Source organism: Lontra canadensis, unplaced genomic scaffold, assembly GCF_010015895.1.
Source record: "Lontra canadensis isolate GAN:19392208 unplaced genomic scaffold, GSC_riverotter_1.0 scaffold12, whole genome shotgun sequence".
NCBI lineage: Eukaryota > Metazoa > Chordata > Mammalia > Carnivora > Mustelidae > Lontra > Lontra canadensis.
The window spans coordinates 16632283-17121461 of NW_022631006.1; the positions used below are offsets into that span (position 1 = coordinate 16632283).

The 489179-nt window shown below is 40.4% G+C and overlaps 8 protein-coding genes and 1 non-coding gene across 14 annotated transcripts; 4 read left to right on the forward strand and 5 right to left on the reverse strand.

The window, feature by feature from the left end:
- Positions 1–28441: 28441 nt before the first annotated feature.
- On the reverse strand, positions 28442–29041 carry LOC116867486 (proteasome maturation protein-like). Its single transcript, XM_032857108.1, has one exon. The coding sequence runs from the start codon at positions 28995–28997 to the stop codon at positions 28572–28574; it is 426 nt and encodes a 141-aa protein (XP_032712999.1). The 5' UTR covers positions 28998–29041; the 3' UTR covers positions 28442–28571.
- A 34051-nt stretch (positions 29042–63092) lies between these two features.
- Positions 63093–376605, forward strand: FRMD5 (FERM domain containing 5). Of its 4 annotated transcripts, XM_032856628.1 has the most exons (16): positions 63093–63391; positions 331932–332036; positions 335654–335696; positions 335940–336018; positions 344490–344587; positions 346415–346538; positions 349783–349870; positions 358509–358597; positions 361644–361707; positions 362279–362370; positions 365139–365213; positions 365763–365831; positions 366676–366782; positions 372893–373236; positions 374111–374162; positions 374507–376605. In XM_032856628.1, the coding sequence occupies exons 1-16, from the start codon at positions 63290–63292 to the stop codon at positions 374518–374520; spliced, it is 1545 nt and encodes a 514-aa protein (XP_032712519.1). In that variant the 5' UTR covers positions 63093–63289; the 3' UTR covers positions 374521–376605. The 4 variants fall into 4 exon arrangements, with proteins under 4 accessions (XP_032712519.1, XP_032712520.1, XP_032712518.1 ...); XM_032856629.1 differs by having other exon boundaries at positions 373416–376605; XM_032856627.1 differs by having other exon boundaries at positions 374111–376605.
- Positions 331772–331844, reverse strand: TRNAK-CUU. The gene has a single exon. It is a non-coding gene; the product is annotated as a tRNA-Lys (tRNA).
- A 3289-nt stretch (positions 376606–379894) lies between the features above and the next one.
- Positions 379895–441149, reverse strand: WDR76 (WD repeat domain 76). Its single transcript, XM_032856630.1, is given in 18 exon segments — positions 379895–381018; positions 383876–383929; positions 385549–385701; positions 393707–393924; positions 399945–400103; positions 413316–413469; positions 414342–414385; positions 414483–414584; positions 416018–416144; positions 424717–424772; positions 426427–426519; positions 437930–438340; positions 439266–439277; positions 439279–439344; positions 439347–439370; positions 440755–440787; positions 440789–440885; positions 440887–441149. Coding segments are annotated over 18 exon segments (2322 nt in total). The 3' UTR covers positions 379895–380762.
- On the forward strand, positions 441084–454544 carry MFAP1 (microfibril associated protein 1). Its single transcript, XM_032856631.1, has 9 exons — positions 441084–441190; positions 446432–446651; positions 447855–447984; positions 448256–448443; positions 448961–449069; positions 449172–449332; positions 450866–451025; positions 453694–453783; positions 453878–454544. Exons 1-9 carry the CDS (start codon positions 441112–441114, stop codon positions 454058–454060), a joined length of 1320 nt encoding a protein of 439 aa, XP_032712522.1. The 5' UTR covers positions 441084–441111; the 3' UTR covers positions 454061–454544.
- Positions 454545–455953: 1409 nt separating this feature from the next.
- Positions 455954–457414, reverse strand: HYPK (huntingtin interacting protein K). The gene is made up of 4 exons (XM_032856644.1): positions 457076–457414; positions 456678–456733; positions 456267–456318; positions 455954–456118 (listed from the first exon to the last, which is right to left on the reverse strand). The coding sequence occupies exons 1-4, from the start codon at positions 457235–457237 to the stop codon at positions 456023–456025; spliced, it is 366 nt and encodes a 121-aa protein (XP_032712535.1). The 5' UTR covers positions 457238–457414; the 3' UTR covers positions 455954–456022.
- A 43-nt stretch (positions 457415–457457) lies between these two features.
- On the forward strand, positions 457458–463131 carry SERINC4 (serine incorporator 4). The gene is made up of 12 exons (XM_032856645.1): positions 457458–457965; positions 458444–458620; positions 458792–458970; positions 459396–459475; positions 459645–459738; positions 459948–460159; positions 460341–460436; positions 460536–460662; positions 461064–461136; positions 461562–461610; positions 461757–461910; positions 462096–463131. The coding sequence occupies exons 1-12, from the start codon at positions 457867–457869 to the stop codon at positions 462292–462294; spliced, it is 1539 nt and encodes a 512-aa protein (XP_032712536.1). The 5' UTR covers positions 457458–457866; the 3' UTR covers positions 462295–463131.
- Positions 463132–463272: 141 nt separating this feature from the next.
- SERF2 (small EDRK-rich factor 2) lies at positions 463273–465083 on the reverse strand. Of its 2 annotated transcripts, none has more exons than XM_032856641.1 (3): positions 464952–465083; positions 464235–464343; positions 463273–463633 (listed from the first exon to the last, which is right to left on the reverse strand). In XM_032856641.1, exons 1-3 carry the CDS (start codon positions 464956–464958, stop codon positions 463348–463350), a joined length of 402 nt encoding a protein of 133 aa, XP_032712532.1. In that variant the 5' UTR covers positions 464959–465083; the 3' UTR covers positions 463273–463347. The 2 variants fall into 2 exon arrangements, with proteins under 2 accessions (XP_032712532.1, XP_032712533.1); XM_032856642.1 differs by having other exon boundaries at positions 463426–463610; positions 464952–465082.
- Positions 465084–484805: 19722 nt separating this feature from the next.
- ELL3 (elongation factor for RNA polymerase II 3) lies at positions 484806–488384 on the forward strand. Of its 2 annotated transcripts, XM_032856639.1 has the most exons (11): positions 484808–485039; positions 485279–485314; positions 485660–485772; positions 485887–486088; positions 486178–486257; positions 486385–486460; positions 486631–486814; positions 487074–487116; positions 487240–487411; positions 487632–487676; positions 487776–488384. In XM_032856639.1, exons 1-11 carry the CDS (start codon positions 484908–484910, stop codon positions 487884–487886), a joined length of 1194 nt encoding a protein of 397 aa, XP_032712530.1. In that variant the 5' UTR covers positions 484808–484907; the 3' UTR covers positions 487887–488384. The 2 variants fall into 2 exon arrangements, with proteins under 2 accessions (XP_032712531.1, XP_032712530.1); XM_032856640.1 differs by lacking the exon at positions 487632–487676 and having other exon boundaries at positions 484806–485039.
- Positions 488385–489179: the final 795 nt, after the last annotated feature.

Below are 489179 nucleotides of genomic sequence, written 5' to 3' on the forward strand. Positions count from 1 at the left end.
AGTTTCAAATTCAGTATAGGCAGCTGCATCCAGCTTCAATATGTGGTTATTTTGCAGCTCATTAATGCTCTGAAATCTGTGGATGTATTTATTTAGAAAAATTGGCAGGCAGGCAATTTTGTCTCCAGTTCGATCTCCACCTCTCAGTGTGTGGAACTGTGACTGCATATGGCCCCTTACACACATTCAGAAATGAATTCCAATCTCCCCCCTCCATTCTCTGAATCCCTTTCCCTCTCTCTCTCTCACACACACACATACACATATTCAGACACATATAAAGAGAAGCGTCTAGAAAAAGAAAAGATAAAAACAGCTCCCATCTGATCCATCCACCATCTGCCCTCTTCTATCTGTCACTGCAAAATGGGGCAAAACGCTCACTCTTGTATTAATTTCTCTTTTCGTCCTTATTCTCTTACTTACGCTGGATTGAAGCTGAAGTGGGTGTGCAAAAGGCAGATCCATTATTTCCCTTTTCAGTGACTCCTGGGAGGCTGTCAGCTCCCAGGAGCCATCAAGAGATGCTCTTTTATGGTTACATGGGGATCTCTGAACACTTCGTGGGAGCTGTCTTACAGGAGAAAAGTTGAGAATCTGTCAGCCACTGCCAGTACTGTCATCCGGTCCCCAGGTGGCAAAGGCAAATGTGTTCTGCCAAATAGCCAAAGAGCTTATCAGAAAGGAAAGACTGATGGATTTGCTTATACAACATGCTCATTTGATTTAGAGGATGTTTTATTTTTGTAGTTGGCTCTTCAATCTTAGGAACACATGTCTTTACAGTTATTATCTTTTGCTCCCCCTTCACCTCTTTATATGTGTGTGTGAGTGAGTGAGTGTGTGTGTGTGTGTGTGTGTTACACATCTATATAGCATAGGTCAGTTCAATAGGCATTTATTAAGGCATCCAGGCATTCAGGACACAGAGATGAGTAAGATGTGGTCCCTGCTGGCAAGGAGTTTATGGTCTAATGGTATTTGTCTTTCTGAAGAGATTTTTTTTTTTTTTAAGATTTTATTTATTTGACACAGAGAGATCACAAGCAGGCAGAGAAGCAGGCAGAGAGAGAGGGGGAAGCAGGCTCCCCACTGAGCAAAGAGCCCCATGTGGGCTCGATCCCAGGACCCTGAGACCAGACCCGAGCCGAAGGCAGAGGCTTTAACCCACTGAGCCACCCAGGTGCCCCTGAAGAGAAGATTTTTATGCATAGGAACCATATGTGTTATGTCATACTGGTGGCTAATGCTGGAATAAATTGATCAACAAAATAAATAATGATTCTGTTGTATTGTAACCCAAATAATAATATAACCCAATAATATAACAAATATCCACGATCCACACTGATAAAAATAATTAATTGAGTAAATAAATGGGGGAGAGGGGACACATATTACATAGAGTATTAAAACCTAATATATGTACCTGGGTGGCTCAGTTGAGGGCCCTACTCATGATTTTGGCTCAGGTCATGATCTCAGGGCCATGAGATCGAGCCCTGTACTCAGCATGGAGTCTGCTTGAAATTCTATGTCTCCCTCTGCCCCTCTCCCTGCTCATGCTCTCTCTCTCAAATAAATAAATAAATAAATAAATATTTTTTAAAAAGTAAAACCTAATAGGATTTTCCAGAAGGCACAGTTCAGTCATAGGAAGTAGAAGAGAACCATTTTGCGATCCACTTAAATATAATTCTTATATTTTTAATTAAAACTTTCTATATTTTAAAATAATTTTAGACAGAAGAGTTGCAAATATAGTATAAATCTATATTCTAAAAGTTACTATGTACCCTTCACCTAAGTCCCCCTAATATTAACGTGTAGCCATGTGTATTTGTCAAAACTAGGAAATTAACACTGGTACAATATTATTGACTAAAACACAGACTTTATTTAGCAATCACCAGTTTTCCACTAATACCCTTCTTCTTGTCTAGGCTATATTTCATTTACTTGCCTCATCTCCTAAGTCTCTTTCAGTTTCTGACAGTTCCTCAATCTTTTCTTGTCTTTCATGATCTTGACACTTCTGAATAGGGAATTTTGTAGAATGTCCCTCATTTTGGACTTGTCTGATGTTTTCTCGTTCTTAGATTGAGGTTAAATAGATTTTTGAAAAGAATCTTCCAGGGGCCATGTGCCCTTCATAGCACATCCCATCAGGGTTATGTGATATTAACATGTCTGATTACTGGTGATATTAACTTTGATCATTTAGTTTATGTAATATCTGCCAGGTTTCTTCACTATAAGTTTAGTACTTTTCCCTTTGTAATTAATAAATATTTTTTAAAATTAATAAATATTTTGTGGAAAATACTTTAGGACTACATCAACATCCTGTTTTTCCTTAAACCACCAGCCACTAATTTTGTTATGTCTAAAATGAATTTTATTTTTTTACTAAAATAAACTTTATTTTATAATAGTTGTAGAGGGGAGGCACCTGAGTGGCTCAGTGGATTACGCCTCTGCCTTTGGCTTGGGTTATGATCTCCGGGTCCTGGGATCAAGCTCTGCATTAGGCTCCCTGCTCAGTAGGGAGACTGCTCCGCCCTGGCCCCCATGCCTGCCTCTCTGCCTACTTGTGATCTCTGTCAAATAAACAAATAAATAAAATCTTTAAAAAATAGCTGTAGAGGGGGCCCTGGGTGTCTCTGTTGGTTAAGCATCTGCTTTGGGTCAGTTAGTGATATCAAGGTCCTGGGATTAAGCCCCACATCTGGCTCCCTGCTCAGTGAGGAGTCTGCTTCTCCCTCTGCTCCTCTCCCCCACCTCCCCACTTGTGCTCTCCTTCTCTCTCAAATAAATAAACTCTTTAAAAAAAAATTAAAAAATAAATAAAAAATTTAAAAAGAATAGTTTTAGAGCAATAGAAAGGTTGCAAAGATAGTATATAAGGTTCCCATTTCCCCCTCGTTCATTTTCCCTTATTGTCAGTATCTTACATAAAAATTTATCACAAGTATTGAACAAATATTGCTATAGTACTGTTAACCAAACACAGTTTATTTAGCTTTCACTACTTCACCCAATAGCTTTAATATTCGATTGATCTTACCTTTAGCAATTATTACTGTGGGGTTCTAATGGTGATTTTCTCTTTTCATTTGCCTCATTTTTTTCTATGTCATTAATTGGAATTCTTCTGTAAGGAACAATTGTCCCTGGAGGAGGAGCAAGTTGGCAGAAGAGTAGGAGACGTAAATTTTATTGGGTTCCAGGAATTTATCTAGATAGTTATCAAACCATTCAGAACACTTACAAACTCAACAGGAGATCAAAGAGAAGAAGAGCAGCAATTCTAGGAACAGAAAAGTGACCACTTTCTGGAATGTAGGACATGGGGAGAAATGAATCCAAGGCTATATATGGGAAGAGACTGCAGGGGGAGGGGCTGGCTCCCGGCAAGTGGTGGAGCTGCAGAGCACAAAATCGGAACTTTAGAAGTCTGCTCCGTGGAGGGACGTTGCTCCAGTGGCTAAACAGGAGTGGGAGTGTGGTGGGGATAGGGGATGGGGGTTGGGAGCGTGGGGGGGTTGGGGGGTGGGGTCCTTGCAGGGACAGTGTGGTCTCAGGACCTTTGGGATCACAGAAAGACCCGGGGTGACTGAATGTGGCAGAGCTCCTAGGTTTCAGAGTGGGGAAGTCAGCTGCAGAGTCAGAGCCAAGGAGTGTGCTCTCAGCTTGGGGTTACCTTAAACCATGATCTAAAGCATAGTCAGGCCACTACTCTTCAAGCAGGGACCCCACAAGCAGCAGATCCAGGAGACTTACCTTCCTCCTCCAGAAGGAGTGATGCGGGAGTGAGCTGCAGGAATCTGCTGGGTTTGGGGACTCCAAAGGGGACTGTGTGCCAGACATAGAAATGCTTGGTCATAGGCTGGTTGAGCACAGAGTGTGGGCAGAGACCAGGGAGACAGGACTGATTGATTGCTTTTCTCCAGGGTGCACTGAGCAGTGGGGCCCTGAGTGCTCAGCTCCTACGGGCCCAGAGACTGGGAGGCTGCCATTTTCATTCCCATCCTCCAAAGCTCTACAGAAAGCATTCAGGGAACAAAAGCTCCCTAGAGAAAACCCAAGCAGGTTACTTAGCCTGGCCCCTGGCAAGGGTGGTGCAAGTCCTCCTCTGGCAAAGACATTTGAGAATCACTGCAACAGGCCCCTCCTCCAGAAGATCAACAAGAACATCCAACCAAGACCAAGTTAACAGATCAATGAGAACTGCAGAACTTCAGAGCTACGGATACAGCTCATAGATTTCATGGCTTTTTTCCTATGATTCTTTGGTCTTTCAAAGTTAAATTTCTTTAATTTTATGTTTTTCTTATTCTATTTTTTCTCTTTACTATTTTAACCTTCTTACCTATTTTATCTTATCAATACCTTTTAAAAAATATTTCAAATTTTCATTGTTATAGTCCTATTCTAACCCTTCATTGTATTTAACCTTATTTTTTGTACACGTAAGTTTTTCTTTCTTTAAAATTTTGGGATACAGTTTTTTCTAACAGATCAAAATATACCCTAAATCGAGCATATGGCTTTATTCTAGTCTCCAGCCTGATCACAATTTTTTCTTTTTCTTTTTTAATCAACTTCTTATCTTATCAATTACTTTTTTAAAATCTTTTTAAAATTTTCATCTTTACAGTCATATTTTCTCTCTTCATCTTGTTTACCCTTATTTTTGTATATATATAAGTTTTTCTTTCTTTAAAATTTGGGGAAACATTTTCTTCTAGCAGACCAAAATACATCCAAAATCAAGTGTGTGGCTCTGTTCTACCCACAGTTTTGGGTCTTTTCTGATGTTGTTAGTGTATATTTTTCTGGGGTCATTGCTACCCTTTTAGTATTTGGTTCTCTTATTGATCTATTCTTCTCTGGATAAAATGACAAGGCAGAAAAACACACCTCAAAAAAAAAAAAAAAGAACAAGAGGCAGTACTGACAGCTAGGGACCTAATCAACATGGACATTAGTAAGATGTCAGAACTAGAGCTCCAAATGATGATTATAAAGATGCTATAAGCTTGAAAAAGCATAGAAGACACTAGAGAATCCCCTTTTGGAGAAATAAAAGAACTAAAATCTAACCAAGTTGAAATAAAAAAAGTTATTAATGAGGTATAATAAAAAATGCACCCTCTTATTGCTAGCATAAATGAGGCAGAAGAGAGAATTAGTGATATAGAAGACCAAATGATGGAGAATAAAGAAGCTGAGAACAAGAGAGATAAACAACTACTGGATCAAAAGGGGAGAATTCGAGAGATAAGTGATACCATAAGATGAAACAATAGTAGAATAATTGGGATCCCAGAAGAAGAAAGAGAGAGAGGGTCAGAAGGAATAATGGAGTAAATTATAGTAGAGAACTTCCCTAATTTGGGGAAGGGAACAAGCAGCAAAATCTAGGAGACACAGAGAACCCCCCTAAAATTAATAAAAATAGATCAACACCCATCATCTAATAGTAAAACTTAAAAGTCTCAGTGACAAAGAGAAAATCCTGAAAGCAGCTCAGGACAAGGTCTGTAACATACAGCAGTAGAAATACATACAATGGTAACATTGCCAGGCCAAAAAGGATTGGCATGATATATTCAGAGCACTATATGAGAAAAATATGCAGCCAAGAATACTATATCCAGCTAGACTGTCAGTGAAAATAGAAGGAGAGTTAAAAAGCTTCCAGGACAAACAAAACCTAAAACTATTTGCAAACACCAAACCAGCCTTATAGGAAATATTGAAAAGGGTCCTCTAAGCAAAGAGAGAGCCTAAAAGTAGTAGACCAGAAAGGAACAGAGACAATATACAGTAACAATCACCTTACAGGGAATACAATGGCACTAAATTCATATCTTTCAATAGTTACCCTGAATGTAAATGGGCTAGATGCCCCAATCAAAAGACACAGGGTATCAGAATGGATAAAAAAAAAAACAAGATCCATTGATATGCTGTCTGCAAGAAACTCATCTTATACCCAAAGACACCTCCAGATTTACAGTGAGGGAGTGGAAAACAATATACCATGCTAATAGGCATCCAAAGAAAGCTGGGGTGGCAATCCTTAAATCAGATAAACTAGATTTTAAGCCAAAGACTATAATAAGAGATGAGGATGGGCATTATATCATACTGAAAGGGTCTGTCCAATAAGAAGATCTAACAGCTTTAAATATCTATGCCCCTAACATGGGATCAGCCATTTATATAAACCAATTAATAACAAAATCAAAGAAACACATGGACAATAATACAATAATAGTAGGGAACTTTAACACCCCCCTCACTGAAATGGACAGATCTAAGTGAAAGATCAACAAGTAAATAAAAACTTTAAATGACACACTGGACCAGATGGACATCACAGATATATTCAGAACATTCCATCCCAAAGCAACAGAATACACATTCTTCTCTAGTCCACATGGAACATTCTGCAAAATAGATCACATCCTGGATCACAAATAAGGTCTCAACTGGTACCAAAAGATTGGGCTCATTCCCTGCGTGTTTTCAGACACAATGCTTTGAAACTAGAACTCACCCACAAGAGGAAAGTTGGAAAGAACTCAAATACATGGAGGCTAAAGAGCATCCTACTAAAGAATAAATGAATGGGTCAACCAGGAAATTAAAGAAGAATTGAAAAAATTCATGGAAACAAATGAAAATGAAAACACAACTCTTCAAAATCTTTGGGATGCAGCAAAGGCAGTCCCGAGAGGAATATATGTAGCAATACAAGCATTTCTCAAGAAACAAGAAAGGTCTCAAGTACACAACCTAACCCTACACCTAAAGGAGCTGGAGAAAGAACAAGAAAGAAAGCCTAAACCCAGCAGCAGAAGAAAAATAATAAAGATCAGAGCAGAAATTAATGAGATAGAACCAAAAGAACAGTAGAACAGATCAACAAAACTAGGAGCTGGTTCTTTGAAAGAATTAATAAGATTGATAAATCCCTGGCCAGACTTAACAAAAAGAAAAGAGAAAGGACCCAAAATAATAAAATCATGAATGAAAGAGGAGAGATCACAACCAACACCAAAAAAATACAAACAATTGTAAGAACATATTATGAGCAACTATGCACCAGCAAATATGACAGTCTGGAAGAAATGGATGCATTCGTAGACACTTATAAACTACCAAAACTGAACCAGGAAGAAATAGAAAATCTGAAAATATCCACAACCAGTAAGGAGATTGAAGCAGCCATTGAAAATCTCCCCCAAAACAAGAGCTCTGGGCCAGACAGTTTCCCAGGGGAATTCTACAAAACATTTAAAGAATTAATATCTATTCTCCTGAAACTATACCAAAAAATAGAAATGGAAGGAACACTTCCAAACTCATTTTATGAGGTCAGCATTACCTTGATCCCAAAACCAGATAAAGACCCTATCAAAAAGGAAAATTACAGACCAATATCCATGATGAACATGGATGCAAAAATTCTCGCCAAAATACTAGCCAATAGGACCCAACAGTACATTAAAAGGATTAATCACCATGACCAAGAGGGATTTATTCCTGGGCTGCAAGTTTGGTTCAACATCAGCAAATCCATCACCATAATACAACGCATTAATAGAAGAAAGAACAAGAACCATATGATACTCTCAATAGATGCTTGAAAAGCATTTAACAAAGTACAGTATCCATTCTTGATCAAAACTCTTCACAGTGTAGGGATAGAGGGCACATACCTCAATATCATAAAAGCCATCTATGAAAAACCCATAGTGAATATCATTCTCAATGGGGTAAAACTGAAAGCTTTTCCCCTAAGGTCAGGAACACAGCAGAGTTGTCCACTATCACCACTATTATTCAACATAGTATTAGAAGTCCTAGCCTTGACAATCAGACAACAAAAAGAAATAAAAGACATCTGAATCAGCAAAGAAGAGGTCAAACTCTCACTCTTTGCAGATGATGTGATACTTTATGTGGAAAACCCCAAAGGCTCCACTCTGAAACTGCCAGAACTCATGCAGGAATTCAGTAAAGTGTCAGGATATAAAATCAATGCACAGAAACCAGTTGCATTTCTATACACCAACAGCAAGACTGAAATAAGAGAAATTAAGGAGTTGATCCCATTTATGATTGCACCCCATCCATAAGATACCTAGGAATAAATCTAACCAAAGTGGCAAAGAATCTGTACTCAGAAAACTATGAAGTGCTCATTAAAGAAATTGAAGAAGACACAAAGAAATGGAAATATGTTCCATGCTCATGGATTGGATGAACAAATATTGTTAAAATGTCTACGCTACCTAGAGCATTCTACACATTTAGTGCAATCCCTATCAAAAGGCCATCAACTTTTTTCAAAGAAATGGGATAAATAATCCTAAAATTTATATGGAACCAGAAAAGACCCTGAATAGCCAGAGGAATGTTGAAAAAACAAAGCAAAGTTGGTGATATCACAATTTCAGACTTCAAGCTCTATTACAAAGCTGTAATCATCAAGACAGTATGGTACTGGCACAAAAACAGACAGAGATATCAATGGAACAGAACAGAAAGTCCAGAAATGGACACTCAACTCAATGGTCAACTAAAGGAAAGAATGTCCAATGGAAAAAAGACAGTCTCTTCAACAAATGGTATTGGGAAAATTGGATAACCACATGCAGAAGAATAATATGGGACCATTTCCTTACATCACACACAAAAATAGACTCAAAATGGATGAAAGACCTCAATGTGAGACGGGAATCCATCAAAATCCTTGGGGAAAACCCAGGCAGCAACCTCTTTGACCTCAGTTGCAGCAACTTCTTCCTAGAAACATCGCCAAAGGCAAGGGAAGCAAGGGCAACAATGAACTATTGGGACTTCATCAAGATCAAAAGCTTTTGCACAGCAAAGGAAAGAGTCAACAAAACCAAAAGACAACTGACAGAATGGGAGAAGATATTTGCAAATGACATAGCAGATAAAGGGCTAGTATCCAAAGTTTATAAAGAACTTACCAAACTCAACACCCAAAGAACAAATAATCCAATCAAGAAATGGGCAGAAGACTTGAACAGACATTTCTGCAAAGAAAACATTCAAATGGCCACCAGACAAATGAAAAAGTGCTCAACATCACTCGACATCAGGGAAATCAAAACCACAGTGAAATACCACCTCACACCAGTCAGAATGGCTAAAATTAACCCGTTAGGAAATGACAGGTGTTGGCGAGGATGCAGAGAAAGGGGAACACTCCTACATTGTTGGTGGGAATGCAAGCTGGTGCAACCACTCTGGAAAACAATATGGAGGTTCCTCAAAAGATTGAAAATAGAGCTACCCTACAACCCGGCAATTGCACTATTGGGTATTTACCCTAAAGATACAAATGTAGTGATCCGAAAGGGCACGTGCACCCGAATGTTTATAGCAGCAATGTCCACAATAGCCAAACTATGGAAAGAACCTAGATGTCCCTCAACAGATGAATGGATAAAGAAGATATGGTGTGTGAGTGTGTGTACGTATGTATGTGTACACACACACACACACACACACACACACACACGGTGGAATACTATGCAGCCATCAAAAAATGAAATCTTGGGGCACCTAGGTGGCTCAGTGGGTTAAGCCTCTGCCTTTGGCTCAGGTCATGATCTCAGTGTCCTGGGATCGAGCCCTGCATTGGGCTCTCTGCTCAGCAGAGAGCCTGTTTCCTCTCTCTCTGCCTGCCTCTCTGCCTACTTGTGATCTCTCTCTCTCTCTGTCAAATAAATAAATAAAATATTTTTAAAAAATGAAATCTTGCCATTTGCAATGACATGGATGGAACCAGAGAATATTATGCTAAGCAAAATAAGTCAATCAGAGAAAGACAATTATCATATCCTCTCTCTGATAAAAGGAATTTGAGAGACAGGGTGGGGGTCGTGAGGGGAAGGGAGGGAAAAATGAAACAAGATGGGAATAGGGAGGGAGACAAACCATAAGATACTCTTTTTTTTTTTAAGATTTTATTTATTTATTTGACAGACAGATCACAAGTAGGCAGAGAGGCAGGCAGAGAGAGAGAGAGGAGGAAGCAGGCTCCCTGCTGAGCAGAGAGCCCGACGCGGGGCTCGATCCCAGGACCCTGGGATCATGACCCGAGCCGAAGGCAGAGGCTTTAACCCACTGAGCCACCCAGGTGCCCCCATAAGATACTCTTAATCTCAGAAAACAAACTGAGGGCTGCTGGAGTGGAGGGAGGTGGGAGGGATGGGGTGGCTGGGTGATGGACATTGGGAAGGGTATGTGCTATGGTGAGTGCTGTGAATTATGTAAAAATGATGATTCACAGACCCATACCCTTGAAACAAATAACTCATTGTACGTTGATAACATAAAAAAAGAAACAACTGTCCCTTCTCCACTTATTTATTTATTCAATCATCTATTCAAATCAGTGTGGACTTATGGATATTTATTTTATTTTTTGGCTTATAATATCATAGTATCATTATTTATTTTGTTGATCAAATTATTCCAGGTCTAGCCATTGGGAGCTCTTTCAAGTTAGTTTCTGTGTCTTTTTTTTTTTTTTTTTAAGATTTCATTTATTTATTTGACAAAGAGAGAGAGATCACAAGTAGGTAGAGAGGCAGGCAGAGAGAGAGGAAACAGGCTCTCTGCTGAGCAGAGAGCCCGATGTGGGGCTTGATCCCAGGACCCTGAAATCATGACCTGAGCCAAAGGCAGAGGCTTAACCCACTGAACGACCCAGGTGTCCGCTTTCTGTGTCTTTTCTACATGCTCCTATCTCTTCTTTTCCTTTTGGGGATGTTGGGGAACACTTCCTTACTTTCTGGCTTTGTTCATGTAATTTTTTATGTAAACCTAATAGAGACTCTTATCTAGGAGACTATCTTTTAATTAAATGCTTATTATTTTCTTCCTCAGTTGACATTTTAACTTTTTTTCTTTCCTTACTCTTATCATCCAAACGTTATGATGTTCCCAAATTTCTCTGAAAGGTCAATTTGCGAGAAGGGATAAAGGGTAAGACGAAGGTCGACAGGGCTTGCTTTCCCACTCCTCCCTTTATTTATTGTCTTTGGCAAGTTACCTAACCTCTGCAAGTCTCAGGTAACTCATCTGCAAAATGATGATAATACTAGTAATATTTACCTTGTCGAGCTTTATGGTTTAAATGAGTTAAGTGTGATAAGATGGGAAAGTACCTTCTTCATAAAGTTTATATAAAGGTTATAGAGTTATCTCTATATCATAGCACATGGGCACTGTCTCCAGTCCTTTTAATTATTTAGTAATGGTTGTTAAGAAAATGTTTTTATGATTACACAGAGAGGCCCATTCAAAGGAGAACAATGAAGAACTGAAATTGTACTAGCCAAAAAAACTGAGCCTGGAACTGGATTAATGTATTTACTCAGATGCAATCTCATTTCTATAACTCTATTCATTCAGAAAACCCGAGGATTATCCTGGTAATAAGCATGACCCCTCTGTCTTTCAGACATAAAATGAAGGCTTTGTCCCTGTTAAAATATAAATATGTCCAGATCAAGTTATTTTCCCTCCAAAGCCATGCAATATGTTTCCTAAACCAACATAAACCGTCATGTGGAAGTGATTCAAGTTGTAGAGTCTGATTGTTTGCTCTGAGTGGTCACCCACCTTGTTCATCAGTCAGTGAGATTAGTGGAGTTCCCTTTACATACAAAGAATACATGCTCTGGACACCACCCAGAGGGTCACGGGCTTACAACCTGTCCTTTCACTGGCTGAAATCTACCATAGTGTTTCCGGGACCTGAAGCTCAAGAAGAAATCATTTTGGTATGACTTTCTGAAATCAAACTGGAATCTCGAGTTTTAGTAAATACAAGGTGACTATAGAGAAATCTAGGTAGGAGCCAGGAAAGTGAACTGAAAACCAAGATGAAGAGATAAGAGCTTTGGATTCTCTTTTTTAATGGCCCATTTTGACATGCTCCATTTTTTTGTCTAGTGTTTCATTGCCTTCTTCAAACTTAAAAAAAAAAAAAAAGAATATATTTGAGAGGGGGGCCTGGGTGGCTCAGTGGGTTAAAGCCGCTGCCTTTGGCTCAGGTCATGATCCCAGGGTCCTGGGATGGAGCCCTGCATCAGGCTCTCTGCTCAGCAGGGAGACTGCTTCCTCCTCTCTCTCTCTCTCTCTCTCTCTCTGCCTACTTGTGATCTCTGTTTGTCAAAGAAATAAAATCTTTAAAAAAAAAAAGAATATATTTGAGAGAGAAAGAGTGAGCAAAAGGTGGGTAAAGGGGAGGGGGGAAGCAGAGTTCCCACTGAGTGTGGAGCCCGACACAGGGTTCGATCATGACCTGAGCTGAAGGCAGATACTTAACCTACTGAGCCACCCAGGCACCCCTGTCTTCTTCTAACTTTGATATTTGACTTGACCCAATTCTTTATGGATACAGAATAACACTGGAGACCAATTAGGCTGCAATGCTTGAAAGAGATATGACATAATACATCATTAATCCCTTTAAAAAATGTTTATTAGAAGCACACTGCAACCCTTCTATTACTTAACAAATCTAAAATAACCCAGTAATTTGCTATGAAAAATTTTGCATAAAGTAAAATCAAAATTTGGAGTAATACAGTGATGCTACTGAAAATGTTCTGTTTCTGATTCTAGTCTGACACTAGCTAGGTCCTTTTCCCCTCCTCCATGAAGTCTTAACAATGGCATTCAGACAACTGATTTTGAAAGGATCTGCAACATTATCTAGAAAGCATAGAATGCACACCAGGAACCTGATCCACTGTCGTGGCCAGAGACTCTCCTTTCTCTCTTAACTCCCGTCTCTGGCCTCGTATTTCTTGCCCCCAGATTCTACTATTTTCAGCACCGACACTTAAGGAGTTGAGCTTCAACTTCTCAGTCTGAAGATGGTAGTCACACAACTGTCCTAAACAGAAAAATGGTCTGCATTTCACTCTTTTCTTGATTTTTATGACTGTGGAACCATAACCAGCCTGCACTATGGCATTTCAGCACTAAGTGGAGCCAGTCACCCAAATGCCTCTAAACTTGCAAATCAGCAAAGAGCACAGCCCGCTAACCCAAAAACCTGACTTCCTCTATGAGTTTACAAATGACAGAGCTGAAATTTCATAGCGAATCATCTATTTAATGCATTTGAATGCTCAAGCCTCCAGATAGATTACCAGGTGAACAATTCTTTTGGCTCATCTCCCATGGATTAAAGAAAATGGATCAAATAAACTCAAACCAACTAAATTGTACATAATGATTGTCAATCCCACTTTGTTCCAAACTTCTACAGTCAGGGACCTAGATGTTAGTGATTCAAAGTCTGATCTGCAGAATGAGAATGGGTCCATTTGGGGATGAGAACTGGCTAACAGGATGATTGGTTCCTTATCCTTAAAGTGAAAATAATAAAACTTACTTCATTGGATTATTAGAAGATTAATATGCACAAAATATAGTAATACCTACAGAAGAATGCCTGTTACATAGTAACTAATATGTAAGTCTTAACTCATTATTATTATGTTCAGATCAAAATTTAAAATCTTCTTTTAGTATATCTCCATTTACATATCACTTGAATTCAGTCCTTACTTTCAATTCCTACAGCTTTTCCTTCCTTGTAGAGAAGTGATTAAGAGTCTGGCCTTTTGGGCACCTGGGTAGCTCAGCGGGTTAAAGCCTCTGCCTTTGGCTCGGGTCATGATCTCAGGGTCCTGGGATCGAGCCCCGCATCGGGCTCTCTGCTCAGCAGGAGCCTGCTTCCCTTCCTCTCTCTGCCTGCCTCTCTGCCTACTTGTGATCTCTTTCTGTGTCAAATAAATAAATAAAATCTTAAAAAAAAAAAAAAGAGTATGGCCTTTTGAGGTGTGTGGGTGGCTTAGTTGGTTAAGTGACCAACTCTTGATTTCAGCTCAGGTCATGAGTTCAGGGTTGTGAGATTAAGACCTGTGTTGGGCTCTGCACAGATTCTGCTTGTCCCTTTCCCTGTCCCCATGCTCTCTCTCTCAAATAAATTAAAAAAAAAAAAAAAAGAGTATGGCCTTGAGTCAAACCTGGGTGAAATTTCAGTTCAGTTCTTACCAACCACACGAACTTGCATTACATACTTCAACTCTCCAAGCCCTCATCTTCTCATCTGAATCTACGTGATAGAATTGGTGTGACAATTAAATTAGGTAATACATGTGAGGGGGAAGATACATGTATAGGATAAAACAAATAGTTATTCCATTATTGTTACTGTCTCATCTCCTATATTCTGCACAAATGCTACATCTTTAACAAAGCCTCTTCAGACTGCTCCAACCACAATGCTACCTCTTTCTTCTGAACTTCTGTAGCATTTGTTATCTGTACTCCCTACTTGACGGTTAGCATACATCACTATGTGCTGTCATTTGCAATTTTGCTAATATTTCTTCTCTCCCTGGTTTGAGCCTAAACTTTTTGAAGGTAGGGATCTTGTCTTACACATTCTTGTAGCTTTAGCCTCTAGCCCAGTATTTGGCAAGTAAATGGTGATAGACAACCCTATTCTCCTCACATTTCAAGTGTCCAAATTGGAGTGATTATCTTTCTCCACAAAATCTGCTCCCTTTCTCAATTCCTTTGACTCTGTCTCTGTTAAGACACTACCTTTATTTCTAATGTAGTGCAGAAATCTTCGACACTTCTCATGGACTTCTTATGTACAAAATCTCACTGAGTTCTATGCTTTCTGCATGTTTCTGGTTCAATACCTATCACATAGCACTTGCTCAGTAAACGTTGAATGATGAATGACTCAAAATATAAATTTATATATATATAGGTATATACATATGTATATATGTTATATGTGTACATAGGTATATATATAATATATAGATATATATATAACTTACTAGATTTTTTATTTTAAAATGATTCAGATTTGCCTCTTTTCATTATACCTAATGGCACTACTCTAGCATAGATCTTCAAGGACTCAAGTCTAGAATACTGAAATAGCTTTTTGTCTGGCTCCCTAATTTTCTTCTTTCATTTTAATCTATCTTGTATATGACTGCTAGATCAATATTATTAAAACACGATTTCTAATCACAAATATTACCTCATTTAATCCTCACACAAGCCTTTGAGGATGTTTTCTCTACAGCTTATGGAAGCAGCTAATCCTCTGAGGTTAGTTTTCAGGGTTTTCCACAGCTTAGTGTCACTTTACTTACTTCACATTTTCACCCATCAATATTCCTCACAAACTCCATGCTGGTACGATTAGACTTACACATTCTCCTTCATATCTACTCCTGGTGTCACATCAAACCCTGATTTAATCATGGTATTAATCATGAAATACTTTCATCTTCCTTTTTTCATTTCAAAATTTACCCATTAAAAAAAGAGAAAGAAAGAAAGAAAGAAAAATAAAAGAGAGAAGTGCCTGGGTGGCTCAGTCATTAAGCGTCTGCTTTTGGCTCAGGTCATGATCCCTGGACCTGGGATCAAGCCCTGCATGGGGCTCCCAGCTCAGTGGAGAATTGGCTTCTTCCTCTGCCTCTGCCCCTTCTCACGGATCGTTTGTTCTCTCTCTCTCTCTCAAATAAATACATGAAATCTTAAAAAAAAAAAAAAAAAAAGAAGAAAGAAGAAAACAGACACCCTTTATGATGCTTTCTTGGACTGCTGTAATCTTCATTTATTTAATTCTTCTTCAGGGTGCCTGGGTGGCTTAGTGGGTTAAAGCCTCTGCCTTCGGCTCAGGTCATGGTCCCAGGGTCCTGGGATCAAGCCCCGCATTGGGCTCTCTGCTTGGCGGGGAGCCTGCTACCCCCTCTCTCCCTGCCTGCCTCTCTGCCTACTTGTGATCTTTGTCTGTCAAATAAATAAATAAAGTCTTTTTAAGAAATTATAATTCTTCTTCATATAACTCTTGTAAACTCATTAAACTCCAATATAAAATCTTTATTATTCTACCTGCCATGTAAATATTTGCTCCAACTTTTTACTGTCTAATCATTCTGTGTGGGTTAGTAAGTATAGTCTTCCTAGTTGTATCATAAATCTATTAAAAAATTATTATTCTTTGTATGTTCTTCAGTGTCTACATGAGCTGAGTACAAAGTAGAAACTCAAAAATACTTAATTGATCAATTTTGTGGAGTTAATCTGATAAAGTTAGTGTTTGGGGAAGCATCTTTCTCAAATTTTGAACCAAGATAAGATCTTTTTTTTAAAAAGATTTTATTTATTTATCTGACACAGAGAGAGAGAGAGAGAGATCACAAGTAGGCAGAGCAACAGGCAGAGAGAGAGGGGGGAAGAAGGCTCCCTGCTGAGCAGAGAGCCAGACACAGGACTCGATCCCAGGACCCTGAGACCATGACCTGAGCAGAAGACAGAGGCTTAACCCACTGAGCCACCCAGGTGCCCTCCAAGATAAGACCTATATTGTTTCCAAATAATTTGAACTGGTGCCAGACTATGTTGTCTGTTTTATATTGACTAGTAGGTAAAATGTTAATCATATCACTTACCTTAGTAAAAACAAAGTTTGCCATTGATGAAAGGTCTCTCCAGATTTAGCTTTTTAAATCTGAATGGGATGTCTAAAAATGTCGCATAAAAAGGAATAACAAAAATTGCCGAAATCAAACACCATTTGAAGTTCTGTTTCTGATGCTAGCTCAACAAGTAAACTCAAGGATGTTCATTTTAATCCTTCCAACACTAATACCATGGAGAGAGCTTATGGCTGCTCTCTCTCATAATGAGTCCAGGTTCTGGACATGCCAAGACTTTAGAATTTAGAAGAATCTGTTAGGTCCAACTGCAGGGCTGGTTGGTGGTTGTTGCTGGATGTTAAGAAGGGGATTGTGCAGGGGGCACCTGGGTTGCTCAGTGGGTTAAAGCCTCTGCCTTCAGCTCAGGTCATGATCTCAGGGTCCTGGGATCGAGCCCCGAATCTGGCCTCTTTGATCAGCAGGGAGCCTGCTTCCCCCTCTCTCTCTGCCTACCTCTCTGCCTACTTGTGATCTCTCTGTGTCAAATAAATAAACAAAAATCTTAAAAAAAAAAAAAAAAAAAGAAGGGAGTTGTGCCGTGAGAAGAAATAAGAGATTCTGTGGTGACATAATGCTACAGGATTTTATTCAATGCTGCCTTAGAGAAATAGATGCATGTTTGTGCTGGGGGTAGAGGGAGTTCTAGATACCTTGCTCTTCCAACTCTTCATGAGTATGTGGAAAGTTCCCTGGACTAGGGTTCCTCTGCGTCAATAATCCATATCCCACCTTTATGGTTTTTGCTGAATATTTTTGCTTTCAATGGATTATTTTTATTTACATACATTTACCTAAAAAAAAAATCTTTATTTTACTCCCCAAAATTAAAAAAAACAACAACAACAACAACCAGTTTTTGTTGTTATAAGTAGAAGGTAACCATAAAAATATGACAAAAACAAAATCTTGTAATCAAATTCCAGCCAGATACTTTTGGACCCTGAGTCTAAAGATTTGACTCACTCTTTCTTATAAAGGACCATTAGTAGATGTTAGAGAGATATTCAGACATATCAACATTAAAATGAGATGTTTGGGGTCACCTGGGTGGCTCAGTTGGTTAAGCATCTGCCTTCTGCTCAGGTCATGATCCTGGAATCCTGGGCTGGAGCCCTGTGTTGAGCTCCCTGCTCAGTGGGGAGTCTGCTTCTCCATCTCCCTCGGCCCTCTCCTTGTTTGTGTGCACTCTGTCTCTCAAATAAATAAATAAAATCTTTTTAAAAATAAATAAAATAGGGGCACCTGGGTGGCTCAGTGGGTTGAGCCTCTGTCTTCTGCTCAGGTCCTGATCTCAGGGTCCTGGGATCGAGCCCCACATCAGGATCTCTGCTCAGCAGAGAGCCTGCTTCCCCCTCTCTCTCTGCCTGCCTCTCTGCCTACTCATGATCTCTCTCTGTCAAATAAAGAAATAAAATCTTAAAAAAAAAATAAATGAAATGAAACTTTCTTCTCATCAAAATCAGTGTTATTAAAAGCCAATTGATTGTGTTAATTACTCCCCTCAACTTTCTTTTTCTTTTTCCCACTGTTAGATGTTGCCCTAAGAGATAGGTTCTCGTTCTGATTTATAGTGAATATACCCTTCTATGAGCTGCTTCTTTCACTTACCATTTTTTCCTTGAAATTTATCAATGTTAAATTTGTTTTAGCTGTGGTTCACTTATTTTTTACTGCCTCACAGTATTTAGGTGTATAATATATCATGGTTAATCTATTCTTTTGGTGATAGTTTTGGTTTCTCAATTTTTGCTATGGTAAACACAGCTATTTAGAACATCTTATACTTATCCCCTGATTTACATGTACCAGAATGTTGGACGACTTAAGAGTGGAATTGCTAAGTCATAGAGGGTATATAAGTTATTCCCTATGCCTATTTCCCCCCTTATGTCTTTTTTTTAAAGATTTTATTTATTTATTTGACAGAGAGAGACACAGGGGGAGAGGAAACACAAGCAGGGGGAGTGGCTTCCCGCTGAACAGAGATCCCGATGCGGGGTTTGATCCCAGGACTCTGGGATCATGACCTGAGCCAAACGAAGATGCTTAATGATTGAGACACCCAGGTGCCCACCCTTATGCCTATTTTTAAGTGCAAATTACATTACTACCATGTAAGGATGATTGTCTCCTGGCTGCACATCGTTGCTCACCCCTGATAATGTCAAAGTTTTAAAATAGCTATCAAATATTGGATAGGAAAAGACCATCTCCTTGTTGCTTCCCTTTGCCTTTACATGGCTACTAATAAAGTGCAAGTTTTTTCATAGAGAGAGAGAGAAAGACTTGAAAGAAAACAATTAACAATTTTTTTCATTGCTTTTAGTTAGTTAATGGTATCCTTGCATAAAACCTAAAATTGTTCCCGGGTACCCCACCTTGGGACTAGGAGAAAACTTAAATTGAATCACTTTATCTTTCTTTTTTATTTTTATCTATTATTATTATTATTTTAAAAGATTTAATTTATTTATTTGACAGAGAGAGACACAGAGAGAGAGGGAACACAAACAGTGGGAGTTGGAGAGGGAGAAGCCAGCTTCCCACCGAGCAGGGAGCCCAATGGGAGACTCGATCCCAGGACACCGGGATCATGACCCAAGTTGAAGGAGATGCTTAACAACTGAGCTACCCAGGTGCCCCTCTTTTTATTTTTTTATATAAGCTCTATGTCTAACGTGGGGCTTGAACTCAGACCACAAAACCAAGAGTCAGGTGCTCTACTGACTGAGCCAGCTAGGTGCCCCTAAATTGAGTCACTTAAAGAAATAAAAACAAAACAAAACAAAACAAAACTGAAGAAGAATCCCCAAAAGAAGGTATCCTTATGCCATCCAAGACCGTTGAACACTTGAGTTTTCAAATCTGTAAAGCATAATTCCATTGGTTTTCATTTTCATTCTAAGATCTCTCACTACAAAAGCTCAGGGCTAAAAGGAGACCTTTCAATGTACTTACATCACCTCCTCTGAAAACTCAGATAAAATTCATGGAGGTCATTTGCTTACTTAGTGGTTAACAAATACAATAGACATTAAGCTATATACCTTAAACCTTGGCTTGGAAGTCCACAGCAAGCTAAAGGGAAATAAGTCAGCAGAATTACGGGGAGAAACATTTTAAGTTTTTAGGAGAGCAATCGGGTAACCTCAGAAAGAGAAAAGAAGTGTATTGGGAAATCTGGGTAGATCCAGGGAAGTTTTCTATTATTTTTAAAAGGAGTTTTCATTTATTTGAAAGAGAGAGAGAGAGAGAGCATGAGCGGGGGGAGGGGTGGAAGCAAATGACCCTGCTGAGCAGGGAACCCAACAAGGGGCTCCATCTTAGGACTTTATCCCAGGACCCTGGGATCATGACCTGAGGTGAAGGCAGTCGCTTAACTGACTGAGTGACCCAGGTGCCCCCTAAAAGGAGTTTTCAAAGTAGGATGATTAACTTTCCTAGTTTTCCTTAGACTGAGGGATTTCCTGGGATAGAATTTTTAAAATTAGGAAAATCTCCTCCAACTGAAAGGAATTGGTCACCCTATTTTAAATGTTTCCTTCATGCATCCTTAATAAGCAGCACAAAAGAAGTAGAGGTTGTCCTCCTGTGGGTTTAAGAAGGCATATGAGAGTATGTGTACAGAGCGTCTAATAGACTGTCATTCTGAGTTCAGAAATCACTTTGGGTATATCATGAAGTATCAGGGTTTTTCCTTTAAAAAATGTGATTCAATTTTACTAAACAATTACCTGGAATTGAATGAAAGTGACAGTGTCTTTTTGCAATACCACTTCCCTCTGTTTGCTATTAATCGCCTAAGTATAAGATGCCACTTACTTAGTAATCTTTCCAGGGATTCGGGGGCATTATTTGAATAAGGTTGAAGATACTAAGTAACCAAAGGCATCTGAATAAGAACACCCTCCTACATGGCAGTTCAGCCTGTCAGCGTTTTCTCACAAATCAGCTGCTTGTCTCTTGAACTCCTACTTCATGATTTGTACAATCAATGTATACGAGACAATGTAATTTATACAATGTGATTTTCAGACAAGAAAATATAATTATATTTCCTTAATGTAATTACATTCAATAATCAGTCACTGAAATGCCTTCTCTGTACATGATGCTTTGCTAATTTAATTCTAATCTCCTCTTATAAATCATATGTAAAACTGAATTATACATTTTTTAATAAAAAATTAAGATTTGGAGTTTTTCCAAATGTGCACCTTGAATATATCAATTTTCTATAGGGAAACCATTATCATGAAATGTTTAATTGTACATTTTCCAAAAAGCTCTCATTTAAAGTTCTGACAGAATTTTCTTGGTGGAAAAAACAATACAGTATTCATACTCCATAATTCACTATCTATTTTCATCATGTCTTCTTAATGGCATTCTTCTCATTCAATTATTTCATTATTTTAAAAATAATTATCTAGGGGCACCTGAGTGGCTGAGTTGGTTAAGTGTCTGACTCTCGGGGCGCCTGGGTGGCTCAGTGGGTTAAAGCCTCTGCCTTCGGCTCAGGTCATGATCCCAGAGTCCTGGGATCGAGCCCCGCATCGGGGCTCTCTGCTCTGCAGGGAGCCTGCTTCCCCCTCTCTCTCTTCCTGCCTCTCTGCCTAGTAGTGATCTCTGTCTGTCAAATAAATAAATAAAATCTTTAAAAAAAAAAAAAAGTGTCTGACTCTCGATTTCAGCTCAGGTCATGATCCCAGGGTCATGAGATCAAGTCCTGTGTCAGGCTCCACCCTCGGCATGGGGCCTGTTTAAGATTCTTTCTCTCTCTCTCTCCCACCCCTTCCCCCCTGAAAGAAATAATAGTTGTCTTTGGAGCAGGTACTGTACTAGGAATCAGGGAAATAGGAAAAAGACAAAGTCCCTGCCTATGCGGGGCTTGCATTCTTGTGCCTTTAAGACACCTTTTCACACCCCTCAGGAAAAACAGATCCAGTTTCATAGTTCTGGAGACTTGATGGATCTCAACCAATCAGGATAATCACAACCCTTTATCATGTAATTGGCTTAAGAAGAGACATGTGAACCATCAAACTGACAAGTCATAGGAAAGCTCTGTTGGAAGCTTCTAGAAAAGGAAGTTCATTGATCTGGCTGGGTGTTAAGAGGTAGAAGGGAGTCAATAGCTACTGACACCCATCTTAACTAAGATCACTGAGGAAGAGGGTAGGGTAGCTTCAGAATGAGGCTTATGCTAGGAGAGCAAAGCAGACAGATGGAAAAAAACCCTGAGTTTTAAAAAATTTTTTTTTTAATTTTTAAATTGTTTTATTAAAATGTGTTATTAGCCTCAGGGCTACAGGTCTGTGAATCGTCAGGTTTACACTTCACAGAACTCACCATAGCACATACCTTCCCCAATGTCCATAACCCAACCACCCTCTCCCTACTCCCCTTCCCCCAGCAACCCTCAGTTTGTTTTGTGACATTAAGAGTCTCTTATGGTTTGTCTCCCTCCCAATCCCATCTTGTTTCATTTATTCCTTTCCTATCCCCCAACCTCCCCCCCCCACATTGCCTCTCAACTTCCTCATATCAGGGAGATCATATGGTAACTGTCTTTCTCCGATTGACTTATTTTGCTCAGCATAATACCCTCTATTTCCATCCACGTCGTCGCAAATGGCAAGATTTCATTTCTTTTGATGACTGCATAGTATTCCATTGTATATATATATATATACCACCGCTGCTTCTTTTTTTTTTTTTAAGATTTATTTATTTATTTATTTTACAGAGAGAGATCACAAGCAGGCAGAGAGGCAGGCAGAGAGAGAGGAGGAAGCAGGCTCCCCGCTGAGCAGAGAGCCCGATGCGGGGCTCGATCCCAGGACCCTGAGATCACGACCTGAGCCGAAGGCAGGGGCCCAACCCACTGAGCCACCCAGGCGCCCCTATATACCACCTCTTCTTTATCCATTCATCTGTTGATGGACATCTAGGTTCTTTCCATAGTTTGGCTATTGCAGCTATAAACATTCGGGTGCATGTGCCCCTTCGGATCACTACATTTGTATCTTTAGGGTAAATACCCAGCAGTGCGATTGCTGGGTTGTAGGGTAGCTCTATTTTCAACTTTTTGAGGAACCTCCATGCTGTTTTCCAGAGTGGTTGCACCAGCTTGCATTCCCACCAACAATGTAGGAGGGTTCCCCTTTCTCTGCATCCTCACCAACATCTGTCATTCCCTGACTTGTTAATTTTAGCCATTCTGACTGGTGTGAGGTGGTATCTCATTGTGGTTTTGATTTGTATTTCCCTGATGCTGAGTGATGTGGAGCACTTTTTCATATGTCTGTTGGCCATCTAGATGTCTTCTTTGCAGGAAAGTCTGTTTATGTCCTCTGCCCATTTCTTGATTGGATTATTTGTTCTTTGGGTGTTGAGTTTGATAAGTTCTTTATAGATTTTGGATACTAGCCCTTTATCTGCTATGTCATTTGCAAAGATCTTCTCCCATTCTGTCAGTTGTCTTTTGAAAACCTGAGTTTTTGATCAGAACTTTTTCTTCAGGCTTAACCAACCCTGAAAGCTTCTCCTGCATCATTTTACCTTTCCAGTTTTGTTAGCCAAGAAACTTTCTTATTTAGATCAGTTTGATTCAGGTTGATATTATTTTCAGGAAACATCCTACTTGGATGCGGGTTCCAACTTGGGAGGACTCATAATCTAGTTGAAGAGGCAGGGCTCACCATATTTTATTGACTCTGTGATGCACTTCGTTTCCCCCACATTTTAATATCTCTGAAATCAGGATGTCTCTGAAATCAGGGTAAAGTATTGTAAAATTGTTCTTAGCCAAGCAGCACACTTATCATAGCTGTCAATGCCTATGCTTTTGTGCACATGACTTCAGTCATACTATTCATATTACTGGTGCTTTAAATCTACATATTACTCAAAATAGATGTATTGTTTAATTGCCATTTAAAATTAATCATGATTATATTATGATTCTGAATTGAAATAAATGCTGTTTTGTCTGCAGAAAACACAGACATTGGAATATACATTTGCTATAAATGGAACAAATATTCATCCTTAGAGGAAATGCCTCCATTTCATAGTTTCTTGTAAATATTCTATACAGGACCTAGGAAAGGAAGACACCCACAAGTATATGAAACTGTTTACATTTCATGACTGAGATGTATGTAAAAGAAATGTCTATCACATACCAAATGATGCACCTGAAAGTAGTAAAAAAAAAAAAAAAAAAAAAGCCAAATCCCTCAGAATAGATGCAGGAAATTTCAAAGTCAGGAGAGCTTGTGTTCTGGATTCATGAATGATGCGAGATTGTGATTAAGGCATTGTGCTATAGCAAATGGAAACCCTATCAACTGTCTTTTGCCTATATGAAACTAACTGGCAAACCGATTTTTTAGGTAGCCTGTGGTTATACCAACTGTGTATGACAATTTGTTTTCCTGAAATAGAGGAAGAGTTTTTAATAATTTGACCATCTACTATTATTTTTGTTCTCAAAAGCCAGATCACAGGGGCACCTGGGTGGATCAGTGGGTTAAAGCCTCTGCCTTCGGCTCAGGTCATGATCCCAGGGTCCTGGGATTGAGCCCCACATCGGGCTCTCTGCTTGGCAGGGAGCCTGCTTCCTCCTCTCTGCCTGCCTCTCTGCCTACTTGGGATCTCTGTCTGTCAAATAAATAAATTAAATCTTTAAAAAAAAAAAGCTAGATCACCTTCTTTTCTTTACAGAATTAGGTTGTTTTGCTCCAGTAACAGTGCTACTTGTGGTGATAGTGTTATTTAGCCCTGATAAAAATCTGTTGCAAATACTTCCTAGAATCACTTAGATGTAGAATCTAAAACAGTCAAACTCATAAAAACAGAGAGGAGAAAAGTGGTTGCCAGGGGCTGTGGTACAGGGGGGAGGAAACAGGGAGAGATTGAGAAAAGGGTGCAAATGTCCAGTTGTAAGGTCAATAAAGTCTGAGGATCTGAAATATAATGTGGTGACTATAGTTGATAATGTTGTATTGTAGAATTGAAATGAGCTGAGAGAACTAAAAAAACCAACCAACGAAGATAAGTATATGAAGGAATGGCTTTGTTGACTAACTAGATAGGGGAATTCTTTGACCATATATTTGTATATCAAATCATAGCGATGTACACTTTAAATATCTTACAATTTTATTTGGCAATTATACTTCAGAAAAGCTGAAAAGAAAATTTTAAAAGAACACCCAAACTTTGGAACTTACGCCTCTTGGTATAAATTTAGCTGGCTGGATCCTTTTCTCCCACCCCCTGGAACCAGCATCTATAATATGCATAGGATTACCTACACTCCTCTGGAAATGCTTGTGTGCTGTAGGACAGAGGTTTCTTTAAGGCTTATGTGTTTTAAATGTTTACCTGTTCAGAGTATGGAGAGCCTGCTACCTGTAGATAGATCTGCTCGTCTAAACAGTCCCTAAGGATTCTCAATCCATCTTCTCTCCTTTTATTTAATTCCATACAATGTAAAATTTTCCTTTTTGTTTTTTCTAAAGACTTTAAAGACTTTAAAGAATTTATTTATTTATTTAATAGAGAGAGAGATAGCGAGAGAGGGAACACAAGCAGGGGGAGATGGAGAAGAGGAAGCAGGCTTCCCACTGAGCAGGGGGGCCCATGTAGGATCCATCCCAGGACCCTGGGATCACGACCTGAGCCAAAGTCAGACGCTTAATGACTGAGCCACCCAGGCGCCCCAAAATTTCCCTTTTTAAGCCAGATCTGATCCTACAGCCTGGAGAATAACATACAAACTCCCCACCCAGTCTGATATTCAGTTAGATAATGCCAGCCTACCTTTCTAGCTTTATCTTGCATCACACCCTTCCAAGAACATTCTATACCTCTATCACATTTGAGGACTTGCCTTTGCCCAAACCTACCTGGAGTCTCTCTTTTTTTTTTTTAATTTTTAATTTTTTATAAACATATAATATATTTTCCTCCCCAGGGGTACAGGTCTGTGAATCGCCAGGTTTACACACTTCACAGCACTCACCATAGCACATACCCTCCCCAGTGATCATAACCCCAACCCCCTCCCAACGCCCCTCCCCCCAGCAACCCTCAGTTTGTTTTGTGAGATTAAGAGTCACTTATGGTTTGTCTCCCTCCCAATCCCATCTTCTTTCATTAAATCTTCTCCTACCCCCTTAACCCCCCATGTTGTATCTCCACTCCCTCATATTAGGGAGATCATATGGTAGTTGTCTTTCTCCGATTGACTTATTTCGCTAAGCATAATACCCTCTAGTTCTACCCACGTTGTCATAAATGGCAAGATTTCATTTCTTTTGATGGCTGCATAGTATTTCATTGTGTATATATACCACCTCTTCTTTATCCATTCATCTGTTGATGGACATCTAGGTTCTTTCCATAGTTTGGCTATTGTAGACATTGCTGCTATAAACATTTGGGTGCACGTGCCCCTTCGGATCACTACGTTTGTATCTTTAGGGTAAATACCCAGCAGTGCAATTGCTAGGTCATAGGGTAGCTCTATTTTCAACATTTTGAGGAACCTCCATGCTGTTTTCCAGGGTGGTTGCACCAGCTTGCATTCCCACCAACAGTGTAGGAGGGTTCCCCTTTCTCCGCATCCTCGCCAGCATCTGTCATTTCCTGACTTGTTAATTTTAGCCATTCTGACTGGTGTGAGGTGATATCTCATTGTGGTTTTGATTTGTATTTCCCTGATGCCAAGTGATATGGAGCACTTTTTCATGTGTCTGTTGGCCAACTGGATGTCTTCTTTGCAGAAATATCTGTTCATGTCTTCTGCCCATTTCTTGATTGGATTATTTGTTCTTTGGGTGTTAAGTTTGCTAAGTTCTTTATAGATTTTGGACAACTAGCCCTTTATCTGATATGTCGTTTGCAAATATCTTCTCCCATTCTGTCAGTTGTCTTTTGGTTTTGCTAACTGTTTCCTTTGCTGTGCAAAAGCTTTTGATCTTGATGAAATCCCAATAGTTCATTTTTGCCCTTGCTTCCCTTGCCTTTGGCGATGTTCCTAGGAAGATGTTGCTGCGGCTGAGGTCGAAGAGGTTGCTGCCTGTGTTCTCCTCAAGGATTTTGATGGATTCCTTTCTCACATTGAGGTCCTTCATCCATTTTGAGTCTATTTTCGTGTGTGGTGTAAAGAAATGATCCAATTTCATTTTTCTGCATGTGGCTGTCCAATTCTCCTAACACCATTTATTGAAGAGTCTGTCTTTTTTCCATTGGACATTCTTTCCTGCTTTGTCAAAGATTAGTTGACCATAGAGTTGAGGGTCTATTTCTGGGCTCTGTATTCTGTTCCATTGATCTACGTGTCTGTTTTTGTGCCAGTACTATGCTCTCTGATGATGACAGCTTTGTAATAGAGCTTGAAGTCTGGAATTGTGATGCCACCGACTTTGGCTTTCTTTTTCAATATTCCTTTGGCTATTCAAGGTCTTTTCTGGTTCCATATAAATTTTAGGATTATTTGTTCCATTTCCTTGAAAAAAATGGATGGTATTTTGATAGGAATTGCATTAAATGTGTAGATTGCTTTAGGTAGCATAGACATTTTCACAATATTTATTCTTCCAATCCAGGAGCATGGAACATTTTTCCATTTCTTTGTGTCTTCCTCAATTTCTTTCATGAGTACTTTACAGTTTTCTGTGTATAGATTCTTAGTCTCTTTGGTTAGGTTTATTCCTAGGTATCTTATAGTTTTGGGTGCAATTGTAAATGGGATGGACTCCTTAATTTCTCTTTCTTCTGTCTTGTTGTTGGTGTAGAGAAATGCAACTGATTTCTGTGCATTGATTTTATATCCTGACACTTTCCTGAATTCCTGTACAAGTTCTAGCAGTTTTGGAGTGGAGTCTTTTGGGTTTCACATATAGTATCATATCATCTGTGAAGAGTGATAGTTTGACTTCTTCTTTGCCGATTTGGATGCCTTTAATTGCCTTTTGTTGTCTGATTGCTGAGGCTAGGGCTTCTAGTACTATGTTGAATAGCAGTGGTGATAACGGACATCCCTGCCGTGTTTCTGACCTTAGCGGAAAAGCTTTCAGTTTTTCTCCATTGAGAATGATATTTGCGGTGGGTTTTTCATAGATGGCTTTGATAATATTGAGGTATGTGCCCTCTATCCCTACACTTTGAAGAGTTTTGATCAGGAAGGGATGCTGTACTTTGTCAAATGCTTTTTCAGCATCTATTGAGAGTATCATATGGTTCTTGTTCTTTCTTTTATTAATGTGTATCACATTGATTGATTTGCGGATGTTGAACCAACCTTGCAGCCCTGGAATAAATCCCACTTGGTTGTGGTGAATAATCCTTTTAATGTACTGTTGAATCCTATTAGCTAGTATTTTGGTGAGAATTTTTGCATCTGTGTTCATCAAGGATATTGGTCTGTAGTTCTCTTTTTTGATGGGATCCTTTTCTGGTTTGGGATCAAGGTGATGCTGGCCTCATAAAATGAGTTTGGAAGTTTTCCTTCCATTTCTATTTTTTGGAACAGTTTCAGGAGAATAGGAATTTGTTCTTCTTTAAATGTTTGGTAGAATTCCCCCGGGAAGCCGTCTGGCCCTGGGCTTTTGTTTGTTTGGAGATTTTTTTTTTTTTTAAAGATTTTATTTATTTATTTGACAGAGAGAGATCACAAGTAGACAGAGAGGCAGGCAGAGACAGAGAGAGGGAAGCAGGCTCCCTGCTGAGCAGAGAGCCCGATGTGGGGCTCGATCCCAGGACCCTGAGATCATGACCTGAGCCGAAGGCAGCGGCTTAACCCACTGAGCCACCCAGGCGCCCCTGTTTGGAGATTTTTTTTTTTTTTTTTTAGGCAAAAATTCTCATGTGTCAGTATTTTTAATGTTGTGTACATCAAGTTATAGTAAAAAGATGACTATAAACAACATGCAGCCCCTCTATTTTCATGAACAGCACAACAGATTACAATAAACCGAGTTTATATTCCACCATCAAGTGTGATTCTCCCATTAGTTCACTTTGTGACGGGTCATTAAGAATATCTTCAAATCCAATAGTCTCATCATTACCCCTCAAAATATCCAGCGAAAGGTTTGAGCTTGGAAGAAATGGAAGACGCTGAACCTGGTGCACTGCCTTGAATTCCATTTGCAATTTTAGTGGAGCAAACAGACCCTGGATGTTTCTTAGTGTAGAAAAATTCATTTTATCTTGGTTGAGCTGAAAATTTTTTTCTGATAATTCAAGAGGATGACTGGGCAAAAGTTCATTTTTCACACAAGGTAGGCCTTTTCGAAGAAGATCATGACTTTCAAAAGGTCCACTTGCTGAAAGTTCAGTAACTGGAATACTGTCCTTTAACTGAGATCCAAGTCCTCTGGCATTCATCTTCACTTGCTCTGTGAACAGCCTCTCAGCCGCGTTACCGTCAGTCGGCCTGTTTGGAGATTTTTGATGACTGTTTCAATCTCCTTACTGGTTATGGGTCTGTTCAGGCTTTCTATTTCTTCCTGGTTCAGTTGTGGTAGTTTATATGTCTCTAGGAATGCATCCATTTCTTCCAGATTGTCAAATTTGTTGGCGTAGAGTTGCTCATGGTATGTTCTTTTTTTTTTTTTTTTAAAGATTTTTATTTATTTATTTATTTGACAGAGAGAGATCACAAAGCAGGCAGAGAGGCAGGCAGAGAGAGAGGAGGAAGCAGGCTCCCTGCTGAGCAGAGAGCCTGATGCGGGGCTCGATCCCAGGACCCTGAGACCATGACCCGAGCCGAAGGCAGCGGCTTAACCCACTGAGCCACCCAGGCGCCCCTCATGGTATGTTCTTATAATTGTCTGTATTTCTTTGGTGTTCGTTGTGATCTCTCCTCTTTCATTCATGATTTTATTTATTTGGGTCCTTTCTCTTTTCTTTTTGATAAGTCTGGCCAGGGTTTATCAATCTTATTAATTCTTTCAAAGAACCAGCTCCTAGTTTTGTTGATTTGTTCTATTGTTTTTTTGGTTTCTATTTCATTGATTTCTGCTCTGATCTTTATGATTTCTCTTCTGCTGGGTTTAGGGTTTCTTTCTTGTTCTTTCTGCAGCACCTTTAGGTGTAGGGTTAGGTTGTGTACCTGAGACCTTTCTTGTTTCTTGAGGAAGGCTTGTACCGCTATATATTTTCCTCTCAGGACTGCCTTTGTTGTGTCCCACAGATTTTGAACCGTTGTGTTTTCATTATCATTTGTTTCCATGATTTTTTTCAATTCTTCTTTAATTTCCTGGTTGACCCACTCATTCTTTAGAAGGATGCTGTTTAGTCTCCATGTATTTGGGTTCTTTCCACATTTCCTCTTGTGATTGAGTTCTAGCTTCAGAGCATTGTGGTCTGAAAATATGCAGGGAATGATCCCAATCTTTTGATACCGGTTGAGACCTGATTTAGGACCGAGGATGTGATCTATTCTGGAGAATGTTCCATGTACACTAGAGAAGAATGTGTATTCTGTTGCTTTGGGATGAAATGTTCTGAATATATCTGTGATGTCCATCTGGTCCAGTGTGTCATTTAAGGCCTTTATTTCCTTGTTGATCTTTTGCTTGGATGATCTGTCCATTCCAGTGAGGGGAGTGTTAAAGTCCCATACTATTATTGTATTATTGTTGATGTGTTTCTTTGATTTTGTTATTAATTGGTTTATATAGTTGGCTGCTCCCGCGTTAGGGGCATAGATATTTAGAATTGTTAGATCTTCTTGTTGGACAGATCCTTTGAGTATGATATAGTGTCCTTCCTCATCTCTTATTAGAGTCTTTGGCTTAAAAATCTAATTGATCTGATATAAGGATTGCCACTCCTGCTTTCTTCTGATGTCCATTAGCATGGTAAATTCTTTTCCACCCCCTCACTTTGAATCTGGAGGTGTCTTCGGATTTAAGATGAGTTTCTTTTAGGCAACATATAGATGGGTTTTGTTTTTTTATCCATTCTGATACCCTGTGTCTTTTGATTGGGGCATTTAGCCCATTAACAGTCAGGGTCACTATTGAGAGATATGAATTTAGTGCCATTGTATTGCCCGTAAGGTGACTTTTATTGTATATTGTCTCTGTTCCTTTCTGATCTACTACTTTTAGGGTCTCTCTTTGCTTAGAGGACCCCTTTCAATATTTCCTGTAGAGTTGGTTTGGTGCTTGCAAATTCTTTCAGTTTTTGTTTGTCCTGGAAGCTTTTGATCTCTCCTTCTATTTTCAGTGATAGCCTAGCTGGATATAGTATTCTTGGCTGCATGTTTTTCTCATTTAGTACTCTGAATATATCATGCCAGCTCTTTCTGGCCTGCCGGGTCTCTGTGGATAAGTCTGCTGCCAATCTAATATTTTTGCCATTGTATGTTACAGACTTCTTTTCCCGAGCTGCTTTCAGGATTTTCTCTTTGTCACTAAGACTTGTAAATTTGACTATTAGGTGACGGGGTGTGGACCTATTCTTATTGATTTTGAGGGGGGTTCTCTGAACCTCCTGGATTTTGATGCTTGTTCCCTTTGCCATATTGGGGAAATTCTCTCCAATAATTCTCTCCAATATACCTTCTGTTCCCCTCTCTGTTTCCTCTTCTTCTGGAATCCCAATTATTCTAATGTTGTTTCGTCTTATGGTGTCACTTATCTCTCAAATTCTCCCCTCGTGGTCCAGTAGCTGTTTGTCCCTCTTTTGCTCAGCTTCTTTATTCTCTGTCATTTGGTCTTCTATATCGCTAATTCTCTCTTCTGCCTCATTTATCCTAGCAGTGAGAGCCTCCATTTTTGATTGCACCTCAGTAATAGCTTTTTTTATTTCAACTTGGTTAGATTTTAGTTCTTTTATTTCTCCAGAAAGGGCTTTTATATCTCCCGAGAGGGTTTCTCTAATATCTTCCATGCCTTTTTCGAGCCCGGCTAGAACCTTAAGAATCGTCATTCTGAACTCTAGATCCGACATATTACCAATGTCTGTATTGATTAGGTCCCTAGCCTTTGGTACTGCCTCTTGTTCTTTTTTTTGTGGTGAATTTTTCCGCCTTGTCATCTTGTCCAGATAAGAGTATATGAAGGAGCAAGTAAAATACTAAAAGGGTGGCAACAACCCCAGGAAAATATGCTTTAACCAAATCAGAAGAGATCCCAAATTGTGAGGGAGGATAAAGGGGTTAAAAAGAGGTTCAGAAAGAATAAAAGAAAAAAAGAAAAGAAAAGAAACAATTAAAAAAAGAAAACGAATAAAGAAAAAAGAAAAAAAGAAAAAATATATATATATATTAGATAAACTAGTTTAAAAAACGTTAAAAAAGAAAAGGGTAAAAGTTAAAAAAATAGCAGAAGACGAGAAAAAAAATTGAAAAAGAAAAAAAAATTAAATTAACTGCAAGGCTAAAGAATTATGGGGAGAAAGCCAGGAGTTCCGTGCTTTGCTTTCTCCTCCTCTGGAATTCCGCTGCTCTCCTTGGTATTGAAATTGCACTCCTTGGTAGGTGAACTTGGTCCTGGCTGGATTTCTTGTTGTTCTTCTGAGGGAGGGGCCTGTTGTAGTGATTCTCAGGTGTCTTTGCCCCAGGAGGAATTGCACTGCCCTTATCAGGGGCCGGGCTGAGTAATCCACTCGGGTTTGCTTTCGGGAGCTTTTGTTCCCTGAGCGCTTTCCGTAGAGTTCTGGAGGACGGGAATGAAGATGGCGGCCTCCCAGTCTCTGTCCGCAGGAGCCGAGAGCCCAGGGCCCCACTCCTCAGTGTGCCCTCAGAGAACAGCGCCCAATTACTCCCGTCTGCCTGGCCTCTGACTGCGCTCCGAGCTGACCGAGCCTGCGACCGGTTCAAGGTAACCCCGAGCTGAGAGTCACTCCTCGGCTCTGTCTCTGTAGCCGGCTTCCCCGTTCTAATACCTGTAAGCTCTGCGACACTCAGACACCCCCGATCCTTCTGTGACCCTGCGGGACCTGAGGCCACACTGACCCCACGTGGGCTTCTCCCCAGTTAAGCCTCTGGAGCGATGTCCCTCAGCGGAACAGACTTTTAAAAGTCCTGATTTTGTGCTCCGTTGCTCCGCCGCTTGCCGGGAGGCGGTCCCTCCCCCCGCGGTCTATCTTCCCGTCGCTTTGGATTCACTTCTCTGCCAGTCCTACCTTTCAGAAAGTGGTTGATTTTCTGTTTCTAGAATTGCTGTTCTTCTCTTCGATCTCCCGTTGGATTTGTAGGTGTTTGCAATCTTTAGATAAGCTATCTAGCTGATCTCCCGCTACCTGAAGTTGTCTCAGCCTGCTACTTCTCTGCCATCTTGACTCCCCCCCCCAGTCTCTTTTTTTCATGCCTTTGCTTATGCTACTCCCTCCTTGCGGAATCCTTTCCTAGCATTCTTCCTGTTGGAGTTCTTCCCATTTTTTTTTTTTAAGATTTTATTTATTTATTTGAGAGAGAGACACACAGCAATAGGGGGAATACAAGCAGAGGGAGTGGGAGAGGGAGAAGCAGGAAGCCGGCTGCAGGGCTGGATCCCAGGATCCTGGGATCATGACCTGAGCCAAAGGCAGAAGCCCAATGACTGAGCCACCCAGGCACCCCAGGTATTTCATATCTTATCACTGGGAGTTAATGTTTCCTCTCTTATTTTCCCATTAATTTCATTGTTGTGAAAGCATGGCATGGTACTGCTACACTTACTTTATCTTGTATTAAAATTAAGAGTGATTTAAGTGAACATCTGTTTTCTTAGACTCTGGGCTCCTGAGCCAGTATCAAATTTTTTATTAATTTTATTCATCAATAATGATCAGGGCTAGCCACTGTTTTAAGTGCCCTCATGAAGCTTCTAGTCAATCAGGAAAGCCAGACATTAACAAATAATTATAAACGTGTTGAATATTGTAATGGAGTAATGCAGGTTTCTACAGGAGTGTACACTATCGGGACGTAATTTAGTCTGGGGAATTAGAAAATTCTTCCTGGAAGTAACATTTAAATTGAACTCTAATGCATCGTGGGAGGTAGCTAGGTGAAAGTGGGAGGGGAATTGAAGAAGAGGATGGGAACAGTAATAAATCTAGGACTTCAAAAATAATGATGTTCTAAGTACTGTAAACAGTCAGGGTTGTGGGGATGTAAAGAGTGAGGGAGCATATAACACGATGAGAAGCTGTAGGAACAGGCAGAGGCTGGGTGATACAATATTAAGAAGTTATGATTTTATCCTGAGGACAGTAGGAAGTCATTGGAGGTATTCATAAGTGGGGTGAGTGATGTGAAAATGGGGTTCAGGAATGAATGGTCAATAAAGACTTCTTGAGACATCTCCAGTGCAAAACTGTGGTTATTATTAAGTACAGGTATAGGACCCCTGGGCAGAAAGAGCTGCACTGGGGTTATGAGGAGTGGCTGATGATATACTTTCCAATAGGGAGAGGGTTGGGGATAGTTTAAGTCTCTAAGGAATTTTGGAAGCAAGGTTTCCAGGACCTTGAGGGGTTAGATGTTGTCAGGAAAATGTCCTTCACTACTGTCAAGTAAGACCTTAGTCAGGAGACCCTTCAGATGTATATTAGTGGGCCATATGCTTGGAGGATGATTGCTAACATATATCTTGGGGGAAGGGAGAGGCAGAGATAAAAGAACTTTCTTTTTTTTTATTTATTTATCAGAGAGCGAGAGCGAGACACAGAGGGAGAGAGAGAGTAAGCAAGCACAAGAAGGGGGAGCGGCAGGCAGAGGAAGAAGCAGGCTCCCCATTGATCAAGGAGCCCAATGCTGGACTTAATCCCAGGACCCTCGGATTATGACCTGAGCCAAAGGGAGACATTTAACTGACTGAGCCACCCAGAAACCCCAAATTAAAAGAAGTTTCCAAAGGAATTTTTATTTTTGTTTAAGATTTTATTTTTGTTTATTTGATAGACAGAGATCACAAGTAGGCAGAGAGGCAGAGAGAGGGGAAAGCAGGCTCCCTGCTGAGCAGAGAGCCCGATGCGGGGCTTGATCGATCCAGGACCCCGGGATCACAACCTGAGCTGAAGGCAGACGTTTAATCTGAGCCACCCAGGCGCCCCTCCAAAGGAATTTTTATATGTTAAAGTAGACTTACCATAAAAGAAAGAAAGAAAGAAAGAAAGAAAGAAAGAAAGAAAGAAAGAAAGAAAGAAAGAAAGAAAGACTTAATAATAAATAATAAATAAAGGATCCTGGAAGTGGGGCTAATGTTAAGCTAAGTTTGCCTTTTCCCCTTAACGATGTATTAACTTTGAGGCAGTTGACTTCCCAGAGGAAGGTCACTCTGCCTGTCTCAAGGACTTGGTCATTGTAAGGACCTATTTAGCCAGAGCGACTCCATCGTGGGTAAATAGCCACTTTGTTGTTTGGGCAGTAAACTTAAATTGACTCTCCCCCAAGAGAAACTTACTTAGAAACAAGTCCAGGAAACCAGTAAAATGTAGTCGGCTAGTTCCTGATAATAGACCCCAGAATACAAGGACGAGTCAGGCCAGAGGGAGACATCTAATCAGTACGAAGTACTGTTTGTAACAGTGAGAAGGTCTTGCCCAAACCTAAATGACTCCATCTTGGGAAGGACGACGATCTTATTATTCACACTGAATATGTTAACTGACTAAGCCTTCCCAGAAAGTACTGTTTGTAACTGTCCTAGTACGGAGTAATCTTGAATAACATGTCACCAGACCGGATGAAACGAGCCAATCAACAAGAGACACACAAACCCGGTGGGTTGAGATACCAAGATACGGGTTGCAGTTTCATCCAATAAAAGGTAGCCTGTAAGATTGGGAGGGGTCGCTCTCTTCAGAGGCGGCCCTGACCAGTCAGTCAGTCGATTCTTGAGCCTGTAAGCTGGGGGTGGTTGCTCTCTTCAGAGACGGCCCTGGCTGGTCAGTCTGACTTCTAATGCTTGGCATAGAATAGAGCTTTGCATAACTTTAACTTTGTTTCAATCTGATTTCTAATACTTACCATAAAATAAAGCTTTAAATAACTTTCACTTTGTCTCAGTCTCGTTTCGTTTAGTAATGGACCTAACAGTTATGGGCTGTGAGTTGTAAGGACATTTATTTTTTTTTCTTTTGTCCTCCACATCAATGAGGAGGTCAGAATTGTGTTTTTTAAACAGCACTTTAGCTGCAATATGAAGAATAGATTGGAAACACAAGAGTAGATTTGGTAAGGCCCCTCCCCCTTTCTTCTTTTTCTGGAGTGGGGTTTGGCTTTGTTTGTATGTTTGTGATAATCCAGGCAAGAAACAAGGGTGATTTAGATCAAAGACCCTTGGATCTTTGGATCCCCTAGCAGGTTGAGTGCAAGTGTTAATCCAGTATAGTTAATAAATGTTCTTTGTACTGGAGTTAATTGATTCATCTCATGTAAACTACAAGACACTACAAGGAAGTGTCAGGAAAACCTATTATTTTTTTTTAAAGATTTTATTTATTTGTCAGAGAAAGAGAGAGAGAGACTGCGAGTGCAGGGAGGGGCAGAGGGAGAAACAGGCTCTGCACTGAGCAAGGAGCCTGATGTGGGACTTGATCGCAGGATCATGACCTGAGCCGAAGGCAAATGTTTAACCGACTGAGCCAGAACCAGGTATTCCAGGAAAACATCTTAAACAATTGGACATTCTTCTCTAGGCAACCCTCTGAGGTCTGTTTGTCCAGATGCTGCTGGGTTCAGAGCAAACCATTCCTTCTCAGGAGACTCCTGAAGATTCTGTTTCAGGAAGAAAATGTAGCTTAAACTACTGCCAGCCCCATTTTACAGGAAACTTCCTGTAAGGTCACTTGTTAAGTATTGGTGGAAATGACATTCCTTTCTACTTTGGCAAAAGGAAGCTCATACTCTCTCATTAGCTGGCTTTGGTTGCTAATGTTTCAAAATATGCAAGTAAAATATCTCCCTTAGCTTACTGCATAAAAAACAACAGCCTATGCTTTTCATCTTTTGTGAGGTCAGCAAATCAGTCCAGGTGTGATATTTGGTATTACTGTGTCAGACTGTTGTTTATGTTTAGAATTTTTTTTTTTTAGATTTCAAGATAACCATTTATCATTCAGAAGGGAAGTGCCTGTGGGTATGTATATGTGTGATTCAAGAAGATGAGTCAAAGATGATTTATTTGTCACATTTTCACCTTGAAATGAACATAATTATACTAGAAAATATTTTAAAATATTTTTTTAAAAAGAAAATAACAGGGGCGCCTGGGTGACTCAGTGGGTTAAAACCTCTGCCTTCGGCTCAGGTCATGATCTCAGGGTCCTGTGATCGGACCCTGCATCAGGCTCTCTGCTCGGCGGGGAGCCTGCCTCCCCCTCTCTCTCTGCCTGCCTCTCTGCCTGCTTGTGATCTCTGTCTGTCAAATAAATAAAATCTTAAAAAAAAAAAAAAAGAAAGAAAGAAAATAACAGATGAGCAGATAGCAGAGGGTAGCAGCCATTTATGTAAGGCATAATTATTCCAGGGCATCTGGGAAATAGCTGTATCTATATCTATCTATCTATCTAGACAGAGATAAGGATACCAAATAGATACATTAAAATATAATCACCTTTTAACTAATTATCTTTTCATAGTGACGAAGCCAATGAAATTGATACTGCTTCCTTCAAACCCAGTGTTCTTATCTGTAGAGATAATGATACCTACTTCATGAAGTTGTGAGGATTGAAAAAAATCATTTGTTATATAAAAAATAAGTGCATAAAATATTCAAGTAATGAAATCATATATGAAGATCCTGCTATGATGCTCTGCATAATTAGTCTTTTCTACTCAACCTGAAAGATTTAATATCATTAAGAATGATTACATTATGGATTGGATTAAGGGAAATTTTTATACAATTTTTTCCAGCTTTATTGTTCTATGATTAACATACAAGATCATTTAACTTTAAGGAATGCAACATATTGATTTGATATACTTACATATTGGGGTGTGTGACTGGCTCAGTCAGCGGAGTGTGTGACCCTTGATCTCGGGGTTGTGAGTTCAAGCCCCACATTGGGTGTAGAGATTGCTTAAAAATGAAATCTTTAAAAGAAAACAAAAACAAAAACAAAAACAAAAAACCACAAGGGCGCCTGGGTGTCATAGTTGCTTAAGCATCTGACTCTTGGTTTCTGCTCAGGTCATGATCTCAGGGTCATCAGATTAAGCCTAGTGTCAGGCTCTGAGCTCACGAAAAGGGTCTGCTAAAGTTTCTCTCTCCCTCTTCCTCTGCCCCTCCCAGCACTCTCTCTCTCTCTCAAATAAATAAATAAATCTTAAAATTAAAAAAAGCACACACATAGATGATATACTTACATATTGCAAAATGATTATTCCACAGCCCTAGCCAACGGTGCCATCCTGTCACATAATTACCATTTCTTTTTTCTGTTGAGAACATTTAGAACCCACTGTCTTAGAACTTCAAGGCATATAACACAGAATTGTTAACTTATAATCACCATGCTCCAAACGGGATCCCCAGAACTCACTCATCTTAAAACTGGAAGTTTGTACACTTTGACCTAGAGAAAATTTTAAGGTAGTTGCAATTTGTCTTTCATTCAGTCCTCTGCTCCTTTCCTGTGCTAATCTCTGCTTCCTTCTCTTCCATATTCGCATTTGTGGTATTCTCATGATGATTTCTGATTGCTTATTATTTCCCTTTCTACAGCCCATGCAGACCTAACCTCTCCCAAAGTATTTCATGATATATTCCAAAATGAGTTATCTTTTTCCCTAACCCTATTTAAACTCACAATTTCTTCTTGAGCCTGACTTTAGCTAGATGTTAGGAAGGAAGTACTCTTACTAAACTAATTTGAATCAAAGCATTTGGTTGATTTAATCTTTATGGGTATATTTATATTTGAGAAGAGAACAGTCATTAATCCAGGTTGCGTTGCAGTAGAGTTTTAAGCTCTGTAAAAGAGATATTTTTTAGCTCAGGCAACAATTTACCTCCTAGTAGTTCTTAATCTTAGCTGTCTATTGGAATTATTGGTCTGGGGTGGAAACCAGGTATATTGGAATTTTTAAGGCATCCCACGTAGATTTTAGTGTGTAGCTAGGTTTGAGAACCACAGGGTTAGAATGACTGTCTTGATTTAGTTTTCAATACTAAAAATTTCCGTTTTTCTGTTACATAAGTCACATACACATTAATTGCTGTATCTGGTAAAAGAAGGTTGGGAAAAAATTAATGGAAAGGTAATAGAAAAATAACTATAATTTAAATGTCACCAAATACAGCTCTACATTTTACTAATGAGGAAACAGGTTCAAGTGTTAATAGCTAGCTAGAGATGGAGTCGGGACAATGGGATATTTTAAAATATTCCAAGTATTTTTTTTACTTTAAACATTTAGTCTATGTATTAGTGAACGAAACTTATTTCAAAATAAGATTAATTTAGGGGCGCCTGGGTGGCTCAGTGGGTTAAAGCCTCTGCCTTCGGCTCAGGTCATGATCCCAGGGTCCTGGGATCGAGCCCCCGCATTGGGCTCTCTGCTCAGCAGGGAGCCTGCTTCCTCCTCTCTCTGCCTGCCTCTCTGCCTACTTGTGATCTCTGTCTGTCTAATAAATAAATAAAATCTTAAAAAAAAAATAAGATTAATTTATGCAAATAACAAAAATTTAAACAATGCACAAAGATGTAAAATGCAAAGCAGATCTCCAACCACATTCCAATTTGTACTTTTGTTTTTTAAGATTTTATTTATTTATTTGACAGAGAGAGACACAGCAAGAGAGGGAACACAAGCAAGGGGAGTGGGAGAAGCAGGCTTTCAGCTGCGCAGGGAGCCTGATGTAGGGGTGTGTGTGTGTGTGTGTGTGTGTGTGTGTGTGTGTGTTTGTGAGATTCCAGGACCATGACCTGAGCCAAAGGCAGATAACAACTGAGCCACCCAGGCTCCCCACACTTTTTTTTTTTTTTTTTTTTAAGTAGACTCCACCCTCGCGTGGAGCCCAACGCGGAGCTTAAACTCATGACGCTGAGATTAAGACCTGAGCTGAGATCTAGATTCAGACACTTAACCAACTGAGTCATTCAGGCGCCCCCCAGTATGCACCTTGAAAGGGTACTTTTCAAAAAAAAAATTTCTGCCACAAAGAGTAAAATTATTGTCTTCCACAAGGCGGCAGTATTGCTTACTGTTCAACAATCTCCCCACCGCCCAGCCCTTTATTGTCCAGGATGGGTTATGAAGACTCCAGTCCTCCCAGAGACAGTCAGTCCCTGATACCGAAATGTCAGGTCAAAAGCCAGATTACTAATTCATTAGGAAAACCAGAAGTGAGCAAAGAACTGCACAAGGCAGAACTGTTAATGTGTGGAGAAACAGTGGGAATAAATTAGGCACTGAGACAGCCAACCAAAGGGCAGAGCAAGGTCCTGCTTGGAAAACCTATCAACTGCCTACCTCTGTGGAGGCATTGGAAGGGCTGTTGGTCCAGTTTTGTGAAAATGTGCATCTGACTCTATTGTGCACGAAATATTCCCTTTAAGACAAAGCGGTCAGAGGTTGTAGGACCCAGTCAAGACTTCTGTGGTATCCCGAATGGCCCTAGGAGTCTCTGGGCTACTAGAAAAAGGCCTGGATCATTTGACAGTACCCTTCCACAAAGAGATTTGGGGAGATCACGTTTGGGTTTCTCAAACCTTGTAGAATTCCAGCCAGGAGCAGGTGATAAAGAGCACAGGTGTTTCAGTTTTCATTGTTAAATTCTGGAGACATATTTGAGAATTATTTTTAGACCTTCTGTGTGATTATGTATCTCCTAGAGTAAAAAGTTTGTCACTGGTGATATCTTTGGGATCTTGACATTTAGGAATACGCTTTTCTATTACCTAGGAGGAGACAGAACTGAAGAAAGTCATACAATGCTCACATTTCAGGAAGAAAAACACCTTTTAACCTCCTCCAAGCTTTGAAATCAGTGCAGCAGGAATGGGGCAAAGGCAAGGAAGGGGCTATGAGATAAAAGGTGTATAGGAATGCCATATCACTAACAGAGAAGCTCTGTCCCCAAAGTGAATCCAAGTAAATGAAAGAGAAAGACGTATTTGGGAAGCACATTATGGAATTTGCAGGATAAACCTCTGATAACTATGAATCTATAGTGATCTGTTCGGGATTCCTTCAGTGTTAAAAGGTTTGTTGAGCAACATAGAACATAGAGCAAGGACCAAGAACCCAATTTTTATTTTTCCAATCAAAGTGCTTTCTGAGATCTTCCAAGCTCTTAGACCAACATGTAGTTCAAAAAGTCTTTTGAGGGGCACCTGGGTGGCTCAGTGGGTTAAACCTCTGCCTTTGGCTCAGGTCATGATTTCAGGGTCCTGGAATTGAGCCCTACATCAGGCTCTCTGCTCAGTGGGGAGCCTGATTCGCTCTTTCTCTCTCTGCCTGCCTCTCTGCCTACTTGTGATCTCTCGCTCTCTGTTAAATATATAAAATCTTTAAAAAACAAAAAACAAAAAGTCTTTTGATAAGCCATGACCTAGGAGCTGGTGTGACTTTTGTCAACCAATGAGAGTTGGTGTGCCTAATTGCAATGAGAAACAAGAGAGGCATCATATTAAATACTTTGAATCATAATGTCAAGTCAAGTTAAAATTCTTGCTTTCCACACATGTTATTTCTTTCAGAGCCCCCTAACTATTTCTAAATGGTGTGCCTGGCTTCAAATTTGAAGTTACACATTTTTTTTTTTTTGTACAGTGTATCCAAACTTCATTCTAGATTAGAGCACTTGGCAATGTGTCCAATTATCATGGTTTGTAATGGGAAATCCTGACTTCTGTATTCACCAGTCTTGGAAATCTTACATAGTCCCAAGAGAACTTTTTTGATAAATAAAAGAAATGAGATGTTGACCTGCATTTTCTGTGTTTGAAGCTAAAATAAGTTTTGCACAGGGTATATAATGTAGCCAGCAAATACTCCCAAACCTCGAACTGGAAATATGAAACTTGATCAAAAGCCAATGAGGAAAGCTTGATGTATTCCAAGAGCCTATTATGAGAGTGCACCAAAAGAATTCCTGTTAATAATGTAAGTGGAATGCCATGCCCATTGGTACAAGGTTAGTAGAACCATGAAAGAAAATGGCCAAGAATGCCCACTGAGTTCTCTTAATTTCATCTTCATACGAGTAAAAGAGAGGCATAAAAATCAAGAATGAAGTAGCATTGCCAGTAAAATGCCATGTTGCCCCTTTCCCTGGAGCCAGGTTTACCTTCGTCAGTAAAGAGGTTCTTAGTGATCATTAGGAGCACAAATGTCGCTTTCTCTTTCTCTTTTCTTTTCCTTCCTTCCTCCCTCCCTCCCTCCCATCTTTACTACCTTCCTTCCGTCCTCTCTCTCTCATTCTTTCTCTTTTAAAGATTATATTTATTTGAGAGAGAGAGAGAACAAGCAGGGGGAGGGGCAGAGGATGAGACAGACTCCACACTGAGCAGGGAGCCAGATGCGGGGACCCTGGGATCATGACCTGAGCCAAAGGCAGCCGCTTAACCGACTGAGCCACCCAGATGTCCCTCTGTCTCTTTCTTACTGTCTGAGAAGACTACCTGCTTGGTAGATTGTTCATCAATATCTAGTTTCCCTTCTTGATGGAGGATCACACTTACCAGTCCTACTGAGCGCAGATGTCACCATGTGACTTGCTTTGGCCATTGAAATGTGAGGGTGCTTTAGGGGTTCGCCTGGCCTAAGTTTTAAGAGCCAGAGCATGCTCGGCTATGTTTCCTTTTTCCTCTGCCATAGTTACCAGTGAAATTCCTGATAGAAGGTGCTCTGACAATCAAGCAAACAAGGCTCTTTTGCTGATTTTTTTTTTCTTTTGCTGATTTCTAGTGCACATGCTGCACAAGCAATATGTGAACCTGTGTTGTTTTAAGCCACTGAAATTTTGGATTGTTTGTCACTGCAGCACAATCTAGCCTATCTGGACTGATTGGTTTGTTCAGTCTGTAACATACATTTTTCAATAGGAATAATATCACCCCAAGGGGGCAAAAATTGGTTCTTGGAGGGCAAAGAGCCTTACTTTTTAATGTATAAATTACAGATATATATACTGCACACAACAGGTATACAGTATATCTGTGGTATTAAATTCTAATGGGGGTACAACTGGGGAAAAAAATTTAAAAGTCTCAGTAGGAGGCAATAATGAATTAAAGTTGAGGAACATTGGTCTAAAAGGCAAAAAATAATGGTCAGGTTATCTTCATAAAATCTAATCCAGGGGTCCTCAACTCTGGGGGCACATCTAGATCCCTTGGAGAACCTTCCAAAGACCCTGAATTCAAGTCTGGTTCTCAGCTATTCCAATTTACTTGGTAGAATCCACACTTTGGTATTTTTTTTAAAAGCTCTTAGGAATTCTAATTTGCAAACAGGATTAAGAACCCCTGGATCAGACATTTTCAAAGACAAAGCTGCATTGCTTCCCACAGGGAGAGGTACCACACAAACAACAGAGAAATAACCAGGCACACTGGAAATGGCTGGCGTGGAGTACAACGCCCTCCGATTTCATGTTATTTTATTGTTTTTTTTTAACTCAGTCCTACTTTAGATAGGCTAGTCTGGCCTCACAGCAGATAACAAAAAACTGGATTCATCAAGAATAGACAGCAACATTCAATTTCTATGTTTTATCTTTCCCATTTCATGACATACTGTTTGAATGCACAGGGTCCTTTATGACTCATTTGAAAAACATAAGAAGGGGGGAAAATGGCTGTAGTTATTCCTAGACTAGTACCCAAAGTCAGCATTTTCTGCACAGATGCAATTTGGAAATCATCTCTATCTTCAGCTCCTAAAATTCTAAGTTCTTATGGAGTGGGTTAAAAAAGCTACTTAACGTGGGATCTTCTTTACCCTCTATATCTAGGGAAACTTGAGATGCCAGAGGGAAATTTTCACATAGAGTGTGAAAATTAAAAATTGAGTTTTATTTTTATTTATTTATCTATCTACTTAAAGATAGATAGATTGATTGATTTTACAGAGAGAGACAGTGAGAGAGGGAACACAACAGGGGGAGCTGGAGAGGGAGAAGCAGGCTCCCGCTGAGCAGGGAACCCAAAGTGGGGCTCAGTCTCAGGACCGTGGGATCATGACCTGAGCCAAAGGCAGACACTTAATGACTGAGCCACCCAGGCGCCTCTAGGTTTTTAAAAATTAAGGAGATAAAGCACTTTGTCATTCTTAGCATAGGGGGCTCCTTAGAAAGGAGCCTTGATCTGGGCTAAATGACAGTAGCACAGGATTATCATGGCTGAATTTGGTTATTAGATGGATCATCATTTCTTTCCCGAAATGTTACTTGGAATTGACAATGATATGGCTGTATTTTAATGAAGTGACTCATTTCCAGCTAGGAAGTCAAAATTATAATGTGTTAATTAGCAAGGATATCACTTTATGTTTTCCTTTTATACATCTTCACAGTGGATGGCATTTACATTCGTCTCATTGATTTGGAGGTTTTAATGAAAAGGTGTATCTTGGCTTTCCAGATTTTTTTTAAGACTTTATTTATTTATTTATTTATTAATTTATCAGAGAGAGAGAGCGAGCGGGAGTGCAAGCACAAGCAAGTGGGGGTGGAAGGAGAAGCAGGTTCCTCTGCTGAGCAAGGAGCCTCATACAGGACTCATGACCTGAGCCAAAGGTAGAGGCTTAACCGACCAAGGCATCCATGTTCCCCCTGATGTTATTTTTTAAAAAAGATTTTACTTATTTATTTGAAGGGGGCGGGGGGGAGGAGCAGAGGGAGAGGGACAAGCAGACCCCACACTGAGCTGGGAGCCCAACATGGTGTTTGATCCCATGACCCTGTGTTCATGACCTGAACCAAAACCAGGAGTTGGACGCTTAACTGACTGAGACACCCAGGTGCCCCTCCTAATGTTATTTTCGATAACTGAGAACCTCTCTTGAGCGCAAGGGTGGAGGCATTATTTGTGAAATTTCTTGAAGCATGAAAATAAAATTTCCAGGAAAATCTCCATAAGAAGGAGAGAGTTAGCATCAGTTGTACAACTTGACAAACGCTCACAACCAGCTTGCCAGCACTTTGTTCATGATTTTGGCAGATGCAAAGATGGGAAAACCAAGTGTCTGAGATTATTAGTAGAGGCAAGGGTGGATTTGAGACGCTGAGATGGATACAGTGTGGATCCAAGAAGGTTTAAGTGCTAACTCATCTCTAGTTCATCACCAGCCAATCCCAAAGAACAACAACAGTGTGCTGTAATGAATCCTTCTCAAAATGCCTATGGACTCACTTACTAAAGGGAACTGAGCAACTCAGGGTCCATGTGATACTGCTCCACTAGTCACAACTGATTGGACAGGGGGTAGACACGTGATCTAAATAGAGCTTAATTACATTCTCCTGCCTTTTTATTTGGAGTTGGGGTACAGAATCTCCAGTTAGTTTGCTTTGAGCACTGAACCAAATAGGTGATGAAGAGCTGGGGCTGGATTGCTGTTTTCTATCAAGTGGATGCTGAAGCAGAGAAAACGAATCTTCAGGGGGAAAAAAAAAAAAATATATATATATATATATACACACACACACACACACACACACACACACACACACATATATATATAAACTGTGCCTAGAGGAGATAAAGATAAGACCTTTAGGTCCTTTCAAGTTCCATGTCAAGTCCCTTGGCACCTGACGTCCCATGTCAGATCTAGCTGTCCTGGCCCCTTTGGTTCCACAAGATACCTCCGTATCTTTTTAATAAGCATCACCCCCCTCGTGCTTGAGCTAATTTAAGTGGGTTTCTGTTCCTTGCAAGCAATTATCCCTGATTAAGACAGTGTTCGTCTTCACAAAGAAGAGCTAAAATCTGTGAAGGACATGGGCCACATTGCCTGCAGATGTGCGGCTTCTTAAAATTTTGCTTGAGTTATCCAGATTAGCCTTCCGGTGGTTGACCTGGCTGTTTGGTACAACAGATGCAGCAGGCTTTGTGAGCAAATGGGTCACAAAGAAAAGCTGAATGGCATGAATCTTCGCCCCAACGGGCACATGTTTTGCCATACAACTTCCAAACAAAAAGGCATAGATATAAACATGCAAAACCTTATGGTTGCATTTTCTTTCTTTAACCTAATTATGCCCTTATAATACAGCTAGACTTAAAGGAGATATGCACAGCAATTTAATGTCTCCATTATGAAAGGGCTTAAAAAAAAGCTAAGATCGAATAATCACCTCTATCAGTTCCATCAGTTTCTAGCCCCCTTTGCTTCTGCTTTAGACCCCTGACACCAATTATGTAAATTTGCTCACGCAGCGCCTGGTTGCTTTGGCATTGTAATTTAAATGTAGGTGACTTATGAAGACAAAAGGAAATGCATTGTCCTTTTCAAAGTTTAGAATTTGAACTGATTCACTGATTGTGTTCCTATCCAATAACCAGGCAGCTGGAGGAACAGCTGGACCAGTTTCTGAACACCAACAAAAAAACCTCAAGTCTGAAGTACAATGGGGTTTTCATCAGAATTTTCTAGTATTGTTTAATAAATACAAAGCACACTTTACTAGTGATTGGCTGCTTTCCTGTTTATATTAGCAAGTGTATTATGAAGACAGAGCCAAATGTATCAGGAGTTCTGATTTGGTGAAAGTAATCAGTCTGGACTTTCCTTATTTTAAGAACTATAATGTCCATTTTGAAGGAGAAACTAAAAACAGCCCCCCACCCCCATTATTCGTTTTAGTTTTGCAAAGGCAATATAACAGTAGTCTTCTGGGACTGCTTCGGTTTAACACCTGGTTTTACTACCTGTGTGATCTTAGTAAGCATTTCAACCTCTCTGTGCTTTAACTTTCTCATTTGTGATGTAGGGATAATAACAGTATGATCCAGTAATTCCACTACTGGGTATTTACTCAAAGGAAACAGAACCACTAATTTGGAAAGACATATGCAGCCCAATGTTTACTGCAGCATTATTTATAGTAGCCAAAATATGGAAGCAACCCAAGTGTCCATCAACAGATGAATAGATAAAGAAGATGAGACAGTGGAATATTACTCAGCCATAAAAAAGAATGAAAGCCTTCCGTTTACAGCAACATGGGTAGAACTAAAGGGTATAATGTAAATAAAATAAGTCAGAGAAAGACAAATACCATACGAATTCCTTCATATATGGAATTTAAAGAAACAAAACAAACAAAAAAAGAAAAAGAAAGACAAAAACGGATTCTTTAGAGATATAGAGAACAAACTGATGGTTGCCAGAAAGGAGATGGTCAGAGAGAAGTGTGAGATGGGTGAAGGAGATTAAGAGTACACTTATTGTGATGAACACTGGGTAGTGTATAGAATTGTTGAATCACTATATTCTACACCCGAGACTAATATAACACTCTATGTTAGTTATATTGGAATTAAAAATAAATAAATAATTTAAAAAATAACAACTACTTCATTGGGTAGTTGTGAGGATTAAGTGAGTTAGCTTATAGAAAGCACTGAGTATAGTGCCTAGCATATAGTGTCATTATCGGTTAGTATGCCCCCAGAAAGAAAAATATTATATTTTTTGAAAGTTCAACCAACAGAACTAATTATTCCAACCAGTGCCATATTCTTTCAAACCCAGTTAGTGACTCAAAAGTAGGGAAATAGATATATGTCTTTTTAACATGCAGAAGGGTAGGTATGGAGAGCTATAGAGTCATGCATGCAAGGACCAACTGCGTTGACCCAGAGTTCAGACTCCTTACTTCCTTGTGAGAATCACATTCTTCCCAGTACGTTGGTTGGATGACTGTATTGTCTTAGGAGAGGGCCAGCATGTGCTAGTTAACTACACATGGACAAGGTACACTGGCTCAGGAGAGGTACAAAGTGGACCCAGCTGCAGGTCTCGGGAGGAAACCCTGCCTCACTGATACATATCAGAAGGATATGGAGATAGGAAAGGGAGGGTGGCTTGGGGAAGCAGAAGAAGGAGGAGTAACTTAAAGTCAATTTTTCTAAGGTAGATAGCACGGTGCTGGGAAATCCAGGAGAAGGAATAGTTAGAGATCTAAACAGTCTGCTATTTGCATAAAGCAGCATCTGGAATGAAGGACTAGTAAGAGCCTACTAGACCTTTTCTCGGGGGGACTGTGATTTTTCAGTGTCTGAAGACTAGGGAGCCAACTAAAGGAACCAGGAAGGAACGCAGAAACCATTGGGGTGCCTGGGTGGCTCAGTCTTTAAGCGTCTGCTTTCGGCTCAGGTCATGATCCCAGAGTCCTGGGATGGAGTCCCACATTAGTCTCCCTGCTCGGCAGGAGGCCTGCTTCTCCCTCTCCCACTCCCCATGTTTGTGTTCCCTCTCTCACGGTCTCTGTCAAATAAATAAATAAAATCTTAAAGAAAGAAAGAAAGAAAGAAACTAGAAACTGGGGAGAATTCTGTGTCAGAGCTACAGTGTGGGTCTGGAACCACAGCAGCAATGGTTAAGTTACACTGGGTGCTGGGATGGTTATAGGGATGGGTTGGGTGGAATCTCGAGCTCCCAAAGGCCCACCTGTATGGATGAGGATAAAAAGGACCGGGAGAGAAGGAGAACAAAACACCAGGGTGTCTATGAGAAAGGCAGTTTCTTAGGCAGTTTCATTTGTCTTCTTTACTATGAGTCACAAGAAGCACCATTTAACTTCTGGGCATTCTCTCAATGAAGGAATGGTGGTCCTTAAGGACGCCTTATGTTAGCCCTAGCTGCATCTCTGAGTGATGGGTAGAAAAAAAAAATAATGACTATATTCCACATAGAACTCCTAGATTTCTCCTGGCAATAAACTCTTAGAGTTTGGAAGCTCCCCCACTCACCACGTCCTTAAAAAACCTGTGTCCTAGTATGCCAGGAAGAACTAGGTTTATTTAGCATGACATAAAAATCTAATTTGAAAAAATCATGTTTCATGATTACCAGATTAGGGAAGTAGAATGGCTTTTGGATTCAGAATTACACTATTTGCAGAGGAAAATGATCTTCTGGGAGAGTTGGATGCTGGTCAAAGATCCTTGTTGCTCTTGGATTAATAAGCCTCCTTACCTATTATTGATCATAACAACATCTTGTTGCAGAAAAAAAAAAAAATTCCTTTCCCTATCTACAAACTTAACCTGTTGCCTAAATTATGTACGTAGATAAGCTGAGCACAAGGGAAGCAGAGACTAAAAGAAGTGCATTTAGAAGTCAACTAACATTTGCTAAATCAATGAGATGCTCAGTGTGCACTAGAAGATGATGATAATGACAATAGTTAGGAAGGAAGGAGGGAAAGGAACAAGAAAGGAACAGAGAAGAGCAAGGAACAGCTGTAGCTCTGAGGCAGTTGGCTTGCCGACTGCTGCAGCCAAAGCAACCACAATGCAGTTTTCAATTATTCAGAGCCTGGCTCTCCGGTTTGGGTATCATCTCAGCTTTTTGGTTCCAATTTTCCCTTCTATTGATTGCCTTTTTGTCATCCATTTCATGTCCGTCAGTCCACAGGGAAGACGAGAGATCAGAAGAGGTTGGTATTAGCTAAAATTTTCCTGATGTTTTCTTCATGGAAGTGTTGATCTCTTTTCATTCTCACATCAAGGCTAGGAGAGAGGACTATTATTATCCTTGTATTACGAATGAGGAATCTGAGGCTTGGTGATATTCCTAAGGTCATACAGCTAGTACGTAGTAGAGTTAGAATTTGAGTCATGGGCTATCTGAACCTAGAGTCATGCTTTTACCCATTATGATCTCCTGCTTCCATGTTACACAGTCTTCTAACTTGTTCACATTTGCTATAAATGTTCTCAGTGCTCTACAGTTTACAAAGTTCTTTCACTTTTTTTTTCTTAAGATTTTATTTATTTATGACAGAGAGAGAGAGAGAGAGAGATCACAAGTAGGCAGAGAGGCAGGCAGAGAAAGGGGGAGAAGCAGGCTTGCCGCTGAGCAGAGAGCCTGACATAGGGCTCAATCCCAGGACCCTGAGATCACGACCTGAGCTGAAGGCAGAGGCTTTAACCCACTGAGCCACCCAGGAGGCCCCAAAGTTCTTTCAAACTCTTCTTTTTCTCCTTCCTTCCTGCCTTCCCTCCTGTCTGCCTTCCTTCCTCCCTCCCCTTCTTTCCTTTATTGGGTGTATAAATGTGTTGCACTGGTTTATTATATTAATTTTCTTTTTGTGTCTTTTGAGTTTTTAAGCCTTAAGCTGCCCCTGTGCTGCGATGTTTAAGTTTAGTTTCCATTTTTTTTTAAAGATTTTATTTATTTATTTGACAAATACAGATCACAAGTAGGCAGAGAGGCAGGCAGAGAGAGAGAGAGAGGAGGAAGCAGGCTCCCCACTGAGCAGAGAGCCCGATGTGGGGCTCCATCCCAGGACCCTGGAAATTATGACCCGAGCCGAAGGCAGAGGCTTTAACCCACTGAGCCACCCAGGCGCCCCTCCATTTTTTTTTTTTAAGTAAACTCAATGCCCAGCGTGGGGCTCGAACTCCCGACCCTGAAATCAAGAGTCTCATGCTCTACTGACTGAGGCAGCCAGGCACCCCTAGTTTTCATCTTATTTTCATATTTAATTTTATTTTAAACATACATATAGTATAGGAGTCAAATAGTTCTATAAAGTTTATTACAGAAAACAGCGATTCTCTGGTCCCCAATTTTCTCATCTTCCTTCCCCAGAGGCAACAATTTTCAGTTATTTTAGCTGTTTCTTTTTGTATTTGTCTCAGTATCTCTAAATAATATGCCTATGCTGCTACTTCTTGATTTAAAAAAAATTAGGTGTTATCTATGAAAGATATATCTTTCAACTACCTCTACCCCCAGCCTACCCCAATCACACATGTACGTCGTTTCCTGTTCATTCTCCCAATATAGTTATATCGTACTGTTGGTTAAATAAAATCAACACTTATATTACTATGACTATGTAAATGCTTATATACTACTACAACTTTTCCTTTTGTTTTTCCTAGAGCTATTAAATGCTTCATTTTTATTTTTCACTTGCTTTGTTTTGATATAATTATCACTAACTCAATGAAATTCTCCCCCAGAAATATCTTTCTTTACACTATGTTACATCTATCACTTTTACCTTCTTTGAAACACCTGAGAGCCCTGTGATTTCCTCTATTTTGGCTTTGATTCTTCTCTAGAGTTGCTTCACAGCTGTGATTCTGGGATTAAATTTTACCATTAGTCTGAGAATTAATTTCTTCCTTCCTTCCTTCTTTTTTTTTATTTTTTATTTTTTTATTTGACAGAGAGAGAGATCACAAGTAGGGCAGAGAGGCAGGCAGAGAGAGAGGGGGAAGCAGGCTCCCCACTGAGCAGAGAGCCTGATGTGGGGCTTGATCCCAGGACCCTGAAATCATGACCTGAGCCGAAGGCAGAGGCTTAACCCACTGAGCCACCCAGGTGCCCCTCCTTCCTTCCTTCTAAGGCTTTGGATGCACATATCTCTTTCTTGTGTTAGATCCCATTTCCAGGATCATATGTATGAACTTTTGAAACTTTTTTCTTTTCTTTTTCAATAACAACTCTAAAACATCTTTTTTTTTTTTTTTAATATTTTATTTTTAAGTAACCTCTAGACCCAATGTGGGGCTCGAACCTACAACTCTGAGATCAAGAGTCGCATGCTCTACTGACTGAGCCAGGCAGGTGCCCCCAGTGACTCCAAAATTTCAGTGGCTTCAAACAAAAAACATTTATTATTTATTATTATTCATTAGCTATTTATTGTGGATTGGCTGCACCCCTGCTCCCTCTTGGCTTTTTCCCAGGACCCAGGAGCTATCATCATCTGAGCCATACCAATGTTTTGGGAAAGAAAAGAGCAATGGGAGTCAGCATTTTCTCTTACATTTTATTGTTAGAGCAAACCGATGGCCAAGATTGACGTTAGTGGGATGGGAGTAAAATTCTAGTCCTGATAGAGAGAGGCAGGAAATATTTTGAACACATAATGCAATCTACCATGTGTTCCTATTTCTTGGTTAGCGCTCACATTTTGGAAGAGCCCATCCTCCAATAGCTTCCTGAGGAAAGGTGCATAAGAGTCACTTTTATTGAGATCTTGCATGTCTAAAATATCTTTTTATCCAATTGGTAGTTTATTTGAATACAGAATTCTAGGTTGGAAATCATTTTCCTCAGAATATGTGGATTTTGCCCTAATATCTTCTTGATCCAGGGTTCTTTTGAAAAGTCCACTGTAATCATAATGCTTGTTTGTAGCTTTTTTCCTTTCTGGAAGCTTATTTTTGTTCCTCGTGTTCTGAAATTTCACAGTGGTGTGCCATGGTGTGACTTTGTTTCTATCTATTGTACTGGGCACTTGGTAGGTCCTCTAAATTTGGAAATTCGTGTTCTGCAGCATAGAAAATTTTCTTGAATTGTGCCTTTGATAATTTCCTGCCCTCTACCTTTTCTCTCTATTTTTATTACCTTTCAATTTTCATTTCTCTTGTTTTATTTTATACGTATAAAGGTACTCTTTTTTTGTTATTATTATCAGAATGTTTTCCCCCCTGAATGGCATCCTGTACTTATTTAAGAGATGCCAAATCAAATCCTATTTTTCTTTTTTTTTTTCAGATTTTTATTTATTTATTTGACTGACAGAGATCACAAGTAGGCAAAGAGGCAGGCAGAGAGAGAAGGGGCTAAGCAGGCTCCCCAATGAGAAGAGAGCCCGATGCGGGGCTTGATCCCAGGACCCTGGGATCATGACCTGAGCTGAAGGCAGAGGCTTTAACCCACTGAGCCACCCAGGCGCCCCTCATCTCCTATTTCTGTTAGAATCTTTACTAATAAATTGCTTTTTGAAATTTTTCTTTCTCCTGTGTAGTCTTTCCAACCTTGAAGTTGACAGTTTCTTTTTTGTTTTGGTCTCTGTATTTTATGTTAGAGATATTACTCAAATTTCTTAAATTTCTGGTGACTCCCCCACCCCCTTCAGAAACTCTGTTTTGCTCTCTCCAGGGAATTGCCCAACAGAGTGGAGAAAAGAAGTCTCTCGGCTGCATGGAGTTGAGGAAGGGAACCGTTACTTAAATGGACTTTCAAACAATTCTGTTATCAGTCTTGGCTCCACTTCCATTAAGTACCTGGTATATCAATCTTTAAATATTGTGTGGGTTCTGTGTGCAAATCATATTGCCTCTCAGCTCTCCCCTTTGCTGGGTTTGGATTCAATTTTCTTGGGTCTGCTCAGTCAACTCTTAACCCCGCACCCGTGTATTTTCAGTTTTCCAAAATGTTATTGCCGTGGTTCCTCTCCATTCACTTTGGTCTCAAAGGTTTATGCTTTTTATTTTTTTATTTTTTTATTTTTATTTTTTTTTTTTTTAGATTTTTTTTTTTATTTATTTATTTGACACAGAGAGAGAGATCACAAGTAGGCAGAGAGGCAGGCAGAGAGAGAGGGGGAAGCAGGCTCCCCGCTGAGCAGAGAGCCGGATGTGGGGCTCGATCCCAGGACCCTGAGATCATGACCTGAGCCGAAGGCAGAGGCTTAACCCACTGAGCCACCCAGGCACCCCTCAAAGGTTTATGCTTTTTAAAAATCACGTTACTGTTGTTTGGGTGGACTTGGAGCAAGAACAGAGGTAAATGCTACATTCAACCTGCTATTTTAAAATAAAAGTCTTAGGACTTTCAGAATAGCCGGGGAAGACCTTATTATCCCCAGTTTATGAATGAGTAACAGACTTCAAATGACTTGCCAAGATTATACTGTACATAATGTTGGATCTAGAGCTTGTATTCAGTTCTTCTGACTCCATTCTTTTCATTAACTTCCTGAAAAAGAAGACTATGTAACATAGTTATTAAATGCATAGTTTCTGGCACCGGACACCTAGATATGAGTCCAGGTTTTGCCTCCTGATAGCAGAATGCTTATGACAGATTGTTTCCTTTCACTACATTGGAAGTTCCTCATCTATAAAATGGGGATGGTAGCAATAGCCCGACCTCACCATAGTGTTGTGAGGATTCAATTAGACAATGCATGTAAAGTACCCAGCTGAGTCTCTGGCATATAGTGAGGGCTCCCTTATTACTATAATGGAAAAATTGAAATGATAAGATGTAATAATGATTTGCAGTTTTAATTAACTGAACGATGTCCAGGGAAACTTTTAAATTAATTCTGCAGACATTTACTGAATGATTAACATGTGCACTATGGAATGTTTATTCTTCCTTTCTTTTCTATTTGAATGTCTTTATGAAAATATCTTTGATTAGCAACTACTTCAAACCTAGTTGACCTTAGGTGACAAACTTCTGAGTAAGGAGACAAGAATTGGGCAGGGTGGCAGTTTTTCTCTCAACCAATACCTAAGGAAATGAACAACAGGAACAAAATTTCATTGGCAAAGCCCAAAATTTGCCAGCAGCTACAACAAGGTAAAGGATAAAACCTTACACATAAATTAAATGTTAAAAAAGTGGCCAACAAATGAAAAAGAATATTCTGGTACAGTAAGTATGGCTCCTCACCCTACCCCCATTCCTCAGAGTAGATTGAGAGGAAATAAGGGTGTAGTGGGGAGTTGACAGCTCTCTGAGTATTCTCGATAATACCTTCATTAACATGTGAAGAATTCTGAGGGTATAGATAAGTAATTCTGGGGAGCATGGAGAGATGCAGGAATCCAAGTAAATTGTTTTAGACAGAAGCCTCCATATACCACATGAGCTTTCCTTTTCCCCCAGAGCTTTCCATTTCCCTTTCCCCCAGAGCTTTCCATTTCCCATAGGCTGAGCAAAAGAACTGATACAAGTTATGCAGGAGGGTTCTAGCACCCCTGACTGGTTAGACTGGGCTGGCATAGGCTGTTTAACTGGGTCTTACAAGAGAGAAAGGCTAATAAGGGCATCACTCGGCCCTAACTCCCTTTTTTTCTTTCCCTTATCCTCAGTCCTCATGTTAGAGAAAATTAGTTAGAAAACAACTCTGAACTCTTAAACTGAGGTAAGAAAAACTGGCATATATCAGAGCAAAGTGAAAGTCTGAAAAGTCTGTCCATGCTAAGCATGAACCGGGTGAACCGTAGTAACATGACCACCGTTCAAGCATGGTAGAAAGAAACAGGTGAAGGATCTTTTTTGAAAAACAGGTGAAAGGGGCGCCTGGGTGGCTCAGTTGTTGGGCATCTGCCCTCGGTTCGGGTCATGATTCCAGGGTCCTGGGATTGAGCCCCACATCGGGCTCTCTGCTCAGCGGGAAGCCTGCTTCTCCCTCTCCAACTCCCCCTGCTTGTGTCTCTCTCCCTGTCAAATAAATAAATCTAAAAAAAAAAAAAAAAATCTTAAAAAAAAAAAGGAAAAGAAAAAGAAAAACAGGTGGAAGATCTAGTTCAGATGAAAACAACTGTTAAGGAAAAACCAGAGCTGGACAGTAGTCAAAGTTATTAAAGTGATTAAAAAGAGATTTTATTCAGAAATATTATTCAGGAGAAAAGAGACCTCAGTATGAAACCAGGCTCAATTCTGAATACAGTAAGGAAAACTAGGAATTTATAATCTAGGAGCAGAGTCAGGACAGGGTGTGTGGTTGGTGGATGAACAATTACTAAGAAGAAATAGGGATAAGGTGAGATTCTGGCAAAACCAGCCTAACAAGATTCTTGCTAAAGATGGGCCAAAGTGATCAAACATCACCTGGGAAAGAGTAGGAGATGAGGTATTTGGTAAGATGTTGAAGATGATCAGATATTGAGTTTGGGAGGATTCTGGCTAAACTGACTTAACAGATTCTTCCTAAAACTGAGTGATGCAGAGATGGACAAAATCCCAAAGGATGGAAAAAAGTCCAAAAGTCAAAGCTAATTGGGATGAGGATTCAGAAGATGCTGATTAAAATCTGGTCAAGGAGAAATTTTTTTGGTCACAACCCAGAGAAAGGAAGAGTATTCTTTTTTTTTTTTTTTTTTTAAAGATTTTATTTATTTATTTGACAGAGATCATAAGTAGACAGAGAGGCAGGCAGAGAGCGAGAGGAGGAAGCAGGCTCCCCACCAAGCAGAAAGCCTGACTCAGGGCTCCATCCCAGGACCCTGAGATCATGACCTGAGCTGAAGGCAGAGGCTTTAACCCACTGAGCCACCCAGGCACCCCGGGTGCCTTTAAAGTTTATTTGTTTCAGTAATCTCTACACCTAATGTGGGGCTTGATGTCACCACCCAGAGATCAAGAGTTGCACGGTCTTCCAACTGAGTCAGCCAGGCACCCCAAGAAGCATATTCCTTACGAATGTTTTCTACTATAGACTCAGTAAGAAATAATATTTAATAAAATAAGAAATCCCAGGTGAAACATAAAAACAACAGAATAATTGAGGGGTGCCTGGCTGGCTCAGTCAGTGGAGAATGAAACCCTTGATCTTGGGGTTGTAGTTTCAACAGCAAGGAACAAAATAGACTTGGCTAAAAATCAAGTTAATGGCATGGAGGAGAGACTTGGAACAGACACAATGAATAAAGAGGGAAAGGCCATAGAGGTTTGAGAATTTAAAAAAAAAGTAAAAAATATATACTCAAATATGATCCAATATTGAGCTAACTGGTGTCCTGGAAGAAAACACAACAAATTCAAAGATAATAAGAGCTATTGTTCAGAAAACTACCCCTCTTATACCAGGGAAAATTGATTCAGAAAAATTGAGAGAGATATATTCTGATTAAGTTCTTGAACTTCAGAGTTAAATATATGAATCCTCCAGGTATCTTGAAAAAGAAAAAAAAAAGTCACATTTGGGAAAAGTTTGATTCATCTGTGACTTTCCCATTGCAAATGTGAGGAAAAAAGACAAAGGGGTGATGGCTATAAAATTCTGAAAGAAAGCGAAGAAAGTGTGAGCGCAAAGTAACATTTCTATGCAAGTATTTGTTCAGTATAAATGCAACAGGTAGATAAGAAAGAACTCAGGTAACATCCCCCTCACCCAGCAAACCCCCCAAATAATCCAATTAAAAAATAGGCAGAAGACCTGAACAGACATTTCTCCAAAGAAACATACAGATGGCCAAGAGACACATGAAAAACTACTCAACATCACTGATCATCAGGGAAATGCAAATCACAACTACCAAGAGGTATCACCTCACACCTGTCAGAATGGCTAAAATCAACAACACAAGAAACAACTGGTGTTGTTGAGGATATGGACAAAAAGGAACGCTCATGCACTGTGGTGGGAATGCAAACTGTTGCAGCCATTCTGGAAAACGGTATGGAGGTTCCTCAAAAAGTTAAAAATCGAATTACCCTATGATCAGTAACCACAATACTGGATATTTACCGGAAGAATACAAAAACACTAATATGAAGGGATACATCCATCCCCTTTGTTTACTGCAGCATTATTTACAATAGCCAAATTATGGAAGCAGCCCAGGTGTCCATCGACTGATGAATGGATAAAGAAGACATTATATATAAATGGAATATTACCCAGTCATAAGAAAGAATGAAACCTTGCCACTTGCAACAACATGGATGGAGCTAGACAGTATAATGCTAAGCAAAATAAGTCAGAGAAAGTCAAATACCACCTGATTTCACTCATATGTGGCATTTAAGAAACAAGACAAACAAGCAAACGGAAAGAGAGAGAGAAATTAAGAAACAGACTCTTAATTACAGAGAATAACCTGATGGTTACCAGAGGGGAGGTAGGTGGGAGGATGAGTGAAATAGTGTTGGGGATTAAGGAATGCACTTGTGATGAGCACCAGGTTACATATGGAATTGTGGAATCACTATACTCTACACCTGAAGCTAATAAAAACACTATGTTAAACACTATGTGGCTATTGGCCATTCTTAAACTACTTAGCAAAGAAATCCCACCTACCAGGACATGAATGGATAAAAATAAAGCCTCCAGGCGGCACCTGGGTGGCACAGTCAGTTAAACATGGGACCCTTGGTTTCAGCTCAGGCCTTGATCTCAAAGTGATGAGATCGAGCCCCTAGTAGGGCTCCGAGTCTGCTTGAGATTCTCTTTCCCTCTTCCTCTGCCCCTCCTGCTCATGCTCTCTCTCTCTTGCTCTCAAATAAATGCATAAATCTTTAAAAATAAAAAATAAAACCTCCAGGAATAGTGAATCTGGAGGATAAAAGGACTGGTTGCAAGCACTGAATCCATTTGAATACTGAAGTGAGATTAAAGAAGTAGAAGAAATATGGTTGCTAAAAGCCATAAGTATTATAAAGCCTGATAAAACTGATTATATAAACCACAAAAATTGGGAGTTAGAGTCAGAGTTTGAGAGGAAGTACAGTAATGTTAATGATTTCATTTTGCAGGGCAAATAGTCAATTGACACTACTAATCAAGAAAAATGGGTTGTTCTGGTTTCTTCAGATTTATGTACTTTCTTTGCCCATATTCCTTCTTCTTCTTTGTTGCCTTTCTCTTTTATATATATGTTTTAACCAATGTGCACTGAATATTAATCTACATAAACTGAATACTTAATAAATGTTGAAGTAATTTTGCAGTTTGTATGGAACTGTAAATTCTATGAAGATTGGGAATGTGTCTTATTCATCTTTGAATTCTCTCAGCACTTAGCATGGGGACTTGCACATAGTAGACCATAATAAATTTTTTAAATAAATGAATTAATTGTTTTGTTTCATATACATTTTGTTGCTAGAACAATGGCTAAAGACTGTCTGGAAATAAAAGGAAAATGAACCATAATTGGAAAATATAATAAAGCCTGGCACCCACATCTGAGAGACCTATTGTAAATGCTTCTGATGCCTTGTTAAGGACATTCTATTGTTTTCTGGATGCATTTCCCCCTTATTAAATAATCTCCTCTTTCTGTAATTTAATCATTGACACTGCTACCAAAATGATCATTTCCAAACACAGATCTGATCTTATCATTTCTCTGCTTAAAAACCTGCAATGCCCCCCTACAGTCCATGCAACAGAATCCAAATTCCTAATTGTGGCATGGAAGGTCCTGTATGTTCTGGTCTCAGTCCATTTTTCCTAGCTAACACATTCCACATGCTATCCATCCAGGGGTATTTGCAATTTCTGAAGCATGCTATACATATTTGTGTCTCTATGTCTTTACTCATGCTCTTTCTTCTACTTAAAATATGACTCCTCATCCCATACCTTGCTCTTTCTTCTGTTATCTGCACCCAACACCATACTAGTTCATTCCTAGGGACCCAACTCAAATGCTTTCTAAGACTTTGCTGTCTCCCAGGCTTAAATAATTTACCATTTGTTGTTCTCTTGTAGTGTTTTGCTCCTGCTCCATGTATGGTGTAATAGCTAACTGTTTATATACCTACCCCTCTCTCCTAGATTGTGAACTTCTTGGTCTATACATTTCATTTTCCCATTTTCTTTGGGCTATGTATTATGTTTTCAAGAAAGCTGACACAGTATAATGTGCCTAACACATAGTAAATGCTCAATAAATGTAATTAGGACTAAAAAAGCCACATGCATAAAAATCCACATTAAAATTTTTTTCTAAGTGTAATGGGGGCCAAACTGAAAATCCAAAAAGACGGTAGAAGAAGGAAAAACTGTCTATTAAACCGTAGGGGAATTCTGTCCTGATTTAAAAAAAAAAAAAAAAAAGACTTGAACATTTCTACAGAGGTAAACTGTTCTGGAAAAACTAAATGAATTGTTCAGCTACTCATATTAAAGCAAGTATACATTTATTATTCTTGGAAAACTATAACTTGAGTAAAGATGCTTTAATCTGTGAAGCAGTGTGCTCCATTTGGATATGCAAATCTTTGTGTATGGAACAGGAGCCTTGCTTCCGTAGACATTGCTGCAGAAAAGAAGAGAAAAACTGTTTCTTTTCTCTCTGTAGATGTAGACTATATGTGTCAATATATTGTTTCTGTGGAGATGTGAATGTCCTCTTTTGAGCCCTTGTTCTCAGGAGTACAAAAGCTGAGATCTAAAAGATAAAGGCAACCAAGGACAGGCATGATCATTACTACTTACTGGAGAAATAATTATGCAAAGGGACTGGACTGGTTTTGGTGAGTCTCTACCTGGACCTACCTGTAAAGACTGAATAACTAACTCAGTCTCTGTGAGCAATGTGCTGATGTTGGACTGTTAAGCTTTTAAGGCAATGGCACAGATGGGTCAAAGGTCAAGGTCATATGCCTGGTGATGGGAGGTGGGGTCTCCTCTAAAGGAGTAGATATTCCCAGGTCAATCATCCTAGGGAGAGGCAGCAACTGGGACAGAAAATGGGACTTTGAAAATGGACCTTAAATTGGGTGAGGGGAGTTGTTTTCTTCTCTGAGCTTCTTCTCTCTGTGGTTGAGCCTGAGTGTCCAAGACATGGTCAGGGGAACTCTTGATGGAGAGGGGAGCTGTCTTCAGTCACATGGACCCTAGCTGAAAGCTCAACAACAAAGCCCATGAAGACTTTGAGAGTAGCCAGGTCATAACTGCAGGTTACTCTGGATAACCCTGGTCTTAGCTGTGCTGTAAGGAGACTTTGATGGGAAGAGACTGCATTTGTGATGTCCTGGAGAAGAGAGGGAAATGCCTCTTCCTGCCAGGTCCCAAGACAATGGTGAAAGTTGCACTGGCTGGAGAGAGATCAGTGTCCCAGAATATCAGGGTATGGGATATCTGAAGTAGAGACAGGAGTAATTCAGTTATTTCAGGCCTATGTTGGTGACTGCATCTGCCCTAGGGACTTCTCAACAGGAAAGAAGGTAGAGAAGCTTTAAAGGGGGCTGCCATCCTAATAATTTGGAAGGCAAGAGCTCACTCATTGTCGTTTGGAGTTTTAAATATGGCCTCCTTTACACTAAAAAATTCATGAAAGCTATGATGCTCTGATTAACAAGGGCACATGAAGCCTTTTATTGAACAAAACCTTATTATCATGGACATCCTGCTCAAAAGACTTGAGAAAAACAAAGATAAATAAAATATTCCTCAGTTTGATTTTATATGAGTCTTTTGTTTTTAGTTTCCCTTAGGCTTCTCTCTTGATCCCTGTATAGGTGTACATTTAACCAGAAACCAATAGTTGCTTTTCTTCCATTATACATCCAACCTCCGTTTTCCTCACAAAGTGTTCTGATTTAGCGAGTAAGGGGAGAGTTGGAAGCTCTTTCTGGCCATGGATGAACATCTAACTGGTCTTTCAATGAGGTGAGCATCTAAGTTAACATGATTTTCTTTGGCTGAACAGGAATGTTAACACATTGGCATAGCCCCCACAATCTCATCCCTGTTGATTGCATCTCCGGTCATACTCTGAAAAAAGACTGCATTCAGTTCCTTAGAGCTTTTCTGGATTCATGGTGTTTGCCTTTTTATTCTAACAGCTGCTTATTTGCATAACCAGTTAAAGACATTTCCCTACTGTCAAACTACTGGGTTTCCTCTAGTTTCTTGGACATTTTTTCTTGCTCTTGTAGATTCTGTAAACAAATAGCAACTTTTGCCTTCAACATAAGTTCTGCTTGCCTGAACTCTTTCATTATCTTCTCCAACCACACAATAAAGTTGAGCTTTGTAGAATATCACTTTGGCATATTAATGATTTCATGTCTCCAAGGCCTTCCTGAAATTACTAGTTTCTTCATAGATCTTTTTCTGGGACTTAAACACTATAAAATATCTAATTTACTTCATGCAACAAACACGTATTGAATACCTACTATGTTGCACACCCAGGCTACCTGCTGGGGCTACATAGTAGAGGCACTCACCTTTGGTTTGAAGTCTTGAGTTTCTGACTCACTGTTCTCGATTCTTAAGTCCTCCAGGATTACATTGAAAAGTGGAACCTCCTCTTATGACTATTGAACGCCACAAAGGAAAATACAACTAAGGAGAACAATTCAGGTTGTTGAGGTGATTACTGAAGAGGGGGAGGGTCCCATGCAAAAAATTGGAGAAAAATAGTGAAAACCAAGGACACTAGGGAGGAAGGATACTTTATTTTTATTTTTATGTTTTTAAACGATTTTATTTATTTACTTGACAGACAGAGATCACAAGTAGGCAAAGAAGCAGGCAGAGAGAAGTGGTAGGGGGAAGCAGGCTCCCCGAGGAGCAGAGAGCCCGATGCGGGGCTCGATGACCTGAGCTGAAGGCAGAGGCTTTAACTCACTGAACCACCCAGGCGCCCCTATTCTTTATTTTTTTAAAGAATGTTCTAACCCCAACATAGGGCTTGAGTTCAGGAGCTCAGGACGTCCCTCCTCCCCCATCAAAGGTCACACATTCTACTGACTGAGACAACAGGAACCCCCTCCCCCCGCCGGGGGTGGGGGGTGAGGACCTACTTTAAAGGTCAGATGTTTTCTAAATTGATATAGGGTTTCATCTTTGTTATGTGTGTTATCCCTATAAACACGACCACTATAAATGAAAATAATATGAAATTATGCACATTGCATTATTTTTCAATTAATATATTTATTACAGCATTAATGTTGGGTTGATAGGATTCTTTTATATAACATTTCCTTCCATCAAAAAATTTTGAGGGAGAATATTGTTTTTTGGTGAATTTTTCATAAAGAACACGAGGTCTTTAGATGTAGGGTCACAAAGGGCAGGAGACAATTTTTTTTCTTTGCGATATATACCTCCTGACACATTTTGGTGTTTTGTTGAAGAAGTCTGGAGATAAGGTAATTCTAGTTCTGAAGGTGCAAGGAAAGGACCCATCACTGCCTCTGCACCCTACCGGCTGAAGGAGCACACCTCAATCTCTTCCTTTTGTCTTCTGAAAATAAAAGGGAGGCATAGGGTGTTAGAGCGGTTGGTTTCCGAGGGGTTAAACCCAGGTGCTTAAAAACCCTTGCGAACCCTACGGCTTTTACTTAAGTAGCTCCTGTAAAACAGATGTTCTCCAAAATAAGAGCACCAGAGAAGACAGGCCCGCCAGGCAGACTCCGGGTAAAGCTCAGGTGGGGGCAGCTGCCTAGTCCCGAGCGGAAGGTGCCTGCATTCTGCAGGTGCAGTGATTGTTATCTCGCACCGCCCCGGCTCCCGAGAGGGCGGGACTCGCGGCGTTGCAGAGTGTGGGACTTGACCCCTGAAGCCCAGTCTAAACGTATTCCATGCAGCAGATATTTATCCGGCTGGGTGCCCACACCTGGCCCGGGGGAGGGGAAATAGCTTCTGGAGGAACCGCAGAGAGGAGAGGAGCCCCTCGTTTGGGACGCCAGAGGGCTGGTCCCGCAAGGTTCTGTTCGACTGCTTTCCCGTGATTGATTCAGCTACCTGTCCATCATCCTAGTTCCCTATTTCGATTGGCTCTACCGTCTGTCACTCGGTTCCGCCGCGCTGACCCCCATTGGCCCTTCTCCGGCCGAGGCCCCGCCCCACGAACTGGGCATGGGGAGTGGGGCGCGGAGGAGAGAGAGCGGGGCGCTTGCTCTGGGCTGGGGGGAGGCGGTGGCGGAGAAGGAGGAGGAGAAGGAGGAGGAGCTGGGCCAGCAGGAGGCAGCGGCCGCGACCGGATTGGGGTGATGGTGCAGGTGCCGGGGGCCCGCGCGGAGCTGCCCGGCTGAGGGGCGCCTGGTCCGGGGTCCGCAGCGCTGCCGCGTCTCTCCCGGCGGCGGGCGGCCGGGCGGGAAGATGCTGAGCAGGTTGATGAGCGGCAGCAGCAGGAGCCTGGAGCGCGAGTACAGCTGCACTGTGCGGCTGCTGGACGACAGCGAGTACACCTGCACCATCCAGGTCAGTGCTGCGCCGCCCTGCCCGCGGGACCCCCGCGTCCCCTGAGTCTGGCTAACTTGGCCCCCGGCCGCCGCCCGGGGTCGCCGCAGACCCCAGTGCTTTGTCCGTCCCTGGCTGCGGTGGACGGCCCGGGTGCAGAGCGCCTCCGCCCGAGACTTGGTCCGGGGCGGGGTACCCGGCGCTCGGCGCAGCTGCGGGGAGAGTCCCACCGTCCCGGACCCCAGCTCCCTCCCTGCCCTCTCCCAGGGCGAGGGCGCCCTATCCTGGCTACTCGAGCCTGCCCTGGTGGGGAGCATCTTCAGCGAGCGTCCGCAGGGAGGCGGGCAGGGCGGGAGGCTCCTACCCCGGCCGCCCCGTCGGGGGGCGCAGGCTTCGGCTCTCTGTCCAGGCAAGGACCGCTGGCCGGCGTTTCTTATCTTTGGTTGGAAGGATAATGCTGAATGTCATAATCACCCCCCCACCCCCCGCCCGGCATTTGTGAGTCAGAGCTCTCAGAAGGTAGAAGTGAACGCGCAGCCCATGCAGAGTGGCCTATGGAAGGGAGACCAGCCCTCTGTGTTCTCGAGATTAGGCCCCCCTCCCGCCTTTCGCTCCCCAGATCTCATTGTGTTGGGCAATTTTGGGGGGGGGTGTGAGGCAAAGATTTAGCAACAAGTACCAGAGATTTGAGGGTTGGCCGTGGCTAGAAATGGGTGACTTAAAGAAACGCCAACAATACGTTAATGCTTCGCAGCATTGCTTCAGAACCTGGTATTTTGGAAGAGATTTTTACAACCTCTTGCTTATGTTTTTTCACTACTGCCGTGTGGCAGGTCTGGAGTAGTAGTCTTTCCCAGGAATGCAGTCAGAGCCCTCTCTCCTCCTCTGTAAAGTCAGAGATAGGAGCATTGACAATGCTCCGGTGTTTAGTTCAGCCGCTGAAGGATCCTGCGCTCGCTGCCGGAAACTGCTCTTTCAGGAGAAGCAAATTGAGTTGGACCCGGAGGGGTCTCACCTGATCCCTTGCCTTTGCAGCAAGAAACCAGAGGGGGGCTTCTCGCCTCAGATGTGGCAGACAAAAACTGTCGGCCTCTGGTCCTACCCCCTTTGTCTCCCGCCCCCCCCAACCCCCCATTTATTTTTTTGCTGACAATGCTCAACAGCGGAAAATAGCTGTGTGAGAAAGACGCTGGGTAGTGGATGAGAGCAGCTGCTCTCTGCTGACTCTGTGCTCATTTCAGCCTTCTCTTCACTTTCCCTTTTCTCCCACTCCCCACACTAGCTCTGGGCGTAAGTGCTGACTGCTGCCAAAGATCCAGGAGGGCAGAGAAAGGGAGCAAAATCTCTTTTAAGGCCACTTAAATACAGATTAAACAGTCCTAACGATACTAGCCATCAAGTGAAAGGATTTTTGCAGTTGAATATGATAGATGTTCTGTATTATTTCCTTACTGAATGAGTGGCATGCTACTTTTTGTTTCTATTGTATCTTTATGTGTGGTGTACAGTTCTTTTTTGGTTTTGGGTGGGGGAGGAGAAGGGATTGACTTGACATATTCACCATTTGAATACATTGTCTAGAGCTTTTAAAGTCTTTATCCTTTTGTTTTAAAATTTAAAGCATGTACAGGATAACCTATTAAGGGCAGCGTGAGATTTAGACTTTGTGGGTCCTAAAAATACTTTGGGGTATATGGTGAAATAAAATTTCTGGGGCTGGTCATTAACTTTTGCCAAGGTATAGAGTACAATTGAAACGCAATTCACATAATCATTCCACCAGCGATTTTGAGGTATCAAATAAGACAACTAGTTACTTTTCCGAGTTGGTGGAAGCTCTGAGGTTGGTTGATTGGTATTATAGTTGTGGGTAAATCTTTATTAGTGTTGAGAAAAATAATATTTTTAAGTCAAACAGTACTTACTGGGTTTATGCTTGTTATATCTTGCTACGGTTGTGTTTATTTTCCTACTGGTTTTACATTATTACAATATAATGTGTTATAAAAATTTAGGCCACATAAGAAAATTAAGCTTGGTGTAACACGACTATACTGTCGTGAGTGAGTGTCCACTGTCTAGACATGTTAATGATGGTGTGTTGTGATTATTTAATGAAAATTAAAAAACAAAGGAATTCTGAAGTTTATGTAATGTCAGTCTTTGGCACCACTACTGTGACTTGCTTCTGTTTTTACCCAGTGTGAGGAAAGGTTAACAACAACAACAAGAAGACAGGATCTTATGTGAAATTAATATTTTGTGCATATAGCATTTTTGAGCTTTTGGAGATTGAGTTTTTCTTGGCAACTTTCTCCCCCCTATACATTTCTGTAGTGTGTGAGTGTGTTTGTGTTTGTGCATGCACTTATTTGTCAGACATTGGACATAAAGTCTTGTAAATCAGTATGGAAATGAACTGCGAGTTACTTACTAGGTTAAAGCAATATTTTTAATATTTTAGGAAGTGCTGTACAGTATACTTTAAAAAAATTTTGGTAATAATTTGGAATCATTTCCCTTAAAGTATGGTATGCCATATTTTTCTTTAAGTAAGGTATATATTTTAGAAAGATTTCAGTACTTCTTGAGATAATCAGAGAATAGTTAGGGGATTAGAGAGTCAGAAATGTATCCCTGGGTTAGAGCCATAATAGCCACATTTAGTAAATTTCAGTTGTAGGAAATTCTAAGTATTGGTCTTGCCTTTCATATTGCATCAGTTATACTGATCTGGCATTTAGAATGTGATTATTAAGGTAAGGAAAAATGCCTTATATCCCTCCAGTGAATATTGCCACATTTACCAGCCTATTCTATTCTTTCTGGTATGCCAATATATTTGTAGATCATGAGAAATGAAGTATACATAGGAGGGCTGTAATATAATTGCTCCCCTGTGAAGAACATTGTTAACAGCTTCCTGCCAGTTTTGAAGGTCATTGCCTCATAAATGCAGATCTGGTCCATATTTTTCACACATCTGTTTCATTTATGAATATCTACATTTATTTACTGCATTTACTACCCTACTTGTTATTTAATTTGGGAGCAAATAGAAAAAATAAAAAGACTACCTAATAATATCTTTGAATTCAGCATATCAAATGAAGTCATTTGAATGCTAATATCCTAAGTAATAGATTTCTAACAATCTTTTGAGTTATAATAGTTTATAAAATATTAAGAATATATATTCCAGAAGAGCCAGTAGAAATATGTATCAAAAATACATATTTACAAGTCAGAAATACTTATAACTTTTTTCTGCTTACTGAAAAGTAAAGCTGCCCTAGAAATGAATTTGATTTTACTGGGAACACATTAAAATAACAACCGATCAAGCAGCTGGCTTAAATTTGTTTTTGCAGTTAAATGAGGTAATGAGGTACTACTATAAGTAAAATGCATGTGGACAGAAACAGTTTTATAGTGCAACCAAGATCGTGGCTTGATTGTGTCTCAGCCATTCAGTAACTGTGGGACCTAGGGTAAGGGAGGCAATATTGGGGGAGAGAACAAATGTATTGAGTCCTGTACTTGCCAGGCACCCTGCATGTGCTATTTTCTCACTTACCTCACAACAGCATATGGATTCATTATACACCCATTGTACCAGCTGAAGAAAATAGGATTGTGGATTGGTGGGAGAGCTGATATTTCTTGAATGGCCATCTGTACTATGCTTTCTTCGAGGTGTTTCTGCTTATACCTTACATCAACTATATGAGAGATAGGTGGTAGTATTTTCATTTTACATATAAAAGGTTTGGATGAAGGAACTTGCTCAAAGCTAGTAGGTGGCTGTACTATATTTAAACCATGATCAATTTGTCTCTAAATCCCATCTTTGTTCCTTCTACTTCTTCTGACTCCTTAAGTTATTTCACCTGTCTGTGCCTTAATTTCTTCATCTGTAAAATGGTAATAATAATACTTATTTCACAGTAAAGAAAAAATTATTCGGTAATGTCATTACAAATAATAACATTTAAACAGACTAATATACATTGTGCCTTGTTCTATCAAATCAAACATAGGATTGAGAAATTTTTTTGAAAATAAATTAAACCATAAGTCTCCTTAAAATGATTTTTTAAAAGATTTTATTTATTTATTTGAGAAAGAGAGTGTGTGTCCATGCGAGTGTGGGAGAAGGGCAAAGGGAGAGGGAGAGAACCTTAAGCAGACTCCCCAGTCAGGCCAGAGCCAGCTCAGGGCTCTGTCTTTTGACCCTGAGATCATGACCCGAGTGGAAACCAAGAATCAGACACTTACTGGACTGAGCCACCTGGTGCCCCTCCTTAAAATGATTTCTGTTCAGCTCAGGTCATATCTCAGGGCCCTGGGATCAAGACCTCCTTGCGTTCCCTGCTCAGCGGGGAGTTTGCTTCTCTCTCTCCTACTCATGCTCTCTCTCTCTTGCTCTCAAATAAATAAAATCGTAAAAGAATGATTCCTGTTTAATCTCAGTGAAATCATAAAATCCAAGGCTGGAATAACTGGATTCTGTTGTAGAACTCTTCTCTAAAATTCAAGAGTTCAGCGGGTACTTGGGTGGCTCAGTGGGTTAAGCATCTGCCTTTGGCTCAGGTCATGATCCTAGGGTCCTGGGATCCAGCCCCACACTGGGCTCTCTGCTTAGGCAGGACCCTGCTTCTCCTTCTCCCTCTGTCCTTTCTCCACTCATTCTCTATCTCAAATAAATAAAATCTTTAAAAACAGTAAAATTCAAGAGTTCAGGTTTGCTTTCTTTCCATCCTTTGGCTTTAGAGGGGCATTTATTTCAAGGACCTACAGTGATTTGTCTTTTCTAAGAAATTCTACTTTATATTTGGTAAGCAAAATCCTTGGTTTCATTAATGCAAAAGTGATGTTAGAGAATTAAGGTAATTGTATCCACAGAAAAAGACAAAGCTGTTGTATTTTCATGAATATTGGTTCTTTTAAAAACTTTGTTTTAAAAAGTAATTATGGTGTCTCAGAATCTGTTACAATAGCAAGTCAGACTCTAATCTTAAAACTAAGTTCCAAAATTAGCCTTTTAGAATCCCAAAAGCACTTGTATTCTATTTCTTAATTTGTATGCTAAAATGTTCATTGTATAAAACTAATGCAGATCAACCTTTTAGGACAGAAGGTAAATTCTAGATGTGCTCTCATTCTTTCTCTTATTGAAAAAGTTTGGTTTAAGGAAGGGTCAGTGGCATCCAAGAGAAACCTAGAAGCATTCACCACAGCAGATTTTACTCAAGGGTATTTGTATGAATTTGCATTCTATTAAGTGCTAGGAATGAATATGCTGGATGAGGCAATTCAACATAGTGTATAATAAAAGAGCATGTGGGTTTTGAGTCTTCTGTTACATTGCCCAGAGACTCGTTGATCATGTCTGTGCTAGCATTAATATCACACTTAAAAAAAATAAATAAAAAGATGTTTGCCAAGATAAAATCAGACAACCTGAAGACCAAAAAATAGTCATTTTTGTTATACATTTGTAGTGGTTTATGTATAGGTATTAAAATGCACAACCCAAAATAAGCAAGGCTTTAGTTAGTTAGATACTATAGTAGTTAGATACTGTAGTCACTCTGGCAAAATATTTGGATTATTTTAATACCTATTTTCTGGTAGATTATACTTTAGAGTTTTTAAAGGAGTAAGAGGAAGCTATAAATTTTAAACCCTAGTTTAAACCACAGTGCCTTATGGTTATAGTTCAATAAATATTTGTTCTGATTTGATTGTGCTCCATGATGGCTATGTTAGTTCCAACAGTTTAAATCTTCCTTCCTTCCTTCCTTTCTTTCTTTCTTTCTTTCTTTCTTTCTCTCTCTCTCTCTCTTTCTTTCTTTCTCTTTCTTTTTTTTTTTTTTTTTTTTAAAGATTTTTAAAATTTATTTGCCAGAGAGAGTACACACAAGCAGGCAGAGAGGCAGGAAGAGGCAGCGAAAGAAGCAGGCTCCCTGCTGAGCAAGGAGCCCAATGCGGGACTCGATCCCAGGACCCTGGGATCCATGACCTGAGCCAAAGGCAGCATCTTAACCAACTGAGCCACCCAGGCATCTCCAGTTTAAAATTTCTTGTGCCTTGAGGTGCCTGGATGGCCCAGTTGGTTAAGCAACTCTCTTCCGCTCAGGTCATGGTCCCAGAGTCCTGGGATTAAGTGCCACATTGGGCTCTCTGCTCAGCAGGGACCTTGCTTCTCCCTCTCCTTCTGCCACAACCCCCTGCTTATGCTCTCCAGCTCTCTGTCAAATAAATAAAATCTTTAATATTTCTTGTACCTAAAAACAATAAGCATTTTCTAACAACTGTATAAGGCTTTTTATAGTTTCAACCCATCAGATTCCAAACTACTTTACTCTGCAGCCCCTCTCCCTGGTGAGAAGTATGGTATGTAAATATGGTATTTTACGGCACCTTTGAGGTCTCTGATAACTTTCTGCAGTTATCTCTTGTTGAATTAGTGGGGCTGCGATCTAGAGCTTCTTGATTTTTTTGGTTTGTGTCTTAGGATTTCAGGCCTTTGAGGTCTCCTCTCCCCACCATCTCCGCAGGTTTGGAAGGCTCAGATCCAATGAATGCTCTGTAGTGCAGTGCTTCATGGGGTGTTGGAAGTCTGACAGAATTAGGATATTGAGCACTGGGCTCAACACAGCTATAGAAAGTTCCTTCATGCCTTTCACCTAAGTCAATGCCACAGAAAACCTCCTCCCAGCCTCATTTTCTAACCTCTTGCCCCAACTGGAAGAGAACCATGCTTCCCAACCTTTCTAATTATGTCTGTGTTAAGCAGAATCCACCTTCTGATAGCCTCATATGTAACATTCTGACTCTGCAGACCCTGTTTCCTGGAGCAGCCTCCTATGGGTCACGCCTCCTCAGCTGTGTGTAGCCAGAGCTGGTACAACAGATGTGAATCTCATGGAGCATTGGCAACAACCTTACAGCTTCTATATCTTATGTGGTGCTCAGGGAGGAGGATGTTGCTCTTCTGGAGGCCAGGTGGCCGTTGTTGCCTCAGTTTTCGGGTGTGGATACTTGGGGCTGAAACCCTCCCCCTGAATGGTTCTCTCATGCAGCTGAGAACTTTGAAGAGTACTGAAGCATCTCCATGCCTATGTTGTAGAGTGAATGGTGTTCCCCTAAGAGAGCAAAACATCTTGTTACATGTTCATTCTAGCCATAGAAGCAGATTTCTCATTCCTTTAAGACTCTGGATCTAGGTGGCCAATACAACTTTTTGAGCTTGTACAAACATTTTAAGTATCAGGAGAACCCAAGCGTAGAGTAGGGAAAACAGTTTCTCTTGGAGGCTAACCCTTAGATTTAAGTTGTGGACCTCTTGCCACCTAAGGTACCATGCCATTCTCGTTGTTGTCAATATTTTGAACAAGATCCTCTGTATTGGTCTTTCACGAACTGTAAATGCTGTACTATTCTGAGGATGGTGTTTTACTTTTGTAGTTTTCCCAGCCTAATTGTATCATATCCTAGATTTGGAAAGCAGGAATTTATAAAACTCCTCAGGTTCAAATTCTTCAGGCTTTTGCTTGCTACTGTGTACTAAACGTCAACTTGTGTGAATCCAGTCCTCTGAGGAGATCCTTCCGTGCCATGCTCATACAGGCAAGCTAATTGGACCACATGCTTGGCAACCACTGAGTTTGTGTACAATAGCTCCATTCACTTGTCTACAGAAAACACCCCTTTGACAGTGATAATAGCCTTCATTCCCGTCCTCTACTTCTGACTCCTTGCATTATCATGACCTCATCAGCTGGTCCTTATTTAGAGAAGCCTTGGACCATTCCAGAAATGCTTTAGGACTCATTCCTGTCTGTTAAGGATCATTTCAAAGCCTTAGACAACCCCCTGCCCACCAAGGGAAACCGTTCTAGATCAGGACCAAACCTAGCTATTTTTATGCCTTCTGTGAGCCATCTTATTGTGTCACAACTCAGGGGGCTTTTTTCTCTTTGTAGAAATTGTGAACATCATTAAAAGGAAGAATGGAGGGGCGCCTGGGTGGCTCAGTGGGTTAAGCCTCTGCCTTCGGCTCGGGTCATGATCTCAGGGTCCTGGGATCGAGTCCCGCATTGGGCTCTCTGCTCTGCGGGGAGCCTGTTCCTCCTCTCTCTCTCTCTCTCTCTCTCTCTGCCTACTTGTGATCTCTCTGTCAAAAAAATAAATAAAATCTTAAAAAAAAAAAAAAAGGAAGAATGGAATAGGGGATGAGTTAAAGAAAGCAATTGTTCTCAAAGTGTGGTTCCTGGGTGAGCAGCATCATTTTCACCTGGTTGCTTGTTAACAAATGCAAGTTTTTGGCCCCACTGCAGACCAAGTGAATCAGAAATGTGGGGGATGGGGCTCAGCAGTCTGTTTTAACAAATCTTTCAGGTGACTCTTATGCTTTTTCAGGTTTGAGAATCACTACAACTGGGTTACACACATATTTAATAGGTAAAAGTGATGAGTTGTGTTGACTGATTATAAAAAGTGAGGGAGAAAGATAAGCCAAGAGTGAATCCCATATTTCTACCTTTTGATGTATTTCTGAATGGCCTTAACTGATTCTCTACCTTTGTAAGGTAAAAGTTAGATTATTTGCAGATACGCATACTGTTTTCAAGGGGGCAGGATTCTACAACAGGTCATCATTCCAATTTGATGCTCTTGTACTTATTGGTTTTATTTTTGTCTTCCCTGACCTAGAAAGAAAATGATTTTATATTTCTATACTGTTTTTCCAAGAAATCATCTTCACAACTTGAAGCACTGGGGGTGTAGGAAGGCCCCTGTTTGCAAACATGTAAATAGCAAAAAATAAATGTCATGGAATTCAGTGTTAAGACAAGGTGGTATGCTGTGGCAGTGCAAATATGGGGGACTCAAAATTACTAAATATTTCTCAAAGGAGGTGAGATTTGAACTAGGTCATGAAAGATTGCCAAAAGCAGAAAATGGGCTGTGGGGATGGGTAAAGGGCATTCTAGGCTGAGGCAACAGCAGGCTACTTCAAGGTAGGAAAGCTAAAAATGTAAAGCCAAATATATTTAGTCTTTCCTTTACTATGTTTATCTGACTTACTCTGGTACAGTTGAGTCAAATAACAGAAACTACTTGCTTAGGAAAGATGGCTGTCAACAAATTTCAATCATTCTTGACATGCTTAGAAGAGTTAGTCTAAACTAAATTAAAACATAAAGCGGGTGTTGAGTTAAATCTAACTCCAAAAGTGTACAACACAAATTAAGGTTCTTCACAAAGAAATGGCATCATATAAAGAAGGGGTAGATTCATGTATCATTCTTAATTCTGAGGCTGCAGTAACTGTGCATATGAATTTTGTTTCTGAGGGACCTCATCTCTGGCATCAGCTTATTTGTATACACAAAGTATCAAATCCCAGCTTTCAGTTGATGTTTGAAAATCCTGGGACTGATATAGTACAGCCTAAATGGTCCACTGACAGTTAAGAAATGTAACCAGTGAGCCCTAAAAGGTACAATTCTGCCCCTCTGTTACCAAACCGAAGTGGCCACCAAAATTGCTTTTCTAGAGGATGGTGGAGTGCCTCCCTGGATTCCCCAGTGAACCCCTGCCTGCCAGCTCTGAAGTTCCCAGCCCGACACGGGGTGCACTTTGAGCACTCCACACAATGCCAGGCTAGAGCTTTGGGGATGGGAACCTCCAGGAAAGCACTCTTTGGCATTTAGGCAATCAATGTTAGGCAGAATGCCAATGCTAATAGGTTATTTTGCTCTGGAAAAGGAGAAAAAGAAGGGATGGTTTAAAGACTGATGAATAGGGGAATGACTGACAATATAGGCACTCCACTTTGTTGGAGAGATTAAGGAGGCTTGCTGTGAAGTGGCATTATGGGAGCCAGATAAATTAGCAAAGGCCCACAGGCCCAAGACCTGAAAGAAATAGTGGTACATCAAAACGGCATGCCCCAGGGCACACTCAAATGTCTGGCCACTTCATTGAACTTGTAGTAGGAAAAAGCCAAATCATTTGAACCCTCATAGTCTGGTAGTCCATTCAGGCACTCCATAGTCAGGCAAATTATTCTTTCCCTCCAGGCAGGTGCAAAACCTTATTTCCATATTGCCTGATTTACCTCAGGGATCTCTAGGCTGGGCCTTAGCCTATTTTTGAGGACACCCAAGTGGAAGAGTTGTCTTCACAAGTACCAAAGGATTCCATATACGGTAGGCAGAGGATACCACTAAGATTGTTTTATCAGACATGAGCCAAGCAGGTAAGAATATTGATCACAACACAGGGAAGCAAAATTAATTAGTCTAAGGGTCTCAAGTACTTCTAGGGGATAATTTGGGCTGATGAAAACATCCAGTCTGCCTTCTTTCAGATTTTTGCCTCTAGAAAAATCCAGAATCCTCCAGGGTTATTATGGAATTGGAAGTCTGTAGGTCAGAAGGACCCCATGGACCAGCATCGATGTCTGGGATGTTACAAGGCAATCTCACAGTACACTCTCATCCCTGCAATAGAATAACCCATCAGTTCTTTGGGAGACCACTCAGAAGAAATTTGGCTTTTGAGAGAGAAAAATCTGATCAAAACATAAGGTAGTCTAGTACTACAGTGCAACTTAATTTACACTTAGCTTCAGATGATATTATGTGAAATAGGTTTTTTTTTTTTTTTTTTTAAGTGAATTGGCGTTGGCTTGGTGTAGCTTCAGGTCATAAGATACTGAACCAACCATGGCAGTGTCAGATTTTATAAGCAGCGTAGCTGATCTGAAAAATCAATACTTATTTGCTTATTTTTAAATACACCTTGGATAATTTAGATAAGCATATTCAAATGAGGACCCGTAGTACCGAAAGCACGTCTAAGAATTGTTTTCTAATAATTTGTATGGCAAAAGAGAATGCATTTCTCATATTCCAGTTTTTGACATTGGTACAGTAGGCTGATAATTTTTAAGAGACAGATATAATAATAGTACATTGTCTTGCTGCAAATTAGATCTTTTACTATGTCATTGTAAAATATTACTGAGTAGGAGTACTCTATATTCCTACTAAGAATATATCTCACATAAATTATCTTTAGTTTCTGGTTGAAAGAAAATAAGAAAAAAGAAAACTTTCTCTTCACTTCCTGAATTCAACAGTTTTATTTCCTACCATCTTTACACCATAGCTTTTCTGTCCATCTCATATGATCTCCTTTGTTTTATGCTAATTCGTACTTAAGGCCACTTATTTAATACAATCTATAGTACCATTTCTTTTTTTTCTTTATTGAAAAAAGATTTTATTTATTTATTTGAGGGAGAGCGAGCAAGTGGGTGAGTGAGAGGATGGGCACGAGTGGGAGTGGGGAGGAACAGAGGGAGAGGGACAAGCAAACTCTGCACTGAGCACAGAGCCGCACATGGAGCTTGATCCCATGACCTGAGCCAAAAGGAGGAGTTGGAGGCTCAACCAACTAAGCCACTCAGGCACCCCTTTTCCATTGTTTTAAAGCAAGCTCTACGCCCAGTATGGGGCTCGAACTCATGACCCCAAGATCAAGAGTTGTATGCTCCACAGACTGAGCCAGCCAGATGTCCCCTCTTATCACCATTTCTAATTGCCATCACTACTAAGTTATAGCTTTGCTTATGGTCAAATTCTTTGCATGGTGGCCACACCTTTTAGTAGTGGTGGGAGGTGTTAAAAAAAGGTGCAATTGAAATGTGTATAAATTACACTGAAGCATAATGCAATCCATATCCTTTAGTTTCATTATTTAACACAATAGTGTATATTTTAATTAACTGGAATTTGAAACAATATAAACAAATGAAACATAACATGAAGGAAAACAAACAAATGAAAATCTGTATTATATAAAGTGATATCTTGGGGCTGAACTGAATATTATATATTTAGAGTTTTCTATTAACTTTTTTGCAATTATTTCTTTTCTTTTTTTTTTTTTCCGAAGATTTTATTTATTTATTTGACAGATAGAGATCACAAGTAGGCAGAGAGGCAGGTAGAGAGAAAGGAAGAAGCAGGCTCCCTGCTGAGCAGAGAGCCGATGCGGGGCTCAATCCCAGGACTCTGGGATCATGACCAGAGCTGAAGGCAGAGGCTTTAACCCACTGAGCCACCCAGGCGCCCCGCAATTATTTCTTAATAGATAAACAGACACAATGAGACTCTTCCTATACTGTAACTTTAGGTTCGTATTTAGGGACTGGGTCCGCACAATGGGGGTGCTTCCCATAGTCAGGAGAGTATTGTGGATAGCTGGAGTTGGTGAAATTGTAGGGAGAGTGGAAATAATTGATAAGAGAGAAAAGATCAAAACCAGAGAAAGCTTTGGGATGGGGCAAGATAAGCCCCAAGCAGAAATACCTAATCAAAATCTGGAGGGAGGAAAAAAAAAAAAATCTGGAGGGAGAATCTGGAGAAGCACATTAGGAAATGAAAGAATATTGGAGGTCTTTTTTGTTGTTCTTGCAGCTGTGTGATAGGAGAGGTTTAATGGTTTAAAGGAACTCTCTGAGGTTGGCTCTCCTGTGGGGATAATATTTAAAATACTCAATAAAAATTGTTTAAAAAAAAAAAGAATAAAACAATAGCTTGAAAAAAAAATACTCAATAATTGGGGCTCCTGGCTGGCTCAGTCAGTGGAGCACAAGACTCTTGGTCTGGGCTGGGGGGGCAGTGGTCATGAATTACAACCCTATGTTGGGCTTGGAGCTTAGTTAAATAGTAAAATTAAAAAAAAAAAAAATGTAGGGATACCTCGGTGGCTCAGTGAGTTAAAGCCTCTGCTTTCGGCTCAGGTCATGATCTCAGGGTCCTGGGATTGAGCCCCGCATCGGGCTCTCTGCTCAGCAGGGAGCCTGCTTCCTCCTCTCTCTGCCTGCCTCTCTGCCTGCTTGTAATCTCTCTCTCTGTCAAATAAATAAATGAAATCTTTAAAAAAAAAACAAAAAACAAAACTTTGTAATTATAGCCTCACAAGAGGTTGTAAAACCAGTATGAACGATGTCCCATACATCCTCCACCCACAGCTTCCCTCCAGGGCAGCTGCTTGTATTATGGTACATTACCAAAACCAGGAAATTGACATGTGAATTAAGATATAATTCATATAAGATTACTTTTTAAAAAAATGATTTTATTATTTAAATAATCTCCACACCAAAAGTGAGGCTCAAACTCACAACCCTGAAATTGAGAGTCACATGCTCTACCAACTGAGCCAGCCAGGCACCCCCAGATTATTGTTTTAAAGAGTACAATGCAGTGGATTTTAGTATAATTCTGGAATTGTACAACCACCACCACTAATTAACCATCTTCTAAAGTACCATAATATCACTCTAAAGACAAGAAAATCCGATATTCATTTTTTAAATGTATTTAGCTCAAGTCAGAGGTAACTTTACATTTGCATTATTAATAGTCTTCTTCATCATTCATGTGCATCTGCAATGAATATTTATTTAGCCTCCTAGGTGAGACCTTAGGTACTAACTGTTGAAAGATGTAATCCCTGCCCTTCAAATAGTTTAGTAAAAGACAGACAATGTGAGTAAATATTTATAAGTGAATGTGGTAAATGCTGTAACAAGGTCCCCCAAAGCACAGTCCAGCAATACTGGGGAGGGAGTTCACCTTGGAATAAGGTGATGAGAAGATGATGACATACAAAGTGGGACAAAATGCATAAGGAGGATGACAGGAGACAAGCCTCAAAAGGAAGGCCGCAAGGTAATGGAAGGACATTTATGACGTGCTAAAAGGCTGTTATCCAGCAGGTAAAGGGAGAATCTTGAAGGGTTTTAAAAAGAGAAAATGATCGGAAGTTGCATTTTGGAAGCATGTGAAGCTTACCGCCCACACAGGAAGGTAAAACCTAGACCATTTGGACCCTGTATCTGGCAAGCAACAAATAAAGAGCCAGAGAAGACAGATGTAGAAGGCTCTGATTCCTAACGTCACTAAAGCTGCAGTCAGAAGAGGAAGGCTGAATTTGGCAAGATCCCGGTCATACCTCAACAACACCTGAGCTCTTGTGGCTTCTTGCAAGTTCCCATCTCATCCCACCCGACAGAAGGAGAAGTGGATTTAGGTTGGCCTGTTCCAATAAGACCCTGCTGGTCATTAAACTATAGAAATATTAGAATATATATATATTATTTATATATATTATATATATTTATATATAAATGTTTCTATATATATAGAAACATTTCCCTACCATTTGGCCAATAGCCTGCCCTAAGAGGCCTCTCCCTCTTCCCTGGGACCACTCTGAACCCCACCTCCCATGCTTCAACACTAAATAGTATCTGGCCCAACAGAGGGCCCCGGACTCAATTCCAGTGTGTTCTGGCGGAATCTTGGTCAGTGAGATATTCACTGTGACTCACTGATTATTGAGGGGTTTTTGTTTTGTTTTAATATTTTTTCAAGATTTTTATTTATTTGACAGAAAGATCACAAGTAGGCAGAGAGGCAGGCAGAGAGAGGAGGAAGCAGGCTCCCTGTTGAGCAGAGAGCCCGATGTGGGGCTCGATCCCAGGACCCTGAGATCATGACCTGAGCCGAAGGCAGAGGCTTAACCCACTGAGCCACCCAGGCGCCCCTAATTACAAAATGGTGATTAAATTAGTTTTCCTGAGCCAATACGTTTATTGTTTAGTTAGGATTTATGGTTCAGAATGACTATAGAAAGTTTTCTCACTGATTAGGGTCCAGTTAGCTTTCAAAATTATGTAGTATTATTTATAAGTAGATAAGTTTTAACAGAAGATACTTGAAAATAAAGTCAATTTTAATAAAGAGGTAAGATAAGAGTTTAAAAATAATATCTTGGTAGGTTTTTTTTGCATCTTTATTTTTTCTGTGATTCTCTGTTCCTCTCCTAAGGTTTCTCTGACATTATTACAATTAAAATGAATGTACTGACAAATTAGGCATCTCATAACATGCCATTGTTGTGTTTTAGAGAGTTATTTGGTGTAATGTCCGTATTACATATTTTAATTTAATATGTTAATTGAGCCATTTAAAAATTTGTTGAGTACATACTGTGTTCTGGGCTCTGTGATAAGCACTTTCTGTGCATTCTTCATTCAATCCTACCTGTTTAATGGAAAGTATTATTTGTCCCTAATTCCAGATGAGTACAATAAGGCTTAGAGATGTTGAATAATTTGTCTAATGTCACACAGCTAGTCTGTTGGGGGAGCTGGGATTCAAACTCTGTGTGACCTCATTGTTGTTCTTTCTTACTCCTGTTGCTCTCCCGTGAAGCAGGCAGTATGGTCCAAAGGGGAAAACATTGACTTGGTGGTGTCAGGGGACTTGTGTCCAATGCCTGACTCTCTTGACTGATTAACTTTGAGGTCTTGAGCAGGTAATTTAACCTTTCATTTGCAAAATGAGGAAACTCAAAGAGAAGACACCTCCAGTCTCTTTTAGCATAAACATTCTACAGTTCCCAAGAAATCTGTCCATGGCTCAGTAGTGTTTTCCTTTGTGTTCCTTCTGTGATGGTAGTCTTTACAAACGCAAATATTCCTTTTAAAGAGCTGTCAAGACAGATCTTTGTGACTGCTTCAGCCTGTGTTCTCTTAGTTTTGCAGAATACAAAACATAGCTTTATCTACTTGTTATTTCCACACAGATCAGATTCTGGGGGATTGACTCATGCTAATCAAAAATCATGATATATTTTTTTTTGTTTTTGTTTTTGTAATTTAGAATCTCCGTTAATTACAGTGGGATGGTGAATACTAGTTTCTGCCATCGTAGGCACTTTTTCAGAATCAGAGACTTTTGGAAAAACTTGTATTTTCTGTGTGGAAATACATTTTTATTACTCTGGGATAGATACCTAGGAGTGGAATTGCTGGGTCGTATGGTAACTTGATGTTTAATGTTTGAGGAATTGCCAAACAGTTTTCCAAAGTGGTTGCCTGAGGGCTTCATTTTTCCACATCCTTGCCAATCCTCACTATTGTCTTTTTGATTATAGCCATTCTGTGGGTGTGAAGTAGTATATCATTGTGGGATTTTTTCTATCTTAATTATTTTATTTTTTATAGTTAACATACAGTGTTCTATTGGTTTCTGGTGTACAATATATTGATTCAACAATTCTATACATTATTCAGTGCTAATCAAAATAAGTGTACTCTTAATGCCCATTGTCCATTTCACCCATCTCCCATATCCACCTCCTTCTGGCAACCAATAGTTCTGTAATAGTAAGAGTGTGTGTCTTTGTCTTTTTTTCTTTATCCTTTTGTTTCTTAAACACCTTATTGGAATCTTCTCTTGCTCTGTTCTTTCATGATTTGCTGGGTTTCTTTAGTGATATACTGAATTCTTTTTTATTTTTTGGCTAGCACCAGTTTTTGACATGCATATAAGGGTTGATACTAAGTCAGTGGTCACTTAAGTTTGAACCCATTCTAAAAGCACTAGATTTTTTACTCCTTTCCCCTCCTCATTTTAGGTGTATTATGTTATACTTCACATCCTTTTATTTTGTGAATCCCTTGAATAACTTTTATAGGTACACTTAATTTCATTGCCTTTCTGCTTCCTAATTTTTTTGTCTGTCCTTTCTATTCAGAGTTCCCTTTAACATTTCTTGTAAGACTGGTTTAGTGGCCATGAATTCTTTCAACTTTTGTTTGTAAGGGGAACTAGCTTTGCTGGATAGGGTATTCTTGGTTACAGGCTTTTTTCTTTCAGCACTTTGAGTTTATGGTGCCACTCCCTTTGGCCAGCAAAGTCTCTGCTGAAAAATCCACTGATAGCCTTATGAGTTTCTCGGATATGTAACTTTTTTTTTCTTTCTGCTTTTTAAATTCATTCATTCATTCTTTCTTTCTTTCTTTCTTTCTTTCAAGATTTTATTTATTTATTTGACAGACAGAGATCACAAATAGGCAGAGAGGCAGGCAGAGAGAGGGGGGAGGCAGGCTTCCTGCTGAGCAGGGAAGCCTGATGTGGGGCTCGATCCCAGGACCCTGAGATCATGACCTGAGCCGAAGGCAGAAGCTTAACCCACTGAGGCAGAGGCTTTAACCCACTGAGCCACCCAGGTGCCCCTAAATTCTTTCTTTATTACTACTTTTCCCCATTTTAATTACTAGCTGTCTTGGTGTAGATTTCCTTGGGTTGATTTTGTTGGGGCCTCTCTATGCCTTCTGGATCTGGATTTCTTTTTCCTTCCCCAGACTGGGGAAGTTTTCAGCTATTACTTCTTCAAATAAATTTTCTATCCCCTTTTACCTCTTCGCCTTCTAGAATCCCTATAATGTGAATGTTATTATGCTTGAGGCTGTCACTGAGTTCTCTTAACCTATTTTCATGTATTATTATTGTTTTTCTCTTTCCTGTTCAGCTTGTTTTTTTTCCCCTTACTCTGCCCTCAAGGTCACTGATGTCTTCTGCTTCTTCTAGTCTATGGTTAATTACTCTAGTGTATTTTTAATTTTGGTTATTGAATTCATCCCTGTTTGATTTTTTAAAAAATGTTTTCTATCTCTTTGTTGAGGGTCTCACTGAGGTTCTCCACATAAAGATACAGTGAGTATCTTTATGACCATAACTTAAAATTCTACATCAGGCATATTACTTATCTCCATTTTGTTTAGCTCTTGCTGTGATTTGGTCCTGATCTTTCATTTGGGACATGTTCTTCTGTCTCCTCATTTTGTTTAACTCCCTGTGTCTGTTTCTTTGTGCTAGGAAAGTCACCTATGTCTTCTGCTCTTGGAAGCAGTGGCCTTGTGAAGAAGAGGTCTTTTAGTGCTCTGCACTGCAGTGTTCCCTGTTCCCCAGAACCTAATTTCAGGATTTTCTACTCTCTGTGTTGTGTGGACCCTACTGTTGTGGTTGAGCCACATTTGCCTTCAGTCCAGTTGGCTGCAATGGCCCCCTTTGCCTGTTGTGGGCAGGGTGGTGTTTGGTCCCTGTTGTGTTAGTGGGCTAGTCTGGGTCTGCCTTGGACTTGAGTTAGACCAGGTGTTTTCCAGAGCTGTGGTCTTGCCAACTGCAGGGCACTCTCCTTGTGTTGTTTCCTGAAAAGCTTTCACTGGTGAGTGGGACCTGTAGTCAGACCAGATGTCTGCTGGGGCCCCAGTTGGATAGGTGTGTATTGTTATCTTCCCCTCTCCCTGGGACAGTTGTCACTTTGGAGAGGTGCTGGTTCTTGCCAGGGCTGCTTGCACATTGTCAGGCTTGTGACACCACTTTGGGTGGTCTCCTGGCAAGGACTTGTTGGAAAGGGTAGGTCTGGAGGAGAATGCAGAGGTCAGGTGCGTGGCACCAGGAAGGTCAAGCTGGTCCACAGCCACCAGGGAAAATTCCTGCCCAGGCCAGGATGGAGGGGTAAGGTATACTTTTAGCAAGCTAGGTGGGGAATGTTCCAGCTGCACTGGTTCCTGCAGGTGTCTACATATCTAGACAGGGGGTTGGGGGAGTGAAATTGTGCCCACTAGCTCTTTTGCTCTTGGAGAAGTCTTCCAAAGATCCCTGTCCCTCCAATACACACTCTGATTTTAGTGTATAAATATCCTTCCCTATATATCCTTCCCCCAGGTGTTTTTCAAATTACTACTTCTGTGTGGTATCCCAGCAGGGCTGTTTGTTGTGTAGTCTTTGTAAGGGTGGGGGCTCCAACTTTATATTTTTATATATTGATATCCAGTCGTCCAGCATTGTTGGTTGGAAGACTACTCTTTCCCTATCAAATTATCTGTATTACTTTTGTTGAAGATCAGTTGACCATAAATGTATGGGTTTATTTTGGGACTCTTTATCCTATTGATCTATTCCATTGATCTGTATATTTCAATGCCAGTATCACTCTGTCTGAATTACTTTAGCTCTGTAGTAAATTTTGAAATCAGAAAGTATGAATCTACCAACTTTGTTCTATTTCAGTATAATTTTTGCTACTCTTAGTCCATTGCATTTCTATATGAATTTTAGAATCAGCTTGTTAATTTTTACAAAAAAATAAACAGGTTGAATTTTGATAGTAATTGTATTGAACCTGTAGTTCAACTTGGGAAGTGTTGCTATCTCCTTAATGAAAAAATTCTTCTGATTCACAGAGGATGACTTTCTATTTATATAGATATTTGATTTTTTAAGTGATTATTTTGGGATTTTCAGTGTGCATAATGCTTTCGAGTTGCATTCATGTTAGTGTACCTATCAGTATTTTGTTCTTTTTCATGGCTGAGTAGTATTCCATTTATGGACATATCCAAAATTTGTATATCCATGAACCAGTTGATGGAAATTTGAGTTATTTTCATTTTTTGTCAGTTATAAGTAAATCTCCAAAAGACATTTGCATATACATTTTTATATAAACATAGGTTTTTGTTTCACTTGGGTAAATACCTGGAAATGGAGCTGCTAGTTTTATATAAGTGTTTGTTTACCTTTTAAGAAACTACCAAACTTTTTCCAAAGTGGCGGTACTGTTTTACCTTCCCAGTTTCAATATATGAGAGTTACAGTTGCTCCACATCTTCACCAACATTGGGGATTATTAGTTATTTTTTTAAAGCTATGCTGAGAGATGTGTAGTTATATTTCACTAAAATTTTAATTTGTATTTCTCTAATAACTGATAAGGTGGAGCATAAAATTAATGAAATTCTAGATTTTTGGAGTTAGAAGAGACAGGAAAGAGCTCATTCCTGGTTTTATATTGTGTTCCTCAGACCTATTTCATGGGCTGTCTGAGGCTGGGGAACTGGAGGACTGAGGAGCATACTGAGTGGGTAGGGATCTGAGCTCCCTGTCCAGAAGGGCTCTAGTTTTACCATTCCTTTTATATTGAATCCATGCAACACATTATTAGAAAAAAGATACCTCTGCTAAAATGTTTAAAAGCTACTGAGCTCACTCTTCTTTTTAGAGGACAAATCTGAAACCGAGAGAGGTAAATTGACTTATTTAAGGTCATATAGTTAGTCTGGAGTAGGCTGTTACTCCAGTGTTCTTTCTTCTATATTGTATTATCTTGTCATAATGCTAAAATGGTAGTATTTATGGGCTCATGGAAGAATTATCACAAAATTTGTTGAACTCCTGAATTTTTTTAAAAAAGAAGTTCCTTTTGGGGTGCCTGGGTGGCTCAGTGGGTTAAAGCCTCTGCCTTTGGCTCAGGTCATGATCCCAGGGTTCTGGGATCGAGCCCCACATCGGGCTCTCTGCTCAGCAGCCTGCTTCCTCCTCTCTCTCTGCTTGCCTCTCTGCCTACCTGTGATCTCTGTCAAATAAATAAAACCTTAAAAAAAGAAAAAAAAAATTTTTCATGGGGAGGGAGACCAACCATAAGAGACTCTTAATCCCAGGAAACAAACTGAGGGTTGCTGGGGGTGGGGGGTGAGGGATAGGGTGGCTGTGTGATGGACATTGGGGAGAGTATGTGCTATGGTGAGTGCTGTGAACTGTGTAAGACTGGTGATTCACAGAACTGTACCCCTGAAGCAAATAATACATTATATGTTAATAAATTTTTAAAAAGTTTCTTTTATACTGAAAAATAGCATGTGGAGGGTGCCTGGGTGGCTCAGTGGGTTGGGACTCTGCCTTCGGCTCAGGTCATGATCTCAGGGTCCTGGGATCGAGTCCCGCGTCGGGCTCTCTGCTCGGCGGGGAGCCTGCTTCCCTTTCTCTCTCTCTGCCTGCCTCTCTGTCTGCTTGTGATCTTTCTCTGTCAAATAAAAAAAAAAAAAAAAAAAAAATCAAAAAATAGCATGTGGAAACTAAGTCATCTTTTGTGAGTTATCTGCATTAAGAAAGTGGGGGTTATTTTTTCTAAAGGAACCGGATTCTAGCACAAAATCTTTTAAAATTACTGTGCTTGGGTTTCTAAGTAGTGTAAAAAATGTGGCACAACTGTCAGAGGTTATAAATGACAATACATTATGGAAATAGGTGAAGAAACAAGCAGGGATTTGCCATGGGGAAACAGACATTATATTTTATTACCGGTTTTGACAAATACCAGCAATGGCTCATCAATGTTGAAAGGATAAAATTGAATTCATTAGGTACAATCTTAATGGTTAGAATAAGTTATATTTTGTAAGAAATATTCCGTTCTGAAAGCCTTCCTTTATTGAAGTTTTTCTAGAAAGTACTAGAGTGTGAAAGCAGTTCTATACTGGCAATTCTGAGACTGGCTGCAGGACTGATGAGTAAGCAGTGCATGGTTAGATAGAGCAGAATTTTATTAGAATGCTTTTGGTGGATTTGAATACAAGTTTTATTTAATAATGGTATGGTGGAAGAAGTGCCATGTTTGGACTCAGAAAACTTAAGTTAATCTCGACTCTGCTTCATACTACCTATGTGACCTTGAATGAGTCACATCATTTCTACAGCTTTTTCACTTTTTTAAAACAATTGGAAAAAGATAGTGATATTTGCTCAGTCTGCCTCCCAGAGTTGAGGAGTGGAAAGAATGAGAAAATTTATATTAAAGGACCTTGTAATTTTATTTTTAATTTAAATTTTCATTTATTTAATTTTTATTTATTTTTTAAGTAATCTCTACACCTAATGTGGAGCTCAAAACTCACAACCCTGAGATCCAGAGACACATGCTGTACTGACTGAGCCTGTCAGGCACCCTGTGCTTTGCATATATATATATATATTTTTTTTTTTTTTTTTTAAGATTTTATTTATTTATTTGACAGGCAGAGATCACAAGTAGGCAGAGAGACAGGCAGAGAGAGAGGGGGAGACAGGCTCCCTGCTGAGCAGAGAGCCCGATGTGGGGCTTGATCCCAGGACCCTGACATCATGACCTGAGCTGAAGGCAGAGGCTTCAACCCACTGAGCCACCCAGGTGCCCCTGCTTTGCATATTTTAAAGTGTTATTCAGGTGTGGTGTTTATTATTAATAATAACCTTTGGAATTGTGATATACAGGTTTTTTTTTTTTTTTTAAGATTTTATTTATTTATTTGACAGATCACAAGTAGGTAGAGAGGCAGGCAGAGAGAGAGAGGGGGAAACAGGCTCCCTGCTGAGCAGAGAGCCTAATGCGGGGCTCAATCCTAGGCCCCTGAGATCATGACCTGAGCCAAAGGCAGAGGCTTAACCCACTGAGCCACCCAGGTGCCCCGATATCCAGGGTTTTTAAAAGCTTTTTCTTCTTTATATTTGGCCACAATTTACATGTATTCATTTAACCTCTATCCCATGTCTCTAGTTTTAGGGAGAAGTTTTGCTCTGTCCTTAGTTCTCCTCTTTTTCTTTCAAATAAATGACCCTTTTTCACTTCTATCCATTAGAGGATATGCCTATGTTAGTTTCCTCTAAGGAAAAGAAGAATTGGTTTTTATTTTGTACAGAAATTTAGCTTAACAAACCTCGCTGAAGTATCAAACTTAGAAGCTGTGTGTAGGTTTTCTTATTAGACATTGCATTTCTCTTGCTTGTAGTTGAGTTTCCCGGCCTGCTGCCTTTTCTCTGTCCTCTGCTTTGTTTAGGTGGGTTTGGTACTTAATATGCCTTTACCTTGGTCAATCCCATTTGTTGGTCTTTAAGAGTTCGTGATACCCTATCAAGATATGCTTTGTGGACACAAATGGTGGAGTCCTATACTTCAACTCCCCCAGTACTGACAAGAGGAGATTTCATTTGCTGATCTGGCTCCTGTGCCTGAGATGGAGTTAAGGATCTTTGTCAGTTTTTAGAAACTGTAGATCTGTGAAATAAGTATTTTTTCTCTGTTGGTAAAATGGAAGAATCTACCCTTTCTGATACCTAAAGCTGATGAGGTTGTCAACTTTAGTGTTATTTCTTATTCTTCCCGGTTTAGAGAGGGAACAGTTTTTACCTGAGGATTTCCAAAATCTATCCAGTGGTCACTGTCTGTCTTATCAACTTTTTATTCAAGTTAATTGAAAAAATTTTTAAAAATATTACTGAGATGAAGGGGTATTTGGGGGAAGTCATATCTAGCATAATGTATGGTTTAATTCTTAGGAGATCTGTTTATGCTTTTTGGTTAAACTTTATCATTTGGAGTCATGTTATAAAAATAACATCTTGGGATGCCTGGGTGGCTCAGTCATTAAGTGTCTGCCTTCCTCTCAGGTCATGATCCCAGGGTGCTGGGACTGAGTCCCTCATCCAGCTCTCTGCTCAGCAGGGAGCATACTTTCCCTCTCCCACTCTCCCTGCTTTTGTTCCTGCTCTCGCTGTTTCTCTCTCTCTGTGTCAAATAAATAAATAAAACCTTAAAAAAATAAAAATAACATCTCACTTTTAAAAATTAGAAGCTAGTTTTTTTTTTGTTTTTTTTTTGTCATCTCTACACCTAATGTGTGGCTTGAACTCATCACCCTGAGATCAAGAGTCCCATGCTCTACTGATGGAGCCCCTAAGTGCCCTAGAGGCTAGTTTTTTAAAAGTCATTGAATTTAATTCTGAATTAAAGCAAAGGAAATAGAAATACCAATGTGTTTGCAATTTATTTAGAATGACTGCGGGTTATGTTACACTTTTTATTTTAGAAACGTTTGTGTAGTTATATAAAAATGATTTATAGGGATACTGTGTTAAAAGCTAGAAGATGATTATTTAAGGATACAATCTTCAATAATGACATTCTAGTAGGGTCATTTTCTTCACAGCACTTTTTATTGAATGGGTGGGAAGACAGTGCCTGGAATGCGGTAGATGAAGGTGCCTGTGCCAGTTGAGTTATTCATCAGGAATTCAAAGGTCGGCATATACTTTAATCATTTTCTAGGAGAAAATCATATCTTGGCCTAGAAAAATATGATTTCTAAAAATACTACAGGGTTAGCATTCTCACTGTGCATTATTTTATGCTCCATAGTATTAATATACTAAAATCCAAAATAGGGGCACCAGGGTGGCTCAGTTAAGTGTCTGTCTTTGGCTCAGGTCATGATCCTGAGCTGGAGCCCTGTGTCAGGCTCCCTGCGCAGTGGGGAATCTGCTTCTCCCTCTCCCTCTGCCCCTCCTACCCCTGCTGGTGTTTTCTCTGTTTCTCTCTGTCTCAAATAAATAAATAAAATCTTTAAAACAAACCATACAGAAAATGTTGAGTTCTTACATAGCCTTGCAGTTATAACTGAAACTTAGTATTAAATCCTAAATAGACTGGAGATATTCATAACCAATAAAATTGGGCAGTTTAAACAGCTTCATCAATGATTTGGCTGGAAATAGAATGACTTCTCTAAAATATCACTTATCAGACTTAATTATGATGGGCATTATATAATGGCTTTCATATTTTTCAGTAATATATACATTAAATCATATTCTATAATTGGCACCATTTTGTGACAACTTAGTATATTTTGTAATAAGATATTTTACACAAAAATGCACTGACATGATTTTTTGTGTGTGTGTACTAACATACTGTAAGAAGAGCAGGTTCTTTTGCTTAGTACTAGAGGGCATCATTGTGGGGTCTTAAAAATGTTTGCTTGTGGGGCGCCTGGGTGGCTCAGTGGGTTGAGCCGCTGCCTTCGGCTCGGGTCATGATCCCGGGGTCCTGGGATCGAGCCCCGCATCGGGCTCTCTGCTCAGCAGGGAGCCTGCTTCCCTCTCTCTCTCTCTGCCTGCCTCTCTGCCTGCTTGTGATCTCTGTCTGTCAAATAAATAAATAAAATCTTAAAAAAAAAAAAAAAAGTTTGCTTGTAGGCATATATTTGTCACCAAGATATGACTACTATAGATTTTAATGGTCATGTATGTTTGTGTTTAAACATATCTTGCATAGGCGTTAGCAACTAGAGTAATATTATAGGTATATGTTGAGTGACAGAGTAGATGGCTTTCAAAGAAATTGGTTATAAAAGAAGTATCCTAAATGAGCTATTTACAGAAATCTGTAGCAAACCCTGTTAAATGAAAAAAAATTGTATATAAGTTAAAGTAATACATAATTTAACCTAGAGTTTTCATGTTATTGGTGTTATAGTATAAACAGCCGGGCAAGGTAACCCTTTCTGGAGTAGCAAATGAAAGCCAGAGGTTTAGCTAAGGGCAAAAACACCAGCAGAGGTGGCTATCAGGGGTTACACACAAAGCCTGCTTTGTTTGGAAGAGGCCCTGGGCCTAAAAATGTTATTGGGGCCCCAAACCAAGAAATGGTGTAAGTGTATAGATTCTCAGTTATAGAAAGGGAGAAATCTTGGGAAAATGGAGATTTCTTTCCATGTTCAAAAAGAGATCTGATAACATTTTGAAAATACTTTTAAATGAACAATCAGGTAGTTTTTTTTTTTTTTTTTTTTAAGGTGGGAAAAGTAAGTTTTGAGAACTCAATACTTGAGAAGGAAATCTTTCAAATAATATTTAAAAATCAGGAGGAATAGTTAATACGCAAGTACAACCTTCTTTCCAAGAATAAAAGGGTGTGTAGCTGCTATATCCAAGGCAATATGCAAAAGGCTGAATATTATAGTCTACCTCTGCATGTGTTTCAGTATTTTTTTTTTCTATAACAGGAAAGGAGTTTTAGTCGTACTGTATCTAAATAGGGTAATACTTATAGTTACCACATTAAAAAAAAAGTGTATTCAGAAATTATATAAATGTAGCCACCATATTTGCTTTAAAAATTACCCATTCTGTCATTGTGTCTTATTGGAACTCCTCTATTTTGATGAGTGCTGTTCAAGCCAGGGATCCCAGAAATAGGCTGTTGCCAAGTAAGCTCCTGTAAAACCCAACCCATTAGGTCCTGGGGTGGCTTCCCATTCTACCTACATTTACCGGCAAGAGATGGGCATTTGGATATTTTCAGGATAACTGTTTTCCACAGCTCTTTGCCAGCCCTTCTCTCTCCTGTTGCCTCGGTTTTCTTAGGAACTTCTCTCAAATTCTCCCTTCTACTTGGTGATCGTAGGTGGCAGAGATGAAAAAAAGGTATTTCTTCCCTCCTCAAAATATATTTTTGGGGATTCTAATTCCAAAAGACTTGTTTGGTTAAAGGTAGCCTTCATGTGAAGGTCTGAAAGAATGGAGAAGAATCTAGGAGACTGTTTTAGATTTTCCTTATGGAAGACAAAAGATGTAGACTGTCCTGAAGGATTACATGCATGGTGAGAATAAAAGATAATTTAAGCCTTCCAGGAAGCCAGAAGTAAAGGGAGATGAAAAGAGTAAATCCGAGTGTAATATAGGAGCCAGAAATAAGCATTTCATTAAGTGCTGCTTAAGTTTTATACTTTCGGTTTCTATTGAATAAAATTAAAGTTGTCTTACTCAGGGCTCGTGCATTTTCCATGTGAGCTCTCTGAGGCCAGTGACTGCACATGAGCACAGGGAAGATCAAATAGAGCAATTTGAAGTAATAAGCAATGGGGAGGAGTAGCCGAGGTGATTCTGCAATGATATCGATCAGGGATCAACAGGGAGAGAAGAACTGTTTGAAGTGAAGGAAGCCTGGAGCAGCAGGTGTGTGGTGCAGTGGAATAGCACTTACTCAGTCAGCTTGGCGGAAGGGCATGAGGACCAGCACGGAGGAAACCATCAGAAGAGAAAGGATGGGTAGAGGTGGAGTCAGCATAAAATCTGAACTAACAAAAGTGAAGCATCGGAGGGAAATTAGTTAACTCCAGTTCTTTGCATTGTTCCAGTTCCGAGTAAAATTGCACCTACAATTTTAAGTCTTAACACCTAAATACATTTATTTATTTATTTATTTAAAAAAAAAGATTTTTTTTTTTTTAAGATTTTTATTTATTTATTTGACAGAGAGAGATCACAAGTAGGCAGAGAGACAGGCAGAGAGAGAGGAAGGGAAGCAGGCTTCCTGCTGAGCAGAGAGCCCGATGCGGGACTCGATCCCAGGACCCTGAGATCATGACCTGAGCCGAAGGCAGCGGCCCAACCCACTGAGTCACCCAGGCGCCCAAAAAAAAAAAAAAAGATTTTATTTATTTATTTGACAGAGAGAGAGATCACAAGTAGGCAGAGAGGCAGGCAAAGGGGGGCGGGGAGCAGGCTTCCTGCTGAGCAGAGAGCTCCATCCCAGGACCCTGAGATCATGACCTGAGCCACCCAGGTGCCCCACCTAAATACATTTAAATGGATTCCTGGATTTTGATTGGGTAGTGAAGATACAGTTTGTATTTACTTTCAGATAGTGGAGCTGTTAAATTTTTTTGTACACCAAATAACTGTTCTTGCCATTACTATTATAGTTTCAGTTGTGTTTGCCACCAAAAATAAAACTGGCTCTGACACACAAGAATCAAACACAAGAATTCTAAAATTCATTTTAATTTGGCAGTGAGCACATCTATATGCATGATTTTCCTACTAATGCTTGTGGGAACTTAATCAAATGATCTTCTATATGTGAAAGAAATTTAGATTCAGAAGGATCCTAACACATAGTCTAGTCTGACTTTAAAATTTTAGAGATTAAGCAAAAATTGATATTGATTGCATTATAAAATTAATTTCCTTTTAATTGGGAAATCACTCAGAAAGCATGTGACTTATTTTAAGCAACTGTATTCACTTTGTCATGGCATGTTCTTTTTCTTTTTTTAAAGATTTTATTTATTTATTAGAGGGAGAGAGAGAGAGAATCACAAGTAGGCAGAGCATCAGTCAGAGGGAGAGGCAGAAGCAGACTCCCCGCCAAGCAAGGAGCCTGATGCAGGGCTCAATCCCAGGACTCTGAGATCATGACCTGAGCCAAAGGCAGACACTTAACCGACTGAGCAACCCAGGAGCCCCAGTCATGGGCTATTCTGTTCAGAGTTTTAATTATCTTGACATAAGTGGTGTGCGTTCTAAATGCAGACAATTTGATTTACTCTAACAGTTGTCTTAATAGTTAAAGAAATTATTCTCCCTTTTCAATGAAGTATTGCTTATCTATTTATTGGCTGCTAATAGAGTTTCTAGATACTTTACTTGATTAGAAGGTCATACTGTTAATTGATATGTCCGCCTCAGTATGTCTTAGAATAGAGGATAAATAGAATTAGTGTTCTATTTGTTGAACATAGACTTTCCCTCAGTGGCTCTACAACAAATATGAAGTTAAATTGTATTAATGAAATGCCTCATTCAAGTGCTTTGAATGTCTGAGAGAGGGGCCTTGGAATGGATGTCATTCTGTCACTCAAAAAATACTTATTGAGTATATCTCATGTGCTAGACACTAGGCCAAGCACAGAGGATGAGGAAGGAAAGGCAAGGCTCCCAGGATCCAGGTTCTAGGGAAGAGAGAGCATTGTTGCTATACTCCCCTTCCTGGACTATCGTCAGTGATGTAGGTACTCTTTGCTCTACTGAGTGTTTTTCTTAACCCAGGGCTCTAGGCCCATGCCAGTTGCTTGGTGGTGGAACCTATTGGCCCTTTTGTCTACTATTATTATTATATTGATTAAGACAGATGCCTTAGGAAAAATTTGAATTAGTAATAAAATAATGAATTAGTTGGATTGAAAAATCCTGGGAGATATTAAATCTATCAGCATTTGGTTTAGTTGGAATGATTCATTGACTTTGAGAAATATTGACTGAATTTAGATAAAAAACAAACAGTAGACGATTTCCTACTTTGGATAAGCCTTAATTTCTAAATAAGTAGTAAGAAGAGTCACTAGCGCAGAGTAGAAGTATTTATTTAATCTTTGCATGCATCTTTATATAAGCATAAACATGATGGAAGAAATCACAAAGGAAAAGATGAAAAGATTTATCACATAAAATTAAAAATTCATGTCAAAACATCGAAAACAAAGGCTGGAAGACAAGCAAAAATTCGGGAGAAAAATCTGCAGCTAATATGGCAAAAGATTGATATCCTTAGTAATAACCATAAAAACTCCTTATATAAACACTAAAAGAGAACCCATTTGGTCAATGAGAAAAATGCCCCCAAGTGGACAATACGATCAGTAGTGGCAGTTTGCTGATAAACATGTGGAAAATGTTAACTTCACCTTCCTTAGTAAGCAAGAAACTATAAGTTAACATGAGATGCCAGGTTTAGGATTTAGGTTAGCAAAAGCAAAAAAATAATTCTCAGTAATTATGGTAAGAATACTGAGTGCAAGTTTACATTGGTATTTCTGAAAAGATGGGCAAGTTCACTCCTAGTACCCTTTCCTAAGGAAATGATGAAAAATTAAAGAAAATAATTTTTATACCAAGGTGTTTATTAAAACATTATTTATAATAGTGAAAAAACCACATATAAAACAGAAGAATGGTTACATAAATGGTATATACGGTATGTTTGTGCTCCCACCAGAGGGTTTAGGGGAGAATCCGTTCCCTGCGTCCTTCAGCTTCTCATGACTGCATATGCACTCATTGGCTTGTGGCTGCATCAGTGTAGTCTCAGTCACATTGCCTTCTCCTCTTCTGCATGTAACCTTCCTCTGCCTCTTTTTAAAAAAATTTAAATTAATTTATTTCGAAAGAATGTGCATGAATATGGTGGGGGAGGACAGAGGGAGAGAGAGAGAGTCTTAAGCAGAGTCCACAGTGTGGACCCCCATTGTGGTGATGTCACAACTCTGACATCATGACCTGAGCAGAAAACAAGAGTTGGTCGCTCAACCCACTATACCACCCAGGTGCCCCACCTCTGCCACTCTTTTGTAAGGAGAGCTCTGATTGCATTTAGGATCCACTTAGATAATTCAGAATAATCTCCTGAACTTAATTTATCTTAATCATATATGTAAGGAGCCTTTTCTAGAAAAGGTGACATTTACAGGTCCCAGGGATTAGACCTGATTTCAGTCTGTTACTGAAGGTAATACATCAAAATCTTCATGGTGATTTTGAGTATTATGATTATGCAGAATTTTACTTCTTATATCCTTCTGTCTTCCAGGAAGACTCAGTGAAATGATATTAACTCCACGAGCTGCTCTTAAACTGTATTAGATATGATTTAAACATTTTCAGATTTCTTGATCATCAGGTCCTCTGCTTAGATGTTCAGAAGGGACTTAAAAACTTTAAAAGTGTGGTTTTTTTCTCCCCTCCAGTTTTATGGCAGTTATTTGATTTAGAGGCTGTACCCTACCAGGACAGTTAAACAGAATTCCTTTATTATTTTCTCTTCCATTGATTACTTTTGAAAGTTTTTTTTTTTTTTAAGATTTTATTTATTTATTTTAAAGACAGAGATTATAAGTAGGCAGAGAGGCAGTCAGGGAGAGAGTTGGAAGCAGGCTATCTGCTGAGCAGAGAGCCCGATGTGGGGCTCGATCCCAGGACCCTGAGACCATGACCTGAGCCGAAGGCAGAGGCTTTAACCCACTGAGCCACCCAGGCACCCCACTTTTGAAAGGTTTTTAACCAATAAACTGATTTTAGTAATAATTAGTTTTCCCATTTTAATTAATAAAGAACATATATAAATTTCAATGAGAAATTCTGATCATTATGAAATAATTAAATACAAAGAAATCTTAAGACTCAGTGTAGAATTTCCATTGGGTTCTTTGAAATATTGAAAATACCTCATAGATTATCACCATTATTCCCTTTGCAGGTAGTCATTTTATTGGATGTTTTCAATTCCTAAATGTCCTGAGAACTCTATTTGAGAATACTTAGAATTTATTTCTTGAAATATTTTGCAAAAGACGCTTTATTTCAAGTTATTCTCCTTTTTTAGGATGACTGTTTTTTTTAAATAAAATATTGAATCCAAAATTAAACTTGTAAGTCTGTCATCTTTAATAAAATCATTTCTGCTATTGTTAGGGTCCTTTAACTTTTAGATAGCATTCAGAATTTGTTTTTGTATTAGTAACTATCTCAATGTACCTTTCATCTTCAACTTACTCTCTATCTTGCTTAAACTGGCTTTTAACTTGAGAAAGAAGTAAACGTCCCATTTCATTCTGATGGATAGATAGCAAGCAATGTGGTAAAATATTAAGATTTAAAGACAGGAAAGCTCAGCTGTGTGTACAAAACAGGATCTCACTCATTTACTTCTCAGATAAGCTGGTTCTTGAAGGTGTCTTTATTCATTTCCAACATCACTTGGGAGCTTAGGTACATCAGGTTGCTGGAATGTTGAATTTTTGTTTTTATCCAGCTCAGGATTTCTGTCTCCAATATTGCTAACGTTGGCTACTACTATTAGTCCCTGTTATTCTTTACTCCTTTGAATTCCCCTGTCCTTCCTTAAAGAAGCAAAGCAAACAAGGGGGATCTTGAATATTAGGTTTAGGACTATATAGAAAATGGCTCTCTTGGGGGATAGGGAGGTGAATTTCAATTCTTTAGGTTATTTTGTTTGCTAAAAGTCTGGGTGGCCTTCAATAAATCACTCCCGCATATATGTTTTATTTTACAGTAGAATTATAACATAGCAGGAAACATTTTTTACCTCAAAGAATAAATGTTGATATGACCAAGTTCATGGTTTCATTTTTGAGGTTTATTGTATGTTGCAATATCTAGCTTCCTTCTGCCTTGTACATACTGGATAATATCCCCATAATTTATCCTAAATTCAGTGATACTAGCTATTTATAAGTGAACTGAATTGACTTTCCTTAGTCTGGGTATAAATATGTACTCTGACTGCTGGGAATTTTAATATTTTTAACTTTTAATTACAGTTAATTATCACTGTCTTTGACTAGAATCCATGTACTGGAAAATATGCTTATAGAGCAACCACAATATAATAGAGCTAAGCAAATCTATAATTTTGAAAATCTCGAAAAACCTTGCGAGCGATAGTGGACCCTTAGATGTGGCAAGAATGCCTTTTTTCAGTATGACCAGAGAAGATACCGTGGAGATACAGAGGTCAGCTTTGATGCTCAAACTCTATCAGTGGATCTGGGGCCAGAATTCTGTTTTACATAGAAGTGTTAGGATTTTTTATCTGAGCCAATATTTCTTTTACATTTTGAAATATGTATGTTAGTTATAACCCTTTTAATACTCAGAAGTTGAATGGACTGACTGTAACAGTCTTTAGTCATACTGTTTACAAAGCTTGAGACTCATGAAAATAGATTTAGAGAATGATTTTTCTCCTGTAGGATGAATTACCACAGGTTGAAAACTGGCAACAGCTTTGTAATTGCTGTTGAGTTAGGAACTTAGCCGATTTAATACAGATGGCAACACTAATGTACATTCTGCTTCTTATTACATTCTACTACAATGATACTGCTATGCAAAGAAGCAGCAAAAATGTATGTCTGTATTTCTTGAATTTCTTTCCCTGAAAATTTTTCTTATGGTTTTTCTTGTGTCATTGGGAGGGTTCAATAAAAATATCTTTATTTTTAACTGATGTGCCAGAAGGGGATACTGAAAGAAAAATTGAGCATACGTACCTCAGTTTATATCAGCTTTTAGAATAGAACAAAAAATGTTTTATGATGGAGAAAATATACTCTTTATACTGTCCTAGGACTCCTACTAGTTTAGGTTCAGAAAGTGGAGTGTAACTATTTTGATAAATTCCTGTGTTTTAAAAGGTAGGAGACAACCCAAATATCCATGAGTTGGTGAAAAGTTAAATAAGTTGTGGTACATCCATAAAACGGAACAGTACTCAGCAATAAAAAGGAGCAAGCCATTGATAAATGCAGTGACATGCATGAATCTAAAATGCATTATGCTAAATGAAAGAAGCCAGATACAAAAGGGTACATACAGTATAATTCTATTAAATGACATTTGGGAAAAGCAAAAATATAGGGACAGAAATCATATCAGTGTTTACCAGGAACTATAATGTGGAGAAGGAATTAACTACAAAAAGATATAAGGCAACTTTTTTAGGTGATGGGAACATTCTGGATCTTTTTTTTTTTTTTTTAATTGTATTTATTTCTGTATTTGAGAGAGAGAGAGTGAGCGAGCACAAGCAGGGGGAATGGGAGGGAGAGGGAGAAGCAGACGTCTCACTGAGCAGGGAGACTGATGTGGGGCTCAGTCCCAGGACCCTGGGATCATGACCTGAACTGAAAGTAGATGCTTAATGACTGAGCCACCTGGGCACCCTGGAAACATTCTGTATCTTGATTGTGGTAGTGGTTAAATGACTGTAACATTTATCAAAACATGTTATTTAAAAAGGGTGAATTTACCTTTTGTAAATTGTACTTCATTAAATCTGACCAAAAGGTATCCTGATGAGTCTTCATCAGATATTAATTTGCTGAAATTAATGTCTGCTACCTGCTAGCTACTACCTCCTTGTCTCAGAGATCTTAGTTGCAAGCAACAGAAACTGACTTTGGCTGACTTAAGCAGAAATTTATAGAAAGGACCTTGATTAACTCAGGAAATTTACAGGAAGAATGCAGAGCAGGCTTGGAAAATGGACAATAGCAGCAGAGGCTAGGGAGCACCCAGAACTGAGAATAACACTGTAGAGCCTATGGGAAGGGGTACTGCTGTCTCTGCCTGTAAACTCTCGATGCTACAGCTTGTCCCAGTGTCACCAAGGGAACTTGACACTAGGCATCATTGTCACACTGCTGCCAGTTCTGCCCCTGTCACTTGATACTGGTGCTGCAACTGTCTTAGCTGCTTGCACCTGCCACCAGAATGTATTCTCCTTGGTCCTTGCTTTTTTGCTGTCAACAGCTTCAGAGTCAAGGTCTAGGACAGGAGTGTCTAATTGGTCAAGCCCAAGTCCTATGCTAGCTGCAAGGGAGGCTGGAAGAGTAAGTGTCTGATATTTTAAGTTTCTACATTGTCTTCCACCAAGACTCCTATATAAGACAGTATATACACTGGGCAGAGAAATCCATTTTATGTATGTATCCATCAAAATAAGAACAGAGTTTTAAAACTTACCTTGTGTAGCCCTTCTGTCTGTGAATAGTCAGCCTTCTGTTAGTTTTTATTACTGTATGATGCTATTTATGAGTGTGTCACAGTCCGACTTCATATATGATTTCTGATTTTCAGGTTTATTTTTTTCAAAGATGTTATTATTATTTTTTTGAAGATTTTATTTATTTATTTGACAGACCGAGATCACAAATAGGCAGAGAGGCAGGCAGAGAGAGAGGTAGGGCAGCAGGCTCCCTGCTGAGCAGAGAGCCCAATGTGGGGCTCGATCCCAGGACCCTGGGATCATGACCTGAGCCGAAGGCAGAGGCTTAACCCACTGAGCTACCTAGGTGCCCTATTTTTTTTTTTTTTTTCTTAGAGTAGTTTTAGGTTTACAGCAAAATTGTGAGGAAGGCAGAGAGATTTCCCATATACATGCATTGGTACCTCCATTACTTAGGCTGATTTTAGTTTGAAGAGTGGATCTGAATCTGCAGAGAATGACCAGTAATATTTGTTTTGTGCATGGTAACTCAGTTGACGTTGTTAAACAAATTCATAAAAGTTAGGAAAAGCCCATTGTTTTTTTTAAACACTTAAGTGTCCTTTAAATACAAAAATAAAGAATACACTTAAAGAATGTACCATGATCCGATAGTGGGGGAATATGATGCTAGGTTTTTCACTGGGATGTGTATAGTAGACTAATATATCAAAAAGTCAAATGAGGAAATCTTGGGCTTGACATCTCGGAATCTTCTGAGATGATGACATGCACTAGTAAGTAAGGATATTCAGGGGAACCGAAGAAAACACCGCTATGTGGAAGGAAGTGAGGCTGCAGAAATAAAAAGCGGAGAGCATAGTGAGAAGCGGTAAAGAGAGAAACCTCTCGTCTTTAGTTTGTCTTTGTTCTGTTTGTCTTGTTTGCCAAGAGGTGGTGCAGAGATTAAGGAGTATCGTAAAATGGAGCACAGATTTGAAAGACGTCCTCTTGCTAGTAGCAAGGCAGAAATAAAGAACACGGGGTTAAAAATGGATGATGATGTCTACCAACATTTAATTTGGCTCATATGGAATGAAGGAGAAGCACTTGACTAGGCAACATTCAGGACCTCTAATCGGCTGCATACTCTCCCCATGAGACAAGGGAAGTGGCCTTGTTAAAACTCTTAGCACAGGGGCACCTGGGTGGCTGAGTGGGTTAAGTCTCTGCCTTTGGCTCAGGTCATGATCTCAGGGTCCTGGGATCGAGCCCCACATCGGGCTCTCTGCTTGGCGGGTAGTCTGCTTACCCCTCTCTCTCTGCCTGCCTCTCTGCCTACCTGTGATCTCTCTCTCTCTGCCAAATAAATAAAGTCTTTAAAAAAAGGCGGGGGGGAGGGAGATGGATAGCAGCTTTTTACCTTTGCCTGAGACCTGACAGAAGTTGGTATTCACTAGACCTTCACTTTCTTCTCTTTCAGACTGGTGAAGAACAGACACTTGGGGGATTCAGGCCCATGCTGGGTTAGTTAGCAATCTGATTATCCAATAGTAGAATGTCCATATGCACTGAAGTCTGGTTCTTAGCAGTTCAGCTTTGGATTGTCAAATGAGGCTGGTACATAAGTAACAGGACTCTAGAGCAGTTACCAAATGGACACAAGAAGTAGGGAAATTTGATCTGCAGTGATCAAAGAAACAATGTAGTGGATCTGTTAAAGATAAAGAAGTACATCATTGTCAAAATCATTATTTATTCACTTAGTTATTTAAAAGGTATTTTTTGAGGGCCCACCTACTCTGTTCCAGACACTAGTCATGTACAGAGGAACAGCAAGAGAGGCAAACCAGCCTGCTGTCTGCTCTGGAGGAGTTCACAGTCTACTGAGAAGCAGACACACTGAGTACAATCAAGAAATGTTGTGTGCTTTCCCTAACGTCCTGAGAGACTCAAGCATAATTTAAGCTCTGAAGATGGGGAGCCGTGGGGGAACATAGGAGTCTTAAGACAAAGAGAACATCAGATTTCCAGCCTGGAGGCAGGAAAAAAATCATGGCTTTAGAGAAAATGACAAAAATCTGAAATTGGCCAACTGTAATAAAAGAAAGGTAGTAGAAGAAATTCAGTATTTGGCAATGAAATGTAAATAAAAAGACAAAGACAAAGAGACAGATATTAAAAAACAAAAAAGAAGAAGAAGAAGTTAAAATACTGCCTGTGTGTTGGATAAGGAAATGAAATCTCTTTAAGGTTAAGTCGCTTTCTCAGAATCACAGAGCCAGTGCTGGAGCCGAGGATTAGATCCTAGGTCAGTCGATTTTAAGAGACTGAATTGTTAACCATTACACATTACTGCCCCTTTCAATCAACAAAAGGTATAATTCTGCACAGTCATTTAAAAAAAATTTCTTGTCAATCTTGTTTCTTTTCTAAGTGATGTATGTGTTGTTAGTTTCATGATGTTAGTTGAGTTTGTGTTTTGTACCTTATTCATGTTTTTTGTGTATATGGATAGATTAGTTACGTAGTTTCTGAGACCGTACCTTAATATTGATTTTTTTTTTTAATATTGATTTTCTAAATGTTTCTGAAATGTCCCAGGTATGTTGGTAGTACTTTCTTTACTAGCATTTGCCTTTTATTTTTGTTTATTTATTTAAAAGATTTATTTATTTGACAGAGAGAGAGAGACAGGTCGAGATCACAAGTTGGTAGAGCAGCAGGCAGAAAGAGGGGGAAGCAGGCTCCCTGCTGAGCAGGGAGCCCATGTGGGGCTCGATTCCAGGACCCTGAGATCATGACCTGAGCCAAAGGCAGAGGCTTAACCCACTGAGCCACCCAGGTGCCCCAGCATTTGCCTTTTAAAAATAACAGCTTTATTGAGATAATTTACTGACCTTTTACTAAATTGAGATAATTTACAAACTTGTCTTTATTAAGGTTATTTACTAATACACAATTCATCCTTTTAAGGAGTACAGTTGATTGGTTTTTAGAATATTCACAAAGTTTGGAAACTGTTACCACTATTTTTAGACCTTTTTTTAAAAAGATTTATTTCTTTATTTGAGAGAGAGTTAGAGTGAAAGAGAACTTGAGCAGGGGAGAAAGGTAGAGGGAGAAGCAGATTCCCTGATGAACAGGGAGCCCGACATGGGACTTGATCCCAGGACCCTGGGATCATGACCTGAGGTGAAGGCAGACACTTAACTGACTGAGCCACACAGGCGCCCTTTAGACCATTTTCAGCCCTCCCAAAAGAAACCCTCTGCAGGGGTACCTGGGTGGCTCAGTGGGTTAAAGCCTCTACTTTTGGCTCAGGTCGTGATCCCAGGGTCCTGGGATCAAGCCCCGCATCGGGCTCTCTGCTCAGCAGGGAGCCTGCTTCCCTTCCTCTCTCTCTGCCTATGTGTGATCTCTGTCTGTCAATAAATAAAATCTTAAAAAAAAAAAAAAAAAAAAAAAAGAAACCCTCTACATGTTAGCAGACATCTCCTACCAGTAGCCCATGGCAATTACTAATCTGCTTTCTATGCCTGTAGGTTAGCCTATTTTGGACATTTCCTGTGGACGGAACCATATTTTATGTACCCTTTTGTGAATGACTTTTTTTTTTTTTTTTTTAAGATTTTATTTATTTATTTGACAGAGAGAGATCACAAAGCAGGCAGAGAGGCAGGCAGAGAGAGAGGAGGAAGCAGGCTCCCTGCTGAGCAGAGAGCCCGACGCGGGGCTCGATCCCAGGACCCTGAGATCATGACCTGAGCCGAAGGCAGCGGCTCAACCCACTGAGCCACCCAGGCGCCCCTGTGAATGACTTCTTTCAGTAGCATTGTATTTCCAAAGTTCACTCATGTTGTGGCCTGTATCACTACTTCATTCTTTTTTAAAAAATTGTGACAGGGGCACCTGGGTGGCTCAGTGGGCTAAAGCCTCTGCCTTCGGCTCGGGTCATGATCCCAGGGTCCTGGGATTGAGTCCCTCATCGGGCTCCCTGCTCAGCAGGGAGCCTGCTTCCTCCTCTCTCTCTGCCTGCCTCTCTGCCTACTTGTGACCTCTCTCTCTGTCAAATAAATAAAAAATATCTTTAAAAAAATTGTGACAAAACATACATACAATTTACTGTCTTAGTTTTTAAGTATAGGGTTCTATGGCATTAGGTATATTTACATTGGTGTGCTACGTTCCTTTTTATTGTCGAATAGTATTCCGTCATATAAATATATAACATTTTGTTTATCCACTCATCATTTGGTAAACAGTGGATTATTTCTACTTCTTGGCTGTTATAAATAATTCGTCTAAGGAACATTAACCTTCCAGCATTTATTTTTAATTTGAAATACCTCAATCATTATGAGGAAGAAAGAGCTTTCGACTTGTATTTTCAGCGACCCTCTCTTAGACGAATGAAGTATTATTGTTGTGCTCCTGGGCAATCCTCTACTTCTCTTGGCCTATGAGCAGGTGGTCTTATCCCCATTTGCAAGATGAGAAGACTGTACATAGCTCAAAGTATTGTGAAATGGAGTATGTAACATTTAAGACTAACAAAAGTTTAATGAGCTCTTCACATGGCAGGTATTGAGGATAGAAGCTGGTTTTCAAAGAGGAAGGAAAGAAAAGGATGCTTGGGCCACTGTAGATGGAAAGTTGAAGTTCATCTTGGGGCTTCACCCAGTTTCCTTCCTCTTCCTGTTGCCATCCCTTATCACCTCATCCCCAGAGCTTTCTTGCCACCCTATTATAGAAGTTCCACTTGGTCTTTCCCTTCCTCACTTTCCCTCAAAACTGTTCGGTATGATTAAGTATCAGCTTGCTTTGTACCACCCACATGACCAGTAAACCTGTGTTGCTTAGTTTATTTGCTTTCTTTTGGTGATGGGAGAGGTGTGTGTTTGTTAACCTAAATCAGTCTGTAAACGATGGAATGCTTAGTAATCTAAGGGAGAGATTTTTAGGCAGGACATTCATACCATCCAACTTATTATACCTATTTTTAAAAAAATACACTCAGGGACACTCAGCCACCTGGGTGGCTCAGTCAATTAAATGTCTGCCTTTGTCTCAGGTCGTGATCCCAGGGTCCTGGGATGGAGCCCCATTTCGGGCTCCCTGCTCAGCAGGAAGCCTGCTTCTCCCTTTGCCTGCCACCTCCTGCTTGTGCATACTCTTTCTCTGACAAATAAAATCTTAAAACACACACACACAGACACACACACAATACCTGAGTAGGGAAAGAAAGGGGTGTCTGAGGTTCTTAACAACCCTTTAAGAAAGTGTCTCTACCTTAAAATCCCATGAAGGAGTGGCTGAATATAAGGCTCATAATGGCAATAGCTCACGAAAAAGGCAGAGAAAGAATTCTCTCAGCTGAACCCCATTTTCTAAGGAAATCGTCATTTTAGTGGAGAGTGTGGAGAACGGGGGGGGGAAGGTCTGCTAGAGTAGGGGACAGTTTTGGGGCTTAAGACATTTAGATAGAAGCAGAGCCAGATGAGGTCAGTATGCCTTCTGATGGAGGGAGAAGTTGGTCACTGAATGCCATCCCACTGCATTCTTGGTAATTACCAATGGTAGTAATTTGTACAATCACTTATTGTTTGTTGACTTATTATGCATCACAACAATGATTATGCATTGTCAGATTATTATTGTGTTTTATTAGGAAACTGTACTTTCATAGTTAGGCATGTTGCTCGATTACTCTCAGTAGAAAACATTACTGGTGGATAAGTGTATTGGTAGGCAGGTGAGAATTTGTGACACTTTTTAAACCATAGCATTCTTTTTAGTAATCATTTAAAGAAGTGATGTGTTAGGCCCTGGAGGTTTTAGAAGTGAAAGCCAAGGTTCCAGTCTACAGAGACTTAAGATTTGGTGGGTGAATATCAAATCACCATAATAAACCGTGCTAAGTGTTTATAGTATAGGCAGGACACTTGGGGAACACATAGCGCAAGATGGGTGTGGTCGGGGGAAGCTTTCTGGAAGAAGGAGCTGGTTGGGCACAGAAACTGGGGGAGCTGAGGAACATTACAGGTGGAAGGAATAGCATGAACACAGGTAGAGGCTTCTTTGCCTGCCTTTATTGCTGACTTGGAGAGGGACCAATAAGCATCCATGGGATTGGAAAGGAGATAGAAAACAATACACTTGATCCTGCTGACAGAGAGCGCATGGTTCACTTACTGAAGATGCATTTATTCTTTTGTGCCACCAGGGTGTCATTTAGTGAATTACCTGCCTCTTTCATTGTACGATATGGTACACTAGTGGCTTGATAAAACTCATGCACCCCCAACAACGATTGACTTTGTTCATATAAAAAAGTCAGGACCAGTAAGTTGCTATGCATTCTTACTGCTGAGTATATAGGTATTTTTTTAAAAAAAGGTAAAACAAAAATATAAAATGAATTTTATGGACAAGGAATCTTCAAGTAAAATGCTTAGATATATTCTTAGGTATCATAAAAATGTGATTGACGGGTGCCAAAACTTAGTCTGAAAAGCTCTGTTCAAACCAAAATGTCCACCAATAGGGGATTTGTAGAATAGATGATAGTATATAATCAGATACTATTCCACTTTATTTTTTGTTGTTCTTGTTGTTGTTATTTTGTTTTTTGGCAGATACTATTCTGCTTTAAACATGAAGTTATAGAAGAATGTTATCACCTAGAAAGACGCTTACCATGTAGTTAAGTGTCAAAGAGTAGTCCACAGAATGTTCAGTGAGTAATATGAGTTCACTTTTTCTAGAATGTTTAACTGGTAAGCTCCAGGCCTCAGTAGCCCAGGAAAATAAAATAGGTCTTATTTATATTCTCCAAATGAGACTAACTAGTATTTCCCCTCCCCCTCTAACCTGTCAGATCTTGGTCCATCCTATTAAACTCCCCCAGTTACTTCTGAGGGACTTAACTGCCAGCCATGTTATTCATCTTTGGCTCACCTTTGTTGAAAGATGCTGTCCTTAATGAGTCTCAATGAAGATACTGTAGATAGCCTCAGGGTCTTGCTAGAGAAGCTGCCTCCTGAGTCCATCAAAATCCTTAATGTTGGGTTGACACAGAGGTTTTGGGCTCTGTTTAAGGGTGGGGAAAAAGGCTTTCTCCTCATCTCTCGGCCTATCCTTTGCTGCCGGGGCCTTGAAGCAAGCACAAAGCCCACAGACTGACTTCCTCTAACTGCTCCTCTTTATCCTTTATTTACAAGGGTTCAAGTGTGACCCGTTAAAGAAGTTACCATGTTCCCCAATCCAACCTAATGCTTCCCCCGATTTCACTTGAGCTGGATGGCACCATCATCTGCCTCATTGCTCAGGCCAGAAACCTGAGAGGCATTCCAGACTCCTCTTCCTTCGCATCTAGGCTCCAAGTCCTCTTTATTCCTCTGTCTTGCTATCTTGGAAATATATTCATTCTCCCCCTTCCTCCACCCCCGCACCCCCACCTCTCAGAATTCAGACTTGCATTTCTTCTCATCTGGATTATATATATAAACTCCTAATCCTGCCTGGAACTTCCAGTCCTTCTTTCCCTCGGATTAGCCTCCATACTCTGTAAGCATGGAACACATAGCCTTCTATGGTCTAGCCGTGGTGTATCTCCATTCTTTCTCATGACATTTAGTTTTCCTTACAGATAACTTATTTGGTGTTTCTACTGTGACACACATCTGTGTCTTTTTTTTTTTTTCCTTGTGGCAAAATATACATTATATAAAATTGACCACTTTAAGTGTATAAATTCAGGGGTGTCTGGGTGGCTTGGTTGGTTGGACATCTTACTTTTGATTTTGACTCAGGTCAGGATCTCAGGGTCATGAGATTGAGTCCCGATTGGGGCTCTGTGCTGGGCGTGGGGCCTGCTTGGCATTCTCTCTCTCTCTCTCTTCCTCTGCCCCTTCCCCCCAACTTTCTTGCTTACACACACAAAAAGCCAAAAGTAAAGTGTATTATTCAGTGGCATTAAGCACATCCATAATGTTGTGTAACCATCACCACTCTCTATTTTCAGAACATTCCCATCATCTCAAACCAAACATCTGTGTTTTTTTACTTGCTACTTCCGTCTGAATAGAATGCCGTGCCCCCACACTCCCACCCCTGTTCCTCTTAAGGATCTCTCCAGACTTGCTTCTAATGCCATCTTGGCATTAGTGTCTCCGGAACTTTCCCCAATTCTTTCAGACTTGAGTTGAGTGCTTGGGTTTTGTTTTGTTTTGTTTTGTTTTTGTTTTTGTCCTCCCCTTCTATCCTGGACATAACTCCTCTCATGACACATCTGTGATGTTATGATTATAGGTTTATGTGGCTCTCTCCCACTAGACTTTGAAGTCTTTGAATGAAGAGTCTGACTGAGTCTTTTATCTCTGCATCCTTCCCTTCCAGCCCTGTGCCTGCTGTGAATAAGTGATTGGACTCAGCTTCCTATAAGCTATGCAAATTAGCACTTGCTCATGGGCTAGCATTGACAGAAAATCAGGTAGCAGGTCTAAAAGAAATCTCATAAATATAGGCTCTTTCCCCTTTCCATTAGATATTCATGGAATTTTGTTTCTGAGGACTGCTTTGAGTATGTAATTTCTCAGGCAGTTGCACATAGTTGCCTATATTTATGACTTTAGCGAGTGATGGGCTGTGTTAGGAGTAACTAGATAAAGGGGACAAGGATTAGGAAGAGTAAAAATTTAGCAAAATGCTGAAAGTATGTGTGGTCTTACATATCCAGAATAGTGAGTTTTCAAGACTGCTTTGTCAGGTTACAAAAGAAAGAAATGAAAGTATTATTTCAGTGCTATTGAAAGGAAAAATCAGTGAAAAGACATTGGAATAAATCAAGGTACAAGACACAGCTTTACGGGCATAGCAATTTTATTCCCCCTCAGAACAGGGCAAATAGTTGGAAAAATTCTTAAAAGACAGAGCTGCTACTAAGTCTATTTTGGAGCCCCTAACTTCACACAGTAGTGGTTTAATGTTTCACCTGTGGTTACACTTCACCTTCATGTGAGATGCTGAGTTTGTCAAAAGAGGTGGGACAGAGACTATACAATTCCTAGAATAAAAGTTAGGTATGTGGATCTATCTTCCATAAACTCTTATTTCATTTCCTTTTGCCTTAAATTGAGTGAACTAAAATCCTAAGCACACCATTTAAAATCCTGTTCAGCCAGCTGCTCAACTAGAAAGGTCAATCTTCATCACTCCATTTACACTGAACAAACATATTTGTGGCAGCAAGAGAAGAGATCTGAATTGAGGAAAAAAAATGTAGTCCAGTAAAGTGATTCAGTTGTCTAATCAGGCATATGACTTGAACATAATCTGAAGGGTCCTTGAAGTTTCTTTTTTTAAAGGCTTGAAATCAGAAATTTGCAATTGACACAACATGAGTCATGCAGATCTGATTGAAGTTCCTGCATTTTCTTTTTCTTTCAACTCCTGGATTATACTCTTTCATTCTCTTTCCTGTTCGGAGTCTAGTAAAGAAAGGAAGTGAGAGTAATTTAAAGTGAAATTAGTACATTTGCATATCATGGAGCTAGGAGCCTTTTGGATTTACAATTTATGATATAAATGACTTAGCAGTAGTTGTTTTTCATACAACACATTTAGAAATTTCAGTTTCAATACCTTGAAAAAATAGTAGCATGGAGTATGATATACCTGGGTAGGACTTTTAAAGTCATCCTGTTACTTAGATTTTCTTCTTTTTTAATCTTTAAATACTGATTCAACAACCAAATTGTTGTTTGAAGATGCCTGCCTCTCAGATTTTAGCCTTTGAATCCTCTACTGGTAATTTAGGGTCACACTGTGCACTGATGTAACCGAATGTCTTTTGCTCCCCAAATATGTCATTTAAAATCTAAGTAGCAACTTGAAAGAAGGATGTTCAACATTTTTTTTTTTTTCCCTAGCATGCTTAGCAAAAGCATTTACTTTAAGGATGTTCTGTATTTTTTTTTTCTGATCAAAACTGATCTCGTAATTTTGTTGATTTGTTTCAAAGTATGTATAACTTAGAGGAAAATACTTTTCAAGAAAGCAAGCATGGAAACATGGCTGCTTGCAGGCTACTATGGTGCTCTAATAATTTAGACTTATATTAGCCTTTCATATAATAAAAATCATCCAGTTATTTAAAGAGGAGTAATTCTGAAACTTTAACCCTTAATATGAGGGAAACTTGTGGATTACAAATATAGAACATGTCCTATATTTATGCTTATGGATTCTTGAATGTTTGGCTGATGGGGACAGTTTTTGAGGTGTACTTTGGAAGCTTTAAGTGAATGAGTGTGGATGTGAATTACACTTTTTAAGAGGTCTGGGTTGTGGGCTTCTAAAAAAGAAAGGAGGTGTGGTCTAGAGACAGGAATGAAACTGAGGGGATTTGGATTTCAGCTCTCTGTGAAAAGAGTTAATGCATGCAAAAGTTGTGTGTGTCGAACATGATGTAGAAGATGTAATCATAACGACATTTTTTGAGAAGGTTGATTTCTGATTTCTAATAGCAGAACAGAAAGATACAGAATGAAAAGTTGATCTCTCCCATCCCCGACCTCTAGTCTACCAGCTTGTCCTCTTAGAGGCAACCATTGCTTCTACATGTCTTGTGTATCTAGAATTGTCATTTTAAAAGATGTATTCCCATTGTGCATGATGGTGCCAAACAGATAGTGGATATAAGTCAAGTTGTATATCTAATCCCATTTTTCATACTTCCAAATGGCAGGGAAGAGGTGGGATTTAGCTCCTGAAGCAGCAGCCTACCTGGGTCATATGAAAGTTGAGGTATTTACAGTTATACAAATACTTTTATGTTTATATTTACTTTTTTATTTTTATTTATATGTATTTATATATAATATTTATATATTTTATATTTATATTTATTTATATTTATAAATCCTTCCCTTATTTTGCAAATGGGTGTGAAGTTGACTGGCGTATAGCCATTGAGACTACACATTAGTCTTTTCCAGTATGCTTAAAGCTGTTATCTTTGCTTCAGTCATTCTCCCTTTATGACTCTATGCTGTGTCATAGCTACCAAATTTTTCTCCCCTCCTTTTCTCTGGAGAACTTCTTGCATATTTCATTGTACTCCTTATTGCATCTAGTGAATGCTTACTAAAAAAAAAAGAGGAAATTAAATCAATGAATAAACATTTTACCTTGTGAAACCATAGAAGTTAGTGATCATGGATTCAGGCTTAGGGATATTTTGAAATTGAGAAGATAATTCTAGGTCACAGTTTCCCAAGTGCATTGACCATGGAACATTTTAAAGTTTAAAAAATGAAATACATGAGATATATAATTAGTTCATGGATTAAAATGCAGTAAAACAGCTTTATAGAGAAGTTAGTTAATGCAAGAAATGATCAAAATTTGAATATTTTACTTTAAAAAAATAGTCTCAATCCATGGGTAAAAAATTTAAGAACAAAAAGAATAAAAAATTGCAAAATAAAAATGTTTTAAATACAGATTTTTTTTGGTTTTCAAATGCACAGAGAAACGACATTAAAAATGAAAACAAATGTTTTTGTATTTTGCACATATCCACTATTTACTATTAGGAACCTTGTTGCGTCCTCATAGCAGATGTAGCATCAAATCTGTTCATTTATTTTGTTGCAGCATAAGCACATTTCAGAAAGGCTTTTTGAAACAAAAGGAAGAACATGAACTGCAGGCTTGCAAAAATCTGCTCTTGAAGTAGACAGCTCTGTAACTTATAAATTGTTCCATGGTCAACAGCTCACCCTCTGATTTTTTAGAAACCAAGTGTTATGATTATTATTTTCACATTGAAGGATGTCTGGTTTTTTGCATGTTTGGGTTGTGCACAGATTGTAAATTAGCCATAGTTCACCACATAGTTTCACCACAACTAAGAGTGGTACCAGTATGCCGTATAATTAAAAAAATTACAAATATGGTGATATACAATGACAGTATTCATAACATAGACCAGCAGGTATTGAATTGACAATACACATTCTGTGTAACTATTTGTGAGTAAATACTCCGGGTAAATGACCGATCAAATTTTCTTGACATTGTCAGGAACTGTGCTGTTGTGCACCATTTCTTTCTATTTTTTCATTCTTTAAAAATAAACTTTTAAACTAAAGTATTAAATATATATATCAAAAGACACACAAAATAAGTATACAGCTAGATGAGTTATCACAAAATTAACACATCAGGTAACTAGCATCTGGATCAAGAAATAAAATACTACCAGCACCCCCAGAAGCTCCCTCATGACTCACACCCACTTCTCCATCACTACCTTTTTTTCTACCCGAAGATAATTACTATCTTAATTTGTAATGACACAGATTACTCTTTGTCTTATTTGAGTAAGTATTCTTTTGAGTCATTTTTTTCCTCTCAGCATAGTATTAGCCCAATTTATCCATGTTGTTCTGTGTATCGGTAGTTCATCTCTGTTACCGTGTAGTATTCCACTGTGTAAATGTACCATAATTCCAAATCCATTTTGTTTTTTTTTTTTAAAGATTTTATTTATTTATTTGACAGAGATCACAAGCAGGCAGAGAGGCAGGCAGAGAGAGAGGAGGAAGCAGGCTCCCTGCTGAGCAGAGAGCCCGATGCGGGGCTCAATCCCAGGACCCTGGGATCATGACCCAAGCCGAAGGCAGTGGCTTAACCCACTGAGCCACCCAGGCGCCCCTCCATTTTGTTTTTTATGGACTTTGGGATTTTCTCAGTTTAGGGCTATTACAAATAATGCTGCTATTTTTTTTTTAATGTTATGTTAGTCATCATACAGTACTTCATTAGATTTTAATGTAGTGTTTCATAAGTCACTGTTTATGTATAACACCCAGTGCTTTTGCTATACTTGCCCTCCTTAATACCCATCACCAGGCTAACCTGGTGGATAGCTATTGGATATTCTTACATATATTTTTTGGTGTGCCTATATGATTGATACATTTGTATGTGTCTATATATAGGTATCTATAATATATCTAGTAGTGGAATTGCCAGGTCCTACAATATATTTATATTCAACTTGAGTAATAGCTACTACCAAATAGCTTTCTAAAGCTCCTGTACAACTTCAATTCTCCTCATTGGTGTATATACACTATACCGCATCCTCACCAACATGTGTTGTTATCCATCTTTTTAATTTTAGTCACTCTGGTAGTGTGTGATGGTATCTTGCTTTGGTGTTACTTTATATTTCTCTGATGCCTAATAAAAATGAGCATCTTTTCCTATGTTTATTGATGGTTTTTTGGATTTTTTAAAAGTGAAGTATCTGTTCTAGTACCTATTTCTCTTCTTAAAGATAGCTTTATTGAAGCTTAATCCATATATCATATAATAGATACATTTAAAGTGTATACTTTTATTTATTTAAAGATTTATTTGAGAGAGAGAGAATAAATGAGTAGGGGAAGGACAGAGGGAGAGAGAGAGAGAATCTCAAGCACTCTGTGCTGAATGCAGAGCCCCATATGGGGCTCAATCCTATGACCCTGAGATCATGACCTGAACCAAAATCAAGAGTTGAATACTCAACCAACTGAGCCACCCAGATGCCCCTAATTAAGTGGCTTTTAGTACACTCAGATTTGTACATTCATCACCACATCAATTTTAGAATGTTTTCTTTGTGCACAAAAGTAAACCTTGCACTCTTTAGCTGTCACCACACTCTGCCCCCGCACCTCATTATCAGCACCCTACCCACTTCAAGCACGTGGGAACAAGTAATCCTCTTCTATTCCTATAGATCTGCCTATCTGCCTATTCTAGATATTTCATATAAATGGAATTGTACAATATGAGATCTTTCTTTTTTTTTTTTAAGATTATTTATTTATTTATTTATTTATTTGACAGAGAGATCACAAGCAGGCAGAGAGAGAGGGGGAAGCAGGCTCCCCACCGAGCAGAGAGCCCAATGCGGGGCTCAACCCAGGACCCTGAGATCATGACCCAAGCCAAAGGCAGAGGCTTAACCCACTGAGCCACCCAGGTGCCCCAATATGAGATCTTTCTTTCAATTAATGTGACATTTTCAAGATTCACCCATATTTCAGCAGGTACTTCATCTTTTTTATTGCTGAATAATATTCCATTGTATGGACATACCACATTTTTAAAACACATTTATCAGTTGATGGGCATTTTGGTTGTTTCCATCTTTTGGCTGTTGTGAATAATGCTGCTATGAGCGTTGGTGTACAGGTTTTTGTATGTCAAGATATGGTTTTATTTCTCTTGGGGTTGTGAATTATTTCTTAAAGATTTGCATGTAGCAAGAACTCTGTAAAGGTATTTAGTGTTTTTCTTAGACATATATTTAAAATTTTAAAAGTAAATATTGCTAACGTGTTTTATGTTGAACACATATTTTTACGGCATACCAGTGTTCCAAGGAGCACATTTTGAGAAAGATTTCTAAATGGTCATGCTCTTCAGTGTGATGAAAGAAGGTGTGAGCAAGGAATCAGTGAGAAACAGATAAGTATTAAGTATTGGATTCTTATTTCACAGAAGATTTTTCAATTTGCATTTCATTGTTGAAGGAACTGTTGTCAATGCTGTGTGTTAATATCTTCTTGGAAAGGCACAGAGGGCAAATGAGTATTTTAGGAATTCAGAAGATCTAAAAAACAGCCTTTTAAAACAATTAGGAGAAAGCTGTGTGATTTCCAGAATCTTTCTGTAAAGGATTCAGGGCTCTTCATCTTTTAAGATTGTGATAACAATATAGAATTTTCTTGTATAGGCACCTTGTATTGTGCATCAGAGCATGAGTTAGCAGGCCAAATAGAAAAGACATTATCTAGTGGTTGCAATAAAGGCTTTATCTGTAAAGTGTTGCCTGTTTTGCAATGAAAATAGTTCACTAAAACTTAATTAGCAGTATATATCAAGTAATTTTCACTCAGAACATCTTATAAATGTGCTCTGATTATAAATCATACTCTTTTGCACTGTTGGATAGGATTAAAACCCAAACTAATCCCAAAGAAAAAGCTTTGGTTCTCTTAGTGACCAAATAGGTGAGTAGATAAAGAAGTACCAGGGAAAATGGAAAACTTGTGTACTGTTTTGGTGGGCCTATTCTTAACATCTTTTTTTTAAGGCATGTTAAAAGACAGAATTCAACTTAAGTTACCATCAAAGTGAAAGTTCAGTTTGATTCCCACTTTGCAAAATCATAATGCATTAATTTTCTACATAGTAATATAGCATTACATTTTAAGTTGCTGTTTCCATATGGTAAACTCCTTTAGTATGATGTATTTTTTCTCCTAATAAAGATGATTAAAATGAAAGATAAGGGGCCGATTATATTTTATTAGTGGCCAAATGTGCTCACTAAATTACATGTGTTAAATCTCGAATTTTCTCATTCAGTTTGGCAGAATTATCTTTGGTAACCATGTGTCCCTGCTGCTTATTAAACGTAATTGGACTTCTAGTGTGCAATCAGAATTGTAACCAAAAGTAATATGCTAACAAATTCCAGACTCTCAATAGCAACTTCTAGGGCTGGGTTTCTTAGAGTTGGGTCCTGTTCAGATAAGTTTTACACCAAAATGGATTTATGCCAAATTTTCTGTCTTTAATGTATATTTCATCAAAGTTTCTGTTTACCTTTTTCTGCCAAACCTATTCTGAGAACCAAAACCCCTAAAATCTCTTAATAGTACCAGCACTTAATCCCTGCTAGTTTGATAGAAGAACACTGCATTCATGAACTTGTTCAAGCAAATACAGTTCTGAAAAGTGATACATTACCTGGAAGAGTTATTTTAAAGAGATGCTGGGCTTCAGAAAGTTAAGTGTTAATGCCACACGAGGTTGATGGTGCCATAACTGATGATCTTTTCCCATTCCCACTTTGGCCTATGGTGAGTAGCAGGTGCATTCAGTTCTGTACAGCTTTGCTATCTGCCAGCTCTCTCATGGCCACGAGCATTAGGTCCTCAGGACAAATGCTTTCAGGAGGTCTTTATAGGTAAGTCTGTCAAACAGAATCAGTAGTGAAGCAGCAGAAATGGGGAAGTAGACTGCTGCAGTTTCTATATTCCTCCTGGGATTCCACTCCAGAAATTTTAATTTTAAATCTTAGTAAACTGAGAAGAGTAAGAGCTTTCCACCTCCAGAACAATTTAGCAGGACAAATTCAATAATAAGTCTTGATGGTGTGATTCTGGTGAGATTTCAGCTAGAAGTCTTTCTCTCTTTCTCTCCTGCTTCCCATACCAATGCTGCACTAAAAGCCGCTTTCTTTGAGGGCTGCCACAGTAAGGGAAACAACATGGGCTTCCTCACTCTTCTGGTTTATAAGGTTTGGAAGTCCTACAGACTTGACTCACTCTGCAAGTTCTCCCTTCTAGAAGGATTTTGTTTGGAGAAAACGAATAGAATGTCTTAAATATAACAATAGTATATTTATGAATTGTGCAAGCATTCAAATGTCTGTTACTTATAAGATAAGATGTGTTTGAAATAGATAAGCAATAAATGGTGGTTAGGTTTTCATGCCAGTTCCTAGAAAGTGTTTAGCTCAGGATGTCTTTGCAAAGAGAAGTTGTTATCGTCTAGGATGCTTTAGAATACCTGAACCCACAAAGACACTTTATAGCTTAAAGGCTTGCATTACATGAAGTCCAGTGAGTGAAGTGGGTGAACGTTCCTAAGAACACTCCTTGCTATGCTCATTGTGTCATTGCCAGGCTTTTCTCCATCCTGTGTCTTGGCTCTAACCACTGTCCATGTCTAGTGGGTTAGAGATAGGCAGGGAACAGTCAGCCCAGAAGCTGTTAGAATCAAAGGCTAAGTGGGCCTTATTTATTTACAAGTTTCTTTTCTAGAGCTGTTTTAGTTGGGGGTAAAAATGAAGAAATGTTGATAAAAATAATACAGGCATACCTCATTTTACTATGCTTTGCCTTATTGTCTGTTCGAGGTACTGGTTTTTTGTTTTTTGTTTTTTTTTACAAATCGAAGTTTTGTGATGACCCCACCTTGAACAAGTCTGTCAGTGCCATTTTTCCAACAACATTTGCTCACTTTGTGTCTCTGCATCACATTTTGGTAATTCTTGCAATATTTCAAAGTTTTTCATGATAATATTTGTTATGGTTATCCACGACTCACTGAATGTTCAGATGATGCTTAGCATTTTTTAACGATAGAGCATTTTTGGGGGCATATGGGTGGCTCAGTCATTAAGAGTCTGCCTTTGGCTTAGGTCATGACCCCTGCGTCCTGGGATTGAGCCCTGCATTGGGCTTCCTGCTCAGCAGGAAGCCTGCTTCTCCCTCTCCCACTCCCTCTGCTTGTGTTCCCTCTCTGTATCAAGTAAATGAATAAAATCTTTTTAAAAAAGCATTTTTAAATTAAGGTATGCACGTTTTTTTAGACATTATCGCACACTGTTAGGCTACAGTGTAGTGTAAGCATAATTTTTAAATGCAGTGGGAAACCAAAGAATTCATTTGAGTCACTTTATTGTGGTGGTCTGGAATGAAACCAGCAGTATTTCTGAGGTGTACCTGTACCTGCTTTATAGATAGCCTCACCTTAAAATATTCTTGTTCTTAATCAAAAGAGGGTTTTTTTTGTTTTGTTTTGTTTTTTAGGGAAAAAGAAAAGAGAAATCTTGTAACGAAATATGAAGAACATTGGCTAGGGAATCAGGACATCCAGTTCTTAATTTTGACTTTGCTCTCCACATTGAGAACTTGGGCAAACACGCTAACCTCTGTTTGCTCATATGTAAGAGGCAGAAATAGGGAGAGACAGTCTCTAAAGACTTTTCCAGTTTCAAAATACTACGTTTATAGGAGCCCAATGTATTCGGCATCTGCCTAGAGTGGTGAGGCTTTTGTGAAATGTCATTGCAGTGTCTGATGATAGTCAATAAAATATTTAAACAGAATGAGAAATAATATCTTACCAGTAGAGTGAGACTCTGGCAAATCAAGGTTATGCCTGTGAAAGTGGAACCTCATGACCTGGGTTCTAGTTGCACTTCACTAAGAACTAATCATTGAGACATTGGGCTCTTGAACTCTTTGGGTCTGTGTTTTCCTCTGTAAAGATTAGGTGGTTGTATTAGGTGGCTTCTAGATTATCATTCAGTTCTCAGATTCTACTGATATCTCTAATAGGTATTTAATGGTAATCATAACATCTAAGTGATTCAGTTGTCTTTGCTCAGCTGGTGATGGAAAGGAACTGGCAACAGAAAAGTAGACAAAATCAATTATTGAATGCCTCCTGTATTAGACACTAATAAGCTCTGGAGAACTTTCATAGTCACACATAGCAGCTGGCTATGTTTTTTAGGTTTTAGGAGTTCTGTATTTCCATTTCTCATTTATGATCAAGAAAAAAAGCTTCAGGCAAAGATAATATCGTCTCCCATCCAGTAGTGCAGTCTGATCCCTCTGGTGTAGTATGTTGGGAAATGTTTCTTTTTCTTCAGAACTGGTTTTCGCAGTTACTGATTTTCTAACAATATCTCTAATAATAATGTCTTACGTATTCTCTGATAATATCTTGTTTATTAATGGAACACTTGGAAAGGTGCCTAACATAGCAAAATATTTATTCTAGCTCATGGTCCTTTGTGGTTAGTGAAAATTCTTGGTCATGTGTCCATCTCTGTACATACAGTATCTGAACTGATTGTCAGTTGTCTGATTCCAGTTGTCTAACTGATTTTTCAGTCCCAGAGTGAACATTCTGTATTTGTGGGATATTAAGAGAGCTAGATGGAAGTAAATTTCTGAGGTGCTCATGTGGGAATTGAACAGAAGGATCAAATGAGGAAGAGTTTCAAAGCTAGATGTGTGAGGATGACAGAGTTATTTTCTAAACCTCCAGTTTCAGTGTTTGGGTTGCACTGTGTGTGGTACATTATTTATGTTCAGGCGGGGTACCCCCGTTATCTTAGAGCTGAGTTTTTTTAACTCTGCATTTGGGACAGATTGTTTACCCTCCTCATAGAAAGAAGTACAGAATTTGCCCACTTTATCCCTGTACTCCTTCTAATTTAAACAAAGTAATTCTTATTAACACAAGTTATCTTTTTACACTTATCATCCTCCTCGAACTTTTCCCCTATGCCAAGGAGGGGGGCCCAATTCTTACAGTTACCAGCTCTGTTCTGTGAATGATAGATTTTTTTTTTTAAGACAGAACTTTTTATTATATGATGATAAAAGGTGCAAGGTGAGAATAATCTATAATTATAAAACTGTATGAACCAATCAACATACCAGACAAGTCTATAAACTCCTGAGAATACAGAAGAGACTGTATAAAATTTTTAATATATAGTGGGTTATAGTAATATAATGTCTCTTTCAGAATTTGACATATCAAATTGATAAAGAGGTCAGTTAATAAGATAATAATTTTGTGCTCGCTTCGGCAGCACATATAATAAGATAATAATTTTGTTTTAATAGATACACATAGATATTTATACTCTAGAATGATAGATTTTATTTTTTTTATTTTTTTTAAGATTTTTATTTATTTATTTGACAGAGAGAGATCACAAGCAGGCAGAGAGAGAGGAAGGGAAACAGGCTCCCTGCTGAGCAGAGAGCCCGATGTGGGGCTCGATCCCAGGACCCTGGGATCATGACCTGAGCCGAAGGCAGAGGCTTAAACCACTGAGCCACCCAGGTGCCCCTAGAATGATAGATTTTAAAGAAATTTTCTGTCCTACACATTATGGGGATAAATATTTTTTTCATAATTCTATGTGCCCCATAGAGATTATAATAATTATGTTATGAATGTATGGAATTCTCATAATTTCATCTTATTTGTAATTTGTGTTAATTTCTAATATACTTTAAAACTATTAATAAATGATTGTGATCATCTAAGAGAAGAAGCCCAAGTTATTTGATGCTATCACTGTGGGTTCACTAAAACCAAGTTGTGTCCAACACAATTCACTTCCTGGCAGGTTTAGTAGATTGACTGATCATGGAAATGCACTAAGCAAAGCTTAGCCAAGACTCAATAGGACATTTGACCACATGTTATAGTATTTTTGAAGACCAGGGGGAGAAGTATGGACCAATTGCTCATATAGTTAAGTGGATTAGTATTAATGAATCAATGCAGGAAATTTTCTGTTATCCCTCTAGGGTTCGCTGTTTAGAACTGCTTGGTCAACACTTTTTCCTTCAATTCTTGGATAAAGTCTTCTGTAGAAGGTATGCTTATTGGTTTTGTGAATGACCTAGTGTGGGAAGGGATAATGAATACATTTGATGACATAGGAAGATATTGAAAAGGTCACCACAGACAAAGACAACTGGCCAAGTTTAATGGTAGCATTAAATAGATTTAAGAATAAGACTTTGTACATGAAGGAAATTAAAAAAAAAAAAAAAACCCTATACAATGTGCCCCAAATGTGAGAGACTTGGCTGAAGTATGACAGGCATAAAAAAACAATGTTGGGGGGTGCCTGGGTGGCTCAGTGGGTTAAAGCCTCTGCCTTCAGCTCGGGTCATGGTCCCAGGGTCCTGGGATCGAGCCCCACATCGGGCTCTCTGCTTGGCGGGGAGCCTGCTTCCTCCTCTCTCTCCGCCTGCCTCTCTACCTACTTGTGATCTCTGTCTGTCAAATAAATAAAAAAAAAAAAAACAAAAAACAAAAACAATGTTGGGATTTAATAGATTGTGAGTGCAGTGTTCATCAGTCCTGTTTTGTAGTGAAGAAATAAAGTGTGGTCTTTTTTTTTTTTTTTTAAGATTTTCTTTTTTAAATTTATTTAACAGACAGAGATCACAAGTAGGCAGAGAGGCAGGCAGAGAGAAAGGAAGAGAAGCAGGCTTCCCGCTGAGCAGAGAGCCCTATGCGGAGCTCGATCCCAGGACCCTGGGATCATGACCTGAGCTGAAGGCAGAGGCTTAACCCACTGAGCCACCCAGATGCCCCATAAAGTGTGGTTTTAGGTAGACAGTGTTACCAGAAATCCAGTAACAACACCAAGAAAGTGATGCTCCCACTCTACTCTGAAGCTTCCAAATTATGAAGAGAATTCACTTCTAAGTACAGGGTGCCCTTGAGGAACAACTAGGATTGTTTAGACTCTAGAAACTGTGTCCAGGAAGAAGGTCAAAGCAACCACAATGTTATAGTTCTTTGGAAAGTTCTAGTTTTGCTTTTCACATTTAAGGTGTTTTGCTTTTCTCCCCCCATCAGTTTTATTTGGCTCTGTGATGGCGATCCGATTTGCCATGTGCATAGCCAATTATCCCAGCACCTTTTATTAAGTAGTCTGTTTCCTGCATTGATTTGGAATGCCTCCATTGTCTAATACCAATTTTCTGCAGATGCACTTGAGTGTCTCTGAGTTCTGTATTCTGTTCCATTGGTTTATCTGTCTGTTCCCAGGCTAATATCACACTATTTTAATTATTTTACCATTTCCTTCAAAATTATGATGGCTTTTCTTGGCTCTTTCTTCTTTGTGAATTTTAGAATGAGCTTGTTAAGTTCCACAAAAATTCCCAATAGGATATTTGCTAGAATTGTGTTGATTTTTTTAATAGAGTAATTTGAGGAGAATTGGTACAATTATTCCATCTAGTATTCCTGTTTATGAATATATTTCTCTTTATTTAGTTCTTCTTTGAGTTTTTAATATAATTTATAATTTTCTCTGGCAGAATCTTACAAATAATTTGTTGGATTTATTTCCAGTTACCCTATAGTGTTTATTGCTATTGCAAACTGTTTCTTTTTTTAAATTTTTTTTTCCAGTTGATTACTACTGGTATATAAGAATACTGTCAATATTTGTAAGTTGATTTTATCTTCAACAACTTTTCTGAATTCTCTTTATTCTCTGTATTGTTTGTAGATTTTCTTGGATCATTTATGAGAGTAATGATTACATGCAAATCATGTAATGTTTTGATATTTCCTTCTCATTTTATATATTTTTTTCTTATGCCATTGTACTCTTTGGGACCACCAAAACAGTGTTGACTAGAAGTGGTGATAGTGGACATCATTCTTTTATTCTTGATGATCCCATTTTACCCTTTTAGTTACATTTTTACAAAGTTTGGTATATGGTACTTTCGTTATTGTTCAGTTCTAGTATTTCATATTTTCTATTTTGATTTTATCCCATGTGTTATTTTTGAGTATAATTAAAATTTTCTAAACATAAGATTGTTTTATATTTACATTTTATTACTGATTTCTAATTGTTGACACTGTTCTTACAGAATATGATTGGAATGAGATTTATTCTCAGGAATTAGTTGATGCTACCTCTGAGACCTAATATGTAGTAAATTTTTATAAATGTCTTATGTGTGCTTAAAACCAATGTGTATTCTTTTCTATTTGGTACAGGGTTTTGTGTGTGTGTGTGTGTGTGTGTTTAAAAAATATTTTATTTATTTATTTGACAGACAGAGATCACAGGTAGACAGAGAGGCAGGCAGAGAGAGAAGAAGGGAAGCAGGCTCCCTGCTGAGCAGAGAGCCCAATGGTGGGCTCGATCCCAGGACCCTGGGATCAGGACATGAGCCGAAGGCAGAGGCTTCTAACCCACAGAGCCACCCACGTGCCCCGGCATAGGGTTTTATATCAGTGTTTGTGTGTGTGCGCGTGTGTGTGTGCGCGTGCGCGTGCGTGTACATGTATGCTTGTGTGTGTGTATGTGTGTGTCTAAGATCAAATTTACCATTGTGTTCAGATTTGCTATATCCTTAGGGAATTATTGTCTGCTTCATCAGTTTCTGGTATCAGAGTATTAGAATCTCCTGTAGTTTTGCAACCTCACAGTTGTAGTTTTGTTTGTTTATCCTTGTTAATTGTATCTGTTTTTGCTTCCTGTACATTTGAAAGCCTATATTTATTGTATAAGTTCATTATATCTTCCATGATTTTACCATCATGTAATGTCGTCTTTTGCTCCTATTTTGTTTTATGTCCTAAGTTCTATTTAGTTGTTCATATTGCTTTACCAGCGCTCCTTAAATTTTTACCAAATATATTTGTTCACTATCTATTGTCAAATTTTCCGGATCATTTTTCTTTAAGTGTGTCTCTAGTTGTGTTTGTTAACTTAGTTTTGATAGACTGTCTTTTAGTAGGGGTGTGTATGTGTGTCTAGAGACATTTGAACTCATTTTTGACATTTTCTTGTATATTTTCTCTTCTTACTTTCTTTCGTATTACTCTTGTCATTTAGATTGATAAAATTGTCAATATCCTCTACTGATTTTTAGAGGCATAGATGGCATTTCTTGTCTTGTAATGGTTATTCCTAAGTTTTTAACATTCATGCATATTATCACTTTTTGTTATAATAACAGTTATAGATACAAAACTGTTTAATAACAGTTATAGATACAAAATCAGATACAAAATTTTCTATCAAAGTTTAAAAGTGTATGTGAATATCTTCTTCCTTTCTAGTTCACTTCTAAAAACTCCTCATTGAGACAGTTCGCATATTTTACAATTTACCCATTTAAAGTGTACAATCCAATGTTTTCTAGTTTATTCACAGGATTGTGCAAGCATTGCCACAATCTAATTTTAGAAAAATTTTTCCCCTTAAAGGCAATCCTATACCCAGGATTTCTTGTTTGGCCTACTCCACATCCCCTCCCCTGTTCTCCAGTCCTAGGCAACCACCAGTTTACTTTCTGTCTTTTTAGATTCACGTGTTCTGAACACTTCATATACATGGAATTAAACAAAATGTGGTTTTGTTATTGGCTTCTTTCATGTAGCATAGTGTTTTCATCTATGTTACGACTTTTAACTATGAAAAACTAGTAATTTTTTGTAATCTGTAATCAGGTCCATCTGATAATATACTTTATCTGTTTGTGGGACCACCAAGACATCTTGCTTCCTTCTTTGGGCTTTTCTTTATGAAGTACCTCCTTTTTTTTTTTTTCTCTTTTTTTTTTTTTTTTTTAAAGATTTTACTTATTTATTTATTTGAGAGAGAAGAGAAAATGAGAGCCAGGGGAGGGTCAGAGGGAGAAACAGGCTCCCCACTCAGCAGGGAGCCCCATACAGGACTTGATCCTAGGACCCCAGGATCATGACCTGAGCCAAAGGCAGTCACTTAACCAACTGAGCCACCCAGACACCCCCTGAAGTACTTCCTAAGATATATCAATTCTTTAGTGAGAAACTTTTAGTGGAAAACTCAGAATCATTGTAGGTCTCAAAATTTCTTTATTTTGCTCTGATTCTTTTGGGTAGCTTAGCTGGGCATTGAATTCTAGCTTGACAGTTCTCTTGTTTTTAACATTTTGGTTTTATAACTCCATTATCTTCAAGGCGTCTATTATTGTGGCTTAAGTGTCTGTTGTTAGTCTTTTTATTTTTAAGTAGGTAATACTTTATGGCACTTTAATGTTCTGCATTTTCACAATGACATGTGTAGGTGTATTTATTTGTATTTATCTTGATTGGTACTGAGATTGCCCCTTTTTGGGAGGGGGGAGGGTCAGAGGGAGGAAGAGAGAGGGAATCTTAATCTTAAGCAGGCCCCATGCTCAGCACAGAGCCCCACCCAGGGCTTGATCTCATGACCCTGAGATCATGACTTGGCCGAAATCAAGAGTCAAAGGCTTAACCCACTGTGCCACCCAGGTGCCCCTGAGATTGCACTTTGAATGGCTGTGCTTTTATGGCTGTTTTTCATTTCTTTATTCCTTTAAGGATCCTAAACATACTTAGTTTGAGGCCATTTCCAGATGGATCTATTATTTCCATTTTGTCTTGAGTGGATTAATCTCTCAGCAGTTGATTTTGTTGGAAATTGTATTAATATTCTTTACGTATTTTAGAATTGTGGTTTGAGAACTTAACTCCAATGGGAGTTATTACCCATCTCACCTTACTCTACTTTGCCTTGCAATTTTGCCTCCATTTGGCTCCAAAGGGAATTCGGGATTCCTGACCTTCATGATAATGGTGATAATGTACATCCAGCCATTGAGCTAGCAAGTGGATGGCTTGAGTCCTGGCCTCTCCTGCCTCTTGTGTTGTATAGCTCCACATAAACTGCTTTTTTTCCAGTCTTATTTTTGGAGTTCTGCCCTCTCCCTGGTTGTAAAGCAATGAGCTGGCTCCAATTGCTTGCTGTAAGTGAGGCACTTTTAATTCTCATTAACCTACAGAAGCTGAATTCCTGGCCTTCTTTGTTTGCTCCTGGACTTGGAGCCCATTAAGCCTCACTCACCATTTTGTGTTTCTGTTCTATCTATAGTCTCTGGGAATATTTATTATAACTAATGTGTAACAATAGAATTTATGTAATTTATTGTCTTTTTCCTGGGTATGGTTTCAAGATAACTCAGCATCTTTCTTTCTTTCTTTCTTTCTCTTTCTTTCTTTCTTTCTCTCTCTCTCTCTCTCTCTCTCTCTCTTTCTTTCTTTCTTAAAAAGATTTTTCTCCTGGGACACCTGGGTGTCTCAGTTGTTAGGTGTCTGCAGCTTGGGTGATGATTCCAGGATCCTGGAATCGAGCCCCACATCAGGCTCCCTGCTCAGCAGGAAGGCTTCTTCTCCTTTTCCCTCTCCCTCTGCTTGTGCTCACTCTCTTGCTCTCTCTCTACCAAATAAATAAATAAAATCTTAAAAAAAATTTTTTTTTCTCCTATTTATTTGAGAGAGAGAGAGTGAGCCAGCACAAGTGGCGGGAAGGGCAGAAGGATGGGAGGAGGGACAAGCAGGCTCCCCCTGAGCAGAGAGCCTGATGTGGGGCCTGATCCCAGGACTCTGGGATTACGATGCAAGCTAAAGTCAGACATGTAATTGACTGAGCCACCCTTGGGCCCCAACTCAGCATGTATTTCAACTTCTTTCCGGTATTGCTTCTTTTACTACATGAGCTGGAAGGTAAAAATCGCTTCCTAGGTTTCCTTACACTTTGGGCTCCTGATGTAGTTCACAATTCACTAAGCACATTCACTTCTATGAGACTCCATTTCAGAACTGAGTTCCGTGGGGATGGGGTGTAGTAAACATGGCATCAGGTTTGCTGGAGCAGATCCAGTGGCTTAGAGGTTGCAGGTCTTTCTGATCCCCAAGTTGCAGCCCTGGACTATGTCACCTAGAGCCCACAGTTCTGGCAGCAACTTCTAATGTCTAATTGAAGCTAAAGCATTGTGGTTTTAGACCCAGCAATCACATTGGTAGCTGCCTAATTCCTGGATGTGGCTAAGGAATTGTGATTCTGTCCAGCACTTAGCAGAGCAGTGCCCTGCTTCCTTAACTTTCTGACGGAGGCAGACATGGCCCTTCCCTTGGCAGGCCAGTTCTGTGTGGATTCTGATAGTGGTTCCTGAGGGCTTAGCATAGAGCCTGATTTTCCACATTTTCAACTATTTCGTTGACATCTGAATCTTAGCAACTATGTGTTAAATCTGATTCTGCTTAAAATCCTAGAGCATTTTTATACCTGCAACTGAATCCTGATGAATATAGCAACTAGGAGTTGACATTGTTTACTTTTTATTTTTTGTCTATCACTGGTACATGAGTAGTGCAGGAGTAGGGAGAGGGGTGTAGGCTCCAAGTGTGAACTTACACAGCCCTCTTACCCAGAACTCTCTGTGACTTACATTGTTTTGTTTTTCAATTTCAAGTAGTTTCTTTTAGATGCTCAACATGTAAAACTGTTGTCTGAATTATAAAACAGAAATAAAATGGTATGTGTTTTACCCCCAAGGAAAAAAAGGTTAGTATATATTTAAGATTCCAATGCAAATTGATTGGGCTAAGAAAATTTGGAAGATGTAACACATTTTGCTACTACTGGAAGGTAATGAAGCGTTATGCTCTTTGGAGACTATGATGACTTATATGACCAAAACGTAGAAAATACTAGCTAGCTACAAATAAATCTTATTCTCCCTCTTTTCTTTCTACTTTTATATTTTATCATAGCCAGCTTGCTAGTTATGTATCTAAAGAAATAAATCTTTTTTCCTGGAATTTATAGAATAAGAATAAATATTTACTTAGCCATCTTTGAAGATGTTCTGAGGTTTTTTTATATTCTCTTTTTATTAAAATGTTATTTGCATTTGATAAGAAATGTTTTTCTTAATTGTCCTGGCCTAACTTCATTGCCACCCAAAACTTACCTGTACCACATTGGTATTCTAAGTAATATTGTGACTCTAGTTCAGGAAATAAGCAGAAATATCCTGAAAATTTCATGCCTCATCTACAAACTTGTCTTATTGTTCCCTTTCATTAGCAATTACTTAAAAAATTATGCCAGAGTCACAACACAGAGTAATGGTTATAATACAGAGAATCTAAAATAGTTATGCAATAAAAATGTGTCTATGTTATAATTACAACTTTGAAAAATTATATATGTGAAGAATAAGGACTGGAAAGAAATAATTTAAAAAAATGGAAGTAGTGCATGTTTTCGTGATGCTTTCTTAGAGAAAATAAAACCAGTTGGGCTTGTTTTGTTCACTGGAGCCTTGTTTTGATTCCTAATATCTGGAATCTGCTTTTCCTCTCCTCTGTTTCTGAAAACTGGGAAAACACTTCTAGGTTCCTGGCACTATTCTTGCTTTTTGTGAGATACAAAAAACGATTGAGAGTGGTTGTGTGAATAACGCATCCGTACATTTTTAAGAGTAGTCCAAGATGTAGTTTATGTAGACTTGGGGACTCAAATTCAATTAGCCACCATGATCCCTGTCCCCGGTGTTCCAAGGGCTTCCTAGTTCGTTTATTTTTCATGCTTATTCCTCCATATCCCCTTTCCATAGCATCCAGAGCGATACTCCCAAAGTACAAGTCAGATCGCATGTCTGTTTTGCTTTAATACTCCAGGGGCTTTCCACCTCATGCAGCTTGAAGCCTGGGGGCCCTCCATAGTTGACTCATCTTTTCAACTTCATTTCTGGATGCTCTTTCCCTTGCTCCCTCCCTTCTAGCCCCAGTGAACTTGCTGTTTCTCACTTAAACATTCTGTGAACTCAGGACCCTGCATTTGTTGTTTCCTTATCCTGCAGGGCCTTTTGTCCCCTGGCCTGCCCTTTGCCTCTTCCAAGTCACTGCTTAAATACCGTCTCAGAAAGGCCCTCATGGATTGTCTACATAGTACCTCTCTGTCCTTTTACCCTGCTTGATTTTTCTTTAAAATATTCTCACTACCAAATATTCTGTATTTATTTATTTATTGACTGTGTGCTCCACTAGAATGTAAGTGCAGTCAAACCACAGATTTTGTCTTCTTTGTTCATGGTTACATCTCACGGCCTGAGACAGAACCTGGGACATAGTAGGTGCTCAATAAGGGAATTACCTTAATAAACCTTATTTTTTTTTTTTTTTGTTTGCTTTATTTCTTTCTAATCAAGGTTTTTCTGTCCTTGTCAAATTGATTTTCAAACTGGATAAAGAAAGAGATGAAATGGAGACAGTGCTTCTTTTTTCTCTGCCTTGTACAGTAGTCTTTTCCTTTTCTTGTTCTTCTGCCTTCCTAGGCATCTAAGAAGAGCTCTTTTTATTGCTATCCATGAGCATGAATGTCTTCATGAATCAGCTCATTTTGGACCTTTACCTTCCAGACATTCTTTATAGAAATACTTGCCAGTCTTGTGTATATTTCACTTCCGCCATATGATTTTTTCTTGTATGTTTTGAACAGATTTTTTTAACATTTGGGTTCTTCATGGGGTTTCTTGTCTATACACATCAACCTAAAGATCTTTCCTTTTTCTTCTTTTAGTGATTGTGTAGTTGAAATTTTTGTTTTATTTTTTTTGAGGCTTCTGGGACTTCAAAAATTGTTTTTTTTTTTTTTTCACAATATCTGAACATTGGCTTTTATCTGACTTCTGATTTTTTAAAAAATATTTTATTTATTTATTTGACAGAGATCACAAGTAGGCAGAGAGGCAGGCAGAGAGAGAGGGGGAAGCAGGCTCCCTGCCAAGCAGGGAGCCCGATGCGGGGCTCGATCCCAGGACCCTGAGATTATGACCTGAGCCGAAGGCAGAGTTTTAACCCACTGAGCCACCCAGGCGTCCCTGACTTCTGAATTTTCTTCTAAGATTTTATTTATTTATTTAATTTATTTAGAGCATAAGAGCAAGCAGGTAGGGGGCAGAGGGAGACAGAGAATCTCGAGTAGTCTCCCAGCTGAGCGTGGAACCTGATATAGGGCTCAGTTTCATGACCCTGAGATCATGACCTGAGCTGTTATCAAGAGTTGGACACTTAACTGACTGAGGCACCCAGGTGCCCCACCTCTGAACTTTTGGTAATCTATTTGTTAAACTTTAAACCATGTGTCTAATATAATCAGTTACCTTTTTACATAGGTGGCATCTTTGAAGATTTTTTTGGTCATTTTTTATAGCATCAATCTATTTTTTCTTGTCAGAATTATGTCCTGTTTAGCAATTTTCTTCTTCCTTTATTTTCTCATTGTTAATTTCTCTAAAAGTCTACTTTTTAAAATCAGGTGATTTTAAAGATTCCTTACCAAGATAGTTAATAATTACTTTCTGATACTCATTTAAATGAAAGTAGATAGCACTGTCTTGGCTACACAGTAAGGTTTATAGACTTTATGAATGGCAATTGGAAGGTTAGAAATATTACATAGGTTTTAGGTTAGACCTCTGGCAAAAAATTTGGATAGCTACAAGGCTAAAATCTGGCTTGGATTTATCCTTTGGTCAGTAGAGGTCATCTGTGCCAAAGAAACAAAGCCGTATGTATGTATGTATGTATCTATGTATGTATTTTCTGACTGATATTACTGTAAAATTTGTAGCATAAAAACAATTTCTTTTTAGTGTTAACACAACTAGTTTATGTCAAGCTGGTTTCTGCTTGCCTGAGTCAGAGTTGTAAATAAACCTGCAAATCTGTGTATCCTGTGCTTTGAGGTTCTAATCATGGAAAGGTACCCAAGGAGTACTGTGTTCTCTGTCTTTTAGTTCATCTTTAGTTGATCCTTACAGCTGTAAACCTGTTGCTCTCCTATAACTTGTATAGGTATTCAAAGTCTGGGAAAACATGTATCTTCTGAAGTGCTAAGCTTACAAATTCTCAAATAGGCTTCACATTTCTAACAAATAATACATGTAATGGACAGATTTCTTCTAGAGTCATTTTCTAGTACTTTGAACAAGTTTCACTTTGCCTGTACTAGACCTATCCTTTTTCTCCTTAGCGACCCAGGGTCACCAAAGGACAGCTTTCCCTTTATAGTGTATAAGCCTCACTTGGAACTACCTTGGAGTAGTTAGAGTTTGAGGTCTAATCTTTAGAAAAAGAGGGGGAAAGGAATGTAGTCAGAGTCCTGGGGATCTAATCTGCATCGCCTGTATAGGAAGGAAAGCTATGGAGGTGCAGCAGAGCTGTTCCAGTCCAGGGGCAAGTTCTGTTCTCCGCCCCGCCCCCCACAGGATTGATGGGGATGCCAGTCTTTCATGGGTCTCACCTTGCATGGGGGCATAGATGTGGTACTGGTGACAAATGGAAGCAACCTGCTGAGATGTAATGGGTTTAGAGAGCAGAGGATGATTCTAGTCATAGGAAAGCACCTGGAAATAGTGCCTTTGGCTGTGGAACCCAAGCTGGAGTCCTGTGGGGAACACCTGTTATAAAGAGTTTGCTGAGACATTTGCTTTCCCCGTGGCTCATTTGTTCCTTGCCAGAGGTCCACCCATGGGAAGGGTCCTAGTCACTAACCTGGGGAAATGCTGTAAGTCGCAGCTTGACCTTTCTGCAGGAGGAATCACAAGTGCTAGTGAAAACTCACAGAGGAAAACGTTGTTCCTTCTGTTCTGTGCTCTGGGTAGGTCTATTTTTGTTGTGTGGAAGATTGTGGGGAGCTTCATTCTAAAAGCTTATCCTGCGAAATCTCTTGATGTCCTTGGAAATGACTTTAAGCTGTCTTTCCTTGTTTGTAGTTAATGGGATATTGAAGCGGAAATTGAGTTATATCATCATCTGGGGACTGCAGGGAATCTCTAAGGATTACTTTCACTTTTTTATTTTAAATAAAAAAATGCCTTTGAGGTATAGATGGCAGGGTGAAGACACAATGACAGGTATAGCCACCCCTCCTCACTGGGTGCCTCAGTCACGGCACAAAGTTGTTGCTATAGTTCTGTAGCCCTGGGGATAGTGTTTGTGATTTTTTTTGCGTATATTTTTGGGACAATGCTTCTTGCAGTGATAGAATCTGACTCATAGTAAGTCAAAATGGTTTCAGGTTTAAGATATGCTTATAAAAGTGCACTAAAATTGGAGTTTGACTTTAGAAACAAAATTCTTTTTTTTACTATACATGTTTTCTTGAATTAATTTTTTTAAAATGATATATAAGCAAGAGATCTCTGTTCATTTCGGACTGGGGAAACATAAGAGCGTCTTGTACGTTTTTCTGATATAATTGACATTGATCCTTAAGGGTTACTTGGATTAAAGTTAGTCTGTAGTCTCAGTTTTTGTGTTATTATCTTTCAAAGTAGGATGGCCTGAGGTTTTAATTTAATTTATTTTTAAATAATCTTTATACCCAATGTCGGGCTTGAACTCACATCCTGAGATCAGGAGTCACATGCTCCACTGACTGAGACAGCCAGGGGCCCCTAAGGTTTTATAATGTAGAAGGGTTTTATGCCCTGTGCTGTTGATTTCTGTCTGTATAAGAGCATTGGACCTCCACTGACATTTTACTCCTCGCTGCTGTTTAGTTAACACTACCTCTCTTCTTCGAAACTCTGAATGCCTTCCATATGTATGCCTTCTATTCCCATTGAGGCTGAGACTTACATTATTCACTCTCTTTTGCCCTTTTCTTTTTCCTTTTTTTTTTTTGACATCCTCTGTCTCCCTCTCATCACCCTTGTCAAGATCTAAAAAATTGTCTTTTTAAAAAAATTCTGTCTTCAGTTAGATTCCATTAGATTCCCATTATGCTCAGTAAAAAGAAAGAATGATGTTGCAAATAGGGGAGACCCTAGAGGTAGTCATATAATTTGTTATACAACTATTTTCTTTTAATTGTTGAATAATGATAACAGTTTGTTTAAATAAGCACGAGCTAGGAATCCCCTAACCTGCTCAATGGTGAATGTCAGTGTTGTAATCCTAGTGGTTTATGCCTAGCTTGTATCTTAATCAACTTCATGATCCTATTACTTTTCAATGGTACTTCTTTATGAAAATTATTTTCTTAACTTTTTAGCACTAAATAATGTGGACATAAAAATAGTTATCTTGGGGGACGCCTGGGTGGCTCAGTTGGTTAAGCAGCTGCCTTCGGCTCAGGTCATGATCCTGGCGTCCTGGGATCGAGTCCCACATCGGGCTCCTTGCTCTGCGGGGAGCCTGCTTCTCCCCCTGCCTCTGCCTGCCATTTTGTCTGCCTGTGCTTTCTCTCTCTCCCTCTCTCTCTCTGATAAATAAATAAAATCTTTAAAAAAATAGTTATCTTGGGTATTTTTTTGATATATACCATTTTATTTTTTACGTCTCAGAAGAACCTTTAAAAGGTGATCGCCATGATCCCATCTTTCCATTGGGGGTGAAATTTTACCTTTTTTTCACCTTGGCACAGCTACTGAAGAAGTCAAATAATTAAAATGGAAGTCTAAGGAAAAATGGAGGTATAGTGGAAAAGCCAGGTTCCTCTAGCTGTCTCCCTCATACTACTGAAAGTTCTCTTAGAATGATAATTTGGTTGGGTTATTTTTTTTTTTTTTAAGATTTTATTTATTTTTTTGTCAGAGAGAGAGAGAGAGAGAGAGCGTGAGAGTGAGCACAGGCAGATAGAGTGGCAGGCAGAGGCAGAGCGAGAAGCAGGCTCCCTGCCAAGCAAGGAGCCCGATGTGGGACTCAATCCCAGTCTGGGATCATGACCTGAGCCGAAAGCAGCCGCTCAACCAGCTGAGCCACCCAGGCGTCCCAGGTTGGGTTATTTTTATTAAAGGGTATTGGTGAGGGAGAAGAGAACCAACAACAGTGAAGTTGAGATTGTTTGGTAGCCATGGAAATGGGGGTTGGTGATGGCTAGTCAGTGGTTTTTAGTTTCTGGCATGAACACTGAACAGTACAGACTGGAATTTGGGTATTATGACTTTCATAATAAAAAAAGCATTTATTAAATGATTCTGTGTGAAACATGCTCTGTTCTCTGTGTAAGACAGAATGCTCCTCTGTGGGTGTTTGTGATGTAAAGTGAACAATCACAGAATGAATACTCATTAGGATCAAACACCAAACAGATACTTAAAGTGTTTATAATGCCTGAGTGCGGTGGTGCACAATCATTGGTATGAGGAAAGTTTTTTAGTTTAATTAGTCTAACAGTCCAGTGGCTGGACTGTTCCCTTTGCTTCTACTTGGGAAAGTTTTTTGAGGAAGACTGATTTCCAAAGTGAGTTAAGTGACGGCTGGTTGAAGGATTGGTTAGCTGAGAGTGGGAAGGACATAGTGTATGAGACAACCAAGGGACAAGGATAGACTCATGCACTGGTAAAGAGGATGAAGAATAGATATATTCTTTTTAAGTGTCTTTTTATTTTTTATTAAAGGAATCTCTATACCCACCATGGGGCTTGAACTCCCAAGCCTGAGATCAAGAGTTACACACTCCACTGACTGAGCCGGCCAGGCACCACAAGGACTTAATATAGTCTCATAAAAGAGTCTATGGGAGAGAAGTGAGAGGTGAAGGTCCTTGAAGTGCAGTGACAAAAATGTGAAACTCAGATTAAGGAACTGGTTTCTGGTCAATAGGATGATGTGATGTTCCTGCAAAGGTTTATGAAAGGACCATGTTAGTGCAGATGGAAAAGAATTTAGTGTTTTTGAGACTCCCACATTTTATTAGGAACTGTATGACACTCCTTTAAACATATTGTAGTCTTGAGAACGTTCAGCCTCAGCATGTCCTAATACAGATCACATACAAACTTAGGGGAAAAGGAAGGAGTTGAAAATCAGAGGAGGAGACGAATCATGAGAGACTGTGGACTCTGGGAATCAAACCAAGGATTTTGGGGAGGGGGGCAGAATAGGTGAGCCCAGTGATGAGTATTAAGGAGGGCATGGATTGCATGGAGCCTTGGGTGTTCTACACAATGAATCATGGAACACTGCATCAAAAACTAATGATGTACTATATGGTGACTAACATAATAATAAAAAAAGACATTGTATTGATGCATTTTAGTTTTTTTTAATCATAAAGTTTGATGTAATTACTGTTACAAAGAAGAAGGTTACATAAAAATTTGTGGAAGGTAGTACCCATCATAGAGAAATGCCATTATCTTAGAGACTCAGCCTGAATTTCAAAGCTGTCTGTTGGAGCCATATCTTGAATTTTTTTTCTTTGAACTCACCAAGCTGGGTTGTGTCATTTTAATATCATAACATATATATCAGAGAAAAAGAGAAAATGATCCTGGTACTGATTATCACTTGGGAGAAGGTTCAGAGAGGTGAACTTTTAATGAGACTTTGGTGTACTTATGATATATTTGTCCAGCACAATCACCAAAGTGGCTGACCTGACTATATTGGTTTCCTGATAGCATCTGATTGCTACTCTGTGGGAATTTCTTCAAGTGAAAGGTAATTTATGGAACTTACTGATAAGACCACTTACATTTAAAAAAGCTTTCTATTGCTTTTAGATATACTCGGGAAAGGCCAAGATGTGCTAGGCTTCACCGTTAAGGTTGTGCTTACCGTGGGTCTATTCTAAATGACAGGAAAGGGACTGCTGTGCCAAGACTGGTGACAGATGCTTTATTCAGTGATCACAGACACACAAAAAGTGCCACAAAAGAGGTCCTAGAAATGATGCTGGAATTTTAAAGATTGATGAGAAAGCGTGAGATTTTATCGCCTTTCTATTTTCTCTTTTTTTCTGTAGAAGTAAGAAAAGAGCTTTTATTTCATCTGAATGTCAAGTCAAAAGTAGTTAGTATTCATCAGACCAAGCTTCTCCCTTCTTGGGTCTAAGAAATTCAAGATCTCAGAAGTTTACAGCTGAAGCTTTATCCTCAATTCCAAAGGCCTGGAGGTAAAGCGAAGGAATTTAAAAATCAGCTTAACCTCTGCATTTAGGAAGAAAGTGGAACAAATCATATAACACCTAGCTTGGTATCACCTATAGGAGCACAGGTACTAAGGTAATAATCAAAATGACTCTGAAAATCAGTCTTGTCAGATCCATTTCCTCTTCTATGCAAGAGCCAGAGACAAGGATGAAATAGTAAGTTACTCTTTCTTAATTTCAGCAAACTTTCGATTCTGACACTCATGACATTCTCACTGACAAGCAGGAAAAGTACCCTCTTCAAGAATAAGTGTGACTTCACAGCAAAAAAGAATACAATAAAAACAAAATTTCATTTACACCTTTCCAAATTAATTGCTCTCCTTTGTCACCAGATGTGTTTTTAATTGCTCTGGCAAATTCTGTGTTGTTGATATATCATCATTCTTAAACTATTCTTCCACTGTGGGGTCCTTGGATGATTTCAGTTTTTAAGTATTCTAAAATAGCACAATGCAGAACATCCCTGTGTAGATACTTTTTCTTCCTTCTTCACTACCCCTTCCCTCCCTCTTTTCTTCCATCCCTCTTTCCCTTTTAGAGTACTGAATATTTCTTTACATTCCTAATATTGCCAGCTGGAATTGAGTCAAAAAAATATGAACAGGTGGAGCACCTGGGTGGCTTAATCGGTTAAGCGTCTGCCTTTGACTCAGGTCATGATCCCAGGGTCCTGAGATTGAGCCCCATGTCAAGCTCTCTGTTTAGTGGGAAGCCTTCTTCTCCCTCTCCCTCTGTTTCTCTCTCCTATTTGTTCTTTCTCTCTCTCAAATAAATAAATAAAATCTTTAAAAAATATGAACAGTTTTATAATTCTTGTTACATATTACTGATTTATTTTTCAGAAAGATTGAATGAACACATAATGTCACTAAGAAAAGTTCAGCCCATACCCAACTTTTGTATCAGCATGGATGGGACTGGAGGAGATTATGCTGAGGAAATAAGTCAAGCAGAGAAAGTCAATGATCATATGGTTTCACTTACTTGTGGAGCATAAGGAATAACCTGGAGGACATCAGAAGAAGGAAAGGAAAACTGAATTGGGGGACATCGGATGGGGAGATGAAGCATGAGAGACTGTGGACTCAGAAACAAACTGAGGGTTTTGGAGGGGAGGGTGGGGGGGGATGGGTGAGCCTAGTGGTGGGTATTAAGGAGGACACGTATTGCATAGAACACTGGGTGTGGTGCATAAACAATGAATCTTGGAACACTGAAAAAATAAAATTAAATTTAAAAAGTTCAGCTCAGGCAACATCAGATTTTATAATTTATGTTTTAGGCAGTCATACTTGAAACCTAAATTTCTAACTGTATTTTCTCATATGATCCCTCTCCTATTTGTCTTCCTTTTTCCAATTTGTTTTCTCCCCTTTGACTAGTTAGGAGTGATTTTTAGGTGTTGCACTTACATAATTGTATACTTCTTTTACATTTTCACACAACAAACCTTTATTACTTTCTTCCAATTTTTTGTACTCCTTTTTGTATTTCTTTATTATAGTTTAGTAAACTGATTTTCTTATTTTGTTTTTTTCTGAGATAATTTCTTAATCACCATGAAAGATTAATTTTCTGGTTTATTTTATTTTTTAAAATATTCAATCATAAAGATACACAGATATGCTAAGCAAAGTGTGGATCCAACTAGATTTTTTTATACTAATATTCAATTATTCCAGTTATTCCAGCATTTCTTAAGTGGTGATTCCCCAACATTGGGTTGCTATTGATTTCCTACTTATCATATATTAAATGAACAGTGCTGAATTATTCTTGTGTGAACTATAGGGGCCTCGTACTCTGTCTCCCTGCTTCTAGACCGCTCTTTCTTAATTAACCTGTGCAGTGACACCAGAGAGCTCTTTCCAAAACACAATATGCTCATGCCATTCTTTGTGTTGGACTCGTTTAATGGTTCCATTTTTGTCAGGATAATGCCTAAACTCCTTAGCATGGCCTACAGGTCCATTTATGATCTGAGTCCTCTCTACCTGTCCATAGCTATGTCCTGACATTCCTTGAAGTGCTCTGTGATTCAGCCATACTGAACTATCTGTACATCTCTGGACTGCTGCTACTGTGCGTTCATACCTCATGTTCCCTTGAAATATACTCCCTCTTCTTTACTTAGTCACTTTCTCTGAGAAGTTTACTCACTCATTCAATGAAGATTTTTTACATAGTGTATGCTAGGGAGTTTTAGATGCTAGAGATAGTGCTGAATAAAACAGAAGAGACTCTCTGCCTCTGGAGCTTTACGTTCTGGAAGAACCCATGCCTGGGCTGGGTGCCTTTGTCTTCTCACAGTCTATACTACCTTATTCTTTAAAAAGAAGAAAACAAACCAAAAAACAAAAAACCCACAAAACAAACAAAAACACCCAATGCAATATGAAATAGACAAAGTTAGTCTCTCTGATTCTAGCTTTTCTATCAAGGGACTTTCTCCTTACATCCTTCCCAGGAGATGGCATCGGTGCTAATGCATAAATTGCCCTCTCTCTCATCCATTATCAAAACCTGTTCTCATGAAAGGAGTTGAAACTAAACTCTCCTTTTTTACCTTCTGTAAAAGGAAAAAGGAATAAAAGTATTATCCCTCCTGGGCATGTTCCATTCTGAAAGGCCAAAGGAAACCTTAAGGTTGCATCAAATTGCCTAAAATCAAGTTAAATTTTGGAGCAATTAGCATTATTCAATACTGTTAAAACTGGAAAAAAAAAAAAAGAGGCAGTTTGAAATAGAACTAGGTAGATTATGGTAGGCATTCCCTCTAGGTCTGATGTCTTAGGCCTTCGGTTTTTAACACAGTAATGGATTTCATGAGTAACCTTGAGCCCATTCATATTACTTATTTAATCCCAGTTGTCTACTAGGGTGAGAAGTACTGTTTACTTCCTTTTTTGGATCTTGGGAAGAATGGTGAGCCACTTGGGAGTAGAAGTGCTATATAAATCTAATAAATGATAATAAATCAACGACAATAATTTTAAAAATAATCTCAGAGGACAGACTCTATATCAAGCTCTCTGTATCACCCTTGTGAATCCCACTGGGGGATCTGGGTGAATCTTGAGTTTATGATTTCCTGATTTATGAAGATTACCTGCTTGGGGCTTGAGTTTGAATTGGATTTTGAATGAGAGAAGTAAATGCTCTGATAAATTGAGCTAAGAATTTAGTTCAGTGAAAAAGGTGAAATAGGAAATGAAGAAAAGATAGTTTCATGGAAAACTGAGTATGGAGGAGCTAGAAAGTAACTGAATATAGAGATAAAATATCACAGAAATGGTAAATAAGGGGCGCCTGGGCGGCTCAGTGGGTTAAAGCCTCTGTCTTCAGCTCAGGTCATGATCCCGGGGTCCTGGGATCGAGCTCCACATGGGCCTCTCTGCTCAGCAGGGAGCCTGCTTCCTCCTCTCTCTCTGCCTGCTCTTTGCCTACTTGTGATCTGTCTGTCAAATAAATAAATAACAAATCTTAGGAAAAAAAAAGAAATGGTAAATAAGGTACCTATGATAAAATAATATAGAAGGTGTAAATAAAATTAACCTTTTATTGGTCAGAGGAGAAGACCACCAACATGTTCTGAATCTGTAGGAAAACCTTAAAGTATATTTTCTACTTACCAGTGAAGGCTGAACATTTTTTTGAAGAGTCTTTGGCCTTGTAAAATGTAAATATGTGAAGAAAGAAAAACACCTTATCCCCCCTAAACTAATTTGGTTTAGTTTGAAGGATAGGATAGGCCCTGCCGAGTAGTTATATATTAATATGGTGTTACTTGGGGGCCTATTAAAGAAGGATAAGTACTGGAGTTTTCGTAATTGCTTCTTTAATTCCTTCCTCAGAGTTTTATTCTAAATCACAAGTGGAGAGTTACTAGAAAATATGAACCCTCCTCAGCCACTGTCCCTAGCAAACTTCATTATCTTTGAGATATTTGTTTCTGTAAAGAACAGTGACCAAAAAAGTAAATAAAATGGAATCCAGATTAACCAGTTTTTTTATTCCTTTCTCTAATTCTTCAAAGCTAACCTTTAAAATGTGGTGTATATGTGAGAAAGAAAGATTTATTAGTGATTAAAAGCTGCTGTTATATTTAGAAATGCATTTTAATTTTTTTTTCTTTTAGAGAGCATGCACACACGATGTGGGGGGTGGCAGTGGGAGGGGAGAGAGAGAATTTTATTTTTATTTATTTTTAAATTTGACAGAGATCACAAGGAGGCAGAGAGAGAGGAGGAAGCAGGCTCCCTGCTGAGCAGAGAGCCCGATGGGGGGACTCGATCCCAGGACTCTGGGATCATGACCTGAGCTGAAGGCAGAGGCTTTAACCCACTGAGCCACCCCGGCGCCCCGAGAGAGAATTTTAAATGGGCTCCATGCCCAGTGCAGAGCTCAATGAAGGGCTTGATCCCATGACCTGAGGTCTTGATCTGAGCTGAAATCAATAGTCAAACACTCAACCGACTGAGCTGCCCAGGCTCCCTGCCTTTTAATTTTAGTATTTGGGACATAAGGATATTGGACAAGGAAAGAAGTACACATAGCTGCTGGAACCGTCGATTATACCTGTACCATCTCTCCTGGCCACCACAAGTCCCTAAGCTTCATGAATATGAAGGCCCTGCGGGACTGTCCCCGTAGAACTGTTTACAGAGAAGAACAGTCCAGCAATCAGAGGAACTGAAAAGAAATCTCAGTCTTGACTTGCTTCTCTCAAAGAATATTAAATAAAATCTAAGTTAAGTTATCCAGAGCAATGCTTCTTACAATCCTCTTAATTTTTTTCTCTAATTCTTTCATGTTAGAGCTGCTCAGCAGCGCTTCTCTCACTAAAAGTGTGAGCTTTTTCTGGTACTCCAACCTGATTTTCTTTATGCTCATATATTTTCCCTAATTCTTTATGAGATGGGCAGACTTAGTATTCATGGCTTCTTTCCTTATTTTTCTCTATTCCTTTCCCATTAGTTAGACTCTTTACAGGAAAGGTGAGTCTGTGGGGCACCTGGGTGGCTCAGTCAGTTAAGTGTCTGCCTTCAGGTCAGGTCACGATCCCAGGGTCCTGGGATGGAGCCCGGCATCTGGCTCCCTGCTCAGTGGGGAGTCTGCTTCTCCCTTTCCTCCTGCTCTTCTCCCAGGCTTGTGCTCCCTCTTTCTCTCTCTCAAATAGATAAATAAAATCTTAAAAAAAGAAAGAAAGAAAGAAAGGTGAGTCCAGAAACTGTCAGAGCAAGCAGGAATTCTTCCTTCTGTCCTCTTGGCTCTCAAGTCTTGCCTCTCACCACTTATTCTCTTGATTTGAATCACAGCAAGTCTTGGGAAACTGAACAGTGCAGAAGAGAACTTTCCCCACAGGGCTGTGCAAGACTGAGAAGGGGTAAGTTGAGTGGGTAAAGATAAAGTATATTTTAGTGATCCCCTCTTCTCTCAGGATGGGTGCATTCACACTTTAATAAATCACGTTACATAATGTTGCTTTGAGGATTTAAGAATTCTATTTTCTGGCTCCAAGGGAGGAAGTGTACAGACAGAAAAGAAGAGAGCAGTAACCAGCAGGAGGGGAGGAGAAAGCATAAAGGAGATAATGCTGATCCATTCTCCCTCTATCCCAATCCTAATCAGTTATTTTATTTTTTTTAACTCCTTAGCTGGTTAGTGAAAGTCTGCTTTGCTGGCAGCATCATATCTAATTGGCATATTTGGATCATTTGCTTGTTCTAGGCCATAGTCAGGGTGCAAGCTCTGCCAGTTGTTAAGCTAAAAAAATATATTTTGAAACATTGCTCCATATATCCTAATAATCTATCTCCCTCTTCCTTATCCCTACCACTTCCCTTGGTTAGTACAAATCCTTAGCCACTGTCATATTAAAGAAGGCTAGCATTCAGACATGGGTGATGGGACAGTTATCCTGAATTATCAAGGAACAGTAGCTCAGACTCCAGTGCTGTAAGGAGTTGCTTTGATCCATCGTTACTTAGTAGCAGAATCCAGGGAGGGAAAGACTCTGTCTTGCTGGACTTGGTGCACCTTTGCATCCTGATGGGTTGCCTCAATACCTCTCCCTTTGCTCCTTATTCACCTGACTCTTAAGTTTGAAGCTCCCTGAAACTGTGCCTGCCTTCACAGTGGTTTTTTCCTCTAAGTGTTTAAGCCTTAGCTTTCCTCTGAACTTGTTTCTCTGATCTGATTCCATCTGCTTTCTATTCTTTGAGAAAGCCTCAAAATTTGTGATCTGCTTAGCACTCTTTCTTGCTGTCACTAAAATTCTGAAATTATTCTTTTAAAGCATTTTCTTTCCTTTCATTGAATTTAAGATTTGAAGGGGTTTTAGATGTGCCTAAAGTCTATCATCTGAATCCAGTTTTAGCTCACATTATTTTACATACATGTATCTGTCTTTTTTGTGTAATATCACTCTTCCATGTGTGATCGACTCAAAACCTTATTAAATATCTGAACATCGTTTATAGCTTTTTTGTAAGGAAGAAACATATTTTCAGCTCAAGTATATTCAAAAGTATAGAATATGTGAAGTTGATTTTGTAAGTCAATCCCAGATTTAAAAGAATTAAAATTGACTGTGACATAAATGTCTGAGTAGTGCAGATGACTACTCTTTTTATGGAGATAAAAGCTATGTTGGGAACAAACTTGATTACTGGTTTATATTACATGCGACACGTGTATAGTTTTGATATATCTCTGTGGAGAAAGTACATTGCATTTGTATAATTTGACTAATGTTCCAATAGTTTGTGTTTTTAAACATTGTAACACAAGCATTTTTCAAAGATGGAGAGTAGAGTTCAAACTGGTGCACTCCAAGCCAAATCCAGGTGTACTCATGTCCTGTTTGACTCTCATATTAGCTGATTCAGTGTTTTTTGTTTTTGTTCTTTTTTAGATTGAGTTAATGGCAAGTGTGTGAACCAGACCCTAAGTTCCAGATTCTTTTGAAAAATCAGAAGATCAGGCAACATTGGGTCTGCATTGCTCTGGAGTAGTAAATGACTAGAGCTGAGTAGTGGCTGCTCTTGTTAGCTAGTAGTTCGCCACAGTCTTCATCCTTCTCACCAGTGATAATTCCTATTGTTCCCTACTCTTAAACCAGTCTGCTGCTTTCTTTGTTTTTTTTCCCCCTAATCTTGTGGGCATTTGACTTTGTGACTCTTGCTCTACAGTAGTCTTTACAACTGTTACTTTAAATTATTATAAAATAGCCATGGAGTAGGAGTACTATAATCCTCAGGATTTTTTTAATTTATACAATTCTGTGATTTTTCAACTTTGTAAACCTATTTTTCCACATTGGCATTTTAAACCAGAAGCAGAAGTTAGAGTCAGAAAAATAAGAACGGGTTACATGGCTCTTTAAAATATGAAAAATACCTTCACTATAAAAATAGGTAATGTTGAAATTAGGAAGAGGAGGCAATTGAGAAGTCTGAAGAAAAGCTGGCTTCTCCCCCACCCCCACACAAGGTCTCAAAGTGTCCCTGGGGGGGGTCACATCAGTTTATTTTATTTATTTATTTATTTTTTTAAAAGATTTTATTTATTCATTCGACAGGCAGAGATCACAAGTAGGCAGAGAGGCAGGCAGAGAGAGGAAGGGAAGCAGGCTCCCCGCTGTGCAGAGAGCCCGATGCGGGGCTTGATCCCAGGACCCTGGGATCATGACCTGAGCCGAAGGCAGTGGCTTAACCCACTGAGCCACCCAGGCGCCCCGGTCACATCAGTTTAGATCTGGTTTTTACTTTTGTTGATCCAATTAGTGATCAAAAGATGATTTGATGAACATAAATGTAGTCTTGAAAAAATATTTCATTATACTGCAGTGAAGACTGGCATAGTAAGCTCTTTTTAATAGAACTACCCTATGATCCAGTAATCACACTACTAGGTATTTGCCCAAAGAACACAAAAATACTAATTCAAATGGACACATGCAACAATAGTTAAATTATGAATGGATAAAGATGTGTGTGTATGTATGTGTGTATGTGCCCCTACGTATGTATGTATATATAATGGACTATTACTCAGCCATAAAAAGGAAATCTTGCCATTTGCAACAACATGGATGAAGCTATAGGGTATTATGCTAAGCATAATAAGTTGGAGAAAGATAAATACCATATGATTCTACTCATATGGGGAATTTAAGAAACAAATAAGCGAAGGGGGAAAAAATGAAGGCAAACCATAAAACAGATGCTTAACTGTAGAGAACGAACTGATGGTTACCACAGGGGAGGTGGGGGGCTGAGGGAAATAGGTGATGGGGACTAAGGAATGTATTTGTTGTAATGAGCACCAAGTGATGTATGGAATGGTTGAATCACTATATTGTACACCTGAAACTAATATAACACTGTATGTATGTTAGCTAACTGGAATTTAAATAAAAGCTTTTCAAATAGTATGTTGACACCAAAACCAAACCAAACCAAAGCAAACATCTGTCTCTCAAAATTAAAATTCCTGTTGAGTCAGGTTCCATTTCCCTTACACACTGCTGGTTAAATACTGCCACATTTTTCTTTGCACCACCTCCCTTCTTTCTAAAAAAGCCATTTATACTGCCATCTTGTTTTAATATATTCTTTTTTTTTTTTTAAAGATTTTATTTATTTATTTGTCAGAGAGAGAGAGAGGGAGGGAGAACACAAGCAGGCAGAGAGGCAGGCAGAGGCAGAGAGAGAAGCAGGCTCCCCGCTGAGCAAGGAGCCCGATGTAGGACTCGATCCCAGGACCCTGGGATCACGACCTGAGCCGAAGGCAGCGGCTTAACCAACTGAGCCACCCAGGCGTCCCAATATATTCTTCATACAAATTTCAATAACAGTAGGTTACAGCTTTATTTTAAATCATTTTTGCTGTGATAACTAATTACCTTACTTTAGACTTGGCGTAGAGGACCCAAAATGGCCTTTTTATGATGGATGACTTCTACAGAGAAGTAATGTCATTATATGTTTACCCTTTATAGACTCACATTCAGTTATATCTTCCAAGTTCTGGATATACTTTGTTCTTATGTGCCAATTAAACTGACATTTACTTGACACCTCATAGTTCCCCAAATCAAGTTCAGTATATTTTATTCCACTCACTCTATGTCAGTCCTCTGAGATAGGGTATCATGATCCCCATTTTTTAAAAAAGAAGCTGGTGAACAGAGAATATAAGTGACTTGCTCAAGGTCAAAAAGCTTGTAAGTAACGGAGTTGGGAATTAAACAGATTTTCTGACCTTTAAAATCCCTGCTTTTGAAATAAACAGTAGTCTGGGGTCCAGGAGATCAAGTAGAACCAAAGAGTGGCCTCAGGGTAAGAAACTAGGAGGAAGCATGATGCTAAGGTACAGTTTGTTCCTTTTGTAGGTCTTTTGTGCTTCTACCAAGACAGCAAGGTCACCCGACCTGTCAGGAAGGTTCTCAGGCAGACAGCTGCAGCCTGTTTGTGAGTCCTGAAAATTTGGTACCCTCTGATCCTGTCTGGGGTAGCTGCAGGTAGGAGAGCAAAGGCTGGAGAGGTTTTTTTGTTTTTTGTTTTTTTTCCTCCAGATCCATTCCTGTAAGACCTTTTCTGCATCTGGCTAGTCACAAAGATACTCACTAAAATAAAACTTCTCCCTGAGGCATTTTCATTTGGTTGTGTAAATAGATAACAGCAGGGAAGAGTCAGTGAGGATGGGCTTGCGACTCTGTGCTGAGTGTGAAGCCCTGCACCAAGCTCCATCTCACCACCCTGAGATCTCGAATGGGGCTGAAACCAAGAGTCTGGTGGCTTAACCGATTGTGCCACCCAGGTGCCTTGAATTATGAATTTTAAAATAATGAGCAAATGTTTAATAGAAGTTCTTATGTTCCTTTCAGGCTTTTGTTTTCTTAAAATGATTTCTAAAACCATATAATAAGAACTACTTTTAAAGCAAGTTCTTGATAATTCTTGTACACATAAGCATTATAGTACACTTTGAAATATAAAAATAAGATATATTTCTGTCTCCAGAAACCTCTGGCGTTTTCATATGGAAAGGGAGACATATTTAACAAATTGTTTTTTGGCGTTTGGGTTTCCTTTTGTTGACTCTTGAAACATTATTTGGTGAGTATATTTCCTAGCTCTTTATTGCACCCCAGATGGCCAAGAATGGGAAGATCACTAAAGTAGCATCTATCTCATTTGTAGAGATTAGGAAAAGATGCTTATTGTCCTGTTTCTCAGAGGATTCAGAACGGGTGATTTAAAGCAACTCTAAATGTTTTGGAGTTAAAAGATAGTTGGAATCCAGCTCCTCCAGGCCCAGTGACCTTGAGATTTACAAAGAAGCTGAAAGAAATCATATTACACCTTTATTAATGGTATATATTTGAAATATTTCAAATGCATTTGTGCATTTTAGCTAAATTAGTGTAAATTCAGTGAATATAAATCATGCTTAGAACCCTACTAATTTCTATTACATCGAAATCATTATTCTCACTATGAGACTGACTGCCTCCTAACCTATGGAACTTTTCCACATGCAAGTTATTTTAAGGGAAAAAAATCTCCACGTGATCTGCAAATGTTATCTAATGCCTTTTTAAATGCTGCTAAGACAGACATGTCTTCATACAGAGGAATTGTCCTAGGGATATTAAAAATTCTGTTTTGAGATCTAGAAATACTCTTTTTGAGTCTTTTTTTTTCTTTAGCCTGAGGATTACTATTATGAAGGGATGCATACTCAGCCAGTATCTGAAGGATGCTGCTAGCAGCTACATCAAAATATTCTTAGGGACTTTGTTTACAGACCAGATGAAACTTGAAGATCAAGAGAACTATATTGATCAAGTCCTTCCAGGAGCACTTTATCACTCTACAATACCTTTAGCAATTGCTGAAAATGTATGCTTGTAGGAAGTTTTTAAATTGCCAAAACCATCAAATCATTTGCTTGGTTCTTATAGACTCCGTAAACTAAATGAGTCTGTCTAAGAAAAATTGAGCTAAGCACTGTGCCTGTCCCTGTTGCAGATGGAAGGCCAGATGAGAAGGAGCCAGTCATCCAGCTCATAGAGGTATGGTGTGGAAATACATCATGCACACACATACAGGTATACACATGAGGAGTTAAAATAAGAAAGGAAAGGTATTTAGTAGTGTATAAGAAGACCTCATGTTTGTAGTGGGTTACCTTCCTGGAAAAGACATTTTAAGAGGAAATCATTTTTAAATTTAATTTGGCGTTCCTTTCAAGGTAACATTAGACAGGGGTTTATGCTTGACTAGGAGAGAGATTCCTTAGTCCTTATACTTTGGCTATAAGTCTAATATTTAATCAGCTATTAATGGTAGAAAAGTATAATAATAGCCACACACTTTTCAAAGATAATACATTTTCTCATTTAATTTCTCAAACTATTATCTTCATTTTGCAACTGAGGAAACTGAAGTTTAGAGAAGTTCAATAATCTGAGGAAGATCATAGGGCACTGAAGTACCAGAGCATGGATTCATTAAGGGGATTAGAAAATGCTTACCCCTTGAGACATGAGGAGCAAGCAATGAAAAAAATATTTAGGCTAGAGATGGATTATAATAGAAAAGAAGAAGTGGTCTCTGCTTTTACTGTGTTAAAGGCAATTATAAGATTTTGTTGCCAGAGGATTATATAAGTGATTTGCTTTGTTGAGTGGCAGTAAATTGAGGAACATTTGTACTGCAGTTGTAAAATATATGAAGTCCTGCAAAATGTAGGTAACAGTAACGAATTTGTCTTGCCTGAGTAACAATGGTACCAACTCAAAAATAGGTTGGATCATCATAATGGATAAATACCTGTTTATAATTGCAGTGGGATGTGTACCTTATGGTACAAAGTTGTTCCTAGTACATGATGACACTAGACATGGTATCTTTAAAATAGATTAGAAGAGCAAGTGATATTGTTAAAAACCTCAGAGCTATTCACAACCAGTATTCAAGAATAGTCAGGGATGCCTGGGTAGCTCAACTGGTTCATGATCTCAGGGTCTTGGGACTGAGCCCCACATTGGGCTCCCCACTCAGCGGGGAGTCTGTTTGTCCTTCTCCCTCTGCTCCTCCTACTGCTTCCTCTCTCTCTCTCAAATAAATAAAATCTTAATAAAAAGTATAGTCAAGATGGGACAGATTGACACCTAGTATGTAGAAACCTGGGAAGAGTGTTGCTTTCATACCAAGAATAAGAATTCAGATAATATACAAAACTATAACTTTTCTTGAGCTTATGAGAAGCCAACATTGTAAGGTAGTCAACTATCTTGAAACATAGGGATATTTAGGTACCTCCAGGGAGAGACAGGATGAAAGCTCTGGCTTACCTGTGGCAGAGAATAGGAGGGAGATGGGACCCCATATTAGTGAATAAGATCTTTGCTATAAAATTTAACAAATTATTAAAAGTTGAATGTGGGCTAGAATAAGAATGGAACACCTAGGGGCTATAGATACAAATGGTGTTTATACCTATTTATTTTTTTAAAAATATTTATTTTAGAGAGAGTGAGAATGTTAGCAGGAGGAAGGGCAGAGGGAGAGGGAGAGAATCTCAGACTCTGCACTGAGCATGGAGTTTGATGCAGGGCTCAGTCCTTTGACTCTGAGATCATGATCTGAGCTGAAACCAAGAGTTAGATGCTTTACTGACTGAGCCACCAAGGAGTCCCTGTACCTATTTATAGTTCTATAACTAAGGTCCTCTGATGGGTATCCTTGGAAAGATGGGAGACAGGACAGGGGACAAAAGAAATCCTCCCTCAGTTCTGCAGGAATGGAGAGCGGGGCAGCTGCTTGTGTGAGAAAGACACAAAGCTCTATCTGTACCATACTTTAAGGGGAAATAAAAAAAGGCCTGCATCATTTGATACAAATGATACAAACACCATTTGTATTTGAAGGAGAGAAACTCTGTTGCTCCCTAAAGCACAAGTGAAGACCCACTGTGGCTAGGGATAAAGGAAATAAAATATGCAATATAATCCACCCATGTGGGGAAGAAGTAGAAACCATCTGAACCCCCACACCATTAGAGGTCTTATACATGAAGTATTAAAAAAAATTAGGAGACACACAAAAAAAGTGAGAAAAACCAACCCACAGTCAAGAGACAAAATAATCAACAGAATAGGACTTAAGGATGACCCAGATGTTGGAATGTGATAGAGAGTTTGAAATAACTATGATTTTTGTGTTAGGGGAAAAGATAGACGACATGCATGAACAGATAGGGAATTTTACCAAAGAGCTGGAACCTAAAAGAAAGAGTCAAATGGCAATGGTAAACATGTAAAACATTGTAGTTGTGAAGAATGCCTTTTGGGATCTTAGCAATAGACCTGACACAGATGAGGAAAGAGTTAGTTGAAGATAATTATTGAGGAATTAACTTGAAGGTAGTTAATAGAAATTACCCAAATCAAAACATAAAGAGAAAAAAGAGTGAGGATGAAAAAAACCCTGCAATACAGCACAACAATCAAGAGCTCAGGAACAATATCAAAGGATAGAATATACTAATGTACATGTAATTGGGATCCCAGGAGAAAGAGAGAGAATGGACAGAAGAAATACTAGAAGGCACAGAGATGAGAGTTTTCCATGAATTATGAAATGAAGTCAGCAAGCCACTGATCCAATAAAGCACAGAGAATCCCAGACAGGGTCAATGCTCCACACAATACATACATCCCTACCTAGGTGTACCATATTCACATTTCTTTTTTTTCTTTTCTTTTTTTTTTTTTTTTTTTTTTTTAAAGATTTAAAGTAGGCAGAGAGGCAGAGAGAGAGGAGAAAGCAGGCTCACTGCTGAGCAGAGAGCCCGATGTCTGGCTCGATCCCAGGACACTGGGATCATGACCTGAGCTGAAGGAAGGCAGAGGCTTAACCCACTGAGCCACCCAGTCGCCCCCATATTCACATTTATGAAAACCAAATATAAAGTGAAAATCTTGAAGGTAGCCAAAGAAGAAAGGCACATTACATACAGGGGAATAAAGATGTTAATTAGAATAGACTTATCAGAAACCTTGTAAGCCAGATGACGGATGAATGACATCTTTATTTATTTATTTTTAAAGATTTTATTTATTTATTTGACAGACAGAGATCACAAGTAGGCAGAGAAGCAGGCAGAGAGAGAGAGGAGGAAGCAGACTCCCTGCTGAGCAGACAGCCCGATGCGGGGCTCGATCCCAGGACCCTGGGATCATGACCTGAGCCAAAGGCAGAGGCTTTAACCCACTGAGCCACCCAGGCGCCCCTGAATGACATCTTTAAAGCAATGAAAGGAAATAAATCTGTCAACCCAGAGTAGATTTTAAGGCAAAAACTGTCACAAGAGAAAAGAAGGATACTGTATAATGATAAAAGGTCAGTCCACTGGGAAAATATAATAATTATATATGGAACTAAAATCAGAGCACTTAAATATATAAAGCAAGCACTGACAGAACTAAAGAGAGAAATAGGCAGCAACAGAGTGGTGGTAGGAGCCTTAATACTCCATTTTCAATAACAGAACTTCTAGGCAGAAAATCAGCAAGCTGTGGACAATGATATATCAACAAACTAGACAACCTAGAAGAAATAGAAAAATTCTTAGAAACATGCAGCTTATCAAGACTGAATGAGGAAGAAAGAGAAGAATCTGAATAGACCAATTACAAGTAGGGAGATTGATCTAATAATCAAAAATCTCTGAAGAAAAGCCCAGGACCAGATGACTTCAATGACAAGCTCACAGCTAACATGCTCAATACTGGAAGGATGAAAACTTCTTTCTAAGATCAAGAACAAGACAAAGGTGCCCACTCTCACTATTCCTCTTCAGCATAGTACTGGAGGTCCTAGCTAGGGCAGTCAGGTAAAGAAAAAGAAATAAAGGGTATCAGAATTGGAAAGGAAGAAATAAAACTGTCTTTATTTGTAGGTGATAAAATTTTACATATAGAAAATTCTGAAGACTTGGCCAAAAAACTGTTATATCTAATCAACAAATTCAGGAAAGTTACAGGATACAAAATTAACACAAAAAATCAGTAGTGTAGGGGAACCTGGGTGGCTCATTTTGTTAAGCATCTGCCTTCAGTTCAGGTCATGATCCCAGGGGTCCTGGGATTGAGCCCTGCGTCGGTTTCCTTGCTCAGCAGAGAGCCTGCTTCTCCCTCTGTCTGCTGCTCCCCTTGCTTGTGCTCTCTCTTTCTCTGACAAATAAATAAAATCTTTTTAAAAAATGAGTAGTGTTTCTACACTAAGAATAAAACTTCTGAAGAAGAAATGAAGAAAACAATCCTATGTATGATAGCATCAGAAACAATAAAATACCTAGGAATAAATTTAACTCAGGAGGTGAAAGATCTCTGCTGAAAACTATAAGACATTGATGAAAGAAATCAGACACAAATAAATGGAAAGGTATCTCATGGCCATAGATTGGGAGAATTAATATTGTTGAAGTTCAATACCATTGAAATCCATCTATAGATTCAGTGCCATCCCTGTAGGGTTTCCAATAGAATTTTTCACAAAAGTAGGAAAACTCCTAAAATTTATATAGAATCACAAGAACTCTGCTTCCTGATTTCAAGATACACTATAAAACTATAGTCGTGAAAGCAGTCTGATATTGGCATAAAAATAGACAAAGAGGCCAATGGGACAGAACTGAGACCATAGAAACAAAACCAAGCATATGTAGTCATCTAATAATGACAAGGGAGCCAAGAATACCCAGTGGAGATAGGGCTCTTCTATAGTAATAATTGGATATCCACATGTAAAAAAATTAAACTGGACTGATAACTCACTCACAAAAATTAACTTGAAATGGATTAAAGAATTACATATAAAACCTGAAATCATGAAACTCTTAGTAGAAAACACAGGAACAAAACTCCTTGACAGGGGTCTTGATAATGATTTTTTTGGATATGACCAAAGCACAAACAACAAAATGAAAAAACAAGTGGGATTACATCAAACTATAAAAGTCTGTACAGCAAAAGAAAACATCAACAAAGTGAAAAGACAACCTAGGGAATGGGAAAAAAAATTGCAAACTACATATTTGATAAGGAGTTAATAACCAAAACATATAAAGAACTCATACAACCAATAGCAAAGAAGGAAGTAACCCAATTACAAAATGGGCAAAGAATCTCAACAGACATATATAAGAAGATACACAAAAGGCCGATAAATATGTGAAAAGATGCTCAATGTCACTAGTCATTAGGGAATTGCAAATTAAAAACACAGTGAGATAGCACCACATACCTGTTAGAATGGCCATCATCAAAAAGACAAGCGATAACAAATGCTAATGTGAGTAGGGAGAAAAGGGGACCATTGTGCAGTGTTGGTGGAATTATAAATTGGTGCAGCTTCTGTGGAAAACAGTATGGAAGATCCTCAAAAAATTAAAAATAGAACTACCATATGATCTAGCAATGCCACTTCTGGGAACATATCCAACGGTAACAAAAACACTCAAAAAGGTGAATGCACTATTATGTTAATAGCAGCATAATTTATAATAGTTAAAACATGGAAATAACCTAAGTGCCCATCAATGGATGAACACATCAAGAAGTTGTGAGATAAATAAATAAATGTATAATATTTATAAATACATATAATATACATATATTCAGCCACAAAAAATGAGGAAAATCTACCATCTGCGACAACATGATGGATTTTGAAGGCACTATGCTAAGTGAAACAAGTCAATGAAAGACAAATACTATATGGTTTCACCTATGTGTGTAATCTAAAAACAAAACAGAATCCAAACTCATAGGGAAAGGCATCAGACTTGTGATTATCAGAGGCATGATTTGGAGGAGGGAGAATTGGAGGAAAGTGATCAAAAGGTACAAATTTCCTGTTATAAGTAAGTATTAGGGATTTAACATTTAGTATGATGACTATGGCTAACATTACTATATGATATATCAGAAAGTTAAGAGTAAATCCTAAGACTTCTCATCACAAGGAGAAAATTTTTTTTCCCTTTCTTTTCTTTTTATTGTATCTATATGAGAGAAGATGTCAGCTGAACCTATTGTGGTAATCATTTTACAATATATGTAAAAAATCAATAAGGCAGTGTTGCACTTAAACCATACTTTGGACCAAATGCAACTAACAGACATATACAGGAAATTTCATCCAATAGCAGCAGAATACACATTCTTCCCAAGTGCACATACAACCTTGTTTAGGATAGATAACATGTTAGGTTACAAATCAAATCTTTAAAAATTTAACAGATTGAAATCATACTGAATGTTTATTCTGATCACATTGGAAATGAAACTAGAAATTAATAGCAGAAGGAAGACTGGAAAGCTCACAAATACGTGGAAATTTAATAGCACACTCTTTTTTTTTTTTCCAAAGTATTTTATTTGAGAGAGAGAGAGCATGAGAAGAGGGAGGGGCAGAGGGAGAGAGAGAGAAGCAGACTCCTTCCTGAGCAAGCAGCCGGATACAGGGCTCTATCCTGGGACCCTGAGATCATGAGCTGAGCAGAAGGCAGATGCTAAACCAACTGAGCCACCCAGGCACCCCAAAATAGCATACTCTTGAACAAACATTGGGTAAAGATTAAACCAAAAAGGAAATTAGAAAATAGCTTAAGACAAATCAAAATGAAAAACAGTATACAAAGAGGGAAGTTTAGTGTGATAATCGCTTATGTTATAAAGAAAGATTTTATTATTTTTTAAGATTTTATTTATTTTAGAGAAGTACGTGCTTCTGTGAGGGTGGGGAAAGAGGCAGAGGGGAAGGGAGAAGCAGAGAATCTCAACTGACTGAGCCACTCAGGTGCCCCTAAAAAGAAAGATTTTAAATAACCTAACATTTTACCTCAAGGAGTTGGAGAAAGAAGAACAAACTAAGCTCAAAGTAGAAGGAAGGAAATATCACATGTTAGAGCAGAAAACAGAAAAACAATAGAAAAAAATCACCAAAAATAAGAGTTGGTTTTTTGAAAAGAGAATTGACAAACTCCTAATTGGATTTAAAAAAAAAACAGGACTCAGTAAATTAGAGATGAAAAAGGAGGGGTGTCTGAGTGGTGCAGTTGGTTGAACGACTGACTTTTGGTTTCAGCTCAGGTTGTGATCTCAGGGTTGTGAGATTGAGCCCATGTCCAGCTCCACGCTCAGAATAGAGTCTACTTGAGTTCCCCCCCCCACTGCCCTTCCCCCACGTCAAATAAATCTTTTTTAAAAAGTGAAAAAAGAACATTTCTGCCTCAGAAATAAATGCTTCAGAAAGGATTAAAAAGATTGAACAATTATATGAACAATTATATGGCAACAAACTGGGCAACCTAGAATAATTGGGTACATTTCTAGAAAGATACAACCCACCAAGACTGTATCTTGAAGAGACAGAAGGTCTGAACAAATCTATAACTTGTATGGAGATTGAATTAATAATCAGAAACCTCCCAACAAAGAAAAGCCCAGGACCACCTGTCATCACTGATGAATTCCACCATATATTTAAAGAAAAATTAATGCCAATCATTCTCAAGCTCTTCCAAAAAACTGAAGCAGAGGGAACATTTCTAAACTCATTTTAGGAGGCCAGCATTTCCCCAATGACAAAGCCAAACAAAGGCACCACAATAAAGAAAATTATAGGTCGGTATCCCGGATGAATATAAATGCAAAAATCTTCAACAAAATACCAGCAAACTGAATTCAACAATATATTAAAAGGCTCATACAGCATGACCAAGTGGGATTTATCCCTGGCATACAAGGATGGTTCAACATACAAAAATCAATTAATGTGATACACCACATTAACAGAATACAAGATAAAAATCACATGATTGTCTTAAAAGATACAGTAACAGTACTGGACAAAATTCATCATGCTTAAGCCACACATAAAAACAACTCAAAATGGATTAGACATCTGAAGCTGTAAAACTCCTAAGAGAAAACATAGGGGGAAAGTTTTGTGACATAGGTCATGGCAATGGATATGATAGCAAAAGCAAAAATTGGCAATTGGGTCTGTATCAAACTAAAAAAGCTTCTGCACAGCAAAGGAAATAACACAGTGAAAAGTCAACCTATGGAATACAAGAAAATATTGGTAAACAATATATCTGATAGGTTAATCTGCAATATATATGTGTGTTTGTGTATGTATATATATATACATATATATTACAATTCAATAGCAAAACACCAACTCCTCAATTTAAAAACGGTTAAGGACCTGAATAGACATTTCTTCAAAGAAAACATATAAATGGCCAACAAATATATGAAAAAAATGTTCACCATCATTAATCATCAGTGAAATGCAAATCAAAACCACAATAAGGTATCATTTTATGCTTGTCAGGATAGCTATTATAAAAAGCAAAAGACAATAAGTGTTGGGAGAATTTGGAATGCTTGTCATTGTTGGTGGGAATGCAAAATGGTGCAGCCACTTTGGAACACAGTATCAAAGTTTCTCAAGAAATTAAAGATAGACCTACTGTATGATTCAACAGTTCCACTTCTGTGGATTCATTCAGAATCAAAATTAGGATCTTGAAGAGATATTGGCACTCCTGTGTTCATTTCCAGGAGCCACGATGTGGAAACAATCTAAATGTCCATCAACAGATGAATGGATGAAGAAAATGTAATATATACATACAATAGATTATTATTCAGACTGTAAAAAAGGAAAGTCTGCAATATGAAATATGCATGAATCTTGAGGACATTATGCTAAGTGAAATAAGCCATTACAGAAAGACAAATATTCCACGATTCCACTTATATGAGGTATCTAGAATAATAGAACTCATAGGATAATGGATGGTGGTCACTAGAGGTGGGGATAAAGGAGAATTGGGGAGTCACTAATCAGTAGGCATAAAGTTGAATTAAAATAAGTTCTAAAGGTCTGTTCTACAACATTGTACTTATAGTCAATAATGTATTGTACACTTAAAAATTTAACAGTATAAATCTAAAGTTCACTGTTCTTAGCACAAAAAAAGAAAAGTTTAAAGGAAAAAATGGTAGCCTTTGTGTTATATGTATTTTACTACAGTAAAAAAGAAGAAATCAAGGTTTTTCAAGATTTTTCAAGAATAAGGATGAAAAGAATGCAAAGATAAAACAGTGACAGTGATACTTTATTATGATTAGACAATGTTCAAGCCATGTCCTTAGAGTTTAGAAATTAAAATTTATTCAAGAAGCATAATAATTTAGGATAATAAAATACAGGAATAGTAGTATGAATATAACAATGATAGCTACCATTTATTTAGGGTATATTATGGACCAGACACTATCATGTGTTATGTTTGGCATTGCCAGATTTTTTTTGTAAAGGCCAGATAGTAAATATTTATGGCTTTCCAGGACACATATAATTTCTTTTGCATATTATTCTTTGTTTGATGTGTTTTTTCATTTTTGCAACCTTTTAAAAATTTTAAAAATATCTCAACCTGAGGTCTATACAAAAACAACCTGCAGGTTGGATGTGGTCTGGGCCTCTTATGGTCTAGACCCTGGTCTAGACCTTGAGTTTTTTATTTCAGCACATATAACTACCTAATAAAATTCAAACAAGTTGTATATTCCTGGAAAGTTTGTAGAAAATACCCAAGGCAAATGTAACTTGAGAATTGATTGTATTTCCATGGATTTTGTTGCTGTACAAAGAATGATATCACCACATTAAAGAAATTATTCAACTCATTTACCAGCCTAGCACTATAACCAAGTCCATATTACTTTCTAATCCTGGCCTTCATGCAGTGTATTTTAAGGACACTAATTTTTAATATATGTCCAGCATGTAAAAATAATTTCAGTGTTCCTATTTTTAAAATCTCATTATCATTTTTTATAATCTAATAGAATGTTAAAAAATTTATCAGTTGGATTCCAGTCATGCTGCCTCATCAGATCTGTTGCTTTTTATTCCTTTATAATCACATAACATCTGAGCAACATTTTTAAGCCTATGACCATAAAGCAAGAGTTCCAAAGGAGGAGGGAGGAGAGAAGAGTAAAAAAGAAACCATGAGAATTGAGCGTGACAAAAAGATGGAAGTGGAGTGGGACAGAATTACCAAAATGATGCATTTCATACCCCAAAGATCAATATCTTTTTCTTTCTTTTAAGATTTTATTCTTAAGTCATCTTTACACCCAATATGCAGCTCGAACTCACAACCCAGAGATTAAGGGTTGCATGCTCTACTGACTTCGACAGCCAGGTACCCCTAAAAGATCAATTTTTATTTAAAGTTTGTTCAAACTTTTGGCCTTCAGTGCCATTCTCATTTTTTATTATGTTTGTGCAGAATTACTTTTGGCTTCTTTATTATTTCTTGTAAGACTGGTGCTGTTTTGTGTTTTATGACCACCTTATCTTTTCTTTTGCTGCTCTGTCTCCAGCAGTTTTCTTTAGCTAAGGCTAAAGTTGGATCTCCCTTACATTCTTACGTATTTTCATTTGTCCATTATCCTTCCCAAATACTTAACTTTCATAGGAATAAAAAATACATTTTGTAATTTAAGTAATAAACACTACCATGTACCATTATATTGAGGATTGGGGTCCTCCAGGATCCCTGAGACCCTTTCAGAGGGTCCTCAATGTCACAGCTTTTTTTTTTTTTTTTTGAGTCACTGCTATTTTTATAATAATACTAAAAGCTATTTACCTTTTTAACTTTCTTGATTAATGCATATTTTATAAATTTCTCAGTTTTAATTTCTAATAGGGTAGATATTAATAGATATAATCCACATAAACAAAAGCTCATCAAATCCTTAATCATTACTAACAATGTAAAGGAATCCTGAGACCAAAAAGTTTGAGAATGGCTGCTGCATCCTATCCTATCAGCAAACGCTGACCAAGCACTTTGTATTTTCAAGCAGAGTTCTAGTCTTGGAATAAGTGACAGAAGCTTTCCTTAAAGATCTCAGTTTAAGTGGAGAGGGATAGGGGTACCTGGGTGGCTCAGTCGGTTAAGCGTCTGCCTTCTGCTAGGGTCATGATCCCAGGGTCCTGGGATTGAACCCTGCTCACTGGGGAGCCTGCTTCTCCCTCTCTCTCTGCCCCCTCCTGGTCCCGCTTGTGTTCTTGCTCACTCTCTTTTAGATACATAAAATCTTAAAAATAAATAGAGGTTGATAAAAGGGTATAAGATGAATCTTCCAGCTTTAAGATGAATCAGGTCTGAGGATCTCATGTAAAAGATGGTGGCTATAGTTGATAACACTCTATTGTATAATTGAAATTTAATAGAATTGGACTTAAATGTTCTCACCAAAAAAAAAAAAAATGAGATGATGGATGTGTTAATTAACTAGATGGGGGGATATTTTCACCATGTATATGCATATGAAATCACCACAATGTACTCTTTAAATATCTTACAATGTTATATGTCAGTCATACCTCAGCAAACCTGAAATTTTTAAAAAAGCTCTCATAGTTCAGCGGAGAACACAGACTCCTCAAAGCATCAGTGTAGTTGGAGGCCGTAAGTAGGAACCCAAAAAGAGGGAATTTTAACTAATTGTGGAGTATGGTGCTGGTGGTAGAAGGGATGAATGAGAAGTGGGACTCCTTTCTGTTAAGACTTCCTGGAGGAGGTAACCACCGAACCCGTGATTTTAACGATCAGAATGGGTTAGCTGGGTCATGGACTGTGATAGGAGGCATTCTCAAGCAAAGGAGTGGAAGCCAAGAGTGCAGTCAGTGCGTGCAAGCAGACAAGCAGGGCTGGGTTGTTGTGTGTAGTGTCCGTTTCAGGGAGAAGTGGAAACAAGGCTAGAGAGGTGGCAGGAGCCAGCTCTTTGCCATTTTGGCCTATCAGGGGTTTGGACTCCATCCTTAGAAGGAAAGGAAGTGCCATCTATTTTTTTCCTTCTTTCTTTCTTTGGCACATACTTGGTTTTGTTGCTCCTTTCTATACGTAAGAATTTGGTTTATTAAAGTAGTATTTGTTGCTGAGTGTCAGAGTAGCTTCTAAACATGTCACATATGTTGACACTTTATATAATACTCATTTTACTTCTGAGAAAATGAAAGCTCAGAGAGGTTTAGGATGCATAGCTGTCTGGAGGGTGAAATGATATTTAAGTCCACGCAACCTCGCTCCAGAATTGGCACTCTTCACGTATGTGCTGTAGCACCTCTCCATACAAACCAAAGGAAGAAGGGTAAAGGGCAGGCTTGTGAACAGCTAGTTACAAAACTGTTCCCAAAAATGAAAACTAGCTCTGTGAATGTGCTGTGAACTACCAAAGTGTGTATTTTGAAGGGGTGAAATTTCTGGTCCTGTGTTATATCTCAGTGAAAGAAGAGCCTATGATGAGATGCATAGAGCTTTATAGATACAACTCAGGTAATGAAAGTAAGTCTCTGACTTACGTTCTAACAATAAAACTCTTCTATTAACATCTGATGATAGACATTTAGCAAATGGGCTCTTAATAGACTTCTGTGAAAATGTGAAATTGAAGCTCCCTTGGGAGCTTCAAATGCAGGTTATGAGGCATATGTGTAAATTGGGTCACAGCCCTCTACTTGGTTATATGTGGAAATTCAAAGATTTCTGCAGTGAATGTGTATAAAATAAGCTTGTTCCATATCTTGACTTAACGTTGCCTTTCCCTTTACTTTTCTACCTCTGACCTTCCTGTGCATTCTCTGCTTCATGTTGTCCATATATGGATTTATATTTTTGCTTTAAAATCAAATGCTTAATGTCTTTTAGTGTCTGCTTATAAATACTAGTTTCTCCTCAGCTCTGTGATAACCTTGAAAAAAATAGGGAGAAAAATCAGCTTTAGTACATAGTTGTATTGCTCCTTACTGAAAAACATTTTTGCAAGTTTATGATCTCTTTTAGGGAAACATTTAACTTTATTTTTCTGTGAAACAGAAATTAACCATAGCTTTTCAAACACAGTAATGTGCTTAATGGGAAGGAATTGTGTGGTAAATATTCACCATCCATTTAGTTCTAATGAGCGGTAATTATGATGTGTTTTCTTGTTAAAGCTAATGAATGTTAAAAGTAGTTCCATTTTTTGAAAGGCAAAACTGAGAATTGCTAGAGCTAAGCAGAATAGCCAGGAGAGAAAGAATGATAGGCAACAAATAAAGAGTGGAAAGACCCACAAATCTTTAAATCCTCAGCTCAGTAAGAAAAGACAAAACACGTTACCAAATCTGCATTTTTTTTTTTTTTGCAGACATTTAAATCTAACTGTGGCAGTTTCTTACAACTAGCACATTTATTTTTAAGAAATTTTGTTTCCAGACCTTTGAAATAATTTGAGTGATCATCTTCAGACTACTGTATATGGTACTAATGTGAAAGTTTCAGCAGCATTATTCATAACAGCCAAAAGGCAGAAAAACCCAAATGTCCATCAACTGAGAAATGGGCGAATAAAATGTGGTATATCCATACAATGGACTATTATTTGGCAATAAGAAGGAATATATTCTACAACATGGATGAGCCTTGAAAACATTATGCTAATTGAGATAATCAGTCACAAAAGACCACATACTGTTTGATTCTGTTTGTATGAAATGTCCAGGATAGGCAAATCCATGGAGATAGAAAGTAGATTAATGGTTGTCTAGGGCTGAGGGAGAGAGAATTTGGGGAAGTGGGGAGTGACTGCTAATGGGTGTAGGTCTTCTTTTGGGGATGATAAAAGTGTCCTAAAATGGATTGTACCAAATGTTGCACAATTCTTTGACTATATCCTAAAAACCATTGAATTACATGCTTTCAGTGAGTGAATTATGTGGTGGGTGAGTTACATCTAAATAAAGCTGTTAGATCTATCCATCTATCTGTGTCTCAGTAGAGTGATAACTTGAATACTGAAAAGTTTGAAAATGCATGTTCTGAGGGGAGGTACAAGGACAAAGACTATATTGTACAGAATATGTCTAATTGGAACTATTCCATAAAACTTCACAATTTGAATAGAAGGATTTTCCCTCTATTGCAGGCTAAAAATCCTATATCTCATGGTCATCTTGTTAATACTTAATTCCTATATTCTCTCATTCTGGAGAAACTCTGGACTCTGACAGAGCTCATTCTATACTGCCCTGAGGTCCCGGAGGCTAACACTGTTGTAGCTGATGAGTCAAGTGGACACCCTGTCTGGCTGTGTTCCCAAGGATATAGTTAGATTAGGGCAAATGGCATGAGAACAATGCATCAAATGTATCAAGGACAAAGAGGTTTTTCTTCCTGATTGACCATAGGTGTCTTCTTGTCCTAGTCTCTCTTTCTTTGAACAACAGAAGGAAAATTTCCCAACCAAATCTTTGGGGATTGTCTTCCCTTCCCTCTCCCAGTATCCCAGGGTGTGACAGTAGGCAAAACTTTTGTTGCTCCGAAGTTGTCATCTTCTTTTATCCCTTTCCCTTCTTCGTTCCTTTTAGGTTTCCAAGTCTTGGACCCAAAGTTTGTGACTGGTGAGCTTTAGTGATTTGTTTACTCTTATAGGCACACACAATAGAGCTTTGGGCACAGACACTTTCTTTGTCCCATTGGCTGTCTAAGTGATCCCCAAGTGAGTTAGTGAGCCCCCTTAAGTCCAGCTCTAGCCAGCCACTTGATAGGTGGGTAGGCAGTAGCTTGGAAAACCTTTTGAACTCTCACAAATTTACCTTTGAAATACTCTTGTCTGCAGTACAGAATGGAAGTCTATTTGGGAGTTGCTGAAAAGACTCTTAATCTTCAAACAAATAAGCAAGACAAAACAAAACAACAACAAAAAAAACCCCTACATTTCAAGCTAGGTCAGTTTCTTTGTTTCCTTTTCCTATTAAAGAGTACTCTATTTAGGAGGTCTTCGTTTCTTTACATTGATTTCTCCATGGCCCTCTCGGTTTAACTCTTCTTCCCGTTGATTTGCCAGATCTGTTACCAGGAGTAACATTCTTATAGATTGGGGCTCTCCTTCATTCCAAAACTCTTATTCCTCCTTTTATTTGACTTCAATGGTAACACTCCTGACCACTCCTTTCTCTGAACTTTCTCTTCCTTTGTTTGGAACTCAACTAATGCTTATTGGATTCAACTACATTTTCTCACACTGAAGTATCCAGGCTTAATTCTTACCTTTCAGCTGATCCATTTTTGTTTCTTGCAATGCACTGCATATTTCTTTCATCTCCTAATTGGAGTATTTTTTCAAGACTTCACATGTTGGTAAATGACCATCTCCATCTTGTTTATATTTAGATCTCGTGGTCCAGGGTAGTAGGTGTGTCCAAGAGATTAAAGGTACCTGCAAAAAATTCATAATGGTGCCAAGCAGGATGCTCCTGCCATCGAATGTGACATGGCAGTCACTGTAAAAATCAATTACTGCGACTTTTCTACAAGTCAGCAGTGCAAAGATTTTCAGCCCTGCAGACCTTAACCCAGGATTCTCTAGACTTCAGAGAACTCAGAATCATTAAGGATAATGGTTCAAAGAGATTTCTGTACCCACTGCCAACCTGTGATTCATACTTTATGTGGGACCCAGGAATCTGTAGTTTTAAAAGGCATCTGAGTGATGATGATGCAATTGGTCCAGCTATCATTCTTGGAGGAAACAATGTCACAATGCCCTTTCCTTTAGTGATAGGCTACATCCCTAAGAGAATAAAGGTGGAACTAATAGTAATTTGCAAAATACTTTATAAGTTGCCCAGAACCTGGAATCTCTCGGTTTCTGAATGAATAGTACTCACCACCTTATATTTGTTCATCCTTACCCCAGGAAAAAATACATTCATTTCCATTCTTTCTAGTGAAGTTCTAAAAGAAGCAGGCAACCAGTTCTCACTATTGGTCTATTTCCACTTTCACAAGAGTTTCAGAATCATCTGTAAGAGGCCTGGAATCCAGAGGCACACAAGGAAATTAGCAACAAGAAATATATAGTAAGTAGGTTAGTTAATGAGGTTATGGTGTTAGGTGTTGTTTCACATTAAGATACTTCATTATACATGCATTTTGGGAGAAACAAGTGTATCCTCTAATATTTTTATTTGATTTGGTTTGAGTCCATACATTGACTGCTATCCATAAGCTTTCTCGGTGCTCCTTTTCCTGGTGGGAAAAGCCTCCACAGAATTATGTGAGTAGCTGCCCAGCCCCAAAGCTGATTTCTCCAGATGGCATCACAAGCCCCAAGGGACTACTTATTTATAGCAGCAGGAGCTAGTTCTCTGGTCTAGGCCCTCTAGCCTAACAACCATATAAAGAGGCCAGAAAAACCAGGATTCTTTTCTTATAGCAACTTCTTTGTCAGGTAGTATCTTCAGCTCAGAAGTCAAGCTGCCTGTGGCTCACATCTGCCTTGGGAGATATCACCTTCTCACATGGTGTCTTGTTGACATGGTTTTCACTTTGTTTTGTTACAAGAGATCTTGGTTGCCGAGTGAGGTCACTAAGATTAATAATGTAGGAGTGGTTTTTAGTTCAGAGGAGCAACTGGTCAAGAGCCTGTATTTTTAAATGTTGTGCCAGGAGAATATTGTATTCATAGAGTGTGTATTTTATTATTAGTGACTTGAATGCATCCATGAACGCTTTGATACACTCTAATTATTTCTAGAACTATGAATTCCATTTTCTACTAGGTGCCAGTGTGGATGTTTGGAATGCAAAATTGTGAGGCATCAAATATAGGAGGCATCAAATATAGTCAGGGTGACTGGATTTCAGCTCTAGTGAGTATAATTTAAACTTTCCCCCTTCTGTCCCCCATCTTTTTTTTTTTTTAAGACTTTATTTATTCATTTGACAGATCACAAGTAGGCAGAGAGGCAGGCAGAAAGAGAGGGGGAAACAGGCTTCCCACTGAGGAGAGAACCCAGTGCGGGGCTCGATCCCAGGATCCTGGGATCCTGACCTGAGCCGAAGGCAGAGGCTTAACCCACTGAGCCACCCAGGCACCCCTATGTCCTCCATCTTTTAAGATGAAAAACTTTGGCATATGCTCTTGTGTCATGTTCCTGCTGTGGCTAGACTCCGAGTTTAGGGTTTTCTTCAGAGTGTTAGTTAAATACTCTAAATAAATCACCAAGAGGCAAAGTCAGCAAAAATTGCTTACTCAGAACAGTTTGATTGAACTCACACCAGATTATCTTTTTAGAGGTTGTGGAAGTCTTTGTGATTCTTTATGGAGTAATCAGGGTTGTTTAGATGGGCTTTCAGTGCCAGAGATAGTCTGATGAGTGCCTCCTTGGCAAGCGTGAAACCAGCCCCTGGAGTTGTACACTGACAACCAAAGATAATGCTTTTATATCCTGGATACTGGTAAGCTTTGGCAACAATCTCTCTCTCTCCTAAGGGAGTCAGCATATCAAGCTAATTTTGAGGAAAGGAGAGTAGAATGATGCATATGAGTCAGAATAGGGTCCAAGATTCCCAATGTTGCTTCTTTCCCCCATTCTCTAGACTGAGGCCTGCACTTTCTTTTAGCAGTGTCTTTTTCCATAATCGTGTGATAGAATTCCATGTGTGTCAGAGAAATTACTTTGACCTCCAAAGGGAGGTCCTGTAGAAGGCCTTGGTTCCATACTCACAATGCAGTCCCTGGATCAGCAGCACTGATCATGTGGGAGCTTGTCACACCCCATAAACTCAGGCCTTATCCCAGAACTACTGAATCAGAATCCCTATTTTAACAAGATAACCCAGTGATTTGTATACTTTTAGAGTTTGAGAAACACTGACATGGCGGGGTGATTATGGCTATTTATTTTTACTGGTCATGACCCCACTCTTTTCCAAGCTCTTTTGATTTCAAAATGGCTGTGAACTTGCCAGAATTTACTAAAACTACAACATATTGGTGTGAGGGAGGTGTTTCTATGTGGGGGTGCTAGGCTTCCATGCAGAAGCCATATAACAACCAGCATAAACAGTTCTGATGATAATGCTCTTAATCTGGGAACCTGAAGGATAATGTCATGGTTTTGATATCTGACTCCTGTTGTGCTCTGCTTGGATAAAGACATCAGAAAGGTGGGAAACGGTTCACTGCTCATCGTCTGTACAGCACACCCCTTTACTGTAAATAGCAAATAGCTGATTTGAGAAACATAAAAGTTAATTTTTTGTAAAAATAATTTGAATATAGTTAACACACAAAAAGAATAATTTTTAAATAAAGTTTGTAGATTTTTTTGGGAAATGTCACTCTAAGTATGCCTGATATTCTAGTATGGAATGTTTAAAGGAATTAAACGAATGTGAAAAACCTCAGCTCCAAGGTGTGGAGTACAGTTTCCTTTAAGTTAGGGTTGTGATAGGGTCTCTTTAAGAGGCACCAGGAGTGTCAGATGACCGTTGGTGAGGAAATGGTACGGTTGCAGTTGGGGCTAATAGTTGTCCAACTCTGTGGGTGAAGGGAGACCCACAGCTCTGGCAGAAACTAGCTCCTAAATTGCTTTTCTACTAGCATCTCCTTTTGCTTTCTGTTGAGTGAAGAGTTAAGTGAGCAGGAAGAGTCACATAGACATTGAAGCTTGGTCTTTATATTTTGTTTGTCACTCTGAACTTTTGGGAGTGTGGCATTTCTTTTTTGGCTGCTTTAGGCATTTGACTCCTGCTGATGCATCTACGAGAGGGTCAGATCAGGTCTGTGCTGCTGCAGGTCCTTTCTCCTGTACTTTAAGAAGATGACATTTTACATTGGAATGCAGTACACATGTCATTCAAAGGCCATTCTGCAGCTTCTGGAGCATAGGGACTCACTGACTTTGTCATGGTTGCAAATATTTCAAAAGTCAAATGCATGTATAAAACAGTTTGTTAGTTGTTGTTGGAGGCAAACAAGAACAAATTGAAATTAGTCGTTTGGGAGGAATATTTTGGCATGGTTTCTCTGAAGTTGGGTAAACATAATTTGTCCATGTATCCATCTGGGCACCCAGTTGCAGTCCTTCTGCCCACAGAAGGAATTTGTACACATCAGACAAGTTACCAGTCTCAATCTCCAGGACGTGGATAGACTGTTACTGTGTGTGTATTTGTTTGTATACACTCATCTGTTCTCTTTCTGCGGTATTCAAGACAGAGCCTTCCCTGGGCTACCTTGCTTGCTCCAGAGAGCTTCCCTGTAGCCCACTCGTGTGGAACCTTCTTCTTCCAAGGTTAGTACACATGTCAGGCTGATGGGTGCGCTGCTTCTTGTCTGTCTAGCTTGGACACTTTCATGGCCATGGTATTTTAGGTTTTCAAATCTGACCGAGGGTAAATCTTAGGGCCCAGACTGCTTGCTCAAAGTCTCCCCTAGAAAGCAGGTTTGCAGAGGAAATTGACACCCTAGAATTTTTCACTAAGTCTGTGGTTCCTATCAGGTGGGGACAGCTATTGCTTTTCTCCCGTTAGCTTTACAGTAGCCTCACTCATCCCTCCCCACCCCCCGGCCAACGAGCAAAGTGAATTTTACCACTAGAAGTATCAGTTTGTTTACTTCAGAGAACATGGTGGTTTTATCAGGCTTCTTATTCTCTCACTAGCTTTTGTGGAGAGAAAAAAAATCCTGTGTCCCATAAACTAAAATGATAGCATTATGGTGTTACATCATCACATCATTTGATTAACTATTGTGGTAAGTCTATGAATAACTCCCTTTTGACATCCTCTCCCTGCCTTTTGATTTACTACCATGCTTTTCATACTTTCCAAAGCAGACCCCATAGTTAGTTGTCTGAAGCATCCTAAGCACAAGCCATGGTGAGTGTCACACACTCTCATCCCTCCTTCTTACTGCCTTTTTTCTCACTTCTGCCATTTCCCAGTGAGTGGTGGACCTATGTGACAGCTGGAATTCACGGTGGTGACCTTAAGCATGCATTTGTGGTTTATGAAATTGGCTGGCTAAGAAAATTGGCTGCCTCTTGAAAATTTTCTTCTACAAAATTTACTTCAAAGAAACATCTTACTGGATCAATTCTTCAGTTATACACTGGGGAATATGGTTTGATATTTTTAAACATATAAGCAAATGGATCCGTATGTGATCAAATAGATCAACTTGAATTAGAATGACGAACATCATTTACTCTCACATCTGTGGAGGGCAAGTAGGTCTGCCTTCATGGAGTCTGTTTTGGATTGAGGTGGGCTGTCAAGACCAGGTGAAACCCAGCTAGTGTTGTGTTTGAGTACAGCGAGCATACAGTTGGAGGGGCTAAGGCAAGAAGGGGAACAAGATATAGGGACAGTTCCTCTATTTCTGGGTTTCCAGGCAACTATGGCAGGAAGAACAAGGTAGCTGAACTCTGGGAAAGCTCCAGAGCCTTGCCACAGGGGGTGCATTTGCAGAGGAACAAGAGAATTAAATGAAGGTCAGAAAATGCAAGGCAGAGAGATGAGGTAGAGGTGAATCAAAGCCTAGCTCAGCAACATCTGACTGGTGTTTCCTCTTCAGTGTGAAGCCCAAGGGGTCATTCTTAAAGGTAAGCAAAAACAGTCTGGGAAACTGTGAGTCCTCTGGGGATGCTTGTTAGACATGCAGAGACTTAGGTCTATCTCTTAGAGATTCTGATTCAGTCGGTCTGAGGTGGCCTCTTGGAATCTGTATGTTTACAAGTGCTCCAGGTGAGTTTTATGATTGGGTAATTTTGGGAAACACTCTGTTTCTAGACTATATTTATTTTGTTGGATGGAGCTCTGTGTTGGCTGGCTCCCTAGGGGTCCAGTGAGTGATGCATAGTGAATCACTGAATCATAGCAATGTTAAATCCAGGGGTATAATAATTCCACTTACACTTTCTAAAGAGGTCATTTCAATGTGTCTCTCAATGAATTGTCCTAGAACAGTTTTTCAGCCCATCCGAAATTTGGTAGATGAACTTGGTCTGGTTAAAGACAAGAAAGATGTCATCTCTAAACTCATTGCCTCTTCATCTTCAAAAATGTCTTTTAGAATGTTGATGTACATATATTAGCAAGTCACAGAGTGACTATTAGCTGTGAAATGAAACAGGAATCTTAGGCTTTAGATTTACCTTATAGACCTAAAACTTAAATTTGTGTAGTCTAAAATAATGTATGCGATGGTCAGAAGAAAATGTTAAATAAAATGGAAAATAAGACTCTTAGGTTCCTGTACACTGCTGGTGGATAACTTTCTGCATGGTAGGAGCTTGAAAAACACTGGAAGATTTTCAACACACTGGTAAGTGGAAATTTTGTGGTTCAGTACAGTGTTTATGTCTTAGTTAGAACTAGCTGGCTGCATAGGTGTCTGAAGGAAACTTCTAGCCTTAGCAGAAAGAGAGGCTTATTTTAAGAGTATAGTTTTTGACAGGGATGCCTGGGTGGCTCAGTCCATTAAGCATCTGCCTTCAGCTCAGGTCATGATCTTCTTCTTCCTGAGCTCAAACCCCACATCAGGGTCCCTGCTCAGTGGAGAATCTTCTTCTCTGTCTCCCTCTGCCCATCCGCCTGCTTGTACACACACACACACTCTCTCTTAGATAAATAAAGTCTCTCTCTCTCTCTCTCTTTTTTTTTTTTTTTTTTAAGGAAAAAGAGTATAGCAGTTGGCAGACCCAAGAACAAGAGAATAGCTGGGCCTCAGAGAGATAAGAAAACTTGGGAACAAACAGGAAGCCAGCATAGACCTAAGGGATGCTTGTGGTCCCTCTCCCTCTGCTTTTGTGAGCATATCTGCTGCTTCCTTATCTATGTACAGACCTGATTTCTCTGTACCACTGTCCACTTGGTAGAAAAATGACTACCCAATAGCACCTAAGTTTACATGTTACAATTCCAGCTTCATGGAGACATTGCATTGCCTCTTCTCATGGTTCCTATTCCAGATCCACAGGAGGGGAGATCTGATTGGCCTGGTGTGAGTCACCATACATCCCTGGGTTTATGGTAAACCCAAGGCTGCCGGAGTCTGTGTTTCTGGAGATAGAGAATGGAATGTGGAGCTGTGATCCATGAGAAAGAAGGATCCTTGTGAGATTATCCGCTTGCCTCATAATACAGCTACTGTGATATATATTGTTGAAGATTTTTGTAGTTATTTTTTTCAGTGGGGCTAGACTGTATTACTCTGTTAAGATAGCTCCGTTAAGATATTAGCGTGGTTGTAGTGTCTTATCATCCCGATGCTTCTTCCCTTCTGCACTCTTACATAAGCTAACAGGTTCAGTCATTCCTACCCTTCTCCACCTGACTACCTTTATTCATGTTCACCTTTCAGATTAAATGACTCTTTTCAGGAGAAGAACTCATCAGTCATTTATCTTTACCTTTATCTCTCCCTCCCATCTCCCCCATGCCTAATCAGATGGAGCTTTTTGGCCTGAAAAGGGAAGGAAAGAGAGTTTAGAAAATTGTATATCCTTGAAAGCAAGGGCTAGGCTCTGTACTCCTTACCTAATTTATATGTTTCTCTGCTAATTCCTGTATATAATAAAATGGAGCAAGACAGGGGCTAGAACAAATACACAATGACTATAATATGATGCAAAATAAAAGTTCCTGAAGAACAGCTTAGGGAGACATAACATTAGAATATGGGGTCTTAAAAGACTTTAGGGAAGAGATTTCACTTGAGACTCGCTGTGAGATACAGGTTGAATTTCTGGAGGATGAGATGGCACTGGAGAGAGGATTCTAGGTACAGAGGTCAGAATAAATAGGAACATGGATGTAGCAAAATTGATGGTGTGCAAAATTCATTTCATCAGAACAGAGGGCAAAAGGACATAAGGAGCTTAATCCATAGAGGGTCACTTAGCTTATGTCCTCTAATGGGTATAGAGTAAAGAAATGAGGCTGAATTCCATCGACATTGGGGAACCATTGACGGATTTTGGACAAGGAATTATATCATTAGAATGAAAGCTTCATGAAGCAAAAAACCTATGTGTCTTTTTCTTTGAATCTTTAGGGTCTAACATAGCATCTGGCATGGAGAATGTGTGCCTAAGAAATATTCAGACTCCACAAAGGATCAGAACTATATTTTATTTTTAATTTTTATTTTCTTAAAGATTTATTTATTTGAGAGAGAGAGAGCAAGTGGGGGTGAGGGGTAAAGGGGGAGAGAGAGAGAGAGCAAGAGAGAAAGAGGGGGTCTCAAGCAGACTCCTCACTGAGTACAACCTGACCCTGGGCTCCATCTCAAGATCCTGAGGTCACCACCTGAGCAGAAACCTAGTTGGTCAGTTAACCGACTTTGCTTTCCAGGCACCCCCCGAACTATATTTTAGCAATATTAATCTAGTAGGTACCATATAGAATGAGTTACAGGGGAATACCAGGAGCTGCGAGACCATTTTGGAGGTAAATACAGTAATTCAGGTGAGGATTAATGAAGGTTTCTCAGCTAGAACAGAAAGGATTAAGGCTGACTGGTATTGTAGTGTAAAAGTAGAATCTGAAGGACAGACCAACACGAGAGAGAAAAGAGACCCTTTCAGTCAAGGACTAGATTCCCAAAAGAGACTGCAGACCAAACAAGACCTACAAATTATTGTTTGATGAGAGAAAAACATGAAATATTTAGTTCCTCTTTTTTTTTTTTTTTTAAAGATTTGTTTATTTTTAGAGGTGGGGAGGGGCAGAAGGAGAGAGATTCCCAAAGAGATTCCCTCCTGAGCACCAAGTACAACATGGGGCTCAATCTCATGACCCTGAGATCATGACCTAGCCAAAACCAAGAGTCAGATGCTTAACTGGCTGCATCACCCAGGCACCCCAGTTCCCCCAGTGTTTTATTTTTATTTTTTCAAAAGATTTTATTTATTTGACAGACAGTGAGAGAGGGACTACAAGCAGGGGGAGTGAGGGAGGGAGAAGCAGGCTTCCTGCTGAGGAGGGAGCCTGAAGTGGGGCTCAATCCCAGGATGCTGTGATCATGATCTGAACCCAAGACGACACTTAACTGACTGAGCCACCCAGGCGCCCCACCCCCTGTGTTTTAAATTAAAAGTTGGGAACATTAAACCCAAATCAATCAGAAGAGCATTTTGAAAAAATATATGTATATTTCAAGATCAGCTTCTTTGCCATCCCTGTGTCACACAGGGAGACTCTCTGTTGATGTTGCATATATGATGTTAGGCCTGAGCTTTATCCTAAAATTCTTTCATGTATGTGCCCTTTTTGTACTTTCCCCCTCCTCTTTTCACCCAAGAGAAACAGGAAGAGAGGGGAGTAGAAGGTCAGGTAGCACAGTTTTAAAGAAAAATATAACAAAAACTGTCAGCTAACAAAACTTCCTATGAGCAGAAGGAAATTAAGAGTTAGAACTGCCTTAGTTTCCTTTCTCCAAAAGCAAACAAACAAACAAGAACAATGAAAAAGGAAAAAGAAAATTTGTGGAAAAAATTAGCATGGACATAACCACGATGTTTTAAGGGTATAGCTTATGTACTTCCTAAAGATAACCTTCATGAACTTAGTCCTTCTCATCTTTCCCCATCATAAAATCCTGTTCACATTAATGTGCTGTGATTTATCTTTTTCTAAAGCCTCTTGTGCTCAGAAAGGAAAAGCTAGATTAGCCAGGAAAGCACTCATTATGAACTTACCGTGAGCCCTTTGTTATGTACTGGTGATGTGGAGTCTTATGAATTGTTTATGTTTCTTGTGCTTGAGGAATTTATCATCCCGGTTGAGGAACCAGGCCATCTGTATATATAATATATATTTATAATAGTGTAAAGCATATGCCAACTGCCAAATAAGCCTGATTTCATAGTGTTTGTTTCATAAATGGATCAAAACCACCAGTCAGGTGTACTGCACCACTTAAATGGATTTAATTTATCATTTCTCCTCCTTAAGGAAAACACTTCAGGATTTCCTAAAGATCTCATTGAGAGAGAAAATCATGTTTGACAAATTAAATAGAATACAATTATTAATAGCTTACAGTTGCTGTAAATTGATCTCAAATGCTTGGTACTTGAATAATGAAACAGGTTCTTTGATTTATGTTGTAACTCTATTGCCAAGTGTTTCCATAGTTACAGTGTTCTTTGTGCGAGGTTCCCGAGCTGGTTGTGTTAGAGAGTCTCAAATTGCCCATTTTCGCAGATTGCATATTTGCAGTCTTTAGCTCTGGGAAGAATTTAGTAGTTGTGGTAAGGATTCATAGTGATCTTTTAAAATATTTGAAACAGGAAAGGTAGAGTGATTAAAATATAGCACTTCCTTTGGAAATGAGTACAATAAGACTTAATTTAAAGTCTTCAGGAGAAAATTGTGGTTATTCATCTCTCTGGTAATTCAGAGAAGGCTTCTGCTACATTTTATCTCTGATAAAAAAAAGTATCTTGATCTGCTGTTGTGGCTAAATATTGTATATGCTGAAATAGAGTTAGATATCAAAATATAAAATCTGACTATTATGCACATAATTAACATTAGTATGACCTATATGGGGCATCCAAAAAGAATAGTACTCACTATGTATTTTATTTACATCATCTCAATAATTTCATGGGTGAGTGTTCTCAAGCACTAAGAGATTGAGTAATTTGCTTCTGGCCTGGAGGCTCATAAATAAGATCTAAAATAGTACCCTTATGTACCTGACATTCACCAATACCGCAAATTTTCAGATTCCTGGCATTGTCATGGTCTGCCTTTGGTCTGAACTTCACAACAGCCAAGTTTGAAATGGGGACTGGTTGGAGTAGAATTTCCCTAAATCACAGAGTTAGTTCAAGTGAGTGAGAAAAGTGAGCATACACGTGAGTGTGTGTGTGTGCACATACAAACACTCATGTACACACTGCTGAGGGACACAATGTTGGAGGTTTTTGCTGTGCTCTTTCTTTTAAGAGGAAAGGAAGGGTGGAAAACAGAATTTTATTAGGCTCTTATACCTCATCAGCTGTTTTTTCCTCCCTTGAGCCTTTTGGATTTCTGATGTTTTGACTTTCTGGGCTACATGCACTGTGGACATCCTCCAATGAGCTGCTTGTATCTTTTGCTTGCTAGGATTGCTGAAAACCAAATAAAATGCCACCTGTTAGAAAATGGTCAACTGTTTAAAGAAAAGCTGGCATGCCTGTTTATGTCCTGGGATCGCGTATTACAAGTGGTCAGTTCTACATTATGCATAAACTTAAAAACTTTGTAATAGTTTTACATAGGGTTTTTTTTTTTTACCTTTTTTTTTTTCCTCCCCCCATTGAGAATGGACTACTTGTTTCTTTTGGGGTGCTGAAACTGTTGTAGAATTGATGATGGTGATGGTTGTACAACTTTGCAAATACACTACAAACCTCCATTTGTATACTTTAAATGGGTGAATTACATGGTGTGTGAATTATTTCTCAAAGAAGTTGTTCAAAAAATTGTTAGATTCTTGTGTGCCTCGTCAACTAGAACATATGGAACTTCCATGAAGGACAGGTTCTAGTTCTGTCTTCTCCAAACCCTCACCATCCATCACAAAAACTAACACATAGGGGTGCCTGGCTGGCTCAGTCGGTAGAGCATGTGACTTGTGATCTCAGGGTTGTGGGTCGGAGGCCCCACGTTGGGTGTAGAGATTTTGTAAAAATAAAGTCTTTAAACAAACAACCCAACTAGCACATAGCTGTTCACCAAATGTTGAATAATGAATGAATTCCTAAGTAAGTGCTATGTAATGTCCAGGACAGAATTCTCAAATAGTGTGATTCACCATACAGGAATCATTTCAATTACAGCCATGCTTCAACTCCATGTAAATATTGGACTTCCAATTTTTAAGATTTTATTTATTTATTTGACAGAGAGAGATCACAAGTAGGCAGAGAGGCAGGCAGAGAGAGAGAGAGAGGAGGAAGCAGGCTTCTCAGTGAGCAGAGAGCCAGATGTGGGGCTCGATCCCAGGACTCTGGGATCATGACCTGAGCCGAAGGCAGAGGCTTTAACCCACTGAGCCACCCAGGTACCCCTGGACTTCCAATTTTTATCTTATTTGTACATTCAAAAAACTTTGAAAAATTACTGGCCCGGGATTCTGAATTTTATTCCTAAACACAATTGACACCCGCTTCAGCGTTTGGGTTGGTGATAATGATGTGATGATGATAGCTAATGTTTATTAAACCCTTTCTAGTCAAGGTGTTTTAAATATAAACTCATTTAATCCTCACAAGATTTGGTATAGGTTCTATTGTTATTCCCACTTTTTAGATGAGATCATTGAGGAAAAGAAACCTGCATGAGGTCATGCAGATAGTAAATGGTAGAGCCAATGTGCAATAGGGGTCCAAAACCTGTACCTTTTTGTTGTTAATAGATTTTAGTTTTTTGGAGCAGTTTTAGTTTCCAGCAAAATTGAGTGGAAGGCACAGAGTTCCCCTGTACCACCTCCCCTGCTACACATGCATAGACTCCCCCATTATGAACATTGCCAACCAGAGTGGTACATTTGTTAAATTGATGAAACAACATTGATACATCATATCACCCAGAGTCCATAGATGGCATTAGGGTTCGCTCTTGGTGTTGTAAATTCTCTGATTTTGGGCAAACATATAATGACATGTATCCACCACTGTAGTGTCATACAGAGTGGTTTCATTACCATAAAAATCTAGGGTGCTCCACCTAAAAACCTGCACTTGGAGTTAGTGCACTGGGTTGTCTCTTAATGTTTAGTTTCATATTTCAAAACTGCCTTCCCTGTTTTCCCTCTGCAGTCACAGCATATGTTGATTGCACTGCTCTTAAATTTTTATTTTATGATGTTTTTAACTGGTATATTGTTGAGCTCTGTGAATCCTACTTATTCTACTTGATTCTAAAACCTATGAGGGTAGGGACTAGCGCTTTATCTCCTTCTGTAACCCTGACTCTGTGTGGTCCCTTATATTATCAAAACCCTGAATGGTGATTTTGTTCAATAAATGGAAATCCTGGGGCACCTGGGTGTCTCAGTGGGAGCCCCGCATCAGGCTCTCTGCTCAGCGGGAAGCCTGCTTCCTCCTCTCTCTTTGCCTGCCTCTCTGCCTACTTGTGGTCTCTCTCTCTCTGTCAAATAAATAAATAAAATCTTTAAAAAAAAAAAATGGAAATCCTCTCCATAGTAGAACTCTGTTAAGGCCAGTATCCCTTTCACAATGCAGATGTTTTACAAAATATATAATTATTATTTTTTTAATGACAGACTTGCCTTTCTCCCTTATCCTTGACAGTTCTACCCTTTAAATATCTCCATATTCTATCAAGAGGCCAATCTCCCTTTTTAAAATGTGTGGTAAAATACACATAGCATAAAATTTACCATTGTAATCTTTTTTTTTTTTAAAGATTTTATTTATTTATTTGACAGAGATCACAAGTAGGCAGAGAGGCAGGCAGAGAGAGAGGAAGGGAAGCAGTCTCCCCGCTGAGCAGAGAGCCCGATGTAGGGCTCGATCCCAGCACCCTGGGACCATGACCTGAGCCGAAGGCAGAGGCTTTAACCCACTGAGCCACTCAGGTGCCCCACCATCGTAATCTTTTTAAAGTATGCAGTTCAGTGCCATTAAGTACATTTACCATGCTGTGCATCTGTCACCACTATCTAGCCCCAGGACATTTTCATCACCCTATAAAGAAGCACCCTGTCTATTAAGCAGTCATTCACTGTTCTATTATCCTTGTAGCCCCAGAGAACAACTAATCTGCCTTCTGTCTCTATGGATTCACCTAATCTGTGTATTTTATATGGATGAAATCTTGTAACATGTGTCCTTTGGTGTTGACATCTTTCACTTGGCATAAAGTTTTTAAGGTTCATCCATGTTGTAGCGTGTAGTACTTCATTCCTTTTAATTGCTGAGTAATATTTCATTGTACAAATATACTGCATTTTGTTTTTCCTTTGATCTGTTGATAGACATTTGGGTTTCCACATTTTGGCTATTTTAAATAAAGCTGCTATGAGCATTCATGGACAAGTGTTTGTTTGATACCTGTTTTTAGTTCTTCTGCATGTATATCTAGGAATGGAATTACTGTATCATATGGCAATTTTGTATTTAGCTTATTGGGTAACCTCCAGTATTTCTTTTATAACGTTATATTGTATAACATATACAGATAGTAAGTACTACTAGTATTGCAATTAAACACCTATGTTTCTCTCTTTCCCATGGCGAACTTGTCAGCGGGCACTCTCAGTTCTACCTTCTAAAGCCCTCTTTTCAATTTCCACTGAAATCATCAGACTCTTAGTATATCTGACCTAACCACTTGCTGATTATGTGACTTGAGCTGTTATTTAACCTGGGTCTCAGTTTTATTATTGATCAAAGTGGGGAATAATTTCTATGTGGAGTTGTTAAAATAATTTAATGAGGTAATATATATAAAGCTCTTAGCTCTGTGCTGGTACATAAGGGCTCAATAAATATAGCTATTATTAATAGTTTTTTAGCCTTTCTCTCTTCCCCACATTTGCTTTCCTCAAATCGATTAGCCATACTGTTGCCAAAGTAATTTCCCTAAAATACAAATTTGATCATGTTGCTTCCCTACGTTTTTTTTCCCCAGCTTCCTTGAGGTATAATGACAACTACTACTTTACATCCTCTTATAACTCTGTGCCTACAAGATAAAGTCCCACCTCCTTAGCTTGATTCAAGACTCTCTTACTAGACTTCTCGTGTCCTGTGTGGCCCTTCACATTTTCAGGACCAATATCTGCATGCCCACTATCCACAGTGTGGCTATTGTGTCAGGTCCTGTGTCCACTCTTCTATTTTTTTTTGTTTTAAGAAAGATTTTATTTATTTATTTAACTGAGAGAGAGATCACAAGTGGGCAGAAAGGCAGGCAGAGAGAGAGGGGGAGGCAGGCTCCCTGCTGAGCAGAGAGCCTGATGCGGGGCTTGATCCCAGGACTCTGAGATCATGACTCGAGCCGAAGGCAGAGGCTTAACCCACTGAGACACCCAGGCACCCCCACTCTTCTGTTTTTTATTTCATTTTCTATTTTGGCCTCTAAGGAGTTCCCTTTTTCCTTGAAAACTTAGCTATGTAAGTTGTTGTATTCTGAGTTCCTGAGTTTCTTGCATTTGGTTGGAAAAGGTTTTTCAGGTTATTTGGTCCACCCTGTTGCCAGAAATAAAATTCCTTTTTAAAGTTCTAATCTCATTTCCTATCTTTCTTTTTCACCTCTCATTTAGAACAACTCTAGGGCTCGAATTAGATTCAATTCATCTTTATATTCATAGGGTCTGGGACAGAGTGCTTAGATAATATCTGTTTAATGAATTAATGAATATTCTCCAGGCTACAATATTTATTTGGAGTACTTGTTCACTTTTAAAAACTCAGAACAAACTGATGGCTAGAGTTGTTAAATAAGAATCTAAATAATGGCAGCTGCTGAGTGAAGTTTGTGCATCTGGGAAAATTTCCCTGTGGCCATATTTGGGTAATCACTTTATGCTCAGATTACAGGCACTTATGTATCCTGGTCCCTGGTTTACCCCTGCTGCTTCCTCAGATTGTGCACTGTAGCCACAGTCTTTGAGCAGAATTAGAAATATGAGTCCAATGGGAACGATGACCTGGGAGGTTTAGAACTCCGGGAAGTATTCTTAGAGTTGCTGTCAGTTATTCACTGAGACATAACAGCAATTAAATGAATGACATTTCTATAGTTCTTTTAAAAGAACGACTTTATTGAGGTATAACACATACCCTGTGATTCACCTATTTAAAGCATAAAATTCAACAGCTTTTAGTACATTCACTGAGTGGTGCAGCCATTACTGCAATACATTTAGCACGTTTTTATTACTCCCAAAAGAAACTTTGTACCCATTTCCAATCAGTTCTCAGACTGTTCTTCCCTTAGCCTGGCAACCACTAATGTACTTTCTGTCTCTTTAGATTTGCCTATTCTGGGCATTTGATGTAAATGGGAGTCATGCAATGTGCAGCCTTCTGTGTTTGACTTCTTCTACCTAGCATAATGTATGCAAGATTCATCCACATGGCAGCATGTATCATTCATTGTTATGGCTTAATAATATTCCATTGGATGGATATGCCACATTTTGTCGACCCATTCATCAGCTGATGGCTATTTAAATTGTTTCTACGTTCTGGCTATTATGAATAATGTTGCTATGAATAATGTGTACAAGTGTCTGTGTGGATACATATTTTTATTTCTCTTGAGTACATACTTATGAGTGGAATTGCTGGATCATATGTTTAAACATTTGATGAACTGCCAGCCTGTTTTTCCATAATTCTTTTAACTCAAGAAAATAATAGTTATACCCACTCATTTATCTTTGTAATATCTTTGATACTTAGAAGAATTGTTCTCCCCATTTTAGGAACGAGAAAACCAGGGCACGGGAAATTGAAATTGTTCACCTGAGGTCATACAGTTAATAAGAGGCGTGCCTCCTAACACCTGTAGTGGGCATCTTTCTGTTTGAGTTTCTAGCCATCCTATGTATTCAGCTACAGACATAAGGAGGGCAAAATATGGTTGAATAGCAGTGCATTAAAAATATTAAGAAGTATAAATCTTATAAGTTAATGTGATCTTAGTTGTATTAATAGAAACACCCAAGTGGATGTTTTGAACAGGAGGATATAATCCTTCTATTCTTAGCATTTAACCATCCCATGGCTAAAATGTTAGTTTCTATCTGGGATGATATACTTTCAGACAGGCACTGTCAACTGGAGTTTGTTCAGAGAAGGGCAGCCAATGAAATGATTAAACACTATGATACAGGAATAGAGGCTAACAAGTGATTAGCCTGGAGAAGGGAGAAAACTTACAGGAATGTGATAGCTTCTTCCAGTTTTAGAAGATCTATCATGTGGAGCATGTAGAGAAAACGTTTAGATCTTCCCCAGAGGGAAGAAGTGGGAAGTTGCAAGGAGATAGATTTGTTTCAACATTTATATCTGAATTAATATCAGAGTAATTTCTGAAAATTGGAGTTAGTCAAAAATGAATTGGGCTGCCTTGGGAGCTCACAAAAATTTCTATCAATAACAGTATCCAAACAGGAACAAGATGACAGCTAGAAAGGGATTCTGTAATGGTTATGCAGGCATCCTGGGGTTGCGTTACATGACTTTTGAGGTCTCTCTCAACCGTGAGAAACTAATTCTTTGAAGTCTAGAGAAAACAAAGGTGGAGGAGATTACAATCTGCAGAACAGCGGGTTATGTAGAATGTAAGGTTGAGTGTCTTATTATCCTCTTGACATTTGGTAGCCAAATCATAAAATTTAAGAGTGGTGAGGGACCTCATAGATTACTTTGTCTATGCCCCCTCATTCTATCAACAAGGGCACACAGACACAGATGTCATTCACCTTGCCCAGTGTCAAATTATTCATCTTAACAATGAAGAGAAAATACAAATAACTTACTGGATAGAAGTACTGACAAATCTTAGACTAGGTTAGGACTAGAGGCTTCGTGTATTATTAATGAAAGCTAGATATGTTCAGGATGTCTTTCTAACTGTTAGAGGACAAAATCAAAGAGCGTGAATGACAAGCTTTACCACAAAACTTACCCTGGTACGGTTGTCAGAGAGGAGATGTTAAACTGAATGAACCATTGATTTGACACAGTATGGCCTTTTAAGCTGTGCTATGTCTTTATGTTTTTTCTCCCTCTGCCTTTTGTCATTGTTTTTCAATGTTCTATTATTTTCATAGCTTGATCCCACTGATCTTGTTTGAGATAAAGTTTCACCTTTATCTCAGCGTCTTTAATGTTTAACACAGCAAATGCATTAAACAGTAAGCCATTCAAGGCTTCTCACGTCCATAACAGGAAAAATAGTAAAGCATTCAAGAACAGTGAAATAAAAGCAGTGGGGGGAAAAAAAAAAACAAAAAACCTGGGCTGGGTTGAAGCTTGGTTTAGAGGCCCATCAGCCAGTCATGAGGCCTATCAGCCAGTCATGAGGCCTGTCTGTGCAGGACTGCTGAAATGGTCGGCTTGGACATAAATGAGCTAGACTGGGGGTGTGCAACAATTCTCTCCTCAAAATTTAGGCACATAGCATGGAAATCGTTTAACTATCAGGAACCATGTAAGACTGCCACGAGAAATGGAATCACACCTTGATCATTGTTTTGAATCTTTCAAAAGGAGCTTATCAAAGCTTCTTCTCACTTAAAATGGATGTTGTGTAGGGTACTGGGAGCATCTTGACTCCCTTCTCTTCTGGTTGGGATTGCGTGTGGTAATCTTCCCCATGGCATCCTGAAGAGAGGATAGTTTGGCATAGTTTGCACATTTCCAGTTCCCCTTCACTGTTTTAGTATCACATGAAATATCCTGTGATATTTATATATGCCCATATAGGCCCAAAGATTTTTTGAAAAGGGCATTTTAATCTGTCTTTTAAAGCAGATAGACAGTGTTTGAGATGCTTGCCATAAATTAGGAGCATTTTCAGTAAGTCACTGACAAAGTATCTACAGCCACAAAATCCTGTGAAATTCAGCATCATAATTGTATCACACTCCTTTGGTACCATTGTTGGAGTCAGAATTCACTGGGGGAAACACTAACTTAATTGCAAAACTTTATCTCTTCTGCCTTCAGCACACCTGCAAAGTGCTTATCATAATGGGAATTATGCTTGTTCCAAGGAGAGGCTATCCTTGTGAATTAGCCAATTAGCCAGTGTTCCATATCTTATCTTTCATTCCCAAGCCTACAAATTTTCTTTTCCAAGTACTGACACTTACTTGCGAGCTTGTAAATTGAAATGTATGTATTTCTTTGCTTGACATCTCATCCCTGCATAATATGACCTTCAGCTATGCTTTCAGAAAGTGATTATATATGTCTGGGTTTAAAAAAATCTTCATACTCCTTGTGGAAGCTGATTTTTAAAAATAAATTTTGAAAACCCTCCCATCTCAGGGCGTTTCTTGGTGCATGAAACAAGGTAGTTTTCAACAGAAACAAAAGAACACTGGAATGAAATTTGTACAAAACGCGTTTCAGAAAAGTCAGCACATTTTGGCTGTCAGTTATGGACAGAATCACCGAGATAAAACACTGGTCCCTCCAGGGAGGAAGACTGATTTTTAAATAGAAAGAATCCTGGCTGATCTAGAATAATTCAGTATATGGAGTCGAGGGGATCTTACCACTAGAAAAGTCACCTGAGAGTACTTCATAAAAATACATTTGTGATGTACTGTATGTTGGCTAACTGAACATAATAATAGAAAAAATAAATAAAAAATAAAAATACATTTGTTTATTGCCATAAATTAGGAGCATTTTCAGTAAGTCACTGACAAAGTATCTACAGCCACAAAATCCTGTGAAATTCAGCTTCATAATTGTTTGAAGGTTCGCTGCAACCTTAAAACTCACTTTTCCTCTCTGTGTTCTGATGTGGGCTAGTATAAATGGGACTTTATTTTATAGGGTTAGCAGGAACAAGAAAAACATTGCATGAAACTCTGCTCTTAAGAATGACCATTTATTGTTACGTTGTCTCAAAGTGCCAAGAAAATTAAAGAATTTATGAGAAAAGCAGATTTCAGAGTAATTTTAAAGCCTATTGCTATTTCTTGGATCACGAAAGCCCTTAGGATATTTGTGTTGACGTTTTGGTTTCATTTTCCTTTCTCATTGTCCTCTGAGGCTATGTACATGCAGCAGATGGACCAGATTGTGGCACAGCTGACCCATTAATTTTGACCATATTCATTATTAGAAACTTCCATTGGTTGTGTGGCAATTCACATCAGCCACAAAGATGGCCAAAATTAATGGATTTTTCAGTACCCCATAGGCCGTTCATTTATGGCACAAAAACAAAGACAAAATGTCAGTTAAGAATTCTATCCAAGGAGGGATATAAATCATCTCAAGCATACTTTTTGAACATATACTAGTAATTTGTTTATTAATCCTCTGAGTTCTTAAGACCAGAATAAGACTCTCAAAGGATCTTTGTAAATGTGAAATTTATTAGTAAAGAACAGACCATACTATATGTTTGTATGTGAAAGAAAATAGTGACTTCTTTGCATTTATGACTACTGGTTTATTGCTGGATTTCACCTACCAGGCTCTTTGTTTCCTGGAAGAGATGATCTTAGATCTCTTAACCATCATAGTGCTCATTTGCTTTTCATGGTGTTAGGACAGTGATCTTCGTGGCAACACATACTTTCCTCAATTTGTAGTTGAGGCTTTTAAGCAGTCAGTAAAGGCTGAAAATGAAAGGATAGAAAATCCAGAACAAGCTGTTCAAAACTAATCAGTAGGAAATTATGTAAACTTAATTAACTAGGGCATCCAGGGAAGAAGGGCTATAGAGTATAATGAAATATATTTGAAATGAGGCAAAGCAGCCAAACTAAAACAGGGTTACTTGAAGTGTTTCCAAAAGGAAGGGAGGGAATATCTTCCCTGCATAGGGAGCACTGCTTGACCTTGTGCCTTGTTTTTGGCTGTGAAACTCTTTGCCAGGGTTCTCCGGAGGGAGTGGGTATACAAGAAGAGTCTGGAGCTGAGTGAAGCAAAAAAAAAAAAAAAAAAAAAAAAAAAGAGGCAAGTTCTGGCTTGAACTTTTTATTGGATGGTGTTCATGTAGTAAAATGGATTCTGAAATACAGACATTATCGTTTAGCTGCAAACCTCTGACCTCTCATTTACAAATGAGCCAAAATGATTAGTCAGGATTTGGAATAAATCTGTAAATATTGAGTCTAGGTACACCAGGTGGAGAAGGACTAAAGGGTCTCTCTTTAGTGCTCAGATTCAGTTCAATTTTTAAAATTCTCAGATTCAGTTCAATTTTTAAAATCCCTACTTACATACATTATTTTAAAAAATTCTTAAAATTTTAATTCCAGTTAATTAGCATACAGTGTTATATTAGTTTCAGGTGTATAATAACAGTGATTCAACAATTCCATACATGACCTGGTACTCATCACAAGTGCACTCCTTAATCCCCATCACCTATTTCACCCATCCCCTACCCTCCTCTCCTCTGGTAACCACTGTTTGTTCTGTATAGTTAAGAGTCTGTTTTTAATTTGTCTTTTTATTTTTCACCTTCCTCCCCCCTTTTGCTCATTTGTTTTGTTCCTTAAATTACACATAAAAGTGATTTCATATGGTATTTGTCTTTCTCTCATTGGGTTATTTCACTTAGCATTATATTCTCTAGCTCCAACCACAGTGTTGTAAATGGCAAGATTTCATTCTTTTTCATGGCTGGATAATATTCCATTATAGATCTCTGTGTGTGTGTGTACGCACACCATGTCTTTTTAATCTTTTTTTTTTTTTTTTTTTTTTTTTGAGAGAGAGAGAAGATAGAGGAAGAGGGGATAGGGAGAGAGAGAATTTTAAGCAGGCTTCACACCCAGTGTGGAGCTTGACATGGGGCTCGATCTTATGACTCTGAGATCATGACCCGAGGTGAAATCAAGAGTTGGATGCCTAACAGACTGAGCCCCCTGGGCGTCCCCTCATCTTCTTTAACCATTCATCTATCTGTGGATACTTGGGCTACTTCCATAATTTGGCTATTATAAATAATGCTGTAGTAAACATAAGGGGTGCAAGTATCCCTTTGAATTAGCATCTTTGTATTCCTTGGTTAAGTACCCAGTAGTGTGATTGCTGGATCATAGGGTAGATCTATTTTTAACTTGTTGAGGAAACTCCATACTGTTTTCCAAAGTTGCTGTACCAGTTTGCATTCCCACCAACAGTGCGAGAGGATTTGTTTTTCTCCACATCCTTGCCAACACTTGTTTTTTGTGTTTTTTATTTTAGCCATTCTGACTAGTGTGAGGTGATGTCTCATTGTAGTTTCCATTTGCATTTTCCTGATGATGAGTGAAGTTGAGCATCTTTCCTTGTGTTTGTTGGCTATCTTTATGTCTTCTTTGGAGAAATGTCTGTTCATGTCTTCTGACCATGTTTTAATTGAATTATTTGGTTTTTAGGTGTTGAGTTGTATGAGTTCTTTATATATTTTGGATACTAATCCTTGATTGGGTATATCTTCTGTCTCTTTGGAACATGCTGTGAGATGAGAGGAACCTCCCCACTGAAGGCACTCTTCAGATTGCTGTTTCCACACTGTATGTCTGCAGGTTGTTTCCCTTCCTTTTCTCCAAGAGCAGGGCTGTGACCTCCTGGCTCTATACCAGTCATATGCACTGACCTTTAAAAATCCAGGCTTAAGCCACTGGTTGCAAGAACTTATGAAATTTAGGCCCTTTCACTTTCCAAGCCAAATGCTATGGGGATTCATTTTCCCTATGCTCTCCCCTTTGTGTTAGTTTGCCTCTTGCCCTTCTCTGAAACGATAGCTCCCTCCCCACTACAGCAGTTATGATCAGTTTCTCTTCCAAAATGAGTCTCCATACTTTCTACCTTCTTTAGTGTGGCTTCTTCTCTACTTTTAGTTGTGGAATTTGTTCTCCCAGTCTTCAGGTCAATTTCTGGGATATTTTAGATGATTTGATAGTTACCTAGGTGTATTCATGGGAGGAGGTGAACCTAGGGTCCTCCTAATCTGCCATCATCTTTCCCAGGTCAACTTTTATAAATATTTGTTGGAAAACTATTAGAGGTATTGTCCTAATGCTGCATGGGAAAAACAGATGAGTAAGGCATTCATTCCATTGTCCTTTAAAAGCTTAGAAAATAAAACAGTTTAGATCTGTTCCTGCCCCTCTGCCCCTGCTCCTCTGTTCCCATTTTCTCAATAGTCTTGCTTTTTGCTTTGCCAGTGGATAGCTTGGGGGATTTTTCTACCATAGCCTATAACATATGCATGTAATATGTAAGCTATGAAAAATTAACCTAAATCTTAAGTGGCTACCTTTTGTTGTTTAAGGACACAAAATCATGGTAATTTTTATATAAATCTTTCACATCTTCATAATCTTAATGAAGCCTAGCATAGGTTTGCTTTCCATAGCAGATGTTTTATAATTGTTTTCTAATGAAATTTAAAAATTTTCATGTCTACTTTTCCCTATCCGATAATAGGAAGTGTTTGAAGGAACTTTTTTTAGTTACTTTAGCACATCTAGTCACTTAGTTTTCACCCTTCTCTGTTCAAAGGAAAAATACTTATTGTATTTGTTAATGATGGTCACATTTTTTTTTTTATTTTATTTTTTATATACATATATTTTTATCACCAGGGGTACAGGTCTGTGAATCGCCAGGTTTACACACTTCACAGCACTCACCATAGCACATACCCTCCCCAATGTCCATAACCCCACCCCCACTCCCAACCCCCCTCCCCCCATCAACCCTCAGTTTGTTTTGTGAGATTAAGAGTCACTTATGGTTTGTCTCCCTCCCAATCCCATCTTGTTTCATTTACTCTTCTCCTACCCCCTTTAACCCCATGTTGCATCTACTCTCCCTCATATCAGGGAGATCATATGATAGTTGTCTTTCTCTGATTGACTTATTTCGCTAAGCATGATACCCTCTAGTTCCATCCACGTCGTCGCAAATGGCAAGATTTCATTTCTTTTGATGGCTGCATAGTATTCCATTGTGTATATATACCACCTCTTCTTTATCCATTCGTCTGTTGAAGGACATCTAGGTTCTTTCCATAGTTCGGCTATTGTAGACATTGCTGCTATAAACATTCAGGTGCACGTGCCCCTTCGGATCACTACGTTTGTATCTTTAGGGTAAATACCCAGCAGTGCAATTGCTAGGTCATAGGGTAGTTCATTTTCAACATTTTGAGGAACCTCCATGCTGTTTTCCAGAGTGGTTGCACCAGCTTGCATTCCCACCAACAGTGTAGGAGGGTTCCCCTTTCTCCGCATCCTCGCCAGCATCTGTCATTTCCTGACTTGTTAATTTTAGCCATTCTGACTGGTGTGAGGTGATATCTCATTGTGGTTTTGATTTGTATTTCCCTGATGCCGAGTGATATGGGGCACTTTTTCATGTGTCTGTTGGCCATCTGGATGTCTTCTTTGCAGAAATGTCTGTTCATGTCTTCTGCCCTTTTCTTGATTGGATTATTTGTTCTTTGGGTATTGAGTTTGCTAAGTTCTTTATAGATTTTGGACACTAGCCCTTTATCTGATATGTCATTTGCAAATATCTTCTCCCATTCTGTCAGTTGTCTTTTGGTTTTGTTAACTGTTTCCTTTGCTGTGCAAAAGCTTTTGATCTTGATAAAATCCCAATAGTTCATTTTTGCCCTTGCTTCCCTTGCCTTTGGCGATGTTCCTAGGAAGATGTTGCTGCGGCTGAGGTCAAAGAGATTGCTGCCTGTGTTCTCCTCAAGGATTTTGATGGATTCCTTTCTCACATTGAGGTCCTTCATCCATTTTGAGTCTGTTTTCTTGTGTGGTGTAAGGAAATGATCCAATTTCATTTTTCTGCATGTGGCTGTCCAATTTTCCCAACACCATTTATTGAAGAGGCTGTCTTTTTTCCATTGGACATTCTTTCCTGCTTTGTCGAAGATTAGTTGACCATAGAGTTGAGGGTCTATTTCTGGGCTCTCTATTCTGTTCCATTGATCTATGTGTCTGTTTTTGTGCCAGTACCATGCTGTCTTGATGATGACAGCTTTGTAATAGAGCTTGAAGTCCAGAATTGTGATGCCACCGACTTTGGCTTTCTTTTTCAATATTCCTTTGGCTATTCAAGGTCTTTTCTGGTTCCATATAAATTTTAGGATTATTTGTTCCATTTCCTTGAAAAAAATGGATGGTATTTTGATAGGAATTGCATTAAATGTGTAGATTGCTTTAGGTAGCATAGACATTTTCACAATATTTATTCTTCCAATCCAGGAGCATGGAACATTTTTCCATTTCTTTGTGTCTTCCTCAATTTCTTTCATGAGTACTTTATAGTTTTCTGTGTATAGATTCTTAGTCTCTTTGGTTAGGTTTATTCCTAGGTATCTTATAGTTTTGGGTGCAACTGTAAATGGGATGGACTCCTTAATTTCTCTTTCTTCTGTCTTGTTGTTGGTGTAGAGAAATGCAACTGATTTCTGTGCATTGATTTTATATCCTGACACTTTCCTGAATTCCTGTACAAGTTCTAGCAGTTTTGGAGTGGAGTCTTTTGGGTTTTCCACATATAGTATCATATCATCTGCGAGAGTGATGGTTTGACTTCTTCTTTGTCGATTTGGATGCCTTTAATTTCCTTTTGTTGTCTGATTGCTGAGGCTAGGGCTCCTAGTACTATGTTGAATAGCAGTGGTGATAACGGACATCCCTGCCATGTTCCTGACCTTAGCGGAAAAGCTTTCAGTTTTTCTCCATTGAGAATGATATTTGCAGTGGGTTTTTCATAGATGGCTTTGATAATATTGAGGTATGTGCCCTCTATCCCTACACTTTGAAGAGTTTTGATCAGGAAGGGATGCTGTACTTTGTCAAATGCTTTTTCAGCATCTATTGAGAGTATCATATGGTTCTTGTTCTTTCTTTTATTAATGTGTTGTATCACATTGATTGATTTGTGGATGTTGAACCAACCTTGCAGCCCTGGAATAAATCCCACTTGGTCGTGGTGAATAATCCTTTTAATGTACTGTTGAATCCTATTGGCTAGTATTTTGGTCAGAATTTTTGCATCATGTTCATCAAGGATATTGGTCTGTAGTTCTCTTTTTTGATGGGATCCTTGTCTGGTTTTGGGATCAAGGTGATGCTGTCCTCATAAAAGGAGTTTGGAAGTTTTCCTTCCATTTCTATTTTTTGGAACAGTTTCAGGAGAATAGGAATTAGTTCTTTAATGTTTGGTAGAATTCCCCCGGGAAGCTGTCTGGCCCGGGGCTTTTGTTTGGAGATTTTTGATGACTGTTTCAATCTCCTTACTGGTTATGGGTCTGTTCAGGCTTTCTATTTCTTCCTGGTTCAGTTGTGGTAGTTTATAGGAATGCATCCATTTCTTCCAGATTGTCAAATTTGTTGGCGTAGAGTTGCTCATGGTATGTTCTTATAATTGTCTGTATTTCTTTGGTGTTCGTTGTGATCTCTCCTCTTTCATTCATGATTTTATTTATTTGGGTCCTTTCTCTTTTCTTTTTGATAAGTCTGGCCAGGGTTTATCAATCTTATTAATTCTTTCAAAGAACCAGCTCCTAGTTTTGTTGATTTGTTCTATTGTTTTTTTGGTTTCTATTTCATTGATTTCTGCTCTGATCTTTATGATTTCTCTTCTCCTGCTGGGTTTAGGGTTTCTTTCTTGTTCTTTCTGCAGCTCCTTTAGGTGTAGGGTTAGGTTGTGTACCTGAGACCTTTCTTGTTTCTTGAGGAAGGCTTGTACCGCTATATATTTTCCTCTCAGGACTGCCTTTGTTGTGTCCCACAGATTTTGAACCGTTGTGTTTTCATTATCATTTGTTTCCATGAATTTTTTCAATTCTTCTTTAATTTCCTGGTTGACCCATTCATTCTTTAGAAGGATGCTGTTTAGTCTCCATGTATTTGGGTTCTTTCCAAATTTCCTCCTGTGATTGAGTTCTAGCTTCAGAGCGTTGTGGTCTGAAAATATGCAGGGAATGATCCCAATCTTTTGATACCAGTTGAGACCTGATTTAGGACCGAGGATGTGATCTATTCTGGAGAATGTTCCATGTGCACTAGAGAAGAATGTGTATTCTGTTGCTTTGGGATGAAATGTTCTGAATATATCTGTGATGTCCATCTGGTCCAGTGTGTCATTTAAGGCCTTTATTTCCTTGTTGATCTTTTGCTTGGATGGTCTGTCCATTTCAGTGAGGGGAGTGTTAAAGTCCCCTACTATTATTGTATTATTATTGATGTGTTTCTTTGATTTTGTTATTAATTGGTTTATATAGTTGGCTGCTCCCATGTTAGGGGCATAGATATTTAGAATTGTTAGATCTTCTTGTTGGACAGATCCTTTGAGTATGATATAGTGTCCTTCCTCATCTCTTATTAGAGTCTTTGGCTTAAAATCTAATTGATCTGATATAAGGATTGCCACTCCTGCTTTCTTCTGATGTCCATTAGCATGGTAAATTCTTTTCCACCCCTTCACTTTAAATCTGGAGGTGTCTTTGGGTTTAAGATGAGTTTCTTGTAGGCAACATATAGATGGGTTTTGTTTTTTTATCCATTCTGATACCCTGTGTCTTTTGATTGGGGCATTTAGCCCATTAACAGTCAAGGTCACTATTGAAAGATATGAATTTAGGGCCATTGTATTGCCTGTAAGGTGACTGTTATTGTATATTGTCTCTGTTCTTTTCTGATCTACTACTTTTAGGGTCTCTCTTTGCTTAGAGGACCCCTTTCAATATTTCCTGTAGAGTTGGTTTGGTGTTTGCAAATTCTTTCAGTTTTTGTTTGTCCTGGAAGCTTTTTATCTCTCCTTCTATTTTCAGTGATAGCCTAGCTGCATGTTTTTCTCGTTTAGTGCTCTGAATATATCATGCCAGCTCTTTCTGGCCTGCCAGGTCTCTGTGGATAAGTCTGCTGCCAATCTAATATTTTTACCATTGTATGTTACAGACTTCTTTGCCCGGGCTGCTTTCAGGATTTTCTCTTTGTCACTAAGACTTGTAAATTTGACTATTAGGTGACGGGGTGTGGACCTATTCTTATTGATTTTGAGGAGGGTTCTCTGAACCTCCTGGATTTTGATGCTTGTTCCCTTTGCCATATTGGGGAAATTCTCTCCAATAATTCTCTCCAATATACCTTCTGCTCCCCTCTCTCTTTCTTCTTCTTCTGGAATCCCACTTATTCTAATGTTGTTTCGTCTTATGGTGTCACTTATCTCTCGAAATCTGCCCTCGTGGTCCAGTAGCTGTTTGTCCCTCTTTTGCTCAGCTTCTTTATTCTCTGTCATTTGGTCTTCTATATCGCTAATTCTCTCTTCTGCCTCATTTATCCTAGCAGTGAGAGCCTCCATTTTTGATTGCACCTCATTAATAGCTTTTTTGATTTCAACTTGGTTAGATTTTAGTTCTTTTATTTCTCCAGAAAGGGCTTTTATATCTCCCGAGAGGGTTTCTCTAATATCTTCCATGCCTTTTTCAAGCCCGGCTAGAACCTTAGAATCGTCATTCTGAACTCTAGATCCGACATATTACCAATGTCTGTATTGATTAGGTCCCTAGCCTTTGGTAGTACCTCTTGTTCTTTTTTTTGTGGTGAATTTTTCCACCTTGTCATTTTGTCCAGATAAGAGTATATGAAGGAGCAAGTAAAATACTAAAAGGGTGGCAACAACCCCAGGAAAATATGCTTTAACCAAATCAGAAGAGATCCCAAATCGTGAGGGGTGAGAAAGGGGATAAAAAGAGGTTCAGAAAGAAAAAAAGAAAAGAAACAATTAAAAAAAGAAAATGAATAAAGAAAAAATATAAAAAAGAAAAAATATATATATATTAGATAAACTAGTTAAAAAAACGTTAAAAAAGAAAAGGGTAGGGGCGCCTGGGTGGCTCAGTGGGTTAAGCCTCTGCCTTCGGCTCAGGTCATGATCTCAGGGTCCTGGGATCGAGCCCCGCATAGGGCTCTCTGCTCGGCAGGGGGCCTACTTCTCCCTTCTCTCTGCCTGTCTCTCTGTCTACTTGTGATCTCTCTCTCTGTCAAATAAATAAATAAAAATTTAAAAAAAAAAGAAAAGAAAAGGGTAAAAGTTAAAAAAAATAGCAGGAGAAGAGAAAAAAAATTGAAGAAGAAAAAAAAATTAAATTAACTGCAAGGCTAAAGAATCATCGGGAGAAAGCCAGGAGTTCCGTGCTTTGCTTTCTCCTCCTCTGGAATTCCGCTGCTCTCCTTGGTATTGAAACTGCACTCCTTGGTAGGTGAAGTTGGTCCTGGCTGGATTTCTTGTTGATCTTCCGGGGGAGGGGCCTGTTGTAGTGATTCTCAAGTGTCTTTGCCCCAGGTGGAGTTGCACCGCCCTTACCAGGGGCCGGGCTGAGTAATCCGCTCGGGTTTGCTTTCGGGAGCTTTTGTTCCCTGAGCGCTTTCCGTAGAGTTCCAGAGGACGGGAATGAAGATGGCGGCCTCCCAGTCTCTGGCCCGGAGGAGCCGAGAGCCCGGGGCCCCACTCCTCAGTGCGCCCTCAGAGAATAGCGCCCAATTACTCGCGTCACCCTGGCTTCCGACCGCGCTCCGAGCTGACTGAGCCTGCAACTGGTTCAAGGTAACCCCGAGCTGAGAGTCACTCCTCGGCTCTGTCTCTGTAGCCGGCTTCCCCGTTCTAATACCTGCAAGCTCTGAGACACTCAGACACCCCCGATCCTTCTGTGACCCTGCGGGACCTGAGGCCACGCTGACCCCGCATGGGATTCATCCCGGTTCAGCCTCTGGAGCGATGTCCCTCAGCGGAACAGACTTTTAAAAATCCTGATTTTGTTCTCCGTTGCTCCGCCGCTTGACGGGAGCCGGCCCCTCCCCCCTCTGTCTATCTTCCCGTGGCTTTGGATTCACTTCTCCGCCAGTCCTACCTTTCAGAAAGTAGTTTTCTGTTTCTAGAATTGCTGTTCTTCTTCTCTTCGATCTCCCATTGTATTTGTAGGTGTTTGCAATCTTTAGATAAGCTATCTAGCTGATCTCCTGCTATCTGAAGTAGTCTCAACCTGCTACTTCTCCGCCATCTTGACTCCTCCTGCGTTGGTCACATTTTTTAATTTTCCAGACTCTGTTTAACCATTTTGGATAAAAAAAAAAATGAGAAGTTAATATTTTCTCATCAATATTTTCATTTATTTGAATCATCAAATTTCTTTTGGCCTTGAACCTCAGCATGTGGCACAGTTTTTTTAAATCTAGTAGTTACTTTCCTGATTATTTACTTTGTAATACAATATATATAAGAAGTTATTTGCAGCCGCTCTAGCAGGTAGAGTCAACTTGGATCTATCGGGGATAAATGGTAGGCTATTAGAGTCCAGCAGGAGCACCGCTCTCCCTCCTGCTGGGTCTGAGTGTCTCCTTTACATTCAGGTCATGGTGTTTTCCTTTGGATCAAGTCTGACCACCCACATATTTTACACTCAGAATTAGACAAGTTAAATCTTCATAAGGTTTGATGTGAAAGTCAAAATCTTGCCATCTTTCTCTTGAAGTTTGTCACCAATATACTACAGACTGTCATTTTCGCATAAAAGGCTACAACCACATCAATTTTGCCTGGTTAGATTCCAGGAGGTTCCAAATTATGTGGATATTTAATACTCTCTAACTGATGTATTTAAGACAGGCTGTTAACTCCAAGGTCTAATTTGGCCATTTGAATTTTTTGTTATAATGATGAGTTATTGAAAAATAGTTGACAGGCTCACTGCATAGTTGATCTAGTTTGGCTACCATAGCAGTAGAAAAAAGCAGAAATTAATGAGAAATGACTCATTTTATTATGCTATAAAGCTATGAGCTCAGTGTAAGAAATATATAATACTTGACTTTTTTTTAAAGGATCCATGTTAAAATGCTTCACAGGAATGTACTTAAGAAGGTTATTCTTAAACATTCAGTGAAGGATGGTGTGTGGATTTTTTTAAAGAAGTGAATGCCTGCTTCAAAATATGTGTGATGGTTCCTAATGCATGTGTAAGTGTCCAAGAATTGCTCATCCAATTTTTCCAAAATCAGAGACCTGAGAGACTTGCTAAGCGCTTACTGACTAGGCTGTCATTACTTGAAGCTTGGTTAAATCCCCTGGATCATGTGAAATGTCCAATTTGAGCAAAAACTGAAGTTTTTAGTCACTAAAGTTTGCTTTATCATCATTGCCACCAGGTATCATTTATTTAGCATCAAAAACATGTGACAGTATAAGAGATCTAAGTGTGTGGAGAATGCTATAGAGATTCTTGGGTCACTCCTCCAGTTTGTTTGATGAATTAGACAGGCATCAGTCTTATGTGCTTTTGGAATAGTAGACTACCAAAATTCAGGCTATATATAGAGTCATAAAGGATTCCTTGTTTTTGTTTGTTTGTTTTGTTTTGTAAAAAAGATTTATTTATTTACTTATTTATTTATTTGAGAGAGAGCACAAGCAGGGGGAGAGACAGAAGGAGAGAGAGAAGCAGACTCCCTGCTGAGTAGAGAGCCCGATGCAGAGCTCTATCCCAGGACCCTGAGATCATGACCTGAGCCGAAGGCAGAGGCCTAATCCACTGAGCCACCTGGGAACCACAGTCACGGCCCTGGGATCATGACCTGAGATGAAGGCAGATGCTTAACCATCTGAGCCTCTCAGGTACCCTTCCTTGTCCTTTTAGAAACAACGATTCCAAACTCTTTATTTGTTACTTTTCTCTTTCCAGCTGAAACTGCGTGTGTTAGTATTTCCTGGAAAACTTGGTTCTAAGAAAATTAACTCAGAGATGTCTCTGAATGGTTAAAAATGGTCAAGGACACAAGCTTTGAAGTTAGACCTATGTTCAAGTCCCAACTCTGTCACTTCTGTAGTTTCAAAATGGGGAGAATTGTAGTACCCAGCCTGATAAGATTATAGTGAGGATTAAAGGAGATAATTACTGAAAATGGCTTTTTTGTCCAACCTGGCACAAAGTGAGTACTCAAGTATAGGAACTGTTACTATTATAAATTATTTTTTCTTCATATAAAAGAAGTATGTTTTTGCAAATTTTCAAAAATTTTGGAAATATTATAAACTCTTTTTTAAAAATTTTATTTATTTGAGAGAGAGAGAGGGAGAGATAGCGAGAAAGAACACTAGCAGGGGCCAAGGAGAGGAGATGCAGACTCCCCACTGAGCAGGGAGCCTGATGCAAGGCTCAATCCCAGGACCCTGAGATCATGACTTGAGCAGATGCTTAACCGAGTGAGCCATCTAGGCGCCCCAAGAAGAAACTCTTAATTGCCCCTATCACATTGTGCCAGAGATAGTAATTAATAACATTATTAGTGTATTACTTTGTAGTTTTTTCCTTATGTGTCCATGTATTTGTGTGTGTGTGTGTGTGTGTGTGTGTGTGTGTACACAAATACAAGTCTGGCAGATAGTAACAGATTTCTTGAATGATATGGAATATGACAGAATATGTCCTTTTCAGAAAATAGCTGCATAGTATTCTCTCCTGGACATACCACAATTTATTTCACCAGATCCCTGTTTTTGCACTACTACTTCTTTTTAAAAATTATTTATTTGAGAGAGAGAGAGAACATGAGCGGGAGGGACAGAGGGAGAGGAAGAGAGAATTTCAAGCAGACTCTGCTGCGCACAGAGCCCAATGCAGGACTTGATCCCATGACCCTGATATCACAACCTGAGCTGAATCTGAGAGCTGAATGCTCAATTGACTATGCCACCCAGGTGCCCCTGGACTATTATTTCTATAGAAAGTAAATTTTCCTATTATAAAAAACTTTGAGATTAATATTTATATATATAAATCTTTATGTATGCATCTGATTATTTCTTTAAAATAAATGCCCCCAAATTAGAATTACCGAGTCAGGAGTTAGAAGCATTGTAACATTTTGGGCACTTAACAGCCAAAATGCTCAATGTAAAAGTGTGCCAAGAACAGAATTGCCTTTCTAAACTTTGCCAATTTAATATATCAGAAATTGTCTTTTGTCATCTCTTTTTGCAGGCTTGTATAGTTCTGATTAATATTTTTGACTTAATGCAGTTGAATGTTTTCCTCCTTTATTTAAGAATGCTTGAAGAAATTCCTATTTCTTTGTAATGATTTTTCTCAAACAAAAGCTCCTCCACTCTAGTAATATCTTCCATCCCAGAATAGTACATCATTGTTCCTAGGAAGAAAAGGAAAATAATCACACGTGTGTGTTAAAAGTGAAGGGTTTTTGATTTATTTGAATGGTAAGCCGTGATAGGTAATGACAGTTCACTCCTAAACTGTGTTCAGTTATCCACTGACATGGATATACTATAACGTGCCATCTTTGGCTTATAGATCTATCTCCCCTGGAAGAATGTTCCAGGACAGTGAGCAAAAGAAATGTTTTCTGGAGAAAGAATCGGGCAAGAGTGTTGTGATTTCAGACATAACAACTTTTCCCTACAGCAGTCTGTATCCAAGAGCAAATCTGTGCCCGCCACGTAGATGAATTGGGTATTTCGAAGAGTGTATGTGATGGCTAGAATTGAGATTTTTGGTGATAAGCATGGGCTCCTCTCAGATACCCGTTTCTGGGCATCTCAGACTGAGAGATGACTGGAAGTTTGTTTTACACCCAGAGACCGAGAAACCTTTGTACTTGTTCATAGAGCTTTTCATCTTCCAGATTATTTCCTTCTGCCTGTTAGGACTTGTGTTCTCACAAGTTCCTGCTCTCATAACAGGGGAGGGAATAACTGAATTTAGATAGCTGGTTTTTGAGTCGGCTTACTCCTTTCCATATGGAATTTCCATAGAAGAAATGGGTCTAAAAGAAGATATGCAGGGGAAGCAACTTTGAATGCTTACATGGACACGTGCATACTTTTTTTTTTTTTTTTAATGTTTGGAACCTATATAAAAGAAAAGTACTGTCTAAATAGCATAGTGTTCTATGTTTATACCATCATCTAAGTATTTGCCATTGAATGTTTTTTATTGCAAGTGTCAAAAAGCAGGTTGGGTCAGAGCTCCCTTAAATTAGGAGGGTAAGGGGTACCTGCGTTGCTCACTTGGTGAATGTCTGACTCTTGAACTCAGATCATGATCTCCGTGTCACGAGATCAAGCCTTGTATCGGGCTTTGCTCTCAGTAGGGAGTCTACTTGAGGCTTCTCTCCCTCTGCTCGTTCCCCCCCTCAAATAAATAAATCTTTTTAATTAAGTGGGGAAATACATGTTCCTTTATAATGCTTGAGCTCTGTTTGGAAATAAAGGTTTAAGAAACTTATATCCTTTAATATCTGTGATGAACATGACTATTTAAACGTTAAGTAACATCTTGTTGGAAGTAATTCATTTATTTTCCATAAAAATTGGCAACACTTTAGAATTTGCAGTTTGAGGTCTGCTTGGTTAAGACCTCACTTGGTTAAGACCTCACTTCCCATTCAATACTTGAAAATGGTTGTTCTCCAAGCCAGAGAGATGACATTTTTCCAGGCTGTTGAATGATGGCTCTGTATCAAACCAGCAATGTCTAGTGAACTTCCAAGGTCTGTGTGGTTTTTAAGAGATTTATTATGCAGAGGGAAGAAGCAAATATGTTCTGTTTTGTACTACTCAGGACCAATGAATCATGCTTTTCCATCAGGATTCACTTGTACTAAGGCCTGGAGAGAGAGAAGCTATTTACCACGCTGAGTTGTCCCAACCCTTGCTATGACCTGTAGCCTCAAGAGGGATCCTAATACTCTCCTTTCCTTGGTGCTTCTGGTATAAGTTCTAGACTTTTGAAATGTAGACCTGGAATATCTGGAGATTGCATAACAGCTGATGTTATTATAAAAAGCAGGCAGCAAGTATTGTGCCCTTTGTGAGGAAGTTTTAAAAGCTTCTTACAGCCTAACTACAGTTAAAGGAAACATTGTAAATTAAAACAACAATACCAACAGCTGTCAACTTTCCCCTTAACACATAAGTAGGCCTTCCATATTGCAGATGGAAGGCACTTAGGAGAGCATCCCCTTCATGGGGCTGAACCATGAACTTCTTGGTGTTATCCTTATAACCCTCAGACCTAGAGGAAAACTTGGCATAGGTAAGTACACAGTAATTATTGGCTGAAAGAATAATTCAGTGATCTTTACCAAAGATCTTTTTAATTAATTTTATTTACCCTGGTCTCCAAATTTTGAAAGATTTACTAGTCTACATTAAGTAATAATGCATTGGTTTCCAATTTTATTGATCAAAACCAACCAGGACTTCTGGTCAACATGAGGAAAATGATGGTTAGGACTGTGATTTTAGCTCAGAAAAAAATATGACATTTTATTTAGATGATGTAGCAAATACACTTTTTGGAAATAAAAGTACCGTCCAGACCCAATATTACTTTTGGAGGGGGGGTTCCTATGAGTCTGAGCATGCAGACTGAAAATCAGTGAGCTAGTCTCATCGACTAAATTTACAGATAAACTTGTTAATGCATAAGGAGTTAGGGTGGAGGGACTTATCTGTGAAGCAGACTAATTGGTTCCCATTTTCCAGTTGAGACAGTCTAGTTACGATGGGTATATAGGCCAGGCTTGAAGAAGATATTCTAGAATAAGGCCCAACATTCTTGTCCTTTTAAAATTTATTTTTATTATTTGTGGGTTTTTTTGGAGAGGGGTGTTGGTTAGCAGAGGGAGAGAGAGGATTTTAGGCAGGCTCCATGCTAGGCAGAGCTGGATCACACAACTGTGAGATCATGACCTGAGCCAAAATCAAGTGTTGAGTGCTTAATCGGCTGAGCCACCCAGGTGCCTTTTTTGTCTCTTTTGAAAGAAGAGTGTTTGGGTAATTGATTAGTAGACTAGGTTACAGAAAGAATCCCATTTTAGCAAATACTGTGTTATATGATTGCATATCCCTATGCTAACCCACAGTCCCTGCTAATGTTTTATTATTATGGACCACAAAATTCTATCAGGTTAAAAAAATTTCATATGAATTAGCATCATAGAATACCCATTTTTTCTGGTAAGGATGTGGGCCCCTATAGAAGGAATGGCTTGAAGAGTTCATGCCATCAATTTGAGATCAGGCCAAGAGCAGCCATCATGGAGAGATTGTTGTGAACAGTGGGGTCAACCCTTGTAAAGCCTACAGAGACAATCGGGAGTGAAACTAAGCAGTGAGACAAAGTCAAGGATTGGAAGTGGGTCAAGATTCTAATGTCCATGATCTTTTGCATTTTTGTTCTTATGAATGTGTCAGCACAGTAACAGGTAGTCAGTAAAATTTTACTGTTAAAAAGATAATATTAATCACAAGTCCCCATGGATTTAGAGAATATAGAAGAAATCATGCAACAGCAAGAAAAACACCACGATTTACCGGAAATGAACCCTATTTTCCTGTGCTTTCCATTTTTTTAAAATTTTCTTGAGGTATAATTTATAGGTAATAAAAAGCACAGATGTTTTCTTTATTAACAAAAATTTGGGACAATTTTAGCTTTGAAAGGGACAGTACTTGTCATTTCTAATCATAATCCAATTAATGAAATGAACTTCCTAGTTCATTTCACTAATTATGTATAATTACACAATCATATGGACATTAGTATGATGTAAAGGAATGTAACATGTTAATTTGGGAGTCCTACAAAAGCAAAAACACTCATCTTTAATAATGGAGGCAAACAGTGACAAATTCTAAAGCTTTTTGAAATTCATTAAATTGTCTATGACAGCAAATTTCCAAAATAATCTTTACCTGTTTCACCTCAGGAGGACAGGGTAGTCTAGCTATGTTTCAAAATCCCCTCTTTAATTACCAAAAGAGAGTTATTTAGTCACTTGTCATAAGTAGCAAGAAGGTGCAAGCATTTGCAGGGTAGTGTGGATTGCTTCCTCTTCCATCAGGCAATCCCAGCACATGGAGAGGCATACTGTGTTCTTTGTTTTGACTGTTTTATGTCACACTTAGAACTGCTAGGTTTTAGGATGAGTAAAAGAGAACTAATGAGGTTGAGAGAACCAAAACATGTTTTCAGTCAGTTTGTACAACAGACTCTAAAGAAATACCTTTTTAAAAAATTCAACATTAGCAGTAAGGAAGCAGTTTTTGCAAAGAAGCACTTTTGTATATGGTGGAACATTAAAAGATATTTTTCATGTTTTCCTGATAAGAATATGATCAGTGTATCTTCACTAATAATACAATGAATGATACAATTTAACATTCAACCAAAGCGGGTGCCTGGGTGGCTCAGTTGGTTGGGCATCTGCCTTTGGCTCAGGTCATGAGCCCAGTGTCCTAGGATTTAACCCCACATCAGGCTCCCTGCTCAGTGAGGAGTCTGCTTCTCCCTCTCCCTCTGTCTGCTGCTCCCCCTGCTTGTTCTCTCTCTCTTTCTGTCAAATAAATAAATAAAACCTTAAAAAAAAAAAGAGAGAGAGATTCAACCAAAGCTTCATTGGCTGAAATGATGGGACAGAGTTTCAAAAACTGACATTAAACAGAAAAAAATAGAAGATCCTGATCTTTGATTCAAAAAATCAACTCTGGTTATACAAGATGGAGAACATAACATTTTACAGCAAAAAGATCCAAAAGTTTTACTTAGTTATAAGCTCACCATAAAACATAATGCTGAAATGTTAGCTCCAAATGCTTATATTAAGTTGCATTAAATGGGGAGGAGAGCCTTTAACAGTACGCTTGACCGTTACTGCCAGAACTTGAGTTTTGTGTTCCATTCTGGGGATTACATTTTAAGAATGATGTTCATCAAAAGGAAGGCAGCAAGGGGATGAGGAAAGATACCATGTCCCCACTGGGAGGAAACACCTTAAAGATGGTTTAGTCTGGAACTCCAGCTTTTGAGGTGAGGAAGCAGACTCAGAGAGGTGTCCTGAGTCACAGGACTCAAGAGGAGCAGACTAGTTTCCAGAAATGCCACATGACGAGAGAGCAGGTGCCCAATATGTGACATGCTGTGTGGAAGAGGGCCCAGACATTTTTCAGAGCTTGAAAAGGCAGAACCAAGACTAATGCTTGGAAGTTAAAGGAAAGATTTGGATTAAAAATAGAAGGGACAACTTTCTAAGCGACTGCAGCTGCCTAAAATTGGACTCGCATCCCTTGAAAAACTTGGAGCTCCCCATTACCAGATACGTTTAAGTAAGTTTGGGTAAGGTGTTGGGAATAAGTGGTTCCTCTGTGCAGGAAGGGTTGGACCACATTAGTTAATTATGGTAGCCCTTTTAATTGCTAGTAAGAGCTGTCATTTATCGAGTACTTGTAGAGCACTGTGGTGATGTAATGTATATGTATTATCTCTTTGATTCTTAAAATACAGGAGGAAGCTGAGGCCAACCCAGAGAATCATTTGTTTTGCCTAAGGTCATGTGGTCAGTAATTGATGAGGCAGCTTTTAAATCCAGGCAATCTGGCTCCAGAGACGGTTTTGCTAACTTCTGTGCTAGAGCTGACCCTGAAATGTAGTTCTCTGACTCATGTAAAGATTAGATCCATTTAGATCCATTCTTTTATGATTTATAGCATTCTTAAACAGAAGTAGTCTCTCACTGAGAGGGCCCAGTTTGCATGTGGGTGGGAGGGTCTGTTTTTTGTTGGGGGGGGTTAGGTATCATGAATGTACCCTTCAAGGCCTTTATGAATTTAGAGTCCTTGATAACAAATCCTCTGGACATGGCCAGCCATTTGCAGTTGCTGAGCCATGTAGTGATGGTAGATGGTAGAGTAAACTGCCATTTATCATGAAGAGACCTTGTGTTTCAGCATCTACTCACTTTACATATATATATATATATATATATATATATATATATATGATTTATATATATAAATATATAATACATATATTAAATATATGTAATTCCCCTTAGGTATATTATAGATATGAGAAAGGCACTGATGGTTTGGATTGGCTTGCCTCCAGCCCAACCTGAACTATTTTTTAATTAAACTTTAAGATAATTGTAGATTCACATGAAGTTATAAAAATAATACAGAGATTCAGTGAATCCTTTCCCCATTTTCTCCCAATAACAACGTCTTGCAAAATTTTAGTGCAATCTCACAACCAGGATATTGACACTCAAGTTACAGAATGTTTCCATCACCACAGGGATTCCTCTTATTGCTTTTTTATAACCACCTTCTCTCCTTTTCTCCCATCTCTTGCCCCTGGCAACCATTGATCTATTCTCCACTTTTATAATTTTTGTCATTTTTAAGAATCTCACACAAATGGAATAATACCATATGTAACCCTTTGGAATTGGTGTTTTTCACTCAATATCATTCCTTGGACATCCATCCAGTTGTTGTATGTAACAATAATTTTCTTTTTATTGCCCAGTAATATTCCATGACATAACACAATTTGCTTAACCACTACCTGTTAAAGGATGTCTGGGCTGTTTCCAATTTTCCGTTACTATGAATAAAGCTGTTAGGAACATTTGTGTAAAGGTTTTTTGTGTGAACATAGGTTTTCGCTTTTCTGGGACAAATGCCCAGAAGTACAATTGCTAGGTTGTATGGAAAGTTTGTGTGTAGTTTTATAAGAAATTGCCAAACTGTTTTCCAGGGTATCTACACCGTTTCACATTCTAACCAACAATGTATAAATAATCCAGTTTCTTTGCATCCTCACCAGCATTTAGTGTTGTCGTTATCTTCTATGTTAGTCATTCTGAGAGATGTGCAGTGATACCTCATTGTGGTTTTAATTTACATTTCCCTACTGGCTCATGGTGTTGAATATCATTTTATGTGCTTATTTACCATGTGCATATCCTCTTTCGTGAAATGTCTCTTCATATTTTTTTTTTTGCCATTTTCTGATTGAATTGTTTGTATTTTACTGTTAGGTTTTGAAAGAGCTCGAGCTTTTATGGATATCTGTTTCAACAATGTGCTGTTCATTCCTTTCTCTCTCTGTCTTTCCTTTCTTGCCAATACCCTGCCCAGGGTGATTTCCACAGTCTGACTTGTATGACTTCTTACAGCCTGAGGAAGCCATGATTCCATCCTCAATAGGTGGAGAACAAAATACAGGTCATCTGAACTCACCACCGCCTAGCAATCTTGATATGTATATGTATTTCACATACACCATAAATTTCACTTATTTAAAGTGTACAGTTCAGTGATTTTTAGAATATTCACAAAGTTGTACACTACGTAGTTCCATAAAATTTTCATCACTGCAAAAAAGAAATCTCATACCATTTAGCATTCTCTAGATCTCCCCATTGTCCCATTCTCCCAGTCCCTGGAAACCACTGATCTACTTTTTATCTCTGTGGATTTGCCTGTTCTAGACATTTCATATAAATGGAATCCTGCAATATGTAGCTTTTTGTGTCCAGTGACTTTTAATTAGCATAATGTTTGTAAGATTCATCTGTTTTGTAACATATATCAGTACTTCATTCATTTTTATGACAGAGTAATATTCCATTGTGTGGATAGCCCACATTTTGTTGATGCATTCATCAGTTGATGGCTATTAAAATTGTTTCTACTTTTTGGCTATTATAAGTAATGCTGCTGTGAACATTATGTACAAGTTTTCATGTGGATATTTTACTGAGATATACCTAGAAATAAAATTACTGGGCCTTATGGTAACTATGTTTAATTGTTTGAGGAACTGTCAAATTGTTTAGTAAAATGGCTGTACCATTTTTCATTCCCATCAGCAGTATATGAGAGTTTTAATTTCTTCACACCCTTACCAACATTTGTTATTTTTAATTATGATCACTTGTTCTTTTTTAATTAACATATAACGTATTATTTGCCCCAGGGGTACAGGTCTGTGAATCATCAAGCTTACACATTTCATAACGCTCACTGTATCACATACCCTCCCCAATGTCCATACCCAGCCACCTATCCCTACCCCCCGACACCTCCCAACAACCCTCAGTTTGTTTTGTGGGATTGAGTCTCTTATGATTTGTCTCCCTCCCCAGTCCCATCCTGTTTCATTTTTTCCCTCCCTACCCTCCATGACTTCCCTCCTGCCTCTCAAATTCCTCATATCAGAGAGATCATTTGATAATTGTCTTTCTCTGATTGACTTATTTCACTCAGCATAACACCCTCTAGTTCCATCCACGTCGTTCCAAATGGCAAGATTTCATTTCTTTTGATGGCTGCATAGTATTCCATTGTATGTATGTGTGTATGTGTGATACACACACACGCATATACCACATCTTCTTTATCCATTCATCTGTTGTTGGACATCTAGGTTTTTTCCATAGCTTGGCTGTTCTGGACATTGGTGCTATAAACATTTGCCCTTGTATACATGCCCCTTCAGATCACTAAATTTTTATCTTTAGGGTAAATACCTAGTAGCGCCTTTTCTGCAAAGTGATCACTTGTTCTTGATTATGACCATTCTAATGGATATCAGGTGGTACCAAATTGTGGTTTTGATTTGCATTTCCCTAATGACTAATGACGTTGAGCATTTTTACATGTGTGTACTGGCTATTTGTATTTTTTGTGGAAAAATATCTAATTCAAATCCTTTGCCCATTTTTAAATCGGGTTATTTGTCTTTTCATTTATATATTCTGGATGTTAGACCCTTACCAGATGACTTGCAAATATTTTCTCTCATTCTCTGGATTGTTTTATTACTTTCTTAATGGTGTCCTTTGAAACACAAATATTAATTTTGAATAAGAGCACTTTAACTATTTTTCCTGTAGTTGCTTTCCTTTAGGTATCTTAGCAATTTTAAAGTCAATACTTTTTTTACTCTTTATTTTCAAAGAGCTCTACACTCACAGCAAGTGCCCACTCTATTCCTAGTTCTTTTATGCAGATGAACTTCCTCCTACTTTCGGAGAAGGCTGAGATTATTTGCCATAAATTTCTCAACTATTTAAGTTTCAATGTATTTTCATTCTTCCTTCTCTTGTCAAACCTCCGCTTCAAAATACAGATGTTTTGTTTTTCTTTTTTAAGATGAATACCTCCACCTGGGTCTTTCCATCCTGTCCTCTAGGACTTTGTTTTGGTACTTGGCCTCCCTCTCCCTCAACAGCATCAGTAATCTCTCCCCTGCTATTCTTTTTCTGTTCTCATATAATCTTAGGTCTCTGTTTCCCCTTTAAAGAAAAATATTGGGGGCAGACACTTTCCACAATTTTGTTTTTCCTTTAACCTACCAACCTCTTTGGCTTTTCCCCTTACTTTTAATCTTGAGACAGCTGTTTTGCCTCATCTAAAATATTGCAATTATTTTCTCAGTGATCTCTAAGTCTGGTCTCCCACTTTCTCATCTTACACACTTTCCATGAGATCGATCTTCCTGAAGTGAAGTTCTTACCACCTAATTCTCCTGCCCAGAAATTTCCAATGTCTCTTTTAATAATGGGCTAGGGAGTCTTATAGATAACTCAATATTTAAAGTTATTTGTAATACGTTTTCTCAACTCTGACACGTCTGGACAACCCACTCTTCCCTAAACACCCTCTCCCCAGTCCCACCCAATGCCCACTCCCCAGTATGCCTATCTTCCTTTGTCTCTTCTTATGGAAGTTCTGTCTTTGTTTAAATGTCTTGAAGCCTGGGACACTCTCCAATCTTTAAATCCCTGTCACATAACAAACTTTTGTGTGTACCTGATCATGCTGTCTTATATCGTAGCTTTTTAAAATAGATTGAAAGCTCTCCAAAGGCAAAGACAAGTAGCTTGTCCATTTCTGGGCCCTCTCGAGCAACCAGACAGGGCTCTAGATAAAGTAGGTAATGAGTAAGTATCCCTCACTTGATTTTATTTGAAAACAAGAACCTGAGCACCCACATCCTTGGAGAAAAATCTGGAAAAGAGAAAGCAGAAAACACAAGGTAGACAGATTTCTGATATTGAGTAGGTAATTTGTATTTTAGCTTTACAGTGAACCAGATCACAAGCTCAAAACCTCATTTTTTCTGAATGTCACTTTTGGCTTTTAAAGCTAATCCGTGTATAGCAGATGCTTTCTTTCTTTCTTTTTTTTACCCTTAGAGCTCTGAAAATAAAGTGGAACTGGTTGAGTAAAATTATGTAGAGTCACCTTATATGACAAATTATATCATCTGTTCTGAATGAAGGCCCTAAAATTGTTATGAAGGATGTCATGTTCATCTCTAGATTATGGAGAAAGGGAAGTAGCAAGTTGCAGGAACTTTTGAACTGTAAAGTCTTATAAGTTGACCATTAAAGTTTAAAAATATTTCCTACAAAACATGGGTCAATTGATATGCTACTAGTTTATGGGCAGTGATGGTCTCCTGACTGCCTCTTGAAGTCACTCTTAATGGATTGATGGGTCATAAGATCAGTATCATGACCAAACTCAATATGGAATCAAAGATAAACCCAATATCCAATTTTTATATTAAAAAACTTTAGGTTAGCCTGTGTATTAGATTGTATTGACACTTCCTTATATGCATAGTGTTATTAACTCTATTAGGTATTCAAATAAGTTAAATTGATTAAATATTTACCTGTCTGGGTAGGGTGACTGAGAAGTGATTTTAATTTTTAGGTATCAATAGGATGCTCTTTATTATTTTATATTTTCATTTTGGGATCTTCAGATTGATTTCTAAACTATAAGCTATTGAAAATGGGAAAAACCAATCCATATTTTTTGTCCTAATAGAACTCCTTAAGGATTCTAAATATTCAATAATACTAATAATGCTAATCCCTAATATCAGTTGAGTGTTTACTAAGGGCGAGATACCTTCCTAAATACTACAGGTTCATTATTTCTTTTAATTCTCATAGCAAGTTTGTGAGATATTTTCTTCTCTTTTCAAAGGAGAAAATGAGACTTCAATATTTGCTCAAGGTCATTACATTACATAAGTGGCTGCGCCAAGATTGGAACCCAGGCAGTATGACTCCAGGGTCTGTGCTCCCAACCATGCCATTTTTTTTTTCAGTAAATATGTATTCATTATGATGTTAATTAGAACCAAGCTGTGAACATGGCATATGTGCAGTGACATCCTGTCTATGTGTTTATTGTGTAATGTACCCAGGATGCTATGAGCCCACAGCTGGTGTCCATTAATGATAGTGGTGTGAGAATTCAAGAATAATTTCCAGAGCATCTTGGTTACAAGGCATTACATCATTTTCATTATTTAGTGTTCTTTAAATTCTTGGGCTTAAAAGAGATTTATTATTTGGATATCTAAAGGAGTTTTTTCTTCTTCTAAAAGTTGTATTTGAAATGGGAGTAATGGAAGACTACAGTGTGCTTTCTGATATTTCAGTAGGGTTTTTAAAATTTTTATTCCTTCTAAGTTGTTTCTCTACTTATGTCCTTTCCAAAGGGGAAAGATAGAGGCAACTTTCAGGTTTTCTTTATATCATTACTAAATTTATTGAATGAGAGAAAAAATTAAAAATTTAAAGACTTTTAAGGAATTTTGTTTTATCTTCAAGTAAGAGTACTCTCTAATTTTCTACTGTTATTTTAGATACATTGAGTATCCACACAAAGTAATACTGCGTAGCTATTCCAAGGAATGAGCTAGGGTCCCCTGGTGGCTTAGTCTCTTGATTGGAGCTCAGGTCAGGATCTTCGGGTGGAGGGGTCAAGCCCTGCTGTAGGCTCTGCTCTGGGCATGGAGCCTGCTTAAGATTCTCTCTCTCTGCCCCTCTCCTCTTGTTTGTGCATGTGTGCTTGCACTCTCTCTCTCTCTCATAAATGAAATGAAATTAGAAGAATGAGCTGGATATATATGTTCTGACAAGAAGTCCGTGATATATTGTCAAGTAAACAGAGCAAGTCCTAGAATTATGTTCTATATTTTCTCAAGAACCCCTTTATATATAGAAATTATATATTTGTTGATGCATATAAAGTTGATTGGTATGGTGTACATCAAGCTGTCAGCTGTGGTTAATTGGGGAAAATGGAATGAAGTAGGACTTTTTAGTCTGTATATTTGTTTTCTTTGCAATTGTATGTGCATATATTCCTATTTTTATTGGATTGGGTTTGTTTTTCTTGGAAGTAATGCCCCAAATACAAAAAAAGTGCAAAAATAGTAAGATATTCCCATATCCCCAGTCACCCAAAATGAAGAAATGTAAACTTTTTTTTATATTTGCTTTAGAAAATTTTTAAAGTTAAAATTATAATAATTGAAATATCGTTTGTTTTTTTCCTGATTCTGTTCCTTTCTTTCCTTCCCAGAAGCCACCAACCTTCATTAATATCTAGTCATGTCAGTATCTTTAGAGCTAGTAAAACATTTTTACTATTGTGTTGCATTCCATAATATAAATATTTCACAATTATCTCACGTTTTATTGATGGATTTTTTTAATTGATTTTTTTTCTTACAGATGGTTCTTCAGTGGTCACCCCTGTACAACTCTCATTGTGTATTTGTATGAGAGGTTTCCTAGGGCAGGGCTTCTCAAACTTTTTATCTGTCAAGACAAAGACAGAAAAGGATTTTGCATAGCATGCTATGTAAACAAGTGAGAGGTAAAGGGCACACTCTCTGGCTAACTCAGCCTAGCTGCTATCCTGAGGGCTAAAGGAGTCATTTTTTTCAATATACTTGTAATATCTTGCCACATCACATCTGCTGAGAAATTCTGCTCTGGGGCATTCGCTCTCAAACTTTTTAACTTAATGTTTATATGAATCACCTGGTGATCTTATTAAATGGTAGGTTTTGATTCTGCAGCTCTGGCATTTGGCCTGAGAGACTCTGTGTTTTTAAAAATTATCTAGGTAGTAGTGATGCTTCTATTAACCAGACTCTAGGGCTTTGCTCTCCAATGCAATAACCACTAGCCACGCATGGCTCCTGAGCCCTTGAAATGAAGTTAGTCCAAATTGAGAAGTGTTCTAAGTATAAAATACACACTGGCTCAGTGGGTTAAAGCCTCTACCTTCGGCTTACATCATGATCCCAGAGTCCTGGGATCGAGCCCCGCATCGGACTGTCTGCTCAGCAGGGAGACTGTTTCCCCCTCTCTCTCTCTGCCTGCCTCTCTGCCTACTTGTGGTCTCTGTCTGTCAAATAAAATCTTTAAAAAAATAAAATAAAATGCACACTGGATTTAGTCTGAAAAATAATAAACTATCTCATTTATACTTTTATATTATTACACATTGATTATTAATTACAAGTTACAATTATACTATTGTGAATATGTTTGGTTAAATAAAATATATTATAAAAATATTAAAATTTTCCCTATTTCTTTTACTTTAATTTGGCTATTGAAACATTTTAAATTATGTATGTGGTTTGTCTTACATTTCTGTTGAACAGTGCTGCTCTGTTTCTGTACATAGAATTGAAATTACTAGGTCATTTTCAGCCTTACTACATATGGCTGTTACTCTTCCAAATGATTATACTAGTTTACACTTCCACCAAGAATGGATAGGGATTCCCCTTATCTCTACTTCCTCACATAAAATTGTCAAACTTTTATTTATTTTATCTTTTGAGGGAGAGAGAGAGAGAGAAAGCATGGGGATGATGGAGCAGAGGGAGAGGGAAAGAATCTTAAGTAGGCTCAATGCCTAGTGCAGAGCCTGATGTGGGGTTGAGCCTATAACCCTGAGATCATGACCTGAGCTGAAATCAAGAGCACCCCAAATTTTCAAACTTTTAAAATGTCTGTTGTCTGGTGGGTTACCTTGGAATTCCCTAACTACTGATGAGGGTGATCATCTTTTCATGTTTGTTTTTTTTTTTTTTAAAGATTTATTTATTTATTTATTTGACAGAGATCACAAGTAGGCAGAGAGGCAGGCAGAGAGGAGGAAGCAGGCTCCCTGCTGAGCAGAGAGCCTGATGCGGGGCTCGATCCCAGGACCCTGGGACCATGACCTGAGCAGAAGGCAGAGGCCCTAACCCACTGAGCCACCCAGGCGCCCCAACAAAGTTTGGATATTAATTCTTTGTTATATTTGTTGCAATGGTTTTTCCCAATCTGTTACTTATCTTTTTAACTTTGTTTTTGATATATTTGGTTGTATAAGAATTTTTAATTTCAATGTAATTGGACTCATCCGTCTTTTAGAGTACGCCTATTTAAGAAATCTACTAAGAGAGGTGCCTGGGTGGCTCAGTTTGTTAAGTATCTAAGTCCTGATTTTAGCTCAGGTCATGATCTCAGGGTCGTGAGATTGAGCCCCACATAGAGCCCTGCATGGAACATGGAGCCTGCTTAAGATTCCCTTTCTCCCTATCCTTATGTCCCCCCATTCCTTCCCTCCCCCCACTCCCGGCCTGCTCTCATGTGTGCGCATTCTCTCTCTTAAAAAAAAAAAAAAAAAAGAAGGGAAAAGGAAAGAAATCCATGCTGTGTAAAGATTTTCTTTTATTGGTCTTAAAGTTTTACACCTTAAATTTGGATCTTTTATCTATTTGGTGTTTATTTGGGAGTAGACTATAAGATAGGGATCTGTTTATAATGCATATAATTTTGTGTATATGTGTTTCCAGATGGAAAGCCCGTTATTCTCATCCACTTATTGAACAATCCAAATGTTTCCTGCTTATTTGTAATGCTTCTTCCAACATGTGTTACAGTCCATACCTGTTTCTGTATTAGGTTTTTTCAGAATTATTGAAGATGACTTTCAAGATCAGTAATATCATAGGAAAGTCTTAGGAAGTCATCATCATACTGGTCTGAGGCATTGAGTTATACCTAAGTTGACAAGATAATTTATCATTTCTCATCCTAATTCACTTTTGAGAATAAGCTAATTAAAATTATGTAATTTTCAAAATACTAATTTCTTGACTGAAAAATGGTTTTATTACATTGGTGAACTATAAAATAGCATGTTCAGGGGCACCTGGGTGGCTCAGTGGGCTAAGCCGCTGCCTTCAGCTCAGGTCATGATCTCAGGGTCCTGGGATCGAGCCCCGCATCAGGCTCTCTGCTCGGCGGGGAGCTTGCTTCCCCCTCTCTCTCTCTCTGCCTGCCTCTTTGCCTCCCTGTGATCTCTCTCTCTGTCAAATAAAAAAATAAAATCTTAAAAATAAATAAAATAGCCTGTTCAAAAACTCCAAAAATATTTTTTCCTAAAATACATACATACATTAAAGCAAAATTTTATATAAAATTTGTATTGATTATCAGCAAGTTAAAAAATAATTATTCTTGGCACAATCACTTTAATCATTTTCTTAACTGCTTCTGTATCTATTATCATGTCACTGGTATTTTTCTAAAAAATATATTTCAAAATGAACTTATTATTTTTGGTTATTTTTACAAAATTGTTCATGATCATCTTTATAGTTACATTTTATGGCTCATAAATGTGACACTCTTGAGTCTTCAGTTTAATCCACAATATTATTAATTAAAAAATTACTTCCTCTAAGGTATTGAGGTATTTGATAAACTCAGAACAAATTGTATTAAATGGAGAATATTTTCAGTTTTGCTTATATACTAAAATGTGTAAGTACACGCATAAATTTATGCCAATAAGTTTCACAATTTAGATGAAGTGACACATTTTGAAAGACACAACTAAAGCTCAGTCAGGAAGAGACAGATAACTGGAGTGGCCCTATATTTTTTAAAGAAATTTAACTAATAGTTAAAAACCTTGAAACAAAAAAGAAAACTGTAGGGGTATCTGGGTAGCTCAGTCGTTAAGCGTCTGCCTTGGGCTCAGGTCATGATCCCAGGGTCCTAGGATGGAGCCCCGCATCAGGCTCCCTGCTTGGCAGAAAGCCTGCTTTTCCCTCTCCCACTCCCCCTGCTTGTGTTCCCTCTTCGCTGTGTCTCTGTCAAATAAATAAATAAAATCTCAAAGAAAACTGTAGTCCTAGATAGAGACATTAATAAATTTTTCAGTTCTGTGTAAACTCTTCCTAGATGACTTTTTTCAAGTTCAAAAAAAATTCCAGCGTAGTTAACATACAGTGTTATATTAACTTCAGATACACAATATAGTACCTGAGCAATTCCATATACTACTCAGTGGTCATCAGTGTAAGTGTACTCTTAACTCCCCTTCATCTATTTCACTCATCTCCCTGACCCGCCTCCCCTCTGATAATCATTTTAGTTTCTCTTTTTTCCCTTGTTTGTTTGGTTTCTTAAACTTCATGTATGAGCGAAATTATATGGTATTTGTGTGACTGGCTTATTTTGCTTAGCATCATACTCTCTAGATCCATCCAGGTTGTTGAAAATGGCAAGATTTCATTCTTTTTTTATGGCTGAATAGTATCCCTACACACACACACACACACACACACACACACACACACACACACACATCTTTTTTATCCAATCATCAATTGATGGACAGACACTTGGGCTGCTTCCATATTTTGACTATTTTAAATAATGCTGCAATAAACATAGAGGTGCATGTATCCCTTCATATTAGTGTTTTCGTATTTTTTGGTTAAATACCCAGTAGTGTGTTTACTGGATTGTACGGTAGTTCTATTTTTAACTTTTTAAGGAAACTCCATACTGTCTTCTGCAGTGGCTGCACCAGTTTGCATTCCCACCAACATTGAATGAGGGTTCCTTTTTCTCCACATCCTCACCAACATCTGTTATTTCTTGTGTTTTTTATTTTAGCCATTCTGACAAGTGTGAGGTGATACCTCATTGTGGTTTTAATTTGCATTTCTCTAATGATGAGTGTTGTTGAGCATCTTTTCATCTGTCTGTTGGCCATCTGTATGTCTTCTTTGGAGAAATGTCTGTTCATGTCTTATGTCCATTTTTAAGTTGAATTATTTGGGGGTTTTTTTGGTGTTGAGTTATATAAGTTTTTTAAAAATACATTTTGGGTGTTAACCGTTTATTGGATATGTCATTTGCAAATAGCTTCTTCTATTTGTAGGTTGTCTTTTAGTTTTGTTGGTTTGTTTCCTTTGCTGTGCAGAAGCTATTTATTTTTATGTAGTCCAAATAGTTTATTTTTGCTTTTGTTTTGCGTGTCTCAGGAGACATATCTAGAAAGATATTGCCACAGCTGATGTCAGAGAGATTACTGCCTGTGCTCTCTTTAAGAATTTTTATGGTTTCAGGCCTCACATTTAGGTCTTTAATCCATTTGAGTTTATTTTTGTGTAGGGTGTAAGAAAGTGGTCCAATTTCATTCTTTTGCATGTAGCTGTCCAGTTTTCCCCAACACCATTTGTTGAAGAGACTGTCTTTTTCTCATTGCATATTCTTGCCTCCAAGATGACTTTTTAAAAAAGAAACTGACACCTACAAACTGATGCTAAAAATCACATGGAAATGCAGTGAACCTAGAATAGCCAAAGTAATTTTGAAAAAGAACAACAAAGGTGGAGGTCTTACACAATTTGATTTTAAGAGTTGATATAAAGCTATACTTAATCAAGACAATATAGTTTAGACTTAAACTAGATATATGCATCATTGGGACAGAATAGACAGTCCGGAAATGGATCCACACATACAGGCATTTTTCAGCAAATGTACCAAGGGACAATTGGATATCCAATGTGCTAGATATAACCTCAACCATTATCATACCCCTTATACGAAAATTAGTTCAAAATGGATCATAGACCTAAATATAAGAGCTAAAACTTCTAGAAGAAAATATAGGAGAAAATCTTCATGATTTTGGGTTAGGCAAAGAATTCTTTGAGAGGAAACAAAAGGCACACATCATAAAAGGAAAAAAATTGACAAACTAGACTTAATTGAAACTTAAACTTTTGTCCTTTGAAAGACATGGTTAAGAAAATGAAAAGACAAATCCCAGGCAGAGAAAAATTTAAAAAGCATGTGTCTGATAAAGGACTTATATCCAGAATATATAAACAATTGTCAAAAATCATTAAGACAAATAATTGTTTTTTTTTTAAAGGCAGAAATTTAAACACTTTTCCAGTGACAATATACAAATGGCCAATAATCATTTGAAAAGATGCTCAACATCATTAGTCATCAGGAAAATGCAAATTAAAACCAAAATAGCATAGCACTACACACCCACTAGAGTGACTACAATTAAAGATTTATAATATCAAGTGTTGTTGAAATCTGGAGCATGTAGAATTATCATATATTACTGGCAGGAATGCAGTATGATACACCCACTTTGGAAAACAGTTTGCCTGTTTCTTATAAAGTTAAACATACACTAAGCATATGACTCTGCAGTCCCACTCCTAACATATGTCCCCATAAAAACTTATACAATAAGTGTTCATAACAGCTCTATTCATGACCGCACCAAAGTGGAAATAACCCAGATGTTTTTCAGCAGGTGAACTGTGGTACATTCATATAATGGAGTACTACTTAGCAGTACAAAGGCAAAACAATAGTATGGGTGAATTGCAAAAACATTATGCTAAGGGAAAGAAGCCAGAAACAAAGGACCATTTACTGTACTATACAGTTTATATGAAATTCTGGAAAAGATACAGAAAACACATCACATCAGTGGTTGCCAGGACCTAGAGAGAGATGGGGGGATTGACAGCAAAGATAGGAGGGAACTTTCTGGTGTGATGGAAATGTACTATATTTTAACTGTGGTGATTGCTATATGACCATATACAGTGAGTCAAAACTCATTTAACTCTACACTTCAATATTATTGTATGAAAATTATAAATTTTACCTCAAAAAATTAAAATGTGTAAATATTTCATCCCAAATATTTTTCATAAACACTGTCTTTTTAACTCCATTCAGAATACCTATTTGATAATATTTTTATAAGACAAAATAATGATGTCTATACTTTTTTTTTTTTAAGATTTTATTTATTTGAGAGAGAGCAAAGAAAGAGAGATCACAGAGGGAGTGGGAGAAGCAGGCTCCCCGCTGAGTAGAGAGCCCAATGCGGGGCTCAGTCCCAGGATCCTGGGATCATGACCTAAACCAAAGGCAAACGCTTAACTGACTGAGCCACCCAGGCATCCCTCTGTGATTGTTTTTAATGTTTAATACAGATACTGTTTGTCAAGGGACTTTTCAATTTCATTTTATTCTATTATAAAATATAAATTCATCCAACTGAAATTAGGTGTTCCAAAAAAAGATTCTCCTCACAAACTAAGATATTTCAAAGTACACTGGAGAACATGGGGCACCTGGGTGGCTCAGTCAGTTAAGCACCTGACTCTTGATTTTGGCTCACGTTATGATCTCAGGGTGCTGAGATTGAGCCCCACATGGATGGGGCTACCTTCTGAGTGGGGAGTCTGCTTTTTTCCTTCTCCCTTTGCCCCTCCCATCTGCTCATGCACATTCTCTCTAAATCTTTTTTAAAAAACGTACACTGGAAAACGAACTCCCATTATTGGAATTTATTAAATTCTTATTTGGATCTGACATGAATGAAAAGAATTTAATATTGAAAATTTGTGAAGTTGTTTTAGAATTCATTTGATCTAACTGAAAAGTCATGCTTCCCAGAGTAATACATAAACATATCTTATGTAGCTGCAATTGTTTAATTGTATTTTTCAGGCACATTTTTTTTTTTACAAGAGTAATTTTTTTTTTTTAAATAAAGTTTCTTATTTAAAAAAAGTTTCTTTAAAAAGTCTGGTTAAGATAATATTACCTTGGGCTCTCTGCTCAGCAGGGAGCCTGCTTCCCCCTCTCTCTCTGCCTGCCTCTCTGCCTACTTGTGATCTCTGTCTGTCAAATAAATAAATAAAATCTTTAAAAAAAATAATATTGTCTTAACCAGACTTTTTTCAGATTTTCCTTGTTTTTCAACTAATGTCCTCTTTCTGTTCAAGGGTCTAATTTAGGGTACCACATTACATCATGTCTCCTTAGTTTCTTCTGGTCTGTGGTAGTTGCTCAGCATTTCTTTGGTTTTCATGACCTTGATGGTTCTGAGGAATATTGGTCAGGTATTCTATATAGTAGTCCTCAATTCGGGTTTGTCTGATGGTTTTCTTATGATTAGACTGGACTCAGGGGTTTGAGGGAATAATACCAGACATGTATTCAGCCATGAAAAAGAAGGAAATCCTGCCTTTTGTGACTATGTGGACGGACCTTGAAGGCATTATGCTAAGTGAAAAATAAGTCAAGCAGAGAAAGACAAATACAGTATGTTCTCACGTATATGTAGAATCCAGAAATATCTAACGTGTAAAAATGGAATGGTGGTTGTTGGGCGTGAGAGAATCCTGGACATATTAGATATTGGTCAACATCTAGCTGCTTGTATTCCTGCATCCTTCATTTTTATCAGCAAACACATTGTGTGATGTCTTTAAAAGGGTGGTGTTAATTACTTATATTAGGAAATAGTGATAGAAAGTGATTTCTGGTCATCTCGAAGATTTAGCAACATATGGGAAATGTAAATGCATCTCACCATTAGACAAGACCACACGGCACAGGTTGGAATTTCAAAAAAAAAGAGCCTGCTAAAGCCATCCCACCCATATCCTAGCTTATTTTATTGCATTTTTATTAGAGCTTGTTTTAATATACTTGAAAAGTGGATGCTCTACTTCAGATGTCAAACTATATGGAATTCCCCAATGGCAGGTGTAAAATTGGACTGGAGGATAGGCAGGATAAATGATCACATGTTTATGGCTTATCAGAAGTCTTAAACAATTCAGAGTGAAAAGGAAAATTGATAATAAGGTAGCCAAAGGCTCAAACTAAATAGTGGGGACTATTGGCACCCTTTACTGCTTTTTATCTTAGCGAAGCCTGGGATTATCCCAGAACTTTCTTTAGTACTGAGCCTCTGAGATCATCCATTATACTTTACTTTAAACCAAGAATGAAATGATAATCTCTTCCAAATGTCTTAAAACCTGTCCCAGAACTCTGCCCCTTGATTTCGACTGGGAGAGAGTCAGAGTTAAGTGACTGTGGTGTTGAGAGAAGCTGGCATGTCTGGATTGTGGGAACTGGGAGAAAAGAATATGTTGTAATGATAAAAATCACTTCTGTAAATCATATGGAGTAGAGAGGCAGGAAGGACATAGGATTTCTCCATTGATGTATCTTTGTGTCGAGAACTGAAAAATGTAGCAGGATACTGCTGTACTCTTCTGAGCTAATCTAAAGCAGCAGTTAGTATGGAGTGAAGGCTTTCATTGTTAAATGACAAGAAAGTTCATACTGCATGCATGACATTATGTCTAAGTATTGTGAAGCAAAGAAACTGTTCCTTCCTTCACTGAGCTTATATTTTTAAAGGAATGTAAAATATTTGCACATAGGGGCCTGTCTTGCTTCCTCACAGAGAGCATAGTCTCTTAGTCCAAGTATTCTCAGATTCAGATTTAGAGAACAAGCATGCCAGGATTCTTCTTTATTGATTTCATATAATTAAATGGCTTCTGACCTTGCAGTTTTCTTAGATTGCCCTCATAGAATTATCATTTCTATCTTTGAGCTGCCTTCTTCTTCCATTATGGAATGAAATTCCCATTGTCCTAGGTCATTAGGGAATAAATTGTTGAGGGAATAAAAGAATAGTTGGGGATTTGGCAATTTATGCCCCAAGTATTTTGACTTTAATTTTGAATGAAAACATTTCTTAGCTGTGTCTTTTAAAACAGAGATTGTTGGGGCACCTAGATGGCATAGTCGGTTAACAGTCTGCTTTGGCTCAGGTCATGATCTTGGGATCCTGGGATCGAGCCCTGCATCGGGCTCTCTGTTCAGTGGGGAGTCTGTTTCTTCTTCACCCTCTGTGTGTTCGCTCTCTCAAATAAATAAATAAATAAAATCTTAAATTAAAAAAAAAAACAGAGATTGTTTATCTTAACTTGATCTTTTCTTGGTTCAGGTTCATGTTTAGGAGCATCAGTGTTTTATGGTGTTGGACATGAGCCTGAGTGATTTAGTTTGTCACTGTACAGCTCTGCACCATCCATAACCCCTATCCCCAGGAGCCCTTGGACTGCCTTGGTTGGCAGGCCTCTGGGAGGATACTTGTGTCCTCAGGTGCTCTTCAATTTCTCTTTCTTCCCTGCCTGTTTATGAGCTGATAATTCTTTGTTGGCTGAAGCTGTAGAATGAGTTTCTTTTCTCCCTCTTTTGTAACCGGCTTTCCTCTGTGCCAGTGTCTGCCACTGGCAACCTTGCCACCTGTGTTGTCATTGTTTCTGACCTCTGCTTCTGCTTCCAGTCTCTTTGGCTGCCTGGCAGCTCTCTCCCCTTCCTTGCTTTTCCTTCTCCTTTGTTCTTACAGATATTGTCAGCAAATCACAGTAAGGTTTTTCCTGCAAACAGCTGTCTGATCTGCCTCTAGCTCATCAGCACGTTTGGCTGTTTTTGTAGTTACATGTTCATGGGTTCACTCTGAACCTTAAATACTTTAAGAGAAAGGTGCATCTGAATTTGAAGCCAAGGACTTGTCAGGAGACTTGTCTCTGTATAAATGAAGTCTTACTCTATTTCCATGAAGTGTAGTGACCCATAATGAGAGGTTTTTTTGTTTTTTGTTTTTGTCTTAAATAAGGTAGAATAATTTAGTGTATGGATTATCTTCCTTGAATGATTCCCATTATTTGACTGGTTTTCCAGGGTATAGAACCATATGGGATTGATATTCTCAAGTGTCTGAAGCCCAGAGAAAATGCCAGCTCTTCTGTGAAGCCTTCTTTAGCCCTTTTGGTGCCTTCTCAGATTCTCTCATAACATTTACTCGCCTGGCCTTGCAGTGCACGTGTTCTCTCTCGGCAGATTTTAGAAGCTCTTGGAAGTACAGGAGAGAGTGGGGACCCTAATCATGTCGTTTTTCTTTCCCGTCTTTACTCCTGCTCTTATAACAGTACCTTGTATAGAGCAGCTGTCCCCAACATGTTCTGTGGAGTTGAGTAACCTCCTCTCTCACCCAGGTCCCTTTTGTAGTTTGTGATGATGCTAGTGGAGGGTCGCTCCACTCGTGCCATGTGGTACTGGCTCACGTTGGAACTCCTCTGCTGGCCGCACAAACTCCTGAGTTCCTCCTGTAGTCTGTCCCCAAAGAGCCTGGCTCCTTGCTGCCTGGGGAAATTTAGTGTCACACCGAAACCAGCTGGGTATCCTCTTCTCGTACCTACTTAAATGTATAAATAAGTAAAGTTCTTTACGGTTCTGTCCTTAGAAATGCTTGTTTGTCACTCATACACTTTTTGGTCTCTAAGCCATTCAATCTCAACAACAAAATAGCCCTGTTACTTTTTTAACAGCTTTAGTGATATATAATTCATACATCATACATTTTTCCCATTTAAAGTATATAACTCAATGTTTTTCTGTATGTTCAGAGTTGTGCATCCACCACCATAATCTAATTTTAGAACGTTCTCATCATCCCCAAAAGAAATTCCATGCCCATTAGCAGTCACTCTCCACTTCCCCAACGCCCAGTCCCAGGCAACCATGAATTACCTTCTGTCTCTATAGATCTGCCTGTGGTGGACATTTCATATAAATAGAATCGTACCATATGTGGACTTTTATGACTGGCTTCTTTCACTGGATACTACTGATTTTTAAAAATGCTCTTATAACTTTTCCACAAAACAGATGTGGTCGTATAATCTCATAATTCCTTCTGTGACCTAGTTTTATTGGATTTGTAATATTGGGTTAAGTTGAAAAATATACTGTCACACATCAAATATCATAGGGTGCTGATGGTATTCCAAATGGCTCTGTTTCAGAGCCAAGAGAATTTTGCCCAAGATTCAGTTATAGTTACATGTCATAGGGCTGATCCAAACTCTTGCCATGGTTAGATGAATTGAGATGTAATAGGACTCCATGGTTTTCACACTGACCCATCTTCTAATGGGTTATTTGAAGCTTTGGTTTGTGTAATTCCTAAGGATTATAAAATGCTGGAGCTGGAAGCAACTCAGCAGTCACTTAGCCTAGGATTTTTTTCTCCAACTGCTATCCTATCCCATTTTACAGATCTCAGGAAGTTACTTGTTTAAGGTTAAACAGTTAATTAATAAAGCCAGTTATAAGAAGATTAGGGCCAGTATCTCAGTTACTAATCCACTGTTCTTCCATTCACTTCTTTTTGGCCTCATTGCTGTTTTAACCTGGGTTCTCTAGAAACCAGAAGCTGAGGAAGGAATAAAAAGTCACTCCATGGAGAGTTACTCCTGAGCTGTGTCATCTCACTCCACTGATAGCCAATTGGAAACCCAGATTCCTTGCCCTGGTGTGGGATTTTTGTCTAAGTTTGGAGGTGTTAGAAGAATCCGGAAACTCAGGGTATATAGATAATTAGCAGTCAATGGGGAACATCTTCCCCTCACCCACAGTGTCCTTGGCTGCCCTCAGGGAGGCCCTGAGGAGGCACCTAAGATTTGAAGTCATTTCTGAGGATGACAGCATCTTCAGCTAATGCATTTGAAGGAGTTAGACTGACACTCTTTCTTCTAAGAAGATATTTTTTTACATTGCTGTGGTTGAGACTTTTTAGGTATTTAAATACTCAAAAGCCCATAACTAAAACCTTTGGTTAGGAAAGTTATAGTCTTGATCATCTTTCCTCTTTCCAATAAAGAAAACACACACACACACACACACACACACACGAAGGAAGGAAGGAAGGAAGGAAGGAAGGAAGGATGGAAGGAAAGAAGGAAGGAAACACCTAGAAAGGCTCTTCAGACTTACAATTGCTCAGTACCTAGTTTTCTGTGTGTGTTGTCCAACATGGAGAGATTTCCTCTGCCAATTCAATTCTAATTCTTTGCTTGAGATGAACTAACTCCAGCCTGTATTGAGATTTCTCCTGCAGTGACTTTAGTTAGAGTTTACTTTCACTGTATTTACCCTGCTTCCTTTCATTTATATATTGCATCAGGATTAGTCTCTCCTGGTTTGCTTATATGCTAATTTTCCTCCAAGATGTCTTTAACTTTTTTCATACCCCACCCTCCATTAGAATTTGAAATGATTGTTGACTGTGTGAACTTGGGCTGGAGTGTTTGACTGAGGCTATTTTGTCCAGTAGAATTTGGAGAGTGGACAAAGAGAGAATTAAGTCTTTACGCTTTTCAGTGAATAATTGCTAACGAAAAATTTACAATAAGTTTGGAAATGTTTGAAGATGAGACAGGCTCTTAAGTTAATTCATGAATAAAAGGAAGTTCTTTCAGTGTGGGAACAAATGCTTACCCTACCAAGAAAAGGAGGACAAAACGGTAGTTAAATAATAACCACGGTTATAGAAAATGAAGAAGATCATGCAAAGAAAAGAGTTGTAACAATGACATTTGTAGAGTTAAAATTGTCCAGCTGGAAGAGACTTTGGAAATAATTGAGTTCAGTCCACTTCCTACAAGTGAAGAGGCTGAGGCTAAAAGAGGTTAAGTGAGACAGGGCCAAACCATACTTAGAATCAGATCCAAGATTTGAACTGAGGTCTTTGGATTCCAGATGGTTTTTCCACACCTACTTTGTACCACAAAGTACAACATCTCCTACAAGAATGGGTCATATATCTTTTCCTGAAGAGCTTCTCCAGAGCTGTTTTTACTATATGGTGGCTTTTTCTTTTTCTTTTCTTTTCTTTTTTTCACTACAATATTTGGTAAAATTAAAGGTACTTGAATTTTTATTTATTTTTAATGTTTCAAAATACATTAGGTATTAAAATTTAGCATGTGTGAAATGACTACATTGACAGTGTAGTGTCCGTTAAAGGGCTTCAGTAAGAAAATCAAACCATCTTAGTAGCTGAGGGTAGTATAATAATTTTTAGAAAGCATTTTAGTGTTTGCTTTTGCCATAAACTTCCTTTCAAGATTGTTATCCAAACCCAAAATGTGTCTTTAAAGACTCCAGTGTTTGTCTGGACTCCAAACAATTACCCATGTATATGATTCTTCGGTAATGTTACTGTATAACCCGTAAGGTGCCAAAGATACCAAGTCAAACAAAACAAAATCCTCCCTACCCCCTGCCTTTATTGAACGATCCTAGCCCTGCTCTGGATCTCAAGGCTTTGTGAGAGGAGTACAGGCTGAATTTCAGACCCCATGACTTTGGGCAATTTACAAACTGTAATCTAAGGACACAGCTCAGCTCTTTTGGAAGCACATACTTATCTACCTTTCATTTTTGTGATTTTGGAATTACCTTTTGAAAACTGATACGTTATAATTTTATCCTAAAGAGTTTGCATCTGATTAAAATGTGGGTAGAATCTAATTTTTAAAAATATTTTCAGTTCAGGGTGCCTGGGTGGCTCAGTGGGTTAAGCCTCTGCCTTCAGCTCAGGTCATGATCCCAGGGTCCTGGGATCGAGCACCGCATCGGGATCTCTGCTCAGCAGGGAGCCTGCTTCCCCCTGGCTCTCTCTCTCTGTGTGCGGCTCTGCCTACTTGTGATCTCTCTCTTTGTGTCAAATAAATAAATAAAATATTTTTTAAAAAATATTTTCATTTCTACATAAAGAAGCTATTGATATTTCCTGGAGGACAGCCCCTATGAAAATAGCATTTGTTGATGGTCATAATCTATTAATTTTTTTAGATTTATTATTAGATGTTTCCTCATTTCATTCAAGAATCAGTTTCTATAATACAATGTTACTTTGTCATTTTTGTTTAATTACTTAATGTGTATTTGAAGAGAGTCTTGGTAAAATCAGGTTTTTCCAGAAGTTAAACTGTTTTGGATCTTTTTAAAAAAGATATATTTGTTTATTTTAGAGAGAGGAAGAGAGAGAGCGAGAGCATGGCAGGGAGGGAAAGACAGAATCTAAAGCAGACTCCCTGCTGAGCATGGAGCCCAACATGTGGGGCTCCATATGGGGTTCCATTGGAGGCTTGATCCCATGACCCTGAGATCATGACCTGAGCTAAAATCAAGAGTTGGCTGCTCAACCAACTGAGGCACCAAGGATGCCCTCTTTTGGATTCTTGTGGTTATAACCAGTCATGTCCAAATGGCTTTGGAGAGCAGACAACTCCAGGGAAGGTAAAAGGATGGAGGCTAGGATGTGGGCTGCTGCTATGACTTAATACTTTCTTCCCTCAATGCCTCATTTTCCACCTGTGGGCCAATAACTAGGAAAATGAGAGAACATTAAAGCAGTATTGTTTTTCATATCATTAATAGCATTTAGTCTTTTACACTAACTACTAGAGATTCTGTGTTTTTCAGGTAATGAGTAATGGTATACATTACTAAGTGGTTGAACACCTGAAGGTAAATAACCATACATTTATCTCACAGGAGTGTTTTTTATAAAATGCACGATTTTAATAGTGATAACTAATAGAAATTCGGTGTTTACAGTTTGGCATTTGCTTTTATACACATGATGATATTTTATCCTGACTATAATTCTGTAAGATAGGAATTATTATTTTTTTTTTTTTAAAGATTTTATTTATTTATTTGACAGAGAGAGATCACAAGTAGACAGAGAGGCAGGCAGAGAGAGAGGAGGAAGCAGGCTCCCTGCTGAGCAGAGAGCCCGATGCGGGACTCGATCCCAGGACCCTGAGATCATGACCTGAGCCGAAGGCAGCAGCTTAACCCACTGAGCCACCCAGGCGCCCAAGATAGGAATTATTATTAATCTCATTTTGTGGGTAACTGCCTTGCCCAGTGCCCCTTCTCTTTCCATTCTGTATTCTTTCCTATTTTGTCTGTGTTCGTAGCTTCACTTATCACCTGTGAAACTAACTATATCAAATTTATGTCACTAACCCTGAGCTCCAGATTTTTAAATCCAGTGATCTTTTTGGCCTCTCCATTTATATGTCTCAGAAATAGCTCAAATTCAACAAATCTAAAACTGAACTTATGGTCTTCCCCGTCAAACTTGGGTGCTTCCACTGCTTTCTTTACTAATGAATGACATTGCCATCCACCATCCATCCAATTGTACAAAACAGAAATCGAGGTCTTGCCCTTAAACTGTTCTTTTGCTTTTCCCCCATATACAGAATATCAGAGAGTTCTCTCAATTGTTATTCCTACATAGTTCTAAAATCTGCTCACTTCTCTCCATCCCCAGGGCCACCCTTCCTGCCCAAGTTCTAAAGTATCACTTCTTTGTACAGTTCCAGTGGCCTCCTTACTGGCCACTTCTCCCTGGAGCTTCTTGCCCACCAATAATCCATTCCCGGGGCACCTGGGTGGCTCAGTGGGTTAAAGCCTCTGCCTTCGGCTCAGGTCATGATCCCAGGGTCCTGGGATCGAGCCCCGCATTGGGCTCTCTGCTCAGTGGGGAGCCTGCTTCCTCCTCTCTCTCTCTGCCTACTTGTGATCTCTGTCTGTCAAATAAATAAATAAAATCTTAAAAAAAAAATCCATTCTCTACCCAGTGACCAGAATGATCTCTGTAAAACACAAATCTCAACATGTCAATAGCCACCCCACCCAACTTAAAACCTTAATGAGCTTTCTTTTTTTTTTTTTTTTAAAGATTTTATTCATTTATTTGAAACAGAGAGAGAGAGATCACAAGTATGCAGAGAGGCAGGCATAGAGAGAGAGAGGAGAAAGCAGGCTCCCCGCTGATCAGAGAGCCTGATGCGGGCCTCGATCCCAGGACCCTGAGATCATGACCTGAGCCGAAGGCAGAGGCTTTAACCCACTGAGCCACCCAGGCGCCCCTTAATGAGCTTTCTTCAGGAACTTCCTATTCCTCTTTAAAGTAAGACCAGATCTTTACCATGGCTGATAAGGACTTAGAGTCTAGTCTCTGCTTTCCGTCCATGCTCACCTTTGGCCAGGTTCCCTCAGCTCTCTGAGCTTTTTTTTTTTTTTTCCCCTCTGAGCTTTTTAATGTATCACATTCCCTCCTGCCATGAACCTTTGCCTGTGCTTTCCCTTTGTTGGGAATTGTCTTCCTGCTACTTCTAGCTACCTCCTACTCTACCAAAGTTTAGCTTCTTTAGGGAAACCTTCCCTGAATCCTAATCCATAGCAGATTTTGTTTCTCTGCAGTATTCTCTTCTATCATTTATCTTTTATGCATTTAGCACTGCTGCATCATTAAAATTATTTGTGTGAAATTTTAAAATAAATATTCACCATTGTCAGCAGACCATAAGCTCCTTGATGTCAGGGACTGTGTCTGGTTTTGTGTACTATTCCATGCTCATTCTATAGGATCATGCTCAATTCAGGGTAGCTCTTCAATATATATTTGTGAATGAGTGAACAAATGGATTTGATATGCTTTAAAGCCTTTTCTAACATTCTGTGATTTTATAGAGGACAAAGAAGTGTACCACTACATAAGTATTGAATGAAGCGTAATTCTTCACCACATGTAAGAAATGGTGACCATGTCTTTTGTTGAGACAGAAACAGATCCCTAAGTGTAGGACTTCCCAAAGACCAGAGTGAAAGGTTTGCTGGTCTCTAGTATCCTTCCTACGCTCTATCTCAGGGTGGCTTAAACAACAGTTTGATTCTGTAAGTGGAGAGAAATGTGTATAAATAAATGGCTGTAGAGAGAATGGCACTCAGGTATATAGCACACAAATCCATCTAGCACACAGCTTTGGGATCCTGCTATCTTTCTTCAGGAGAGGGAACTAAAGATCTTTGGAGAAATACTTGATTCTAGGACTGGGGCAGGAAATATACAATATGAGCCTGGGTCATCTTGTAGTGCCAGAAAGTAAGGAAGCACTTAAATACAATGATGGGTTATGTTAAGGACATAAGAGCCAAATGAATGGGTTCCCAATGGTCACAGCTGGAAGAATTCAAGCAAGAACAAAAAAAAGTACTATTGTATCATATAAAATAAACATACATGAGTATGTACTGATATAAATAAATGACTGAATAAATTAATAAGAGAATAGAAAAATCTGTGATAAATAACTGGGGATGAACAGGCAAATATCTCCTGCAGAAGAATTCCAAATAATTTATGTAGCTATTTTGTACTTTGTCCTCAAGGAGATGGAGTATAAATCACCATTCCATAAGTGTATGCTGCATTTAGCAACTTCTTTCCGAAGTGTGCCGCATGGAAAGCATGAGGGAGAGTAAATTTACAGTGGAGAAATCTGACAAACAGGCAATAAATTGCCAGGCAATAAAGATTAATATCAACAGTGACAAATAATGTCCATAATATGCACCCGTGATATGATGTCATGAGAATCATCTTCCTCCCCAAAACCCACCACATCAGCAGGGTCATGAGAAAAACTTTGGATAAATCCCAACTGAGAGACATTCTACAAATTACTTGACCAATCAATATTCCTCAAAACTGTCCATATCATTAAAAACAAGGAAAACCTAAAAAACAGTCACAGCCAAGAAAGCCTAAGCAAAGATAACTACAAAATGTGAAGTGGTATCTTGGATGAGATCCTGCAACAGAAAGGGGCATTAAGTTAAAACTAAGGAATGTGAATAAAATACATATCGATATAGGTTCATTAATTGTGACTAATATACCATATTAATTTAGGATGTTAATAATAGGAAAAGAAACTGGGTGTGGGATATGTGTATTTTCTTTCCAAGTTTCTATTTCCCTAAAATGGTTTTACACTTTTAAAAAAATTACTGAAACTTTTAAAAAGGTGGCTAAATATATAAACTATTGGGGGATGAAGGGTGGGGAAGAGTTAAAGATGACTCTGGAATTTTAGGGTCAACGAGAAGTAATTTAGGATGTAATTGTTTACTATCTATTGCTCATTTGGGGGAGATTTAGGGAAAGTTTCTAAATTCAAGGGGAAAAAAGAAAGATAGGGTTTAGTCATCAGATACCCCCAAGTATAACTTCCCCATAATTTTCTTTTTTGTTTTTAGTGTTTTGAGTTTCTTTCTCTTAAGCTGAAATATTCTAAAAATGTAACCACCCCCATTTTGGCATACTGTTGAAGATGAGAAGAAATCATTTATATGGAACTAGAATAGCTGGTATTCCAGACTAAGGTAATAAGCTTATGCATTAACAATTCATGGATGTAATTTTTTGTGAAAGACATGGCTTTATATTAATCTTCTAATGGTGTTTCTAAATTTAATTTTTTAAAAAACTCCATCCACTCGACTAAAATGTGTTGTGTGTCATGTACAGTGTGACATGTTAGTCAGGTAGGCAATTTATAAACGAATCCTGCCCACAAGGAGTTTAGAGTTTAGTGCTAGAGACAAGATGCATTTATAAACAACTACACCATAATCTAGAGGGTTATAACTTTCCAGTAGAGGTGTTGATAAAGTTCTATCAAAAATGGATAAGGGAAGAGATTCCTCCAAAATGGAGGATTCTGGGAAAGCCTCATGAAGTAAGGAGTAGGTTGACTTTGTCATAAATATTTGCAGACTCCTCTAAGTCAGGGGTTATATATGATTAATTTATATACCTCTAGCACATAGGTATTAAATAACATTTGTTGAAGGACTAAAGGATTTGCAAATGTCGAGATGGGAGGAAGGAAAGACATTTTAGTTTTATCTGTTGCTTCTTACAATGTGGTATAAAACTAATAATGTCTATGTCTCTCTCCCCCACCCAAGTTGATTCTTTAGTTGATGAGTTAGTTAATTTGATTCTGTCACTTACATTTCTGCATCTCAATGAATACATTACTTATAAATAAATTATTTACAAAGGCTTCCACAGTGACTTTCCAAAGTCTAGAATATGGAAGGGAGGAGCAAAGCCAGTCCTTTATTCATTAAAAGTACTCTTTTTTGTTGTTGTTAGGAGCCCACTGTCCAGCTTCAGATTTATTCAGCTTGCTTGTACTCTTGTTTGCCCTTCTTCTTTGGTCAGCTTTAAGGCTTGTGGGAATCTCTACCAGATGGTGGTACAGATTCAGGGAGAAGAAGTAAAACTCAAACAAGTTACTACTTCTTAGTAACTCCTGTCAGGGTTCTGATGAAGAAGGTTAAAACTATAGCTAAAAGAAATATTGTATATCATCTGTGGATTTCAGTCATATGGGCTTTCTCCCACATTTCTGTGAATTACCAAGAGGTAGCTGATAGCACATCTCAACCATTTTTTGAAGGGTTTTTCCTGTCAGTTGCATTATTGTAATTTGGTTTTTAAAAATGACCCAAGTTTTTAAACTACAAGCAATAACAATCATGCATAATGCCTTTCCCCCAAGAACTACAAAGTGCCTTAGCAGAGGATTTCTAGGGATATAGCTATAGTAAAAAGTAGTATTACTATGACACCAAAACCACAACTAACAAAAAATAGGTACATTAGACTTCACCAAAATAAGAAATTTGTGTGCTGCAAATGATACCATCAAGAAAGTGAAAAGACCACCCATGTAATGGGAGAAAATATTAGCAAATCATATAACTGATAAGAGACGTTATTCACAATATAAAAAGAATGGTTAGAACTCAGTAATGAGGGTGCCTGAGTGGCTTAGTCAGTTAAGCTTCTGCCTTCGGCTCAAGTCATGATCTCAGGAGCCTGGGATCATCAAGTCCTGCATCGCTGGGGGGCGGCGGCACAGGGGTGGTGGTGGTGGTCCCTGCTCAGCAGGGGGTCTGCTTCTCCCTCTACCCCCTGCCCCTGCTCATGATCTCTCTCTTTCTCTCTCAAATAAATAAATAAGATCTTTAAAAAAAAAAAAAAAAAAAGGAACTCGGTGATTAAAACACAACCCAATAGAAAAAAGGCAAAGGATTCTAGTAGACATTTCTCCAAATAATACATACAAATGGCCAAAAAATACATGAAAGTGTGTCAACATCGTTAGTTGTTAGGGAAATTAAAATCAAAATCACCATGAGATACCACTTTATGCCCACCAGGATGGCTATCATCATCATCATCATCATCATCATCATAAAATAGACAATACAAACTTTGTGAGTATGTGGAGAAACTTGGTGGGAATATAAAATGATGCAGCTAGTATGGAATGACGTATTCCTCAAAAACTTAAATATACAGGGGTGCCTGGGTGGCTCAGTTGGTTAAATGTCTGCCTTCAGCTCAGGTCACGATCTCAGGGTCCTGGGATCAAGACCCACACCAGGCTCCCTGCTCAGCGGGAGGTCTGCTTACCCATCTCCCTCTGCTCCTCCCCCTGCTTGTGCTCTCTCTCTCTCTCTCTGTCGAATAAATAAAATCTTAAAAAAAAAAAAACTTAAATATACAAAAAGTTTCCATTACCACCTAGCAATACCACTCCTAGGTATATACCGAAAAAAAGTAAAAGCATATGTTCACCCAAAAACTTGTAGCCAAATGTTAATGGCATCTTTATTCATAATATTCTAACTAGGTAGAAAGAATCCAAGTGTCTGTCAACTGAGAAATGAATAAATAAAATGTGGCATACCCATCTAATAGAATATTATTTGGCAATAAAAAGAAAATATTGATTCATACTAGACCATGGCTTTAACCATGCTAAGTAAAAGAAGGCAGATGCAAAAGGCCACATATTGTATAATTCCATTTATGTGAACTGTCTAGAACAGGGACCTCCATTAGAAATAGAAAGTAGATTAGTGGTTACCCAGGCTGGTAAGTGATGGTGGGTAGCAGTTGAGCTGTGATGAATATGGGGTTTCTTTTAAGAGAGGCAAAAATGTTCTAAAATTAGATTTTGCTGATGGTTGCAAAACTGACTCGTACACTTTAAAAGGTGAATTTAATAGTGTGTAAAGTGTATCTCAATAAAGCTGTTGTCCTCACAGTAAAGATGGTTCTGGCATTCTAGACACATAGAGCAAAATTTGAATAAATGTCTTCTTAAGAATGGTTCCAGCTAGTATGGGTGTGGAAAAGTGATGGAATAATCTTTTCTTAGGGTACATGGATGCTCTAGGTCCTGATGCTTTTAAATTAAAGGAAACGGAGTTTGACTAATCTTAAAACTTCCAAGTGTATTAAATTTATATATTGTTTTATTTCCAAAAATTTGAAAACACTGAAAAATGTGAAAAGGTTTGGAACTCTTTCTAGAAATTGTGGTGACCACTGCTCTTCTTAGACAAGTAATTACACCAATTGTATATCAAGTGTTAGGACCAACATCATCCAGCATAAGGTAGCAAATACCAGAAAAGCTGCTAGGAAGGAAAGTTGGAAAATTAAATTAATATTAGCCTTTTGAGCCATTCTGTGTGGTCCATTGTACTTTTCTGTTTGCCTGCAATTGGCGTCAGTAATTTGATGTGTTCACCTTAAAGAAATAGATGGAAATGCATACTAAATTTGGAAAGATGGAAATGTAAAGAAATAAATGAAAATGTCCTTGGAGCAGTAAGGATCATAATGCATTTTCCATTGTTTGTCTTCAAAAATTATTTTTGTGGATTGTGTGATTTGTCTACTTCCATACCTTTTTTTTTTTTTTTTAAAGATTTGTTTAGAGAGAAAGCAAGCAAGTGGGGGGCAGAGGGAGAGAGAGAATCCTGAAGCAGACTCCTCACTGAACGCAAAGCCTGATGCAAGGTTCAATCCCAGGGCCCAGAGATTGTGACCTAAATTGAAACCAAGAGTCAGGTACCCAACCGACTAAGCCACTCGCCAGGCGCCCCTACTTCCATTCTTAATGTAATGTATTAGCACTTTTGTAGCAATTTATTGCATTCTCCCCCTTTTACTTTTGGCTTCTCCTTGTTGTCTGTTAAGAGCTAAATTAAAAATACTAAAATGTTTTCCTTTGGGGGAACATTTAAGAAGGGAAGAATAAGACACTTCTTTCCCCTCTCCAATGAAAGGAGAATTCCATTCATATTCATTCATTCATTTATTCAAGAATTATTTATTTATTTATTTTTAATTTTTTATTGAGTGCCTACTCTGTGCAGGGTGTTACACTAGGTATTGTGTGTTTCTAAAATAATTGAGATTACTGCAAAGCTGAGCTCAAAAGAGTAGTTTAATAACATTACAGTGCTATGAATGATGATAAAGAAGAAAGAGAATAATTCTCCTGAACTCTTGGTGACAGAGTGACAAATGGCAACAGGCCTTGTTCAAGCCCTGTTCATGAGCTTAAGAATGACTGTATCTCCCAGTAGTCAGATAGTGCTTTGACCTGATGTTAAAGCCAGCATTGTGCTCTCATATCAAATAGTGGGTAACAGATACCTTATTTTTTCTTTTCAACTCTTCTCCTTCTGCCCCTTTCTTACACACTGAATCCCCTTTCTGACCATTCCTATCTCCGTTTTGTTTCTCCTCCTTCCGTATCACTGTCTGTAGAGGAATAATAGTCTTTATTACTATTTATAATATAATAATAGTAGTAATAATAGCATTTATTACTATTTAGTAAGAGTAGTAATAATAGTATTTATTACTATTTATTACTGTTTTATTGTCATTGATCTTTCTTAACAAATTTTCTGGTCTCCCATGTTGAGCTTCAAGGGCATATGTATGTATATGTACACACACACACACACACACACACACAGACATACTCACACACATGTATGTAGGCATAGTCAACTTATTCCACTACCCCATTGTCTTTTTTCTACTTTAAAGTGTTTTAACTGTAGTCAGTGTGGATTGAGGAGCCTTTTATCATGTAAGCATAGTCAGAAAACAAGATACATCAGAGGTGGAAGTGAATCTGTCATAACTTATTAGCTATTTCTTTTATGTTACAAAAGACAGCATGACAGGAAAATGGTCCTTGCCAAAAATGCCATGTCCAAGAATCCAAGACTAAAATGAAATATAGTTAGGCAAAATTATAGAATTTGTTAATGATTCAGTAATGCCCCTTGTAATCATTTTGGAGGACAAAAGCCTTCCTGGACACATCTGACTATCGAAGTGATCCAAGAGGCGCTGAACTTTACCTAATAGGATTTTGTAAATATTTGGGTAAGACGGCACTTTAAACTGGGTCAGATGTTCAGCTATATTTTCCCCCCGCTAAGCAATGCTTGTTGTAGGCTTGGGAGGAAAGTTAGATTAGTTCTAAACAAAATAGAGGAATTTTATTTTTCTTTCCAAATCTGAGTTGCAGTGTGAGTTATGTGTTACAGTTATATTTAGGGGACCGTGAGAGGAAGTCTGAGACAAAACATCCAGAGAGGTAGGAGATGAGCTAGAGTATGTATTCTCGGGACACAAAGGGAACAAGAGTTAAGAATCATGAAAAGTTGAGTTGTTAATGTTGAATGATGCCTGACTGGGAAAATGATGACTGAAGTGTGGTTGTTGAAATGAACAAGGCAGTCATGACTGGCCTCTGAAAGACCTTGCAGGGACAGAGTGGAGCAGAGTTCTTCATTAAAACAGGCCAGTGAGTGGAAGAGCCAGGAGGAAGAGATGCTGCCCAGCACTGCTTCTTTTCATCACTGTGTGGAAGCCCATACACAAAATAAAACAAGCGTAAGGCTTAGAAAGAAACAAAAGTAACGTAATTACTTATACATGATACAACCTTTTGTTTTCTACTAGCAAAATCCAAGAGAATCTACTCAACTCCCGGGTATATGTGAACATCAGAGTTTGATTTTTTCTTCTAAGTGCTTGACATGTATTACCTTGTTTAGTCCTCCTCATAACTATAAGGTACAGAGATCACTTTAAAGTGCAGTGATCATCCGCATTTATTGATGAGGAAACTGTGGTACAGACAGGTTAAATAACGACATGATCACACAGCCCTGTGGGTACGAGGATTTGAGGCCAGTCTGGCTGTAAAGACCCACACTCAGCCACTGTTCTCCACTGTCTCCAAAGACAGGGACAGAATACTAGATAGAAGGGACCCAGAATACAAGTAGGGTTTTGTTTTGTTTTGGATCTTATTTATTTATTTGAGTGAGAGAGCGAGAGCGAGCAAAGAAAGGGACAAAGGGAGAGGGAGAAGCAGGCTCCCCGCTGAGTTGGGAGTGTGATATGGAGCTCAGTCCTAGGACCCTGGGACCATGACCTCAGCCAAAGGCAGACGCTTAACTGACTGAGCCACCCAGGTGCCCCCATGTATGTTTTTTTGTGTGGTTGGTCTTTATTTTTAAATTTAAAGACAGGAGAATGTTGAGGAGGTGTATGAGTGATGGGGAAGAGAGGACCGATGAATGGAATTTCGTTCTAGAGGAGACAGGGAAAAAATGTGTTCGAAATAACTCAGGACAAGTTCACCCTTGGTCAGGAGAAAGGCCCCCTCTTCCTCTGACACAGGTTCAAGTATTGTTCTCCCTCAAACAAACAGCAGAGTTTGGAGTAAGGCATTTCTGGTGGTGTTCTAACCCTGTTGACAAGTGCTGTCTGACTGCATGTTCTAGGCAATGCTGTATTAGGAGCTATTGCTTTAATTTTTGTGACATGTGACACAGTTACTCTGGCCAGAGGCTTCTCTTAGGTCAACATACATTTCTTACTTGGTTCATCCAAGCCTTGCCTTTAGAGGGATTTTACTATGGGGAAGATCTGTCAGCAACATGCATGTGACGTTTTTGAGTTGTCCTATTGAGTTGGCTTTAGGACAGAATAAAAGCCTCTCAGCTGATGAATAAAAAGTACCGAACTGACATCACCTTTTTGAGATGCCTGAGAAGAACACAGGGCTTCTCGGGTTTTGAGACACACAGACAGAAAATAGAAATTTTTAGAAAATAGGATTTACGTTGTTCAATTGGCATTGGTTCAAAGATAAATGCATTTGTGTACCCACCTCTGATGAGGGAAGAAGCATCCAGGGACTTGCACATCACTGACAGGGCAGATCCAAAAGTGTCTCCGAATTCTCTTCTGTAGTACACTAACAACACTACTCGGCAGATAATCATCAACAGACATTCTTTGGACAAGAAATAAAATATTCTTTAGGAGATAAAACACATTTTGACACCTTCAAACAGATGCCAGCAGAATTGGCAAAAGACGTTCTCACAAATGCCAAAGTTGCAGTCAGCCGGGGTGCTGCGCGCCCGGCTCACAGCCAGTCAGGCACATGCGGAGTCTGGGGGGCTGCTTCTCTGCACCAACCATCAGGATAGCACTTAGGAAAATGTTTTAGATGTAGAAGTGTGCAAAATTTGAACTCAGACCAAGCCCAAGTGGTACACAGCCTGTTTTTGTTCCAAGGTTGGTTCCGTTGCTTAGTGAATGTTGATTCTGTAAGAGTCTCTGTCAAGGGCTTTTTGTCAGCGTGACCTAGCAAGACAACAAAAATGTAAAACCACAGGTGTATATGGAGTGTCCGCTGGGTACGGGACAGAGGACTTGTAACTCGGGCCAGCCTTAGAAGAGTCAACTGCGACAGCATGGTTGCAGCCTGCAGAGGTCATGGACTGAAGTCTAGAGCCTAGCAACAGGAGCTGAAGGCTAGGAGTAAAGCAACATTCAGTGTTTCAGGGACTCCGCTTCAGGGCCCAAGGTAACCGAAAGAGGGGACAAGGGATGGGGTAGAGATACAGTTTTCTGATGTGGGTACAGGAAAAATAGACTCCTAGTCTATTTTACAAGTAATCGGTGACTAGGTTAGAACTAGGCTGAGCCTGGTACAGAGCTCACCAGTATTGGACTACGGCTTCTTCAATTCCCTTATTCCCCTTAGCTCCCAAGTTTCAGAGCATCCCTAAGAAAGAACTAAATCTAAAAGCAGCTGAAGTTACTGAGGATTCATTATGGGGACTGGGGCAGGAATAGAGGGACAGGGAAAGAGGCAAGCCCTACATCTTCCTGGCCCAAACAATGCTAAGTAAGAGGGAATATTTTCCTGAGACAGATAGGCAGATAAACCCATTAACTCCCAAAGGACATGAAAAAGAATATCCCCTTCTCTCCGTAATCCCTTACTACAACATTAACTGATGCAGAAACAGGTGCTTATTGGTGGCAAACGAGATGAGTATAACTCAGTTTACTAGAAGTAAGTGAAGTATGTGAACTTGGGGCGCCTGGGTAGCTCAGTTAAGCACCGCACTTTTGATTTGGGCTCAGGTCATGATATCAGGGCTGTGAGATGGAGTCCCGTGTCAGGTACCACACTGGGTGTGGAATCGGCTTAAGATTTTCTCTCCCTCTACTCCCAACCCCACCACATGGATGTGTTCTCTCTCAAGAAAAAAGAAAAAAGGAATTATGTGAACTCAAGTGTAGGTGAAGTGAGCCTTCAGGGAAAATACATGAACATTGGCCAGAGTAAAAAAGCTGTAAGTGACTAGCCCTATAATTCTAACTTGAAAAAATAAATTACCTTGCTGGAAAGTGAGGGTTGAATGAACAGTAGTCATCCCTGCATGATCAGTGACCTTTTAAGATCCTGCTGTGGTAATTTATATCACTGTACTTTTCAAGTAGACCAGATTCAATTAGACATCTACCTGAAGAGTGTATTTTTCATTGAATTTTGCTTATCAAAATTGGGATCTTATTCAAGCCTATTGTCAAGGAAACAAGTATAACAGTTTCAATGCTGCAGCCTGGCCAAATTCCAGAACCCTGTGTGACCCAGCAAAGTCCCAGAATCTTTCTGACCACTGGGGTTAGATAGACTGTGTCTGTGGCCTTTTGTCTCTCCCCTATGTGATATAAGTGCTGCATGGGAAAATGTATATTCTAGATCAAATAGGTAAGAATGAATCCTAATGACCATTTATTAAACACTAGATTTCAGACACTGTGTAAGGTCCAAACATGAATGATCTTAATTAATTTCCATAATTCTTTAAGGAACAACAATTTTTCCCCCATTTTATAGAGGAAGCTCAGCCTAGAGAAATTAAATGGTTTGCCCGAAGTCACCCAGTTAGTGTCAGAGCCAGAATGTGAACTCAAGGTCTGTAACTGTAGTGCCTTATGATTTTAATCATTAGATTCTAATTACATCTAGTGCCTTTTCTCTTTCCACTTTTGAAATTCAGAACTAAAACTATCTTTCAATATAATTATTTACTTATGTAGTTTTCTGAGAGAAAATTCTTATTTTTTTAATTTAGATTTTTGGTAGTTAACATACTGTGCAGTACTGGTTTCTGAAGTAGAGTTCAGTGATTCATCACTTACAGCACCCAGTGCTCATCATAACTAGTACCCTTCTTATGCCCACCACCCATCTAGCCCATCCCCCGCCTACCTCCCTCCATCAGCCTTCAGATTGTTCTCTATCTTTGAGAGTCTCTTATGGTTTGTTTCCCTCTCTGAGAGAAAATTTTTACAAAGCAAATGGAAATAATGAGATAAATGAAAGATTCGATTGAATATACAAATGCAAATTTTAATAACTATATATGAAAATATAAAGGCTAGAGCTCACTGATGCCATGTCAAGAAAAAGGCTGGTATAAAAACTGTCATTTGTATTGGGGAGGGAATGTGCTATGGTGAGTGCTGTGAAGTGTGTAAACCTGGCAACTCACAGACCTGTAGCCCTGGGGATAAAAATATATGTTTATAAAAAATAAAATTTAAAAAAAAACTCATTTGTGATATATATTTATTTATTTATCTCTTAAAAGAGAATTTGTTTTTTATCATCACTTCAAAAAGCATCAGTGATCAATTTTCTGGCCTGCTTGAATATTTAAAAAGCATCCAAGGGACCTGGTCAGTAATCATTCGGCTTCTGGCCATATGATCTCTAAAGCTGGGATAGAGTAATCATTCGAGAAAAACAAAAGCTGTTTGTCTCTAGTTTCTCAAATACCTGTAACATTCTGGTAATGTTAAAGTTAAGTTGTAAGGTGATTGGAGAATACCATAGAAATAGCAACCAAATACTGGAGTTACACAACATAGAACAAAACAATATTATTAATTTTGTTTTTACATTTTCACAGAGAAACAATGAAATAGCTATAATACCCACAGCTCCCTGACCCCGCCCCCCCTCCCCCAGAAGAGGGACCCTGGACAGAACTTGATATTCTTGCTTATTTCAAGTAGTTCAAAGACAACCGTCATCTACACTGCCAACTGTAATACATTTACACCGCCGACTGTAATAGCGTGTGTCAGCCAGGCAGGTAGCTGAGTGTGTAGTACTTGTGCACACAGGCAGGCGGCAGCCCAGAGCACTCCTCACAAGGGTTGTCGAGCCTGTGGGTGTGTCTGATCATTCTGCCAAGACTTCTGATTAGGACACTCAGTCAAACTAACAAATCTCCCCCATGCTTCAGGGCTGCTTCTTTTATTTGTTTTACTGGCCCCTTTTGGAAAACTTGTGGAAAGAATGCTTTGGCAATGGTTTACCTTTTTTTTCTTTTTTTTAAAAAGATATTATTTATTTGACAGACAGAGATCACAAGTAGGCAAAGAGGCAGGTGGGGTGGGGTGGAGCAGGCTCCCCGCTGAGCAGAGAGCCCTGTGCGGGCTTGATCCCAGAATTCTGAGACAGTGACCTGAGCCAAAGGCAGAGGCCTAACCCTCTGAGCCACCCAGGTGCCCCAGCAGTTTACCATTTTAACAGAGAATAGATTCCTTCTCCCCATTTACCTTCAGGCCATTCCTCTCTCTTTCACCTCAGACTTCACATTCTTTGGTTCAGTATGCCCTGTCTGCTGCTTCCCCCAACCTCCCTTGTACCCTCAAGTGTGAGTGTGGCAGAGGACTGTAGAATCTCCCTTGGACTCTCCACACAGCGACACCGCACCAGCCTCTCCTCCTCTCCTCCTCTTTCTCCTCCTCCTCCCCCTTCACCTTCTCTTTTTGGGAAATAGAGTGGGATCTGTGGTGTCGCTGAGCCTCACTTAACAGGAGCCTTGCTTAACAGGTGGAGTTTCCTGTGATGATAGAATTTAATTCGAAAGATTTAGAAAGTGAAAAACTACTTGCTTTTTCCCAGTAAAATTTCTGTTTCCACAAAGCTTGAGAATGAAGTTTACGGGGAGCTAGAAATTTCACTAAACCAATCTGTGTTTGCTTCATTTGCCCAGGGTTTTGGAGTCATTAACATGTTAAACATTCTTACAAAGTAGTGCTCAGTTATATTATTTATGGTATCAGTAACACTAGGTATTTTCAATTGTACTTTATATGGCTGCTCAAGGAGAAATAAATATAAATATGAACAAATAGTAGAGAGCTGAAGGGGGTGATTCTGTTGTTCTTCACACCCTGTCTTGGATGTAGGATTTCACTGGGCAGATCTTATTAGAGCACCAATTTCCTCTGCCCCCTCCCCCAGCATCCCAGTTCAACAAAATGAATTTCATTAAAAATTTTAAAAATCTGTGTTATTGTGATCACATAGGTTCATAGGTTCATTCTCATTTAGTCTGTCTAAAATTATGCCAGGAGGGACCCTGAGTGGCTCAGTCAGTTTGCCTTTGGCTCAGGTCATGATCCCAGGGTCCTGAGATGGGAGTAGTAGTACTGCATCAGGCTCCCTGCTCAGCAGGAGGCCTGCTTCTTCCTCCTTCTCTTCTGCTCCCCACTGTCCCTGCTCTCTTTCTCTTTTTCTCTCAAATAAAATCTTTTAAAAAAAGAAAAAAGAAGATTATGCGAGGAATTCTGTTAAGGAAGTGCACACTTAGAATGAACATCAGCTATCAACCTGTTTGTTTTCCAAGTTTAAGCCTTCCTGAGAGATCAGGCTACCCAGGTAGAGTGCTCATGACTCATTCATCCAATTATTCATTCATTACAGGAAACACTGGAGGCTGGAGTACAAAAATACATAAAATACAGTCCATGCTTTTGAAAAATTTATAATCCCCAGGAGCCTTTTCATTCATTAGTTCATTCAGCATTTACTCATCATGTGCTTCAGGTGTTCTCTCTCGCAGAATGCTCCCACCAGGTACCAGAGCTACCTGGGGGGCTTTTCAAAGTTAGTATTCCCCAGCCCCCGCATACCTCCTGAACAGAATAGCGAGCACCTGCCATATCTAAAGCTCCACTGATGATTCTGATATACAGGAAGTATGTTGAGAAGCACAGTTGATTGTGGAAGTTACAGTGTTTGCATCAGCACATGGCTCCACCTCGATTCTGCGTAATCTTGTATTTTATGTACCATGTTTTCCCTGTTATTTCCAGGAATGTTCTGTTTAATGAATCCCAGCCACTGTACTGCCTACATGTTCAGCGGCCCCAACACTGGAGTTCTCTTAGGGCAGATAAGACCAAGTTGCCACTAAATGTCAAAGTTAGTTTATTGGTTCAGACACCACCCATTCTGGTTCCATAACAGTTGCTGCTTTTGTGCTGTGACTGAAATCCTGTACCTCTAGTCTTATATTTTTCTTGGGGCAAAAGGGTACAGCTGTGTCGTCCAAAGGGAACATGGAACAAAACGTAAGTTAAATATAGTGACGGGAGCCATTTCATAATAGTTACAAGCTTGTTTTAGTTGTGAAGTGGGGACTCGGTTGGCTTGCTGCCAAAAAGAAGCATTATCTTCTTAATTCAGTCAGCCTGGTAGCTCTCTGATGGCCTTACCAGTGTATCCATTCCATCTCTCTTATGGCCTCTCATTTATTCCTTCATTCAGTGAATATTTATTAAATACCTGCTTATATCAGGCACTGTGTCAGAACTGCAGATATCATGGTGAGCAGAAGAGAAGTGGTTCAGTCTATTTCTTTGAGCCTTCTTCAGAGAAAATGTATCTTCTTTATTTTTCCAATATCTTATAGCCTGCCTCCTGAGCTCCCACCCACTGATTAGCAAGGCAGACAAATTACCTGAATATCCAGCCTGGGTTGAAACTTAAAATGATTCTATAATTCAAACACTCCCTTGCAATAGTGTCATAAATGATGGACCTGCCTGTCTCTGGGTCTTGGGTACAGTGTCCCTCACCCCCATGAGTGCTGCTTGCTCTCCTGGCATTTATGGCTGAAATCAGTGGTTCCAGGCTGCTTGACCAGAACCCAGTAGTGCTCAGTTGACTGGGCTTCATCTTGGCTTCCGTGGGTTGTACACCTTATGGGAACAATGGGAGCTCAGGAAACCTAAACCTCAGGTTCTTCTCTCTCAGTCCTTCAGCAGCACTGAGTCACTCTGTCTGTGTCCCATGTTTTGGTAGAGGCCACCTGAGAGTGGATCTTATCATAGAATACCAAACAAATATGAAGAGAGAGCAGGTGTTCTGCTGTTGGTTTCATTTCATCCTCACTTACTTAACACACTGATTCCAGGAAATCAGAATGGCATTGCTGCCTTCTCCTCATTTCCCAGAGTCTGGAAGGACTGGGCTTTCTCTTGACCTTCTGTCCTCCTTTCATAGGCCTTGTGTGGCTGAATGGTTGGGTGGAATGTCTTTTCCACATTCTCTTTTGTGTAGACTTGCTGGTTGATATAGCAAAGGGAGAAATAAAGGATTTTAGAAAAGCCTCTCTTAAGGCAACTTGGCTTGCATGCCTACCATCGCCCTGCAGGTTGTGGATCCTACTGCTGTTGTGCAATTGCTCGTTCTCCCTTTCTGATGCCATATGACTTGCAAAACTTCCTGTGAGGAGAGTACACAATCTTGCCCTATTGATATGGGGCTTAGACATGATGGACTTTGGTCAAAGGCACGTGAATGGATATATGTGATACAGGCCACATCTGAACAGAAGCTTTGAGAGTCAGTGTGGGCTTCTACCAGCCCCCTTATTCTATGCTCTTAGAGTGGCAGCCTGGGTCACAGGATGAGAAGACACATCAAACAGCAGTAAAGCTGACACTGACCAGCAGCCAAATATAGTAACATAAGTAAGAAATAAAACTTTGTGGTTGTAAATCACTGGGATTTGGGGTTAATTGTTACTACAGCAAAGCTGACAAATATACTCCATAATCTTTTGCATATTAAAAGCCAAGTGTCAATTCCTTCCTTCTATTTAATTTCCTTCTCTAATAAATCATAATCTCTCCCTAAGCAGATGGATACCTTGAGCCAGACTGGGTGAAGGTTATTCATTCAGAAGGGCAAAAGAATAAAGCATCTTAATTCTTTCAAAATATTGCCATGTTCCTTAAAGAGAGGAACTTTGTACAGAAAATACCTTAAGCTGTGTGGTTTTGGCTTTTGTTATTGTGTTTGTTTTATTTTGGTGTTTTTGATCTGAAAAGAAGAAGTAATCATTACTGTGTAAGTAAATGGTGATGTATGCTAGGAGTACAGCACATCCAGGTGAAAATTAGAAAGTAGTTATTGAAAGATAGAAAGTATCATTTTGAGTATCATTTGAGGTTGTTATAGAGACATGATCTAGAGAAGAAGGCACTAATCTCATTGAGTGAGAGGTAAATAAATTCTGTATTTTTTTTTAAGATTTTTATTTATTTATTTGACAGAGAGACAGAGAGAGAGGGAACACAAGCCGGGGGAGTGGGAAAGGGAGAAGCAGGCTTCCCGCTGAGCAGGGAGCCATATGTGGGGCTTGATCCCAGGACCCTGGGATCATGACCTGAGCAGGAGGCAGGTGCTTAACTGACTGAGCTCTCAGGCACCCTAAATTCTATATTTTGATCCCAGAGTCATGGTCCATACTTTATGGCAAACCATAGGATCCTTCTGTCCTTAATTGCTTGGATGCAAGTAATTTAGCTCAGATTCCAACAAGCAGCAAGGTTTCTTACTATTTTTCATTCTACTGTATTTTAGAAATTTGCAAGCATGTAAGACTTATTTAGTGATGAATGCACTTGCTGCTTATTTACTTATGCCAGAGGCAAACTAAAGAGATGGTAGACAATGAGGAAAAAACTGTTGGTCCCACAGTGATCACTTTAGCTACATCTGTGCAACACATGGTAACCACCACCAGCAGATACATTTTTTAAAAAGTAAGAAAATATAGTAGCTTTGTTCCTTTAGAAATCCTTGAGGTGGGGCGCCTGGTAGAACAGTTGGTTAAGTGTCTGACTCTTGTGGGGTATTTTGTTGTTGTTGTTGTTGTTGTTGTTGTTGTTGTTTTTAAATTTCTTTTCAGTGTTCCAGAATTCATTGTTTATGTACCACACCCAGTGCTCCATGCAATATGTGCCCTCCACAATACCTACCACCAGGCTCACCCAACCCCCACCCCCGTGCCCTCCAGAACCCTCAGTTTGTTTCTCAGAGTCCACAGTCTCTCTTGGTTTGTCTCCCCCTGACTCTTGGTTTCGGCTCAGGTTGTGATCTCAGGGTGGTTAATTCCAGCCCTGCATACTCCATGCTCAGCGTGGAGTCTGCTTAAGACTCTGTCTCCCTCTGTCTTTGCTCCTCCCGACGGCATGCACCCATGCCTGTGCACACACTCTCTCACACACAAATAAATGGATAAAAAAAAAAAAAAAAAAAGCTAACATTCCACTGGATCTAAATGATTGGAATTTCCCTGCTGCCATTTCTGGTTTTGTATACAAAACTGCCCACTGTTTTCTGTTTGAGAAAAAAACATTCCATTATGTTCAAACCTGGGATTTTCTAAGAAAAATAAGTAACAGTCCTGACCAGATACTTAGTGGTGACAGACAAATTTTTTATGTGTGTGATGGATAAAATTTACAGCTGGATCTAATAACAGATTTGCAAGTCAGTTGTGTCGTGAGCAAATTCTACACTAAGAGAACAGTAACACCTCATCAATTTTAAAGTAATTGATCATATGCTATAAATTTGGAAAGGAAAAAACCTAGACAACATAAGGAATTCAGCCATAAAGATGCTAGTATATGCTAATACAAATACTATTTTAAAAGTACATAAAACGTAGATGGTAAGTGGAGCACATTTTGTTCAAGATACAACATACTGAGTGAAATTTGTTTCATCCAAAAAACAAAAAAATTAGGCCGACAATGATTGCCTGGGCCTGTATAAGCAAAGACAAAGAGTAAAGGCTGTACTATTTCTAGGTCAGATTTTAGAACTGATCCTGTTTAAAAAAGAAAATCATACCTTCCTGAGCCCCAGAAAGACAGTAAGTGAGCAGCCACAAACCTGGCTCTCCAGAGTAGTAGGCCCTTGCCTGTCACTCATGTGGCATCTCCATCTACTTGCTTTCTCTGTTCCAGTCACATGTGTTATCTCCTATTCTCTTAATGTACTTTTCTCTAGGTAATTCATCCAGTGATCCTATGTGCCAAAATTTATTCCAAAGCCACCACTGTTTCCTATTTATACTCAGAATACTAATTAAGTCATGAGTTACCTTTTAGTGCACAGACTACGCTGATAACCTGAAAAACAAATGTTCACTTCCTGAGTCTGACTTACTCAGTTGACCCCATACCTTGGCATACTGGAGATTTGTGTATGCATCATCTCCATGACTCTATTGTTTGCTAGAATGTCTTTCATTTCTATCTTCCTCCAAGGCCCATTCAAATACCATTTCCTCCATGAAGTCTCCCGCACTCTACTCTGGCCCCCCAGCAGGACATTATCACTCTCATCTCTGTATTCTGGTAACACTGAATCAATACTTTTCTCAAAGAGAGTTTTTATTATATTTTGCTCTATATTATATATACATATATATAGAGTATATATTATATTATATATAATATTTTTGATAGATGATATTTTGCTCTAATTATATATATTATGTACCTCTCCTAATAATGATGACAGTGAAAGCAGCTACCAAATTTTGAGACCTTTCTGTGTGCCAGCCCCTGGGCAAAATACTATACCTCATGATAACTCTGAGTTTTTTATTATCCCACTTCTTCGAACTAGAAAATCGAGGATATATTAGAAATAATAATAATAATTGTTATTATTATCCCACTTCTACAAATAAGGAAATTGAGGCTAGAGTTACTATTTACTATTACTACTCAGTTATTAACTTCTTAAGGTTGTGAGTGGAGGGGGCATGGTGGAGATACACTTTTACTGAATATTTTATCTGTGCCTGACACTTGACTAGGAGCTTTCAGGTATATTTTTTTACCATATGAGGTAAGTGTTAATCCTTTCCACCTTACAGATTCTTATAGTTCACTATAAACAAAATTAAGAAGACAAGTACTACACTTGGAAAAGGTATTTATAGTAATGTAACTGGCAAAGGATTGAGAGCCAGAGTATAATCGGTAAGGAAGAGACCACATCCCTAATTTACAAAATTGAGTCAAATACATGAACAGGGAGTTTACTGAAGGGGAACACTCTAATAAGCAAAAACACATGAAATAATACTCAGCCTCTAATAAGGGAAATACAAGTCAAAACAGTGAGATACCATTTCATACACATACTGTTGGCAAAAATTAAAATGCCTGACATCTAGTGTTGGTAAATGAGAATGTTCCTACAGTGTTGGATACAAAAGAAAATAATATACCACTCTGGAGAGTAATTTGTGATGCAAAGATCATCATACCCTGCGACCAGCAGCTCCACTTCTACATATGTACTCTAGAGAAGTTCTCCCAGGGGGCATGTTCAATGCCAGTATAATTTGGGGGAATGGATCCATTGTGGTATTTTTATACAGCTGAAACTTATAAAGGGTTAAAATAAATGATCTTCCAGACATGTTACTTTTTCTGTTTCTCTATGATTAGAATATTTAATGACTTGAAATAAAAGATGTAACAAAACCTAGATTCCAGACCCTGTCTAAACAAATATTTGTTGAATTAAACATTTATTTGCATAATGGTACTAGCAGTCACAGTGTACTGAATGCTTACTTCCTGCTAGGTTCTGTATGTACTTCACACTCTCTTCTTTTCCCCACAACAATTCTGCGTGGCAGACATTGTTAGACCAGCCATTAAATGAGGAAAATGAGCCCCTGGTAGATAAATATGTTTTCTATGTTGGTATCTTGCTGATTCTCAGAAATCCACTCAGTATTACCTTTGTGTCTTGAAAGTATTAATGCTCTTATAATTTACAATCGGGAAATAATTTGAGCTCTCAAAAGTGTCTAGTTTAATATTAGTAAAGAGTGAAACTCCAAGACTGTAAATGTTACATACTCAAAAAAGTTTACATTTGCAAATTCCCCCTTATGATTTCATTTTTATACCATTGGCAGGATCATGGCTTTGTTGAGAATGTGTGGGGACCATAAATAAGTCCAACTTCCTTTAAAAGAGCCTTTAAAAATTCACTGTACAGCTTTTAAGTTGAGGGAGGAACTTACTTCTGAGAAAGAAATGAACAGACGTTGAGCTGAAACGGCATCTTTCTTACAGGGAGATGAGTTCATCATGCAGGTCAGGGTGCTCCACGCCTATTACTGCCTCCGAGTTGGCAAAGCTGTTTTCTGTCCAAAGCCCTTGGCTTTCTTATTCTCACCTCTGAGACTTGGTACATGTTATTTTCTCTGAGTGAAATGTATCTGTCAGCATCATAGCTCAGGACTTCTTTGTCAGGCTGTCACTGTAATGCCTCATCTGAGCAGTTCTTATGACAACCTCCAGATGGGAGGCACTGGGGCACCCAGGGAAATTAGGGGAGGTGAAGATGTCCTTGGGAATCTGTTGTCCAGGTAGTAGCTACATCTAGAAGGTAGGGACATCTCTCAGAAACCCCTCATCTCAGCCCAAGTGTGTACACAGTTGGTGAGGCCCAAAGAAGGGGGCTTTTTGTGCAAACCCCCTCCTACGCCCTGCAACATTACTGCATATATACAGATCTAACAGGCAACCGGACCTCTGACTTCCTCCTAACCCTATTCTCCCATCTTCCGGCTTTCTGATACTTGCCCTGTTCATTTTTTTCAAACTAAACACTTCCTAAAGCTTACCCTCTGAGGTCATTTTCCTGATTACCGTGCTGCCATTCTGTAACAAACACATACACTTCAGAATTTGCGACACCAGTCTGAGAGTTACCTGCTTATGTGGAAACCAGTATGCTGGTGTGGAAATAGAAAATCTAGAGTCAGAGCTGGCTCTTCCATTTCTTGTATGACCCTGAGCACTCTCTCTCAGCCCTCCCTATTAAGCTCGCAGGCTTGCTGGAACCAGCCTGTCCTGACTCACAAAATCTGTTTAGTTTTCAGTAATATTGAGACCTGGTTTTTTAAAATAATTTAAGCATCAGAATATTCATTAATTTATTTACTGCCCTCTTTTTTATTGTGTTAAAGTATATATAACATAAAATTTATCATTTTCGTAATGTTTAAGTCTACACTGCAGTGATATTCCTTACATTCACACGGTGTAGCCACCACCACGGTACATGTCTAGAAGCTTCTCCTCATCTGAAACTGAAGCTCCGTGTCCATTAAATAATAACCCACCTTCTCTCTTAATCATTATCCTACTTTCTGTCTGTGAATCTGACTACTCTAGTCAGTTACCTCATATAACTGGAATCATACGATATTTGTCCTTTTGTGTCTGGCTTATTTCCCTTAGCATAGGGTTTGTCTGTGTTGTAACATGCATCATAATTTCACTCTTTCTTTAAGTCTGAATAATTGCATTGTATGTATATACTGCATGTGTCTGTAGCATCATTCATGGATGGCTATTTGGGTTGCTTCTACCTTTTGAGTTCTGCAAATAATGCTGCTAGGAACATTGGTGGTCCAATATTGTTCAAGTCTCTACTTTCCGTTTTTTGGGGTGTATGCCTAGAAGTGAATTGCTGGATCCTATTTGTGTGTTTAATTTTTGAGGGATCACCATAATTTTTTCCACTGTAGCTAAACCAATTCACAATGTATGAGGGCTCAAGTTTCTCCACATCTTTTTCCACACATGGTATTTTCTGTTTTGTTTTTGTTTTTCAAAAATAATAGCCATTCCAGTGGATGTGAAATGGTATCTCATTGTGGTGTTGACTTGAATTTCCCTAGTGATTACTGATGTTGAGGATCTTTTAAGGTGCTTTAACTGGCCTTTGCATATCTTCTTTGGAGAAATGTCTATTCATGTCCTTTGCCCATCAATTTCATAGAGTTAATTTTTGTTGTTGAATTGTAGTTCTTTTTGTATTTTGGATATTAATCCTTATCAGATAAATGATTTGCAAATATTTTCTCCTGTTCTGTGAGTTGCCTTTTGTGAGCTGACAAAAACACTATGAGCACCTGGGTGGCTCAGTGAGTTAAGCCTCTGCCTTCAGCTTAGGTCATGATTGCAGGGTCCTGGGTTCGAGCCCCACATCAAGCTCTCTGCTCAGCAGGGAACCTGCTTCCCCCTCTCTCTCTCTGCCTGCCTCTCTGACTACTTGCGATCTCTCTCTCTCTGTCAAATTTTAAAAAATTAAAATTAGGGCACCTGGATGGCTCAGTGGTTTAAAGCCTCTGCCTTCAGCTCAGGTCATGATCTCAGGGTCCTGGGATCAAGCCCCGCATTGGGCTCTCTGCTCAGCAGGGAGCCTGCCCACCCCCACCGCCTGCCTCTCTGCCCACTTGCGATTTCTGTTGAACAAATAAAATCTTAAAAAAAATTAAAATTTTTAAAAATCTAAAAGAAAAACAGACACTATTAAAAATTAAATGGTGTAACTTAAAGTTAGGTTATTTTAAAAAATATATATACTCAAAAGTCATCTCTGTTTTGTATGATTATATGATTACCTATGCTGTTAAAGTCATTTCCCTTCATTGTATCCATATGGTGGAAATACTTTATAATGATATATATATAATTACTATATAATGCTGTGCCTTTTTCCCCAACTCTGCATTCTGTAACTTCATATTGCTAGCATAAAATTGGTCAAGGTAGAATTTACAGCACTGAAATCAATGAACTCTATAAATCAGGGTTTTATTGTTTTGTTGGTTATCTAAGCTTAAGAGAGTGATGCAGGAAAGGTTAATAGTTCATTGTCTGTGGCTGTTACATTGTGAATATCACCAAAAAAATTGAGAAAATATTCTTTTAATATTTGCAAAGTATTAATTTAGCAAGGAAGTCATTCGTTTTATTGAGAAATGAGTGACGTTTCAACATACCACTTTGTTATTTCACTTTTGTATTAATTGTTGAAGGAGAATATTAATTCATACATTCCTGGTGAACCTACATGCACAGAGCCAGTTGTTAAGTATTACAAACACACCACTGAGTGAGCTCTGTGAGAGCAGGATCTTTGCCCTGTTCATTACTGTAAACATGGCTCCCAGAAAAGCAGCTGACTTGTTGAACAAATGAAGACACTTAACTTCTTGGTGTCTCAGCTTCATCTGTAAATTGAGAACCATGTAACTAAACTGCTACCACCCTGGGGTGAGGAAGAACAGAGGTGCTGTGTGCTAAAGCTGACAGTGCTTTATAAACAGGTAGTACTACACAAATGTAAAGCAGTCTTATTAAGATATGTTATGAGATTATCTGATACAGGCTTGATATATTATGTTTTCTTGGGGCACCTGGGTGGCTCAATGGGTTAAGCCTCTGCCTTCAGTTCGGGTCGTGATCTCAAAATCCTGGTATCAGACCCTCCTCAGACTCCCTGCTCAGTGGGGAGCCTGCTTCTCTCTCTCCCTCTGCCTTCAGCTCCCCCTGCTTGTGCTCTCTCTCTCTGTCAAATAAATAAATAAAATCTTATATACATGTATATATACATATATATACATACATATATATAATTTATTTATATACATATTTATATAAATAAATATATTTATATATATTTTATATATTTATAATATATTTGTATAAATAAATTATATAAAATGTTTTCTTCATATGTTGTTTGGTTGAAGGACTGTAATGAAAAAAATGATTTTTATATAGCTCACTTGTTTTACCCAAAGAAAATGTATTTTCACTTTATTTCTTTAAATACTTAGCAGTTCACTTTATTTCTTTAAATACTTAGCAGTCTTTCCTTTTACCTGGTTCAATTCTAAGCACTCTAGAAAATACCAGAGAAATATGTTCCTTGCACCGAAAATGTTTATAATCTGCTTATAATGATGACTTGCACAAGTTATTTAGAGAACAAAAAATTACGTGGTGAATGTTTGGTATTAAACATTCTGCATGGGTTTTAATGTTTGTTCTTTTTTTTTCTTAATAAGATGCCGAAGATATTTTGACTAGCCTTTCGGATTATAGGAACCCTTCTGTAGGCTATAAAGAGCATAGATTTTCTTGTACAGGGCATCACAGATGGTGGTATTAGGTCATCATCAGTAAGCATTTAATAGATGACCACTGCGAGCATTCACTGTGCTAATTAGTACGTCAAGTGTGTGAACTCTACAATTTACAGAGTTGGGTGAAATATGGCCTGTCGGAGAAAAAAAAAAGATGAGCATAGATGCATTAGAAATACATATGCACATCAACTATTAGCCATCCTTCTTCTTCTCAAACAGCCCATCTTACTTTACCAAAAATTAGTTCCCTGGAGTAGATTGTCTATGCAATAAGATCAAAACATGGGTGATGGGGGGACAGTGGTGGCTTGGGATTTATAGGGCAACAGAGTTTATTGAACATGAGGAAAAAGAATGCACAAGGAAAGGATTAGGACTGTGGGCTCTGGGGCTTTCTCCTCCCATCCTCTGTACTTTGTCTCACCCCTTATATTCAACCTAGAATTCTTAGAGGCACAGCCACTGACCTGTGCCTGCAGACTTGGTATTAAACAACTATGTAGTCTGAGAACTTAGTGAGAGGGCATTCTTAATGATTGTGCACCGAAGTGGTGGTCTTTCTTTTCGAGGGTCCGTATGCATTAAACCCTTATCAGATTTTCTTGCTGAGAGTCAATTACACACATGCTTAACCTTAATCACATTGTTCCTCGTCACTTTACACAGACAACCATTGAGAGTATCTCCACACTTTTTAAAAAGAGTTGACCCTCTTCCTTTTTTTGATACCTAGATCTCACTGAGACTTGGAAAAAACAGACTTGTGTTTACTGCTTAAAGCTGTTCCTTTGAGACAAAAGTGGTATTTTATATTTATGCATTCCATTTCTATTAACTTCTGTGAAAAGTGCTTTTTGAAGTTTATTTCCATTAAGCTGGAATATCTAATTCCCTGATCTAAACCATATTGGCCATGCCAACCGTGTTGGCAGCCTGTGCTCCGAACAAATATTTCAAGTAGATAACATTAACTTAAATAATCCTGCTGCCTAATATATTCACAGATAAAATATTGATTTAAATGCTAATATAGATGTGCGGGGTTCCATTTTCTTACTGCTCTTATATACAGCAATGGATAAACATTTAGCCTTTCCTAGACAGGAGGACTTGCTCGTAGCCTGCCGCAGGTTTGAAAGCCTGAACGCAATGTTTTACTTCCCAGGGGCTTCATGCTATTAGACCAATGACTTGCCCCAAATCAGCGCTCGGGACTTGTGCTGTCTGGTTTATGGTGTGCCCTGTTTAAGATCCATACTGATTAAAATAGTACAAAAGAAGCAGTCAGATAGAATCGTGACAGTGAACAGTAGAATCTGAAAGGCCTTTGCGTTTTACAAAATACCTGCAGATACGCACTCTCATTTAATCCTCTCAAAAATCCTGTGAGGCAGATACATAAGGTATTATCCTCATCTCATGTTATCCAAGGCCCCCCAGACAGAACTGCACCTGTACTCAAGTCTTCATGCTCCCGGGCCTGTGCAGTTTCCACAATACCATACTGTGTTTCTGCCCCCTCTTTTAGGGTATAATGAAGAAATATAGTATTTACATGGGGAAAATACTAACTGCATTACGAAGACTGTGATGGTTTCATCATGAAGCAGTTGAGTGGCTTAACAAACTGTGCTGCATTGCTTGGTTTTGTTTGTCTGAAGTTTCTAAGTAGTTTTAGTGATTTTTGATGGTTTTCCCCTCTCTATCTGGATCTGCCATGTTTTGTTGCTGCTCAGGCTTTGCAGATGTTGCTGTTTAATGAGGTTGCTCTATAGAGGATGAGAGAACCAGGAGGTCCGTTAGCAGCACTATTAAAGCAGCTTGCTGGGAAGCAGAAGAGAGCCACGCTTCCCTGGTCCTACAGACTGTTGGGAAACCAAGGTGTTAGTCTTTTCTCTTAGAGATGCTTTCTTCACATCTAGGCACTCCCCAGACCTGAATATTGATCCTCTACCTAACTCTGTGCTCTCGCAAGATAATAAGGGTAATGTACTTATAAATCAACCTTTCATTTAATTAAAAGAGTCATCCTGCTGTAAAGGAGGAAATGGAAGCTACTCCTATCCTTGAATACTAGGCAAAGGCAAATCATTCCTAAGTGCACAGTCCTTCAATATGACGTAACCTTTTTCATTTAACAGACATTTCCCCTAGTAACTAACTCTTTGTGCTGGAAAACCATGAAAGGAAACATGTAGACTTGGCAGCCCAACCCTGAAGTTTGTGTCTAAAAAAATTATTGCAATTTATGCACCGAGGATCCAAATGACATTTGTCATTTGGCTGGGCAAAGACATTTCTGAAATTAAAAAGGATGACCTTATTTCACTTAGCGAAATGAGATGTACTCTTTAATGGAACCCATTTTGAATAGTTGTTCTTTGGGCACTGCTGTCAAAAAAAGAAAATGTATTTTATATTCTTCCTTATTATCAGAATACAGTCCTAAAATAGCGTCAGTAAGACTCGTTGGTTCTGAGAGCCTTATGGTATCATTTTAAAATTCCCGTTCCTAGGTGGTGGTTTGGCACACATTTTTTCTTTTGAGGTAAAAAACAGTGATCACAGCACAATTAAAGATAGTACTATGCTTTTTTTGATATTTAATAAATAGTGTCCACCTTCATTTCCTCTTGCTCCTTAATCCTCAGGAAATTCCTATTATTCTCAAGTTCCTATATTCTCATATTTTCAATCATCACATGTATAACATGTAATCAGCAACTTCTGGGTGCCCTGAGATGTTTGTTTAGTTAACACTTACATAGCACTTGATGGAATGAGCCCTGGTTATTATACAAGACTGATGAGTCACTGACCTCTACCTCTGAAACTAATAGCACATTATACGTTAATTAATTGAATTTAAATAAAAAAAAAGAAACAACAACAAATACATATGTAGTCCTTGTATATCCCCATCACTGTCAACTTACTTACTCCTCTTATGAGCCCTTTATGTAGGTACTCTTATCCTGTGTTATTGGGATCTAGCTAATAAGTGGGGAGCTGGGGCTTAAACCCAGAAGGTCTGGCTTTCAGGTTCTTAGACTTGACCATTATGCTATTATGCTTTACATTTGGATAAATACTAGGGTCGGGGAAAAAAAATTTTCCTCTGCCCTTCAAAGGTTCGTCTAACTAGTCTAAGAATTAAGTTGACATGTGAGAGATTAACAGGGGAAAAAAACAAATTAATTTCATATGTACAGCAACCCCACATTTATAAAAGGTTCAAAGACAGAAAGGTAAAATGAGATCTATATGCCATCCTGAGCTAAGGAAGGGATAGGGGCCTAGGGCTTCAAAGGGGAGGAAGGCAATTCACAGGGCGGTAAGAAGAAGAGCAGATGTTTGCTAATTAGGTGTTTGCCCTGCCGTACAGATGGGTCATTCAGATAAAATTTATCTCTGGTAATAACTCTTATTTGGGGGGTGGGAGGACCAAATTTAGATTCTTCTGTAGTTAAGGGAGGGTCAAAAACTTCTCCTGAGACTGCAGGGTCTCAAATGTCTTCAGCGCAAAATAGTCCACATGTCAAAGTGGCATTTTGGAGACACTTGTTCTGAATCTTTTCACTAGCCTTAGGTACAAGTCCCCTGAAAGGCACCTTTCCTCAGTGTTGGCCCTACTTGGGATTTTTTTTCTCCTTATCAAAGCTGCCGACCCTTTGTTACCTAGACCCCTTCCCACTCAAATCTCTGTCCTTACCTTGCCCCAGTCAGGCTAATGTTGAACATGTGTCAGGATTGCCTGGACCAATGCTAAGGATAGTCTCTGTTAAATGTGCCCCCACTCTTACTTCACTTTTCCCTCATCATCCCCTTCAGTGGAAGTGAGAAAATGTCCAGGATAGAAGATACTTAATTTGAGTTTTCTTTCACTGCAGAGGGATAAATTCCCATTTGGCCACCCAAGGATGAACCATAAGGAGAGGTTGTTCCTGGCAACTAAGCTGGAACTCAGAACACATTTTCCAAAAGAAACATTTTTATATATGGCAGTTTTTATTAGTTATTTACTTTCAGAACAGCATAGGCCTATACTTCATTTATTTGTTGATTTATTAAATCATTTGTTCAGTCACTAAGGACACAAATCACTACCCCTGGATTAAGTCCATGACCTAACCATTATTTGTAGCATTGTATCTGTAAGAAAATGTATTACTAATTAACTTTGGGAATATACTTTTTTCATAATTTAGGCATTGCCAATAATGATAGCCTTGACTTAAGCTTCTGAGAAAAGTTTAAAAGTTGGCAATGTAAACTGCGAACTGTGGTTTTCATTATGAGAATGAACTTTTTTTAGAATGTAATCACTTGCCAGTAACCAATAGTGTTTTAGATGAACCCAAAAGATTTTTATGCTAAACCTGGACTAATTTATGTACCCAAAATTATATATTCTATTAACTGTGATCAGTCAATAATATTAGTTGACATATGCTATAATTTTTCCCCCAGTACTTCTCAGCATTGTATCTTTTCAGTACAGATGTTTGGGAAGGTGGTCACCAAATCTGAAAGAGGCATATCAAAATGTGTGATGTTTTACTTTCACCTATGAATAGAGGGGTTAGCATTATTCAGTTTCTTAGGGAAACTTTATCATTTAATGCCATTTTCGTTACAGACTTGAAATGGCTAAATACACTTAGGTTCTAAGATGGGTTCTCACTAAATATAATTAGAACATGTAACTTTGCAAAACTTGGAAGTGTCAAAAGAATGATGGTATCTATAGTTAGGAAGATTTAGAATCTCTGTATACCCAAGAAGTCTTTGGAAGTGTGCAAACCCCATTATCTATTTACTAGTGCACATACACATATTTCTGGTGGCGCTGGTGTCTGCCTTCCCCACTTCTCCTCCAGTTCCCCTGATGTTCTGTTTTTTAAAAGTTTAACATCCAGACCTGATAGTTTTTTAGTAGCAAGTCCAATCTGGAATGAGTGTTCTGCTTCCAACCATTACAAGCATTTAGTGTTCTGGCCCATGTGTGAGCATCAGTCTTTATTCTGCCTAACTGACTCCACCATGTGAAGCCAGTCTACCTGTCTGGTCCTTCTGCCTACCTCCATATAATCTTTCATGGACTTGGCAACCAACAGCCCAGGCTCTACCAAACACTGAGAACCACAGGTATACTGAAGAAAAGGAAGTCTTGATGTGTTCCATCCTGCATAACCTGTCTCATATCCCATTAATCCCCATCACTTCTCTTCCACATTCAGGAATCTAGCTTCATAAGTGACCCCAGAATTTGCATAGGCATTTCTGCATTTACACCCTCTCCCATCTTCTGGAATTTCTCTCTCCTTCTCTCCCTTTTCCTCCCCTCTCTCTCCTTCTCCACTCTTCCCTCCCTCCCTTCATCCATGGCCTACTAAAATCATCTTAATCCCAACTATAATTTTTTTTAAAAAAGCATCTTCATCCCACCTCTGTTTTGAGCCCCCAGTTATTTCTGCCTCTTCATAGTTTTCTATTTCACTATAGATATCACCACACCACCTAGCACTAGTTCTTCATTTCTTCACCTATGTCTGCCTTGACTCGTCTAATGAGACTGTGGAGGCCAGATAGAATTTTAAGTACTTCCTTTGTGTTCCCTATTACCTCTATCAATAATAAATACTTATTTCAGTAAGTAACCCTTGATAATATCCCTGTGACATAATAAAGAGAGATACAATTTGTTGAGCTCTTACTATATGCTAGGCACCAGGTACATGATCTAATTAGTCCTCACATCAAGTTTTTGAAATGAGAATTGTTATCACATCCTTTTTACCATAGACACTCATCAAAATCACATAGCTAGTAAGTGGCAGGAGAGCAAGGCTTTTAAACCCAGATCTGTCTGACTTCACAGCCCATGAGAATAAACTACTACATTTCATTTCTCTTCTGTATATCTTTGCCTAGGGAACAAAATCTAGATAAACAATAATCCTGTTAGGAGCCTGGGGATTCCTGAAGGGACATATTCTTTAGTTTTGTCAATATTTGTCAGTATCTATTGAACCTTTAAAATGAAGAGGCTTCAGAAACTTTTACGTAGCAGTCAAAGTGGACAGATGGTGAGTTCAGAAAGGAAGAAGAGGCAAGCAGTGAAGACAGATGGACACCCACAGATATGAATTGAACAACCCATTTGTTCCCTCTTTAACCCTTGCACTTGAAACCTGATTTGTGATCCCACCAGAAGGGTGGTGAAACTGCTCCCCAAGCCCAACTGGCCTTGCTCAAGTCCCAGCCTCTCTGACCTCTGTGTCGCACTTGTCATGGTGACCCCCCCGACTCCTTGAGTCTCTTTCCTCTTTTATTTTCCATGAGAGTCTGCTGACTTTCAGATTATTGCTCTGACTACTCCTTCTGTGGCTTCATTGTCTGGCTCTTTTTCTCATTTTATATGTAAGCATTCCCTAAGGTTCTGCCCTTGACCCTCTTCTCTCCTCCTTCCGAAGCTTCTCCGTTAGTGAGCTCATCCATTTTCATGGTGTCAGCTCTCATTGGTATGCGGAGTACTCCCACATCTATGACTTCAGCTCCAGACCTCTCCCCAGGGCCTCAGTCCCCCATTTCCGAAGACTGCCAGGTACTTCACTAACACTTCAGTGTGCTCCAAATCACACATCATCTGTTTCTCTCAAGCCTCCTGTTTCTCTGCCAGGGACCCTATTCTTAAGTGGCATCAGCATTTTCCAAGTCACCTTTCACTCATCCCTCTTTCAGATCCCCACAACAGTTCTGTGGCCTGAACCTATTGATTTTATGACCTAAATATCTGTTGGCTCTCTCCCTCAACTCCCACTGCCACAAACTTCTTTACTATCCAATTAGTCTTTCCAGACAGTACTTCTGATCACCTTCAGTTCTCTATTCACAACATTCAAGAATGTAAAATGTTACAAAGAAAGAAACAAAGGAAAGAAAAAGACGGCTTCCTTAGCTGGGCACCCAAGGCCCCAAATGTCTTTCCTTCCTTTCTTGATTCATGAAGCACAGCTAACAGATCTAACTGCCATCAGCCAGATGCTCTGCCTCTTCTAAACACATACGTATCTGTGTATCCCTTTCTCACTTGCATTGCAGTTACTAGTGTTTATAGTTTATCTCTGTTACTAGAGATCATGGGCTCTCATCTTGTTCACTTAGTACCCTACACACACACACACACACACACACAGTACTCAACACAGTGCTTTAATACCTCCTAGGTGCTCACTGAAGTAATGAAGTATGACTTTGACAACACCTGTCCCAGTTATTGCTCTTTTGCCCAGCATAAAAGGTAAATGGAAGATTTTCCTATTGTCTGCATGTTGGATGTACCTCCGTTTTGCTTTCTGTGTTTGAAATACCGCATTCTTTTACCAGGAACATAGTTCGTGGGTTCTGATTTAGAGGAGAACCTTTTGAGGGCTTCGTCTCTTAGGTTAGCCATCAGTGTGGCCTTATAGAACTCTTGGTCACAGATTATTTCTAGGCAACTCGCTGTGTTCTCTAAACACTTGGGTCTTCTGCTGAGTGCAAAATAGGGACAGAAGGCAACTTGCTGCCCTCTTGAGTATTTCTGGCAATTCGTAGCTGAGCCATCCATGGCAGAAAATTCCCTCAACGAAACAGATGCAGCCAATCCCAGAGATTGTTCTCAACCATAGCCTGATCAATTTTGTGGTTGGTTCTCTTAGATATGAATCCTTGTGGCCAACATGGTGCATGAATTGTATAATAAAAATTTCAAAAACCCTTTAAAGTTCAGGATTTTGCTTTTAGAAGAGTGCCTCTGTGCCCTAACTATTATATTCAGGTTCTAGAAAGATACATCATAAATCCATAAATGTTCATTCCTCAGCAGTCCTCTTACTTGAATTTCTGTCTCTTTTCCTACCCTGGTGAAGTTAATGGAACAACTTAGAAGAGAACCTAAAGGGATCATTTCTTTTACCCTTAAACCTCACGTCTAGAACAAGCTCGTATAACCTGTACTCTGGGCCTCTCCTATTAGCACACAAAAGTGCACAAAACCTCCAAAGCCCCCAAGAGTCTCTTGCCTCCAAGAAAACTCCATAAAGGTAGATTTTAACTTTGAAAAGCTACCGAAAGCCAGAAGTTTTTCCATTAATTAAGATTTCTTTCCCATTCCTAGGAAGACTCCCCTACCCAAATCTAGCAGTGTAACTTCATTGCGTGATTCTTAGTCACTCTCTGAATCATTATCAGTCGAATGTCCTTGGTGTCCTACTGTGGCCTATCTCCTTAGAAAACTGGAGAAAGAGGAGAGAGGGTGAGCTGAGGCAGTAGTCCTTCATTCCTTCATCTTTATTCATTCACTTATTTTTACTTGTTCAATAAACATTATTTACTACTTTGTAAAGTACTAAGATTTGATAATGGGAAAGACATACTTCCTGTCCTCCGGAAGCTTATTGTTAATAGAGGAGTTCCTCTAAATAGTCAAATGCAAAAAAAAAAAAAAAAGTCAAATGCAATGTTTCTTCATTGCTTTTGGGTCAGACTCCTTTGAGAATCTTATGAATGTATTAGATCCCCCTTTTATCACTAAAAATAGATACATATACACAGCATTTACCAAAATTATACAATTTTCTCTGGAGCTTTTATTTGATCTTTATCTGAAGCTCAGTGGTAATGGTGTGTTACTACATTTTTGGTAAGGACACCTTCCTTCTTGGTAGAATGTGAGCCTGAAATACAAATATGAGACCCATTGGCTCAAACTGCTTACTAGGGTTAAAGATCACTTTTTTTTTTTTTCTTTAACAGAAAATCTTTAATCAAATTATACTGCTAAAATAGGAAGTGAAGTCATTCTTGAGGTAATTCTTTAAGCTGGGACTTAAATAGGAGTGTGACTGGAGTGTTTGACCAACAGCAAGGAGTCTAGCATGGCTGGAATGCAGTTGGATGATGGAGACAAAAGTAAGAGATGAAGTCAGAAAGGTGTAGGGGTCTAGATCATGTAGGGGCTAGATCATTTTATGCCATTGACTTTGGATTTTAGTCTGAGTGAATTGCAGGGTTTTCGCAGAAGAGTGACAGACATTTTGACAGGACTACTCTGGTTCCTATATTGACAGTAGACTGATTAAGAAGTAAGGATAGAGGTGCAGAGATCCACTGGGACAAACTCAAACCAAAATAATGGTGGTGGCTTGGACCAGATGGTTGGTAGCCATAGACGTAATGGGAAGCAGTCAGATTCTGAAAGTATTTTAAGGGGAGAAATGATGAGATTTCCTGACAGATTGAATGTGGGGTATGAAAGAGAGATGGGGGAGAGGTAAAATGATTCCAAGGTTTTGGCTTGAGCAACTACAAGGATGGAGTTGCCATCAACTGAGGTTAAAAAGGCTATGGGTAGAACCCATTTGGAATAAAAGATCAAGAATTCAGTCTTCTGGTGTATGACTTGGAAATTGTGAAACAATTTTTGCTGCCTTCTGGGATTAAGCACATAAACAAAAGTGAGAATAATAAGAGCCAGGTCTCTCACTGTCAGAAAATTATGTAAGTATGGAAAGGAGAAAGACTAGGATGAAACTTGTGATATTGGATTAGGATTTGCATTAGAGATATCAGTGTGAATCCATGATTTTTATTGCATAGATATATAGGTGTAGAAACGGATATAAATATACACTCTCAAACATATTTTCTTAACGTCATCACTGCAAAGGTCTGAAAGAGATCACAATGGTAACAATAAGCACACCACACCCAGACAGAGGTTTTTAAATACCATTCTTTTGTTAAAGAAATAGGGCACCCTGGGGAAATAGCTGATTCAAGCTGGGGCAGAGAATGAATAGGATGAGTCTGGAACATCTTATTGTGCCAGAAAGTGAGAAAGTGCTCAAATAATGATAAGGACATGTCAGAAAAACTCAGGAGCTAACTTAAAAGGGTTCTCATTTGTCAAATCTGGGACTATTTTAGTATCAAAATAAGTAATGGTAGTAATAGGTTATCCTCCATAGAATAAAATAAGAATCCATGAGTCCATGGATTTATTACTGATATCATAAATAAGTGAATAAGTAGATTATTGAGAGAGAAAGAAAACTCCTCCATATCATAGAATGCCAGATGAATAAATGAGTAAGGAATGATAAAGTTAGAAATACCACCATTTGACAGATATCAAGGTAATAATTGATTTATGTAAGAATTATCAGTGGGTCCTAAACTAATGGCTGAAAATTTGATGAGAAATAGTGTCAAAATACTTATTAGAAAGGAGAGATAGTAACTTTACAATAGAGAAATCTGGCGACTATCATCTTAACTGAGTGATTGAAATTAATATGACCAGTAGTACAACAAACTGACATCATGATCTTATATGATACATTGAGGACACAACATGAATTCTGTAGAATTTCTGTCAAAAATGCCTCCATCTGCTCATGAAGAAACCTCAGACAAACCCAAATTAAGAGTTGTTGTTTAGTAGATATTCAGTTTTGCAAGATGGAAAGAATTCTAGAGATTGGTTGTCCAACAGTGTGAATATACATAACGCTACTGAAGTATACACTTAAAAATGGTTAAAATGGTAAATTTTATGTTATGTGTACTTTATTGCAATTTTAAAAAATCTTTAAAAAATAAGGAACAATCTATAAAATATCTTCTATAAGTCATGAAAGATAAAGACACACTATAGAACTATTCCAGATTAAAGAAGAATAAAGAGTTATGACAATGAAATATAATTTATGCTTCTTTTAAAAATTTATTTATTTGAGAGAGATAGCATGAGCGGGAGGGGTAGAGGGAGAGAGAATCTCAAACAGACTCTGCACTGAGCACAGAGCCCAACGTGGGGCTCAATCTCACAACCACAGGATCACGACCATGAGATTATGACCTGAGCTGAAACCAAGAGTTGGATGCTCAGCTGACTGTGCCACCAAGGTGCCTCTACAATTTGTGCTTCTGGATTGAACCCAGGATCAGGAAATTAATTAACTTGGGAAATTAACTTGGAATTTGTTTAAAAGCAAGTTGGGAAGAGAGAAAAAAAACTTTTAACAGCTGAGGAATGGAATTATTGTCTGTTTCGTATCTCCAGCATTTGATGACCCCAGCTCATATTTCCCCCAGATATTTCGGTCCTTGGTTGCCAGCAGGTTGTCCACAGAGATTATCTGTGTTCTAGAAAGTGAAGTCATCTTGCATGGCGGATAACAGCTGGATAGAAATAGTCCTGCCTATCTCACGGCAGGGCAGAACTTTGGAGTGCAAACAGTCTTTCATTCAAATCACAGGCAAACTTCCTGATGCCAAAATCAGCCCTCATCTCACAAGCTCATATCATCGGTTTCCTGGTAGAAAGCAGCTGTGCTGCCAGGGATAGAAACTTCTGGCTAGCCATAATTAGATCTAAAAGAGCACCCTTTGTTTTCCCTTTAGTGTGCAAGCCTCAGTGTCTGCCAGTGTGAACAGCAGTGGGGCTTGGGAGTTTCTACTTAAAGTGAGCTGGAGAGCCTGACGGCCATGACACACACCCTCATCTCTGAATGCTGGATCACATATGTATTGCCTCTGATCAGTCTGCTTGTTTAAAACCGATGTCAAAAGCAATGCATAGTGTTAGCTCTAACCTTTAACAAGAAACTAGAAATAGAACTCTTATTCCCCTGTATGGAGATTTGCCATGAGAGAACTCTGTCTCTCCTTTGATGTATTCACTGTGCCCTGGAATTATTTCTTTACTAATCCTCCTGGAAGCATGATTTTTTTTCCAAACAACTAATAACAAGCATATCTAAATTTTATAGAGTGATTCGCAATTTATGGAAACTTGTGTATCCTTTAACTCATTTAATCTTGACAGCAGAACTAAAAATGAGAGTAAGTCTTACCCTTATTCTGTAGAGGAAGAAACATAGCTAAAGATCATATGCAATCAGTAAGCAGCTATAACTCTCTTCTCCCTGAGGAACTGGTGTGGAATGAACCTCTGTTTCCAAATTGAACCAGTTAAGGAAATGTAGTTGTATTAATCAACATCATCTAATAGTCTTTCCAGCATGATGGAGGAAATACTCCACACAAAAGATAGAAAATGCTTAAACACCTGTTGGAGGTAGATGGGAAGTCTCACAATCTCATGAAATTTGAGAAACGTGTTGTCATTGTTGTATGGTAACAAACAGAAGTCATGTGGACTGAAATGATCGTTTCTTGTGTTATGTATGGCCATCTGGTTTTTCTGTAAAGAATGGAGATAGAGGGAATACATTTTTCCATCATCATTGTTGAGCGTCTTCTAAATACAGGGAGAAAACTAGCATTGTTAGACTTCAACAGTATAAAAACTCCCCACTAGACATCAAGCCCAGGGGAAAAAGTCACTCATTCTGGCAGTAGAACTCCATCAAGAAAATTCAGGGGCAGGGAAACAATAGGCAAAGAGACAGTTTCTTATACAGAGAAAAACTAGTTTCTATCAGCAGTTCTGGTATCTTAGGTTATTGCCAGGAGGCATCCTGAAGGGGATGAGATGAACCACAAGATAATGTGTTGGTAGGAATATATCCTTTACAGGCTTACTGCACAATGGGGAATGTCTGTTAAGGGTGATCCATTCTACTTTCCTAGAACTGGAAACATGTTTTTTGTGAAACCTCATGAGTAATCTTTGGGGTATGGGTTAAAAGAGGAGTGACCACAGAGTAGGGCAACAATGAAGGCTGGTTTTAGAGCTGTAGAGCAAAGATGCTAGAAAGCACAGTAGTTTAGTCTCCCCCCCCGCCCCTCCCTTTGAGGGAGAACCAGGTAAAACCTACGAGGCCTTTGTTATCCAAAGGATCATTTTTCCTTCTGGTGACAATAGGATTCTTATTAAGGTAAGTCCCTGTGTGTCTCTCCTTGAAAGTAGGGACTCACCCTCCTCTTTTTTCCTTCTATCCATCATGCTAAAAGTATACTCACACAATTCTTACTTGTGTTTGTGCATTCTGGTTCAGTGGTTCTCACACTAACCTCACAGTGGATCATTGGAGATTTAAAGAAATGCTGGTGCATGTAATCATTTTTTGAAAAGGTCTGTACATTCTGATGTATAGCCCAAGTTGACAATATTGTCTAAAAGCAGTGATTCTCAAACTTTGATGTCCAAGTGAATCATCTGGAGATCTTACTTAAAGGTAGTTTCTGACTTCAGTAGGTCTAGGGTAGATTTGGAGTTCTGCATTTTTTGGAAAGATTTTATTGAGAGAGAGAATATGAGCAGGGTGAGGGACAGAGGGAGAAGCAGACTCTCTGCTGAGAGGAAAGCCCAGTGCGGGACTCGATCCCAGGATCCTGGGATCATGACCTGAGCCAAAGGCAACTGCCTAGCCAGCTGAACGACCCAGGTGTCCCTGGGGTTGTGCATTTTTAACAAGCTATCAGGTGAAGCAAAATATTTTGAGAAGCAAAATTCTACAATAGTGGTTCTTAAATTCTGACAACACAATAAAAAATCACTTGGAGAGACTTCCAGTTTCCTATTCCAAATGTAAGGAGTTTGGAAGTCATCATCCTATCCTAACAAGTAAAAATTGGGAAAGACTGAAAATTCAGCAACTCTTCTTGGATCCAAAAGAGAGGAGAGAACATAGACAAACTACTGCCCCCAAGATTAGATAAATAGATGACTACAGGGAGTTGCAGCTCACCAGAGCAGACTCATGAGTGAGCGAACAGAAACTGCCAAGAGAACCAGTGCCAGGGTTGAAAAACCTGAACTATATTTGCTGAATTGCTGGAAGTTTAGTGTGAACAACTATGAGAGTTAAAATCTCCAGAGGAACCCAGTCATAGGAGGACTTCCACAATAATGTGAGTTTTGCCACCGGGAGCTCCTCCAGATTCCACAGTAAATATTGGAGAAAAATCCCTTCATGCTTTCTGCAGGGGTAGGGGAAATGTACCATTTTGAACTACACGAGAGGACTCTATTTTTCTTCATAAGGCCAAACCTTCAGGAGAACATAGTTAACCAGAGCTTAATCTTCTGGGGGCATTATTAGATACTAACTGGGAGAAGGTAAATAAGCAACTCAGTTCACTTCAGCCATCCTGTCCCACCTAGAGGGGTGAGAAAAGAAAACTGAGAAATACTTGTGAATTTCATAGTCCAGAGGCATAGGCTTATGAAGAGACTACGATCTATTCATTAGACTACAGCACAGCTCCTTTCCCCCCTCACCTTACCACCACATAACCAAAATCCTATTTACAGCAGTTTCCTGCACCCAGTACCTCATATCCAGCTATCAAGAAAAATTACAAGGCATACTGAAAGGCAAAAAGCATGATTTGAAGAGACAGAGCAAGCATCAAACCCAGACATAGCAGGGATGATTATCATACTGGGATTTTAAAACAACTACAGTTATTATGCTAAGGACACTAATGCATAAAGTACACAACATGCAAGAACAGATGGGCAATATAAGCAGAGTGAGAGGTATCCTAGGAAAGAACCAAAAAGAAATGTTAGAGATTAAAAAAATAAACATAACAGGAATGAAGAGTAGCTTTGAAGGGTTTATTAGCAGACTGGACGTGGGAAAGGAAAGATCTCTGAGGGGCTTGAGAATTTTGCAATAGAAACCTCCAAACTGAAAAGCAAAGAGAAAAAAGGGCTATAAAACAGAATAGACTAACCAAGGACTGTGGGACAACCACAAAAGGTGTAACATACGCACAATAGTAGTATCAGGGAAGAGGAAAGGAATAGAAGAAATATTTGAAAGAATAATGACTGAGAAGTTTCCCTAAATTAATGTCAGACACTAAAACACAGATCCAGGAAGCTCAACAGACACCAAACAGAATAAATGCCTAAAAAACCCTCTACACTTAGCATATGACTTTCAAATTACAGAAAATCCAAGACAAAGAATCCTGAAAAAGGGCAGAGAATAAAAATAAAGATTACGTATAGAGGAACAAAGATAAGAATTATATCAACTTTTCAGAAACCATGAGAATAAGAAGAGAGTGGTGTAGAAGAAAAAAAACCACCAACCTAGATTTCTGTATTCTATGAAATTTCATTCCAAAGTGAAGAAGTAAAAACTTTCTCAGGTAAACAAAAATTGAGGAAACCTGTTGCCAGTACACTTGCCTTGCAAGAAGTGTTTAAAGTTCTTTAGAAGGAAAGTGATATGGATAAGAAATTCAGATCTACATAAAGAAGTAAAGACCATCAAAGTAGGAAAAAGCAATGATAAAATAAAAACTTTTATTTTTCTTATTCTTTTCTTTAAAGATTTTATTTATTTAGTTATTTGCGAGAGAGAGAGTGTGCAAGCACACAAGCAGGTAGAGGGACAGAGGGAGAGGGAGAAGCAGACTCCCCACTGAGCAAGGAGCCCAATGTGGGTCTTGGTTCCAAGACCCTGAAATTATGACCTGAGCCAAAGGCAGACATTTAACCGACTGAGCCACCCAGGTGCCCCTATTTTTCTTATTCTTGATTGATTCTTGATTGATCTAACAGGCAACAGTGTATTTGATTGTGTATACTTATTTATAAGTGAAATGAATGACAGCAATGATACAAAAGACAAGAAGGAAGAATTAGGATTATTTTGTTTTATGGTACTATCCAGGAAGTGATGTTGTTTTTTGAAAGTAGACTTGGATTAATTGTAAATGTTCATTGCAATCTCTAGAGCAACCACTAAGAAAAGTAAAAATAGTATAACTGATATCATAAGAAGGAAAGAAAATGGAATTCTATAAAATGTTTAGTTAAAACCACAAAAAGCATAAAGAGTGGAAACAAAAATAGAAACAAAGAACAAGAGCAACAAATAGAAAACAGTAACATTATATTAATATATTTGGATATTAATCCAAATATATCAACAATCAGTTTGAACATTAGTGGTCTAAAATGCACCAATTAAAAGATTGTCAGAGTGGATCATAAAATGATATCCCAATATATCATATTTGCAAGAAACCCACTTTAAACATGGACACATAGGTTGGGGGACCTGGATGGCTCGGTTTGTTGAGTGTCTGACTCTTGATTTTGGCTCAAGTTGTGATCTCAGGGTTGTGAGATCAAGCCCCACACTGGGCTCCATGCTCAGGGCAAAGTCTGCTTGGGATTCGTTCTCCCTCTTCCCTTCCTCTTTTATCCTTCCCTCCACTCACTCTATCCCTCTCTCAAATAAATAAAAATCTTTAAAAGATAAACTTAATAAATAAATAAATATAGGCATATAGTTTAAAAGTAAATGGATGGAAAAAATATACATGCTAACACAAATCAAAAGAAAGCACGAATAGCTATATTAAGAGAGAATTGACTTCAAAGCAAAGGAATTTAGAGATAAAGAAAGGCATTACATAGTGATTAGCGGGTCAGTTTTTCAAAAAGACACAACAATCATTAACATATATATGCACCTAACAGCAGAGTACCAAATTTTATGAGGCAAAAACTAAAAATAGAAGTACGAGGAAACATAGGTAACTCCGCAATCATAGTTGGAGACTTTAGCACACTTCCATCAGAAATGGAGAGATCCAGCAGGTAAAGAATCAGTAAGGACATAGTTCACAATTTATTAATAAACTGAATACAGTGCACAATTATATATTACTTTACCCATCAAAAACATGCACATTCCTCTCCAGCTCACATGGAATATTAATCAAGATAGACCACATTGGGCCACAAAACAGACCTTAAAAGAATAGAAATCATACAGCCTGCTCTCAGAACACAATGGAATTGATCCAGAAATCAGTAAGAGATAGACACAAAATCCCATAATATGTGGAGATTAAACAGCAGTTTCTTTCTTTCTTTCTTTTTTTTTTTTTTTTTGTTTTAAGTAGACTCTATGCCCAACAGGGCTTGAACTCATGACTTCAAGAGCAAGAGTTGCATGCTCTACAGACTTAGCTAGCCAGGCACTCCAAAAAACACACTTCTAAATAACATCAGGATCAAGGAACTATTCTCAAGAGATTTTTAAAAACATTTTGAATAAATAAAAATGAAAACACAATTTTTCAAAATTTGTGGGATAAAGTGAAATCTATGCTTAATGGGAGATTTATAGCATTGAATGTACTTACGAGATAATAAGAAAGATTAAAATCAATCACCTAAGTTTCCACTTTAGGAAACTAGAATAAAAAGAACAAATTAAGTCCAAAGTAAGCAGAAGGAAAAAAATAATAAAAATTAGGATGGAATAAATGGAATTGAAAACAAGAATCAATGGAGAAATCAACAAAATCAAAACTTGGCTCTTTGAAAAGATTAATAAAATTAGTAAGTTTTTCCTAGGCTAAGGAAAAAAAGGACAGAGACATAGATTAATAATATAAGAAATAAAAGGACATCAGTACAGATCCTTTGGACATTAAAAGGATAATAAATAATACTATTGAGTACTCTGTGTCCATAAATTTGATAACCTAGATGAAATCAATTTCTTGAAAGACAATTAGCATAAACTCACACAAGAAGAAATAATCAGAATTACCTATATCTATTAAAGAAATTGAATAACTTATAATATTCCAAAACAAAAAGCACCTAGATGAGATAGGTTTACTGGTGAATTCTATCAAACATTTAAGGAAGAAAGTATGCTGATTTTCTACAATCTCAGTGGAGTGAAGCAGAAGAAATACTACCTCATTTTATGAGGCTGGCATTACTTTACTACCAAAACAAGACAAAGATATTACAAGAAGAGAAAGCTGTAAATCAATCTCTCTTTTTTTAAAGATTTGTTTACTCATTTATTTGAGAGAGAGTGAGAGTGTGTGTACATTTGTGAACAGGGGGAGGGGTAGAGAGAGAAGGAGAGAAGCAGACTGCCTGCTGAGCGCAGAGCCAGATGGGGGGCTTGATCTCACAACCCTAAGATCATGACCTGAGCCAAAATAAAGAGTCTGACACCCAGCCAACTGAGCTACCCAGGTGCCCCTAAGACCAATATCTCTCTTGAACATAGATGCAAAAACACTAAAAAAAAATTAATAAATTGAATCTAACAATGTACAAGAAGAATTATATGCCACAGCCAAGTGGGATTTACTCCAGGTGTGCAAGGCTGGTTCAACCCTCAAAAATCAATCAGTTCATCACATCAATGGACTAAAAAAGAAAAATAGCATGATTATATAAATAGACACAGAAAACATTTGACAAACTCGAATACCCATTCATGATAAAAACTCCCAGTAAACTAGAAGTAAATAGATCATTGGAATAGAATAGGGAGTTCAGAAATAGATCCACATAATTATAATCAACTGATCTTTTACAAAGGAGCAAAGGCTGGACAATGGAGTAAAGATTGTCTTTTCAACAAATGGTGCTGGAAAACTACACAGCCACGTGCAAAAAAAAAAAAAAATCTAGACACAGACTTTACACCTTTCACAAAAATTAAAATGGATCACAGACCTAAATGTAAAATCTAAACTATAAAACTCCTAGAAGATATCGTAGCAGAAAACTTAGATAACCTTGGGTATGGTGACTTTTAGATGAAACACCAAAGGCAAGATCCATGAAAGAAAAAATAAGCTGGACTTCATTAAGTTAGGTTTTATTATTTCTTTTTTAAAGATTTTATTTATTTCTTTGAGAGAGAGAGAGTGAGAGATAACATGAGAGGGGAGGAGGTCAGAGGAGAAGCAGAATCCCCATGGAGCTGGGAGCCTGATGTGGGACTCGATCCAGGGACTCCAGGATCATGACCTGAGCCGAAGGCAGTTCCTCAACCAACTGAGCCACCCAGGCGCCCAGGCAAGACTTCATTAAAATGAAAGGCTCTCAAGGGCAAAAATGAACTATTGGGACATCATCAAGATCAAAAGCTTTTGCACAGCAAAGGAAACAGTTAACAAAACCAAAAGACAACCGACAGAATGGGAGAAAATATTTGCAAATGACATATCAGATAAAGGGCTAGTATCCAAAATCTATAAAGAGCTTATCAAACTCAACTTCCAAAGAACAAATAATCCAATCAAGAAATAGGCAGAGGACATGAACAGACATTCCTGCAAAGAAGACATCCAGATGGCCAACAGACACATGAAAAAGTGCTCCACATCACTCGGCATCAGGGAAATACAAATCAAAACCACAATGAGATACCACCTCACACCAGTAAGAATGGCTAAAATTAACAAGTCAGGGAATGACAGATGCTGGCAAGGATGCGGAGAATGGGGAACCCTCCTACATTGTTGGTGGGAATGCAAGCTGGTGCAACCACTCTGGAAAACAGCATGGAGGTTCCTCAAAAAGTTGAAAATAGAGCTACCCTATGACCCAGCAATCGCACTGCTGGGTATTTACCCTAAAGATACAAATATAGTGATCCGAAGGACAAATATAGTGATCCGAAGGGGCACGTGCACCCGAATGTTTATAGTAGCAATGTCCACAATAGCCAAACTATGGAAAGAACCTAGATGTCCATCAATAGATGAATGGATAAAGAAGAGGTGGTATATATATATGATGGAATACTATGCAGCCATCAAAAGAAATTAAATCTTGCCATTTGCAGCGACGTGGATGGAACTAGAGGGTATTATGCTGAGCGAAATAAGTCAATCTGAGAAAGACAGTTATCATATGATCTCCCTGATATGAGGAAGTGGAGATGCAACATGGGGGGCTTGGGGGATAGGAAAAGAATAAATGAAACAAGATGGGATCAGGAGGGAGACAAACCATAAGAGACTCTTAATGTCACAAAACAGGAGGGGGAGGGGGGAGGGAGAGGGTGGTGGGGTTATGGACATTGGGGAGGATGTGTGATATGCTGAGTGCTGTGAAGTGTGTAAACCTGGCGATTCACAGACCTGTACCCCTGGGGCTAATAATACATTATATATTTATTTAAAAATTAAAAAATTAAAAAAAAAAATGAAAGGCTTCTGCCCTAAGACAGAAACTATTAAGAGAGTGAGAAAACAAGCCACACACTAGGAGATAACATTTGTGATATACTTATCAGACATGTCTGATAAAGAACTGTTAATTCAAAGTATACAAAGAACTCTTTTTTTTTTTTTTTTAAGATTTTATTTATTTGACAGAGAGAGAGATCACAAGTAGGCAGAGAGGCAGGCGGGGGGGAAGCAGGCTCCCTGCTGAACAGAGAGCCCAATGTGGGACTCGATCCGAGGACCCTGAGATCATGACCTGAGCCGAAGGCAGAGGCTTTAACCCACTGAGCCACCCAGGCGCCCTATACAGAGAACTCTTAAAACTCGACAATAAAAAACAAACAACTTGATTTAAAAAATGAGCCAAAGGGGCACCTGGCTGGCTCAGTTGGTAAACATGCAGTTCTTGATCTCAGGATTGTGAATTCAAGCCTTACATTGGGTGTAGAAATTACATTAAAGAAGGAAAAGGGGGGGAAATGGTCCAAAGACCTTAGCAGATAGCTCACCAAAGTATTATACAGAAAACAAATAAATTTGTGAGAAGATACTCTACCTCATATGTCATCAAGGAAATACGAATTAAACCAACACTGAAATACCAGTATACACCTATTACAGTGGCCAAGATCCAGACACTGACAATACCAAATGCTGGTGAGGATGTGAGCAACAGTAACTCTAATTTATTACTGATGGGGACATAAAATGATACAGCCACTCTGGAAGACATTTTGAGGGCTTCTTACAAAACAAAACAAACATTCTTACCTCATGATCCAGCAATTGCAATCCTTGGTATTTACCCAAAGGAGTTGAGAAGTTATGTCCACACAAAAACCTGCACTTGGATATTTGTAATAGTTTTGCTCATAATTGCCAAAACTTGAAAGAAACCAAGATGTTCTTCATTAGGTGAGTGGATTAATAAACCGTCATACTTCCAGATAATGGAATACTATTCAGTACTAAAAGGAAATGAGTCAGTAAGTTGTGAAAAGACATGAAAGAAACTTAAATGCATATTATTAAGTGAAAGAAGCCAATCTGAAAAAGCTACATACATACTGTATGATTCCAACTACATGTTAGTCTGGAAAAGGCAAAACCATGGGGACAGTAAAAAGATCAGTAGTTGCTCAGATTTGGGTGGGGGAAGGGAAGAAAAGGCAGAGCACAAAGGATTTTAAGTGCAATGAAAATACTCTGTATGATGCAGCAATGATAGATACATGTCATCATACAGTTGTCAAAACCCATAGAATATACAGTACCAATATTGAATCCTAATGTAAACTATGGACAAACGTAGGTGATTATGATTTGTCAATACAGGTTCATCCATTGTAACAAGTATATTGTTCTAGAGAGGGATGTCAGTAACAGGGAAGGTTGTGCCTGTGGAGGTGGGGAGAGAAGGAGGTATATGAGAAATCTCTATACCTTTCTCTTAATTTTTGCTATGAACCTAAACTGCTGTTAAAAAAAAAAAAAAGTGGTTAAAAAAAAAAAAAACACCTGGAGAACTAAAAAAAAAAAAAAAGGTAGTCCCTACTGAGACATATTAAATGAAAATCAACAGGAAATTGGTTTAGGAGGCATGGGTATCTATTTTAGTTTCCCCCGGTGATTCCATTCTGTAACTAGATTTGGGAACTTTGGTTCTAGATCTACATTGTATTAGCCGGTAACCACACGTGGGTATTTAAATAAAAATTAAATTAGTCTAAAAATTCAGTTCTGCAGTAGCATTAGTCACATTTCAAGTTGCGTCAAGCCACAGCTGATTAGTGGCTTCTGTATCAGTGCAGATATAGAACACTTCCCATTAATGCAGAAAGTTCTATTGACCAGCACTATAAAATCTCAAACAACTCTGTACAATAAATAACTCCCAAAGGAGAAGTTGTTTTACTTCCAAAACTGTTGCATTCTGTTCTCTTAGTTAAAAACAATCAAATTTGATCGAAAAAGAGGTCAGATGATAGTAGTTCGTGTTTTATCTCAGTGTACAGTAATTTTTAGACAATCTTGTTTTCCCATCCTCATAGTAGAATCTTCTGTGAGATTGTGAAAGAATGAATTGCCTGATCAGAGTTGTCCTCTCTTTGTAAGTAAAGATACCTGCCTCAGAAGTTGAAACAAGTTTGTACACATGTGGTGGGAAACAAGCTGGAATATTTTTTTGTTAAAAATTAAGTCATCTTGTAATTGTAGGTTTTTTTTTCTTTTAAGAATTCACAATTTCTCCATCAAATAAATAACTGGCCATACTCAGGAATGCCCAGTCAAAATTCCATATTTCTGCTGTAGGGACAATTCTTAAGCAAGTCAGATGAAACCAAAATTCACAATCTCCAAATAGACACATGATGAAAGAACAAATTTTGATTGTGGGATTCTGTGGGACTTAATAAGGAAGAATATTTGTAATCTCTATTTCTAAATCCAAATTTATAGCAGAAAGCAAATACTCTATTCTCAGTATTATTTTTAATGGAAGACACCTTATCCTTAAGTAACTTACAGCTTAACGAGCTTCTGTGTCTCTCATACTTAATTTTGTTGCGAGTTATGGGCAGTCAAGGTTTGGGTTTTGTCTATCACATTTTTTTTCCCCCTAGAAATCTAGTAAATGAAAGAAGGATGCAGGGCTAGGACATTGCACTGTTTCAGGAATTACATTACTGAGCCATCTCCTGAAGAATATTGGAATGTGTCTCAAGTTGAGCAGAACTAATATATAAATGGAGGGCAGAGAATGAGAGAATAGAGAACAGGTCAGTGTCCTGTTTAAAAATATCAAGTATTCCCTCACTCTGTAGCCCTGATAATTCTTAGTGGTGACAAGATTGTGGATTTCTTATGGCAATAATTGTGTTGTAGCTCAAGAATTGTCAGTATTGAAGAGAGCACACAAGGTCCATATGTGTCCTCATTATAAATGCCTTGTCCTGGGAGGGTATTCATAAAAGCGTGGTTTGGCAGTGGATTTTTGCAATGAGTATCCATGCTTCAAATCCATGCCAGGGCTCTGGAGCAGCGCCAGTCTGAGTGCACAAAATGCAGCAGCGGAAAGATCTGTCTCAGGCACTCAAAGCTGATTTGTATGGATGCGCTGATGCCGTGGAAGCTGTGTACATCAGAGCTACCACAGTCCCCATCACAGAGCCTCATGGAGACAGGGTTGTTCTGCAGCTTTGCTTTCCTATTAGAGTTCTACTCCATAATCTAATGCCCTTTCACTAGAGAGGATCTGGGACAAAGAAAGCCAAAGCTACAAAGCAAAGAACAATTTAAGTACAGTGCTCAGAAATAATTGGCAGCTTAGGGAAAGATAAAGTCCCACAGTGGTGGTAAAAAAAATCATAGTATTTTAGCTCTGGCGGAGACCTTGAAAGGTCATATAGTCCATCTTCCATTACCTGTCTCCAAAACTTATATTGTTCCATGGATAAGAACTGATTCTACATTTTAGGACTTTAGGACAGCAGTTTTTGCTTTGGATGGTAGTGTGACTATAAAAATAACCATGCAAGCTGAGACTCTATCATGTGATCTTAGTAATCAATGGAAAAATCACAATATGTAAGTGTGTGTCAAAATGTTTAAAATACTATTCCTCTTGGTTATAAATGTATAGAGAAATGAAAGACCATGGAAAAACTAATGCCGGGATACTACAATATAAAACCTTAAGAATTAAAATATTTTCTTTCTTTGTAAGAAAAAAAAAACACTTATCCAGAGTAGTTTGAACAATGCTTACTGCCTTCTTGTCCTAGAACTTACAATCCTGGGCAAACATCCCCTCTGTGCCTTGGTGAATTGTCACACTCCTTTATAACTTGGATCAGCTTCCAACATTTTGTCTTTTGTGGTTTCAATGTCTGAAATAGCTCCAAGAGTTCGTTTAATATGAAGCTTTTTTTGCCAGCATCACTTCCTCTGGGACATTTTCATACTTCTCATCACAGCCACTTTACTCACTTACGTTGATTGGCTTGCCTTCACAAAGTTCCTCTGGTGCGTATCTAGAGCCTCTCAAATAGCAGCAGTGTCCACAGTTCACTATGTCTTCTAGAACTCTGTTTACTTTCCAGCGTTATCACTGTTTCTTTGCTGCACATTCATCTTTGTTGGCCAGTTCCATTTTTTCCATTGTCCATTTTGGGGTTTATCACCGGAAGACAAGGACACAGCCCCACTAGACACTTGGTTGTTCATGTGTGAACTGAATAACAGATCCATAGCAACCAATCTATATAGCAGACTTGGAACGAAGCGATGCGATTTGTCACTGACGATGATGCACATCTGTTATTGACATTATGATTTGCACAGTGAAGAGCTAGCGGTGAAATTTGCTCCTTTCGCAATTACTCACAGTTACTATACCATGGCAAGAAATCTGAACTCGGGGCACCTGGGTGGCTCAGTGGATTAAAGCCTCTGCCTTCAGCTGGGGTCCTGATTCCAGGGACCTGGGATCGAGCCTCATGTTGGGCTCTCTGCTTGGTGGGGAGCCTGCTTCCTCCTCCTCTCTCTCTCTGCCTGCCTCTCTGCCTACTTGTGATCTCTTTCTGTCAAATAAATAAATAAAATCTTAAAAAATATATTAAAAAAAAGAATCTCTTATAAGAAATCTGAACTCTGTTCTTGGAGGCCTGGTGTTATTAAACCAAACTGTTGTAACTGAAATTCTTTAGTTTTAGAACCACACAGCATAAGGAAGGCCTCATTCAATTCCTACATCTAGCCCTAGGTCCAGTGCTAATGTGCTGGTTACTGGTCAGTTTGTTACCAACTCTGACACTTCGGTGTTTTTCTGGTGTTTTTCTTGCCAACTTCACCTCACTCAGGTTTCTCATTCTTATCCAGGGGGCACTATATTGAGTCTTCCCTCTTTGATCTTTATACTGTTGGTTTCCAACCACTCCTTCCATCTCTAAAATTGGAGTACTGATTGCCCTCCCAAGTTCTCTATCACTTGCAAATTAAATAAACATTTCTCCATTCACTAATGTGAATACTAATTACCCCACAGAATGTCAGTTGCTGATTACCTCTGGGGCTGACCCAGCCAACTCCTTACTATCCTTTTGATCAAACAGTCCAGAGTATTCTGTAGCTTAAGACCAGTGGTTCCAGTTCTGGTTTATCATCAGGGCCTTCTGAAGTGCTATCCAAACCACTTCCTAAGCCTTGTAGGGGCCTAGGGTGGGCCTTACAATATTTTTTAATGTTCTTCCTGTAATCAGTTGGGACTGGCCTCTATCATAAACCATGCCTTCCTAGTTCTTAGAAGCCTTATAGAATTTTAGAACTGACAAATTCATTAGAGATCATTTTGTCAGACCTACTCATTTTGTAAATGAGAAGAAAACTGAGACCCAGGGATGCCAGGTGATTTGGCCATGGTCTCATAGTTACAGGCAGAGAGGAGACTAGAACCCTTGATTTCCAAGTTGTGAATCTAGTACTCTTCCTAACTAATTTCCATCATATGGGATGCAATCAAAATCATTGGCCATCATTTTCAAGTTCTCCTACAGTGATCTTTATTTTTTTTTCTGGGCTTAAGTATATCTGTGGATTAACTTTTGAGAAGAGATACTCAAAGAAGTTTCTCCATAGCACACGGGACAGAGGTTGTGGTAAGGATTTTGAGGTAATATGTGCTATAGGCCCTGGAAAAGCCATGGGAGCTCAATTCAGTCCTGTTCTGTTGCTCGCTCTGTGCCTGCCGACTGTTGCCCCAGATGCTGCCCTTATGTGCTTAGGTAACCATTCGAGTTGCACACAGTGCTTGTTCGTGTGACTACACATACTGCCTAATGGGAGAGGAAAAAGGCGGGTGGGATGGGGTGTGGGACATAGGAGATAGCAGTGTGCTATTCTGTGAAGCTTTTTTTTTTATTATTTCCATGAGATGTTCTTTTTAAAATTTTAATTCCAGTCAGTTAACATACCGTGTAATATTAGTTTCAGGTGCACAGTAAAGTGATTGAACACTTCCATCCATCACCCAGTGCTCATCAGAACAAGCTCACTCCTTCATTCCCATCACCTATTTCACCCATCTCTTCCCCCTGTCCTCCCGTCAGGTAACCATCAGTGTGTTCCCTATAATTGAACCTATTCCTTAATTTGTCTCTCTCTCCTCCTCCCCTTTGCTAGTTTGTTTTGTTTCTTAAATTCCACATAGGAGTGAAATCATATGGTATTTGTCTTTCTCTGACTGACTTATGTTACTTAGCATTATGCTCTCTAGCTCCATCCATGTCATAGTGAATGACAAGATTTCATTCTCTTTTATGGCTGAATAACAGACCACATCTTCTTATCCATTCATCAATCAGTAGACCTTGGGCTCCTTCCATAACTTGGCTATTGTAAATAATATTGCTATAAACATAAAGTTGTGCATATCCCTTCAAATCAGCGTTTTTGTATCTTTTGGGTAAATACCCAGGAGTGTGACTGCTGGGTCATAGGGTGGTTCTATTTTTTACTTTTTCTGGAACCTCCATACTGTTTTTTAGAGTGGCTGCATGAGTTTGCATTCCTACAAACAGTGCAAAAATTTTCCCCTTTCTCCGCATCCTCACCAACATTTGTTGTTTCCTGTGTTGTTAATTTTAGCCATTCTGACAGGTGTTGAGGTATTTTTATATGCAATATATGATCTATTCTGGGGAAGATTCTACGTGCATTTGCAAAGAATGTCTATCCTGCTGTTTTAGGATGGAATGTTCTGAATATATTTGTTAAATCCATCTAGACTAGTGTGTCATTCAAAGCCACTGTTTCCTTGTTTATTTTCTGTTTAGATGATCTATCCATTGATATAAGTGGGTTGTTAAAGTCCCCTACTATTGTATAATTATTGATTAGTTCCTTTGTTATTAACTGTTTTACGTATTTGGGTACTACTATGTTGGGTGCATAAATATTTGTAATCGTTATATGTTCTAGTTGGATTGTCCCCTTAATTTTTTATTATATAGACTCTTTCTTTGTCTCTTGTTACCATCTTTGTTTTAGAGTCCCTGCCCTAGGCATGTGGGGTAGGTCATGTGGGGTGGGTGTCTTTATGATAATCACCTGTGACCCACAAAGAATAACCAGCCCCTAAAAAGGAAGTAAGCCATGGAAGGTGTTATCAATAGAGATGTTAAAAGGATTTAAGTTCCCTGGTTATCTTTCTATAAAAGACCAACCCTATAGGCCCTCATTAACAACCCTGCTGGGACCTCTCTCACTCTTGAGAGCTTTTTCTGTATCTTCACTTAATAAATTTCTATCGCTTTACACACACACACCCCAAAAGAGTCTATTTTGTATGATACAAGTTTCTACTCTTTCTTTTGACTTACGTTAGCTTGATAGATGTTTCTCCATCCCCTCTCTTTCAACCTATTGGTGTATTTAGGACTCAAATGAGTCTCTTATAGGCAGCATGTAGATGGATCTTGTTTTTTTATCCATTCTGTCATCCTGTGTCTTTTGATTGGAGCATTTAGCCATTTACATTCAAAGTTATTATTGATGGATATGTTTTTATTGTCATTTTATCATTTGTTTTGTGGTTATTTCTGAAGACTTTCTCTATCCCTTCTTGTCTTTCTGTCTTTCATGGTTTGCTGATTTGCCTTATATATTTGGACATGTTTGGACTTCTTTCTCTTTATCCTTTGCATATTTATTAGTGGGTTTTGGTGTATGGTTACCATTAGGTTTGTATATAATGTCTTCTGCATATAGCAGTCTATATTAAGATGATGGTTGTTTAAGTGTAAACCCATTCTTTACTCCTGTCCTCCCCATGATTTAGGTATATGTTTTCACATTTTACAGCTTTTTGTTTTGTGAGTTTCTTTTTTTTTTTTTTTTAAGATTTTATTTATTTATTTGACAGACAGAGATTACAAGTAGGCAGAGAGGCAGGCAGAGAGAGAGGAGGAAGCAGGCTCCCTGCTGAGCAGAGAGCCCGATGTGGGGCTCAATCCCAGGACTCTGAGATCATGACCTGAGCTGAAGGCAGAGGCTTTAACCCACTGAGCCACCCAGGCGCCCCTGTTTTGTGAGTTTCTTGACTGATTTTTTTTTTTTTACAGAAATATTCATTTTTTTGCTTTTATGTTTCCTACCTTCATACTGTCATTTTTGGTCTTTCCTTTCCACTTGGAGAGTCCCCTTAATATTTCTTGCAGGGCTGGTTTAGTAGTCATGAACTCCTTTAGTTTTTATTTGTCTTGGAAACTCTTTATCTCTCCCTCTATTCTGAATGATAGAGCCTTGCTAGATAAGAGTATTCCTGGTTGCAGATTTTTCCCATTCAACATTTTGAAGAGAAAATTTTTTTAAAAGTAAGCTCTATATGCAACATGAGGCTTGAACTCATAACCCTGAAATTGAAAGTCACATGCTCTATCAACTAAACCAGCCAGGTACCCCCAACCTTCAATTCAGCACTTTGAATATATCATGCTACTCCCTCTGGCTTGGAAAGTTATGCTAAAAAATCACCTGCTAGCCTTATGGGGTTTCCCTTGTATTTTACTGTCTTCTTTTGTCTTGCTGCTTTAAAAATATTTTTTCTTTATCACTATATTTTGCCAATTTAATTACAATATGCATTGGTGTATATCTGCTTTTGTTGAGATTTTTCTTGCCTCCTGGATTTAGTATATGTTTCCTTCCCAGATTAGGGAAATTTTCTGCTATTATTTTATCAAATAAATTTTCTGCCCTCTTTTCTCTCTCTTCATCTTCTGGGATTCCTATAATGTGAAATTACATTTGATAGAGTCACTGAGTTCCCTAAGTCTATTCTCATTTTGCATAATTCTTTTCTTTCTCTTTTGTTCAGTTTGATAACTTTCCATTACTCTGTCTTCTAGGTCACTAATTCATTCCTCTGCATCTTCTATCCTGCTATTCATTGCATCAAGTGTGCTTCTAATCTCACTTATTGTGCTCTTCATCTCTAATTAGTTCTTTTTTAAATCTGTGTTAAGGCTGTCACTGATGTCTTCCACTCTTTTCTCAAGTCTAGTGAGTATCCTTATAATCATTGTTTTAAATACTCCATCAGATTGGGGCACCTGGGTGGCTTATTCGATTATGCATCCAGCTCTTGATTTTGGCTCAGGTCATGATCTCAGGGACATGAGATTAAGCCCTGCCTCAGGCTCCATGCTCGGTGGGGAATCTGCTTGAGATTCTCTGCCTTCCCCCATTCATGCATTTTCTCCCTCTTTCTCTCTCTCTTAAATAAATAAATAAATAATCTTTTAAAAAGTATAAATACTCCATCAGGTATGTTATGTATATCTGTTTACCTTGATTTTCTGGCCTTGGCCTTGGCTTTTTTTTTTTTTTTTTTTTCATTTGGGATAAATTTCTGTCTTCTTATTTTGTCTGTTTCTGTGCCTGTTTCTCTGTGTTAGAAAAGTCAGCTCTGTCTCCTGTTCTTGAGGGTAATGGCTTTATGAAGGAAAGGTCCCATATTGCTCTGCAGTATAGTATGCCCTGTTCCCAAGGTCCTGGTGCTTCCAGGAGTATCTCCAATGTGTGCTGTGTGTGTTCTGCTGTTGTGTCCTGGCTGCTTTATTCTTCAGGCTAGTTATCTGCAGAGGCATTGTTTTCCTCTTTTGAACAGTGTTTGGTCTCTGGCCTGAATGTGGTGTGTTTTAAAAATGTGTGTTCTGGTCTGCTTGTGAAGTGAGACCTGTCACCACCACCACCCAGAACCAAGGTTCCACAAAACTCCCTAGTTGGGAGATACGGTGTGAGTAGGGATTTGGGCCAGTCTTCTGGGAGAGAGGGCCCCCATATTGGACCTGAGGCAAGCATGACTGGGAGAGGTGGTTCCACCAGAGTGTGGGAGGGCAGGGCTTGGCATAAGCATGTTATGTAGTGAGTGTCAGAACTACGCTGGTTCCCACAGGTGGTTCTGTGCTTATGCTGAGGGGTGAGGGAGGGAAATGGCACCAGCTAGTCCCTTTGGTACTAGAGGGGCCTCTCTGTGAATACTGTGTCTCTGGGATGCACTCTGAGATGAGCAAATAACCTCCCCACTGTGTGTCCCAGATGCTCTTAAGATCACTGTTTCCACACTGTATGTCTCTGGGTTGTTTCCCTGCCTTCTCTCCAAGAGTAGTGAAATGCCCCCCAGGCTCTACTCACCCATGCCTGCTGACCTTCAAAACCCTACCCTTTAAGCCTCACTGACTACAAGAACTCATGAAGTTCAGGCCCTCTCGCTTTCCATGCCAGTTTCTATGAGGATTCTTTTTCCCCATGTACTCCCCTGTGTGCTAGTCTGTTTCTTGCCCTTCTCTGTGACCATGATTCCCTCACTACCAGAGTGGCCACAATCCATTTCTCCCAAATCGCATCTCAGCACTCCCTACCTTCTTTGAGGTGGCCTCTTCTTTACCTTTAGTTGTAGAGTTTGTTCTGTCAGTCTTCAAGTCAATTTCTGGGGTATTTAGGATGATTTGATGGTTATCTAGTTGTATCTATGAAACAGAGTGAGCCTAGGGTTTTCCTACTCTGCTACCATCTTCCAAGTCCACACCTCCATGAGATATTCTTACAGCTAAACTACAACTCTAGCTTTCAGGTTTGCTGACAGAGGAAAATGAGTCTGTCTGTAATTCTGAGAGGATAACTAAGGAGTGGGGCATATATCCCTTTGATATGTTGTATGAGTTCATGAAAAATGAATGAGGAATGCTGAATATTGTGTTCAAACAGTTAATGTTTACTTACTGAGCCTGACATAAAAAAAGAAAACAAAAACCAGAATTTGTCTACCTCCTAATCTTCCTGAGATCACCTGTCACGGGCAACTGTGTTTGAAATGCTAATGTGTCTTGTTGCTATTTTAATGAAGGAGGAGCTGCATAAGTCTGGGAAGCTGGGATCCGGGGACTTCCTTCTAAATTATCCTCACCTTGTCTCAGGCACATGCTGCCCCACACTTGTGGCCTCCCATGAGGCTCCAGAAGATGAAAGATAGTATTTCACAGAATCATGGCATTTTAGAGCTGAAAGAGCCCCTCTCTGTTTCAAATCCAAATTCTTCTTTTTCTCCCCTGAAACTCAAAATGAATAACAAATTTAGTTACACAACTTATTTAGGGCTAGACTTAGACAAGAGAGCAGGTCTCTGGATTCCCAGGCCAGTGTGGTTTTTGACTATACCATATTGCACCTAGAAACATGTTCAGACTTCTTTAAATGAAGTATGAAATCCTAGTGATTTGGCAGTTGTGAATTGTGGTCACTGTGACAGAATTTTGGAAGAGATAGGATGACATTGTTACAGCTGATTGGGGAAAACCAGATCAATAATTTTCTATTGAAAAGAATATGGAATTTGAAATTTGTCACCAGGAGCTGGAATTGAGACAGTAGGTCCCTGTGAATGGCTAGGGAAGAACCTGAGTTTCTTGCCTAAAGCCATCGGTCAGAAGGGACTGTCCATTCTGTGGAAGAGTCCACTCAGTGGCCAGGAAGTGGGGCACAGAATTGGGCTGTCCTAAAGACATTGGGTGAATAAAGAGTCATCCTTGAAAAATCAGAGTCCTAATCTGAACCACACCTAGAGTTGGGGCCAAATTTATACTACTTGTAAAGTGCAGAAGCCCCAAGCCAAGATATCTAATATGAAAACAGGTCTAAGGACTAGAAAAAACAAACAAACAAACAAAACCTATCCTCACAGCCTCTCTATTCAGATAACTTCTGAAATCAGGACACCAGAAGGAGTCTTTTAAAGGCAGCTCTCCCTGGACATGTGCTCACAGAAAACAACAACAAAACCATTTGCAGAGAGAAGAACCAAGAGCCTGTAGATAACAGAGCAATCTGAAAGGAATTTTAAAATAAGTCTGCTTTAAATGTTCAAGACCTCTTGAACATTTAAGAAGAAAAAAGAAAGAAGTCTTACGTGAATACGATATTAAAAAGGATGGTCTTCATTATCCAGCTGATTCTCTGCAGGGGTATTTACCTCAAACATAATGTTTCTGAGACTGATTTTATAGGCAAATCATAGACTTGAGCCTAATGAGTGGTCCTTGATATAGGGACTTTCCCATTTTAAATAGTTTTTGTCTTTTCCTAGCTTTATCAGAAGTGATGAATAAATACAATTCAGCTTCTAAAATCGCAACGAATTCCCCTGAGAATGGATTTCCTGTACAAACTGCCATTGTCATTGCATGGTCCTTATCAGAATTGGTCCTCCAGTGTCATTTCCTCCATGTCCTTGGTATGTTTCATCTCTGATTTATTCAGACATTCCTGGCTTAGCCATTACTATAGACCTATGCTATGAAGGTTAAAGTGGCAGGCTATCCCTGCCTTTTACATGATTCAAGTTTTCTGGAAATTCTTTTAAGAGATGAAGACAGTCCTATCTGGACTATAGACTGGAGACATAAAGAATTATCCATGAGTACCTTTCATAGTAGAATTCTCTTTTTAAAATATTTACAGGCCCTATGAAGAAGATGTAGAAAAAGTCCCATTACTGATTTAAGTTAAGATTTGCCCTAAAGACTAGGACAGAAATGTACAGAAAGCATCTGTTTTGGTTATGTTTAGATGCATCCATTCCCAGTATAATAAGAAGGGAAAGATTATCTTTAAAAAAACAAGGAGGTTTGAAAAATAAACTTTGGGAAATTAAGTTTGCAAGTGAATCTTTTTTCCTTTTTTTTCTTTTTGAAATTAGTTTGACCTTACCAAGTAAAGTTCATTCAGGAAACATACTAGAAGTCTATTATAAGATAATAATTTTCTTTTTCTTTTCCGTTTTTTTTTTTTTTCCCCTTTTCTGTTTTCTTTCTTTAAAAAACTCCACTTAAGGGGCACCTGGGTGGCTCAGTGGGTTAAGCCTCTGCCTTTGGTTCAGGTCATGATCACAGAGTCCTGGGATTGAGCCCCTCACTGGGCTCTCTGCTCAGCAGGAAGCCTGCTTCCCCCCTCTCCCTGCCTGCCTTTCTGTCTGCTTGTGATCTCTGTCAAATAAATAAAATATTTTAAAAAAAAAAATTCATGAAAAACCAAAGCATTCTTTAAGAACGTGTTGAGAGGGATCCTGAAGTTCCATTTCTCCTCCAGTGAAGTATAAAAATTGAGTCCTCCAGGGGCACCTGCGTGGCTCAGTGGGTTAAAGCCTCTGCCTTCGGCTCAGGTCATGATCCCAGGATCCTGGGATCGAGCCCCATATCGGGCTCTCTGCTCAGCAGGGAGCCTGCTTCCCCCTCTCTCTTTGCCTACTTGTGATCTCTCTCTCTCTCTCTCTCTCTCTCTGTGTCACATAAATAAATAAATAAAATCTTTGAAAAGAAAAGAAAAAAAAATTGAATCCTCCAAAAAGAAAGCAAGGATTGCTGGCAGTTTCCCTGTATATAGGACCAGGAATTCTCCCCCCCCCACCCCCATTCTGTGAATCCTATGCAATTCTCAGTAGTCTTGTCTTAGATGATCCACAGTCTGCATGCTATATTTGGACACCTGCAGTTTTCTGTCATTTTCTAGTCCATGACTTTCCCTAAGCAGAGATCAATTCAGTCTCAATTTGGTATTTTTAGCTGGTCCCTTGTTCAAGAGTTACAAAGTGGTATCTGTCAGAGATTTTCTTCGTAACATTTAGGGAGAACTAGGTTAATGTTACCAGGTTTTCCCAGAAGTGATGCCTTTCCAGAAACTTTAAGATATCCTCTGGTGCTTCTTTTTCATTTTCTCCACTGAAAAAAGAGTAATGTGGTGGGGGTGTCAAAAGCTGTAGCTTTCTGACTTCATTCTACGTAAAAGCATTTAATTTTTCTCTAAGTAAAAGCTTTTCTTCACTACTTTAAAATTCTATGCTTTCTTTAATCAGATTAATTATGTGGCATTTTATAAAGTTCTCTGGCTTCCTTATCAGTTATCTTTCTACTATTGTAAGATATTTTTCTTTCTTGTCTAGAATACAAAATGATTCTTAGACCTCACCCAATCTTACTGTTAATGACTGATACTCATTAAAGCTTGGTGATTGTATTTCTACAAAGAAAGAGAATGTGTTTTTCTCCCTATCTTCTCTAGAGAAAAATTCTTAGACAATCCCTATCTCAGTAAATGGGACTTATATCTACCCAGTGAGCCTCCTTCCTGTTCATTACCCCTCGTGGTTCTTGCATTACCAATTCCTATCTATTTTACTTCCTAAACAATTATCAAATCCATTCACTTATCTCTTGCCAGGGCCATTGAAAGAGCCTCTGAACTAGACTCCTTCCCACAATCTTAGGCCCTTCTGATCATTCACAGTCTGACCCTGCCACTCCTTTGCTTAAAAACTCTTCATGGCTTATTTTACTCTTAGGATAACATTTTACATAGTTTTTTTTCCAGTGTTCCAAAATCCATTGTTTATGTACCATACCCAGTGCTCCATGCAATATGTGCCCTCCTTGTCTCAAGCGCTCTGCACCATTTGACCTGTCTCTTCCCCGCATTCCACATCTGACCCACTCTGCACTCAACTATCCTGCTCTTCCAGTTCCTTGAATGTGCCTCATTGCTTTCTGATTCAAGGACTTTGCAAATCTGTTTTTTATCTGTCTAGAGGGCTCTTCCCTCCACGCCACTTTCACTTAGGTATCTTCTCTATTTGCCTCACATTAGAGCACTTCCTCAGAAGCCTTCCCAAAACCCCAGGCTAGGTCAGATCTCCCTCATTATTGCTCTCCTATTGTCCCCGCCATTTATTTTCCTTTATAATACTTACATAGTGGATCTGAGGATTTGTAGACTTGTGGATTATTATTGCGAATTCAAAGACAGCAGCGATTATACCACTTTGCTTATTGTTCTAATCTGCAGCCACAAGCACAGCACAAGCAGGTGCTCAGTAAATGTTTTTGGAAGAAATAAATAAATGCCTCTTACATATAGCATATGATGAATACAAGAAAATGAGCACTGTCCGCAACCCACTGTGCCTGGCCAGGATCAGCTCCAGCCTTAGCTTTACTGAACCTCTCTTTTCCATTAATATAGGATATATTTTCACTCTCCTAGGCTGCTTCCAACTGGGACCCAGTCTTAAGCTCAAGAAGATTCTGATTTGTGATGTATGGCTTGGGTGTTTATGTTTTCAGTGATTACTTTGTTTCATATATAAGGGTAAAAATTGCCAAGAGACTAGACAATCTGAATGGAAAGATGGAGCAGCACAAACCAGGGAGTACTGAGAGTCAGGACCAGGTTATAATTAAAATCAGATTGCAGAAAACATTTAAAGGACCATATAGACTTCAGTGGGGTCCAAAAAAGCGTTAGGAAGTGAATAGGGAGATAATAAAGACTTAATGGTGAACCGGAAGAGAGAGAGATAATGAGTTATTTTCCCTAATGCTAACTTTTCCTAAAGAGGGACACATTTGTTTTTACAATAACAGTGATCTAAAGGTTATCTCTTATACCCAACTAGAATTGTCCATTTTCTGAAGGACTTCTGCAAGAATGGAAGGGAGAATTCCCTATTACAGGAGCTGAGATAGTTGAGGTCCTAGTTATACTTAAGCAGAGGCGGGTTTTATTGACTTAGAGAAGCACTTAAGTGTTAAGTGTAGTGAATTAGCTTTGATTTTTTTTGGAAACATACTTTGTAGGGTTTGAATACCTTATTAAAAGCAATCTGATACTACATGAAAAGAGTAAACAAGCATCTTGGGAAATCATGCTTATAACCAATTAAATTTATAGACTAGTATTTCAGAGTGGCAACGGAAGGAATTCAAATGGAACATCTGGGATTCTGAGCAGTGCCTTGGAGTGGGAATTCAACCATAATCTGACACCTTCTGGTTCTTTTACCCTAAATACTCTTTTCTCCAACTGAAGATTGATATTGTCCTTCAAGTCCTAATTTTCAAATCATTGCCTAACACCTGTATTATTGTTGAATAAGACATATGCTGCCTTATCCCACTATTGGACCATCTGGGACATTTTCCAGGCTTACCTGACATTTGTAAAGAATAGTAAGTAAGAATGAGCAGAGATCAGCCCAAATTCTTAGTGAAACAGAAAATATACAAAAATATTCAGAACATCTCCACTAATGCCTTGTGATAATCCATTTGGACTTTCTGGACTGGAGAGGAGGAAATCATCCAGTAGTTATGTGTATCACTGCCTACATTTCTTCTGGTCATTAAAGATGGTGATGTTCGTTTACAGATTTACCGCCCTGCCACAATCCATGGAGAGTAAACTATTTTGAATCTGGAAGAATGCTGTCTCTTTTTAGCCTGGAAAACTGTGTTCAAGTCCCATTCTTTTGCCTCAACAATGGACCAAGTGGTCTACTCCTGCTCTTGGGAATAAAATCCAAATCATTATGGGCCAGTATCTACCTAAGCCCAAAGCCCAGGGCTATGGGAGCTGAATGAACATGCCATGGGAAAGAAATTGAAGCCCTTGTATAAGTAGTTTCTGTAGTGGCAAATGATAGAGTGTATTGCCCTCAAAAGCAAAGGCTTATTTATTGGCTGTTTGGAGAAGAGATTCCATCTTCCTTTACATACAAAAAGTCCATGTTATTAAATAGAGTGAGGTATAAAGAACTTGTTGTTTTAAAGGTAAGAAAAGTTGACATATGTTTTATCTAAAAACCAAGAACAGTTTTTAAAAACTTTTTATTATAAAACACAGGTACAGAAAACCATGTAAACCAAATGAATGGCTTAATAAATTACTATAAGTGAAAAAAAACTTTTGTTGGACTGAATGTTTGTGTCTTCCCCAAAACTTGTATGTTGAAGCCTTAATCCCCAGTATGAGGGTATTTGAGAGTGGGGTCTTTGGGGGGTAATTAGGTCATGAGGGTGGAACCTTCATAAACAGGATAAGTGCCCTTATAAGAAGAGAAACAGAGAGATATCTCTCTCTCTCTTTTTTTTTTTTTTTTTTTTTTAAGATTTTTATTTATTTGTCAGAGAGAGAGGGAGAGAGAGCGAGCACAGGCAGACAGAATGGCAGGCAGAGGCAGAGGGAGAAGCAGGCTCCCTGCCGAGCAAGGAGCCCGATGTGGGACTCGATCCCAGGACGCTGGGATCATGACCTGAGCCGAAGGCAGCTGCTTAACCAACTGAGCCACCCAGGCGTCCCTCTCTCTCTCTTTTTAAAAAAATTTTTATCTTATTTGTTTAGTGTTCCAAGATTCATTGTTTATGCGCCACACCCAGTACTCCATATAATATGTGCCCTCCTTAACACCTACCACCAGGCTCACCCATCCCCTCAACCCCTTCCCTTCCAAAACCCTCAATTTGTTTCTCAGAGTCCATAGTCTCTCATGGTTCATCTCCCCCTCCAGCTTCCCCCAATTCCTTTTCCTTTCCTTCTCATGATGTCCTCCATGTTATTCCTTATGTTCCACAAGTAAGTGAAGCCATATGATAATTGACTTTCTCTGCTTGACTTAGTTCACTCAGCATAATCTCCTCCAGTCCTATCCATGTTGATACAAAAGTTGGGTATTCATCCTTTCTGATGGAGGTGTAATATTCCATTGTATATGTGGACCATATCTTCTTTATTCATTCGTCTATTGAAGGACATCTTGGCTCTTTCCACAGTTGGGTGATTATGGCCTTTGCTGCTATGGAAATTGGGGTACATGTGGCCCTTCTTTTCACTACATCTGTATCTTTGGGGTATATACTCAGTAGTGCAATTGCTGGGTCATAGGGTAGCTCTATTTTTAATTTCTTTTTTTTTTAAGATTTTATTTATTTATTTGATAGAGAGAGAGAGACATCACAAGTAGGCAGAGAGGCAGAAGCAAGCCCCGTGCTGAGCAGAGAGCCTGACTTGGGGCTCGATCCCAGGACCCTGAGATCATGACCTGAGCTAGAGACAGAGGCTTAACTCACTGAGCCACCCAGGCGCCCCTATTTTTAATTTCTTAAGGAATCTCCACACTGTTTTCCAAAGTGGCTGCACCAACTTGCATTCCTACCAACAGTGTAAGAGGGTTCCCCCTTCTCCACATCCTTTCCAACACTTGTTGTTTACCGTCTTGTTGATTTTGGCCATTCTAACTGGTGTAAGGTGGTATCTCAATGTGGTTTTGATTTGAATTTCCCTGATGGCTAATGATGATAAACATTTTTCATGTGTCTGTTAGCCATTTGTATGTCTTCTTTGGAGAAATGTCCGTTCATGTCTTCTGCCCATTTTTTGATGCAATTATCTGTTTTTTGGGTGTTGAGTTTGAGGAGTCCTTTATAGATCATGGATATCAGCCCTTTGTCTGTAGTGTCATTTGTGAATATCTTCTCCTATTCCGTGGGTTGCCTCTTTGTTTTGTTGACTGTTTCCTTTGCTGTACAGAAGCTTTTTCTTGATGAAGTCCCAAAAGTTCATTTTCACTTTTGTTTCTTTTGCCTTTGGAGACATGTCTTGAAAGAAGTTGCTGTGGCTGATGTCGAAGAGGTTATTGCCTATGTTCTCCTCTAGGATTTTTATAGATTTACTACTTCACGTTCAGGTCTTTTATCCATTTTGAGTTTAACTTTGTGTATGGTGTAAGAGAATAGTCGAGTTTCATTCTTCTATCCATAGCTGTCCAGTTTTCCCAGCACCATTTATTGAAGAGACTCTTTTTTCCACTGGACATTTTTTCCTACTTTGTTGAAGATTATTTGACCATATAGTTACAGGTCCATATCTGGACTCTCTACTCTGTTTCACTGGTTTTTGTCTGTTTTTCTGCCAGTACCATGCTGTCTTGATGATCACAGCTTTGTAGTAAAGTTTGAAATCAAGCAATGTGATGCCCCCAGGTTTGTTTTTCTTTTTCAACATTTCCTTAGCAATTCAGGGCCTTTTCTGGTTCCATACAAATTTTAGGGTTGTTTGTTCCAGCACTTTGAAAAATACCAGTGGAATTTTGATCAGGATGGCATGGAAAGTATAGATTGCTCTGGGCAGTATAGACATTTTCTCTCCCATATAAGGACACAGCAGGAATACAACCATCTGTAAGCCAGTAAGAGGGCCCTCACCAGAACCCAACTGTCCTGGTGCCCTGGTCTTCAATTTCCCAGCCTCCAGAACTGAAATATAAATCTGTGTTGTTTAGGCCACCCAGTCTATAGTAATTTGTTATAGCAGCCTGCACTGAAACAGTCACCTAGATAATGAAATAGAACTTTGCCACCCAGTTCACAAGCCCCATCTATATGCCCCAGCATAATTGTAGCCCTTTCCCTTTCCCTGATTAGTAATTACTACTCTGACTTTTATACAAATCACTTCCTTGTATTTTTCTTTTTACAATTTTATCACAAAATGTGCATTCCTAAAAACCATAGTTTAGTCTTGTCCATTTTTCTTAGTGCATTTTAAATCACTCAGTTCTAATTAACTTGTGATTCTTCAGGGACAAACTATTGTATAAAAGAGGCCATACCTGAAGTCCACTTATCTTTTCCATTGTAGTAAAGGCATTTGTGGATGGGAACATGTTACACTTATTCTTGAAATTCATGGAGAATAACCTGCGTGGTTTGCTTTTCTTACTTGCGTGGACATCTTAAGGGCATCCCCAATATGTATGAGTCATTATCTCTAAAAAGAAAAGGGAGAGAAAGAGAAGGAGCAGCACTGAAGAAGAAAAGCTTACGGGACAAGAGAATACATCTTCAGCTATACATTAGGAAGGGTGGCAGTGTGAGGACAGGAGAAAAGAGGGCAAGGGAGATAGTGTTACACCCTACAAACTCTCAATCTGCTTAAATTCTCTGAATTCTAGGAAACATCAATCTTCCAGAAACAGTAAATGGCAAATGAAAGAGGATGAGGAGTCAGGATCTGGTCATGGCAAACATTTCCTTACCCCATCTAAAAGGGAGATTAACAGTAGAAATTATGGAGAAAAAATAAAGATCACCAAATGGGTAGTTTTGATAGGGCTGATGATATAAAGGATGGTCCCTAAAGCTTCAGTTGGGACCATATACAATTTTTTAAATGGAATTAGATATAATAATAAATATCATCATTTTCCACAGCCCTTTGAACAAATAGGAACTTCTGCAACTTATGCATAGGTTTAAAATAATCTACATTGGTGCATAAAAACCTATAATATATTTCTCCAGAGAAATAATATTATGAATTGTGATGAGAGGGGCACCTGGTGGGTGCAGTTGGGTAAGCACCCAATTCTTGGTTTTAACTAGGGTTATGATCTCATGGTCATGAGATTGAGCCCTGCATAGGCCTCTGTGCTCAGTGCAGAGTTTTCTTAAGACTCTCCCTCTCCTCTTGCCCCTCCCCACTGCATGCTTGCTCTCTAAAATAAATAAATGAAGGAAGGAAGGAAGGAAGGAAGGAAGGAATGAAAGAATAAATAAATAGAGATGAGATATTTAGGTTAGCCCACAAAATATTTAACTCACAGTATAACTGATGAACTGTGGTTTTGTAATGAAAAGAAAATGAGTTACAGTAGGGTGTAAAAATTAAATTCAATATGAAATAATTGAATGATAAATAATACAGAGTTTTAAAATTTTGAATGTAAAAAAAATAAATTTTGAATGTAGCGTTTAATGAAAATCACCTTTTCAGAGGCTAATATGGGAGTAAATGGAAAACTTTATAATGGTGTTGAAGTAGGCTTTTGAATATTTTTCAGGGGCTTCATGCACAACTCACTAACATTTTATTTGTCTATCCTTATTTCAAGGCATATTGATTTCACATTCACTGAAACCAGTGTATAGCTAGATCTGCTCTTATGTACATCAGCTATAATTTGGAACATTTTTATGTTTACAAGTTGAATGAAGAGAGAGAAGGAGAAAGGAAAAGATGACAATATTTTGAGATGGAAGAAAACTGTATGAAGATATATTAAGACAAAAAAAGTGTGGGAATTATGAATTACTTTTATTTTCTTTATTAGTCTTTTGACAATAAATGTGATTTATTTTTATAATGAAAAAATTAAAACTTTCTTTTTAAAGAATATGTGGAACAAGGAAAACATTGCTTGTGGTGATAATAACTAAAAATGGAGTTCAGAAGGGAGATGGGTCATCTCTTTATAGGGGCAATTGAAGCTATAAAATTGGATGGGAAATCCCAGAGATACTTCATAGAGCAAAGCAACAGATTAGAAGAAAAAACCCTGGGGGACACCAACATTTAAGGGATGGAAGAGAGAAAGAATCTGAAATAGACTGGAGACATACCAGAGAGAATGGTATCTTGGAAGCCACATGGAAAAATCTTTAAGAAGGAGATTGTTTTCCCTGGTGTCAATCCACAGAGATGGGGCAAGATGAGGAGAGGCCAAAGGTGCTCACTGGTTTGGCTAAAATAGACCAATTCCATTTCTTATATGTTCCCAGGACTCTCCCACTTGATTCTCAGTGAGGGCAAAGACTCTCCTTGCTAACTTGCAAAATTGCGGGCACTGACAAGAATGATAGTGCCCGTTAGGTAAAACACCTTCCCTCATAAGAGACACCCTTATCATTACAGTCCCACATCACTCTAAACACCAATCAGTTAAAATCAGTTAGCGAACGCTCGAAGGACCATTTTCTCACACACACAATAGCCGAAGTCATGATTAGTTTTCTCCTTCCAAAGATGGTTTAGAAAGAATATGATGAACCAACAATGTATGAATCAGGGGGATGGCAGCCTAGAGTACCTAGGAGAAATGTGTGGGTCCATTTCTAGGCTATTTATTCTCTTTTGCTGACTTGTCTCTTTTCTTTTTCCTTTTTGTCAATATCATGCCATCCTAATTACTGTACCTTTATGATAAATTTTGAAATTAGGTAATATTAGTCCTCCAAATTTTCCTTCTTTCAAAACTGTTTTTGCCCTATTCTTAGGTCCTTTGTATTGACAAATGAATTTTAGAATTGGTTTGCTAAGAGATTTTGACACTGCACTGAATCTAAAGATTTACTTGAGGAGAACTGATATCTTAACAATATTGAGTCTTGAAACCCATGGACATAATGTATCTCCCCCTATTTTTTTAGGTCTTCTTTAATTTCTCTCAGCAACACTGTGTGACTTTCAGTGTTAGAGTTTTTAATATTGCTAATCAGTTGCATGTGAAATGGTGTCTCATTGTGGCTTTAGTGCAGGTGCCTGATCACCACTGAGATCAAGCTTCTTTTGAGTGTTTATTGGCCCATCAGTCTTCCTCTGCAGTGCTTTTGTATTCGCCCTGCATTTTATTTCCCAAGAATCGCTCTGTTCAGGTGATTTTATGGTCTCCTGTTTTCATCTGTTTTTTTGTTTTTATTGGTAGTAAAAAATTTTTTTCCTTATTTAGCTCTTAAATTCCAAAATAGTAGTTTAGACTTTGGGGTAAACACCCCTTTACATCTTTCTATTCCTTGTTAACCTTATCCTCTCCTATTTTGTGCCAACAGGAAGTCCTGCTCTTTCTCATGTGCCCTGGCATGTTGTAGCTTAGATAATTTCTGAGAATTCTGATTTGAAAGCAAAGCATGAGGTCACTTCATTTGTCATTGTCCCTTGGGCGATGCCCAGTTTATCTCTTTGCTCAGCTAATCTGCTCTGATTCCTCATGGTTCACTGCTGTGGACGTTCTGTGATTCTGTTCCAACTGAGCACATTAAAAGAGAGAGGTAATTCCCGCGTCACTGGGCAGAACGTGGGTAGCCTGGGGTTCTCACCTTTGAGGCAGGAGGCACCTTGGCAGATTGCTCAGCAACTCTGGGAGACGGTGGTTAGAAGGCATGAGAGCCTCAATCATTGTTCTGTGAACTTGCTTTCAGCAGTGAAAGGGATCTCCTTGTAGCAAAATCTCAAGTAACAATTTTTGATTGATTTTGATCTAAGAAGTAGACCTTTGATTTCTGGTGGCTACAAAGTAGGCTTTCTGTGATTTCTAAGTCAGAGACCTGCATGGATCTGGTTGTGTCTTATAGGATATTCTTTATGCACGTTAGAATTTGTTAAGTAGTTAAGTTTTGCCTTTCAGTGCTTCAAACATTTGTTGAATATCTACTGCATGCCAGTCGCCTATCAGGACCCTAAACCATCAAAATGAAGAAGGCAAAACCTTGGCCTGAAAAGCTTACCAGAATGTAAGCCAGAATGTAGGTAGGAGTTAACTAACTCCCGTGCTTTCTCAAGAAGAGAAAAGGAAAGGTAAAGGCAGGAGCAGGACTACTCTAAGGCACAAAAAGCAAACTGTATACTTATGGAAACTTGACCAGGAAGAATAGAGCTAGAAAATTAGATGAACACCTGCAACATATGAATTCTTGACAACTGGACAAGAGACCAAAAAGAGAGCGATATTTTCAAAAGTTGGCAATCAGAGGTTTCTGGGCTCCCAGACCCTTGCTCATGCTGTTCTCTTCCTAGAACACATTCCATGACCTTCTCACTTAGCCACTTCCCACTCATACTCAAGGACACATCTTAGGTTTTATTTCCTACAGGAAAGCTTTCCTCCTTACCTCCCACTTTGTCTAGGGGACGCTCTTAGGTGCTTTGGTAGCACTATGTCGTGTACCTTTACTCTTCCACTTATCACACTGTATTGAAAATGGCCTTTGTCTCTTCCCAGCAGACAACGTGCATATCTTGCTCGCCTCATACATTGTGTCTCGTAGGGTATGAGACACACTCAATAAGTATCTGATGAATAAATGAGTAAACCAGGAACTATCTGGTGAGTAAATGAACAGATGTACAAATATGGGGCAGAAAAGGGGCATGGTTAGCCCAGAGAAAGAAAAGACCTAAATATAAGAATAAGGCTGAAGGCTTTGGCGCTGGAGAAATAAATATCATTAGAATGTGACAGTTAATTGGAGAAGTGTCTTATTTTTGTTGTGTTACTGATTGTTGTTGGCCCCAGACCCCTCCACATTCAGGTTAAAGGCTTAACACAAATTATTAAAAATTGATTATGTGCCTGGTAGTGTTTTAGGTGTCACGGGAATTGTGATTTTTGCCCATAGAGAACTTACAGATAAGCCTCTGTTGTTATCTAAGTGAAAGGACTACTGGGGAGGGAAAAAACCCCAGGGTCAGGACATAGCTCTTCCCTTTAGATTGGGCTCATCTATTAAGCAACACCTTTTAGAAACGTTGTTCAAATGTCTGTAAGTTAAATTCCTCCAGGCGATGACTCCCCATCCTAGTGAAGTGCTTCGTTTAAAGCCAAAATCACCATTGTTATGACCTTTTCCTGGTAGAGTGACCTCCAAAAAAGTTAATTTGATATATTTAAACAGAATCCTAACATATTGAATGAGTAGGCTAACACCAACAAAAAGAAATGTAGGAGGTAGGCATAATAAGGCCTCCATTTAGTTTCAGCAGTTAATTGCACAAGTAGAAGATTGGGGAGGTCTGGCTTAGTAAAGGAGTGCTTGAAATGGGGTTCTAGCACTCACAGACTGAGGCCAGCAGTGTAAATTTCTCTAAAACCAAATACAGGTTTAGGTTGCATTAGAGAAATACAACACTCTGATCCAGATCTAATAGCTATACCGTATTATGAAGTTATAATGTATTTGGAGTATCATGCTCAGTATCATCCTCTGAGTTAAAAAAAACATTCACAAACCAGAGAATAACATTGACCAAGTCCTAGAAATAAGTCCCATGAAGATCCAGTTGTAGGAATTAGGTACTCAGCCGGGGAAGGGAAGACTTGAAAGACATGCGGTAGTATCAAGTATCTGGAGGGCAGTCATATGGAAACCTGGTAGAGGATATCTCAGTTCCCCCAGAAGCACAACCAAGATCAGTGCATAAAAGTTACAAGAAAACATTTCTTCTTATTGTTAAGGAGAACTTGCCACTATCAAAGCTCTTCAGACATGGAGTGGACTATCTCTATGCGGTGGTGAGCTCTCTGTCACTCAGGTGGAGACTGGAAAACCATCACCTTTAGGTTAGGACAGTTGTACAGACCAGTTAATTCACCAAGGACACCTGGCCAGAGGGGAAACTAAGGCAGAAATCCATTCAGTCCAGCAGTAGCTACATCATGCATCTGGCATTGGTCACCCAGAGGAAGAGGCACCCTTTTATTGTTCTCCTAAAGGGCCCCCAAGTCTATCAGATGCACAAAGATCTCATCAGGTAGGAGATCAGGTCATTAATGCTAACTGTCTGCCAATTCTTATCATCCATTAGTCTGTGGTCACACTTACATTTAATCTAAACTCAAGAAAATAAAGTGAAGAAGAAAACCCAAGCATATAGTTTCCATTTAACCCAAAGGACCATAATTTAATTACACTTTGAAAAGTATTGTTACAGGTGTCAATGGGGCACCTGGGTGGCTCAGTGGGTTCGGCGTCCAGCTCTTGATTTTGGCTCAGGTCATGATTTGCATGGAGCCTGCTTAAGATTCTCTCTCTCCCTCTCCCCCAACCCCTCCCACCATTCTTTCTCTCCAAAAAGTAATAAATAAATAAAAGTATTTGTACAGGTGTAGAGATTACTTAAAAATATGAAGAATTTTAAAATTAAATAAAAGCATTGATGCATTTGAAGACCTCCTTAACTCCCTCCCAAGGGACATTCTGTGATGTACTGCTGCTGGAAGGAATGAGCCAGATGCGGTGGTTTTCCACGCTTGGTAGGCTGTCCTCATAATAAGGGCTGGGCTCTGCCACCTCTAAGGCCTATTCAGTGCCTGTCATAACTTCCTTTGGAGATGAAGTACAGTTAAATGTTTTCTGCTGAAAATCCATTTATTTAAATGTGAAATTTTAGAAGCAAGACATGAAACTGTACGTATAATTCCATTTCAGCTCTACTGCATAGAAATTTTCTGGAACAAAAGACAAAATAGCAACAGATGTACTCTCTGGGGGTTGAGATAATGGGTGATTTTTTTTTATGGGTGATTTTTATGTATTTTATAAACAGAAAATGAATACTGTAAAACAATCTCTCCTTCACCTTGAAAAATAAACACATAAAACATCGTATTTCACCGCATATGGTTAGGAAGAAAAATGCTCTCAACTTTGCACAACCGAAGTTGTCTGTTCTACTGAGCTAATGGGTTAGGTCAGTATAGGAAGTTATCCCTGGTGTGTCTAGGTTGGTTGTCGGAGGTTAGTAGCATCCTGGTGACACAAAAGAATGTAAGTTTCTAAAGAGCCTAAATTTCATCCTCCCACCCTGTCAGCAGCTTACTCACCGATGGGATTCACACCTTTTCCATTCTCATTTCTTTAATCGCATTACTACAATATGCTACCAGAGCAAACTGAGTGCAATTAAAATCTTTTGGGGAAAAAAGACACCTCATTTACTGAAGAAAGGCTCCTGGAAATGAGCTTCAGAAACAGACGGGGTAAAATGCTACATCCAAGAAGAGTGAGTTTCCTTAGATACCATACATGTTGAAGCAGGAGAAGGCGTCAGCTGAAAACAAACATCTGAAGCAGTACTTTTCCCTCCTGGCTGTGTTCTGCCTCCAGGCCAATGCTGGGAGGGGACCAATTGGAAGACAAAGAGGAGAAGCATGAAGCAGCTAGTGGGAGTAAATGGTCTGGAGTGCTAGTACCAGATAGGGCTGTGCGCATCGGGCCAGCAACCTGGGTCCCCTCTTGTGTTTCTGGGCCTAGAGATTTATCTTTTTTTTTTTTTTTTTTAAGATTTTATTTATTTATTTGACAGAGATCACAAGTAGGCAGAGAGGCAGGCAGAGAGAGAGAGAGGAGGAAACAGGCCCTCTGCTGAGCAGAGAGCCTGACGTGGGGCAATCCCAGGACCCTGGGGTCATGACCTGAGCTGAAGGCAGAGGCTTTAACCCACTGAGCCACCCAGGCACCCCTAGAGATTTATCTTAAAAGAAATCTCTACCTGGTCCTGGCTTTAATTTCAGAACTCTCTTTATCTAGTCCATCAGTCACATTACTGCGTAGTAAGTGCAGAATCCAATTTCCCCTTTTCCTTCCACCTTTCCCTTAGTGATTTGCGTTTGGTGGCATGCAGTTTGTGCCCCCATTCAGGACACTCTTGTGACTGTCTGAGTGTGCGGCAGTCCGCTTGGACTTCTGTCCTGTGTATCATCCCGGGGTCCAACAAGCTAAAGGGCGCGTTCCCACTGTGAACACACTTCCAGGACAGATGTTCCCCATGAGCTCGTACTGGCTCGCACTGAAGGCAGACCTTCAGCATGGGGAAGAGACGGGGACATGTGAACTGGTGGTAGTTAAAGCCAGTTGGCAGTTCTCATCATGAAAAGCAGGCTGAGGGGGAGGATGCTTTTATCAGGAGGCAGAAAAAATAAGATTAAGTATCTCCCTCCAAAAAGCACGTTTGTAACCATTCTAGTTCTTACCTCCAGAAAAATCTTAGGGCAAGGGTTGGTAAGGTCATTCGTCCTTTCTTACCCAGCAGACTATTCAGTTAACTAGTGTGGGCCCTTCCTTTCCCCACAGGTTTATCAATGGCATATGTTCTATTTAGAAAGTCTTACAGATTTGGTTGGAGGCAACATACAATACTCTCAGGGCCCAGTTATAGTCATTTATTGGCTAAGACCTATAAAATGAGTCCTTTTTAATAAGACCTTTCTGTGTTTGGCTGTATGTGATAATTTTCTAGAATCAAGTAATTGCACTAGTTACATGTAGAAATTCTACCTAGAATTCTATCTATGTGGAGAAATTCCACCTGGGGGGAAGGACTTGTTCATCTGTCTTGTTCATCATTTGTATCCTCAGAACCTCATGCAAAGTAGACTCTGAGCATAATAGGTGTTGAGTAAATATTTGTTGAATGAATGATTGAATGAATGCATACACATGGCTATAAAATTCTGAAAAATTAAAGAATCAAGCAATTTAAACCCCTCTTTGGAGTGTCTATAAACACTCTATCCTTCCCTCTCAATTCGTATTAAGGCCTCCCGATGCCATTGGCCTTCATTTATCTACAGTCTTGTCTCAGTGTGTGAAGCCCAAAGTAATGTTACTTTAGGCATAAATTCCAAATAAAAATGCAACTTACAGGATTTGGGTAGAAGTGTAGATTTTTCACTTATTTACTTAAAAAATTTTTTTTAAGATTTTATTTACTTATTTGACAGAGAGAGAGATCACAAGTAGGCAGAGAGGCAGGCACAGAGAGGGGGGAAGCAGGCTCCCTGCTGAGCAGAGAGCCCGGTGCAGGGCTGGATCCCAGACCCTGAGATCATGACCTGAGCCGAAGGCAGAGCTTAACCCACTGAGCCTCCCAGGTGCCCTAATTTAAAATTCTAGATAGACTTTTCCCCTAAGCAATGTAAGAATAAGTGATTGGGAAATGATAGTGTTCTGAGCAAAAGAGGTCTTTTTGCAATTTAGGAAAACCTTGCTAAATACAGGACTGTATTTTTCCCTCAGAGTACGGAGAGAAAAACGATTTCCCTCAGCCGGTAGAATCACTCCGCGTATTGCATACACACACATACACAATAGAATAACATAGATAGATACAAGGCATTCTATTAAAACCACCGTTAGGAAAACCTCAGGCACCTCATGTGCAATAAATGGGCTGTCATCACTGCAGCTTGGAAAAAAAGAAACGTACAGAAAAGGCATCACGAGAACAAAAGGAATATATTTCACTTTTCATGTACCAGAGGAAGCTTGAAAAAATGAAATACCCAGGAAATTCTCCTGAGAAAGGGGGTCAACTGCTTTGCTCTTCACTTTCTCACATCTTGGTAAGAGGAGGAGTACTCCGTAAGGCAGCCTGCATCTTCCCCCGTTTTCCAATTAGAGCTAAAGATGGAAAAGATTCCATCTGTAAGAAAGGCAACTGATTTTGAATTCTTAAAAATATTATCTGGGCCTTAAAAAGAATCATGAGCTGATGTGGAGGATTTACTTCCAATAATTGGGGTGGGTGGCAGACAGAGACAAGAGTGCTTGTGAGTGGAGCCACTGATGAAGCTGGGTGATAGGCACAGGGGAGTTCATTACACTCTTCTCTCCACTCTCATGTACTTTTGAAATTTCCCATTAAAAAAAAAAAAAAACCACACTAAAAGTGATGGACCTTCAAAATGGAAAAAAACAAAACACATTTTTTGAGGTTAGTATTTTCAGTCGCAGATGCATAGAGAATGAAGTCAGAAACCCATTCATGATATGCAGGTCTCAGTTCCAAAACATACCATGTGTGGCCTTGTGTTAGTTACTGTAGTCTTCAAAACTCAGTTTCAGTATATGGAAAATGGAAAAAATGTCCAGGTTACCCAGCACATCAGGCATTATGAGGATAAATGCATCAGTATTTCTGAAAATACTATATAACTTGTGAAATTATACAAAGCTGTGAAGTTAATCATTTTATTAGACAGGTGCTTTAACCAGCTAAGCCACTAAAGTTAATAATTTTAATTGAATTATAAACCTATCCGAAGTTGTTTGTTCCTACTTTTTCCAAATATGCACTTCATTAAACCAGTTCCAACCAGAACCAGGTCCAAATTGTTCTAAGACTATACTATCAGAACAAAACTGAAATAGTTTCCCTTCTTTGCTTCTGCTTCCGATGGATAGATGAGCTCCACCTACAGTCTCCTCCTCACTGATCTTTCTGCCTTCCATCTTACCCTCTGCAATCTTCCTACCATTTACTGCCAGAGAAATCTTCCTGGAATGCCACTTGGATCATGTGACTCCCTTGTTCAAAAACATTCCTGGGTCCCCAGTGCCCGTGGGATTAATCCAGTTTACTTAAACCATCTTTCAAAGTCTCTACCACCTGGTTTCGGACCTCCCTTCCAGCTCCTTCACACCTGTTCACGTTCTCACACTTTCAGCTCCCAAGCAAGAGGTATTTTGTTCTCCATTTCTTCTCTTAGAATGCAGGACCCCTCTCCTCCCTGCCTGTCCACATCTTATCAAACCCTGGGAATCAGCCTGAACCCTTCCTCCTCCGGGAAGACTTCTTAAACCTTTATGGACCAGATAATGTTTCATTTTTCTCAGTTTTCAACATGTGTGATTTGGCAACGAATCACATGTTCCCTCATGATATCAATTTTATTTTTCTACCAAATGGTGAATTATCCCTACTGTTACTTTCTTTCTAGCCCGTCCAGTTAGATTATAAACTCTTCGAAGGCAAGAATTGTGACTTTTATATCTTTCTGCCTCAAGGCCCAGTCTTGGCACATAACGGGCACTTTCACTAGCCTTTATGGGAAAACATTACTGGAACTGAGGTAGAATTTTATAGTCTCTGATGGCTGTACTTAGCATATTAATACTAACCTCATTTGTAGTCCTTTGGTTCTTAAAAACAACTTTAAATTTTTTTCATTTTTACACAGTACCTCATAGAGTAGCATAGTAAGGAGAAAGTTCAGTCTTAAGTGTTACATAGAGCTAAATTCAAATCCTAACCTAGATATATTAACTGTGTGAAATCCTGGCAATTTACTTGGCCTCCTTATTCCTTAGCTTCCTCAGTCATAAAGTGAAAATGCAGTAATCCTACTTGCTCTGCACAATTAAGCACAATATATATATATAGTGCCTGGCACATCATCAATAAAAGGCAAGTATTTTCTTAGTGCACATCATATGGCTTTGACAGGTTGTCAAAATGAAGGATCATGGTTCTATCTAACTCTTAGGGATCAGAATACCATAAGTATAGAACAGAGCCAGGAAAAGATTCTACCTACTTCTCCAAGCCCTGCCACCATGCTGTTTGCTCTTACGCACCCTTGGCCATAAGGGTTATAGGCTAAATATAGCTGGAACCCCTAATTGTCAAGTTAAAAAGTCCTACATCCCCAGGCCATTCTTCATCCCTTTCTATATTAGATGAATTTCCTTAGTGGATTCTTTGGAGGCTCCCTTTCAATCCAAATCCTCTTTCTTTGCTTGCTGTTTCTTTCTTAGCAACCCTAATTATACTCTGTTCTCCCTCAGTCTTCTAACTACACTTATGTCTAGTTTGCCAGTTCTGAACCTTCTGAGCTACAGGCTATAAATCATCATGATTTCTGAGTGATCCAAAGTTGCCTCGTCTAGACGAGACCCAAAGCAATGATATAGATGGATTGCACTCATAAATACTTAAGGGTATAAAACTAGTAGATGTCAATACTTGAGGGTATAAAACTAGTAGAATGCAAGGTCAAAAGAGGATTAACATAATCTGGAATTGGCCTTTAGATAATAACTTCTCTACATCGAGGGCAGACTTCTGGACATGTGTTCGCTAACACATAAGAAAAAATACCAATGGGGCACCTGGGTAACCCAGCTGGGTAACTGCCTTCAGCTCAGGTCTTGATCCTAGAGTCCTGGGGTCGAGTTCTGCATCGGGCTCCCTGCTTAGTGGGAAGTCTTTTTCTCTCTCTTCCCCTCACCCCGTTCTTATGCTGTCTCTCTCTCAAATAAATAAAGAAAATCTTAAAAAGAAAGAAGGAAAAAAAAAAAGCATCAGCATGTGAAGGATACCAAAATCCAATAAGCCACAATTGAAAAAACCTTGTTATGTCAGAATTCTGTCATTGTGGGCATTGTTTTCATACTTGAAAAAAAAAAGTATCACAGGAACAATAGCCATAAAAGCATTAGTTTTGAAAGAAACAAACGGGGAAAATGGAATCACAAGATTATCATACTATTACATATGCTTAAGGACTTTGATTGTGCATCTGACCCACTGTATAGAATGACATTTCTGAGATGGATCTCCTGTGACTCATCTACTTAAAGTTGATCTATTAGCAACGAATGGCCATCTTACTTTATGGTTATAACAGAAGTTGCATTCATAAAGCCTTTTTTTTTTTTTTTTTTTTTTAAGATTCTATTTATCCCTCTGAGAGAGAGAGAGAGAGTGCACAAGCAGGGAGAAGGAGCAAAGGCACAGGGAGAAGCAGGCTCCTTGCTTAGCAGGGAGCCTGATGCGGGATTCGATCCCAGGATCCTGGGATCATGACCTGAACAGAAAGCAGATGTGTACCCGACTAAGTCACCCATGTGCCCCCATAAATAACAGTTTTATGTTAGTTACATTTTTTTCAAACACAAGATTAGACTTCAATTTTTCTACTTTTGCAACTCATTCTCAAGTGATAAAATGGGACTCAAATTCTGAATTACAATTGTTTTTCTACTACCCATTATTGCTGAGCCGGTTTGAATTTATCTTTCATTGATTGCAAACAGACCAAAGGAGAACTGTTGGTTTCCATTATGTGGGTCTCATTTTTACATAATCATCTCACTGGAGAAGTTTAGCAAGTGTGAATGTAAACAACTAGCTCTTTCATTAGTACCCAGTAATGGGTCTTACCCACTAGAACCCGTTAAAAGGGAAAAGAAATATTGTCAAAATCCACTCACTCTATTTGCGAGTCTACTAACAAGCAAGTATGTCCAGAAAAATCCCAGAGATACCAGGAATCTCAACACAGAAAATATTATTGTCAGTGAGGTCCTCTTAAAATCCAAAAGGTGACCATATGTGTGTGGATCTAAATCATATACTCAAAGAATGGTGGAGTATTAGTGCCGAAAGCGACGTTGGTAACCATCTGGCCCAGGGATGCTAGTTGGTGTCTCAGCCAGAGTCAGAACTGTTTGTGTCTCATCTCCCAGTTCATTGTGCTCACCTCACTACTATATTTGCAACGTTTTCCAAATCAACTATTAAAATCAGTCGTGGTTATTTTCAGGCATGTAATGCCAGCTTTGCTACCACTCCCTCAATAGCAATTGATTTCTCTGGAACTACCAGGACTATATTTGGTTTATTTTTAAAGCCAAGCAGTTTTTTAAACCTTAAAATATTTCGTTTTCAAAACCTAAAAGGCTCTTTATTTAGTCCATGATGAATATTTGAGTAGTGTTAAATTTATCATTCTGGCAGTACTCACATTGTACTTGTCATTAATTGTGACTCATCAAAGAATGTTTTGATGTTGAGTCCTTGGCTAACAGATGGCTCTGTTTAGAGGAATTGAGGCAGTGCGCTATGAGGTCCAAGGAGAGAAACTTCTTACATAATTAGTCACTAGCAGTGGTTTGAATTTGTAAGAAAGCAAAGTAGTCTGTAATGGTGAGGTTAGGCTTTGTATTGAGGTGGGGAAGACCTCTTTTCTATTCTATTCTGTTCAGAGAGTGGATTGAAGAGTTGACGTCAGTGTTGCTGCTGTGCCAGGTGTGAGTTGGAATGACTTAAATGGCCAGCAGAGAGACACAAAGTCCAATACTGGAACGTTTCTGTTTCTGTGGGGTCTGTCATCCTGGCAGTTGTTAGGCACAGAGACCATTCTACAGGAAAGGGCAGGCACTTGAGCAACAGTAGTCCCAATAAGAACTCAGGAATAGGATGTAAACAACAGACCCTACTTTTAGAAAGCATTCATCTCAGAGTCAACAGAAACATGCAAAAACTTCTCCCCATTCTTTCTCCTTCTCTTTCAATTTTTCCTTTTTCCTTTCTAGATTATCTTTCCCTTTTTTTCACCTAGATCCATCATTTGTACTTGAAGTCATGAACAACCCTCAGTACAATCTTATTCAGCACCTACATGCCAGCTACTAGGTTAGATGTGGGTGGTTAGTCTGAGGGTCTGGGTTCTAGTATGTGCACAAGTGACTCATCCTTCAGAATGGCATTTAGTATCTCCAACTTATGTAAGAAAAAGAGAACACACATTGTGTCATAAATGGGACAAAGAGAAACCTGAAAGATAGCCTTTAAATTCCCTTAGATATATTCTAGAAGGATCACATACTAAACCTCTCTGAGCGTCAGTTTCTTCATCTATAAATAGAATAATAATATATCCATTGTGGAGTTAACATGAATAAGCACAGTGTCTTGCCCACAGTAAGGACTCAATAAATGGTCTCTGGTTTAGGAGGGAAAGTAAACTAAGTAGTAAACTAGATAACGTAAGTAGACATTGATGCTTACTTGTTTGCTAGCACAAGGAAACACAGGAAAAATGATTAGGAGCCAAGGCAAACTGCCAGTTGAATGAATAGTCAATGAGAAGAGGCTATTTTAAAAGGGTATTTGGCAAGAGCACAGCATTCAAAATCAAAGTGATAGGGTTTTCACTGGATGTCCCTGGAAGGTTACCTCAGACTGGGGCCCCATGATTTAAAAGCACTGCGAGAAGAACTAAATCAAGTAATGTAAATGACTAAATGACTTCGGGAAGGTCAACAGGAAACAGTGGAAAGGATCAAGGATTTGGGGTAGACAACCTTAATTTGAGCCCCCATTTAACATTTTTTAACCACTTCACTAGAAATTATCACAAATACTTTAACATATAACCTCACTCTGTTTTCACACTTGTAAAAAAGATGAAGTCTCTTTTGTAAATTTCAGAGAGCTTTTGTGAATATGCACTTTGCCAATTCAGAACATTATATAAATCAATGTTCAAGGTGCTGAAGGGGAAAAATATTTACTCCTTTCAAAAAGACACACTTAACTGCCTCCTGATGTTATAGGTAACAGAATAAGTAAGGGACAGATGATGATAATTCTTCATTTTCACAGAGGGCAGAGTTGAAGGAAGTGAGTTAACAGACTTTAAACAATCAATGATGCAGACACAAAAGAGAAAAAAACCTAAATATAAAGTTATGTAAACAACGGCCAACGATTAATGGACATTAGTAATCCCCTCCTTGCTTCTACTTCTTCTGAAATTCATAGACTCATAATTTCCAGCCTTTTTGGAAAGATACATACATGCAAGGGAAGTGCTATATAGCATCTTTGACAAACAAAAATGATTTAAAATTCATTTCATTTGATGCCTCGTAGTATTGCACATCAGAAACACTGCCTAATATAGGCAGTTACATTTGCGGGATATTTTAGGATATTTTAGCTGACATAAGACACAGGGACAGGATCATAAACTGAATGACTTTGAGATTCCTTCGTTCAGTCTGTTTTTCTTAGGTGACCAGATGTTTCTAAGTAATCGGGATGTTGAAAACTTTGGAGCAGAAAATACGTCATTTCACATCATGTGTATTTTAATTGGTTTGATTTTATTTATCTTTTTTTTTTTTTAACATCTTCCCACAAAACAGCTGGATTTAAAAGAACTAAATGAGGAAGAAAATTCTGATTTCCCTTCCGATGAGCTGTTTGTATGAGAGCTGATTTAGTACCATCAATACTTGAAGAGACTTAAGGGAAAAAAATGTGTCTGGATTAAAATGTTAAAAATAGAAACATAAATTCCAAGATTAAGTCCCTTGAGTTACTTGACATTTGATGTAATTTCCCCAAACTTATTTTCTTTGTAAAAGTTTATAAATTTATGAGAAAAAATGCCTTATCCTGCCTAGAGATTATTGTGTCAATTAGGAATAAACAGGATTAAGCATTGGTTTGGAAATGAAACTCCTCTGAGTATGGTGAGATTATATTCAGATTACTGGGTGAAAAAATGAATGTGTGCCCTCCTTTCTTCTTACTCAAGACTAAGTGACTTTCTAGAGCTCTTGTTTGCATGTACTATTTCCTTACCCTTATATCCTTGCCTTTTTTCTGGGTAACTTCCCATCAAAATACCTGGACCCCAAATGAATCCCAAATTATCCATCTGAAGACACTTCATGTTTGGTTCTCTCATACAGCCAGGATCTCAAGAAAACAGTCTCTGAAGTTGCTACCTTATTCTTGGCTATAACCAGGATAAAGACCATTGGAAAAGAAGCAACATATAAAATAGAAGAATAATTTGCTCCCTTATTCAGAAACTAATATATTCCCCCCAGAGACTGATTGCTCACGAAATGTATTAAGAAGCTGTGTGCTAAGCAAAAATAAACCTCACTCAAGTTTCATGGTTTGCTGATCTAGACACAAAGAACAGCCCTTTATGCAAAGGCCTTTTAGCAATTTATCCATAGTGCCACACATATACACACACACACATATATGTGCATACATGTATACAAATACAGACATACAGAAATGCAAATCAGACTTTTTGGTATTTACTGGAGAAACTCCTAAGATTAATAAAAAGATCCCACATAATAACTGGATCTCCACTGGCTGGCTTTTCTTGGTCCAGTGCTTGGTGTTTTTGGTTTGAGATGATAACTTTATTTTAAGCCTGAGAGAGCAGTTGACTTGCCCTTGGCCTAATGATACTGAGCAGCTGCCAAAGCCTGTTTTATATCCACAGGAGAAGACTGTCCCTGGAGAGGGGACACATAACCATGCATGTCCCTTTCAAGATGTCTCTTTGGGTACCATGTCAAGAAATGGCTTTCCAAGAGAAGGGAAAAATCTGTGTTTGGCTTGTTGATGATACTTTTGTGCACAAAGAGAGACTATGTTAAAGAGTTGAAACTCTAAGAAAATCCCTATTTATTTTGCACTTATGGTGCACCTAAAGCTGAGGACAAATTTTGGGTTTCATTTTTAAGCAAAATAGTATCAAAGGCAAATAAATGAACTCACACATACAGTAAAATGAAATTTTTTCCTTCAAAGCTCCAGAATCAAAAAGGATATATAATTTGCAGAGGGGGATGGAGAAAGGGGACATGTGGTCCTTTTAGCTAATAATAATTACAGCTTCCATTTCCCGATTATTCACCATGTAAAATACTTGGCATATAATCTAGCACAAACAAGATACTCAATAAATATCTGTTGAAGGAATGAGTGCTAGGTACTACATATTGTTTATATCACTCATTTACTCTCAAATGAAGCTGCCTATGTATCTTCATGATAAACATAAACTGAGGCTCAGGTTAAATAACTATCTACCACCACATTGCTCATAAGCATGGCTGCCAGGATTCCAGACTAATCTGATTCTAAAGCTTATGTATCATCCACCTACGTGGGCGCACACGCGCGCACACACACACACACACACACACACATATACATTGCCCTTGACTTTGCTCTCTGTCTCTTTTCAGATTGTCACTTGTTTCAGACTACCTCATTGCCTTTCCTGTGCCCTCCTTTATCAGATTCATTCAACACTACATTCATTGGGTCTCATTTCAAGACATTTCCTGAACCAGACCTTGTTGCACCACCAATAATACTATTATCCGGGAAATGTTCTTCCCATTCTTCACTGAGTATCTGAGATTATATCATCCCCCAAAAGAAAGCTTTCCCTGAATATTTGGGAAATTTCCCTAGGCCTGCAATCAACCCAAATCCCTTTTCATTTATTCAGTATTTCAATATCTATTATTCCCCTCCAAATTCACTAATATCTTATTTCCATCTAGTCAAACTTTAAGAACAGTTGTTTCAGAACTAGAAGGAACCTCAGCCATCACCTCATTCAAACTTCCTATCAGTTGGCCCAACTCTGCTTATGTCATGTCCCTACGAGATGAAGGCTGTGCCTCTGCTTAGTTACGTCCATGGAGATGGGCACTGAGCCTGGTCAGGAGCACCTGGAAGAATACCACAGAGGTGCTGTGAGAAGTCCCAACATAGATGTGGGGAGAAAATCATTCGCTTCTGTTGAACAGCATTCATAGAGCACTCACTGTGGTCAAGATATAATGGCCAGACCTTAGGGTAAGTAAATAGTGAGTGGGACACAGTCCTTATGTAACCCCAGGGAACATGATCTCATGATTATTCCTTGTGAGGGAATGAGCCTACTGCACAGATGTCTGTTAAAAAAAAAAAAGAAGGAAAGAAAGAAAGGAAGAAAGAAAGAAAGAAAGAAAGAAAGAAAGAAAGAAAGAAAGAAAAAGAAAAAGAAAGAAAGGAAGAAAGAAAGAAGAGTTTAGAGATGAATATTTTGAGCTTGAAGGAAATTTCATAGATATTGGAAAGGAATAAGAAAAGACTTCATGAAGGAAGGTTAAATTTTACCTTAGGCCTCGCAGGATGGTGGGAACGATCTTAGTCATGGCCAAGAACTGCTAGCTCCCACTCATCTTGTTGGGCAGGGTTATTTCATCAAGCCAAGAGAAGGTGGCTATGGCAAGTGCCAGGCTCTGTAGAAAGAGATGCTACAGAAATGCTAAGTCAAATGCCATAGCTGTGGTTCAGATATGGCAAACCAGGAAGAGACAATGCCCCTTCCCCACACACATTATCACCTACATGTTTTGGGATGGCATGGGGTGGGGGAGTAAGAAGCAACCCCATTTATCTGTCTTGAGTCACTCTTATGCCTGCCTTTTAATATTACTCATCTTACTTTGGCCCCCAAATTCTCACTTTGTTCTCTCACTCAACCCCGTGTGTCTGGGTAGGGAAGCTTATGGGGCTAACTGAATAATTTGGGGTCTATAAAGATAGCCTTTGAGTCACCGTCTCTCTCAGGGCTTTGGTGAGCCTGGGGCAGTGCTGAGGGAGTTGATGAGCTCACCCATCTGCTTTGAGCTGCAGCCTCCAGCAGACCTCCATTTCCTGGGTGAGCATACCACAGAGGCGTCTCTGGCCCACAAGAGCAGCCTGGGTCGCCATCCTGTTCCAGTCCCCAGGGGCAGCACGAGAGCAGGAAGGGATGAGAATTGCACAAACTGAATCGCTCTTTTCCTGATGATATTTAATTGAATCTGGGCACCAGCAAGGCTTGGCTGAATAGCTTTCTTCCCATCACGTGCAGCTCAGCCCTGCCAAATTTCTCCTATAATCATCATTCCATCCAGGTAGCACAGACTTCTTTTCATAGAATGAGTCCTTGGGTAAGGATCAAGAAACCTGGGAACTGGTTTCAACTGAGCCATAAACTTTAGGCAAGGCACTTAAGAACTGTGAATTACATTTTCTTGATTTATAAATTGGGAACAATACCCATCCTGCTGGTCTCTGTGAATTTTGTGTCTGAGAATGTAAAACCATATAGTAGCTGACAATACCCTTTGAAGAGTTAAAAAATGTGCTGAGTATTATTACTAGAGTCTTACTGTTAACACACCTAAGTGCAAATAATACCACCTGTGGAGGTAACAAATGAAATGTACAATGTGGAAACTTGCTAAGGAGCCTTTCTGTTTACACAAGGAGTGCAAATTGTAGCTAAGGTGTGAGGTTATTGTTGCTGTTGTTATTGGCGGGGGAAGTTGGAGATGAAATGTGAGGGAAGTGAGTGCGAAGGGAGAAGGGATGCGAAGAGCAGAGAAGGATCTACAGGGCTCAGTGAGCATCCTGGCCTCTGTCTTGAACACAGTAACTTCCTTACTCAGAGTAGAGAAGTTTCACTGTGTTTTCCTATTGCTGTCTGACCAAGCCTTCTCGTTGTTGATCTTCGTTTGGTTGAGGAGAACCGCTTCCTAACTCGCTTCCTAACTCTGCCCGTCTTCACCACCCTGGGTGGAGCCTTGCTTGGGGGACATGGCGGGGAGGGGAGTGCAGTCAGAAGCCCAGAAAGCCTGAGTGAGGACTCCGTCATGCAAGGGTCTTCTCCCCTCCTGGGCACTCTACCTCAGCAGATTCTGAGGAGTTTTGCCTCCTTGGGAACTCTCTGAGAACCCTTTAGCAGATACCAAGACTGTCCTATGTCCTCTTGATTGAATTCTTTCCTTGGTCAGGCCTGGCAGGCAAGTCCCTGGGGTGTGGTCTTTATTTCACGCTGCCCCTTGGGTCAGCTCTGGGCTCCTCCTCTCAGCCTGAAGCAGAAATGCAAGCAGAGAAGACAGTCATTCTTTGGAAGTAGGACAGAGCATCAGTGGAAATTTACAAGGTCTAGCCCCTGGTTTCTGGGGTCCCCAGCAGTAGGGGCAGAAGCCCATATTCCTAATTTCTGTAACTTGCCAGGACCCGATATGATCTCCTTCTCAGTGGCACTTTTTTTGTTGTTCTCTTTATTCTGCCTTCTGCTGACCTACAGTTTTCCTCAAGGAGGCAAACAAACCAACAATTGTTTGTCTCCACTGCGCCCCCCCACCCCGATCACCACTCTTCCCTAATGGATTGCCCCAGCGTTCCAGCAAAGCTGCCTTCCACAGACCTGAGGCTCACTCTCCTGATCAAAGAGGACCCAGCTTAGAAGCTTCATGCAGGTTCCCTTTCCTATAACATTTTCTGGAGAAACTGCAGGAAAGGGCAGTCCTCATCCCTGAAAGCTCTTCCGCAGTGCTGAAGACCCGCTCACCCGAGCATTCCCTCTGCATTGGCCACACTCCCAGACCGGCCAGAATGCAGCAGTGCGCTGAGAGAGAGGTGGTTGCTGAGGTGTTACTGGTTTGCAACACCCTGATAAGGAGATCTCATTCCCTACTTGCTGGCAGAGTTCTATAGAGTAATTATATAAGTACTGCTGTGACACTGGGCGGAATCTCATTAAAAACTGCATAAAACAATTGAGTTGTGGTGGAGAATATCCATTTTATTCCAGTTAATTATAATCCATATGATAGAGCATTAACCTGAGCATGAATGCTGGTGTTGCTCTGGCTTCCTGATAAAATGTATTTGGAATATATAATATGATATATGATATATGATATATAATATATGGCGTAGCATTTGTTTCTGTGGAGCACGATAAAAAGTCAATATAGGGCAGCTTCAGATTTTCCCACCTGGTGAGGAAGTCGCTCGCTGTGCTGAGCAGATTGCTGTTTGATCTCACTCCTCCCGGGAGGACCACTTGGCCAGCTAGGATGGGACACTCTATGGCAGTTTGACCACATGGCAACTAAGAACCACCCGTGGACACACAGACAGATGCACATACACTTACCCTTGAGGAACGTGCCCCCTTAGTCACTTGGTCTCCCCTCTCAAGGTGGGAGAGAGGCCCGGACAAGAGAGTATCTGTCACAGGTTATCATTCCTCTATTTTCAAAGAGATAGTGGGCATGCCCTTTTTTAGCATAAGGATGCTTTTGGTGGATAGCATGTGAATTATCCCTTGAATATCACTAAGGACAACAGATAAGAGCCATTCTAAATTGTCTCCTGATACGGCAGTCTAATCCTCGAGAGCACTGAAAGGCAATAATGTCTAATATTTTCATACCATCTGACTGTGTGTGAGGTGATTTCACACCCATCATGTTGTCCGTCTGCATTCTATATTTACTTTTCTTGAGTAATCTATATTTATATTATAATCGACATTTAATTATTCCAAGAACAAACATTAATTCTTGAGATCTAAGAGCACCATGATCCTTTTACTTATACTTTTCATTATTAAAAAATCACATCATGGAACATTTAGAAACCTGAGAAAAGCCCTCTTACTCTCAGCATCTTAACACATTGAAATTATGACTTGCTCTTATTTCCTCCCAGTTTTCTTAAGCATTTTTATCCATGAAATCATCATACTACACAGTTTTAAGTGATTTTCCTGTGTGAATCTCTAGGCTATGCCACCTGAATTTTGTTATCTGGCCCCATACCACGTTTAAAGGGAAGAAATAAAAATTAATCAACCTCCGTTTATATCTTTCTTGTTCAAAGTCAGCGTCACTTTGCCCATAATCAAAGTACCAGAAAGATGGTGAGGGGAGCATTCATTCTGTTAAGCACCCAGCTTTCCCTCTCTGGTTATTAAAGTAGCTGAGGGAGGCAGCTGGAAAGAACCATTCGAGAATCTGAAGATTGCTGTTGCTGGTAAGGACGTCCCAGCTGTGCCTTGTTGTTCAAGATCTCTTCATCATCTAAGGATGCCAAGTCCCAAGCTGAGCTCTCTCTGGGGACTCAGGCCCACTGAATGAGAGTGCTTGGCCTCTGCCTGCGTCATCTAGGAGCTGTGGGTGAAAATGAGGTTAAGAAGCTCAGTTGATATCTCTTTTAATGAGACTGCTGGGAGGAGGGGGGGGGCGGGGAGAGTGTGTGTGTGTGTGTGTGTGTGTGTCCAAGGATGCCTGAGATAGCTGAGAGAGAGGGCACAGAAATATCATTCCATAGACCTGTCATCAGCTTTTAGACTAGTGTAGATCAAGCATGGGTCTTCACCTGTGTGAATGCATGTTTTAAAGGGTAAACTTAATTTCCTCCCCAGATTAGGATTTTTCTTGAGGAGAAAGGGAGTAGGTTTAGGATCTCATTAAAGGAGGATGTGTTCTTCCAGGATCACATTCCTCTCCCACCTGCACCCCTCCACCCTCCTTGTTCTGCCAAGCACGTCTAGCACACAAAGCTTCTAGACCTGAGATCTGAAGGGGTTTCTCAGAGGCTGCAAAACTGCTGATACCTCAGCTGGGAGAGCTGAGTCCCCTGAGCTGTGGGTCTGTGTTTATCAGAACCCACCGTGTAAGACAACCTCCTAGCCTTTTCGAACACCAAGAAGGAAGAAGGGAGCATTTAGAGACAATGAGGCATACGTGTGCTGAGCAGCTCATCTGTCATGATGACCAGTACAAGCTCCAAAGCCCTAGGCTCCCTGACAAGCACCCCTCTTCCCAGGTCGTGGAGTCTCCATGCAGCATACAAATGTTGTCTTTCTACTTTCATCCTGTTTGGTTTTTTTCCTAAGTAAGCAGAACTCCCTGAAGGGCACTTACTCTCCAAATATGTACATGGCTGAACGTGAGAGATCACTTCTGTCAGTAACAGATGCCTTGTGTCCAAGGTATTTTCTTGTGTATTGTGCTATTCAATTTAGAACTCCTAATGCATGATTAATGTGTGTTTAGACAGTCATTGCCTAATCGCACGGCTTCTTCACCTTTGGGACACTGGTGAGTACATAGAGCAGACTTCTGGAAAACACCATTGGTGTGTGAGCAACAATCTGATAACGCTAGCGTTGTACAAGGAGTGGACATTCTGAGGCTCGAGTGGCGCCTGTCCCGTCCTCTGGTTTCCACTGAGCAGCATGTGACTTCTCGGTTTTCAGAGATGGATTCCAGAACCATTGGGCTCATTCGGCATTTGTAGGGCATCTACCTAGGCCAGTCTCCATAAGTTCCAGAAAGGGAAATTGCATGTGGGCCCTACCTCAAAGGTGCTTACGGCCTCGGAGGAAGTAGAATGATTCGAGTATAGTTAGAGGACTAGATAGAAAGTTAGGAGGGCCTTAAGGCTGATTTAGAAGAAGAATGGAAATTCCACTGTGAAGGGGGCTCCCCTGGGCTGTGAGTGTAGATGGCCATGGATGGGCCCAAGGGCAAGGCAGGGAGCAAGGACCTGGTGGATACTTGGACAGTGGTGTGAGGGGCCTCCCTGTGTCATCCACACGGGCACGGAAGTGGTAAGTCTGGGTGCCCACGGTGCTGTCATGGGTGAGCCTCCCTGAGTTCTCTCCCTGCAGGTTTTGCCTACCAACCAGGGGAGCCCAACAGCCTGCTTGCTATTGGGCCTATAGGGCTGCTTCGGGCCTATAGGGCTATGAAGCAGGAGAAGTGTCCCCAAAAGAAATCCCTGCATTCTTAATTTTTATTTACAAAGATCCAATTTGAATCTTATAATCTATGAACAGATGGCAAATAGGAAAGAGAGACTAAAGTGTCTGACTCTGAACATTTTGGTCATTTTCATTTCATCTCATTTGCAACCCATCAAGGTCCTTAGAAGATATGCATGTGACTCATCACAGAGTCTGAACTCTTAAAGTGGGTCATGCCTGAAAAATAGATGAGACTTTTGCTCTGAGGGATGTTAGTGAGGGGACAGTCTCAGGCCTGTCCTTTTCTGAGAATTCTTAGAACTGGTTGCATATAAATAGAGCCTGCAAAAAATATAGGAACTTGGCTTGAAGATAACTTATATATAGAGAGAGTATCAGTACGTGTGTGATTTATACAGACTTTGAAAAAAATAAGAAGTACACCCTCTTTATGGAAACTGCTTTAGAAGTTAGGCTTATAATTGCTACATGATTCAGCCACCAAATTACTGAAATGTTCCCCTCAAGGAGTATTTGACATTTAGTAGAAATTGTAATAAAATGAAGTGAGTATGTCAAAAATTCAAACATTTTAAATTCTTCAACTTATTCATACTTGGATTTAGAAGAAAGTGTCTCTTCACGTAGGTTCCTACCCCCCTCCCCACCCCACCTTACTTAAAAACACTGGTGGGTGGCAGAGTTGAACACTGAAGAGGACTGAGGGCTCTCATTAAAACAACCTAGAGATTTCCCAGGCAGCAGCCACGTATCAGAGAATAATACACTTTCAGTCTCTTTTATCCTGTCAGCTTGGTTAGTTGTAGTTATTTTGGAAAATGCCATATGGCACAGAGATTAGGCATTCAGATTCTATAGCTAACTTGCTTGGGTTCAAGTCCCAGCTTAGCCACTGGCTATGTGATAATAAGCTGGTTACCGATCTTCCCTGTACCTTAGTCTTCCCATCTGTTAAGTGGGCATGGTAACAGCAACCATCTCCTAAGGCAGCTACAAAGATCGAAGAGTACAAGTGAAATGCTGAACAGGGTGTCAGACATGGAGGGAGCCCTTAGTCAGCACTGACTGGCTTTTCTCCTTCCCTCCCCACCCCTCTCATCTGGCATCTTCACCTGCGGGAGACTTAACACAGCTCTTGAAAACTCATCAGCTCCACCACTCTTTGGCTTTTGCTAACTGCTGGGCGTGAAAAGTTTTTCTGTATGAGAGGTGTTAGAAACGTGGTGGGGTCTGAGTTCTCTCAGTTTTCCTGTGGTGCAGCTGCCTCTGCCTCCATCACATGGAAACTTGCCTCTGTGGACCCTGGAGGTTTCTCAGGACGCTTGGCACTCTCTCCCGCCGGCCCTGGTGCTTCTTCAGCCTTTGCCTTTCTGGATCCCTCTGTCAGTGACTCAGTTTATTCCCTGGGCCCTCCTCCAGCTCCTTTCATCATTTGTTTATTTTGTCTTCCAGTGCCTTCCTGTTCCTTGAAACCCTCTTAAAATCAGGGATCATAAAAATCATTTGAAAATCAAAATGTTTAATTTCAAATGAATTTCTTTTATAAATTTCTTCTTAGAAAACAATGCTGCAATTCTCAAGGAAGACAGTTTTCATGGTCAGTTTTTGCCTAACTCAAAGTCGTCAGCATGGAATTAAGATGAGCGCTTCTAAATATATGGAGTTTGGAACACAATATAAATGGAAATTTTTGTGGCCACACATGGCTTTTTGTAATCTGCCAATAGTACATTTCTTAGCTAATATTCTTCACGCATACTCTCAGATCCAAAGTAAATATCCAGCAGCCATCCCTGTGTAATCTTGCTAAAAATGAATTATTCAAGACAGTTATACCAGGAAATTTAGATTTTAAAGGATATCATACAATGAAACAGAAGTCAGTTAAGTGGCAGTATTCATTAAATTCTGTTCAAGTGATAACTTTAAAAGCAGATTTCTTCTACAGACAAGGGAAAGCAAGGTTATTTCCCTCCCCCCGCCTTTGGACCCATTCACCCCAAACTGACAGACAAGGTGTTTGGGAACATAAAAGCTTGTACTTTTTAAAGCTCATCAGTGAACCAAGATGCATGGTTTACTGTTTGAAATGCTGTCATGCAGGGTTTTAAAGACTGAAGTTCTCGTTCTTGCTTCAATAGCACATATACTAAAATCAGAACGATGAAGACTGAAGTTTTCTGTGAGACTTCCAAAGTATCTACATTAATTAGCTTTAGTAAATAAGCTAACGAAACCCTCATTCCGAATGCTCCATCTTTAAAATCGAGGTGGGAGTGTCTGAGGAACAGAGAAAAAGCCACGTGACCACCATATGGAGAACCAGGGGAGAGAAGAAAGCAAGATGAGTGAGAGACCCCCATTCTTTATTATTATTATTATTTTTATTAACATATAATGTATTATTTGTCCCAGGGCTACAAGTCTGTGAATCACCAGGCATGCACATTTCACAGCACTCACCATAGCACATACCCTCCCCAGTGTCCATAAGCCAACCACTCTCTCCCTAACCATCCACTTCCCAGCAACCCTCAGTTTGTTTTGTGAGATTAAGAGTCTCTCTTATGGTTTGTCTCCCTCTTGATCCCAACTTGTTTCATTTTTTCTTTCCCTACCCTTCAAGCCCCTGCCCTGCCTCTCAAATTCCTCATATCAGAAAGATCATATGATAATTGTCTTTCTCTGATTGACTTATTTTGCTCATCATAATACCCTCTACTTCCATTCACATCGTTGCAAAAGGCAAGATTTCATTTCTTTTGATGAATGTATAGTATTCCATTGTATATATATACCACATCTTCTTTATCCATTCATCTGCTGATGGACATCTAGGTTTTTTCCATAGTTTGGCTATTGTGGACATTGCTGCTATAAACATTTGGGTGCACGTGCCCCTTTGGATCACTACATTTGTAACTTTAGGGTAAATACCCAGTAGTGCGATTGCTGGGTCATAGGGTAGTTCTATTTTCAACTTTTTTGAGGAAACCTCATGCTGTTTTCCAGAGTGGTTGCACCAGCTTGCATTCCCACAAATAGTGTAGGAGGGTTCCCCTTTCTCCACATCCTCGCCAGCATCTGTCATTTCCTGACTTGTTAATTTTAGCCATTCTGACTGGTGTGATATCTTATTGTGGTTTTGATTTGTATTTCCCTAATGCCGAGTGATGTTGAGTACTTTTTCATGTGTCTGTTGGCCATCTGGATGTCTTCTTTGCAGAAATATCTCTTCATGTCTTCTGCCCATTTCCTGATTGGAATATTTGTTCTTTTGGTGTTGAGTTAGATAAGTTCTTTATAGATTTTGGATACTAGCCCTTTATCTGATATGTCATTTGCAAATATCTTCTCCCATTCTGTCAGTTGTCTTTTGGTTTTGTTGACTGTTTCCTTTTGGTTTTGTTGACTGTGCAAAAGCTTTTGATATTGATGAAGTCTTGATAGTTCATTTTGCCCTTGCTTCCCTTGCCTTTGGCCATGTTTCTAGGAAGAAGTTGCTGTGGCTGAGGTCAAAGAGTTTGCTGCCTGTGTTATCCTGGAGGATTTTGATGGATTCCTGTCTCACATTGAGGTCTTTCATCCATTTGGAGTCTATTTTTGTGTGTGGTGTAAGGAAATGATCCAGTTTCATTCTTTTGCATGTGGATGTCTAATTTTCCCAACACCATATGTTGAAGAGACTGTCTTTTTTCCAATGGAATTCCTTCCTGCTTTGTCAGAGATTAGTTGACCATAGAGTTGAGGGTCCATTTCTGGGCTCTCTATTCTGTTCCATTCATCTGTGTGTCTGTTTTTCTGCCAGTTCTATACTGTCTTGATGATGACAGCTTTATAATAGAGCTTGAAGTTTGGAATTGTGATGCCACAAACTTTGGGTTTCTTTTTCAATGTTCCTCTGGCTATTTGGGATCTTTTCTGGTTCCATATAAATTTTAGGATTATTTGTTCCATTTCTTTGAAAAGTTGATGGTATTTTGATAGGGATTGCATTTATGTGTAGATTGCTTTAGGTAGCGTAGACATTTTGACAATATTTGTTCTTCCAATCCATGAACATGGAACGTTTTTTCATTTCTTTGTGTCTTCCTCAATTTCTTTCATGAGTACTTTTTAGTTTTCTGAGTACAGATTCTTTGCCTCTTTGGTTAGGTTTATTCCTAGGTGTCTTATGGTTTGGGGTGTAATTGTAAATGGGATCAACTCCTTAATTTCTCTTTCTTCTGTCTTGCTGTTGGTATATAGAAATGCAACTGATTTCTGTGCATTGATTTTATATCCTGACACTTTACTGAATTCCTGTATAAGTTCTAGCAGTTTTGGAGTGGAGTCTTTGGGGTTTTCCACATAAAGTATCATATCATCTGCAAAGAGTGAGAGTTTGACTTCTTCTTTGCAGATTCAGATGCCTTTTATTCTTTTTGTTGTCTGACTCCTGAGGCTAGGACTTCTCATACTATGTGGAATAGCAGTGGTGATAGTGGACATCCCTGCTGTGTTCCTGACCTTAGGGAAAAAGCTCTCAGTTTTACCCCATTGAGAATGATATTCACTATGGGTTTTTCATAGATGGCTTTTATGAAATTGAGGTATGTACCCTTTATCCCTACACTTTGAAGAGTTTTGATTATGAAGAGATGCTGTACTTTGTCAAATGCTTTTTCAGCATCTCTTCAGGGTATCATATGGTTCTTGTTCTTTCTTATATTAATGTATTGTATCAAAATGATTGATTTGCAGATGTTGAACCAACCTTGCAGCCCAGCAATAAATTCCACTAGGTCATGGTGAATAATCCTTTTAATGTACTGTGAGATCCTTTTGGCTAGTATTTTGGTGAGAATTTTCACATCTGTGTTCATCAAGAATATTGGTCTGTAATTCTCCTTTTTGATGGGGTCTTTGTCTGGTTTTGGGATCAAGGTAATGCTAGTCTCATAAAATGAATAAGGAAGTTTTCCTTCCATTTCTATTTTTTTAAAACAGTTTCAGGAGAACAGGTAATAATTCTTCTTATATGTTTTGTAGAATTCCCCTGGGAAGCCGTCTGGCCCTGGGCTCTCATTCGTTGGGAGATTTTTGATGACTGCTTCAGTCTCCTTACTGGTTATGGGTCTGTTCAGGTTTTCTTTTTCTTCCTGGTTCAGTTGTAGTAGTTTATATGTCTCTAGGAATGCATCCATTTCTTCCAGATTGTCAAATTTGCTGGCGTATAGTTGCTCATTACGTGTTCTTGTAATTGTTTGTTTTTCTTTGGTGTTGGTGATCTCTCCTCTTTCATTCATGATTTTATTAATTTGGGTCCTTTCTCTGTTCTTTTTGATAAGTCTGGCCAGAGGTTTATCAATCTTATTCTTTCAAAGAACCAGTTCCTAGTTTCGTTGATCTGTTCTACTGTTCTTTTGGTTTCTATTTCATTGATTTCTGCTCTGATCTTTATGATTTCTCTTTTCCTGCTGGGTTTAGGCTTTCTTTGTTGTTCTTTCTCCAGCTCCTTTAGGTGTAGAGTTAGGTTGTGTACTTGAGACCTTTCTTATTTTTTGAGAAAGGCTTGTATCACTGTACACTTTTCTCTCAGGACTGCCTTTGATATGTCCCAAAGATTTTGAAGAGTTGTGTTTTCATTTTCATTTGTTTCCATGAATTTTTAAAATTCTTCTTTAATTTCCTGGGTTACCCATTCATTCATTCTTTAGTAGGATGCTCTTTAGCCTCCATGTATTTGGGTTCTTTCCAACTTTCCTATTGTGATTGAGTTATAGCTTTAGAGCATTGTGGTCTGAAAATATGCAGGGAATGATCCCAGTCTTTTGGTACTGGTTGAAACCTGATCTGTGAACCAGGATGTGATCTATTCTGCAGAATGTTCCATATGTACTAGAGAAGAATGTGTATTCTGTTGCTTTGGGATGGAATGTTCTGAATATATCTATGATGTCCGTCTGGTCCAGTGTGTTATTTAAGGCCTTTATTTCTTTGTTGATCTTTTGCTTGGATGATCTGTCCATTTCAGTGATGGGGGTGTTAAAGTCCCCTACTATTATTGTATTATTGTCGATGTGTTTCTTTGATTTTGTTACTAATTGGTTTATATAATTGGCTGCTCCCATGTTAGGGGCATAGATATTTAAAACTGTTAGATCTTCTAGTTGGACAGACCCTCTAAGTATGATATAGTGTCCTTCCTCATCCTTTATTATAGTCTTTGGCTTAAAATCTAGTTTATCTGATTTAAGGATCGCTATCCCAGCTTTCTTTTGATGTCCATTAGCATGGTAAATTGTTTTCGCTCCCTCACTGTAAGTCTGGAGGTATCTTTGGGTCTCAAATGAGTTTCTTATAGACAGCATATCAATGGGTCTTGTTTTTTAATCCATTCTGATACCCTGTGTCTTTCGATTGGGACATTTAGCCCATTTACAGTCAGGGTAACTATTGAAAGATATGAATTTAGTGCCATTATATTGCCTGTAAGGTGACTGTTACTGTATATTGTCTCTGTTCCTTTCTGGTCTACTACTTTTAGGCTCTCTCTTTGCTTAGAGGACCCCTTTCAATATTTCCTGTAGGGTTGGTTTGGTGTTTGCAAATTCTTTTAATTTTTCTTTGAGAGATCCCCTTCTATCTCTGGTGTCTCCTGCCCCATCCAGCAGAACTCTTCCTTCAAACCTTTTCTCAACCACCCCAGCCCCCAGACCTTCCCTCCTGAGCGCAAGACAATGCAACCTCCACTCCCCTGCCTCTTCCCCAAGACTCCCCGGCAGAACTTTCATGCTTTCTTTCGTATTTCACATTAATACATTAGAGACATCCCAAAGGAGAAAGAACAGTGGCTCTGAGCCTGAAGTTCTTCATCTGAAAACTGGAGAATATTAGGAATGGTGGTTCAGATTCCGCCATCCTGAAATGCATCCCTTTCCTTCCTTTTATTTCCATGCGTGTGTGTGAACAGGTAACTATGACAGGAGAAAACTATTAAAGTACAACTATTTTTAGTCATGCTACGGACTTACACCCACACACATATACACAACTCACCATGCTTTGGGGAGAAGAATTCTGAGGTTGAACAGACCAGTGATGCTTCCTTTGGTGTGATGAGCAGGACACTGAGTAGAGCTGCAGATCTAAAGCAGTCAAGCCTTGGCATGGGGTGGGGGCTTTGGGTCGCTGCCAGAGGAAGTGAGACTTTGGAGAGGTTTCAAAGGCAGTTTGGGAAAACCTTTTGCTCTCTGTCATGCTGTGTATCCCCTCTTCCATATCCCTAAGGAATTTTCACAATGGTTGTGTTACACTCCTGTATGTTTGGAGTTGGAGGCACGTGGTTGTGTGTACATGAAGTTGGGTGTGTTTTCTTGTATTGGTGTCTTCGTGGTGGGCACAGAATGGGGGTATGGCAGGCATAAAGGGGCTCAGGTTCCAGAACCGTCTTCATTCAGACTGAATGTAACAGGTGAACATTCAATTCATATATAATTAAATTGTGACTTTCTGAGTAGTAATTTAAATCAGTTCCCTCATTGCTTATAACTGATTGTGATTTTGGCTTTTGTTTATTACTCTTTCTAGTTCTCTGGATTGAGGGGGAAAAATTATTTTTAAAAAAAAGGGTTAAAAATTTTAGTGAAGCAACTTTCTGCTTCCTGTAATAGCCAAGTACTTTCTATTGAACCAACTCTCCACAGACAACTGTAAATGCTGGACAAAATTTTACAAACCACCTCCTGCCACTGGAGCATGATTCAAAAGTAGGCAGAAACAGGAGGGTCAACTCTTAAGGGAAGGAAATAGTGATGGGTGTGCTCCCATTCTTTTATGGCTTTTAGCTTGAGGGCCTGTTGCATCTAGTGTCCTGTAAGGCCATTTAAAGTGCAAAGAGACCCACAGTGTGTATCAAACCCACATAGGTCAGAGTGTAGGACAGCCACAACAGCTGAAAAAATGAAGAGGAAAATCCCTGAAAGGAGAGAGACGGGGTTGGGGGGGCGGAGAGCCCCAAATTCTGTGCATAGATTCTGCCCTCATCTCTGGCTGATACTTAACTGTGTGTGTGGGACAGACTCCAAGGAGCCCAGCTAAGCCTACAAGGATCGACACCTCTGGGTAGTTTCTTTCACGTAGCATTTCCTTTTTAAAGTGACGAAAATTAATTCTTGGTTAATTGAACATTTAGTTTGGGAAAATACTTTTCTCCTAAGTACCCGAGACTTTAGGATTTGTCAGTGAAGTGTTCTCAGGAGTGCCGGGTTTTGAGGTTATCATTTCAGAATGAGTTTGTTGAATGCCTTTTTGGTGCATAGCTGTGTGCTGGGGAGATTTAAGTATCATTGAAATTTGACTATGAGACTGTCATTTCAGATATTAGTTGAAATCCCCCCCACACATGAAACCATAACATCCATGTATGTATGAAACATTTAAATAACGCAAGGCCACGTTCAGTGTCAAAGGGACTGCCATCCACTGAGTGGGACTTTCACCCAGGGAGTGGTATTACTTTCCTAGGATTGCTGTGACGAATAATCACAAACTGCATGGCTCTGAACAACAGGAATTTCTTTTCTTTTTTTTTTTTTTTTTTAAAGATTTTATTTATTTGACAGAGAGATCACAAGTAGGCAGAGAAGCAGGCAGAGAGAGGGGGAAACAGGCTCCCCAATGAGCAGAGAACCTGGTGAGGGACTTGATCCCAGGACCCTGAGATGATGACCTGACCCAAAGGCAGAGGCTTAACCCACTGAGACACCCAGGTGCCCTGGGAATTTGTTTTCTCACAGTTCTGGAGATGAGAAGTTTGAAATCAGGACATTGGCAAGGCCATACTCCTTCTGAAGGCTCTAGGGAAGAATTCTTCCTGCCTTATCCTAGCTTCTACTGGTCACTGTGACTCTTAGCATTCCTCTCCCTGTGCCTGCATCCCTCTGGCCTCTGCGTCCATCTCTACGTGGCTTTTCCATCTGCCCATGTCTGTGCCCATGTCCACGTGGCCTCCTCATAAGGACACCATCCATTTGATTCAGGGCTCACCCAACTCTACCCAATCCTCCCCAATCCTCATCTTAATCAGTTACATCTGCTGAAACCTTATTTCCAAGTAGGGTCACATTGTGGTGTTCCAGGCAGACATGAATTGGGGGGAGATACTATTCTACCGAGGAAACAAGTGAATAAAAAGTACTGTGAAATATCCAGAACTGCAAGTTCTGGGTCTAATTAATCCTTAATATTAAAGTACTTTCTAGCTTATGGAACACTTATTCATGAAAGTGAACTTCGTGTTATGATAATGAATACCTAATAACCTGTGACTCATTTGTATTTTAACTTTTATATATGTTTTCATTGAAAATAAAAATTGCATTTCATTGTAAACATTTAAAATTGAGATACCATGAAGTAATCCTGGCCCTCTCCTGCCCCTTCCCCAACATTGTTCCAAAAGAGTAAGTTTAAGTGAATTTTGGGAGAATAGGGTTATAAAAGAGCCCTTGGGTGGGGGGGAACTGTTTTCTAAAGCAAAGCCATTCCATTAAGCAGACCTAAATTTAGATTGTCAAAGCCCCATAGGCTCTGAAAAGCAAGTTGTTAAAACTCATAATGAGTTCCAATGTTGCTGCATTTGGAAATGTCTACATGTCAGCAGTAGCCCTTGTACTAGATTCCTCTAGAAGACGGAGGCAGTAGATGTGAGGGACTCTTGTCTTGGAAGCTATCATTTCAGATATTAGTTGGAATTCTGTATTCTTGACCCTCCTAAATTCTTAAATTATAAATTCCTAACAGCTGTAGTTTGCAAAAACACATGTGGACAAATCCCCTAATGACAGAAAAGAGATGATTAACTTAAAATATTTCATTCAACTCAGAAGAACTGAAGATGAAACATTCCCCCTCCCCCCCCCCACCCTATACCAGCAGTCATGGCTTTTTCTAGCAATATTCCTGAGTTAAAGAAAATGCAAATGAACCATTTGAGATTCCACTTGAAATGAAAACATTTTGCAGCTGTCATGTTTAATTTGATGATAAATATGAGTGCTAGTAATTGTCTTAATATATTTCTTGAATAAGTATCTCCGAGTTGAGGGGCGCCTGGGTGGCTCAGTTGGTTAAGTGTCTGACTCTTGATTTCAACTCAGATCATGATCTCAGGGTTGTGAGATGGAGCCTGGCATCAGACTCTGCACTTGGTGTGGCACCTGCTTAAGATTCTCTCTCTCTCTCTTTGTCCCTCTGCCCCTTCTCCTGTGCGCACAGGCACACTCTCTCTCTGGAAAAAAGTTTAAAAAAAAATAAGGCTCAAATATTGATACACACATGGTTTCTCTGCTTTGCTGATTCAATTCAACTGTGGTACCTACGAGAAAGAAATGTATTCTGACAACATTTTTTTAAAAGACAAGATTCGCCAAAACAGTGTGCTCTAAAAATAAATCAATGCAATGGCTGCTTTAAGAAATCTTAATTATATTCTTAATTAATTCAGTAGTCAGAGCCTTAAAGGAATTAATGACCCATTCACCAAAGTCATCATAATGATGCTCAATTTAGAGTAGCCTTGGGAGGCTTGGGTGGCTCAGTCAAACGTCTGCCTTTGGCTCAGGTCATGATCCCAGGGTCCTGGATTGAGTCGGGCTCCCTGCTCAGTGGGGAGCCTGCTTCTCCCTCTGCATATTGCTCTCCCTGCTTGTGCTCTCTCTCTCTTTCTCTCTCTCTCTCTGACAAATAAATACAATCTTAAAAAATAAAAATAAATAAAGATAGCCTTTCAGGGCACCTGGGTGGCTCAGTCGGCTAAGCGTCTGCCTTCAGCTCAGGTCATGATCTCAGGGTTCTGGGATGGAGCCCCACATCAGGCTCCCTGCTCCGTGGGAAGCCTGCTTCTCCCCGCTCCTCCTTCCCCTGCTTGTGCTTGCTCTCTCTTTCTGTCAAATAAATAAAATCTTTAAAAAGAAAATAAATAAAGATAGCCTTTCAGCCTGTTCCCCAGTCTCCTTGCTGAACTGAAATTGTGGAAATTGTCCTCCATTTTCTCATTTACACCCTTCTTCAAATTGGTCACTTGACCATCATTTATTCTGCCATCTAAAAATGTATTTAACCCATTACATTTTATCCTCCTTGCCATTATCTTAGCTTGGGTGTGCATCAGAGCTCATCAGGAGTGCTTCAGTGATTTTCCAAGTAGTCTTCCTGCTTCTGGTCCTACCATCTTCCAGTCCTCCTCCACCAGCATGAAATCTATTCAAGTCTTACTCCCACTGAGAATCTTTCCACCACTTGCCATCACCTATGAAATAAAGTCCCTAGCCTGGCATTTACGGCCATTCACCCTCTGGCGCTTGTCTGCCTCCTCATATTGATCTCCTGCAACAGACCTCCTTGTACCAGCGCACTTGGCTGAAATTTCTGCCCTGTTCTACACGTGCAGTTCCCTCGGCGATGTCCCACTCCTAGGCTGCAAGTTCTCTGCACTGTTCAAAATTCACTTGGTAGGGACACCAGGATGGCTCAGTTGGTTAAGCGGCTGCCTTCAGCTCAGGTCATGATCCCAGCGTCCTGGGATCAAGTCCCACATTGGACTCCTTGCTTAGCAGGGAGCCTGCTTCTCCCTCTGCCTCTGCCTGCCTGTGCTCGCTTGCTCTCTCTCTCTCTCTCTCTCTCTCTTTCTCTCTGATAAATAAATAAATAAATCTTAAAAAACAAAAAACAAAAAACAAAAACCTCACTTTGTAAATCACTTCCTTTCTGGTTGTCTCATTCCACCAGATCTTCCCTGGGCCTTGTACATTCCTCTGTGATGGCGTAGATCACTCCATTAGACTTGAGAGAGATTCTCCCCTACCCCAAAATAAGGTTCACCTTTGGTTAATGGAAAAGTGAGGGAATCATCCCATCACTCTTTGTCCCTAGAGTCTCCCTTGTCAAGGAGAATAGGCTTAAGTAATATGGCCTCAAAAGAATTCTTACTTGGAGTGCAGAAAGGAGTTGAATCTGCTAAGGTGGCCACTCCAGGGCCCATTCCATTGACTGTCACTCACACAGTCTAATGTCACACACTTTTCCAAGTAAGCATCTTTGGCTGATTGAAAAAATACAGAAGGCATTCTACCTGAAGAGAAAGACCCACAAGGCCAAATAAACTTGCCAGGAATGCATTATTTTGCTGAAGCAGCTTTTCTCTTCATGAGCTGATGATATTCTCTGGCCTCTGCATGTCATGTTGAAGATTAAGGATATCTGGAATGTACAAAGGATGAACAAGATCGATACCAGCCTTTGGGGATGGAGAAAGAGGACATAAGATCTCTCCTGTTACACCCAACCTCAGCTCCCCAGTCTGTGGGATTTAGGATTGGTTACTAGCCAATCCCTAATCTCTGGGATATAGAAATTTGGAGATGTTCTGACCCCAACCCCCCAAAAAAACCTAAGGAAAAAAATAAAAAGAAATATGGCTTAAATGCACCTTATTTCTCCTTCATCATCTTCAAATATTGGTGACTACGTTACCGGTTTCCTGTTGGTTTTGAGGATTTCTCCCTTTATGTGCCCTCCTGGAGAAGGCCGGCATCTGTGCTTTTTCCAACGGGAGTGGTTTTCTGATTGTAGTGGGCCAGTAGTGCCCGGTTCTAAGAGATCCAAAGAATTCAGAGGAGAATTCAAGCTGTCGTGTTAACTACACATTTAGCTATATAGTCAGAGGACTATAAAGCCAACCCAAACCTACAGAGAAGGATAGAAATTACAGGTTGCTTCCACAGGGACCATATGAGAAAATCAAAGATGGGAGTTTAGCATAATAGAAAGAGTGTGAACTCTGGGGCAAGGCAGGCCTGGGTCTGAGTCCCACAAACTAGTCATGTGGTCTTAGACACGTCCTGTAACTCCACCAAGACCTAGTTTCCTCTTTTGTAAAATGGGGTTAATAGAAACGTTCCTCATGGAATTGCTCTTAGCTTTAGAGATAATGTTGGTGGAACGCTTTGCACAGGGTAGGCTCTTAGGAAATGGCAGTTAGGATTTTGGCTTTGTGTTAAGAATGATGTGATGGACTCTGACATCCCACCGGTCCCCCTGGGAGTGCTCTTGGCAGTGGTCCACACCCAGTGACTGTTCAAGGCAGGGGTGTAAAAGGTCTGGCTATTTTGGCTCAACTTACAACAACTTTGGAGGGCCATTCTAACTCAGAGCTCCCCACGGATCAGTCAGGTCGACACCAGGCCTGCATCATAGCTCGGCTTCTCCCTCTGCCTACTCCAGCCTCCCTCCACTCTTTTCCATGGGTGTCGATCCCAAGAGCACTTCTGGAACATGTCGTGCATGCTAAACTTTCTTCCAGAGTCTCTACTTCCTGAGGAACCTGACCTGTGACAAGGGCTAAGGCGGGTATCCTCAGATCTCGTGTTATGAACCATCCACTGGGCTCAGGAACTGAAGCCTGAAGCCGATCCTGTGGCACCTTAGCTAGGTGTCAGGAAATATTTCAGAAAGACAGGCAAAGCATCAGAAAAACCGTAAGGGAAGGAGGAAGTCCCGAGACACATGGACTTTGCCGTAGGAAGGCATTTGATGATTTCTAGAAGTTAGAAACACCCTGAATCTATTCCATCTGAACCCAGGAGCCTGAAAATATTTTCTAGCATCAAACTCCCTAAAAAGAACTTGGCTATGACATTCACATCAATATAATTAAGCAGATGTAACGATTAGCCTTTTCCCAGTATTGAACTTTTAATTCCATTTCCGATGGCAAGGACCCAGCTAGAGACCTTCCTGGAAGGAGACCCAAGTTTTCCTTTCTAATGACTGTGGCTTCAACACTGATTTTGGAACTGGGCTCTATTGTAGGCTCCTTTCTGGTGCCCAGTGGCATTTAGGCTGGGAGTTCCCTCTCCCACTCAAGTACAGCCTATGGAAGTTAGAATCAGAAAACTAGACAAAAGGTAATAGCTGGGAGATCAGTCCTGCAATGAGTTTCCAGGGTTAAATGAGACTCTGCTCTGGACAGGGACTCCAGCTCCAGGAACAGTCTCAGACCAATATGGTCCTCCTCTGTTCTTCCCTACCCTGATCTCAGTGGCTATTAGGGGTTGACCCAGGAGGGGGAAGCTATCAGCCTGGTCCTATCATGTAGTAGTGGACCAATAATTACTTCCTGAGGATCACGTACAAGGCATGGAGCTGAGACGGCAAACACTGTGTGCCACGCTCCGTCTCTTCTGGTAATGGGGAGGAATGTGGCCCTGAAGGTGAGAGGGGCAGCAGTAGGGCAGGACAGTCATACAAAGTGTGAGTGCCATGAGATGAGAGCAAAGATGACTTTTTTCCAAGTCACTATTTTGTGTCTCTAAGTCCCCCATCTCTGCAACCCTGAGAGTGCTCAAGCAATGCTCAGCCCAAGGGAAGCCCTCAGTAGATCTATGCTGAGCTGAGTGTTTGTCCCAGTGGCTTGTCATCCACTGTGTGGTCTGCAAATTACTCAAGATTCACTTTGCAGCAGATTTTGCAGTGCAAGATTTTCTTCAGCAGCAACATCTCAACCAGTGTTGCCATGCAGACCTCAGGGGACCCTTGGTCTCAGTGTTGGTGGCCTTGCTGTAGGGAGGCACAGAGATGACAGGGAGCTGTGAGAGGCCTCGAGGGTGTGCTGGGCTCCGGGCTCCTGCCTCCCCTGCTCTCTCTCCTGCTCTTCATTCAGGCTGAAAAACTGCAGAGGGGAAGCAACATACTTCCAGAAGTCTTGCTTCCTCTGTTTGTTTTCTCCTTCACACCACAAGCCCTGGACCGTGTTTTCACCTGATGCTCTGGGGATCTGGTCCTCTCTCAGTGCATGTTAGCAGATACATTTCCAAGCCCAAGAATTATTTATAGACCAAGAGGCACCTGTTGGTGTTTAGCCCCTGAATTATGACATCTGGGAGAACCCTCAGGAAACTAATGAGTTCATGGACCCAGAGGCATTTGCCTCAGCACACCCTTCTCTTCTACCTTAGCCCAGGTTCAGAGGCTCTGCCTCTGGGTAAATTTAGGACAGTGAAGGATGAGGTTGGAAGGGACACGTGGTCAGCTCCTTCCCATCTCTGTCATTCCCTATCCCTTCCTTATTGGACAGTTGAGTTACTCTTATATACAGGGCTGTGCAAACAAAAGAGCCAGACTGTCTCCTGGAACCCCTTGCAAATAGAAATTCAGAAATCCCACTACCACTCTGGTTATAGCCAGGGAAACGGGGGCTTGGAGGGGAGTGGGTGGTAGTCTCAGGACCCACCCTGAGAAGATTCTGCAGCAGTCTTCACTGGGTGAGGCCAGAGATGTGCACTGGATGAGCTGATAGGATTTTTCCTTCGCTCACAGCGGAATAGAAAATGCCCAGACTCAGAGCAAGATAATAGTTTCACACAATGGCCTTCACTGTCTCAGACCTGCTAGAGGCGGTTTCTGGAATTGAATGAGTTCTGTTTAGTTACTCTTTCCATTTACTTTGAGCAACAGCCTCGAGTTTTTTAAATTAATTAAACTAACAATAAATGTGTTAAACCTCTACCTTCTACAGCTACATGTTTAGCTTTTTCTCTGTTGAACTTTTTTTATCCTCATTGAAGAGAACATGGGCTTGGAGTGTGATTACTCTGGTCAACTAATAACAGAATCAGAGACTTGGGGCACGTAAGGGGATGTGGGATCATTTAGACAGAGGGAAACTGAGGTTCAGAGAAGAAAATGACTTGCCCAAGAATGTGCCTTTCCTTTCTCCCATCACTCTGCCTCCCCATCTCCCTGATCTATGCTCAACACAGAAGACTTGCCTTCTTGGCATGGAATGACCTCTCCGGGGCACACATTCTATACCCACCCATTTCCCCACCCCCGATGGGAGACCAGATGGATCCTGTCCTGGAAAAGTGAGAGGAGAGGGGAGGCAGGTCACGCACCGAGATGGAAGTCTGACTGAGAAGCCAGAGAGAAGGGAGCAGCAGGCATAGGTCTGGGGCAGCTCCCAACCCACCTCCTAGATAAGAGACCCTAGAGGCCAGGAGGGAAAAGGTTCGGAAACAGACTCCCTACCAATGACAGCAAAACTGGAGCGGGAAGGAACTTGTTCTCTGAATCAGGTTTGAGGGTAACTGCTGGCGTTACTTTGTGATGATCTAGTTCATGGCAAAAGTGCAGTGAGTTTTGAGCTACTTAGCCATCGAAAGTAAATGGTAATTGGGGGCTTGAACTTTCCAGCCGGAATTGGGCAGCTGCCCACTGTCATAAAAGACAGAATTTGAAAACCTGGCAGGAAGGAGCAGAGCTCTCTGGGGTACTTCCTTTGCAAGCCTAATGCTCTGAAGTCGGTACTGTTGTGTGTGACACGGTGAGGGCAGAACGCAAGTGAGAACTTGGCTGTCCGAGCTGGGCTGTGGTGGAATTCAAATGTCTGCGTTTCCTCCCTCATCCTTGAGGTCTTTGCTCCCAGAGCAGCTTGGGACCAGCAGGTGCTGGACAGGGATGGATCAGGTCTACTGGTCCACAACCAGCAGCAGCATCCCCTGGGAACATTGTTAGAGACACACATTGTAGGGTCTGGCCCAGACCCACCAAACCAGCGGCCCTAGGACAGCGGCCCCGCATTCTGTTTTAACAGCACTCGGGGTGATGCAGGCTGAAGTTTGAGAACCTGGTCCAGGGCACGGTGTGGTTCTGAATGCATTGCTTGTCAAGGAAACGCTGCTTTGAAGTGAGCTGGCCATCTGCCTCCTAGCTTGCCCCCACCCGCATCCCCTCTACCTAGAGGCAGCCACTGCTGGGAGATCTGGGGTTTATCGTGTTGCTCTCCCAGGTCTCAGCATGTGTACAGTAACTGTCTCTCTGCCGTCTGTTTGGCCCCTGACCCCAGCTGTCTCCGTCCTCTCCCATGACTCTCAGTTGTGTTGTGCCAGCGAGATTGTTTCCACTTCGTGCTAGGAAGGGAGGCACTCAGAGAGGTGGGCCCCCCCTGCAGGACCACAGACAGGCAGGCCCTGGCACCTGGCCTCAGAGCTCTCATTGCTCCAATGAGGGGTTTTTCAAGGGGGACCCTGGCCATCCTTCTCAAGAGAGGCAATGAGCATAACCTCTCTGTCCCAGCTGCAAGTACCAGTGGCTTTGAGTGGCAGAATGAGCTCTGGCGAACGCAGGGCTCCAATCAGAGAACTGTGGGCTCTGCTTGTCCATCCTTCCCCTTTTATGTGCCAGGCAGACCCCTGAGGATTCCGCCTAGAAGAGTCTGAGACAAGAGTTAGCTCCCCTGGCTTTAACACCAGAGAGAATCAGTTATGTTTTTTGAGACAGATAGAGGCTCTGGGTTAATTTAATGAAATACCTTTTGCCAAATGTTTTTCTCTTTTTATTCTAATTAATGCCAAGGCATTAAAGGGGACAGTGGCTGTTGGAATTGTGTTGTATCTCATCCCCCACCGCTCTCAGCTCCTCTTTCCCAAGCATTAGGAACGTGTCAAGAGCCGGTCATAAGCTCTGCCTTTGTCTCCATGGCACAGAATAGAAGCTGTCAGGCCCCTGGGGGATTTGGGTTGATGGCATATATTTGATATTTTCTACTCTTCTTCCAACCTAGTCTTAGGGAAATAGCTTTGGAGTATGGAGAAGACACAAATCCGTGCTTTGAGAGCCTTGTGGGGCAGACTTCCAAAATGGTGGCCATCCCCATCAGGGTACATTCCATGGCCAGAACCCACCGGAGTATTCTTCTCTTCTGTCTTCTGTTCCATGAGTGCAGTGGATCATTGCTAAGACCTCGTCATGTTCAAGTTCATTCAGCCTAAAGAAAAAACACATCACAGGAAGCAGAGGAATTTGGTCGAAAAAATACACAGGGTTTTTATGTATATCTTGTCTCTTATTTTAAGCCTCACAATAATCCTTAGAGAGATGTAGTATTAACCTTGTTTCATAGATAAAGAAATGGAAGTTCGGAGAGATCAGGGGACAGGTCTGAGGTCACAAGCTGAGAAGCTACAAAGCAGGGCCCTGACTCCAAGCCTGGGGCTCGTCCCCACGTGCCTCCATCTTCCCAGAGCCTTTCCCCTCTCTGCTCCCTTTGCCTCCATCTTGGCTTCTAGGGAACATGAGTGACCTGAGAGAATAGTTGAAAAGGAGACTGCACTAAGACTCAAAAATCCTGGCCTCTTTCATTTACAGACTGTGTCCATCTCAGAATCCATCGTGTTTGTTGGTACATGCAAATAAACAGTTTTCTGCTGAGAGGGAGGGAAATTGAAGGAATAGCTACAGGGTTAGGAGAACCAGTTAGACTGCTGAGCTGGCCATATTGCTGACCCCGGCCACCCAGGCCCCCTCCCTACAGCCCCAGAAATGCCCAGATTTGCCAAATAGCATGTGCATTTGGAATCTTTGCAAAAGAGGAGCAGGGAGGCAATAAAATAAGTTGTTAGTCTATCTTTAGGGTTGGGGGCAAGGAGAGGTCTGTCTGCCTGAAAATGCTGGGCTTTTTTTACGAGTGATCTGAAGCAACATTTTATGAGAGGCACGGAGTGTGTGTGTCAGAGAGAATATGAGCTTCACAGAGTACAAAAATACAAAGTACGGAGTTTTCCCTAAACAAGCCTGGCTGAGTTTTCAGTAATTCTGCAGCTGTGACATGACTAGTCCACTGAGATATTCGGTGCTGGCTGGAAAAATACAACAGAAGTGCACTCCGTTGATAGCAAGAAACAGGGAGCTTTTAAGAGTCCCATGACTTATGAGACTGGCCTCGGTCTGGGAAAGATAGACAAATTTGCTTTTTTTCAGGCCCAGCTCTGAGTTTTTTCCTTCCCAGGAACTTCACTGGGCCCAGGGAACCCGCAGAGGCATGAGGGCGCCTTACCTCTTGCAGCTTCACCACTGGTACCTCATGGGAAGTCCAGCCTTCCCATAAGGCCCACTCTTCTGGAATGGACAGCAGCAGCTTTGAAGGCTCTGCTCAGAGGGTCTTAATTGATCTTGTTGAGTCTGGTTTGGCCGTCTGTGCTGATTGAGCACTCGTCCTCCCTCCCATGACATTTGCTTGCACACAGTGACCTCCATGCTCCAGACTAAATGTGTGTCCTCCCTCCCCCCACCCCACAAGCTATACCATGTGGCACTGAGCTCAGCTGTTTTCTGACCCCAGCAAGGACTGCCAGTAGGACTCCCTGAGGCACCATGCCTGGGATCTGAACCTACAGATATCTCTTTGTATCATAAAAATCACCCCCACTCCCTCAGTTTGCATGTCAAATGGGGGGAGGTGGTGTTGGGGCAGGAAGTTGCTACCTTTAGTAAGAACTAGGTGAGGCCAGTGGCTGCAGGAGTCAGGGTGAGCTCTATACTCTCCTTCTAAAGTCTGACTTCTCTCCACTTGGGGTCTGGCCACTCCCCCGGGGCCCCATCGCCACCTGGCTCCCCTGGCCACATGGCTCAGACCCTATGGCCTGGATCCCTAGTACCTGCCTGGACCCTATCCTTCCCGGCCTCCCTGCCGAGTCCAGGCTTCTGTCTCCTCTAGATTAAGGAGCTGAGAGCATGCCTGGTCAGGCTCACCTATGACTCTGCTGCATCTGGGGGGACCTGCTGCAAAGACGGTATGGCTTCTTTGCTCCCGGGAATGAGCTACTCCATCTTCTCCCAGAGCGAGCTTGGCGGCTCTTCCTGCTGCAGCCTCAGCAGTTCCTGGACAGATTTTGTGGGTTTACGACTAAGCAAGAAAAGTGGACTCCTGAGCCAGGAGCTCAGCAAGAGTTCCCTCCTTTCAAAGAAAAATATAAATGAGTGTGGAAGGTGCTGAGGTTAAGAAATCGGCGCCCCCCCCCACCACCACCGCTATTGGCACACGGGCTCCTTCTCCTCCTGCCTCAGAAAGCTGGGCTGGGTGTAGCATGTGAACACAGGGGCAGGACCGCTCCCCGGGCATTGATTCACACTTCCTGGCTCAGCTTATTCATGCCATGGCCCTGAGAAGAGGAGCTACATGGCCGTTTCTCTGGGATGTTCAGGTGCATTCCCCCTCCTCTGCTCCTGAGCCTGGCAGCCATGGGCGCACACATGCGTTCAGAGGACACTGATAAAGAAGGTAGGCTTTCTCTGGCTTCTAAGAAATTTAAATATAAAGCTGAGCCAGAACAGAGGCTGGGATGCCATCCCACCCCTGCTACTGCATCCTTCCTGCCAGGTCCCTGAGGAGATTTGTTTAGCCCTTGCCCTCTCCTCTAGGCACCCCCTCCTTGCCGTGGCATCCTGACACCCCCTGGGCTCTTATGCTCTTGGACTGCAGGTGCCCACTGCCTACTACCCTCCCTCTCACGTCTACCTTCTCTAAGGGCCCATGAAACTGTGGCCATTTCCTTTTTAACAGCACATAGCCCAGGGATCGGGAAAGTTGTGATCGCTCTTGGCCTCTTCAAGACTCACGTAGTTTTCACTTAAAATCTGCCTACCTCACGGGTAAGCTGATTAAATGAGGCGAGACCTAATGAGTGGGGACCTTTCTACACATTAGCCGCTCTGATCAGGATGGGCGATGCCAGAGTCCCTGGGACTGACCCCACAATGGGCTAAAATAAAGCTGCTCTCCTGGCCAGTGTTATTGATTATGAGGCAGAAAATGCAATTAACCTTGAATAGTTTAGGTCACTGGCACATGCCTGCTTACTGCTTGCTGCCTCAGTCTCCTTCCTAAACAATAGAGAACCAGAGCCTGGAGCTCCAGGGAGGAGCGAGAATATGAATTCTCCCAACCTCAGAGTTGCAGAGTGAGTCTAAAGAGTCCGTCCATCGCTCTGCATACCATACAGAGAGAGTAAATGGATTGCATGTAGATGCACTATTATTTTCAAATACTACTAGGTATTATTTTCCAATAGGTCCTATTGTAGTTCACAAAATATAAGTTTATTTTTTAAGTGGATGCTTAGTAAGTTATTTCGACCCAGGGGTATCTTTGGCAAGAGAATAACCTCAGAGGGTTCACTGGATTCGGGTGCTCTGCCGCAGCTCACTCGTCCTGAAGATAAGCATCCTCAGGCTTGGAACCCTGACCTGGTGACGAAACAGTAGTCACCTGTCAACCCAAGTGCCCTTCTCTCCAGAGGAATCAGTGGCACAACACTCAGCACACAACACAGGGTTTAGCATGTGGCGTCAGAGCAACTGTAGGCAATGGGAAAAGAAGACAGTACTCCCTGGACTTTGAGTCCCACTGAAAGACAAGATTCGGCTGCCACAGAATATTCCAGAAAGCCCTAGATGTAGTGCAGGGAGACCATGGATAGAGAATCCTTGGACACTGCCGGCTGGCTTCTGAAAATACAAGGACAGCAAGTTTAAAATTCCTGAACTTGTCCCTGCCAATAGCTTCTTGTAGGGAGGCTGCTGTGATGGTTCGGCTGACTGAGACACCCCCCCACACCCTGCCCCATGCCCGAAGACTGCCTCAGGCCTCTCCACCAGCCCCTGGCAAGAGTGGGTTGCAACCCTCTGTGAAGGGTGCCACGGCAGTGCTCTGAGTTGATTCTGCCTTTGTGTTTCTGCTTGGAATTTAAACTTGATGGACTTCTGCCATAAGGAGGGAACTCTCTTTCTGCCTCTCTCCCCATTCCCCTCACCTCCCACCCAGCCAGAGAAACAGCAAATGAAGATGCTTCTCTTCATTAGTCTCTTAAGAGCCTTGTAGCTCAAAACCATGCCTCTACCACCAGTAGATGGACCTGAGGGAACTATGACTTCATGGTGGGGATCATCAGTTTCACCAGATGCTGAAAAGTAGCAAGAAAAAGATCCTTTTCTATTGATATAAGGGGAGTATAATGGAATTTTTTTTTTTTTTTTCACAACAATCTGATGAGAAAAGCCATGTTTTCTTTTTCTTCCTGTAAAGTGGGAGAACTCTGAGTTTGGATCTATTGAATATAAAGTTCAAAGCCAGCTTAGGTCCCTATGAGTGTATCCGAGCTGCCAGCTCCTGAAAATGAAAAGTATTTTTATGGAATATATTCATATTTTTATTCATAAAAATTTTTATGGAAGACATGATTCTCATTAAAAGTTCTTATGATTTCTCTCCCACAAGCACATGTTCCCCATGGCTACCCCAGGCTCCTGCTAATACAGTTGTTGTAGGGATGGAAGTGAACTATGTCAGCCATGAAAACTCACCCTACTGATCACCATGAAGTAGCCCCCTCGATACAAGGCAAAATTTTTAGAGAAAAATATTCACAATATGCAACTGGTTCTTAATATTCCAGTCCAGTAGTTGGGGGGGAGATAATAATACAGGACATGCCGCATGGGATAGAGTTAAACATATTTCCTCTGCTCCCGGAAGAACCTTACAGAAGAGTTTAAGCTCTTCCCACACTCTGGGGGTATCAGTGAGGAAATAGTTGGCAATCCCTGCCCAAAGAGACAGTTGTTGATGGAGTCTTTTGCAAAACCTGCCCCGAAATCCCTGTGTGGTCTGTACCAAGTCTGCCCCGAGTCTGGTGGGAGATCAAAGGGTGTAAGGATAGGGGCAGCTGCCTTGGGGTCGTGCTGAGAGGGAGCGTAGGGCCAGCAGGAGAGGAAGGCGGGTACCCTCATGGCACTGCTTCCCTTACTTGAGCCGCCTATCCACTCATCCTTCTAATCCTGCAAGGATAAGCTTCTTAAGATATTTGCTGAGAGATCAGCTGTCCTGCCCTAGTTCTCCTTGGAAAGTATAGGGTGCACCAGCGGACAGGGAAGTGGTGAGGTGTAAACCTTTTGTGGAGGTCGGAAAGGTCTGCCCATTCTTGGAGCAGCACCAGGCCCTTAGGCCTTCACAAGGGTGAGATATGTTGGATTTTAGAAGTCAGCCTTGCTTTTGGATGCAAATGAGACACAGTCCCCCCCCCAGGTGATCATCTCCACTGAGCTGCAGAAACCACAGGGGACAGGCCCAGAGACTGCCGTCTTGCAGAGAGCTCCAGATAACTCTGACGGCTTTCTGCAAGCCGTCCTCCTTCCAGCTCATCCCAAATACCGATGCTGGTCTCTGAAGGAGAAGATAAAGGTTTAGAAATAGCCTAATTTCCTAATTTATGAAAACTTTTAGCCAACCCTCCACCTTCTATCCCTTCAGTTGTTTGCTTATTCAGTGACTAATTGTTGAGGACCCAGCTGCCGTAGGCCAGGGCCTGTGCTAAGTTCTGCGGGAGGGCTCCTGCCTTCATGAAAATTACAGTCTAGAAAGGGAGCCGGCAGGAAAAAAAAACCAAGTAAACAAATCAACAAGATAACTACAGACCGTTGTAAGTCCCAGGAAGGGAATAAACAGGATAAACGGATCATAATTGGGAGGGGCCCTTCTGTAGGGGAAAGACCTCTGCAGAGAGGACAGTTGAGCTGTGACCTCGAGAGAAGGTGTGGCCCCCCGGAAGAGCTGGAGGAGGGGCGGTTCAGGCAGAGGGCGTACACAGACCCCAGGAGCTGAAAGCTTTGAGGCATGAGGGAGAGATGCCATGGCAAGGGAGGTGTGAGGATAATGATTCGGGAGGATTTCATGGGAGGCATGAGCTAGGGTGTATAGAGCCTTGGAGGCCATGGTTGGAGTTTAGGTTTTATTCTGAAAGCAATGGGAAGCCATTGACAGTCTTAAGCAAGAGCGGTGACCTAATTAAAGATCACTGTGTGCTCATGGCCACATTGTTTGTAATAGCAGATTAGAAAGGCGTTCCCTGAATATGGAGCTGGGTAAGTAGTGTGGGTTCATCCTAGTGTCTGCAGCTTTTAAAAACCATGCGGCCTGTCTGTATGTACTGCCAGGGAAGGATTCGCAAGGGATGCTAAGGAGGAAAAAAACAAGAAATAGAATACAGCGTAAACTATGTTGCCACTGTATTTTAAAAAGTGATGTATCTGTAAATAGGCTTGCTCGTGTATACAGCCACATTAGGGATCCACAAGGAGCTGGTCATGGGTTGCTTCTGGGGAGGGGAACTGAGGCACAGGGTGACCAGGGTGGAAGGGAGACTACTCTTCGTAGTGTATCCTTTCGTACGTTCGAATACATCCGTATGCCTGTGTTACATATTCAGCAATAAAATGTCCCATGTCTAAATCGTGGTCACGTTGTTTGCTGTGGGGAGAGAGGGTGTTGAGAGATGGTGGTGGCTTGACCTTGGGGTTGGTAATGGGGACGGAGACAAGTGGGTGGATTCAGGATCTACATTAGAGGCAGGGCCTGCTGGCCTCGGTGTGTCCCACACTGACTTGCCCCGCTCCTGCGAGTTCTGAAAGCTTCGTGCATTTGATATTGGAACTGGGCTTACCTGACTCTCCTCTGACTTCTGTGACATCTTTGTGGAATGAAGCATTCTTGGGCTCCTTCTAGGTGCAAAAAGCCTTGGAACTCGAGACTGTCTAATGCATTACAATATGGAGGACGCGGTTACAGACACGTGCCCTCTTCATACCCTCATCCAACTTACAGACGATTTTTTTAACTAATCTCTAGGCCCAGTGTGGGGCTTGAACTCACGACCCTGAGATCAAGAGTCTCATGCTCTACCGACTGAGCCAGCCAGGCGCCCCTGAATGATTTTTAATGGCAATGAAAACAGAGTTACACTGAAGAAGCCCTATCATTTCTCAATGGAGCTTGCTTGCTTTGCAGAGAGATGCCAAAGGCCAGTACCTGTTTGACCTTCTTTGCCACCACCTGAACCTTCTCGAGAAAGACTACTTTGGGATCCGCTTTGTGGACCCAGACAAGCAGCGGGTAAGTCAATATTCGAAGCACACATGGAGAAGAGGGTTGGTCAGTAGCCTGAGGCCTTGAATTGCCTTGTGCACTCTTGAGCGTAGCCTCAGGTATCAGGGGCCACCCGGGCCCTGCAGTTGTGTGTCACCTCTTCAGATCACGTAATGAGATCAGGAAGCCACCTTGGCAGAGCTCAGCTAGTATGGCCTGTCGTTTCACAGATGCTGAGATGGCAGCCTCGAGGGCTGGGGTGATCTGCCCAAAGCTGGCCAGCTGGCAGCTGAGTGGCGGGGCTGGAGTTCTTGTCTTTGAGCACAGGTCACAGGCTGAGCCTCTCGCATCTGCTTTCTAATAAATGAGCTGAAGCACACAGTTCTGGTTATGAAGGGCCTCACCTTTCCCTAGTTTGGGCAGCACAGAGATAGAGCCCAACTGACATAGGCCTCTGAGCACCTTGCCAATGCTGTGGTTCTTGTTCTGCTCTACAGACACGGGGCTCCTTCCAGACAGAGATGAGAACAGGTCCATCACCCCCAGGCCCCAGCCTCCCCCTCAGCTTCCTCTCCCCTGACCTGTTTCCTCCCTGCTGTGGCTCTCCAGATGTCGTCCATCTCTCCTTCCAGAGCCTGAACTGCCCTTTGCCCTATGAAGTCTCCACGGTCTTGACATAGCTCTTTCCTCAGCTCTGGAATGGAGTATAAGACCCCAAAAGAGCCATGACACCAAGAAGCCACATGTCTTCACATGGTATAGGTGTCCATTTACTATATAATGATGGGACTGTTTTTACAAGAGAGTTTCTTATTTATTTTTTTGGTCTGAGCTGTTTCTTAAGAAGGAAGGCCGGTTACCCCAAGTTCTCTCCATCTCCTAAAGAGAGTGGCTTATGAAGAAAAAGGGACAAAACATATTATTTTCTAGTTAGGTCAAAATGTGCTTGAGAAGAGTAAGAGAGTACATGGAGGGAATCAAGATTAAAAGCAGGAGGAGATAGAAAACTATAAGGAAATGGGGGAAAGGAGAAAGAAACATGGACAGAGTGGCTACCGTGTGCTGAACTGTGCACCAAGCACAAACCTAGTTTTTCAGGTTTGTGACGCCTTTTAGCCGATGTATGTTGAGCACTGAGTTGTATCAGGCACGAATCTTAAAGCTTCACATATGTTCCTTACACAAATGAGATGAGTATCCACAAGTCAAATAGCCATTCTCTGGATGAGGAAATAAAATCTCAGGTTAAGTAGTCACTTGCCCAAGGCATATGGCCTGCCAGTCTCCAACTCGGAGCTGTCCGATGCCAGACTCTGTGTGGGTCCTAAGGTTCCAGCTGAATTCATACCTGATAGTTTCTGAAACTGTGTGACTGTACTGAGGGTTTAAGGAGAGTGGAGGGGCTTGGAAAGGTTCTTGAGAATTGTGGGGAAATTGTCACCCTAGATCTATCTACTTGTGGTAGAGATGGAGTGGATGAGCTCCCCGTTCCCTTAGGTTCCCATGAGGCACCAGAACCCAAACTCACATCCACCCCCTTACTGCCTGCTCTGCACAGGTGCCCCATGGGGTCTAGGAACTCTCCCAGTCCTTCCTGGAGGAGCTGCCCTCTCTCCCCTCTCCCCTGTTGCTGGCTCAGGCCCAGGGCCCCACCTTGCTCTCAGCCTCTACTTTCAAACTGGAGGCACCCTTTCCAGCCTCCAGAGCCTCCAGATCGTGCCCCAGTGGCCCAGTGGCCCAAATACAGGTGGAAACTCCCCTCTTTCTTTCCTCTTCTCCTGACCCTTCATCCCCAATCTCATGTTATCGTCTGCTAGTGATTGTGGGACCCAGATTCAGCCAGACCACCGTAAAAGGTAACTGTGGCCATCACTTTCCTTTTGGGATCCTGATTTCTCTCTCAGACCCTTAAAATCTCCTGGACAAGCTGTGACAGCTGTCCCCTCCCCTCATACCCTTCTCGTATCTCCTCCAGCCTCTCCCTTCTTGAGCTCTCACTGCGGGGCAGACTGAAGTCCTCCTCTGCACCGGCCAAGGGGACTAGACTTTTTGTTGTTCAGCTCCACCTGCCTTCTGCTGAGAGCGCTTCTCACAGTCTTTTCTTGTAGTTTCGGTCTTCCACTGTTTATTGATTTTAACCTATCAGTCATGTGCCTGGGGGCGTTCTGTTTACTGAGCCCCAGACACTTGCTGCACACAATTCCGATGTGCTCCGATCAGACAGACCTCCTCCGCCTTCACAGGCTCAGCCTCGAACCCCACTTGTTTCCGTGCAATTTCATCTCTTGCCTTTGCTTCCCTGTGAAGCCAAGCCGCAGTGGGCCATGTAATGTGAGAAGAACCTCTTAACCACATTGAGTGGCTATAATGAGTTGCCAGCCTCGTGGGAACTCAGATCAGAGGAAGCAAGAGAGCAGCATGTCAGCCCAGATTATCCATGTGGAGCTGACGGAAGAACTGGCTCTTAGTGGGTCCATTAGCTGTGTGACCCGCAGCCCAGCCCAGAAGGTGAGAGCTGGGAATCGCAGGAGGCCAGGATGCTGTCTGCACCGCCCTGGCTGCTTTCCTGCCAGAGGGAGGATTTGGCCAAGATGTTACACTAAATGGAAGTAGCCAGAAAAGAGGGGAGATGTGGACCCAGCACGGACCAGCTTCCTTTGTCCGTTTGGCAGCCGTGTCTCAAACACTGTTCAAGGTGCCAGTGGCTGACAGTTTTCTGCCTTCACAGAGCTTATAGCTAATGGTTTCAGTCTATTTCCACATAATCCAATCCCAAGTAACAGCAGTTGTAGCTCTCTGCAAACTCTCAGATTTCCTGATTAGCATAAAAGCAACAAACATCAATAATGGATTTTATAAAGCATTCATGTAGAACTGGGAAACAGTTATAGAATGATCTTGTTGCTTCCTTCCTGCAAACGTTAAGTACCATGGGAAAAAAGGTATTGCTACTATGTCCTACCCCTATGAAAATCCAGGGGGGAAAACCATACTTTCCTACACATTAGTTGTGGTTAGTTATGTTATGAGACTGAGACTTCAAACATCCCCGGATGCCAAGGAATCTGAGTATGTATGCCCTCACACAGGGGTTGGCAATATGCTGTTCAAACAAAGACAAGAGTGTGCACCAGCCGTTCCTGCCTTGTCACCACTGATGAACTTCCACCTGTTGACACTTTCTAGAGCCCCGACCAATAGCCTCTATCCCCCCTGCCCACCCCTGCCCCCCTCAAAAAGCTGGCACATAACATGAACACACACAACCCACTAACGTTGGCATCTCCCTGCTCAAGACAGGCGGGGCTTTGTCCCCATCACACATACGTGCATTCGCTTGTGTCTGCTGGTGTGCCGGGAATGCGGGCTCGGAACTCTGGCACCCTGCTTTGGAAGGCAGCATTGCCAGGCAAGCCCAGAAATGACATGTAAAGCTGGAACTCTTCCCCCTTCACAGCTGGTTCCATAGGGGGCTTACTTCCAAAAACCCTATCACTCTCTATTCTCCAAGCCTACGTATCACAAGCTTTGGGGAGGCTTTCACCCTGGGCTACAATCTGTCCAGTTCTCTCAAGTGGGTACAACAAGGTATATTGGATGCCGCTTCTCATTTGGGTTTTCTCGTCCTGTGTTCTCTGTTGCAGCATTGGTTGGAGTTTACAAAGTCTGTGGTGAAGCAATTGAGATGTAAGTCTTCCTCCTGAAAAGGTGGGAAGCCTACCCCTGGGTGGGGGCAGGGCGGTGGGGGATGAAACCTCCTGAGTTCAGTAAGTCTTGGTAATTGTTCACCATTTCCCATGTAAGCTGGCCCTAAACCTGTGAGGATTTTCTCGTGATGGTTCAGGAGCCCGTGCATCCCAGTGGGGAGGGAAGCCCAGTGATACTCTGGGAAGGGTCTTTCCTGAGACGGGCACACCTCTGTCTCCGCAGCCCAGCCTCCGTTCACCATGTGTTTCCGCGTGAAGTTTTATCCTGCGGATCCTGCTGCCCTGAAGGAGGAGATAACCAGGTAAGGATGAACTTCCCACAGCCACAGAGACCTGTTGGAGAGGATGGGAAAGAGGGGCTGGAGCCTCTCAGAGCCTCTATTTTGGAAGCTTCTCACTCTTAGAAGGAAGGAGTCTTCCTAAATAGAACCTTACTTCTGCGTTTCGTTTCCACATGCTTTCTTTGCTCACCCACTCAATAGAACTGGAACAGAGTGAGCTTTCCTTCAAGTGTGAATACTTCATTTAAACTGGTCACCTACAAAAGGGACCTGGAGTCATTAATTAATCAAAAGTATTTTTTTCTCTTACCAAGGATGTGGCCCCCGTGGATGTTTTTGGAGAGGGTGGGTTGCTTTTGTTTGGCGGCGACAGGTGCTTGAAATAGACTCCAGTGGCCTCATGTACTTGGGAAATGCCAAAGCAGGACACTGCAGAAGAAGCCGGCAAATACTGAAGATTGTAAATCCACGTTGATAAACTCCAGTGTGCTGAGGGATCCGGTCCGTGATGGACTTTTCCTTGTGGAGGCCATGTTCTGTGGCGGGCAAACAGCTGCGTGGAATGAATCCTGTTTCATCCAGCACCACCTGAGAATGAGAAAGAGCTTCCGGACCCATGTCATCCTACAAGAGGGTCAAAGAGTAGGCACTTCAAAGCTTCCCCAGGGTTTTGTATATATGAGACAAATTCACTCTCAAAGTCTTGCCTCAGACATCTTGCTCTGTACCAGGGACCCCTAATTTTTATATTAGAAATACCTAATTTGATATCTGCAGAATGGTGGTGTTACCTTGGAGAGGGCAGGGCCCTAGAGCAAGAGCGAGGCCAGGGAAGCCTAGAGCCAAGGAAGAGAGAGCCTTCCGGCTCCCTGCTCCCCCTAAAACCTGGGAGACTGCAGAGACTGGGATGAGGTCATGGCCAGTTAGAGACTCTATCCTCTAAGTCTTTGCTGTTTCCTTCCAGATCCTTAGCTGCTTGGGAGAATTCCAAAGAGAGGAAAGAGGAGGGAAGAAGGAATACAGACTTACATTTGCTTCCTCTTCCGAAGAGCGTGCCACTAGCTTTATGTCAGATAAAAGGAACTACAGTTTCTCAGAGACGGAAAACGAGGAAATGGGGAGAGAAGAAGGCAAGAAACGGGGCTAAGTAGTGCAAAGAAAGCAAAGAAGTGGGACGGGGAGGAAAAGAGGCTTCTTCACATGGGTCCCAGGGGGAGTCTGGGGAGAACTAGTGGTACCGTCAGAAGGATGAGGAAGGTTGTTTCTTTGGGACACTAGGGACAGCGCACAGGCAACAACTTTGAAACCCTGAGGTCAGCGAGGTGTGTTCATGCTCCTTACTGGGCATGAAAACGTCAGGTTCTGCTCACCTGCACGGAAGGTCATCCAATTACAGGAGTGACTGTGCGGTTTTAGGAGCACGAGCCCGCCCTGCTCCGGACCTTCAGAGTCCGAGCCTCACTCCAAGCCTGTCCCTCTCCCCACTACCTGCTTCCCTGCCGAGAGATGATGCCAGGGCAGACCCAGAAGGCCACGCTGCTGTCCACATGTTTGGACAAACTTAACAGCTCTTTCTTGAGAACCTAGCACCTTGCCTCCCAACCCCACACCTCGGGATCGCCCGGTCTCCACTTCACTCAACCAGCAGCGAGGGTGACAGGGATGATTCTAACAACTCAGCGGCCAGTGAGAGCACCGCAGGCACTCAGGCTTTCTGATTCAATTAAAGGGCAAAAATATGTGCTTATCTTGGCCCTTAGGGGGAGCGCTTAACAATAGAATTTTCTAAATCAGGTTTTCCTCCATGACGCTAATGGACAGACTCTCCTATCCAGAGGCTGCAGAGACCCGGAAGCTCGGATCCTACTTTTTTTTTTTTTAAGATTTTATTTATTTATTTGACAGAGATCACAAGTAGGCAGAGAAGCAGGCAGAGAGAGAGGAGGAAGCAGGCTCCCCGCCAAGCAGAGAGCCCGATGCGGGGCTCGATCCCAGGACCCTGGGATCATGACCTGAGCTGAAGGCAGAGGCTTTAACCCACTGAGCCACCCAGGCGCCCCTTGGATCCTATTTTTGTCATCTCTCATCTCTGTGGCCTTGGACCTAAGATATGTAACTTGTCTGACCTTCAGATCCCTTATTTTTTTTTAAAAGATTTTATTTATTTACTTGACAGAGATCACAAGTAGGCAGAGAGGCAGGCAGAGAGAGACAGAGGAGGAAGCAGGCTCCCTGCTGAGCAGAGAGCCCGATGTGGGGCTCGATCCCATGACCCTGAGATCATGACCTGAGCCGAAGACAGAGGCTTTAACCCACTGAGCCACCCAGGCGCCCCCTTCAGATCCCTTATTGATAAAATGAGGAGAGTAACAGCTCCTGCACAGAATTGTTGGGAGAACGGACCACTACCTGAGGGTCTTGTACTTTGTGATACACACCCCCACAGCCCTGGGCAAGCCTTGTGCCCAGCAGAGGCTGCCGGATGGAGTCCATGGTCCTTGGACCCCCAAGGGCTCTGCACAGGGCACGGGTACAGTTAGCTCTGGCTTCTCTCCTTTGTTGAGGTGGAAAGGCGCTCCATTTCTGAGACTTCCCACTCCTCCTCTGTCCTTTTCCCCTACCAGCTAGAGTCCTATCACTTAAGCAGCTAACTTTTGAGGGCTCAGAGAAAAAGCTTTCCCAGGCAATCAGTCATCCAAGTCTTGGTGGCGCAGCACCAGGACCACGGCCAGGCCTCTCTCCAGGTCAGCAAGCTTCAAAGGCACCGGCAAGGGTGTGAGCGCCTCCCCCTTCTGCATACATCTGTGCTGAGCGTCCTTGTCCTCGACTATTCTCCCCTTGCTCTCCATCTCACCAGCCCTCCTTCCCCAGATGCATTTTCCAAGCATTGCTGGGGGTGTGAAGTGCAGGGTGCCTTGGCCTGATTTGGCCGTTCTGTGGAGGCCTTGGAATTAGCTGAGTCTTTCTGCTCGTTCATTTCCCTGCTGGTCTTGAGAGAGCGGGTACCTGCCCCAGCCTCACTCAATACCCATAATTCATTCCTGGCTTGGAACCCTTCATGCCACCTTCCTGCCAAACTAATTTAGCTGTCAGTGTGTTTTTTCCTAGCAATATCGGTCCTAAATTTCAATGCCGTCTCAGCTATTCCCATAAAGCCAGACTGAGAGGAGGGGATGAAATAAGGCATAAAGCACTGTGCTTCCATTTATCTCTTGGACTCTCTCCAGATGATAAATTTAGTTGCCAAATCCTGATTAATCTCTTTTGTCATTTTTTAAAGTAATAAATAGATTTCCTTGTCTGAACTAGAGACAAGACAGAGAAAACGGGGATTAGGCTCCAGATTTGGCATTTAATAGGGACCGCAGGTGTGTGAACTCTTGGAAAGATCAAATAGTAGAAGGAAACTGAGTGCAAATGGGCCCCCACCTTCTAAGGAAACAATCTTGCCTGACACATGTTTGAGTGGGGCTGCTCACAAAAAATATGAATAGAATGGCCAGATAAAATGCGAGAACAAATGGAGTTTATGGGTCATAAGTTCCTTCGATGAACATCAGTTGAGCCTACCCTAGGCTAAGATGGCCTGGTCAGCGTTTTCTATAAAAGGCCAGAGTGTTAGTATTTTAGACTTTGTGCACCATATGGTCTCTGGCCCAACTCCTCATTCCCGCCTTTGTAGTGCGAACGCAGCCGGAGACTCCTAAATGGATGAGTATGGCTGCATTCCAGTAAAATTGGTTTTATTTCCCTGGAAACTCTGGTGGCAGGCCGTAGCGTGCTGACCCCAGACTAACATGTTGAAAAGAGCTGGGTTCAGATTCCGGGTTCTTTAACTAACTGGTGAGACAAGGCAAGAGATAGTCTCTCCAATCAGTCAGTGTCCTCATCTATGAAGCAGGGAAAAAAAACCAGTAGTCACCTCCCAGAGTCATGGTGAGGACTACAGGAGAGGGTGCATGTTAACCAGCATGGTGTGGGGGCCCCTGGCCGGCTCACTCAGTATGGTGTGCGACTCTTAATCTCAGGGTCATGAGTTTGAGCCCACATTGGGCATGGAGCCTAGTTACAACAAACTGCAGTACAGTGTATGGCTGACAACAGGCATTCAGTAAATCATTATTACTTTGTTTTGTTATTGTCTCTCTCTCTCTCTGCTGGAATGTAAGCTCCATAAGAGTGGGGGTTCTGTTTTGTTCCCTTCTGTATTCCCAGCACCTGTGGCAGTGCCTGGCTCATGTAAGTGCTCAGAAGTGGATGCATAGATGGATGGATGGATGATGCGTGGGAGGGAGGGTGAGTAGGGGAGCTAGGCGTAAGATGTACAGGGTCTCTAGAATATTAAAAGTAAATTTGAAAAACATCTCTGACTGCAAGGAGATGACTATACGATTATAGAGGAAGCCAGGGACAAAGAATCTGATGAAGGAAAGTCCAGGACCGAAGTAAGAACTCTTTGGAGAAACTCTTCAAGAGATACCAGTTCTTTCCAGAGGTCAGAACCTTTAATTCTGGAACCTTCTGTGGATTCATCTCCACCCTCTGATATCAGAAAGCCAACACCTTGGAGAGACATCCATGTCACAGAAAGACAGGTTTTCCTTGGCTGTCTTTTTAGATTTTCACTTACTCTGCCTTTGGATAGTCCATTTCATACTTCCATTAATTTAGGACAACATTGGCATTAAAACAAAAATGGAGATGAGGCCAGGAAGAGATTGGCAAAATTTACCCAAAGAAGTGTCTTAAGGAATAAGCTGTTGTCTTAAATCTGGTCTAAGGCTGATTTCTTCTTTGGTTCCAATGAGAATTTCTCTCCAGTGACAGAGTTCTCTTGACTTGATTTAGGACCGCTCTCTCTCTAATAACTAGCTGAATTACCATGGAGGTAGAAAAAGCATTAGGCCCTGAGTCAGGAGGCCTTCCTTGATTCTGGTCACTGTTTATCACCTCAGACAAGTTACTCTACGTGTCCGGTCTTCTGTTGCCTTACATAGGAGAGAATTAGGCTCTTTCACTCCTATTCTCAGGTTCTGAGATGGGGTAACCCATCTAGCTTGCTCACCTGGAGCTGGCTGGGCTGGGTAGCCCTGGCAGGCAGATCTCTTCCCTGGTAACAAAGTGGCCCCAGTGGCAGTGTCTCAGGCAACGGGATAGTCTTCCTTAGACCCATGTGTGGCAGGGGAGACTATGCCACGTTCTCTTGAGAATAGGTCTAGGGATGCTACGAGTCATGTGGAATACATTCTCATGTCCAACAACAGCGACACATTGGTTACCTCTTTCAGTGAACAAAACAGGAAGTTTGATGAACGTCACCGTGGCAGAAAAGGAAGGGGGACCTAGTATAGCTCTGTCCCCTGAAGCTGATGGCCGATTCTTTCATGAGCTCCCTTCTTCTTGACTTCAAAAGCTGTGCTTTGTTTTTTAGGATATTGACTTGTTCCCCCTTTCCCAGCAGTTGCTGTACCATTGCCCGGCAGTATTCCTGTGGTCTTACCTTGACCCACCCGGTAGCTGTCCTACCTCCATTAGTCTAAAGAAACCCCACTCAGTAGTGGAAACCTGTATACTTCCCAGCTCACTGAGGCACCGACCATGCACCCATCAATAAAGATGCCTCATGGGGTGCCATGGTGCAGTCTATCAAGCGTTTGCATTTGCCTTTAGCTCAGGTCATGATCCCGGGGTCCTGGGATCAAGCCCCAAGTTGAGTCGGGCTCCTCCTCCGCAGAGAGCCTGCTGCTTCCTCTCCCTCTACCTGCTGCTCCACCTACTTGTGCTCTCTCTCTGTCAAATAAATAAAATATTTAAAAAAATAAAGATGCCTCATAAAGACAATGGTTCTCTGTGTCAGGAGGAATTTGTCCCTTCTGGGTGGGAAGGGAGCAGATCAGAAGGTCCAGCAGGGCTTTTTGAAACCCAGGAGACACACACAGATTCTGACATGCTCCCCCCAGGGGACATTCTCCTCACTGCCATATTGAGAATCATGGTCCAGAGACTTGTTGTCCCTTTTCAATATCTCCTTTAGTCCAATATGTGCTGTCCCTGAATTGGGGACACAGAGAAGTACAGGAGTGATATATGAACTCAGGCCCAGGGAATGATCAGTGAGTAAGGGATAAAAGGTTGGCTTCCACATCCTGCCAAAGCCTGTGGAAGGTAGGAGCTAGAGCAGTGAGAGGCAAAAAGCACTCCCCACTCCCTCTTTCCCCCTCCCTCCTCCTAATGGCTTTGCCTCTCCCCCTCCTTCCCTCTCTCCCATAGGGAGGTGTGGCATTTTTACTGTGGGAAACAGAGTGAAGACCCCTAGATCTGGTAGACCTGTCTTAATTATTCACTCTACATGATGTCTTTTTCTTTCAGTTTTTCACAGCAAACACTGGGGCAGAGCAGGGTTGCTGCTGCTGCTGGTGGTGGTGGTTGGTAGTGAGGAGCGGAGTTCTTAGCAACTTTCAGAGGAGATTACTCACCTTCCCATTGGTTTGGGGAGAGCAGTCCCTCCTGATGTGGTTAGATGGATGCTTTCGAATATTCTTAGGACAGTGCTTCTCAAACTTTATATATTAAAGTCACCTGGGGATATTGTTAAAATGATTCAGTAGGTCCAGGATGGGCCTAATATTCTCCATTTCCAACAAGCTCCCAGATGATGCTGACCCCCCTGATTTGTGGGCCACAATTTGAGTATCAGAGCCTTAGGAGAGAAGATTTAATTGCTCCTGCATTTGTTAATTACTTGAATCAGTAGTCACCTATTGGTACCTTTCCCCACCCCAGAAGTTACATGGTCAATGGTCCTCTTTCTTTTGAGCATTTTCACGGGATCAAATGGGCATAGAATCCTCTGTATTATTCTTCAGCCTGAAAACAGAAGCAGCGGAAACCTCTAGTTGTCCAGGGGGGGCCCAACTTCTTTTTGGTTCAGACTGTTTGAGTTTAGGGGAATTTTATATTTCCATTACTCCCGCAGGGATTCTGTGGTTATCTATAGCTAAGAGAATGCCAAAAAACTTGGCTTAAAATGACAAGCATTTATTATCACTCCATTTCTGTAGGTCAGGAATTCAGGAGAGGCTTAGCTGGGTGGCTCTGGCTCAGGGTCTACCAGGGGCTTGCAGTCATCTGAAGGTCTGACTGAAGGATTCACTTCTTTATGACCTAGTCTCAGATGTTAGACACTATTTCTTCTGTTTCATTCTCTTTGTTAGAAGCAAGTCACTAAGTCCAACCCACATACAAAGGGAGAGAATTAAGTTCTACTTCCAGAAATGAGGAGTATCAAAGAATCTGTGGGCGTATTTCTAAATCACCACAGATGCCCCAGGACAAGGCATCACTGTAGTAGGTGACACACTTAAGGGTTTAATACCCTTGGTGTTTGCTCTTCTCAGGGCACCTGTAATGTTTTGACATCAGAGACCTACTCCTTGTAAAGACATTTAAAAATAGAGCCGACAATTCCATTCCACTGTGACAGGGTCCACCCAACTCCTTGTGGAACTTGGAAGAAGTTACAATGCAAGGAGGGCCATATAGCATAGTGACTAAGAGCCAACAAAAGGGAGTCTCAGAGTCCTGAACTCAAATCCTGGCTCTGCCACTTCCCAGTTGTGTGCCGGTGAGAAAAATCACCTAACCCTCAGTGCCCTTAACTTAAAAGGGGGGAATAATACAAGAAACACTCTATGTTATACTGGAATTAAATATTTTAAGAATGGGGGGGGGATGACAGTACCTTTTTCAAAGTCTTAGGTGAGAATGAGATGAGATAGTGCACGTAAAGTGTGTAACCCCTGCACTGGCAGATCAGAAGTGCTCGATACGTATTGGCTACTATTAGCTGTTCCTCTTGTTGTCCTGCTTCCATCTCAGGTGAGAGCTTTCTCTGTTGGAAGAAACGCTAGCCACAAGTTTCTTTGCTTCCTTCACAGGTGCCCCTTTTTACACCTTATTTAGATTCTGAGAGCTCCGTTTGAGCTCTGCCAATAACTGAAGGCCCTGCCACACTTGGGCAGGGTGTCTTGGCAGGCTGAGGCGGAACTCCTCCTTGGGCTGGTTCCTTCACCTGCCATTCTGCTTCTTAGGAAGAAATCTCAGCCAGAATCCATGACAGAGAGGGGCCCAGTTGGCCTCTCTCTGCTGACACAGGTTTCTTTTTTAGCACTGAAGGGGCCAGGGCTGGCTCCTTCCAAAACCCAGCACTGGGATGGGGCACAGTGCTTTTGCCAGAAAGCACCAATTCTGTCTTGAGCTAGTGAAGGAAACTGACAGGTTGTTTTGAATTGAACCCCAAATCAGTTCGGGGCAAAGTACTTAAAAGTCTTTAGGAAAATGGAAAATACATTTGTTCTGTGGTACATTTTAAGTTTATTTTAATGTAGTAAAAAAGCTCCCTGATGAGAATTTTGATAGGCTCATATTCCATCCTTATGTCTTTAAAGCCATCAGAGAAATCCTTTCTAGTTCAGCCTCTGTTTTCTCTCCAGGTACTTAGTCTTCCTACAGATCAAAAGGGATCTCTACCATGGCCGCCTCCTCTGTAAAACATCAGACGCAGCCTTGTTAGCAGCTCACATCCTTCAAGGTAATGCCTTTTGACAAGATGAATTTGCTTTTCATGCTAAGTACTGATTATTTCAGTTTCCACAGATGACGATTTCTTGGATATAAACGTATCTAACCTGAAGCAGAGTCTGAGTAGGAGGGCTTTGCCTGAACTCCCTAGGTCCAGAAAGCTCCAACCACTCAACCCTATACTTGTGCCTCAGGTCTTTCTGCCAGCACCTTCGGATCACTGGGACTCTGTCTGGGGTTTCCTCCACCCTTGGTTGGTAGAGTTACTGAGACTCTGGAGAGTCATCTGGATACATTTTTTCATAGCCTTTCATGCATATCTCAAAGGTGTGAACTGTCTTGGAATACTGGTGTCCCTTTCAGAGACCTTTCCATTCAGAGTGGTCAAAGTTGGAATGTTTACAAATAACAGACACATTTCCTAGCATCCTAGTAAGGCAGAGTTGAATCTGTATCAGCTGATGCCAACTGGTGTTTTATTTTGTTTTGTTTTGCAAAACAGCTGGAAAATGTGTGCACACTTCATGTATGTGATGCCTTCTCCTTCTGAGAAGTGCAGGTGCTCCTAAATGCCACTTCCAAGACTCCTCTTAGTCCTTAGACCTGAAACTGTCACTAGATTGTTCGGGACCACAGCACTAAAATCAGTTTCCGTCAATGAATCTGAACCTTTAATTGGCAATCTGTGAACGCCAGGAAGCTGCTTTGCGAAGAGAACCTGAAAAATGCTCGCCAATAAGAAACTACAGCTCTTCTGTTAAGAGAAATATCATAGCTGCATTAAGAATGTAAAGGTCCACACATTATTGTAACTTTGACTTCTGAGACTCCTGTTTTTAAAAAGCACCTAAACAGCAAGTCTAGAAGGTCCCTGCCAACTCTAAGCTATCCAAAGAGGCCCCCTTCATTTTTAAAGAAGTTGGTCCTAAGTGAGATTTTAAACTCCAGTCTTTCTGCCGGATTTACCCTAACAACCACATTGAATTTTTCCTTTTTTTTTTTTCCTTTGAAAAAACAGTTGTTGTCTAATATTGATGTTTTCCACTTGGAGCTTTCTAAATAAAATCGTAAATGACTCCGTGGTCCGAGGTCACTCTGGACTATAGGCCCAGGCAAGCTTTTAGTCTCTTGCTGAACGATAGAAATTCCCAAGTGATTTGGAAGGCACATTCTAAACGGGTGGAGAAAGCCCTGCCCCTTGCAGAAAACTAGGAAACCTGGTGCTCCAGAACTCAATGGCCAGTTTTAACCAGTCTTCCCACTCTGAGGTTCTCTCCAAGGGGCCTGACACTGGTCAGCTCTGAAAGAATATTTACTCAAATGTATTCACTTGATTAGATTCGATTTCAACTGTGAGTTGAGTTCTGAGTTTGGGTCATGGCTCGTTCAGCAGTGTATCCCTGCTAAAATCCTCAAAACTGATGCTTAGACTTCAAATCTGGCTCGGGCCCCTGGCTATCTTCCTAATCAAGCTGTTTCCCGTGCTGCCACAAAGAGCACTGATCCCAGGCCCTTTTCTCCAGGCTGAATGGATAAAGACCGTGATACGGCCTTCTGCTCTTTTATTGGGTATTTACTTGTGGTGACCACAGAACACAGGCTTGGCTCTAGTGTCTCTAGCTTAGGCTTGACAGCAACCCCCAGTGCACACCTGGGCAAACAAAGGTAGGCATGCCTCTGACGGGCCTGCCCTCTCCTCCCCACCTCCATGCTCAAGACCCATTGTTCCTTAGAAATTTGGTGTGTGCTTTGCCTTTTGCACTGTGTGTTAATTTCTTGTTGTTTACCAGTGATGATTTACCTATCTCCACAACTGTTTTTACTCTACTTTTGCAAGCGGAGATTGGGGATTATGACCCAGGGAAACACCCTGAAGGCTATAGCTCCAAGTTCCAGTTTTTCCCAAAACATTCAGAGAAGCTGGAAAGGAAGATTGCTGAAATTCACAAGACAGAACTCAGGTAGGTGACACTTATTCAGGCTTAGGACACAGTGTCCTGACACAAAGACACAAAGCCTGGACACACAAGTCCTGTGTTGCAGCCTCCACGCCCACATACCCAGTCCTCCTGACTCTGGGATGTGCTGTTTTCAGTATTTCACTGACAGCACAAGCCCAAGCCCTGTAGTGCAGGCTGAGGCTTGAGGGCAACACTGTCATTATAGTACAAGGAAAGCAGAGCAGGATTGGCCTCTGAAAGGGATCTGCTTCACTAAGATAAATGAAGAGAGAGAGGGAAGAAGCATAGGCTATGGAAAAGGAAAAGAAAAACACAGAAGAGAAAACAGATGAGAGGAGGCATGTGAAAATGGGCAAGCCTCTACCTTCAGTCTGTGGCAGCATGACAGGAGGCTTCTGGGTTAGTGGATGGTACGGCACAGGGCTGGCCTGGTTGATATATGCTGGGGGTACCCTGAGAGCATGTGGTTCAGGGGCTGTGTCTTCAGTATTGCCTCACTCAACCCACAGCCCTACACAGAAGATTCTTAGTTTGCCCAGAATATGCCAAATTCCATTAAATAGTATTAATGTATTTCATCCATATATATAGGATTTTCTACAAAGATTGATTTAAAACACCACCACCACCACCACCACCACCACAATAGAGCCTGGGTGGCTCAGTAGGTTAAGTGTTCCACTCTTGATTTGAGCTCAGGTCATGACCTCAGGGTCATGAGATCAAGACCCATGTTGGGCTCCACCTGCAGCAGGGAGTCTGCTTCTCTCCCTTTCCCCTTCTGCCCCTCCACCCTCACACGTTCACTCTCTCTAAAATAAATAAGTCTTTAAAAAAATAAAAACAAAAAAAATGTTTTAAGATTTTATTTATTTGACAGAGAGAGAGTGAATGTGCACAACAGGGGGAATGATAGCCAGTGGGAGAGGGAGAAGCAGGCTCCCCACTGAGCAAGGAGCCCGATGTGGGACTTGATCCCAGGACCCCAGGATCATGACTGAGCCAAAAGCAGTTGCCCAACCAACTGAGCCACCCAAGGTGCCCTAATTTTTTTTTTTTTAAACCAGTATTGTGTAAGCACTCTACTTTCTATGGTATGCTGGAGCACATATACCCCAAACTGATAAAACTATGGAGAAAAAGGCTATATACAATGCACTGCTGTAAAATAAAGCATGCAATCATATTAGTATGTTACAATTTTTAAAAAAATTTTATTGAAAGTTTGCTTAACCACCTTCTTGGGGCAGGTTAATGCCCAAGGGCAGGGGGAGATATTTTTAATGTTAATATTAAGCTTCAACTTAATATTGCATTGGCTCCCACTCTCCCAGGAGAATGGAGACACCTTTCAGAGGTGGAATCCTAGCGACTCCTCTTATCTGTCCAAGGGCTGGTGTGGCCTTTCTTGAGCAGGCCGGCTCCTCCCATCACTCTGTTAGGGAAATAGCGGCCCCTTGTGGTAAAGGTCGGAATACACATGGACCTTTCATGGTTCATTCAAAGCCGAGATCAGGGATGTGCTAGGACAGCCAGAGGCACTGAAACAATGTCAGAGCAGTGGGGACAGTCATCCAGAAACCTAGTAGGTGACAGGGAACACCCCAGGAAATGATGGCCACTTTGAGGGCCCTGGAGGCTTGGGCCAACTCCTGGAATGAATGAAGCCCACAAGACCCCCCAGCTTCCAGAATGGGAATGAGGAAGCTCCCTGGACGGGGCAGTGGTGCTCAGCTGCCTCTGGGGTCCAGCCTCTTGCCTGCCACACAGACATTTCCCAAACACCTTCTTCATGCCACAGGTCTGCTGGTGTAGAAATCTGCAGTCAACATAATGCTTGCTTGTGCAGGTTGGCCTCATCTTCCTTATTAAAAATGTGTCTATTTCCTTCCTCCAGCTCTAACCTGAGTTCCTGGAGGGCCCAGACTGTGCACTTTATTTCTTGGTAGATTTTACAGCAAGCAGCATGGAGGCTGGCACAGAAATGTGCTGACTGATATCTCTCCAAAGGGACACTAGCAGGAATCTGGCCTGCTTCTGCCTGCTCTGCCTTGTCTTCCTACACTACCATATGACTTGGGACAAATAATGACCTTAGAAATCAGCAACTTTCAGTCCTGCCCACCAGCCATCAGAGTTGTTGACTTGACAAACCTGCCCTTCCTTGCAATGAAACTGACCCAACGTCCATAGGAGTATGTCTGCTTCACAAGGGCTCTGGACCCTGATGGCACCGAGGGGACACTGCCACTGGTTCTATGTGGGGCTCAGGAAAGCACCAGATTCCAGGCAGCTCTGAAGGGAATGATGCCAAAGGCCCTCTCCTCAGATGGCTTGGCACTAGGGTGCTTTCTTCCTTTTCCTGATTGTTTCCTTTTCATAGTCATCACCCTGTGGACAAACAGAGCTACTGTGGCGTCTGGGGAGCTCAGCGTTGTCTCCTGCTGTCTCTTCACCCCCCAGTCCCATGTTCCCTTTTGGTAAAGGAAAAGGGGTGGCAGCAACAGCAAGATATAGAGGCCCTTCCTATGTATTTCAATCAAGATCAGATCACAGACAAGATACCCATGGCCTGCAGCCAGGCTACAAGTGTGTTTTGTTTGCTTCCATAGTACTTGAAATTGTGAAATAGCACATAAAAAATCAGTATCTCTGACTTCCCTTCTAAAAGCAGTGCTTTTAACCTCTAGTAGCGCTGGGCCTTGCATCCCCACAGGACTTGTCTTGGAGCTCAGGAGCAGCTGCCCTCATTCAATGAGGTAGCCCTCTCCAGTCTGCCATAGTCTCCCCACCACTCCCTCCTGTCTGCACTTGGCCCACGGCATTCATTATGTAGTCAGCCTCGGTCTGAAGATATCTGAGTTTTTTTACCCTAGACAGGAGTCTCGGAAGTTGGTCCTGAACAGGGCAGGGAGCACACTCTATGAAAAACTGGAGTGTAAGACTTACCCTGAAATAAATAAATAAATACATAAATAAATATTTATTTACTTTTTAAAGAAAAAAAGCCTGAGTGAGCTCAGTAGGTAGGCACAGAGGCCAAGAAATCTTTCAGGCAGACTCCTCGCTGAGGACAGAGCCCAACACAGGGCTTGATCTCACAAGCTCATGACCTGAGCTGAAATCAGGAGTCAGACACTTAACTGACTGAGCCAGCCCCTGAAAGCTTCTTCATGGGGAGTTTACCTCAGGGGAGTCTATGAGAACAGGAAACCCTGAAATCATCTCATTTTCTTTATTCCAGTGGTCAAACACCAGCAACATCAGAGCTGAACTTTTTAAGAAAAGCACAGACGTTGGAGACCTATGGAGTGGACCCTCACCCGTGTAAGGTAAGACCACCATAGTCGGGAGACTGCACTGACCTTGCCTTCTCCAAAGGCTGACAGGCAGGGAAGGAGCATGTGCCTACGCCTTCCACCTTCAGTATGTGGTTAGCCGGCTCTTTCAGTGACAGAGGCCAGAGAAAAACCTTCTGGCTTCCACGCTGCATAATTTTGTGGTGGCACATCAACCTCAGAGGGTCCAAGGCCAAGTCAATCTAAATAACAAACCCAAAGCCGGGGCCCCACTGTGGCAGCAGTAGGTAATTTTGTGGAAACCAAGCGAGGAATGTGGAAGGCTCCCAACAGAGAACGAGGCCGCCCCGGGACCGCCCACCCTTCCCTGACCTGTAATCTCCTTTCTTTCCAAGAGCGGGTTTTATTGACTGCTGCAGCGTTAAGCCACTGCAAGGAACTGCCGAGGAACTGCCACGGAGTCGCATTTAATTCCATTATGCGCTGGGGAGGGTGAGACAGGGAACCAGCCCGGGAGGCTCTGCCCAGAGGAAACCTCTGTAATTGCTAGCGTGTGTCTGGCATTTTGGAGAAGAGCTCAAGCAGCCAGTCACTGTGGACAGCAGTGGAGACACATGGCTTCTTCCCCTCTCTCTGCAGCTGTGTCCCTCCACTTCACCTCCACATCTCAGTTGCTTTCACACTCCTGGTCTCTGCCTCAGTTTCTCCAGCTTTTGCCTCTCTCTTTCTACTACTGGAAACCAGTACCGCCAGTAAAGCTGATTCTCAATCTGAACTGAGGGAGCCAGTATCATATGGGAACGAGAGGACACTGAACTTTTTTCTTCCTAATGAGGGGACACTGTTAAGTTTCCAACAAATTTAAAAGAACAGAATAGAGGGGCACCTCGGTGGCACAGTTAAGTGATCAACTCTTGATTTCGGCTCAGGTTGTGATCTCAGGGTCATGGGATTGAGCTCCGTCTCAGGCTCCATGCTCAGCAAGGAGTCTGTTGAGGTTCTCTCCCTCTCTCTCTGCCCCCTTCCTCAAATAAATAAGTAAATCTTTAAAAAAAAAAAAAAAAGAACAGTAGAAAGCAAGGAACATGGTAATGTAGGGGCAGAGTTGCATTTCCCTTGGCTTCTTGGTGAGGTGATAGTTATTTGTTCTTACATAGGATTTGATGCTGAAACTTCAAATATGAACTTTGAGAACATTCTGGCACTCAGCAACCCTGGTCAGCTTTCCCACCCCACACAGTTCCCTATCCACCAGCACAACCCACTGCCAGATAACCCTTGCGTTCTTGGGGGCCAGCGCTGTCAGAAAATATATTCATTCCTGTTAGTATGAAAAAAACAAAAAACTGATGTATGGTTATTTACAAATGAACTAGCAAATGCCCTTGCATGACAGACAGATCCAACCGTGAATTGCTCAGATACTATCCACAGGGAGACTGCATAGGACTGAAGAGAGCTTCAGAGTCAGCTGGCCTATCTTCAGCTTTGATCTCCGGCTTTCTGAGGCCTTTGTAGGCCTGAGTCTTGCTTTCCTCATCTGTGTGAAAGTACACAGAAGGTACTCAGTGACTGTCCTCCACAAACTGCTGAGTCACTTCAGGACCTTAAAAGACACAGCTGCCTAGAGATAGCGATCTTCATCCTAAGGTGCCGGGTCACCTCCAAGACAGATGGTGGACAGTGAACCTGAGCACAACCGAGTGGAGTTGGGTAAGGATTCTCCGCTGTTGCCTGTGTGGGTCTGGAAGCTACAGGGGCAGCCAGCCTGGTGTCTAGCCCAGATCCACATGAACCTGAGGCTGTAAGGCTCCTGGCCCAGACCCATCCTTGATGAGTTTGTCCTTATTGGACACAGAGGCTGAAGAGGCTGCAGAAGGGAACCCCCTATTCAAATCAGGCACTGTGTGAGGCCCAGTACCTCATTTCATCAACTCCTAGAAGGAAGGAGAGAAGACAAATTTTGCATTCTACGGCAGCAGGCCCACTGGAATCCTTTTACATTATTTTCTCATTTAATCCTCATGCCAGCCTTGAGAGGTGGATTTTACTCTTCCAGTTTTATAGATAAGAAGATTAAAGCTCTGGGAGGCCACAGTTTACAAGGCCCTGAGTAGTAGACCAAGAATTTGAACTCAAGCCACTCCCCACTGCTATGTATCTGTACAGAACAGAATCCCCCAGGAGACTCCCTCTAGGGAGAAGGTGGGAGCAGTCATCTTACTGTTCTTCCAGTCCCTTGTTCCCAGGCCCTACTTCTTGCTCTCCCAGTCAGGGCTCTGCTGCGGACCCCACATATGGCCCCTCAGCTCATCTCATCGGGCTCCAGATCGTGGTTTCCTCGGCCCTCCTGAGCAAGGACAGTTCAGGAGCATTTACTCTTGTCATTAAGTAGGGTTACTTTGGTGATATGCTCCCAAGCACTCGCCTTAATGTTGCTACAAGGAGAGCTGAAATAAGCTGGAGCACTCGGTGTAATAAATACCGATGATTTCTATTAACAGAGAGGCAATTACTGGGCCCGGGGAATCTGGGGCATGCAGCCCTAGGGAGGACAGAAGAAGAGGAATCGTTTTGATAATTAAATGAGAGCAGAACAACACTTGAGCGGAGCTCCGTTCTCCTGGACTGATTAAGAAGCTGCTGTTCTTCTTGTCCACACTGATGGTTTCTCTCTGCCCAGAGTGTCCTTGTCTGGCCCTGGGATGAGGAAGAGATCCTACCAACTCTGGATGGGACAGCCAGAGGGCTCCGGCAGCTGGCTGTGTTACAAGAACACCCAGGCTCTGAACTTGCACAAGCTCTCCTGAGCTCTAGGCATCACCCCTCAGCCCCCATCTCCAAAGCCTACAGCTGCTGGAAGCGAACCACTGGCAGCCCAGTGCTGCATCTACTTCCCAAGTCTGACACCTCTCCAACCTCAGGAGCTACCATCTTGTTCCTTCCAGGGGGCCCTGGGACTGGTTGTTGGTCCTGCATCTCCCGGAGGCCCAGACTGTGGCCTCTTGCCCTGCTGAGGTTTATGGAGTGGTCAGACCCATCACAGGTACCCATCCTGTACCCAGCGCTATGATTAGTCATGAAAGTGCCATTTATTGAGAGCTTGCACATGCCAGGCACTTACATACACTATCTCATTTAATCTTTAGAACACTGCCAAGAACATGTTCTTGTCCTCATTTTGAGATAAGAACACCGAGCCTGGTTGCACAGGTGGCTCAGGCGGTTAAGCGTCTGCCTTTGAATCAGGTCATGATCCCAGGTTTCTTCACCAGCTTAGCAAGGAGTCTGCTTCTTCCTCTACCTACTCCCCTGCTTATGATCTCTCTCTCAAGCTCTCTCTCAAGTAAAATCTAAAAAACACTGAGCCTCTGAGAGACCAACTAACATGTCCAGAGTTACTGGTCAGGAACTCAAACCCGGTCTTGCCTGGGTCTCAATTCTGTACGTTTTCAGTTACCATATCTAGTCTTTCTTCTGGGGAGATGGCATTTATTTAGGAACAAAGGAGACTCACTCTGAATTCTGATAGAACTGATAGCACCACTGAAATCAGAAAAATTTAATGTAAGTTCACTAAGTGGCTTTATGTCTGTTCTATACAGGAGAAAACTGATTTCAGAAGATCTAGGTTAGAGAAACATACAAATAAAATTGTCATTCCTCTGACCTTTCATAATCAGCCACCATGCTCCTTTCTAAATAAAACCCCTTCCCCATCTTGACAAGTTGCCCCTGACCTCAGAGAAACAGAACAAGGATCAGCAATTAAAAAAAAAAAAAGTAACAGTGATGACTCACCCTCATCCCCAGGCGGGCCCCTCTGGGCTGCACTGTGTGCAGAGTGGTAGGTTTACTGCTGAGATGAAGAACTTGACTAAAGCCACTTAGTTGGCAAGTATGTGCCAAGATTTCAATTTCTGATCTTTAATGGGGTGATGCCAAGGCTCTTACAGGGTTGCCTCCTAACTTCCACTCTACTTTCTTGTGACCATATTTAAGTATATTGAAACTGGGTGATTTTCATGATTGACTTAATCTAAAGGTTCCTAGCTATGAGCTTTCAGGGATGGGCATAAACATGCGGAAGAGCATGTGTAATCTTCCCTAAGGTCTTTTTTTTTTTTTTTTAAAGATTTATTTATTTTTGATAGGGAGAGAGAGCATGCATGTGAGCAGACGGAGGTCCAGAGGCAGAGGGAGAGAGAATCCCAAGCAGACTCCCCACCGGGCACTGGGCCTGACGCAGGGCCCAATCTCCATGACCCTGAGGTCATGACCTAAGCCGAAATCAAGAGTCGGATGCTTAACCAACTGAGCCACCCAAGCACCCCTTCCCTAAGGTTTTTGAAAACAGAGGTTTCATTCACCCATACCGAATTAGTTGAAGTCATGCTCCAGAGAGGGGAGTGGTTATCTTGAAAGAATACCCGGGTTCTGACTCTGGCATACCCAGGATGTCCTCTGGGGCGGCAGCAGACAGAAGTGTACTTCCTTGTATCCAGAGGTGGAACCCGTGGGGACTGGGCAGTGGTGGCCAGATGTCCCTACTTCTCAGAACCAGTCAGTGCAGTGATTTCCAAAAATCTTTTTCTAGGCAGAGTGATCATCTTAAGGTGGGCCTTTGATGATGTCAAACTGATGCAGTCGAGTTTGATGGTGGTTTCTACATGAACATATGAAGTACTCTGTGCAAATCCAGCCCCCTCCAAGGAAAAACATGATTGGCCATGTCTTGGCAATAAATCATTTAGGCCATCACCCTAAAATCACATAGAAGTAGTATTTCTTTAAGTATATCTTATGGTCCTCATTTGACAAATGAAGAAACTGAGGTTCAGAGAAGTTAAGTAAGTCACAGGGCAAATAAGAAGCAGGGTTACCATCCTAAACCAAGAATGAGCTCTTTCCACAAGGATGAAGAATGGAAAACAGATCTTGTACCTCACAACTATAGAAGTGAACTAAATACTTTAGACCATTATCTGATGCAGAGTGGGGTTAGTAATATATGCCGTGTGGCCCCTAAGACTTGAGTTTTTTATTCCACCTCTCAGATCCATTAATGCTCAGTCTTGTGGGTACTGATCTCATCAGGATGGGAAGGGGACAGAAAGGAAAGACCCCCTTCGGCTTAACAGAATGGAAGATCCGAGGAACAGGTTACCACTTTCTGTATCACTTCTCTCCTCATCCTCATTTCTTTCTCTTTTTGTCATATAACTTGTCCTTTTGCACACAAATCCCAAGGGCAGGCTCACATGTTAGATGGAAGAAACCGGGAAGGTTCTGGAGAAGGTGTCAGCATGGCTGCCTGTTAGGTTTTGTGCTGGTGCAGATGTGAGGCTTCTTGCTGTCATTACAAGTCCTGCTCCTCACGTGCAACAGACAAGGGGCAAACATTGCAGCTGCCCTCGCCCCTGTGGACTCCCAGGTGCCGGGCTTTGCAGGAGCCTTCATCCACAACTGTTGCATTGGAAACAGTTTGGAGAAAGTATCTCTTCGTGTGACAGACTGGACTGGGATTGCTCAAGGTGCTACTATTACTTACTCGAATGATGTGGTATCTAATTGGGGTTTATTCCCAGTTTGCTTCCTGTTCCAAATCAGCCAGTCTAGTCTGGTCCGGAGAGGCTGTTCCCCCTTAACTCCAACACCTGCCTTCACCCAGAGGCCAGCCCTGAGGTGTCTGGATGGTGCAGATGACAGTGCCAGCAGACAGCCCAGCCAGTGCTGCCCAGCTTGTGGGAGGACCTGCTCTTCTCTGTGCTGTGACCAGAGGCACCTGTCACTGGAACGGCTCTCACAGACCTCTGTCACAGCCTCTGTCTCCTTCCCCTTTTGCCCACTTCACTTTGAGCCTAAATCCCCCTTCTCCACGGGACCCTAACAATGACTGACTTCTCCCTTTCTACCCCAACTTCCCACACCCTCATTTCCTAACTAGCAATATTTAAATGTCAACATCAGGAAAAATAGTAAACACTACAGTTCTTATTTTATTTTAGATTTTATTTATTTATTTGACAGAGACACAGCGAGAGAAGGAACACAAGCAGAGGGAGTGGGGGAAGGAGAAGCAGGGAACCCCATGTGGGGCTCAATCCCAGGACCCTGGGATCATGACCTAAGTCGAAGGCAGACGCTTAACAACTGAGCCACACAGGTGCCCCAAACACCGGCTTTTTTTAAGAAAAGTATTTTGTATTAAGCTATATAGACTCATATTAACACAACCACTAGCATGTCCTGGGAGTCTGCTAAGCACAACCTGAGAGGTACATAGTATTATCAACCCTAATTTTACAACAAGGAGTCTGAAACACAGAGAAAGCATGGGACCTAGCTGAGGTCACAAGGACAGTGAGTGGTAGAGTCAGAGCATGGGCCTGAGTGGTCCCCATGGGGCCCATGACATTATGGTCACAGTGCAGGCACTCTTTTGTCCTGCTGTTCCCCACGGAGGTCAGTGGTGCAAGAAGCAGACAGAAGCCCTTCCCTGCCTCCCTGCCCACTCCATTGCTCCCCTTCCTTACTCTTTACCCATCATTTCTAGCCACCCACAATCTTCTGCTGACTGACCCTTCCTTTCCATCCTTCTACCTATTCTTTCTAGGCCTTCCTCTCAGAACACTGTAAGATGCCTTCCCCTCTTGTTTTTGTTCATTTGCACTCCCCCTGGTCCCTCTGGCCCACCTCACTGTCTTACACATTCATCAGATAAACATTTCCTCAGGCCTGTTCTGTGAGTACAAATAAGGTAAGGTTTCCACCCTCAAGTCACTTTCTGAATGTGCAGTTTCTGGACTTCCTTGGGTCCTGCCTGCACTGTGAGCAGAAGGCCTCCCAGTGCCCACCCTCCATCCAAAGCAGGCTGCCCTCCCTTACCCATGTCTGCCAGGCATTCTCCCCACTCCCAGAGGCCAGGTTGCTAGGTTAGCACTGGTGCCGCTGCCAGGGACCATGCCTTTGTGCGGCGCTGGCACTCAGGTATTAATAACCACCACTAAGCACTGATGACAGGCAGGAGGAAAATCAGCCCCTTGGCTTCACAGTATCTCCATTTAGGTTATTTTTAAACAGCTTTTTGCTACTGCCCCTGGGTTGAAGGACACAATGTTTGTGGCCAAGTGTCAAAATCATGAAAGACCCTAAGGAAAGGACAATAAAAGCAATAGATTAATTGGAATTGTTTGCAAAACATATAGTTCATTCGCTAGGCCCAGAGGCTCACACCTGTAACCCTGACTCTAAGAGATAGTTTTAAGACAAAACTGCATTTTTTCCTTGAGGCAAGGCTCACAAGGCCCAGCAGTGGCCCCACTGTTCTTATTCTTAGACCTAATCAGGCTGAAGATGTGTGCCAGGGAGGCAAACCCTGCAAGTGGAAGAGACTAGAAGAGCCTGACAGCCAGAGCCCCCACTAGAATGCCTCACACCAGATGCCTGACCCCAGAGCACCATGTAAGCTACGGCTCAGACAATGGGCTACATGTACATTTGACCAGCATCCTGGGATAATTTTCTAGCCACTTGCACACACACCCTAAGAGAACAGTCTTTCACCTGAGGCCTCTCTGAGAGCACAATCGGTCAACTTACTTTCTGTGCTCTACCCCAGCCTGGCTCTCAGAGAGGTCATTTTCCCACATGAGGGAGCCATGACCTACAGCTTCTGCTGTACCCACTCCTGGGTTTTCTCAGCAGAACCTCAAGCCTGGTATTGACAAACTAATAGTGATCAGTGGCCAGGAGGCCTCTTTGATGGTTCAGGCACCATAAGACTGATGGTGGCTATTCCACTTAGCTGGTTGCTTCTTACATTTTCTGCAGCTACGGTGTGGAGGGCCATTATAATAATAACTGCCATTCACTCTCTTTCTCTCTGGTAACAGCTTTTTTGAGGTATAATTCACATATCCTAAAATTCATCCTTTTAAAGTGTGAAATTCAGTAGTCTTCATAACAGAGTTCTGCATCTATTAGCTGTCACTCCCCATCTCCGCTTCCCCACAGCCCTGGCAACCAGTAATCTTTCGTCTCTATGGATTTACCTATTCTGGACATCCCATACACATGGAATCATACAACATGTGATCTTCTGTAACTGGCTTCTTTCACTTAGCATAATGGTTTCGAGGTTCATCCGTGTGATAGCATGTGTCACTGCTCATGCCTTTTTACTGCTGAGTAACAGCCCACTGTACGGATGTACCGCACTGTATTTATTTGTCAGCTGATGCACATTTGGATTATTCCCACTTTTTGGCTGTTATGAATAGTCCTGCTATGAACGTCACGTACAAGTTTCTGTGTGAACACGTGCTTTCCGTTTTCTTGGGCACCTAGAAATGCAGTGCTGGGTCATGCAGTAACTATATTTAACAACTTGAAGAACTTCCAAACTGCTTCCTGAAGTGACCCACCAGCAGCGTGGGAGGATGTGTCGTTTTCTCTGGATGTTCGCAACAGCCTTCTAAGATTGGTTACAACTTGCAGCTAAGGGCCCTGGGGCTTGGGGAAGGTAAATAGCTTGCCTGTTACCTCCACATGCTCTTCGCCCTGTGACCTACTGCCACATATTAACCCTGTGTCACCAATGAACAGCTTCGTCTCACCCTTTCACCTCGATGCCTGCATCACCCTGATGAGAGGTCCTTCTGTGTTGCAGGACGTGTCAGGAAACGCTGCATTTCTGGCCTTCACTCCTTTTGGGTTTGTTGTTCTGCAAGGAAACAAGAGGGTCCACTTCATTAAATGGTGAGTGTCTTCATTTCCAAAACAGGCTTTTTATACATCAACAGCTGGGGAGGGCTATGGTTCCCATGTCCTTTGTCTGTGACTGGGCAGTTTTGGTTCTGAGCGCCCTCAAAGCCTTGCATCCATAATGACAACTGATCAAGGTAGTGGTCTCTTCCTAGGAATCCTGTTCTTCCAAAGGGGTGTTCCTGAGAGCCAACAGCCTCTCCAGAGAGAGAAAGAATGTAGAGGGTTGATTTCTGGGCAAGGTGAGAGACCCGGGGCTGGAGCCAATGTTAAAGAAGCAGAGATCCTATGAAAACTGTGTCCTTGGGACTATACCCCACTGAGGACTACAGCATGAACACGACTGCTTATTCCCTTACCCACTGGCCTAAGGAAAGAGGGGCTCACCCTTGGGGTAGATAGAAGTTATGCTGCAGCTTTGGCAAAACCCCCTCCTCAGGTTGACCCGCACTGTGGGCACTGTCTGCACACACACAGATGCTCTTCGGTCTCTCTCCTATCCTTTCTTAGGGCTCAGGTGTCTTCAGGCCCCAGGAGTCACATCCCCTATTTCCCCCCCTCCCTCCTCCCACTCCCATTTCTAGCAGGCAAGAGCCACTCCCTCAGCTGAAGCTAATCTGAACTGCTTCCTCTCTACCCTGTCAGTTTGGGGTCTGTTCTAGATGGTTCTGGGAGCTGATGCAGCACAGATTGCCTTATTGATGGACTTTTGGCTCTCCTGGAGCTCCTTTTTCTGGCCTGCAAACATCTTTCTGCCTCATCAGAACATGGTGTGTATTCTACTAAAGGCCCTGTGATTTCTGTACCTTTTTGGCCTTAGACTGCCAAGTCTAAGCTGGCCAACTCCTCCCCTGAGCTTGGACAAATGGCTTACCTTGCCCAACAGAGCTCAGCTGGGAAAGCTTGCTCCTGTCTTGGTTTCTTTGCCTTCTCCAGAAGAGCTGATGGGGAATCTGAGGACAAAGCTGTTTCCTGGCGAGCTTTCTGCCAGGGGTGCTGCAGGACATCTCTCTTCTTGTGTCCTCTTCAGCTCCCTGAGTGAGCTTGTGGATAAACACCACCTTTCCAACCCCGCTGCTCTTGTGCAGACTGGCAACAGGAGCATCAACCAGGGTGCTAATGAGACTGCCCCCCCACCCCCACCGACACGACCAGCCAGGACCCATCCCCCAGGAAAACGGCCACTTCACAAGGCAGATTGCCACACTGAGTAACCAGGGCATGCCCCAAACAGTGCTTTGCTAGGCCTTCTGAAGTTGGCCCACTCACGGTGCTCTCTGAATGACAATGGTGAGGGTTTGGGGTCTCTTTTCCAACAAAATACTTTTCAGAAAAAGATAAGGAGTAGGGTCAGGCCACTGCTCTTCCAGTGAGGAGGACTGGCTTCCTGGATATAGCTGGATGGTCTGCTACTGCTTAGAGGACCCAGATCCTATCCTGTACTCCAACCAGGGTAGCTGTGAGGTCCCTGGCAGAGGGCATGTGTAGCTAGAAAAAAGTAGAACACACCTGTTACAGGGCCCTGCAGTACAAAGTATTCTTCCCCAACCAGAAATCCTGATGCTCACCTGATTCTCCCCAACACTTCATTCTCTGTCTTCTCTCACATTCCACTTCTTCAGGAAGTCTCTTTTTCACTGCCTCAATTTTAAAAAAATAGATGTAAACCTAACCTCACTTCCAAAAGAATGCTCCTTACTCTCCTATCTTGCTTGTTGAAGCCTGGATGATCAGCGTATTTGTTTACATATTAACTAATATTTACTATATTCTGAATGTGTATGAGAGAGACTGACTGACTGGGAGGGACTCAAATAAGGAATACCACATGCTTGGATTAGCTCAGAACTGGAAGTCAGAAATTATGAGCTCTCATCCTGACCCAGCCATGATTTCTAGGAAACAAGTGTCTTTCCTCTGTCTCCTGAATTTTGGCCAGTGGTAAATCAGGTACATGATTCTCACTACCTTTCTACTACTTCCTAGGATATTGAGAAAATCTCTCTAGAGATTACCAAGAGGAAGAAAGTCAAGTAGAGGCAGATAGGCATGGTCTGACCTCCTTGGGGGCCCCAGTTGGGTACCAAAATAAGGACTCCGCCCCTGGTGAGATGGAAGGGCCTTCAGGATCCAAAGGGCAGCTGTGTCAGGCAAATGGAAGAGAAGTAAGGAGTGGTCGACCGATGCTGAGGCCTAGTTCTCTGGCTCTCAGGGACATCCACCTAAGACCCCAGTCATTTTTCCATTTTGTAAATGTAACCAAGGCTGAGAGCAGTATGTGAAGGTGAGGTCTAAGCTGTGCCATGTACAGTAACCATGTCACTTCTTCTGATTTGTGTCTGTCCCGCGGGTGACGTACCCCAGTATCCTGTTTGCCTCTTTTACTGCAGCCATTCACTGGGCTGGTGGCTTCAAGGATTTTTCTACAAAAACCCCTAAGCCCCTTTCCTGGTCAGTACGCTGCATGACTGTTCCATGTAATCTGTTCTCTCTCTTTGGTATGTTGCCCCGCCCCCTCCCTGAGATCGTTTGACATTTGTTTGCATTAAACTGCATTTTCCATCCAGTGGCACAGTCACCTGAAAGACTCAACTCCCTCAGAACCTGGTTGCATTGTTTTTCATTATTCGCTGTATCTTGAACTTTGGCCTCATCAGCTACCTGTGGCATCTTACATTTGACAGTCCCATCCAGATAATGCACCTGTTTTTATGAACCAAATCCTGAAATGGCCCGGGACCACTCAAGCTAGACTCACCTCCCATGCAAACGTTTCCCTTTTACAGCCACTGTTGATGAGCCCGAAATCCTCCTATCACCCTATTATTATAGTGTGATTGACCAGAAAACTGTGGATTGAACTGTTTCAGCAACTGTTCTCTAAGGCCCCTGCGCTGCTGTCTTGTTTCAGTTCTAATTTTGGCTAAAACTGTGTCTGTGCCTGGAGCCCCTTCCAGTCAGGGTGGGCTGTGCATCTACAAGACTTAGCTGTGAACAAGCAGCCAAAACAAGGTGACAGGTGCTCTCTTTGTGCTTGTAGGAACGAGGTGACCAAGCTGAAATTTGAAGGAAAGACTTTCTATCTATACGTAAGTCAGAAAGAGGTGAGTGCTGGCTTCTTTCTCTTAAGGGAGGGCTGGGGCACTGAATGGTTCGTGAAAGCCAGGACTGAACCAAAATGGTGTATCCAGGTAGAACTAAGCCACCCAAATGGTAAGCCAAGACCTGACGGTGAGGAATGAAAAAATGGCCAGGCCCTGGAACCCAGGGCATTCCTCAGGGATGCTGATGACGCCCAGAGGTTCCATACCTCCAGGAAATGCAGACAATGCAAGATTCTTTTGCTTTTCTATGAAAATTCCAAGAAGATAATAAACTTTCAAAAAAAAGTAGCACTTTCCCTGGGGAGAGCTGTCTTGCTTCAGTTTGTGCCAGCTGATGCTTACTGTACTGGACCTGCCAGGGTACACTTACTCACTGAACTGAGCTCTGCCCCAGTGGGTCCTGAAGGCCTTCTCTTACAACCTGCCAGCTGCCAGGCAGCCCCTTCCCAATCTGAAATCTCTTCCTGCAGTCCTGGGTAGGCTTAGACAGTCCAGGGGTCAATGTCCTGGCCTATTTTACCCTTCACTTCTCCATCCACACTCAGCTGTTTCTATGTGGGATTTTTTATAGGAAAAGAAAATTATTCTCACATATTTTGCTCCAACTCCAGAAGCCTGCAAGCACCTCTGGAAATGTGGAATCGAGAACCAAGCCTTCTACAAGTGAGTGGACACATGTGATGAGGACTATCTTTATCAGAGTCAGAGTCATAAAAGCTACTTTTAGAGTAACGATGGGCAGGAAAGTTTGAGAAACACTGAGAAAGGAGACATAAGAGGACTTGGCTGGGCTTCCTTATAAAATGCAGACCCCTTTCTGGATGTCTGTACTCCTTGGAGGGACAGGGTTGAGGTCTAGGAATGTGTTTCCAGCAGAGACGTCCAAGGGGTCTACCTTGTGATGTCCTTGGGACAGCTCCCAGTGCAAAGCACTTGGAGGTCTTTTCAGGGCAAGCCTTGGGCCTAAAAAAGCCCCTGGGTACCTGATTTGAATCACGCTAGCCGTGTGGAGCCATTCAGAGCCATAGGAGGCCCAGAATATGATAGCTCCAGGAAGGAGCAGGTGCAGGGCAGGCAAGAAATGTCTCTAAGCTTTGGAAAGACTCTGGGGCTTGCTCCCCAGTGGACGGCCTGGTGCTGAGCTGGGGCTGATGCCAGGCCTTCTGGTGCGTCACTGCCAGAGGTACTGCCAGTAACAGACCAAGTGCCCAGGAACCTGAGCGGAGTAGCAGGAAAGGGAGGAAGGACTTGTCTGTTACTGAAAAGCCAGCTTTGGGCCAAAGGCAAGAATTCTGATTACCACAGGATTTGTAAAGTATATGAGGCTTCTGTGCTGTTTTGATTAAGAAAGTGGTTATAAATGCATTAGGGAACAAAGAAACAGCCCATCAAGAAACTGGGGTGATGCCAGATAAAGTATGTTTTACTAAAACCCTTGGTCTGGTTTTAAAAATAGAAAATGTAACGATTTGTACTTTAATAAGCTGTATCTTAATCAGGACAATGTTAAGACAAAGTCTGTGGTATATTCTGCCTCTGACAGGCCATAGTTCTCCCTCCAGTAACCTCAAGGATCCTGAAGAGAGCAGAACTACTCTGAGCTGGAAGGGATACCATTCTCCTTCCCAGTAAAAAGACTCTGCTGCATGCTGGCTGCTATGGGATGCTGGCTGGCAGAACTGGCCTTTTCCCTTCTAGGGCCACAGCCCCAGAGCTTGCTTGCTTGCTTTCTTTCTTTCTTTGTTTTTTTTTTTTTTTTTAATTTATTTGGAGAGAGAGAGAGATCACAAGTAGGCAGAGCAGCAGGCAGAAAGAGAGAGGGGAAGCAGGCTCCCTGCTGAGCAGAAAGCCCGATGCAGGGCTTGATCCCAGGACCCTGAGATCATGACCTGAGCTGAAGGCAGAGGCTTAACCCACTGAGCCACCCAGGTGCCTCCCAGAGCTGTTTCTTGGGCAGGCTTTCTGAATTGCTTGATAATCTCTGTACACTTGATATCAGAATCAGGAATAAGCTGAACAGGCAGCCTGAATTATAACCTGAGTTGGCTTCTTTCATCTCATGAAGAAGACACTCAGAAAAGACTTCTGCATGGTCAAATTTCCCTCCTGTTCAGTCCCTACCTGTCCAAGAAAAGATGTCTGCACTATTTCTGAAGACCTTTTTCTATTTGTGTCATGGGAACAGAACTGTGCTTCTTTACCTGTGACCAAACTCAGTTTCTGAGTCTTTCCATTAATAAATCCCCCCAACCAACTAGTCCTGCCAATACCCTCACTGGAAACAGGCTGGTTTTCATCTTTCCACTGATTACTTAATGTTCTTTATTAAGTGTTAAAAGTCTCTAGCCTGGGTCAGCTCCCCAACTGTGCCAAGTCTTTGCAGCAGCCACTCTAGCATCACCCTGAGCACCTTTCACGTGCAGATCCCTGGCCCTGCCGTTGGCCTCACGCTTTGAAGGCAGTCAGCTCAAACTCAAGGACACGCTTGGGCAAGACAAGGAGATTTAAAGCCTCATAGAACCCTGAGAGGGGTGGGGATGGTATCTCCCAGGAACTGCTATTCATGGATTTTGCGGATAGCTCCCTAAATACTGACGGCCTGCTCACGGCAGAGGCTTCAGACCCAGATCGGTTCCCCGTGCAGATCAGCACTCCAGGCACCTCAGGGCTTATAAGCTGATCAGGTCTTGGCGGGCTTCACTGTAGGCAGTTCTGTCCAGCTTCCTTTTCTAAGTATGAGAGGGCCATTTGGGATCAGAGAAGTCACCTAAAAGGGTATTTGACAGTGCCCACAGCCTTCCAGATCCTCCACATTAACTGTGTACAACAGCCTTGAAAGTGATGTTAATAGGCTTACTGTCCAGATAACTTACAAGTCCAAATAACTGATGGAACTTATATTAAAGTTAGCGTAGTTTGTTCATCTCAGGACTTCTCAGAGTCTTTAACAGAACATACTTTATGACTCTCCAGGAGGGGGATGAAATAGGAAGGGCAGCCCGTACTCTCTTCTCAACTCACAATTACCCAGAAATGAACATGTATCATCAAATACAAGGACTGGAAGGGACTCCTGAGGTCAAATAGTCCCAGGTCCATCGTTTTATAGATAAGAAGACCAAAGCCAAGAAAAAAAGAAATTTGCTCCAGGTTACACTGCTAACAAGTGGCCCAAAGTTCGATGAGTGGCATTCTATTATTCCCCCAGACCACCATCCCTAACATTTAATCTCAGTCCCCCTGGTAAACCCCATAAAGCACTCTTGGGAAACTCTCAGGTCATGAAGGAGAGTCAGAGACAAGCTGCGCTGTGAAGGGCCTTTTCCTTAAGAGTTTCCTTAAGTAGCCTCTGGAAGGAGCTGGGAATGCACTGCCTTAGCCTGTGAGGCAGTCGCAGGCCATCTGTCACACTGGACTTTGCCTTGCTGCAGGCTGGAGAAGTCAAGCCAAGTCCGCACAGTGTCCAGCAGCAATTTATTCTTTAAAGGGAGCCGGTTCCGATACAGGTAAATAGTGACAGTAAGTAACTGTTATGGACCTATTTTCAGACCCTTCTCTGGAGAACAGTGGCTCAGTGGTCCTTATCCTCGAGAACAAAGAAACTGGGAACCTCCAGAAAACCCCAAGTTTTCCATCCAGTTCTCCTATCTCCTGTCCTTCCGACTATTTCTTTCCTTCCCTGCTACAGTTTGTCTGGAGGGTTTAAATATGTATCTTCTTCTGCCCTCAGAACAGCAGTGAAATAAGAACTGTAGCAGTGATTCTTTTCATGTCTGTCTAAAGATTTCTTTCTTTTTTTTTTTGGCAATATTTCTGGAACATGCTGGACAATGGGAAATCCCAAAGACTCAAGATAGAGAGCTCTCTAAGATAAGCTGTCAGGACATCTTAGAACTTACCCAGCAAGCAAGCCTTTCTCAGTGACCTAAACATTGGGAAGGGCTAGGCCAGAAGCCATCTCCCAGTTCATCAAAAGTATCTGAAGCCTTAGACAGGAGCCCAGTGCGAGAATACCATCTCATCCCTTGCTGCTTGTTTTATTATACTATTTATAGTGGCCGAGTTGCAAAGGAAGTAATGGAGTCAAGTGCAAAGATCAAACGGGAGCCACCAGAAATACACAGGTAGGCTGCCACAGACTTCCCCCAAAACCAGTTCCAGCTCAGATCCCAGAAGCTCCAAAAGGGGAAGGATAACATGGCAGGGAGCTAAAGGCATGGGGAACAGTCTGACCCTGGTATCTCTGGGCCTTGAGGGAACCTGAGGGATGGCGTAGTACCCAGTACCACATCCTGGGTACTTCTCTGCTGTCCTCCCAAATCCTGAAGGTGGTCACAGACCATGGAGGACATGTCCAAAATGCAAGATTTCCTTAGTTCTGGAATCAGTCCATTACCAAAAGCCAAGGATAGCCCCATAGCCCTATCACACTAGGTCGAAAATAGTTTTGAGATCCTTGCATTATGTGTAACTGCACATCATGTATATCTCCTAAACCTAGTAAGATACAAAAAGAATATGACTGGCCAAGATAGCTAGGGTTCACCAAGCAACCTGATCTCTGGGAATGGGAGCATTATTACCACCTTCACATGGCACATCCTTGCCACCAGCAGTCTCTGTCAGAAGTCAGAGAGGCTGTCATATGTTTTCAGGCACATTTTCTGTAGTACTGCTTATGTTGGGGCTCTACTCCCTGACCAACCTGCCCAGAGACCAGTGGTACCACTCCTGCACTAAATAAAGCAGGTGGGTCTGGCATGTGAGGCGGCAGACAAATCTAAAGCAGTGTCTCTAATTGGGATCCGGGAACTAAAGGCAAAAAGCAGGTATTAAAGACCTTTTTTAAACAAATAAATAAAACTTAACACAGTCAGACAATTCTGGCAGCTACTTTCTCAACTCTGTGTCCTGACCACATCTGTCTGTGCACTGAATTAACAAAGTTCTCTTTTTCTTTAACCTCAGAGCAGGGATGGTTCCCAGCCGCAGCTGTCCCTCCATAACCCATGGCCCAAGGCTGAGCAGTGTCCCCAGGACCCGCAGAAGAGCTGTTCACATCTCCATCATGGAAGGTGAGCATAAGCTCTGCAGATGACAATGGGGTTCCTCTACATTTTGACCTGGACCACTTCCTCTCAGGGACTTTGAAAAGAAGTTACACTAGAGACCAGAGCACATTTCTCCAATGGAAGAGAGAAGGTTTCAGGCAGTGGCTAGGTACCCCAGCTGGGTGTCAGGTGAAGGGTAATCCCACCCAGCCCTGATGAGCTGTAGTGTGAGAGGGGGTTTAAACCTGAGAGTGTTGGGGCAGACCTTTGGGAGGCTGTTATTGCATCGAACAGGTTCCATGCAGTTCTGAAACTGCTTTCCATTAAGAGGCTTTTCACTTATGTTTCAGATTAGACTAGTCTCCACAGTTTAAAGGAGGATCAGGGTGGCGGAGGCAGTTAACCAAGAAATGAAAACTCCTAGTTCTGAAGCACCGCAATAGCTGCTACCACCTTCTATTGCGGGGGGCGGGGGAGTAGGAGCGGGGGAATCTGTCCTCTTGCCATCTGAATTCTTTAACATGATCTCAGGAAATCTCACATGTCCCACCTCTCTCTCTCTTACCCTCCCTCTGGAGGAGGTGGGTCCTGGGAGGGAAGAGATGAAGTCTGTGAATCTTCACTAACCAGATGCTGCAGCAGCTGGGCCTGGCACCTTTCCACTCCTGAGGTCGTTAATATCATTAGGAAACTCCTGGAATATTCCCCTCATTGTCACGGACTCAGATGCCCCACAGGCTAGATACAGGTATAAAGTTGAATGCTGTCATTCCCAAAGATGTTTTTGTAGCACCTCAGAAGATCTCAAGCAGCAGCAAAGAGCAGCAGGTTTACTTTAAACCTGTCCTGAAAGGTGGGGAGGGAAGACTCTTTGCCCTTTTTGTGGGAATGCTGATTAATGAAAACAAAGAACTGCTTAGGTTAGGAAGGGTATCACTCTGCTGCTCCCCTGGGAGGATCATGGCTTTGTGTTTTGGATTTTGTGTGTCACTGACTTTGTATTATATAAGTCCGGTATATAACTACAGTCTAGGGGTTGAGAACCCTGCCCAGGCAACCACAATCAAGTACCTTAATTATTTGAGTATCTTGGTTGTTCTATTTGTAAAATAGGGATATCTTCCTTGTATGCTCCATGGATTGTGAGGAAGGTGATGTACATAGAAGTACTTTAAAGAGATTCAAGCATTTATTGGCAGGCAGCAAGCACGGTGCAAAGAGGCCTGGTCAGGAAGTCAAAGATGAGATTCAAATAACAGCTCTGCCATGTACTCTCTCTAGGGCACATTGCTCAACCTCTCTGAGCCTGTGGCCCCCACTGTAGAGTGGGGTGTGGGTGTGGGGGGGTGCCTTCTGAGCTATGAAGTGTAACTGCTGTACAGAGTATGAAGTTACTGAGGCCTGTCATCAGACAAGGGCTCCTGGTTTTCCTTCCAGTCTTAGGCTGAGCAGGAGAACTGAGCATAGTGCTCATTGTCCCTCTTCTTTTAGGGTGTTCATCTCAGGAAAGCAGAATGAATTTCTTCTCTTTTGAGGAAACATAACTTTCTCCTCTCCCTGTGGCCCTTCTTCCCATCCACCCTGAGGTCGGAAGCCACCAGGTTCACATCAAAGCTCTTGTAAAATGTTGAGGACAGCTGTCCTCCCAGAGAAAAGGCCACCTTCTGGAGGAAGCTGGCACTAATACAGGTCTGGGGAAGAGCCTCACGCATTTGTTCTCCAGCATATGGAAGAATGTCCAGTAAATCCCATGTTCCCAGAAAAGATAAGACAGGCTGTCCATGTGGGGATACAACTCATTTGTAGTAGTTGCCAAGCAGGGTTAGCCAAACTACTGAGACTCAGGAAACCAGTCCTTGAGTCTCTTCCAAGACAAGTTATGAGGCTGCCTTAGTGCCCAACCAGCTCTGGCTATGCCTCCGGCATCCTCCCAGAACCTGTCTTCTCCTATTGTAGCAGCAGTAGGCTCCTTAGCATCTGAAATAGTTCTCTTTGCTTGTACAATGCCAGGGCAGGGTACAGCAGGGAAAGGCCACCAAGGAAGCTAGTAAGGAAGAGACTTCTAGGGGCAGGGCATACCCTCATAATCTGAGCCCCCATAGAACTTCACACCTGGTGGATGATAGCACAGCAGGCGCCCATGTGCCACCCCGCAAGCCAGCCTGCGGCTCACCCCCATGCCTGAGGCTGCCTGCAGACAAGAACAGCCTTCATCCCCAGTCATAGCCCTCAGCCCAGGGCCTATCAGATTCAGGAGGGCAAAAGTAGAAGCACCTAAGAACTGCCCCAGCAGGAATGACACTGTGAGGAGAGGCAGATGGACATCTGGTGTGGCAATGGGGTGGGGGCAGGGGGTAGATTTTTAGCATTTAAGTGACTCTATCACTGTAGGGATTATCAAGCCTGGGGAGATAAAATGAATGGATTATTTCCCAGAGAGTTGAGCTATACCATCTCTCAAGAGGGGTTTCACCTTTAAAGCACCCAGCAAACACAGCTGACCCCCACTGTACAAGTAACCAGACAGGGAAGGGCTGAGAGGGAAATGATGGGGGTCTCAGAAGAAAGGCACTAACCACCAAAACTCCCAGGAAGTTATGGACTCTTGAAACTGGCTCATGCCTATTGTCCATATGGCACATAAATTAATGTCACAGAAACTATTTGCCTTTTCCAGGGGGGAAAGCTTTGGTTGTTATCTCTAAAAACAATGGGTAAATCTCTAAAAAATGGGGGGAAAAAATAAAAAACAAAACCAGTAACATAAAAGACTACAATTGGAATGAGATCAGGTAATTCCAACAAGCTGGGACCGTTAAAAGGATGACTGTACACTGGCTGGCCCTCCCCTCTGCTCTCAGGGATGCCAAGAGACCACATGTTGTTAGCACAGGCTTAGCCAGAGAGGATGCTCAGGTATGTTGATTCCTTTTGTCCATCGAGCTCTGTGGGGCACAGCTCAGCAGCTGGGGCCAAATAGCATACAGCCCATTTCCGCCCCACAGCTGCCACCTCACATTTTAGGTCACCCAACCCAACGCCCAATGTCTTTACAGCCTCACATCCTGCATTTTCTGCAACTGTGTGATCCTTCCTACCCTGTGAGACTATTGTCTGCCCTCTCTGTACCGCATTCTCTGAAAAGTCTGGAGCCCTTATACGGGCCTCTGGGAAACAGTCACATGCTAGGGAAGCATTACTTTTTATGGCTCTAAGTGCTTCTGACTGAATCCAGTCCCTGATAACGCTGGCCTCTCAGAGCTGTTCCTTCCCTGAAGCTCAGCCTGCTCTGTCTCACAGAGCTGACATTCTCTTCTCCAGAGCAGGAGACACTATGAAGGAGCTGCCGTGGCTTGAGGTCAGCAAAAATGCTTTGCCCCAGTCAGTCTTCCATCCTTTCCCTCTGTATCTCCCCTGACTGGCTGGTTTCCATGAAGAGATCAGCTGGTTTCCACTGAAGAAGTATCTGCCTTCCTGGGCCACCATGGGGAAGAGTCTGATTAAGATTCACACCAGAGTCCGAGTTCAGCTCCGGTTGACTAATCACTGCCTTCGGCCACTGAGTGTGCGCATCCTGAGGATGGGGCCCCGGCTCCAGGGTAGGCTCCTGACCACTGTGTCCCCCTGCCCACAGGGAGCCACCTCTGGGCAAGGCAATCAGCTGGAGCACATCCAAGGTAAAAGACTCCCCTGTCAGCTCCCACCCACGGTACCCACCCTGTCTTCCCAGAATAACGGGTTTGATGAAGGGGTGGTGGTTTCTAGTGAACCCAAAGTTCTATACAAGACTAGCCTGACCTAGCAACAATAACTTTGCAAGTGAGGTCTGTTGAGGGAACAGAAAACTAACACTGAGTGACTTTATCTGTCAAGCAATCTATTAGAAATGCGTAAGTATCCATTATCTTATTTACTGATAATGTATCAGTAATGTAATTGTGTAGTTATTATAATGTAGTTTCTCTCTGATATAATAGGCTTTGCCTCAGTCTCCTTCCCCACCAAGCTTAGGGCTGAATTGGAGGCCAAGCTAAGTTTGCACTGAAGTGCCTTCTGGCAGCTAAGCTCGTCATGCTTTGGAAGATCTGATAGAGTTGTCTTTGTGAGAGGACAGCCTCTAGAAAGGGTATGAGAACTGCTGTGCTGGGAGTGCTGAGGTTTCAGGGGAAGGGGGGTGGAGGAGTGGGTGGGAAAGGAGCTGAACCAATACATGTGTGATCAGGGCATAAAGGTTTCTGTTCTATCAGGGACTCATTACATACTACCAGGTATATATTCCTCATGCTGCTTCTGCAAATGCAGGAATAAAGGAGAAAAACGGGAAAAAAGATCAAAGGAGCATCAAGAGCTCTGGAACAAGGGGCACACTCTTAATTCACATTATTTCAGAACAGTTTCTTGGGCAAATGGGACCTAAATTGAAGGCAAATGTAGGCTATAGACTTAATTCATCTTGGCCCAAAAGCTAACAATATGATCCATTAGCATGAGGAAACAGAGACTTGCAGTCTATCTGTGCCTTTGCCATTACCAGCCAACCACGTGTCATTAGACAAGCTCTGTAACCTCTTGCCTTCATGACTTTGTGGAAAGATGAAAGCACTTTAAAAAGTTTAAAACAGTATACAAACTTAAGATTTTAGCACAGGGGAAAACAAAATACAACTAGGATCATGAGGAGCTCCTGAAAACAGAAGCTGAGAGCTATAGCAAATATACTGAGGGTGAGGTGATAGGGAGTATAGATGGACAGCAGGGGGCTGCTGTTGCCAGTCCACCCCACCCATTTACAACCCAGATTCCAGGATTTGTTCCCGGAGAGAATCCTTAACTGTACCTATGCTAAAATGGGTTCCGGCAGGCTAGGCAGGCAGGCTGCCCAGGTACATATGGCTTCACCACAAGAGAACCAAATGAAACACTACTTCTGAAAGGTGACTGCCACCTTTTAACAGAGACCCTTGGGCTTCCGAAGTTAGCCCTGAACTTAAAAACTCCCTAATCAGCCCTAGTTAGGTCAAACCTTTATAGAGCTGGGAATCTGGTTCGGTCTGCAGCAGTCAGGGTCAATTTCAGAGCAATGGAAGGGGGACTGGCTTCTCTTGCCATTGGCTACAAAGGCAGAGAAAGCCAGAGCCACTGTGGCACCTCAGAGTAGCCACGAATGGAAAATGCAGACATTGAACCTGAAACAAGAAGCCATTTCCTTGGAAGCATTGTGATGTGGGCCATAGTTGGTGACTGGGCCCACATCCTCCAGCCTAATGGCTGCTGTTTGGCTGACTGAGTAACCAGCTCCTGTTTTTCACTACCACAGATTGAGCCTTGGAAGGAGAGACTGTTCCATCTAAAAAAGTAAAGAGATAATAGGTAGTTTTAGGGGGTAGAGGACCCTTTCTCCTGGTGGATATAAGAAAATTCCCACCCTTACCCAACAAGATCTTCTCAGAGACCGCTCTGTACTCTGGAGTGTATAAAATAGAGGAATTGTCAGCCTACTGTGGACCCAGCTCATTCTAAGGTGAAAAGAAAGCTAGCTAGCCAAGTGCTATTCCCAAAGAGCAGATAGTGTTTTCACATTCCCTAAAATCAGGACAGCTAGAAGAGGTAGGCTAAAGAGACCGTCAGCAGGAAACCAAAAGATGACCTCATGAGTTCAAGCTGCATGCTAGCTGCATGTTAGAAGGAAACACAGTTCCAGAATCAGTATTTGATGAGGCCCAGTAAAGCAAAATAGTCTTCTCCTCCCCCTTTCTGCCTCTCAAGGCCCTCGGCCCAAGAGGGAATCTTGAGCTCCCCGAACTGTGGCCCCAGCTCTGAATTAGGGAGTCTGTGATTCAGCTGTCTTTCAATTGGGGCTAAAACCAGGCCCAGGACATCAAAAGCCAGAAAGAATCTTGAACAAATCTTGCCAAAACCCTAAGCACAAAGGAAAAAAAGAAAAGAAACTTCCAACCACAGCCACTTTGGAGTCTTACTGCTTCTCTTATCCTCTTCCTGATACATCAAAACAGTGCAGTGGCCACTGCAAAATTTTGGTAACCGTATAAAACAGAATGGGTGCGGCTTCCACCAGACAGCAAAGTGTACACTAGGACCCAGAAAGCCTACTCATATTACTTTTGCCTTTCCAGGCCTGGAGTCCCTACGGGACAGTGCCCATTCCACACCAGTGCGTTCTTCCTCCCATGGGGACACCTTCCTGCCTCACGTGAGAAGCAGCCGGGCAGACAGCAATGAGCGAGTCGCTGTGATTGCAGACGAAGCCTACAGCCCTGCAGACAGTGTGCTGCCCACACCTGTGGCCGAGCACAGCCTGGAGCTGATGCTGCTTTCCCGGCAGATCAATGGGGCCACCTGCAGCATCGAAGAGGAGAAGGAGTCTGAGGCCAGCACTCCAACTGCTGCGGAGGTGGAGGCCCTTGGGGGAGAGCTGAGGGCCCTCTGTCAGGGGCACGGCAGGCCAGAGGAGGAACAGGTGAATAAGTTTGTTTTAAGTGTGCTCCGTTTGCTCCTTGTGACCATGGGACTCCTCTTTGTTTTGCTCCTCCTCCTGATCATCCTTACCGAGTCTGACCTTGACATTGCCTTTTTCCGCGATATCCGCCAGACCCCCGAATTTGAACAATTCCACTATCAATACTTTTGTCCCCTCAGGCGATGGTTTGCCTGCAAAATCCGCTCAGTGGTGAGCCTGCTCATTGACACCTGAGAAGGCATGACTCCTCCTAATAACTAGCCAGGTGGACCAAGGAGCCCGGCTACCCATTCCCAGCAATGGGACCCATCGCGGAACCATCGGCACATGTACCAAGTCCTCCTCTCATGACTCAAAGTCCACAGCCTAGGAGGGTCATTTCCCAGAAGAAAAAAAGGATAGGCTCATGCCCTGTCTAAACAAACTGGGAAAACTCATTTACTTCAGAGGTTCTTTCAAGAAAGGCTCAGCGACTCCTGTTTCTCATCCTCCCAATTTGCAGGATAATTTTTGGTTGTGAATTTTGATTTTTCATAGATGTGTATTATTTTCAAAGTATCAAATAAAAATTTATTTTACTATTACTGATTATTGCAGTAGTGTCACCTAGCAGATGGGACACTAGTTGAAGACTGGAGAGCTGCTGTCTTCTGTATTCTGCAGGAGCTTTCCTACTGGGCTCCAGGAGACTCATCAGTGCAGCCTCAGCAGGGCAGGCAAGGGGTCTGGACAATGGGAACTATCTAGGTTTTCTTGCCAGACAGAGATTTTTTAAAAAGTAAACATCCATGTAGAATGATTAAATGGAAAGTTGTTTCTTATGATGGTCTGAGTTGGATTTTCTTTTCCTTTTGTTTTTTTCAAATCTGAGCAGAGTGGGCATCTGAAGGGACCACCGCTACAGCAGCAGCAGCAGCAGGGGTGGGGTAAGTCTGTCCCCTTAGAATAGATCCTAGTGGGCATCACCATAAGTCTTGTATAATGAACTTATTAGACTTCTGTGATTTTTTTTCTGAAGAACCTCAAGATTTTTATAGTGTTCCAGAGATGTTAGTTGAATTCAGTGGTGCCAGAGATAGGACTATCAGAAATGTTGGACAGAGTGTACTTAACAGAAACCAGAGCCAAGGTACTTGAGAAACTGTTGAGATTCAGAAAGCAGTACCTATTTTGTACAACCCCCCGCAAAAAAAACTATTTCAATTTATATTTTAACAAGAAATGTTATTTTCTTATCAATTCATATTTTGTTTTTACTTTATGGATTAAGAAAATAGAGCCTGATGAACTAAACGATGCAAGAAAGAAACTGATCCTGAGAATGAAAAGCTTCAGAAAACAGAATTCCAAGATCAACAAACAGCCTTGAAAGGGACCAGGGAAAGAATCTCTTTGAACAGGCATACTAAATGATGCCTACGTAAGAAAAATGGTGAATGTGGTAGAGACCAACACTTAGTTGTAGAAATACTGCCCCCTAGGGTCAGCCTCCACATCAGGAAAATAAAAATTGTGGGAAAGCATTGGCCATCCTTGCTAAAGGAAGCTGTGGAAGCATGCAGAAGAACAGCACAGGAAGGATGAGTGTGGGGTCCAAGACCCAAGCTCTGCAAACTCTTCACAACCACTCACAAGATCTTGTTTTCATCTCAGGGAGAGATTTCTAAGTCATCTGGGGCCTGAGGACTCATTTAAGGATGGTCAATATACATGTACCTGGGAACCCCACAACAGTGGAGCTGCTAACTTCCTATGATGTTGGGCAGCCCCAAATGCAGAACAGAATGAGTCACTTGTAGGTTTGCTCTCCCCTAGTTTGTCCTCTGAAATAGCAGAATCATGTCCATGTACAGAGTATAACAGCTGTAGAATTAATAGGGGCCACAGGGTGGGGGAGTGGATTGTGTAATTTTAAATGCCCCTTCATCTAGACTAGGGGTTGGCAAACTACTGTAAAGTGCCAGATAATATTTTTTTAGTTTGGTTTTGTAGGCCCTACTCTGTAGCAACTACTCAATTCTGCCGTCATAGCACAAAAACAGCCATCCACAGGTAATACATAAACAAAGGAGTGTGACTGTGTTCCAATAAAAATTTATTTCTAAAAATAGATAATGAGCTGAATTTGGACCATAGGCCATAATTTGCCAACCCCATCTAGACAATAAAACTGCTCCTTACCAGTATGTTAGCAGAAAGAGGGCCAGCTCTGCTCCCATTCCTGACTTGCTACAGATCCAGGACCATTTCCCAGTGGCAAAACTGGGGATGTTTGTATAAAGGGTGCTTGAACAACCAACCAGCAAAGAGGTATCTGATGCCAAGATGAGCAAGATCAAGTGTTGAAATGCTAAAACTCGGCCAGAATCTAAGAATGGAAGAAGAATGTCTGATCATTTTCATACCAGCAACAATTTGGGCAGAATTACAAACATCTATTTACCAAGTGACAAGACAAACTGAGGGAGATCCTAGTAAAAATCAGGGATCACTCAGAACCAACTAGCCACTGCCACTTGTCATCTACACAGGAAAAGCTTTATTTAGCACAGGACTGAAGTGAAAAGTAGACTCAGAGAATGAAAAGGCTGTCAGGAGATAGGGGGCTGGTTTTAACCTGGATATCTACTGTCTTATGCAACATAGCAGATTATCTTTTAGTGTAGTGTTCCTACCTCAGTCTGTAGAATATGGTGTTTCTATGCAGTGAGTGATAGCCTTGACACTGACCTTTCATACTCACATTAAAGAAAGATGCAGTATTCCATTTCCTGGTACGTTACTTGTGTCTAGAGTTCTAACAAAATAATAGTCCATACCACTTCTAAGAGCTGGAGTTTGCTCTCTGAACAGAATTTTTGGGTTTTTTCCAGGGCTTACCCCAGAAAATACAGATAGTAAAGTCTCCTTCGATTTGCTTTTCAAATACTGCTTGAATAACAAACCTCCTTTGTTGATGACTAGTCTTTTTTTGGTATCTCCTCATCATTAAACATTGTTCAAATTTTTAACCTGGTTTTAACTGTGTTCCACTATGTCTCCCATTTTCTCTCAAAATTAGTTTGATCTCATTGTAGAAAATAAAACAATGGTTTCCATAGCTTCATCCATCAAAGGAAATAAAACTCTTACAAAAAAAATAGTGTACTGCATCTTTAAGCAGTAGAAGGTAAACTACCTGCAAATGTGAATTTCTTAGTTTCATTAAAAAGTATAGTTGTTAACCTTTCGTGTGCCAAAAATTCTAAGTTACATTTTTCCTTCAAAGCAATGTACTTTTTTCTACATATGCAGTATGTAGTTAGCATAAAATCATTGGTGCCATGAAAATTATTTTTAAACTTAAATAAATATTTAAATATCATGGAAGAGTGGACTCTTTTTTTAACTTCTAGCTTGTCTCACTTTTTCCTCAAAGTTACCAACATGTAGATAAAAAGATACCAGCGGTATTGTTACAGCTGACTACTACTGTTCATGACTAGAATCACTTAAAAGAGTCATTTGGCTTATATCCATCCATTATCCTTGTCCCTCCCCACAAATAAATACGATTAAGAACTTGGAAGCTGGGGCGCCTGGGTGGCTCAGTGGGTTAAAGCCTCTGCCTTCGGCCCAGGTCATGATCCCAGGGTCCTGGGATCGAGCCCCACATCGGGCTCTCTGCTCGGCAGGAAGCCTGCTTCCTCCTCTCTCTCTGCCTGCCTCTCTGCCTACTTGTGATCTCTGTCAAATAAATAAATAAATAAATAAATAAATAAACTTGGAAGCTGTAATAATGGAATGATTTTACAGATGAATTGGATCTCATTTTTCTCATGAGGAAAACCAAGGAGTAATTTTCCCAAGGCTACATAGTCAGTCTTAGAACCCAAAAGTAGAACCTAGATGGTCCAGGGTACCTGGCTGGCTCAGTAGGTAAAGCATAAGACTCTTGATCTCAGGGTTTTGAGCCTGAGCCCTATAGTGGGTAAAGAGATTAGTTAAAATTTTTTTAATTTTTTTAAAATCTTAAAGATACAATTAAAATTAAAAAGAAACCTAGATGGTCTAGCTTCTAGACCAGTGTTCTTACTCAAGCCTGAAGTAAGAGGGAGAACAGAAAACCCTTCCTGTGAAAGGAACAGAATGGTGTCACCACTATAGTAACCTCATAATTACAACTTACAAACTACATTCCTATAACATTATCTCACCTGATTATGTAACCATCACTCAGGCTATGGAACTGGTAATGGTCTTCTAAATTCCCTGATAAAAGTTGAAACTAGGTTCAACTGTGCTAGTTTATTATTTCTGTTTTCATTTCTACCTGCCCTTCAATGCTCCATTCTGCTACCAGATCATCTTCCTAAAGCACCGATCAGGTTATATTACTCACCTCCAAATTTTCAGAAGTTCCTATCACCTATAAAATGATATCTAGGATCCTGTCTTAGTGGAGTGTTTTTTTGATGACAAAAGTCTTTACTTAAAGTCATCTGCAGAGAGAAAAGCCGAAGAACCACTGGATGTGAGTGATTGCCCATGATCCAAGGCTTTAAAGCAGCCACTCTTCTCTGGATTCCTAATGAAGACTCCCCTATGTATATACCCTTTTAGGGCTGGATCCACCACCCAGTCCCTCTGCTTAGGGTTCCTCAACCATAACTAAGCCCCTCCGCACATGATTACATTGCTGGTTTTAGTTCATGAACAGGCTTCCTTTCCTCTACATACCCATACCCTCTTCCTCTACCCTTACAACTTGCTGATGGAGTGGAATCAAACATGCAAAAGATACTTTTAAAACGTTTCCTCCTACATCTTCCATTTTAGGAAGAGATACCTTAAAATGTTTTACTCCTGACTAAATGTTATCTTCCTCACAAAATTTCACCTTTTCACTTGAAAATCCAAAAACATTTATAGCCAAATGAACCCAAATATGGATCTATGCTGTCCTGGAACTAAAACTCCTTACTGGCCTTCAGCACAATACCACAAAGGAAAAACCAAAAGAAGTACGAAGTGAGAAGGGACAGCCTAACAAATAGCCACTTAGATTTTTGGAATCTGGAGTTAGAGGGCATATATTTCTTCCTCTTGGGTTTGATATAGAAGGCACATGTGCCTGCCCTCCCCACTTCCCATGTATTGTAACTGACTGAAAAGATTTAAATCTCTGTAATCACAGCCCTTAAGCTCCCTGCTTTCCTGGAGAACTGCCTTTTCAAAGTCATCTCTGTGGAAAGGAAATTCAAAGACCTGAATACCAAAATAGGACTGAATCAATCAGATTTTATCAATTCCTGATCATCTATAGTATCACCTACCTGTCCACATATGATGAGAATCCTCTCCTTCCTCCTTAAAGTCACATAAAGAAAGGCTGGGCATCTCAAAGAAAATGACTCAAGGGGAAGAGAGAGCTTACATGCTTAAGGGATATCATAAAGCATAACCTAAAAAAAAAAAAGTTTATCCCAAAAAGAGAGAGCAATCAAAATATACAAACAATTACAGTAGCCACACAGCTTTAAGCAAATCTCTGGGAGAAGTACCTTTCACAACAGATTACAGTTTAAAGATGTCCTAAGGGAGACAATTTTCCTTTATGTGCTTTCTAGATTTAAACAATTTCTCCATTATACAGCTTGTCACGGAGAAACAAGTCCCCCCACTCTCCTTCCTTCCTGCATTGCCTCAAGAAGACAGAACTCTATTAAGTGGAATTAAATATAAATAGCAGAGTTTATGAAGCTGAAATGGGGGGGAAAAAAAAAACCACGAAAGTGAGAAACATCAAGAATTTGCTAACATTTATTGCAGAAACCAGACAATTACCACCAAGAATTCAAAGCTTAAATGATGGTACTAACTTTGACGCGAGTATTTTTCAATATCGTTTAAAAAAAAAAAAGCAATTCTCAAAGAAGTTGCCACTCTGGAAACTGTGAAATGAAGTATAAAAAAGGGAGAGGAAGCCTACAGGCTTCATTTACTATCTCCAGGGAAGTTTAATAGAAGTCAACCTCACTTAGCTTTACTTTCCATTTCATAAATTAATTTTCCATTTCACTTACCAATTCCTATATTCCTATCATCAAGAAAATAGAGAACTCTTATTACTTATACACACTCACAACCTACTTAATAAACTAGGCCTCAAAATTAGACTTAAACTCTAATTACAGAGAAGGAAACTATACATGTCATTTTATTTCTGTGATATATAATTTGAAAAGATATTTTCTCTTAGAATTCAAACATATTGCCAAAAACTATTTACAATAGTCTTTCAGTAGTAGTTTGGCAATGAAGAGTAATTAAAAAATTCAGATAGGTGCTATCACACAGAAATGTTAGTCACTGAGCTAAGCAGCTACCCTTCCAACAAACACATTCACACAGCACTAACTTCTGAAAAAAAAGTTTATGACAAAATGCCAAAAGTGATTTATCATAACATTTCCCCCCAATATGACTTAGGAATGAAGGTATTGACTTAAAATAAGGCTAATGAATCTCCTCTGGAGAGTTTAAAGACAAGGACAGATAAAGAAAGATCTCTGGGACCTTCTAAGGCAGGAGTTTTCACTTCTTTAACCATGACCCACAGTGTACCACAGTAATAAACACATATGTTTTACATCGGAATATGCATATTCATATACAGTTACATATATGTAAGCACATATAACTAAATTTCACAAAACAACACTTATCCATTACATTTATTATTCTTTACTATTCCTTTCCTTTTCCTTTTTTTTAAAGACTGGTCATGGCTACATGGATTTCATGTGAATAGCTACAAGCCAGTCTGGAAAACACTGGTCTGAAAGCAATCTCACATTGGATTACAAGGTCAGGCAGATCCAAACCCTGTTCCTAGAAGCCCTACGATTCCTTGGCCATGCTTCAGGAGCCATCTAGAGGAGGTAAAAGGGTCAGCACACAAAGACGGGCCCCTGCCCAAGTGAACCAAGGCTTCTCAACAAGTATCTTGGGATTTCACATAAAATTTAATTTAAAGGCAGGAGGGGGAAAAAAAGAATTCTCCATTAAAAAATAAGAAGTTTCATAATCACTAAGTTAGATGACCTTTCAGGATCCCTTCCAGTGTGAGTCTAGAAATATTTACTCCAAACTATGAAATAAACCACAAATCCAAGTATCACTACAGAAGCAAAACCGTATCGTGAAACTACAAGAACTTTTAATACTGATCATTCAAAGCTTTGTAATTTATAATGCTAGAATTTCTCAACATACTGCCTGATTAAAAGTGCTGAAGACATCACAGCCTCCCCTCAAATTCCTTTCCCAATCTACAGAAATGACTTAAAAGGCTTCTCCCTTACTAAACATGTAAGTATGTAACTATACATTCTGCTCACAGTTCTTATTAATAAAGCAATTTTATATTAACTAAATAGAACATATTTTTAAAAAGGCCAAGCCACATGAATTACTAGGCTCCTTAGATACTGATTAATTTGAACCAATTTTGATGTTGCTAAACCAAACACTCAGCAACTTTCTTAATTCATAAAAACATGTATCTTTCCACTGGAATTACCTCCAGCCAAAATATACCGAGTTGGGTGCATAGTGTTGATGGAACACACAGAGACCAGACTTTCTCCACCAAAAAAAGAATGCACCTGCTGTCCTGACTCATGGAAGATTTCCACACGTCGTGGATGAGCCATGCTGCCAACGATAACACAGTCTTCTTGTTTAGGGTCCCACACAGCCTGAAACCTGGTCAGCCATCGCCCAGTGATAGTGTTGTGCCTAGTGAAAAACACAATTTTTTTAAAGGATAGTGTTAAATAACTAAAAGCAGCAAGGTAAACATGGCATTACTCCTAAATGCTGGTATTCTCTGCCAAGTTTCTTTTCATTAAGTTACTGAGTTACCATCAGCTTAATTTCATATAAAAATGAAATCAGGACAGAGATGATGTCTTCTGTACTTCTGAATCTCCACTGCCTAGTGGTTGTACTCAGTGGATGGTCACTGTCTATTAAAATAGCACCTTTTTTGTTCACTGTTTCTTAGCTCAATGGACTCCATGCCCTCCCTTTTTTTACGCATACAAAACAGAAGCCCTAGAAGTAAAAAATATATAATCTATGTTACTGCTATTTTAATAGAATCTATAATCCCATATTTGTATTCCCCGATAACCAAACCCTGAAATCATTTTATATTCCATACAACTTTATTTTATTTATTTATTTATTTATTTGAGAGAGAGCGTAAGTGGATAGAGGGGCAAAGAGAAAGGGAGAGGCAAACTCCCTGCTGAGCAGGAAGCCCGATGTGGGATCGGGTTCCCTGTTCAGCGGAGAGTCTACTTCTCCCTCTCCCTCTGCCTGCTGCTCTGCCTACTTGTGCTCTCTGTCAAATAAATAAAATACCTAAAATAAATAAGTAAATAAAATAAAATGACAAACTAACATCCCTAATGAATACTGATGCAAAAATTCTCAACAAAATACTAACAAAATGAACTCAATAGCACATTTAAAGGATTATACACCATGACCAAGTTGGAGCTATACCTAGAATACAAGGATGATTTACACACAAAACTCATTTGATAGAATATAACAAATTAAGAGAATAAAAGACAAAAATAATATGATCATTTCAACAGATACAGAAAAATCATCTGACAAAATCAATACCCTTTCTTTTTTTTTAAAAAAAGATTTTATTTATTGTCACAGAGAGATATCACAAGTAGGCAGAGAGGCAGGCAGAGAGAGGGGGAAGCAGGCTCCCTGCTGAGCAGAAAGCCCAATGCAGGGCTCGATCCCAGGACTCTCAGATCATGACCTGAGCTGAAGGCAGAGGCTTAACCCACTGAGCCACCCAGGTGCCCCGAAATCAATACCCTTTTTCACGATAAAAACATTCAATGAACTAGGAATAGAAGGAAATTATCTCAACATAATAAAGACTATATGTGAAAAGCCCGCAGCTAACGTCATACTCAAAGGTTAAAGACTGAAAACTTTTCCTCAAAGAGCAGGAAAAAGGCAAAGATGCCCACTCTTGCCATCTCTATCCAACATACTATTGGAAATCTGGAAGGACAAGAGACACTAACCTAAATTCCAGGTGTTCACAACTACACAGATAGCCAGTTCCTGCATGTGAGGCATCACAACTACACCAACAAGTATTTGATAAGGAGGACATTCTCAACAGTCACTTGATAATCAATTGGACAAGAAAAAGAAGTAACAGGACTATATTAAACTCAAAAACTCTGTGCACCAAAGCAAACAATCAACAGAGTGAAAGACAACCCCCCAAACAGTGGAAAATCTCTGCAAATCATATATTTGATAAGGGGTTAATATGCATAATATGTAAGGAACTCCCCACAACTCAAAACAAAAATGACCCAATTCAAAAGTGGACAAGACTTGAAGAGACAATTTGACAAAGATACATAAATGACCAAAAAACATGAAAAAAATGTTCAATAAGAATGCAAATCAAAACCACAATGAGATATTACCTCACAACCATTTAGATAATCACAATAAAAGAGTAGAATGATTAACATAAAGAGAAATTAGAACTCTGGTGCACTGCTGGTAGGAATGTAAACGGTGCAGCCCCTACAGAAAAACAATATGGAGGTTCCTCAAAAAATTAAAAAATTCCTCTTCCTGGGTATATATCCAAAAGAATTCAAAGCAGGATCTTGAAGAGATATTTGCACATCCATGTTCACTGCAGGATCATTTACAATAGCCAAGATGTAGAAACAAACCCACTGTCCATCGACAGATGAATGGATAAACAAAATGTGGTATATACATACAATGAATATTATGCAGCCTTAAAAAGGGAGGAAGTCGCATGCTAGAACATAAGGGAACACTGAGGACACGATGTTGAGTGAAATAAGCTAGTCACAGAATGACAAATACCATGATTCCACTCACATCAAGTGTTTAAAGTAGTTAAAATCACAGAAATGTAAAGTAGAAAGATGGCTGCCAAGTAATGGAAGGGAGAGAGAAGAATCAATGTTTAATGGGCATAAAGATTGAAAAAGGAAATGAAGATGGGACAATTTGTAAAAAAGGAAACAAACACATTTAAATGTAGCCTCCACAGACTTTAAAATGCATGATATAACAATTAACATATAAGGCACACTCTGGTCCCAACTTCACAAATACTGCTAAAGAGGGATGTCTAGAAGATGGCACTGAAGTTGGATATAAAATACATACATTAAAGTAGCAGATGCAAAAAGAAGGTAACTAGAGAAAGTGTAAGTGGGAAGGTAGGGAAACCCTTTAAGTCCACAACAAACAGGTATAAACAAAAGAGCTTTAGATGGCCTCACAGCCGGTAAGAGGTTACGATTTTCCTTAATAAGAGAACAGGAGTAATTCAAGTGGAATAAAGTCATTCACCTTAACCAAAAATAACCACCCAGCTGCAAAGAATAGCTATGGACTAAAAGAGATTGAACCCTTTGAAGATGGAGAGAACCTGGAAGCAAGAACCCTTCTGGATAGGAACTAGCAACCTGGGACACTTAAAATATGTAATACAAAAATTCAGACCTACTACATCATTTTGACAATCAGATGTCTAACATATATGGAAACCTACCTGATGGTAGTGAGCAAAGGAATCTCAGAGGATATACAGCTGCTGTCAAAGATTCTGCAAAACAAAAATCAAGAACAAAGTAACACACTTTTTACTGTTTCTTAAAAATTTTCTGAAAGAAAATCAGTGTATTTAGCAAGTTTTTCACTGGTTCATGACACGAAATATGATTGCTATTTTAAAATACACAGGATCAGGCTTTAATAAACTTCAGCTAATATATTTAACAAAAATTACAAAAATTATTATAAAATTCAGAACTTTACAGTTTGGTGAAGAAATAATTTATTTAAACACTATTACACTAAATTTAAAATGCATATTATAAAGTAATACTCTGGATCCTATATTGAGATTCACAATAATTACAGACCATCTATAAAGGGATATGGTCTGAAAACGTACAAATAACCTAAAAATTTTTGCACATATCAAGAGCAATTTCCCCAGGAGACTCATTAGTTGAGGGACTAACAGTGTCACTTCCACAGGCTGGTAAGACTACGACTGACCAGCAACCATGGGGAGTTCTTGTGGGGTAGCTCAAAGAGTCCAGGAGCCTACACCAGGTACCCTAACAGAAAGAAACTAACCACATCACATCACCTCCCCCTTCTTGCACCTAGCTATTCCAATGTAGTTTCTTGGCACCTACAGCTTATTGCCTAATCAGATTACTAGAAAACTAAATCACTAACAGCTAATGTAAACTCTGCAGTACAAATGAACAGAATGGTTAAAATACAGGTAGCTTCTTATACAAAGAAAACTGTATGGGTAAAAAGGAGACACTGGACTGCCACTGCCTAGTGACTAAATCTCAATACACCCACCTGGTAATGCTCACAGACTTTACTAGAAAATGGACACCTGTCACAAAGTAAGGACCATGCTCTTCCCAACAGAAAAGTCTAAACAGAAATGAGGTGCCTTTCTAGAGCTTGGCCCACAGTATACATCCAACAGATACTTGTTGAATGAATAATGAATGAATTCCAGAATTATTTAAGGTAAAATTATAAAATGACAAATGCTTACAATGCTAAGCAAAATCAGGAATAAAAAAAGAGAACAAAAGCATTTCCTCTGTGGTTGTATTAACATTCTCCACATTTTTTATTGTCATTATTTTCTATTTTTGGTTCAGTTGGTTTAGATCACATTTTTAAATCCATTTTTAGGAAGTAGCTACAGAAAGGCACCAAAGCTAAAACTGTAAAAACTGTATCCAGTGGTTTGTACAAAAGCCCAATTATTGCTATCTTTTCTGCCTGCCCCTGGCCTGGGACTCTGCAGTTTCCACTCAGCACTTCATGTGAAGGGTAGGCGCCACTAGCCCCAACCTAAGAGTCTGTCCTGATGCTAAAATTATCCTTCTTCCAACATATCACAAGCCTGGTTTTCCTGAGACTTCTGGGATCACTCAGTGCTGAAAGGGAAGCCTGACATCTACTCCCTGTAGACCTTCCCTGCCAAACGCAAGGAAATTTCCAGATCCTAAAACTGCTGAAAACCCATGAAATACAGGTTACTGATTTGGCCAGCAACATAGAAATGGCTACAAAACAATACTAGCAATTTAATTGGGAGCAGTAGTAAACAAAGCTACTGGTTTACACAGTAGCTACAGACTCTAGATTCCTTAACAATGCATTTCTATCTCCCCAATTTACCTCAGCTTACAATCAGCACATGTGGTCACTACTCTGTTACCAGTAAGAGGTGAAAAATAGGCAGAAGCGATGCTCTTCGTGTGTTCCGTTAAAGAAATCAAAGGCTGGCTTTTCCTGGGATTCAGGTACCTTGTATCATAAATATGAATATCCCTGTAAGGGGAGGAATAATTCTCAGTGTTGCACAGTACATGTAGTGAGCTCTCAAACAGCGCTGAACACAGACACTCAAATACTCATTACACTGAGGAACATTCTGATCTGGAATAATTTTACAAACACTGTATAGATAAAAAATGAAATATTAGAAAAATGCCATAACTACAGAACATATATGAAGCCAGTGGATATATAGAGACAAGATTCTAGTTGGTTTTCCAATCTCTCTGAGAAAAAAATAAACACAGACCAAGTTATAGGTCACATATAACTTTTTTTTTTTTTTTTTAACAAGTTTTCTTCTCAAAACAACTAGAAGTAAATGCGTATGTGGGCGCTTTGGGTGGCTCAGTCAGTTAAGCGTCAGCCTTTGGCTCAGGTTGTGATCTCGGGGTTCCTGGGATCAAGCCACACACTGGGCTCCCTGTTTAGCGGAGAGTCTGCTTCTCCTTCTCTCTGCCCCCTCCTCTGCTCATGTTCTCTTTATTTCAAATAAATAAATAAAATCTTTAAGGAAAAAAAAAGGTGGGGGAGGAGTCAAGATGGCAGAGGAGTAGCAGGCTGAGACGACATCAGGTAGCAGGAGATCAGCTAGATAGTTATCAAACCATTCCAAACACCTACAAATCCAACAGAAGATCGAAGAGAAGAAGAGCAACAATTCTAAAAACAGAAAATCAACCACTTTCTGAAAGGCAGGACCTGTGGAGAAGTGAATCTGAAGCAATGGGAAGACAGACCACGGTGGGAGGGGCCGGCTCCCAGCAAGCAGTGGAGCAATGGAGCACAAAATCAGAACTTTTAGAGTCTGCTCCACTGAGGGACATTGCTCCAGAGGCTAAGCGGGGATGGAGCCCTCGCAAGGACAGTGTGGTCTCAGGTCCCACGGGGTCACAGAAGGATCAGGGGTGTCTGAGTATGGCAGAGCTCACGGGTATTAGAGGGGGAAAACCAGCTACTGAGACAGAGCAGAGGAGTGAGCTCTCAGTTCACGGTTACCTTAAACTGTGATCTCTGACAACACAGTCAGGCCACTGCTCTTTGAGCAGGGAACCCATAAGTGGCAGATCTGGGGAGATCCCCCTGGAAGAGCAGCAGGGATCTGCTAGGTTTAGAGACTCCAAAGGGGCTGTGTGCCAGAGACAGAAACGCTTGATAACAGGCTGGGTGAGCTCAGAGAGCCTCCAGAGACCAGGAAGATGGGAGTGATTGAGCACTTTTCTCCGAGGGCTCACTGAGGAGTGGGGCCCTGGGATCTCAGCTCCTCAGGGCCGAAGATTGGGAGGCCGGCATTTTCATTCCTGTCCTCCAAAGCTCCTCAGAAAGTGTTCAGGGAACAAAAGCTCCCAAGAGCAAACCCACGCAGATTACTTAGCCCGGCCCCTGGCAAGGGCAGAGCAATTCCACCTCAGGCAAAGACACTTGAGAATCACAACAGGCCCCTCCCCCAGAAGATCAGCAAGACCAAGCTCACTGATCAAGGAGACCAGTGGAATTCCAGAGAAGGGGAAAGCAAAGCACAGAATTAATGGCTTTCTCCCCATGATTCTTTAGTCTTGCAAAGTTAAATTTTTTTTAATTTTATTTTTTGCTTATTCTAATTTTTTTAACTTTTACTCTTTCCTCTTCTAACGTTTTTTTAACTAATTTCTCTTAACAATACCTTTCTTAAAAAAAATCTTTTTGAACCTTCATTATTATAGGCATATTTTATCCTTCACTGTATCTACCTTTATTTTTTGTATACACAGTTTTTTCTTCTAAAAAAAATTTGGGGATACATCTAATAGATCAAAATATACCCTAAATCTAGCACAGAGTTTGTTCTAGTCTCCAGCCTGAGCAAATTCTCCCCACTTTCTTTTTCTTTCTTTTCCCAACCAACTTATCAACTCCATTCTTAGAATTTTTTAAAAATTTTCATCTTTACAGTCATATTCCATCCCTTCATCGTGTTTACCCTTATGTGTGTGTGTGTGTGTGTGTGTGTATTTCCATTTCTTTCTTTCTTTAAAATTTTGGAGGGTAGTTTCTTCTAAGAGACCAAAATACTCCCAAAATCAAGTGGGTGATTCTGTTCTATTCACCAGTCTAATATATATATTTTCTTTTTTTAATTTTTTTGAACTTTTTATGCCCTTTCTTCTCCCCATGATTTGGTGTCTCTTCTGATTTGGCTGACGCACATTTTTCAGGGGTCTTTCCCACCCTTCTAGTATTTTATTCTCTCGTTCATATATTCTTATCTGCATAAAATGACAAGGTGGAAAAACTCACCACAAAAAAACAGAACAAGAGGCAGTACCGAAGGCTAGGGACCTAATAAATATGGACATTGGTATTATGTCAGATCTAGAGTTCAGAATGATGATTTCAAGGTGCTAGCTGGGCTCAAAAAAGGCATGGAAGATATTAGAGTAACCTGTCTGGAGAAATAAAAGAACTAAAGTCTAACAAAGCTGAAATCAAAAAAGCTATTAATGAGGTGCAATAAAAAACGGAGGCTCTTACTGCTAGGATAAACGAGGCAGAAGGGAGAATTAGTGATATAGAAGACGAAATGACACAGAATAAAGAAGCTGAGCAAAGGAGAGACAAACAACTACTGGACCCAAGGGGAGAATTCAAGAGGTAAGTGATACCATAAGATGAAACAATATTAGAATAATTGGGATTCCAGAAGAAAAAGAAAGAGAGGGGGGCAGAAGGTATATTGGAATGAATTATTGTAGAGAATTCCCCTAATATGGCAAAGGGAACAAACATAAAAATCCAGGAGGTGCAGAGAATCCCCCTCAAAATCAGTAAGTATAGGTCCATACCCCATCATCTAATACTAAAACTTATAAGTCTTAGTGACAAACAGAAAATCTTGAAAGCAGCCCGGGACAAGAAGTCTGTAACATACAGTGGTAAAAATATTAGATTGACAGCACACTTATCCACAGAGACCTGGCAGGCCAGAAAGAACTGGCACAATATACTCAGAGCACTAAATGAGAAAAACATGCAGCCAAGAATACTATATCCAGCTAGGCTATCACTGAAAATAGAAGGAGAGATAAAAAGCTCCCAGGACAAACAAAAACTAAAGGAATTTGTAAACACCAAACCAGCTCCACAGGAAATACTAAAAAGGGTCTTCTAAGCAAAGAGAGAGCCTAAAAGTAGTAGACCAGAAAGGAACAGAGACAATATACAGTAACAGTCACCTTACAGGCAATAAAATGGCATTAAATTCATCTCTCTCATGAGTTGCCCTGAATGTAAATGGGCTAAATACCCTGATCAAAAGACACAGGGTATCAGAATGGATAAAAAAACAAAACCCATCAATATGCTGTCTACAAGAAACTCATTTTAGACCCAAAGACACCTTCAGATTTACAGTGAGGGAGTGGAAAACAACTTACTATGCTAATGGACATCAAAAGAAAGCTGGGGTAGCAATCCTTGTATCAGATAAATTAGATGTTAAGCCAAAGACTATAATAAGAGATGAGGAAGGACACTATATCATACTGAAAGGGTCTGTCCAATAAGAAGACCTAATAATTTTAAATATCTATGCCCCTAATGTGGGAACAGCCAACTATATAAACCAATTAATAACAAAACCAAAGAAACACATCAACAGTAATATAATAATAGTAGGGGACTTTAATACTCCCCTCACTGAAATGGACAGATCATCCAAGCAAAAGATCAACAAGGAAATAAAGGCCTTAAATGACACACTGGACCAGATGGACGTCACAGATATATTCAGAACATTCCATCACAAAGCAACAGAATACACATTCTTCTCTAATGCAAATGGAACATTCTCCAGAATAGATCATATCCTGGATCACAAATCAGATCTCAATCAGTACAAAAAGACTGGGATAATTCCCTGCATATTTTCAGACCAGAATGCTCTGAAGCTAGAACTCAATCACAAGAGGAAATCTGGAAAGAACCCAAAGACATGGAGGCTAAAGAGCATCCTACAAAAGAATGAATGGGTCAATCAGGAAATTAAAGACGAACTGAAAAAATTCATGGAAACAAAACTGTTCAAAATCTATGGGACACAGCAAAGGCAGTCCTGAGAAGAAAATATATAGTGATACAAAACTTTCTCAAGAAACAAGAAAGGTCTCAAATACACAACCTAACCTTACACCTATAGGAGCTGGAGAAAGAACAAGGAAAGCCTAAACCCAGCAGGAGAAGAGAAATCATAAAGATCAGAGCAGAAATCAATGAAATAGAAACAAACAAACAAAAAAAAACAATAGAACAAATCAACGAAACTAGGAGCTGGTTCTTTGAAAGAATTAATAAGATTGATAAACCCCTGGCCAGACTTAACAAAAACAAGACAGAACCCAAATAAATAAAATCATGAATGAAAGAGGAGAGATCACAACCAACACAAAAGAAATACAAACAATTATAAGAACATATCATGAGTAACTATACGCCAGCAAATTTGACAATCTGGAAGAAATGGATGCATTCCTAGAGACATATAAACTAACACAACTGAACCAGGAAGAAAAAGAAAACCTGAACAGACCCATAACTAGTAAGGAGATTGAAGCAGTCATCAAAAATCTCCCAACAAGCAAAAGCCCAGGGCTAAATGGCTTCCCAGGGGAATTCTACCAAGCATTTAAAGAATAATTAATTCCTATTCTCCTGAAACTGTTCCAAAAAAAGAAATGGAAGGAAAACTTCCTCACTCATTTTATGAGACCAGCATTACCTTGATCCCAAAACCAGACAAAGACCCCATCAAAAAAGAGAATTACAGACCAATATCCTTGATGAACACAGATGTGAAAATTCTCACCAAAATACTAGCCAATAGGATCCAACAGTACATTAAAAGAATTATTCACCACAACCAAGTGGGATTTATTCCAGGGCTGCAAGGTTAGTTCAACATCTGCAAATCAATCAATCAATGTGATACAATACATTAATATAAGAAAGAACAAGAATCATAAGATACTCTGAATAGATGCTGAAAAGTACATTTGACAAAGTACAGCATCCTTTCTTGATCAAAACTCTCCAAAATGTAGGGATAGAGGGTACATACCTCAATATCATCAAAGCCATCTATGAAAAACCCACCGCAAATATCATGCCGAGCCTCAGCAATCAGACAACAAAAAGAAATTAAAGTCATCCAAATTAGCAAAGAAGTCAAACTATCACTCTTTGCAGATGTGGGTTTTATGTGGAAAACCCAAAGACTCCACTCCAAATCTTCTAGAACTTGTACAGGAATTCCGTAAAGTGTCAGGATATAAAATCAATGCACAGAAATCAGTTGCACTTCTATACACCAAGACAATACAACAACAAGACAGAAGAAAGAGAAATAAAGGAGTCAATCCCATTTACAACTGCACCCAAAACCATAAGACACCTAGGAATAAACCTAACCAAAGAGGCAAAGAATCTGTACTCAGAAAACTATAATGTACTCATGAAAGAAATTGAGGAAGACACAAAGAAATGGAAAAATGTTCCATGCTCATGGATTGGAAGAACAAATATTGTCAAAATGTCTATGCTGCCTAAAGCAATCTACACGTTTAATGGAATCCCTATCAAAATACCATCCATTTTTTTCAAAGAAATGGAACAAATAATCCTAAAATTTATACGGACTCAGAAAAGACCAGAGGAATATTGAAAAAGAAAGCCAAAGTTGGTGGCATCACAATTCCAGACTTCAAGCTCTATTATAAAGCTGTCATCATCAAGACAGTATAGTACTAGCAGAAAAACAGACACACAGATGAATGGAACAGAATAGAGAGCCTAGAAATGGACCCTCAACTCTATGGTCAACTAATCTCTGACAAAGCAGGAAGGAATGTCCAATGGAAAAAAGACAGTCTCTTCAACAAATGGTATTGGGAAAATTGGACAGCCACATGCGGAAAAATGAAACTGGACCATTTCCTTACACCATGCAAAAAATAGCCTCAAAATGGATGAAAGACCTCAATGCAAAACAGGAATCCATCAAAATCCTCCAGGAAACACAGGCAGCAAACTCTTTGACATCAGCCACAGCAACTTCTTCCTAGAAACATCACCAAAGGCAACGGAAGCAAGGGCAAAAATGAACTATTGGGACTTCAGCAAGATCAAAGCTTCTGCGCAGCAAAGGAAACAATCAACAAAACCAAAAGATTACTGATAGAATGAGAGAAGATATTTGCAAATGATAGATCAGATAAAGTGCTAGTATCCAAAATCTATAAAGAACTTATCAAACTCAACACCCAAAGAACAAATAATCCAATCAAGAAATGGGTAGAGGACATGAACAGACATTTCTGCAAAGAAGACATCCAGATGGCCAAGAGACACATGAAAAAGTCCTCCATATCACTCGGCATCAGGGAAATACAAATCAAAACCACAATGAGATACCGCCTCACACCAGTCAGAATGGCTAAAATTAACAAGTCAGGAAACAACAGATGTTGGAGAGGATGCAGAGAAAGGGGAACCCTTCTACATTTTTGATGGGAATGCAAGCTGGTGCAACCACTCTGGAAAACAGCATGGAGGTTCCTCAAAAAGTTGAAAATAGAGCTATCCTATGACCCAGCAATCGCACTGCTGGGTATTTACCCTAAAGATACAAATGTAGTGATCTGAAGGGGGCATGTGCACCCAAATGTTTGTAGCAGCAATGTCCACAACAGCCAAACTATGGAAAGAAACTAGATGTCCATCAACAGATGAATGAATAAAGAAGATGTGGTATATATATACAATGGAATACTATGCAGCCATCAAAAGAAATGAAATCTTGCCATTTGCAACGATGTGGATGGAACTAGAGGGTATTATGCTGAGTGAAATGAGTCAATCAGAGAAAGACAATTATTATATGATCTCCCTGGTGAGGAAGTTGAGAGGCAAAGTGGAAGGTTTAGGGGGTAGGGAAGGAAAAAATGAAACAAGATGGGATCGGGAGGGAGACAAATCATAAGAGACTCTTAATCTCACAAAACAAACCAAGGGTTGCCGGGGGGAGGTGGGTAGGGAGAGGATGGTTGGGTTATGGACATTGCGGAGGGTATGTGCTATGGTGAGTGCTGTGAAGTGTGTAAACCTGACGATTCACAGACCTGTACCCCTGGGGCTAATAATACATTATTTGTTAATAAAAAATTAAAAATTAAAAAAAATAACAACCTCTGGATTCTAAGTGTAGAAAACAATGTATCCATTAAGTATTATTGAGATAAAACAAGTTGATTTATTAAAGACTTTTTTTCTGTTTAAAAAAAAAAAAAAAGTAAATTCACATGATGCCAAATCCAAAAGAATCTTTTTTATTTCCAAAAGAATCTCTCCTAAAAAAAAAATCATATTCAGGGGTTCCTGGGTGGCTCAGTGGGTTAAGCCTCTGCTTCGGCTCAGGTCATGATCTCAGGGTCCTGGGATCAAGCCCCACATTGGGCTCTCTGTTCGACGGGGAGCCTGCTTCCCGCTCTCTCTCTGCCTGCCTCTTTCTATTTGTGCTCTGTCTGTCATATAAATAAATAAAATCTTTAAAAAAAAATCATATTCAATAAAACTTCAATTGGTGTAGAAAGAAAAATTATTTAGGTAAATGAGTATCAGAAAAATCATTTAGGTATATGAGTATCAGAAAAATCAGTTATCTTTAACATCCAAACTACAGTAGTCCCTCAGGACACCTGGGTGGTTCAGTCGGTTAAACACCTGACTCTTGGTTTTAGCTCAGGTCATAATCTCAAGGTCCTGGGATCAAGTCCCACATTCAGCTCTGCACTTAGCAGGGAGTCTGCATGAAGATTCTCTCTCTCTCCTTCTCTCTCTCTGCACCACACCTCCCCATTTGTACTCAAACACACTCTCTCTCAAATGAATAAATCTTTAAAAAATAAACAAAGAGAACAGTATTCCTAACTTCAAAAGAGTAAATCACAAAACTTTATGAAGAACATACCTCAATCCTGCAGTGATAAAATACTGTCTGTGCACTGGGTGGACATGAACAGTTCTTATTTTGCTCAAAGAAGAATTGATAAGTTTCTCATAAGAAGTTCCAGGTGTCCGTCTATCTACCAGTGATATATTTCCATTCCAATGTCCTACTATTAAATTGGAGGCATCTTCTCCCAAGAAGTCAAAAGAGGAAAAGCTACTTCTTTCATCTCTATATACCTAAGGATACAAATAACCACCAACGTATAAATTTTTTGGTAAAAAGGTTATAAAACACTTTACCTAATAATTTCATTTATCCTCCCATCATCCCACAGAAAGCAGAATGCAAAATGATCATCCCGTTTTACAGAAATGGAAACTAAGGCACAGATCAGCTGTGAGACTCACCTACAAACAAATGGCCCATCCACCATGTCAGGGTTACATGCTACATCTCTTAAATCCAATAAACCTCAGTTGCAGATCTATTCTGTGACACTTACTAGGAAATGAACTAAATGTAAATTCTACCAGCTGAAATACCTTAATATATCAAGTAATTTTGCCAACCAAGTCCAAAAACATATGGCCAAATGCTCATCACTTACTCACTCTTGGTAGAAGTATAAATAAGTAAATAACAAGTTTCTGACAACTAATCAGAGTACACCTATCAAAATATTTAATGTTTGTACCCTCTGACACAATAATTTATCTAAATATATATAAAGATGTCCATTGCAAAATTCCTATTGCAGGGGCACCTGGGTGGCTCAGTGGGTTGAGGCCTCTGCCTTTGGCTCAGGTCATGATCTCAGGGTCTTGGGATCAAGCCCCGCATCGGGCTCTCTGCTCGGCAGGGAGCCTGCTTTCTCCTCTCTCTCTCTCTCTGTCTGCCTCTCTGCCTACTTGTGATCTCTATCTGTCAAATAATAAATAAATAAAATCTAAAAAAAAAAACCATAATTGTATTAAAAAATAAAAAAGACACCAATTGCATTAAGAAGCAACCTAAATGTTCACCAAGAGACCTGTTTAAATAAATGATGGTACATCTCTACTTTGAAACACCATGGATTGCTAAAGAGGATGAGACAGATTTGTACTACAATCTGTCCCTAATACCAAGTGAAAAAAGCCAGCTGCAAAAAAGTATGTATACAGTATGAATCCATTAGTGAAAAGGAAAAAAATATCCACCTCTATTTGCTTCTAAGTATACGTGCACTTTCTGGAAGCATACCTAACCACCATTCTTAACAACGAATCACTATTGCTGATTTTTAGTTAATAAAAAGTTATATATACTATTATAAACTGAGACTAACAAATTAATATACCAAAGGCATCACAACCCCTGTACATCCAAAAAGCCCCCAAATGATACCTGAAGTATTCAGTCAGTGTATCAAAATGGCTAGGCGCAGGGGTTTAATTGCAGTGGCGTCAGACAGACCCAAGTGAAAATTCTAGAACTGCCATTCATGTCCCTGAGCAAGCCAATAAACCTCTTTACCTCAGTTTTCTCAACTGTTAAATGGGGACAACATTACTTATTTCATAGGGTGTTACAAGGCTTAACTATATATAAAGCACTCTCAGATTAATGCCTAACACAAAGTAACTGTTCAATCAGTAGTATCAGGAGCACATTAGTTATACATGCAACATCATGGATGAATCTTAGAAGTATTATGCTAGGTGAGAGAAGCCAGACGTAAAAAGCTTCATACCATACGACTCCATTTACTTGACATTTTGGAGCAGACAAAATTATAGGGACGGTAATCATAACAGTGGTTGTCAGGAGTGTAGGAAAAGGCAGGGGACCGACTACAAAGGGTTCAAAAGGTGATTTTTTCAGGTGATGGAAATTTCCTATATCTTGATTGTGATGGCAGTTACACAGGTACAGAAAATTTGCAAAACCTATAGAATCATACACTTAAAAGGACAAATTTTATTGTATAGAACTTACATCTCAATAAACTGGACTTTAAATATGTAAGTGGAGAAATCTAAGAACTCAATACTAAAAAGATAGATAACCCAATTAAAACTTAGGCAAAGAATCCAACATTTAGAGAAACCAATAGTTCTCTAAAGAAATAAAAATGGCCAATAAGCAGATGAAAAGACACTCAATCATTAATCATTAGGGAAATGAGGGTCAAAACCATAATGACATAAGACTTCATACTCACTAGGATGGCTATAGTCACCAACAGTAGTGTTGACAAGGATGTGGAAAAATTGGAATACTCATGTTTGTTCAGTATGTAAATGGTGAAGCCACTTTGGGAAACAGTTTGGTAGTTCCTCAAGATATTAAACACAGACTTATCATATGATCAAGCAACTCCACTTCTAGGTATATACCCAAGCGAAATCAAAGAATATGTTCACACAAAACTTGTACATCAAACAAACAAAAAAGCAAAAACAAAACAAAACAAAACTTGTACATCAATGTCCACAACATTATTTTCAATATTAAGAATAGAAACAATCCACAATGTTCATCAACTAATGAATGGGTGAGCAAAATGTGATATATCCATACAGTGAAATATTATTCAGCCATAAAAAGGAATGAAGTAATGACACATTCTACAACATGGATGAACTCTGAAAACATTGTTATGTAGAAGAATGCAGGCACAAAAGACTACAAATTGTGTGACTCCATTTATATGAAATGTCCGGAAAGTTATATACTGCCTGGGTGGCGCAGTTGGTTGAGAGGCTGACTCTTGATTTTGACTCAGATCATGATCTCAGGTTCCTGGGATTGAGTCCCGAGTTAGCACAGAGTCTATTTCAGGATTCTCTCTCTACTTTTGCCTCTGCCCCTCCCCCTGCTCACTTATGCACTCCCTCTCTAAATTTTTTTTTTTTTTTTTTTAATTTGAGAGAGAGAGACTGAGAAAACGAGTGGGAGGAGGGCAGTGGGAGAAGTAGACTCCCTGTGGAGCAGGGACCAGGGAGCCTGAAGCAGGACTCAATCCCAGGACCCTGGGAAAATAACCTGAGCTGAAGGCAGAAGCTTAACCAACTGAGCCACCCAGGAGCCCTCAAACAAATCAATCTTTAAAAAAGAAAAAAAGAAAAAGACAAACACACACCTAACATCACCCTCAATGGTGAAAAATTGAGTTTTTCCTCTAAAATCAGGAACAAGGCAAAGATGTGTACTCTCACCAGTTTTATTCTACATAGTACTGGAAGTCCTAGCACAATAGACAAAAAAGAAATAAAAGGCATCCAAATTGGTAAGGAAAACATTAACACTGTTACTGTCTGCAGATGTCATGATACTTCACATAGAAAACCCTGAGGACTTCACCAAAAAGCTTTCACAAGTAATAAATGAACTCAGGAAAGTTACAGGATACAAAATTAATATAAAGAAATATGTTGCATTTCCATACAACTCATAATAACAAAGTAGCAGAAAGAGAAACTAAGAAACAATTCCATTTACAACTGCACTAAAAAGGGGTGCCTGCCTGGGTGGCCCAGTTCGTTAAGTGTCCACCTCTGGGTTTTGGCTCAGGTCATGATCTCAGGGTCATGAGGTCAAGCCCCATGTCAGTCCCTGTGCTCAGTGGAGAGCCTGCTTGAGACTTCCTCTCCCTTTCCCTCCATCCTTACCTCCCATTCTCTCTCACTCTCAAATAAATAAATAAATCTTTAAAAAAAAAAAAACCTGTACCCTAAGAAATAGCTAGGAATAAATTTAACCAAGGACATAAAAGACCTGTACTCTGAAAACTATAAAATGATCAAAGAAACTGAAGATGAGGGGCGCCTGGGTGGCTCAGTGGGTTAAAGCCTCTGCCTTCGGCTCAGGTCATGATCTCAGGGTCCTGGGATTGAGCCCCGCATCGGGCTCTGCTCGGCAGGGAGCCTGCCTCCCCTTCTCTCTCTCTGCCTGCCTCTCTACCTGCTTGTGATCTCTCTCAAATAAATAAATAAAATCTTTAAAAAAAAAAACAAACTGAAGATGACACAAACAAATGGAAAGATATACCATAATCACAGATGGAAAGAACCAATACCATTAAAATGTCTGTACTACTCAAAGCAATCTAAAAATTCAATGCAATTATCTATTAACATACCAAAAGCATTTTTCACAGAGCTAGAACTAATAATCCTAAAATTTGTATGGAACCATAAAACCATCAAAATAAGCAAAGCAATCTTGAGAAAGAACAAAGATGGGAGTTATCACAATCTCAGATTTCAAGATACATTACAAAGTTGTAGTAATCAAAACAGTACAGTATTGGGACAACAGATCAGTGGAGCAGAACAGAGAGCCCAGAAATAAACCCATGCTTATATGGTCAATTAATCTAGGACAAAGAAGGCAAAAATATACAATGGGGAAGACAGTCTCTTCAATAAATGGTGCTGGGAAAACGATAGCTACATGAAAAAAATGAAACTGGACCACTTTCTGACACCATATACAAAGATAAACCTAAATGGCGGTGCTTAGCTATCTCAGTTGGTAAAGCATGATACTCTTAATTTTGGTGTCACGAGTTCAAGCCCCACATTAGGTGTAGAGTTTACTTTTAAAAATTAATTAATAAAAACTGAAAATGGATTAAAGACCTAAATGTAAAATCTGAAACCATACAACTCCTAAAAGAAAACACAGGCAATAATCTCTTTGACACCAGACTTAGCAACATTTTTCTAGGTATGTCTCCTAAGGAAAGGGAAACAAACACAAAAATAAACTATTAGGACTATATCAAAATAAGCACCTTTTGTACAGCAAAGGAAACCATTAAAAAAAAAATGAAAAGGCAACCTACCAAATGGGATAAGATATTTGCAAATAATATATTTGATAAGGGGTTAATATCCCTTATATATCTGGAACATATATAGAGAATGAATATATAAAGAACTTAACTCAATACCAAAAAACCTCCAAGTAATTCAATTAAAAAATGGGAAGAGGATACAGACATTTTTCCAAAGATACGGAGATAGCCAACAGACACATGAAATGATGCTCAACATCACTGACTATCAGGGAAATGCAAATCAAAATCACAATGAAATCTCACCTTATTCCTGTTAGAATGACTACTATCAAAAAGACAAGAAATAGCAAGTACTGGCAAAGATGTGAAGAAAAAGGAATGCCTATGCACTGTTGGTAGGAATGTAAATTAGTAGAGCCACCACAGAAACAGTACGCAGGTTCCTCAAAAAAACTAAAAATAGGAAAACTATATAATCCAGTAATTCTACTAGTATTTACCCAAAGAAAATGAAAACACTAACTCATAAAGATATATATACCCTTATGTTCACTACAGATGTCCACTGACAGATGAATGAATAAAGATGCTGGGGTGGGTGTGTGTGTGTGTGTGTGTGTGTGTGTGTATGCAATGGGATATTACTCAGCCATAAAAAAAAGAATGAGATCTTGCCATTTCTAACAACACACATGGACCTAGAGGACATTTTGCTAAGTGAAGTTAAGTGAGACAGAGAAAGACAAATAGCACTTATATGGAATCTAAAAAACAAATGAACAAAACCAAAAATAGCAGAAACAGACCATAAATAGAACAAACTGGTGGTTGCCAGAGGGATTCAGAGGGGTGGAGGAAGAATGGTCAAAATGAGTTAAGGGGAATGGCAGATACAGGCTTCTAGCAATGGAATGAATATGGGAATAAAAAAGGATAAAATGTACAGCACAGAGAATATATTCAATGGCAATGCAGTAGTAGCAACTGCATGGTGACAGATGGTAGCTACACTTGGCGGTGAGCACAGCATAATGTACAGAGTTGAATTACTATGTAGTACACCTGAAACTAATGAAACACTGTGTGTCAACTATACTTCAATAAAAAAGAGTAATACACAATAAAAACTTTTTACACAAATTTAAAAATAAGAGCAAACACTTATGTGTCTGGCTGCATTCTGACCACTTTATCTGCCTAAAGTCATTCAATCCTCATGACAACCCATGAGGTAGGTACTATTACTATACCATTTCACAACTAAGGAAATTGATGCAAAGAGGTTAAATAACTTCCAAGGTCACACAAGTAGTAACAGATGGTGCGATTCAAACTTAAGTAGTGTAATTCTAAAGTTCCTATTCTATACCACTTCACCCATTCTGATTGGTATGATAATCATTCATGTGGCATTTCATAAAGAATCCAGAATATCACCTCAAGTCAGTATGTAAATACATTAACATTTACCTCTTCAAAAATAGCCCTTGAAAAATCCCCACAGCGTAATGTGCCGTCATAGCTCAGTGACAGTATGTGAGCCGGATTGGCGGGTGAGAAGTAAATACCGCTAACTGGCTGAGTGTGGGGCTGGAAAACATAAACTCCATCTTCTTTAGATTGGTGAGTCTGTAAGAAAGTTGGGGGCAGGGAGAGAGACAAAAACTAGTGAAAAGTAGTAACACTTTCTGTCATTAAACTGTTTATATCTGTATTACATTCAATCTTTCCTTAGTCTGTAATTATACCCACCCTCTCATTCAGAAAGTCAGAACTAAAAACTTCCTATCATCACTAAATTACTTTTTTCTAATTTTCAATCCAACAATACTGTCACATTTAACAGTTTCCAGCTTTTTGAAACTAGCAAACTGGTTTCTTCATAATGCAGAAGGAAAAAAATTAGTTTACTATGACTTCAGTTCATGAAATCATCAGGAAATGAGAAATCTACTCTTTATTTCACATACAGCATAATTCCCTAATACTAAAAATACTAAAAAAAAAAAAAAATCAATACCATTACTACTTTGCTTCCTCAGCATGCTTCTATAAATCATTCTAACACAATTTTCATAAGTTATTTGGTCCTGACACAAAGTAATAATTTTAAAAATATTTTATCTCTGGGGCTTCTGATGCTTGATTTTAGCTCCATTTTCATGTCAGGGTCATGAGTGCAAGCCCCATGTTCTATCCCCTAAATACACCATTGCAATTGAAAATGTATATATTTCAATTCCACATTAATATTCTTACTACTTCTAGGGATTATCCTTTCCACAACTGGATTACCAATTCCTAAATCATCACTTCTCAGATCTGGATAAGCTATATATATATTTTTTTAAAGATTTTATTTATTTATTTGACAGAGAACACAAGTAGGCAGATAGGCAGGCAGAGAGAGAGAGGAAGCAGGCTCTCCGCTAAGCAGAGAGTCCGATGCGGGGCTCGATCCCAGGACCCTGAGATCATGACCTGAGCCGTAGGCAGAGGCTTTAACCCACTGAACCACCCAGGCGCCCCTAAGCTATATTCTTATGGCATATGTCATATTATGAATAAAACTATCATTTCCAAATCTGGCTTAATCTGCTCTGAAACACTTGAGCTGAAATACTTGAGCATCTTTCATTTTAAATTTAAACAATTTTTTAAAGGAAAGGAAGGGAAAAAATTATAATCATATTCACTCCTCCTTCCCAGAGTTAACCATTGTTAGTATCTTCACGTAATTGTGCATAGCATTTTTTAGAAAAACAAAAAACGCTCCATTGTTATAAAAAAAACTTAAATACAGAAATGTAGAAAGATATTAAAAATCACTCCAAATCCAAAATTAACTAAAATTATCACTAAAATACTGTTATTAGGGCGCCTGGGTGGCTCAGTGGGTTAAGCCGCTGCCTTCAGCTCAGGTCATGATCCCAGAGTCCTGGGATCGAGGCCCGCATCGGGCTCTCTGCACAGCGGGGAGCCTGCTTCCCTTCCTCTCTCTGCCTGCCTCTCTGCCTACTTGTGATCTCTGCCTGTCAAATAAATAAATAAAATCTTAAAAAAAATAAAAATAAAAATAAAAAATAAAAAATAAAAAATAAAAATAAAATACTGTTATTAATATAAATATCTTTGTATGTAATTACACAGATAGAATGACAAACAAATTAAGAAAAAAATAAGACCATGCTATACATGCCATTTTTAATAGGACTAAATATAACTACACTTCAAAATAATAAAAGAAAATCAGGCTGAATTTCTGAAGTTTGAGTACAGCTGACCCTTGTACAACATGCGGATTAGGCGCACCAGCTCACCATGCAGTTGAACCATGTATAATTTTGACTACGCAAAAACTTAACTGCTCATACCCTACTGTTGACCGACATCCTTAATAACATATGCAGTCAATTAACACGTTTTGTACGTTATGCATATTATATACTGTACTTCTGCAACAGAGAAAGCCGGAGAAAAGATTAAAATCATAAGGAAAAGAAAATATATTTACAGGACTGCATTGTTTTTCAATACTGTAAGTTTATGTCATCTGTTTACAAGATGAATCATCTGTCAGTACTTCTCAATACTGTCTTAGGGGCGCCTGGGTGGCTCAGTTGGTTAAGCAACTGCCTTCAGCTCAGGTTATGATCCTGGAGTCCCCAGATCGAGTCCCACATCAGGCTCCCTGCTCAGTGGGGAATCTGCTTCTCCCTCTGACCCCTCCCCTCTCATTCTCTCTCTCTAATATATAAATAAAATCTTAAAAAAAAAATACTGTCTTATAGGATACGAAACACTTCAGATAGTATACGTATTACTAACAAACATCAAAAATGAAAACATAGGGGTGCCTGGGTTGCTTAGCCGTTAAGCATCTGCCTTCAGCTCAGGTCATGATCCCAGAGTCCTGGGATGGAGCCCCACATGGTGCTCCTCCTCAATAGGAAGGCTGCTTCTCTCCCTCTCCCACTCCCCCTGCTTCTGTTCCTTCTCTCGCTGTCTCTGTCAAATAAATAAATAAAATCTTAAAAAAAAAAAAAGCAAACAAAATGTGAAATCCATATTTACTGCATTGATAATAAAGTGGCAATCGACTGCTTTATGATAGCCTAGTGTAATCAATACAGTAGCTTCAGAGTAGCATAGCCATACACAAATGAATGAACCCTTGTAAAATTCTGATGGTGTACGGTATTACAGTCATGTCACAATGCAGTACTGGAAACACTTTAAAAAAACAAACCACTTACCTATGTCGATAGGCTGATAGAGAGTATCTTCAATTACAAGAAAGAAAGGTATACTGTATGGTAATATCATTCTTTGAAAGCAAAATTATAAAACAGTAAGAAAGCTAACACATTATTAATTTTATATTAAATACTACTCACCTATGCCTATGTAAGGATAGACTATCCACTTTCATACCAGTTTTGCACATGATGCTCTACATAATGACTTAGGCAAGGAGGATGATAATGACAGAAATATGTCTCATATACTTCTTGCTGTACAGTTACTAGATTTTCACATGAAGACAGACACATATACAACAGATAAATTTGTTAACTGTACAGCAGGATGACTATTTACTAAATGCAATGGATCGACGTCATAAAGGTCTTTATCCTTGCTGTCTTTATGCTGAGTAGGCTGAGGATGAGGAGGAGCTGAGTGTTGCTGTCTCAGGGGTGACAGCAATAGAAGAGGTGGGAAGGTAGCTGAAGATGCAGGAGAGGTAGGCACACAGAGTGTAACTTTATGAAGTACATCATAATTTGTCTTTTCTTCATTTCTCTAAAAATGTTTCTATACATATAGTACCTATTCTTCTTCCACCATTTGCTTTAGTTACAGTGTCCATACCATAGAAGGGCCCACATCATTAAAGAAGTAGCTATCTTGAATACTCAAAATGCTTATGCCAGATTGTCAATTTTTTTTTTTAAACATAGAATGTATTATTTGTTTCAGGGGTACACATCTGTGAATCATCAGTCTTAAACAATTCACAGCACTCATCATACCACATACCCTCCCCAATGTCTACCACCCAGCCACACTATCCCTCCCCACCCCGCTTCAGCAGCCCTCAGTTTGTTTCCTGAGATTAAGAGTGTCAATTTGTTTTCTAACACTGCTTCATCATCTGGCACTGGTTCAGAAGTACCATCTCCACCAAGCACTCTTCTCTAAATTCCTCTGGTGGAGAATCTCTTGGTCCTTGAATTCCTCCAAGATCCATATCCTGAAACCCTTCACCCCCATCATTTTTGCCATAACCACAATCTCTTCCATGATTTCCTTGTCTCTGTTATAAATCCTGTGAAGTCATGTACAACATCTGGACACAGTTTTCTCTAGCAGGAATGTATTCTGTTCAGGCTTGATTGCTTTCATGGCTTTTTCTATAACAACAATGGTATCTTCAATGGTGTTATCTTTCCAGACTTTCATGTTTTCTCTACAGGGCATCTCTTCCATGGCCTTGATAACCTTTTCTATAGAGCACCATGTGTTATGAGCCTTAAACGTCCTTAATGACCCCCTGATCTAGAGGCTGAATTAGAGACACCATATTTGGGAGCAACACTTTCATGCCTTTGGTGTTGAACTCATGGAGTTCTGGGTAGCCAGGGACATTGTCCAGTATCAGAAGAAATTTAAAAGGCAGTCCCTTACTGACAAAGTACTTCCTGATGTCAGAGAAAAAGCACTGATGAATCCAATCCAGAAAAGTGCTAGTTTCCAGGACTTCCTGTTGTACAGCCAAAAGACGGGCAGCTGGTGTTTATCTTTTCCCTTGGAGGTCAGGGATTAGCAGCTTTACAGATGAGGGCAGTCCTGACCATGAACCCAACTGTATTTATGCAGAAGAGTTAATCTATTCCTTCCTGCCTTCAAACCTGGTGCTCACCTCTCTTCCTTACTAATAAATGTCCTTTGTGGCATTTTTTTTTACCCAATGCACTTTCCTCTGAATTAGAAACCTGCTCAGGCAGATACCCTTTCTTAGTAATTTTCTTAATGGTGTCTGAGAACTTGTCTGCACTCTTGGGTCAGCAGAAGCTGCTTCTCCTGTTATCCTGACATATTTTTAAACCAAACTTCTAAAAATTATCAAACCATCCTTTGCCGGCATTAAATTCTCCAGCTTTAGATCTTTCACCTTTCATTTGTTTTGTCATATGATGACTTTAATTTTTCTCAAATCGTATTAGTCTACAGGTATGTCTTCCTTGGAGCAATCCTATACCCACATAAAAGCCACATCTTCAATATGAAATAAAAAGGTATTTTGCTGGGGCGCCTGGGTGGCTCAGTGGGTTAAAGCCTCTACTTTTGGCTCAGGTCATGATCCCAGAGTCCTGGGATCGAGCCCCGAATCGGGCTCTCTGCTCAGCAGGGAGCCTGCTTCTTCCTCTCTCTCTGCCTGCTTGTGATCTCTCTGTCAAATAAATACATAAAATCTTTAAAAAAAAAAAAAAGGTATTTTGCAAAAAGCACAAGGCTTTCCACACCTGCTAGAGAAGCTGTAGCAACGATTTTACAATTTTTTTTTTTTTTTACAATAGTCCTTCTGCTAGATTCATTTATCCTGAAATGCCAGGCAACTGCTACTACAGACCTCAATTTATAGTATTTATCAAGCAATTCCAACTCTTTTCTGTACTGTCCTGAATTTTCTGTTTCTTGGAAGCACTTTCTCGCATCACTAGTGGCACCATATGAGTTCTATGGTGTTATTCAAGGTGTACAGTATTGCACTGAGCACAATGAAAAATATGCAAGAACCCTGAAAGATCACTTTTTCTGCGATACAGTTTATTGGAGATAAACCATTCACACAGAGATGACTGGTGTTTCAAGGAAATACTTGCCATAATTAAGCTCACCATGGTAACAAAAGAAGAGCTAAGAGATTTTTATAGTACTATAACTATTAGTTTTATGCAGTTATGATTTAATACTGTATCTTTATTACATTTCTTTTAACTATGATGGTGCCACATAGGATCTGTGTTTGTTGAAGATTTGGAAAAATGTTTACTTTTTATAAAATAGGCTTGCATATATTTTATGATAGTAAATGAAAAAATAGTATCTACATGTATTTTATGCATTCATGACCCGCCTAACTTTTTCTTTATTTTTTCAGTATTTCTAAACTACATGGTTCATCTACAAGTTTTTTCAAATTGTTACAAATCTCCAAAAAATTTTCCTATATATTTACTGAAAAAAAAAATCCATGTATAAGTAGGCCCACCAAGTTTAAACCATGTTACAGGTCAACAGTATTTGTAACTTTATCAAGCAATATCCCCTAAAAAGTATAAAACAAAATGAGTTGTAGTCGTAGTCATTATCCTTATTTTTTAACTATGTCTCAATTTTAGACATTTTCTATTGAATGACAGCATTATTTTTTTTTTATTTTTACCAATCTACCCTATCTCCATCTCTATATTTTGTTAATTATTATTTGTATTTTGTCCAGGTTGATAACATTCCCATCCAGTTCCATAAACATTGTTTATGTAGCCATTTTACATGAGTCCTGCATTGGAAGGGATTCAATGCCCATCACCAATTCTTTTGTCAAGCTTCTTCATTCCATAATTTTTAATTCTGATTTACTCTTAACTGGCTGAGATTTGCTCTCAAGCAGTTTTTTTTCCCACATGAGCTCACATGTCTTCAATTTCTTGAGTTTTTTCACATTTGAGAATACCTACCAGCTGCCTTTAATTAGAGATGTATCTTGGACTAAATATTCTGGGCCACACTTACTTCCCTCGGAACTTCACAGATATTACATGAAATACTATTGTAGAAAACAGAAACGCCGGGTTCCTTCCCTTGAATACAATTTATTTTCTCTGCCTAAAGAATTCTTTATCCTCTAAGTTCCAAGATTTCCTAGACCATGGTATACATATTCAATCTGCCATTCCAATCGGTCTTTTCAGAAGAATTCTCTTTGAATATATTTTCTGTTCCACTGTTGGGTTATCTTTGACTGTCTTCCCTTAACTTACTGGGTTGTCTGTGTTTGAGATTACCCCAAGTCTTTAATGTCTATAATTTAGTTTTCAGCAATGTCTATTGTGTTCCTTGCTTTTGTTTATTAGTTTCACTAATCTTCAATTTGTTTCATTAGTTCTGCAATCTCCTTTTCCATCTCATTCTTGTTTTATCACCTTATCTTTGAGTATTATTTTACCAAATAATGTTGTTATTAACTTGCTCCACAGCAGCACTGTCCAAAAGAACTTTCTGAGATAAGAAAAATGTTGTATGTGTGCACTATCAATGTAATATCCACTAGCTTTATGTGGCTATATGCACTTAAAAAGTGCCCTGTGCAACTGAAGAACTAAATTTTCCTTAATTTAAATGTCTTTTTTTTCCCAAAAAAAATTATTTATTTATTTATTTATTTGAGAGATTGGGGGGCACATGAGCAGGTGGGGGAGGGGCAGAGGGAGAGAGACAAGCAGACACTCCACTGCGCAGGAAGCCTGATGCAGGGCTCGATCCCAGGACCCCAGATCATGACTGACTGAGCCACCTAGGTGCCCCATGAATGTCAACAGTCTCTTAGAACCAGTAGCTACTATACTGAACATTAGAGTTCTACAGTCCGGAACTGCAAATAATTTCCTTTCTTTCCTTGGGTTATGTTTCTCTTCTAGGCCTGTCTTTGCATGCCAGGTTCTTCAGGCCAGGGGAAAAGCATGCCAAGGACCTTACTAGGCAGGGGAAAGCCTACCTGATACATTTAAGGACCTTCTTCTGTTATTCTTGCAACAGTGTTTGCCTAGTTGCCAAATTGTTCCTTTTAATTTCCATTATGCTTGAATTGCTCTGTCCATGTTAGATGCTCTGATATATGTTGACTCTTCCTCCCAGTATCTGACATCAGTTCATTTTTTTCCTCAGAAAAAGATAAGCTTTTCTGTAGCCAAGGAGCAGGAGGAGGGAAGTAGATAGGTGGGTTTCAGCTGAAATAGCAAGCAGTATTTGTTGGAGTTCCTACACTACGAGATTCTATTCAGTATTTTGTATCAGGATTTATACCACCTACTTGGCTGGTTTGTGGGGAAGGAGGTGGCTTAACCACTCCCGAAGACCAAGAAAATTTCCCTATAGAGAATTAGTCCTACTGTTCACTTTTCCCACTTCCCCTCTTTTCCCCCTTTTCCCCTCAGCAGCCATTTCCCTATTCCTCACTCAAAAGAGGAAAAATCTAAAAAATCTACTCAATGTACCTCTCTTCAGTTTTGAGACACAGGTGAAAATCCTCAGGATTTGGTCAATTCACCAATACGGAATTCAGTTGTAGGACAAGGTAGAAGCTAAACCATGCTGTGGCACCCCCAACTCCAGCTGAGCTAAAGTAGTACACTGCATTAGTGCTCTAAGAGTTTTTTGGTGTTTTGTTTTGTTTTATTTACTGATTTGACTGCTTTTTGCTCATTCTATGGAAATTCCAATTGTCCATTTTAATTAGAATATACCTGATTCTGTGTGGCTCAGTGGGTTAAAGCCTCTGCCTTCAGCTGGGTGGCTGGGTGGCTAAGTGGGTTAAAGCCTCTGCCTTCGGCTCAGGTCATGATCCCAGGGTTCTGGGGTCGAGCCCCGCATCAGGCTCTCTGCTAAGCAGAGAGCCTGCTTCCCCACCTCTCTCTGCCTGTCTCTCTACTTGTGATCTCTGTCAAATAAATAAATAAAATCTTTAAAAATAATAATAATAATATACCAGGTTAACAGAGCTTCTAGAGGCACCTGGTTCAGTCAGTGGAGCATGCAACTCGTGGTCTTAGGGCTGTGAATTCAAGTACTACATTAGATATGAAGATTACTTAAAAATAAAATCTTAGGGGAAAAAAAGAGTACTTCTTACTACTTTAAATCTAATTGAATCCAAGACCAGTTTGTTTTGAGCAGGTCATGATCCCAGGGTCCTGGGACCGAGCCCCACATTGGGCTCCCTGCTCGGCAGGAGGTCTGCTTCTCCTTCTCCCACTTCCCCCTGCTTATGTTCCCTCTCTCGCTGTTTCTCTGTCAAATAAATAAACAAAAAATCTTTAAAAAAAAAAAAAAAAGTATGGTAATTCTAAAAGAGGAGATGGGGCCTTGGCCCAACATAATCCCTCTTGTTCATTCCTTTGCTGTCTATACTCTAGCCACACAAACATTCTTTCAGTTCCTTAAATGTATCAGGTAGGCCTTCCCCTGCCTAGCAAGGTCCGTGACATGCTCTTCCCCTGGCCTGAAATACCCTTTCCCCTTTCTTTACTTGGTCTACACCTTAGCTTTCAAATCTCATCTCAGTTCCTCAAGGAAGCTTGCCCTAATCCTCTAAATTAGGCCAGCCCCCGTCATATGTTTTCATTTACACTACTTTTCCTTCAGGCCATTAATCACAGTATATAATTCACTCCACTTATCAAATATGTAATTACATATTTGGCCATTATTTCATTAATGCTGTTTTGGCCACTAAATTCTAAACACCAAGAGGGCAGAGACAGTCTTTGCTCACAAATGTTTAACAGCTGGGAAATCATGAGAATATTACTAAACACAAAATAATAAATGTGGAATGAACAAAGGAATGAATGGGAAAATGGGTGACTTAATAAAGGATAACAACTTTTGATTCTAGGTGACACTAGGAACCTGACAGAAAGTTAAGAGGAAAAACTGAGGGAGTGTCAAGGCAGTTCAATAGGGGAAATGATAATCTTCTCAACAAATGACAACTGGGGGATGCCTGGGTGGCTCAGTTGCTTAAGTGTCTCTCTTTGGCTCAGGTCATGATCCCAGGGTCCTGGGATTGAGTCCTGTATTGGGCTCCTTGCTCAGGAGGGAGCCGGCTTCTCCCTCTGCCTGCTGTTCGCCCTGCTTGTGCGCTCTCTGACAAATAAATAAATAAATCTTTTTTTTAAATGACAACTGGATATTCATATACAAAAAAATAAATTTGGGCTCTTGTCTCACTCCATATTTAAAAATTACTCAAGATGAATCAGCAAACTAAATGTAAAAGGAAAACTATAAAATTTTCAGGACAAAAAAAACCAGAAAAGGCTCTTAAAAGCTTGGTGCCAGGGGCACCTGGGTGGCTCAGTTGGTTAAGCAACTGCCTTTGGCTCAGGTCATGATCTCAACATTCTAGGATGGAGCCCCTCACTGGGGTCCATGCTCAGCAGAGAGCCTGCTTCTCCCCCTCCCTATGCTGCTCCCCTACTTGTGCTCTCTCTAATAAATAAAAATAAAATCTTAAAAAAAAAAAAAAAAAAGCTTGGGACTAGACAAAGATTTTTAAAATATAACACCAAAAGCACAATCCATTAAAAAATTTTGATAAACTGGATGTCATCAAAATTCAGAACTTCAGCACTTCAAAAGACAGCATTAAGGGGAAAAAAAGACAGCATTAAGAAAATAAAGAAAATTCAAAGACTAGAAGAAGTATTTCCAAAACATATCTAAGAAAGAATCTGTATCTAGAATTTACAAACTCTTCTGATTCAATAAGAAGACAAACAACCTAATTAAAAATTGATTAAAGATATGAATAGCTATTTTACCAAAGATATTCAAACAGCATGAAAAGACGCTGAACATTGTTAGTCATTAGGGAAATACAAATCAAAACCACAATGAGATACCATTTCACACCCACCAGAAAGGCTATACTCTAAAAGACAGACAATAATATATACTGGTGAGCATGTGGAGAAATTAGAACCCTCATATGTTGCTGGTGGGAATAGTAAATGAAGCAATCATTTTAGAATGCAGTTTGGCAGTTCCTCAAAATGTTAACGAATTATCATTAAGACCCAGCAATTCTACCCCTAGGTATCTTCCCAAGAGAAATAACACATATCCAAACAAAAATGTGTACACCGATGTTTTTAGTAGCATTATTCAGAATGGCCAAAAAGTAGAAACAATCTAAATATCTATTAAGTGATAAAATGGATCAACAAAATGTGGTATACAATGGAATACTATTCAACAATTTAAAAAGAATGAAATATTGATATATACTAAAACATAAATGAACCTTGAAAACATTACGAGAAAGAAGTTAACATAAAAGACCACATACTGTATGATTCTATTTATATGACATGTCCAAAAATGGCAAATATATGGAGATCTGCCTGGGAACAAGAGTAATTAATTGGGGAATTAAATCTAAATAGCCGAGGAACATTTAGGAATGATGAAAATGTTCTGAAACTAGAGTATGAATAGTTACACAACTCAGTAATAAACGTACTAAAAATCATTGAGTTGTATATTCAAAATGTGAATTTTATAATAGGTAATTATGTAAATCAAGTAAATTTTTTTCAAAGATTTATTTGACACAAGTAGGCAGAGCAGCAGGCACAGGGAGAGAGAGAAGCAGGCTCCCCAACCAGCAGGGAGCCTGACTCGGGCTGGATCCCAGGACCCTGGGATCATGACCTGAGCCAAAGGCAGCCACTTAACCAACTGATTCCAAGTTAATTTTTTTTTTTTAAAACTAGAGGAACTGGGGGATGAGCACAGGACAGCAGAAGTTTTGCATTTAAGACTTACTCAAGCTATTAACATGATAGCCAAGTATCCGGGACAATTAGAAAGTTGAGAGAGATGCCAGACTACAGAGATTTAGTAATACAGATTTTGGAGCCACCAGGAAAGACATGACAAAGGGACTTTTACACATGTCTTCAACTCTGTACAAATCAATCTACCCTGAAAAGATTTTCCCTTGACTATGCTAATTTTCTATTTTTCCTTTTCAGAGTTCTTCAACCACTGATTTTTATCCATTGCTTTCATTTCTTCCACTACCCTATTCTTTTTTATTCTATCAAAGTCTGTGTTCCTTCCTTATCTCATTGTTGAAGCTATTCTCTCAACTAATGGTACCCCAATTTCAAAACCAGTGGCCTTTTCTCTACTCCCATTCTTTTTAACTTACCTGCAAGAAGGCTGGTCAAACTCCGACCCCTGAAACTCGTCTCTTAGCTTGTACTACCTTATACTATTTTTAGTCCTCTTCCCACTTCTCTATTTATTTTATTTACCAAATACTTTTACCTCCCAACCTCACTCACTTTATCAAACTAAGGAAGAACCTATGCTCCAAAAACAAGAGAGAATTTGGTATTTATTTCTTTCTTCTTCTCACAAAATCTGTTTATTAACCCTAACCAGCTTCAAGTTACCATAGTATATTCATCTCCATTAATTGTCCTTACAGTATTTTTCAGGTCTTTGTCCTACTTTGCCAATAAGAAAATAAATTCAAGAACATTAACTTGGGGGCGCCTGGGTGGCTCAGTGGGTTAAGCCGCTGCCTTCAGCTCAGGTCATGATCTCAGGGTCCTGGGATCGAGTCCCGCATCGGGCTCTCTGCTCAACAGGGAGCCTGCTTCCCTTCCTCTCTCTCTGCCTGCCTCTCTGCCTACTTGTGATCTCTGTCTGTCAAATAAATAAATAAAATCTTAAAAAAAAAAAAAAAAAAAAAGAACATTAACTTGGCTTTTCTCAATTTTGTAACCACCAAAATCAATCCATGGAAAATTATACGGACAATGAATGGAATTCAGCGTCTGTTTGTAACTCATAAAAAATGAATGGGATTATCCTTTTTTTTTTTTTTAAGATTTATTTATTTATTTATTTGACAGACAGAGATTACAAGCAGGCAGAGAGAGAGAGGAGGAAGCAGGCTCCCTCTGAGCAGAGACCCCGATGCGGGGCTCGATCCCAGAACCCTGGGATCATGACCTGAGCCGAAGGCAGAGGCTTTAACCCACTGAGCCACCAGGCGCCCCTGAATGGGATTATCCTAAGCAGATCCCTAGGAAGATACTTTTCCCAGTCTGAAAACTTTATTTATTTTTAGATTTTTTTAAAAAGATTTTATTTATTTATTTGAGAGAGTGAGCAAGAGAGAGAGAAAGAACAGAGGGAGAGGGAGAGTCTGCTGAGCACGGAGCCTGATGTGGTGATTCGATCCCAGTACTACAGGATCATGACCTGAGCCAAAGGCAGATGCTTATTGACTGAGCCACCCAGGTGCCCCAGAAACTTTAAAAATAATTAGAGGGATGGAGCGCCTGGGTGGATCAGTGGGTTAAGCCTCTGCCTTTGGCTCAGGTCATCATCTCAGGGTCCTGGGATCGAGCCCCACATCAGGCTCTCTGCTCAGCAGGGAGCCTGCTTTCCCCTCTCTCTCTGCCTCTCTGCCTACTTGTGGTATCTCTCTCTCTCTCTCACTCCCCTCCCCGGCCCCATCAAATAAATAAATAAAACTTTAAAAAAAAAAATAGAGGGTGCCTGGGTGGATCAGTCAGTTAAGCATCTGCCTTCAGTTCAGGTCATGATCCCAGGGTCCTGGGATCGAGTCCCACCTCTGGCTCCCTGTGCAGCGGGGAGTCTGCTTCTCCCTCTGCCCCTCCCCCATGCCCATGCTCGCCTGCTCTCGTGCTCTCTCTCACAAACATAAATAAAAATATTATAAATAAATAAATATAAACACAATCAGAAAACTAAGAATTTTGTGTGATCTTTTCATATTTACATTTAAAGGTATAACCGTTTCCTGGCAATTATTCTCAGATGACTAATAATATTGAAATAAAAAATATTTAAGTTCTAGAAAGCCAACAAAAATTTCTCAATTTCTAAAATCTGGAATCACAAAGTACAAAACTATAAATCTCAAGTAACATCTATAAAACACATGGCTGTAGGCCATTCTCCTATAGACTATTTCAGTCAAACTTTATTACTTTCAAAAAATTAACTTACCAAATCCCAAAGTCCAACTTGCCCAGATTTGGCCCCAGCTGCCACCAAAGTTCTAATTTCTGATGGGTGGAGAGCCACAGAAAATATTGCACCTCTGGTGACTTTATGAACAGTATCTTCATTAATGACCATGCCACTTAAATTGGCTTTATAGCTGAGGAAAAGATGTTAAATTTTAGAAGTAAAACCAATCAGTAGTCAAAGTAACTAAAAGATGACTCAAAAAATAAAAGAGACACAGTTAGTGAAAACAGTCAACCTCCTAACAATCAAGGAAATCAAATTAAAGAATGGGATACTATTTTTCACTTACAAAAGGTAGCAGGCTGCAGTTAAAACATACATTCACTAACAGTGCTAGTGGCGAGTAAATTCATATGAGATTTTTAGAAGAAAAAGATTTTAGAAAACAATTCAGTAATGTATACTAAAGCCAGAAAAATGTCCATTAATACTTGAGTCATTAATCTCACTTCTGGAATCTATCCTAAAGAATTAACCCATATGTGTACATATATATATGTATATATGTACACATATAACTAAATACGCAACTAACCACACAAAACTAAACTGAATATAATTCCAAATACCAACAAAGTCAGAAAAAGTTAAGTAAATGAAATAGTATGCAATTAATCAATAAATTTAAAGACTCTAATAACATAATAATGTTTTATAACTATAATATTAATGAAATGCATAATGCAAATTTATATATACACTATAATAAACTAAAAATGTACGTGGATTCACTCATTTATTAAATAATGAGTGAACATATATTATGTACCAGGCACCATTTGGTTACTGAGACAAAATCCCAGCATTTAGGAAACTCATATCATAGCAGTATTGCATATGGCAATAATTGGAAGAAAATATACAAAAACAACAAATGCTAGGATAGAAATATTATAGGTAATCATTTCACCTCATTTTCAAAACTTCTTGTAATGGTATATAATCTTTATAATTTAAAGACTGTAGAAAATATAAGTCAAAGGCATGGGATTTTTAACTCACCTTTTAATGTTAACTAACTCCTTCTCAGTATTCTTAATACTTGTCTAAAACAATGAAAAAGACCAAAGTACTAAGTTAATATATGTACTGAAATTTCCTTAACAGATAATTCTAAAAGCTGTAAGCCCTCCCAAGTGATACCTTGCTCACTTCTGCCCAAGTCTGTAAAAATCTTTTAAATAGTTCACTGTCATCATCTTGATTTTCAGGAGTCATTTCTAAAGGCCCAGGAGGTAACAAAGGCTGTTATAAAAAAATAAGAAAATAAAGACTAAAATGAGAAAATGGGTTGATTATTGCTCTGCCCTAGAATGTAAGTTTTTTAGTACATTACTTTCAGTACCAACATAGGTGACACATCATTAGCATTCAAAAACAGTTGTTCAGTGAATGATTGCCAGGTGTATCCTGTAAACTAAGAACATATATTACCCTACTTAATCCTCATAACAATCCAGTGAATGAGATACCACATTTTAGAAAGATCTTTTTTTTTATTTAATTTTATTTATTTATTTGACAGACAGAGATCACAAGTAGGCAGAGAAGCAGGCAGAGAGAGAGGAGGAAGCAGGCTCCCTGCTGAGCAGAGAGTCCGATGTGGGGCTCCATCCCAGGATCCTGAGATCATGACCCGTAACCGAAGGCAGAGGCTTAACCCACTGAGCCACCCAGGTGCCTCAGATACCACATTTTAAAGAGATAATAATGAAACTTAGAGAAGTTACCTTGTCAAAAGTTACAATGCCAAGAACAAGAGTTGCTAGGAATGGATTCAGATTGGTTCAACTGCATTACTCAGAGTAAAGTTATTATTTTATGCCAGTGTTTTTTTAAATCACAGGTTGTAACCCATGCATCGTGAAATCATTTCAATGTATTATAACCAGCAATGTTTTAATGAAAAGCAAAGAATAGAAAATACAAAAAGTACATCACATGCAGTAAGTATTAAGTATCATTTCACAAGTGTTGCTTCAGTTGTGTGGCATTAATGAGTTCAATGTAAATATATCTACCATGGGTGGAGGCTTCAGAAATACTGGAAAGCTACTCTTCCCAAGCACCTTAATTTGCAATTAGCTCCCAAAGCACCAATCTAATTAGTGTTACCTTCTAAAGTATAATTAAGCACTTAGATAAAAGTATTAAAAACAGTGGGTGCACTTGAATAAAAAAAAAACATTAAAATATTTAGACAATAAACTTGGTAAGTAAAACTCTTTCTATTCACTGATAGTACAAAGTTATACTACAGCAAGGGACCATCACCATTATCACATATTATGGATTATTAATAACATTAATACTACCATTTATTGCTTACTTACTAAGCCCTTAACACAGTATACAGAACTTTACAGATACTGTTTCATTTAACTCCCACAAATCCTCTTTGAAATTTCTATACTGTTGCCACTTTAAATATGGGGAAACTGGGGCTCAGAAAGGTTAAGTAATTTACCCATAATTCCATAGCATGTAAGCCTGCAAAAATACAGAATTCAAACTAGTCTTTATGATTTTGAAATCTTACTCATTAAACAAGAATCAGTCAAGTATGTACTTAATGAAGTACCTATTAAAGAAATTTAATGACCTTTAAAATCTAGTTTCAAACATTTCAAATTTTTCAGTATTTTATTGAGTGATATATTGTTTTTGCACTTTCTTACATTTTCATCTGCAATTACTGTCGGCTGGGCTGGGGGTGCTGGTAATGACACTCCTGAAGGATCTACTTTTAATAATCTCATTGACCTTCTACATCCAGTCCCATTTTCTCTCTTCTTCGGCTTTTTCCTAAAGGAGTGAGGGAAAAAAATTCAAGTTATAAAACAGTGATCTGTATTTGTTAATATTAAGGAGATAACTTCCAGGAATGTATCTCATAGATATACTCACACATTACAAAAATATACGTACATGACTACACTGATTCTAACTGGACATTTATGCTTCCATGCTTTTAAATAAAATCCTAAATGTTCACCATGGAGAGGTGAGAGGTGTTAAAAGAAATCATGGTATACATCTCTAACAGAATAACATGCAAACATAAGAAGAATGAAATAGACCTTTGCACACTGATATGACATGAACTCTAAGATATATGAAGGAAAAACAAGGTCCAGTACATGCTGAATATGCTTCCATTTTTTTAAGAGAAAGGTTTGCACACACATGTATTTGTACATACTAAGATTAGCTATTAAAGAATATACATGAAACTACTAACAGTGGTTTCTTCTAGGGAGAAGGCCTAGAGAACTAAGGTCTAAAATGGAACAGAGATTTAAATGTTCCTTTGCATTTCCTTCCATATAGTTTACTTTTTTAAAATCATAGACGTACCCTACTTCTTTTGTGCACTATTTTTTCATTTTAAAAAAGTAGTTCAGGGGCGCCTGGGTGGCTCAGTGGGTTAAAGCCTCTGCCTTCGGCTCAGGTCGTGATCCCGGGGTCCTGGGATTGAGCCCCACATCGGGTTCTCTGCTCAGCAGGGAGCCTGCTTCCTCTCTCTCTCTCTCTCTGCCTGCCTCTCTGCCTACTTGTGATCTGTCAAATAAATAAAATCTTTAAAAAAAAAAAAAGTAGTTCAGAACTTCCAGTTTCCAGTTCCACAAATAAGGAACTTGAAATTCACCACCCTGTCTTTTCAAGTAAAAAGGTAAACAGATTAAAAAATCAGTAACTCTTCTAGGATCCTTAAGAGAAGCAAGGACACAGTGCAAATTGCTTTCTGTCCTCAATACTGGAGAGACAGACAAATATAAGGAGTCATGGCTTACTGGAACAGAAAGTCAAGAACAAAAACCACAATGGGAACCAACGCCAAGGCAGGAAAACCTGAACTGTACTGACCAGATGCTGGAGACTCAGCATGGACAAGTTAAAAACTCCAGAGTGGTCCACACAAAAACCTGCACATGGGTATATATAATAGCTTTATTCATAACTGTCAAAACTGGGAAACAGCCAAGATGTCCTCAACTGAACAGATAAATAAAGTACGGTACATCCGAACAATGGAATATTATTCAGCATTAAAAAGAAACAGGCTATCAAGCCATAAAAAGACATGGAGAAAACTTAAATGTCTATTACAAAGAGAAGGAAGTAAATCTGGAAAGGCTACATACTGTATGATTGCAAATACATGGCCTCCTATTAAAGGCAAACCAATGGAGACAAGAAAGATAACTGCCACAGTTGAGGGTGGTAAGTTGATGAACAGAGAGAACACAGAGGATTTTTAGGGTGGTTAAAGTACTCTATATATTATAATGATGGATATATGTCATTATACATTTGTACAAACCCATACAACACACAACACCAAGAATGAACTCTAAGGCAAACTATGGACTTTGGATGATTATGATGCATTAGTGTAGATTCATCCTTGGTAATTAATGTACACTCCACTGAGTGGTACTGATAATGGGGAAGGTTATGCATGTTTTGGGGGCAGAGGAATATACAGGAAATCTCTGTAGCCTCCTCTCAATTTTGCTGTGTAACTGAAACTGCTCTAAAAAATGTCTTTTTAAAAAAATAAACCCTCAAGGGGGACTCAGCCCTAGTATTTTGTGAGATTTACATCCAGAAACTCAACTAGGTCTTCAGTAAATATCAGAGAAAAATCCCCTCATGCTTCCCACAGGGAAGGGGAAAAGAAACAGGGAGGGGGAAAAGAACCATTTTGAAATACACTAGAGCACTATATTCTTCTTAACAAGGCCTGCCCTCAGGAGAACACCAGAGCCTAATCTGCTAGGGTATTATCAGAGTTTAACCTCAGAGAAAGGAAATACCCAACTCCAGCCCATTCTTACCCTCCTCTCCCACCTAACAGGGGAGGAAAGAAAATAAAACACCATGAAGTTCACAGCCCAGAAACAAAGGCTCCCTAAAAGACTGAGACTTGGGTGCCTGGGTGGCTCAGTGGTTAAAGCCTCTGCCTTCGGCTCAGGTCATGATCTCAGGATCCTGGGATTGAGTCCCACATCGGGCTCTCTGCTCAGCAGGGAGCCTGCCTCCTCCTCCTCTCTCTCTGCCTGCCTCTCTGCCTACTTGTGATCTGTCTGTCAAATAAATAAACAAAAAATCTTAAAAAAAAAAAAAAAAAAAAGACTGAGACCTAATCACAGGACTATAGAACAGCTTTCTCTCCCCTTCCACACATTACTAAAGGCCTATTTACAACAGTTCCTTTTTCCTAGTACATCATGTCCAGCTATCAAGAAAAAATTACAAGGCACAATGAAAGACAAACAACACAATTTAAAGAGAGCAAGCTTCTGGGGGCAGGCACCTGGGTGGCTCAGTCGTTAAGTGTCTGCTTTCCGCTCAGGTCATGATCCCAGGGTCCTGAGATCAAACCCCACATCGGGCTCCCTGCTCAGCAGGAAGCCTGCTTCTCCCTTTCCCACTACTCCAGCTTGTGTTCCCTCTCTCACCGTGTCTCTCTCTGTCAAATAAATAAATATAATTTTTTAAAAATCTACTTTAGGGGCGCCTGAACGGCTCAGTGAGTTAAAGCCTCTGCCTTCGGCTCAGGTCATGATCCCAGGGTCCTGGGATTGAGCCCCGCATCGGGCTCTCTGCTCAGCAGAGAGCCTGCTTCCTCCTCTCTCTGCCTGCCTCCCTGCCTACTTGTGATCTCTGTCAAATAAATAAATAAAATCTTTAAAAAAAAAATCTACTTTAAGTATAAAGACACATAAAGATTAAAAATAAATGAATGGATAAAAAATAGACCATGCTAAGACAAATGGAAAGAAAGCAGGAGTGACTATATTAATTTCAGACAGAACAGACTTCATAGCAAAGAAAGTTATCAGAGATAAAGAAAGGCATTACATAATGATAAAGGTCCAATTCTCCAAGACAGCATAACATAATGCACCTAACAACAGAAAATCAAACTATGTAAGGCAAAAACTAATAGAATTCCAAAAAGAAATAGGTGCCTCTACTATCTTAGTTGGAGACTTAAACACTCCCCTGTTACAAATGGAGAGATCCAGCAGGCAGCAAATCAGCAAAGGCACAGATGAACTTGACATATACCATCCATAAACTAGATAAAACAAACATCTACAGACCAGTTCATTCAAAAACAGAATACAAATCTTTAAAAAAAAAATTCTTAAAAAGAAAAGGGGGGTGGGTGCCTGGGTGGCTCAGTGAGTTAAGCATCAGCCTTCTGCTCAGGTCATGGTCCCAGAGTCCTGGGATGGAGCCTACATCAGGCTCCCTGCTCCATGGGGATCCCGCTTCTGCCGATGCCTCTCTCTCTCTCATGAATAAGTAAATAAAATCTTTTTTAAAAAATTTTTATCTCAAAAACAAAATACATTTCCTCTCAAGCTCAGATGGAACATTCACCAAGGCAGACCACATTCTAGACCATAAAACACACCTTAACAAATTTAAAAGAATAGAAATTTTAAAAAGAAGAAAATTTTACAATGTTTGCTCTCAGAACACAATTGAATTAAACCAGAAGTCAGTTAAGATAAAGATACCTGGAAAACCCAAAATACATACAAATTAAACAACAAATAATACATGGGTTGAGGCGCCTGGATGGCTCAGTTGGTTAAGCATCTGCCTTTGGCGCAGGTCATGACCCTCGCATAGAGACCCTCATCAGGCTCCCCTGCTTGACAGAGAGCCTGCTTCTCCCTCTCCCTCTGCCTGCTTCTCCCTTTGTGTGTGCTCGCACTTTCTCTGTCAAATAAATTTAAAAAATCTTTAAAAATAAAAAAGAACAAAAAACAAAACTAATCCACAGTACTGATTATATGAAAGCATTTTGTGTACATTTGCATTTTTTTTCTTATCTTTTCATCCTTACTTAGGTTTCCCTGATCAAGACAATCCCAAGTTCCTGTTTTCTTCTCTGCAACTTCAGGAATTCTATCACTTTTTCAGTCAGGTGCCTCATTATACTGACCCCAAGGCATCCTGAATGAGACTGGGATGATTCTAAGGATCATCACTAAGTGAAATAGAATCCTCCCCAGTTCTGTTCAGGCTCATGTCCTCTCTACCACTGCAACCCTTCAAACAAGTTATTAAAACATCCTCCAGGTAATTAACTTGTCTTCTCACCCCACCCTGGAAAATATAGGCTCAGTCCATGGTCATCCATTGGAACAATCCAATTCAATGAAATAACACATACAAAGGCACCGCGTGGCTCAGTTGGTTAAACATCTACCTTCGGGCCAGGTCATGATCCCAAGGTCCTGGGATCAAGTCACACCTCAGGCTCCCTGTTCAGTGGGGAGTCTGATTCTCCCTCTCCCCTGATTGTGCTCCCTCTTTCTCTCTCTCTCTTTCTCGATCTCACTCTCTCAGGTAAATAAATAAAATCTTTGGGGCACCTGGGTGGCTCAGTGGGTTAAGCCTCTGCCTTTGGCTCGGGTCGTGATCTCGGGGTCCTGGGATCGAGCCCCGCACTGGGCTCTCTGCTTGGTGAGGAGCTTGCTTCCCCCTCTCTCTCTGCCTGCCTCTCTACCTGCTTGTGATCTCTCTCTGTCAAATAAATAAATAAAATCTTTTTTAAAAATAATAAATTAAATAAATAAATAAAATATGTAAAGAAAAAAGGGAAGAAAACAATCTGTTAAATCTCAAAAGGATATAAAAAATATTTTTACCTAAATGAAAATGAAAACACAACCTAATAAAATATGTGGGATGCAGAGAAAGCAGTGCTTACAGGGAAATTTGTAACAGTGAGTCCACAGATTAGGAAAGAAGGTCAAAAATCAATCATCTAAGTTTCCAACTTAGGAACCTAGAAAAAGAAGAGCAAATTAATCCAAAGTAAGGAAAAGAAAAGAAATAATAAAAGTTGAACAAATCAATAAAATTAAAAACAAGAAATCACCAGAGGCAGAGTGATGGGGGGGGTAAATCAGCAAAACCAAAAGCCAGTTCTTCAAAAAAACCAATAAAATTTGGAGCACGTGGGTGGATCAGTTGTTTAAGTGTCCAACTCTTGATTTCAGGTCAGGTCATGATCTCGGGGTCTTGAGATCAAGCCCCATGTAGGGCTCCATGCTCACCAGAGTCTGCTTGAGATTCTCTCTCTCTCCCTCTGCCCCTCCCCTTGCTTGTGCTTGTTTGGTCTCTAATTAATTAAATAAATAGATAGATAGATAGCAACAGGGGTGTCTGGGTGGCTCAGCCAGTTAAGCATCTGCCTTAGGCTCAGGTCATGATCTCAGGGTCCTCTCTGCTCAGCAGCAAGTTCGCTCCCTCTCCCTCTGTGATCTCTCTTGCTCTTTCTCATTCTCACTCTCTCTCAAATAAATAAAGTCTTAAAAAAATAAAAAATTAAATTAAATTTAAAAAGACCAATAAAATCAGAGTTCCTAGGTGGCTCAATCGGTTAAGTGTCTGCCTTCAGCTCAGGTCATGATCCCAGGAGTCCTGGGATCAAGCCCAGCATTAGGATCCCTGCTCAGTGGAGAGCCTGCTTCTCTCTCTCCCTCTGCTGCCACTCTGCCTACTTGTGCTCTCTCTGTGTCAAATAAATAAATAATTTTTTTTAAAAAGACCAATAAAATCAATAAACCTCTAGGGAAGGCTAACTAATAAAAAAAATTACCAGTATCACAAAGGAAAGAGGGGTCTCACTATAGATCCAATGGACATTAAAAATAAAGATAAAGGAATGATATGAACAACTCTATGCCCACATATTTGATAACCTAGATGAAAGACAAGTCTTGAAAAAACTCAACTACTAAACTCACAATCTGAATTAGAAATAGATAATCTGAATAGGCTTACACCTATTAAGGAAATTATACAATAATTAATAATCTTCCAAAACAAAAAGCACCAGGCTGACATAGGTTCACTGGTGAATTTTACCAAACATATAAGAAAGAAATTATACCAATTCTCTACAACCTCTTTTAGAGGATAAAAGCAGAGAGAATCTTACCTACCTCATTCTAGAAGGTCAGCATGACCCTAATACCAAAACCAAAGATATTATAAAAAATAAAACTACAGACCAATAATCTCTCATGAGCAGATGCAAAACCCTCAAAATATTAGTACAAGGAACCCAACAATGTACAAAAAGTATTATAAGCCACAACCAAGTGGGATATATTCCAGGTATGCAAGATTGGTTCAACACTCAAAAATCACTTATTGTAATCTATCAAAAAATCATTCAATGTAATCCATCACATTAATAAGCTAAAAAAGCAAAATCACACGATCCCATCAACTAATGTAGAACAGGCTTCTAACTAAGTCTAACACCCATTCATGATAAAAAAATCTCAGTAGAGGGGAACTTTCTCAACTTGACAGAGGGTATCTACAGAAAACTTAGAGCTAATGTCATACTTAAATGGTGAGAAACACCACGCATTTCCACCAAGATAAGGTATAAGATAAGATGTCCTCGCTCACCATTCCTTTTCAACCTTATGCTGGAAGTTCTAGATAAAGCAATAAGACAAGAAAAGAAAATAAATGGTACACAGATTTGGATGAAAAAATAAAACTATATTTGTTCAAGAGTTTCCAGGTTGGGGACACCTAGATGGCTCAGTCAGTTAAGCATCAGGCTCTTGGTTTTGGCTTAGGTCCTAATCTCGGAATCATGAAAACAAGCCCCAAGTCAGTCTCTGCACTTGACATGGAGCCTACTTAAGATTCTCTCCCTCTCTCTCTGCCCCTCCCCCTCCTCACATGCACGCTCTCTCAATAAATAAATTTTTTTTTTAAATAAAAATAAGAGTTTCCAGGTTGGTGAACGCATGGATGTGGTGGGAGAATGGCACTGAGAGAGTATTCTGAGAGGGCATGGACGCTCTATACCATTTCCCCATGCCTTGCCCTATGCATCTCTTCCTTTAGCTGTTCTAAGTTATATCCTTTTATAATAAACCAGTAATCTATTAAGTTAAAAAAAAAAAAAAAAAAAAGCTGGGACACCTGGGTGGCTCAGTTGGTTGGGTGACTACCTTCGGCTCGGGTCACGATCCTGGAGTCCCGGGACCAAGTCCCACATCAGGCTCCCTGCTCCTTGAGGAGTCTGCTTCTCCCTCTTACCTTCTTCCCTCTCATGCTCTCTCTCTCTCTCAAATAAATAAATAAATCTTTTTATTTTAAAATTTTTTTTAATTAAAGAAAAAAAGCTGCAAGGGCAACTGGGTGGCTCAGTTGGTTAAATGTCTGCCTTTGGCTCAGATCATGACCCCCAGGTCCTGGGATCGAGCCCCACATCACGCCCCTTACTCAGCTAGGAACCTGCTTCTCCCTTCCCTCTGCTTGCCACTCCCCCTGCTTATGCTCGCTCATGCCCTCTCTCTCTGCGTCAAATAAATAAATAAAATCTTATTTTATTTATTTATTATCTATTATTTATATATTATATATGAGCTGCATTTGCCTATAGATGACATGATAGTCTATGTAGAAAATCTTTTCAACAAATGGTGCTAGAACAAATGGACAACCACATTTTTAAAAAAAAATATCAATCTAGGGGCACCTGGGTGGCTCAGTCAGTTAAGCGTCTGCCTTTGGCTCAGGTCATGATCATCGAGCCCCGCATCAGGCTCCCTGCTTAGCGGGGAGCCTGCTTCTTCCTCCCTCTGCCTCTTCCCTGGCTCATGCTCACTCTGTCTCTCTCACTCAGTCTCTCCCAAATAAATAAATAAATAAATGATCAATCTAGACACAGCTTTACCTCCATCACAAAATTAATTCAAAATAGATCACAAATCTAATGTAAAATGCAATACTATAAAACTTGTAGAACAGAAAATCTAGGCGACCTTGGGTATACCAACGGTTTTTGGAATAAAACACCAAAAACACAATCCATGACAGAAAAAATTGATGAAGTAAACTTTATTAAAATTAAAACTTCTGCTCTGCAAAAGACACTATCAAGAGATGAGAAGCCAAGCCACAGACTGGGAGGAAATTTGCATACAAGACGCATCTGATAAAGGGCTGTTATCCAAAATATACAAAGAACTCTTAAAACAATAAAAAACAAACAACTTAATTAAAAAATGAGCCAAAGATCTTAACAAATAGTTTCACCAAAGTAATATACAGCTAGCAATAAGCATATGAAAAGATGCTCTAGCTCATATTATCAGAGAAACAGAAATTAAAAGAACAATGAGATATACCAATACATACTTATTAGAAGGGCCAAAATCCAGAACACTGGCAATAGTAAATGCTCGTGAAGATGTGAAACAACAGGTTTAAGATTACAGTTTCTATTATTTTACCACGGTAACCATTCTTTCAAATTATAAATAACTCAGTAATACATCATGGTATAAGCACTGTAAACCAAATCTTTTACCTTTTGGATTCAGGAGGCTGCCTCTTTTTTATCATTTCACGGAGCCTTGCAGCTGACTGCAAAATATACAAAACATACATGTAAAGATACTACCTTATAAAATATTAAGTAAGCTGTTTTATCAACACTGAACTAAGATCTATATAGGAAATAAAGATCCTTAAGATACAATACATGCTCTTGGTAACAGACATGAGATAAATAAACCATGAATAATAAAAGTAAGTAAATAATAACATCTAAAGAACTGGAGCCCCTGAGGGCTCAGATGGTTAAACATTAGACTTGAACTGAGCTCAGGTCTTGACCTCAGGGTCAAGAGTTCAAGCCCCATATTGTATTTACATTCTGATACCTTGGACCAGGTTACTAATGAGTTTACATGATTGAACATTAAACATTTAATCAAATATACTATTATGAATTAAAATGTTTAACTTCTGCTACAGGCAATTCTATTTTGATATTTTCCAGAAAAGTTGTATTACACTTCTATAAATCAAATCATAATTTCTGGTAACTAAAATCAAAATCAGAGTTTCTTTGTCTAAATTTCTGATGACTTTTCAACTTTTAGTAACTTAACAATTTAGTCCCTTATATTAAGTTACCCATCCTTCCCTCAAGATGCAAACACATGCTGAATATTTGAGAATGTGTAATCAAAGATATCAAGTAATTATTTAATAAAGCCAAGGGCTTGTTACCTTTTGAAGGAAAATATCACACACCCTCCTGAAAGGCTACCTCACACAGGGTGATCTCACACACAGAAGTTTCACCCGCAGTGTGAAGACATAATGTAAATTACACATTTAGTTATGATTATAAAACATTACCATACATTGGCCATTTATCCTTTAAGATTCTGAATTTATTACCATTTTTGAAAGCTCTTATTTATTTATCTGATGGATAGAACACAACCAGGGGCAGTGGCAGACAGAGGGAGAGAAAGCAAGCTCTCTGCTGAGCAGGGAGCCTGACGTGGGGATCCATCCCAGGATTCTGGGATCACCACCCAAGCCAAAGGCAAACACTCAACCAACTGAGCCACCCAGGTGCCCCTGGCCATTTATCCTTAAAGCTCACTATACAAAACATATTTTCATCTATTCTTTAAGATTTAAAAAAAAGACAGGCGCCTGGGTGGTTCAGCTAGTTAAGTGTCTGCCTTCAGTTCAGGTCATGATCCCAGGGTTCCCTGCTCAGCAGGAAGTCTGCTTGTCCCTCTCTCTTTGCCCCTTCCCCCACTTCTACTCATGCTCTCTCTCCCTCTCAAATAAATAAATAAATCTTAGGGAAAAAAAGGATTGGGGGTTGGGGGGAAGGCTTGTCCTCTCACTCCTTTACCACAGATCCCTCAATCTATTCCTCCTATTTCTCCTTTATCCTTTAGAGGTAAAGCAACCACTTGGAACATACCCTGTTCCCCTGAATCCAAGACAACCATTCATAAGACACCATTATCTTATGCACCAACAAAAGGAAGAGCTGCCAGTTACAGTTTCAAGATGTCAATTTCAAAAGCATTAAAATGAAAAAAATTAGAATCAATAAAATATGGTAACCTCCTCTTACTAAACACAAAACTCAGTCCTAATTTTACCCTCCCTTATCTTATATATGAAACCTGATACTACGAGTATTTTATTGACCTATGGGCAAGAGGAATGGCATCTTGCTCTTAATTAGAAATTCCACACAAACCTCAGACAACTGAAGAGAAGCAAAAAAGTTTGCATTTTCTGATATGTTCTTCAGTCTCTTCCTTTCATACGGTGACAATCCTGAAAATTCATCCTATGAAATTACACCAAAAAAAATTCTGTTACTTTGCATGATCCACAGGAAAGCACCTCAAAAAACTAGGTGTTGAATTCTCAAATGTATACTTTCCTTCAAATAGTACCTGCTTTACTCATTACATGCTTTCTTACCAATTTGCACACAATCTTTGCTGCACTGGATACTGAATGTAAGAGTTTGAATTTGGGATAATCACAAAGTATCTACATGGCTTCCCAATTAAATAACAAGGGACATAACAGAAATCAAGTAGTGTACACTAAAAGCAAATTATTTCCTACTGGTCATGAATTGTACCATTACTCACAGTTATCTTTTTATTAAACAAAAAGAGAAATCAGTAACATAAAATTTTAAAATTCAAAGAGTTAAGGAAACTTAGATAAAAGAACAACAGGCGCGCCTGGGTGGCTCAGTGGGTTAAAACCTCTGCCTTTGGCTCTGGTCATGATCCCAGGGTCCTGGGATCAAGCCCCCAATTGGGCTCTCTGCTCAGCAGGGAGCCTGCTTCTCCTCCCCAACCCTCCCACCCACCCCGCCCCACGCCTGCCTCTCTGCCTATTTGTGATCTTGTCTGTCAAATAAATAAACAAGATCTTTAAAAAAAAAAAAAAAAAGAGAACAACAACAACAACAGAGATAAAGGCACAGACAGAAAAGACAATAAAACCAGACGATTGGGGCGCCTGGGTGGCTCAGTGGGTTAAAGCCTCTGCCTTCGGCTCAGGTCATGATCCCAGTGTCCTGGGATCGAGCCCCACATAGGGCTCTCTGCTCAGCAGGGGTCCTGCTTCCTCCTCTCTCTCTCTGCCTGCCTCACTGTCTACTTGTGATCTCTGTCTATCAAGTAAATAAATAAATAATCTTTAAAAAAAAAAAAAAAAAAAAACAGACGATTAAGCTCGGAGGTCCAATATCCAACTAACAGTTATAGAGGTAAAAAAGAGCAGAGAAAATGGAGGAGAAAGTTATTAGAGAAATAATATAAGAAGGTTTCTCGAAACTAAAGACATGCATTTCCACATTAAAAGAACCCAATGAGTATGCAGAACAACAAATGAAAAAAGACCAAAGCTTACACACATCACAAAATTTCTTAACACCTGAGGTAACTAAGGTTGAAAAAAAAAAAAAAAAGTTTGCAGATAAAGGTAAAGGATCATGAAGAGGGGCGCCTGGATGGCTCAGTGGGTTAAGCCTCTGCCTTCGGCTCAAGTCATGATCTCAGGATCCTGGGATCGAGCTCCACATCAGGCTTTCTGCTCAGCGGGAGGCCTGCCTCCCCCTCTCTCTCTGCCCGCCTCTCTGCCTACTTGTGATTTCTCTCTGTCAAATAAATAAATAAAACCTTTAAAAAGAAAAAAAGATCATGAAGAAACAAGAATCAGAATGTCACCTTTCAATACTGAGGGGAGCTAGAAGACAATGGAAGAGTGTATTTAAAGTTTTAAGGAAAAATTACTTTCAACTTACAATTCTAAACCCAGTTAAGCTATCAATCAAATGTTTATGTCAAAAGCATAAACACTTTTCAGACATGTAAATTACCTCTCCTACACCTTTTCTCAGGAAGTTATAAGCTGCACTTCAAAATAAGAGAATAAACTTTATTTTTTTTAAAGATTTTATTTATTTATTTAACAGACAGAGAGATCACAAGTAGGGAGAGAGGCGGGGGGGAAGCAGGCTCCCTGCGGAGCAGAGATGCGGGGCTCCATCCCAGGACCCTGGGATCATGACCTGAGCTGAAGGCAGAGGCTTAACCCACTGAGCCACCCAGGTGCCCCAAGAGAATAAACTTTAAAAAAAGATCCAAGACAGTATCCAGTGTACAGAAGTTCCAGATCAGGAATGATAAAAGAAATCCAAAGGAAAATGGTAAAAGGAAGGCCAAGAAAGGGTTAAACAGTCCAGAATGAAATAGGAAGATGGAGGTGCTCAGGAAATGTTTCATGAAAAAAACCATATAGATATGAAGCCATAAAAATTCTGTTACAACTCTGCTAAGCTTAGGCTATACCGAGTAAGGATGTGAGAAAGGGAAGGAGTGGATAGGCACATATGTGTATAAGGTGTAGCACGAATGAAACAAGTCCTCATCTTCCATATTAAATCAACAGATAATATGGAAGGGATAAAAGCTAAAAAGGCTCAAAGTATAATTTGTCTACTGGGCAGCACCAATCACAAACAGAAAAGTTATGTGGCAGAAAATTGCTAAGTGTTCTGATTTGTTTCTGAGTATGTATGTGTGCGCATATGGAACTACCTTTCTGTGTGAATACATATACACATACAATTGTGGGATTGTATGACTTATATGTGGATGTACATGTATGTATTACTTTGACCAAAATAAAAAATAGTCCTCACACACACAAAATAATAGTGGCAGTAAAGGTAAAAGTTTTATTGTGTCATTGCCTTTACAAATGCTTTTCAGGGAAAAACATCACCACCACCATCATCAAGGACTTCCTAAGATTCTATTTTAAATCAAAGAAACAAAATTAAATGATTATACTTACCAAAGAAACAATTAAGAAAACTAAGAAAAATAATCAGTATTTTTAAGTGGTATGTGTAATTCAAACCATTTTTACCCATCTCAAAAACTTGCAACATATAACAGGAAGACCAAGCAAACAACCTCAGAAAAAGTGGGCTCTCGAAGTAAACATATGTAGGAAATAAACATTTTTTAAAACTTCATTATCTTCAGAAACACTTAAGAAGTTACTGTATCCATAAAACAAGGGGTCATGTGTTTTAAAAAAAAATCAAAGAAGTAACCTGAATTTAAAACTTGCCTGATGCCAAAAATTCACAAAATGTATGAATCCATTTACATAACATTCTCAAAATGACAAAATTGTAGAGATAAAAAACAAATTAGCAGTTGCCAGGGCCTAAGAAGAGTGAGAGGGAGGGCTATAGGCCTAACTACAAAGAAGTATCTTAGGGTGCCTGGATGGCTCAGTCTCTAGAGCATGCAACCCCTGATCTTAAGGTAGTGAGTTCAAACCCCACACTGGGCCCTACTTAAATTTAAAAAAAGAAAGAGCCCAAGGGAAATTTTTGTGGAGATGGAATATTTCTGTATCTTGATTATGGTGATAGTTACAGTAATCAACAGTAATCAACTTTGATAAAGTGACAAAGAATTATACACATGCCTTGTATGATGTGAATTTCCCCATTATGATACTGTGATATAGTTATATAAGATGTATCCACGGGGAAAAAGTGGGTGAAAGGTACATGATACCTCTCTGCACTATTTCTGCAAATTGTTATACATCTATAATTACTTGGAGATAAAGATTTTTTGAAAATAGATGTTTCTCACAGCTAACAACATACTTAATGGTGAAAGACTGAAAGCTTTTCCCCTAATGCTCAGGAACAAGAAAATATGTCTGCTTTTGCTACTTCTATTCAACAGTATACTAGAGATTCTAGGACAATCAGGACAGCATGACTAGAAAAAAATAATATTAAAAAACATTCAGGGGACGCCTGGGTGGCTCAGTTGGTTGGACGACTGCCTTCGGCTCAGGTCATGTTCCTGGAGTCACGGGATCAAGTCCCGCATCGGGCTCCCAGCTCCACGGGGAGTCTGCTTCCCTCTCTGACCTTCTCCTCACTCATGCTCTCTCAAATAAATAAATAAAATCTTAAAAAAAAAAAAACCATTCAGACTGAGGGAATCCTGGGTGGCTCAGTCGTTAAGCATCTGCCTTCAACTCAGATCATGATCTCAGGGTCCTAGGATCAAGCTCTGCGTCGGGCTCCCTGCTCCACAGGAAGCCTGCTTCTCCCTCTCCCACTTGCCCTGCTTGTGTTCCCTCTCTCACTGTCTCTCAAAGCAATAAAAAAAAACAAAAAAAAAAAAAAAAAAAAAAAAAAACCCAGATTGAAAAGGAAGAAATAAAACTATCTTTATTGCCAAAACATGATCTTATGTATAGAAAACACTTACGAATTCACACGAAAAACTAATAAGCAACCTCAGCGAAGTTCCAAGACACAAGATCAATACACAAAAATCAGCTATAATGGGGCGCCTGAGTGGCTCATTGGGTTAAGCCTCTACCTTCAGCTCAGGTCATGATCTCAGGGTCCTGGGATCAAGCCCCGCATTGGGCTCTCTGCTCAGCAGGGAGTCTGCTCCCCACCCCACCCCCCCTGCCTCTCTGCCTACTTGTGATCTCTGTCAAAAAAATAAATAAAATCTTTAAAAAAAAATCAGCTATATGTCTGTACACTAACAATGAACAATCAGAAAATGATTTTAAGAAAACAACACCATTCATAATAGCAGAGCTCTGTCGATTGAGCATCTAACTCGATATTGGCTCAGATCATGATCTCACAGTTGTGAGATAGAGCGCTGCTTCCAGCTCTGTGCCTCCACATGGATTCTGCCTGAGATCTCTCTCTGCCTCTGCCACAGCCACATCCCCCCTCCCACACTCAAATGTGTGAGCTTTCTCTCTCAAAATAAATAAATTTGAATTAACGACTTTTGGGGTGCCTGGGTGGCTCAGTTGATTTAAGCATCTGCCTTCAGCTCGGGTCACGATCCTGGGGTCTGGGATCAAGCCCCACATTGGGCTCCCTGTTCAGTGGGGAGTCTGCTTTTCCCTCTTCCTCTAACTCTCCCTCCACTTGTGCGCGCGCGCTCTCTCTCTCTCTCTCTCTCTCATGTGCTATCTTGAATAAATAAATAAAATAGATCACAAGTATGCAGAGAAGCAGGCGGTGGGGGGAGGGGGGAGAAGCAGGCTCTCCACTGAGCAGAGAGCCCCACGTTGGGTTCGATCCCAGGACCCTGAGATCATGATCTGAGCCGAAGGCAGAGGCTTTAACCCACTAAGCCATCCGGGCCTCCCTATATAAATAAAATTTTAAAGAAATAAAATAAAATCATTAACAACTTTTGTATGTCAAAGGACATTATTAAGAACATAAAAATAAAGTATAAAAAATGGGAGAAAATACTTGCAAGTGATATATCTAATAAGGGTCTAGTGTCCAGGATATATAAAGAACGCTTATAATTCAAAACAAAGTGACAATTTAATTTTTCAAATGGCAAAGGGCTCAAAGAGGTATTTCTCCAAAGCACAAATGGCCAATAAGTACATGTAAAAATGCTCAACATTACTGATCATTAGAAAAACACAAATCAAAACCATAGTGAGACACCACTTCACATCCACTAAAATGGTTATAATCAAAAAGACAAGGAGCACCTGACTGGCTCTGTTGGCAGAGCATGAGCTCTTGATAACAGGGTTATGAGTTCAAGCCCCTCATTGGCCCTAGAATTTACTCAATTAAAAAAAAAAAAATACTGGGGGGGTGGTGGTGCCTGGGTGGCTTAGTCAGTTAAGCATCTGACTCTTGATTTCAGCTCAGGATCTTAGAGTTAGGAGATTGAGACCGGGTCGGGCTCCATGTTGAGCATGGAGTCTGCTTAAGATTCTCTTTCTCCCTCTCCCTCTGCCCCTATGTCCCTCCAAAATTTTTAATTAAAAAAAATATGAATAATTAAGGACATTATGTTAAATGAAATAAGCCAGTCACAAAAAGACAATACCATGATTCCACTTCTATGAGGTACCTATACTAGTCAAATTCAAAGTAGACACAAAGTAGAATGGTAGCTGCCAGGGGATGGCAGGAGGAAGGAAATGGGAAGTTATTTAATGGCACAGAGTTTCAGTTTTTCAAGATGAAAGGGTTTCTGGAGATTGGTCTCACAATAACATAAATAAACAACATAAAGTACTACACTGTACCTTTAAAAATGGTTAAGGTGCTAAATTTTATATTGTGTATTTTACGATAAACTTTTTTCAATTTTTAGGAAAGATAAATAACTATTGGCAAAGGTATAAAGGAAGTAGATTCTTCATGCATTGCTACTGGTATGTAAAAATGATGCAGTCAGTCTGGTAAACAATTTGACAGTTTCTCAATAAGTTAAACACAGTTGATCATATGACCCAGCAATTTCACGCCTGGGTATATACCTAAAATAATGGAAAACATATGTTCAGCAAAACACATAAGCAAAAGTTTGTGGCAGCAATATTAATAACAGCAAAAAAGTGGGAACAACCCAAATGTTCACCAACTGATGAATGGATAAACGAAATGTGGTATATCCATACAATGGAATAGTAGTCACCCATGAAAAGGAATCAAGTACATACTACAACATGAATGAACCCTGAAAACATTATGCTAAGTCAAAGAAGACAGATGCAAGAAGCTACATATCATATGATTCCAATTATATGAAATGTGTGGAACAGGCAAATCTATAGAGAAAGAAAGTAGATTTATGGTTTCCAGGGCTGGGTTAGGGAAGTGAAGGAGTTGGTAGTCACTGCTAATGGGTACAGGTTTCTTTCAATAGTGAAAAAAAATGTTCTGAAACTGGATAGCAGGGATGATTTTACAATCTTGTGTATATACTAAAAAGTACCGAACTGTATACTTTTAAATAGCGAATTTTATGTTATATGAATTTTATCTCAATTAAAAAAATAAATACATGCTTGATGACAGAAACTAGATATATGCATAGTGTCAAAGTATCTCCCTCAAAATATTTACTAATTACAAAGGGGAAAATATTGTTTCCATTGGAGAATCCTGACAAAGACCACCTTAGCCAAGTGATCCATGACAAAATCACCAGTAAAATATATCAAGTACACCCTGACCTGACACACTAAGGAGGGTACATTCACTTCTGTAGTACTCCTCCCAAAAAATGCAAAACCTTAATCTAATTATGAGAAAATAGCAGACAAACCCAAATTGAGGAACATTACACAAAATAACTATTCAGTACTCTTCAGAAGTGCCAAGGTCATGAACGACTGAGGAACTGTCACAGATTGGAGGAGACTACACAAACATGGCTATTAAATGCACTGTGCAATCCTAGACTAGACACGGGAACAGAGTAAGGCCATTAGTTAAAAAAAAAATGGTGGAAAAAAAAAAGGTGAAATCCTAATAAATTCTGTACTGTAGTTAATATTATTGTAGCAAGGTTAATTTCTTAGTTTGGTAAGCATTCTATAGTTATGTATGATATTAACACAAGAGGAAGCAGGTGAAAGAAGTATCAGAATTCTCTACCATTTTTGCAACTCTTCTGTAAGCCCAAACTGTTCTCAAAACTTAAAACTGTTAAGAAATGCTCTGTGAGGGGCGCCTGGGTGGCTCAGTGGGTTAAGCCTCTGCCTTTGGCTCAGGTCATGATCCCAGGGTCCTGGGATCTAGCTCCGCAACCCGTGCTCTGCTCAGCAGGAAGCCTGCTTCCCCTCTCTCTCTGCCTGCCTCTCTGCCTACTTGTGATCTCTCTCAAATAACAAAATCTTTAAAAAAAAAAAAAAAAAAAAAAAAAGGAAAGGAAAGAAAGAAATGCTCTGTAAAGTTAAAATATTTTTTTTAATGTAAAGATTTTTATTTATTTATTTGTCAGAGAGAGAGAGAGAGAGAGAGAGCGAGCGAGCACAGCAAGGAGGAGCATCAGGCAAAGGGAGAAATTGAGAAAGGCCAGATGGGGGACTCCATCCCAGGACCTTGGAATCATGACCTGAGCCGAAGGCAGATATTTAACTGACTGAATCACCCAGGAGTCCCTGTGAAGTTAAAATACTTAATTAAAGTGCTTGGAGAGGCACCTGGGTGGTTCAGTCGGTTAAGTGGCGGCCTTCGGCTCAGGTCATGATCCTAGTGTCCTGGGATCACACCCCACACTGGGCTCCTTGCTTGGCGAGAAGCCTGCTTCTCTCCCTCCCTCTGCCTGCCTGCAGCTCCCCCTGCTTGTGCTCCCTCTCTCTCATTCTCTCTCTCTGTTAAAAACAAATAAATAAAATCTTTTTTTTTTAAAGTGCTTGGAGATAAAATTTAGCAAGTTTCCCAGAAAATACAGTAAATTTTTTAAAAGATTTATTTATTCATTTTAGAGAGGGAGTACAAGTAGGGGGAGGATCAGAAGGAGAGAATCTCAAGCAGACTCCCCACTAAGCACAGAGTCCAGAGGCTGGGCTCAATCTCCCCTTCCAAGAGATCATGACCTTTGCTGAAACAAAGAGTCAGATGATTTAACCACCTGAGCGACCAGGAGCCCCTAAAATTTTTGACTTACAGGCAAAGACATTTGTCTATAATGTGACAAAAGCCTTCCCTCATTTGGGGAAGAAATAAGCTTATAAATAAAATATTGTCTCGGGTGCCTGGGTGGCTCAGTGGGTTGGGCCTCTGCCTTTGGCTCAGGTCATGATCTCAGGGTCCCGGGATCAAGCCCCGCATCAGGCTCTCTGCTAAGCAGAGAGCCTTCTTCCCCATCTCTCTGCCTGCCTCTCTGCCTACTTGTGATCTATCAAATACATAAATAAAATCTTTAAAAAATATATATATTGTTTCTAAAGCATGGTACCATAAAGCCTTAATCATTTTGCTCCAAAAAGATAACTAATGAAAAGAAAAAGGATAAAATGTCCCATAAAGATGTTAGACCTTGGGATACCTGGCTGGCTCAGTCAGTGAAGCATCTGCCTTCCCTGAGGTCATGATCCTAGGATCAAGTCCTGCATCTGGCTCTTTGCTCAGCAAGGAGTCTGCTTCTCCCTCTGTCTGCCACTCCCCCTGCTTGTGCCCTCTCTCTCTATGACAAATAAATAAATAAAATCTTAATAATAAAAAAAAAAAGATGCTAGAACCTTCAGCTTAAAACCTTCAATTTAAATATATGCTGGGGGGGCGCCTGGGTGGCTCAGTGGGTTGAGCCGCTGCCTTCGGCTCGGGTCATGATCTCGGAGTCCTGGGATCGAGCCCCGCATCGGGCTCTCTGCTCGGCAGGGAGCCTGCTTCCTCCTCTCTCTCTGCCTGCCTCTCTGCCTGCTTGTGATCTCTCTATCAAATAAATAAATAAAATCTTTAAAAAAAAAAAAAAAAAAAAAATATATGCTGGGCATGTATGCCTCTGCTTGATTAGTTTCAGTACTTTAATTCCTAATGTTCTAATTTCTGACCCTGTTTCCTTAGATCAAACTAAAATATCAATATATGAAAGGACAGAGATCTAGGGAGTGACTGGCTGGCTCAGTCAGTATAGTATGTGTCTCTTGATCTTGTGGTTTTAAGTTTGAGCCCCACATTGGGTACAGAGATTACTTAAAGATAATAAAAATCTTAAGGAAAAAAAAAGGTGCAGAGTGTGTGTGTATCCATATATACAATAGAATATTATTCAGCCATGAAAAAGAATGAAATCTTACCATTTGCAACAACATGGATGGAGCTTGAGAGTATAAGACTAAGTGTAATCAGTCAGATAAAGGTAAGTACCATATGATTTCACTCATATATGGAATTTAAGAAACAAAACAAATAAGCAAAGGAAAAAAAGAGAGAGAGAAAACCCAAGAAACAGATTCTTAACTATAGAAAACAGATGGCTGCCTGAGAAGAGGTGGGTGGGGGGATGGGTGAAATAGGTGAAGGGAAGGGGATTAAGAGTACATTTACCATGATGAACACTGAGTAGTGTACAGAATTGCTGAATCACTATATGGTACACCTAAAACTAATGCAACATTGTATGTTGACTGTAATGGAAATTAAAAAACAATTTAAAAATTTTTTAAATAAACCTTAAAAAATAAAATCTATTTCACACTAGCCTCATATACTCAGAATCATATAGTCAAAGAGGCCAAACAGATAATCTAATCCAGTGGTTCTCAAAATGACATTCCAGACCAACAACACCAGCATCTCTAGGAAACTATGTTGGACATGCCAATTCTTTACCCCACTCCAAAACTTCTGAATCAGAAACTCTAGTGGTAGAGTCGGGCAATGAAGTTTTAAAAACCCTCCAGGAGGGGGAGACAAACCACGAGAGACTGTGGACTCTGAGAAACAAACTCAGGGTTTTGGAGGGGAGCGGGTAGGGGATTGGGTGAGCCTGGTGGTGGGTATTATGGAGGGCACGTACTGCATGGAGCACTGGATGTGGTGCATAAACAATGAATTTTGGAACACTGAAAAAAAATTTAAATTAAATTTAAAAAAAATAAAAATTAAAAACCCTCCAGGAAATTCTGATACAGGCTGGAGTCTGAGAAGCGCTGATCTCATCTAATCTCCTCACTACAGAGTGATATGCTTAAAAACACAAGGTTTCTTAGAAGTAGCCACATCTAAAACCTACGCTTTCAACCCCAGTCCAATGCAGTAATGACTGACCTATACTGTCCCACTAGCAGTCCTAGTTCTTACCTGAGACAGTAAAGCATAAATTGACCTATTTCAAAAGAACACCACCAGAATTATCCTATCTTTCTTTGCCCTATCATCATTTTCTGCTCCATTTTGACATGCGGTACGGTTTTATCTTATCTTGCACAAAAATCTGTCACTTCAAATTAAGTATAACATTCCTGGTAAGCAACAGAAATCCAAAAAATAGATGCTTAATTCCTTAAACTGATTCAAACTATTATCTTCAATAAAACTAACAAGTGTTTCTCATGTATCTTCTCTACTCCATATTTCTCCTCTTTGTATTTAGAGGAATTATTATTCAGCTATCATAAGCAATTAATGATGATTTTCCTACCCTCATATCAAGGGTCACTCAAATGCTCTATGTCTCACAGGCCAACTTCTTCGGGCACATTGTGCATAAATATGTAAAGGTGAGCAAGACACCATGAAGTATATGTAAATTCAAAAATATCCACAAGAGGGGCACCTGGGTGGCTCAGTGGGTTAAGCCTCTGCCTTCGGCTCAGGTCATGATCTCAGGGCCCTGGGATAGAGCCCAGCTTCAGGATCTCAACTCAGCAGGGAGACTGTTTTCCCTGTCTCTCTCTGCCTGCCTCTCTACTTGTGATCTCTTTCTGTCAAATAAATAAATAAAATCTTGAAAAAAAAAATATCCACAAGAAACTGAGAGGAAAAAAAGGGAAACAGAATGAAGATTAGGGGTGCCTGGGTGGCTCAGTGTGTTAAGCATCTGCCTTCAGCCTAGGTCATGATCCCAGAATCCTGAAATCAAGCCCCACATCAGGCTCCCTACTGAGGAGGGGGCCTGCTTCTCCTTCTCCCTGTTGCTCCCTCTACTTGCACACTCTCTATCTCTGTCAAACAAACAAATAAAATCTTAAAAAAAAAAAAAAAAAGATTAAGTCAATCCTCTCCTTGACAAATCAAAACCAAGAGCAAAATTAACCAAGTTATGTGTTCAACATTTAAAAAATAAAATTTCAATTAAACATACATGAACCCTGGATAACCTTAGCTTACCAGAATTTCAAACTTTAAAATAAGAAAAATTTGAATAAGCTAGTAATTAAATTCTTACCAAGCCTGGTGTGGTATCTTCATCACTGTCTAGATCGTGACTGCTTTCCATATCAACACTGACAATCACTGTATCCGAAGTGCTGTTGTATTGTCGCTTGTTACTTTCAGTATAAACATCTAAGGATGATTTTTGCAGAGTGAATTCTGCCTTGGAAGATGTGCCTTCCATCCTTGGAGTTAAAATCCTTTTGCAAGTTTTCCTTATTTCAGTCTTCTTACATTTCTTACATGCAACTTCATTGTTAAAATCCTTATCCAATAGGGACTTAGGGGGCTTAAATTGGTCTGGCTTGTAATTACTGAGTGAAAAGGGAACAAGATACACCTTAGGTGTTTTTCCTAAAACTGTAGTCTGTCCTGGTCTCAGAGATACACAAGTGATGTTTTGATTTTCTTTATACTCATTCACCTATTCAGGCCAATAAAAGAAAAGAGAGCATTAGAATTCCAGGTCCTATGCCTCTTCTTACAGGTCTGTATAAATAAATCTAATTCTTATTTCATAACGAAAACATAAATCCAAAGTGATAGATAGCCTGTAAGCAAACTTTTTCCCCCACCAAAATCTAGATACTTAACTCATTAACCTGAATTCAAGTATTTATTATACTGGGTGTATTTTTTACCCAGAACTCTGCTAACCAATAATAACATAGTAATAATGACTACATTTGTAACTGAGACTACCCCAACTGTCACCTTCGGAGTAAATGGAATTGTTTCTAGAGTCGGAAGACAGCAGTAAATGCCCTAAAGGCAGATGCGGAGTCCCTGATCCCATCCTGCCCCTATTTCCGGGCTTATTGATAAGAACCTTCCCCAACGCTGAAGTTTCCACAGAGGAAAACGGCCGGGATCCCCGATTATCTTTTGAAACAACGTCCCCGAAAAACCCGTTAAGCTGAAACATGCCCCAAGGAGCGGGAACTAGTGCCGCAGTGTGGAGGTGGTGAGTGCCAAGTCTTCGTGCCCTCCCGGGCCTGCTCCGGGCAATCCCTCAGTAAACACTGAGGAAGGAGTACACCCGAAAGCAACAAGTCGGCTCTCACCTTCATCTGGAGTCGCTGTCTGGAGCCCACCTTCGCCTCACTGCCCACGCGCGACCCCGACATCTTTCCGCGGCTTAGCAGCTGGCGTCTTCCCGCCAAGATTGCGGCGGGAGGCGCGGGGAGGGCAAAGGGGAGGAGCAAGGGGCTGGGGCGGGGCCTGGCGGGCAGCTCAGGCGCGCTCTGACGCCAGCTGGCCGGAAGGGGAGGGGCATGCGTCAAGCTCACCAGCGTCACCCCAAACTGAAATTCTGTAGAGATGCGATTGGACCGAATACACATTTTTACCTTAGATTCCGGTAATTTTTTGATGCTGCTGATGCCAGTATCTCGCTTTGAAAAACACTGGCGCTTCTGCTGAGAAAAAAAAACACCTTGCTTTGCAATGTGAGCCTGGAAAAGATTCAGACGCACTTAGATGCCGTACGAATAGAGGCTAGAAAATCGAAATCAACCGGCAGCCTTTACCTGTGCCCCCGGGTGCCTTATAGCCTCACCACAAGAAAATTATGCCCTATGGCTACCATATTACCTTGTCCTAGGAAGGGAAGCATTTCGATTTTTTTTAAGAGCTGGTAACTTCAGCTGTTTTAAATTTCACCTCATCATCTGCCCACGAGTTAACTAAGATCCTAATGATGACCTTACAAAGCCCAAAGGCTGGGGAAAAGTTGTGATAATCAAATCATTTTTGTATCACAGAGTAACAAATAAGATTTTAGTGCCCTGTATTTCTTACAGTCACAGCCATAGTAACCTTTTCCCCCCGTTCTCTGAGTTGCCCTGAGTCAAAAACAATTGTTTTCCCATCATATTTACTCCCTCCGGACAGCATGGTTTTTGGAGCTGTTAAATTCAAACTACAAATTTCTACCTACTCTATCTTAAAGATTCTTTTCTTTCTAGCCCAAAACTGTTTCCTTGGTTGTTTACATCAGTCCTCCACTGTTCTTTGTTCAAGCCTTGCGAAATTTTATTTCCCCTCCCAGCCTAAACCCAATTTTACAACACAAGGGAAGTAATTTGAGAACTAATCCTATTAACAGTAACAGCAGGGCTCTCCACGACCTGATTCTTGCCAAAATTTAACCACTCCTTGACTCAAAAGTTAGTGATAAAATCAAGCATTTCCGTGTTTAATAATATATACCACGCTATTTCTGGACTGCAAGACTCTGCTGTCCCATCTCTCCCTACCACACTTATGAAATCCTTTGAATGGTCAAATGTGTTCCGACTTCCAATAAGCCAGTATTATTTTTACAATCCTAGCTAGGAAACTGTGATTGCTTCTGTCACCAAGCCTTAGAAGACTTCCTAAATAAAATTCAAGCCTTTAAACAATATTCCATATTCCTTAGAGAGCTAAGCACAGTAAACACAGCAAATACTTAATAATTACTCATGTACTTATATACAAACACTGTCCAGCCAGGAATGTTTTAATAGACGGTCTTGAGAAACTGAAAAGAACTGGAAAGCCAAAAAGCACACTCTTCTGACTTCAGGCAATGCTCCAGGACCCTTGGGGGATTTTTCCATGGCAATGGCCTAAACCACCACCAGCTGCCCTCGCGTGACGAAAAAATACCTTACCACAACCCACTCAGCCTCATCAACTGAGCTAATCAGGTGCTACTGGCAGGACTTCTATTCTCATTAAACTCCAATGCTGAGTTTTCAAAAGTCGGGACAAACTGCCCTTCACTATCTGCTCAATTCCTTATTCATCACTATCCCAGCTTCCTCGAGTTCAAACCAAGCTAACAAAAGATACCCGTAATTCGGAACTGCCTCGCCACAGGATTTTTTAACAGCAAAGCCCAATAGGCAGCAATTTCCCGGCAGAAGCGACGTCCAAACACTGCAGGACTTAAGATGCCAGAGTGGTATAAGAACATGCGCAGTCAGACTCGCCGCCCACAATCCCAGAATCCTCAGGTCCCATATTTCCGGTTTCTCTAGCTCAGCCGTAAGTGGCGTTTCTGTCTGTCGCGCAGCGGTGTCCGGTACTTCTAGGAGAAGGAGTGGGTTTTTTGTTGTTGTTGTTGTTTTTCCCCCTGTTCGTTGACGTTGTTGCTGTTCGCTGTTTGGAATCACTGAAGTTTCGGGAGTCACCGCCGCTGCCATCAACATGTCGGTCCCAAGCGCACTCATGAAACAACCGCCCATTCAGTCTACGGCTGGAGCCGTCCCGGTTCGCAATGAAAAAGGTACGGTGCTGAGCCGTTTTCCAGTCAGATCTTACCTCTTCCTTCGCCAGCATACTCCAAACCTACCCCAGCAGACCACCCCAATCCACCGATCCTGATGACCCTGACCCCTAGTTTCTTCGACTTGAACCATCAAACTCGCACCCTATCGCGTTGCCTGAGGGGGCGGGGAGGAGACCCACTTAAATCTCATCTTGTTCCTACCGCCCGTCTGTCCTCACAGCAAGCATCCCTCTTCCCTTGGCCTCCACCGATAAATTAGACTAATAAACATAGTGAATGCCTGCTTTTGTTACCCTAGCAGTACGGTTGTGCTGCTTTTATAACTCTCATCATTATTTTGTGTATCTGTCTCCCTCTACTGCATCCTGAGTTCATAACGTCCTTGAGACAGGAACCATGTCTTATTAAACTTATTATTCCTTTCAACCAACTCTGTGACTATTAAGTTGAATACACACTTGTGTGAGGCAATGCCCTTAACCTTAAGGAACTCGTATGGTAGTAGATGTGAGACATGCAAAAAGAGGCACATTCTAAGCAATGTGCGATTCCTGTCACACAGGTGACATAAATCAAACGATGTGGAAGGGTAGAGAAGGAGTAATCTCTTCAAAGTGAGGTAATCAAGGAAAGCATCTTGAAGAAGGTGGCATTAAAAGTGATCCTTACAGGATGAGTAGGATTCCAGTGCAGATATAAGAAGGAAAACTACATGTTTGGGGGGGGTTGGGAAGGGGTAGACTAAAGAGTCCCTTTTACAGGAAGGAATTTGGAAAATAATTGAGGTTTTTTTTTTTAATATACTGTACCTATTCTTGTGCAACTTGCCTTTTTCCTTAAATTCAAAGTGGCTTTTGATATCCTTTTATACATACAGAGCTAATTCATTCATTTTAACTACTTACAAATTCCATTGTATAATTAAACTACAGTTTATTCCTTACTAAAGAACAGTAAGTTGTTGTGGGTTTTTTTTTTCCTTTTATAAACAGTGCTATAGTTGTCCTTTTTTTTTTTCTTTTTTAAAGTAATCTTTACCCCTGACATGGGTCTCAAACTCATGACCCCGAGATCGAGACACATGGTCCACCAACTGAGCTAGTGAGACACGCACTGTAGTTGTCATTCTTAAACGTGTCTCTTCAGTGCACTGTGTAAGAATTTCTCTGGGGTAGACTCCTAAAAGTTCATCATCAACCTAAATAGCTATTTCCACTTGCTCTCCACAATGCGTTGTGAGAGCATTGAGAGTTTGTATTTTCCCATATATTCATCTGCATACTTGGGTTGTATCAGATTTTTAAATTTTGCCCAATCTAATTATGAAATATCTCATTTTAATTTGCATTTCCCTGATTACTAGTGATACAAGAATTTTCATGCATTTATCAGCTCTCTAGTTTTTCTCTTCTCTGAATTACCTGTTTTTGTCATTTACCCATTTTATACCTAATTTTTCTTCATCCTAAATCTGTCATATCTTTTTCCTATTTTGTCTTTGTTTTTTTTGACTTGTCTTTTCACTTTAATTTGGAGTTAAATTCTGTTTAATAGGCACTTTTGTTTCATAGGCATTTTTTAGTGTTATCAGATTTATCAATTTTATCTTTAATAGCTTGTGCTGTTTTGTATATTTTGTAAGAAATCCTTCCCTGTACTGAGATCATAGATACTCACATTATAATTACTTTCTGTCATCTTAAGTATTTGTGTATACGAAACAGGATTGAATATACAACTGTGCAAGACAGATCTAATTTAAGGAGCTTATAATCCAGTAGGGATGTAAATGTTTAAGATGTGTTTATCACACATGGGTCTTTAATCCATCTGGAATTTTGTGGGTGTGTGTGTGTTGTCAGAGATCTAATTTTACTGTTTACCTTATGGTTAACCTACTGTTCCATTGTTTGACTAGCCCATCCATTCTCCACTGCTTTGTTGTTTTTTTTTTATTTAAGATTTTATTTATTCATTTGACAGAGGGAGGGCACAAGCAGGGGAAGCAGCAGGACCCTGGGATCATGACTTAAGACAACGGCAGATGCTTAACTGACTGAGCCACGCAGGTGCCCCAAGATTTTAATTTATTTATTTGAGCAAGAGGGAGGGGAAGAAGCTGACTCCCTGCTGAGCAGGAAGATCGACGCTAGATCCCAGGACCCTGAGATCATGACCTGAGCTGAAGGTAGACTCTTAATCAACTGAGCCACCCAAGTGCCCAGAGACTTTATTTTTTAGATCAGTTTTAGGTTCACAATTCCCATATATCCTCTGCCCCGACACATGCATAGCCTCCTCCATTATCAACATCCCCCACCAGAGTGATACATGTGTTGCATTTGATGAGCCTACATTAACACAGCGTAATCACTCAAAGATTACATTAAGGTTCACTCTTGGCATTGTGTATTCTATGGATTTAGACAAATGTATAATGACATATATCCATTCCAACAGTATCACACACAGTATTTTCATTGCCCTGAGAATACTCTGTGCCCTGCCTATTCATCTCTCCCCCAACCCAACTCTTGGCAACCACCTGTCTTTTTACTGTCTCCATAGTTTTCCCTTTTCTAGAATGTCATGTATTTGGAATTGTACAGTGTATAACTTTTTCAAATTGGCTTCTTTTACTTAGTAATATGTTTGTAAATGTCCTCTATGTCGGCTTGATAGCTCATTTCTGTTTAGCACTGAATAATATTCCATCATGTAGACATACCGTAGTTCGTTCATTCACCTAGCAGGGGACATCTTGGTTTCTTCCAAGTTTTGGCAGTTATATGAACAAAGCTGAAATAAATACCAGTGTGCAAGTTTTTGTGTGGACATTAGTTTTCAACATGTAGGTAAATACCAAGGAGTGCAATTGCTGGATCACTTGGTAAGAGTATGATTAGTTTTATAAGAAACCACCAAACTGTCTTCCAAAGTGGCTGTGCCATTTTGCATTCCCACCAGTAACAAATTAGAGTTCTTGTTAGTCCACATTCTCGCCAGAAGTTGTGTTGTGAGAGCTCTGTAGTTTGGTTATTATAATACATGTGCAGTAGTATCTCATTTTGCATTTCCCTGACAACATATAATTTGAAGCAAATATGCTTATTTGCCATCTTTGTATCTTCTTTGCTGAGGTATGTTAAAGTCTTCAGCCTCAGCTGGTTCTTCAGAACTGTCTTGGTTCTTTTGGCCTCCTTTTCTTCCATGTGATTTTTGAATCAGCCTGGGGACTACTGTTAACAGAATTGCATTAAAATTATAGGTCATGCATTTATTAACTTGGGCACAGTTGCCATCTTCTCATACTTGAATATGATATATTTCTCCATTTATTTAGATCTTTTGTATCTTCCAATATAATTATATATTTTTCCTCTGAAAAGCCTTGTACATCATTTGTTGAATTTAATTTTTGGTATCTTGTAGATTAGTTACTATTGTAAATTGTATTTTTTTTAAAGATTTTATTCATTTATTTGTCAGAGAGAGTGAGCACAGGCAGACAGAGAGGCAGGCAGAGGCAGAGGGAGAAGCAGGCTCCCTGTTGAGCAAGGAGCCCTATGTGGGGACTCCATCCCAGGGATCACGACCTGAGCCAAAGGCAGCCGCTTAACCAACTGAGCCACCCAGGCATCCCTGTAAATTGTATTTTTAAATTTTATTTTCTAATTTATGTAGCTAATGCATAGGTACACTTATTTATATCCAGCATTTATTTAGTATTGTCCCTGAATTCATTTTTTAGCTTGCCTGTTTGTTATCTTGTATTTTCTACATAGATAATCATAGTCTGCAAATTTTGACAGTTACTTCTTCCTTTTTAATCCTTACCTTTTATCTCTTTTTCTTTTCTCTTTTTTTTTTTAAGATTTTATTTATTTGAGAGACAAAATGAGTGGAGTGGAGGGGGAAAGGGAGAAAGAGAAGCGGATTCCCTGAAGAGAGGGAGCCTGACTCGGGGCTGGATTCCAGACCCTGAGATCGTGACCTGAGCCAAAGGCAGATGCTTAATTGACTGAGCCACCCAGGCACCCCTTTCTTCTTTTTCTTATTGTCCTAATTAGAACCATAATAAAACGTTGACTAGAAGGTGTGTTAGGGACAACATAAAGATGCCTATTGGTTTTTAAAGGAATACCTCTAATATTTTATCATAAAGCATAATGACTATTGTATTGTTAAGATTATGTGACTTTTAATATATAAACTTTAAATAGTATATTGTGTTTTTTCCCATTAATTTTCTAAGCTTAAGCCATCCTTGTGGTCCTGAGCTAAATCCCTTGAGGTCATGATGGCTTAGAATTTTCTTGTTTACTTTTACATTGCTAGAATAAATTTGCTATTATGTTACTTAGTACTTTTTAATGTATGTTTATTAAGAGAAATTCATGTAAAGTTTTCCTTTGAACTGTCCAATTTGGTTATCAAAACTATATTCATCTTATAAAATGTTTTGGTTAGTTTTCACTTTATTCACAGGAATTGTTACTATTTGTAAACAGATGTTATCTTGGGGCCCCTGGGTGGCTCAGTTGGTTAAACAGCAGCCTTCGGCTCAGGTCATGATCCCAGGGTCCTCACCAGTGAGCCTGCTTCTCCCTCTGCCCCTCCTCCTGCTCGTAACTCTCTCTCTCTATCTCTCACCTGCTCGCTCTCTCAAATAAATAAAATCTTTAAAAAGAGAGAGAGGTGTAATCTTGGAGGTTTGATAGGACATAAGCTAAAAGAAAAGGTGGAAATAGATAAGATTAAAAGCTTGAGTTATATGGTGATATAAAGGCTGCCTTAGAAAATTCCAGAGGAACTAAAAGAGGGATTGAGCAACATTTTAATTTTCTGTTCCCACCTAAGTCACCCTTGTGTGCTGGGCACTGTTACAAATAATTCCCTTAAGGATATAGTTGAGGTGGAATAGCATGAATTTGTGATGGATGTAATCTGCCTGTCTGGGGGAATTTTTTCTTTTGTTTCACTGCCTGTCTTCCTCCACGTCATTGTATTCAGGCTCACCTTCTTTATCATTAGGGTTGGTATTCACAAGAATGTTTTCCTATGACTTCATCTTATCTGGAAACACCAATAGATGAACAAATAGATGGTTGGATAGTGGCTCTCTTCTTCTGCTTGAACTCTTGTTTACCAGGAATAGGGCTCTACCTGCAAAGGCAGAGGTTGAAAGACATTGGGAAAGAGGATACTGAAACATAATAAGTTATCTTTATCACCCAGGTGAGATTTCGATGGAGAAAGTGAAGGTAAAACGCTATGTGTCAGGAAAGAGGCCAGACTATGCCCCTATGGAGTCCTCAGATGAGGAGGATGAAGAATTTCAGTTCATTAAGAAAGCCAAAGAACAAGAAGCAGAGCCTGAGGAACAGGAGGAGGATTCATCCAGTGACCCTCGACTGCGGCGTTTGCAGAACCGTATTAGTGAAGATGTGGAGGAGAGGTAATGACTAGTGTTAGGTTTCCTTGGGCCTAAACCCCTACAGGTTAGTTAATAACAACAAGAGCAATAATAGCTAATATTTGCACAATACTCATTATGTGCCAGTCTCTGTTCCAAGTACATTTACTAATTCTTAAATAATCTACCCAATAACCTTATGAAGTATATATTATCCCAATTTACAAATGAGGAAGCTGAGGCACAAAGGGATCAGGAAAATAACATGATCGAAAGTATTCAACCAGCAAGTAGCTGCCAGTAAACAGCAGGTTACCTCTGGTCCAAAAACCCTAATTAACTCACTAAGGGAATAGAAAACACAAACCATTAGTTGATTGTTGAGGGGCAGAGGAGGTCTTAAAATTTGAGAAGCTGACTTAATTCACTCACTTCTCCTAAAGGCTAATGAGGGGAATGACACCAATAAAGCAGGAAAAAAGGCCTGATGAATGAATGGCCTCAGGTAGTAAAGGGAACCTCCAATGAAGGATTCGGTATGTTGTGTGTTGATTGAGACATTACCTCACAAAGTAGACCAGAGATCCCAAACTTTACAGTTCATATTGTCTTGGGAATTTTCTCAGGGAGCTCCTAGACCTACACAGTTCTATTTATTTTATTAAGTAGTTAGATCCAAATAATTCAGTAAATAGTCATGTCCTAACATTTAAAGCCATTTGAAAAATATAATACACATAAAAGAAAAAACACTTTTATTTTATTCTTACATAACCGTAATTACTTATTAGTGGGGTTTGTGTGCCTCTGGAACACTGACTACTTCTCAGACCTTGGAATCAGATTGGCACTGTCATTCATTTCCTGTTCCATATTGATCTGCATGCAGTAGTTGCTTTTCATACAGCCCCCAAAAATTCAGTTTCACAAACATAATGACGTCGGCCAAAAAGAAACCCAGTGTGATCTAATGTTGAAACTGAACTACTTGGAGCTATAAAACCATCCCAGTGCACCTATATGTTTGTTGCAGTGCCTCATGATGCCTCAGCTTACATTTAAGGTTTTAGGTCCAGCTTGACTATTTGCTCTGACACTTTTGAATTGTTTTCTTTTATCTGCACCTCAGGCTTCAGTATTAATAAAAGCAAACATAACCTCTAGGTGCTCTATGACTGAGGAAATGTGGTTGATGCTCTCTCATTTTGTGACACTAGTGTTACACTTGAAGATGCTGTTTTTCAGATTGGCTCGACATCGGAAAATAGTGGAACCTGAAGTGGTAGGGGAAAGTGACTCAGAAGTGGAAGGAGATGCGTGGCGCATGGAACGAGAAGATAGCAGTGAAGAAGAAGAAGAAGAAATTGATGATGAGGTATAAAAAAGGAAAATGGAAGTTCTTTCTAGGCCCAAGAAAAAGTTGGGCAGCTGTTCTCCTTTGTTGAGCTCCCGAAGGCAATAAGCTTGCTGCTTTTGGCAGAACTCTGATCTAAGGTTCCCTATTTGTTGGAGATAGAATTGAAAATAAAATGATGTAAATTGTATTTACTCCTATCAGAATTTGTTAAATGCGATAAAGGGAAAATAAAAAGCTGCCTTAGAACATAGGTCATTGGGTTGACTGACTTGGACCTGTGACTTGACAGGAAATAGAGCGGCGCCGTGGCATGATGCGTCAGCGAGCACAGGAGAGAAAAAATGAAGAGATGGAAGTCATGGAGGTGGAAGATGAGGGGCGTTCTGGGGAGGAGTCAGAATCAGAATCTGAGTATGAAGAATACACAGACAGTGAAGATGAGATGGAGCCTCGCCTTAAACCTGTCTTCATTCGAAAGTAAGTATCTCACAAACCAGGCCTGAATCCACATAGTTACTACTTTCCAGGTCTCAGGATAGAAGCTTTTTTTCTATCTCATGCTCTTCTGAAGTATCAGCACTGAGTGAAAATCTGCCTAGTTCCCTACCAGCAGAATATTTGCTGTGGAATATCTTGATGTTAACAGAGAGCCTGAGTTTGTTTTCACATCTCCCTTTCCAGTTAAAGAGCACATAATCTGCCCATAGTCCTATAAAGGACAAAATGAAAGTTGAAGAGAGAATTACTAATCCCTTCCTAATGACGAGAAATCCTACTACTCACAGTCCAGCAGTTTCTTGCTATTCAGGCAGTTCTCAAAGATGAATGGAGTTTTAATGCTCTGAATACCTGGGGGGACTCCCAATTTTGACTCTGCGAAAAAATAGAGCCAGCGATTGTTGGGCTTTGTCTGATTTGGATGGCACTTGAGTTAAGAGGATAAAGAGCTCCACTCTAAGGGCTTTGGGCAATTAACAGGACTCTCGTGCTACAGGAAGGACCGAGTAACAGTTCAAGAACGTGAGGCTGAAGCATTGAAACAGAAGGAGCTGGAGCAGGAGGCAAAACGCATGGCTGAGGAGAGGCGAAAGTACACACTCAAGGTACTGGGAGTGGCTGTGGCGATTGCACACGAGGCAGAGTATACTTAGGCTTGTCTGAGGAAAATAAGGAAATCCAATAGGTGAACTGTTCTCCTTACCTAGATTGTAGAAGAGGAGACCAAGAAAGAGCTGGAGGAGAACAAGCGGTCCCTGGCTGCATTGGATGCTCTCAATACTGATGATGAAAATGATGAGGAAGAATATGAGGCATGGAAAGTTCGGGAGCTAAAGAGAATCAAGAGGGACAGAGAAGATCGAGAAGCGTGAGTAATAAGATGGATCTAGAGTTTAATATCAGTAATGGGATCGGTTCCTGGTGGGGTAACTCTGAGGCTCAACACAGACTGTGAGTTCCATTCCAGCTTTCTTTATGGTTCCTGCAATTGAGTGAGTTTTCCATAATTGGAATGTGCCTTATTACAATGAAATCATGGAAAAGAAACACTTTGTCAGTATTTCTCTGTGATAGAGTATCAGCTGATACTCCCTGTAGTTTTCTAGTAGACACACAGATGTTATGCACTATTAATCAGTTATCTATATTTGCATAAAAACCCAATCCAAAATTTGGTCACTTGGAACAATTGATTATTCCTCACAGTTTTCGAGTTGGCTAAGCAGTTCCTCTGCTGGTTTCACCTGGGTTCTCCCATGCAGTTGCATCCAACTGGAGGATTGGCTGGGCTAGTGTGTCCAAAAATCACTTCATTCACATGTCCAGTAGTTAATGCTAAACTGCCTTACTTCTTCAGTGGGCTAGATTGGCTTTCTTATGTAACAGTCTCATGACAGTATTCCAAGAGGGCAAAAGTGGAAACTAGCAAGGTCTTTTAAGGTTCACATGTCACTTCTGCCAAAGGGGCATGCATACTCTGAGGTGAAGAATTTGTGGCCCTTCAAATAATTCGCCACAGTCACTATTGTTAGAGCAGAATCAGTTCTGAGCTGCATCGCCCATTCTTGAAAATTAGTAGGAGAGGGTAATCCCAGATTACAAAGGGAAACCATCAATAGAAAACGCTGTCCTCAGCCTGCACTTTGTAAGATTTTTAATCCTGGGTTTCAAGAAGGAGTCCATGTACCCTTTAAAATTGTATACAAAATTACGTGTATTTGTGTTTTTCTGGAGAAAGGGGATCTATGACCCCCCCCGCCCCAAAAAAGGTTTGTCACTGCAGTCTAATTAATGATGGTAACCCTTGGTTTGTGATACGAAGTACATATACAATTACTTTTAAAAAATACCAATAAAATGTGAACAAAGTTATGTTAAATACTGATTTTTTTAAAAGCCAAGTAGGCTTTTTAGGGAAGGGGAGTTACTAATATTGCAAAATCAAGCATAATAGTATGTCTGAACCTTATAAAGGCTAGAATGAACTTCTGGAAATTTTCAATAATGAAGACCACTTTACCTTTTTTCTTTGTTGGGCTCCTCATCTTTTTTTTTTTTTTTTTTAAGATTTTATTTATTTATTTGACAGAGAGAGAGATCACAAGTAGGCAAAGAAGCAGGCAGAGAGAGAGGAGGAAGCAGGCTCCCTGCTGAGCAGAGAGCCCGATGCGGGGCTTGATCTCAGGATCCTGTGATCATGACCTGAGCCAAAGGCAGAGGCTTTAACCCAGTGAGCCACCCAGGCACCCCTGGGCTCCCGATCTTAATTCCTAACAGGCTATAGGTATAATTAAAGAGAGTGAATAATGCTTAAAAGGAGATGAGACTCCATTGTGTTCAGATAATTTGAGTGTCTCTGAGGCGGGAATGATACTAATAAATAGTTTTGTTCTCTGTACAGGCTTGAGAAGGAGAAGGCAGAAATTGAACGAATGCGAAACCTAACTGAGGAAGAGAGGCGAGCTGAGCTTCGGGCAAATGGCAAAGTCATTACCAACAAAGCTGTTAAGGGCAAATATAAGTTCTTACAGAAGTATTATCACCGGGGTGCCTTCTTCATGGTAAGTGAAAATGGAGTGGGAAGGTTGGGCTGTAGAAATAACTTACTACTTTTGAGTTCTTTTCTCCCCCCAAGAATAAACTGTCTTGAGATGTTACTTCTACTCGCCAATGATCAGTTTTCTTATTTGCTTTTTGCCTCTGAAGAATATAAACCCAGTAGGAAAAAGCACTGACAACAGGATTTTAGAAGTAGCAGCAACTTTTCTCTCTTTTGGCCCCAGCTCTCAGGAGGAAATGGTGTAACAGAAGAATTGAGGAACTAAAAAGAGAGATAGTGAATTATATTGACAAAGACTATTTACATCCCTAAAATTAATTAGAGGTCACTATTCATAGCCAAGTAAGAAATTCTGTTCTTGCACATATTTGGGAGGCAGAAATTTAATTCACTTCATTCTGAGCTGATAGAAAGTGATTAAGCCTGACTAACCAAAAAAAATGGTTTATTAACTAACTATTATGTATAATACCATCAAGATTTTGTTCTTCATACAAAGACCAAGGTCAAAATAGCAATCTGTTAACCCTGTATAAAGTGATGAGAACTTCTTCCAAATTATTTAGATTATACCAGTGATAACTTGTTAATGGAGAGATGTCAAGAAAGAGAATCAGAGAATTGATTGCACATATTACTGTAATAGCATATGGTTTGTTAAATTATTACCTGATGCAGTGTGAGTTTGAATCAAAAAGCAGACTCGTTTTTTTAAATGCTGTACTGTCAAACCCTAAAAGTCCCTACTGCAGCTAGATTCTTGCCTTTCACTGTAGATAGCCGTAAAATCTAAACTTCAGTGGAAGGTTCCTTACTCCCCTCCAAAATCAATTTCAGTCTATTCAGCCAGAAATGTTTGCTTATAATGTAGTGTCCTGGCTCATGTAGTTTTCTAGACTGGAGTCACTGGAGATTGAATTATTTCTTTACTGCTTTAAAGTCATAAAGTTTCATTGCTTACACATTTGAGCAGCTTTAATAAGCTTCTGAGAGAAACAGTGCATTGCTAGCTAAGATACATAAGTAAAGAGTTATGTAAAAGTCTTTTAGTGCACATACTCAATGAACTCTCCTCATCCAGATAAGGACAGTGAAGTTAAAATACCTTCTGAGATTAAATGAGGGACTCAGCTTCTAACAAGGAGAAAAGTAAATCTCACAAAAACTCTTACCTTTAAAGCCTTTCTGTACCCAGGTGCTCATTTTTTAAGTGGGCTCCATGCAGAGCCCAACATGGAGCTTGAACTCATAACCCTAAAATTAAGAGTTGCATAGTCTAGGGGCACCTGGGTGGCTCAGTCATTTGAGTGTCCGATTCTTGATTTCGGCTCAGGTCATGATCTCAGCGTTGTGAGATCAAGTCCCACGTTGGGCTGTCCTCTGGGTGTAGATCCTGCTTGGGATTCTCTCTCTCCCTCTCCTTCCCTACTCTCTCCCCCTCCCTCTCTTTAAAAAAAAAGGGGTGGGGGGCGCCTGGGTAGCTCAGTGGGTTAAGCCTCTGCCTTCGGCTTAGGTCATGATCTCAGGGTCCTGAGATCGAGCCCCACATTGGGTTCTCTGCTCAGCAGGGAGCCTGCTTCCCCCCTCTCTCTGCCTGCTTCTCTGCCTGCTTGTCATCTCTGTCAAATAAATAAATAAAATCTTTAAAAAAATTAAAAAAAAAAAGTTTTATGGTCTACCAGCTGAGCCAACCAGGAGCCCCAAGAGCACTACTGTTTGACACTGCTATAGGATATAAAATTACTACTCTCAGATGGGTTACAACCTAAAAATGGGGCTAAGGCCATATATACTATACTATGACATAAGGATGAATGAAAATACTGTGGGACTTCTGAAGAGGGAGATGTTTTACTTTGTAGGAGATGGAGAGAGATAACATGAAGGAGAGCACATTTAAGATGTGTAGCCTTTCTGAGTTCAGGTAGGAAGACATTCCAGGTGAAGGGACTAGGAGTGGAGGCAAAAAGCATCATCTATAAAGGGAATTGGCAAGGAGAGGTAGATTACAGCTTTATGGTATTTGGCCTTGACTACTGTAGAGGAGGAGTTGTGCATATTTAACAAAACAGAATCACCAGAAGTTTTTGAGCAAGGCAGAGATACAAAAGTATGTTTTAGAAACATTAGTCTAGTGGCAGTGTGTAAGGTTGATTCTAAGAAAAACTATAATAACCCAGGGAATTCGAATTTGTAAGTGGCAATTCATTATGCACAAAGTTTACATAAATTCTGAATCTGGGTAATTGAGAAAATGTTGGCCCTATTAACAGAAGTTAAATCAGAAAGAGGCCAATTTGAAAAGGTTAGGGCAATGATTTTCACTTTAAATGTGAGTCTGAAGTCCCAACAGAATATCCAAGCTAACTATATAGTGGGCAGTAGAAAATTCAGGATGAGATTTGAGAGGCTTCTACAGAGTTGAAATCATATGACTGAACATACTGGGTGCAGAGAGAATATAGCCAACCTTCAGGAAACATCCACATTTAGGAAGAAAAAAAAAGACAACACAAAGAGAAAGGAGTATCATATCCTCAACTAGATGTAAGCTCTTAAATAGGTTTAGTACCCTCATTCTTTGTATCCCTTGTTGTAGAGATTAATAAATTAGTGGTTTGAATGTATGGGTAATGAAAACCACAAGATTGATAAGACTCTTTTTACAGGATGAGGATGAAGAAGTATACAAGAGAGATTTCAGTGCACCTACCCTGGAGGATCACTTCAACAAAACCATTCTTCCCAAAGTCATGCAGGTATGGGTTACCTTAAGAACATGAGAGAGAAAAGTTATGTATTGAGGACTTGATGTTTGGTGGTATAACTCATCATCTATCCTTCCTTGATCAGGTCAAGAACTTTGGGCGCTCTGGTCGAACCAAGTACACCCACCTTGTGGATCAGGACACCACCTCTTTTGACTCAGCATGGGGCCAAGAGAGTGCCCAGAACACAAAGTTCTTTAAACAGAAGGCAGCTGGGGTACGAGATGTATTTGAACGACCATCTGCCAAGAAGCGGAAAACTACTTAGAGTTCAACTACTTCTAGCTGTGAGGCACAGGCAATGTCTCAGCATCTGGTCATTGATTTGCTTTTACCATTATTTACATGGCCCCTGTATCCAGCCTATTGGACCTACTGCCATACTTGTGACACTGGGCAACCCAGTCTTTGAAGGTGCTTTGTGAGGTTTGGACTCATCCTGAGAAACCCACAGAAAAGCACTATCCAGGTAGGATCAGAGGCCCCCCACTTAAAACCATTTCTGAGAAATCTACATTTCATCACTACTCTGCCTTCCCAAATTCACTTGGGACTATTCCAGATTTCTTTTTCCAGCCTCTTAGCTTGGGTTAGAAACATGGGCATGTAAGTGGACAATGCCACCTTGTAGTAAATCTAAGCTCACAGATACCTGTTTTTGCATTTCTGGTTGAAGTCAGTTTTTCTAGGTGAACATATTTTTTGATCCATTTATGTGTGTGTGTCAAGAAATAAAAGAATCATACACCAAGGGTGCCTGGGTGGTTCAGTTGGTTAAGCGTCCAGCTCTTGGTTTCAGCTCAGGTCATGATCTCGTGGTCGTGGGATCAAGCCCCACGTTGAGCTCCTTGCTCAGCTCAGAGTTGGCTTTGGATTCTCTCTCCTTAGGCCATTCTCACTGCTTTCTCTCTCTCTCTCTCTCTAATAATCTTAACAAAAAACCCTACACCAAGAGGTTTCTTACGATACTGGAAATAAAATGTGCAGACTGACAAGAATCTACCTATTATTTAAATAAGACAGCAAAGAATTGTTGAGCAAAGAGTGTTTCACATTTTCATCGTCACCTTTGATCTTAGAAACAAACTAAGACACTGGATAGTCTGTACTCTAAGTGGCACCCAGATTTACTCCATGAGCAGATATATGTATGGTATTCTCTGCTCTCTAAAATACAGCTGTATTTAGAACAAAAGTTGACCCATGAAATGGGAAAACCAAGTACTTGTTTATATGTTTACATATAAACAGCCAGTTTATATGTATCAAGGAGGGTATAGTGTTCTCCAAGTTATAATTTAAAGACATTGAACTAGAGTTAAATTCAGTGGTTTTGCACTTAATATTTATTACATAACCACCATGCACATGGCAGAGCACTAGGGTCCTAGAGGTTATAAGGAATGACATTTCATCAGTCGGGAGGCTCTTTCTCAATTACATAAAGAGATGAGATGGCCAAGGTCTTTTCACCATCTTTTAAGTGCCCCACTGGAAGAAACATTCACAAATCTTTCATGTCCTAAAAAATCTGAATATAAATTACTATGAGGTAATAAACACATAAAGATGTCATATGTGTGTGCCAGAGGGATACAATTTAAGAATTATCCTAGAGCCAAAATGAGAATAAAACACTGAAATTCTTTTAAGAACACGTTTATAGCTGCTATCTGAGTGTCCACTCTGAGGCAGGTATTAGGCCAAGCTTTTCACATTCACCAACTCCTCAGTTCTTAAAACAACCTATCAGGTCTATATCATTTTACAGTTGGGGAAACAAGTTCAGCCACGACCCACACCCACTGTGTGCTCTTAAAAAAATTTTTTTTCAAAAGTGGCTTATGAACAAGATTGGTGGTATATAAACCACCCTAGAGACCCATGCCATGGGCTTCAGCAACCTTGCTGAGATTCCAAATATACCCTAAATACCACTGAAGGCTAGTCAGATGAATGACCCTGACCTGCTTCCCAGTATTTGCATGTGAACATGAGGTCATGAGGTACCATTCTAGACTGATCCTTCACATGATTTCATTAACACCTGGGGCTGGAGGGGAGTTGCTTAAATTCAGTTATATTCCAACATGTAAGTTTCCCACAATAAAATACAGTATAATATACATAACACTCGATCCAAGATGATATAACTGCAAAAAAAGAAAAAAAAAGGCTACATCTTTATTGAAATAAAATAATCCAATGAGTGGGTCTGAGAAAGCACAAATCAGTTGGTCAGGGCAATAAGAGCCTCTACCACGTTGCCCATGTGTTCCCTTAAGCTCCGTTCTGCAGCTGCTCTTGAGATCTCCATCTCTGTCATCTGCAGGAAAAGGATGGACGATGTTACCTAAGTTTCTTCTGGGGCATTAAAATGCCACCAAGACTTGCTGACTCGACTTGTTTCAGTAAACAACCCCAATTAACCAATGTAAGCTCTGCCCATAGGCTAGGTAGGCGTTACTACTCACTATCAGCTCCAGATCTTCCTTCTTAATGGTGACTTTGGCCAGTTCCTTCTCCCTGCAAATATTCATGTACATTAGTCCTCATTCTCTACCTCCACCATTAACTCTCATTCTCAGCTGTGCCTTACAAATAAATGACTCCCAACGAACACTGCTGAGTGAAAATACAAAATGACTCTAACGCCCTCACCTAACATCCCCATCCCCTCCCCTCTTTAGTCTTTACAGCAGGCAGCAGGTGCTGTCAGGCCTTTCCTTCCGCCAACAAAGTAAGGTTGTAAACTTAATACATGTAGAAATCGGTGACAGAGTTGAAGAACGGTACAAGGTACAAACGCTTAACGATAGCTTTTATTTTCGTATGGGGGGGAAGTGAGGAACTGGTAGGGCTGACTGTGCCTACGGAAGACTTACCGCTCCTGTTTGGCTTTCTGCTCCCGGGACCGTCTATCTCCAATCACGGACATGGCCTATGAGAAAAACAGATCTCCTTACCGCTCTGCCACCCACAATTCCCAATAATCTAAAAAAGGTGTAAGAAGCGGGCGGCGGGTTGTGTGCGTCTATTCACATGACGAATTGGTATCAGGAACCAAGGCCTAGGTTTAACTCAATTCTGTGCACCTTAGGGCCACTTTAAACACAATCTCCATCAAGCTCCCTTTTGTAAGCGGCGGGCTCCAGTGAAGGTTTCCCTCGTGCCTTCTCTCGCCAACCGGACATGAAGCCCGTCCTGGAGCCAGGATTCCGGTTACAATCTGAGAGGCCCCTCAGCTCTCAGCCCGCCCAGACACGCTCACGGCCAACCTCACCGTCTCCAGATTGGAACTCTGGATCTCCTTCTCCTCCGCGTAGTCGGTGACTCTCTCCAGGTCCGCTGCACCGCTGTCATGCTTGCGTGGCTTCTCGGGAGGCCGCTCCGGGCCGCTGGTCTCAGTCTCCAACTCCAGTTCCACATCGCCCTCGGTAGCCATATCGATCCCACCGTGCCGCTGCACAGGCCCCGCCCCACTCACGAAGACTTCCGGTAGCTTCCCCGAAACTTCCGCCGGGAGAGGATGAGGCGGGGCTGACCTCGGGCCACACCTTCACTAATGTTCTGGATTCTGGAAACTTCAGCCAGGAAAGCGGGTAGCCTCTCAGATTTTTGGAGGTTCTAGTGTTTTCTTCAAGGCCCTCTCCCACAGCTAACCACTCCAGACCTTCCCATCCAACATCCTTCTCACCTAGATCCTACCCACTCCATCCCAACCCTCCTCCCCTGCCCCCAATTCCGTTCAACCAGGAAAGATGACGTCTAAACCTAAACCAATTAGGAATGCTAATCCACTAGAGGCCAGATTTGCAAACTGCTCCCTAATCTGGAGAGAACAGCCACACTGTGTGGCCCAAAGGCCCTGGAGAAAGAGTAGCTTTACATCGACATTTGCATTCACCACATCCTGGAGGTCGGTGTTCTTTTCCTGATGTCCGTCCCCGTTCTTCTTTAGAGTGGGTGACCACCCCCAGCACTGTGGCAGCCCATGGCGGAAGACAAACGAAAGCTGCTACTTTCTCATCTACCTTCCATCTGGTAGACCTAGGCCTAATCCCTGGGACAAGGATGGCGGGTGCAAAGGCTGTCACAGGCCCCAGCACCTCCCTCCGCCTGGCACAACGCACTGAAGTCAGCAGTATTATGGTGAATCCTCCCTTCTATCAGGTGAGCGTATACTTGGGCAGAGGGGCTTGAAAAGTCCCCTGATCAAGAACTATCTGAAAAAAATGGAAGGGAATGGTAACTGAAGCTGGGGAGGAAAACCCACAGGAGCGAATAAAAATGATAGGCCTTCCTCTCACCTCGGAAGCCTTTCCGTTTCTTTGCCCCTGAGACTAGGATCATTAAACCTCTCCTTCCACTTCCCAGTACCAGATCTGTAGGTTTACAGAAAGGTGAGAGGCCAGGTGTGACTTAGGCTTTTAGGAAGGTCTGCTCAAGCCTGCATCATCTCTTATGATGAAAGCTCTACTTGATGTCAGTGGAAGGCAATCCTAAATAGCTTGGAACCAGATTCTGAGAATTCCTGAGTAAAAGAAAAGGGAAAGGGAAATTTTGGAATTCAACCTCATGGGTTAATCTAATGCATATATTAATGTAAGCTTTTCCTCAGCAAATCTCCATCTTGCTGCTCAACCCCCAGGTGTCCTGCTGTGGGCCTGTTCCCTGTACCTGCTGCTGCCATTCTAGGTGCCCCCTTGTCACAGAATCTACTTGTAGCCGCCTGTTCTACATCCTCCTCCATCTGGGGTCCTCAGCAGTCTGCTGCCTCCTGCTGTCAAAGAGAGTAGTGGAAAGGGTCTGGGGGAAGGAACATGGGGTAAGTGAGAGGGTTCGGGTTGCCAACAGGAAAAGGAGAAAAAGAAGAAACCCTCAGACAAAAGATTCAGACTGGGGGGTAAGGGACAAGTAAATGGATATACCCATGAGAAGCAGGTACCTCTCTATACATGATTTGCCCTGCCATTTCTCACATGCACTCTCCCTCCAGATCCAGATGCCCTCAGGGTTGTGTGCCCATCTGTTTGGCCACCCTCATTGCCCAGTGCTCAGTGGCTCTGGAGCTGTGTACCGAGTATGTGCAGGAACTGCCACCTTCCACCTGCTGCAGGCTGTGCTACTTGTCCAGCTCCATTCCCCCACCAGCCTGAGGGCACAAGTCCATAACAGGTTTGTGTATATACACTTTGGGTGGGGTAAGGATGAGGAGGGAAGTAAGCATAAGCTGAGTAAAGGAAATTCCAAGATGAAGTGTGTAAAAACTCCAAAAAAAGCTTTTAAGTTCCTGCTTCCACCATACTTACTGTGTGACCATGAGCCCCCACATAATTACCCTCTTTGAACATCTAATTTTTAAAATGAAGCTAATTGTGGGGTTATTATATGCAAACCCTTTGTCAACTGTGAAACATTGTCCAGATGTTATTATGTGGTATCTCAGAGAATTTGGAATAGGCTAGGATGGGCCTGTTTCCAGCCCCTCTCACATGGGACTGGTTCCTCCTTTCCTATATTTAGTTGTCTCTTCTCTCCCTTTCCTATAGTTTTGCTTTCTCCTTTGCCTTTTCTTGAGTCTTGTTTTGTCTCCTAACCAGCTTCTGGCTCCTCAAACTGCTGTTCCTGCTAGGTCTCTGTGCTGTTGCCTTCTGCATCCCTGATGAGCATCTCTTCCCAGGTACCTTCCATCTCATATCCTAATCAGCAGGCGTAAGCTAATAGATGTTCTAAGGAAAAGTGAGGGTAAGGAAAAAGAAAAAAAAACAAAACAAAACAAAACAAAACAAAAAAAACAGGAGTAATGACATGGTCAGCTACATTTTCCCACTGGTGCCACCTACTTGCAGCTTGGCATTACATTGGCATCTGTGGAGGCTTCATATTCATCCTGCTGCAGTTGGTGCTTATCACAGCCTTTGCCCATTCCTGGAACAAAAACTGGTAAGGTGCACCTAACCCTAAAGGCTCTTCCTGGGAAGGTTGTCTGACCTGGGAAGGTTGTCCAACCCAGTGTGGTCAAACAAAAGGCATGACAGGTCAGTGGTCCCTAACTTCCCACTAAGCAGTACCAAAAAGTTCAGAAACATGACTCTGTGGGCTAGGTGGGATGGGGTTGGAGCCCCAAGCCACTGTCCACCTCCTACCCTTAGGCAGACTGGTGCAGCCCAAGACTGCTGCTGGTTCTTGGCGGTACTGCTGGCCACCCTGGGATTCTACAGCATGACAGGTGTGGCAGCTGTGCTCCTGTTCCGCCACTACACACACCCAGCTGGCTGCCTACTCAACAAGATGCTGCTTAGTCTGCACCTTTGTTTCTGTGGCCTCCTCTCCTTTCTCTCCATCGCTCCCTGCATACGCCTCAGTGGGTACATGCCTTGCAACATTCCAAATCTGGAAGGCCTTTAGTATAGAAAAATTCATTAGCTTCCCTAATCTTAGTGAATTGCCTGCTTCCTCCTAAGGGTAGGGAAAAGTATAGATCAGGGTATGAATGGAAGAACTTCTTCTCTGTAGACAAAAGCAATGATCTCCATTCTCCCCAGGGCAACCCCGTTCTGGCCTTCTACAAGCCTCTATCATCAGCTGCTATATCATGTACCTGACTTTCTCTGCACTGTCCAGCCGTCCTCCAGAGAATGGTAAGGACCAGACCTGGACTCCCCAGGTTAAAACTTTTTTTGTCCCTGCCAAATACTTAGCTCTTTGTTCTTACCACCTTTCTTGTTTCCCCTTCTCAGTATTCCTTGAAGGACAAAATCACACTCTGTGCCTCCCTGGCCTAAGTAAAGTGGAATCGCAAACACCAGATACTTCTCTGGCAGTGCTAAGTGCTGGCATCATGTATACTTGTGTCCTTTTGGCTTGGTGCGTAAGGTATCAAGGGGAGAGGTATGAGAGAAGGGAGAATACCCAGGACAGAGAAGGATGGTCAGGAGACTGTCTGGGACCATGGTTTATTTGAACTTTAGAGCAAGACAAGAGTGAGGGAAGTTCCCCATAAACAGAAACAATTTCTAAAAATAGCACTTGTCAGATGATCTGTATTAGATGAAGGGGGTAGGGAGAATGACTTGAGAATTAAAAATATGTACAAAGGTTTTAGGGCCCTCACATGATGAGATTTATAAATATTTGGGGGAAACAGGCTCTGGAAATAGAATACCCTCCTGAGGATTACCAATATGGACCAGCTAACAGTACATACGCTCAGGCAATCCTCCTGCTATTTGACTGGACCTGCTTGAGAACTGTTTCTTCTTTCTCAGCAATGAGGCTTCCTACCTGGCTGAGGTATTTGGGCCCTTGTGGATTGTCAAGGTTTACAGCTACGAGTTCCAGGTGAGGATGGAGAGCTCAACAGCCCCAATGCCGTTCCCCCCTCACACACAGACAAAGATACACACACATCCTACCAACCTCTACCCAGAATGCTCAGATTCTAGCTGCTGTTACCTTTTATTAAGTACCCACAATGTGCTAAGCACTGTGCTACTTTACATTCATCATCTCATTTAATTTAATCCTCACAACAACCCTGTGAGGTAGGTATTTGCTCCATTTTACAAATGGAGAAGTTGAGGCACAAAAGGTTAAACATCTTACCAAAGTTTTCATAGCCAGTTATATGCTGGAGCTAGAATTTGAACCCAGGCGTGCCTCCACTTTTTACGCCAGACTAATCTTTTCAAAGCGGAATTTCCTGTATTAATACCCTCACATTCTTTAAAAAGTCATTCCAAAACATGCTGCCTTTTGTTTTACAGAAGCCCTCACTCTGTTTCTGCTGCCCTGAAACAGTGAAACCAAAGGAAGGTGAGTGTCATTAAGAATGTCCCTAAAAAAGTGTAGATTTCTGCAGAGTGCCAAAGAGCCCTGGAGCGCCTTCACAAAAGAAACTGGGGGAGGAGGGAAGAAGTGTTTCAGCCATACTGCTGTTAGCAGTCCTTCCCTCTCTCCAGGCCAGATGGGTGGGGCTGCCAGGCCAGCTGACCAAGACACCTCTCCAGCTCCTCCAGCACAAGCCCAGCATCTCTCCTACAGCTATTCTGCCTTCCATTTTCTCTTCTTCCTTGCATCACTCTATGTCATGGTTACCCTTACCAACTGGTTCAGGTAGGATGGAAGTAGGCCTGGGATATATATACTCCTGAAAACCTGTTTTAGGAAGAGCAATTTAAGGCCAGTCCTAAGGGTTCTCAGGAGACACATGGGTCCACCATTATCTTTGGTGGGGAGGTAGGACAGGTCTGAAAGGTAAGGTCCTATGTATTCTCTAACCAGAGACTTTGGTTCCACAGCTATGAGGGAGCAGAACTGGAAAAGACCTTCACCAAGGGTAGCTGGGCTACCTTCTGGGTCAAGGTTGCCTCATGCTGGGCCTGTGTACTCCTCTATCTTGGGCTGCTATTGGTACCACTCTGTTGGTCCCCCACCCAGGACTCCCAGCCACCTCCTACATTCAGGGGACCCGGCCTTCGCATAAGTACTGCAAGGTAACAAATATTCAGTCTAGGTACTGTTAACTGGGGTTCCCTTAAGGTCATACTCCCTGTCTTGACTCAGGAACTGCCCAGCCCAGCAGGTACCTCAAGGACACAATGGGCAGTTATCTCCCCTTTAAGTCAGTACTATTTTTGAACAGGAGATAGTGGCCATACATACTCTAATGCCATGGGCAGAGTGTCTCACTCACTGGAGCTAGTGTTACATCTTTACCCCAGCTCAAGAACCTAACTCCCAAGTCAGCAGCTCAGGAACCACTGCTGATCCCAGCAGAGAGTGCGGCACTAGCCCTTTCCTGGCTCTCACAGTGGAGATGGGGGCAGGGAAAGACCAACAGGGACTGAAGACTTACTTGGCTCTGCCCTTGGAGATAAAAAGAAAAACAAGCAGTTCAGCCCTGGGCACAGGGAGATAAGCAGCCCAGAACAAACCAGGACACAGAAAGAAAGAAACAGAGACCACCCTAGGTTTTATCCTGATCTTGAGGTCAAAGAAGTGGGAAGACAAAAACCACCCTTATTCCATGAAGAATGACAGAACAGAAGAGAATGTGAACACCAGAGAGCAACTGACCGTGAGAAGTCAGTGAGCAGCAGGATTTGGGGGCCAACTTTCAAGCAAAGTTTCAGGCGAGCAAAATGAGGAAGAATGAGAAAGAGGGGCATAAACTTAGGTCTTGAAGCCTTCCTTCTTAGACCCTCAACTCCATCCTTGGGATGGTGTTCAAGGTCTGGGTGGGGGACAAAAATCACAGAAAAGAAGTTCCTAAAGTTCTTAGAGGATTCCTCTACCACATACTTGGAGTACTTGTCTGTTTGTTGTAGTAAAATAAAGAATTTCCTCTGTGATGTTTCACTTAGTCTATATATCTACAACCTTTTAGAATCTAAAGTTCTCTCCCCTTTTGGTGGGAAAGGGCAGCCATTCCTCCATCCCCATCCCCCCAAATCCCCAGTCAAACCAGGCGCTCAAGAAATTACAAAGCTACTTTTAATACTTTGGGGTGAGCCCCACAGGAATAAAAAACACTGGGAAGGGGTAACCCCCTCACCCCCAGGCGTGGCCCAGGGGGAGAGAGGCTACCTGAGGGGAAGGAAGCACAAAAGGGACCCGCTGCAGACTCAGGGCAAAGGGAATGCCATCGGTGCTGGGACCTGTGAGCACTACAGGAGAAAACGCGAGCGTGGTGGGACTGGCTCCAGGCACACAGGCGAAGGGCAAGAGGGTTGGACACGAAGCCACAAAGCTACTTGGGTTCCTCCTTCTTCTCGTTTGCCTTTTTCTGCTTCTGCTGCATGATCTCCGAGTCCCTGGGGGTAGAGATGATGGGGCACTGGGAGGTACCAGAGGGCAAAAAGGACAAGATGCAGGGGGATGAAGGGCACAAAGGATAAGATGGAAGTGGATGGGACAAAATTCAGCGTGTGCCTGCTGTATTCCCACCCTAGGAGAACAAGAGGAAGAGAGCTGAGGCTTAAAAGGCAATCAGTCTCTATCTGGCTGTTGCCTAAGGGGTCAGAAGTCTGGCCACACAGGCCCAAGGCTATTCTTTGCTGAGTACCACACCCAGCAACACCACTGAGAAGGTTGGGAGAAGGGAGGAGAAACTGAACACCAAAGAGGGCCGTAAGTACCGTGCTGTCATAACCACTACTGCATTTGAAATATGAAGCTCCCTGCCCTTGCCCTTAAGGTCAGACTCCGGGGCACTCAGAAATCAACCGAGGGCAGGCACCCGCCCCAGTCCCTTCCTGTCAGGCTGTGAACTAACAATTTAGAGGGTGGGGAGGAAATAAAACTCTAGAGGAAGCAATGCACTCTGCCCCTCACTAGTCCAGACGTACACCCTGAGGTAGCTCTCTTTCCTGGTACAACCCTCGGTCTAGCCCAGGTCTCACCCCTCCCCTCCCTTCCCTTCCCCTCCCTGGGGCTACCTCTGCTTGCGGGCGGCAGCAGAAAGCCCGTCATCTCGGCGCTTTCCCTTAACCGAGTCGCTCTGCTTTTTCATATTCTTCTGGCGGGCGAGCTCGCGCTGGTTACCGCCTAAAGAAAGAAGGTAAAAGGTGAGGCGCAGGGGGCCTTTATGGCCACACACAGGCGACCCTCCTCCCTCACCCGGACACCAGCAGGGTCCAGCGCTTATTCCTCGGTCCCGGCACCGGCCCATTTTGGGGCCTAGGCTACTGAGTGGGGCAGGAAGATGGGGGGTGCTGATGGCAAGCTGCCACGGGGCAGGTCAGACTGGGAGGTGGAAGAACAACGGTTCCGAGGAGCCCGCGTGTTTCGAGTTTCGGGGCGGCACGGGGTTCCAGACTGGTGGTGATGTGTGGACAGTTTGGGTCTCTGTGGGGGATGGGCTGCGACCTGGAGTTGGGGTCTCTGGGCTTTTCACGGGCGCGGGGCTTCTCGCCACGGCGCGGAAGGTCGCGGAGGGCCTTTGCTTGACTGGAGCGGGAGAAGGGGGAGGGGGTTCTCAAGAAGTGGCGGTGGGCAAAAGGCCGATTTCCGGCGCCGAGTGTGAGGGTCTCAAAAAGCGCTTCCAGAGAAAGGCCTTGCTGGGGAAGCCAGGAGGAGGTCAAGGCCAAGATTCGGCAGTCGTGTTTAGGGTGGACGGGGAGAAGGGGGTAAGAAGAGAGGGTCTCGGTGCTCACGGGTCATGGCGACGGCAGCGGCTCCGGCCTGCCTCCGTTGCGTCCCCTCGTTCTGTCCGACGTTGCAGGCCCCGCCCCCTTCTCCAAGCGTAACGAAGTCGTCCTTTCCTCCCCGCCCCTTTGAGCGCGGGCTCAGTCTCTCATTGGACAGAAAGAAACACGTGGGGCTGCGAGCCACGCTTCAGCCCGGGCGGATATGGGGCGGAGGTTCGCCGGCCGAGTGCGCTGCGTGGGGCGGGGCTTCCTGAGCTAGGCGTTGGGTCGGGCGGGGAGAAAGTAGGCCGGGTCACGTGGGCAGGGTGGGGGTGGAGGGGTGCGGCTGGCGATGTGGCGTTCCCGCGGGCTCGAGCACGTGACTTGGCAGAGTGACCTCATGCGGGGACCGTTTGGGACGCCGACAAACTCGCCCAAGGGGAACGGTAGGGGATGGAGGGCGGGGTTTTGGGGGGCCGTAATGGTTTACTCTGTTCTGTATTATCAGGACTCTGGTACTTCTGTATTATCAGTACTTGGCCCTGTTACTCAGGATTTATCCCCCAGTAACCACCTATGTAGACACGAGTTGTTCACCTATAAGGTAAAGTCAGGTACAAACCTAACTTTCAGTAACCCCTTTCCAACTACATTGTACCCTCACCGCAAACCCCTCCCATAGAAACTAGCAGCCACATCCCTTGTGTCCTAAAACTTTAGTCCTGTTCGTTTCCTACAGAAATATTGAATGGGAAGATGACAATAGTTTGGAAATTTTGGAGAACCCGAAAATCAGAGACTATGGAGTTGGATCAGAGACTAAGAGACTGGGAAATTCACATACTGTGAACATTTCTCCCTCTGGACGTTTCGCCAGTATACTACTGGCTTATGAAAGAATAAGGCAGGAAGCCTGGGCACTAAACTCATTCTCCTCCCCAGCTCCACTGTCTGTCCACAATCCTCCCCACCAGTCCTGAGGAATTCATTGGATAAAGGAGAAATGCTTAGGAAATATCACAGGAAAGGACTGTTTGTAAATTTTATTATGTGATTCTCTCCAGTTGGTGCTCATAGCAAAACGGAGCTGAGTCTAGTACTTCAGACTATCTTCCCCCTCAACATAGACCTGATGGGAAGGCAATGAACTTCAGTGCCATCCTCACAGTTTTTGCCAAGCCAAAGTATCACTTGAACTACTATTACTTAAAATGTACCAAACTTATGGGACGCCTGGGTGGCTCAGTTGGTCAAGCGGCTGCCTTCCACTCACTCAGTTCGTGATCCCAGCGTCCTGGGATTGAGTCCCACATCAGGCTCCTTGCTCTGCAGGGAGCCTGCTTCTCCCTCTGCCTCTGCTGCCACTCTGCCTGCCTGTGCTCTCTCTTTCTCTCTCTGACGAATAAATAAATAAAATCTTAAAAAAAAAAATACCAAACTTAAATAAAAGTTATAAATCAAACTTCATAATCCTTTAGTAAATTTAAAATTGGTATCACCTGACCACAAACAGAAAGTAACTTTAAAAGTCAAAAGTCAGTACAATGAAAATGAAATATATTATCAAATTCTACCAAAATAATATCATTGTCAAAGATGCTGAGCCTGGGGCCTGCCCTCTCTTTCTTAAAAAGATAAATTAACAAGCTTTAGAGAGGTAATATGGCATATGTCTTTGAAACTAAAACTTTCTCTTGATACAGATTAACAATAATTTTTATATTTTCAGTGTTACTTAATGCTATGTTTCCATACTACCTAAAATTATTTCTCACACCACAAGTGCCATATGTCCCACCCTTTGGTACATATTAAATGTACTAGATCAACATTGGTGCCATATATAACTTTGTACAAATCCTGACTCTGCTACATACTGGATTTGATTTTAAACCCTATTTCCTCCATGTTTCAATTCCTTTATATGAAAAATGGGAATAATCTCTAACCCTTAGCATTGTGGAAGAGATTAATACAGATACCAAAGTGTTGGCCCATAATAGGCATTCGGTTAATGTCTCCTCCATCTCCCTTCTTCCAAGTCCTAAAACTTCCTTTTCTTTCTCTAAATTCCTCTAACCCTCCTGAGCCAATATCTGAAATGGCCTCCAATGATCCTTTCCTCCTGGTATCTATATCCTAGTGAAGTCCTTGCCACACTGAATCAAGGTTGGTCTGCGACCAATAGAATATGGCAGAAGTGATGATATATCACTTTTTTTTAGTATTTTATTTCAGAGAGCAAGAGAGAGAGCATGAGCTGGGAGAGGAGCAGAGGGAGAGGGAGAAGCAGGCTCCGCACTGAGCCGGGAGCCTGATATGAGACTCCAGGATCATGACCTGAGCCAAGGGCAGACATTTAACTGACTGAGCCACCTAGGTCCCCCTGATACGTCACTTCTGATGTTAAATCATAAAAGACATTGTGGCTTCCGCTTTCCTCTCTCTCTTGGATCACTGGCTCTGGGGGAAGCCAGCTGCCATTTCATGAAAGACCCATATGATAAAGAACTGAATCTGTGGCCAATAGCCAAGGGAAGGGAAAATACCTCCATTTAAACTCATCACAAAATTGAGAGGAAATAAATTACAGAGATGAGGCTCTGAAACAGAAGGATGTAAGGCAAAATTTAAGGACCCCAGACACAAAGTCGGAAAATGAGGAAACTGACTTGAAGGGTGGGGACATCACCTGCAGACCTGCAGCAGCAGTTTGACCACAACTCTTAAGCAGAATTTGGGCTGTCTAGTCTACCACTGTAAGGTTCCCAATGAAGCCAAGCCACTTGGGTCCCTTTGCATGTAAAGAGACTACAGAACCAGCCCCATGAAGAAAACGGAGCCATATTGTGAGTGAAATAGTATAGGATGAGGAAGCAAGTTCTCTTTGGCACCTGCTACCTGCTTATCAACTCCAGCATTTCAGGTGGGTGAGAGAGTAGAACAGCCTTATAACCAGTCTCCTCTTATCAACTCACCCCACCCTACCCCCCATGACTAAGAGTCTGTTTCCAATCCTGTCAGAACATGGACTGGTTGCCACACCCCTCCATCTAATTTTCCCAGGAGTTGCCCAAAAAATTCACTCATTCTTTCAACACATACTGTGTTGTACACCAACTATGTGTCAGCTATTGTTTAGACATTAGGTATACAGTGACAAAAAAAGCAAATATATATATATATATACACACATACATACATATATATATATATAACATATAGTGTAGGCAGGAATCAGCTTGTGTGTGTGTGTGTGTGTATATATATATATATATATATATATGCAAATTGATTGTGAGAGAAGATAACAGATTCTACGCAAGAATGATATTCAAAATATTTAACAGGGTACACAGCATAAGCACCTACCCAACAAAACAGGTCTCAGTCTAATCTGAATGAAGACTATCTGTGAACAGTTCTTCCACCTGTCCTGGTAAGAAATCATAGTACTGCTAGTTCTGTGAAGGGTTCTGTAGACCCTAACTTTGATTAGGGAAGTGAAACAAGTAACATTTGAGCTGAAGCAAAAAGGATGAGTCAGCCAGGCCAATGGAAGAGAGGCAGGGAGAACATTTCAGGGGAGGGGATATCATATGTGAAGGCCCTAAGGTCCTGCTTCCTGAGGCTAGCCTATCAAGAACCACAAGGTAACAGGGAATGCCCCCCCCACCCCGCCCTGTCGCTTATCTTTGTTTCATCCTCTCAGTCCCAGATCCCTTGACATGACAGGAAATGGCCACCTCTGGTACCTGCCCTCACATCTCATAGCTTGCTTGAGAGAGATCTGAATCTCTTTAGTTTTAGTTTTTAAAATTCCAGGATAGGTCTGTAATAGGTTGGGTATCTAACCTTATGATAAGGAGGTAGGTGTGAGGTAGGATATAATGGCAGGATATAAATAGCCCCACATGATGAGTATGTGAAGGAACAGGTTTTTCAAAGAAAGGGAATTTGTTACCGAAGAAAGGAAAATGGAGACAGATAAAACAAAAGATGTCCATTACATGAAGGAGAGAAGACCGCTACTTGAGCTGAAATGGTGGCAGCAGAAATGGCAGTGTGCAGCATCAAGATATATTTTGGAGACTTGTTGAGAAAGGAAGATACTATTTATTCCTGAGTTCCTTCATTTCTTCATCAAATATTAAGTGTACATCTATTATGTGCCAGACACTGCTAGGCACTGAGTATTCAGTGATGGACAAAATAGACATGGTCTCTGACCTCAGGAAGTTAATATTTTAGTGGAGGAAACTGACAACTCACAAGTAATCCAAACAATATAAAATTACAACTTGCACTAAGTGCTAAAAGAGAAAACAAAAGTTCAAGGATGAAGATTAATGGAAGAGATCCAGTTCTGTGGTGACATTTAAACTGAGGCCTGGAGCCAGTTGCAGGAAAAACAGAAGAGGGTTCCAGCAATATGGTTGAATCCCTAACATTCTTTACATCCCTTCTTATGAAGGAAAAGCAGGGCAGCTTTAGGAAATTCTCCCCCTCCACCCTATATTCCAAGGGTGGTCCTGGAACGGCTAAGTCAATCAAAGTAAACTCATCGCTCTTAATATTGATTGGCTCAAGAGCCCAGACCTAAGCCATTGTTTGCATAGTATTCACCTAGTGAATGTTATTGATTCAGGAGTTAGCATGGGACCTAACTTGGCCTGATCAGACCAAACAGAAGAGGTTTTTGTTGTGAGGGTATGCATGGTGTTCTGTCTCACTGACTTGAACAAAGAAGTAAAGAACTCCTACGACTCCTGGCTTCTATGACCTAGAAAGGCCAGCTTTAGGTTGAAGCAAAATTAATGGTAGAAGGCATCTTGGTTCTTGATGATGCCCTTGGACCACTGGATGTATCAACTGTAACATCTGTTCTACCTCTGAGCTTCCGGCTATGAGAACCATATGTTTTTGTGTAAGCTGCCTTGAGTCAGATTTTTGTTACTTCAGCCAAATACATTTTAATCAATATACAAGCAAAAGAAACAGTATATGCAAAGGCCCTGAAGTGGGGAAAGCTTGAATATTAGATGCATATAAGAGATCGCATAATGAAATGATCCAATCAGGTTATCTTAAAATGCAACCAGCTTTCTGCATGCGTACCAAACTTCCAGTCAGCTTTTCAGTGCCTTCCTTGTGGAAAGAGGTGGATACTTAAGGATCATCAAGCACTGGAGAAAACACTCAAAATAAAATTAAGACAAGGGGCGCCTGGGTGGCTCAGTGGGTTAAGCCTCTGCCTTCGGCTCAGGTCATGATCTCAGGGTCCTGGGATCGAGCCCCGCATCGGGCTCTCTGCTCGGCGGTGAGTCTGCTTACCCCTCTCTCTGCCTGCCTCTCTGCCTACTTGTGATCTCTCTCTCTCTCTGTGTCAAATAAATAAATAAAATCTTTAAAAAATAAAAAATAAAAAAATAAAATTAAGACAAAACAAAACAGATAGTAAAGTATCCAAGGATACAGAAACAATTATAGGAACAAAGGAAAATGGGAGAGAAACCATAATTAGTATCCTTAAAGATGAAGAAGATATTGAATAAAAACAGGTAGCTATAAAAAACAAACATTCAGAGAATAATAAAGAGCTTTTAGAAATTAAAACTATGATAGCTGAAAGAAAAAAATAGAAGAGTTGGAAGGTAAAAACTGAAAAAATATTACAGGAAATTGGACAAAAAAGATAGTAGTGGATAGTAGAAGAAGAAAAAATAAGGAAATTAAAGAATCCATTCAAGAGGTCCAACATCTGAATTATATGAATTTCAGAATGAGAGGAAAGTAAAACAAAAATGAAGGGGACTCATTGAGTGCCCAGCATAAGGAATAAGAACAGATCCATTTCACCACATATTGGAACACTAGAGTCAAAAAGAGGATCCTAGGGGCTTCCAAGACACCACATAGAACACACAGAAAGGGTGAAGAATCAGAATGACTTCAGACTTGTCAGCAACAATACTAGAAGCCAGAAGACAATAGAGCAATATTAACAAATATTTGAAGAAAAATAACAACCTAGATTTTTTTTCACCCAGCTGAGCTATCAATTAAGTCTGAGAATAGAATAAAGACATACAGAGTTGAAAAAGACTTACCTATCATGCACCCTTTTCTACAAAATATTGAAGGTGTACTCTACCAAAATGAGGAGTAAACCAAGGGAAAAAAAAAAAAAATCACAGGATCCAGGAAAAAGAGTATCCAGCATAGGAGATAAGTAAAAGGAATCCTCAGGCTGCTGGTGAAGGGAGATCCCAGGATGATAGCTTTGCAGCAGGCTTAGAGAGCAACCATTTCAGATTAGAACAGGAGGATGAAAGGCTCAGGAGGCATGTATCTAAGGGGAAAAAATGGAAACTGATAAAACTGATAAATTATCTGATTGTATTTGGATATATTGAGAGATTTCTACTTCTAGAAGACAGTATGAAAATAAATTGACATTAAGTACGTAAGCAACTAAGTAAAAAACCAAATAGATAATTTGGGGGGAAGCATACAAGAAAGGAAGTGTAAACAGTACACTAACTCTCACAGCTGGTAAATAACATTTACACACTCACAAAATATAAACATTCAATATTGATCTAACTAAAATAACACTGCACTAGAAGGATGGAAGGAGAAAGTACATGCATATTTATGGGAATGATGAGAGAGTTAAGTCCTCATTTTTAAAATAGAAGTCAGTGGCTAATATCAGTTAAAAATCCAGAAATGGCATGATAGGGGCGCCTGAGTGGCTCAGTGGGTTAAAGCCTCTGCCTTCGGCTCAGGTCATGATTCCAGGATCCTGGGATCGAGCCCCAAATCGGGCTCTCTGCTCACCAGGGAGCCTGCTTCCTTCCTCTCTCTCTGCCTCTCTGCCTACTGTGATGTCTGTCTGTCAAATAAATAAATAAATAAATAAATAAAATCTTAAAGAAAGAAAGAAAGAAAGAAATGGCATAATATTTAGAAAAAGCAACAAATGCCAGAAGAAGCAGCTAAAGGAGTTGTAATCTTTAAGCAGTGGGAAACCAAGTGGGATAATCGTTTTTTTGTTATGTTTTTTTAAAAAGATTTTTATTTATTTATTTGACAGACACAGATCACAGGTAGGCAGAGAGGCAGGCAGAGAGAGAGGAAGGGAAGCAGGCTCCCTGTTGAGCAGAGAGCCCAATGTGGGGCTCAATCCCAGGACCCTGGGATCATGACCTGAGCCGAAGGCAGAGGCTTAACCCACTGAGCCACCCAGGTGCCTCTTTGTTATGTTTTGTATAGAACTTGTATGTTCATGTGTAACTTCCATAAGAACAAATAAATAGTTAAACCCCCAACCGTGGTTTCAAATGAAGTAGTTTAGGAGGAGAGAGTAGAATGTGAAGGAATCTAGGTACTGATTTCTTAGGAACTCATTTACATATCACTAGTTGTCAGAGAAGCATCTCCCTCCCCTCTAGCCTGTACTCCCAGTGGGAAATACATCTGGGTTGAGAAAACAGAGTGTTGACAGGAAGAGAAAAAAAAAGAGAAGAGGAAGAGGAAGAACTTCTGGGAGCATATCCATAGACTAGGATACACAGGAAAGGGGAAGAATCCATAAAAAGCATGGCTAAGTTTATCCCCCTAAGGGTTGGTGGCTTTACATTGGAATCAGATTCTAACTTCTGGGAGACCCAAGGCCAACTGAGGTCTCCATTCTTGAAAAGCTACTAAATATGGACCAGGAAATATCTGAGGAGGGGAACTAAGGTACTTTTCGCTTTCACCTTGAGCTTCTCCTGGGCTGGACGATAATGTCTCATTCCTGAACACTGGTGTTTCTGAATGGCTTCTTGCCTCCATTGAATATCTCCTCTCTGTCTGACCGACCTCTATTAACATCTTGAAAGCAAAGCTAGGATCTCTGAGCAGCATTTCCTCCAGATACCTCTGCTTCTCCCTTGGTTCAGCTGAATTGGCATTTGCCTTATTCATACATAAATTCTGTTTCTTCTTCTCTGCTTTGGGAGACACCAGGGTTGAATAAGCAAGTTTCCCTGATAGCCTATAGCCCCTTCCCAGTTCAGTTTTCTTTTCTGCTTCCCACTCCCTTCCTACTTCTTGTTTACTAAAACTCTCAACTACTGCATAGTTCTGTCAACCATCTCTACTTTAGCAGTCAATTTATCTATTCCCTTCAAGTGTTCCCTTTCTCCCTCAGCACTTTGGGTAGAAGTTCAAAGGAAAGGAGCTAATATATAACAGAATCTAGGCTACTCTTTGCTACCCTGCTGGAAAATATGTACGGCCCTCTTCCTGCTAAGACATGGTTTCAAGGTCTTGTGCTGGGGTCATCTATTAAAGTATACCATCAATACAGTAATACCAGTACCCTTGGAGAACATATGATTCTCAGTAAACTGAGCCCTCTCAGTGCAGACTGACACCTCAAAGCCAAAGGGCTACAGGCCCAACAGACTCTGGTAAAAAGGAGAGAAACATACCTCTGTCCACTGGAAAGGATTCCCAAGTCCAGAACATGTGGTGGTGAGACGAATGGGGGGAGGGAAGGATGAGAAGACCTAAAACAATAATTGTGAAACAGGAACATGTGCACATTTAGAAAATGTCTTCTTCCCTCCCTTTTATATACCTCGATGCAGAACTTGTCCTGATGTAGAAGAATGAGGTGACATGACTTAATGAGTATGAAAAAAAACACAAGCTCTAGAGACAGCTGGCCTGAGTTCAAATCCCAGCCAGACCACTCATTGGGATTCTCATGTGGCATGGATTCCTTTGGAAGTTTAGAAAAGACCATAGGTGGCTTCTCAGAATAATGTACATTTTAAAAAATACACCCATGATATTGTACACCCATTTTCATGGCAGTATTAATTCACAATAGCCAAAAGGTGGAAGTAACCAAAGTGGCCATTAATAGATGAATGGACAAGGAAAATGTGGTATATACATAAAATAGAATCTTACTCTGCCTTAAAAAGGAAAGAAATTCTGATACATGCTACAACATGGATAAACCTTAAGGAAATTCTTCTTCTTCTTTTTTTTTTTAAAGATTTTATTTGGGGCACCTGGGTGGCGCAGTGGATTAAGCCTCTGCCTTTGGCTCAGGTCATGATCTCAGGGTTCTGGGATCGAGCCCCACACCGGGCGCTCTCCTCAGTGGGGAGCCTGCTTCCCCTCTCTCTCTGCCTGCCTCTCTGCCTACTTGTGATTTCTCTCTGTCAAATAAATAAATAAAATCTTAAAATAAAGATTTTATTTATTTATTTGACAGGGCAGAGACAGCGAGAGAGGGAATACAAGCAGGGAGAGTGGGAGAGGGAGAAGCAGGCTTCCCACTGAGCAGGCAGCCCCATGCAGGCCTCAGTCCCAGAACCCTGGGATCATGACCTGAGTCCAAGGCAAATGCTTAACAATTGAGCCACCCAGGCGCCCCGTAAGGACATTCATTATTCTAAGTGAAATAAGTCAGTCACTAAAAGATACATACTGATTCCACTTATGAGGATCTAGAGTAGTCAAATCCACAGAATCAGAAAAGGGTGGTCGCCAGTGACTAGGAGGAGAGGAAAATGGGGAGTTGTTCAATAGGCAGAGAGTTTCAGTTTTGCAAGATGAAGCGTTCTGGAGATTGACTGCACAACAGTGTAAATGTACCGAACACTAGTAAATTGTACACTTAAAAATTATGAAGATAATAAATTTAGCTATGTGTGTTTTACCACAGTTAAAGCATTTTTTTAATTTAAAAAACGTGCATGGGATCACCCTTGCACACCCAGTGCAACTGTGCATCATGGCCAGGCCAAGTGCCAACCCTGCCCACCCCTGTGCCACAGCACAGCTGTGCATCACAAAAGGGCACTAGCCCCCCCCCCCTTATCCCCCAATGCCACAGATACACCTAGTCCTAGTGGTCAAAGGGAATTTTGCTTCTGGGCTCCACATGCTGTCTACTACACAAGGTTACTCCTTCAAGCCTGGGAGAAGTAGTTGATTTGACTAATGTAGAGAAAAAGTGAGTCAAAATGAGACTGGCATATATTCCAAATGAAAGGATAAGACAAAACATGAGAAAAAGGCATCGTGAAACAAAGATAAGCAATCTACCTGATAGTGTTCAAAGTAGTGGCCATAAAGATGCTCACTGAACTTGGGAGAAGAATGGATGAACACAGTGAGATCCTCAACAAAGAAATAGGAAATAGAAGAAATTTCCAAGCAGGGGCACCTCGCTGGCTCAGTTAGAGAATATGACTTGATGTCAAAGTTATGAGTGTGAGTCCAACATTGGGCATAGAGCTCACTTAAAAAAAAAGGTTATGTCAATTATATCTCAATAAAACAAAGTATTTTTAAAAGTTTCAAACAGAAGTTGCAGAGCTGAAGAAAACAATAATTGAACTAAAAAATACACTAGAGGGGTTCAAAGCAGAGTGGATAAAGCTGAAGACTGGGTCAGTGAGCTGGAATGCAAAGCGATAGAACTCACCCAGACAGAGTAGCAAAACGAAAAAAGAATTTTTAAATTTATTTAATTTTTTAAAAGATTTTATTTACTATTTGACAAAGACACAACAGAGGGAACACAAGCACGGGGAGTGGGAGAGGGAGAAGCAGGCTTCCCGCTGAGCAGGGAGCTCCATGCAGGGCTCGATCCCAGGACCCTGGGATCATGACCTGAGCTGAAGGCAGATACTTAAAGACTGAGCCACCCAGGTGCCCCAAAGAATTTTTTTAAAAAAAGATTTCATTTATTTGACAGCAAGGGAAGGAACATAAGCAGGGGGAGTGGGAGAGGGAGAAGCAGACCTCCCGCCAAGCAGGGAGCCCAGTGTAGGGCTCAATCCCAGGATCCTGGGAATATGACCTGAGCTGAAGGCAGACACCCAACGACTGAGCCTCACAGTCACCCCAGAAAAAGAATTTTTAAAAATTAAGGTAACTGGGGCGCCTGGGTGACCTGCCTTCGGCTCAGGTCATGATCCCAAGGTCCCACATCCAGCTCTCTGCTCAGCAGGGAGCCTGCTTCCCTTCCTCTCTCTCTCTGCCTGCCTCTCTGCCTACTTGTGATCTCTGTCTGTCAAATAAATAAATAAAATCTTAAAAAAAAAATCAAGGTAACTTAAGGGACCTTTCAGACAACATCAAGCAGAATAACATTTGCATAACCGGGGTCCCAGAAGAAGAAGAGAAAGTGAAAGAGCCATAAGCTCATAGGAAAAGATAATGGCTGAAATTTTACCTAATCTGGTGTAGGAAATAGACATACAGGTCCAGGAAACCAAAGAGTCCCAAAGATACCCACATCAAGATATGTTATAATTAAATGGCAAAAGTTAAAGAGAGAATCCCCAAAGCAGCAAGATACAAATGAAACTCCATAAAGCTGTCAGATTTTTCAGCAGAAACTTGACAAGCTAGAAGAGACTAGCATAAGATATCCAAAATACTGCAAAAACTTCCAACAAAGAATTCTCTACCTTGCAAGATTTTCATTGAGAATTGAAGGAGAAATTAAGAGTTTTCCAATAAGCAAAAGCTAAAGGAGTTCATCACCACCAAACTGTCTTAAAAGAAATTTTAAAGGGACTTCTTTAAACTGAAAAGAAATGGCACTAATAACAAGGACAATATGCAAAAGTAAAAATCCCTGGAAAAAAATACATAGTAAATGTAGTGGATCAATCATTTATTTAGCAAGCATGATGTTTAAAAGACAAAAATAGTAGGGCCACCTGGGTGATGCAGTTGGTTAAGGGTCCGATTCTTGATTTTGGCTCAGGTTGTAGTCTCAAACTTGTGAGATTGAGCCCCATGTTGGGCTCTGCACTCAGTGCAGAGTCTACTTAAGACTGACTCTCCTGGGGCACTTGGGTGGCTCAGCTGGTTAAGCGTCTGCCTTTGCTTCAGGTGGTGGTCCCTGGGTCCTGTATTGAGCCCAGCATCAGGCGTCCAGCTCAGTGGGAAGCCTGATTCTCCCTCTCCCACTCCCCCTGCTTGTATTCTCCTTCTCCCCTCTCTCTCTCTCTGTGTCAAATAAATAAAATCTTAAAAAAAAAAAGGATAGAAAACATTGGCCTTCAGCAATACACTAGACCAGATAGATTTAATAGATATATATACAACATTCCATCCAAAAGCAACAGAATAAGCATTCTTCTCACATGGAACATTCTCCAGGATAGATCCCATGTTAGGCCACAAAATTCAAGAAGACTGAAATCATATCAACCATCTTCTCTGACTACAGTGGTATGAAACTAGAAACCAGTTACCAAAAGAAAACTGGAAAAACCACTAAAATGTGGAGATTAAACAACATGCTAATGGGGTCACCTTGCTGACTCAGTTGGTAGTGCAGGCGACTCTTGATCTCAAGGTTTTGAGTTCAAGCCCCACAGTGGATGTAGAGATTACTTAAAAATAAAATCTTTAAGAAAAAGTAAACACCATGCTAATGAACAACAAATGGGTCACCAAAAAAATCAAAGAAGAAATTAAAAAATACCTAGAGACAAATGAAAATGGAAATAAAACACACCAAAATTTTTGGGAGATGCAGCAAAATGGTTCTAAGAGGGAAGATCATAGCAATATGGGTTAACTTCAAGAAGCAAGAAAAAGGGGCGCCTGGGTGGCTCAGTGGGTTGAAGCCTCTGCCTTCAGCTCAGGTCATGATCCCAGGGTCCTAGGATCAAGCCCCGCATTGGGCTCTCTGCTCAGCAGGGAGCCTGCTCCCCCCTCTCTCTGCCTGCCTCTCTGCCTACTTGTGATCTCTGTCAAATAAATAAATAAATAAATAAATAAACAAATAAATAAATAAATAAAATCTTTAAAAAAAAGGCAAGAAAAATATCAAGTAAACAATTTAACTTTACATGTAAAGGAGACAGAAAAAGAACAAAGGAAACACAAAGTCAGTAGAAAAAAGGAAATAGTAAAGATCAGAATGGAAATAAATGGAGAATAAAAAAAAGAAAAAGAGGGGCATCTGGGTGGCTCAATCAGCTTCTGACTCTTGATTTCGGCTCAGGTCATGATCTCGGGGTCATGGGACTGAACCCCATGTCAGGCTCTGAGCTGAGCATGGAGACTGCTTGGGAATCTCTCTCCCTCTCCCCCTCCTCCCACTTCTCTCTCTCTCAGAAAAAAAAAATTTTTGTTAATATTTTATTTATTTGACAGAGATCACAAGCAGGCAGAGAGGCAGGCAGTGGGGGAAGGAGAAGCAGGCTCCCCGCTGAGCAGAGAGCCCAATGCTGGGCTCCATCCCAGGACTCTGTGATCATAACCTGAGCTGAAGGCAGAGGCTTAATCCTCTGAGCCACCCAGGCGCCCCCCCCCATTTTTAAATAAAAACACCACTAAGGTAAATATTAAAAAAAAAAAAAAAAAAGAAAGAAAGAAAAAGTGTGTGCCTGAGTGGCTCAGTCATTAAGCACCTGCCTTCTGCTCACGTCATGATTCCAGGATCCTGGGATAGAGCCCAGCATCGGGCTCCCTGCTCAGTGGGGACCCTGCTTCTCCCTCTCCCACTCCCCTTGCTTCTATTCCCTCTCTTGGGGCCTCTCTCTCTGTCAAATAAATAAATAAAAATCTTTTTAAAAAATCAATGAAACTAAGAGCTGGAAAGATAAACAAAATTGACATATCTCTACCTAGACTAATGAAGAAAAAAAGAGTGCTAATAAAATTATAAATTAAAGAGAGGTTACAACTGACAGCACAGAAATACAAAGGATCATATTAACCACTGTATGCCAACAAATTGAATATAGAAGAAATGGAGAAATTCCTAGAAACATACACTTAATCATGAAGAAATAGAAAGTCTGAATAGACCAATTACTAATAAGGAGAATGAATCAGTAATCAAAAAGCTCCCAACAAATGAAGGTCCAGGACGAGCTGGCTTCACTGAATTTTACCAAACATTTAAGAAAAAGTTAATACCTATCCTTCTCAAACTTCTCCAAAAATATCAAAGAGGAAGGAATATTTTCAGACTCATTTTATGAGGGCAGCACCACCCTGATACCAAAACCAGACAAGCCACCCCACTCACACATGCACACACACATATTAAAGGCTAATATCACTGATGAACACAGATGCAAAAAATCTCAACCAAATATTAGCAAATTTAATTCTACAATGGATTAAAATAATAATATACCATGTTCAAGTGGAATTTATTCCAAGGATGCAAAGATAGTTCAGAATCCACAAATCAACCAAATAATATACCACATTAATAAAGTGAAGGATAAAAATCATGATCATCTTTATAGATGCAGAAAAGGAATTTGAAAAAATACAACATCCATTTATAATAAAAACTCTCAGCAAAGATGGTTTAGAGTGAACATACCTAAACATAATAAGGGCCATATATGACAAATCACAGAAAACATCATACTCAATGGTGGAAAGCAGAAAGCTTTTCCTTTAAGGACAGGAACAAGAAAAGTATGCCCATTGTGTGTGTGTGTGTGTGTGTGTGTGTGTGTGTGTATGACATATAATGTATTATTTGCTTCAGGTGTACAAGTCTTTGATTCATCAGGCTTACACATTTCACAGCACTCACCATGGCACATACCCTCCCCAATGTCCATAACCCAGCCATCCTATCCCTTACCACCTGCCCCCCAGCAAACCTCAGTTCATTTCATGAGATTAAGAGTCTCTTACAGTTTGTCTCCCTCCTGATCCCATCTTGTTTCATTTTTTCCCTCCCTGCCCCCACGACCCCCAGCTCTGCCTCTCAAATTCCTCATATCAGAGAGATCATATGATAATTGTCTTTCTCTGATTGACTTATTTCGCTTAGCATAATACCCTCTAGTTCTTTCCATGTTGTTGCAAATAAGAATGCCCACTCTTGCCACTTTCATTCAACATGGTATTGGAAGTTCTAGACACAGGAATTAGGCAAGAAAAAGAAATAAAAGGCATCCAAATTAGGAAGAAGTAAAATTATGATGACTTGCAGGTTACTTGATACTGTATACATAAAAAACTCAAAAGATTCTACCAAAAAAAGCATTAGAATAAGTGACTTCAGTGAACAGGATAAAAATCAACATACATAAATCCATAGTGTTTCTATATACTAATAGTGAATTATCAGAAAGAAATTAAGAAAATCCCACTTACAAATACATCCAAAAAAATAAAATATAGACATAAATTGGGGAGCCTAGGTGGCTCAGTCATTAGGTGTCTGCCTTCAGCTCAAGTCATGTTCCCAGGGTCCTGGGATTGAGCCCAATATCAGGCTCTCTGCTCAGTGGGAAGCCTGCTTCTCCCTCTCCCACTCCCCCTGCTTATGTTCCCTCTCTCACTCTCTCTCTCTGTCAAATAAATAAATACATAAACAAACAAACAGACATAATTTTAACCAAAGAGGTAGAAGACCTATACACTGAAAACTGTAAGAAACTGATGAAAGAAATGGAAGAAGATACAGATAAATGGAAAGATACTCTGTGCTCATGGATTGAAAGAATTATATTGTTAAAATAGCCATACTACCCAAATTATAGATTCAATGCAGTCCCTATCAAAATTCCAATGTTGTTTTTCACGGAACAAATTTAGAAATAATTTGGGGCGCCTGGGTGGCTCAGTGGGTTAAAGCCTCTGCCTTCGGCTCGGGTCATGATCCCAGGGTCCTGGAATCGAGCCCCATATCGGGCTCTCTGCTCAGCAGGGAGCCTGCTTCCTCTTCTCTCTCTGCCTGCCTCTCTGCCTACTTGTGATCTCTGTCAAATAAATAAATAAAATCTTTAAAAAAAGAAAGAAAAGAAATAATTCTAAAATCTGCATGAGACCACAAAAGATCCCAAATAGCCAAAGCAATCTTAAGAAAGAACAAAGCTGGAGGTATCTGCTCTCTGATTTCAAACTACAAAGCTATGGTTATCAAAACAGTATGATACGGACACAAAAACAGACACACAGATCAATGGAACAGAATTGAGAGCTGTGAACTAAACTCACATATATATGGACAATTAATGCATTGCAAAGGAGCCAAGAACATACTATGGTGAAAGGACAGTCTCTTCAATATATGGCATTGGAAAAACTGGATCGCTATCTTATACCATACACAAAAACTAACTCAAAATGGATTAAAGACTTGAATGTTATACCTAAACCACAAAATTCCTAGAAGAAAACATAGGCAGTAAGCAACCTGACTTTGATCTTAGCGATAATTTTGTGGATCAGACTTAAAAGGCAGGAGAAACCAATGCAAAAATAAAAATTACTTCAAACTAAAATGCTTCTGCATATTGAAAGAAACATCTTCAAAATGAAAAGGCAACCTACTGAATGGGAGATTTCTGCAAATCATATATCAGACCAGGGATTAATATTCAAAATATATAAAGAACTCAATAGCACAATAAAAAACAAAGAACCTGATTAAAAAATAGGCAGAGGATCTGAACTGACATTTAGGATATCCACAGATATGTGCCACCATCATCACTGTCAATTTTAGAACATTTTCATTACAATAGTCAATTCTTAGTCTTCATTTTACTTGGCCTATTGACTGCAGGTGACATAGTTGTTCAATCCCTGTCTCTTTGAAACGTTGTTTTCACTTGGTTTTCAGCACTGCATACACTCTTGGTGTTCTTTCTTCTCCAATGGCCATCTCCTTTCAATTGGCTTTGCTTTTCTTCCCCCTGACTTCCTTCTAGAGATTGGAGTATCCGAGGGTGTAACACTTTACATTCCTCTTTATCTTCCTGGGTGATCTCATCTAGTCTCATAGCTTTAAAATACCATCTATATGTTTAGTACTATCAAGTCTACATCTCTAGCCCAGACATCTTTCACCATCTCTAAGTTTGTGTATACGACTGCCTGCTCCACATTCCCATGTGGATTCTAACAGATAACTCAATATGTTCAGAACGAACCCTGTTCCACGTGCAGTCTTCCCTACCTCAGACAATGACAATTTCATCCGTCTAGTTGTTCTGGCCAAAAATGGTAGAGTTATCTTTATGCCATTTCTCTCTCACGTACCACATTCAATCCATCAGGAAATTCTGTTGGCTCTACCCTCAAAATACTCAGAACCTTATCCCTTCTCCCACCTCATCTGTTACTGCCTGGTGCAAGCCGCCAACATTTCTAGCTCGAATTATTGCAACAGCCTAACAGGTCATGCTGCTTTTTATCCTCGTCACTCTATAGTCTACTCTTAACACAGCAACTACAGTGATCCTTTGAAAATGGAGGTAATTTCATATTACACCTCTGCTCAAAACTTTGCAGTGACTCCCCATTTCACTCAAAGTAAAAGCCAAAGTCCTTATAATGGCCCGCAAGGCCCTTCAGCCCCTGATCCGTCCCTGCTCCATTACCTTCTTGACTTTGTCTGTTATAACTTTCCCCCTTTATTCACTTTGGTCCAGTTATGCAGGCCTCAACTTTTCCTTAAACACTCCAGGCACACTTCTGACTCAGAGTTTGCAGTGGTTAGTCCCTCTACCTAGAAAGCATTTCCTTTAGGGCATTGCTCAAATTTCATCTTCTCCATAAGGCTTTCTCTTATCACCTTACTTAATATACAGTCAACCCTCTCCATCCTCCTCTACTTCCTCTTCCTCCACTTCCAGACCCTCTTACCTTGCTCCACTTTTTCTTTTAGCTATAACACTTATCATCTTTTAACATACTCTATATTTCTTTCTTTCTTTTTTTAAGATTTTGTTTATTTCAGAAAGAGAGAGGACAATCCAGGGGGAGAAACTGAGGGAACAGGAGAAGAAGACTCCTTGCTGAGCAGGGAGCCCAGCACAGGGTTTGATCCATGAACCCAGTGATCATGACTTGAGCTGAAGGCAGACCCACTGAGCTACCCAGGCACCGCAACATACACTGTATTTCTTATGTTTATTTCTTAGGTTTGTTTATAGTGTCTCCTTCCCCTCTAGAATATAAGCTCTCCAGGGGGCACATGGGTGACTCAGTCAGTTAACCAACTGACTCTTGATCTCAGCTCAGGTCTAGATCTCAGGGTCATGAGTTTAAGCCCCTGATTGGGCTTTGCGCTGGGCATGGAGCTTACTTAAACAAACAAAAAAACAAAACAAAAACAAAAGAAAAAGAAAGAAAAGAATGTAATCTCTGCAAAACAAGAAATCTGTTCATTGATGTATCCCAAGGATATGGTACAATGTCTGGTACAGAGTAAGTGCTCAATAAATATCTGTTATATGAATGAATGAAAAGTGTGAGTGATAATACCTACTCTAAAGTTATTTTAGGAATTAAATAACATGCAAAGGTTTTGTCACACAATAGACATCCAATCCAAGGGATTCCTACCCCTTCCCCAAATATCTTTCCCATTTGCCTCCTCTTATAGCACTGCTCCTGCCCTCTTCTCTAAAATTTTCACCATTCTAGGCTCTCCTTTGAGTTTAAATCCAGGAAAATCCGACAGAAGTCCACAGATGTCATCTGAGAAGAAAAGGAACCCTGGGAGACCAGATTTACCTACTGCCACACTCTTTATCAAATTAACAAATGGTCACCCACAGAAGCAGAAAGCCCTAAGGAGATGGACAAGTAAATGTTTTTGTTGTTGGAATTGGAGATTTACTGCATTGCCTTTTCAAATTACCTTTATTGAGGTCTAATGTACATACTTTAAAATATACACATTTTAGGTGTACTATCTGATGAGGTTTTAAAAAAAAAGATTTTATTTTATTTATTTGTCAGAGAGAGAGAGAATGCACAAGCAGGCAGAGGCAGAGAGAGAAGCAGATTCCCCACTGAGCAAGGAGCCCAATGCAGGATTTAATCCCAGGACCCAGGGATCATGATGTGAGCTGGAGGCAGCTGCCCAACCGACTAAGCCACCCAGGCGTCCCTATCTGATGAGTTTTGACAAATGTATAGGTAATTTGATTTGGGGTGGAGGGCATTAAGGTCACCTGAAATTATGTAGGTCCAGGGATTTAGCAAAGGGATCGTGGCTAGGAAAGAGAACTTCAGGGCTTTTGGAAAACATGCTGAAACAGGGACAATTGGAGACACCAGGGCCCACCTGAAATTCCTGCGGTCTCGGTGCACCAGAATCTGAACCTCCAGAATGTCACACAACTTCGTGGCACTTCTCGGCCCTCCTGAGGGAGTGGGCCAGCTCCCTTTCACACCAGTCTCACCTGTATAAGCCAGGAGCAGTGACCTGGGACTGAGTCTTCCCTTCGCCCTGCAACTCTCCTACCACTACCCACACCCCCCATCCCTGCCTACCGGTGAGGATGGGAGGGGTCCGCTCCAGCCCGCCAGAGCCAAACTTCACCGCTGCCTTGACACCCACTGGGCCTGATTTTCTCTCCAGCCGCAGTTAGAAATCGACTTCGGGTCTGCAGCACTATTACAGGCGGGAAAAATCGAAAGCGCTGCACCAGGTGTTGGCGTCAGAAATACCCCTTTGGGTCCGCCACCCTCCGGTCCCTGGGGGAGTCTAGGTCTCTGAGGCACGGTCTACTGAGTCAGCCCAGCAACCAGGTCCTCTCCCGCCCCTCTGCCTCTAAAACCCTCTAGAGGTTGCAGTTTCAGCTTCACTTAGAGACAGCAACTCTTGAGTTCAGGTTGGCTGGGGAAACTGAGGCAAAACCGGGAAGGGGTCTAAAGTTGGCCACAGACACCCCCCCACACACCCCGGAACTGCGATAGCCCCTTCCGAAAGCCCAAAGCGGTGCGCACGTATCCAAGAAACCCGTGGGGGTGGGTCCGTGCAAAAGTTGGGGAAAGCGAAGCACCGAAGCGGCGGGGAAGCCTCAGGGGTGGGGCCAGGGGTGGGTCCTGGTGGAGGGCGGGGCCGACCTGGGCTACCAAGAGTGCCAGTGTAGCCCTGCACAGCACAGGTGGTGGTGGTGGCGGCCCTTGCCTGTGGCTCTCGTTCTGCGTGCGCTAGACCTCGCAGCCATGGAGGGACCCGAGGAGCTTCTGAGTGGGAAGCTCCAGCTCTGCTTCACCCCCGCTGCCGGGACCAGCCTCCTGATGTTCAGGCTCAACGACGCGGTCCTGCGGGCGCTGCAAGAGTGTCGGCGGCAACAGGTGCGGCGGACCCTGGGCCCCGTCTTCCCTAGCCTCTACCCCTCAGGATCTCAGGCCTCTGCCGGTGACCCTGGCGAAGCGACCTGGGGATGGGAAGAGGCATCCGCAGGCTCTAACCTCCCCACCTCTCCAAGTGAATTGGGCGGGGCAGGTGCCCCCCACCCCACCCCGGGCACCTGACGCTGGATCCTGGGAATGCCACTTCACCGGCGTTAAGCTCGCATCTGCTCTCCCAGCAGGTTCGGCCAGTGATCGCTTTCCAAGGCAACCGAGGGGTAAGTACGGGCCTAGAGTGTTTGGAAAAAGGCGTGGTGCGGGGAGAACAGAAGTGGGCTCCGGGAGGGTGCGGTCCGGGCGGGAGGCTGAGAGCAGTCACGGTCCGAGAACTGAACACCCGAGTGGGGCAGAGGGGGCTGCTAGCGTTGTGGTCCCAGGAGACTGCGGTTAAGGACACTGTGTCGTCTCAGCCTCCTGGGGAACTCAAGCCCAGCTGCACCTGGTGTACTAACGAGCCCCATGGGACCCATCTTCAATCTTAGGTTGGCTCAGGGAAGAATGGCTGTGGGAGGAAGGGGGAGGGGGCGACTTCATGGGGCTTATGGTTCTCCTTTTGCGCTCAGTATCTGAGGTTCCCAGGCCCTGGCTGGTCCTGCCTCTTCTCCTTCTTAGTGTCCCAGTGTGGCCAGGAGGGCCCTGGAGGTGGCTTGGACCTTGTGTGCCAACGGTTAGGCAGGTAAGGGGGAACAGGGAGCAAATAAAAAGGGTTTGTGGAAAGTTGGGGAGGATGATTTCAGAGGTGCTTAAAAGTTCTCCACCCTCCTGGGATTTTTCCACCACCCCTTTCCAGATCTGGGCCTAACCAGCTCCACTGCCTGGGCCCACTCAGGGATCGCCTCACTATTTGGGCAGCCATGGATTCCATCCCAGCCCCATCTATAGTTCAGAGACATAATCTGATGGACCGCGTCAGAGATCCTGAGAGTTGGCAGAACACAGGAGACTATTCTGAACAAGACACAGTTTCACAGCCACAGATGGCGCTAAAAGAGGTGAGGCCAGAAACTGTAGGTAGCTGGAATCAGGTGGGGCAAAGCCTAAAGCCCAGAGAGGCAAGTGCCCCTGCCACTTTCCCTGCCAGGTGCCAGATCCACTGGCAAGCAGCCAAGGACAGTCACTCCCAGGATCCTCAAAGGAACACATGGCACAGTGGCAAGTGAGGTACTTGGGGCAGGGTGGGACTAAACTGGGAATCCCTCATATTATCTTCCTTTCTAATCTCCACCCTAAATGCTGTAATAAGAGATCTTGGTCTTCATCTCTCCCATTCCCTCTTCAAATATCCTAGAAACCAGACCTATCTTCCAAACAGAGAACCTGATCAGGCACTGACTTATTCTGCTAGCCAGAAACATTTGAACAAGGTAAGTTGTAATAGCAAGGGTTTTTCAGAAATCTTTGTCCAATCAGGCTAACATTTTAAAATTAGGAGCCTTCATTCTGATGCTCCTGGAGCTCATTCTATGATTAGTTTTCATGAGTCAGGCAGACTAGGCTTTCTGGGTTACTGTTTATGTGGTATTTTTCCCAACAGAAGCGTCCGGCACCTACAACCACTCTAGGACTAGAAGAGAAGAGACTCAGAACTCTGCCTTTAGCTCCAAGTCCCCTACAAGGGCTGCCCAGTCAGGACCTGCAAGAGGGAGAAGACTGGGAACAAGAGAATAACGATGAAGACATGGGCCCCAGGTTGGAACACAGTCCCTCAGTTCAAGCTGGTGAGTTAATGAGAAAAGGGCTAACTGCCCTAGTGGAGGGGTGTTGGGTGGCTCAGTTGGTTGGGCATCTGCCTTCCGCTCAGGTCATGATCTTGGTTGGAGTCTCAGGATTGGGCCTTGCTTCGGGCTCCCTGCTCAGTGGGGTGTCTGCTTTTCCCTCACCAGGCTTGTGTTCTCGCTCCCTAAAATAAATTAAAAAACTAAACTGCCCTAGCGGAAAAAAGACCTATGTAGTTGTGTCATCTTGCTTCCTTCCTAGATTCTGAATCCCCAAACCCTGAAGAGGTACCAGATTACGTGCTGTGAGTCTCCTGCTACTAACAATTTTATCAAACCTTGTGCATGAGATATTAAGATAAACTTCCTGGGAGCTTGACACTTTCAGGGCAATGAAGTTGAAGGTGGCAACTCTCTGCTCCTGGCAGGCAATACAGGACCATCCGCAGTGCAGAGCAGCAACATGCTTATGAGCAGGACTTTGAGACAGATTATACTGAATACCGCATCCTACATGCTCGTGTTGGGGCTGCAAGCCAAAGGTTCATAGAGCTGGGAGCAGAGATCAAGAGAGTTCAGCGAGGATCTCCAGAACACAAGGTAAGGACTGGACCCAAGATGGGCTTTCTAGCTTTACTGGCCATCAACTCCCTAATTGACCTTAAGACTGTACAGTGACCCAAATGACAAGCAAGTCAGTTTTAAGTGAAAAATTATTCTCTGTCATTTAGTAGAATGAGATGGGAAGTTACTTCTCTCCAAGAAAACTGGAGCTTTTTTCTCAAGGCTAAAGTTGGCGCTAACATTTTCTTTGTTTCAGGTACTGGAAGAAAAAATAGTCCAGGAATATAGAAAGTTCAGGAAGGTAAGACAAGGTCTGGGAACGGTAGCAAGAAGGCAGAAATGGTAGATCCTCTTGTTTTGTATTGTCGGGTTTTTTGACATGGATCCTTTTTCTCTGCAGCGGTACCCAGGTTATAGGGAAGAAAAGCGTCGCTGTGAGTACCTGCATCAGAAATTGTCCCACATTAAAGGTCTCATCCTGGAGTTTGAGGAAAAGAACAGGGAAAGCTGAAGCTGTCAGAGGGCTCTTTACCTTCTCTCTGCTCAGTGCGATATGAAGGAACAAAGCAGATATGAACTACATAGAGTGCAACTGTCTGCTCTTATTGCTGAATCCGTGGTGGCAAGCACGAGTTAAACTTCTAAATTCTTTAAGGTCTGATTTTATTGTTGCCATATTTTACTTTTTAGGGTTTGGGCACAGTGCCAAGACTCCACAACTGTGCCCAGGAGACTAGGAAGAGTAGTAGAGGCTTAGCTTCTTCATCTTTAGTTCAGCCAAGTCATTTTCAAATCCTGAGATTTCAGCATTTCACCATTTCCAGGACAAGATACCTTGAGAACATTAGAATTTAGCCTGGTTGCCTCCCTAAAGAAATAGTAATGAGAACTTCTGGTAACAGAGCTAAAGTAACTTGTAATACACCTAGATATAATGGGAAAGGGATTAGTTGTTCCCCCTGTTCTGGAAGTGAATCATTTTACAAACATGGCTGAAAAATGAAAACTGCTTCTGTGTCCTCTGTGTCAGTTTATATGCCTTCCTTTAATTCAAAGCAATGTTTCTTACCCATGAATGTCTATATGAACCACTTCTTGGGTGCTCTAAAAAATTAGATCTCCAGATCCCAGCCCAGGTCTTATGAATTAAAACCTTCGAGGTTCTGGTTAGGCATCTTTACTTTTTCAAAGCACTAAGGATGATCCAGATATATATTTTGCTATTGGGGCTCTATCAAATCCATCTTATAATTGACAGCTAGAGATTACAATAGGAATAAAGTTCTCTTTTTCAAATCATAGCAGTTGAGGATTACCTACAAATAAGGCTCCTGTCTGGAATTATCCAGTACTGAAAACTGCAGACAGGATTTGGGTTTCCCCACAAAAAGAGGGAAATTCATTTGAACAAAAGATCACACCAGTCCTATCCTTTTTGTTCGTCATTGTTGCAGAAGAAAAGTGGATGCTTCATTCACAACCGGGAATGATACTGTCTTTCCTAGTTCCACTGGAGAGGGAAGTTAATGGGCCACACCCTGGGCTTTAGGGGAGAGAGCTGCACCCAGCTCTGTCAGCAATTCCTGAAACAGCTTGTATGGAACCCTGACCTGATGCCACACCCTTCCAGGGACATTTTTGGGCAGAGACTAGCCCTTGGGAAGTATAAACATGCTCAGCTACATGGCAAGGGTAAATAGTAACCCAACCTTAGGGTATGGGCAGGGCTGGAAATGGAGCCCAACAAGAAAGGTCCCTCACCTGCTCTTATCATCAGGCTAGAGGCCTGGGCCCTAACATGTAA

Coding starts and splice junctions, on each gene's coding strand:
- ELL3 (XM_032856639.1), top strand. CDS start 484,908: ATGGAGGGACCCGAGGAGCTTCTGAGTGGGAAGCTCCAGCTCTGCTTC. Junction 486,089..486,177: donor CACAGATGGCGCTAAAAGAG/GTGAGGCCAGAA, acceptor TTTCCCTGCCAG/GTGCCAGATCCACTGGCAAG. Junction 486,258..486,384: donor ATGGCACAGTGGCAAGTGAG/GTACTTGGGGCA, acceptor CAAATATCCTAG/AAACCAGACCTATCTTCCAA.
- SERINC4 (XM_032856645.1), top strand. CDS start 457,867: ATGGCGGGTGCAAAGGCTGTCACAGGCCCCAGCACCTCCCTCCGCCTG. Junction 459,739..459,947: donor CATTCCTGGAACAAAAACTG/GTAAGGTGCACC, acceptor TCCTACCCTTAG/GCAGACTGGTGCAGCCCAAG. Junction 460,160..460,340: donor CGCTCCCTGCATACGCCTCA/GTGGGTACATGC, acceptor CATTCTCCCCAG/GGCAACCCCGTTCTGGCCTT.
- HYPK (XM_032856644.1), bottom strand. CDS start 457,237: ATGGCTACCGAGGGCGATGTGGAACTGGAGTTGGAGACTGAGACCAGC. Junction 456,734..457,075: donor AGAGTTCCAATCTGGAGACG/GTGAGGTTGGCC, acceptor TTTTTCTCATAG/GCCATGTCCGTGATTGGAGA. Junction 456,319..456,677: donor CAGAAAGCCAAACAGGAGCG/GTAAGTCTTCCG, acceptor GAATATTTGCAG/GGAGAAGGAACTGGCCAAAG.
- FRMD5 (XM_032856626.1), top strand. CDS start 63,290: ATGCTGAGCAGGTTGATGAGCGGCAGCAGCAGGAGCCTGGAGCGCGAG. Junction 365,214..365,762: donor GGGAGCCGGTTCCGATACAG/GTAAATAGTGAC, acceptor TACTATTTATAG/TGGCCGAGTTGCAAAGGAAG. Junction 365,832..366,675: donor GAGCCACCAGAAATACACAG/GTAGGCTGCCAC, acceptor CTTTAACCTCAG/AGCAGGGATGGTTCCCAGCC.
- LOC116867486 (XM_032857108.1), bottom strand. CDS start 28,997: ATGAATGCCAGAGGACTTGGATCTCAGTTAAAGGACAGTATTCCAGTT.
- SERF2 (XM_032856641.1), bottom strand. Junction 463,634..464,234: donor GCTGCCGCCCGCAAGCAGAG/GTAGCCCCAGGG, acceptor GGTACCTCCCAG/TGCCCCATCATCTCTACCCC.
- MFAP1 (XM_032856631.1), top strand. CDS start 441,112: ATGTCGGTCCCAAGCGCACTCATGAAACAACCGCCCATTCAGTCTACG. Junction 441,191..446,431: donor CCCGGTTCGCAATGAAAAAG/GTACGGTGCTGA, acceptor TTTATCACCCAG/GTGAGATTTCGATGGAGAAA. Junction 449,070..449,171: donor GGCGAAAGTACACACTCAAG/GTACTGGGAGTG, acceptor CTCCTTACCTAG/ATTGTAGAAGAGGAGACCAA.